The sequence below is a fragment of the Gorilla gorilla genome, chromosome 2, assembly GCF_029281585.2.
Source record: "Gorilla gorilla gorilla isolate KB3781 chromosome 2, NHGRI_mGorGor1-v2.1_pri, whole genome shotgun sequence".
Classification (NCBI taxonomy): domain Eukaryota; kingdom Metazoa; phylum Chordata; class Mammalia; order Primates; family Hominidae; genus Gorilla; species Gorilla gorilla.
This window is the reverse complement of record NC_086017.1, coordinates 41,509,475-42,086,190: the sequence shown is the minus strand read 5'-3', so window position 1 is coordinate 42,086,190 and position 576,716 is coordinate 41,509,475. Positions and strand designations below refer to the sequence as shown.

The 576,716-nt window shown below is 42.5% G+C and overlaps 3 protein-coding genes and 2 non-coding genes across 12 annotated transcripts; 1 reads left to right on the top strand and 4 right to left on the bottom strand.

Annotated features, from left to right (window-relative positions):
* Positions 1-46,644: 46,644 nt before the first annotated feature.
* On the bottom strand, positions 46,645-46,744 carry LOC115934233 (small nucleolar RNA U13). The gene has a single exon (XR_004070053.1). It is a non-coding gene; the product is annotated as a small nucleolar RNA U13 (small nucleolar RNA).
* Positions 46,745-49,083: 2,339 nt separating this feature from the next.
* On the bottom strand, positions 49,084-111,419 carry GPD1L (glycerol-3-phosphate dehydrogenase 1 like). 2 transcript variants are annotated; one of them, XM_031009540.3, is made up of 8 exons: positions 111,141-111,419; positions 89,331-89,508; positions 78,854-78,994; positions 77,216-77,354; positions 70,838-70,950; positions 58,448-58,681; positions 57,890-57,996; positions 49,084-51,976 (listed from the first exon to the last, which is right to left on the bottom strand). In XM_031009540.3, exons 1-8 carry the CDS (start codon positions 111,185-111,187, stop codon positions 51,880-51,882), a joined length of 1,056 nt encoding a protein of 351 aa, XP_030865400.1. In that variant the 5' UTR covers positions 111,188-111,419; the 3' UTR covers positions 49,084-51,879. The 2 variants fall into 2 exon arrangements, with proteins under 2 accessions (XP_030865400.1, XP_055239325.1); XM_055383350.2 differs by lacking the exon at positions 89,331-89,508 and having other exon boundaries at positions 111,141-111,389.
* Positions 111,420-139,917: 28,498 nt separating this feature from the next.
* OSBPL10 (oxysterol binding protein like 10) lies at positions 139,918-558,294 on the top strand. Of its 7 annotated transcripts, XM_055383346.2 has the most exons (13): positions 139,918-140,510; positions 171,271-171,383; positions 337,818-337,993; positions 341,119-341,198; positions 387,868-388,059; positions 471,235-471,445; positions 485,903-486,057; positions 516,707-516,856; positions 535,117-535,597; positions 548,130-548,316; positions 550,291-550,473; positions 554,874-555,027; positions 556,999-558,294. In XM_055383346.2, exons 2-13 carry the CDS (start codon positions 171,376-171,378, stop codon positions 557,041-557,043), a joined length of 2,022 nt encoding a protein of 673 aa, XP_055239321.1. In that variant the 5' UTR covers positions 139,918-140,510; positions 171,271-171,375; the 3' UTR covers positions 557,044-558,294. The 7 variants fall into 7 exon arrangements, with proteins under 7 accessions (XP_055239321.1, XP_055239320.1, XP_018879454.2 ...); XM_055383345.2 differs by lacking the exon at positions 556,999-558,294 and having other exon boundaries at positions 554,874-556,987; XM_019023909.4 differs by lacking the exons at positions 139,918-140,510; positions 171,271-171,383 and adding an exon at positions 236,514-236,794.
* On the bottom strand, positions 180,310-180,437 carry LOC115934193 (small nucleolar RNA SNORA25). Its single transcript, XR_004070015.1, has one exon. It is a non-coding gene; the product is annotated as a small nucleolar RNA SNORA25 (small nucleolar RNA).
* On the bottom strand, positions 226,214-236,025 carry ZNF860 (zinc finger protein 860). The gene is given in 4 exon segments (XM_063703665.1): positions 226,214-228,050; positions 228,052-229,017; positions 231,262-231,423; positions 235,791-236,025. Coding segments are annotated over 2 exon segments (1,731 nt in total). The 5' UTR covers positions 228,598-229,017; positions 231,262-231,423; positions 235,791-236,025; the 3' UTR covers positions 226,214-226,865.
* Positions 558,295-576,716: the final 18,422 nt, after the last annotated feature.

Sequence of the window (576,716 nt, the reverse complement as noted above, 5' to 3'; positions counted from 1 at the left end):
CCTCTCCCTACTGAAAGCCCAGCTGGCTCACTTTAACTATCAGTAGAGAAAGCAATTTTCCAAATTTCCTTTCTCCCTAATTCTCACAACATCCTAGTTATTAAGATATCTGTATCAGTCAAGGACCCTCCCAGAAATGGATGGTACCCTCATATTGGGTGATTTGGGAAGGGTTTAATAAAAGAACTATTTGGGAAGTTATGGAAAGGGTGGAAAACCACATGGGGCGGTGGGTGTGCAGTGGCCCAGAGATTTTGTTCCTAGGTCTGGAGGGGAGAGGACACAGAGAGGCTGTGTGGTGGCACTGCTAACAGATACTCTCTTACAAAAGGTGAAGCAGCCACACTTGCAAGGAGGAAGTTGGAAGAATAAACTCCCCAACCTCCAATTTCCTGCTGAGGCCCCCACTGGCCAAAGAGGGCTGTCTGGTACCCAGAGCAGGATGGGAAAGCATAGAGAGGAGATCTGCAGGAGCAAAGGGAGCTCAGCCAGCCCAAAGTCATCATCCTGATTTAATTTACAGAGGAAAAACCATGAAGGTTCAAACAGGTTAAGTATCTTTCCCAAGGATATAAGGAAATGGATGCCACTTCCTGGAGGGATGGCCCAGTCATTTTCCTTATGAGTAGGTATTTGAATCCAAGTTCCCTGATATTATTGCAAGATGTGGGTGGTGGTGGTGGTGGTGGTGGAGGAAGTGGAATATGAACAAAATACATTTGAATTTGAATCTTTTAAAATTATTTATGTCAAGTGGCTTCATTGGGAGAAAGATTCTCTCACTAGGCTGGGCTAATGGCCACAGGCTGTGAGGAGAGCGAGTGATTAAGGTAACTCCTTCTGTACCCTAGGAATCATCATCTTGAATGGAAAGACATCTAATGTTTTTTTCCTTTTTTCCACTGGGTTTTCAATGTGACTTCAACTCAGTTCTTCCTTTTCTCTTACATTTCAGCGAAGTCTGGGTTCTAATGAAGACTGAGCTGAGAAGTATTTGCTTCCCATGCTAGTAAGCAGGCAATATTTGTGTTATCTAAGAAGTGTATACCAGCCGGGCGTGGTGGCTCATGTCTGTAATCCCGGCACTTTGGGAGGCAGAGGAGGGTGAATCACTTGGGGCCAGGAGTTCAAGACCAGCCAGGGCAACATGGCAAAACCCCGTTTCTTCTAAAAACATATTTAGCTGGGTGTGGTGGCGTGTGCCTGTAATCCCAGCTACTTGGGTGGCTGAGGCATGAGAATCAGTTGAACCCTGGAGGCAGAGATTGGTGAGCTGAGATTGCACCACTGCACTCCATCCTGGGTGACAGAGCAAGACTCTGTCAAAAAAAAAAAAAAAAGCTGTGTAACATAGGCTAATGCAAGAGAGATTTGGGCTGATTTCAGGCATGAACAAAGTTGACTTTTCACTGAATCTCTCTGAGACTTATCTAGGAGGCTGGAGTGTGGCCAGAAGGACAGACTCTGAAGCCAGACTACCTGGCTTTGAATACCAGCTCTGCCATTTCTAGCTATGTGACCATCAGCGGTGGACTTAACCTCTCTGTGCCTTGGATTCCTTATCAGGAAACCAAGAATTGTAATAAGAGCGCCTGCCTTCTAGTGCTCTTGTCAGAATTATACTGCTAAATATTGTAAAGCACCAAGAGCAGCCACTGCTTGCCGCCAAGTAGCAATAACTATTAGCAATTTTGATCTCATAGTATGGTTGTGAGTACCCAATGAGTTTATAACATGTAAAGTACTCAGCATAGTTCTTGAGACATAGAAATGTTAGGGTTTGTTTTTACTTGTCATTCATTTATGCAACAAGTATTTATTGAACACATAGTAAGAAGAAGACTTACTGTGAAACTAATTTTGCTTAATCTATAAGCCCCTCAATTGCACAGCCCCTTCCAAAGGCCCTAGGAGGACCCCTAAGAATGTCTTTATATTTTTTTGCCTAATTATATATTCTCTTTCTTAAAGGATACTCTCAAAACTGCAAAACTTTCTGACCCTATAAAACCTGGGTCTGCCTTCTTAAAGTTTATTATTAGGAGTAGTAATTATTATTTGGGTGAAAATCATAATTATTTGTTGGAAAATTAGGTGTTGTTATAGGTGACTTACGAGGTCTTATTTTATTACCCTGAATCTTTATGCATTTAAATATCCCAAAGAAAGCCAGCCGTGGTAGACTCAGAGGCCAGCGGCAGAGCCCTGTGTATTCAAATGGGGATGACAGCATTTCCTCCTTTGTCACCCTCTGCTTCCCCTTTGGCACATTGTCATCGTGGTTGTCCCATCTTGTTAAGCCTGAAAGCTTATATGAAACAAAATGGTTTGCATCAGCTGCTCCCTCTGATGCATTATCTCAAGGCTATGGACTGGGCTAGGATTCTTTTGGTAGGGAGGAGGCTTAGAGAGCATGCAACCCCAGACCTTTGATTCACAGACACAAGAAAAACCTGGATAGATGAGTGCTCAAAGTTAGGACCTAAGCCCGGCACTCCTTTCCCTACAGACAAGCAACGATCCATATTTGTCCAAATATGGGTAATGATGTAATGGGTGTAATGGGTGTCCAGATGTTTTTTCACAATGTACTGACTGTTCAGGTATCTGCTGCACACACGCAAATGTCATTTCCAGCCTGCCCCAGTGGAATGGGCTGTTTGGATGGCAAATAAGACTTTGCTCCCTCTGAAAGCTTCTGTACACAGAATGTGTGCAGCCCATCTGACCCTAGGCAGCTGACTCGGGAAAACAAACAAATTTGTCAACAGGGACAGACGTTAAAGACACACACAGAAAATTTATTTTACATGGTTATAAGTCCCTCTAGAAAAACCTGTGCTTTTGTGGACTAGAAATACTTACGTGAGTAAGCTAAATATAATTAGACATTTTAAACCATAGCAAGGTATCATTTCATATATATCTAGTGTTATTTATTGCCATTCTGGGGGAAAAAAGTATAAAATAGAATTGCCCATCATATAGGTCATTGTGGGGAATTACATGCAAAATTAATTTATTCCTTATGCCAGACAAGCACATATAATTATCTGCAGTGGCTCGGATTGAAGTTTTAAACAGTGCTGGGAATGGCGTTGGGTAAAAAAGGAAAGCTTCGGATGGGAGCTTTCAAATAAATACTCCGTTAGAACCGGTTTATTAACTTTTGATATTAAATGAATATATCTATGACAGACTTGTTCTGGGAATAAATTATCTTTAACCTTCTCTGTGTACCCAAATTTCCGTACAACTTTCAAAAATTACACTGGGCAACCTTGCTTTTAATAGTGCCTTTTATACATGGCCATTTGAATAAAGGCTCTTCACAAGTTAAATAATTTAATTGCACATTATTTTTAAAAGCCTAGCTTTAAAAGTACTAGGGGATTGAAATGGATGGTGATTTTTATTTCAGTTGTTTTCTCATCCAGCTCCTTCCTTTTTGTTCCTATAACGTATTATATAAACTTTCATTAGAGCCAGTGACAATCTGAGTGTACATGTTTTTTCCAGCTGTCGTATCCATAGTTTCTCCTCTGACTCTTAAAACTGTCCCACCTTGGGAAAGTTGCCTGGTTGTTCTAATTATAGCACAGGTCACACTGAGTTGTGGCATCTCCCTACTGAGATTGTTGGTTCCCTGAGGAAGGGAGCCCTTTATTTTCTTTTTATCTTTGTGTCCTCGGTGCCAAGAACAGAATCCCAGACATGGTAGGTACCCTGGAAATGTTTACTGAGAGACTAACAGCCAGTCACCAAAGGATTGATATTTCCCACTGAGATTTTTTGATTAAGCCCAGTCTTAATTATTTCATTCTAGTTACTGTATTGTGCTTGAGCCTACTCGCTAATCACAATTGGCCACTAGTAATGACTGAAAAAGAAAAAATGAATTGACTTGAAATCCCTCTGATTGAGTGATAGAGTTATAAGAAGACACGAGGCAGAGGAAAACAAAGGAGGAGGTAAGTATCACCCAAGGCCTGGGAGTGTTCCACAAACAGCAATGATTTCAAAATTTTCTTATGGAACAGGATCTGCTACTCCAAAACCAAAGTTTGGAAAATGAAATCTCCCTTGCAGTCAACAAGTATTAAGATCTTTCAGTATTTATAGTGATATCACATGCTAAAAAGAAAACTATTTATAGTGCCTGACTTGCATGTGGCTGTAGAATAATATGTTTTAATCTTGAAAACATAAAAATGATAGTTTATAGAATTATAATAACTAATCCTTTCTGAAAAGGTCTAGAATCCTTAGGGAAATGCATGTTAAGATTCAGTTTTAATATCATGTAGTTCATTTTTGTTTAGTAGAGTAGAAGAAATAGTAGTTTTGATTCATAAATTTATTCCTCTGTTGAAATTATTCCCAAAACATAAATATCAGAACCAATGAAAAGGGAATAAGATTTCCCACTGATAACAAAGGATATTTAGGAAAACTATCACTGGATAATTTGAGTCTTACAGCTGTTTAAGGAAATGTCTACCGTGAGCACTTTTTACCACCAAATTGTGAAAGCAGTAAGAACTCATTGTCTAACAATAAAGAAATCCAAGAAATGAAAATTGCTTCTTTTCTATTCTTCTCTCCAGAAGTAACAATAATTTTATTTATTTATTTGTTTATTTATTTATTTATTGAGATGGAGTCTTGCTCACTCGCCAGGCTGGAGTGCAGTGACGTGATCTCAGCTTACCGAATCCTCCACCTCCCTGATTCAAGTGATTATCCTGTCTCAGCCTCCCGAGTAGCTGGGATTACAGGCACCCGCCACCACGCCCAGCTAATTTTTGCATTTTTGGTAGAGACGGGGTTTCACCATGTTGGCCAGGCTGGTCTTGAACTCCTGACCTCAGGTGATCCGCCCACCTCGGCCTCCCAAAGTGCTGGGATTACAGGCGTGAGCCACTGCGCCCAGGCAATAATTTTATGTTTTAATTTAAGCAAGATTAAAAAAGGTTTTTGGCCAGGCGTGGTGGCTCATGCCTGTATTCCCACCACTTTGGGAGGCCAAGGAGGCTTGAGGCCAGGAGTTTGAGACCAGCCTGGGCAACATAGTGAAATCCCATTTCTACGAAAAATAAAAAATTAGCTGGGCATGGCAATGTGTGCCTGTAATCCTGGCTACTTGGGAGGCTGAGGTAGGAGCATCACCTGAGCCCAGGAGACTACAGTGAGCCATGATTGGACCACTGCACTCCAGCTTGGGTGACAAAGTAAGACACTGTCTTAAAAAAACCAAAACAAAACAAAAGAAAAAAAAAAAACCCAAAACAATCCAGGCATGGTGGCTTATGCCTGTAATCCCAGCACTTTGGGAGGCGAAGACAGGCAGATGGCTTGAGCCTAGGAGTTCGAGGGCAGCCCTGGGCAATATGGCGAAACTCTATCTCTATCAAAAATAAAAATAAAATTAGCAGGATGTGGTGGCATGTACCTGTAATCCCAACTACTTGGGAGGCTGAGGTGGGAGGATCGCTTGAGCCTGGAAGGTCGAGGCTACAGTGACTCTAGCTGGGGTGATAGAGAGAGACCCTGTCTCAAAAAAAAATTTTTTTTTTAAGTAAGTATGCTTTGTACACACACACACAAACACATGCATACATCAATGCAAAGATACTTTTTCTGGAGGTCAGTGTCACTTTTCTTGTTAATGGAGTATAAATCAGTTACCAGTTATAATCCTAAAATCCAATGATCCAAAAGAGCCTTTCTTTATTTTTAATTTTAAAGAAAAGAAATTGCAAACACAGTACAAAGAGGTCCTTGGAACCCTGAAGCCAGCTTCCCCCAATGGTTACATCTGGTATAACTATAGTATACTATCCAAGCCAGGAAAGTTTTTTTTTTTTTTTTTTTTTTTCTCACTTCTTTTTGAAACATCAAGTCATCATTTTGGGAAAATCCTGCTGTAAATATGACAAGAGACACTTTGAATTATTTATACCCACATAAAATTTTTCTACAAGGTTTCTATATAGTAGAAGGACCTATTAACAACTTTAATAAGTGAAGGTAACAAGATATCAGGTCACAGGCCTGGGTAGATGTCAACAACATAACATGTAATGGGCTTTGACGGACAATATTGTTTTAAATTCTACACCTTCCTAGTTTGAATAAACTGAATTTAGAGTAAAAAATGGTATTGATGGCCCAAACACATTTATACTTAGTGGTAATGAGACTGAAAATAAACTTTTCTTAAAGTACTAGGTACTTCATAGTACATCATATATACTTTGGAGCATTGCTCCAAACAGCAATCAGCAGTATCTGTAACAATCATAAGAACGATGGCACCAGTATATTTTAGTTGGAACTTAAAAACTTGCCTTGAAGGCCTCACCCACATTAGTTCCTCAAAAGCTGTGTGTTTTATTTTGGCACCTTCATTTGGTACCTCATTCCCTTCACTCTTGAGGTTGCATTTAGCAAAATCAAAGAATGCAAATAACACAGTAATAAGAGTATTCCCAAAATGCAGTTTTATCATTATTAAGCAGGTAGTTTGGGGCTTGGCAAACATAATGACAGTGTATTTCATAAGCTAGAACTATGAAGCAGAGCACAATAGCAAGTCAAAAGAATCTGTAAGATAAAAAAATTAATTTATTTAATTAAGAAATACTTACCGAAGGTCTCCTGGTGGGCAGGCACAGTCCTGGGCACTGGGTATACAATGCTAGATTAGACTTTTTCCCCCAACAGTTTGACATCTCAAAAGTAGAGAGGTACCTAATGGTGTCTTAAAAGCACTATTGGGCCAGGCGCGGTGGCTTACACCTGTAATCCCAGCACTTTGGGAGGCCGAGGCGGGTGGATCCCAAGGTCAGGAGTTTGAGACCAGCCTGGCCAAAATGGTGAAATCCCCTCTCTACTAAAAATACAAAAATTTAACTGGGCATGGTGGCACGCACCTACAATCCCAACTACTCGGGAGGCTGAGGCAGGAGAATCACTTGAACCTGGGAGGCAGAGGTTGCAATGAGCCAAGACCACACCATTGCACTCCAGCCTGGGGCACAGAGTGAGACTCCATCTCAAAAAAAAAAAAAAAAAAAAAAAAAAAAAAAATTAAAGCACTATTGTCCAGATAGTAGTTGTCACTGCCTACACATTTGTGAATTTAGTTATAATTCCTTTAATGTTTTGGTCAGTCTTAGTCCATTTTGTACGCTATAACAGAATACATAAGACTGGGTAATTTATAATGAACAGACGTTTAGGCCCAGCATGGTGGCTCATCCCTGTAATCCCAGCACTTTGGGAGGCCGAGGCAGGCGGATCACTTGAGGTTAGGAAATCGAGACCAGCCTGGACAACATGGCGAAACCCCATCTCTACTAAAAATATAAAAATTAGCTCAGCGTGGTGGCGGGCACCTGTAATCCCAGCTACTCAGGAAGCTGAGGCAGGAGAATCACTTCAACCTGGGAGGCGGAGGCTGCAGTGAGCTGAGATCATGCCACTACACTCCAGCCTGGGGCACAGAGTGAGACTCCATCTCAAAAAAAAAAAAAAAAAAAAAATTAAAGCACTATTGTCCAGATAGTAGTTGTCACTGCCTACACATTTGTGAATTTAGTTATAATTCCTTTAATGTTTTGGTCAGTCTTAGTCCATTTTGTACGCTATAACAGAATACATAAGACTGGGTAATTTATAATGAACAGACGTTTAGGCCCAGCATGGTGGCTCATCCCTGTAATCCCAGCACTTTGGGAGGCCGAGGCAGGCGGATCACTTGAGGTTAGGAAATCGAGACCAGCCTGGACAACATGGCGAAACCCCATCTCTACTAAAAATATAAAAATTAGCTCAGCGTGGTGGCGGGCACCTGTAATCCCAGCTACTCAGGAAGCTGAGGCAGGAGAATCACTTCAACCTGGGAGGCGGAGGCTGCAGTGAGCTGAGATCATGCCACTACACTCCAGCCTGGGCAACAGAGGGAGACTCCATTTCAAAAACTAAATAAAATGAAAAATAAAAAGTTTATCATTTCTTGGTTCTGGAGGCTGGGAAGTTCAAAATCAAGGGGCCAGCATCTAGTGAGGGCCTTCTTGCTGCATCATCTCATGGTGGAAGGGCAAATAGAAGGTAAGAAGGAGACAGTGGATAGAATTCATAGCCTCAAGCCCTTTTAGAATGGGCTTTAATCCATTCTTGAGAGCAGAGCCCTCATGACCTAAGCACTTCACATTAGGCCTCACCTCCCAATACTGTTGCATTGGGGATTATGTTTTCAACACATGTTTTTTGGGAAGACACACTCAAATTATATCAGTCAACAAATCATTTCAAAAGCATTTAAAGAAGGAATATGAGTCCTGGTTATTGTCTAAAACCCTTCTGTTGACCCAGAAAAATCATTAAGACTCACAAAATGGGTGTCAAAGCATTGGGAGAAACCTGGAGACAAGAATGGATCACTTTCTTAAGAGATCCTGAATATATATGATACTCTTGATGTCTTAGAGGAAAATATGATACATATACAATCTATACATTATATATGTATTAATAAACATATTTTCCTTTTATATATACACAAGAGGAAGATATGATAAAAATTTGTGTAATTAAGTTTACTAAAACGTAATCCAAAGTAATCCAATAGGAAAATAAAAATCTTTCAACGCATGGTACCAGAACAATGGATACCAATAAGAAAAAATAATTTGCTCTCTACCTCATACCATATCCAAAATTAATTTGAAACCTTAAGGTGGTGGATAATTGGGTATAAAATTTCAACTTTTTTGTATGATTGAAAATTTTCAAAATAAGATGGTGGAAAAAAATTTTAAAAAGAAATCCAGGCTGGGCACGGTGGCTCATGCCTGTAATCCCAGCACTTGGGGTGGCCAAGGTGGGTGGATCACGAGGTCAGGAGTTCAAGACCAGTCTGGCCAAGATGGTGAAACCCCATCTCTCCTAAAAATATGAAAATTAGCTGGGCTTGGTGGTGGGCACCTGTAATCCCAGCTACTCAGGAGGCTGAGGCAGGAGAATCGCTTGAACCCGGGAGGCAGAAGTTGCAGTGAGCTAAGATCACGTCATTGCACTCCAGCCTGGGCAATAGAGTGAGACTCCATCTCAAAATCAATAAATAAAAATAAAAAATAAAAATAAGTTTAAAAGAGCTCTTTCAAGAAGTACAAAACAAAAATTTTAAGTGATAAGGAGTCATTGTCTCATAGTTTAGTTGACAGGGTTTCTCTCTATTAATTGTACACAAAATAATGATATATCTTACAGTTGATGAAATTTTAGATTTGAAGAAATATAATGGTTCATAGGGTGGAAAAGAATACAGTCTTCCTTGACCTTTAGGAGCTTACAGTAGAGAAAGGAACATGAACCTCAGAGTGGGTGGCATTGAGTGCTGTAATGGGACCGTAGGAGTGCACCTACAAAGCAGCCCTTATATTTTAGAGCTTTACAGCTTGCATTGGGCTTCCACGTTTATATTTATGGCATCTTCTTAACCATCCTGTTGGTAGGCCACATGATTAGCCCAATATACACTGGTTTAATGAACCCATAAAAAGAGTGGGGCCCAAAGAAGTTAAATAACTTAACTAGAATCGTTTGGCTAGTAAAGGCTCAGTCTCAGACAAGGTTCTTCCAATAATTCTTCCTCCTAAGCCACATTTGTTTTAGGTTGGTTTCCCTGGAAACAGAACCTGAGATGGGGATGCCTTTGTGCAAGTGATTTATTGAGGTTGTGATCTCGGGAAAAACCTGTAAGGGATTAACGGATGTAGGATAGGGCCAGGGATTGAAGCTAAGTGAAGATGTAGGTTCAGCCCAAGTCCAGCCTCAGTCCGATCTCATGGGCAACCCTGGAGAGGGAGTTCCCACTTTGGGGTAAGAGGCTGGGCTTACATACCCCTCTATCAGTCTGTCAATGGCGTTGGGTGCCACACCTTCTCATGTTGGGAATATGCATCTCTGAACAAGGTGGTTCTGAGTGCAGTTATCTGTAGAAGGTGGGGAGCTGTGACCCATTAGCAGCCAAAAGTCAGCAGCAGCTAGGGAATGGTTCTGCCAGCCAGGTAAGGCGATCTTGGTGGGGCAGCAACCACATCTACTACACCACCGCTGCTCTCAGTGAGAATTCTATCAGAGACATAGCCTCACATATTATCTTAGGGGAGTGTCATTGTCCTCGCTAATGACTTCCCTGTGAGATATTGTAAACAGGTAGCGTTTAACCATTAGGCCTGCTCTGAGAGTTAGACAATGTTTACTGCAAAATAGATATTCCCGTGACATTATGTTCTGCCGGTCTAGAGGTCTTAGTTCCAGAGGGAGGAATGCTGCTATCAAGAGACACAACAATGATTCCATTAAACTGGAAGTTAATATTGTCACCTGGTCACTTTGGGCTCCTCCTACCTTTAAGTCAATAGGCTAAGAAGGGAGTTACAGTGTTGGCTGGGGTGATTGACCTGGACTACCAAGATAAAATCAGTCTACTACTCCACAATGGAGGCAAGGAAGAGTATGCGTGGAATACAAGAGATCCATCAGGGTGTCTCTTAGTATTACCATGTCCTGTGATTAAGGTCAATGGGAAACTACAATAGCCCAATCCAGACAGGACTACAAATGGCCCAGAACATTCAGGAATGAAGGTTTGGGTCATTCCACCAGGTTAAAAAAAAACACGACCTGCTGAGGTGCTTGCTGAAGGCAAGGGGAATACAGAATGGGTAGTAGAAGAAGTTAGTCATAAATACCAGCTACGACCATGTGACCAGTTGCAGAAACAAGGATAGTAATTGTGCATATTTCCTCCCTATTTTGTTAAGAATATGTTTGTGCATGTATACACTTGTACTAAGAAAATATCTTCATTTTAAATTTCCTTTCTTTTTCCTTTATCGTGTGACATAAGATTTTTTGACTTTATATCAGCATTTAAGTGTTGTTAACTTTATGTAAAAACATTTAGGTTAAGAATTACTGCACTTCCGGTTGTACAAAGGATAGCTGTATTATGTTAGGTGTAATTATGACATTATTGTCTTTATTTGGAAATCATGTATGATTTCAGGAAATGTGTATGGCTTCAAGTTGACAAGGTGTGGACTTGTGATCGTTAATATTGTCAACTTGATTGGATTGAAGGATGCAAAGTATTGTTCCTGGGTGTGTCTGTGAGGGTGTTGCCAAAGGAGATTAACCTGTAAGTCAGTGGACTGGGAGAGGCAGACCCTCCCTCAATCTGGGTGGGCACCGTTCTCAACAGCTGCCAGCCTAAAAGCAAGAATGGAAAGGGCAAACTTGCTGAGTCTTCCAGCTTCCATCTTTCTCCTGTGCTGGATACTGCCTACCCTCGAACATCTGACTCCAGGTTCTTCAGCTTTCGGACTCTTGGACTTACACCAGTAGTTTGCCAGGGGCTCTTGGGCCTTTGGCTACAGACTGAAGCCTGCATTGTCAGCTTCCCTACTTCTGAGGTTTTGGGACTCGACTGGCTTTCTTGCTCCTCAGCTTGCAGACGGCCTACTGTGGGACTTCAATTTGTGATCCTGTGAGTCAATTCTCCTAATAAACTCCCCTTCATAGATACATCTATCCTATAAGTCTTGTCCCTCTAGAGAACCCTGACTAATACAATAGAGTTAAAGACAAACTCCTTGTACTGCTTTATCTCAGCTTACTGTAGAGGTCATAAACCAGGGTCAACAGGCAGGATTTGGCTCACAGATGCATTTCATCTGGACAGTACAGTGTTTAAATGTTTTAAAAAGTTGGTTGCCAACATTTAAAAATTTGGAGATTCCAAATTGTGGGCTCTCTTGCTTTCACTGATAACTTGAAAGGGCTGAGCGGCTGTGCCAACATTCCAACATGGCAACAATTTGAGTCTCAATGTAAAGCAAGCTGAGCAGTGGCCTCCCATTGCAGACAGGTGTTTTCCCACCTGGTGGGGTCCACCTCTCACTTTCACTGTGTCTGCCCTGAGGGTATTGCAATTAGTGACTCCAGGTATAACCTCCTTGCAAACCCTTTGCATGTATTTTTAAGAAAATTTTATGAAAAGTGTATATACTTTGCCCAGTTCTCCATCTACACAGTATAATTAACTTATTAAACTTGAAGTATAATATACATATAAAAAGTGCATATTTCACAGTGTACACCTTGATGAGTGTTCACAAATTAAACATATCTGTGTGATAATACCCAAGTCAAGAACCAAAACATTTCTAGCACCACAGAAGCCCCCTTGTGTCCCCTTCTGTTTACACCTGCCCCTGGGTCACCACTATCCTGATCTCTATCAACATAGATCAGTTTTGTCTGTTTTTGTAGCTTCTAAAAATAGAATTGCCTATCTAGTATAACTTTAGAAACATTTTCGATAGAATATGTTTGACTCCAGTTTGTAATAAAGCGATACACTTTACTGTCCTGCCATACACTTTGCAGAGCCTTCTGCCTCAGCCATAGAATAACTGCATTTCCAGGTGAGCTGGGCACAGTTTAATTCCATTGAGTTTTTCGGTACACTCCTGGGAAGAACTTGGTCAAGAAGACATTGTACACGAAAAGGACCTCTGAGTGTTGGCACCTCGGGAACTGAGTTGTGCTCCACCAGGGAAGATAATAAGGTTTTACCTACAACAATAGCCTTTGTTTTCAGTCTACTTGTAATTAACAAATCCCCTGCTCAGTGCCAAACTCTGGGGATATATACAAGAGAAACTTCCCCTTAAGATCTCATAGTCTGGCCTGGATAGAAACACGTGGCTGCTATTTCTAGTTCAGGATGATAAGTGAGTGCATGACTCTGGAGTCAGACTGCCTAGGTTTAAAATCATGTCACCACCAATCAGCTGTGTGACTTTGGCTCGGTTCCTTGAGCTCTCTGTGCTTCAATTTCCTCACCAGTAAAGATTATTAATAGTACCTGCTTCATGGGTCTATTTTGTGGCTTAAATGAAATCGTTTGACCGGGTGTGGTGGCTCACACTTGTAATCCAGCACTTTGGGGGGCAATGTGGGAGGATTATTTGAGGCTAGAAGTTCAAGACCAGCCTTAGCAATACAGTGAGACCCTCACCCCACCCCCAGCCCCTTGTCTCTACAAAATAATAATAATAATAATAAAAAGCCAGGCATGGGGACACATGCCTATAAACCTGTACTCCTAGCTACTTGGGAGATTGAGGCAGGAGGATTGCTTGAGCCTAGGAGTTCGAGGTTGCAGTGAGCTGTGATTGTGCCACTGCACTCCAGCCTGGACAAACAGAGTGACAGCCTGTCTCTAAAAATAAAACATTTAAAACATTTAAAAAATAAATATGAAAGAAAAATGTCAAAAAAAGACCAAAAAAAAAAAAAAAAGGAAGTCATCTAAGTAAAGCACTTAACACAGTATCCAGAACATGCGGACAGCTCAGTAAATGTCATCATTGTTATTGTAAAGGAATGCAGAAACATATGAGGCATACTGAGGAGGGACTCTAACCCAGGCTGGATGGAGTCAGGGGCTGGGGGAGATAGAAAGTGGAGAGGAATGGAAGGAGGTAGAGGAATAATCAGAAAAGCTTCCACTTAGGTGATCCCTTGCTTGAGTTTAAAGTTGCCCTTCAGGAGTTAGCCAAATATTATCCAAGTTAACCAAGGGGAGAAAGGACCGGAATGTGGCAGAGAGAGGAAGGGTGTTTAGGAAGGAGGAACAGCCTGTGCAAAAGAAAAAAGGCACGAGTGAGAATTGCATGTTCTGGGCATTACACCCCAAAGTGTTTTCCTGAAGAAACCAAGAAGTGGCAGGAAATGAGTTTAGCAAAGTGCATAAGGGTCAGATTATGCAGACTGTTAGGAAAAATTAGAAATAAAACCAAGTGATGATGACTGCATATGACTGCAGTGTCCTACTGAATTTCTGAGTAAAGGGCCCACCCAAGGGCTATTTATTTCTCTATGCGAATGTACCATTGTGAGATTTTGCTACATTTTTTTTTTTTTTTTTTGAGACAGAGTCCTGTTCTGTCGCCCAGGCTGGAGGGCAGTGGGCTCACTGCAACCTCCGCCTCCTGGGTTCAAGCAATTCTCTTGCCTCAGCCTCCCACGTAGCTGGGATTACAGGTGTGTTTCACCACACTCTGGTAATTTTTTTGTATTTTTAGTAGAGACGAGGTTTTGCCGTGTTGGCCAAGCTGGTCTTGAACTCCTGACCTCAGGCTATCTGCCTGCCTCAGCCTCCCAAAGTGCTGGGATTATAGGCGTGAGCCACCATGCTCAGCCTTTTTTTTTTTTGAGACAGAGTCTTGCTTTGTCACCCAGGCTGGAGTGCAGTGGGGTGATCTCGGCTCACTGCAACCTTTGCCTCCCGTGTTCAAGTGATTCTCGTGCCTCAGCCTCCTGAGTAGTTGGAATTACAGGCGCGTGCCACCACGCCTGGCTAATTTTTGTATTTTTAGTAGAGACAGGGGTTCGCCATGTTGACCAGGCTAGTCTCAAATTCCTGGCCTCAAGTGATCCACTCTCCTCGGCCTCCCAAAGTGCTGGGATTACAGGTGTGAGCCACAGTGCCAGCAGATTTTGCTACTTACTATTAATTAAGGACTCAGACTTTGTGACGTTCCGCGTAAATTAGTAGATTTGTGTCTAGAGATGTAAATAATTTCTGTCTGGTAGAAAAATAATCCCAAAGGTTACAATTTTATTGCCTTGTGGGATATTAACCGGCTTTATGTCTAACCTAGCAAACTTATTCTAATCTTTTTTTAAAGGACCATATAAATCCTAGTTCCCCAAGTGGTCCAGCTCTATTTTCTGATTGGTTCCCTCGCTAATTAATGAATTCAATAAATTTTAACCTTTTTGTTCTGTATTTGTATGAAAGTCTAATTTTTTCAGTTTTCAAAATTATACTTTGATGAAGGCCATTGCATACCATGATAGGAGGTATGGAATTTATCCTTAAAAGAGGAGGAAAACTTTGAAATATTTATGCACAAGGATGACATGATTATATTGGCATTTGGAAAGGTCATTTTTTCAGCAGTGTCTAAAAGGAGTGAGATAGTCATTGATGTGAAATTTAATTCCGAAAACCAGTGGACATTTGGTGGCAACAGTAGCGATAAGAATTTCTGAATATCCTGGGAGCAGGTAGTAATTTCCATATGGAAATTTTATCATGTACAGAATCAAGGAAGAATGGTATTTACACTGCAGTTTAGGAGGATGTACTGCATATTAATATCTATTAACAACCACTATGGTAATCAGAGGTCATAAATATTTTAAGTAGACAAAAGAAGTTGTGCTCTAGAGTTACCATCAGAAGCACATTATCAATGTACCCATGGATATGCAGTTAGAAAAATGAGTCATCACTTGCCTTCAGCTGGGAAGAAAGCCAGTTTATCTGCTGTGAAGCTATCTCTAATACCTTTTTTTCTTCTCCTGGTATTCTCTAAACCCAAGAGGTGAAGTAGAATAAGGAAACATCTTGGGAAGCTCAAATTATCTGGCAACACTGCCTCTAGTCAGTGAAACCAGGGAAAGGAAGGAGACATACTATTCACATGCCTTTGTGTGTTACACCATTGGAATGAATGCACTGGTGTTCTGCATACTGCTGTACCCGTTGGGCCACCCTCTGTGGGGGCACCATTCATATTGTAGACATTGTAGATCTGGATAAATATGCATATTTTTTGGTAGCTGTCAGTAAAGTGTCTTGGATCAGGATTGCGTTTTTGCACAAAGGCACCAAATGGGCTAGGAGTGGCCTCATGAACGACTTTTTCACATGTATTTAAAAATGATAACAGGTCAGATTCCTAGGATTTGGGGGGGCTGACATTCTGAAGTGTTTTTCTCTTATTACTCACTATTGTACCACTGTTTCTCCCTTAAGATGTACCTATTGCTCCAAAGTTCTGGAAGGTAAGCAGAAGGCACAAGTTCTTCACCCTAATGAACATGATCTTTCTGTTTTGTGTTACTTTCATATTTAGAATCCTTCCTACAGATGACACTTGTCCGTGTATCTATCTGTCTATCTATCTATATAGACAGAGTCTTGCTCTGTTGCCCAGGCTGGAGTGCAGTGGCACAATCTGGGCTCACTGCAACCTCCATCTCCTGGGTTTAAGCAATCCTCATACCTCAGCCTCCGAAGTAGCTGGGATTATAGTCACGTGCTACCATGCTCTACTAAAATTTTGTATTTGTAGTAGAGACGGGGTTTTGCCGTTTTGGCCAGGCTGGTCTCAAACTCCTGGCCTCAAATGATCCACTCTCCTTGGCCTCCCAAAGTGCTGGGATTATAGGAGTGAGCCACCACGCCCAGCCACACTTGTCATTTTAAAAAGCTGCTTAGCATCTACTCTGCCATTAAGACATTACTTTGAATTTAAGACATTACTTTGAATTTCCTTTGGGAAACCATTCTTTCCTCATTCTCAGCCATGTGGTTTAGACGGGACTGATTCTAAGGCTGAGCCCTGACTGGCCTAAGTCACCATCTTGGCCACTTGACTGGTTCAGCAAAGGGAATATATCCCAATCAGAACTAGTGAGACAGGAAGGTGTTTTCTGGGGTATTTTGCTGCAACACAGGCGAGAGCCTGACGCTGCTGGAGGGAGAGCAGCTGGTATAGTATGAGAAGAAATCTAAAAGCATAGAAAAAGAAGTCACCCATGGAGACATCATTTGCATCACATTGATTCTGAAGCCAGCACTGCCTTTGGATATTGTGGTTATGTAAGCCAATGTAGTCCATTTCTTGTTCAAGCAATTTGAGGTTTTTTAGGGAGGTTGGTTTTGTTTTGTTTTGATTTTGGCCACATGAAACACACACACATCCTCAACTAATCCGTTCTATTTCTTATGTGATTTGGATTTAACCATTTTCAGACTAATGACTTAAAGGATGACTCCAGGCTACAGCAGATCATTTTAAAAGTAACTATTTGCTATTAAAAGCACTTAAGTTCAGGCGCAGTGGCTGATGCCTGTAATCACAGCACTTCGGGAGGCCAAGGTGGGAGGATTGCTTGAGCCCAGGAATTCGAGAGCAGCCTGGGCAACATAGGGAGACCTCATCTCTCCAGAAAATTAAAAAATTAGCTGGGCGTGTTGGCATACACCTGTAGTTCCAGCTACTCAGGAGGCTGAAGTGTGGGAGGTCAAGGTTGCAGTGAGCCATGATTGTGCCACTGCGCTCTAGCCTGGGTAACAAATGAGATCCTGTGTCAAACAAAAAACAAAAAACAAACCAAAAGCAGGGGGTGTGGGGGAGGCACTTCAGCACTTAACACAAATTGCTGATGTGAGAGCCTCATATTATTTGAAATTTACAATTACTTTCTTTTTTTTTTTTTTGCTCTTAAGCAGAAATGATTACCCTGACTACTCTTTCTTGATGTTTTGCTTTGGATAAATGAACCGTAATATCATGCATTTCACAGTATGGGTCCATTCAGGAGAAAGAACCACACCATAGGTGAAGTAGAGGAGGCTTTATGTAAAGAAGCTTTAACTATGCTAAAAGAGTAACAATAAGATACAAGAAAACGCTATATGGTACCCTAGGCTGAGGGAAAGTACTAAAGGAAGCACAAATTTGGAAGAGGTTCACATCTCACTGGAGAAGGTGTGGTTCAGCCCACCAGGCAGCAGAGTGGTTTCCAATTCTGCTGGGCCGAAGCTGGCCTACAGCTGCTGGAAAGCAAAAGGCCACCTTCCAGAGTGCAGCCTGGGAGGTGGGCTTGGGTGAGCATGGGAGTCCGCATGTGGACAGGAACCCCTCAGGGCACATAGGCTGCACCGGAGCTTTGGTTTCCATGACAAGAGGGCCATGGAAAGGCTGTCACCAGGCTGAGGCTGTAATGTCACAGAGGGACTGTGTCCTGGGCTGGGGCAGGCTCGACTGGATGTCCCGGGACCCATTTCCACTCGGGAAATGACAGGAGAGTCTCTTCCTCCTGCAGTTTCCTCCAGCGCCCTGTACAGAGAAGTTTAATTAACATCATGTCGTACTTCAAGAAGAAATGCTTAAAAGAATTCTAGGCTGATCCCAGAGCATATACTGAAGGTTGCACTCAGAGCTGAGAAGCAATAAATCGTGTTTTTCCAAGAATACAGCTCTGTCCAATTCATTAGGGACTGTTTGGGGGGAAAGAATAACAGAAGTTGCCTAATCTTACATACTCAAATTCCGAGTTGGGTTAAGGGTTTCCTGAAGGGGTGAACTTAGTCCGGGCACGTGTCCTCTAGAGTGTTCTATGTACTAGTATGAAGCAGAAAAAAATGGAGATACGCTGTGCTGAGCAAAGTGATAAGACTGACTGCTGGACACTCCAGAGCTTTCATATGCTAATCTATAATAACTTCTCTCCAAATTATTCAAACTGATAACCCTTTTTCCTTCAGGGTTATGTACAAGTTGCCTATAGCAGATTTTTTTTTTCTCAAAATTCCCACATCTTCCCACATTCTCTTCTTACAATGTGATGTTGAAACTCTTCCCATTGAGAATTCGGATCTGTTTTTCTTCCTCTGAAATTTGCGTGAGCATACGAATATGTTGGAAGCGATACCACATGGCTTCCAAGGTTAGATTATAAAAGACAAAAGAGCTTCTGCTTGGTTCTCTTGGGACAATTGTTCTTGGAACCTAGCCACCATGCTTTCAGGAAGCCTAAGCAGCCACGTGCAGGTTTTATGTCCAAAAGGCCCAGCTGCAGTCCCAACCAACAGCCAGAATCAGTCACCATACATGTGAGTGAGTGAGTGTTCAGTTGATTCCAGCTCCCAGCCATTGAGTCACTCCCAACTTCCAGGTCTTCCCAGTCAAGGCCTCCGACATTGTGCCACCGAGGCCAGCCAGCCATACAAAGTCCTTCCCAATTCCTGGACAAGTAGGATCCGTGAGAGTAATACGATGGTTGTCGTTTGAAGCTATGAAGTTTAGCCTGGTTTGTTACACAGTAATAATTACTGGAGCACACCCTGTAGGAAAGACTTTCTTGCAAATCCCAACTGAGTTACAGTTTTGTTCCATCCTTCAATCCTTCTTTTCACTAATATCAGGCTGTCCACTGGTTAGACCAGATATCCACTGCTCTACCAAAATGATTGCCAGTGTGCTGCGACTCTGTGAGCAAATTCTTCTCCTCTGTGTGACCCATACTGACCCGGGCACTTTCCAGATTCTTTCTCCATAGTGTAAGATATGTTCTCCTTAGGTCTGGAGAGGAGAGGATGCCTGACTTAGCCCAGGTTGTTTAACCTTAGGATTGTGTGTTGGTCACAAAGTGTAAAGAAGTGAGTCTGAGCGTAGCCAGTTCTGTTTCTTCCCTTTCAGAGTGACTGCCCACTGGGGTATTAGCCCTCCCCAGGATAACTCCTCCTCCTTCTTCCCACTCCTCCTCTTCCCTTTCCCCCTTTGTTTTCCTCTCTCCTTCCCCTTCCTCTTCTTCTCCTCCTATTCCTCTTCCTCACTCCCTCCTGCTTCTTAAGCAGTTACCAGAAGCCAGGCACAGCAACATAATGAGGTGTGAGCAGTGCTGTCATCCCCTGGTTGGTGCTGTTCGTATTCCTAATCCCTGTGGATCCCTTTACCATTTCTCTGCACACAGGCTTCCCAGCCAGCACCTGAGTCTCTGGTTTCTTTGTCCTAGAATGGTTCTTGGGCTGCCTAGTTGCAAATGCCTGGCAGTTTACACACCTCCTTCCCCCATTAGCCCTTAACTCTTGTGGAACTAAACCAAAACTTTCTTCTATGGAATCTGGCTTGATATAGCACTTTAGCTTGGCCCTCTTCCCTTCCCTGTCTCCTGGGAATATTTCCTGATATGTCACTTTTGCATGAATCCTAGTCTCAGGGTTTCTTTCCGAGAAATTCAGCTTAAGATATTTCTATTTAATAATCAGGGAAACTGAGAAGTAAATTGCACAATCTCTGTAAAAAAATAAGTGATTGACGTTGAGATTTTAACCTGGCTTCCTTTGGATCTCAAATCTACATACCTGCTCATTACTCAATACCGCTTCCCGAAATAAGGCAGCCAGTTAACACCTAGGTCTCTCCCCAGGACAGCTCTAGGCAAAGCACTGCTAGGAAAAGCCACCCATGCCAAGTCAGCTGCCTGTTTATCCACCATCCCACAGTTCTTTAAAGGTAATCCTTTGAGAGCAGATCATGCTATATTGAAGTTTGCAGCCCTACAACATTATTATGCTCATGACTCTGCAATTTGGACAGGGTTTGGTGGGGAAGGAAAGGCTCGTCTCTGTTCCATGTGGTGTCAGCTGCAGGCCTCAACTGGGGAAAATCTGCTTCTAAGATGGCGCAGTCAGGCTTTCAAGTTGGTGCTGTCAACTACACGATCAGCCAGGGCTGAGGCTGGAGGGGTCTCTCTAGGTGGGTCTCTCCATGTGGCTTCTCATAGCAGCAGAGCCAGGCTCCAAGGGCAAGCCATCCCCAAAGAGAGCCAGGAGGAAGCTGGGTTGCTTCTGTGGTCTGGGCTCAGAAGTCAGATAGTATCACTTCTGCCCTTCTCTACTGATGGAGGCAGTCACAAAGGCCCACCCAGTTTTTTCAAGGGATGGGGACAGCCACAGGATCCACCTCTTGTTCGGGAGTGGCCAGGTTCTGGAAAACATGTGTGATGGGAGATATTACTGTGGCCATTTTTTGGAAGCACAATCTGCCACACAGATATTATGTTCATTCTCTTGAGTTAGCTTCTGCCAGGCATGGAAGACACGGGCATCAATAATTCTCAGGTTCCCAGCTTCTGATCTGTCATCCGAGAGGGATGCCCTTCTTGCCTTTGGCCCAGTTTGGGTTGCATCTTTGTTCCAATTGCTGTGGTATGAGATTGGATAATATTATTGGTTTATTTGGGGTTGGGGCCCTACCTCTGCCAATCCCTGTGGCTTAGGGTGTGAGATCTGAAAGCAGATGACTCTAAACAAGAGGATAAGGATGAGGGTAAGGAGTAGAGCCAGAAGAGGGGACGGGTGCTATCCTGAGCAGACACATTAATAGCTGTTCACCATAGGCAAGAGACCCTGACCTTAAGACATGCTGTCTTGGAGGCATTGCTCATAAAGACTTCTCTTCCCTCCCCCTCCACCAGGCGACAAAGAATGTGGCTGCTTGGATAAATGGGCTCCCAGCCTGCCATCCCAAGGGAGGACTTGTATTACTTTATAGACCCAATTCTGCCAATCTAGCTAGAGGTTTAGGTGGAAGTTGTGGAGATTTATGATTAAAGAAACAAACCCAGCAGGTTTAGCAATAAATGGGATCCATTTCTTCTTGGAAGTTTCTGCTCTGAGAGGTGTAGAGTTGTAAGTTTTATGATCCTTGATGGTGGCGGTCAACCCACATATGTTTCTCAGAACAATTTCTTTGAACACTTCAGATTTTTGTTTGAATTATTTTGTTTGTTTTATTTTGTTTGAAATTATTGTTTATTTAAATGGAGAGGTATCATTGTATGTTTTTTATCATGTACAACATGATGTTTTGAAGCGCGTATCTATTGCGGAATGGTGAATCTAGCTGATTAACAAAGGATCCCTTCAGATTTTGAATGCCAGCACTGGCCCTAAAAAATGAGAACTGCTTGAGACCACCCGAATACAATTTAGATTTTGGGAGGCCAAATATTCAAGACCTTTTGTAATCTGGATCCAGCTAAAAAAATGATAGCCTTTATTTTCACTACCGATTTAAGCTTCAACAAGTAGAATTTAACATAAGGTTTTAAAAGCCAGGCACAGTGGCACATGCCTGTAGTCCTAGCTACACAGGAGGCTGAAGTGGGGGGAATCCCTTGAGCCTAGGAGTTCAAGGCCAGACGAGGCAACAAGTGACATCCCATCTCCAAAAAACAAATAAATAAAAATAAGATAATGTCTTAAATATCCCTCTTCTTTCCTTTTCTTTCTTTTTTTTTCTTTTCTTTTCTTCTTTTCTTTCTTTCTTTTCTTTTTTTTTTTTAAGACAGAGTCTCACTCTGTCACCTAGGCTGGAGTGCAGTGGCATGATCTCGGCTCCACCTCCTGTTTTCAAGCAATTATCCTGCCTCAGCTTCCTGAGTAACTGGGATTACAGACATGCGCCACCACGCCTGGCTAATTTTTGTATTTTTAGTAGAGATGGGGTTTCACCATGTTGGCCAGGCTGGTCTTGAACTCCTGACCTCAAGTGATCTGCCTGTCTCAGTCTCCCAAAGTGCTGGGATTATAGGCATGGGCCACTGCCCCCAGCCTAAATATTTCTTAATACTTATATTTTTACCTTTGGTGGTTTCCTCGGAAATGGCTTATAGATCTTCTTTTTTGTTTTCTTCCTATATTTTAATATAATTGAGGAAACCCAACAAACATAATTCTGGGGAACATAAAATTCCTCACTCAACAGGATCCCCTCAAAGTCATCAGGTGCTGCTGGAACATGTCTGTGGGAGAGAACACACTGCTGTGAGAGGCTGTCCATCTTCCACCGCCCGACAGTCCTCACTGTGAGAAGGGTATTACATTAAAGCCAATCCTGCCTGTCTCTCATCCAGCAGTGCATTTCTGGGCTCTGGACCAAGAAGCACAATTCTACTTCTTCCCATGACCGCCCTCTGGATATTTTGAGATGTTATCAGGTTCATTACACATGTTCAGCCCAAACTTTCTGTTGCCTAAGTTAGTTGTACCCAGAATCGAAACCCCACACCATTCTGACTGTCCTCCTCAAGATGGATCTTCATTTTAAATGTTCCCTCTGAAAGGGGAGTGCTGTACTGAATATGGTATTTCTTCATTCTTTCATCAACCAGGCATTGAGCACCTACGTGGGGAGCAGGCACTGCTTGTCATCCAGGGATCTAGAAGGTCACAGGACAGATGCAATCCCTACCTCACGAAGTGTGTCATATCCCGAAGGAGCTGGGCATGCAGAGTGTCAGGTGTTGGGGAGCTGGGCATGCAGAGTGTCAGGTGCTGCTTTGATTTTTCCTGACCACCACTCTTTTGTCCTACTCATGCTGCCCAAAACGGTATTATCTGATTTGATTTCCACAACAAACCATGTGTCATACAAACTGGGACAATGCCAGGCATCTGTCATCCTGTACCTGTGCAGCTGTATTTATTTTATGCATAAATACAGCTGTCATTTCTCTTTTATCTTGTTGGCTACACGTCAGGATTCTGATCTGTTGATATCATTTAAATATTGATTATGCAATCTCTTTTATTTGCCATTTCTCTGAGTTTGGGATCATCTGCAAAGTTGATAAGCATGAATTTTAAGGTTTTTGCTTTTAAATTAATAGTTGATTTTTTTCAAAATGGGAAGGATGGAGCAATAAACAGTACCCTATGGAATACCACACTAGTTCAAAAAGTCTCAATAAAATACTTGAATGAACAGCTAGATATGAAGAATAAGTTCTAATGTTCTATACCAGTGTAGGATGACTACAGTTAACAATAACATATTATACAGGCCAGGCAAGGTGGCGTATGCCTAAAATCCCAGCACTTTGGGAGGCCAAGGCAGGCGGATCACTTGAGGTCAGGAGTTCGAGACCAGCCTGGCCAACATGGTGAAATCCCGTCTCTACTAAAAATACAAAAATTAGCCGGGTGCGGTGGTGTGTGACTGTAATCCCAGCTACTCAGGAGGCTGAGACACGAGAATCTCTTGAACCCGGGAGGTGAAGGCTGCAGTGACCCGAGATCGTGCCATCGCACTCCAGTCTGGGCAACAGAGTGAGACTCTGTCTCGAAAAAAAAAAATGAAAAAAGAAAGAAAAGAAAACAAACAAAAAACCCCCACAAAACCCAATAATATTTTATACCATTTCAAATGGCTAGATAGCTAGAAGGAGAATATTGAATGATCCCAACACAAAGGAATAATAAGTCTTTGAGCTGATGGATATGCTAATTACCCTGATCTGATAATTGTACATTAAATGTATTGAAACATCTCTATGTACCCCAGAATATGTACAGTTATTATTTGTCAATTTAAAAAATAAAATAAATACTTGAATGAATATGTCCTTTTCTCCAAAATTTTTAAAATCTGCTTTTCTAAAGTCACATTTACTATTCTCCAAATCAATTGATCACTTTTTTCCAAAGGGTTCCTGGCATTTCAATGTAACCAGGCTGGTTGTAGTTACCTGTTGTTTGGAGGATTGTACAAATTACCATATGCCCACTAATCCTCCCCTTACCCGTCTAGAAAGGAAAACTGGGTTATTTGAATGCAATGTTCAATTCACCTTTGGTTGTGCCAAAGAGGATAGCCTTTAAAAAATGATCTGAGGTCAAAAAAGACATCTGCTGCACCCTTTTGTTGGTAATTTTAAAACTCTGGGCTAGTCAGGAAGATTCTATTTTTATGCTCATTGTTGAGAAAATCAGGTAACAACAGGAAAACAACCCTATGGAGTGAAATCAGATAATCCCAGACAATGGGTTGTCTGGCCACTGCCACAAAGCTTCTGGTCCAGCCTGCAGGGAGATAATGGTCTTCTCGCAACCCTGGAGTAAGTTCTGCTTCCAGAGGCTTCACAGAGCAGAAGTTGGAGCCATATCAAGTAGGCCTCTGATTTATGAGGGTAAGTAAGACAGGAAAATAAACATGGCTCCTGCCTGTGCTGAGCCAGGCTGTGTCATGGGGCTGAGGTGTGTGTGCCTCTGTGTGTGTGGGCATTCCTCATGAGCACAGACCTGGCTGCCCAGGATTTTTGCAGCATGCAGTGTTGGCGAGGTAAAATTCTGAAACCAAATATTGTTTATAATCTTGCTGTTACAGGGACTGACAGATTTATTTTATTATCAAAATGAAAACTCCTTTATGTCTCCCAGGAAGTTTATGGACCCCCGTGCACCATGGTGTGTGGGAGTGGGTTTGGTTTTGTTGGCCTGGAGAACAAGCAGTCTGGAAATACTTAGAGAAATTAGATGTGCAAATATGTACCTGACAGCCCAGTATTCTCCTCTCCTGGATATATGTCTCAGAGAATCTCATTCCTAGGTACATGAGGACACATGGAAAACAACATTCATTGCAGCATCCTATGTGATAGAGGAGTTGGAAGCAACCTAAGGCGTCCCTCACTAAGGGAGTAGAAAAGTACACTGTTGAAGAGAGGCAGACACTTAGACCAGATGGAAGCAATGAACTAAGGTACATAAATAATACAGACAGACTTTGAAAACATGATGTTGAATGATAATAATTTTTATTACTATCATTTTTATTTTATTTTTTATTTATTTTATAACCAAGGGAGATCTAGAATTGTGCAGCTTGATGTGTGGTGCACTGTCCACAGCCTCAGAATCCCCACGCAACCTGTTACAAATGTTACTTCTCAGGCCCCATGCAGACCTGCAGAATCAGTCTCTGGTCCAGGAATCTGTGTTTTCTCCAGATCATCCTGATGCAGCTAAAGTTGGATTACCAATTATATGCACTTAAAATGCATACATATACTAAGTTGCGCTCTGTATTTTTCAAAGGTAGGGTCATAGCTAAGGAAATACTACACATTATAATGAGTGATGATGGGGAGAAGGGTGGAACAGAAATGCAGAACAGAGACCGGGAGCGGTGGCTCACACCTGTGATCCCAGCACTTTGGGAGGCTGAGGTGGGCTGATCACCTGAGGCCAGGAGTTCAAGACCAGTGTGACCAACATGGTGAAAATTTGCCTCTACTAAAAGTACAAAAATTAGCCAGGCATGGTGGTGTGCACCTGTAATCCCAGGTACTTGGGAATCCAGGAGGCAGAGGTTGCAGTGAGCCAAGATCGCATCACTGCACTCCAGCCTGAGTGACAGAGTGAGACCCTTTCTTAAAAAAAATAGAAAAAGAAAAAAAGAAACACAGAACAGAGATGAAGGGGGGGAAATCCAATAAAATAAAACAAAATACATATAAAAGTGAGGCACAGCCCAGGCACAGATGATAGTAAGTGATACACTGAATCATAAAAGAACGTAATTCTGTAACTGATATTAAAAATATTTGTCTGGTTCAGAAAATCCCAAAGAAAACTGGCATGCATTTGTAGTCCCAGCTACTCAGGAGGCTGAAGTAGGAGGGTGGCTTAATGCCAGGAGTTCAAGATCAGCCTGGGCAACAGAGCAAGACTCTGTCTCTTTAAAAAAAAAAAAGGAAGAAAGAAAGAAAGAAAGGAAAAGAGAAGAAAAGAAAAGGAAAGCTAGAGAAAGAATTAGGACTTCAGATCCAGGGGAAATTTTTTTGCCCTTTATTTGAAGTCCACCGACTCCGCTCCGGCCAGCAGAGGCATATTCAGTGAATCAAACTGTGTCTATGTATGAACAGAAAACCAGTTCTTTCTGCTCCCCATAAACAAATATTTAAGGAACATCAGTTTAAGGGAATGCCAAATTATTAGCTTGCCCAAGATGTCTGCATCTCATATTCTGGCCCTAGAGGATTACCTGATTTTAAGAGACCTGTAAGTCAGGTGAGAGGATGTAGTTGGAAGAAAAACACAGTTTCTCTACTAACCATTTAGCCTACAGACCACATAGGACACATTCAGAGAATCAGGTCTGAGGAGGCCTCGGCCCACCCAACAAGAAAGCGGAAATGACCACAAAAATGCCAACTTTTCTCCTGTTTTTTTCCTTTATTTGAGACTCTTACTTCTGACTGTTGGGAAAAGCTGAGTGGTGGTTTCACTTGGCTGAGACCTTATTAGGGAATTAAGGTGCCGGAGGAACAGAGACACTTTGTGGGTGGACAGGTTGGCATGGTGCTGACAAGGGGTCCTGTGTGTCCCAGGGCATACCAGCCCCTGGCTCATCTGAATGCCCTCTCAGTGGTGAGGAGTTGAGTGGCCATCTGAGGTGGCTGATGGTGACAGGTCCACAGCCTGGGAGTGGAGAGGGCTGGGTTCTCACTGGGTTCTGGAAAGGGAGACCACACCATCACCATTTATCATCCAAACTGTAGCACTTTGAAAAAGCCCTAAATACTTCTATGTGTACTTCCTAAACCTAAGGACATTCTGCATTGATAGCAGTGCCGTTATCTAATCTACAGTCTTCAGATTTCACACGGCCTGCTGATGTACTTTTTTTCCATTCAGGATATAATCTTGTACCATGTGTTGCATTTAGTTGTCGTTTCTCTTTAGTGTCCTTTAATCTAGAATGGTTCCTTAGTCTTTGTCTCTCATGACCTTGATATGTTTTGTGGCTCAATTGTTGTGTGGAATGTCCCTCAGTTGGGGTTTGTCTGATATTTCTAGTGATTAGATTCAGTTTATATATTTCTGGCAACAATATCACAAAAGTGCTGTTGCGTCCCTCTTGGAACATTTTTTTTTTTTTTGAGACAGAGTCTCACTCTGTTGCCCAGGCTAGAGTGCAGTGGTGTGATCCTTGCTCACTGCAAACTCCACCTCCCGGGTTCAAGCAATTCTCCTGCTTCAACCTCCTGAGTAGCTGGGATTACAGGCACACGCCACCACAACCAGCTAATTTTGTATTTTTAGTAAAGATGGGGTTTTACCATGTTAGCCAGGCTGGTCTTGAACTCCTGACCTCATGTGATCTGCCTGCCTTGGCCCCCCAAAGTGCTGGGATTACAGACGTGAGCCACTGTTCCTGCCCCTTCTCAGCACAATTTTTTTCTTTCTCTTTTTTTTTTTTTTAGAAACTGATGTTTATTTTCCATCAACCTTATTTCCATGTTGCTTAAGAGCCTGTGCAAGAACAGCTTAAGACCATTCAGTGGTTGCTCCTACCCATTCAGTGGCTGCTCCTACCCATTCAGTGGCCTGAGCAGTGGGAGCTGTAGACCAGTCTTCCGTGGCATGCTGAGAGCTCTAGTCTTCAGTAGGGATCTGCTGGATAGGCACAGAGGGCACCTGCACACCTTCAGACCAGTCTGCAACCTCAGGCTGAGTAGCAGTGAACTCAGGAGCTGGAGCAGTCCATTCGCCCTGAAATTCCTTCTTGGTCATAGCCTTTTCAGCAGCAGCCTGCTCTTCTTTTTCAATCTCTTCAGGATCTCTGTAGAAGCAGAGATCAGGCATGACCTTTCACGGGAAATGGTGCCACGCATGCGCAGAACTTCCCGAGCCAGCATCCACCACATCAGACCCACTGAGTGAGCTCCCTTGCTGTTGCATGGGATGGCAATGTCCACACAGCACAGAGGAGAATCTGTGTTACAGAGCAATGGTAGGTAGGTTAACATAAGATGCCTCCGTGAGAGGCTGGTGGTCAGCTCTGGGGTCAGTAAACACAAGAAGCCATGGCTCCCAGAAAGCTGCCTGGATCTGGTTGGTGAAGGTTCCAGGGGTGAAGCGGCCAGCAATTGGAGTGGTTCCAGCAGCAGCAGCAAACTTCAGCACAGCCCTCTGGCCAGTATTCCTGGAGGATATGACACTGACATCAGCAGGGTTTTCAATGGCAACAATGGCACGAGCCGCCAGCAGAAGCTTCTCCCAGGTCCTCTTCAGATTTAGGATGTAGATGCCATCATTTCCTTTTATAGATGTACTGTTCCATCTGGAAGTCAAGATTAGTGCCACCTAAGTGGGTTCCTGCTGCAAGGAACTTAAGGACATCCTCCTCCTTCATTTGTAGGACATCAAGGGCTCCGGACATTGTGAAAGTTTCCCTTTAAGTTACGACTGGAATCCAGAACAATGCTGTATGCACCCCTCTGTGGGTAGCGTGGAAAGTTCTGAGCAAATCTTAACAGGAGGCACATGATATTCATTGGTACCATCTGTGAAGATATTAATCTTCATTACTGGATTAAGCATCTGCCAGATTTCTCTACTGCAAAATTACTATTTTTTTCCTTCATAATTCCAACAATTTTTTAGGGAAATACTTTGAAAGCATGCATATATCAAACATGTATTTTGAGAGGAAAAAAGGGTGCTGCTGATACTCAAACTGTGACAACAGAAGCAAACATATTATCCTGGGGAAACTAGGACATATGGTCATCCCAGTTCTGAATGACTTTTGTTATTTCCTGGTGTAATGTCCAGGTTGCTCCCAGCCACATTTTAAGGGTCACATTCATGGCGAAACCCTTGCTGAACCCCCTCCTCTTTGCCTCCATTTCACCCTGTGAGATGACCATCATAGATTGTTACGTCTCTCTGACTTCCTGTCTCTTTCTGTCTCAGACCGACAGCTCCTTGAAGGCAAGAACCTTGTCATATCTTTATCTCCTAGGGCCTTACATGGGGCTAGTAAGGGAGAAGCATTTCCTAAAAGTTTGAATTCATACTGACCTCTGAACATTGGTTTTCTCATCTTTTGCAAAGAGGGATAATGAACTTTGCTGAATTGCCTCTAAGGATCAGCTGTGATGAGATTTTACAAGTGAAAGCACTTTATAACCTACAAAGTGCCAGAAGACTCTGAGGCACCACTGTTTGTTTGGAGCTAAGAACGACTCCAACACCAGTGAGCACTGCTGGGTCTCCTCTCACACTCGGCAGGTGGCCACCCAGACTCTGAGCTGAAATCAGCTTGTTCACTCCTTCATCCTGTGGCTGCCTTGTTGGTCTTAGTAGTTTCAGGGCTGAGCACAGAACACAGCCAGGGGTACTCGATAAGTGTTTTGAAAGAACACCCCCATGAATGAATGCATCTAGCCCCTTTTCCCTCTTCTTAGTGTCCAAACCTCCCAAAAGAAATTTAAGAACTAGCACTGTACCTGACACAGTATTGTGTAAGCATTCAAGATGAATGCTATGTAGAGAACTACAGCAAGTAAAGAGATTGAATTAGCAAACAAATAACTACTCACAAAGAAAGCCCCAGACTCAGATGGCTTCACTCGGTGAATTCTATGAAACATTTGAAAAAGAATGAATACCAATTTTTTCACAAACTCTTTCAAAAAATAGAAGAGGAGGGAACATTTCCCAACTCGTTCTATGATGCCGGTATTATCCCTGATACCAGAGACAACTCAATAAAAGAAAACTCCAGATCAATGTCCCTTATAAATGTAGTCAAAAACCTTTAACAAAATACCAGTGAAATAGAAGAGTTACACACCCTGACCAAGTGAGATTTATCCCAGGAATACAAGGTTGGCAATATATGAAAATAAATCATGTAATATACCACATGAATGGAAAAAAGGAAAAAAGCCACATGGTCATCTCAGTAGACACAGGAAAAGCATTTGACAAAATTGAACATACTTTCATGACAAAAACACTCAACTAACCAGGACTAGAAGGGAACTTCTTAAACCTGATAAAGGGCATCTACAAAAAGAAAACTCATAGGTAATATCATACATAATGGTGGAAGACAAATGCTTTTTTCCTAAAATCATGAACAAGATAAGAGTGTCTGTGCTCATCACGTCTACTCAACATTCAACTAACTGACAAATTAATTAGGAAAGAAAATAAAAGGCATCTAGATTTGAAAGGAAGAAATAAACTATATGTTACCTATTGGCAGACATAGGTCTTATATCTATAAAGTTATGAAGTATCCACTAAAACTTACTAGAACTAATAAACAAGTTCAGCAAGGATGTAAAATCAATACACAAAAATCAATTATATTTCTATATGCTGGCAGTAAACAATCTGAAAATGAAATTAATCTAAAAATTCCATTTCCATTTATAATAGTATCAAAAAGAGGAACATACTTGGGAATAAGTTTAACATAAGAAGTATAAGACTAGTACACTCAAATTACAAAACACTGCTGAAAGAAATCAATAAAGACCTAAATAGATGAAAAGACATCCCACGTCCATGGATTGAAAGACTTAATATTGTTCAGATGGGAATACTCTCTAGAGTGATCTATAGTTTCAATGCAGTCCTTATCAAGATTTTTTTTGCAGCAATCGACAAACTGATCTTGAAAATCATATGGATTTGTTAATTAGCTCAATTGAGCCATTTTGTAATGTACGTATTTCAAAACATGTTGTACATGATAAATACATACTATTTTTCTTTGTCAATTAAAAATTAATTAATTAAAAAATAAAACCCAACAGTAATGAGAAAAACTAAAAAAAAAATCATATGGAAATTCAAGGTATCCAGAATAACCACAACCATCTTAAAAAGGAAGAATTAAGTTGGAGGACTCACATTCCTCTATTTGACAACTTACTACAAATCTATAGTAGTCCAGACAGTATGGTACTGGTGTAAGGATAGATATATAGGTCAATGGAATAGAAGTGAGAGTGCTGACAGAAATTTATACATCTAAGGTCAACTTGTTTGCTAAAACGGTGCCAAGACCATTCAGTGGAGAAGGAAGTTTCTTCAAAAATGATGGTGAAACAACTGGATAGCCATATGCAAAAGAACAAAATTGAACTCCTACTTCATGCCATATACAAAACTTCATCAAAATGGAGCGAAGGCCTAAATAAATGTGAGAGCTAAATTATAAAACTCTTAAAAGAATGCATAAGCTTAAATCTTCATGATCTTGGATTAGACAATGGTTTCTTAGCTATAACACCAACAGCACAAGCAACAAAAGAAAAAATAGATAAATGGGACTTCATCAAAATTAAAAACTATCATGCTTCAAGGACATCTTCCGGAAAATGAAAAGAAAACCACTGAATGGAAGAAAATATTTGTAAATCATGTATCTGACAAGGGGCTTATATCTAGAATATGTAAGAACTCTTACAATTCAGTAATAAAAAGATAAATAACCCAATTTTTAAATGAGCAAAGGATCTGAATACACATTTCTCTAAAAAGATACACAAATGGCCAATAAGCACATGAAAAGATGTTCAACATTGTTAATCATCAGGGAAATGCAAATCAAAACCACAATGAGATACTACTTCACACCTACTAGGATGGCTAGAATCAAAAGGTAGATAATAACAGGTGCTAGTGAGGCTATGGAGGAATTAGAACCTTCATATTTGTGCTGGTACAAACATAAAATGATACAGACACTTTATTTAATAAAGTCTGGCAGTTCTTCAAAATGTTAAACATAGAGTTACCATATGACCCAGCAATCCCACTCTTAGGTGTATACCCAAGAAAACTAAAGACATATGTCCACACAAAAACCTGCATACAGATGTTCACAGGAGCTATTATTCATAATAGCCCAAAAGTGGAAATGACCCAAATGTCCACCAACAGATGAGTGTGGTAAAGCCACATAAGTGAGTGTTATCTAGCCATAAAGAGAAATGAAGTATGTGCACCTGCTACTTCATGACTGAACCTTAAAAACATGCTAAGTGAAATAAGGCAGAAACAAAAGGCCACATATTGTGGGATTCCATTTATATGAACTGTCCAGAGTATGCAAATCCATACAGACAGAAAGTGGATAAATGGTTACCAGCAGCTGGGGGCAGGGAAGACAAGGAGTGACTGCGAATGGGTTGGAGTTTCTATATAAGGTACAGCCTTTTCGGTTTGCCTGGGACTGAGGGATTTCCCTGGGATGTGGCAGTACTTCCAGTGCTAAAGTTGGGGCAGTCCCAGCTAAACCAGGACGGATTGGTCGCCCTATTCCATACCTGGAAATGAATGTGTTGTATTAGATTGTCTCTAAGGTCTCTTTGAGCTCACAAATCCTTTGAGATTTGTGAAAAAAACAACAAAAGCAACAACACACGCTGGAAAACAAGAAAAGCCTGTTTTTCTTTCCCTGTCTGGTAAATGATCCTCTTTGGGCTAGCTTGCTGTCCACACCTGCTGGCTGTGTATCACAGCCAGCAGCAAAGTTCCCTGGTTTCAGGAGAAGCGTGGGTACCATGCATCTAAAACAACATGCATACTTAGCCTCTAACCCCAGATCAATTGAATCAGAATCTCTGAGGCTGGGACCCAGGCCGTGGGTACGTTTTTAAAGCTGCGCAGGTGATCCGAATGTGCAGCCAGGTGTGAGAATCAGTGCAGGGTGATCTGAGAGCCGCCCAGCTCCTCATTCCCTTTACTCCCAGCCTGTGTCAGCTCCTCCATTTGATTGGACCAAGTGTTGTGAGACATATGAGATGAGCCAGTCAGAGCCTCTCTCTGGAATTTGAACTGACACATTTGGGGAAGCTTGACAAAGGCTGGAGAGGCCAGAGCAGGTCAAAGGCCAGTGTGCTGGGGAGGAGCAGAGGCTGAGGGAAATCAAACAAGACCAAGAGAAACTGAGTAGAGAGAGTGCAAAGCAGACATGCAGAGGTCAGAGACAGAGCAACTGGTCCATTCCAGGGTTTTCCTAATTCTAGTCTTTTGTATTTTTATAATAAATCCTCTTTTTCTTAGCAGTGGAGGAGATTCCATTTTTCAAAGATGGCTACAACACTATCTCCATCCCACATGCTCTCCTCAGTGTGACCTTGCCACTCCCCCATCAGGAGGGGACCTATGATTCCCTTCCCCTTGAATCTGAGCTGACATTACTATAGTCAACAGAATGCAGTGGATGTAACACTATGTGTCTTCCAAGGGTAGGTCAAAAAAATCATGCAGCGTCCATGTAGTTGTGACATATAATAAAATGGTTTTGCTTAATCAACAAAGTTTTAGGGTAGTTGGTTATACAGTGATAGTAAGTGGGACAGGTGGTTTAGGGAAATCCATGCTCCTTGTCATCAAAAGAGCCTGACGAGCACACCTGACTCCATCTCTCAAGGTCTGTCCTCATTTCTAACTCAGCCTTGGTTTAGTTTTCACCAGGCACCCAACCACCAACCTGTCACCACCAATGGGTAAACTTGAAGTGTGAATAGGAATTGCTGATGCTTTCATAGCCAGAATGGTTCTGAAAAGTACACAATGCAATTATAAAGTATTAAGAGAAAATATCTTTTAAATGTGGTAAAATATACATAAAACTTGCCATTTTAATCATTTGTAAGTGTATAGTTCAGTGGCATTAAGCACATGAACACTGTTACACAGCCATCACCACCATCTACCTCCAAAACTTTTTCATCTTCCTAGAATGAAACTCTGTACTCATTAAACAACTCCCCATCCTCCCCTCCCCCACGTCCCTGGAACTACCACTGTACTTTATGTCTCCATGAATTTGGCTACTCTATGTACCTCATATAAGTGGAGTTATACAGTATTTATCCTTTTGTATCTGGCTTAGTTCACTTAACATAATATCTCCAAAGTTCATCTATGTGGTAGCAGGTGTCGGAATTTCTTTCCTTTTTAAGGTCAAAGAATAGTCCATTGTATGGGCCAGGCACAGTGGCTCACACCCGTAATCCCAGCACTTTGGGAGGCTGAGGCAGGTGGATCATGAGGTCAGGCATTCGAGACCAGCCTGGCCAGCATAGCGAAATCCCATCTCTATTGAAAAATTAGCCAGGCACGGTGGCACATGCCTGTAATCCCAGCTACTCGGGAGGCTGAGGCAGGAGAATCGCTTGAACCCAGGAGGCGGAGGTTGCAGTGAACCGAGATTGCACCATTGCACTCCAGCCTGGGCGACAGAGCGAGACTCCGTCTCAAAAAAAAAAAAAAAAAAAAAAGAATAGTCCATTGTTGTATGTGTGGACCATATTTTGTTTCTCCATTCATCTCAGCGGACACTTGGATTCCTGCTACTTTTTGGCTATTGTGATTAATATTGCTCTGAATGTCAGCGTACAAATATCTGAATCCTTGCTTTCAATTCTTGTGGGTATATACCCAGAAGCGGAACTACTAGATCATATGCTAATTCTATTTTTAAGTTTTTGAGGAACCGCTATACTATTTTCCATAGCGGCTGCACCATTTTATGTTCCCACCAACAATGCAAAGCAGTTCCAATTTTCCCACATCCTTACTAACTCTTGTTATTAACTACATATTGTGAAAAAAATAACCTTCCTAATGAGTGAGGTGGTATCTCATTGTGGTTTTGGTTCGCATTTCTCTAGTGATTAGTGATGTTGGGCATCCTTTCATGTGCTTATTGCCATTGTATATCTTTGGAGGAATGCCTATTTAAGCCCTTTGTCAGTTATTTAATTGAGTGTTTTTGTTGTTGTTGAGTTAGGAATTCTTTGTATATTCTGGATATCAATCTTTATCAGTTATACGATTTGCAAATATGTTCTCCCATTCTGTGGGCTGCCTATAAACAATATAAAAAGAGCTGAAAAAGACTTTCTTTTGTCTTTCTTTCCTTTTTTTTTTTTTTTTTTTTTTTGATGAAGTCTCGCTCTGTTGCCCAGGCTGGAGTGCAGTGGTGCAATCTCGGCTCACTGCAGCCTCTGCCTCCCAGGTTCAAGGGATTCTTCTGCCTCAGCCTTCTGAGTAGCTGGCATTACAGATGTGCACCACCACGCCCAGCTAATTTTTGTAATTTTAGTAGTGATGGGGTTTCACCACGTTGGCCAGGTGGTCTCGAACTCCTGACCTCAAGTGATTCGCCCACCTTGACTTCCCAAAGTGCTGGGATTACAGGGGTGAGCCGCCATGCCCGGCTGAAAAGGACTTTCTAAGTGTGGTGCCAAAGCAGAAATTATAAGGAAACTAATTGAACAATTTGACTACATAAAGATAAAAGTGTTAGTTATGATAAAAATATCATAAACCAAAAGGCAAACGACACTGAAAGTATTTTTTTTTACATTTTATGGCAATAGCGTTTTAATATATAGGAAATAAAAATCAATAAGCAAAAGGTACGACCCAGTAAAATTAAATAGGGCAAAAGACACATATAGTTATATAAGCAGAAATACACAATCCTGTCTACACCTGAAAAGTCTCGTGGAAGCAAAACTGATCTCTTGCCTCCGTTAAGTCCCATGGTTAGAGGAAAACAAACATTTTGAACCCTCTCTAATTCTAGCCCCCCAAATAAATGAACTCCTGAGCATTTCCTGTAAGTTGCTGACTACTTAATGCAAACAACTTTATCCCAGACTTTTGCAAAACTGCTGTCTGAAGACTACCCCAGCCTTTGCAGAAATGATAACCCTGTAAGAAAATTGCCGGTTTTCTGTCATGAACACACCAACTACAAATTCAGTAACCTTGGTAAGTTTGCAGTGTTTGCTGTTAATGACCTGTTGTGTTTTTTATCTGATGAGCAGTTCCTTCTGAGGTCCCTGTATTTCTTGCAAGTAAACTTTTTCCTTTTCTAAATTCTATTATCTCCAAATCTTCAACTTACTGATACTTAAATGCAAATTGAAAATATGAAGATGCCATTTTCACCTATTAAATGAGCAAAGTTGTATTTTTCCAAGATATTGCTCAATGCCAGATGGATGGGCACTAACCTGGGCACTCATACGCAGCTGGTAGGCAGTTGAGTCATATTTATTGAAAGCTTTGAAAATCTACCCTTCAAATCCTGTAATTCTACCACTAGCAATAGACCAATGGATATAATTAGGTTGTGTATCCCCAAATTAAAACACTAAACATGCCATCAACTTATACATGGTTAAATATATTCCCTAAGGATATTTAATACTATGGGAAAATGCTCTTGGTTTAATACAAAATGAAAAAAAAAGATGAGATCATACAGGGTGATTGAAATTTTGACATCGAAACCATATATATGGCATCCAAAAAAATCAAGAGGAAAAAGAAAGCATTTTAATTACCACCCTTTTCCTTTCTTTAAGAAGAAAAAGAAATCATTCTATTCTGCTGACATTTAATAACAGAGAACAGTAAAACTTCTTAAGTTTAATTAATTTAGAATCACATATAATGTTCTGTGTTAAAGCGGATGAAACTGGATGTGATGGTTAGGAATAAAGAAAATAAACAAGACAGGGCAGAGAAAGAAAAGGGAGAGGTTGGGCACAGCGGCTCACACCTGTAATCCCAGCAATTTGGGAGGCCGAGGCCGGTAGATCACCTGAGGTCAGGAGTTCCAGACCAGCCTGGCCGACATGATGAAACCTCGTCTCTACTAAAAACACACAAAAAGTTAGCTGGGCATGGTGGCACAGGCCTGTAATCCCAGCTACTTGGGATGCTGAGGCACGAGAATAGCTTGAACCTGGGAGGCAGAGGTTGCAGTGAGCCGAGATTGCGCCATTGCACTCCAGCCTGGGTGACAGAGTGAGACTCAGTCTTAAAAAAAAAAAAAAAAAAAGAAAAGAAAGAAAGAAAGAAAAGAAAAGGGAGTGGAAGACAGGCATGATAGTACAGGAATGCAGCAGAGTGACAGACAGACTTGGAAACCTAGGCATAATGATCAAATGAAATCAATCCATGGTGTACTGTTTCTCTCTTTCTCTCTCTCTCTCCCACCTTGTTCTCTCTCTCCTACTCTACACACACACATACACACGTACACACACACACCACAGCCTGTTGTTTCAGAAAGCTGTCATAGAAACCAATGAAGAAGTCAGCTCTGTGAATCAACAGGAACACAGATTCTTCTGCAGATACATGTACTAAAGTTGAAAGAAATGATGTTCACATCAAATCCTTGTCAATAGAGCACATGCAGGAACATGCATGCTGGAGTTTGCAAAGGACATCAGAGATGTCTCAGAAGTTGCGATCAGTTGTTCTGGAGAAAAAATAAATCACATTGCAAGCGGCTCAACACCCTTCTGTGGAAATTGCCAATAAGCATTGTGTGCATACTCCCACCTCCAGGAGGCAGGGACCTCAGGCCAGGTTACTCAATTATTTATTGGAGATCTGATTTAAAAGAATGAAACCAGTTTAAAAAATAAAAAAGGCAGGGCAGGGGAGCAGGCAAGGACTGGCTGAAAGAAAAGAACAGGCAGTTATTTACAAAGGACACGCACATGCGCACAGACGCGCAGGTGCAGACCTGTAATGTGATCAGAAAGGCAGTATACCAGAAAATGAAGCAAAAGTCTTTAGTGAAGATCAAAACCAGAAGTAATTGTCCACGGCAGGCCCAGGGTACTGTACTGCTAAGCAAGCCATGCTGGCTTCTGTGGGCACAGAACTCACCTCCCAGGAAAGATCCCTGACTTGCTGGGTTAAAGGAGGTCTGTCCTCTCTCAAACTAAGACTCACACCCTGGATTGCCCAGGTTTGAGAACTCTTTATCAGATTAAAAGCCTCTAAGGAATCTGCCTCAAGTAGTAGAAAAATATCCCAGATTTGGAATTAGGAAAGTGTCACAAACACAGGAGAATTAGCACTAGGTATCTGGAAAATAAAGCAGGGTTCTCTGGCCCAGTATGAGAGAAATAGATCAAGTTAACAGCGTAGTCAGTTAGGTGCTTGTGGAGAGAACCCAAGAAGCGATTTGACACCTGTATGTGCCCTTCCTGGTGTGGATTTCAGGAACCCCGGGGCCTTTGATTCTCAGGTGGTCACTCCTTTCGGTAAGTCAAGGTGACACAATCTCTGAGGTGGCTCAAAAGACCATAGCCAGAAAGTCCAGAGGACGCACACACATACCTGTGAGTTGGATAATGGCAGGATGCACGGCGCAAACACCACGCATCCCTCTCCTGTTTCCTTTAACTCCAAGAAAAGTGACCTCAATCTGGGGCATTACTGTGCCACTATCTGGAACAGAAATGGGGCAGGGTTGTAAATGACAAGGAAACATAGGCAACCCCCCAGTAAGGTGGCAAAGCCTTTTGTGGATACGAAGGGTGGATGCTGAACTCCTCACCCCCACCCGTGAGAAGGTTACTGTGGTGACTGCTGTGTGAGCCCAGTGACAGGGAACAGAAACACATGCGTTCAAGGAAATCGTCGGAGGGATGAGAAGGGAGGGAAATTGATTTGACAGCTTGTTGCTGCCACAGCTTCCTTAGCAAAGATAAGATCAGGATGGGGTTTATTTAAAAAGAGACATCCTGATGTCTACCCAAGATGTCCGTTCTTATTGTATTTACTCTGTTGGCAGGAGTAAGGAAGAAGTCACTTTTGGGTAAACGCTGCTTAAAGTAGTAGCCATTCCAAATTTGCAGAGCAAATTTGTAAACGGGGAACTGAAAATGAACCAACAAAAACTAGCACATCCTTGGCAACCTACCCTTCACAGGGCTTCAGCTGTGTTTTCTTAGAAACACAAACCATCTTTGTCAACAGGGCCCTGACACCCACTCATAAGGTGTAACTGGCCGTCATACTCCAGTCCCTTTAAAAAGGGGCCTGCAGCTCCTTCACCGAGAACCAGGCAGTTTTGCTTAACAGAATTGCAAATTTGGTGGCTTAAATCATGTAGACTAAACATCCCTAAATGAAAGTGGCTTACAGAAAAACGTTGGGATTGCTCCTCAAAGATATCTGCATCAGGTCTGGCTGTTCAGTGGGATCCTGTGGGAGCTCTGGAGACACTCTAAGTCTGGGACCCACTCTACAGCAGTGAAATCAGAATCTCGGAAAGGCGGGCAGGTCCTTGGCATTGTTCCCAAAGGCTTCCAGGTGATTTCAACACTCACCCTGGTAAGAAAGAGTGGTCCAGGGCGGAGCTTGTCAAAGCAAATGGGCACAGGACTCACCTGGGGATCTCCTTCAAGTTCAGAGTCTAATCCAGACAGGTCTGCGAGACTGGAGAGTGAGTTTCTAACGAGCTTCAGGTGATGCTGATGCTCTTGATCCCAGGCCACACAGGATAACAAGGGTCCCCAGGCCTACCTCTTTAATTATAGGGATTGGAATGGAGGATTTTCACCAATGAAGTACAGTTCAAAGCCAGTCAGAAACTTTTTGATCATCATGGTAAAAAACAAAACAAAACAAACAAACAAAACCAACTTTATTTATGTGTGAGGAGAGGTCAGGGGTAAGCAATCAGATCAGATGAGTAGAAATCAGATGCTATTAAAAACAGTTTTGAATTTCAGTTACATTTTTCAGTAAACATTACTTCAACTGATGAATGGGAAAACAATGTAGTATATCCCTATGATGGAATATTATTTGGTCATAAAAAGGAATGGAGTTCTGATACATACTACAACATGGATAAACCTTGAAAAATTAGGCTAAATGAAAGAAGCCAGTCACAATAGACCACATATTATATGATTCCATTTATATGTCCAGAATAGGCAAATTTATAGAGACAGAAGGTAGGTTGGTGGTTGCTTAGGGTTGGGGATGGGGGAATAGGGAAATGATAGCCAAAAGGTGAGGGTTTTTTTTTAAGTTGGTGAAAATGTTCTAAAATTGTAACAAAAACCCATTGTACACTTTCAATGGTTGAATTGTATGATATATGAACTACATCTCAATAAAACTGTTATAAGATACTGGAAGATCTTTTCAGTGCATATAAGCAACCAAATATACAAAGGATATATATTTTAAATGTATTGCATATACTATATTATAGTCTTTAATATATTATCTTTATATAATATACAGGCATACATTATATATAATATAAAACATTAAGATTATGTACGGACAGACTTTCAGGAGCAAGTCAACTCAAAAAAAAAAAAAAAAGGAAGAAGAAAAGGAAAGGAAAACAGAGGAAATGCACAGTCAACTCACAAAAGGAAATTGGAAGGCCAAAGAACACAAGGAAAGAAGCTCAACATGTTTGGAAATCAGGGAAATGAACATTAAAATATCAACCAGATACCATTTCAGACCTATCAGATTGGCAAAAACCTACACAAATTAGTATGGCAACACCAGGTGATGCCAAATGTGGAGAAATTAGAATTCTTCTATACTAATAATGGTGGGAGAATAGATTGGTCCAAGGTCTTTGAAAAGCAATTTAGTAATATTTTAGTAAATTTGAAGATGTGAGTATCCCATGGCTTCCTAGTATATACCCATGAGAAAGTCTCACTTAGGTACACAAGAGGCATGCACAGAAATATTTTCCATTTTGTTTCTTTATTAGTAAAAAAGAAAAAGAACCTTCAAACAACATAAATCCCATCAATAGGGAAATGAATAACTAGAATGGGATTTATTCATATAATGGAAAGTAAGACAGCAGATAAAAAGAAATGAATTTGAGCTATTGTATGCAATAAAAATATTTAAAATAGAATTCATATTTTATCTCCTTAAAAATGAGACTAAATAGAGCAAAAGTATAGGAGAAAGTCCAGTTGATAAATATATATATTGCTTGCATCTGGCACACCATCTCTCCTGCCACACTGCATTGGCAAAGCAAGTCACAAGAGCAAAGCCAGATTTGAGGGCCTGGGAAATATACTCTGTCTGTAAAGCCTGTAAAGTCTTGTGGCAAAATGCATGGATTCAGGGAGGGATGAAGTGGAGCCAAGATCTACTACATCACTATGTCATTTGTTCTGCCAAATCGCCATGTCATGTGCCTATTTCCAGACAGGAACCAACTGGAACAGAGCATCCCCTAGTGGTCATCTGTGGGCTAGATACTGAGGACACACAGTATCAGTAGAACCTCTGGCTTAGGGAGAACTGCCCAGTCACCAGAACATGCTGTATGCACAAAATGATCAGTAAGATATTCAACTTGAAGCCACAATTGACCCATGTGTTGAAGGAAAGGTAGGACTTAGTGTCCAGTGGAGACAAGGATGCTCTGGGAAGGAGAGGTGCCTTGAAGAAAGACTGGTGGTAGCCATACCTCTGTGCCTTTGTAAAATGGGACTATTACCACCTTCCCTGAAATAAGTTATAGGAAAGGGCCCGACACATAGTAACCGCTCAGAAAACGTTAATAGGCTCCAGAAACTGAGCTGTAATCCCGATCTGCATCCACATCCCACTCACTTTTCCAGCTACCACCGCACTGTCCCTTCTTCCCCCACTCCCAGGCTTTCTGCCATCACAGAGCCTTAGCACATGCTGCTACCTTTACCTGGAACACCTCTTCCTTCCCTATTTAATTCCACCTCATCCTGCTACATGGGTCGAGGGTCACTTCCTCAGGAAAGCTTTCCTTGACCTTAGTTACAACTTTGCTTAGCACATGACATATCCTCAGTAAGTATCTGTTAAATGAACGATGTTGGTTGAATAACCCTTGCGCAGTGCTGCCCTCAAGTGATTACCCTGGGTATTGCAATAATTAATTTCAAACGGTCGTCACACTTAGGACGGCAGGATCAATGAGAACAGAGTCCTGAATGAGTAAGTCCTGAGGAATGGGATGCAAGATTTATAAATTACCCGCAAGAAATGAAATGTGAACTTCTGAAGTTCAGGCCTCACCCTGGACACTGTGCTGGGCTTAGACTCCCGCTTCTTCCTTCCTGCCACACACATACTTCCTTCACCCAACTCTGGCTTCAGTAACTGCCTGGACACTGGCCTCACCCAACATCTCTGCTCCTAATCCCCTTTTGATCTGTTGTCCAGAGTGTCCTCTTGCTTCCTGCACATCTCCCCACAAACGCCCCAAGCAATTCAATCCAAATATGGGTTTGTCATTTTCCCTCTGGGTTCTTTCCATCATGAAGTCCCCTAATATGTTCAGGGAATTGGGAAAAGCAAATGACATGTTTTCTCACTTCTCAAGAAACCCAAGATAAAAGATACTATTTACAGAAAAGAAAATTAAGGCCTAGGGGGAAGTTAGCTCCCCAAGTTCACACAGGTCTAAAATTTGAACCCCCACCTGACTCCAAAGTTCTGAAACTAGAGGTGGACTAGTTTTAGGGGGTTATGACTTTAAGAAAAATAGAAATCTATGAAAACAAAGTTTGGTACAGGGCCTTAGAAAGGATTTACACAAGTGAGGGTCTTGAAGCTTACATTTCATTAGCTTCATGATTACACAGCATCCTAGTGAAAATTATGCTGTCTCCAAAGATAACAGACAAGCAAACCAGAAAGATTAGGATGCAAAGAGGTTTTATCTTTCCTACCACTCTCCTTGCTGAAACTGCCTCCTTTAAGAGTATTTCCCAGGTGTGTTCCTGGAATCTTTCCTAAAAGCAAAAAGCAGGAAGCAAGTGTTTTTGCTTTTGTCAGAATGTCAGTGTCAGAATGAGAGAGAGAAGAAAACAGAAATTTAATAAAGATGTTCATAAGTGGATCTCCAACATCAAGGAAGAGAAAGAGATCAAGAAGCAACAAAAGTCCCCCAGACATCTAGGTGGACACAGGCCAGCAGTGAAAGTAAAGCTGCTGTATGTCAAAATGTGTGGTCTGGGAGTTTCCGGATAGCTGAACACATGGAGGTCCCCGGAGGCTGGTGTGCCCAGGGAGGGCGTAGAAGCTCCATGCCCCTGGCCCCATACCTGACCCTATGCATCTCTTCATTTGTATCCTTTGTATTCTGGGGACTCACATTTTGCTCCAGACCTCTATTTCCCAGGCTTTGTCCCCTTGCAGAGAAAGGCCGCATCAACTCTATTTTTCTTGTTTAAAAAATTTGCCTGCTAACCTAGGGATGGACAGACTTCAAGCCAAATCTGACCCACTGTCTATATTTGTAAATAAAGTTTTATTGGAACAACAAAAAGAAATTGTGGTCTGTTTTGAGTTTAAAAGTCAAAGTGAAACTTAGACACTGGGCGCTTTCTAGTACAAATTTAGTTTAGTTCATAAGAAATATGTGTTCTTCTAAAAGCTTGACCAAAATGCCATAGGAATAGTGATGTTGTCTTTCACAGCATGCCAACTGCCTAGGGAAGTTATTCACGAAGAGCGACCTCTAGTGGGCAAGGGTCATAGTTAATTAGAACCTGGAACTCCCCCAGAAAAGCATCTTACCCCCATTTCAGCTTGTTTTGACAACAGCTTGAAGAGGTTTTGAACAAATAGTGAATTTGTGATTAAAAAAAAAGTTTCTTGTTTTAACATTTGTTATAAACATCTCATTTACATGAACCTTTCTGTGACTATAAAAATTTTCAAGGCCAGGTGCGGTGGCTTACACTTGTGATCCCCGCACTTTGGGAGGCCGAGGTGAGTAGATCACCTGAGGTCAGGAGTTCAAGACCAGCCTGACCAACATGGTGAAACCCCGTCTCTACTAAAAATACAAAAAACTAGCCGGGCGTGATGGCGGGTGCCTGTAATCCTAGCTACTTGGGAGGCTGAGGCAGGAGAATTGCTTGACCCCGTGAAGTGGAGGTTGCAGTGAGCCAAGATTGTGCCATTGCACTCTAGCCTGAGTGACAGAAAAAGACCCTGTCTCAAAAAAAAAAAAAAAAAACTTTCAGTACCAACTATTACAACTATAGTAAGATGGCTGCTTTAACACAATTGTAGTTTTGAATAACAAAAAATTTTATTTTTTACAGTGAAACTGACAGGAGAGACATAAATTATTAAGTACAAAGGCTCACATTTCTGGGACTTATTTGGTTCAATTTAGGTCTCTGGTTATTATAAAGAATTCCCTAATAGAGGCTGTAGAGGTAATTAGGAACAGAAAGTGAGGTCAGAAGCATAAATTGCAGCCATCTTTGTGAAGGGGGATTTGGCGGTTTCTATTAAAGTATAGAACACACATACCTTTGAGCCAGCAATTCCGCTTCCAGGATTTTATGATGTAGATTCACTCATATAAATGAGCAGAAATCCATGTGCAAGAATGTTTTCTGCACCAATTATTATAATAAAAAGAAGAAAACAAATATTTATCTGTAATAAACTAAGGAAGAGTCATAGAAAATGATGCAGATATGTAGAACGATGTAGGAGATTATATTGATACAGAAAGTTCAATATTAAAACTATTAAAAAAGTTTTAAAACAGTATTGTCTTAAAATATATCGCATGCATGAACACAGTACATTTATAAAAGTCTGCAAAAGAATTGAGTGATTACACTTTCAACCCTTCATATCATTGTTTGCTTTTGCTTAACTATGAACACCCATTACTCAAAGGAGTTAATGTAGTCTTATCTAAGAGTTAAGAACACAGACTTTTAAGCCAAACTCCCCAGGTCCAAAACCTGGCCTCATTAATTACTATCTCTGTTATTTGGACACGTTCTTTATCCTCTTTGTGCCTTAGTTTCCCCATCTGTATATGGGGGTGATACATTTTTATTAATGTTCATCTATGCAAAGCACTTAGAACAGTGCTAAAAGTGGGCCAGGCATGGTGGCTCATACCTATAATCCCAGCACTTTGGGGGGCCAAGGCAGGAGAATCACTTGAGGCCAGGAGTTCAAGATCAGCCTTGGTAACATGGTGAGACCCTGGTTTCACAAACTATTCAGAAATTAGCTGGGTTTGGTGGCTCATGCCTGAAGTCCCAGCTATTGGAAGAAGCTGAGGCAGGAGGAATGCTTCAGGCCAGGAGTTGGAAGCTGCAGTGGGCTAGGATCGAGCCACTGCACTCCAGCCTGGGCAACAGAGGGAAACCCTGACTAAAAAGAAAGAAAAAGAGCAGTGCTGAAAGTGTTTCGCTACTGTTATTTTAACTTACAATTTTAAAAACTAGGTGTTGATATATTAGAGAAAATTGGGTGAAGGGTACCTTTGCAATTTACTATGAATCCGTAATTATTTCAAAGTAAAAAGTTAAACATGCAGTTATTAAAAATAACTGATATAAAAGATTGTCAAGATGTCATGTTAAGTAAAAAAAGCAAGATGTGGAACAATGCATCAAGTAAGCTCAATTTTGTGTAGAGAAATGGGGAAGGGAATGAGAATACATATATTTTGCTTATGTGTGTGAAATGAAATTCTAGAAGAGATTGTTAAAAACTAATAACTACTTGGGAAGCAGGCTTTATTTTTGAAACAAATGACTGTGTTACCTATTGAAAAATTATTTAAAAATAAGACTAGTAACAAAAATGCAAGTAACACTTCCATCATAGCATAAAAGCATTTCCATTTGTAACGAGTCAAATAACACCAATTTGACAAATAACAGGGTGCATTGAGTTCAACGGTAAAGTACTTTCCAGTGGCACTATTTCACTCACAATGTGTACAATTCAGACAAGTTTAATTCCTAAGTCTTTGAGGGGGAGCTGAAGAACCACTCCTTCGGGTTTCAGACAGACAGGTTTTAGGAGGTTACAAGTAGCATATGGCCTTATCTAAGATCTAGTGACATTTCTAACTTAAAGCTTTTGAAATGAGGAAGACATCTTAAGGACATCACAATCTGGTGAAGACTTCTCTGATGTTAAGCACATGTTATAAGTCCTGGAACTTGCTGGTATTAGTCCTAGACAAAGAAGGATAAGGCTGAGCATGGTGGCTCACGCCTATAATCCCAGCACTTTGGGAGGCCGAGGCGGATGGATCACGAGATCAGGGGTTTGAGACCAGCCTGGCCAACACGGTGAAACCCCGTCTCTACTAAAAATACAAAAATTAGCCGGGTGTGGTGGCACGCACCTGTAATCCCAGCTACTCTGGAGGCTGAGGCAGGAGAATCACTTGAACCTGGGAGGAGGAGGTTGCAGTGAGCCTAGACTATGCCATTGCACTCCAGCCTGGGTGACAGAGTAAGACTCCGTCTCAAAAAAAAAAAAAAAAAGAGAGCGAGAGAAAGAAGGACTATTGGATATACAAATTTGGATTTAGCCAGAGTTATCCTGGGTAGGGAAGAGTTAGACAGACATACCCGTAGGCATGCCCACACTCATATATAGCCTCCTGTGTCCAAAAAAGTGATGGCAAGACAGATACTGTGATGCTGTAGTGACCAAGGGATTAAAATTTCCCTCATCTCTTGATGTTTCTGCAAGTTCAATTTTTAAATTCCTGAAACATCTAATTTTTTTCATGTCTGAAAATAAGCAGATGTTGTGACAAGTTTGAGTGGGGGCACATCTCATACATGAGCATGAAAACTCAATCATCACACTTATCAACCACAAAAGGATCTCCTCAAACATCTTTTTAGCAATGTATGAAGTGAAGTTATGCTAGCTGCTATAACAAGTAACTCCTATGTCTCAGTGGCATAATACAATAATTTTTGTACCTATCGATCACAGACCAACGTGATTGGGGGGTACTTTCTCCATATTGTCTTGTAGAATCCTGGCTGAAAAGCGGGTCCATCATCTTCAATGTATGGCTTCCAGAACATACTGGAAATTGATATACAACCAGCACGCACAGAAGAAATAATAAAGAATCAGACAGAACACATGAAAGTGGCACTTTTCTCTCCCTATGTCATTGACTAGAACTCAATCATGTGATGCCACCTAACTGCTGGGGAGGTTGGGAAATGTAATTTAACTGTGTATCTACAAAAAAAAAAAAAAGAAAAGAAAAAATAATTTAGTGAACACATGGCATTGTTTCTGCCACAATCAGATATCGCCATGATCATTTAATTTTTCTCCTTTAATATGTTGATTTCCTGCTCTTTACGGACCTTAACAGCAATCCTATGAGGTAGGCTGCACAGATATTATTCCCACTTACCAACGAGAAAAATGAACCTCAAAGAGAAGTTAGCTGACTTGGCTAAACAACATGGATATTAAATGTTAAGCAGGAGCTAGAGAACAAGTCTTCCCACAGTACCAGGCCTGCTGTCTCCCATCCTACCAAAGGTAACATCACTTGCTTCAGTAACTTGAATCAATCACAGCTTCAGTAAATTAGATTATCCACACAGATTCTTCATAAAGCGTATTTCCTCAAAAACGTTCACCATCAACTTAGTTTATATGCAGTCATAAAAAGTTATAAAGACCATGTGATTAAATTTTAATGGAAATACATTATGGAGAATAACATAAAATCGAATGCACATAATTAAATCGGGACAAATTTCAGCCTTTTCTTCAAAAATTGCCTCCTTTTTCTCTCTTCTGTAACTCCTATCAGATGTATGTTCAAGTCCTATTCTATCTTCCACTTAACCTTTAAATTCTCAAATATTTTCTTTGCTACTTTAATATCCTCAGATCTATTTTCCAGTTTGCCAATTCCATCTGCAGCTCTGTCAAATCTAGTCTTTAATCTTTCCATCTGTCTATTTTTAAACTTCAAATGATTATATTCATTCCTAAATGTTTGAATAGGTTCCTTTTCAAATCTGCCTGGCTGGGTTCTTTTTTTTTCCTCCAATACAAATTATTTTTTAATCCTTCTTTTATGCCTTTATTTTTAAAAATATCTTTCAAAGCATCTGGCCAGGCTCATGCTTGTAGTACCAGGGCTTTGGGAGGCCGAGACAGGAGGATTGCTTGAGGCCAGGAGTTTGAGACCAGACTGGGCAACATAGCAAGACCCTATCTTTACTTTAAAAAAAAAGCTGGGTGTGGTACCATGCCCCTGGAGTCTTAGCTACTTGGAGGCTGAGGCAGGAGGACTGCTTGGGCCCAGGAGTTGGAGGCTGCAGTAAGCTATGATCACACCACTGCAGTCGAGCCTGGGCAACATAGTAAGACCCCCATCTCTATAAAGGATTTCAAATGATTTTAAAAAAGCACCTATTGTATTACTCAAATTATCTGAAATCCTAAGGTTCTAACTCTGTTTTTAAAAATCTGTTGGTTTTCACTCATAATGAATTATTTTTCAATTATTTTATTTATCTTTTCAAGACAGTGTCTCACTACTCTATCTCCCAGGCTGGAGTGCAGTGGCATGATCTCTGCTCACTGCAACCTCGACCGTCCTGGGCTCAGGTGATCCTCCCACCTCAGCCCTGAGTAGCTGGGACCACAGGTGTGTGCCACCACTGGGTGACAGAGCAAGACTCTGTAGCAAACAAAACAAAACATTTTTCTCACATGGAGCCCAGCTTCCTTGTTTGTACCTCTACCTGGGTTTTCTTATTTCATTTTTTTCACTGACAACATAGCCTTTGGTGGGCTCTCACGTAGCACAAGCTTCACAACTCAATCCTTTCGACTCTGGCAATCAGTCTCCTATTTGTTTCAGGATTCTAGGAATTTCCCTTACATTTTTACGAGATCAGCACTGGTTATATTTTCCCAGCTTCTAAAGGTATACATGGAGTGGGGAGAAGGGGATTTCAAATTCACTAGAAAGTCTCCATCCTAAACTGCAATTGTATAAAAATATCAGTAAACAATAAAAACAGATGCATTTAAGGCCTGGGATTAGAGATGAAGCCCTTCTGTTGAAAACTGTTTTTGATATTGGTAATGAAACACAGTTCAGGAAAAAAGAAAAAGTCGACAAATAAAATGATTACCTAAGCTGATAAAAAGGAAAACAGGATCCACGGTGCAAGTTTAGGGGGTTAAATGTTTATTAAATCAAGCTTTTAAATTATATATCCACCTACAGTCTATAAACAAATATAGTACACATGTATGTAAAAGGCTAGCAGATAAGAACCAGTGGAAAAACTAAAGTTCCCTTTGCACACTGGCACCTCATCACAACACCCTCTTGGTGTGGATGCCATGGGGCCATGCTGTAGTCAAAAGTTAAATGAAAAACCACAAGTTTAGTTTGACTCCGTCTCCTAGGGTGGATTTCATTCAGATATTTGTTCCATATTATAGGAGGGTGGATCCTAGCAAGGCAACAGTGTAGTTTTTACATTCACAGATTGGCTGAAGTAGTACAAATTGAGCTGCTAATCTAGGTGTCTCCCTCCCTGTTACCATACTTCATAAGAAATATGAATTAAAATGAAATGGACCACAGGTGGTTATAAAAATAGATAACTCGCAGAGTCATAAATAACTACAGTTAGTAGAGCAGAAACTTCTAAAATTTACCTTTTTCCATAATGTGCAGAATATCCTAAGTATGTTCAAGAGACACAGTCAGCAGACTTCAGAGTGGTAATTACAAGGGCATTTGTAAAGAAATAACACTCGAGTACAAACCCAGAGTAAGAAGCTGAATGCAGATGAAAATACGCAAAACACGCAAAGTTCCAACTCCTCACATCTCATTATGCTACTTACTAGACACCACAATTAGCTTACAGCCCTTTATATATCTTTTAAAGTAACTTTTTGTTACCTGTGTACAAACTTTAACAAAGATTTTTCATGAGACAAGCAAAGTGGGTTAATGGTGGCGCTAAAACTGCTGAAACTTGGAGTGTTTTGTGTGCTTTCGTATACTTCTGTGTATGGGGCTTTAAAATGCTCCAAAAATGTTTTGGATAGAGTTTTTAAAATTCCCATGAAAATCTATTTTATAATCATTTCAAGGTATAGAAAAAAAGAAATCCTAAACTGGCGTTGAGGGACAGGCACAAATCTCACAAAGTAACTTAAATTCCAGGAATATATAAATTACATTCATATGTTCCTTTAACACATATCAAGTGCTATGTAAGGTAACTGTAATGGATTCTGAAGCCAATCTCATTTAAAACAGTACAGTAAATCCCATTCTAATTCTACAATTAAAGCACTTATTCCAGGTAATGTGCGTTTCAGCAAAGCTGACATCTTGTACAACAGTGTCACCTTAAAGCTTCATCAAAGATTCACAGCAGGCCTGAACTGCAAAAGTTCAGAACCAACAATACCACAGGTAGTTATTCATCCTAATTTCTCGCAGGGAGTGAAGGGTCTACTTGAGTGATCCTAAGGTCACCTAAGCCTAGAACAGTGTTCCCTGAAAACCCCAGCAAGTTTCCTCACCAAAATCTCTTCAGTGTAATGTGTTTGGGACTTGCTAGGCTAGAAAAATGGGTTCCACTGATGTATAAACATACATTCGACACCTTCAAGAGGTGTACAGACGTAGTGTTTCCCAGAGTCACTTGACCTTTCCAGGGAACACCTGGAATAATCACTGGATCTTGGGACAGTCATTTCCTAGGGAACACAATTAGAGGAATGCCAAGTTAAAGCAGATTTTCTAAAGTAGTGGTTCACATATTGTAGTAAGCATCAGAAACACAGATGCCACACCCCTTCAGAAGTCCAGGGTGGGACCTGGGAACCTGCATTTCTGAGACCGCCCCTTCCCCCACCCCTCCCAAGTGAAGCTGATGCTGCTGCACCGAGGACCGCCCTTGGAGTGGCACCTGTTGAGAGGATGGCCTGCATAGATCTCAGCTGCAGGAAGCCCTCCTATGGCCTCAGGAAAGGCTGCACATGGCATTTGCACAACCAATTAGTCAGAGGTCAAATCAGCCCAGTGACTTCTCAGAGGGTCATGCACCTTGGCACTGCACTTGACTCCTGGCTCTGTCCCTGCTCACTAGGTGACCAGGAGGAGTGACTGCATCTAACAAGAGGACTAACAGTAGCCCCCTGCACCCCCCAGTGGATCTGTGATGTTTAAGATAAATGTTTGCTAAAAAATGCACTAACTAGCCTAAAGCATCATACAAGTGTCTGTTAATCAGAAGAATGTGCCAGCCACAGCAGGAAAATCCCAGATGAATTTTCTGTCTTGTTACCTTTGAGCCTTGACGAAGGCATATTCTGACAACTAACGAAGAGAAAAGAGGCTAAAAATGCAGACAACTGCAGTGAGGGGGAGATACATGAGTGGATTATCTAATTAAAAATGCCTGATTGTTAAAAAAACAAAGGTCAGCCCACAATCAAAGTAGTTAATTATGCTGGCTTTGAGATAGTGTTTAAAAGTTAAATATGTTGATCTTTGAACACACTCACTCCTCCACTCTACCATGTTAATGCTGGTTAAAATTTAACACCAGAAAAATGAGAAAAAAAATCCTCCACTCAAATACATATGACTTACACCTAAAAAATTTAGCTGAGATCATTCCAATCTTATAAGCTACGATTGTGTGGAAATTTCATAAGCAATTTTGAAAAAAAGACATTAAATTTTGGCTCATAGAAACATCCACAGAATGAGGAATAAACCACCATTCACACGTTTGCATGTGTATTTAGTTACTGCCCAGTATATCTTTGCTAATGAACTGCCTCTCACAATTCAAAAACGAACCTGTAAAAATTCATACATATCCGTGATGAGATTACAGTCAAACATCATGTTGCCAAGTCCTGGTTTGCACGTGAACCCAAAAGATTGATCAGAAAGGCAGAACTTCCCCCAACACGTTGCATGATTCACTTTATGTATGCTCTGGATGGCTTTGAAGACAAGACAACATCTCTTGAACTGGTCTGCTTTCATAGCAGATCTGATACACTGCAGTAAACAACGGAAACCTAGTTGGGAGGAAATGTGAAAAGACAAAGTTAGGCCACTGGATTTACCTCAGAGAATAAGTTAGGTTTTCTGTCCTAACAGATTGCAGGTTAGTATGTGAATATGGAAAACACAGTGAGCACTTTCTACATTCCTTTATTATTTGGTCTGCAGAGAGCCTCTGGAATGTGGCTGTCAGATCCTGGGGCAACCTAGACCATCCTCTGCCTAATTAAGCTTGGAGCACACTGTCCACAACCAAGTCACACGGTGATCCTACCAGGGCAAACTGTTGTCATTTACATAGGAGTTGTGGCTCCAACTCTTGGTCAAATCTTGGAGTAGTCTATACTCTGTCATTATTTTAAAAGTTGTAAAAATAAATTTTTAAATTGCAAGGAGGCATTGCTCTCCCTTCTCCAAAAAGAATCATCCCAAGATAACAATGAGGCAGTCTACACATCACCACAAATAATGTAGGCTGGAATGCTCCCACAAGAATCCGAGTGAGGACGCACGATTAGCAAAGCACTCATCTTATGTCAGAAGCTTGATTTATCTTACCTTTTCTTCCAAGATGTGAATACAGATATAAGTGAAAAATCACTAAAGAAATAATTTCATCAGGCTTTTTTTCTTTTTTCTTTTCTTTTGCGACAAAGTCTCACTCTATTGCCCAGGCTGGAGTGCGGTGGCATGATCTTGTCTCACTGCAACCTCTGCCTCCTGGATTCAAGCGATTCTCCTGCCTCAGTCTCCTGAGAGTAGTTGGGATTACAGGTGTGTGCCACCATGCCTGGCTAATTTTTGTATTTTTAGTAGAGATGGGGTTTTACCATATTGGTCAGGCTGGTCTCAAACTCCTGACCTCATGATCCACCCACCTCGGCCTCCCAAAGTGCTGGGATTACAGGCGTGAGCCACCGTGCCGGCCCAGGCTTTTAAATACACACACACATAGCTCAAAGTGAGCCTGGCAGAATCAATAGAGTCTTGAAAGGCAATCCTGAAAATTAGCTGGACAGAATCTTATAATGATAATTTTTAAGAAGAACAAATAGTACTAATAGATCACATGTCTTTATGAGAGTCTATCGTTGTAGGGTTGTTTCTTCATTGTAGTTTTTTTAAGGTATGGAATGTTTTGCTACTTTTTTGTGGAATGTTTTATTTTTTTGGAGTCAGGTAGACCTAATCAAATCTGACTCTACAGCCTACTAACTCTGGGCAAGTTTCACAATCCTTCTGACCCTGTTTGTCCATCTGTAAAATGGGACTGGATACACAGCCTTGCTGCAAGTATTAAATGACTTATGTGTGAAGCATACAGTACACACTTGGCAAATGGTGGATGTGCAGTAACAACAGCTTATAATAGCAGCCACAAGATGGATAGTGTGTCCTGGACCGAGAAAGCTCCCTGAGGACTGGGACCAGGTCTGTTTTTTTCACTACTGTATCCTCAGTGCCTGGCACCATGCACGGCAAGGGGCAGGTGCTCTGTGAGAATTCGTTGAATAAATTCCTGTGGATTGGATTTAAAGCCTAGAAACTTCAGCCCCTGTCTTTGTCCTTCCATGCTATGTTTCCCTGTTCCTAAAACAAGAACAATGTATATGTCCCCAAAGCAGTGTGGTAGCAGATGACTGGCCATCCAAAGCCATTTCCAACCTGCTTCTCCCTTTCCCCAAGGTTGGAAGAGACTACTCACCTTCCTAGCCTTTCACCTAGAATTGGTCAAGTAACACAGTCCTAGGCAGCAAGACATAATATATCTGCTGAAGGTTTCTCGAGGAAGATTTCTCGAGAGGCACTAGAGGAAAAATCTGTTATCCCAGACTACTCTTGTTCCCTTCCTGAGTGTAAAAGTGAATGTGATGCCTGGAGCTGCTGCAGCCATCTTGAGGTTCAAGGGAAAGCCAACAGGATCACTGAGATTCTAATCCAGAGCCAGAGCCACTGGGCCAACACTTTAATAATGTTCACCTCCATATTCCCTGTTATAACTGTGTGTTGCTCTTGCAGCTGAAAGCACTCCCAACTTTTAAAACTATCATTTCCAAAGTGCATTCTGTGGAAGGGATGTTAACAAGAGATATGAAGTGTGTGGAAGAGAAATTTCTACAGACAAGTAACTTGTTTAATCCTTACAATCACCCCATGAGGTAGAAAATATTGTCCCCATTCTATGTATGAGTAAATTGAACCACAGTTTTGGACTCTGAAGCCAATGATCAACCATTAGGCTACACTGCCCATCTAAATATTATTTTCTATTACATAAAATGCTAAAAGGACAATTAGATCAGTTTGGAAGACTCTCTAAATAAAGTTAGAGGTGAAAGGAAGAAAAAGACAACATTTCATTTAAAAAATTGACAAACCAGAGGCCTGGGTGTGCTGGCTCAAGCCTGTAATCTCAGCACTTTGGGAGGTCGAGGCGGGCGGATCACGAGGTCAGGAGATCGAGACCATCTTGGCTAACACAGTGAAACCCCATCTCTACTAAAAATACAAAAACTTAGCTGGGCGTGGTGTCGGGCGCCTGTAGTCCCAGCTACTCAGGAGGCTGAGGCAGAAGAATGGTGTGAACCTGGGAGGCGGAGGTTGCAGTGAGCCAAGATCGTGCCACTGCACTCCAGCCTGGGCGACAGAGCAAGACTCTGTCTCAAAAAAAAAAAAAGGACAAACCAGTCAGTCAGCTATCCCACTAATCAATACTGAGGGCTTAAGATGTTTCAGACTTCAGACTAAGTGCAGGGATGTGCAGTATTATAAATAAAGCCAGGCCAGGCGTGGTGGCTCATGCCTGTAATCCCAGCACTTTGGGAAGCCAAGATGGGCAGATTGCTTGAGGCCAGGAGTTCGAGACCAGCCTGGGCAACATGGTAAAAACCAGTCTCTACTAAAAATGCAAAAATTAGCTGGGTATGGGGGCACGCGCCTGTAATCCCAGCTACTGGAGAGGCTGAGGCAAGAGAATCACTTAAACATGGGAGGCGGAGATTGCAGTGCTGAGATTGCACCATTGCACTCCAGCCTGGGTGACAGAGTGAGACCCAGGAGCTTGCAACATGCACCTCAGAGAACATGTTGTGTACGGGCTGAATTGTGCCCTCCTCCCAATTAATATGCTTAGGTCCTAACCCCTAGTATCTCAGAATGTGACCCGGCCTTTGAAAAGGTAATTAAGTAAAATGAGAGGCAAAGAAAAGTTCCATTCAAGAAAAGGCGGTACCATAGGGAGTAAGAGGATGCACTGCAGGAAGTTACATTGGTGCTAGATTGAGGGGGGCCACCTCTGCCTAAGGACCATGTGCTTCACTGTATAAGAGCAGGAGGCCTCTGAATGTGAATGCTCAAGCTGGTAGGGACCATGGTGATCATCTGGTCTTCCATCTTAATTTTGTGGATAAGAACACTGGGGCACAGAACAGCTAAATACATGACTTGCCCAAGGCCACATGGCTAATAAGCCACAGGGCAGCCTTGAATGCTGCCCTCCTGCTATTTTTTCTATAGCAATGGAGAACAGAAGGGAGGGGAGAAGGAAACAGAGGAAGACCGGTGGTCAGAATGAAAAAGAAAAAAGGAATCAAAGTAAGAGGTAGTGCAAAGGGAGCACAACAGGCCTCTGCCTTTGGGAGGCAGGTGGTACAAAGAATGGGGAGGAGTCCCAGGGGATTCTACACTCCAGCCCAGGAGAAGGGTACTGCCACGTCCAATCCAGCAGCGATGTCATTAAGCACGGGTGCAGCCTGTTCAATCTCTAATCAGAAGAAATAAAATGGGACATGACCAAGGAGAGATGTCTGCTCAGAGCAGAGATTTACCTGCTTGATTACACCTGCTTTTGAAAACAGGCAGCTACTGGCCCCAGAATCGCAATTCTAGTCCATGTCCCCCTGGAGCTAACAGGCTAATGCCCAGCCAACCTGTCCATCCAGAGAATCCTATCAAGGCACCCCATGGTAGCACACTTGGGGTGTGTTTCCAGATGCCACTTGAAAATTCTGGTTGGGAGAGTCTCACTAAACAGCCAAGTATTATTTTTTTTTGAGACTTAAAAAAATTTCTTGATAAATGCTCAGTGGTCATTAAAGTAGTCCAACCGCACACAAACATATCACTGTCTGCTGCTAAGTAGGTAAGGAAAACCATGCATGTCAGAGGCATTTTCCTTTTAGTCACAATTTAAAGGTAGTTCTCCTCCTTTGGCAGCCTGTTTGTGAACTTCCATCTCTGCATGGCTGGTTTTAAAAGCCATTTCAGAAAAATAAAGTGCAAATTAAAGAGGTAAGACAAATGCTCCATCCACCCTCATTTTTAACTTTCAGTATGGAACTCCATGGCTGATTAATTTGTTCTGGGTAAAAGGAGGAGGAGTGCTGGGTGCAGGGGGAGGTAAAGATGCATGACTGGGACCAGCAGACACCTAAACTGACAGAACCAGGATAAAGGAGCTGCAACCACAGATAATAGCAACAACATCCACGACCCTCCTCCCAGCTTGGAGAGAAGCTCATGCTCTGAATTAGCCACAATCAGCATGTCATTCCAGCTGCCCAGCTCCATCCAGTCCTAGGCAACAAGACTTCCCCTCCCCCAGAGAGTATTACGGGAGAGTTAAGGATACATGCAATATGCTGCATAAGCATTTATGCGGTGGTGTAGTTGGCATCATGATTATGGTCCCCCACAACCATGCTCAGTAAATCGGCAAGAGAAAGTGCTGTGGAGCAGGTAGGGCTGGGGAGTGGCCTCAGGAGAGGCTGGGAAGCTTTTCTGGTGCTACAGGGCTCATTCTCTCAATCAGGTGGCAAATAAACTGACTTAAGCCCACCTTTAACACACAACTGGCCTGGAAGAGCAATGGAGGATGGATGCACCCACCCATCTATCCATCCATTCACCCATCCCACCCATCCACTCACCCATCTATCCATGCACCCATCCATCATCCATCCCTCCATCTATCTCATCCCATCCCACCCACCCACCATCCATCCATTCACCCATCCCACCCATCCACTCACCCATCTACCCATGCGCCCATCCATCATCCATCCCTCCATCTATCTCATCCCATCCCACCCACCCACCCATCATCCATCCATTCACCCATCCCACCCATCCACTCACCCATCTACCCATGCACCCATCCATAATCCATCCATCCATCCATCCATCTATCTCATCCCATCCCATCCCACCCACCCATCATCCATCCATTCACCCATCCATCCATCTATCTCATCCCATCCCATCCCACCCACCCATCATCCATCCATTCACCCATCCCACCCATCCACTCACCCATCTACCCATGCACCCATCCATCATCCATCCATCCATCTATCTCATCCCATCCCCTCCCACCTGCCAACCCACCCACCCATCATCCATCCCTTCATCCCATTCCATCCCATCCCATCCCATCCTAAGCCCCATCTACCCACCCGATGAAGAGACTGGAAGGCTGTGCACCAAACCTTAACAGAGCTACCTTCTAATGGTATAATGTTGGGCTAACTCATCCTTCCTTCTTTTCTGACTTGACATTTTAATAACATAACCATACTTTTTTATAAAAACAAAAAAGTAATTTTTACAAATTTTAAAACGTATGATATGTAGCTTTTACCAAACACCCTGCGAGACAAACTAGAATCTTAAATTTTGTATTTTATAACATGACTTATAGAATTGAGCTCCTTTCATTGAAGTTGAGCCTGGTTTTGTGTAAACACATGTTTTGGGAGTAGGTAGATGCTTCTCATCACAGACGTTCACATCACACAAAGGACTGAACTAATCCAGATAAGTTCTAAGGGCACTTGTCAAATAGTCTAGCTCATCTCTGCAGGGCTGGAAGTCCTGAGAATAGGAATGATGGACATTTATCTGGTCTCATGGGCGACTGAGAGACTTACTTGTCCAGTAGTCCCTTCTGTTTGAGGATGCGGTACACTTCAGCAGAAGTCTGTGGTCCTTGGAGCTTTTGCCCATTCAGCATCTCCTTCTCCAACTCTTCAATTGTCTTAAAAACAAAGGATTATATATTTAAAAAACTATGGTAAAGACTAAAGAATCATTTATTTGTTTAATTTTTAAGTGTTTTTTTTCTTTTTCTTTTTTTTTTTTTTTTTTAGAGAATGTGCAGGCTGGCCTCGAACTTGCGGCCTAAAGCAATCCTCCCACCTTGGCCTCCCAAAGTGGTGGGATTACAGGCATGAGCCACCACGCCCAGCCTAGCATCAATTATTTCAAGAGCAGAGTGAGAGAAGAGCTTCAATCCCCTGCTGGAAGCCAAGGAAAGATAAAGACACAAAGATAAAGAACAGAAGAGTCAAGTGAAAAAGCAGCCAGGCAAACAGAACAATCCCAGAAAATAGATGCTGGCATGAAATCTCCACTGGGCTGCAGCTCACCCCAAGCCAGGAGTCTCAAGTGAGGAAGGAGGGGGTGCGGGAGAGCAGGTGAGGGGCTACCTTCCCAGTTCTGGCGAAGGCCTCGGCCACCCTGCGGTTCCGCCCTCCGTAACAGGTGGTGATCAGGTCGGCCACCCCGCAGCTCTCTAGGAAGGTGGCTGTAGACACTTGGCCTTTGCAGAAGATCCTGGCAAAAGCAATCATTTCCATGAGTCCCAGGCGGATGACGGCCGCTTTGGTGTTGTCTCCACAGTGGAGGCCGTCGCAGAACCCAGCTCCCACAGCTACGATGTTCTGCAAAGGAGATGACAAAGCCCAGATGCCGTTACAGCACCCACCGTGGGTATGGATGTCAGAGGTGGTGGGGGATGCGGAGGCAGGGGCAGACCAGGGACATTGGCTCCATCTTCAAAATACTCAATGCCGGGTTCTGCTCTTGTACACCTGGGTGAAAGAGATGACGAAAGGAGAGACAGGGCTTCCATATTCCCCTTTCTAGGACAAAGAGCCTATATTTGGGGTCAGCAGTTGAAGAGCATTGGACAGAAAATCAGAACGGCTGATAGTAGTCTTTGGTTAAATAATGTTTGGACAAACTACTTTACTTTTTGTTTTGTTTTAAATGGAATGCTTTATGCAACCATAACATTCATACAGAAAAGTACACAAATCCTAAGTGCACAGATTGAAGAATTTTCACAAACTGAGCACACCCCCATAGCCAGCACACTGATCAAGGAGAAAAGCACAGCCAGTGCTTCAGGAAGCTCCCGAGAACCCCTTCCAGCCCACCTCCACCACCAAAGGTAACCACTCTCCTCACTTCTCATAGCATAGATGTGTTTTACCTGCCTTTCAACTTTTTGTGAATGGAGTCATACAATATGTAATATTTTATGTGTAGCTTCGTCTTAATTCAACATCGTGTTTGTGAGACTCATCCATATTTTTACATAGGGCACATTTATTTTAATTGCTGCATAGTACTCCATTTTGTGAATATGCTGCAATTTATTTAATTATCTCCTGTCAACTGGCACTGGGGTAGATTCCAGTTTGGGGCCATGACAAACAGTGCTGCCATGGACACCCTGGCACATGCCCTCCGGTGACTACGTGCAGGCAATCCTGTTGGGTATGACCTAGGAACTGAAACACTGGGTCATGAGGCCTGTATGTGTGCAGCTCAAATTCCAGCCTTTTGCTTCATTTAATAATCCCCAGATGAGTATTTACGGAGCACTCACTCTTTGCATGGCCTCTGCTAGACACAAGGCAAATGAGACACAGAGCCTGCCTTTTCAGAAGCTGAAAATCTGCTAAGGGGGCTGGCAATCTAGGCCAACTGCCTGTTTTGTAAATAATGTTTTATGGGAACCCAGCCATACCCATTCGTTTACACATCGTCTATGGTTGCAGATTTGAGTATTTGCAACAGAGACCGTATGGTCCACAAGGCCTCTTCTGTCTGGCCCTGATGGAAAACGTTTACCAGCCCTGACCTTACAGGAAAAATAAAACGTGTACAAATAACTGTTAATGCTCAGCAGAAAGTGATATTCCATAAAAGGTACTGAGAATCTGAAATTCCGTTTCAACAGGTATGCACTGAGCATGTACTGTGTGGGGAGCACCCCACTCAGCCCTGGAGGGACACAGTGATTGCAGGGGCTAGCAGGTGGCAGGGGGAATGCAGGGGCTGAAGATGCCCCCAGGGGAGAGCTGCAAAGATGAGAGTTAAGACATAGAGCTTGTCCTCAAGGAGCTGACAATCTGGCTGAGAAAAGAGACACAACAAAGCACATCAAAAGGCAGAGGGGATAGAGTGAACCCGGGAGGTGGAGCTTGCAGTAAGCCGAGATCACACCACTGCAATCCAGCCTGGGCAAGAGCGAGACTCGGTCTCAAAAAAAAAAAAGGCAGAGGGGAGAGAGTGTGCTGACAAGCGGCAGGAGCCACAAGCTTCCGTTCACAGCAGGGAAGGCCACATGGAGGAGGTGGCATCTGAGCTGGGCCCAAATAATAAGTAAAAGTCAAATTACCACCTATGACAAGTAACACCTGCACAGTTGCACAGGTGGCAACTCAGTTGGAACTTCAGTTGAGCCCCTGGGTTCCTGGCCCCTTCCACTTTTCCACCTCCTTCACCAAGAACACTCAATGCCCCCCAAAAAGCAAATATCCAACTGTCTAACCACACTAGCAATTCCAGTAATACCTGGTGACTATACAGAGAGCCGTGGGAGATTTTAAAACATGAACTTAGTTTGGGAAATGAGTTAAAATAAGTGTATTTTAATAAAACCAAGTTTTATAGTGAAAGAATAACTTTTCTTAAAACATCAGGCCTATAAAATGTGAGGGATGAGACGAAAAACAGAATGAGCTGGGGAATAAAAATGTCTTCTCTAGTACACAGGCAGTTTTTGATAAAACACATCAAACATAGCATTGATGTGGCCGAGCTCACCATGACAAACAGACTTGGTCATTTAGATACAGCTATTGCTCACCAGAAGACTGAGGCGCAAAGATACTTCACATGAAAAAAACATCCAATTGGGCCTCCTGAAGTTTCCATCTGCTCCCCACAGACCCACAGAACAGAGCCCTCTCTTTTCCTCTCCCACGGGGTGATGTGGAATGAAGAGGGCTAGAGAATAAAGGATGGGGATAGGAAAGCCCCCCTAGTGTCTTCTCTTCCTGAGCAATAATGTGAGAGCTTACTGCGGTTGCCGCTTATGCCTCTCATTGCAGTCAACATAGAAAGGAAAAAGTAGAAAAATTCTCTAAAAATGATGCAGGCAGAGCTGATGAGGAATTGGTCCTTGGAACTGACAGCCTGACCAAGTTCATATGTCTTCATACGGTACCAACTTGCCTGAACCTGCGAAAGCTTCTCAGCCTCTTCCTACCACACAGGCTATGGGAACTATAGGTTTCATCAGTTCTCAGACAGCAATCACTTCAAACTTCCACGTGCAGGGACAATGGAAGGGGGTAATTCTTGGCTTACACACTCTCAGCAACAGGCAGCATCATGGAAGAGGCAAGGCAGAAGCCGTGTGAAAGGAGCCTGGAGAGATTCTGGGGGGTTGGGTGCGATCCAGTTCTGCAGCTCTGCTTCTAGAAGGGGTGAGCTGCCGAGTCAGGATGGGACAGCCAGACCTTCTAGGATGAGTGCTATGCAGAGGCTAAGAGCAGGGACCATAAGAACACCTGGGGCTGGGCCCACCTAGGTCTGGACGCCCTTCCCAGCATAGCAGCCAGACTAAGGAGGCTACAAGGAGATGGAAGCGGTACACGGCAGTGACATCCAGACAGCCTCTACATTGTCACAGTGTGACCTAGGCCAACCACTCCACCTCTCAGGCCATCTTCACCTCAGATGTAAAATTCATGGCTTGGACAAGATTTTTCAAGGCCCTTCTAGTATTGACACTCTTTCAGGAAAGCTGGTGCAATTGTAGCCTGCACTGGGGCTGCAACCAGTACTGGGGCAACAGATTGACACCTGGGGACATGCAGCGGGTCTGACTGCCAAAGCCCGGAGGCCAGCCCTTGGGTGAGCTGGCCAAGTGGTTTTATTGAAGTTGCCATGCAATGTGGCGAGGCTTAGGCTGTTGGCCAACTGGTCAGATTCCTGAAATTGCTCTCTGATGCCCCCTGGACTGTGTCCCTATTTCCCCCTCCATCACAACATGAACCATTCTGAAACTGTTATATGAAAAACCAACCCCAGGAAATGTCTATGGGCTGAATGGGAGAGAACATGGACTTCTGTTCAACAAGGGGCTCCTGTCAACAGAGGAGGGGAGGCACTTATTTATTACGTGCCTTCAGCCAGCCCAGGCTAGTTACACACTGCCTCATCATCATTCCCATGACTCTGAAGTATGTACCTATCCTCCTATTTCCCAACTGGCACAACTGAGGCTCAGAGAGGTTTAGCGGCCCACTGAGAACACCTCACTGGTAAAAGACGGAGTCTGGATGCGCCCCTGGTGCCTGGCTTTGCAGCCCGCTCTGTCCCCTGTGCCTTGCTGCTCCAGTGTGGGAAATCTGCCCTTCCTCCAACCTCGGTCAAAAAGACCTGCCTGACCCTTTGCAATTGGTTGTCAAAGGAGAGTGCCTCCCTGGCCTACACCAAGGCTTGGGAGGTAAAAACGGTAGCTTAGGTTGGGCATAATCCTAGCACTTTGGGAGGCTGGGGTGGGTGGATTGCTTGAGCTCAGGAGTTTGAGACCAGCCTGGGCAACATAGTGAAACCCTGTTTCTACTAAAAATACAAAAAATTAGCTGGGCATGGTGGCACGCACCTTTCGTCCCACCTACTTGGGAGGCTGAGGTGGAAGGATCACTTGAGCGGGGGAGGCGGAGGTTGCAGTGAGCCGAGATCATGCCACTGCACTCCAGCCTGGGTGACAGAGTGAGCCTGTCTCAAAAAAAAAAGTAGCTTAGGGGAAGAAAAGGTAATAAAAAATAGCAACAGCAAACCTTATTGAACTGTTCTAAGAGCTTCATGTATTATTACCTCATTTAAACCTCACAACATTGTCACAGGGCAGGTCCTGTTATCATGGGAACATGATAGGAAACTGAAGCACACAGAGTAAGGACCTTGCCCGAGAAGATCACGCCACACCGTGCTGCTCTAGGGCCAGTGAGTGAAAGGCACAGAGAGGCCACCGCAGAGTCCAGATGAGAACTTTCTAACAGGAAGAGCTGACCTCACCCAACAGGAAAGAATTAGCAGGAGCTCTCTGCAACCAGAACCATCCAAGCAGGACTGTATGGACAGGCCCTGAGCTCCAAAGCAGTGCTTCTATGTTGCTGTACTCAGAAAAGCCAGATGAGGGTGCCTGGGTGCTCCCTCACAGCTCCTCTGTGGCCCCTTCACTGCAGGGCATGGGAGTCTAGACCACCCCAAAGCTTCTACTAGAAGCTTTTACTAGACATTTAACCTTCCCACCAGGGGAGATCAGGAGACCTAGTGCAGGGTAAACTCCTCTCTTCTAAGAGGACCCTGGGCTGCAACCCAGTTTAGTCGCCTTATGACAGATCTTGAAATCTTCATTCTCTCCCTCCACCACTTATCACTGTCAAAAGAAAAATAAACATACTGAGCCAGTCAGAGCACGTTTGAACAGCATCTGAGCAGATGTCCTCCGAGATCGCTCAGATGTGAAAGTTATCATTATCCACTGTGCATTTAAATCTGCTTTAAACTCTTTTGGAGCTAAAAATACCATAATTTTCAGAAAACAGACGTGTGTAGCCCTTCCCCATCTCCTGAGTGACGGAATACTCAGAGGCAATCATCCACTCTTGAGTGTACTCTTTCCAGTTCTGAATAGGGGTGGGTTGGATGGGGCTCAATTCCTCTCCCACTTCCACCTTCCCACAATAAGAATAAAGAACAGGAGAACCAGCCCATGCTACCTGCAGGTTACATAAACATTCTCACCACCCAGCAAGAACTGCCTCTCTGAAACCCAAGTCAGTACTCACTGTTTTCTCTCAGTCCAACAATCCATCCGACTTCTCCTGAGGCTAGCTGCTAAGAGAAGACTGTCTGCAGGGTTTGGGATTACTAAAGGCAAGGTGCCACATATTGTTTGCTGCTGGCCCCTGTCTAAGGCAGCCTGGCTGAGATGTCAAGGAAGGCTGAGGCAGGCCCACACTTGGCCCACCTAGTCGGTCGCACCAATATGAAGCTGCCTTAGCTGGAAGAGCGTTGTCCAATAGAAGTTTCTGCAATGATAGAAATGTTTTATATTTGCTCTATCGAATACAGTAGCCATTAGCCAGCCACTGAGTCTTTAAAATGTAGTTACTGTGACTCCGAAATGGAATTTTTAGTTTTTAAGAATTTTAATTAATTTGAATGTAAATGTAAATAGTACATATGCCTAGTGGCTAGCATGTCAGATTATGTAGGCCTTGCTCTCACTCACATAAAGGTGCTTTTGGGCGAGCAGTGGCCCTGACTACAGATGAGACCCAAAGCTGGGCATCCCGGCATGGTTTACCACAGCCAAAGCCCTGGAGCAAACCTACATGCCCAGCAATTAGAACTGCAGAACAGCCCCACAAAAGAACGCCACCAGCCTGTACCACGGGCTGCTGCTTTATCCCCAATCTATTCTTTCCTTCTACAATAATAGAGTCTCTTATTTTAATGCAAGTGTATGGCTATCCAGAAAAAAGATCCCCAAAATGATTTTCCAGCCTGCCTTGTAGCTAGTTATGGTCACACCTAGTGTACCCACTGAGATGAAGCCAAGTGACAAAGTTGATTTTCCAGAACCTTCCTTGAAAGATAGCTGCCACGTGCTCTTTGTCTTTTTTTTTTTCTTTCTTTCTTCTTTTTTTAACCTCGCTGCTTGGAAGGTAGATGTGACATTGATGCTCTGGTCACTTTCATAGACCATGAAGACAAGGGCCACACCCTATGCTACCCTATGCCATTCAGTGTTTGTCCTCTCCAAAACCCATGTTGAAATTCGGTGGCCACTGTGGCAGTGTTGGGAGGTGGGGCCTTACAGGAAGTGTTTTGGTCATGCGTGTTCTGCCTTCATGAATGGATTGAGGCTTTTCCTTAGAAAAAAGACTCCGGGAGTGGCTCTCTGTTTGCCTCTTCCATTCCTCTGTTGCATGAGGGTCAGCGCTCCTCCCCTCCGGCAGCATTCAAGGTGCCACTTGGAACAGACCGTGCCCTCATGAGACACCAGAACTGCTGGTGCCCGATACTGGATTTCCCAGCCTCCAGAACTGTATGAGCCAACACATTTCTGTTCATTATAGATCACCCAGTCTCAAGTGTTCTGTTATAGCAGCACAAAATGGGCTAAGGCACCAAGTGAGCTGGAAGAAGCCTGGATCCCTGCGAATTCTATAGAATAGAATTGTCATATACATTCTGGATTTTACATGAGAAAGAAAGAAACGTCTACCTTGTTCAGCCAGTACAGTTTGAGCATTCCTAATCTGAAAATCCAAAATTCAAAATGCTCCAAAATCTGAGACTTCTGGAGCACAACATCATGCTCAAAGGAAATAGTCATTGGAGCATTTTGTATTTCCAAATAGGGATGATGAACTGGTAAGTATAATGCAAATATTCCAAAAAAGAAAAAATCCAAAATCCAAAACACTTCTGGTCACAAGTATTTTGGATAAGAGATACTCAACCTGTATTATTTTGGGTCTCTGTTAATGAAACTCAATCCTGATAAAGAATCTATTAAAAATGATAGCCTTCTGGCCAGAATCGCCATCTTCCAGTAATTTACCAAAATGATGAATACAAAAGGGAAAGAGGAGAGAAGTACCTGACATATGTTCTCCAGGCCTTTTAGAAAGCATGAAGTTGCTCCTTTGGCCACATATATGTGAATCTATCAGAAAGGTGATATTGGCAGGGTGTGGTGGCTCAGGTCTATAATCCTAGCACTTTGGGAGGCCAAGGCTGATGGATCACTTGAGTCCAGGAGTTTGAGATCAGACTGGGCAACATGGTGAAACTCTGTCTCCACAAAAAATACAAAAATTAGCCAGGCATGGTGGCGAGCATCTATAGTCCCAGTTACTCAGAAGGCTGAGGCGGGAGGATCACTTGAGCCCAGGAGGCAGAGGTTGCACTAAGCTGAGATTGCGCCACTGCACTCCAGCCTGGGCAACAGAGTGAGACCCTGTCTCAAAAAAAATAAAAAATAAATACATAAGCTAAAAAACCTTTTTTTAAAAAAAGATGATATTGTAGACATCAGGGGAATGGTCACTGTTCAAAAAGGAATGCCCCACAAGTGTCACCATGGCTAAACTGGAAGAGTCTACAATGTTACCCAGCATGCTGCTGGCATTGTGGTAAACAAGTTAAGGGCAAGATTCCTGCCAATAATTAATGGGTATATGGAGCATATTAAGCTAAGAGCTGAGATAGCTTCCTGAAACACAGGAAGAAAAATGATCAGAAAAAGAAGGAAGCCAAAGAGAAAGGTACCTGGATTAGACTGAAGTTCCAGCCTGCTCCACCCAGAGAAGTGCACTTTGTGGAAACCAGCGGGAAGGAGCCTGAGCTGCTGGGACTTATTCTCTATGAATTCAAGCATAATAGGTGTGAAAAATAGGCTGGGTGTGATGGCTCACGCATGTAACCCCAGCACTTTGGGAAGCTGAGGCGGGCGGATCACTTGAGGCCAGGAGTTCGAGTAGCTGGGACTACAGGCACATGCCACCACATCTGACTAATTTTGTTTATTTTTTATAGAGATTGGGGGGGTCTCACTGTGTTGTCCAGGCTGGTCTTGAACTCGTGGACTCAAGCAGTCTTCCCACCTCGGCCTCCCAAAGTGCTGGGATTACAAGGATGACCCACCATGTCCAGCCATTGATGAGTTTCACTTTTTTAACATTAACGATCTTTAGTAATATTCTCCATAGTAGCCAATTACAAAACGTACATTACAGATGTAATACATCTGTTGGCCAGCTACAGCCTGGCCAACATGGCAAAACCCTATCTCTACTAAAAATACAAAAATTAACTGGGTGTGGTGGAATGCACCTGTAATCCCAGCTACTTGGGAGGCTGAGGCATGAGAATTCCTTGAACCTGGAAGGCAGAGGTTGCAGTAAGCTGAGATCACACCACTGCACTCCAGCCTGGGCAAGACTCTGTCTCAAAAAAAAAAAAGTTGTTAAGAAAAAAAAGACCACTAGACTATTTAAAAACACAGAAAACAATAACATAAATCAGGCGCTGTGGTGCATACCTATAATCCCAGCCACTTGGGAGGCTGAGGCAGGAAAACAGCTTGAGCCAAGGAACACAAGACCTCTCTCAGAGGGGAAAAAAAGATAACATAGATTAAACAATATACTTATGATTTTTGTACTTTTCTATATGAAGTACCTCTTAAAATTTATATTAAAACAAACAAAAAATACACCTCCAATCAAAGAAGCCAGACACAAAAGAGTGCATACTGTACAGTTCCACTTATAAAAATCCTAGAAAATGCAAACGATGGCATATAAAAGCAGATCAGTTGACTGCCCAACTGGAGGCTGGGGTGATGAGGAACCTCAAAGGGACATGTGGAGTTGTTTGGGGATAATGGAAATGTTGTGTACTTTGGTAGTGGTTTTCACAAGTGCATGTACACAACTCTCAAAACCCATGGTATTATAAACTCTAAATAGATGCAGTTTGATTACATGAATTACATTTTTTTTTTTTTGGAGACGGAGTCTCACTCTGTTGCCCAGGCTGGAGTGCAGTGGCACGATCTTGGCTCACTGCAGCCTCTGCCTCCCAGATTCAAGTGATTCTCGTGCCTCAGCCTCCCGAGTAGCTGGGATTACAGGCACACACCACCACGCCCAGCTAATTTTTGTATTTTTTAGTAGAGATGGGGTTTCGCCCTATTGGCCAGACTGGTCTAAGACTCCCATACTCACGTGATCCACCTGCCTTGGCCTCCACAAGTGCTGGGATTACAGGTGTGAGCCACCATGCCTGGCCTAATTACATGAATTACACATAAAGTTGATTTTTAAAAAAGAATATATCCTTACTAAGAGATGAATACAGCTAAGAGTTCATGAAGGACATTCCGAAGGTAGTAAGAGGCACTGGTACAAAATGATTATGCATAAATCCTTCGAATTTTCTATTTCATCCTTGTAGAGAGTTGTTTTCACATTTTTCCTAGTAAGTCAAATGTTCCGCATTTTTGAGTACAAAAAGATAATGTACATTTTGTAAATTGGCTAGTATGGAGAATATTACTAAAGATTGTTAACGTAAAAAAGTAAAACACATCAATGGCTGGATGTGGTGGGTCATGCCTGTAATCCCAGCACTTTGGGAGTCCGAGGTGGGAAGACTGCTTGAGTTCACAAGTTCAAGACCAGCCTGAACAACACAGCGAGGCCCCATCTCTACAAAAAATAAACAAAATTAGTCGGGCATGGCAGGTTGTGCCTGTAGTCCCAGCTACTCAGGAGGCAGAGGTGGGAGGATAGCTTGAGCTTGGGAGGCTGAGGTTGCAATGAGCCACGATTGTGCCACTGCACTCAGTCTGGGCAGCACAGCGAGACCTTGTCTCAAAAACAAACAAAACACACACACACAAAATCAAACTACTTGAACACTAATATCTAGTTTTTGTTTTAAAAAGGACCCATACACATATGTACACACTAAAAACATTGGAAGGGTATACAACAAACATTAACTGAGGTTATTTCAGGATGTAGGATTGTCAGTGATTTGATTTTTACTTCCTTCTTTACACCTTTCTGTTGTGTGAAAACAAGGAATATGACTATGTTATAGTCGGGGGGAAAAACCCATCACTGTTATTTATGTGATGAAAGCAACATACGGCCATGTGTCCTTGCTCTGGCAGGCTCTGATGAGAGAGGGCTTCGTTTCATTCATGCTGCCTGATTACTAACCAGAAAAGTCAAGTGGTACACAGTAACCAAAGAAACTGGGCTGAGAGTCTTAAAACCCGTGTTCACGCTCCGAGTGTGCCAGTGTTTGCTACCCTAAAGTCATTTGCTCTTTGGATCTCGATTTCCTTATCTGTACAAGACAATGGTTGGAGTTAATAATTGCTACAAGTGCCTGTTTCTCAGTTTTCAAAAATTTTAGCTCTGATGCAAACCCCCAGGAATGATGGTAACTGATCTCATTTTAAAAGATTGTGTGGGAAGTTGCAGGGAGGATGATTAAGGGCCTTCAACCCCCACCTCCCTGCATCCCCCATGAATCCCTTTCCATCAAGGTAGCTGGCACATCCACTTAGTCTTCCTGCCAGCAAAAATGAAAGCCATTCTAAGTTCAGACACAAGACCAGCATGGGTTCCCGTTAGCAGAAGCTTTTCCAAAGCCCTCACCTCAATCTAGACTCCTTCTTCTCACCCAGCACTCTTTGTTCTGGGCAGGGTTTCGCAGCTTCTCCATGACCACCAAAAACATCCAGTCACTTGAAAACAGCTTTGGAGCAGCTCAGGCCAGCACTGAGCAATTAGGCATTCACGATGCCCCTGCTGTTGAGTGGTAATTAGTTTAATGAAGGACTATTAAAAACACATAAAAATCTCAACCAACAAAAATAAACAAAGCAGCCAAAGTCAGCGTCTTACATGTATAACTGGGCCTGCATGTAATGTAATGCTAATGCAAAGAATGCCCCACACAGGCGCTTAGAAATATGCATGTGTGCTCCCTAGGAGCCCAGGCCTTTAATTGGCTTTAATTTTTTTAAATGCTCATTGTATATCATGACCACACATATATACACAATGTTAATTCTAGAGAGTGGTTTTAACTTCTGATTAGAAAAAAGATATACAATTTATGAGAAAGCATAGACGGGCATTCTTTCCACCTTTGCAACTCCCATCCAATAAAGACAGATGACTGCTGGATTGCCTAACCTCTTCCCTAGATGCTCAAATTTCTGAAGGGTGGCTTTTTGCTGCAAAAGAGATGACTCAGAAGTGGCTCAAAAGGGGCATTCACATTGATAACTTTTTATTTCCCCTATTCCCCCCACTCTTTTTTGTAGATGATAGTGAAATGAAGGCAACTTGGATAGTGAGGGGGAAGGAGCAGGTAGCTGCTGCTGTTCCCTGTTGGCTGTTCCCCCAAGTCACGGCAGAGAGAGGGACAGTGCCTAAGGCTTTAAAAGCCAGCAGCCAACAAGTCAGGAGCCCAGGTGTGGAGACCTCCCTCTACCTCAAAAGAGGGGAAAAAAAGATAACATAAACTACATACTTATGATTTTTGTACTTTTCTGTATGAAGTACCTCTTAAAATTTACATTAAAACAAACAAAAATACACCTCCAATCAAAGAAGCTGGACACAAAAGAGTGCATACTGTACAGTTCCACTTACAAAAATCCAGCAAGCCACTGGCCAATGGAGTGCGTTTCTTTAATCACATCTCTCTCGAGGGCAAAGACAAAACTATTCTTAGAAAAACCTCTACCAGCAGCAGATTATTTTTTCCCTTAATAAGAACAACCAGCCAAACTAGTAGAGTAGCATAATTCAGAGGAAACAAGATCCTTTTCCTGCTCAGGATGAAGTGTGGGAGAAAAACATGAATGAATAGAACCATTTGCTCCTGGGTGAAACCCTGTCATCAAGGAACTCCCATGCTTTCCAAATATCAATGCTGCCAACTTCCCAAAGACCAAAACATCACAATTCCCCCATATTTACAAGTTAAAGCAAGCCACGAGTAAGAGAGGAACTGAACCACCCGGGAAAGGCTGCAGCAAAACAGGAAGTTATAAACAAGACTCTCAATTCACTATTCTTCGCTGATGTGGGTGCACAGAACACAGAGCCCATTCTTGAGGATTAGACTCAATGATGCTAACATTTGCCTTGCTTGATGAACTCCTCCCCTGAGGCTGACTTTACCTTAAGCGCACCACAGAGTTCAACAGTGTCTGCATCATCAACCACGGTAATTCGAAAATTTGGAGTCTGCAGAAGTTCTTTGAAGAGAAGGCCGTTCTCCATTACTTTGCTGCCTGTTGAAAGGTTAGACAACAAGGATATTAATAACAGCCTCTAATCTTAATTTTCACACCTAATACACTTCAAAATAACTTTCTACTTACTATAAAAGTAACATGTTCATGATAGGATATTTAGAAAACACATAGGAGCAGAAATAAAGTAAAAAGATCCCGTTTCCAATAGAGGTGATCATTTACAATTTGACATACATTTTTAACTGACCGAATGTGAATCTAAAGTTTTTCTTGGCCAGACACGATGACTCACACCTGTAATCCCAGCACTTTGGGAGGCTGAGGCGGGCAGATCACGAGGCCAAGAGATTGAAGCCATCCTGGCTAACATGGTGAAACCCCATCTCTACTAAAAATACAAAAAATTAGCTGGGCGTGGTGGCACGTACCTGTGGTCCCAGCTACTCAGGAGGTTGAGGCAGGAGCATCGCTTGAACCCAGGAGGTGGAGGCTGTAGTAAGCTGAGATCACACCACTGCACTCCATCCTGGGCAACAGAGCGAGACTCTGTCTCAAAAAAAAAAAAAGAAAAAAGCATGATTGTCAACAAGTAAAACTACACCAAGAAGTGACACAATGTCAAAATAATCCAGGCCATCTGAGGGTTGAGAGAGGGTGGGGAGTGGATGAAATGAGACTGGCCAGGAGTTAATCATTTCTAAAGATGGGTGACGGGCATGTGAGGTTCGTGACACTACTCTACTTTTCTGAAAAGTTTCATAATAAAACACAATATCTACACCCAATACTTAGAAACACAGTCTACTCTGTAGCATTACTGTTCTTTCATTTAGCTGAGTTCCCCTTTTCCAAATGTTAGAACTATGTCAGTTTGTGCAAACCGTTCTCTTCCTTTTTAAACAGTCCACCAGGCTGTCTAGGTGACTCTGTGCAATACTGTTGCATCATCTGGGTTGGGTAAACCAGCCCCTGGCCCCTACATCATATTACAGCCTCATCGTGTCTCCTCCCACTGCTCAGTGCCTCCAGCATGAAGCATGCTCCCGAACATTGCAGACCAGCCCCTCCCTCAAGTCACTTTAATCCAGCCATCTGCAGCTGGAAACCTGGGTTGCTGGTGAACAAACTGAGGAATGGGCAGGGGAAGGCACACTCTTGGCTTGCCATAGATACAAGGTAGGGTCTATGGGTTCCTTTGCGGCTGCAAATAACGCAATGCCCATCCAAGAGGTGGGCTTGATTTACAGCAATCTCATATTTTCTCAAAGGTACCTTTTAAAATTTATTACCTTAAATCATGGATAATAGGTAGTAACTGTATTTATTTATTTATGAGACAGAGTTGCTGTGTTGCCCAGGCTAGAGTGCAGTGGCACTATCTCAGCTCACTGCAACCTCCACCTCCCAAGCTCAAGCGATTCTCCCGCCTCAGCCTCCTGAGTAGCTGCAACTACAGGCATGCGCCATCATACTCGGCTAAGTTTTGTATTTTTAGTAAAGATGGGGTTTCGCCATGTTGGCCAGGCTGGTCTCGAACTCCTGACCTCCAGCAATCCACCTGCCTTGGCCTTCCCAAGTGCTGGGATTAAAGGCATGAGCCACCGCACCCGGCCCGCGAATTTTATTATTAATATAATACCAGTCATAAGCCAGTGCGGTGGCTCATGCCTGTAATCCCAGCACTTTGGGAGGCTCAGGTAAGTGGATTACTTGAGGTCAGGAGTTCGAGACCAGCCTGGTCAGCACGGCGAAATCCCATCTCTACAAAAAATTCAAAAATTAGCCTGGCGTGGTGGGGTGTGTGTGTGTGTGTGTGTGTGTGTGTGTGTGTGTGTGTCTGTGTGTGTGTGTGTGTTCCTAGCTACTCAGGAGGCTGAGGCATTAGAATCATTTGAGCCCAGGGGGCGGAGGTTGCAGTGAGCCGAGATCACGCCACTGCACTCCAGCCTGGGCAACAGCGTGAGACTCCATCTCAAAAACAACAACAACAACAACAAACCCCAGTAATAAACAGTGATATGGCAAGCAGGGACTCAGGGCATCTGTACAGAACAGATAATGCCGGACAGCCATGTGGGAAGGCTGCCCAAAACTCAATGTAAACCAAAGACAGGAAAATCCCCTTTCTCTGTCACACCAAGTTTTAGAGGCAATTAACCTATGTAATAAAACTCCTTCAAAACCCTTATTTTAGTTTGTGATTCCATATGTGTTTGTGTGCTTACAAGTTCCATAAGGAGCTTATGTATTCTAGACATTTGGCACCATGCCTGATACATAAGAGGGTTTGAAAAATATTTGTGGAATGACTGGATTAAAAGCCTCAGTCTGTGGTATGCCCCAAGAACGAAAGGAGACCTCACCACAAGAGGGCACTGTAGTTCACCATGACAGGATTTGAGGCCTGAAGCTGCCCTATCTTTTCCCTCCACAGAAAACTCAAGTGGGCCACGATTCCTGAACCTACCGCAATTTAAAATAGTCCCTATGCATCAACAAAGGATGTCTGGATAACCACACTGCAATGATCAAATACAGAAAATGTAATGTTTATATATATTATTATCTAACATATAATCCACATTCAAATCTCACCAATCACCTCTGCATTGTCTTCCACAGCAACCCTCCCTGCCTAATCCAGGACCCCACACTGCACTTAGTGCTCATGTCTCCTTTTTTATTTTTAGAGACAAGGTCTTGCTCTGTCACCCAGGCTGGAGTGCCATGGTGCGATCACTGCTCACTGCAGCCTCCACCTCCCACGCTGAAGCAATCCTCTCATCTCAGGCTCTTGAGTACCTGGGACCATAGGCGTGCACCACCACACCTGGCTAATTTTTGTATTTTTAGTAAAGATGAGGTTTCGCTTGTCATGTTGACAAGGCTGGTCTCAAACTCCTGACTTCAGGTGATCCGCCCGCCTCAGCCTCCCAAAGTGCTGGGATTACAGGTGTGCACCACCACACCTGGCTAATTTTTGTATTTTTTGTAGAGATGGAATCTCATTATGTTGCCCAGGCTGGTCTCAAACTCCTAGGCCCAAGTGATCTCCCACCTTGGCCTCCCAAAGTGCTAAGATAATAGGTGAGAGTCACCACGCCTGGCTCGGTAATATATCTTTAGTCCTCTTTATTCCGGGACACTCCTTTAGCCTTTCATTGTCTTTCATGACACTGACTTTTTTGAAGAGTCAAAGATACCATTGGCCTGTTGTTTTATAACATATCTCTTACTTTGGGCTTGTCTGATATTTTCTCATGATTAAATTCAGGTTATAGGCTGGGCACAGTGGCTCGCACCTGTAATCCCGGTACATCAGCAGGCTGAGGCAGGAGGATCCCATGAGGCCAGGAATTCAAACAAGACTCTACTTCTAAAAATTAATTAATTCAGGTTATATAAAACAATCTTTAAACATCACTTTCATATTCTATCTTACTTTCAATGTTTTACTTAATTTTTTTTTTTTTTAAAGAGACAGGGTATTGCTGTCACCCAGGCTGGAGTGCAATGGCGTGATCATACCCACTGCAGTGACTACAGCCTCGCTCAATCTCCTAGCCTCAAGGTGATCCTCCCACAGCAGTCTCCTGAGTAGCTGGGACTACAGGTATGTACTACCATACCAAGCTAATTAAAAAAATTTTTTTTTTCTTTTTTGGAAACTCCCAGCTACATTTCCCAGGGTGATTTCAAACTCTTGGCCTCAGAAGATCCTCGGCTTTAGCCTCATGAGAGCTACTCCACCCAGAAATGCTTTACTTAATTTAATTCAGGTCATCAGTGCTTATCACAGTCCACCCCACAGAGAAGGCATAGAAGCACCGGGTAAAGAAGTGCCAGAGGGAAAGAAATGCAACTTGTGTGCTTTTATCTGTTTTTTAAAACCAAAAAAGCCTAATGTACCCAACTAGAAACTTTCCTACAACAAACAGGGCTAGAGTCCTAGCCAGGATTGGATCAGGGATTGGGATTGCAGATTAAGATTTAGTCTTCCAGAATGAACTGGGAAAGGATTATTGGCAAATAGGATTGAGTTGGAACAAACTAGTTAATCTTTTTGGGAAAATATAAGTAATTACATAACAATTTCACAGGCTATATTAAAACTGCAGATAAAAGAATTTACTGTAAAAGAATAAGACATATTCATATATGTATATACTAGCATACAAATATAAATAAATTTTTTCCAGAAGAATATTTAGAAACTGCTAATAGTAAAAGCCATTAAAAAAGAATGAAATCAGCCGGGCGCGGTGGCTCACATCTGTAATCCCAGCACTTTGGGAGGTTGAGGCAGGTGGATCATGAGGTCAGGAGATCAAGACCATCCTGGCCAACATGGTGAAACCCTGTCTCTACTAAAAATACAAAAATTAGCTGGGCGTGGTGGCGCATGCCTGTAATTCCAGCTACTTGGGAGGCTGAGGCAGGAGAATCGCTTGAACCAGGGAGTCGGAGGTTGCAGTGAGCCAAGATAGCACCACTGTGCTCAAGCCTGGCGACAGGGTGAGACTCCATCTCAAAAAAAAAAAAGGAAATCATGTCCTTTGCAGCATCGATGCAGCTGGAAGCCATTATCCTAAGTGAGTTAACATAGGAACAGAAAACCAAATACTGCATGTTCTCATTTACAAGTGAGAGCTAAACATTGGGTACTCATGAACATAAAGATAGCAACAACAGATACTGGGGACTACTAGAGAGGAGAGAAAGGAGGGAAGGATTGAAAAACTACCTGTTGGGTACTATGCTCACTACTTGGGTGACAGGATCAGTCATAACCCAGACCTCAGCATCATGCAATACACCCATGTAACAAACCTGCACAGGTACCCCCTGAATCTAAAATAAAAGTTGAAATTATAAAAAACAAAAAAGAAACTGCTAACAGTGATTCCCTCTGGGAAGAGGGAAATGGGTGGGAAATTACAATCTTAGTTCTACTTTTCCACCTTCTCATGGTGCTTGAATTTTTTTTTAAACCTGTGTCTGTATCACTTTTGTAAATGACAACCTGGGCAGGTGGTATCATAGGCTATTCTTTTCTTCTTTGTATTATCTGTGGTACTTCTCCTCTCCAACAAATATTATTTTTCAAAAAAAAGTTTTGTATCCAAATATATGGAATTGCTGATGGAATGCTATGCAGTTATGAGGATGTACAGTATGTTAACAGACTCTGAAAGGTTTTTGTTACATATTCAGCGAATAAAGCAATTATTAAACAGTATATGATTCACTACAAACATAATAGTTCATACAAATAGAAAAAAAGGATATATAACAAAATTATCAAAAACTTAAAATGGCTTTCTTTTGATTATCTCTATCTTCCATAATAATCATGTAAAATACCTCCATAATTAAAAATAAAAATTAAGGTAGAAAATTCCAAAAAAACCCTAAAAAGTTCTACGTATAGGCAGGTATAAGAATCTGGAGCTACATTTTCCTGTGCATTCATCTCACGCAAGAGAGCCTGACATCTCTCAGAGCTTCCTTTTACAAAGCTGCCAAGGGGAAATGATTCATATTGCTTGCAGGTTTGATAAGGGTGAAAGTAAGTTCTGCAGTGGTAGATAAACTTTTGCAAAGCATCTGAAAATACAATAATATTACTCTTCCAACAAAGCATCCTTTAATATAGTACACGGACACTTGAGAATTCTCAAAGCCCCTTTTAAAAGAAATGAAAATTTTCATAACGTCAATGTGAGAATAATGTATCTAATGTATAATGTGTAAGAGTAGAAAAGGCTTACTAGTTCAGGAAACAGAAGACTCAAATTTGTTCCTGGCTTCTACATTAGTGTGTGATCTTGGGGCAGGTAATTTATTCTCTGAGTCTTATCATTCACCTGAAAATGGGGGTCATTCAACCAATTTTTAGATCTCACTGGAATCAATGAGGATCCAGATACTAGCATCTGTAAGAAAAGAAAATTTGGCCTTCTGAGGCCAGGGGACCCCTACCATGGATGTAGCCACCTGTTTCTTGGTACAAGCAACCTTGCACTTTTGTGTTTAACCTCAATAATTCATTATTGGATCACAGCAAGTCAGAATGCTCTTCTTGGCCATATTCATTTATATTCATTCTGGAGGTTGTTGAAACACTTCAGTTCCACAAAACAGCCTCCCTAAGTAAAACCCTCGCCCCACTGAATGCCCAACTAAGGAATGTTAAGAGGGACAGGGAAGAGTCTATTACAGAAAATATCAGAAATGGAATATGTACATGTTCAAACATCAAATGTCCAGACTCCTGGGGTCCCTCCCAGGCAGTGCTTACCGATGGTGGTCTCACAGAACTTCTCTGCAGCCACCTCATTGGCAATGTTGGCTCCCATCAGCACGCTGATGTCAATACCCATCTTCTCACGGATGATGTCAGAAATGAGTTTCAGCCCCTCGGGGCCCTCGTCTATGCCCTACAAGGATGCCAAGAAGTTAGGAGAAAACAAACCACCAAATCAAAGAGGCATGGGATAGTAGATGTCCCATGGCTACACAACTTGAAAAATGTCTCCTACTTACAAGAGTAAAAGCATCTATACTGCCTATGTACAGCTTAAAGAAGAATCAAATGAAGAAAATAAACATGTACTCATCACTCGTGTTAAGAAATAGAACGTGACTGACACCACTGAAGTCCCCTGTGTGTCTCCTCTCAAGTTCATCCTCCTTCTACCCCTGCTCCCCAGGGTGAACCACTGTCCTGAATGCTGTATGCATTGCTCCTTTGCTTTTCTTGACTATTTTACCACATCGGATGGTCCCTAGACAATGTTATACGTCATTATCCCTGGGGTTTCAAGTCTATAAAGAGAGTTGTGCCATTCACCTGTGATGTGCTGTCTTGAACTACAATACTGTTTTAGAGATTCACTCATGTGGCTGCATCAAACTTCTGGTTCGTTTCTGTTCACTTACTGCACAGTATTCCAAAATGAATAGTTCACATTTCATTTGTCTACTCTCTTGCTGATGACATTTGGGTTGCTCTGGTTTGCCTTCATGAACATTCATCTGTAAATGCTCTGGCACAGCCTCTCTTGGGAGTTCTTAATCTTTCCAACGACATGGGCCTTACCCCTGGTAGTCTGGTGAAGTTTATGGAATCATTCTCAGAATTTCATATGTATAAAACAAAACACCTAAAATAACCCAGGAATCCAATTATGTTGAAATTTGTTTAAAAAACAAATTTATGATAAAGTAATATATGCACTGTTTTATTAATGCAATTAGAAAAAGATGTCATGGCAGGTCTAACAATTACCACAATTTCCAAGTAGTGATGAGTATAAATGATACCTTGAGATATCAGAAAAAGGTGTAAACTGAAATGAAAGCCCTGCGACTCCTATTGACAAGGTCTCAGGTCCTGCTAATACTGCTATTACTGAAACTTTGGCTGTGAGCTGCACTCATAAATGAAGAGAATGCTCATTTCACTTAGAGGTTAAAATGAGTTAGAATGCAAGGATTTTTTTCTACCACATTTAAATGCATGAACTTCCTGTATCAACCTGTGGACCTTCAGAGGTGGTTCATGGAGTTCTGGTTAAAAAGACATGCTTTAGGGTATATATCCAAGAATGGGCACTAATGGTTATTAATTTCCCAGCTAATTCAAACTGCTGGTGCTTTCCAGATGGCAGGCTGAGCCCCCAGAGTGGACTGGAAGGGGTGGCACAGCTCTTCACATCACTGCTGTTGCTAGTCTGCTGCAATGGAAAGCAGCCCACTCTCAATCTGAGCTAAACTAGTCTTATATTTTTTATGACTTTTGGGCATCTTTAAGAGCACAAACAAAAAACCGCCACAACTTCCCCTTCAGCTCCAAATCTCAAGCAGATGAAAGTGTGAGGAAATGAAATTTCCTGATAACCAATGTCTAGCCCTGGGCAGCATGCACTCGAGTTACCTTGATGAGAGTGATTCCCAGCGCTTTCTTGGGCACTCTCCCAGTGATCTCATCACAGATTCTGTGAATGAACTGGTGGGGAATGACAAACACCAGCAGGTCTGCATCCTGCACAGCCTCGCTGAGATTTGACATGGCAACCTGCAACCAAAAGGCAGAGAAGACCGTTTCTCCTCTTATATCAAACCTTGCCTGTCCACATGGTTTCACTCACTGACCATTTATCAGATGCCTACTATGTGCAGAGCATTGCACAGATAGACAAGGAAGGCAAGTGTGTTTGCTTTGCCTTCCTTATTCCTTATGGGGGTCTGAAGCAGAGGGTTTGCCTCTGTCACCAGCTGGGCAGGTGAGTTATCCTCTCCACCCCTCAACTGCCTTATCTGCAAAAGGCACCACTAATAACACTATGTGGGTTGCTCTCTGTTGCTCTCCCACCTCACCAGCCCCCCATCCATTTTCCGCTCTTCTCTGCCCCATTCTGTTCTCAGGAGGCTGCTTTCTCTAAACTATTTCCCCAGGCTCCCTTGTTCTCTGGCTTCCAGTGGGCTTCAGCCAATGGGAGGCACTGTCAGGAGATCAAAGGATGGGAGGAGAGACAGGTCAAGGGTATTTATCAGCCTCCTCGGGCCACTTCTGCCTAGCCTCACAGTGTTTCTGGCTTGGCTTCATTCCACAGCTGTCCCTGCTGCCAGGCAGCCCCTTTCTAAGGCCATGTCTCTAAGCCCTCTTCAGGCTGGTGACATGTTCTTTCCCTGACCCTTTCAGGGGTGGTAATGGCTTCCTGCTGTTGCTAATCTCCGAGCACTTCACCAACCCCTGTTGATTCCCTCGACCCCATGGCCCCTCTGTAAATGATCCCACACTAAACTTTCCTTTGAGAGTGCCACTGTGAGGACTAAATGATATAGAAAACTGCCTGGGACTTGATATACACTCAACACATGTCAGCTATTAGGACGATTTCTTTCCTTAAGGGTGAAGATTAGTTTAACACGGCAGAAGTGAAGGCATGCAGTGCGGACTGCAGGGTACATGGTCTGTGGCAAAGGCTTCTTGCTGCGCCTAGTATCTGTTCTTCCTTATTCCTCAGCATTAGAACCCCTAGTTTCAAGCTGGGCTCCTGAATGCCAGCAAAGAAGGCTATGTTTCCCCGTGCTCCTTGCAGCTAGGTGTACCATGTGACTGAGTTCTGATCAAGGGAGCATCAATGGAAGTGCTGCCTGTGACTTCTAGAAAATGTCCTGGAAGGTCCTTCTCCTTCCTTTTGCCAGTAGGAATGTGAAGGCATGGCGGAAATTCAGACAGTCATCTTAGAGCAGAAGGAGGACAGCACATGCCGAGATGGCAGAACAGTGGAATCAAACAAGTCTCTGCCACCATGATGCTACACCAACCACAAATGTCTTTACATTAGAGAAAAATGCACAAACATTTACCTTGCTTAGACCACTGTTATTTTAGGTTTTCTGTCATATATATTTAAACCTAACTATAACTGACTTAGTCCCCATTAAGCATTCCTGGTTCCCAAAATGAAAGGCCTTGGATGAAGATTCTTCTCTGAGGAAATCGTGTCTGTCACAGGAACATCATTCGGAATGGGCCAGCCTCTGAGGAAACCTAGTTTGGGGGTTGTGATGGAGATTGCCAACTCCCAGCCAAAATTCCTTCTCCCCTTTCTCTATAATCACAGACCTGTAAGCTGGTCGCTAGTCATCTAGCCAGGGACTGTGTTTCCCAGCAGTCCTTGCAGCTACACATGGCCATGGACCAAGTTCTCATTGTTGGATGTGAGAGGGAGAAGTGGTTTCCACTGACAGCCCAGAGCCCTCAAGACAGTGGGTTGCCTCCTCTACACTTTCTCTTCCCCCCTTCTGTGAGCTGAAAACCTTGGTAACTTAGCCTTGATCACACTGAGGGTTACAAGGCTTAGGAGATGGTACAGGGGGAAAAAACAAAACAAAAAACATGGGACCAAGAATAATAGTGTAAAGCAAACCACTGGAGTATTTCTATGTGAGAGGAAGACAAGTCTCTTGTTCTTTGTCACATTATTATGTCTTTTGCAGTATCTTAGCCTATTACCTTGACTAATACCTGTGCTAAGAGTTACTCCCTCACACAAAGGATTCCCCAAAGAAAATGTATCTGAAGTTTAATTCCCTTATCCCTTCAGGAGGTGTGGAGGACTTCCATAATTTATTGCCTAGCCTCCATTCCCCTTCTTCCTAGAAGAAGTTTCCTTAAACTTCCTTTCAAAAGCTACATCTTCCCCATTTTATCCATGCCATTTGGGTGGAATTGGCCCCTACCCCATTTCAGGGGTGGTTCTTAACTTGTTCAAGCTAATTGGCACATGAAACAATCAGAGCCAACAAGAAACCAGTAGATGTCTTCTGGGAAACAGATGCTTCCTTATTCTTCAGGAGTAGCCTGAACAATGTCTTTCCTTGAACAGTGTGGGATGCTGCTGTGAAGTCTGGAACTACTGCAACCATGTTTACAAATGTGAGGGGAGAACCTACGCCACGGGGCTACCATGTGGATGAAACCAACTTTGTGGATGGCAAAGCAGGGGAACAGAGGGAAAAACAGGGCCCTGTTAATATCATGTAACCTGCTGGTTCAGGCTACACCTGAAGCCAGCCCTGCCTGGATCTTTAGTTACAAGAGCCAAAACATTTAGCTTTAAGCTGATTTGAATGACAACCTAGAGTCACTCCCCATAGAGCAGATCAAAACCCAAAGCTCAGCACTTCTCCATCGTTAGTGGCAGACCCAAAGGCAGGGAAGGCCTATTTGCCTATTTTCCTCTTTGAAAAGGCTTCTCCAGATTGGTAATCTAGGCTAGGTAGTACACAAGTGGCGAAGATTTATTACAAAAAATCCACCTGCTACATTATTCCTCTCCCACCTGGAGACTCCACCCCCTCCAACAAAGCATTTTCTGATTCTATTGCATTAATCTCCTGATGCAGGCTGGGTGCTATGCTCATGTCTGTAATAATCCCAGCACTTGGGGAGGCTGAGGTGGGTGGATCACTTGAGGCCAAGAGTTTGAAACCAGCCTGGCCAACATGGTGAAACCCCATCTCTACTAAAAATATAAAAATTAGCCAGGTGTGGTGGTGCACACCTGTAATCCCAGCTACTTAGGAGGCTGAGGCATGAGAATCACTTGAACCTGGGATGGGGAGGTTGCAGTGAGCCAAGATCGTGCCACTGCACTCCAGCCTGGGCGACAGAGCAAGACTCTGTCTCAAAAAAACAAAACAAAACAAACAAAAAAACAACCCTCTCGATGCCAACCCACAATTGGCCTGTGTGTCGTTTATTGGCAAAGCTCATTGTTTTGTTCTCATGTGTTTGCCTGTGTCCCACCCATCTTCCCACGGCCTTCACAAGAACTCCGATCATTCCTTCCCCTTCAACACCGGCCTTGCTCAGATGGACATTTATGCACCCTACTCCCTCGTTCATATGGAGCCTGGCCGCCTGACTTTTAATTAAAACCTATTCCTCTGGACCTACTGTTTCTCCTCTTCCCCATCCACCTCTAACACATACACACTCCTCCCTTTCCCCCTTTGGGGCATTTTCAACATGGTGAAGTGGAAAAAACACCAGAACCAAAGAGAAAAAATATAGGTTTGAAGGTCTGGGTTGCATATCTGCAACTGACCAGCTGTGTGACCTCTGGCAAGCTACTCAGCTTCATCGACCTCAGTCACTCCATATGTAAAATAGAGACAAAAATTACCTTTCCGATCTGGCTACCTCACAGAACACTTTCCAATTAAGTAATACGAGTGACAGTGTTTTGAAACTACAAAGACCTTAACAAATGAAAGCGTATTCATCAGAAAAATCTACCCGTGTCCTGCAAATCCTTAACTTTTAAGGAATCGGCCTATTCCCATGTCTCTTGCTAAAATACATCCCCAGCCAGGCTCAGTGGCTCATGCCATAATCCCAACACTTTTGGGAGGCTGAGGTGGGAGGACTGCTTGAGCCCAGGAGCTCAAGACCAGCCTAAGCAACACAGTGCGACTTCATCTTTACAAAAAATAAAAAAAATTAACCAGGTGTGGTGGCGAGTGCCTGTGGTCCCAGCTACTTGGGAAGTTGAGGTGGGAGGATCACTTGAGCCCAGGAGGTCGAGGCTGCAAAGAGTTGTGATTGCACCACTGTACTCCAGCCTTGGGGACAGAGTGAGGCCCTGTCACAAACAAACAAACAAACCATTCTCAAGGAAGCTGCTAGCTGGCCAGGATTTCTTCTGTCTCTTACATTTCCTTCTTAATAAATCAAAGAGGAACCTGCAGGTGGTAGGGAATGTGATGGTCTCTAGGACAATGTGGTTGGGGCTTATTCTCCTTGGTGGAATACTTAGGGTTTAACCCACAGAAGCAATGTGTACAATGCGAGCTGTATTTTTATGGTGTGCATGGTCCATTCACAGAACATTATTCCTCTTACACAGTATCAGAACAAGTTCTTATCAGCTAATGAGATCATGTGAATCTCATCTTTCAGAATAAAACCTTTTGCTAAGCCCCTACCCGATTTTCTGCTCTGAAAATAATCAGGAGCTGCTTTGGAAATGGTGACTGATTTTGTGAGCCTCCTGCCAAAACTCTGAAGGTGTCCATCATTCCAGATTCTGAAATATGCCGGGAAGCACAACTCAGAACAACAGGTCTTGCCTTTCAATGGCAAGTAGGACAAACAACCCAGAACGAAGGCATCAGGGCTGGTTTGCTTAATGCCCAGACTTTCAGGAGCCCAGTGCTCTTAGTCTAAGTTAATAAAAACCTAATAATAAATAAAAACCATTGGAAACAAAGCTGGTGAAGTCTGTGTGGACAAGTCTGAAGGTTCTTTTGTACTTCCTGGATCCACCATCACTGTCCACAGTGTGTGCTCAATGAGCTTTTACCTGTTAGCAACATCTTATCTGCAGCCATCAGAGTGGGCAAGAAAAAGACCTCCCTTTCATCATCACAGACTGATCTCCTCACCCTCCAAAGATGCTATTTTATGGTCTTTAAAACCAATTAGGACTAAAATGCTTTCTCCATTCATTCATGACTATAAATAGGCTCACTGGATCAAATCTGAAGAAAAAATCTCTAAGTAGGAAAATAAGAACAGCTTCTCCCTGCACCAGAAATAATCACTATCAATATTTTGGTACATTCCTTCCAAGGTCTTTTCGAGCCTACAGAAATGTCTAAAATTGTATTTATAGAATTAAAGTAGTATTTTATATCTTTTTAATATAGTATTATAAGAATTTTCCTGTTATTCAAATGAAGACTTTTCCCCCTAAAATCCATGAATCTTACTACAAACCTTTTTGTAGCAACATCATAGTAATGACAGATAAAACAAGGATAAGCCAAATAAAAGATACCAAGGCTGTTCTCATTTTTATCTAATCTCTTAGGGCCACTAGTTATTTCTACTTCAAGTCTGTATGAATCTACATGCTGAAACAATTCTGGTTCCTAATGAGAATGGTGTGGTTTAACAATGGTCCAGCTGCCGTGGCTGCACGGAGCATCGTGGCCGGGCTCTAATGCCAGTCAGCTAACCGGACGCCACGGCAACTCACCTACATTATCTGGGGGATGTGTGTACTCAGATTCAAGACAATACCAGGAGTAAAACACATAGCAATGTCATACCTGGGACATAGTAGAGGCTCAAAAATAGCGTAATTTTCCTCTGTCTCTTCATCTCACTTGCAGCCAAGATCTCAGGTGAAATTCACATACTTGGCTCTACATGCAGAAACATGACCCTCAGACAGAGGACCTTATCTGATGATTATTATGTAAACATGCCACTGCTGGTAAGTAAGGCTACTTCTGGAAAAATAGCTATCCATTGCCTGGATTCCCCAGTACAACACCAATAATATCAATTTATTATGTACCCCCATGGTTCCCAAAGCATGGCTCCTGAACCAACAGCATCCCCATTACCTGGGAACTTGTGAGAAATGCACATTCAGGGACCGCACCTGAAACCTACTGAATCAGAAACTATAGGAGTGGGCCCACATATCCCTGGGAAGCTCTCCCAGTGATCTGATGAACACTAAAATTTGAAGATCACCAGGGAAAACTACTCCTCTAATGAAATCAAAGAGTTAAACCCAGGGAGGAAAGGAGTAACACTGAGGCTTTGCACTGAACTGATATTTTAATTTTCAGAAGGCTTTCAGCCTTCTGAAATAGGTATTACCCCAACCCTAGTATCCAAATGTAAATGATTAATTTTTTTTTTAAGTCTTGCCCTAAACTTATTTCCCATGTGATACCACCTAAAAAGCACTGAAACAAAACTCTTCATCCTGGTTTGTTCTTCCTCACCACTTCCACTATCCTTGGCATTTATTCAAACCACAAATAATGCCAGGCACTATTCCAGGTGCTGAGGAGACATTAGTGAATAAAGACCTATGCAAGAAACTATACTCAAAGAGTTCACAGCAGAGTAAAAAGGTAAACATTGGACTTCATAATTAAAAACTTTTGTGCTTCAAAGGATATCATCAAGCAAGTAAAAAGAAAACCCACAGAACAGGAGAAAATACTTGTGGAGAAAGGGGACCTGTATCTAGAATATATAAAGAATTTGTATAACTCAATAATAAAAAGACAATCCATTTTTTAAATGGACAAAGGATCTGAATACACATTTCTCCAAAGATATACAAGTGACAATAAGCACAAGATGCTCAACATGGTTAGCCATCAGGCAAATGAAAATCAAAACCATGAATGAGATACTCGCTAGGATTAAAAAGTCAGATAACAGCAAGCACTGGTGAGAACGTGAAGAAATTGGAACGTTCACACACTGTTGATAGGAATGTAAAATGGTACAGCCACTTCGTAAAACAGTCTGGCAGTTCCTCAAAAAGTTAACTCTACTCCTAGGTATACACACAAAAGAAATGAAAACATATGTTCATACAAAACATTGTATATAAAGGTTCACATTGTACATAAAGGTATTATTCATAATACTCAAAGAGTGGAAACAGCTCAAATGACCATCAACCAATGAATGGGTAAACAAAATGTGGGACATCCATACAACAGGATCGTAGTCAGCCATAAAAAGGAACGAAGTATTGATACATGCTACAACATGGATGGAGCTTCACAGCATTATGCGAAGTGAAAGAAGCCAGTCACAGAAGACCGCATATTGTAAGACGCAATTTACATGAAATATGGAGAACAGGTAAATCTATAGAGATAGAAAGTAGATTAGTAGTCACCTGGGGCTGTGGGACAACTGGGGAAAACAGGAGGTGACTACGAAAGGGTACAAGATTTCTTTTCAAGGTGATAAAAATGTGTTAAAATTGATGGCAGTGATGGCTGCACAGCTATGTAAATATACGAAAAAAGCCACTGAATTGTATGGTCTGTGGATTATATCTCAGTGAAGCAGTTTTTTAAAAAGGAGGCAGGAGATGAGAGGCAACGGCAACTATATTTCATGGGGGTGCTGGAATCTAAATCCTGGTGTCACTGGCTGAAGCTGGAACAGGGAAGCAAAAGAGTCCTCTACCTTGATGAGCTCCAAACACAGGCTCTGGAAATAGAGCTAGAAACCAGGATCAACCATTTTGCAATTACAGAAAATAATGAGCATTCTTTTTTTTTTAAACAGAGCATTCTTTTTTTTTTTAGATGGAGTCTTGCTCTGTTGCCCAGGCTGGAGTGCAGCGGGGCAATCTTGTCTCACTGCAACCTCCGCCTCCTGGGTTCAGGCAATTGTCCTGCCTCAGCCTCCTGAGTATAGCCGGGATTACAGGTGTGCACCACTACACCCGGCTAATTTTTCTTTTTTTAGTAGAGATGAGGTTTTGCCATGTTGGCCAGGGTGGTCTCGAACTCCTGACCTCAAGTGATCCGCCCCCCTCAGCCTCCCAAAGTGCTGGGATTACAGACATGAGCCACTGTGCTCGGTCCCAAAGTGCTGGGATTACAGGCGTGAGCCACCGCACCCGGCCTTCAGAAAATAATGAGCATTCTTTTCATTCGGATCTAAAGGGAAATCGCAAACCCAGACGGGCTCAGCTTTTAGTGAGCAGGCAATGACATGGTGAAGTCACTGTAACAGAAGGCTCCTATGTGGGAGGGGCCACATGATGAGTGTGGACCTGGGGAAGGGTCAGGTTGGCAGCAGTTTGGGAGTCTCACACAGAAAAGGCTCAGTCTGAAGTCAGCACATCAAATGACAGCATAAACAGTGAGCTTGTGTTGACGGAAATGCAACAAACCTCTCCTGCTTGAATTGGAAAGAAAAACAATGATTAAAAACTGTACTTTTAGGTGGCTACCTGAGGCTGGAGGGTGAGGGACTGGGGACATATTGGTCAAAAATTTCACTGAAACAGGAAGAATAGGTTTGAGAGATCTATCAGACAACAACAGGGTTCTGGGAGTGAATTCTCCTGCCTCTGTCCACATCCAGTGACCAGGGGTGGGGTGGTGGAGTCAGTCGAGTGGGGGGCAGGCTCTCTCAACTCCTCTATGTCGATTCCTTCCCTCCCACTCTCCCTGTTTGCAGCACAGGCTCCAGCTTCACAGAACCACTCAGCAGATTCACTTCCCCCAACATTCCTCAAATATCCACTGTAGGAAAAGCACTGTGCTAGGGACTGTGGGTAAATGAAGAACCAGAAAGCAAGGTCACACACTGAGGGCACGTGGAGGTAGACAGACAGGTACACAAGGGACTGGCGCCAGGCAGGGTGGGAGGAATGTAACAATGAAGCATGTAGTTTACCAAAGGGAAGGGGCAACCAATTCTGATAAAAATGAGAAAAGTGAAGCTCAAAAGAATGATCTGCCCCAAGAATGGATTAGAGATGACCCCACAGGCCTTCCATTGCAGTGGGAACAGCTACCTCTTTTATTCTCTCCAGCAGATATTTGGACAACTTAACTTCTAAGCTCACAACTCTAAAGGTTCTTCTTCCCCCACCAACTGCACCAAGAATAACTGTAGGGAAATGCTGGCTCACCCAAGTCCAGAGCAGAAAGTCATCATTGTCTAGAAGGCAACAGATTCAGCATGCTCAGGGATGTGTCCACCAGGAATCAATCTGAACCGTAGCCCTTAGCTGTGTGACCCTGGACAAGTTCATTAGCCTCTTTGAGTCTTGGTTTCCTCCACTATATAATCAAAATAATCACCCTAATAGGAAAACCAGTAGTATCAACCTAAGAGGGTTATTGAGAGGATTAAATGAGACTAAATGTATTGCATAGCACAGTGCTTGACACTAACGAACACTGTAACTAAAACTTCCCCACATTTATTGATTTAGAGATCGGTCTCCCCTGCTCAGTTCCTTGAGGAAAGCAACACTGTCTTATTCCTCTTTCTGTCCCCAGCACCCAACACGGTGCTTTGCATGCACAGTGCATGCTCATAAGGTTTGGTGAGTGAATATATGCAGTAAAGGATATTTCGTTAACAAAGGAGATGAGCTTCTTGGGTTAACCATAGGAATCAGACAGCCACAACTGTCTGTTTTTCAAAGAGATTATGATAGAAAGCCACAAAGGGGTGAATCTGACAAGAGAAGAAGTTCATAAATTCCACTCAGACAAGCAGCAGGGTACACCCTTTTCACTCCCCAAGCTCATTTCTTTCTTCCCCCACAAGTCAATAGGAGGAGGTCAGGCAATAACCTGTATTTTTCTCTCCCAGACTTAATAAGCTTGAATTTAAACTGTCAGTCTTACATTTTCCCATTTTCTTCTATCTCCTTCTGTAATTTAGGCCTTGACCCTGACTTTAATTACAGACCATTGCATTAGCTGTCCTAGCAAGCTGATCTCATGCACTTAGGGTACAGCAGGAGCTACTTGGGGAGCACGAGCAGCCTAAGGCAAGTTTGTTAGTTCCAGACGTGGCTGGCACTTTGAATGCCAAGGAGGAAACCTGTTATGGGCTGTACCTCAGAATGTGACTGTATCTGGAAACAGTGTCTTTAAAGAGGTAATTAACTTAAGTCATTGGGGTGGGTCTTTATCCAATATGACTGCTATCTTTATAAGAGGAGATTATGACAGAGACAGGATTAGAGGGAAGACCATGTGAAAATACAGAAGATGCTATCTATAAGCCAAGGAGAGAGGCCTCAGAAGAAATTAACCCTATCAACACCCTGATCTCATGCTCAAAACCTCTAGAATTATAAAAGATAAATTTCTGTTGTTTAAGGTACCCAGTCTGGCACTTTGTTAAGGCATCCTTAGCAACATAATAGGAAACCCATTTTCAGAGTCAGGAAGACCAAAACCAACCAACCAATTGGTAGTGGAAAGGAACTGGGGAAAAGGGAAGCAGCTTTCCCAGTTCCAAAACCCAAGTGCTGCTCAGCCAAGCATAACTTGCAGAATGAACCAATGTACATTTCACCCCAAAGTCTTACCACATTTTCTGGCAGCTTGTGTCCAGGAAGATATTTTACATTTTCATGGTCATTATTTATGATGTCTGTCAGTTTTCTGCCATTAACTGTTTCTTCAAAGACCCACATCTTGACTGTGGAGGCAAATTTCTGAAGTTTCTTGACATTATTACCAATTATTTTTGCAACAGCTGAACCCCTACAAAAGAAACCGTGGAAAAGAAAAACATAAACTCACTTGGGCAGGAGAGAAAAAGCGTTTGATTAAAATTCAGAAGACTTGTGTTTTGATTCTGATTCAAACACTGAGCCTACTCAAGATGTGACGTGTATCAGCCCCAAGCCATTTGAAACTTAGTTGTTTTCACATGGAATACCACCGCCTGTGACTGGGAAAGCACCAGAATTTGGCTTAAGGTCAAAATGCACCACCCCTTGAAACTAGTAAGAATCAACCTATCTTGGAAGACAACGTCACAGGCAGAAGAGAAATCCACCCCAAAGCATGATAATGACCCTAGAAAGTCTTGAAAGGATATTGAGATGTACCTGTGGTAAAATAAACTGTGTCTTGATGAACTGGAACAGGTGCAAAGCAGAATCACAAAGGAAAGACAAGAACCTGACTGGATTCCAGAAGAGGAGCAAAGGGAGAGCACAGGGCCCAGTTGTTGAGTACTTTGCACTCCCTCCGCCCTGCAACCAAGCCGGCCTCTGGCCCCCAAGCTCCCTTTTCTCTGCATCTCTATTTAGCAAACATGTTCTAGTGACGGCTCAGTCTCCCACAGGCTTTCCTACAGGGGACAAGAATGACCCTGATTTGTTAACATCTGTCCTCCCAACAGCTGTGCGGGTCTGCACGTGGTTGCTGCAGCAGAGGAGGTTGGACCAGACACCTGTGTCCATCTCACAGAAGCTGCTGATGGGGCCATGGTGGGCACTTGATCCTAGCTGAGCCTGTCAGCTTTCCCCTCTGGACTTTCAACTGAGAAACAGTTTGTTTCTTAGATGACTTTCCTGGTGTGAGGAGCAAATGAGAGAATGCAGTAAAGAGCATCTTGCAAATTCATGTGTTAGGGCAGTTGCTACTTTTTCTCACAATTATTCTCAAGACAAGTTGATGAGATGGAGTAGGGGGTGATAACAAAAGGTGGGGGCAGCCAAGTGGATGCAGAACATGTTTGAGACATTTATTTTCATCCCTGGATGAATCTGTTATTCTAACCCAAATATAACACATCCCAGCATATAAACCTGTATGCTTTAACAACCACAAAATTTCAAATAATTCTAACAGATTATAAATATTGTCCCTTTCCTGACATAGAAGGGATAAACTGAACCAGTGGTTCTCAACTTTGGCTGCACACAGAGTTACCCGGGAGATTTAAAAATTCTGAGTCCCAGACCACACCCCAGGCCAATGGAACTGGCACTTCCGTGGTGGGATCAGGCATCTGTACTTTTTAAAGCTCCCTGATGACTTGATGTGCAGCCAGGGCTGAGAGCCACTGCTCTGCACAATGATTAGAATTCTGATGCCCTCCTCCCTCACAAAAGAATAGCTGTAGATATCAAGGCTATGCAGCTGTACCTGTGAAATTCTTATTCTATACCAGCAGGACAGGTTATTAGAAAAATACCCATTAATCTAATTCTCCTACTGATACTTTGTAGAAGGGAGGCCAGGAATCTCCCACCATCACTACCACCTTTATTCTAATCTTGGAAACAGCTGCTCACGTACTCACAGGGAGATAAAGGCTGTGGTTCACAGTGTTCCCTGGCATCAAGTAACTTTCACAAGGTCATAGAGAACAAGTGTGGTTCTGGGGGACTGAGCATCAACTGACGAGGGACTGTGAGACACCAGGAATCTAAGTCTAGTAAACCAAGTGGAAAAATAAATCAGAACCAGGAATCCCTCCCCATGATGTTACTGGAATACACTTGCTTTCCCCTTTACAGCTGCCTCTTGGGGAAGCCAAACATTTGCAACCAGAAGCAAACCTGTAGTATCTGCTGCAATGAGTTGGGAATATTTATTTATTTATGTATTTATTTATTTATTTAATTTATTGATACAGGATCTCACTCTGTCACCCAGGCTGGAGTGCAGTGGCGCAGTCACAATTCACTGCAGCCTCGACCTCCTGGGCTCAGGTGATCCTTCCACCTCAGCCTCCTGAGTGGCTGGGACTACAGGCACATGCCACCACACCTGCCTAGAGTTAGGAAAATTTAAACAAACATTGGTACCATTAAGAACTAGGCCCTCCAGACCATGTCTGTACGTCCTTTGGGATTCAATGGGGCTTAAAGTGACAGGATAAAAAATTAATAAGGGGAATTCCAGTTATTTTACTCTTGGGGGGTCATCAAGACCTCATTCTACCTCATTCCTGGTTTCATCAATAATTTCAGTCATTCACTCATTTATCTCAGTCATCAAATATTTACTGAGCACCTACTATGCGTAATGCATTGGGCCAGATGGTGGTAATACAGCAGGGGAAAGGCAATGTGTTCTTTGCTCTCAAAAGCTTACCACCCGCTCAGAGAGATAAATAGCTAAAAGGCATTCATGATGCTGTGTGTGGTAAGAGGTGGAAGAAAGTGGAAGCAGATGTGGTTAGAAGGGTAAACTGCAGTGGACTTCAATACAGAGGAACCAACTGCAATACATGTTGATCCATGACAAGTCTCCCAGGCTCAACCTTCTATTAAGAGAACCATAATGGACAGCCCGACCCAGGGTGCAGGGAGAAGACATAAGGATGGTGCTCAGGAAGACCAAACCCCGCTGAGAAGCAAAAAAGGCTTCGCAAATCAGGGCTGGGAAGAGCAGACACAGCAGTGCTTTCCACCCAAATACTCAGCTAACTGCAGACACATGAGTGAGCCTGACCAGCTGATCCATACTCATAAGCAATCATAAATGCTTGTTATTTTAAGCAGCTGAGTTAGGGGAGAGTGGGCTGTGTTGCAGCAAAAGCTGATAGATGCATAAATACAGCATCTTTGACACAACTAGAGGCCACTCCAAGTGAATTGTTGGCCAAGCTGTTGGATTTGCCACCCAGGGATTGGCAATGTGGTGGGAGGGATTGAGGGCTGGGGTAGTGTTCAGTGCTGAAGGAAGGACTGTGGAATTAAATTCACATATGGAGAGGAACAAAACGATCCTAGTACCTTAAGGCCTAGTTTTGTTCTCTATATATAATTTATACAGTAATTTTTTTGGCAAGGGTGGCGGGGAGGCAGGGCATGGAGGAGGAGGACCAGGACTTAAAACACTATATTTTATTTTGTTTTAACCCCCTTTGGCATACTCTCTCTGTTTGTTTGTTTGAGACAATGTCTTGCTCTGTCCTCCAGGCTGGAGTGCAGTGGTGCAATCATGGCTCACTGCAGCCTTGACCTCCCAGGCTCAAGGGAATCATCCCTGGCCTCTCGAGTAGCTGGACTACATGTGTGCCACCACGCCCAGCTAATTTTTTAAAAAGTTTTTGTAGAGATGAAATCTCTCTATGTTGCCCAGGCTAGTCTTGAACTCCTGGGCTCAAACGATCCTCCCACCTTGGCCTCCCAAGGTGTTAGGATTACAGGCGTGAGCCACTGCACCCAGCCCAATCTCCATGTTGAACTCAATATTTTCTCTGTTGTCCACTTTTATCTGTGTGGTTTATAAAAAATCAAAAAGTATAACCCGCACCCAAAATTCCTTTGTGCCTCTGGAATGGTACTAGATGCATTTGTCCCAAGTGTTACCTCTTCTGACCAATGTGAAAGAGCAGTTCATTTTTCTTGTGGATGAAATAGAGCAAGGAAAGTGTTTTGGAGGAGCCAGAGGGTTTTGAAGGGAACAGAGTCTACTTATAAGTGACACACCCTGTTCTAAAGAAATGGGCCGGGCGCGGTGGCTCACGCCTGTAATCCCAGCACTTTGGGAGGCTGAGGCGGGTGGATCACAAGGTCAGGAGATTGAGACCATCCTGGCCAACACGGTGAAACTCTGTCTCTACTAAAAATACAAAAAATTAGCTGAGCATGGTGGCGTGCGCCTGTAGTCCCAGCTACTCAAGAGGCTGAGGCAGGAGAATCGCTTGAACTCGGGAGGCGGAGGTTGCAGTGAGCCGAGATCATGCCACTGTACTCCAGCTTGGGCTACAGAGGAAGACTCTGTCTGAAAAAAAAAAAAAAAGAAAGAAAGAAATGTGACCGGCCAACAGAAGGCCAGTCCAAAAATGTACATAGATATATTAGAGCTGAGCTTAAAATAAAAGTACTGACTACAGTCCACAAAGGTGGTTTGCATGTGAACAGGTCATAGTTGGGGACCTGCGGCCACACTGCTGGCACTCTCCATGTCTCAGCTGCTTTCTGTAACACTACAAAAGCATAGTCAGGCATAGGTCTTTTCTGTCTGTCTGTCTGTCTGTCTGTCTGTCTATCTATCTATCTATCTATCTATCTATCTATCTATCTATCTATCTATCTATCTATCTTTCAATTCCTGCATATCTATCTCTCTGTCTATCTACCTGCCTGCCTATTTTTCAACTCCTGCATATCTATCTATCTATCTGTCTGTCTGTCTTTCGACTCCCGCATTTTGAGAATCGAGGGCACAGGTCTTCACATGGCTGGGTCAAGGGCATGAGCAGCCACCTCCACATCAGGCTCAGCTCATCCATCTATAAAATGATGGGGGGGGGTCAGGTAATCTTTAAGGTTCCTTCCAGGTCTATGATCGAATCCAGTGCTTCCCAAAGTGAGAAATGGGTACTAGGGATACACACGAAACCAAATGACACTGAATCACTCGTGCTCTTTTCAACTCTCATGGTCCTGAGCGAGTGCAGAATGTCTCGCTGCAGTGCCATTAAGTGGTTACCATCTCTCCAGCATGTGCTAATTTCCCTTCTTCACAAAGTCTGAAGAGGCCTCAGACTCTGAGCCTTGGCAGGTAGTAATATCTGGCAAGAATTTTATAGCACTGCCTTGTTTTCATTCTACTGGGTTTTGTTGTTGTTACCTTCTACTTGTGATATTTACTATAGTGGTATGAAGTTGTCTTTTAAAGTAAAATATTTAGGCTGGACACAGTGGCTTCCACCTGGAATCTCAGCACACTGGGAGGCTAAGGAGGGAGCATTTCTTGAGCCCAGAAGTTTGAGACAGCTTGGGCAACATAGTGAGATCCTGTCTCTACAAAAAATAAAAAACTAGCTGGGCATGGTGGCTGCACCTGTAGTCCTAGTGACTCAGGAGGCTGAAGCGAGAGGATCAGTTGAGCCCAGGAGGTCAAGGCTGCAGTAAGCCATGATCATACCACCGCGCTCCAGCCTGGGTAATGGCACACAACCCTGTCTCCAAAAAATAAATGAATAAAAATAAACTTTTAAAGAAAGAATAGCAATCAAATAATACTATAGCTATGAAGCAGATAGAGCCAAAGCCATAAGGGTGCTGCCTGCATGATGCGTTTAACCCTACCCAAACTCTTCATCTTGCAGATTAAGATGCATGAGACTCAGTCATGTTCACCTTGCATCCTACAACCAGGTATGGCCTCCAGGTGGGTCTTACCTGGGGAGAAGGTTGGGGAGCCTTCCAGGCAGAAGGAAGGCCCCTGGAGCAAAGGTCAAAAACTAGCTAAGGCAGAACTTGGAGGACTCAGGTCTGCTGATGGCCAGTCCTGGGTCTTTACATAGATGTATAAAATTCTATTACCCATGAAATAATGAATTGTCTTAAGTCTTAGGCCTTAAAATATACACTATTTCACAAATCCTGTAATGCTATGCAAATAAAATTTAAAAGGAACTTGAGTAGATGGGTACTTCATATAAGATTTCATTTAATCTTTATTACAGCCCATAAGAGAGGTGCACATTATCCCCATTTTACAGATGATGAAATTGAGGACCAAAGAGCATAAATGAATTACCTAAGTCATGCTGTCCATCTACAGTTAGCAATTCAAACCCAGATCTGAGTGTCTCCAAAGCCTAGTGCAGGCTAGGCTGTTGCTAATTCATATTTGCCCGATTTGTAGTGTAGAATCTTTTATTGAAAATATTTATTGAGCACCCATTAATTTCAGACACCATGCTGGGTGCAAGGGATACAAGGGAATAAACGCAGACAAGTCCCCATCCTCATGGAGCTTGGAGACTGGTAAAAAGAGATTGACGCCGTTTCAACAACCACAGAAAAAAATGTAACTGTACTGCCGGGCATGGTGGCTCACGCCTGTAATCCCAGCACTTTGGGAGGCCAAGGCGGGCAGATCACGAGGTCAGGAGTTCAAGACCAGCCTGACCAACATGGTGAAACACCGTCTCTACTAAAAATACAAAAATTAGCCGGGCGTGGTGGCATGTGCCTGTAATCCCAGCTACTCAGGAGGCTGAGGCCAGAGACTCACTTGAAACTGGGAGGCAGAGGTTGCGGTGAGCTGAAATCACGCCACTGCACTCCAGCCTCGGCAACAGAGCAAAACTCTGCCTAAAAAAATATAGAAATATATATATAGAAATATATATAGAAATATATATAGAAATATATATATAGAAATATATATATTATATATAGAAATATATATATTATATATAGAAATATATATATTATATATAGAAATATATATTATATATAGAAATATATATAGAAATATATATATTATATATAGAAATATATATATAGAAATATATATAGAAATATATATATTATATATAGAAATATATATATAGAAATATATATAGAAATATATATATTATATATAGAAATATATATATTATATATAGAAATATATATATAGAAATATATATTATATATAGAATATATATATAGAAATATATATAGAAATATATATAGAAATATATATAGAGAGAAATATATATATAAAGAAAGCCTAGCCAGGGCAGAGCTCTGAGGCTTAGTGGGCCTTACCCGGGGAGGAGACTGGGTACCTTCCCGGCAGCAGTAAGGCCCCTGGGGCAAAGCTCACTCATAGCAGGTGGCATGGCCAACAATAGGCACAGATTTTATCTAGAACCAACACATCCAGAGAGGAGAGAAAAGAAGGAAGAGGAGACAGGTTAAGGGAAGGAGAGAAGAGGAGACAGTGCAAGAGAAATGGAGAGGATCAGGGAGACTAAGGAAGGAGAAAAAGAGGAGGGAGGGAAGGTGGAGAAAATGGCGTGGCAGGGGCAAGAGGCAAGGAAGGGACGGGGTGGGCAAAAACAGCACTAATTTGGTGCGTACCAGGTGTCAGGCACTGTTTCAAATACCTTACCCACAGTATCCCTTTTAACCCTTCTGCTCTACGGCCCTGAGTCCCAGCTGGATGGACACCCGCCTGCAGGAGGTCCTAATCCCCAGCTCGGCAATGCCCTCCCCGCCTCCACCCCCAGCTAACCCTTTGCCATTCACTCTGTCCACAGCCTTCTCCCCCCTTTCTCTCTAAAAAGGTGTAGTATTTAATTAGGCTGGGGAGGTACTACTTCAGCCAAGGAATGGACGCCTGTTTTTAAATAAAAATAAAAATTTCAGAACCCTCTAAATTTATTATGCCAAGGGGGAAGTTAGGCCTTGGAGACTGGGTTATGTATAACTCGCATGCTTGCAATTCTGCTTCACTCTCTTCCCCACTGTTCTTGACTTCCTCATTGTAAATGACTAGGAGAGACCAGATCTTCCTGCTTCTAATTGCTGATCTTTGTTGTACATTAACTGCCTCCTTCATTGTCCTGTACCTAACTCGCACCAGATAGCGTCAGTCCAAGACCCAATGATGGTTACATCTACTGTGTGGAATGTTAAATATATCTCCCCCACCACTCAAAAAGACCACCTTGACTAATCAGATCACTGTAACTATGCATTAAGCCTTACATACAAACATGCTGAAATCCTGTTAAACTTCCCTGAACTTTTTCTATATGAACACTCTCAAATTTCTTGGAATCTGTTCTTTCTGGGCAGGCTCACTTGTTTTTGTTTGTTTGTTTTTTGTTTTTTTTGAGACAGAGTCTCACTCTGTCACCAGGCTGGAGTACAGTGGTGCGATCTTGACTCGCTGCAACCTCCGTCTCCTGGGTTCAAGCGATTCTCCTGCCTCAGGCTCCCCAGTAGCTGGGACTACAGGCACGTGCCACCACACCCAACTAATTTTTGTATTTTTAGTAGAGACAGGGTTTCACCATGTTGGCTGGCACGGTCTTGATCTCTTGACCTTGTGATCCGCCTGCCTCGGCCTCCCAAAGTGCTGGGATTACAGTTGTGAGCCACTGTGTCCGGCCGGCAGGCTCACTTTTAACCTTCGCACTTAATTAAACTCTCTTTAAACTAGATTCTGACGTTTTTGATTATTTTAGGTTGACACTATCAAGTTGGGCCTAAAAACATGATGAATTTCTTTGAGGCCAGAAAGGACCCTACAGTCCATCCTTCTTTTTACTATGGAGGAAGTGGAGGTCCAGGAAGAATTCACCATCAGCTAGATTCTCCACATTCCATGCCCCCATCTCTTCCAGAGCTGACCCGGGCTGGTTCCATGGGCAAGAGGGTGGTCCTTTGTGGTTTAAATAACATGTACTTTTTCACTCATAAGAGCAATACATGAAAAAAAATTATGAATAATCTCACCACCCAGGGAGAACCACTATTAACATTTTGCGTAATTCTTTGCAGTCAAAGGGCTTTTAAAGAACAACCAAATGCCAGAGTATTAGATGCAAATGTTAAAAATGAAGTATTTTAAAAATAGATTCAACTTGGTGAATGTTATTTGATCTCTACATAGGGAAGCTTTCTAAGCTTAAAATCAAAGAAAGAAACCACAAAGGAAAAAAGATCAATATGAACAACTTCACTTCAAAGAGGAAGGAGACTGAAAAGGCTTTCTATCAAAATTCAAACTGCAGGGGAAAATGCTTATGATAGAATGTTACATTTAACAAAAAGGATGTAAAATTGTACATACCATATGATTGCAAGTGTGCAATTAATAAATAATACCACCTCAGATCCACTTAGATGGCTACTATCAAAAACACAGAAAATAATAAGTGTTGGTAAGGATGCAGAGAAATCAGGACCCTTGTATACTGTTTGTAGATTTGTAAAATACTGCAGCCACTGTGGAAAACCAAATGGCAGTCCCTCAAAGAATTAAAAATAGAACTAACATATGATCAAGCAATTCTGTTTCTGGGTATATACCCCAAAGAATTGAAAGCAGGGTCTCAAAGAGGTATTTGTACACCCATGTTCACAGTAGCACTATTCACAATTGCCAAAAGGTGGAAGCAACCCAAGTGTCCATCAACTGATGTATGGATAAGCAAAAGGTGGTCTACACATGCAATGGGATATTATCCAGCCTTAAAAAGGAAATTCTGACACATGTTACAACATGGATGAACCTTGAAGACATTACGCTAACTGAAATAAGCCAGACACAGAAGGATAAATAATGTATAATTCTATTTATATGAGGTACTTAGAGTAGTCAAATTCATAGAGACAGAAAGTAGAAGCGTGGTTTCCAGGGACTGGGGAAAGAGTGGATTGAGGAACTGTCGTTTAATGAATATAGAGTTTCAGATTTGCAAGATGAAAAGAATTCTGGAGATCTAATTCTTTTCAATATTTTCATTGTTTTCAATACGAACAATGTGAACATTCTTAACCCTACTAAACCATATGCTTAAAAATGGTTAAGGTGGTAAATTTTATGTTATGTGTATTTTGTCACAATTAAAAACACACACACTTAAAAAGGATGACAAGAAAACACACAAGAACAAGCATAAGACCCAGCCTATGGTCAGATCCTATTAAAAGTGTAGTTCGTGGACCAGCAGTCAATATATCCCTGACAGCGTGTTAGAAATGCTGAACCTCAGGCCCTACCCCAGACCTGCTGAATCAGAATCTGCTCTGTAACACAGTCCCCAAGAGATTCACATGCACATTGAAGTGTTGATATAGTAGATGCACAACAAACATTTGTTGCATGAATACATCCTTTCTTGTTGGTAAGTTTACAAGCAAATGTTATTGTGTTCTTCATACTTGCCTATCTTTTCCAAATTTTCCCAAACAGGCATGTATTTGTTTATTTTTTTATTCTGATTTTAAATCATTTCCGTTTAGATATTTTAACAGACCCCGAATCCAAAGCAGACAAGTTTCAGCAAGTCCCAAGGCCTGTTAGCCAACCAGAAAATAGAAACTATGGAGGTTTAACTGAAATCCACAGATGCCCCCTAAGTCTCATTTTAGTTGATACTTATTTCAATATGTTTTCAGAGCAGCCAAGTAGGAGCAGTTTGGGATGGACCACACCTCTGTCAGCCTGTTCAAAAATGGCTATCCATGACCTGGTCAGCCATGCTATCAACCCCATACACCATGGAAACAATGTTCATCTGAGTGAACGGAGGAATGGTCAGTGATTAATTCAGATCAGAATCAAAGACACAGGTAGCAGGAGAATCTACCTGCCCACTCAGGAGAACAACACACAGGGTCCTGGAGAATGTCTAAGTCACAGTCTCAAATTGCCTTTAAGGACCACCAGTCTTAAGCAAGGATGGCAGAGAACCAAACTGTCCACGGTGCTTCAAACAAGCATATTCTACATCCTAGCACAAACTTTTTAGATAAATACATTCTGCAAGCCCATCTATTGATAATGGAAAGAACCATGTAGTGCAAATTCTAACAGCCACCTGGCACTTGGTCTCTGTTGACATAACAACTGAAAGACTATACACCCCTGCCCGCATTCCTGGATAATGAGAATTACTGAAAACCATTTCCAAACATCCACCAGAGTCTCAACAATGCAAAATCTCAGCTTTCAAACCTGAGCTCTACACCAGACATGCTAGGTAATCCAGAACAAACAAATCTCTTTTCTGCTTATGTTTCTAGGCCCTCTACAGCTGGAATGTTACTCTCCACCTTCCTCATACTTGCTTATTACAAAGTGAAACGAAATAAGAAATCATGACTAAATTATTTCTCATGTATTGTTCTGGCTTCCACCAACATATATGCAGATGGTTCAGTATAAGGCTATTCACTGCACAACTCTTAGAATATCCATCAAGAGGAAACTGATTAAACAAAAGCATACCTATACCCATCAATATTATACAAGTATAAAAAAGAACGAAGATGTTCTTTATGTATAGATATGGAAAGGGCTTCAAGACACAGTTACATGAAAAAGCAAGGAGAAAATAAGTATGTAGAGCTCCACTGCATATGTAGCTACACATAGTATTTATATTTTAATTAGTTAACATTTAAATATAGTCCCAATAGCCACATTTCAAGTGGGCAGGAAGGCAGAGAACTTCAACCACTCTACCGCATAGTATCTGTGTAACTTAGAACACATTACATAACTTCTGTAAGCTCAGACTTATTATAAAATAAGGATGATGACAATACAGTACCTCATACTGTGAGGATTAACTGAGATAACACATAAAGTGCTTAAGGGGTTAACCGGGATAGTCCTTACTACTGAATCTAACATTTGTGCAGCTGTGGGCCAAAGCTGAGCATGAGCTGGCTGTGTCAGTCAAGGCCTCACAGATGGGTTCTCCTTTGGTAGAAGTAACTAGTCCAAGTAGTAGTAAATTTAAATATGAGTAGTAGTAAAATTGGTAGTAGTAAATCAGTCCAAGCTAGATGCTGTCAGTCCCCACACCAATCCCTACCCCAGCTTGCTATCATAGGTCACAGCACCCTTTCCTGTCAAAGCTATTCTCTTCCCCAGAATCCTTCTCAACACAGAACTCTCTGCAACCACCATTAATCAACTAGAGTCAGTGCTTGAGATGAAATCTATCTGCCATCATTGCTGGTCCTGGTTGTGAGGATCAGAATCATGTTATTCAAACTCACAAGAGTTCATTTTAAGCAGGTTACCATAAGATTTATTGTTTAAAACAAGATCCTTTTGAGAATGCTCTGAAATTAGACTGGGACAAGTATAAACCACAGTTGAAGACAAATGTGAATGCATGGTCACTTAATTATATGTGATAATGCAAATTTGTCCATAATCATTTCTAACATTTATATAACATATTACAGTTGTCAAAGTGTTTGCACATGCAGAATTTCAACAGACAACCCACACAATGGAGAACCATGGAGTACAGTCTACAAAAGGCACTTCCTGTCACTGGGTGGATCCACTCAAGAAACCCAACTTAAGAAGTTCAACCTGGCCGGGCGCGGTGGCTCACACCTGTAATCCCAGCACTTTGAGAGGCCGAGGCAGGCGCATCACGAGGTCAGGAGATCGAGACCATCCTGGCTAACACGGTGAAACCCCGTCTCTACTAAAAATACAAAAAAATTAGCCTGGCGTGGTGGCACATGCCTGCAGTCCCAGCTACTTGGAGGCTGAGGCAGGAGAATTGCTTGAACCCGGGGGGTGGAGGTTGCAGTGAGCCGAGATCGTGCCACTGCATTCCAGCCTGTGCAACAGAGTGAGACTCCGTCTCAAAAAAAAAAAAAAGTCCAACGTACACAAAAAGGGTTTAGATGCTTGAAGACATTTCCATCAAGCTGAGGTAGCTACATGAATTACTAATTTCATCTTGGGGATATTTCTGTCCAGATAGCCAGTGTTAGGGCTATTAGGTTAGAGTTCTCCTCCTCCTCCAGGACTGGAGAAACACAAATCCTTTGGTTCTTTTTTTGCCTATAACCCATGCAAACCACTTCCTTTCTTCAGCACTGGAAAAACCAGGTAGAGAAAATCCAAATGATGAGGATATAGTTTTCTTAGGACATACATGTGACTCTGGCTGTAATGATAATGAGAGGTGACGTCAGCTGGACTTCCTGGGTCGAGTGGGGACTTGGAGAACTTTTCTGCCTAGCTAAATTATTGTAAACACACCAATCAGCACTCTGTAAAAACGCACCAATCAGCGCTCTGTGTCTAGCTAAAGGATTGTAAACGCACCAATCAGTACTCTGCAAAAACGCACCACTCAGCACTCTGTGTCTAGCTAAAGGATTGTAAACGCACCAATCAGCACTCTATAAAATGCATCAATCAGCACTCTGTAAAATGGACCAATCAGCACTCTGTAAAACGGACCAATCAGCAGGTTGTGGGCGGGGCCAAATAAAGGAATAGAAGCTGGCCACCCCAGCCAGAGGTGGCAACCCGCTCAGGTCTCCTTCCACTCTGTGGATGCTTTGTTCTTTCGCTCTTCACAATAAATCTTGCTGCTGCTCACTCTTTGGGTCTGTACTACCTTTATGAGCTGTAACACTCACTACAGAGGTCTGCGGCTTCACTCCTGAAGTAAGCGAGACCACAAACCCACCGGGAGGAACAAACAACTCTGAATGCGCCACCGTTAAGAGCTGTAACACTCACTGGGAAGGTCTGTGGCTTCACTCCTGAAGTCAGCAAGACCACGAACCCACCGGAAGGAAGAAACTCCAAACACATCTGAACATCTGAAGGAACAAACTCTGAACACACCATCTTTAAGAACTGTAACATTCACCGTGAGGGTCCGCGGCTTCATTCTGGAAGTCAGCAAGACCAAGAACCCACCGGAAGGAACCAATTCCAGAAACAATAAGAATGAGAAACTGGGCCGGGCGCGGTGGCTCATGCCTGTAATCCCAGCACTTTGGGAGGCCGAGGCGGGTGGATCACGAGGTCAGGAGATCGAGACCATCCTGGCTAACACGGTGAAACCCCGTCTCTACTAAAAATACTAAAAATTAGCCGGGCGTGGTGGCGGGCGCCTGTAGTCCCAGCTACTCGGGAGGCTGAGGCAGGAGAATGGCGTGAACCCAGGAGGCGGAGCTTGCAGTGAGCCGAGATCGCGCCACTGCACTCCAGCCTGGGCGACAGAGCGAGACTCCGCCTCAAAAAAAAAAAAAAAAAAAAAAAAAAGAATGAGAAACTGTTTTACTATGTAGGACAGTGTTTCTCAAACTGAAGGTTATGCAGGTACAAAATAAATACAAGGAGAAGAGATCACAGTTAATCACCCACAGTAACATTTGTTACTGTGAAACATTTGTTTGTGGTTGGATATGAAGTATCCTCCATCATAATATAAAACTGTATGTCAGTTAGTTGCAAGTCAAAACATTTAAAGCCACAGATTTAGGAAACTATGACTCTTCTGAACACATGGACTAGAAAAGCATCTGGCCCAATTCGCGCTACAGCTTGAAAAGTGCCTATTAAGTTCATGAAGGTTTGCCTTCTCTTACTCTTGTTAGAACCCAACCACCATATGGAGAAGCCTAAGCTAGCCTGCTGAAGGATGAGAGACATGTGGGCTGGTCACCCCTGTCATGCTGGCTGAAGCCTGCCCACTGCCAGACATGAAGGAGGTCATCTAGGACCAAGAGTCCCAGCCAGGCGGGGTGTGGTGGCCCATGCCTGTAATCCCAGTACTTTGGGAGGCCAAGGCAGGAGGATCACTTGAGCCCACGTGTTCGAAATCAGCCTGGGCAACATAGTGAGACCCCACCTCTATGATGAAATCTGAAGATTAGCCAGGCATGGTGGTGTGTGCCTCTAGTCCCAGCTACTCGGGAGGTTAAGGTGGGAGGATTGCTTGAGCCTGGGAGGTTGAGGCTGCAATGCATTGTGATCATGCCACTGTACTCCAGCCTGGGTGACAGAGTGAGACTCTCAAAAAATAACAACAAAAAAAAGGTGGGTGAGAGTGTCCAACCAACTCACCAGCCAACCACAGCCATATGAGTGAGCCTAGGCTAGATCAGCAGAAAATCTGCCAGGTTAGTCAGCCCAAATTGTTAAACCCCAGAATCATGAGCTAATAAATGATTGCTGTCTGAAGCCACTAAGTCTGGGGGTAGATTGTTAGGCAGTGAGAGATGACTGATTCAGTTCTCCTCCTCCGATTGTGGAAGAGACTGAGCCTCAAAGCAGAATAACTACAAAGTGTCACCAGTATAACCTTATGGGAGCCCAGGACACTTCTGGCACAGTGAGCTTAGTTCCTGACATCACCCAGCTGGGGAGGAGGAAAGGGAAAGGAGAATGGTGACACAGATGGTGAGGATCCCAGAAACTACTCTGTCCACCTGCAACCACTGAGAGACTTGGGGATGCTACTTGGCCTGCCAGAGACAAGATTTAGGAGATATGTGACTTTTCTGTCCAAAGGGACATGACTTAGAGAAGAGTAGGCTCACCCAGGTGTTGCTCTGGGATTAACAGGTAAAAGTTAGAGGTGATAGATTTTTAGCTTAGATTTTCCTAAGATTTTTCTTCACATACAAAGAAGAAAAAAAGATAAGATTTTTTCAACAATTAATCCTCTAATTAATTTTAAGATCAATTGCCTTGAAAATAGTAAACTACAATCATCTGTCATATCTATAGGAGAAGGGATGACTACATTGGTGGGAAACTGAATGAGACGATTTTTAAGGCCTTGCTTCCATTTTATTTCTCAGAAGGGGAATATAACATTGGATTTTGTTGGGAGGATACTCAACATTTTTATGAAAATGATATTTATCCTCATGTAAAAGTATGCTTCACACTGAAAATGGTAAGAATTTACAGAAACATGGTCTTTGGGGTTAAAAGGATCTGGGTTTCAAGTCCACCTAATAACTGTTGACCTAAGCAAGTTTTCTCTAAATCTTAGTTATGTCATCTAACATAGGGTTATAATACTAGTACCCCACAGGCCTGTCACATGTTTAAACGAAATAACATCATGTACATGACACACAGAAAATGATAAATTATTATATTTATGCCTCTTAAGGAAGAGAAGGAGATAGAATGGAAGAATGAAGCAAGAGGTAAAGGTTAAGAAATGAAAGGTTAAGCTAAGACACTGGGAGCTCTCGACTCATTCCTAGAATAGTAGTCATTATTATATTATATATATATATTTTTGAGATAGGGTTTCCCTCCTGTCACCCAGGCTGGAGTGCAATGGTGCCATCTTGGCTCACTGCAACCTTTGCCTCCTGGGCTCAAGTGATTCTCCTGCCTTAGCCTCCCAAGTGGGTGGGACTACAGGCGCATGCCATCATGCCCAGCTAATTTTTGTATTTTTTTTGTACAGACAGGGTCTCACTAAGTTGTCTAGGCTGGTCTTGAACTCCTAGGCTCAACCAATCCACCTACCTCAGCCTCCCAAAGTGTTGGGATTACAGGTATGAGCCACTGCGCCCGGCCATGAGTTTTATTTATATTTTATTTATTTATTTTTTAGATTTAGAGACAGGGTCTTGCTATGTTTCTCAGGCTGGACTCAAATTGTGGGGCTCAAATGATTCTCCACCTCAGCCTCCCAAAGTATTGAGGTTATAGGCATGAGCCACTGCACCCAGCCCCACTCATGATTTGTATACCGAACAGGTGGGGGAGATGAAGGAAACAGGTGATTAAATATTACTTTTTAAAAAGCTGTACAAACTTTCTCACCTTAGCCCACGAGGGAACTCTAAGTCTCTTCCCAGTTCATCTCCAGTCCATCCTATCAACTCTCACTCCAACTTCCAAGGCAGAAGTGTGTCCGTGCGCCTGTCCTCAGGGAAGGATTATTTCTGACCATAAAGGAGCTAACTTATAGTCACTCAAATTGTTTCTGAGCTCTCTGTGTGGCGAGAATCACAGCAGAAACTGAGTAGCACAGACAAAAGGGTGCCCAGGGCAGACGAACAGCCAGGATGCTGCACCCAACCAGTTCCAGCAGACCAAAAAAAAAAAAAAAGACAGAGTCACAGGTCCAGCCTCAGTCATCAGAGCAAAGTGGGCCAAAGCTCTCCTTGACCTTCGGTATCAGAGAAAATGTCAGGCTGTGGGGTGATGTGAAAACAAGGGCAAGAGATAGGCAACTCCCAAGGACACTCCTCCAGCTGTCTTTCAGCCCCTCTCCTCATCTCCTGTCTTCTCTCCTATCCTCTGCCTCTCTACCCCTTGGCCAAACCCCAAACCAGTCCATTTTGTGACTTAATGACAGGTCCGATCAAGGATGATGAAACTAATAATACTAATAGCAACTGTCATTTACTGAGTGCTAGTCACCATGCACTCTCCCTAGATCATTTCATTTAATCCTAACCATAATCCCAGACAGCAGGTATCAATACATGATTCTTAGAGAGAAGCGCTTTTCCCAAGGCCTCAGAGCTAACAAGTGGGGGACCCAGGCAGAAACGGAGGCAGTCAGATTCCCAAGCTCTTTCTTATACCACTGCACTACCCTGCCTCCAAAGGAGATTTAGGATGTGTTTCTGGACATATGCTTCCTATCACAAGGGTTTGGCTGTAAATACAGCCCTGAGGTTTTAACTCTAGAACTTTATTTTGCACTTTGTCTGGGTGATCTTCCCAAGGTGCTGGTTAAAAGAAAGAAACTTTGGGCCAGGCACTGTGGCTGATGCCTATAATCCCAGCACTTTGGGAGGCCAAGGCGGGCAGACTACTTGAGGCCAGGAGTTCAAGACCAACCTGGCCAACACGGCAAAACCCTGTCTGTACGAAAAATATAAAACTTAGCCAGGCATGGTGGTGCCCACCTGTAATCCCAGCTACTCAGAAGGCTGAGGCATGAGAATCGCTAGAACCCAGCAGATGGAGGTTGCAGTGAGCCAAGATGGTGCCATTGCACTCTAGCCTGGGTAACAGAGCTGACTCTGTCTCAACAACAACAAAAACAAAAAAAGAAAAAAGAAACTGTTTCATCTTTGAAAGAACCTGAGAAGCTTTTGTTGTTTTTCCAAATCAAATTTACAGGGTCAGGAAAAGTCATGCAGGTTAGGAAGTCCCTCCCTGCACCTGCGGCAGTGGGCAACACAGCAGGGCTCAGCTGGATGCATGACGGCCCCTCCTCTAGCCTCCTCTCTCTGATCTATGTAGAGAAAATGAGCTTCACCAAAGGACAGGACAAGGGCATGTTATACAACACGTCTACTTTCCTGCCCAGGACCTTCCTGGCTGAAGCTCCCTGGCAAGCCAGCTAGATTCAATATTCTGATAACTGTATTGCAACTGATGACAATTGACTTGGGAGAGGCACTCCATGTGAGAGTTCTCAAATGTGACAAACACCTTTATTTACACAAGCAGGCTAAGCTGCCCTAAAGTTCCAAGTATAAATATTGCTTAAGCAACTTGACATTCCTGAGGTAAGAACCAGATCTGGAAGGGTAGGTCTATCTCTTGGTGATCTGTATTAAAATTGGCAAAAGGCTAAAGTTCCTTCAGAAAAAAAAATCTCATTCTCAGGGGATATGATTAAGCAAGTCTAGTTTCAGTGGTAATTCTGACACAAGTGGTCTTGGGACCACACTTTAAGAAACACGATTTAGGCCGGGCGCAGTGGCTTATGCCTGTAATCCCAGCACTTTGGGAGGCCGAGGCAGGCAGATCACGAGGTCAGGAGATTGAGACCATCCTGGCTAACACAGTGAAACCTCGTCTCTACTAAAAAACACAAAAAATTAGCTGGGCGTGGTGGCGGGCGCCTGTAGTCCCAGCTACCTGGGAGGCTGAGGCAGGAGAATGGCGTGAACCCGGGAGGCGAAGCTTGCGGTGAGCTGAGATTGCGCCACTGCACTCTAGCCTGGGCGACAGAGCAAGACTCCGTCTTAAGAAAAACAAAACCAAACAAACAAAAAAAGAAACACGATTTAAAGTGTAACAGAGCAGTTACTCCATTCCACTTGGCATTTCCTTCGGTCTTATCTTCCATGTCCTCACTGATCTCAGACCTGAAGGTAAGTTGTTTAAGGACCGGGACTGTGTCCAGCTGTGTCTGCATCCCTGGTCAGACCACAGTCTCTTCACCGGGCAACACTCAAATGTCTACTGACTAGAGCTGAACACCCCTCTGGGGCTTCTCCATGTTGTTTTCAGTTTCTGAGTTCCTGAATCCCTCTGGGGAGGTCATGATCCTCTCTCTAGGACTGGAGTAACTCTGTACCCAAGGCAGTGGCACAGAAGCCAAGAATTGTTCCCGTCTAATCCCATAATTAATGAAGCCAGGCAGCCAGCCCAAACCATCAGCACATTTCTCAATTGCTCTGCTTCAGTATCACTGGCCAAGTTCTACTCCATTTCCCTGGGCTGGAGTGGGCCAAGGGAACAGTCAAGTACACCAGAATGAAGAAGCCCTGGGCAGGCAGCCAAATCCCAGCAGAGGGGGCAAGAGGCTCACTTCACTACTCTTGCTCCAGGCCCAGTTCCAGCATGGCAGAGCTGTGCTACTTGTCCTGCACCTTGCAAATTAGGAAAAGGGGCTGTCATCTGTGGAATTTTACAGACTAAAAAACTACTGTTAAAAAAACATGTGCTAAATGGGTGCCTTTCAAGTGGCATGGCCAACAGGGGAGCTGACACTGCACTCAAGTGGCCTTGAGATTAAAACTGGCAAAGCCGGCCGGGCACGGTGGTTCATGCCTGTAATCCCAGCACTTTGGGAGGCAGAGGCAGGCGGATCATGAGGTCAGGAGATTGAGACCATCCTGGCTAACACGGTGAAACCCCGTCTCTACTAAAAATACAAAAAATTAGCCAGGCATGGTGGCGGATGCCTGTGGTCCCAGCTACTCAGGAGGCTGAGGCGGGAGAATGGTGTGAACCCAGGAAGCGGAGCTTGCAGTGAGCAGAGATCGCGCCACTGCACTCCAGCCTGGGCGACAGAGCGAGACTCTGTCTAAAAAAATAGTAATTAAAAAAAAACAACTGGCAAAGTCAAGCTGAAAGTCCAAATTAAGCTTTGCAGCAGCAAGGTACCAACTCTATTAAATATTGTGTAGAACATTCTGTTGTTGGTTGAAAAATGCAGCTCACAGAAAAGTATGCAATACCCTAGTATTTGTAGGGTGGAGGGCGAAAGGAATATATGTAAGCATTCACTTGCATGGAATTCCTCCAGAAAGGACAGAAGTAATTCATAACACTGGTTTTCCTCCAGGAGGTATTCAGGGGGGATAAATGTGGATGGGTGATGTTTCACTGTTTTTGGTACTCTTTGGTTTTTGTTTTTTATTTTTTGTTTTGTTTTGTTCTTTTGAGACAGGGTTTCACGCCCTTCACACAGACTAGAGTACGATGGTGCAATCTGATTTTGGCTCACTGCAACCTCTGCCTCCCAGGCTCAGGCAATTCTGCTGCCTTAGCATCCCAAGTAGCTGGGACTACAGGCGCCTGCCACTACACCCAGCTAATTTTTTGTATTTTCAGTAGAGACGGGGTTTCACCGTGGTCTCGATCTCCTGACCTCGTGATCCGCCTGCCTCAGCCTCCCAAAGTGCTGGAATTACAAGCATGAGCCACCATGCCCGACTAATATTTTATTTTTTTGTAGAGGCGGGGTTTTGCCATGTTGCCCAGGCTAGTCTCAAACCTCAGCCTCCCAAAGTGCTGGGATTACAGGCATAAGCTACTGCACCCAGCCCTGGTTGTTAAACAATGTGAATGTATTATTCAATCAAATATCATTATGGTTTTAAAAATTAGTTTTTAGGCAGGGAGCAGTGGCTCACACCTGTAATCCCAGCTACTCAAGTGGGTGAGGCACAAGAATCGCTTGAATCCAGGAGGTGGAGGTTGCAGTGAGCCAAGATCGCACCACTGCAACAGAGTCTTAGTATTGACTTAGCATATGCCAGGCACTAGGGTAGATGCCATTCTCAAAAGTTGGGAGATAGATAATCAAATAACTCCTTATAATGCAATGATGCAGGCCAGCAATAGGGACACAGACAAAGGCCACTGGCCTTGCTGGGATGGAAAAGTGAAGAACCAGGTAAGGTTTCCTTCAATAAGTACTTTCTGGGCCAAGTCTTGAAAGAGTAAAACTAAGACCAACTACCTAGGACCAACTGCTGCAGCACTTCTGATGCCTGTCACGCCACAGAAAAACCGGTAAACAGAAGCACTGGAAGGACATCATCACTCTTAACTATTGTACACCAGTCCCTCCAATGTGGCAAAGAGGGTACAGCAATGAAAAAAGGCTTGGAAACACCAGATGCTACACTTTGCTTCCTTCCCCCTTCACACCCCCACCTCTACATTCACCCAAACACACCAGAGAATCCCACAGTGTACGTTTGATTAAGGGTACTAGAAGAACTGACATTTCTAATGTGCTCTATAAAATGTTAAAGTCAAATAAGGCCCCAAAGAGACGCAAAGCTTCGCAAACATCTCGGCAAGGGAGAATTCTCAACGCCTCGGGGAGAGCGGCCTGTTGAAACTTGGATTTTCTTCCTGATACGACGCGCCTAAGATAGTGGACCTATCAGAAGCGAGGGCGAGACGGGCACCTTGAAGGGCAGAGCATGTCCCGCCCGTAACCTGGGCAGCAAGAGCCCTTTAGCCCTCTCCGCCTCGGTTTCCTCAACACCGAAACTGCAGTAAGAATGCTCGAGCCTCCTCCAAGTCCTTGACCCAGGAGATCCGCCGTGGAGAACGGAATACGCCCTTAGGATATTGTGCAAAACACCCAGGCGTGGCAAGCAGGTGGCTTCTGTGCGCTCAGTAACGGGGGCGCAGACAGGTGCCCGCGTGCGCGGGGTGCCCTCTCTCCGCGCTGTCCCCCGCACGCACGCGAGCCCAGCGCCTCCCGAGCGAGTGCCCCGGTGCGGCCTCCTCGGGCGCACGGTGCCCAGCCCAGCAACGAGGTCGCCCACCCCGCCTCCCTGCGCGCAGTGCCCGGTGCCCACGCCGCAGCATGGGGCGCGCAGCCCTCACCGCCCGGGAGAGGCGCTTCCTGGAAGCTGAGCCCCGGCCTCCAGCCCGCCGCCGCTCACCAGTTCCCCGAGCCCACGATGCACACTTTCAGGGGCGCCGCTGCCATGGCCAGGCCGAATGTAGCCGCCTGGACCGTGCTTCCCTGGCCGGCTGCCCACCTCCGCCTGTTCAGCCTTGCCCGCAGCGGCTGGCGGCGGCCCCGCCCCGTTCGCCTCTCCGCCAATGGTCGCGGCCACCCCCGCCCGGCGCCGGGGGCCACAGCTGACAGCCGGGCAGGACCCGCTTCGCCACTCCCAAGAACCACTGCGCACGCCTGGCCCCGGCCGGCCTCCCGGCCCGGCTCCGGCACTGCCCCGCCCTGCCCGAGGCACGTCGGGACATGTAGTCCTCACCCCCCCCCGTCGCTGCGCGGCCCTAGACAGCAGCTCCCGCCGAGCCACGTGCAGGCCCAGGCCACTGAGCAGCGACTCGCGCCCCTGGTTCCCGGTGGAGGCTGCACTCCATCCTCATGGGTGGAGCAGACCCAACCAGCTTGCCGTGGTGGCCCCTACACGCTCCTTTTTCCCTACGCGGGAAGGGCTGCCACATTGCCATTTGGAGCCGAGAGAGGCTCCTAGGTTGACTCTCAAGCCGACCAGACTTGGGGCAGAGCTCGAAATGCCCACCCGACCTTGTCATCCTCTGTTTCATTTGCACAAACAAGACACAGCCTGGCACCTCTGAACTTCTTAGCGAACTTGGATCTTCAGAGGACTTTGGAATTTGGCTGAACAGTACCTGCATTTCAAGGATGACACCTTTTCTAGTTAGAGTCAAGATAGAAACTTGACCTGGTGCAGTGGCTCACACCTGTAATCCCAGCACTTTTGGAGGCCGAGTCAGGAAGATCACTTGAGCCCAGGAGTTCGAGACCAGCCTGAGCAACATAATTAGGACCCCCACCCCTCTGTACAAAAATTTAAAAAATTAGCCAAGCGTGGTGGCACGCACCTGTAGTCCTAGCTACTCAGGAGGCTGAGGCGGGAGAACTGCATGTGCCCAGGAGGTCGAGGCTTCAGTGAGCCAGGATAGGGCCACTGCACTCCAGACTGAAGGACAGTGAGACCCTGTCTCAACAAAAAATAAATACATAAAAATAAAGGAAAAAAGGTAACAACAGCTTGCATTCAGTGGGTGTCACCCTCACACGCTTACTTGGCAGGAATTGCCTTACCATTGTCTTTGCCCAGGGCCTGTCTTATCCCTTGCTTGTGGTTTGTTTGCATTTGTGAGTAACACAATGCTCTCCTCCTTCTTGACAAATAGAACCTTAGTTTGTTCATTCTGAGCATCAGTCTCTGCCAGGCACTGTGCTAGACGCTGTCAGAGTAGGACAAAGTCCTTTAAACCAGTGGTTCTCAAACTCTGCTGCATATTAGTCACTGGGGCTTTTAAAAATCCCCGTGCCCAGACACCATTGCAGGCCAGTTACATCAGAATGTCCCATGGTGGGATCCAGGCATCAGGATATTTATTTATTGACATATATTTTTTGAGACAGTCTCCTTCTGTTGCCCAGGCTGGAGCAGAATTTTTTAAAGTTCAAGAGGTAATTACAAAAGAAAGCCAAGATTGAGAACCAGAAGACTAAAATATCAGTGGATTCTGGCTAAAGAAACAAATACTCTAGTACCTACAAAAAACTAAGCCTAGGCCGGGCGCCGTGGCTCACGCCTGTAACCCCAGCACTTCAGGAGGTCGAGGCAGGCAGTTCACCTGAGGTCAGGAGATGGAGACTAGTCTGCCCAACTTGGCAAAACCCCGTCTCTACTGAAAATACAAAAAATTAGCCAGGCATGGTGGCAGATGCCTGTAATCCCAGCTACTCAGGAGGCTGAGACAGGAGAATCTCTTGAACCTGGGAGGCGGAGGTTGCAGTGAGCCGAGATCTTGCCTGGGCGACACGAGCGAAACTCCGTTTCAAAAAAATGATAATAATACTAAGCCTATTAGTTTGATGCTCAGAGAACTGTTATTTTTGCTTTTTTCTCTACATTGTATGAAATATTTATTTGTGTTACTTATCATATTTACTTAAGGAAATACTTAAAGGGAGCTGGTGAGCCAGAGCAGTCTTTCCATCCCCTCACCAATGGTTTGTTCTCAATTATTTGCACTAATGCAAGGATACATGCAGGGATAATGGGAAAGATGGACTAGTAAAGCTTTATTAATCCTTTCTGTATTTGTGTAACAGAACGCATTTGTCAAATTGAATAATGAAGTCATGTCCTTGGGTAGTACACATACACTGCAAATATTTATGTTATCTAACTGAACTAGGGTCCCTTCACCTGACACAGTAAGGCCAAATACCCACACCAAGGTTTGCAGAGGGAGAAAGAAGGGTGTTTATCTGTAGGGTACCAAGCAAGGAGAATCAGATAGCTCCTCCTTCATGGCTGGCAAGTAAGAGTTTTTAAAGGCAGCTGGGGGCCAGGCGCAGTGGCTCACACCTGTAATCTCAACACTTTGGGAGGCCGGGGTGGGAAGATTGCTTGAGCTCAGGAGTTCAAGACCAGCCTGGATAACACATACCGTGTCTCTACAAAAAATTAAAATTAGCTGGGTGTCCCAGCTAGTCGGAATAGGCTGAGATGAGGGGATTACTTGAGCCTAGGAGGTCGAGGTTGCAATGAACTGTAATTGTTCCACTGCACTCCAGCCTGAACGAAAGAGCAAGACCCTGTCTCAAAAATAAAAAGTAAAATAAAGGTGCGTGGGGCAGAGGTTACAGGCAAAGTTATAAATCAATACATGGAGCTACACATTGGTTTGACCTAAAAAAGCAGGACATCTCAAAGTGGGGGAGGGGGACCCACAGGTCATAGGTGAATCAGAGATTTTCTTTTTTGCAATTGGTTAAGGAACTTTAGACAAAGCTTTGTCTAAAAATTTGGGGTCAGCAGAAAAGAACGTTAGTTCTCAGCCTGGGCAGTATAGGGAGACCCCATCTCTACAAAAATAATTTAAAAATTAGCTGACCATGGTGGCACAGACCTGTGGTTCTAGCTACTTGGGAGACTGAGGTGGGAGGATTGCTTGGGCCTGGAAGGTGGAGGTTGCAGTGAACCATGATTGTGCCACTGCACTCCAGCCTGGGCAACAGAGTGATACACTGTCTCCAAAAAGAAAAAATAAAAGAAAAAAAAAGAATGTTAGTTCTGATTTGCAGACATGACTTTCAGGCCCCTCTGAAAGACGTTTAAGAACAGTGGTCAGAGTTCAATCCTCAGTTCCTCCTTATCTGAGGTCTACATGCCAGTGGATACATTTCGTGAGGGTCTGGGTTTCTAAAAAACAACTCAGGGACATATGTTAAGATGCATCATTAGTTTCTATAGGGACCATCTTCTGACTCTAACTTCCTTGGCTTTTTATTTTTAATTTTTTTTTTTTTTTTTTGAGGTAGAGTCTTGCTCTGTCATCCAGGCTGGAGTGTAGTGGCACAATCTCAGCTCACTGCAACCTCTACCTCCCAGCTCAAGTGATCCCCTCCCTCAGCCTGTCTAGTAGTTGGGACTACAGGTACATGTCACAATGCTAATTTTTGTATTTTTTGTAGAGACGGGATTTTGCCATATTGCCCAGGCTGGTCTCGAACTCCTGAGCTCAAGTGATCTGCCTGCCTCAGCCTCCCAGAGTGCTGGGATTACAGGCGTGAGCCACTGTGCCCGGCCTTGGCTATTGTTTTAAGCTACTATTACCTTCTTGCTTATTAATTTGCTCATTTACTTCTAAAGGCTGGGAAGGTGCCTGGAATTTCCCTTGAAGGAACTCAAGATTTTCTGTTATTTCCATGCTTGGGAGATCCACAGGCCTTTAAGAGAGGTCCCTGCTCTGTCTCCTTTACACCAAATGATTCATTTTTAGCAGTTGCCTACAAGTTTTTAGTTTATTTTAAAAAAGTTTTTTTTTTTGGTAGAAACAGGGTCTTGCTATGTTGCTCAGGCTGATCTGGAACTCCAGGTCTCAGGCAATCTTCCTGCCTTGGCCTCTCAAAGTGCTGGGATTATAGGCAAGAGCCACCACTCCTAGCCACCTAAAAGTTTTTTGTTTTTTTTTCTTTTTTTTAAATTTTTTGGGGGTCACCTAAAAGTTTTGTACCTTCTCTGGAAACTCTTATTCCTGAATATTACAACTACATTTGCATGAACGTGAGCTACCCACCTATTCTGTGTGTTGGGGTGATCAGACCCAACACTAAGCTGTGGGTGCTACAAAGTCCAGCGGAGTCAAAGGAATGAGAAAAGACAAGAGAGAAAGTGGGACCAGGGGGCCAACGCTAGTATGGAGGCTGCAAAGGCCCTGAGCTCTGGGAGCCCATGCTATTTATTGGTGATAAAACAAAGAAACAGGTGGTGAGGATGTGGGGGTTGGAAGGAAGTGGCGTATCAAGCAAATGAGCTACAGCTGTGACAGTTTAGCATTTTCTTTGAAACATATGGCTACTTGAGATAATGGGAGTGCTAGAAGCAAGGAGCCCGCAAGTCTAGACCCATTCCAAAGGCCACGAGGGGTTTTAGACCCTGGGCCCCTGACATGTTCCAAGCCCTGCCTCAGCTTCTCTCCTAACACTCAGCTTTTCTCCCAACACTGTGGACATATCCTGTCCAGCATCATCCTACAGTGTTTATTGGTCACCTGATATGCACAACACATTGTGCCAGAACAGAGAGGATAGTCATTTGGTTTTACAGACTGGTTACAAAGATTAAGACAAAAAACAAACAGGTGAAATTTCTGAACTTAATGTTGAGAGAATAAAGCAAGTTTCGGGAGAATACATACAGTGTGATCCCATTTCTGTTAGTTCAGAAACAAGCAAAAATAAATCTATCACTAGGGATTCACATGCAGTGAAACTGTAGAGGAAAACAAGGAAAGGAAACACACAAAATGCAGGATCATGGATATGGTGAAGGGCAGGATTAGTTATTTATACATTTTGCACGTATTAAATAATTTTTGTGTAGATGTTTAATGAAAATCATGGGGGAAAGGAGAAGCCACAGTACAGAGGAGTGAAGAATGCCAAACGAATCACAGTGGATAGGAACTAGTGACCTGCTTTCCAATTTTGAGATAGCTGATCTTCTGCCAGTTCCACTCTCTTTTGTCTAAGATGACAGTGCCAACGATGTTGCCACCTTCTCCAAAAGGGTTGAGTAGCCTGGAAGACAAAAGGTTAGCCATTGTCATTGTGACAGTGCCAACTCTTCGGGGACCTGGAGAAGGCTTAGGACAGGGGTGTCCAATCTTTTGGCTTCCCTGGGCCACACTGGAAGAAGAACTGTCTTGGGCCACACATAAAACACTAATGATAGCTGATAAACTAAAAAACAAAACAAACAAAAAAAACTTGCAAAAAGAATCTCATAATGCTTTAAGAAAGTTTACGAATTTGTGTTGGGCCGCATGCGGTCCATAGGCTGTGGGTTGGACAAGCTTGGCATAGGGTGTATATAATTTCATGCATGGAGACAATGTCTTTAACAACATGACTGGTTCATGCATTGTGATAGAAAGAGGTGCCACTAGCTAGCCAGGTAAAAAACAGGCAGCACTTTGGAAACTCAGCCCAGAAATCTTCTTAGAAAGGTCGCTGAGTTCATGAAGTACACTTTTTATTTTCCACATTACAGAAGGCCACGGCAACAGTGTTGCCAAACTTTTCTATGTAACTGGAGTCCCCTTTCCTCTCTCCAGATGACATTTCCCTCACTTTTAAGTCCTCACTCCCAGCATCCTACACCATTACTAACATGCTCCCAGAGGCATTTCTGGCTTATATCTGCTGCCCAGTCCCAAAGCCAGTGCTGCGTGTTATGGTATTATCAATACTCCACTTCCAGGTATCAAAATCTGTCCTGATTATTGCTTGTTGCATAACAAACCATACCAAAATGTAGATCTTAAACAACATTTCTTTATCTCTGGAATCTTACATGGGGGTGGATGTTCAAATGGGGCTGGAAGGTCCACTTCCAAGATGATTTGCTTGGATGGAGCAAGATGGAGGCCAAAATGGCTGCCAAATTGTGGCTGTTGCTGCCTGGGAGCTTGGCAGAAGCTGAGGGCTGGAGGCTGGAGTCCTCTACATGGGCCTCTCTGGAGCTGCTTCTCCATGGCATAGTGCCTGCGTTCCGCAAGGAAGCATCCCAAGAAAAACAAAATGGAAATTGCCGATTTCTTAAGACTTGAGTCCAGAAATGGCCATGACATCACTTTTGTTGTGATCTTTTGGTCAAGAAATTACAGAGCCCAAATTCTAAAGGAAGGGACATAGGCTCTACCTCTCATTAAAAGAAGTGTCAAAGAATTTGGGGATTATGTTTTAAAATTGCCATTGCCATGCTCTATATTATATATTCGTATTACAAGTGAGGACACTAAGGTACAGCAACACTAATAAACACTTTCCAAGGGTCAAGTGGTGAGTCAGGACCAGAATTTTTGGATTCATATCCTGCACTTATCAACTGTTCATTTATTCTACATGTACTTACTGAGCACCTACTATGTGCTGGTCACTGTGCTAGGTCCCAAGAATTAAATATTAAACAAAAGCTGGATGAGGTGGCTCACACCTGTAATCCCAGTACTTTGGGAGGCTGAGGTGGGCGGATCACTTGAGCTCAGGAGTTCGAGACCAGCTTGGGCAAGACCCCATCTCTAAAAAAAAAAAAAAAAAATTAGCCAGGTGTGGTGGTGCATGCCTGTAGTCCCAGCTATTCAGGAGGCTGAGGCAGGAGAATCACTTGACCCCAGGAGGTGGAGGTTGCAGTCAGCTGAGATCGTGCCATTGCACTCCAGCCTGGACAACAGAGTGAGAGTCTGTCTCAAAAACAAAGAAGAGAGGCAAGGTTCCTGACCTCTTAGATGCTTATATTTAAAGGAAGATGTAGACCAATGAACAGGGAAACACCCTAGTGTGATAAATGGTACCAGCTTACTATGGCAGCTCAGAAAAAGACCCTTGTCCCAGATTTGGGAGTTTAGGGAAGGCTTCCTAGATAAAGTAAGATCTCTGCTGAAACCTGAAGAAAAGGTAGCATCCACAAAGTAAAGGGGTGGGAGAGCAGCAAATGAGCTGCTCCATGCAGAGGGAACAGCACAGGCAAAAGTTCAGAGTCTAGAGAGAGAATGGGATATTCAGGAGCTAAGAGGAGGTTAGTATGGATGGAGGGAAGAATGAATGAGTGACAGAATATAAGGGAAAAGGGGGAATGGAAATAAATAAAAGCAGAGAGGTAGAGGAGGTACCTGATTATGGTTGGCCTTATAAAGCATATTGAAGAATTAGAACTGAAATGCTGAAGGCCAAAAAAACCATTATAGGGTTTCACCAGGAGCTTAACATCATCAGTCTAGTGTCATAGGAAGCATGCTCTGGATGAATTCACAGGGAGAAGGCCCGAAGGCTGAGGCCAGGAAGGAGCCTGCTGCTGTACTCTATAAGAGCCATAATAATGGCTTAGAGTGAGATGGAGACCAGTGTGGTTGTAACAGTGATGGAGACAGGTGATTGAAAGTCAGACATATCTAGGAAGTAGAAAAAAGAGACTTACTACTTTCTCAGGTGGGAGAGATAAAAGGGTCTAGGATGACTCCAGCTATCAGTGTTGGGCAACTGAATGAATATCATTTGCTAAAATGGGGAACCCAGGAAGAGAAACCGATCTAGAGAGAAGGATGATGAACTCAGTTCTAGACAAGTTAAGTTTGGGGAAGGTCATTTGATATCCAAGTTCAGATTTCAGGGAGGCAGTTGGATATGTGAGCCTGAGATAGACACATTTGTCATTTACCAGCATGTACTTAGAAGTTGCAAGTGGGATAGACACATTTGTCATTTACCAGCATGTACTTAGAAGTTGCAAGTGGTCAGTGCCTAGAACAATGCCTAGCACAGAGTGGGCACTCAATAAATGTTGAATGAAAGTGATTGGGATCACTCAGAGAGATGGGAAGACAAACCAGGATAGACTCTGGAATGGACTTAATATTAAAGAAGAGAAGCGTGAGAGGATGAGAAAGAAACAATGAGAACATTGTGTGGTATCACAGTTGCCAAAGGAAGGCAACATTTCAAGAAGGAAGGATGGTCACAGGGGAGTTGAAAGTGGTCAGATAAAAACTAGGGCTGGGTGCAGTGGCTATGCTTGTAACCCCAGCACTTGGGGAGGCTGAGATGGGCAGATCGCTTGATCCCAGGAGTTTGAGACCAGCCTGGGCAACACAGCAAGACTGTCATAAAAAAAAAAAAATGGATAGGACTAAAGTGTAATGCATCTTTCTTTCTTTTTTTTTTTTTTTTTTTGAGATGGAGTCTCGCTCTGTCACCCAGGCTGGAGTGCATTGGCGCGATCTCTGCTCACTGCAAGCTCCGCCTCCTGGGTTCACGCCATTCTCCTGCCTCAGCCTCCCAAGTAGCTGGGACTACAGGCGCCCGCCACCACGTCCAGCTAATTTCTTGTATTTTCAGTAGAGACGGGGTTTCACTATCGTCTCGATCTCCTGACCTCGTGATCCGCCCGCCTTGGATTCCCAAAGTGCTGGGATTACAAGCGTGAGCCACCGAGCCCGGCTGTGTAATGTATCTTTCGGGCTTGGAGGATGTTGGTAGGGTCCTCATACGGTTGTGCAGGTAGCACACTGCACAACACCAGCAGGCACCATGCACATTGCAGACATTGCAGATTGGTATACCTAAGATGACTATTTTCTGATAGATGGAAGCAAGCGTCTTGAAAAAGGGAAATGTTTTTCCAGTCCATATGAAAGCAATATACAGGCTAGCCACAGGCCTGTTTTTTTCTGTCTCTGGTCAGAGTAAGTCACTTTCAGTTTTGGGGCAGAGCATAAACTCATTGTGTGGTGGGTGGAGGTATAAATAAATGGAAGGTAGGGAAGTGAGGCTTGAGAAAGTGCAGATATCTTAGTCTGTTTGTGCTGCTGTAACAAAATACCTGAAACCAGGCAATTTATAAAGAACAGAATTTTTTTGTTTGTTTGTTTGCTTTTTTTTGAGACAGGGTCTCCCTTTGTTGCCCAGGCTGGAGTGCAATGGCAGGATCTTGGCTCACTGCAACCTCCACCTCTCAGGTTCAAGTGGTTCTCATGTTTCAGCCTCCTGAGTAGCTGGGATTGCAGGCTTGTACCATTATGCCTGGCTATTTTTGTATTTTTAGTAGAGAGAGGGTTTCACCATGTTGGCCAGGCTGGTCTCAAACTCTTGGCCTTAAGTGATCTGCCTGCCTTGGCCTCCCAAACTGCTGGGATTACAGGCATGAGCCACCGAGTTTAGCCCAGAAATTTATGTCTTAGTGCTGGAATCTGGAAAGTCCCAGGTCAAGGTGCTGGCATTCAGTGTCTGGTAAAGGCCTTCTTGCTTGTCCTCACATGATGGAAGAGCAGAGGGAAAAAAAAAAGGGCCTAATTCCCTGCATCACTTTTATGAAGTCATAATCTGGCCAGGTGCTGTGGTTCATGACTATAATCCCAGCACTTTGGGAGGCTATCATGGGAGGATTGCTTGAGCCCAGGAGTTTGAAACCAGCCTGGACCACTTGGCAAGACCTTGTCTCTACAAAAAAATTTTAAAAATAGCTGGGCATGGCGGTGCACACCTATATCCCCAGCTACTTGGGAGGCTGAGGTGGGAGGCTCCCTTGAGGCCAAGAGGTTAAGGCTTCAGTGATTGTGTCACTGCACTCCAGCCCGGGCAATAGAGCAAGACTGTCTCAAATAAACAAATAAAGTCATAATTCCCAATTAGAGCCCTCATGACTTAATCACCTCCTAAAGGCCCCACCCCTTAATACTATCAAATTGGGGATTAAGTTTCAACATGAATTTTGGAGAAGACACAAACATTCAAACTGCAGCAGTAGACAGTGTTTTCTAGAAGTTTGGCTGTGAGAAGATGAGAGCTAGGGACATGAGGAAAAGGAGAGGCAAAACTAAAGAGTAGCAAAATAATTTTAGTTTTTTTGGGCTTGTTTGTTTTACATCATGTGGAGGAGGCTAGAATATGTTGAACTAGTCCTGGGGAGGAGCCAACAGAGAGGGAGATATCTAAAATACAGGAGAGGCCAGGTGCAGTGGTTCATACCTGTAATCCCAGCAGGAGGATCTCTTGAGTAGTTGTGATTCCAGCTACTCGGGAGGCTGAGGCAGGGGGATCCCTGGAACCCAACAGTTTGAGGTTGCAGTGAGCTATGATTGTGCCACTGCACTCCAGACAGAGCAAGACCCTGTCTCAAAAGGTAAATAAAATGAAATACAAAAGAGAGACTGAGAATGAGAGTGGGAGTAAGAGTGAGAGATAAATTAGTCTTTTTTTTTTTTTTTTGAGACAGAGTTTTGCTCTTGTTGTCCAGGCTGGAGTGCAGTGGCGTGATCTTGGCTCACTGCAACCTCTGCCTTCTGGTTTCAAGTGATTCTCCTACTTCAGCCTCCCGAGTAGCTGGGATTACAGGCACCTGCCACCATGCCAGGCTAATTTTTGTATTTTTAGTAGAGATGGTGTTTCACCATGTTGGCCAGCCTGGTCTCGAACTCCTGACCTTGTGATCCGCCTACCTCGGCCTCCCAAAGTGTTGGGATTACAGGCGTGAGCCATGCGCCCAGCCAAGGGATTAGTCTTATATTAGACGAGATGGTCCCAGAAAAATTCTCTGAGAAGGAGACATCTGAACGCATGGAAGGAGCCTGCCATGGGAAGGTGGGAAGAAGAGAACGCCAGGGAGGGGGACCGCTAGTGTAAAGGCCCCGAGGCAGTGCAGAGCCTGCATGTTTGAGGAACAGAAAACTACAATTAATAAGTAAGTATGAGAGAGAGGAGCATTTCAGTCAGAGACACAGTCAGCCCAGATTAAATAGCAGGGTCTTGTGGTCCACAGTATTAAAAAAAAAAAAAAAAGGATTTCCCACTAGGCAAATCTGAGTCAATGCATGCATTAAAATTAATAATAATAGTTATGAATTTAAACTCTTTGAATAAAAGTTCATGAGCCTATACCGATTCAAAGAAACAAGTAAACAAACAAGGCAGAAGGAAAATAAGTAAACAAACAAGGCAGACAAGTCGAATGTCAACCCATAAATATGGAAAGAATGATGGCTCTAGACAATCATCAATGGATGCTAACAATAGTGACGAAAGTTTGATGTGGGACAGGATATTTATTTAGCATTAAAGTGTCCACACAAATTGTTTACAAAGGATAAAACAGTAACTTTACTGTAGAGTAAACTGGCTGACACCACCTTAACCACATGGTCAAAGTCATCGCCAGTGATAGGACAAACTGACACATGCATCTTCTTTAACTAAAATGAGAAGATATTTACTTAATATCAGTGTGTTAGAGATTTATTTTTAAAAATAGGACTTCAGGATTTTACAGATTAAAATATTTTTAATTCTTTTGACGTCTGACAGAGAATTGTCCATTTTTTCCAAGTAAGGACATAAGCTATTACCATATCCGATTACCATTTTATTTCATCTTATTTTATTTTAATTCATCTTATTAATCTTACTTTAATTAACTTATATTTTGAATAATTAATGCATCCATTTGGCTCAAAACCCAAAAGTCTTAAAAAGGTATACAGTGAAATCCCTTTCTTTTACAGCAGATGCCCAATTCCCTCCTTTGAAGAAACCCTTGTTCTCAATCCCAATTTCTTTGTGTATCCTTCCAAGAATATTCCATGCATATACAAATACATTTTTTTCCTCTCTCTTTTTGTTTTTGAGACAGAGTTTCGCTCTGTTGCCTGGCTGGAGTGCAGAGGCACAAACATGGCTCACGGCAGCCTTGACCTCCTAACCTCAAGCAATTGATCCTCTCACTTCATCCTTCCAACTAGCTGAGACTACAGGTGCGAGCCACCATACCTGGCCAATTTTTAAAAGTTTTTGGTAGAGATGAAGTTTCACTGTGCTGCCCAGGCTGGTCTTGAACTCCTGGGCTCAAGAGATCCTCTTGCCTCAGCCTTTCAAAGTGCTGGGATTACAGGCGTGAACCACTGCGCCTGGCTCCTCTTGTTTTTAATTAGTATGTTATGCAAATTGTTCTGTTACTTGCTTTTTCACTAGATGTCATTTCGCATTAAAAATGTCAGTCAACATAAGAAAAGGATGCACATAATGAAAACTTAAAAGAAAACAACTTAGCTTTTTGGAAAACACTCCCCGGAAGTCTTTATTTTTCTTATTTCTCTGTGACACTGAAAACTTTTTCACAGGCTGATATTGGTTAGATTTATGTCTCTAATTCCAAGTAAAACATACACTTGGACCACCGTAGAGAAACATTTTATCTATTCTGCCTTACCCCACATATATCACAACTTTGCTTCCTCATTACACACCATACAATCTCTGGTGGTGACATTTGTTCTTGGTATAGCGGTTTCAAATGCAATTACCCATCTTCAAGATTGTTATTGACAGTCCAGTGATAAATTACAGATTTTTGGCAGAAGAAAACAATGCCTCCTTCTGGAAACTTATATTGGCTTTTATCTCACTTCCTTGGGGAATAGAGACATAATGGATAAAAGGCAGATTTGGCTGCTTGAAAGACCCAAATAGAGCCCCAGGCACTTAGCAGTAGCAGGTGTCAATTGTAATCTGTTCACATCAAAGTTTATTACATTATCCAAGAGGTCTGTGTACCAGGTTTTATCCAGCAACTGCACGTTTTCACCAGTTCCTTAAATTGGGACAGTGTGAAAATTTGTTGCTTCTTTTACAAACCACACTACCATAATCTACTTTTGGTTTAGAAGCCAGCTCTTAGCCCAGCACTGTGTATTATTATAGATTATGTCTGGGGTGTCAGCCAGCTTGGATCATTTGGAGAACTTGGGAGTTTTAAAGATGAATTTACCAGACTTAGCACTGTAACTGACCAGAGAAAGGCATATCTATTCAGAATTTTTGCTTGATTAAAAGTCAACTATCCACCTGAACTTGGTTTTCTGTGTTTTGTTTTGTTTTTGAGATGGAGTCTCCCTCTGTCACCCAGGCTGGAGTGCAGTGGCACGATCTCAGCTCACTGCAACCTCTGACTCCTGGGTTCAAGCGATTCTCCTGCCTCAGCCTCCCTAGTACCTGGGATTACAGGTGCCCGCCACCATGCCTGGCTAATTTTTGTATTTTTAGTAGAGATGGGGTTTCACCATGTTGGCCAGGCTGGTCTCAAACTCCTGACCTCAAGTGATCTGCCCGCCTTGGTCTTCCAAAGTGCTGGTATTACAAGCGTGAGCCACTGTGTCCAGCCTGAACTTGGTTTTTAGTTTGTCTTTTTCATTTGTTTATTCAGCACATAGTTACTGAACTCCTACTATGTGCCAGGAGCTAAGGACACAATGTTGAAGAAAACAAAGTCCCTGCCCTCATGGAACTTACAGTCCAGAAGGGAGACTAGATAAAAGAATAAAGCAGGTATCTACAAAACTTTCCACCTTTATGTTCCCCTGATGAGAGATGAGGGACGCCAGAACAAATGGGAGGGGCAGCAACCTGGACCCAAGGTGTCAGGTAAGAACTTCTGGATGTCTGAATTGAAGGATGAGTAGGAATTAAGTGGGGGAAGAGTGTTTGAAGCAGAGAGAACAGCATGGGTGAAGGTTAGGAGGCAAAATGAAAATAGTCATCGGTTCTTTTGAGAAAATGAAAATTCAGTAAGTTGGAGGATAATTCAAGCCATAAAGACAGCTGAACGGCCATGTGCCGTGGTGCACACCTGTAATCCCAGCACTTTAGGGGCTGAGGTGGGAGGATCCCTTGAGCTCAGGAGTTCGAGACCAGCCTGAGAAACATGGTGAAACTGTCTCTACAAAAATTACAAGAATTAGCCAGGCATGGTGGCACGCACCTGTAGTCCCACCTACTCAGGGGGCTGAGGTGGCCGGATTGCTTGAGCCCCCAGGGTTGAGGCTGCAGTGAGCAGAGATCATACCACTGCACTCCAGCCTGGGTGACAGACCTTGCCTCTAGATAGATAGATAGATAGATAGATAGATAGATAGATAGATAGATAGATAGATAAAGTGTTTTTAAAAATCAGAAACAAAGTCACTAAAAAAAGAAAAAAGGAGGCCGGGCATGGTGGGTCACGCCTGTAATCCCAGTACTTTGGGAGGCTGAGGTGGGTGGATCATCTGAGGTTGGGAGTTCAAGACCAGCCTGACCTCCATGGAGAAACCCCGTCTCTACTAAAAATACAAAATTAGCCGGGAGTGGTGGCACGTGCCTGTAATCCCAGCTACTCGGGAGGCTGACACTGGAGAATCGTTTGAACCCAGGAAGCGGAGCTTGCAGTGAGCTGAGATGGCGCCATTGCACTCCAGCCTGGGCAACAAGAGGGAAACTTCATCTCAAAAAAAAAAAAAAAAAAAAAAAGAAAGGAAAGAAAAAAGGATTAAGAAAAACAGAATAAAGACAGATAAGGCAGACAGTTTGGTGGAGGCCAGATAATGCAGGCTTCTGTCATAGAGCTTTTGATTTTCTTTTGGAGACACTGAGGGAATATTGAAGTGTTTAGGTTGGTGAGTGAGGTAGCCATATTTGTTTTTAAAAGATTACTCTTGGCCGGGCGAGTGGCTCACCCCTGTAATCCCAGCACTTTGGGGGGCTGAGGCGAGAGGATCACAAAGTCAGGAGATCAAGACCATCCTGGCTAACACAGTGAAGCCCCATCTCTACTAAAAAAATACAAAAAATTAGCCAGGCGTGTGGCTGGCGCCTGTAGTCCCAGCTACTCGGGAGGCTGAGGCAAGAGAATGGCGTGAACCCGGGAGGCGGAGCTTGCAGTGAGCCGAGATCACGCCATTGCACTCTAGCCTGGGTGACAGAGCGAGACTCAGTCTCAAAACAAAACAAAACAAAAAAAGGTTACTCGTGTTGCAGCAAAGCAGATGTCCTAGAAGGGGCAAAGTTGGAAGTAACAAGAACAGTTAAGTGAGAGGCTGTTGCATACAAAAGGGATGGAAAAAAGTGGACCCGTTAAAGGAAGAACCTATAGGATCTAGCATTTGAACCTAAGTGATCCAGGACTATAGGTAGAACCTACAAGATCTGGCAATGTTGGGGAGAGTTAACGATGACTTTCAGATTTTTTACTTGGACAGCTAGGTAGGTGGTGGTGGGAGGGGAACAGGACAGAGGATGTTTTGAGGCAGAAGTTGCCTTCTTGGGAAAAGCAAAAGTATCTGTGGCTTTTCTGGTTTCCCTCTTTTCTAAACTATGAAATCAGATACCAATCCTTGCTTTACATTTTATGCCAAACAGCATTCAAGACTGATTGCAGTTTTCCATGAATGACCTGCAAGTATAAGAGATGTGATTTAATTTGTAAAAGATTGGCATTTTGGAGCAGTTCAAAAATTTATATTCTTATGTCACTTCTCAACATACGAGACGTGGATAAAATTTAGCCCTTGCAATATTGCTTCACGTGACGTTTGGTTGGTCACTCTCTGGGGTTTTTTCTCTTAATTTTTAAAAATCAAATATCTAGTACATGCACGTGGTTTTTAAAATGATCTAGTACCAACTACTAAATCTAAGTGGAAATAGTAAATACTAAATGGAAAGCAGCAACCCTCTCTCCAGATTCTACTCCTTAGAAGCAACCACTTTCAATATTTCTTCTGGTATTTACTTCCATATTTCTACATAATGTCCTTATGCTTCTATTTATTTTTTTAAATTAAAGTGTCTGAATAAGTAATGAAATCATTGTTCTAAAATGGAACATGTAAAAAGATGTACAGTAAAGAGCAGTTCTCTTCCTCTTGTCCTCTATCCAGTTCCTACCCAACTCCATTTCTCAGGTAACCACTATTATTTGTTTTTTGTGTATGCCTGCATATGAGAAAATACCATTATACATTTAGTCCTTTTCCCGTTTGCCCCAAGAATACTTGCTAGTAGTGCTTGCCACTGCAGCATTTGCCCTAAGATAACTATGCCACAAAATATCTTGCTTGTATTATTATTTTTGCATTGCTCTAGTATATCAACTTTGGAAACAAAAGACATAATTCTACTATGTATAGCATTATGTTTTTAGTAGTGGTATTTCCATTTACAAAATATAATATTTCTCAATCACTGAAGGTGGCAAATCCTAAAAAATGTAGCATTCCTATACATGATGTTAACATTGTTCTCAAAGAGTTGTTGGCTGAAGATTCATTTGATGAATTCAATTTTTCTGAAATAGATGATTCTGGTGATTCAGAGAACTCTGATGTTAGCTCTGTTTAGAAATAACTCCAAGAACAGTTTTCATATTTTATATTCACATTGAAAATCAGTCAGATTTGCTTCAGTCTCTAAGAGCATGTTTATGTAAAATTAAATGAGCACTGGCAGCGAGCTACACTTTCTTTTTCTTTTCTTTTCTTTTCTTTTCTTTTCTTTTTTTTTTTTTTGAGAAGGAGTCTTGCTTTATCACCTAGGCTGGAGTGCAGTGGCGCAATCTTGGCTCACTGCAACCTCCACCTCCCAGGTTCAAGCATTTCTCCTGCCTCGGCCTCGCTAGTAGCTGGGATTACAGGTGGGCATCACCATGCCTGACTAAGTTTTGTATTTTCAGTAGGGATGGGGTTTCGACTTGTTGGCCCAGGCTGGTCTCGAACTCCTGACCTTGGTGATCTGTCTGCTGTTGCCTCCCAGAATGCTCGGATTAGAGGCATAAGCCACCATGCCTGGCCCACTTTGTTTTTATAAACAAGAAAAGGGTTAATTTTTCTGCCCTTTTCTTTTTTTACACAAAAGGTGCTATACTATCCTGTACCAGTCACAATAAAGGAGAATATGTTGCAGTAACAAACAATTCATGCATCTTCATGGCTTCTTTCTCCCACATGCTGTGTGTCCATCCTGGGCTGGCTGGGGATTCACATTTTCCTCACCCAGGATTGCAAACCAACTGAGTGTCTACCATCTGGAGGGTCATGTTTGTGATGGGAGTGGGCAGGGAACATGACTAATCACTCACTGGCCCTGAAAGCCTTTCTCCCAGAGTTGACCCATATCTCCTCTGCTCCGGTTCATTGACCAAAGCATGTTACACGGACCTGACAGATTAAAGGTGTTGGAGACCGAAAGAATAAGGGTCATGATAAACTCAGTATACCTCTAGAGGCTATATGAATAAACAGCAAACTGTTCTCGTGAAAGCAGGATGTTGGCAAACTGACAAACTGCATCTGCCACCCAGAAGGAATGCTGAGGGTGGTCATGCCCGAGGAGCAGGGTTTCTTGTGATTAGGCACATGTGAACCTGTGGTCAGTCAAGCAGCTGACCAATTGTTACCTCCTCCTCCCTGCTCTTTCCACCCAATAAATACGAAGGGCTGTGGAAGCTCAAGGCCCTTGCTCACTAGAAGCGAGGAGCCCCCTGACCCCTTCTTTAAAACAGATTATTTTGTTTTTGTTTTTCATTCCTGCGTTCATCCCCCTTTGTTCAGTCCCATAGTAACCATCACAAGTGGTGCCTAAACGGGGACCTGCAGGGGCAAATAGAGATAAATAGAGAAAAATAGAGACAATAGGGAAAAATAGGAACTAGAAGAGGCTTGCAGGGACTAACAGGAACCGACAGGGACATACAGGGACATGAATGAAGAAGGTCTGCTGGAGCAGAGAAAGTAAAACTGACCAGATGAACGAGAAACCCCGGGACGAGTCTGCCGGCAGCTGATATAAGGTCAGTGTCCTAAAGAGGTACTGGGAATGGGAAGTTTCTGAATCAAGGTAACATGGGGCAGAATTTATCTATTCTTTCTGTTTTTGTTTGGAGTTTGGCCCATGCTGTTCTTTGCCATTGTTTCCTTCTTATTTAGCGGGACAGCAGGAGTTATGTTCTGAAAATTTGAGAGAGTCTTTTGCCCCACCCACAGCACCTATTGAAAATGGTGAACAGGAGAGGGAGGATGAAAATTGGCCTGTACTGTCTTCTTGTGTGGCTGCAGAAATGCTAGCATTGGCTTTGGCTTTTGGGGATGCAAACATGGATTGTAAATGTGCACTGGCATCTGTGAGATGTACAAAAGGCTTAAGAACACCTGGAAGTGCAGGATTAGATCTCCCAGTCAGAGAATGGGTTGCATTAGTTGGAGGAGACAAACCCGCCAAGATTCCCACTGGTATTTGGGGACCCTTGCCAACAGGATGTATGGGATTAATTTTAGGCAAAAGTCATCTTAACCTACAGGGCATTACTGTAGTCCCAGGAGTTGTTGATTTGAATTATGAAGGATAAATTCAGGTGATGGTGATGTCACAAGATCTTTGGGTTTTTGAACCGGGAGAATGTATTGTTCGACTGTTGCTTATTCCCTGTAAATTACACCCTTCTCCACTTAAGGAGAAATGAGAGAATAAAGGATTTGGGAGTACAACTAGGAGGGAAATTTATCTATCACAACCCATAGCATCTAATAGACCCACTGTACAGTGCAAATTAAAGGAAAGAAGTTTTATGGGCTTATGGATATGGGAGCTGATGTGTCAGTAATATCTAAAAACAACTGGCCCCCGTCCTGGCCTCTGCAATTAACTTCTACATCCCTAGTGGGAGTAGGAACAGCTCAAAGTGTTCAACAGAGAGCTGAGATTTTGTCCTGTCTTGGAGCGGATGGACAGTCATGTACTTTTCAACGTTATGTTGCAAATATAGCTGTTAATCTATGGGGTCAAGATTTACTTACAGCATGAGATATGAGACTTACAAATGAAACTATTGATAATCTAGGATTTAAAATGTTAAAGAAAATGGGATCTCAGAGCAGAAACGTCTTAGGAAAGCCCCTCCAAGGAAACCCTGAATCATTATCAATAACTGAACAGACAGATAGAAAAGGGCTAGGTCGTCAGGATTTCTGACGAGGGTCATTGATATTTCTCCTCCACCCACTGCTTTGCCATTAGAGTGGCTGACTAACAAACCTGTATGGGTGGAGCAATGGCCTTTATCACAGGATAAACTGATACCAGTGTTTGCGATTCCAAAAAAGTCAGGAAGGTGGCGATTGCTACATGATTTGAGAGCTATTAATGCACAGATTAAACCAGTGGGTGCATTGCAGCAGGGTCTGCCATCCCCCGCGGCCATTCCGAGGGACAGGCTTCTCGTAGTGATAGATTTTTAAGGATTTTTTTTTTTTGTTATACTATTGCACGAGAAGGATAGGTCTCGATTTGCTTTCTCTGCGCCTTCTGTTAATCAGAAAGAGCCTGTCTCTCATTATCAGTGGAAAGTTTTCAGTGGATTTACTAACATGGGGACAAGGGTAGGCTTGAGTTTTAGGAGATGGACAAACCTTGTGGGTACCCTCAAGGTGTGTGCGACCATGGAACGGTAGACTGGAGGGACCTATGGATCCCAAGCATGGGCCTGGTTCCCCAGTATGAGCCATGAGCCAGTTGAATCTGAATGCGAAGACAGAGCAAGGACTGACCGGAGTCACGGTGACATCAACCCCCATAACATAGGGCCAGATCTTATTCAGTTAATGCAAAAACAAAAAGAGGGAGATGTTGGAGGCCAAAAGAATGAGGGTCGTGATAAACTCAGTTTACCACTGGAGGCTATATGAGTAAACAGCAAACTGTTCTCATGAAAGCAGGATGCTGGCAAACTGACAAACTGCATCTGCTGCCCAGAAGAAATGCTGAGGGCAGTCATGCCCCAGGCGCAGGGTTTCTTGTGATTAGGCACGTCTGAAGCCTGTTATCAATAATGTGAAGCTGTGATCAATCAAGCAGCTGACTAATCGTTACCTCCTCCTCCCTGCTCTTTCTACCCAATAAATTTATAGTAATAGTATTATTACCCATACTGTGGAAGGGCTGTGGAAGCTCAAGGCCCTTGCTCACTAGAAACAAGGAGCCCCCTGACACCTTCTTTAAAACAGACTCTTTTGTCTTAAGTTTTCATTTCTGCATTCATCCCCCTTCGTTCAGTCCCATAGTAACCATCACATAAAGGGGCAGGGAAGTGGGAACTTATCTTGTGCCCAGGAGTCCAGGGAAGCTGGTGAACAGCGCAGATGATGATGTCATATACACACTGTTCTGCAGCTTACTTTTTTCAGCTAAGAAGATAATCATGCCATTTCAATAAATACAGAGAGCATCTACTGTGGATTGAATGTTTGTGTCTCCCCAGATTATATGTTGAAAACCCAATCCCCAGTGTGATGGTATTTAGAGATGGGGCTTTTGGGAGGTAAGTAGATCATGAGGATGGAGCACTCATGATGGGATTAGTGTCCTTGTATGAAGAGACATGAGAGAGCTTCCTTCCTGTCTGTGTGCACCACCAAAGAAAGGCCACGTGAGGACATGACCTCTTGGGCTGTCACCAAGAACCTGCTCATACTAGCACCCTGATCTCAGACTTCCAGTCACTGAACCATGAGAAATAAATATTTGTTGTTTAAGCCATCCAGTCTAAGGTTGTTTGTTATAGCAAACATATACAAAAACACCCTTATTCTGTTTTAAAAGCTGATGGACATTTGCGTTACTTCCAATATTTTCTTTATAAAAAATGCTGCAGTGAATAAACACATCCAGATGTTATTTTACCCATGTATGACACTGATATGGAAGGGGGGCAGGGAAGTGTTGGGTAGAGGAGGGCATGGCCCCTGGCTAGGGCTCCACCTCCAGGCCTGTGCCCAAGGATCTAGGTGAGGACAGGCATTCCTGCCTTTGCATGCAAATGTTGCATTTCCCAAGACCACCCTGGCCTGCCATGCTCCCATCCTGTGCCAATAAAAACCCTGAGACCCTAGCAGGCACACACACAAGCCACTGGATGTTGTGAGGAACACATCGGTGGAAGAAGACACAAGTGGCTGGACGTCAAGAGGACATTGAGAGGAGCATGCCAGCGGAAAAGCACACGACAGACGCCAGCACACTTGCATGCCATCAGAAAAGCACACGACAGACGCCAGCACACTTGCATGCCATCGACTGGTGGAACGAGGCAGAGTTTGTCCAGGGTAGCTGGAGGAGAGCACAAGATGCCAAGCAGCCTGATTCCAGGGGAAAACCATCTCCCTTTTGGCTGCCCCATCTGCTGAGGGCTACTTCCACTCAATAAAACCTTGCACTCATTCTCCAAGCCCATGTGTGATCTGATTCTTCTGGTACACCAAGGCAAGAGGCCTGGGATACTGATAGCCTCTGTCCTTGCCATAAGGCAGGGGTCTAATTGAGCTGACTAACACAAGCTGCCTATGGACGGCTAAACTAAAAGAGCAGTCTGTTAACACACGCCCACTGGGGCTTCAGCTGTAAATACCCCTAGACACTGCTGTGGGGTCGGAGCCCCACAGCCTCACTGACTGTATGCTCCCCTAGAGGTTTGAACAGCAGAATACTGAAGAAGTGAGCCACACCCCCATCACATGCCCTGTGAGGGGGACAAGGGAACTTTTCCTGTTTCAAGTGCGTTGCTAAGTGATATGGTTTGGCTGTGTCCCCACCCAAATCTCACCTTGAATTGTAGCTCCCACATGTCATGGGAGGGACCCAGTGGGAATCATGGGGGCAGATCTTTCCTGTGCTGTTCTCGGGATAGTGAATGAGACTCATGAGATCTGATGGTTTTACAAAGGGGAGTTTCCCTGCACAAGTTTTCTCTCTTGTCTGCCACCATGTAAGACATGCCACCTGCCTTCCATCTTGATTGTGAGACCTCCCCAGTCACGTGGAACTGTGAGTCCGTTAAAACTCTTTTTCTTTATAAATTACGCAGTCTTGGGTATGTCTTTATCAGCAGCATGAGAACACACTAGTACACTAAGATAAATATCCAGAATGGAACTGTTGGGTCATGGGGTGTACACGTTTGTCATTTTGAGAGGTATGGCTGCATGGACCTCCCCAGGGGCTAGGCCAGTGTGCATTCTTACCAGCAATGTGTGGGCATGACTGCTTTCCCATGTCCTTGCTGAGGGAGTGTACTTTGAACTTTTGGGTTTTCAACAGAATAGGCAAAAATATTCTCTATTTAGTGTAAATTATATTTTGCTTATTATAAATAAAGTGGAGTGTTCTGCTACCTTTTGATTTTTAGGCTTCCTAGAATAGTAAATGACACTTTACTTCTCCAACACTCACCCTTCCCATGCACACATTCCCTCTCCCTCTCTTCTCCATTTCCAGTTATGCCACAGCTCTGGGTTAATTCAGCAATCAGTCTACATCATTGTGTCATGAAAATATATTTAGTGGCCAGGCGCGGTGGCTCACGCCTGTAATCCCAGCACTTTGGGAGGCCAAGGCAGGTGGATCACGAAGTCAAGAGATCGAGACCATCCTGGCCAACATGGTGAAACCCAGTCTCTACTAAAAATACAAAAATTAGCCAGGAGTGGTGGCGCATGACTGTAGTTCCAGCTACTTGGGAGGCTGAGGCAGGAGAATCACTTGAACACAGGAGGCAGAGGTTGCAGTGAGCCAAGATTGCACCATTACACTCCAGCCTGGGTGACAGAGCAAGACTCCATCTCAAAAAAAAAAAAAAAAAAAAAAGAAAGAAAGAAAGAAAATGTATTTAGCTATAGTGCCAGATCATGTTCTATAATTAAATTTTCTCTAGTGTGCTCTCCCCACACCCCCGCCGACTTGATGATTGCCTTTACATTTTTTACCCATATACTATTCGTCTTTTTATCCTTACAGGTTATTTTTCCCTACTTGTTTTCACTGGATCTAGTATATGTCTGCTAGCAGTTGTTCACAAATGATCAAATACAAATTTATTAGGTAATTTATTGATTTCATTTTTTCCTGGAGACTTCCTTCCCAGAGCCATCCATCTGTCAGCCTGCACTATTTGCTCTCCAGGCCTGCTTCTTATACCCCCTGTACTCCTCTTTCTTGGATTACTCTGTGTTTAATTAGAGCACACCATTCAGTAATTTTCAGAAAACTCTGTGTTTATGTCTTATTGCCTTACTGAAACTCACTTTTGATAAAGGACTAAAATAGCATTCTAGGGTAAGTGTCTTTTACCCACCAAACAATGAAGACATTATTTCATTGACTACTAGTATCACAGTGATGCTGTGAAGAAATATGATTCTGTTTTGATTCCTATTTGTGGCAGAGGCTTCTATTTCTCTTTCAGTATCCATTTTTTTCCTTAGTAAAATAATGCCTAACTTTTAGCCTGGCTGGAGATGACATTTCCTAGCCCTCCTTGCAGCATTTTATGGACATGTGACTAAGTTCGGCCAGTGGAGTGTTGAGTTGAAATGATATTTTCCACTTTCAGATTATGCCTGGAAGGAATCAGCAGCCAATGGCCTTTCCCATTCCCTTCTTCCCCATGGACAGGTGCAGACATGATTGGGGGTACCTGGCTGCCACCTTGAATTCTGGGTTGGAAGCTGTGTGATGAGGTTCCCAGAGCTGCCATTCTTGCTCTGGACTTTACCTCTGAACTGTGATATGAGTTCGGAATAAATTTCTGCCTTGATTATGCCACTCCACTTTTATACATATTTCTATATTAACACTGCTTAGATTCTTCATTATTATAGTTTCTTTGTATATGACCTATTAAACCAAGTTTAACCTAAAGTTTCCTCCTTACATATTTTAAGTTTGAACTAAAGGTTTCTCTGTACATAGTGAACTATAACCTAAATGGAGAGATAAACACTGTAACCTACTCTTGCACCAATCACCGAGTTTTGGCTAATCAAGCTGTTCAAACAGTGTTCAAATAAGCCTGGGCTGTAACCAATCCAGCTTTTTGTGTATCTCATTTCGGTTTTCTGTCCGTCACTTTCCTTTTTCTGTCCATAAATCTTTTTCTACCACGTGGCTGTGCTGGAGCCTCTGAGTCTACTCTGGCTCAGGAGGCTGCCCAATTCACAAATAATTCTTTTGCCCAGTTAAACTCTGCAAAGTTTCTTTGTCTAAGGTTTTTCTTTGAACAGATACGTTGGATTTTTTTTTTTTATTTCCTCTGTCTCTGAAAGTTTTAGGATCCTCTTTTTATCCCCAGCTTTCATGCTTAGTGTCCTGTCACAAGCTTTTAAAATTCAGGGTGCTGGGTACTCTGTGTCTTTTAAATCTGAATGATTGTGTTTTTCAGTTTCATAGAATGTTTTGTGTTATTTATTCAAGGAGTAACTCCTTTTCATTTTCTCTGTAGTTTCTATTTGAAATTTTATCATTTAGCATTGTCACCTTTCCTGAAGTCTTTTCTTTTCTTATTTCCAATTGTTTGCTTGTACTCATCTTCACTTTCTGGATTTCATCTTTTAACCCTTTTGGTGCATTTCTCTAAAAAATTAAAGCCATATTATTTTCCATTTCCAAGAGCTCTTTCTCATTATTCTTTTTATTTCTGTGAAGATGTTTATTATAGGTTTTGATTTTCTTTCATGTTTATGTGATCCTGTTTGTGTTGTCTTTTTTATGTTGGAGACTGTCAAATGTTTGGTGATGTGTGGCTGTTGGTATAAGAGTGAAATGGCTCTAAGTGGACTGGCACGACTTGTCAACAGAGGGTGACTGGGTTGCAAGTAAGCCTTAATTTTTTTTTAAATTGATGCATAACAAATGTATATAGTTTCAGGCCATGTGTGATCATTTAATACATTCATATAATTTGCAAAGATTAAACCAGTGTAATTGGGATATGCATCACCATAAATATTTATATTTTCTTTCTGCTAAAACCATTCCTATTCTTCTCTCCTAGCTATTTTGAAATGTGCAATAGATTACTGTAACCCATAGATACCTTACTGATCTACAAGCAAGTCTTTTTCAGTGGGGGCACACCCACATGTCAGCATCCTGAAAACTCTTCTCCAGAGCAGAGTAATTCCTCAAGAGGAGAGAGTTCTATAGTTTCCCAGGAGAAGGAGATATCACATGTATACTCCAAACTAGCTTTCACATATAAAGATATTGATTCACTTTAGCAAGCCAATGGTTTTGAATATTTTCCCCTAGCAGTTATGGCATATGTATGTGTGTTTATATACTGATATAGTTTGTCTGTGTCCCCACCCAAATCTCATCTTGAATTGTAGCTCCCATAATTCCCATGGGTTGTGGGACGGACAGGGTGGGAGATAATTTGAATCATGGAAGCGGTTTCCCTATACTGTTCTTGTGGTAGTGAATAAGTCTCACAAGATCTGATGGTTTTATACTGGGTTTCTCCTTTCACTTGGCTCTCATTCTCTCTTGCCTGCTACCATATAAGATGTGCCTTTCACCTTCCACCATGATTGTGAGGCCTCCCCAGCCATGTGGAATTGCGAGTCTATTAAAGCTTTTTTTCTTTATAAATTACCCAGTCTCAGGTATGTCTTTATTACCAACACGAGAATGGACTAATGCATTCACTTAACAAATATTTAGGCTGAGTCCCTCTGTGTGTGTATGTTTGTGTGTGAGATTCTTGGAGGACAAAATTGAGAAAATCCACATTTTGGCTCTGTCTTGTAGCAGGCAGGATCACAATGTATTTCCGGGTAATGACTGCTGTGATGGGGATGGGGGTAGTGTAGAGGGAAACAGGAACCAAGGGTTCCCATATCAGAAGTGTGGAGTGGGCCAGGTAATGTTACAGCAGCTTGGAGGTCTTCCAGGTGGGGCATTCCTAAGTTAGGTTGATTATCAAGGGAAGGAGTCAGCCAGGTACAGTGGCTCACATCTGTAATCCCAGAACTTCCAGAAGCTAAGACAGGAGGACTGTTTGAGCTCAGGAGTTTGGGCCACATGGTGAAACCTGGTATCTACAAAAAATACAAAAATTAGCTGAGTGTGGTGGCATATGTCTGTAGTCCCAGCTACTCTGGAGGCTGAGGTAGGAGGATCGCTTCAGCCCAGGAGGTTGAGGCTGCAGTGAGTCATAGTTGTGCCACTGCACGCCAGCCTGGGTAACAGAGTGAGACACTCTCTCTCTCAAAAAAAAAAAAAAAAAAAAAAAAAAAAGGGAAGGAAGCCTCTGACAGTGTGAGAAGCTGTGCAGAGAAAGTGTGAAAATAAATACAGTTTTAAAGCTGTTGGGACCTGCTTCCCAGCCCCACCCCCCCAAAAAAATTAAGCCTAGATAGAGATGACTGTGATCTGAGCCACATATGGTTACAATTTATGGTTCTCAGACTATGGATTAACTTGCTTTCTTATTTTTCTTGTTCTGTACAATGACTAGAGAGAATTAAACAAAATCAGACACAAAAACTTCCCGCCTTTTTAATGAATAGCACTTGCTAAAGATTAACTTCCCTTTTGTTGTCCTGCTTTGCTTAAACCAGATGACAGAAAATCTGTGACTATCATACCCTCTGTAAAAACATGTTAAAATATACCCTTCTCAAAAGAAACATTGCCTAAAACCTAATTTCTGTAACTATGTGCCAACCTTGTATGAATAATGTAATCCCACCAAAAACTCCTCTGTCTCCACCGATATACATGAAATCTTAACTTCCCTACATTGCAACACTGACTCCATCCCTTTGGAGTTGGTGTTTCTGGGCGGTCCATCCTCATGCACTTGAATAAACGCTCTTTAAATTAGATTCTGACCCTTTCGATTATATTAGGTTGACAAGAGAAAACTGAGTATCTTAGTAGAAAAAAAGCACAGGGCATGAAAAGACAATTTGCATGAGCAGAAATGACCAATGAACACACGAAAATTTTCCGGATCAGAGGTAGTTCAAACACTACAGGAGGAAGCAACACCGAGGTTTGATTTCTTTCTAGTAGCTGACATAAAAGTTAGAGGGATCTGCTAACATCCAACATTCATGAAGACGGGGGAAAGGGGCTCTGTTGTACTCTGTGGATGGAAATATACAGTGCCATGATTTTCAAAGACAATAAACTGGCTTTATTCCACTTCTATTGAAATACCTAGGCTGGGCGCAGTGGCTCACACCTGTAATCCCAGCACTTTGGGAGGCCGAGGCGGGTGGATCACGAGGTCAGGAGATCGAGACCATCCTGGCTAACAGGGTGAAACCCCGTCTCTACTAAAAATACCAAAAATTAGCCGGGCGTGGTGGCGGGCACCTGTAGTCCCAGCTGCTGGGGAGGCTCAGGCAGGAGAATGGCGTGAACCCAGGAGGCGGAGCTTGCACATGGCGACACTGGACTCCAGCCTGGGCAACAGAGCGAGAATCCATCTCAAAAAACAAAAAAAAGAAATATCTTAATTGTATACCAAGAGGAATAATAGTCTGTTATACATATATTTAATTTACATAATGTGTGTAAATGATAGATATGTAAATATATAATATAATATTTTAAAATTCAGAATAACCTAAATGTCCAACGATAGGTAAATTATATAGTTGTATATTATATAGTTATTAAATGATGTTGCAGAGAATAATTAGTGATATTAAAATAATAAAGATACATTAAATTTTAAAAGTTCACAAAATGATATGTATATATATACACACACATAAAATAATGTGTAAACACACACACCTACTTGCATGTTAATGATACAACAACTGAAATATCAAACATCAAAATATTTTAAATGTAGAGGTACAGAAAACTTTTTAAAAACTTATGTATGTTAAATAAAAATTTTAGGAGGCCATTGTTTTAGACTGAGTTTCTGCACTAGGCCCCAACACACTGGACTAAAAATCAAAATGGAGTCACCCATGCTAAAGTTCCACATCACCAAACACAAACTCAGTTGCTATCTGACCTTCTGAGAAGCCAGGAGAAAGAGACAGCCAATTTCCCAAATGGACCAGATTAAATCTTCAATGGGTGTAATAATGCAGTTCCCTCTTCTTTAATCCTTACACCAAAGAAGTAGTCTGAAGTAACCTGATGTTAATTAATCAGTTCTTTTTCTATTGTTCTCCCTAAAAGTAACTGATAAACTCTTTGTTCTTTGCTTCTGCTTTCTTCAGCACTCCTCTGTCTATAAAGCCAAACTCTCTTGCTCAGCTCATTGGAACACTTATTCTGTTTTATGGAAAAAAGTCTTGCCTATTCTAGAATTGCAAATAAAGCCAACTGAGATGCTTAAACTTGTTGTAATTCTGTCTTTTGATATCTAGCTCTTCTAAATTTTCTATAATAAATATGCATTGTTTCTATAACGAAAGAACAACAGTGAAATATTTTCAAACCAACTGGGATTCACATCCTGCTGGGTTCACCTTGAGTGGAGAGTTGAGGCACACTTTGAAGGTGAACCAAGCGGGACTTGAATTATTTGTGAAAAGTGGAACAGAAATTATACATTCACCATTCAAAACTTATTTGCATTTGAAGCGAGGTCCCCAGACCTTAACATAAAGGAACAAAAATATTTTTTTCTTGTTTCATAAGATACAGTAGCACTATTCTCAAAGGACAGAAGATACAGATCACCTTACCAAAAGAGCAAACAAATTTATAATCTTTTTGTATTTCATAAGATACAAAATGTCTATTTCCAAAGGGCAGAAGATGTAGACTCACAATTTCTAAAGGTGGTAGTAATGGTGGGAATTTCTGACCCTATTTGAAGAAGGAGGGGAGATACAGAGATCTCTGAGCAGGTGCCTCTGATATTTTAGATCACGCTTTGGGGCAGCTGCCTGCAGAGAGAGCTGACTAAGGACACAGCTGATATCTGCAAAAGAGGCCAGTCTTTCTGTGGATTTCCAGAGGCAGGACCATGACTGGTGAGAAGCCATAAGGCTAGCTGACCACAGAACAGATTCTGCAGGAAGAATGGAGGGGTCTTAGTGTTACTGGTGGAAAGTATCCGAGTTACCGGCGGCAAATCCATACAGGTCTGCAGCAACTTCAGTTCTTGCCTCCTCAGAAGAAAGAATTCGACTGAGGAGCATAAAGCAGAAAAAAAGACTAAGGCAGGAAGGGCGACTGCTTTCTGAGAAGGAGTGGAAGTTTATTTAAAAGGCTTCAGAACAGGAAAGAAAGGAAAAGAAAGTATGCTGGGAAGAGACCCAAACAGGCACAAAGGTCAAGTGTGACGTTTAACTGCATCCTAGGACTTTATAGGCTCACCTCTTTCCCATGATTCTTCCGTTAGGGTGGGCTGCCCGCAAATGCAGCGCCCTCCTTACCCTTGGGAGGTGAGCATGTGCAGTGTGTTTAGGAAGTTGTCCACATGCCCACCTGAGGCTTTCTTCCTTTTTCCAGTGGCGTGCCCCTGGAACGTTGTGCACCACCATTTTGACTCTTTTAATGTGCGTGCCCAGGAAGCTGCTTCTCCCTGGAGTCAGTATTCAAATCACACTTTACTGCAACAGGTGTGGACCATCAGGAAACGGCCTCTCCCCTGGCACCTGGCTCCCAATTCACCACTTTTAGAGAGGTAATGTGATAATTACCGAACATTCCTAGTGGGTGGGGGAGAGTGCTCTCCTGCCCTGTTGATGCCTGGTTAACTACCTGTAACATTAGCACAGGCACTCTCAGAGCAGAGTTTACATGACAGTGAAACCTCCATTGCAAAATTATAACCGAGACCGTGAAAGAGATTTGACCTAACCAATTCTATCTTGCTTCTAACTTCTAAGCTATCCTTGTTCATTCCTGGGCTTAGGCTGAACTAACTTTGGGAAGAACTTAGTTTATAGTTTAAAACAAAGACGATAATAGCCCTTTCCCAAAACAAACCCCTTTCTTGCCTGGGGACTAGGCTGACTTTGTAGGGCTAACAAATTGGCCAAAAGATCAGATATTATGGTTTAGGAGTCATACAGCTGGGGGCTACAAGATTCTGACCCTCTCCAAATTGTTCTTGGGGATAATGTCGGTGCTTTATTTTGCAAAATATCAGCGGATATTTTGCAGACCCTGCACTTGATGGATCAGCTTGCACCACCCAGATCAATAAACTGGCTCATCTGACCTTGTGGCCCCAACCCAGGAATCGACTCAGCCACAAGAGGACAGCTTGGCTCCCTGTGATTTTGTCTCTGACCTTACCAATCAGCACTTCTGACTCACTGGCCCCCCACCTACCAAATTATCCTTAAAAACTCTGATCCCTGAATGCTCAGAGTGACTGATTTGAGTTACAAAACTCTGGTCTCCCGCACAGCCGGCTTTGTGTGAAATACTCTTTCTTTATTGCAATTCCCCTGTCTTGATAAATCGGCTGTCTAGGTGGTAGGCAAGATGAACCCATTGGACAGTTAAAAAAGTTTGTCAGGCGAACAGAGAAAGGATCCCCTTTCTCTGACCAGATGCCTTAAGGTTGTGTCACACGCATCCGTGTGAAGAGACCACCAAACAGGCGTTGTGTGAGCAACGAGGCTGTTTATTTCACCTGGGTGCAGGTGGGCTGAGTCTGAAAAGAGAGTCAGCAAATGGTGGTGGGATTATCATTAGTTCTTTTTTTTTTTTTTTTGAGATGGAGTCTCGCTCTGTTGCCCAGGTTGGAGTGCAGTGGCGCAATCTCTGCTCACTGCAAGCTCTGCCTCCTGGGTTCACGCCATTCTCTTGCCTCAGCCTCCTGAGTAGCTGGGACTACAGGTGCTCGCCACCATGCCTGGCTAATTTTTGAATTTTTAGTAGAGACGGGGTTTCACCATGTTAGCCAGGATGGTCTCGATCTCCTGACCTCGTGATCCACCTGCCTCGGCCTCCCAAAGTGCTAGGATTACAGGCGTGAGCCACCGCGCCCGGCCATATCATTAGTTCTTACAGGTTTTCGGATAGGCGGTGGAGTTAGGAGCAATGTTTTGCAGGCAGGGGGTGGATCTCACACAGTACATTCTCAAGGGTGGGGAGAATTACAAAGAAACTTCTTAAGGGTCGGGGAGATTACAAAGAACCTTCTTAAGGGTGAGGGAGATGACAAAGTACATTGATCAGTTAGGCTGGGGCAGAAACAAATCTCAATGGTGGAATGTCATCAGTTAAGGCTATTTTCATTTCTTTTGTGGATCTTCAGTTGCTTCAGGCCATCTGGATGTATATGTGCAGGTCACAGGGGATATGATGGCTTAGCTTGGGCTCAGAGGCCTGACATTCCTGTCTTCTTATATTAATAAGAAAAGCAAAACAAAATAGTGGTGAGGTGTTGGAGTGGCAAAAAATTTTGGAGGTGGTATGGAGAGATAATGGGCAATGTCTCTCAGGGCTGCTTCAAGCGGGATTAGGGGCTGTGTGGAAACCTACAGTGGGAGAGATTCAACTGAAGAAAGATTTTGGGGTGAGGGGTGATATTGTGGGGTTCTTAGAAGGAGCATTTGTCATATAGAATTATTGGTGATGGCCTGGATGCTGTTTTCTATGAATTGAGAAACTAAACGAAAGACACAAGGTCTGAATAAAAGAAGGAGAAAAATAGGTATTAAAGGACTAAGAGTTGGGAGGACCCAGGACGTCCAATTAAAGAGTGTCCAAGGGGGTTCAATGTTATTGTTAGCTTGGTTGGTGAGTTTTTGGGCTCTATCCTTGAGTTTTTTTATGTTGTCATATACCAGACCAGATTGATTTAGGTAAAAACAACACTCTTCATTTAAAAACATACAGAGTCCTCCTTTTTCAGCAGTGAGTAAATCGAGGCTTTGGCGGTTCTGGAGGACAACTGCAGCTAAAGGGTCAACCTGGGCTTGAGGAACAGATAAAGTTTGTGATACATCTGTAATGCTAGCAGAGAAGTCATTAGAGAGGCTGCAGAATGTTGTGACAGAGGTTGAGATGCCTGCTATTCAAGTTCCAAGTACAATAGTGGAGGCAGAAAGTCACAGACCCACAAGTAAAGGGATTAGTCGGATGACTCTTTTTGGTCGTGTTGGCGTCATGAGGGGGACAGGCAGTTGTTCATTCCCATCTGCAAACTGGATTTTGGGGATAAGGAAGACTAGAGTACATGTGCCTGTCCAGTTGGCAGGTAGGCACATGTAGGTGGAAGAGCCGCATAAAAAGAAGAGACCTTGTGTCAGGCAGAACTGGAAATGTAAAGTGAAAAGGTTAGAGGGTGTACTGAAAGAGGAATCCTGCATCCCAAATCCTAGAGATCCAGCAAGGGCAGCAGCTGTTAGAGATTGTAATGGGGATTGATGGTGCAACTGCATAGAGGGAGGGGTTCGGTTTTCATGGTATATGAAAAAGTGCATAGTGTCTACAAGTAACCTTTCACTGCTATTCGTGGGGCTGGGTATAAGCAAGCAAGAGGAGGGGCTAGGAGGAGATTCAGATGAGCAGGGGAGGGTAGTGAAGGATGCAGTGAGATGCAGGGTAGGTGTCTTCCTAAACAATAGTGACTGCCAATGTTTTTTAGTTTGTCAGTAATGATAGAGGGCTTATCAGTAACGTGAAGTTGGAATGCTCCCATCTGTTTGGTAATGTGTGTGGCTGGGTTCTGGAGATAAAGAGTAAAGGAACATTTGGACAGTGGAAGGTTGCCTAAAGGGATTCCAGTAGGCTGTTGTCAAGAGATGCATAAAGGAGTGGCAACAGGGATAGTTGTTTGCGTGGTTAGCGGTCCAAATATGGGGGCGTGGAATTGACATAAGGAGAAAGGTGCTGTAAGTAGATGCGGAGAAGTGTGACAGCTTATTGATGTGAAATGTCTGGGGAGTTCTCACCAAATCTGTCTAGAAAGTAAAGAAGTTCCTCAGGCGGGTAAAGTGAGGGCTATTAAAGGAGGTTCTGAGGTGCAGGGAGGTGGGAGAGGTAGCCCAGTCGGCCTGTAGAGCGGGGATGGCTGTGTAAGAGCAGGAAGAAAGGGAAATGCATAGCCAACAATTCTTTGCTAGAGAAGGATTGGCAGCAGTGAGGACAAAGTGGGTGAGATTGCTAGTATGCTGGAGGTAACTAGGGAGAGGTAGAGAGTGGCATAAGAATGGGAATGAGAATAAGAGTGAGTATAAAAGTAAAGAATAGAACTTCATCAGGGCGGAAGTATTGGAGGGTGCCCTGTCAGAAAAGATCATCTATCCACTCCAAGAGGGAGTCAAGAGTGGCGGTTTGGGGATAGCACCAGGAGATATCAGCTGTGATGGCTTGGAGAAACAATGTAAACCTGCAGTGTAAACAAGAGCAGGTCATTTATGAGCAGTTGAGAATAGTGAATAGGGGTATGGCTAGACAGAATATAGAAGGAATGACAAGTTTTTTGGGGTGGAGTCCAAGTAGTGGGGGTGACTGCATAAAGCCCTGTTGCAAAGAGTAGGGTAAGGATGGATAGACCTAATAAATGAAGGGATGTATTAGGCTCATAAGGGTCATTATTGTTCTTCAGAAATTTGAGTGAGTTTAGGGAAGTAGGGGAGAGTACTTGTGACTTCCAGGAGGAAGAGAAGATATCAGGCTGGCTGTCTGATGGAAACAGCTTTATTCTGGAACAGTGAACCCAATGGGGAGGGTCCTGCAGGTGGATGGCAGTTGGAGTACTATAGATGACTAAGTGGGGTCCTGTCCATCAAGGTTGTAGAGTTTGAGGGGTCAGATTCTTAACAAGAACTGATCGTCCAGCTAGAGTGTCTTCATATGGCTGGGAATCTGGAGTAGGCAAGAGAAGATTAGCAGCCTGGTGAATTTCCTGTCTAGCCTGCTGGAGGACTGGAAGATAGTCGCCTAGAGGGCTGGTGTCTGGGACGAGATTTGGGCCGAGTAAGAAAGTGCATCCATATAAAAGTTCAAATGGACTGCACCCTGTAGCATCTCGAGGACAGGCTCGAATTCTGAGAAGGGCAGAAGGTCAAAGTACTGTCCAGTCCTTTTTAAGTTGGAGGCTGAGCTTGGTGAGGTGTGTCTTTAAAAGACCATTAGTCTGTTCTACCTTTCCTGAAGATTGAGGACGGTGAGGGGTATGAAGGTTCCACTGAATACCAAGAGCCTGAGAAACTGCTTGGGTGATTTGACTAGTAAAGGCCGATGCATTATCAGACTGTATAGAGGTGGGAAGGCCAAACTGAGGAATTATGTCTGACAAAAGGGAAGTTATGACCGCGGTGGCCTTCTCAGACCCCGTGGGAAAGGCCTCTACCCATCCAGTGAAAGTGTCTACCCAGACCAAGAGGTATTTTAGTTTCCTGACTCAGGGCATGTGAGTAACGTCAATTTGCCACTCCTAGGCGGGGGTGAATCCCCGAGCTTGATGTGTAGGGAAGGGAGGGGGCCTGAACAATCCCTGAGGAATAGTAGAATAGCAGATGGAACACTGAGAAGTGATTTCCTTAAGGACAGATTTTCACAATGGAAAGGAAATGAGAGGTTCTAAGAGGCAGGCTAGCAGCTTGTAACCTACATGGAAGAGGTTATGAAATGACAATAGAATAGAATGGGCCTGTGAGGCTGGAAGGAGATATTTTCCTTGGTCCAAGAACAATTTGCCTTGTGTGGGAAGAGACTGATAGATGGAAGTTTCAGTGGGAGAGTAAGTGGGAGTGACTGATGAGAAGGAGAAAAACTGGCTGTGAGGGACAGAAGTTGGAATGCTAACTGCTTCTTTAGCTACCTTATCAGCATAAGCGTTGCCCTGAGCAATGGGATCTGATGCCTTTTGGTGGCCCTTGCAGTGTATGACTCCAGCTTCCTTGGGAAGTAAAGCAGCCTTGAGAAGCATTTTTATTAAAGAGGCATTGATGATGGAGGACCTTTGTGTAGTAAGGAAACCTCTTTCAGCCCATATAACAGCATGGTGGTGCAGGATATGGAAGGCATATTTAGAGTCAGTATAAATATTGATGCGTAATTCCTTTGCAAGAGTGAGGGCTTGAGTTAAGGCAATGAGTTTGGCTTGCTGAGAGGTAGTAGAGGGGGGCAGAGTGGTAGCCTCAATGATAGATGTGGAAGATACTATAGCATAGTCTGCCTTTGCTGGTGAGTGGCAATTAGGCCTGGTGGAACTGACATCAATAAACCAGGTGTGATCAGGGTGAGGAACAGGAAAGAAGGAAATATGGGGAAATGGAGTGAATGCCAGGTGTATCAGAGAGATACAGTTATGGGGGTCAGGTGTGGTATCAGGAACAATGTGGGAGGCTGGATTGAAGTCTGGGCCAGGAACAATGGTAACTGTGGAAGACTCAACAAAGAGTGAGTACAGCTGAAGGAGCCAGGGAGCAGAAAGTATATGTGTCAGGTGTGAGGAAGAAAATAGATTTTGGAAGTTATGAGAACTGTAGAGAGTGAGTTGAGCATAGTTTGTGATTTTGAGGGCCTCTAAAAGTATTAGGGTGGCAGCAGCCGCCGCACAGAGACATGGTGGCCAGCCTAAAACAGTAAGGTCAAGTTGCTTGGACAAAAAGGCTACAAGGCGCGGTCCTGGTCCTTCTGTAAGAATTCCGACTGCGCAGCCCTGCACTTCAGCTGTGTGTAATGAAAAGGGTTGGGATGAGTCAGGGAGAGCTAGTGTGGGAGCAGTCTGTAAAGCTGTTTTCAAGGAATGGAAACAGGAGTGGGGAAAGGATTTAGGATTTATGGGGTCAGCTAGGTTTCCTTTTGTGAGTTTATGTAATGGTTTTGTTAGGATGCAAAACCAGGTATCCAAAGGCGAAAGTATCCAACCATGCCCAGGAAGGAAAGGAGTTGTTGTTTTATAGAAGGAGTTGGGGTTTGAGAGATCAGTCAGACCCAATCAGCAGGGAGAGCACATGTGTTTTTATGAAGAACAATACTTAGGTAGGTAACAGATGGAGAAGAAATTTGAGCTTTGGAGGGGGATACCTGATATCCCTTGGAGAATAAATGTTGAAGGAGCAGGAGGGTATCTTGTTGAGAAGATTCAAAGGAGGGGCTACAAAGTAGAAGGTCATCAATATATTGAATAAGGTGAGAAGCAGAGGGGTGGAAAGAAAGTAAGTCATGAGAAAAAGCTTGGCTGAAGTAATGAGGGCTGTCCCTGGAGGCTTGCAGCAGTACAGCCCAGGTAAGCTGCTGGGACTGATGGGTGTCAGGGTCAGTCCAGGTAAAAGCAAAGAGAGGCTGGGATGAGGGGTGTAGGGGAAGAGTGAAAAAAGCATCTTTAAGATCAAGAATGGAACAGTGAGTTGTGGAGGAAGGTATTGAGGACAAAAGAGTGTACGGGTTGGGCACCACAGGGTGGATAGGCAAAACAATTGGGTTGATAAGGTGCAGATCCTGAACTAACCTGTAAGACTTGTCTAGTTTTTGAACAGGTAAAATGGGAGAATTGGAAGGAGAATTTATAGGTTTTAGAAGCCCATGCTGTAGCAGGCAAGTGATAACAGGATTTAATCCCCTTAAAGCCTGTTGTGGGGTAAGGGTGATTAGGTTTTAATGGGATAGTAATGGGCATGTGATCAGTTGCCAGGGAGGGAGTGGAGGTGTCCCATACTTGTGGGTTAAGGTGGGGGGATATGAGAGGAAGACACGAAGGAGGCTTTGGGTTGGGAAGAAGGGTGGAGATGAGATGTGACTGTAGTCCAGGAATAATCAGGGAAGCAGATAATTTGGTTAAAATACCTTGACCTAGTAAGGGAACTGGGCAGGTGGGGATAACTGAAAAAGAGTGCATAAAAGAATGTTGTCCAAGCTGGCACCAGAGTGGGGGAGTTTTAAGGGGTTTTGAAGCTTGGCTGTCAATACCCACAACAGTTATAGGGGCAAGGAAAACAGGCCCTTGAAAAGAAGGTAATGTGGAGTAGGTAGCCCCCGTATCAATTAAATAGGGGACGGACTTACCCTTCACCGTAAGAGTTACCCAAAGCTCGGCGTCCATGATGGTCCAGGGGGCTTCCAATGTGATCGGGCAGAGTCAGTCTTCAGCTGCTAAGCTGAGGAGATCTGGGAAGGAGTCAGCCAAGGAACATTGGATTTGGGCTCCAGAGGCTTTAGAAGCAGCGGCGATGTGAGTCAGCGAGTCCAACCTCCAGTGGGGACCCACACAGACAGGGCACGGCTTAGGAGGAATCCTGGGCTGTGGGCATTCTGAGGCCCAGTGGCCAGGCTTTTGGCATTTGAAGCAAGGTCCACGAGGATGTTTTGAAGGAGCCCCTGGGAGCTGTGGCTTTGATGTTCTGAAGTTCTTATATGCTGGAGCCGTGGATGTGGGTTATCTTACATTGGAAGCAAGTAGCTGTAACTCAGAAATGCATTGCTGTCTGGCTACCGCCTCTCTATTATTGTACACCTTGAAGGTGAGGTTGATTAATTCCTGCTGTGGGGTTTGAGGGCCAGATTCCAACTTTTGAAGCTTTTTTCTAATGTCAGGAGCTGACTGGTTGATAAAATGCATATTAAGAATAAGGCAGCCTTCTGGACCCTCTGGGTCTAGGGCGGTAAAGTGTCTAAGGGTTGCTGCTAAGCGGGCCATGAACTGGGCTGGGTTTTCGTCTTTACCTTGGGTAGTTTCTTTAAGTTTGTCATAATTAACAGCTTATAAGCTGCCTTTTAAAGCCCTTCAACTAGGCAGGAAACCATGTAATCTCACCTAGCTCTACCTGGGGAATCTGCCTGATAGTTCCATTGGGGATCTTCTCGGGGAACTGCTCTAATGCCTTCCTGGAGGTCTGGCTCATGAAGCTGGTGGTTATCAGCATGAGATTGGGCTACAGAAAAAAACTCTTTCCCGTTCATCTGGGGAGAGGGTAGAAGTCAGGATGACATTTAAGTCACTCCAAGTTAAATTGTAGGACAGAGTTAGATATTGGAATTCCTGTATATATTTAGTGGGGTCTGATGAGAAAGAGCCTAAACACTGGCTGATTTGTGAAAGGTCTGATAGAGAAAAAGGCACATGTACCCTGACTATGCCTTCAACTCCAGCCACCTCTCTAAGAGGAAATTGTTGGGCAGGTGGGGGAGAGCTAGTTGCAGAATGAAACTGTAAACCAGACCGGGTGTGGGGAGGGGAGGTAATAGAAGGGTTATAGGGTAGGGGAGCAGGGGCTGAACAAGAGATGGAGCCTGATTCAGCCTGAGGGGGAGCGACTTGAGGAGGAGCAGTGTGGGGAGGAGGGGAGAGGTCAGATGGGTTAGTAAAAAAGGAAGATTCACAAGACTCAGCGACACTTGGGGTTGGGACTGAAGGGACAGGCAGGAGGGAAAGAAGGAGGCTTTGGGATGAGTTGCATTGGGAACAGAGACTAGGGAGAGAATGAAGTGTGAAAAATGCCTGGATGTAAGGCACCTCAGACCATTTGCCCATTTTTCGACAAAAATGATCTAGGTCTCGTAGGATGGAGAAATCAAAAGTGCCATTTTCTGGCCATTTAGAACCATTGTCAAGTTTGTATTGGGGCCAAGCAGTGTTGCAAAAGAAAATAAGATGCTTAGATTTTAGGTCAGGCGAGAGTTGAAGAGGTTTTAGTTTCTTGAGAACACAGGCTAAGGGAGAAGAAGGAGGAATGGAGGGTGGAAGGTTGCCCATAGTGAAGGAGGCAAGATTAAAGAGAAGGGTAGAGACACGGAGAAGGGGGGTGGGGAACAGCCCTGGGCTGCAATGTGGGTGAGCAGCCAAAGCAGGCATCCCTGCAATTGACTTGCCACCAAGGGAATGTGGGTGAATGACCAAGGCAGGCATCCCTGTGGTGATCAGACACCAATGGAATGTGGGTGAATAATCAGGCAGGGGTCCCCGCAGTGATTAAACACCAAGGGAAGACTGTCTTCCCGAGTCCGTGACTGGCGCTGGAGTTTTGGGTCCACAGATAAAATGTGCCTCCTTTGTCTCTACTAGACAGGAAAACAACTGGAATTGGAAGGAAAGAGAGATTGAAGGGAGTGAGAGAGGCTGGAGAAGAGAGTGAAAAGACCGCTTACCTGATTTGAAATTGGTGAGATGTTCCTTGGGCTGGTTGGTCTGAGGACTGGAGGTCGCAGGTGGATCTCTTCACGGAGTGAGGGTGAGGACAGGGGACTGGTCTCTTGAAGCAGTCCCTCTGACCCTGGTCTTCGGCACCAAATGTCACACATGTCTGTGTGAAGAGACCACTAAACAGGCTTTGTGTGAGCAACAAGACTGTTTATTTCATGTGGGTGCAGGTAGGCTGAGTCTGAAAAGAGAGTCAGCAAAGGGTGGTGGGATTATCATTAGTTCTTATAGGTTTCGGGATAGGCGGTGGAGTTAGGAGCAATGTTTCGTGGGTAGTGGGTGGATCTCACAAAGTACATTCTCAAGGGTGGGGAGAATTACCAAGAAACTTCTTAAGGGTTGGGGAGATTACAAAGAACCTTCTTAAGGGTGGGGGAGATTACAAAGTACATTGATCAGTTAGGGTGGGGCAGAAACAAATCACAATGGTGGAATGTCATCAGTAAGGCTATTTTTACTTCTTTTGTGGATCTTCAGTTGCTTCAGGCCATCTGGATGTATATGTGCAGGTCACAGGGGATATGATGGCTTAGCTTGGGCTCAGAGGCCTGACAGGTTGTTTTTGTAGTACTTAAATTCTATTTGTCAATGCAGATCCCTGAATATCACTAACTCAACCAACTGGAAAGACAAAGCTGAATTTATTGCTCCTCAAGATGAGAGAACATGACCCTCCACAGAGCTTTGGCAGTGGCTCTGGGTTCCACAGAAGGGGTCCCTTCCCAAGGGTCCCACTTGGGAAGGCAAGATATAAATTGACTTAGAATTGAGACTGTCAAAAGACAAAATTACAAAAAAATTTAAATTAAAGATCTAAATGGGTTTTAGATCTTTTAGTCGTTGAATTGGCAATTCAACATCTCATCTGAAGATTTTTTTTTAAAGGTGTTCCATTGGTTATAGAAGAACAGTCAGTTTTTATAAGGTTGCTTAAGCAGGACAAAGGAAACAGCATAATCCAAAAACAGTTTGGTTAACATCAGGTCACTTCAAGTTACTTTATTTATAAGAGTTAAAGCAGAAGGAGCCTCGTTATCATGCTGTCTAAAACTGGCCCATTTGGGAATTTGGCTATCATCTCTTCTGATCTTTTAGAAGATCAGATAAACAACTTAGTTTCAGAACTTTAGCATGAGTGACTCCATTTTGGTGTGGTTTGTTGGGGCCAATCACAGGAGCTCACTCCAAATCAATGACCTCCCATAAATTTCATTTTTCAGGAGTTTTGTTTAAGATGGGCCTTTCATTGTGGGTGACGTTATTAGGATTGGATAAAGATAACAATACAACTGTCCAGAATTGGTGAGGAATTTGAAGCAAGAGATTTAAAGAATCTTAGGTTGCAAACTGTCTGTTGATGATTTTCACTGAGGAGGTGATGGATCTTGGTTGGCTTGGGTACTCTCGGCATGGCAGACTTTTCTGGCATGGCCAAGCTGCTCCTGTCACTGAGTCTGCAGGAGGAGGGCAAGTTTCTGATGGAGGTGGTACAGGTTTGCTGTGCTAAAGAAACAATTATTCATGACACTTGTTAAGGATAGTAAGGCTGCCTTTATTCAACGGGACCATGGTGATCGGTATAGGGACCATTACAATGTGAGATTGGCTCAACTCAGACTCCAACAAGGACAAGTGGAGATTTATAACCAAAGAGCAGGGTAGGGGCAGTGGATGGAAAATTACTAAGGGGAAATATCAAGGATAAGAGGTTTCTGGCTAAACTGACTTGATAGGATTATTGCTGAAGGCAGGCTAGGGTGATAATACAGTGAGGGTGGTCAGATTGCAAGGGTGGGGGGTGTCCTTCCTTCCTTCCTTCCTTTCTTCCCTTTCTCTCTCTCTTTCTTCAGGGTCTTGCTCTGTCACCCAGGCTGGAGTCTAGTGGCGCGATCTCTGCTCACTGCAACCTTGCAACCTTCTCTTTCTTTCTTTCTCTCTCTTTCTTTCTTTCTTTCTTTCTTTCTTTCTTTCTTTCTTTCTTTCTTTCTTTCTTTCTTTCTTCTTTCCTTCTTTCTTTCTTCCTTCTTTCTCTCTCTTTCTGTCTCTCTTTCTCTCTTCTCTTGCTCCGTCACCCAGACTGGAGTCTAGTGGTGCAGTCTCTGCTCACTGCAACCTTGCAACCTAGGCCTCCTGGGCTCAAGCGATCCTTTGGCTTCAGCCTCCCAAGTAGCTGGGACCACAGACACACGCCAACATGCCTGGCTGATTTTTGTATTTTTTGTAGAGATGGAGTTTCACCGTGTTGGCAAGGCTGGTCTTGAACTCTGGGCCTCAAGTGATCCGCCTGCCTCAGGCTCTCAAAGTGGGGGGATTATAGGAGTGAGCCGCTGTGCCTGACCTGGGGATTTTTATTAAACTGACTACACAGGATTCTTGCTCAAACTGGATTCTACAAGGACAGAGAGAGAAGCCCAAGGGCAGGCCTAGTCAAGCAGAGGCCTCAGAGGAGCCTGGCCAAAGTTCTGCTCAAAGGATAGAGTCTTTGTCAGCCCAATGACAGGAGCAAGAAAAACTGTCTTCTAGAGTTATCTGTGTAGGTCACATACCTCCAGCGCTTTATGAAACCCAGATCTGAGCATATTTCTCCAAGTATGACATGATTACAAGATTCAAGCTCTCCAGAAGTGGAAAGCCTGAAAATGCCAAAACTATGCTTTTGTGGAGTTTGAGTCTAATGATATTGCTAAGATATTTGCCAAAACAATGAACCACCTTTTTGGTAAAAGACTCTTCAAGTGTCATTTTATACCACTTGAAAAAGTACATGAAGAACTTTTCAGAGAGTGGAATGTTCCATGTAAAAAGCCATCATATCCAGTGAAATGAAACAGTCAGAATTGAACACTTTTAGAAAAGCTGCAGATAAGGAGCTATTTAAAAAGAAAGAAAAATTACTCAGGAAGAGATTAGCCAAGAAAGAAATTGATTATAATTTTCTTTCACTGATTTAACAGAAAAAGGAAAAAAGAAATGTTTCGAACACTGATTTTCAGAAATCTGCAAATAGTCGTGTTTTACCTAAGAAGAAGAAAAAGGAGATTTTAGGCATGCCTAAGAGAAAGGGGGAAAAAAACAAAAAAACACATGTGTATCTAGGAAATGTGAGCCCTTTAAATTATGAGGCCCAGAAAGGCATTTAAAATGTAACAGCAGTTATGTAGCACTTCCCCTTGAGCTAAATCATTACTTCTTGAAGCCACTTGCTATTTGGGCTCTAGACTAACTGACATCAAATAGCCATAAAATGCCATGCAACCTGTAATTCAACACAAGCCAATCACGAGTCAATGTTATTTCTGTAAACCAATGAGAATGCCTGATGAACAACTTTTATAATCGTCTCCTCTCCTGATTCATCTTTTTTTTTCTTTAAAAACTTGAGATTCTCTTTTGTTTTTCCAAGCATTCACCAAGGCAATTTGGAAGCATGTCCCTAGCTGCAGTCCTCAACATTTGTGCTTGAATACATTCTCTTTAAGCTACATTCTGACCCTTTTGATTATTTCAGGTTGACATCTAACACTCCTGAAAAGATGGTGAAATACCAGGGCTTCATATTAGTTTGTATATCAGCATGTTTGCAGAGACAGAAATCTGATGTGACATAGATGAATGATGATGATAAAGATAATGAAATAGTTTTCAAATAGCACATATCTGGTATAAAAAAAGAAATACTGGCCAGGTGTGGTGGCTCATGCCTGTAATCCTAGCACTTTGGGAAGCCAAGGTGGATGGATGGCTTGAGCCCAGGAGTTTGAGACCAGTCTGGGCAACATTGGCGAAACCCTGTCTCTGAAAAAAATACAAAAATTAGCTGTGTGTGGTGGCTCATGCCTGTGGTCCAGCTACTAGGGAGGCTGAGGTGGGAGGATTGCTTGAGCCTAGGAGGTCGACACTGCAGTGAGCTGTGAGCATGCCACTGCACTCCAGCCTGGGCAACAGAGTGAGACCCCTGTCCCAGAAAACAAAACAAAACAAAAAACATGAGACTGTATTAGTCCATTTTCACACTGCTATAAAGAACTACCTGAGACTGGGTAATTTACAAAGAAAAGAGGTTTAATTGACTCACGGTTCCACATAGCTAGGGAGGCCTTAGGAAACTTACGATCATGGCAGAGGATGAACGGGAAGCAAGGCACGTCTTACGTGGCAGCAGGGGAGAGACAGCGAGCAAGTGGGGAACTGCCAAACACTTTTAAACCATCAGATCTTGTGAAAACTCACTCCCTATCATGAAAACAGCATGGGGGAAACTGCCCCCATGATCCAATCACCTCCCACCAGGTCCCTCCCTTCACATATAAGGATTACAATTCAAGATGAGATTTGGGTGGGGACACAGAACCAAACCATATCAGACTCAAACAGCTACATGTCACTTGCCTACATCTCCCTGATAGCACGGGGCCAAATTTGCACTGAATCTTCCTTAAAAATTTGACTAGGAAGGTTCTGGCCCTCCACCCCTAGTGTTGGTCTGTTCACCCTGGGCATCAACACTCTTTGATATGTGAAAACTCAAAGTTCCTGAGCTGTGGAGCCAAGAAGCTGAACTCTGAACTTCTACCTAGAAGCCTTCCTAGTCTTCAACATGTGGCTCTAAACCCCTTGCTTCCCCATCCCCCACCTGTCCCACCGCAGGATTAAATGGGAAGTGGTTCATTCTTCCTGAGGCTGAAAATAGTCAGCAACCACTCTCCTCTGAGAGCTGGATAAGTATTATTCCTCCTCCAGGGGGAATGTAACATTCTGTTATTCTACTCTTGAAACATGTCCAAGTCGATTCAGCTACCAAGAGACAAAGTTGAACCCAGAAATGATTCAGGACTGCAATTCAAGTTTTATTACATCCCACTGCAAGGTCTTGGAAAGATTGCTCTTATGCTCATCAAGACCAGGGAATACATAAATATTTTCAGTACCTAAACTGCTGTGGATTGACGTTATCCAAGATACATGACAATATCAGGATTTGTACTCGGGCAGTATATTAAAAGTAAGAAGTAGTGGAAAAAGGAAGACTTTCTATTTTAAAGGATTGATTATCTTGCATGCCTCTGAAACAGCTTTAAAAATAGCAGGAATGGCTTTTATTTTTAAATTTCAAAGATTTGCAAAACCTGTTGGGGGATAAAAATAGGAGATTAAGGATTTGAACATTGACAAATGCTACTGTCCTGTTTGTCTGGAAATCCATAATACATCCACAAGTCCTTTGCTGGGAGCCTGGCAATGCCAGGCTTTTGGCTACATTAGCACAAATCCAGGTCTGATTCAAGAAGCCCATGCTCCCAGCCCTTGCTATCCCCTTTTGAGCTCTGTATCCTTAGGCAAGTTTCCTTATCTGTGCTCAGAGTTTGGCCTGGACCAGCATGAAAGGACTTTCTAAATCGTAAAGATAGCTTATATTAAACAAACATCAGAGATTGTGATTGAAAATACAACTGAAATCCTATAGTGAAATTACCATCAGATAAAAACATACCATAGCCATACAAGCATACTGGGCCATACAAACATAGCCATATAAACATACCAGGAGTGGTGGCTCATGCCTATAATCCCAGCACTTTGGGAGGCCAAGGCAGGTGGGTCACCTGAGGTCAGGAATTCAACACCAGCCTGGCCAACATGGTGAAAGCCCATCTCTACTAAAAATACAAAAATTAGCTGGGCGTGATGGTGCATGCCTGTATTCCCAGCTACTTGGGAGGCTGAGGCAGAATCTCTTGAACCTGGGAGGTGGAGGTTGCAGTGAGCCGAGATTGTGCCACTGCATTCCAGCCTGGGCGATAGAGCGAGACTCTGTCTCAGAAACAAAACAAAAAACAACAGCAACAAAAAACCAATAAACCATACCATAGATTAAAGAGAACCTTATAAAAAAGGAACTGTAGTTGGGTCTCCATGTCTGTTGATACTGCATCTGCATATTCAACCAACCATGGTTGGAAAATATTTGAAAAAAATTAAAAAGTGAAAAATAACAATATAGCTCGACATAGTGGCTCACGTCTGTGATCCCAGCATTTTGGGAGACTGAGGCAGGAGGATCCCTTGAGCTCAAGAGTTTGAGGCCAGCCTGCTCAACACAGTAAGACTCTGGCTCTACAAAAAATAAAAAAATAAGTCAGGCATGGTGGCACAAGCCTGTAGTCCCAGCTACTTAGGAGGCTGAGGTGGGAGGATGGCTTCAGCCTGAGAGGTCAAGGCTGCAGTGAGCTGTGATCATTGTGCCACTGTACTCCAGCCTGGGCCACAGACTGAGACCCTGTCTTAAAAAACAAAAAAGGATTGATCCTCTTTGCTTCTCTTCCTCTTCTCTTCTTTTTCTCAAAAAAATAAAAAATAAAATAAAAAAGAAGTTGCTAGACCCAGCAACCCGTGTGCAAGACTTGCACCCTCCTTTGGTATGAAGAATGCATTCATTGAACGAGTTTTAGAATGTAGAGGACCTTAAGGTTTTCCTCAAGGGCTTCACCTTAAATAGTGCCCATGAAGTATTTTATCATAATCGATAAATAACTTTAATTAAAGAAGCAGTCATTCATCTCATCTCTCACTTATGTAATAAATATATATTGAGCTCCTACCGGGTGGCCTGGGCTGGGTACTAGACATATAGCAGTGCAAGGGAAGATGCCTTCCTTGTACCCATAGTGCTTATAGTTTATCTGAAAGACAGATATTAAACAAAGACTTACAATAAGGTGAGAGGGGAGCTGTGGGGTGCTCAGGGGACAGAGCAGAAGGGCCTAACTCAGTTTAGCTTCAATAGAGGACTTCTTGAAGAAGTGCCTGAGGAAGCACATGAGTTGGTGAGATAAGAGGAAGAGAGTGATGTGTGAGGTCTGGGAGGGGAAAGAATGGGGCTTGTTTGAGGAATTGAAGAGGGGTGATTGTGTCGAGGGACAGAGCAGGAGCAGGGGCTCCTCTGAAGGTTTTTTTTTTTTTTCTGAGGCGGACTTTTGCTCTTGTTGCCCAGGCTGGAGTGCAATGGTGTGATCTCGGCTCACCGAAACCTCCGCCTCCCAGGTTCAAGCGGTTCTCCCGCCTCAGCCTCCTGAGTAGCTGAGATTACAGCTTAGATTGCCACCACGGCTGGCTAATTTTGTATTTTGAGTAGAGATGGGGTTTAGTAGAGATGGGGTTTCTCCATGTTGGTCAGGGTGGTTGCGAACTCCCGACCTCAGGTGATCCGCCCACCTCAGCCTCCCAAAGTGCTGGGATTACAGGCATGAGCCACTGTGCCCGGCCACGGAAGTGGGTTTTTTTAAAAGCTGGGGAGCAACACAGTCAAATTTGCCTGTTTGAACTTAATTCTGGCTGCAATGGAAGAGAATGCTTGGAGACAATTGGAGATGAAGAGTGGGGATATTATTGCTCTGGGAGAATAAAGGTGCCTGTGGCTAGGTTAGAAGTGGAAAGCAGTGGGTGAAGTTTGGATAAATAGTAAAATCAACCATTTTTGGTATATGAGCATTTGAGCAGGGTTAAGAAAGGACAAGAAGTTGAGAATGATGGCTTTCGGCCTGGGCATTTGATGGACAGCGAGACACAGAAAGATGGATGAGCTTATTGGAGGCACACTGAATTAACCTACTTGTGTAGTAGTTGAGGGCAACAAGATGCAAACTGGTGCCAAGGAGGCTGGATCTTGCCTGCAGAGGAATTTAGCCAGCATTCATTCATCATTCAGTTTGTTTTAAAATTATTTGAAGACATACATACTTCAGTATCATTCTCTATCCATACATATACAGATCTTGCATTCTATTTTTGTAGTTTTTTTGTCAGAAAAGGTGCATACAGAAATGTATATATACCGTAAGTATATATATATATATAGCTCATTGACTTTTCACGAAGATAATTTCATACCTGTGTAACCACCACCCAGATCACAGAACGTTACCAGTGCTCCCTCATGCACTTTTTAGTCATTACCTCCATTCTCCTGGCTTCTTGAACCCTATATTAATTTAGCCTGTTTTTTTTTCTTTTGAGACAGGGTCTGGCTCTGTCTCCCAGGCTGGAGTGCAGTGGTGCTGTCTTGGCTCACTTTAACCTCCACCTCCTGGGCTCAATCAATCCTCCCATCTCAGCCTCCGAAGTAGCTGGGACTACAGGCATGTGCCACCACGCCTGGCTAATTTTTTTTTATAGAGATGGGATCTCACTGTGTTGCCCAGGCTGGTCTCGAACTCCTGGGCTCAAGAAATCCTCCTACCTTGGCCTCCCAGAGTGCTAGGATTACAGATCTGACCCACCATGCCTGGCCTAGCCTGTTGTTGTTGTTTTTTGTTTTGTTTTGTTTTGTTTTTTTGAGATGGAGTCTTGCTCTGTCACCCAGGCTGGAGTGCAGTGGCGCGATCTCGGCTCACTGCAACCTCCACCTCCTGGGTTCAAGCGATTCTCCTGCCTCAGCCTCCAAAGTAGCTGGGATTATAGGTGCCCACCACCATGCCCGGCTAATTTTTTTTTGTATTTTTAGTAGAGGTGGGGTTTTACCACCTTGGCCAGGCTTGTCTTGAACTCCTGACCTAGTGATCCACCCGCCTCGGCCTCCCAAAGTGGTGGGATTACAGGCATGAGCCACCGTGCCTGGCCTGTTGTTGTTTTGAGACAGAGTCTCGCTCTGTTGCCAGGCTGGAGTGGAGTGGCATGATCTTGGCTCACTGCAACCTCCACTTCCCAGGTTCAAGCGATTCTTCTGCCTCAGCCTGCTGAGTAGCTGGGATTACAGGCACATGCCACCATGCCCTACTAATTTTTGTATTTTTGTAGAGACAGGGTTTCATCATGTTGGCCAGGCTGGTCTTAAACTCCTGACCTCGTGATCCACCTGCCTCAGCCTCCCAAAGTGCTGGTATTACAGGTATGAGCCACCACACCCGGCCAGCCTAGCCTGTTTTTAAAATCAACATAAACCAGGCATGGTGGCACATGCTTGTAGTCCCAGCTACTCTGGAGGCTGAGGCAGGAGGATCCCTTGAGCCCAGGATTTCAAGACCAGCATGGGCAACATAGCGAGACGCTATCTCTACCAAAAAAATAAATAATTAGTTTGGCATTGTGGTGCATACATGTAGTCCCTATGGCCACTCCATAGACAGAGGCAGCCATTGGGAGGCTGAGGCAGGAAGATGACTTGAGCCCAGGTCAAGGCTGCAGTAAGCTATGATGGCACCACTGTATTCCAGCCTGGGCGACAGAGCATGACTCTGTCTTTAAAAAACAACTACAACAATTCATAAGCATGCATCATTTAAAAACATTTTGAATAGTTCAGGCTGGGTGGGGTGGCTCATGCCTGTAATGTCAGCACTTTGGGAGGCCGAGGTGGGCGGATCACTTGAGGTCAGGAGTTCGAGACGAGCCTGGACAACATGGTGAAACCCCATCTCTACTGAAAATACAAAATTAGTCAGGTGTGGTGGTGGGCACCTGTAATCCCAATTACACAGGAAACTGAGGCAGGAGAATTGCTTGAACCCAAGAGGCAGAGGTTGCAGTGAGCCGAGGTCGTGTCTCACTCCAGCCTGGGTGACAGAGCAAAACTCTGTCTCAAAAAAACAAAACAAAACAGAATAGTTCAAAGAATAGTACAGAGAAACCCATATACCTACCAACTAGATTCTATAATTGATAACATTTTGCTAAAGTTGGTTTATCACATATCTATCCATCTATTTTTCAAATGCATTTTGAAGTTGCAGACATTAGGGCATCTCATCCCTAAACATGTCTGCATTCATATCATTAACTAAAGTTCAAGGTTTCTTTATAATTCTCTTTTATGAGGTAAAATTAAATGCAGTGATATGCACAGATCTTATGAAAACTATTAGATAAGTTTTCAATGTCAATGGTCTTCATTTCCTGATAGTACTATGAATTATTAATTCTTTGAATTATTCTTATTGTCATACCCATACAAGTCCATGCAGTTAAAAATCAATGTCATTCTTGCCACAGGCCAATTCCTTTGCCTAGGTTGCCCTTCCTCAAGTGCCAGAGCTAAAAGTTTATGTGTCTCAGCTGGGTACTTCCACCTCCTGGGTTGGTCCCCCACCTGAGGGCCTCTATGTTACTCTTTACTCCCATTGTAGGTCTAGATAATCTGAGGCAGCAAACAATCCAGAGTAGTGATATGGTTAGGCTTGTGTCCTCACCCACATCTCATTTGAATTATAATCCTCATAACCCCCACGAGTCAAAGGAGAGACCAGGTGGAGGTAATTGGATCACGGGGGCAGTTTCCCCCATGCTATTCTCATGATAGTGACTGAGTTCTCATGAGATCTGATGGTTTCATAAAGGGCTCTTCCCACTTCGCTTGGCACTTCTTCCTGCTGCCCTGTTAAGAAGGTGCCTTGCTTTCCCTTTGCCTTCTGCCATGATTATAAGTTTTCTGATGCCTCTCCAACCACACTGAACCGTGAGTCAATTAAACCTCTTTCCTTTATAAATTACCCAGTCTCAGGCAATTCTCTATAGCAGTACGAAAATGGACTAATACAAGTAGATTTTACTAATCCTAGGGTCAATGGCATGACTGTTATGGAAAGGGGTTCTGATCTAGATCCCAGGAGAGGGTTCTTAAACCTCACGCAAAAAAAAATTGGGGGCAAGTCTATAAAGTGAAATCAAGTTTATTAGGAAGGTAAATGAATAAAAGAATGGCTACTCCATAGACACAGCAACCGCATGGGCTGCTCTACTGAGTATACTTATAGTTATTTCTTGATTATATGCTAAACAAGAGGTGGATTATTCATGAATTTTGCAGGAAATGAGCAAAGATTTCTTGGAACTGAGGGTTCCTTTCCACTTTAGACCATAAAGAGTAACTTCCTGATGTTGCCATGGCACTGGTGAGAGTGTCTTTTAGCATGCTAATGCATTATAATTAGCATATAATGAGCACTGAGGATGACCAGAGGTCACTTTCATTACTATCTTGGTTTGGATGGGTTTTAGCCAGCTTCTTTACTGCATCCTGTTTTATCAGCATGGTCTTTATGACCTGTGTCTTGTGTATCTTTATGACCTCTTATCTCATTCCATGACTAAGAATGCCTTACCTTCTGGGAATGCAGCCCAGTAGGTCTCAGACTTATTTTACCCAGCCCCTTTTCAAGATGGAGTTGCTCTGGTTCAAACGGCTCTGACATATGTCCCTCCTCCCTTTTACAAGGGTTGCAGAGGGACGAAGGTCCATCTTCTGTAATTTCTTCTGGCTGAATAGGGGCAATGATATTTCTGCCTAAGTATCAGGGTCTCTTGTATTCAGGGTAGACAGGAGCTCAGTCAGAAAGTGTAGGTATGGCAAGGGCCATTCGTATCTCTTGAGTCTGACCAAAGGTGACATCTGGAAGATTAAAATGTTCAATTTAAGAAAACATACAGTAAGCTTATCCTGCATTCCTACACAAAGAGTACAACAGCAATATACTCCACAAGAGTAAAGCAAAATAAGCAAACTATCCCAAGTAAACTAAATAAGAAGGCTTTCCATCAACTGGGCAATTGTTGGAACCCAGCTGATATGAAGTCTCTGGCTGATTCCAACATGTACCCAGAATTATAACATTGATTCAGATTTTTACATTACCTATCCCTCTTGTTTCTTCTGAGCTGCAGTCAGAAATCACTAGTTGGTTCACAGAAAGAAGCAGGGTGAGTCTAAATTGCAGAAAAAAACTCAAAAACAACTGATAAGACCAGAATCTAATAAACAGGTATATCATGGTTCTTGAGACATAATTTTTCTCTCTCCAGTTCTTATTTTTATTAAAAGCAAATCATGATAGGACTGATTTGTTTACAAAATAAGCTTTGATCTTATTATACCTGGCTTAATTATTTGTAAAAAGTGTAGCAAGAATAATTATTTGTCACATAGGCTCTTTTTAATTGGTTTTGATGGAACTTTGTTTCATAAGGAATCTCAGATAAGACCTTTTTTAAAGCCAAGGCCAGCCATGGGTTTACACATACAACCATCAAATACCTGTATGAATTGGTCAAATTCCTTTCCTCTTTAGCTCCCAAGATAACTTGGGGCTCCTGGGCCTGTCAGAAGTGGCATTCTTTACTTAACACAGATTAGGGACCCTGTACAGGAACTGTGTAGATGAGATATGTGGCCAGTTTTCCGAAAGGGCTTTTATTGGTTCTATAAGTCAGGTTTGATTCCTTAAAGGAAAGCAGGCGATTCCAGTCAAAGCCTAGGTAAAATAATCAATGTCTCCAATTGTGTCTTGTTACAAGAGAAAACAGATTCTTATTGCACTTATGCAAATAACTGTATTGATAATAATACTCACAACTGGTTTCCAAATTTTAGAGAAATCAAGTGGAGAGAAATATAATCCAAGTTTTGTTTATAGGAGTATACTTTACTAAAATGTTAAAAGCTATAAATATGGCTCATGCCTGTAACCCCAACACTTTGGGGGGCTGATGTGGGTGGGTCACGAGGTTAGGAGACCAGCCTGGCCAACATGGTGAAACCCCGTCTCTACTAAAAATACAAAAATTAGCCCAGTGTGGTGGCATGCACCTGTAATCCCAGATACTCAGGAGGCTGATGCAGGAGAATCACTTGAACCCAGGAGGCAGAGGATGCCGTGAGCTGAAATCATGCCATTGTGCTCCAGCCTGAGCGGCAGAGCTGGACTCCGTCTCAAAAAAAAAAAAAAAAAAAAAAAAAGCTATAAATAGTTCAAAAGTTTTCTTGGCTCTGAAAAACAAAACAAAGGATCAGCAATGTTTTAAGCAAAAAGTCATAAAAGGATTATTTCAGTCTTCTATTAGCTCAGTCCATGCAGTTAACTCCTGTTCTTGATATTCATGAACATTTCAGCTCTCCATGAGAGTCCTGAAAGTTTTTTCCTATATTCTAATGTTGCAGTCTCCAAAGTTATCAGAAACCTGCATTCAAGAGCACCTGTCAATGTCCTATACCCATCAAAGTCCTATAAACCACCTTATGTAGAGGATCAAAACAAGAGAACAATTGTCTGTGAATGACCAAAAGTCTTAGTTAGGACAGCCACTATTAAAGCCACAATTGCTGGGCACAGTGGCTCATGCCTGTAATCCCAGCACTTTGGGAGGCTGAGGCAGGTGGATCATGAGGTCAGGAGTTTGAGACCAGCCTGACCAACGTGGTGAAACCCCATCTCTACTAAAAATACAAAACTTAGCTGGGCGTAGTGGCCCGCCCCCATAATCCCAGCTACTTGGGAGGCTGAGGCAGGAGAATCGTTTGAACCTGGGAGGCAGAGGTTGCAGTGAGCCAGGATTATGCCATTGCACTCCAGCCTGGGTGACAGAGTGAGACTCCATCTCAAAAAAAAAAAAAAAAAAAAAAAAAGCCACAATTGACCAAGAAATGTTGGTTACTTCTGTGGCATACAACAATTTTATGTAATAATATAACTATTAATAACATACACTAAGTCATATAAGAATTATAGGAGTTTCAAATAATTTTGGAACACATACCAATAACATATACAAATACAACCCAAAGAAAGTCAAATACCATTTCATATTTGACAATGCTTCCTGTGTGATTTTTATACCAAATAAGCCAAATATGTCTCTTTTGGACTTTAGAGGACCTAATATCTAAAAGATTAATTAGATCAGAAAAAGACATAATTTAGAAAATGATTTTGGAAAGTTTATTAAATATCAAAGATTTAAGCACTTGATATTTTAAAATAGAATCCCAGGTTACCATAAGTCATTCACTTGGTCAAAATGATAACTCAAAAATTTTGTTAAAGGCAGAAACTTTTGCTCATTGATAGAGGGAAGATTTAGCTTTCCAAACAATCTGTCTCTTGTCTTTCCCTTCTTTTTCCTGTAGCTTATTCAAAAGTCAAACAAAACCCAAAAATTTCTTTCTTTCTTTCGTTTTTTTTTTTTTTGAGATGGAGTCTTGCCCTGTTGCCCAGGCTGGAGTGCAGTGGTGCAATCTTGGCTCACTGCAACCTCTGTCTGCCTCCCATGTTCAAGTGATTCTCTTGCCTCAGCCTTGAGATTACAGGCACATGCCACTACACCCAGCTAATTTTTGTATTTTTAGTAGAGATAGGGTTTCACCATGTTGGCCAGGCTGGTCTCAAACTCCTGACCTCCCATGATCCACCTGCCTCAGCCTCAGAAAGTGCTGGGATTACAGGTGTGAGCCACAGCACCATCCTCATTATTTTTTTTAATATTACATGAAAATCTTGTTCAAGAGAGAAAGCCAAATTTCACCCTTGCATTAGTGTACTGCTGATATCAAACCCAGGTCTTAATGAAAATTCATAGACAAATCTATCCAATTTTAATGTCTGACCATAAGGTAAGAGCCTCATAAACCTTTGATAACCCTTTACAATTTTTGTAAAAGGGCAGATTAGTGCTCTAAGAAAACCACATTGTGCTTTTATTCCAGTGTCCAATTTACAGAAAAACTGAGTAATACCCCCTTAACTTTAGCCAATATGTTCACACACAGAATTTCTTTTATAAGGTTAATTTTTCACAAACCTTCCACAACTTGCTCAAACCTTCAGCTTTATCCTAATATAACTTAAAATAATCCTTTAACCCTTTAGTTGAAAAATCCACATTCCCATGCCTTCTTATAACCTTTTACCAAAAGGACATTTCACTTTCCTCACGTGGCTTGCATGTAAAACTGTTTCTTTACACTTTATACTGTTAACACCAAAACTTTTACTTTTGGTGAAAAACCTGGTAAGCAAGCAATTAGAATTATGTACTAGGTGTGGAGCCTAGGACACCAGACAGAAGTGCAGATAAGGTCTGACTCTTTCCAGCATAGCCAGCGGGCATAGGTAACTCCACATGTCCCCAGGCCTTACCTAGAATCTACTGGCTTCAAAGCAGATAAGTCAATCAATTTTTTTTTTAATTGTACTGTAAGTTCTGGGATATATGTGCAGAACGTGCAGGTTTGTTACGTAGGTATACATGTGCCATGGTGGTTTGCTGCACCTATCAACCCGTCATCTAGGTTTTAAGCCCCGCATGCATTAGGTATTTGTCCTAATGCTCTCTCTCCCCTTGCCCCCCACTCCTGACAGGCCCCAATGTATGATGTTCCCCTCCCTGCATCCATGTGATCTCATTGTTCAACTCCCACTTGTGAGAACATGCAGTGTTTGGTTTTCTGTTCCTGTGTTAGTTTGCTGAGAATGATGGTTTCCAGCTTCATCCATGTCCCTGCAAAGTGCATGAACTCATCCTTTTTTATGGCTGCATGGTATTCCATGGTATATATGTGCCACATTTTTTTATCTAGTCTATCATTGATGGGCATTTGGGTTGGTTCCAAGTCTTTGCTATTGTAAATAGTGCTGCAATAAGCATATGTGTGCATATGTCTTTATAGTAGAATGATTTATAATCTTTTGGGTATATACCCAGTAATGGGATTGCTGGGTCGACTGGTATTTCTGGTTCTAGATCCTTGATGAATCACCACACTGTCTTCCACAATAAAGTCAACCAATTTTCAAAAGTCAAAGAAGCAGTTTATGACATTAAAGCATTTAGCAAATCTAATCTCTGACCTAATTTAAACCAAATATCTAAATTTTATTAATCTTTATTTTGCTTTTTTTTTTTGTGACAGGATCTTATTCTGTCACTCAGGTTGGAGTGGAGTGGTGCGATCTCTGCTCATTCCAACCTCTACCTCCCAGGCTCAAGTGATCCTCCCACCTCAGCCTCCCAAGTAGCTGGGACCACAGGTGCATGCCACCACACCCAGCTAATTTTTTGTATTTTTGGTAAAGGTGGGGTTTTGCCATGTTTCCCAGGCTGGTCTTGAACTCCTGAGCTCAGGTGATCACCTACCTCAGCCTTCCTAATGCTGAGATTACAAGCATGAGCCACTGTACCTGGGCTACCAATAATCTTGAAAACTGTCTTTATTTCCCAAAGCTTACTAAAGTCATGTGAATTAAAAAGCATTACAGTTTTTATTTTTCTGACAAAACATTTGAATTAAGTGTTTATTATTTTTAAGCCAGTTAATTAGATCTCTTTCATACATAGACATCACACACACACCACATATAAATACACAGACAGAAAAGAAGATCTAGTAGTTGTAGGATTTTTCATTTGCCAGTTTTTTTAGTTTCTTAATTGGATTACTGGCTTCAGGGTGGAACCCTTCAAGAAACAGGTCTAGGAAAACATGCAGTTTCCAGGACCTAGTAAGCAGGCATGGCTGGAAGGGAAAATAGATCCACAAAAATTAAGGGTCTCATTTTTATACCAGATCCTGGATCCCCAAAGAGAGGGAACTAGCCCATTTCCCATAGGAGTCTTATCTCTCAGTGGGGGGTGAGGATATTTTACCATAACTTCCAGGTGGCCAAGAGCATGCTTCTCTAATCCAAACATCAAAGAGCTGAGTATCCCCTGATAACTGCCATTAGCTATCCCCAAAAGTGTTTTTCCTACCTAGTTATTCCACACCAAAGCTTTCTCATAATGAGAATTTCTGATAATGCTCCAAAAGTAAAAAAAAGTCAGATAACACAATGCAAAACAGAACAGATCCTTAGATTTTGAGAGGGATCTATCCACTTTGAATTCCTGGGGTTTCATGAGGAAAACAGATTTTTCCCAAAATGGAGTCTGTGGTGCCTCCTCTGTTTTCCCCAGCAGTCTCAGGCTGTTAGAAATTATCTTAGGTCCTCTCTTGTGTGCATCAAGAGTAGCAAGAAGGCAAAATAGAGACAAACCATTCAGTCAACTAAGAAGAAAATAAAGCCTCTTTTCCAGAAAAACAAGAGCCAAGAAGATAAAAAACATAAAGGCCTTCTAAATATATGTATAGCTTGGATATCCACTTTTAATTAAGCTGACTTTTAGCCAGTGAGCTCTTAAAAAAAATCCTTTTGTGGCTGGGCATGGTGGCTCACACTTGTAATCCCAGCACTTTGGGAGGCCAAGGTGGGCGGATCACCTGAGGTTGGGAGTTCGAGCCCAGCTGACCAACATGGAGAAACCCCATCTCTACTAAAAATACAAAATTAGCGGGGCATGGTAGCAGGCGCCTGTAATTCTAGCTACTTGGGAGGCTGTGGCAGGAGAATCACTTGAATTAGGGAGGTGGAGGTTGCGGTGAGCTGAGATTGCACCACTGTACTCCAGCCTGGGCAACAAGAGCGAAACTTCATCTCAAAAAAAAAAAAAAAAAAAAAAAAATCCTTTTATATCTCTTATTACCTGACTTTAGCCAGGCCAAACAGCCAATATTTCTGGCCTTTGAACTTTACCAAAAGTAATCTCCCAGGTGAAACTAATAAGCCTTAACTAAGGTTATGACTTAACCATGAGTGTATGAGGTATTTTCAAAGATGTGGTTAGAAGTTTTTTCAAGATTTAGAAACACCAAAGGTAGCTCAGAGAAAGGAAGATTCAAGAAGGGAAGTTAGAAGTTGTTCATGGAGGAGAAGAGAATCAACAAATGGCAAAGATCACACAGATATCAAACCAGAAAGGACTCATTCCCTAAGCCAGAAATTGAACCCTGAATTCATGCCACCGTTGTGAAAAGAAAGCCTTAGCTACTAAGCTACAGCACTGGGCAGTCTCTATTGCTCTTCTCAGAAGGAGCCTAGAGCAGTCAATTTTGAGCTTGCAATGGCTTTTAACTGCTCGAGATATGTTTTAGAGCTATGACATAAACTCCAAAATTCCTGTCCTCCAGATGGTGAAGATCAAGAGAAAGTATGCCCATGGTTACAAGGTCAAGCTCCTAAGGACCTTGGGACAAGAGGGAAACTTCATCCAGTTTTTGCTGTTGTTACGCCAGATTCATTACAGCTTAAGACTAGCCTCACAAATCCTTTTTCCCATTAATCAAAACTTTGCAGAGGAGACAGTGATTTTTACCATTCCTATAACCAGTTTTCACAGAAAGAGAGGAAAGGGAAGGGAGAAAAGTGTTGACTGCAGCGAGGTGGGGAAGGCAAGGAGCTCGGGGAGGCCAGAGAAAGACCTACCCATTGCACTAACACTGAATCAAAACTTCAGGCAGCTGCTTGCTGATCACCAAGGGATCTTTTCCAGTAGTCCCATCAGCTCTCAAGTTTTCCCATTTGGGGAAAAGAAAAGTTCTCCATGTCCCATAATCTTGTACATGCCTAATCCTGTCACTCATAGCCATCAGCAGAGAGTACAAGGCAGATTAATCCAAAGAGAATAGTGGTTAAGATCTCATAGTGCCAAATCCATTTTTAAGCAAGGGGGACTTTACTGAGAGGGGCCTCTAACCCCCTAAATCTTAGGAAGGATTCTAACCTTCCTAATTTGGGCCTTGCCTCAAACCCAAGTTTAATCAAGCATCCTTGCCTTTTATTAAGAGGAGCCTTTAACCCTCTCTGTCTTTAGAGAGACTCTCCTAAGTTGGGCCTCTAACCCAATCCTATCCTTTACCTGGGTAAAATGTACCCTACCACTTACCCAAAGTTGGCCGATTGGTGCTGCAATCTATGTCCTTGGGGTCAGGAGTCTCCCCAGTATAGTCCCTTCATGGTCGCCAGGAAGATGTTACTAAAAAGGGCTCCTGATCCAGACCCCAAGAGGGCGTTCTTGGACCTCGCACAAGAAAGAATTTGGGATGAGTCTATACAGTAAAAGCAAGTTTATTAGGAAAGTAAAGGAATAAAGTAATGGCTGCTCCATAGGCAGAGCAGTGGCATGGGCTGCTCAACTGAGTATACTTGTAGTTATTTCTTGACTATATGTTAAGTGAGGGGTGGATTATTCGTAAGTTTTCTGGGAAATGGGCAGGGATTTCCTGGAACTGAGGGGTCCTTCCCTCTTTAGACCATATAGGGTAACTTCCGGATGTTGCAATGGCATTTGTAAACTGTCATAGCACTGGTAGGAGTGTCTTTTAGCATGCTAATGTTTTCTAATTAGTGTATAATGAGCAGTGAGAATGACCAGAGGTCACTTTCATTGCCATCTTGTTTTTGGTGGGTTTTGGGATGCCAGCTTCTTTACTGCATCCTGTTTTATCAGCAAAGTCTTTATGACCTGTATCTTGTGCTGATCTCCTATCTCATCCTGTGACTAAGAATGTCCAAGCTCCTGGGATTGTAGGTCTCAGCCTTATTTTACCCAGCCCCTATCCAAAATGGAGTTGCTCTGGTTCAAACACCTCTGACATGACCAGCTGGTAGTTGGATGGGGGGATTTAAAGGGGTATAGAGAAAAAAAACAGCTAGTCTATAGTAAGAGTGTCTAGAAGAGGCTGGGCATGGTGGCTAACGCCTGTAATCCCACCACTTTAGGAGGCCAAGGCGGGTGGATCACCTGAGGTCAGGAGTTTGAGACCAGCCTGACCAACATGGTGAAACCCTGCCTCTACTGAAAATACAAAATTAGCCGGGCATGGTGGCGTATGCCTGTAATCACAGCTATTTGGGAGGCTGAGGCAGGCGAATCACTTGAACAAGGAAGGCAGATGTTGTAGTGAGCGGAGATCGTGCCATTGCACTCCAGCCTGGGCAATGAGTGAAACTCTGTCTCAAAAAAAAAAAAAAAAAAAATAGTAGTAATGTCTAGGAGAGATGACAGTATATAATGAGAATGGATTTTAGGAACGGGGTCTTGAATATTTTGAGCAGAGGGATGAGAGGGAGAGATATCAGTATTGGGAAGGGAAAGGAAAGAAAGCAAAATTAATAGGAACTGCCCAGTGCGGTGGTTAGAGGAAGAGATGTGGGGTTGTCAGAGGCATTTGAAGCATAGCAACTCCATCTTTAATAGGGGCTGGGTAAAATAAGCTTCAGGTTTGCTGGGCTGCATTCTTAGTCACAGGATGATATTGGAGGTCGGCAGGACTGGTATCACAAGATACAGGTCACAAGACTTTGTTGATAAAACTGGTTGTAGGCTGGGCGTGGTGGCTTATGCCTGTAATCCCAGCACTTTGGGAGGCCGAGGCGGGTGGATCACGAGGTCAGGAGATCGAGACCATCCTGGCTAACATGGTGAAACCCCATCTCTACTAAAAACAATACAAAAAATTAGCCAGGCGTAGTGGCGGGTGCCTGTAGTCCCAGCTACTCGGGAGGCTGAGGCAGGAGAATGGTGTGAACCCGGGAGGCGGAGCTTGCAGTGAGCCGAGATCGCACCACTGCACTCCAGCCTGGGCGACAGAGCAAGACTCCGTCTCAAAAAAAAAAAAAAACCAAAAAACCAAAAACAGGTTGTAGTAAAGATGCAAGCCAAAACCCACCAAAACCAAGATGGCGACAAAAGTGACCACTGGCTGTCCTCACTTCTCATTATACGCTAATTATAATGTAATAGCATGTTAAAAGACACCCCTACCAGCGTCATGACAGTTTATAAATGCCATGGCAACGTCAGGAACTTCCACTATATGGTCTAAAGAGGGGAGAACCCCTCAGTTCCAGGAAATCCCTGCCCCTTTCCGGGAAAAATCGTGAATAATCCACTGCTTGTTTAGCATATAATCAAGAAATAACCATAAAAATAGCCACACAGCATCCCTCGGTGCTACTCTGTCTACGGAGTAGCCATTATTTTGTTTCTTTACTTCTCTAATAAACTTGTTTTCAAGGCCAGGCATGGTGGCTCAGCCTGTAATCCTAGCATTTTGGGAGGCTGAGGAGAGTGGACAGCTTGAGCTCAGGGATTCAAGACCAGCCTGGGCAACATGGCAAAACCCTGTCTCTACAAAGAATACAAAAATTAGCTGGGCTGGTGGCACACACCTACAGTCTCAGCTATCTGGGAGGCAGAGATTAGCAGAGGTTGCAGTGAGCCGAGATCGTGCCACTGCACTCCAGCCTGGGTGACAGAATAAGACCCTGTCTCAAAGAAAAACAAAACAAACTTGCTTTCACTAGACTCTATGGACTTACCCAGAATTCTTTCTTGAGTGAGATCCAAGAACCCTCTCTTGGAGTCTAGATCGGGACCCTTTTTCTGGTAACAGGGTCTGACTTCTTGCATGTCCCTGTTCCACCACTTAGTAGTTGTCTGTTTGTTTTAATTTAACTCTCTGTGCCTTAATTTCCTTTTCTGTAAAATGGGGATAATAATAGTAGCTATTCCATTAGATTCTTGTGAGAAGTACATGAAATCATGTAAATAAATGATAGTGAATGCCCTACCTCTTGGTTAATGTACGGCAAATGTTCGCTGAATGGGTGAATTGGTGGTTGGTTGGCTTAGCTTTGGGGCCAGTCTTTAACATTTACGATTTATAGTAAGAAAGTCTCTTGCTATCCTTCCACAGCTATCCCCCATCCTCATCACTTTCCTATCTGGCTGCTGCAGCAGAAACATTTATTTAATAGGAAATAGAACTACTCATTCTGCAAGAAGAGTCTTTAAATTGCAGATGCCTGGGTGAGTTATTATATTTATATAAGTGGATTTTGTTTAAAGTGCAGACAGTGATCTCTGATCTCTTTTTGATTTGACAAAGAAAGGTAGAGTGAACTTGGAGTCTAAAGGTGGAAGAGCTAAAGCCACTGGGGTTGAGGAAAAAGCAAAAGGAATAGATGGGAGACAACCAGGACACATTTTGACACATTTTGATGAGGGCGTCAATTTTTAAGAGTAAGCAGTATTTTTATATAAGAAGGACCCCATTTTTCTTTTAGAGATAGGATCTCATTGTGTCACACAGGCTGGAGTCCAGTGGTATCACCATAGCTCAGTGCAACCTTGAACTCCTGATCCTCCCTCCTTGGCCTCCCAAAGTGCTAGGATTACAGGTGAGAGCAACTGTGCTGGGCTGAGGGCCCCATTTTTGCAATGCCAAAATATTCTGTATAATAAGTAAGAAATAAGAACCCACAGGAAAGTAGATTCAGGACAAACAACGGAACCGAGATTCTGGTGTTTGTTTGTTGTTTGTTGACTGGTCAAGTGCAGTATTAAGAAGTCAGGAAAGAGTGGAACAAGGAGTTCAACCTGTAACTGAGCAATCATTTGAGATAACTCACTATCTTCAAACAGGCAGAGATTCTGTTCTTTAAAAACATTGAGTAATCACACACACTGATTCTTAGGCTTCATCTGCTCACACCTGGTACACACCCATACAAATCCCTTCCTAGCTTTTTGTTTAATGCTGCTGAGTCAGCCCCGTTGGATGAGAGAGAAGGGAGGAAGCTTAGCTTCACTTTGTGAGCCACCCCTTCCCCCACAGCTTACTTCTAGGCAGATGTGGGAAGCCTTGAGAGGCTGGCATAGTTTCCAAGTTGGATGCCTCCTTTAAAAATGTCTGTTAATTCTGACTACAGGCTAGAGCTGTCAGTTTGGAACCCCTTTAGGTGGAAAGCCAAGCTTATAGTCATTCTATTATTGACCCTGTCTCATTTCCTGGTGACTTTTCACCGTGTACACAAAGCTTTCACCTGTTATGCCCTCTCCCAGCCTCTTGCCCAACAGTCTTGGCTGTCTTTTTGTAAACTGATCTGTTAGTATATACTCTATTATTAGTTTAGTCTTATCATAATCACCGTAACAGCTGCTGTTAAAATTTACTTTCACAACAGACATTAGTGTAATCTAGCTCCTAGTGGCTCAAAAGTGTTTTCTTGCATTTGTGAGAAACCCAGTAGAAGCTACAAGCAAAGGGACTTGGAATGCTTCCTGGTAGAATGCCTGCACCAGATGGGAACCATACCCTGAATTGCCTTTGGAAAAGCAATCTATGCTCCATCCAGACTGTTTCTCATTCACACTAGCTCATGGCCCCACCCACTATGCCATCTTAAAAGGCAAGGCCTCTTCTATTTTGAAAACTTCCAACAACAAAAAATGTGGGTTAAGCAAAATTAAATACTGTAAGTTATCTCACACTGCAAATTAATTTTAATAGGAAGACACAATTGAGTTTTTCTGGAATCTTTCAAAGTAGAGCATTCATTTTGAGTTAGGCCTAGTTTGCCCTCAAAAATCAGGTTCCCTTCTCTGCAAATTTTAAGTAGAGGCTGCATTGAATTACTATTTCAAATAAGGTTGAGAAATAAGATTCTTTCAGCAAATAATTTTTTTGAGCATTATACAAGTTTATTCCTATTTATACTTAGTATATGGCATCTGTTATTTAGGATTCAGAATCGTGTTTTTTTTTGTTTTTTTTTTTTTTTGAGATGGAGTTTTGCTCTTGTTGCCCAGGCTGGAGTGCAATGATGCAATCTTGGCTCACTGCAACCTCTGCCTCCCGGGTTCAAGCCATTCTCCTGCGTCAGCCTCCTGAGTAGCTGGGATTATAGGCATGTGCTACCACACCCGGCTAATTTTGTATTTTCAGTAGAGACTGGGTTTCTCCTGTTGGTCAGGCTTGGTCGCTAACTCCCGAGCTCAAGTGATCTGCCCGCCTTGGCCTCCCAAAGTGCTGGGATTACAGGTGTGAGCCACAGCACCCGACCAGGATTCAGAATCTTTATTAGATACAACTGTTTGCCATTAAAATTTTTTAAAATTATGTTATATATTATTATTATTATTTATTTTATATATATTATTTCCCAACTAATATTCTTTGCATTGATAGGGGAATTCTTTTTAAGGTTTTGCCAGAAGTGATCAGAATAATATGAATCTTATATTACGAAAGATAGATTTGGAACACAAAATTTAACCTGAATAGCCTAGAAATGTTAAAATTAATACAATATATTTTGTATATTGACTTTACAGGGTGATTATAACATTGCAGAAGACCACAGCTTGGCTTGGTTTCAATATAAATATGTGGAATTTTCTTTTGTTAAAAAGTAATTTCAACTTTTATTTTAGATTTAAGGGATACATGTTCAGGCTTGTTACATTGGTATATTGTGTGATGCTGTCACCAAAGTACCCAACAGGTAGTGAGCACAGTACCCAACAGGTAGTGAGCACAGTACCCAATAGGTAGTGAGCACAGTACCCAACAGGTAGTGAGCACAGTACCCAACAGGTAGTGAGCACAGTACCCAATAGGTAGTGAGCATAGTACCCAATAGGTAGTGAGCATAGTACCCAATAGGTAGTTTTTCAGCCCTTGCCCCCTCCCTCCATTCCCCCTCTAATAGTCCCCAGTGTCTATTGTTGCCATCTTTATGTCCGTGAGTACCCAATGTTTAGCTCTCACTTATAAGTGAGAACATGCGGTATTTCGTTTTCTGTTCCTGCATTAATTCACTTAGGATAATGGCCTCCAGCTGCATCCATGCTGCTGCAAAGAACATGATTTCATTCTTTTTATGGCTGTGCTTTTAGCAAATTATTTTTGAGTTCCTACTATGTGTAGGGCTCCCTGCTACACATAGTGCTGGCCTTAGGAGAAAGGAGTGATAGTGTTGCGAGAAGTCAGGGATCCCAAACGGAGTGACCTGCTGGAGCCACAGCAGAGGAACATAAATTATGAAGATTTCATGGACATTTACCAGTTCCCAAATAATACTTTCATAATTTCTTACACCTGTCTTACTTTAATCTCTTAATCCTGTTATCTTCGTAAGCTGAGGATGTACGTCATCTCAGGACCACTGTGATAATTGTGTTAACTGTACAAATTGATTATAAAACATGTGTGTTTGAACAATATGAAATCAGTGCACCTTGAAAACGAAGAGAATATCAGCGATTTTCAGGGAACAAGGGAAGACAACCATAAGGTCTGACTGCCTGCAGGGTCAGGCAAAATACAGCCATATTTTTCTTCTTGCAGAGAGCCTATAAACGGAGGTGCAAGTAGGGAAGATATCACTAAATTCTTTTCCTAGCAAGGAATATTAATAATTAATACCCTGGGGAAGGAATGCATTCCTCAGGGGAGGTCTATAAACAGCTGCTCTGGGAGTGTCTGTCTTATGCGGTTGAGATACGGACTGAAATGTGCCCTGGTCTCCTGCAGTACCCTCAGACTTACTAGGGTGGGGAAAAAACCCGCCCCAGTAAATTTGAGGTCAGACCAGTTCTCTGCTCTCGAACCCTGTTTTCTGTTGTTTAAGATGTTTATCAAGACAATACTTGCACTGCTGAACATAGACCCTTATCAGTAATTCTGCTTTTGCCCTTTGCCTTGTGATCTTTGCTTTTGCCCTTTGCCTTGTGATCTTTGGACCCTTATCAGGAGTTTCTGATTTTGTCCTTGTCCTGTTTCCTCAGAAGCCTGTGATCTTTGTTCTCCTTTTTGCCCTTTGAAGCATGCGATCTTGTGACCTACTCCCTGTTCTTGCACCCCCTCCCCTTTTGAAATCCTTAATAAAATTTGCTGGCTTTAAGGCTCAGGTGGGCATCACGGTCCTACCGATATGTGATGTCACCCCCGGTGACCCAGCTGTAAAATTCCTCTCTTTGTACTCTTTCTCTTTATTTCTCAGCCGGCCAACACTTATGGAAAATAGAAAGAACCTACACTGAAATATTGGGGGCAGGTTCCCCCAATATGATAGAGCATACAACTAAATCTTACACAAGTCAGACTAAAGGATCCATTCTGACCATGGAACTGAAGGTGGGTTTCAAAAAGGGGACGATGCTTTTGCTGAGCCTTTAAGGATGAATAGACTTTGACCTAGCAAAATAGAGAAGGGCATTGTTTCACTACCACTGCTGCATAATAAACAGCAAATTTAGTGGCAAAAAAACAAACCATGTTATTATGCACACAGATTCTGTGGGTCAGGAATTCAGAAAGGGTGCAACAGGGAAAGCTTGTCTTTGATCTGCCATGTCTGGGTCCTTAACTAGAAAGACTTAAAGGTGGGGGTGACCCCACAGATGGGAGGTGAAATTGTCTGAGAGCATCTTCATTCACATGTCTGGTGGCTAATACTGGCTATTATTGTATGAGGCCTTAGTGGAGCTGTGGGTAGAAAAACCTACCTATGGTCTCTCCACGGGCCTTCCTCATAGCAGGTAACCTTTGGGTGGCCAGATTTCTAATTTGGCAGCTCAGGGATCCCAGAGTGAGTGTCCCAAGAGAACCAGGTGGAAGCTGCACGGTATTTTCTACACTAGTTTCAGAAACTCAGCCAGGTGCAGTGGCTCACACCTGTAATCTTAGCACTTTGGGAGGTTGAGGCAGGCAGATCACCTGAGGTCAGGAGTTCGAGACCAGCCTGGCCAACATAGTGAAACACCCATCTCTACTAAAAATACAAAAAATTAGCTGGGTGTGGTGGCACATGCCTGAAATCCCAGCTACCTGGGAGATTGAGGCAGGAGAATTGCTGGAACCTGGGAGGTGGAGGCTGCAGTGAGCCAAGATCATGCCACTGCACTCCAGCCTGAGTGACAGCAAGACTCTGTCAAAAAAAGAAAAAAGAAAGAAAGAAAAAGAAAGAAAGAGAAAGAAAGAAAGAAACTCAGTGGTATCACTTCCACAAGAGAGGCATCATTGTTGGCTAGCTCAGATTCAATAAGAAGTGATACGGACTACGGACTTCAGCCTCTTGATAGGAGGCGTGTGACCATTTTAAAGCCTGTCCTAAGTGTGCTGCAGCAGAAGGAAAGCAGAGACCTCACGGGGTGTTTCCAGCTGGCCTGTAGTCTGATGCTGCTGGCATTGTAGGTGTGAAGTAGAGTGGCAAAGGTGGGGTTGGAAATGTAGACTGGATAACCATGTGAAAAAGTCTTTACTGCTTTGCGGCAAGTACCATATCTGAAGCCACAAATCACAGAAGAAATAACACTTTGTTTTTCTATGAGTCAATCTACTTTTCCTTTTGAGACATTCCATCAGAGCGTGGGAAATTAATCTCACTCAGTTCTGGGTAATCTCTGCCATCCTGGGTTGCCTGAGTTCAGTCCTCCCTCATTTTTTCTCTTGACACTGTCTCTAGAGTGGCATGGGGTGTATGTGGCACGGAGGAAGCTGGCTCCGGGCTAATTTCTGTCCAAGCGGGCACCTGCCCAGATGTACCTGAACCTGTTTGGTTCTAGGCCATTGATTCAAGCAGGTTGCAGCTGTGTTATTCCTGACTGCAGAGCTTCTTGAGGTCTAGTTCTATTTTAGCTAAAACTGTCCCCTTCATAGGGACTCAGAGATAATCTCCTGTACCTCTCTGGAGCTGCAAGGAACAATGTAAGGTCATCTCAGTTCTTCTCTGTTCCCTACTGCACTTAAAAACAATTTTTAACTTTTATTAGAGATGGAGTCTCACTCTGTCACCAGGGCTGGAGTGCAGTGGCACCATTATAGCTCACTGCAGCCTTGAACTCCTGGGCTCAAGCAATCTTCCCACCTCAGCCTCCTGTTTAGCTAGGACTACAGGTGCATGCCACCACAGCCAGCTAATGTTTAAATTTTTTGGTAGAGACAGGGTCTGTCTATGCTTCCCAGGCTGGTCTCAAACTCCTGGCCTCAACTGATCCTCCCACTTAGGCCTCCCAAACTGCTTTGCTTACAGGTGTGAGCCACTGTGTCTGGCCTATCTACTGGACTTTACTCCTATGCCAGGCCAGCTGCAAAGAACCCACCTCCTGGGTTCAAGTCATTCTCCTGTCTCAGCCTCTTGAGTGGCTGTGACTACAGGTGCATGCCACCACATCTGGCTAATTTCTATATATATATTTTTTGAGATGGGATCTTGCTCTGTCGCCTAGGCTGGAGTGCAGTGGTGCAATCTTAGCTCACTGCAACCTCTGCCTCCCGGGTTCAAGCCATTCTCCTGTCTCAGCCTTCCAAGTAGCAGGGACTACAGGCACATACCACCACACCCAGCCATTTTTTGTATTTTTAGTAGAGACAGGGGTTCACCATGTTGGCCAGGCTGGTCTCGAACTCTTGACCTCAGGTGATCCGCCCTCCTGGGCCTCCCAAAGTACTGGGATTACAGGCATGAGCCACCGTGCCTGGCCTCTGTTTTCAATTCTCTGAGTATACTGTCTTAAACTAGGAGTGGAGTTGTTGAGTCATATTATAATTTGGTTTTACTTATTGAGGAACTGCCAAACTTTGTCTCAGGCCCTTAAAACACAAAGCTGGCCCATGTCCTTCCTTGGTCAAGATTCATTGTTCTTTTACTGTACTGTTGAATTTGATCTGCCAGGGTTTTATTTAGGATTTTCACACCTATCCGTGAGTGAGACTGTCTTTGTCAGGCTTTGGTAAAAGGATTATGATTAGTCAGCTTCATAAGTTTCCATCTTCTACATATATTGTGTATTATAATATTATAGATTATGGAAATGATCTATTTCTCCAGTTATAGAATACATAACACAAACATGAGTATTTTGAATTATAAACTTTCAATATCACTTTTAATGATTTTGTTTGCTTCTCCTTAAAATAATCTAAGTAATTTATATTTTCTTTTTTTTTGAGACAGAGTCTCACTCTGTCACCCAGGTTGGAGTGCAATGACGTGATCTCAGCTCACTGCAATCTCTGCCTCCCAGGTTCAAGCGATTCTCCTGCCTTAGCCTCCCAGGAAGCTGGGATTACAGGTGCCCACCAACACACCCAGCTAATTTTTTGTATCTTTAGTAGAGACAGGGTTTCACCATGCTGGCCAGGCTGGTCTCGAACTCCTGACCTCCTTGTTATCTGCCCGCCTCGGCCTCCCAAAGTGCTGGGATTATAGGCATGAGCCACCACACCCAGCCCTCTTTTTTTTTTAATTAACTAATTAATTAATTTATTTTTGCAACAGAGTCTTGCTCTGTTGCCCAGGCTGGAGTGCAGTGGCACGGTCCCGGCTCACTGCAACCTCCACCTCCCAGGTTCAAGCAATTCTTGTGCCTCAGCCTCCCAAGTAGCTAAGATTACAGGCACGTCCCACCATGCCCAGCTAATTTTTCTGTATTTTTAGTAGAGACAGGGTTTCACCATATTGGCCAGGCTGGTCTCGAACTCCTGACCTCGTGATCCACCCGCCTCGACCTCCCAAAAGTGCTAGGATTACAGGCGTGAGCCACCGTGCCCTGCCCCTCTTTATAAACTTTTTAATAGCTCCTAAATTTTTGTTATTCCTTTTATTGTTGTCTAGTTTTTCAATTAATGTTTTTTTATTTTGTCTCTGTACTTGACTTGTAATAGTCTTTTAGTCCACCTTAACTTCTAGATAAGGTATTTTGTCCATTTATTTTACTTTTTCTTGCCTAGGATTTGCTTTTCTGAACTGCTTTATTAGGTTATAATTTTCCTACTTAAAATTCATCCATGCTGAGTGTACAATTAAATGATTTTTAGTAAACATACTGAGTTGTGCAAACATCACCACAATCCAGTTTTAGCACATTTCTGGCACTCTGAAAGATCCCTTATGCCCATTTACAGTTGATCTTCATTCCTATCTTCAGCCTCAGACAAGCACTGGTTTGATTTCCGTATCTATAAATTTGCTTTTTCTGGCTGGGTGTGGTGACTCACGCCTGTAATCCCAGCACTTTGGGAGACCGAGGTGGATGGATCACTTGAGGCCAGGAGTTTGAGACCCACCTGACCAACAAGGTGAAACCCTGTTTCTACAAAAAATACAAAAATTAGTTGGGTGTGGTGGCACACGCCTGTAATCCCAGCTACTCCGGAGGCTGAAGCGACAAGAATCACTTGAACCCGGGAGGCGGAGATTGTGCTGAGCCAATATTGCACCATTGCAGCCTGGCTGACAGAGTGAGACACTGGCTCAAAAGAAAAAAAAAAGGAAAAATACTTGGTTTTTCTGGATATTTCATTATAAATGGAATCCTGTTATATCATGCGGTCTTTTGCATCTGGCTTTTTCTCCTGGCCGTAATGCTTTTGGGGCTCGCCTGTGTTGTAGCATGTATTGTACGCAGCAGGTAATACATTCTGACTTTTTAGATTGTGCTTATCCACATCTTTCTAAGGGCTCTTTCCCTGGACTCATGTAGCTTCCTCCTAAGACTGTGGAAAGCAATACTTTGCAAAGGCTCGAGGGAACACTGCAGATCTCTGGAACTCTCTCTTGGTACAACTTCCTTATCTCTGGTACATTGCTCCATAAATTGTGGATATTTTCTAAAATTTTTCTCTGTTCTGATATAAAAACATTTCACAGCAGTGTTTTCTCTCTAAGATCTCAGGACAATGCTCCCTTTCCCTTAAGTTGCAGAGTCTTTCCTAGGATATATGAAGTCTGTTTTCACTCCTCCATGAAGCAGTGAGCTCTTTCAAGGCCTGGGATTGTCACTGGGCAGATATGTGGGCTGTTCTTCTGTCCCTCCACTGCAGAGGAAGTGTCAGATTTCCCCCCTCAGGCTGAGAGACAACTGGGTGGAGGTTGATCTGCACTCTCCCCAGAGCAATTTCTGGTGCCTAGTGGATTCTCTTTTATCATTTTTTTTTCTTTTTCTTTTTTCTTATATCTCCTCAAGAAAACATAGCACCATCAAATGCCATGGCATCCTATAGAGAACTTCCATCTTTGGTCACAGTGTTAAGAGCTCTTGGTTTCACAGCCTCACAAGCCCTCTTTGAAATGACCTATCTTTTCTCGTTAAAAAAATTAAAAAAAATTTTTTTTTAGAGATGGGGGTCTTGCTATGTTGCCCAGTCTGGTCTTGTACTCCTGGCCTCAAACAGTCCTCCCACCCTGGCCTCCCAAAGTGCTGGGATTACAGGCATGAGCCACCACCACACCTGGCCCTTAGTGGGCTTTCTGAAAGAAGCAAAACTTTTTTCCTGTTTTCATTCTAGGATTTTCTGACTGCAATACCAGTTCAAGAACATGCCTAAACAAATGAAAGCTTCTGCAGAGGGCAGTGCAGTCACAGAAGACTGACTGCCTCCTGCTTGTGTAACCAGCTCTCCCAGTGAGCTGGCAGTTCCTGTTCTCTCTGTCACACGGGGTACGTAGGGGAGCTTTTCTTCCAGCATGTACTGTTCTAGGGGTACTGCCTGACAGGATACTCATCTCCCAAGATGCCCCTGGGCTAGGCAGTGGATACATCAAGTGTTAGTAGTTGTCACTGAATGGTTACAGAAAGAGGCAGGTGGGGGTTGGGGGTAGTAAGGTAAAACTTTGGTTTAGATCAGTTTAGATCGAGCCAGCCTGTCTATACTAGTAGGACTTCTGCCTAGTTGCTTGGTTAGAATGAGGATAAGTAAGCTCCTTGTGGCTGTCCATGGTTCAAGAGCCGAGTGAGTATCATCAGGAATGTGGGTTTTTTTCTTTTTCTTTTTTTTTTTTGAGACACGAGTCTCACTCTGTTGCCCAGGCTGGAGTGCAGTGGTGCCATCGTGGCTCACTGCAGCCTCAAACTCCTGGGCTCAAGCAATCCTCCTGCCTCAGACTCCCAAAGTGGTGGGACTACAGGCATGAGCTACCATCCCTGGCCTATGAATGTGTTTACTGTTAGTGTCCCAACACATTGCATTTAGTGGAAACGTCTCTCAGATTTTGGCATGTGGTCTTCCTTATCTATCACTCCTTTCAGGGAGCAGCATCTTACTAAGTTGGGAAGGCACTGGTGGTTTACCCCATGGTAACCTTGAGGCAATCTAAGGATTTTTTATTTGGTTCTGGAGGAATTGGAAAACCTGTGAGCTTTCCAGGCAGAAGTGGTGAGTTAGGTGGATTATAGGTCAGAATTGTGCCACCTGGGCAGTGGCAATTGGAATGCAGAGGAATCAATAGTTCCTTGTTTTTTCTCTTAAATTTTTTTTTGGCTGGGTGCAATGGCTCATGTCTGTAATCCCAGCACTTTTGGAAACCAACGCAGGAGGATGGCTTAAGGCCAGAGGTTTGAGACCAGCCCAGGCAACATAGCGAGATCCGTCTCTACTAAAAATTAAAAAGATTAGCCGGGCGTGGTGTCACATGCCTGCCGTCCCAGCTACTCAGGAGGCGAAGGCAAGAGGATTGCTTGAGCCCAGGAGATGGAGGCTGCAGTGATCTAGGAATGTGCCACTGCACCCCAGCCTAGGTGACAAAGCAAGACCCTGTCTAAAAAAATTTTTTTAAATTGTGATAAAATATACATAATGAAGTATGCAGAGTAGTTGGATTCATGAAGACAGAAAGTATAACAGTGGTCACCAAAGACTGGGGGGAGGGTGGAATGGGGAGTTACTGTTTGATGGATACAGTGTTTCAGTTTGGGAAGATGAAAACAGTACTGGAGATAGATGGTAGTGATGGTTGCACCATGTGAATGTGACTTAATGCCACCCAACTGTACACTTAAAAATGGTTACAATGATACATTTTATATCATAATATTTTAACTTCTATTATCTGTCTCTATAAATTTGTGTCTAATTTTTTGCTTTTTAAATCTGTGAAGATAGCATAGGTTCTTTTCCTACCAGAAAGTTGGAGGATAGAGGGAAGAGATATTCCTTTAAGATCTCTTCCAAACCTATTATTTTTCTCTATTTTTATTTAAAGAATTAGTGTCTGATCCTATTTTATGAATTAACATGTCTGATTTTTTTTTTTTTTTTTTGAGACAGAGTTTCACTCTTGTTGACCAGGCTGGAGTGCAGTGGCGTGGTATCAGCTCACTGCATCCTCTGCCTCCCAAGTTCAAGCCATTCTCCTGCCTCAGCTTCCTGAGTAGCTAGGATTACAGGCGTGCACCACCATGTCCAGCTAATTTTTGTATTTTTAGTAGAGACAGGATTTGGTCATGTTGGCCAAGCTGGTCTCGAACTCTTGACCTCCAGTGATCCGCCTGCCTTTGCCTCCAAAAGTGCTGGGATTACAGGCATGAGCCACTGTGCCCAGCCTGATTCTTTAGAGTTGTAAGTTTTTGTTTTATTATATTTTTTCTATAAAGTACATTTTCTTTCTTTCTTTTCTTTTTAAAATAATTTTCTTCAGGCAGGTTCCCAGACCAGAGTAGGCTCAGACTCCTCTATGAAGTACTTTTATGATATATCCTACCGCCCCACTCTCCTATCTCATTTTCTCTGGTGTGGCTAGCTGTATGTCTGATGAGAATGTCTGAGTGTAGACACTGCTGCTTCCATGAAACAACTTCAGTTAACAGTTATGGGAAAACCCCATGTTCATGTATTAAAGTCCTGTTACTAGAATTATCACTCTGTGAATTTATATACATGATAACTTCTTTTTCTCAGATCTGGAATAATAGCTGTATACTTGATATTTATTTTGATATATTTTGCAAATTTATGTAGTTGTAAATTGATTTACCATGTATTGATTAAGCCTGATTTTCATAGACACTGTCTGATATAGTGTGGATAAGTCTAAATTCAGCAATACTGACTTTGCAAAGTGACCATGAAATTGTTACATATTGGCTGATACAATATCTTGACTGACATTGACTTACTGATTATAGTATATTAGGTGATGAATTGGAGACAAATTAGTATCTCCCTTGCAGGTACAGGGCAGTAAAATTATTTATTTTCTTGGAAAGCACTGTGATGAGCATCACTTTCTTCAGCTGGAAATCTTAGTGTTGATTCTTCTTCTGTTCTGGAGCCTGTGATTGATTGGACTGTAATTATTGACAACTTTTCTAGGAAGTCTCAGAGCTTTTAGAGGGGAGAGTATTTACATTTGGTAGAAAATCTTTTTTTTTTTTTTTTTTTTTTTTTGCTACAGGGTCTCGCTCTGTCACCCAGGCTGGAGTGCAGTGGTGCCATCTCTGCTCACTGCAGCCTCGGCCTCCCGGACTCAAGTGATCCTCCCATCTCAGCCTCCCTCTCAGCTGGGACTACAGGCTGGGGCCACCATACCTGGCTAATCTTTTTATTTTTTGTAGAGATGGAGTCTTGCTAATATGGTTTGGCTCTGTGTCCCCACCCAAATCTCACCTCTAATTATAATCCCCGTAATCCCTACACGTCAAAGGTGGGATCAGGTGGAGGTAATTGGCTCATGGGGGCAGTTTCTCCTGTGCTGTTCTCCTGATAGTGAGTGAGGCTCATGAGATCTGATGGTTTTATAAGCATCTGGCATTTCCCCTGCTTGCACTCACTCCATCCTTCTGCCCTGTGAAGAAGTGCCTACTTCTTTGCCAGCAGCCATGATTGTAAGTTTCCTGAGGTGTCCCTAGCAATGTAGAACTGTGAGTCAATTAAACCTCTTCCTTTATAAATTACCCAGTCTTCGATATTTCTTCATAACAGTGTGAGAATGGACTAATATCCTTGCTATGTTGCCCAGGCTGATCTCAAACTCCTGGGCTCAAGCAATCCTCCTGCCTCAGCCTCCCAAAATGCTGGGATCACAGGCATGAGCCACTGCACCTGGCCTGATAGAAATTCTTAATTTCTCACCTTTCCTCTTTCTTTACACTAAAGAATAAGAAAAGCCAATAACAATGGCTGCTATTGGCTTACTGTCTTAAAGGCAGATAAGTCTCCTCACTTTGGGGCGAAATGTCTCATAAAACCTATCATAGAGTGTATGAATACCGTTAATGAAACTCTGTCTCTTTTTTACACAATCTAGGGAAGTTGATATCACTTGTGGCTGACAATAAATTTGAATCTGGATATTCTTATAAATTTTCTAATACAGCATTTATTGGCTGCAATACAGAGTTATATCACCCTTTTACTAGAAAGGAGATATTTCTCTGCATTCCATGTACTCCTTCAACAAGTATTTTTTGAGTGCCTTCTAGGTGCCAGCTACCTTATAATTAAATTCCTAATCTTAGGACTGGCATCCGTGGTTTGTCAGATTTTAAATTCCACAGGATCATGTAAGTTCAAGTTAATTAATTCTAGGTACTAAAAAATAAGACTTCCTGTTAAGACAAAAATTAATTTTACATGATTAATATAGATATTTGAAAGGCTTCTTGGAATTGAAACAGCTCTTAAGACCTTCAAATTTTGACAAGTTGAACCAAAATGATTCAACAACAACAGCAAAAAACCACTGAGCTTTAATATACGTTTCGAATTGTTTTATGATATCAGAAATAATAGGAGAACTGTTCAGTAACACAACTTGTAAAATCTAAAAACATTTTAAAGGAAATTCATCACATTATAATTTGACAAGCCCCTAAATATGACTACTGAAAACAGGCACTAATAACTGGAATGACTGTTTTACATTTTATTGCTGATAGCGGATGGGTCTTGAGTAAAGATGTGAATTTGCTTTCAATGGTCCTCCAACAACAACACATCTTATTTGATAAAATTCCATATTAATGGAGAGTTCATTTGAGAGTAAGCCAACTGTAATTTTTCCTAAGGTTTTCAAACAAGAATCCAAAACATACATCCATTGAATTGAAGTTTAACACAATTCGTTATCCTAGAAACGTTAAAGAGCTGGAGATTAATAGTGTTATCACCTCAAGTCAACTGTTCAATAGAATTAAAAATTGGAGATGTAGTAATTCTCATATTCTTGTTTCTTTTCACAATCACAAAAAAATATCCAGTGTCCTATTTAAGTGGCATTTCAACTTAAGCTAAAACTTGATTCTTCTTCTTTTCCTGCTTTGCTTTCTTTTGGTGGAGGAGGGGTCATGCAAGAAGGAACTTAGTCCTAAAAACAAAATATATAGATTGCCACAGATTTTATTTCATTTTATTTATTTTTTTGTCATTTTTCTTTTTACTTATTTAATTTTTAATTAATTAATTAATTAATTAATTAATTAATTATTTTTAGACAGAGTCTCACTCTGTCGCCCAGGCTGGAGTGGCATGATCTCGGCTCACTGCAACCTCTGCCTCCCGGGTTCAAGAGATTCTCCCACCTTAGCCTCCTGAGTAGCTGGGATTACAGGTGCCCCCCATCATGCCTGACTAATTTTTGTATTTTTAGTAGAGATGGGGTTTTGCCATGTTGGCCAGGCTGGTCTTGAACTCCTGACCTCAAGTGATCCACCTGCCTTGGTCTCCCAAAGTGTTGGGATTACAGGCATGAGCTTTCATGCCCGGCCTATTTATTTTTAAAATAGAGATGGGGTCTTATTATATTGCCCAGGTTGGTCTCAAACTCCTGGGCTTCAGCAATCCTCCTGCCTCAGCCTCCCAAAGTGCTAGAATTATAGGCATGAACTACCACGCCTGGTCAGCCTTAAGATTTCAAAGGAGCAATTCTTAAAATGACTCATCTTTCCTATATATCTGGGTTTAATTCCGAAATATTCTAAGATTTCAAACTCATTTTTCTATTGCATTTATATTTCCTATTTCTCATTGCTTTTAAGAGGAAATGCATTTCCTATGTTAGCTTTATCCTCGAGTCTATTTTTGAATATTTGTTGAAAAAAGTTACTAACATCAGAATTTTATGGATTCTTTTAGTATATTAAAAGCCTTTTGGCTGGGCACAGTGGCTTACGCCTATAATCCCAGCACTTTGGGAGGCTGAGGTGAGTGGATCACATGAGGTCAGGAGTTCAAGACCAGCCTGGCCAACTTAGTGAAATCCCATCTCTACTAAAAATACAAAAATTAGCCGGGCGTATGCCTGTAGTCCCAGCTACTTGGGAGGCTGAGGCAGGAGAATCACTTGAAACTGGGGGGCAGAGGTTGCAGTGAGCCAAGATCACGCCACTGCACTCCAGCCTGGGTGACAGAGTGAGACTCTGTCTCGAAAAAAAATAAAAATAAAATTATTTAAAAAGCCTTTCAGGTTAAATAACTGAAGATAATCTAAAAATATTGTTGCAAGAAGTAGGCTGCTGATTCAAATCACATCTTTAAAAAAAATCCAACATATGAAAATAAAAAAGTTTTAAATACCAATGACCTTGATTTCATCTATGGGCTTAAGATACATTTTAGATTCAAATATGATAAACCCAGTTACTCTCCCTGAAATTGTAAAATAGTGAAGTCTTTTTCATTCTTGTTTGTCACTTAAGTTCTCCTCAATTGTTTTCTTTTTTCTTTTTCTTTTCTTTTTTTTTGAGATGGAGTCTCTCTTGGTCACCCAGGCTAGAGTGCAGTGTCACGACTCAGCTCACTCCAACCTCCGCCTCCCAGGTTCAAGCAATTCTGCCTCAGCCTCTCCAGTAACTGGGATTACAGGCACCTGCCACAACGCCAGGCTAATCTTTTTGTATTTTTAGTAGAGACGAGGTTTTACCATGTTAGGCAGGCTGGTCTCGAACTCCTGACCTCAGGTGATCCACCCACCTCGGCCTCCCAAAGTGCTGGGATTACAGGTGTGAGCCACCATGCCCGGCCTCCTCAATTATTTTCAATCTTTCTATTCCCCTTGTCAAAATATTTCATATAATCTTATCATTCCCTTGAGATAAGGAATTGCTGTTGGAGAAAATGTGATTCCAAACAGAGAATATTTTATGTAACTTAAGGGTTTTGCTTAGTAATTTTTTATTTATTTATTTTTTTTTACAGTCCAGAGGTCTTTTATTTTTTTTAACACCTATTATGCCATGAATTCATAGGGAATAGGTTCCAGCAGCTCAGGCTGCTTCCCATTGGTTCTCACAAAGTGTGCTTCTCTGGGTGGAGCAGGCGGGCGCTTCAGTTGAACCCAGGTACCTTTGTCTTTGGCTTCTTTCTTTTTCTGATCATTTTCCTTCATGCATTTTAGGAAGCGATCTCAGCCCTTAGAGTGCTTAATACGCTCAATACACACATTAATTCTCTTGGCAAGAATCTTGCCCTTAACTTGTTTGTTTACCACAATGCCAGCAGCATGCTGGGTCACACTGTAGACTCTTCCAGTTTAGCCATGGTGCCACTTGTGGGGCATTCCTTTTTGAATGGCGCCCATTCCCTTGATTTCCACAGTATCACCTTTCTTATAGATTCGCATACACGTGGCCAAAGGAACAACTCCATGTTTTCTAAAAGGCCTGGAGAACATGTATCAGGTGTCTCTCCTCTTTCCCTTGGCGTTCGTCATTTTGGCAAATTACTGGAAGATGGCGGTTCTGGCCGAAAGGAAGCAGTAAAATTTTTATCACTTGCTTTCTTAAGAAAATTTAGATATCATAAATTTAGCCTCTAACCTTCTTTGACATATTCTCTATTCTCATTTTATGACTCAGTCTCTTCTGTTGTATTTAATGGCTTAATAGAGTCATGTTTGAAACTGGGTGGAAAGCAATTTCAGGAAATGGTTTACAAGCTACTTTTAATGGGTACTGTTAGAGTATTTATTGCTTTCGGATATAACATTATTATTAAAAATTATTTGTTGGTTGCTGGTGGTTGTGCTTGGAGCTATGAGAGACATAAAGAAGCTGCAATCACTGTCCTGTGCCCTATTATGTGGCAAATAAAAACTATGTGTCTTTACGTGGTTTCTCTGGCTCTACCTGAGATATTTTCCCCTCTAGGGAATGGACATTGGTTACAGCGAGATAATGCATTTTCATCTTATTTTTATTGGCTCTCTTTTCATGAGTATTAGATTCCTTGGTAGTCAAGCTGAACTCCCTAAGAGGAAACACTAGGTCAGTGAAGTATATCAATGGCCTTTATAAGAACATGATGTTGATTCACGATTGCAAGACTTGCATTAGGGTTTGCCTTGCTCATATTGTTACCGGCAGAACATATCTGTATCTGTACAGGTCTGCAGCAACCTCAATTCTTGCCTCCTCAGAAGAAAGGATTTGACTGAGGGGGATAATGCAGAAGGAGAGACTGGGGCAAGTTTCTGAGCAGGAGTGAAAGTTTATTAAAAAGCCTTAGAACACCAACATGGCACATGTATACATATGTAACAAACCTGCACGTTGTGCACATGTACCCTAAAACTTAGAGTATAATAATAATAAAATAAAATAAAGAAGCCTTAGAACAGGAATGAAAGGAAGGAAAGTACACTTGGAAGAGGGCCTGGCAGGCAACCTGAAAGGCAAGTGTGTGGTTTGACCTTTTGACCTGGGGTTTTATATGTTGGCATACTTCTGGGGTCTTGAATTACTTCTTTCATCCCACTTACCTAACTCCTGAGAACTTATCAGGAAACTGCTGATCACCAGTTTCAGGTGTTACCTATTATGAGGCTGCCTTTCACTGGTGCCGGCTGTGACCAATTATTACCGTAGCAGGGCAGTTAACAACAGCCTGACCATCACCTGATGGCCACCCAACATTCCTGGGGTGTGTGTGTGTGTGTGTGTCTGTGTGTGTGTGTGTCCTGACTAGCTACCTACTGTAACAATATCTGTAAGTAGATGTTTGAAATAATCTTAGAGATTAGAGTCATGAGTTTTGGAGGGGACAAATATTCAAATCTTCCATGTCCTCTCTTTTCTTCTACCTTCCATCAATTATTTCTCACAAAAGGGGCAGATTTCATAGCCATAGAAAAGGAAAGATGACAAAAATGAAGACGATACCAAACATGTTAAAATATAAAACAGGAGAGCAAGAGAGTCTATGGATACCAGAAGTTTCCAAACTCCTTAAAGAGCATAAAATGTAAAACCCACCTCTTTGTAACATTTCTTCCTATTTAAGAAAAGAGGAGAAATCAGTTTCATATTGCAATTTGATGTGTATATCGTGTGTGTATATGTGTATGTATGTATCCAAAACACAGATTTTACAAATCAATACTTGTGATGCATACTATTATCTATTCTGTGATTGATGGCTGGGATTTAAAGGTTGAAGTAAAGAGCCAAGATGACTTCTGGTCTTTGGTTTAAGCAATTGGGTTGGGTGGTAGTACTGTTTACTGAGATAGAGAAAATGCAAGAGGAATTGTTTTGAAAGTTTAGAGAGAAGAAAGTGAATGAAATAATGATTTCTGATTTGGCCTTTTATGTTTGAGTTCCTTAGTATAGTGGTTCTCAGACATTTTGACTGATCCTCAGTACATTTGACATGAAGACCAAGTTGACGGGCACACATTTATATCATCTATGAGTATGCACATGTGTATGTCCTCCTCCTTTAGCAGGAGCAACAAGAGCTCTGGCCTGAGATGGGGGTTGAAAGATGCCATCTTAAGAGAGGACTCAGTGAAGTGTTAGGGCCACCATGAACAAGAAAGAAGTTCTCAATGTTTTCCTCATTTCCAGGTGGCACTCACTTCCAGAACCCAATGGCTAGTTATTTCGAAAAGACCAAGGCAGCGAATGTATTGGAGACAGTTGTTCCAGTCTCTCCATTCCTCTATCAGGAAAGATCAAGAAGGAAGAAGCTCAAGGTCTTCTCTTGCTTTGAGAAAAGCTAAATTGTGGAGTCTGAAGGGGGACCTCCATTTCTTGCTTAAAATCTGAACACCCCTGCCCCTAACACATGCAAACCTGGGCACAGTGATGTGCACCTGTAGTCCCAGTTACTCTGGGGACTTGGGCAAGGGAATCACTTGAGCCCAGGAATTTGAGTCTGTAGTGGCTATTCATAGCCATAAATAGCCTGGCAACATAGTGAGACCCTGTCTGTTAAAATAAAAAATAAAAATAAAATCTGAACACATTCAATTTTATTGATTAATTAAAAATGATTTTGAGTTAAACTTACTGAAAAATAATCGGAAAAGTTTAGCAAACACTTATTTCCAACATCAAGAATTATTAATTGTTAACATTTGTCTTATTTGCTCCTAGTCTTTTCTTTGATGAATATAAAACATTATGGATAAAGCTAATGTCCCCTTGAATCATCACCTCAATCCCATTCCTCTCCCCTTCTCTGTGCCATCACTTCAGTTAGCATTTATGAATTTGATCTGCATCTTCTGATCCATATTTCATTGTTTTCATACATAATTATAGCCAAGATATAGTATTCGCATTTTTAAGATTAATAAACCAAACATCGCATGTTCTCACTCATAAGTGGGAGTTGAACAGTGAGAACACATGGACACAGGGAGGGGAACATCACACACTGGGGCCTGTCAGGGGGTCGGGGGCAAAGGCAGGGAGAGCATTAGGGCAAATACCTAATGTAGATGATGGGTTGATGGGTGCAGCAAACCACCATGGTATGTGTATACCTATGTAACAAACCTGCATGTGCTGCACGTGTATCCCAGAACTTAAAGTATAATAATAAAAAAAAGAAAAAAAACTAATAAATGACTCCTCCACTGGCCACGGCTGTTATTTAGCAAGCTAGGGTCCTAGCATTCAAAGTTATATCCTCTCTGAGTGAGAACAGACTTTCTGAGGGTGAGGAGATGGTGACTGTACAAATCTGTATGGATGCCAGTGCAGGCATCTTTGGCCCAGGATGGAGGGCTGTTTCTGAGGAAGTGAAGTGGGCTCTATGGGGAACTGCAGTTCATGCCCATTTCCTCAGCTTAGAGCTGTCTCAACTAAAAGTAGTAAAAGCTGTTCACCACCTGCAAAATGCAGCTGTGTGGGCTATTTTGAAACAAAGGGAGTGTTAGTATGGGTGGTCATTTCCCCAGATCTCTCTTGGTTCACTAGGCAAAAAGTAATGCAGATATTAACGGCAGGGTTTTCTGCGTCTTTCTCTCACGGCCATTGCTGTGTGTGGTAGGAGGCATCCTGTTGCTTTATACATTTAGGGTTTTTTTTAGAACCATATAGTTTCTTTAAGGGTTCCTTTAATCATTATCAATCTGGATTGTAAGTTGAAGCTAACAGTCCTCCAGCCATAGTAAGGAGAAAGACATTCCTCAAAGAATATTATGGCTTAGCCGGGCATGGTGGCATGCACCTATAATTCCACTGCTTTGGGAGGCAGAAGGATTGCTTGACACCAGGAGTTTGAAACTAGCCTGGGCAACACAGTGAGACCCTATCTCTATATAAAATTCAAAAATTAGCTGGGCATGGTGGCTCATGTCTGTAGTCCTAGCTACTTGGGAGGTTGAGGCAGGAGGACCACTTGAACCTAGCAGTTTAAGGTTACAGTGAACTATGATTGTGACATTGCACCCCAGCTTGGGGCACAGAGTGGGATCCTGTCTCAAAAAAAATCTATATATCTATATCTATATATCTATATCTATATCTATCTATCTATCTATCTATCTATCTATCTATCTATCTATCTATCTATGTCTATATATATAAAGGCTCCATATATCATGTTTAGCCAGAGACTTTGGCATGTATAGCAAAGACCAGAGCAGGTCTGAGCCATCCACACAACCCTGGCTGATGGAGTCTGTGTGTGTGTGCAGCAGATACTCAAGAAAGCCTGATGGCTCTGCTAGACCAAGAAAAGAAGAGACACAAAATCAGGAATGAAAGACAGGACATTACTACTGACCTTATAGAAGTAAAAGGAATTGTAAGGGAATATTATGAATAACTATTAGACAACAGATGAATTAGACAAATTCCTAGGAAGATGTAAATTACTGGCTTGGAAAAAATAGAAAAGCTTGATAGACCTACAAGTAAAGAAATTGAACTGGTAATTAAAAATCTTGCCACAAAGAAATGCTGATGCCCAAATAACTTCCCTAGTGAATGCTATCAAATATTTAAATAACAAATACTAGTAGCTTACAAGTTCTTTCAGAAAATAGAGGAGGAAGGAACACTTCCCAGTTCATTCAATGAGGGCAGCATTAACCTGATACAAAAGCCAAAGATGACATGAGAAGAGAAAACTACAGACCAATATTCCTCATGAACATAGGCCCCAAAATTCTTAATAAAATCCTATCAAACCATGGTCAGCAACATAAAAAAAGGATCATATACCATGACCAATAATATCCCAAGAAATGCAATATTCCTGTATCCCAGAAATGCAAGGTTGAATTAACATTCAAAATCAATTAATGTGATATACCATATTAATAAAAGTCAAAACTGATATGATCATCTTCACAGATGCAGAAAAAACATTGGAAGAAATTCAGCACCAATTCATGATAAAAACCCTCAACAAACAAGATAGAGGGGTCCTTCCTCATTCTGATAAAGGCATCTACAAATAACCTAGGGCTAATATCATATTTAATGGTGTAGGACTGAATGTTTTCCTCCTAAGATCGTGAACAAGGTGAGACTGTCTACTCCCACCACTTCTGTTCAGCTCTATACTGGAGGTTCTAGCCAGTATAATGAGGCCAAAAATAAAAAAGACATCCATGTTGCAAAAGAGAAGTAGGACTTTTTAAATTCACAGATGATATAATCCTTTATGTAGAAAATTGGAAGAAATCCACACAAACACAAATCTAGAACTAATAAATTAGCAATGTTGCAAGAGACAAAAGCAATATACAAAGCTAATTATATTTCCATGTTCTAGCAACAAACTATTCAAAGATGAAATTAAGAAAATAATTCCGGCCGGGCACGGTAGCTCATGCCTGTAATCCCAGCACTTTGGGAGGCCGAGGCAGGTGGTCAGGAGTTCTAGACCAGCCTGGCCAACATGGTAAAACCCTGTCTCTACTAAAAGTACAAAAATTCGCCTGGCATGGTGGCAGGCGCGTGTAATCCCAGCTACTGGGGGGCTGAGGCAGGACTTGAACCTGGGAGGTGGAGGTTGCAGTGAGCCGAGATCACGCCATCGCACTCCAGCCTGAGGGACAAGAGTGAGACTTTGTCTCAAAAAAAAAAAAAAAAAAAAAAAATTCCATTCACAATACGTAAATAAAATCAAAAGGAACAAAATACTTAGGAAAAAATGATCAAAAGTAGTGCTAGATATATACATTGAAAACAACAAAATATTGAAAATATTGCTGAGAGAAATTAAAGAAGATATAAATAAACATCATATGATGGGTTGGAAGACTCAACTTTGTTAAAGGGTGATTTTCCCTAAATTGATTTACATTCAACAGAATTCTTCTCAAAATCCCAAGCAGGCTATTTTTTTGTAGCAATTGATAAGCTGATCATAAAATTTATATGGAAATACCAAGGACCTTGCAGAGCCCAGACTGTTTTGAGAAGGAAGAATGACATTGGAGAACTTATACAACTCAATGTCAAAATTTACCATTAAAACGACAGTAATCAAGACGGTGTGATATTAGGGTATTGGATAAGCATAGGCATGTACAGTAGGCCTCTCTTTTCTGTGGTTTCGATTTCTGCAGTTACCCATGGTCTACTGTAGCCCAAAAATATTAAGTGGAAAATCCCAGAAATAAACAATTTATCGGTTTAAGATTCTTATTATAGTATGCTCTTGTAATTGGCCCACTTATTATTATTGTCGTTAGTCTCTTACTGTGCCTAATTTATAAATTAAACTTTACCATAAAGTTTACATATATAGGAAATGCCAGTATAGAAAAAAACATAGAATGTATAGGGTTCTGTACTATCTGCAGTTTCAGGTATCCACTGAGGGGTCTTGGAATATATCCCTTGCTGATGAGAAGAAACTATTGTAAGGCAATGAAGCAGGACTGAGAATGCAGCAATAAACTATATTAAATTAATTTTCACCAGCGGTTCTAAGACAATTTCGTAGGGGAAGTATAGTCTTTTCAACAAATTGAGATGGAGCAGGGGGTTCTTTTAGGGGCTTGTGGGTGGCCCAAGCATGGAAATAAAGAAAAGTCTTGAGTTCCTTCAAGGGACATTCCGGGCACCTATCTAGCTGTATTAGTCAGTCTTCACACCGCTAATAAAGGCATACCTGAGACAGGGTAATTTATAAAGGAAAGAGGTTTAATGGACTCACAGTTTCACATGGCTGGGGAGGCCTCACAATCGTGGCGGAAGATGAAGGAAGAGCACACGGACATCTTACATGGCAGCAGGCAAGAGGGCATGTTCTGGGAAACTCCCCCTTATAAGACCATGAGATCGTGTGAGACTTATTCATTATCACAAATACAGCAAGGGAGAGACTCGCCCCCATGATTCAATTACCTCCCATTGGGTCCCTCCCAGGACACGTGGGAATTATGGGAGCTACAATTCAAGATGAGTTTTGGATGGATCACAGCCAAACCATATCACTAGCCTTGAAAAGTAAATGAGCAACTTGATAAGCAAGAAGTTAAGAGTAGCTTAAAACAGGAGCCACAGAAGCTAAAGTCAGGAGATGTTTGATTCCCTATAGAAACTAAAGGTATCTTAACATATGTACCTGAGTTGTTTTTCAGAAACCCAGACCTCCACCAAACAGATCCACTGGCACACAGATGTCAAATATGAGGGACTTGAGGACTGAACTCTGACCACCGCTATTTGTTTTAGATGTCTTCCTAGGCAGTCTGGCAGAAGTCACACTCCCAGGCCAGAATTAACGTTCTTTTCTGCTGATCCCAAATTTTTAGACAAAGCTTTGTGTCCTTTAATCGCAAATCAGAATTTTTTTTTTTTTTTGCAGCATCTTGCTCTGTCACCCAGGCTGGAGTGCAGTGTGTGCAGTCTTGGCTCACTGCAACCTCTGCCTCCCGAGCTCAAGTGATCCTCCCACCTCAGCCTCCCAAATAGTCAAGGTGCCAGCCACCATGCCTAACCAATTTGTGTATTTTTGTAGAGACGGGGTTTCACCACATTGCCTAAGCTAGTCTCAAACTCCTGAGCTCAAGCAATCCATCAGCCTCAGCCTTCCAAAATGCTGGGATTACAGGCGTGAGCCACCATGCCAGGCCTCAAATCAGAAAATCTTTTAATCCACCTATGACCTATGGGCCTCTACTTCAAGATGTCCCACCTTTTTAGGTCAAACCAATGTGTAGCCTCCATGTATTGATTTATGACTTTGCCTGTAACTGCCTCGACATCCTAAAAAACCCTTACCTGTAAACCATCTGGGAGTTTGGGTCTTAAGTATGAGCTGCCCAATTCTCCCTGTTTGGTGCCCTGCAATACATGCCTCACTTTCTCTTGCGCAAATCCCAATGTCAGTGTTTGACTTTGCTGCGCCAAGTGAGCAGACCCCAGTTCGGTTCCATAACAAAATGGTGCTGGGACAACTGCATATCTATATGCAACGCTTCAGAAAAAATAGATAAGCTGGACTTCATTATAGTTGAAAACTTCAGCTCTTCAAAAAACACCACTAACAAAATGAAAAGACAAGTTAAACAGACTGGGTAATAAGATTTGCAAATCATGTACCTGACAAACGACTTATATCTAGAATATACATATTTTGTTTTACTTTTTTTTTTTTCGAGACAGATTATCTCCTGTTGCCCAGGCTGGAGTGCAGTGGCACGACCATGACTCACTGCAGCTTCAACCTCTTCAGGCTCAGGTGATCCTCCCACCTCAACCTTCCTAGTAGCTGAGACTACAGTCATGCACCACCATGCCCAGCTAATTTTTTTGGTATTTTTTTGTAGAGATGGAGTTTTGCTCATGTTGCCCATGCTGGTCTCAAACTCCTGGGCTCAAGCTATCTGCCCACCTCGGCCTCCCAAAATGCTAGAATTACAGGTGTGAGCCATCATACCCAGCCTAGAATATATTTTTAAAACTCCTAAATGGGCAATGGATTTGAAGAGATATTTCACTAAAGAAGATATACAAATGGTTAACAAGTACATGGAAAAGGTGTTCAACATCATTAATCACTAGAGAAATATAAATTAAAACCACAATGAAATATCCATTTACTTTTACCAGAATTGCTGAAATAAAAAGGAAAGCATTCATGAGTGTAAGGGAGTGGAGAAACTGGAATCCTTTAATATTATTGGTGGGAAGTTAAAACGGTGCAGATATGTTGGCAAATGGCTTCTTAAAATGTTAAACGTAACCCAGTAATTCCAGTTCTAGGAATATACACAAGAGAAATGATAACATCTGTCCTCATGACATTGAACTTTATTTGAGCCTGTGCTCCTGGAAAGCAGCAACGCGGAGAAAATACCCACACTTTTGTATTTGTAAGAAAGACTACCCACAAAGAATCACTGTTATGGACTTAATTATGTCCCACCCATGCCCCAATTCATATATTGAGGTCTTAACCCCCAGTACACCTCAGAATGTGATTATACTTGGACACAGGGCTTTTAAAGAGGTAATTAAGGTTAAATGAGGTAATGAGGATGGGGCTCCAATCCAACAGAACTGGTGTTTTAATGAGAAGAGGAAGCAATATCAGGAAAGCATGTACACACAGGAAAGTCCAAGTGAGGACACAGCAAGAGGCAGCCATCTGCAAGCCAAAAAGAGAGTCCATGGCAGAAACCAACTCTACTGACACCTTGATCTTAGACATCCAGCCTCCAGAACTCTGAGAAAATACGAGTTTTGTTGTTTAAGCCACCCAGTTTGTGGTATTTCATTATGGCAGTCCTAGCGGACTAACACAACCACCTTGCTCTTGCATATTTCCTGCCATCATTCCTTAGGACTCCTATAAGACTCACTGGTGGCTCTCTTGCTTACCTGCTTCTATAAAATCCCAGGTCTTCTTTTTTTTTTTTTTCCTGGAGATGTTTTTCATTAATGAACATTTTGCCTATTATAAAAGCTTGAATGAAATCATCTCCTTAATTGCTCAGCACATTTTGTCTTTTATGTCCATCACAAAGACTTGTACGCAATTACTCATAGCAGCATTATTTGAAAACTGGAAACAATCCAAATGTCAATTAATTAATGAATTGATAAATGTAGTATGCCCATACAATGCAATTCTATTTAGAAATAAAAAGGAATGATATAGTACTGATACATGCTACAACATAGATGAACCTTGAAAACATTATGCTAAATGGAAAAAGCTAAGTTCAGAAGACTACATATAGTATGATTCCATTTACATGAAATGTCCAGAGAGGGCAAATTTAGAGAAAGAGAAAGCAGATCAGGCTAACCTGGAGCTGGATATGGAAGTGGAGTATGTCTGCAAATGGGCTAAAGGAAAATGGGCTAAAGGAAATTGGGTAGAGTTCTAAAATTGGAATGTGGTGGCGATTGTACAACTATACATATACTAAAAGTCATGAATTGTATACTTACAATGGGTGAATTTATGGCATATAAATTTTAACAAAGCTATAGAAAATAACAGGAACAAAAAATAAAATTCAAATGCTGCAACAAACTATGAAAATTCACTATCAGAACAAATTGTACCCAAAGAGTGGATTAAGCATCCAGACTTCAGGTGTTTTGCATTGTAGGCTCATTGACTCGGCTTCTACAGAGCACTGTAAGTGGAACTGGGAGAGAAATCCCTCTGCAAATTCAGGGTTCATGTTTGATCCACATATCTAGAACCACCCATCAGAGCAGCACCCTCACCACCATAGTCAAAGATCGATAGTTATACTTTATATGTTCCAGTGTAGTAGAAATAAAGAACAAAGAAAATAACTCGATGAAGAAATAGACTATAGTTGAAGCTATTGATCATGGAGCCAAATAAAGATAAGACAATGAAAGACTGCAAACAATTTTACCCTTCTTATTGCAAAGAAACAGAGTTAATAATTTTTTATAATTGCATCATTAAAAATTGTGTTGAATCTTTTTTTAAAAAATTCATTTTTAGTTAGATATTTACAAATGAGGCCAATACCCATTAACTAGTCTGTGGATGTTGAACATATGAAAACAGACTTAAGAAGATGCTTTCTCTTCCAACTGTAATGCAAGTTTACTTAAACATTGGCACCGATCTTTCTTCCCATTATACTCCTCTCTTCAGAATCTTCCTCCTACCACACGTCTCTGCTTATTATAAATTCCCATTCAGCCGTAAGACTTAGCTCTAATGTGATTTAATAGTTCATTTCTTCTTGAATCATCATTACTTGCATAAATATATTATTGATTGCACTTGAATGTAAGGAATGATGCCTTATTTTTTTTCATGGGGTAGCCTCTAGAGTATGGAGCACTTGGTAAACTTCCCTAAATATGCTTTTTGAATTGAATGGAATGTATTACCCCCTGGTGGCTGAATAGGAGAACAACTTCGGACTTTGTTAAACGACATCACCCCCACTCCCTTGTTCCTCAAACTACTGTGGATTTTGGAGGGCTCCAATTGTGGAATTTAATTCAAGGGAATTGGGGGGGGGGTGGGTGATGTTGATATTCTAAAACTGGAATGTGATGATTGCACAGCCTTCAAAATCAAGAGTAGCTCAGGCCGTTGGTGGAGATTGCAATTTCAGAAATTATCTTTTTTTCCTTTTTTCCTCTTTTTTCATTTCTTCCCACTCCTGTTCCTTTTCATTTTTCTCATTTCTCCCTTGTGAATCTTTCCTCCACCTTATCTACTCATTTTAATTTTTTTCTTCTTTCACTCCTTGTTCTTATCTTTTCACTGCTGAGTTCTTTTGCTTCCTTTTGATTTTTGCCTGTTTGTATTCAATTATCTCCAGTGGGATCACACAAAAACACTACCTTTTTTTCTTTTGGTGTGTTTAATGGACACAGTTGGCCAGACTCCAAATTCAGCCACTGATGTCTTCAAATATAATGTCTTGCATTTTTTTCCTTAGGACAGAGTCTTGCTATGTTGCTGCCCAGGCTGGAGGGCAGTGGTGTGATCATAGCTCACTGTGGCCTTGAGCTCCTGGGCTCAAATGATCTTCCCACCTCAGCCTCCCGAGTAGCTGGAACTACAGGCACACATGACCTCACCCGTGTCTTGCATTTTTACAGCATTTTTATTGTAAACTTTTTTCCAGTGTGGTTTCCCTTCTATGCTCTGGTTTTCCCTTCTGTGCTCTGGTTTCTCATCTATTTTAATATCTGGCAAGAAGTCTTCTTAAAGCAAACATACAGGCATTAGAATTATCTCCATTCAACCATAAAGCAAACTGAATCAGAGGAAGAATAAACACTTGTCTGAGATCACAGATACTCAGTCTGAGCTTTGTTCCCACATTTCGTCTATCATTGCACCAATCCTTCTACAAAGCTGGTTTCTGAAGGGTTGGGATCAAACTTCTTTACCATCATAGTTTAACAATCACATTTGTCCCTGTAATTATTTCATAATTTTTGACATTTTATTTATTTATTTATTTATTGAGATGGAGTTTTACTCTTGTTGCCCAGGTTGGAGTGCAATGGCACCATCTGGGCTCACTGCAACTTCCGCCTCCCAGGTTCAAGTGATGCTCCTGCGTCAGCCTCCTGAGTAGCTGCGATTACAGGTGCCCGCCACCACGCCCAGCTAATTTTGTATTTTTAGTAGAGACGGGGTTTCACCATGTTGGCCAGGCTGGTCTCGAACTCCTGACCTCAAGTGATCTGTCTGCCTCGGCCTCTCAAAGTGCTGGGATTACAGGCATGAGCCACTGCGCCTGGCTGACATTTTATTTCTTTAAGTTTAGTGACACAGTGAATGTGATTGTTCACAATTCACCTGGGATTATAGAAACTTAAAGCCAAAAGAATTAAAAGTGATCTAATTCAACTTATTTCAGCAAATGACAAAACTGAGGCTCAGAGAAGTGAAATGGCTTAACTGATGTCACATAGTTCATTAGTAACACAGCGAACAATAAAACCCAGGTCTCTTGGATTCCAGTTTAGTGTACTTTCCGGGGATTTGTGCAGTCTACTAAGCACAGTTTGGAAGTGGTAGGGTAGAGCTGTGAAGACACAGAACCCTGGGCCCAAACAGACCAAACAGTAGATTAAGAGAAAATGAATTTTTTTTTTTTTTTTAATCTCAGCTCAGCCACTTGCCAAACCATATTAGGTAAGTTATTTAAGCATCAGCTTCCTTATCTGTAAACCAATGATAAAATCCGGTACAGTTCTGTTTGAAGATTAAAAATAAAAACTACTTGGTAGAGTAAAAATGTGTAGCTTGATAAAAGGTACCTAGATTCTGAGACCAGTATAGCTAAGAAGGTAGTCTTCGGATCAAACAGCTGGTGTTTTTAGCTGTTGGAACTTTGGAAAGCTTTTTAACTTCTTTGAAAGTTATTCCCTCATCTTTAAAATGGGGAAAACAATGCTATTTGCCTTGTAGCATTTCCAGAAGTTCAAATGAAATCATTCATAAGAAATTAATATGTGTTTGGTATACAAGTCAGAGTTCAATAAATGCTTGCTGTAATCAGCCCTCTTCCCACGTTCTAATGGAAGTTCAGATTTCTTAATGGGCAAAACTTTGAACTAAAAAATTTAGTCTAGAAAACACTTTATTATAAAACATTAGCTTCTTTCCAAAGTAATGATATTTTCAAGGAAATAAGGAGTAAAGACTTTTCATTATCACATGACGATAATAGCTACCAAGAATGTGCCATGTGAGTGCCAGGTCTTTACATACGGTCTCTCATTTAGGTTTCAGAACACTCATATGCAGACAGATTAAGTACCTGGTCCAGGATCACTCTGCTAATGCGATGTTTAATCCTGGTCCAGATCACTCCAAACTCTGTGGCATTCCACTGTCCCATTTTAATTCTGCCTCCCAAACTGAACTATTTATTGAGAGAATTAAAACTTGAGACTATCAACAATTGCTCTAGCTTTTTGACAACCTATTCTAATTACCAAAAGCAGCAAGAGAGAACATCGATATAAAGCTTTTATGATTCCAGAAAAAACCCTTTTAATTTTTTTTTAAATTATACTTTAAGTTCTAGGGTACATTGTGCACAACGTGCAGGTTTGTTACATATGTATACACGTGCCATGCTGGTGTGCTGCACCCATTAACTTGTCGTTTACATTAGGTATATCTCCTAACGCTATCCCTCCCCCCTCCCCCCACCCCACAACAGGCCCCGGTGTGTGATGTTCCCCTTCCTGTGTCTGTGTGTTCTCATTGTTCAATTCCCACCTATGAGTGAGAACATGCGGTGTTTGGTTTTTTGTCCTTGAGGTAGTTTGCTGAGAATGATGGTTTCCACTTTCATCCATGTCCCTACAAAGGACATGAACTCATCATTTTTTATGGCTGCATAGTATTATGGTGTATATGTGCCACATTTTCTTAATCCAGTCTATCATTGTTGGACATTTGGCTTGGTTCCAAATCTTTGCTGTTGTGAATAGTGCTGCAATAAACATACATGTGCATGTGTCTTTATAGCAGCATGATTTATAATCCTTTGGGTATATACCCAGTAATGGGATGGCTGGGTCAAATGGTATTTCTAGTTCTAGATCCCTGAGGAATCGCCACACTGACTTCCACAGCGGTTGAACTAGTTTACAGTCCCACCAATGGTGTAAAAGTGTTCCTATTTCTCCACATCCTCTCCAGCACCTGTTGTTTCCTGACTTTTTAATGATCGCCATTATAACTGTGTGAGATGGTATCTCATTGTGGTTTTGATTTGCATTTCTCTGATGGCCAGTGATGATGAGCATTTTTTCATGTGTCTTTTGGCTGCGTAAATATCTTCTTTTGAGAAGTGTCTGTTCATATCCTTCACCCACTTGTTGATGGGGTTGTTTGTTTTTTTCTTGTAAATTTGTTGGAGTTCATTGTAGGTTCTGGATATTAGCCCTTTGTCAGATGAGTAGATTGCAAACATTTTCTCCCATTCTGTAGGTTGCCTGTTCACTCTGATGGTAGTTTCTTTTGCTGTGCAGAAGCTCTTTAGTTTAATTAGATCCCATTTGTCAATTTTGGCTTTTATTGCCATTGCTTTTGGTGTTTTAGACATGAAGTCCTTGCCCATGCCTATGTCCTGAATGGTATTGCCTAGGTTTTCTTCTAGGGTTTTTATGGTTTTAGGTCTAATATTTAAGTCTTTAATCCATCTTGAATTAATTTTTGTATAAGGTGTAAGGAAGGGATCCAGTTTCAGCTTTCTACATATGGCTAGCCAGTTTTCCCTGCACCATTTATTAAATAGGGAACATTTCCCCATTTCTTGTTATTGTCAGGTTTGTCAAAGATCAGATAGTTGTAGATATGTGGCATTATTTCTGAGGGCTCTGTTCTGTTCCATTGGTCTATATCTCTGTTTTGGTACCAGTACCATGCTGTTTTGGTTACTGTAGCCTTGTAGTATAGTTTGAAGTCAGGTAGCGTGATGCCTTCAGCTTTGTTCTTTTGGCTTAGGATTGACTTGGCAATGCGGGCTCTTTTTTGGTTCCATATGAACTTTAAAGTGGTTTTTTCCAATTGTGTGAAGAAAGTCATTGGTAGCTTGATGGGGATGGCATTGAATCTATAAATTACCTTGGGCAGTATGGCCATTTTCACGATATTGATTCTTCCTATCCATGAGCAGGGAATGTTCTTCCATTTGTTTGTATCCTCTTTTATTTCGTTGAACATTGGTTTGTAGTTCTCCTTGAAGAGGTCCTTCACATCCCTTGTAAGTTGGATTCCTAGGTATTTTATTCTCTTTGAAGCAATTGTGAATGGGAGTTCACTCATGATTTGGATCTCTGTTTGTCTGTTATTGGTGTATAAGAATGCTTGTGATTTTTGCACATGGATTTTGTATCCTGAGACTTTGCTGAAGTTGCTTATCAGCTTATGGAGATTTTGGGCTGAGATGATGGGGTTTTCTAGATATACAATCATGTCATCTGCCAACAGGGACAATTTGACTTCTTCTTTTCCTAATTGAATACCCTTTATTTCCTTCTTCTGCCTGATTGCCCTGGCCAGAACTTCCAACACTATGTTGAATAGGAGTGGTGAGAGAGGGCATCCCTGTCTTGTGCCAGTTTTCAAAGGGAATGCTTCCAGTTTTTGCCCATTCAGTATGATATTGGCTGTGGGTTTGTCATAGATAGCTCTTATTATTTTAAGATACATCCCATCAATACCTAATTTATTGAGAGTTTTTAGCATGAAGGGCTGTTGAATTTTGTCAAAGGCCTTTTCTGCATCTATTGAGATAATCCTGTGCTTTTTGTCGTTGGTTCTGTTTATATGCTGGATTACGTTTATTGATGTGCGTATGTTGAACCAGCGTTGCATCCCAGGGATGAAGCCCACTTGATCATGGTGGATAAGCTTTTTGATGTGCTGCTGGATTCGGTTTGCCAGTATTTTATTGAGGATTTTTGCATCGATGTTCATCAGGGATATTGGTCTAAAATTCTCTTTTTTTGTTGTGTCTCTGCCAGGCTTTGGTATCAGGATGATGCTGGCCTCATAAAATGAGTTAGTGAGGATTCTCTCTTTTTCTATTGATTGGAATAGTTTCAGAAGGAATGGTAACAGCTCCTCCTTGTACCTCTGATAGAATTCGGCTGTGAATCCGTCTGGTCCTGTACTTTTTTTGGTTGCTAAGCTATTAATTATTGCCTCAATTTCAGCACCTGTTATTGGTCTATTCAGAGATTCTGCTTCTTCCTGGTTTAGTCTTGGGAGGGTGTATGTGTCGAGGAATTTATCCATTTCTTCTAGATTTTCAAGTTTATTTGCATAGAGGTGTTTATAGTATTCTCTGATGGTAGTTTGTATTTCTGTGGGATCAGTGGTGATATCCACTTTATCATTTTTTATTGCATCTATTTGATTCTTCTCTCTTTTCTTCTTTATTAGTCTTACTAGTGGTCTATCAATTTTGTTGATCTTTTCAGAAAACCAGCTCCTGGATTCATTGATTTTTTGAAGGGTTTTTTGTGTCTCCATCTCCTGCAGTTCTGCTCTGATCTTAGTTATTTCTTGCCTTCTGCTAGCTTTTGAATGTGATTACTCTTGCTTCTCTAGTTGTTTTAATTGTGATGTTAGGGTGTCAATTTTAGATCTTTCCTGCTTTCTCTTGTGGGCATTTAGTGCTGTAAATTTCCCTCTACACACTGCTTTAAATGTGTCCCAGAGATTCTGGTATGTTGTGTCTTTGTTCTCGTTGGTTTCAAAGAACATCTTTATTTCTGCCTTCATTTCGTTATGTATGCAGTAGCCATTCAGGAGCAGGTTGTTCAGTTTCCATGTAGTTGAGTGGTTTTGAGTGAGTTTCTTAATCCTGAGTTCTAGTTTGATTGCACTGTGGTCTGAGAGACAGTTTGTTATAATTTCTGTTCTTTTACATTTGCTGAGGAGTGCTTTACTTCCAACTATGTGGTCAATTTTGGAATAAGTGCAGTGTGGTGCTGAGAAGAATGTATATTCTGTTGATTTGGGGTGGAGAGTTCTGTAGATGTCTATTAGGTCTGCTTGGTGCAGAGCTGAGTTCAATTCCTGGATATCCTTGTTAACTTTCTGCCTTGCTGATCTGTTTAATGTTGACAGTGGGGTGTTAAAGTCTCCCATTATTATTGTGTGGGAGTCTAAGTCTCTTTGTAGGTCTCTAAGGACTTGCTTTATGAATCTGGGTGCTCCTGTATTGGGTGCATATATATTTAGGATAGTTAGCTCTTCTTGTTGAATTGATCCCTTTACCATTATGTAATGGCCTTCTTGGTCTCTTTTGATCTTTGTTGGTTTAAAGACTGTTTTATCAGAGACTAGGATTGCAACCCCTGCCTTTTTTTGTTTTCTATTTGCTTGGTAGATCTTTCTCCATCCCTTTATTTTGAGCCTATGTGTGTCTCTGCACGTGAGATAGGTTTCCTGAATACAGCACACTGATGGGTCTTGACTCTTCATCCAATTTGCCAGTCTGTGTCTTTTAATTGGAGCATTTAGCCCATTTACATTTAAGGTTAACACTGTTATGTGTGAATTTGATCCTGTCATTTTGATGTTAGCTGGTTATTTTGCTCGTTAGTTGATGCAGTTTCTTCCTAGCCTCAATGGTCTTTACAATTTGGCATGTTTTTGCAGTGGCTGGTACCGGTTGTTCCTTTCCATGTTTAGTGCTTCCTTCAGGAGCTCTTGTAGGGCAGGCCTGGTGGTGACAAAATGTCTCAGCATTTGCTTGTCTGTAAAGTATTTTATTTCTCCTTCACTTATGAAGCTTAGTTTGGCTGGATATGAAATTCTGGGTTGAAAATTCTTTTCTTTAAGAATGTTGAATATTGGCCCCCACTCTCTTCTGGCTTGTAGGGTTTCTGCCAAGAGATCAGCTGTTAGTCTGATGGGCTTCCCTTTGTGGGTAACCCGACCTTTCTCTCTGGCTGCCCTTAACATTTTTTCCTTCATTTCAACTTTGGTGAATCTGACAATTATGTGTCTTGGAGTTGCTCTTCTCGAGGAGTATCTTTGTGGCATTCTCTGCATTTCCTGAATTTGAATGTTGGCCTGCCTTGCTAGATTGGGGAAGTTTTCCTGGATAATATCCTGCAGAGTGTTTTCCAACTTTTTTGCATTCTCCCCGTCACTTTCAGGTACACCAATCAGATGTAGATTTGGTCTTTTCACATAGTCCCATATTTCTTGGAGGCTTTGTTCGTTTCTTTTTATTCTTTTTTTTTTCTAAACTTCTCTTCTCGCTTCATTTCATTCATTTGATCTTCCATCACTGATAACCTTTCTTCCAGTTGATCGAATCGGCTACTGAAGCTTGTGCATTCATCACGTAGTTCTCATGCCATGGTTTTCAGCTCCATGAGGTCCTTTAAGGACTTCTCTGCATTGGTTATTCTAGTTAGCCATTCATCTAATCTTTTTTCAAGGTTTTTAACTTCTCTGCCATGGGTTCGAACTTCCTCCTTTAGCTCAGAGAAGTTTGATCGTCTGAAGCCTTCTTCTCTCACCTTGTCAAAGTCATTCTCTGTCCAGCTTTGTTCCATTGCTGGTGAGGAGCTGCATTCCTTTGGAGGAGGAGAGGCTCTCTGATTTTCAGAATTTTCAGTTTCTCTGCTCTGTTTTTTCCCCATCTTTGTGGTTTTATCTACTTTTGGTCTTTGATGATGGTGACATACAGATGGGGTTTTGGTGTGGATGTCCTTTCTGTTTGTTAGTTCTCCTTCTAACAGTCAGGACCCTCAGCTGCAGGTCTGTTGGAGTTTGCTGGAGGTCCACTCCAGACCCTGTTTGCCTGGGTATCAGCAGCGGAGGTTGCAGAACAGTGAATATTGCTGAACAGCAAATATTGCTGCCTGATCGTTTCTCTGGAAGTTTTGTCTCAGAGGAGTACCCGGCCATGTGAGGTGTCAGTCTGCCCCTACTGGGGGGTGCCTCCCAGTTAGGCTACTCGGGGGTCAGGGACCCACTTGAGGAGGCAGTCTGCCCGTTCTCAGATCTCAAGCTGCATGCTGGGAGAACCACTACTCTCTTCAAAGCTGTCAGAGAGGGACATTTAAGTCTGCAGAGGTTTCTGCTGCCTTTTGTTTGGCTATGCCCTGCCCCCAGAGGTGGAGTCTACAGAGGCAGGCAGGCCTCCTTGAGCTGCGGTGGGCTCCACCCAGTTTGAGCTTCCTGGCCGCTTTGTTTACCTACTGAAGCCTCAGCAACGGGGGGCGCCCCTCCCCCAGCCTCACTGCCGCCTTGCAGTTTGGTCTCAGACTGCTGTGCTAGCAATGAGTGAGGCTCCATGGGCATAGGACCCTCCGAGCCAGGCACGGGATGTAATCTCCTGGTGTGCTATTTGCTAAGACTGTCGGAAAATCGCAGTATTAGGGTGAGAGTGACCGGATTTTCCAGGTGCCATCTGTCACCCCGTTCCTTGGCTAGGAAAGGGAATTCCCTGACCCCTTGCACTTCCTGGGTGAGGTGATGCCTCACCCTGCTTCGGCTCATGCTTGGTGCGCTGCACCCACTGTCCTGCACCCACTGTCCGACAATCCCCAGTGAGATGAACCCGGTACCTCAGTTGGAAATGCAGAAATCATTCATATTCTGCATCGCTCATGCTGGGAGCTGTAGACTGGAGCTGCTCCTGTTTGGCCATCTTGGAACTGCCCCCCCTTTTAACTTTTATTCCTTGAAATCTCTTGGACATTCTCTAGTGAACCTCCTACCACAATTGGCTTTTGAATCCTGTATTAGTCTGCTAGGGCTGCCATGAAAAAATACTGTAGACTGAGAGGCTTAAACAACAGAAATTTATTTTCTCATAGTTCTAGAGGCTGGAGATCCAAGAACAAGGCACTGGCAGTCTTGGTTTCTCCTGCAGCCTCTCTCCTTGGCTTACAGATGGCTCTGGCCCCACTATGCATTCTCATGCCCTTTCCTCTGTGCACCTGCGTTTCTGTCTCTCTTCCTCTTAAAAAAAAATGGGCAGCCTCCTGAGGTTGAGTAGGCTCAGAGAGACTTCCTCTTTGACTCTTCTTATAAGAATACAAGTCCTGTTAGATTAGGGCCCTACCCTTACAACTTCATTTAAGCTTAAATGCCTTTGCAAAGATCCTGTCTCCAAATATAGTCACATTGGGAGTTAGGGATTCAGCATACGAATCTGAGGCATGGGGGGAAACAATTCAGCCTATAACGAATGCATTCAATAGTTTAGCCTCAAGGCCATAAAGCATTTTCTAGAAATACTCGCAGAAACATGACTGACAAGCACGATCATAAATCATGTCTAAGCCCCCAGAATTATAGAATGTGAGAGCCAGAAGAGACCCTAGAGGTGTATTTCAGTGCCATTATTTTTCAGTTATTGAAACTTGGGCCCAAGATGGGGAAGCAGCTTGTGTGAGGACTACCTCGCATCCGTCCATATTGGAACCCAGAACTTTTCATGTGGTGCCGGGCTTATTCAACTGCAGTGCTGCTGCTAATTCAAATCTGATTTTATATATAATATCATCCTTGCTTTTTCCCCATCTTAAATTTCACCAATGAATTCATTCACACTTGGGAAGATTAGATTCAGCTCAGTCCAAGCACTTAACTTGGAAATGCATTGTTTCATTTATTCCTCCTTGTAGCCCTGTGTGGAAGACTGTATCATTTTATAGATAAGGATACCTGAGAGTTTAAATGACTTGCTCAAGTTTCCCCAACTAGTGAGAGACAAAGCCTGATGTGGACATGGATTTGAAGGCTCATGTGTGATTAATTGAATGGCTCATGTGTTTGCTCACTTTGAAGGCTGATTCATTAGCTTCTTTCCCTATCCCCATTATGACTTACAACTGCAAGTTCAACAACAGGTGGTGAAAGAGGACAACTACAGACCTTCACAGGGCCTTGGAAAAGGATTCCTTTGTTGTTCTGCAAAAAGGATCACTGGGGAAAGCCAAGAGTTCCTACTTAGCAGGACTAGGGGCACTTTAGGCAGGAGGGCTAGAGAATATTTTATAACAAAAACACTTTACAGTGACTGTAAAAACACAAACCTGTTCATGATTTTAAAAACCATAAACAGTATAGAAAAGTACAAAGAGTAAATTATCTCATCTTCCTGGCTCATCCCCAGTTGCATTCTCCAGAGATAACTGTTCTGTGTCTATTCAGATGTATTTTAAAAAATATATGTAAGCACTTGCATAATGTATGTAAATTATACTTTAGGGTAATACTGTAACTATTGCTCTGAAATTTACTTTAAAAAAATCTCTTAACAGTATGTCTTTGACATGTTTTCATGTAAATATATGTACTTCCAATTCATCCTTCTTTTTTTGTTCTTCTTCTTTTTTTTTTTTCAGTCAGGATCTCACTCTGTCTCCCAGGCTGGAGTGTGGTGGAGTGTAGTAGTGCAATCTTGCCTCACTGCAGCCTCGACTGCCCGGGCTCAAGCGATCCTCTCACTTCAGCCTCCCCAGTAGCCAGGACTACAGGCATGCGACACCACTCTCTGCTAGCTTTTGTGGTTGTTGTTTTTTTTTTTTTGTAGAAACGGGGTTTGGCCATGTTGCCCAGGCTGGTCTTGAACTCCTGGGCTCAAGTAATCTGCCCACCTTGGCCTCTCAAAGTTCATTCTTTTTAATGATGGAAAACTATTTCAGGCTGGACGCGGTGGCTCACACCTGTAATCCCAGCATTGTGGGAAGCCAAGGCGGGTGCATCACTTGATGTCAGGAGTTTGAGACCAGCCTGGCCAACATGGTGAAACCCTGTCTCTACTAAAAAAACAAAAATTAGCTGAGCATTGTGGCGGGCACCTGTAATCCCAACTACTCAGGAGGCTGAAGCAGGAGAATTGCTTGAACCTGGGAGGTGGAGCACCACTGCACTCCAGCCTGGGCAACACGGCGAGACTTGTCTCAAAAAAAAAAAAAAGATAAAAATATTTCATTGTAGGGATATACAATAATTTTAAATTAAATCATTCCCGTAATAGGCTGAGTAATGGCCCCCAAATGTCTACATTGTCTACATCATAATCCCTGGAACCTGTACATGTTACCCTATTTAAAGAAATGATCTTTACGGATGTGTTTAAGAATTTTGAGGCTGGGCGCAGTGGCTCATGCCTGTAATCCCAGCACTTTGGGAGGCTGAGGTGGGCGGATCACCTGAGGTCAGGAGTTTGAGATCAGCCTGGCCAACATGGAGAAACCCCGTCTCTACTAAAAATACAAAATTAGCCAGGGTGGTCGCGGGCACCTGTAATCCCAGCTACTCGGGAGGCTGAGGCAGGAGAATCGCTTGAACTCGGGAGGTGGAGGTTGCAGTGAGCTGAGATGGTGCCATTGCACTCTAGCCTGGGCAACAAGAGCAAAACTCTGTCTCAAAAAAAAAAAAAAAAAAGAAGGAATTTCGAGAAGGGGAGATCATCCTGTATGATTGAGAGGGGGTGTGGGGAGGTGCTAAATGCAATCATTAGTGTCCATATAAGAGAGAGGCAGAGGGAACTTTGACATACACAGAAAAAGTGAGAAGATAGAGGTTGAGATTGGAGCATGGAGGTTACAAGCTAAGAAATGTGGGCAGTCACCAGGAGCTGGAAGACACAAGAGATGGGGTCTCTTTTTGAGCCTCCAGAGGAAGTGTGGCCCTGCTGGCACCTTGATTTTGGACCAGTGATACTGATTTCAGACTTCTGGCTTCCAGAATGGTGAAAGAATACATTTATTATGTTTTCAGCAAAATAAGTTTGCTTAAAACAAGTTTGGGGTAGTTTGTTACAGCAGCCACAGGAAACATATAATTCTTTTACTGATGAACATTTAGGATGTTTACAATAAATGTTCAAAATAAATATAACTTTACCCACTTGGACAATTATATTTGTAGGACGAATTCCAAGAACTAGAATATCTGAGGCAAAGCATATGGACATAAAAACAAAAATTTCATCATGCCTAAAAAGAATATTTTATATATTCTAAATGGATTCCAAGTACTATATGTCAAAATGTACACCTTTGAATTTACAAATTTAATTATGTTTGTTGGCTGGGCTCAGTGGCTCACATCTGTAATCCCAGCACTTTAGGAGGATGAGGTGGGAGGATTACTTGAAGCTAGGAGTTTGAGATCAGCCTGGGCCACATAGTGAGACCACATCTCTACAAAAATAGAAATGAAAAAATAAAAATAAATAAAATGTCTATAGAAGAGGAAATACCCATGAATAGGTTCATTTTCATAAAGGAAAGGCAAGAAGGACGACTAGACTCCCAGATATTAACAAACACTGCAAAGCCACAGCAACAAAAGCATTATGGTACATAATTGTGGGCAAATAGCCTGATGGGGCAGAACAGAGAGCTCAGAAGCAAAGCTGTGTACACGAGAACTTGATATATGAGGTTGACACCACAAGTCAGTGGAGAAAGGCAACAGTGCCTCACTATTGGAGAAAAGTAAAATTAGGTCCTTACTTCATTCTGTGTGAAGGTGAATTTCAGATCAACCAAGATCCAATGGAAAGATAAAACTATAAAGTTAAAAAAAGAAAATGTAGGAAGAGTATCTTTTTGGGGGTAGAAGAGAGGTGGGGTTGAAGGATTTCTACAAAACCCAGAAATCACCAACAATTGGGTAAAAAAGTTCAATGGATTATATTAGACCACGATTAAGAATTCATTTTTAATGTGATATAGTAGACAAAGGTGACAACTGGCTTACAGAAAGGGAGATTTTTACATCATCAAAAACTGACAGAAATAATATCTAAAGTAAATCCAACAGAAAAATACACAAAGTGTATTCAAGGGGAAATCGAAATGGCTAAGATTGCTCAACTTCATTGGATACCAAAATAAAACAAGATGGAGGGGCGCGGTGGCTCACGCCTGTAATCCCAGCACTTTGAGAGGCCGAGGCAGAGGGATCACCTGAGGTCAGGAGTTTGAGACCAGCCTGGCCAACATGGTGAAACCCCGTCTCTATTAAAAATACAAAAATTAGCTGGGCATGGTGGTGCTCATCTGTAATCGCAGCTACTTGGGAGGCTGAGGCGGGAGAATTGCTAGAACCTGGGAGGCGGAGGCTGCAGTGAGCCGAGATGGTACCACTGCACTCCAGTCTGGGTGACAGAGCAAGACTCTGTCTCAAAAAAACAAAATAAAATAAAAAATAAAATAAATAAATAAATAAATAAAGTAAAACAAGACACCACTTAAAAGCCAAAAACATTGGGCTGGGCACGGTGGCTCATCCTGTAATCCCAGCACTTTGGGAGTCCCGAGGTGGGCGGATCACGAGGTCAGGAGACTGAGACCATGGGGCTAACACGGTGAAACCCCATCTCTACTAAAAATACAAAAAATTAGCTGGGCATGGCGGCAGGTGCCTATAGTCCCAGCTACTCAGGTGGCTGAGGCAGGAGAATTGCTTGAACCTGGGAGGCAGAGGTTGCAGTGAGCCGAGACAGCGACACTGCACTCAGCCTGGCAACAGAGTGAAACTCCGTCTCAGAAAAAAAGCAACAACAAAAAAACCCCAAAACATTAAAGAGGCAGACAATACCAAGTTTGAGTGTCTGGAGAGCAGTATGCCAATACTTATGGACGTCACATATGCCCCATGACTTATTTAGCCTACTCCTGGGTAAATGCTCCAGAGAAACTTGCTCACAGTCCATAAAGGGACAGGTCTACAGATGCTACGTTAATCTCCAGATTAATGTGGTAGTAGGACAATTGGAGGCATCTGAGCATTTACTGCTCAGGGAATGGATAATACTATGGAATAGATACAACCTGTGGAATACTTTCCAGCAGTTAGGCCCTATGAACTAGATGTGCGTGTGCATCATGGGTAGATCTTAAAGATTAGTGTTGGGGATAGGGGGCAAGGGGAGGGAGAGCATTAGGACAAATACCTAATGCATGCAGGACTTAAAACCTAGATGATGGGTTGATGGGTGCAACAAACCACCATGGCACATGTATACCTATGTAACAAACCTGCACGTTCTGCACATGTACACCAGAACTTAAAATAATAAAAAAAAAGTGTTGAGTGAAAGAAGTGGCAGATTAAGATCTACGGCGTGATACCACTTCTGTATGATTTTATAAAGATGCCATCCTATCCAAGGATACTTATTAAGTCCATCAAATTGGGTGCCTATGGGGAGAAACGTAAGTGGGAATTGAATTGCAAAAAATAAAACAGGCTGATGACAATAAGCACCATGAAATAAGGACTATAATTTACTTAATTTTATGCACCTGTAAAAATTCTAGCTATCCTTTTCTTTGGTCTAAAACACGGCCTGCATTGTTTTAGAGGCTAAGCCATACACCTGCAAATAACTGCGCATGTGTCTGTCGCTCTGCAAGGCTGTCAGGCAGCCCATGTTTTCTTCTCTGTTGTTCTCTTGGTACCTGACACATAGCAGGTGTTCAATAGTTTTGTTGAAAGAAAACTCAGAACATTTTTGGAAACCAGTTTATACATTCCTCCAAAGCTTAGAAAAATGCAGAGGAACCGAAGAACGTGATGCCTGGGAACAAGATTTTCTAGTTCTCCAGCCGATATCTTGAAGGCTCAAAATTGAAAAGCAAGTACTGTTTTTTGTCCCTGTTTTCTGACTCCCCTTTCTTGTCTTCTCCTCTAGTGCTTAACAGTTGTCTTCCCCATCTGGGCAAGGGAGTCAGGTGACAACAGAATTAATATGCAATCCTTCCTGGTAATGTAAGGGATGGGCAGGGGCTTGCCTATCACAGCAATAATCCAGCAAAAGCAGCCAGTACCACATGCTGCTCCCTGCTGGAGGCCCTCCAGGTCAACACTGCCCTCAGGATAAAGTCTCCACCTGACACTCATGTCCTTCCAGACTTGCTTAGGGCTCCAGACTTGACTGTCACCACTCTAACAGGATCTGCTTCTCTAACAAAGGGTGCCAACATGGACACTCGTTAATTTTTTAAATAAGAAATCATTTAAAATAATATAAGTTAAAACTAGTAAGTTAAATAATTTAAAATTCTTTCTACTGCTTGTCTCCAAAGTGGCAGTTTGTTGAAGACACCAGGTCCACAGTGCTAGGGTCTGCTGTTCCCTGCTGTGCTATAAGTGACAACTCCTTTTATCTCACTTTCCCAAATCCAGCTGTTGTTTTGCAGAGAAAAACCTCTGTGCCAGGGTGAACAAGTCCAAAAGAGCTCTTAGTATTAGCCCGTGTTCTAGAACTTTCTACTTTGTCCCTCCAAATCCACTGTTCTCCCTTTTCCACCTTGCTCTCTGTCCTGGAGGATGACCTCCAGGGACAGCCTTGGCAGCTCTCAGAGAGAGGTGCCCTCAGTGCTGACCACACACTGCAGTGCCCTGCAGAGCTACATGACCTCCGATGCCCAGGTCCACCTGGACCAATTAAATCCTTGCCCTTTGTTCCTGATTGGTTTTGGCCAGTGAAGAGACGAGAAAGAGGATTATCCTGTTTCACTGTGCAGTCTGTTCCCTCCCAGGACCTTGAATGATACCACCCACTGGTATATCCAGTTCTCAGAAACACCCTGTTTCTTCATGGTGGTTTTATTTCTTGGTTGTCCTTGTCCTTTCCTGAAACTCAGCATTGGTTAAAGTCCAGCCTGGTTCCCTAAATGTCCTCAGGAAACAGGATGGGATGGTTCAGGGCAAGTCTACAAATGGCTCCACTTTCCACACAGGGATCAGCTTTGCAAACCAGGTGCCTTAGGAAACCTTGGGGGAACTCCCCCTTAGCACTTCCCCTCTGGGGGCTACTTGCCTTTCATGTGTATATGCATAGGAAGACCACGCTAATGACTCTCCCCTGAACAGAGAACACATACTCCCAGTGACCTGTGCTTTCTAACCTTAGCCGGAGGAGAGTTTGGTGTAAGTTTTGATGTAAGTGTTATGCAGTCCTCCAAAGCATTCTAGACATTCCGTTGATTTGCCTTCAATGACACTCGTGATTCCTCCAATTTACCACCCTCTGCCCCACTCTGGTGCCTCTGCCCAAGTCCTCACTGTGCTGTAAAACTCCTCCTTCCCACTTACGTTCGGCCAGCTTCTGCTTTTCCCAGCTGGGAGGTCTGCCTCCTGCAGACAGTCTTCCCTGACCTAAATGAAGTCTAAATTAAACCCTCATCATAGTTGCTTCTCCCACTGTGTTGTAATGACCTGATTGTCTGTCACCCCCATTGAGACAAGAGAAAGTAAAAATTAGCTTGGACTATTAAAATCTGCCTGGCCATTCATCAGGCTGGAATAAAAGATAAAAGCAGATTCAAAGTTAACAATAAACAGTATTTCTCCCAAGGGGCACACTGTAGTGGTAAAGGGTCACAAAAACCCCCTTCTTAGAGTGAGTAGTGCCTTCTGACTCACTGAGAAACCTTTTTTCTCTAAAATCTTAGACTATCAGAAACATTGCTGTTTGAAATGATGTTAGAGTGAAACATCTCACCCTTGCCTGGAGGATCTAAGTCACCAAGAGAGAAGATGCCTTGATTCAAACCCTAGGTACAGAGCTTTGGAGGAGGGGTTTCTGGACACAGTATTCCACAGCTATGGATAATAATCTTATTGCTTCCCAGCAAACAGGCTCCTGGGTCTGCTTCATAGTCCAGAACTTATAATAATACCTTTACATTTAGACCTATCTTGCTTTGAGTCTGTCAAAATACATTTCACTTAAATTCCATTCTTCACCATGCCCCATACTGTAATTCTTTTCTTTTCCTTTGTTTGGGGAGATACCCTATGGTTCTCCTGGTGTGTGGTCTCTTTGAAATGCGTCAATGAACACGACTTTGTAGGCTTTTTCAGAGTAGGCTTTGTTCCTGGTGGTCTTGGGTTGGTTGAGTGGACAGCAATTCATCATAGCACCTAAAATGCAGGATAAAAGAGAGAAGCAATTTCTGTTGAATGGGCGAGTAAATGAATGAGTGAGTAATGTTTTCCCCTAGATGGACTTGTATGAGCCAGGAAGTATACCTAGGACCTAGCCAACCTGGGCAGTTTAAACTGGGAATCTGGAGTCAGAGCTGGGTTTGAACCCTAACCTGCCATTTATTAATCATGTGAGCAAAATGAATGTCTTACTTCTGTGTGCCTCAGTGTCCTCATCTCAAAATAAAGATGATATTTTATTAAGCATAATAATCTCTCTTCTGCAGGATTGCTGTAATTGTCAGAAAAAAATTGTCCAAGAGTTGGGATTGGATAATAGAGATTACTGGGTGTTATTTCAATTGAGTGGGGCCATTGTCCTGGGGACCCTCTGGGGATATCTGATTCCACAGGGGTGTGCACATTTCACTGACTTGCCATTGGCTAGGCTTTTTTTTCACACTTGATATTAGCCAAAAGGCTGAGAAGCAATGACTAGCCTTTTTAAAAATTCAACTAACAGTAGAAATTAAGTTACAGAAAACTGATGGTAACAGTTCCTGCTCATAGCAATGCCAATTAATTTTCTCTGGTAGAGAATATAAATCTCTGTAATTTAAATACTTATTTGCACCGGTTTTTACATCTTACTGGTTTCCCTATTAATTAATGAGTTGAATAAAACCCTTGGCATGGGTTCATTTCACATTTGCACGAGAGTCAGGATTTTACCTTTTGAAATTTTAATTTAACACAATGAGAGCAATAATAGATGTAAAATGCTTATTGTACCAGAGACCCTCAAGTAATACCTATGATTACTATTTTATTGATAGACTGAGATGCCAGACAGAATACACCAACAGATCAGCAAGACTGTAGGGGTTAATATAGAGCCCAGCCTTATAGAGTAGGCCAGGGAAGGGTTGGAGACCGGGAAGTTCTCTTGGGACACATCCAGGCTGAATGAATGTTTGCCTCTCCTCTTAGGCATCGCTGCTTGGTTGCAAGCACAGAACCCCACCTGAAACAATGAGGGAGCTTATGCCATAAAGCACAGGTTGATCAGCCAGGCTTCAGGAAGAGTGGACAGACAACAGCGCCCCTAGATGCCTTCACTCATCTCTCAACTCTGCCTGTTTATTAGTTTGATTCTCTGTCCTAGCACATTGACCTTGTCCACACAGCCAGGAACATGGCTGCTAACAGCTCCAAGTCCCCTTCCCCAAGGCTGTTACCACAGGTTAAGAACAGTCTTTTCTTCATTCCAGTTCCACAGATTTCCAGGAATGTCTCTAAGCGTTCTGGTTTGGAAAGCTACACGTCTTAGAGTATTCAGTTGTGGCCATGGAAGAGAAAGGTATTTCCCATGTGAACCGCATGGCCGGAGTCAAAGAGCAGTTCCAGGAAGAAGGGGGAGAGTGCTGAGCAGAGAAGGCAGAATATTTTTCTATTCCCTCTCAAAATTGGCTTGGAAACTGAAGTGTAACCTACCTAGAGCTGGCCAGATCACCTTGCAGTGCAGGAGTCAACAATGGTAAAGGGAGGAACAACCGTCAGGAGGAAGGGCTGACAAACCGTGCTGAGAACAGCCCCGCAATTTTGCACAGATGTTATAGAAACGCTTTTAGAGTGTGTTAGATAAATGATGGGTTCAAACAGATGCATTGATTATCCTTTATATGGGAGTCAGCGTGCTGGCCTCCTTACAATTTCATTTCGCCCTCACAGAAGCCCACTGGTGTGGTGGGGTGATCTTCATATGACCGTTAAGGAGACTGAGGCCCAGAGAGGTCATATAGCTATGAAGTAGCAAAACCAGTTGGAGGCAGTCTGATCCTAAACACTATTTGGAATGGACCTTTGGTCTTTGAGCCCGTATTATAAGCCGAATATAACTCTGATCTTAGTTTTTCTCCCTTATCTAGAGTGCTAACTCTGTCATGTCATTCTGTCATGTCAGCATGACCATGCCACAGTGAAATTATGTGGCGAGAGCAGGGCTTTATACTTGTATAAAACCCAGGAAAATGAACGTTAATTTACCAGGTAGAGGAAGACAGCCTCAAATAGAATAAGCTGGTATGACTAAGACAGAGGAAATGAAGGCTGACTTAGAAACAAACAAAGATAACCATTGGACCAAGAGACTCAGACTTTTTGGTTATCTTTGTGGCAAAGATCATCTCCCTGTTATAGCTGAGGCCGCACCACTAGATATTTAAAGTCAAAGGGAATTAGTTTTAGAAGAGGCTCTTATGAAGATTTTGGCCCTGACCTAAGGCAAGGGAATCGAATGACCTTTTTAAGGTTCGGTTTTTCAGGCCCGGTTTTGTGACAGCAGTAAAATTACTCTGACTGAGAGTTTAGAGAGTTTCAGTACAAAACAGAATGCTCTCTAGGTCTCATTTCACCGGGCTGTGGGCATGCCTTGGAAAAGGTGATCCCTGACATCTGGGCATAGCAGAGGCAGCCATATTTTCTGAACCCCAAAGCAAAACTTATGAATGGCAAAGAATTTTTAAAAATGATTTTGAGGCCGGGCGCGGTGGCTCACACCTGTAATCCCAGCACTTTGGGAGGCCAAGGCAGGCAGATCACCTGAGGTAGGAAGTTCGAGACCAGCCTAAAAAAACATGGAGAAACCGTGTCTCTACTAAAAATACAAAATTAGGTGGGCGTGGTTGTGCATGCCTGTAATCCCAGCTACTCAGGAGGCTGAGGCAGAAGAATCGCTTGAACCCGGGAGGCAGAGGTTGTGGTGAGCCGAGATTGTGCCATTGTACTCCAGCCTGGGCAACAGAGTGAGACCTTGTCTCAAAAAAAAAAAAAAAAAAGATTTTGATATTTTTATCTGAAAAGTCTCCCAAAGCATAAATAATCACATTCATTGAAAAGAATGAAAACAATCTGGGCCATGTTATCATCACTGACATAGGGGAATCAGGTTGAGGGAGTAGCTAGCAAGACAGGAAAGACTGATACCTTTGCTACAGGCCACACCTCAGATCGCCACTGCAGCCCTTGTGCAGTCTGGAGTTACAGTGATGCCCTCCAGACAGCAGAGGGGAGACAGCTGATCAAGCTAACAGCAGAGAGGGGCCAAGTGAAACTAAAAGCTAGGCCCTCTTCAGGAGATTATTACTGTCTGGCTGATACAAATTTGTAAATTATGTCCCTCCTTTTTTCTCTTTTACACGTCTTCTTTGACCTTGTATTTTCTTATGAATGCAAAATAGCTAAATAGATTTTAAATATCCACTTATACTAAAGTGTGAATGATTGCTCTGAGCCAATGAATGGATAAATTTTATTTATCCAAGATAGTTGAAAAAGAACTGTTTTAGTTGGAAACTCTCCATTAATGGTGCAGATCTACCATAGCCAAAGGCAGAAAAACTCAGTAGGGACAGAAAAACCAATAGACGTGGATCTATAAGGAAAATGCAGGAATAGGAGACTACAGCTAGAAAGGGAAAGGGCGGAGTTCTTAGTATGAGCAGAATTGATGGATAGCCAATTGGCAAGAACAGCTATAAAGTGGGGAATTTAAATGATTAGAGGACCATATTTGGTATGTAACCATCAAATTATTTGAAAAAGATCCAATGAAAGGGACAGATAAGGAAACTGGAATTTGATTATGGGTTTTGCTAGTGACAGAATGAAATATCTCCGTCATTGCAATCCCAAGTTAATATACAGTAGTTGTGAAGTTCCCTTTCTAAATTGTAAATAAGCCTGAGGCTGGGGGACAACCATCTGCTCAAATTCTGACCAATAATTCTCCCTTACTAGCAAGAAATCAACAGACTCAGCACTCACGTGGAATTTTTTCTGAGGGGTTTTCATTCAAAGGGTGAGTTGCCAGTGGTGAGATATGCTGATGGGGAGTATACTTTGATGCTGAAGCCATTCCTCATTTCTTCCCTTTCATCTGGGGGCAAAAAAAATGCCACAAGGAAAACAAAACCCCAAATGCTCTCTCACACATCATAGTACTTTACCATTTACTAAGTAATACAACTCAAGATACCTTATTAGAGCCTGACAACAGCACCACAAAGTGGGTGCTGTCATCTTATTTTTCAGATGAAGACACTGAGGCTATAGCTGGGCATGGCTGCTCACACCTGTGGCACTTCAGGAGGCCGAGGCGGGAGGACTGCTTGAGCTCAGGAGTCCGAGACCAGTCTGGGCAACAGAGTGGGACCCAGTCTCTACAAAAAAATAAAACAAAATTAGCTGGGCATGGTGGTGCATACCTGTATAGTCCCAGCTACTCGGGAGACTAAGGTGGGAGGATTGCTTGAGCCCAGGATGTCGAGGCTGCCATGAGTTGGGATTGTGCCAATGCACTCCCACTCCTGCCTGGGCGACAGAGTGAGACCCTGTCTCAGAAACAAAAACAAAACAAAACAAAAACACTGAGGCTCAGCGAGGCAAGTTGCCCCATGACAAGGAAGAGGCACTAACTCACAGCTGTTCCATCTCCCATCTCCAGATGCTTGCTTGATGAAATTTGTGGTAAGCAGACTATTTGATATGGAAAGTAAAAACAAAACAAAAAAATACTTCTTCTGCCTGTCATTTGCTAATTCACTAACTCCCCTTTATCTCTTTAACAATGAATGATGTTTGCCCTGGCACGGTGGCTGTAATCCCAGCATTTTGGGAGGCTGAAGCGGGCAGATCATGAGGTCAGGAGATAGAGACCATCCTGGCCAACATGGTGAAACCCCATCTCTACTAAAAATAGAAAAATTAGCTGGGTGTGGTGGCTCGTGCTTGTAATCCCAGTGACTCGGGAGGCTGAGGCACGAGGATCCCTTGAACCCAGGAGGCAGAGGTTGCAGTGAGCCGAAATTGCACCACTGCACTCCAGCCTGGCGACAGAGCGAGGGCGAGACTCCATCTTGAAAAAAAAAAAAATGATGTTCATAAATGCTCATAGGGAGACTATTAGGACTTAAACACTGCCTATTGACATTGTAATAGTCATATTTACAAGGCTCTGCTGTGCACATAAATCGGGCATGCTTTTTAAAAGCTTTAAGTCAGAAATAATTTACTGCATAATGTCTGCTAGTAAATTTAAGCATATGATGATCTCAAATGTGTCTTGTCAGAAAGCAAGCCATTCAGCTGCAAGAAATGTGTGGTAACTATAAATAAAGGCTCCCACCTTTGCATCAAGATGAATCTCCATGATAATTTCCTTTCCTCTGGCTTCTCTCCCATTGTGAGTGGGGAGCCTTCTGGGAAGAAGGGTAGAAGCTTCGCTTTAGTTCTCCAAGATTCACAACCACATACCATATTGAATGGAGTGCTCACAAAACTGAACTTTCTACCTGTCCAAAGATACTTGTCAAGTTTTTTTTTTTTTAATTTTTTTTTTTAAGTTCTGCACTCTCTGGAGTTGATAGCGGGATCTTTTTGCTGCTTTTTGGGCTTTTGCTTTCTTTCTTCTATAGTTTCAACCTATAAAAATTGACTTGAATATTAGGTTTGATCCAAAAAGAAACGTCAGCACCCGGCAACAGCTTCTTTCTGAAATTCTCTTTTCAGGACTGGGAGTACAGAGATGTATTAGAGATTTTCTGTAAGTGGTCTTTTCTCTTTTTAAACTTTGGGAAAGTCAGTTCTTAAATCTGCAGATAAAAGCCTTAAGGTCCACTAACCCCCTTCTCCCCCTGGCAATTTATATTTAAAAAGACTTCAGATCACACATAGGTTGGCTCATATTTAGATGCAGAGAATGGCTCATATTTAGAGGTTGAGAAACACTCAAAGTGAAACAACCCACAATCATATCATTGTTCCCTTGCATGGGGGGAGAGTTTAGAGAAATCAAGTCCTCTCTAGCAGGTTGTAACAAAAAGAATGTTACAATTCTCAGTTAAATTTAAAACATTTCTTTGGACAGAAGTTTCTCTTTACAGGAACATTGAATTGTCTTTTCCCCCTTTTATGTCTCTAGAATATTTTGTCCACTTTGGTAATCTTCCATTCTGGTTGTTTGCGTTTACCTGTGGGGAAGTCAGAAGGACTAGTATTTTGCAAACCACTTAAAACTGCCGTTTAAATGGCATCCAGTCAAGAACATTCTGCCTTGAAACTGGCAGCCCCAATTCTACCTCCAGCTCACAGTGTGACCCTGGGAGTCTCCTTTTTCTGAGTTTCATTTTCCTTCTCAGAAAAATGCTGAGACTGGATTCATCCTCCATTTCCACCCCTCCACAGGGCATTTTGTCAGGTGGCAAATCAGGAAAGGGAGATGTCATGGATGGTTATTAACAGCGGCTTTGCACTGCATTGATCACACTAACTGCATGTCACTTCATCTCTGGATAGGGACTTCCTGTGGCTCTTTAAAAACCTGGGGTGTTGCGGGAAGTCAGGGACCCCGAATGGAGGGACCAGCTGGAGCCTCAGCAGAGGAACATAAATTGTGAAGATTTCATGGACATTTATCACTTCCCTAATAATACTTTCATAATTTCTTATGCCTGTCTTTATTTTAATCTCTTAATCCTGTTATCTTCGTAAGCTGAGGATGTACATCACCTCAGGACCACTGCGATGGTTGCGTTAACTGTACAAATTGATTGTAAAACGTGTGTTTGAACAATATGAAATCAGTGCACCTTGAAAAAGAACAGAATAACAACGATTTTAGGGAACAAGGGAAGACAACCATAAGGTCTGACTGCCTGCAGGGTTGGGCAAAAAGAGCCATACTTTTCTTCTTGCAGAGAGCCTATAAACGGACATGCAAATAGGGAAGATATGGCTAAATTCTTTTCCTAGCAAGGAATATTAAGACCCTAGGGAAAGAATTGCATTCCTGGGGGCAGGTCTATAAATGGCCGCTCTGGGGATGTCTGTCCTATGCGGTTGAGATAAGGACTGAGATACGCCCTGGTCTCCTGCAGTACTCTCAGGCTTACTAGGATTGGGAAACCCCAGCCTGGTAAATTCGAGGTCAGACCAGTTCTCTGCTCTCAAACTCTGTTTTCTGTTAAGATGTTTATCAAGACAATACGTGCACTGCTGAACATAGACCCTTACCAGGAGTTCTGATTTTGTCCTTGCCCCATTTCCTCAGATGCATATGATCTTTACTCTGCTCTTTGCCCCTTAAAGCATGTGACCTACTCCCTATTCATACACCCCCTCCCCTTTTGAAATCCTTAATAAAAACTTACTGGTTTTGCGGCTCAGGTGGGCATCATGGTCCTACCAATATGTGATGTCACCCCTGGCTGCCCAGCTGTAAAATTCCTCTCTTTGTACTCTTTCTCTTTATTTCTCAGACCAGCCGACACTTAGGGAAAATAGAAAGAACCTACGTTGAAATATTGGGGGCAAGTTCCCCTGATAATGGGGTATTTGTTTTATGGCCTTTCAGGAGCCTCAATCTTAAGATACATGAATATCTAGACTGTTTCTTCCTTCAGCAGTAACATATCTGTTGTTTGCAGTACACTTTCAATTTATAAAGAATTTTCTGATTTGGTGTCTTATTTAATCAAATGCTCACATTACTGTCACTTGAAGAAGGTGTATAGAAAAGACATCTGCACACCTACCCAAAAGATCTTAGAAATATCACTGAAAATTTTCAGCAGGCATGCAGGTAGCCTGGCAGACCATCCATCCATCCATCCATCCATCCTTTTTTTCCCTGACATAGGGAACTCATCCTCTAACATGAAGGCATACAGGACATTTGACCTCATATACCTTTTTCTTTTTTAAAAATTTGTTTGAGAAGTTCACATTTAATAAATTTCACTATTTTTGGTGGACAGTCTATGAGTTTCTATGAGTGCCTGGAGCTCTTGTAACCACTGCCACAAGTAAGTTATAGGACAGTTCCATCACTCCACCCACGTTCAAATACATTTCTGTCTAGCTACCTCTTTCTAGTCAAACACTTGCTCCACTCTTAACTCTTGGCAATCACTAATCTCGTCTCTGTTCCTATAGTTTTGCCTTTTCCAGAATGTCATTATCAAGAAAATCATATAGTTTGTGGCTGAGTCTGGCTTCTTTCACTGAACATAATGCATGTGAGATTCACTTGCAATATTGCATGTAACAATAGTTTACTCTCATTTATTGCTGAGTACTCATTTATTGTATACATGTACCATAGTTTGTTTACATTTTTAATTCATTCCCCAGTTGAGGGATCTTTGGGTTGTTTCCAGGTTTTGATGATTATGAATAAGGCATCAATAAACATTCACATACAAGTTTTTTTGTACAAACATAGGTTTTCATTATATTTGTATAAATATCTAGAAGTGGAATAACTAGATCATATTGTAAGTGTATGTTTAACTTTAAAAGAAACTGTCAAACTGTTTTCCAGAGTGACTGTATTATTTTGCACTCTCACCAGCAATGTGTAAGAGTTCCAGTTACTCCACATCCTCACCAGCACTTGGTATCCTCAGTTTTGTGTGTGTGTATGTGTGTGTGTGTATGTAGTCATGTTAATAGGTGTGTAGTAGTATTTCATTGTAGTTTTACTTGTATTTCCCTAATGACTAGTAATGTTGAACATCTCTTGATGTGCTTTTTCGGACATCTGTATATCTTATTTGGTGAAGTGAATGCTCACATTTTTTGTGATTAAAAAAAGATTTTCTTGGCCAGGCGCGGTGGCTCACGCCTGTAATCCCAACACTTTGGGAGGCCGAGGCGGGTGGATCACCTGAGGTTGGGAGTTTGAAACCAGCCTGACCAACATGGAGAAACCCTGTCTCTACTAAAAATACAAAATTAGCTGGGCATGGTGGCGCATGCCTGTAATCCCAGCTACTGGGAGGCTGAGGCAGGAGAAGCGCTTGAACCTGGGAGGCGGAAGTTGTGGTGAGGTGAGATCATGCCATTGCACTCCAGCCTGGGCAACAAGAGTGAACTCTGTCTCAAAAAAAAATAAATAAATAAATAAAAAATAAAAAAAAAAAATAAAATAAGGTTTTCTTACTTCTGCATTTTGAGGGTTCTTTGAATATGCGGGAAACAAGTCCTTGGTCAAACATATGATTTGCAAATATTTTCCCGTCTTTGGCTCACCTTTCATTTCCTTACCCATATCTTTTGTAGAGTAAATATTTTCAGTATTTGTTTATTTTTTAGACAGGGTCTTGCTCTATTGCCTGGGCTGGAGTGCAGTGGCATGATCACAGCTCACTGCAGCTTTGAACTTCTGTGTTCAAGTGATACTCCTGCCTCAGCCTCTTGAGTAACTAGGACTACAGGCATGTGCCATCCACACCCAGCTAATATTTTATTTAAAAAACTTTCTGGACAGATGTTACCTTGCTATGTAGCCCAAGCTGGTCTTGAAATCCCAGCCTCAAGTGATGTTCCTGCCTTGGCCTCCCAAAGTGCTGGGATTACAGGCATGAGTCACCATGCCTGGCCAGGGTTTGTTTGTTTGTTTTTTGTATATAGATGTCTAGTTGCATCACTTGTTGAAAAGATCATCCAGGTGTGCTCAATGTAATCACAAGGGTCCTTATGAAAAATGCAGGAGGGTCAGAGTCAGAGAAGGAGATGCAATGACAGAACCAGAGATTGGAGTGATGTCCTTGCTGAAAGGGGCCAAGAACCAGGAACCAACGAATGTGGGCAGCCTCTAGATGCTGGAAAAGGCAAGTAATAGATTCTCCCCTAGAGCCTCCAGAATCAACATGGCTCTACTGATACCTTGATTTTACCATGTAAGACCCATTTTTGGCCTTCTGACTGCCAGAACGGTAAAATAATCAAGTTGTATTGTTTTATAGTAACCACTATGTTTATGGTAATATTTTATAGTAGCAATAGGAAACCAATACAAAAAGCTGCATTGAATTGCCTTTGCACTTCTGTCAAAATCAACTGACTATATTCATATGAAACTATTTCTAGATTATTTATTCTGTTCCATATTTCTATGTGTCCATACTTTTTGCCTACAGCACACTGATATATCTTTTTTTTTTTTTTTTTTTTGAGATGGAGTCTCGCTCTGTTGCCTAGGTTGGAGTGCAGTGGCGCGATCCTGGCTCACTGCAACCTCTGCCTCCCAGGTTCAAGTGATTCTCCTGCCTCAGCCTCCCCAGTAGCTGGGACTACTGGTGCGTGCCACTATGCCTGGCTAATTTTTGTATTTTTTGTAGAGGTGGGGTTTTTCCATGTTGACCAGGCTGGTCTCAAACTCCTAACCTCAAGTGATCCACCCAAAGTGCTGGGATTACAGGCATGAGCCACTGCGCCTGGCATTTTTTTTTTTTTAGCCTGTCTTGAATTCTCTTATTTTCACTGCTTCATATCTTCAGGATATGAAAAGTTGGTCAGTGGTAGTGAGAAAGATCCCAAAACATAAGGATCAAAAAATGGCAGGTTTCAGGGTAGGCATCTGTATTAGTTACCTATTTTTTTTTCAGAAAGAAAGAAGTAAAATTATATTTGTTTGTAGATGACATGATCTGCTGTGTAGAAAATCACAGAGTCAACTAAAATACTACTGAAACTAATAAACACAGTGTATTTGCAGAATACAATATTAGTACCAAAAATTAGTTAAATTTCCATACATTAACAATAAACAATTTTAACAGAAAATTAAGAAAACACTTCCATTTGCTAGAGAACTTACAGTAAGAAATATTTAGGAATAAACGTAAAAAGGTGAGAAGTTTGTACCCTGAAATCTACAAACATTGATCAAAATGATTAAAAACATATATAAATAGAGATATGACCCATATTGATGGATTGGAAAGATTAATATTGTTAAATGATTATATAACCCAATGTGATTTAGATTCAACACAATACCCATAAAAATCCCTATCAGAAACAAAAAACAGGCTAGGAAAAGTGGCTCGCGTCTTTTGGCCAGGCTGGTCTCAAACTCCTGACCTCAAGTGATCTATCCATCTTGACCTCCCACAGTGCTGGGATTACAGGTGTAAGCCACCCTGCCCAGCCCAATCCTCTTAACGTAAACACTCTAATGTCAATTAATGCTTGAACTCAATGTCAAGTCAACTCAAACTCAAGTCAATGCTGAATTGACTCTAATGTCAATTAATGCTTGATGGTTTGCTATACTCATTGCATTTGGAACAATTATCTCAGGAATGAATTTTCTGATGTTTTGCAAGGAGTGACCTCTAACTGAAGACCTTGCCACGCTTATGACGTTTGTAAGATTTCTGTCCGGTATGGATTCTCTGATGTCTAATGAGATGTGAATGTGAAGTAAAGGCTTTGCCACAATCATCACACTTGTGATGTCTCTCTCCCATATGAATTCTCCTATGTTTTGCATGAGATGAAGCTTGACTGAAGGCCTCGTCAAAATCATCACATTTGTAAGGTTTCTCTCCAGTATGAATTGCCTTATGAATTACAAGGGCTGAATTGTGACGGAAGGTCTTGCCACACTCATTACACTTGTAAGGTTTCTCTCCAGTATGAAGTCTATGATGGCATACAAGGGATGATGTCTGACTGAAGGTCTTGCCACACTGATTACACTTGTAAGGTTTCTCTCCAGTATGAGTTCGCCAATGAACTACGAGATATGAACGACGTCTAAAAAATTTGCCACATTTATTACACTTGTAAGATCTCTCTTCATTATGGATTCTCCAATGGTTTGCAATGGTTGTAGCATTACTGAAGACTTTGTGACAATCATTACATTTATAAAGTTTCCCTATACCATGGATTGCTTGACAGTGAATAAGTGTTGACTGCCCACTAAAGGCTTTGCCACACTCATTACACTTGTAAGGTTTCTCTCCAGTGTGAATTCTAGTGTGTTGTGTGAGGTGTGAATCACGCCTGAAAGCCTTGTCACAAACCTTACATTTGTATGGTTTCTCTCCAGTATGAATTCTCCTATGTCTTTCAAGATTTGATTTGTGACTAAAAACTTTGTCACATTCTTCACATTTGTAAGGTTTCTCTCCAGTATGAAGTCTATGATGACTTGCAAGGTTTGATTGTTGATTAAAAACCTTGCCACATTCATTACACTTGTAAGGTTTCTCACCAGTGTGACATCTATGATGGCATGCAAGGTATCGCTTCTGATTAAAGACCTTGCCACATACATCACATTTATATTGTTTCCCTCCTAAATAGATTATCTGATGTTTCCTTAAGAGTGAGCTACAATTAAAGGCTTTGCCACTCTCATTACATTGGAAAGATTTTTCTCTCAAGTGTACTTCCTGTTTTTGTGTGAGTAATGACGAATGGAAGAAATTATTTTCATAGTTATTAGAAATATGGATTTTGGGCCTAGAAGAAATTCTTTGGGATGTTAGAACCGAGGAAGCATCGTTGATAAGACTTCTCAACTTGATTACCAACTTTCCCTTCGGTCTGAAATATGTGGAGTTCAGGAAGATGCGAATGAAAGCTTAATCCAAGCTGATCTTTAATAGGCTTGTTTCCAGGATGCCTTCGATCATATCTGTCTGTGCTACCAGTCAACTTTTTGATTTGTGTCATAGTTGCTTCATGGCTATTTCTTTTGTCTTCTTGCCATTGAAACTCAAAGTCATGAATATCTTTCCCAATTTTCTGGAAGCAAAAATCTCCAATGTGATGACTTTCATGTCTTTCTAATGTCCCTGTGTCCACTTCTGTATTGCCTTGCCCTGTTGACGAGAACTTCTTCATCATGCATTTGGAGGAGATATCCACAGAATGCAGGTTCCTGTAGTTCTCCAACATCACGGCCCTGTATAAAGCCCTCTGCGTAGGGTCCAGGCATTTCCACTCCTCCAAAGAGAATTCTATAGCCACATCCCTAACAGTCAAGTGTCCCTGAGGAAGAGCCATGCCTGGCTCCTTTTGTTTCCTCTTCTGAGCTGCTTCCTCACGTAACATGGGTCTTTAGAAATCAATAGCGCTGCAGTGTGACCTTCACTGAGGCGATCTGCTTCCTGCTCTGTATTAGTTATCTGTTTCCGAGAAACAAATTATCACAAACTTCGTGGCTTAAGGCAACAAACACTGATTATCTCACAGTCGCTGTGGGTCGGGGTTTGGAGGCACTTCAGCTGGGTGTTCCTGGCTCAGTGTCTCTCTGGGTTGTAGTCAAGCTGTGGGTCATAGCTGCAGTCATCTCAAGGCTTGACTGGTGACAACCTACTTCCAAGGTCACTCACATGGCTGTTAGCAGGTCTCAGAAAATCTGCTTATAAGGTGACTGACACAGTGGCTGGCACACCTTCATGCCTCCTGCCTGGGCTGTCCATTGGTGGCCTGAGTATCCTTATGTCATGGCAGCTGGCTTTCCTAGAGTGACTGATGATAGAGAGAGAGAAAGACGGGGAGAGAGAAAGAGAGAGAGAGCGAGAGTGAGCACTCCCCTGTTTATAAGCTGATCTTGTACATGATATACCATGACTTCTGCCATATTGTATTCATTAGAAGTGAGTCACTAAATTCATCCCACACTCAAGAGGGGAGGAATTAAGTTTCACCTCTAAAGGAGAGGAATCTATAGGCATAGCTTTGAAATCACTACAGTCTACCCTCTGGCCACAAATTTTTTTATATTCCTCCCACATGTAGAACACACTCATCCTACTCCTCGATGGCCCCCAGTGTCTCATCCCATTACTGCACTAGCTTCAAGTCCACAATCTCACCATCTAAGTCAGGTCTAGGTAGGAGAGGCTCCTCAGGTTAGTAAGTTTAGCTCCGTAAGTGCCGTTCCTCTGATCCGTGAAACTAAAGAGACTGGTTATCTGCCCCTTCACACTCAAAACACAATGGTGAAGCAGACACAGGATAATTGCTCCAGATATTCTTGTTCAAAGAGGCGGAAACAGGAGGTGCAAAGGGGTCAGTGGTCCAAGGCAATTTTGAAAGCCAGTTGGGCAAATGTTGCAATTTCCGTGATTAGGTCTCAAGGGCTGGGAATACTTCTCTGGGGTTCTTGGCTTCCCTGTCTGAACCCTTGGTTTTGCCCTCTTAATCATCCTTCCCTTATCACAAAAGGCAACATGTGTTTGCTCCATTTTCCTAACCCAAGTTCATAAATATTTTTTCCTATGTTTTCCCGTGAAAATCTAATGGTTTACATTTCACATTTTGGTTTCTGATCCACTTGGAGGTGACTTTTGCATAAAGTGTGAAGTATAGGCCTTTCAATTTTTTGCTTATAAATGTCCCAGTCTTCTAGCACTGTTAGTTGAAATGTGGCAAAGTGACATTATACCAGTTCCCAGACTAGGCTTCAGGAGGTCCTTCCTGCTTCCTCTCTTTGGAACCCTCCCCATGCCATGAAAACAAGCCTGGGCTGGCCTGCTAGAGGATGAGAGACCCTGTGGATTAGAGAGCCCAGCTCAAACATGGCCAGCCTAGTCCATCCAGCCAATGGTCTGACATGTTAGATCTAGCCAGAACCAGCATAGTAAACATTGGTTCAGACTTTCTGGGGGTTAATTCTGTAGTACGTGAGCCACATTTATAAGTGTATGCAGCCTGGCCCAGTCATTGGATCTTATTCTAAGGAAATAATTAAACTAATGTAAAAGGATATTTAAAGAACATTTCTCACAATAGCAAAAGCTTGAAATATGAGTGTTCATCAGTAGTGGAATGATTAAATTAGGGTGCATATAGACAGTGGAATACTCTGAAACTGTTACAAAGGATAATATAGCTCTAAAAGAAATTGTCTATACTATATTCTTCAGTGAACAAGGTAAATTAGAAAGTATTATATGTTTTATAGTATGAACCTGTTTTTGAATAAAATGATATACAACTATGTAGATAGAAGAGTGTCTGGACGAAGGGAAGGAGATGTATATATATATGTGTGTGTGTGTGTGTATACACATACATATATATGGACATACATATATAAAAGTATATATACACATATATATTTATAAATTATTAGCAGTGGTTTAGAAATAATTTTTTAGTTTCTTTTTTTTTTGAGACAGGGTCTTGCTCTGTCACTCAGGCTGGAGTACAGTGGCACAATCATAGCTCACTGCAGCCTCAAATTTCTGGGCGCAAGCAATCCTCCTGGCTCAGCCTCCTGAGTAGCTGGGACTACAGGTACATGTGCCACTGTGGCTGGCTTATTTTAAAAATTTTTTTGGAGATGGAGTCTCTCCAGGTTGCCCAGGCTGGTCTGGAACTCCTGGGCAATCCTCCCATCTCAGCCTCCCACAGTGCTGGGATTATATGCATGAGCTACTGCACCTGGTCTTCAGTTTTTACTTTATAATTTTGTGTGCAAATCTTTGAAAGTGAGCATCTATTTAATAAAATAATAATAAATAGGCCAGGCGCCTATTTTATTTGTATATTTGTTTTTTTCCATATAAAAAATACAATTTTTTTTGTATTTTTAGTAGAGACAGGGTTTCACTGTGTTAGCCAGGATGGTCTCGATCTCCTGACCTCGTGATCTGCCCGCCTCAGCCTCCCAAAGTGCTGGGATTACAGGCGTGAGCCACCGCGCCTGGCCCTCTCAGGGTAATCTTAATGGAGCTGTTTATTCACTGGATAGTGGACTGTCCATACCTTAATTCTGGTATTTTCTTCTTCCCACTGGATGGTAAGGTTGCATGTACACGTCATAGCTGAAGTTCAGGCAGCAAGAACACTGGACTTGGAGTCAGAAGGCCTTGGTTCAGAATCAGCTCCTCCTCTTTGAGTTTCTGTTTCTTCCTCAGTAAAACTGGGCTTCATTTATCATGCAATAAACATGTATTGAGTATGATTGTATTCAGGCCCTGCGGCTGGGTGCTAGGGGCCCAAACACCTGTACTGCTTCTCTCAGAGTGGTAATGAGAGGATCAATTCCTAAATGCATAAAAATATAACAGGAAATGGAATTCCAGGCACTGAGCTGTGCTTTCTGCAGTTTCATTAAGTAGAGGAAATGAAACTGGATTCATTACGAAGCAAGTGGTATAATACAGTGGCTAAGAACTCAGGCTCAGTAGCCAAATTGCCTAAGTTCAAATCCTGGCTCCACCAGAATTTGGGGGATGTTGCTGAACCTCTCTTCAATTCAGTTTCCTCTGCCTGTAAAATGGGAGTAAGAACTGTAGATCTCCTCATGTGGTTGTTGTGAGGATTTAATGAGTTATTATGTGTAAAACACTTAAAGCAGAGTCTAGCACATAGTGCTCAATATACATTAGCTATTATTGTTATTATTATTTGGGACGTACAACACATCAGACCACATGTTTCTAACAGACATGACCAAGTTGATATCAGAGAGTGATCTGGTTGTGATAATTTTCTCTCTATTCGTGGCCAAGCTTCATTCCTGTCATCTGGCCAATGAAGTCAATGTCCACTCACTTACTTGCTGGTCCATGAACATCCTCCTAAGGCTTTCTAACTAGAGGAGGGAGCCTCAGAAGCAACTACTAGAAACTCCAGACCAGCCCTCCAGGTCCATGTGGAGAAGAAGATGGGGTAGTCAGCTCCCTAGTAGGAACTACTGATTCTGTCCATTATTTCAAGAGGTATGATGTGTTTATCTTATTGCTCCAATCATGCATAGCTTCATTCCCAAAATCTTTATATGGTCTGTGATGGCTGTCAGATTTCCAGTCATTCTATTTATGTTTAAAATTTTTTCTAAATGATTTATGCAATCTGGGTAAATTAAGGAAATGGTCCTTATATTGAGCATTTGTGTTTAGCCAATATTTTTTATTTTTAAAAAATTTTTTGAGATGGAGTCTTGCTCTGTTGCCCAGGCTGGAGTGCAATGGTGTGATCTTGGCTCACTGCAACCTCTGCCTTCTGGGTTCAAGCGATTCTCCTGCCTCAGCCTCCTGAGTAGCTGGGACTACAGGCGTGTATGACCATGCCCAGCTAATTTTTGTATTTTTAGTAGAGACAGGGTTGTACTATGTTGGCCAGGCTGGTCTTGAACGCCTGACCTCAAGTGACCTGCCCATCTTGGCCTCCCAAAGTGCTGGGATTACAGGCTTGAGCCACCGCGCCTGGCCTAGCCAATATTTTTAATCATACCGAAAGTGCCTTTGCAAAATTATGACAGTAAAAAAAATTTGACATAGGTGATTCCATCTTGCTTCTAACCTGTAAGCTGTCCTCGTTCATTCCCGGGCATAGGCCACAGCTAACTTTGGGAGGAATTTAGTTCATAGTCTAACCCTAAAGCAAGGATTGTAATATCGCTTTCCAAAACTATTCCCTCCTTGTTTGAACACCAAACTACCTTTGTAAAACTAATGAAAGGCCACAGGATTAAGAGAGGTCTGAACTTTGCTAAGATAAAGGCATAGTTAAATGATAATCTGCCATTTTTCCAGAGGTCACAAGATTTCTAACCTCCCCATCACTCCTATAGATAACACCACTATTGTAAAACTTAAGATTTGTGTTTGAGGTGTTTTTCATACCCTGCATTCTGACGGACCAGTTGCCACCACCCAGTCTGGTAAACTGGCTCATCAGGTCCTGTGGCCCTTACTCATGAACTGACTCAGTTTAAGAAGACAAACTTCGACTCTCTATAATTTCATCCCTGACCCAATCTATCAGCATTCCCCATCCTTAGCCCTCTGCCCACCAAACTATCCTTAAAAAAAAAAAAACCTTAGGTGGGCCCGGTACGGTGGCTCACGCCTGTAATCCCAGCACTTTGGGAGGCCGAGGTGGGCGGATCACGAGGTCACGAGATCGAGACCATCCTGGTGAACACAGTGAAATCCCATCTCTACTAAAAATACAAAAAAATTAGCTGGGCATGGTGGCAGGTGCCTGTAGTCCCAGCTACTGGGGAGGCTGAGGCAGGAGAATCACGTGAACCCGGGAGGCAGGGCTTGCAGTGAGCTGAGATCGTGCCACTACACTCCAGCCTGGGTGACAGAGCGAGACTCCAGTCTCAAAAACAAAAACAAAAACAAAAACAAAAACAAAAACAAAAAAAACCCCTTAGGCTCTGAATTTTCAGGGAGATTGATTTGAGTAATAGTACACTCCTGTCCTCCAGCTTGGCTGGCCCTACAATTGTTAAACTCTTCCTCTATTGCAAAAACCTGCATTGGCTTTTCTGGGTAACAAGCAAGATGAACCTGTTGGGCATTACAGTATGTATTTCAAATACTTTTTGCCAACTTATTATGTATTTTCCAAATTGTTTTTCAAACATAAAGACTTTTTCCTCTCCAAACATAATTCTGCAGTTACCTTTTCCCTATTTGCTATACTACGGTAGGTCAAGGAAAGCTTTCTGGAAGAAGTGACTTGTAATCCATAACTCCATCAGTGAGAAACACAAACCGGGTGAAGAGAGCAGGGAATAGTGTCACCAGCAGGAGGAACAGCATGTGCTTCATCACTCTTTCATGATATAGCCTCTACTTTCAGCACATCTGCTCCACTCACCTCTTGCTACCGACTTGGACATTTTTGATCCCATACAGCTGGCTTGCTCCTGCCCCATCCTGGCCTTGACTATTCCTTTTAGCTTAGTTCCTTCCCCACTTGAACTGGTCTATCTCAAGGGTCTAATTTTTTTAGTCCAAGGTGAGAATTTGTTGTGCTAGCTCATCCAGTCTTAGGTTGGCTGCATAAGGTGGAGTAATGGTGGCATAGGTTAGGTAATATGAAATAAAATGATGACACTTCTCCTCTTTTAGCGGGAGCTTAAGGTGGCAGTCTCCAATAAAAGGCATGTCGTTTTGGTACATAATGCTGACATTTATAGTCCAGTATGCACCTACCTTCCCACCTTCAGTCTGTATGTCAATGCAGGACTCAATGAACACTCATATATGATCAGTAAGTTAGCTTAGGCAAAGCTATGCTGTGGTAAAAAATAATGCTAAAATCTCAATGGCTTCAAACAAACATTTTGTGCATGTTACATGGCCAACACTAACTGGCTTAGGATCTGCTGTATTCCACGCCTTCTCACTCCAGGACACAAGCTTAAGGAGAGTCCTTATCCGGGACATGCTGCTCTCCTGGGATAAGGAAAAGAGAAAGATGGTGGAACCATATGACTGCTCTTAAAGCTTATGTTTGGAAGGGGCATTCATTACTTCTGTTCACATTGCATTGCTCAAAGCAATTCCATGGCCAAGCCTGAGGTCCATGTGGAGGAAGGATACTCTTTCCATAGGAAGCGGCAGTAAATATTCTGAACAAATGAACATTGTTTCATAGTTTATTACAGCCAGTATCATTTGTCCCATTTTGCAGTGAGAAAACTAAGGCTAAAAGAGGTAATTTGATCAAGGTCATAGGTTAGAATTCAGCTCTGAATGGCTTCAAATTTGGTCCAGGCAAGCTCTTTTCAGATTTTTTTTTTTTTTTTAACACTATGTAGGCACCTGGAATTGTAATTTACTCAGGGGCACAACCACTTCTCTTCAACTCCAGAAGCTTCTCCGTGCATCTCTAGAGCTAAACCACCCATGAAATCTTCCTGGAAGGATGTGAAGCTAGAAAGGGGTTGGGCTCGGGGAACTGTCCCTTTGAGAGCTGACTCTTCCATTTAGTAATTTTTTTAACTGTTGAAGTATTTATCTGCTTGATGGGTTTGTAGATCCTTTGGACGGAGATCACCTATCATCTATCACCTTTTGTTTTGTCTGTGTGTGTGAGAGAGAGTCTGAGTTCCTCAAAGCTTTTTTCTAGGTAATTTTTGATGCTTCAGATTACAATGGATATCTATATTCACAAAAATTATTAGTGGGGTGAAAAGAGTATCTTTAGGTAGGAAGAGGGGCGCAGAAGTTACGGCCAACACAGAGAATCCTTCAATGTTTGTAAATATCTGTTAATTTCCCTTGCCTCCGGAGCAGTTTTCCGGGTTTCAGAGCCTCTGCTCCTAGGTGCACGTGCAGTGTGGTAACAATGGATAGGTTTTGACTTGCCAGGTTTATGCGTGCCATTCAGGGCAGGGGTTAGGGTTAGGCCAGTGAGTGACCTAGGACACTCAATTTAAGGAAGCACTCGCACAAACCTGAGAGTTCGCGCGCCTCACCCCAGCCCAGCCGTGTGTCTGTTAAGCATTTATCATAATCCTGCTGCATGAAAATGCCCGGCGAGCTTACCTGTGAGGATCACCTGCCACTTCCCTCCTCCGCCAGACAACGCGGAGGGCCTCCCTGAGCTGTGACTTTGCTCCGCCGGTGATAATTTCCAGGTTACTGTGTAGGAGCGTCTGGCGCAGGATCGTGTGCGGAAGACCGAGAGAGGGAGTGTGCGTGTGAGCCTGTCAGGCCGGGCGGGTCCATATCCGGGTGGACCGGGTGGGTGGGGCTGCCCCTCCCTCCAGGTCCCGAGGTGGATAAGGGGTGGGGAGTGACGTGCAGAGATTCCCTTTCGCCCCTTCGGATCCAAGAGAGGGTGGCAGAAGGAATGCGTGGGTGACTTGGCGTGGATTTAGGGCGTGCCCACCCTGCAGATCGGCCTCCTAGAGTGTCCCGAGGGCCTGAGAGGCCGCAGGGACACGAAGGAAGAGAAGGAGGAACCCGATGAGGGCTCGCCTAGCCGGCCACCCGCTCCGAACTTGCCGGGGAAACTAGTGCGGAGGGAGGGGCCGGGCCCTGGCCGCGGCGGGAGGAGGGGCGGCCGCAGCTGCATCCAGCCCCGTTGGCTTCCTTCCCAGCTCTCCTTCGCCTCCTCCTCCTCTTCCTCCTGTATGAGTCAGGCATTTCCCGGGGATTTGGAGCAGCCACGCGCGGCCCGGGCGTCCGGAGCTGTAGCAGCAGCAGCAGCCGCCGTGCCGGGGCCGCCACCGCGGCGGGCACCCGCGTCCCGGGCGCGCACGGACCATGGAGAGGGCAGCCCAGGGCACAGACGGCGGCGGGGGTAGCAACAGCAGCAGCCGCAGCAGCAGCCGTGCTACCTCGGCGGGCTCCTCGCCCTCCTGCTCTCTGGCGGGCCGGGGGGTCTCCAGCCGGTCGGCGGCGGCCGGGCTCGGCGGCGGGGGAAGCCGCAGCAGCCCGGGCTCTGTGGCCGCTAGCCCGTCCGGGGGAGGCGGCCGCAGGAGGGAGCCGGCGCTCGAGGGCGTGCTCAGCAAATACACCAACCTCCTCCAGGGCTGGCAGAACAGGTAACGCGCCAGCCGCCCGCGCCACCGCGCGCCGCTGTGTGTGTGTGTGTGTGTGTGTGTGTGTGCGCGTGTGTGTGTGTGTATGTGTGTCTGTGTATGTGTGTGCGCGCGCGCGATTGTGCCTTCAGCGAACCCGGTGATGCCTCCCAACGGTGCCCTTCCTGCGTCCCTGCTCCCCTCCAGGTGGGGTTCTCAGGATGGGGGGCGCCGTGGCTCCACCCCGGGACTGCACCGCAGTGGCGGGGAGGGAGGCGAGAGCCCTGGTTTTCTTCTATGCTGGCACCTGCAGAGACTGGAGTGGTGGCAGGAGGATCGTGCTGGTCCCCGTGCTCTGCTTGTCCGCGGTTTCCCGCACGCCTGAAGAATGACTGGGAAAGGGAGGCAGAAGGGGCGTGCTTTGTGCCGGGGTGAAAAAGCGTTAGCATGTCCGCTCCGATTACAGTAATTCTCTAAATAACAGTTCATTTTAAAGTTTGGTGTTTCAGAACACCACCACCATCAACAAAAAACCTGCCACTTGTCATCCTGGGCGACTGTGCATACTCCTGCCCCAGTTTGTGCCTTGCAGCCTCCGATGTCTGTAATGGAAGTTTTGTTTAAAAACAGAAAGAGGCCGGGCGCGGTGGCTCACCTCTGTAATCACAGTACTTTGGGAGGCCGAGGCGGGCAGATCAGGAAGTCAGGAGTTCGAGACCAGCCTGGCCAACATGGTGAAACCCCGTCTCTACTAAAAATAAAAAAAATTAGCCGGGCGTGGCGGCGCGCCTGTAATTCCAGCTACTCCGGAGGCTGAGGCAGGAGAATCGCTTGAACCCCGGAGGCAGAGGTTGCAGTGAGCCGAGATCGCGCCATTGCAATCTAGCCGGGGCAACAGTGCGAGACTCCAACTCAAAAAATAAAATAAAATAAAATAAAATAAAAAAATAAAAAGAAAGAAAAAATACCCTCCCCCTTTTAATATTAGTAGCAATTTACATTATTATCATTATTTCCTCTTCAGGTCCCATTTGAAGTTTCCTGCTCACTTCCCCCTTGCAGTTGAGAAGCCTAGTTATGGACACGTGGAAGGATGGGGCTGTCCAGGAAAGGGGCTCAGGAGGCACTTGGAATGGTGGTAGTGTGTGTGATCTGCCATCGTGAGGAAGACAAGAACAGATGTGGCACTACTGTTTACTTTTTGTTTTTGTTTTCGATTTGTTTTTCAAAAACAAGCCAGAGGGAAATACAAGTGTCAGTGCGAGGAGAACAATGCTTTTTGGAGAGGTGGTTGGTGGGATATTTTGTCCTGCCTATTTAACAGTCTCCAGATCTTAATAGACTTGGGGCTCTTAAGGATGTTTGTGAGATTTGAATTATACCCTGGAAAGTTGCTTATCTCTGCTGCATGGACTATATTACTTGGTTATCTCTTCCTGTAGATTGTTTGGAAATGTTCAGATTTGCTTCCATCTGAAACATATCAGCCAGTTATTTGCACGAAACTCAACTTGGAGGAAGAGGACTTTTGAAGTATGGAAACTGAGTTGTTTCTATATTGATATTCTACATATAGGACTTTCTGAGTCACCTGGGCTTCCTGGGAGATGTGTTACTATGTTAGTGGAAGTTGCACTTAACTTTTGAATCCTTTTATTTCTCAAAATAGTCCTAGTGTCTGCTGTTGCCTCTCCCTTCCCCTTTCAATTCGTGAAAGCTGAAAAAGAATAGGTAGAATGCGTAGGTAGAGGGAGATATGAGATGACTAAATCTGATTTCAGTTCTTGGTAATTATGTCTTGTTAATGGCATATCAAGGTGCCTTGTCAGTAACAGCATTTTGTTGGTGTGTTGAGCAATGACTTTTAATGCTTTTTCTTCAAGTAGCTTATGAGGCCAGCAAAGCTTTTACCCTGGATTACAGTTATTTTATTATTTACTTGCTGGGGAACAATATTTTACCTTGCAGTCTGTATTAAAGGATTTGTTATTTGGAGTGGATTTAGGAGGCATTGGAGTAACATTCTTTTGCATTATTTTAAACCCATTGTGGTGTCTAGATTGGAGGCAAGGTTGAGAAGAAGCACATTTAATGCCAATAATAATACCTATGTGATTGCAGGCTACCTAGGTGAAATGTGGTATTAAGTACACTCCTGAGCATGCTTAAGTGATGTCTCATCTTTATTGAGTTTGTTTACTGCAGTTTATAGCTGTCTGCTTATGTTTGTTCTTACCACAGTAGACTCACCGTTTTCCAAGTCTACCGCTGACTCCATAAGCATTGTCTGTAATTGTTAACATCTCAGTGTCAGGGTTTCCATTTCCCACATTTTGTTCTTTGAACGATGGCTGAGGGTCCATTAGTGGTTTGGAGAAGATTTACGATGACTCTGTGCTTGCAAAATTCTCCCTTCTCTAGGGGTCTTATGAAGGGACAGATGGATTAGTGAAAAGGAAGAGAGAAGAGGATAAAAATAGAAACTTTGAAAATGTATTCATTTGTTCAATTATCTATTCAGAGACTGTTTTATTGAGCACCTACTATGTGGCAGGAACTGTTCTAGGAGCTGGTGCTACCACCCTTCCCTGGTCCAGGGAAATGCCTTAGTACAAATAGTTAGCCAACTGATTCATGCTGCCTTTCTTTCTGTGCCTCATAGCATCTTCCTTTGGCAGTTCTTTTCAAAGTGCCCACAGTTAATGACAAATCTATAGCAACCAAGTTCTTGGTTCATCCTCTCAGGCTGCTGTGCAATTGTAGTGCTCTTCACCAGCTCCCAGGACTTAATACCAATCACCCACTAACAGTTTGTACCCTGGTGTCCTCTTGCATGTTCTCAAGTTGCTGTAAAACTTATATTTTAACACTTGGCATCATATTCTGCCTTTATTTGTAGCCTCATCCTCATGCCCTTAGGAAGGCAGTTTGGGCCAGAACACAAAATAAATGACATAAAGAGAGGTCACAGAGAAGAACACTGTATGATGGGAACGTGCTCAACTCAGGAGAGTAAGTTCAGGACATTTGGCTCACACTCACTGGATGAGAATGTGAAATACTTAGAGTATGGGGAAAACATGCATTAAGGGCTTTCTGTCATTCATTATTATAGATATTTAAAGAAAATATTTCAGGCATAATAACATTGTATAGATTTACAGGATGGCATTGAGGAGTAAATACATTGATACAAATGAACAACAATAAAAAATCCAGAAAGTGGCAAGTGCTATGAAGGTTAAAAAAAGGTGATGAGATAACGGCAAGTGTTTGCAGGAATAATTTTAAGTGTGAGTCTAGTGTTTTTACTGCTATTCACATTTTCACTTAGAGTACTCTCTTATTACCCATCTTATCACTCATACAGAGTGAACCATGGGGAGAGTAAACCTCAAGAACTTGAGGAGGCAGATGACATAGCACCTAGGTGGCCAGGATTAGAATTTCAGACTGGATTCTGGTGGCCCAGAAGGATTTTAGGAAGGGAAGTGACACTTATTAGGTCACTCTGGCTGCTGTGTAGAGATGAGATTTTCAAGGGGCCAAAGCATGAAGCAGGGAGACCAGTTAGGAGCCCATCTGAGTGGTCCAGGAAAGAGATGCTGGCGGCCTGGGCTGGGGGTTGGCAGAGAACTGGAGAGAAGGGATAGATCTGGTGTGGAGAGGATGGAAATTGCTGATGAATTTGATGTGGAGGTGAGAGAGGGGCAAGAATAACTCTTGATTTGTGGGTCTGAGAGGCTGGGAGGTTGAGACGTCCTTTGTGGAGATGAGGATCACAGGAGGGGAATGTGTTTGTGGGGAGGGTGAGGCTTGGCCAGGAGTTCTGTTTGGACTATGTTCAGTTTGAGGTGCTTACCCCTAGTAAGAAACTGGCTGTATGAACTTTCATTTGCCCTAAGTCAAACTTTACTCTCAAACTAAAATGGAACTATTTTGGAGTTGCTCATAATATCAAGTATTTGAGGAAATAATTTCTAATTGGATCTAGAAATTGTTATTTAAATATCTAAGGGTTGCCATTGCCATTCACTTTTTCTTATTTGGAGAAAAGAAGACACTGCAAACGTGGAACCAACCTTCAGTTCTTTTTTTGGTGATTGGCAGGGTTGTAAGAACTCAATAAAATGCTGAATGACAACAAATCTTGACTAGGATTAAGGAAGACAAGGCTGGGTGCATTGGCTCACATCTGTAATCCCAGCACTTTGGGAGGCCGAGGTGGGAGGATTGCTTGAGCCCAGGAGTTCCAGACCAGCGTGGGAACCCTGGTGAAACCCTGTCTCCACAAAATAAAAATATAAAAATTAGCCAGTGGTGGTGGCTTAGGCCTGTAGTCACTGCCGCTCAGGGGTCTGAGGTGGGAGGATAGCTTGAGCACAAGAGGTCAAGGCTGCAGTGAGCTATGATCACACCACTGGACTCCAGTCTGAGCAGCAGAGCAAGACTCTGTCTCTAAAGTAGACATTTATTTGGGGAGGAAGAGTAGTGTGAACTTTGGATTCAAATCTTGACACCAACACTTAGCACACATGTGACCGTGGGCTAGCTCTTTAATTGCACTGGGCTTCTGTTTTTCTCTTCTGCTAAATGTGGGAAATGATGTTACTCTTTTCATTAGTTCAATGTGAAGATTAAATGAGATTATTGGTGTATAAGGGACTGAGAATAGTACATAGCAAGATACCAAGAAGTGGTAGCTATTATTAGATCTTCAATTTGTCAGTTTTTAAGTAGGCACTTTCTGGTCCATAAAATTCTTGGTTTTTATTCTGAGTGCTGTGGTTACCCTGGGACCACATTAACATAATTATCATAGAGTTCTCCGGGGAGAAGATGTTACTTCATTTTGAAGGGATCCTTTTAAAACTTGGCACCAAACATTTACAGCTCCCCTTCCCAGCCTCTAAATCCTATCGTCCTTTCCTATTTTATTTCTCTCCATATACCTTGCTATTATTATCTGACATGTTTTATATTTTACTTTTTTTGGTCTCTCCACACTAGAGTATAAGCTCCCTGAGGACAGATAATTTTGTTTGTCTTTGCTGCTGTATCTCCAGTGTTGAGAACAGGGTCTGGTATACAGTAAGGGTAGAGTAAGTATTGTCAAATGGATAAAAAAATGAATAAATGTCAGAGAGGGAAACCAGGGCTTAGTTCTATTTGAGCCAGTGTTAGCTATTATTAGTATCAGAAGTCTTGGTTCTGTACCTGCTTGTAACCTTGTCCTTGTGTTGCTGTGTTTATCATCTGTCCTGCTCTCTGCAAACAGTCTTTGGTTATGGATCAGGGAGTATGACTCTTCTTGTGACGTGCCCACCCTGATTTAGGGCCCACCACAACTCACCCACTGGGGGCCATTAGTGACCAAATATCCAGGGCTTGCTTTTGACTCTGTCTACCTGGATTAACAACATATGTTGAGTGTTTAGTGTTTAGCCCCCAGCATTTTGGGGCCACTTATCCCAAATTAAAGCATCACTGGGGTATATATGAATTTTTAAAGCCACCTTGAAGGAAAATAAGTGTTTTTTTGAGTATCCCAATAATTTTAGAGGGAATTGGTGATACCAGGGTTGAAAATCACTGCTCTGGGTTTTGTATTCTTGTCTGCGTGTACATAGGAAATATCTGCATATCTTCCTGTGTAGTCTGCCAGAGTGTTTTGAGGCCATGTGCTAAAATCCTTTAGGGACACTAGCTAGTTTCATTGATGGTAATAATAAAAGGGATGGTTGCCTAGGTTACAAAACAGTGTATAATATTGTTTATTCACTTATGGTTCAAAATACTTATTGAGCACCTGCTTCGTATTAACTACTCCCTGCAGAATCTGCCCTCCCCCTCCTTTGAAAGTGTGTGTATATTTGAGGAGATTCACACCAAAATGGTTTTCTTTGGTTGGTGGGATTATGGGTGATTTCCATTATCTTCTCTTGTCTGTTTTCCCAAGGTGAATGTGTGTCTGTTTTGCAGTTTGAAAAAGTTGTTGAGGCAAAGAAAAGCTGCTCATGCCTTTTCACGTCATCTGTCTGAGTTTTGCGAGTAAATTTCAAGTCTAATCTACATTCAGAAAAGTACACAAATCATATACATACACAGTTCAATGAATTTTCTTAAATGGAACACACCCAGATTAAGAAACAGCTGCCAAAACATTCCCTGTCCCCCACAGCCCCTTTCCTCATACTATCTCCCCGCGTAAGGTAACTGCTATTCTGACCTCAACACCACTGAGTCGTTTGGTCTCCTTTTGAACTGTGTATTGTGTAATATGTGATCTGTGTGTCTGGCTTCTTTCTCTTAACATTATGTTTGGGAGGCTTACGCATGTTTCTGTGTATAGTTGTGGTCTGTTTATTTTCATTGCTATTTGGTATTCCATGGTATGAATATACTAAATACATTTGTCTATTGTAGGTTGGTATTTGAGTTCTTTTCAGTTTTTGACCCTATTCATAGGGTCACAATGCTGTGAACATTCTAGTACCTGCGTTTGGAGAACATATGTATGCATTTCTGTGGATATACACCTAGGAGTGTTTGCTCATGTCCAGCTTATTAGATACTAGCAGAGAGTTTTCCATAGTGGTTGTATGCATTAATACTTCCACCGAAAGTGTGTAGAGTTCTGTGTGTACCACATTCTCATCCACACTTGATATTGTCTCTTGTTTTCATGTCATCTAATTTTAATTTGCCTTTCCCTGATGACTACTGAGGTTGAACATGTTTTCACGTATTAATCGGCCATTTGGAAGTCATGTTTTGCAAGTTGCTCTTTAAGTCCTCTGCCCATTTATCTGTTGGGTGTCTGCCTTTTTCTTCTTGACTTTTATGAGATGTTTATATATTCTGGGTATGCGCCCTTTGCTGGATGCCTGTACACAGGTGCCTGGGCACTGCATATATAGAGACACGGTGTATTATGCAGGTATTATGTCCTGTGGGTATACCACAGTTTGTTTATCCATTACCTGTAGGACAACATTTGGGCTGTTCCCAGTTTTTGACTATTACAGATAAAGCTGCTATTTGTGTGTAAGTCTTTGTGTGGTCACATGCTTTTATTTCTTTTGGGTAAATACCTAGCATTAGAATTGCTGGTGTATCCATCCTATGTAGAAAGTGCTAACCTGTTTTCCAAAGTGGCTGAACCATTTCACACTGCCACCAGCAGTGTATAAGTGAATAGATGGCTCCCCATCCTGGCCATCTTCATGTTGCTACCTGGAGAGCTTTTGGAAAACAGGACTGCCACTTCCTCATGCGCATGGCATTGCTTCTGAGAGGGGCAGTCTAGGGAGAAGCTGTGTAGTCCTTCTTACCTTTCCAGTTTTGCCTCCTTTTGGCCAAATGACCTTGGGCAAGTTATTTAACTCTTTGGGCCTTGGTCTCTCCATCTGTAAAATGATATGAACCTCGCAGTGTTGTGAGGCCACCACAGGCACCAGTCCTGTGCTTGGTGCACAGTAGGTCCTCAGCAGAAGTTTGTGAGTGAGAGTCTTGTAATTTAGATAGACTAGTGACTAGCTTTCTGGAACCTAGGGGTTGCATTGGTGGTCATTTAAGCCCCAGCCTTGGCAAATCTGCAGGTGTCTTAGCCCTGCCTCTCATTACATGAGGACCCAGTTGACTTAAGCCATTTGATTTGCCCAGTGGCTGTCTGCATTTGGTGTGCTTCCTCAGAGGCTGCTTGTGGACAGTTGTCTGAGGACTCTGGGAAGAAAGAAGCCACATGGATGGGCCTTTGTGTCCTGAAAGAAGGGTTGAAATGATTGTGCCGGAAACGTGGGAGGCTTTTTGCAGTTCTGCCTGGCTCCCACTGATGCGATTTGGGGCCAGGCCAAGACAGAATTAAAAAGAAAACCATCCAGAATTTGAATTTTGATAACCTAGACTGGACTGAATATGGTCATAGCCCAGAAAATGCTTTATTTGTGCCTCATGCAATGATATCAATAATAATGATAAAATTAGGAAACATTATATATGGTCTTTTGTTGCAAGTCTGTTCCTTGAAGGTCAGAGAAGGCATTTGCACCATGAATAATCTTTTCTTTTTGTGTTGTAGTTTTTAGGGGACTATTTATGTTTTTGTGTGGTTTAGTCCCTTTCTATAAATATATTGATGAAAATACAAAGAGTTGAAAGGCAACCAATATCAGCTTTTAGTCACTCTTTTCCAGGATGTTTTAAGTGTTTATCTGCACGGTCAGCCTTGTGGCCTGTGCAGGCTGCCATGAATGGTTGGGTGGGATTGGACGTTTTTTGGAAAGCGGTGGGGTTCAGGTTCTCCTTATGTGTGGGTAGAACTGGGGGCTCTGTTCTGGCCTTGTGTTCAGGGCAATCGAGTGGATTAGGTGACTGATGCAAATGATCCTCACTCAGCCGTCTCTGCAGTGCTCACTCCGTCAGAGCTGTGTGGGCTGCTAACGATGCAATGAAAACCACCGCTGCAGCTTACCTGGGCTTTTTCGTTGTTAAGTAGAGTCTGGGCAGAGTCGGGAAACTTTTCTTTTTTCTTTTTGAGACAGAGTCTCGCTGTGTCACCCAGGCTGGAGTGCAGTGGTGTGATCTCCACTCACAGCAACTTCCACCTCCTGGGTTCAAGCGATTCTTCTGCCACAGCTTCCTGAGTAGGTGGAATTACAGGCGCCCGCCACCACACCCAGCTAATTTTTGTATTTTTAGTAGAGACGGGGTTTCACCATGTTGGCCAGGCTGGCCTTGAACTCCTGACCTCAGGTGATCCTCCTGCCTCGGCCTCCCGAAGTGCTGGGATTACAGGCGTGAGCCACTGTGCCCAGCCCAGAGTTGGGAAACTTTCTAAGCCCTGAGTGAGGTGTTAGCACCATCCCCCAAACACACTCCTCTTTGCTTGAAATTATGCCTGGTGGAATTTTTATACCCCAAATATTTTTGAGCGCTTTTTATGTATATGTCAAATGCCATGTGAGAAGCAGGAGACAGGAGGGAAGAAGCACAGGCCCTACCTTAAGGAGCTGACATTCCATAACAGAGGGGAGTAGACTTTTCTGTAAAGGGCCAGATAGTAAGTAGGTTAGACTTTGTGGGCTATACAGTCTTCATGGCAACTACCCAGTGCTCCTTTGTAAATAAGTGGATGTATCTGTGTTCTAATAAAACTTTATTTATAAAAGCTGGCGGTGGGCTGATACAGCCTGTGAGATGTAGTTCGATCATCCTTTCCCTATAATTACACTTAGATTTCTTATGCAAGTAGTTGAGGCAGCCCAGTGTTGTGGCTAAGAGTGTAGTTTCTGAGGTCCAGTAGCCTGTTTTTAAATCCCAGCTCTACTCTTTGCCTTGGACAAGCTATTTGACCTTTATGTCGCAGTTTCTTTATCTGTAAAATGGGGATAATATGGTGTCTGTGTCATAGAGTTTTGGGGATCAACTGAGAAGCTGTGTGTAAAGGGTTTAGGACAATGGGTGGCACATAGAAAGCACTCATTAGGGCCAGGTGCAGTGGCTCATGCCTGTAATCCCAGCACACTGGGAGGCCGAGGTGGGTGGATCACCTGAGGTCAGCAGTTCGAGACCACATGGCGAAACCCTGTCTCTACTAAAAATGCAACAATTAGCGGGCATGGTGGCACGCGCCCGTAATCCCAGCTACTTGGGAGGCTGAGACAGGAGAATTGCTTGAACCCAGAAGGCAGAGGTTGCAGTGAGCCAAGATTGTGCCACTGCACTCCAGCCTGGGCGACAGAGCAAGACTCCGGCTCAAAAAAAAAAAAAAAAAAAAAAAAAAGAAAAGAAAAAAACAGAAAAAAAAAAAAAACCAACTCATTAGATGCAGCAGTACAGGTGGTGAGGGCTACTGCAGAGGAAGCGCCTGGGAGTGGGAGCAGCTGCTCCACTTGGGAATAAAGGGCAGAAGTCGCAGGTGGAGGAAGACCTTCTAGAATGTTGAAGAGAAGAGTTCATCATGCAGACAAGGGCTTCAGCAGGGCGTCCCTGGTAGAAGGCTCTGTGAGTACAAATGTTTGGAGGCATGAAAGGAGATAGGTTTAGTATGGCTGGAATGCAGGTTGTATGTGGAGTGTGGCCAGAGATGAGACTGTAAAAGACAGACTAGGCTAAAAAAGGCTACTTTCTGAAGAACCTCTTAAGCCGCTGAGACCACAGATCACAAAATGTCTGTGTTACTACAAGGGGAACGCTGGCCCTGTGTATTTGTGGGTCCATGAAGCATCAGACACTTTACGTATATTATCCAATTTAATCTTTAAAATGAGATGGAGGCGGGTGTTGCAAAGCTATCCATTCTCCCCTTTTCCTATAGCTATAGACCCCAGTTTTTAGCTGGATACATGGCTGTCAAAAATAAAACTGTATTTTCATCCCTCCTCCTCCTTGCAACTAGGATGGTGATGAGATTATAATCTGGATGTAAGCGCAGAGTTGTCACATAGTAATTTCCTGGAACCTTCTTTGTACTCTTCTTACCTTTTCCTTTCCTGTTGGAATATAGATATGCTGGCCAAAACTAGAATATAGAAATGATGGCTGGAATTTCAGCAGCCGTCTTGAACCTCGAGGTGACTGGGATGAAGGCCATGGAGACAGGAGAAATCTGGCCTCAGAGGACTTTGTGGATCAAAGCCACCTCATATATCCTAGCTGCAACCTCTGGAATTTTCCTTGTGGGGAGGGGGAGGAATATGCTTCTTTTGCAAGCCCCGAGTCTCAGTCAGATCTAACCCTAACTGATGCAGGTAGAATTGCAATTTTACAGGTGAAGATGTTGAGGCCTAGAGTGACATAGACTGCACAGTTAATAAATTGTGGAGCAGGGAATTTTCGGACTCCAAAGTGTGTTTTCTTTTTCTCTGGAAAGAACTTGGTCTCCTACCCCCTCATTTTATAGATGAGATTACTAAGGGCTTTGGCTTAGGGTAAACTAGGACCAGCTAATTCCTCTGCAAGATAATCATTTCCTGCCCCGCGCCCCCCCCTCCCGCTCTCCGCCCCGCATACTCTTTCTCTCCATGGCCTTTCCAAAGAAGAGGCCTCGTGTTTTTTTCTTTTCTTTTTTTGTTTTTTTGAGACGGAGTCTCGCTTTGTCGCCCAGGCTGGAGTGCAGTGGTGCGATCTCGGCTCAATGCAACCTCCGCCTCCCAGGTTCAAGCTATTCTCCTGCCTTAGCCTCCGGAGTAGCTGGGATTACAGGTGCCTGCCACCATGCCTGATTAATTTTTTGTATTTTTAGTAGAGACGAGGTTTCACCATGTTGGCCAGGCTGACCTGGCCTCAAGTAATCCGACCTCATTACTTGAACACCTGACCTCAACTAATCCACCCACCTCAGCCTCCCAGAGTAGTGCTAGGATTACAGGCGTGAGCCACCGTGCCCAGCGAGGCCCCGTGTTTTAATGAGTGATGTTGTAGCCCTCCTTTGGGCAGAATATCTTTCTGTGCATGGGTTGTGTTCGGTGGTTTTTCCTCTTCCAAAACCCTAACTGTTCCAGAGCTGTAAGTGTAGAGCTTTCTCTTTAGACAACCTTGCCAACTCTTGCCACCTCTGGGCTGGTCCTTAGGAATGACTTTCCTTGCCTGGCCTGTCCTTTCTCTGCCTGAGTGTTTAGGGGATGGATGAGGGGGTTCCTTGGCCCTCTGATTATTTGTAAGTGCTGATAGATGTCTTGATTTATGCAGAGGCCTCCCAATTCATTAACCTCAGAGTGTGGACTTTGGCTGAAATAGGATCATGCGTTTGCGGAATGTACTTTGCTTTTGGGATTCTTGTGTGTCTGAGTTCCACCCTATTACTAATACCTTAACAATGGGCTTCTTGATCCCCTTGGCTAACCACACAGCACAGAACTTTTCTGTGTGTGTACTGCAGCAGACTCATTTAGTGGCCTGGTCTCTAAAAAGTTTAACAGAACAAAAACCCATTTGTGCTAGTACGTGCCGTTGAGAGAGCATTTGTCGTACATTCATTATATAGCATTTCATATTGATTCCTCTCTCTGCTCCAGCAAATTTCTTTGTGGTAATTTTTATTAGCTTGGCTAATGAGTGTCTTTTTCTTTTTATGAGAAGTCTGCAGCTGATACCTTGGCCCAAAGTACATCATAACACTATTATAGTTGTTTAGTTAATTTCGAATTTCCTGTAACTGGAATTTTTCTGTCAAAGATCAGTTTACATGATTCCTTCGAAGTCAGCTAAAATTCAGGAAGATGGTCTTAAAAGCCAAAATGCCATGTTTTCTTTCTCATGTTGATTAATAGGATAGGCCATTTTTATGGGTTGAACGTAAAAGTATGCTTCAGAAAATCTTTGTATCAAAGAAAGAAGACCAAACTTGTATCTGGGAAATCAAGTTTAAGTCTGGGTAAAGTGTGTTTTTTTTCCCCCCTTCAAAAATAGAAGCAAAGCATGACCTAACTTGGATGAAACTAAATTGCAGTGATTCATGTCATGGAATGGTCTGAATTTCTGTTTATCTGAAGGCTTGCTTCCTTTTCCTTTCCAGCATTGTAGTGTTATTGGTATTTTTAATATTTTTGTTTTGTTTCCTTTTTTATTTTTGCTTCGTTTCTTAGTTTAAGACTTTGAATTCTTTTGTGTAACAACTGCATGTAACTTGTGATCCGATTTTTTTTCTATAAATGACATGATTAACAACATTTGTATGAAGTCTACAGATTTGATAATAGTACTGTATCCATGTCAAGTATTTATTTTAACATTTACGCGCTGAAGTATTTAAGGGTAAAGGGGCATTATGTTGGCTATTTACAGAAAGAAATACACACAGAAAGAAAAAATAATAAATCAACTGTGGTAAAATGTTAATAGTTCTTTAATAGTAAATAGTTATTTGTATTATTCGTGTAACTTCTCTGTAAATTTGAAATTATATTGAAAGATTAACAAAAATTCACTTGACCTATTCAAAACAAAAACCTTGGGGTGTGCACTATATACTTAATCACCAAAGAGAGCATATATCTAATAAACATTATCCAATTTGCCTTAATTCTAGTCTTCTAATGTGGCCACTGAAGCATCCATTCTTGAAGCTTCATCCAGACTGGTTTAGAAGATGCCCAGGTGTGATAAAAATGATTCTTAGGCAATTCCAGAGATTAACTACAATGAAATTGCCTGAATGTATGAGTGCCTGTGAGCAAATAGGTAAAGCCAGCATATTTGCAGCTTATGAAAGGACCATTAAACCAAAGGTTTGGGAGATTTGTTTTTATCCTTTCCCTGTTTTTATCCTTTCCCTATTGTTTCATCGTAATATAAATGTCAACTGTCTCTTTCATTTATAAATGAGATGAAGTGGGAAACATTGCTTGTTTCCTCATTACTCCAACATAGGAAAATTATAATGAATTACCATTTATAAGCAACTTTTTTTTTTTCATTTTTTTGAGACAGGGTGTTGCTCTGTTGTCCACGCTGAAGTGCAGTGGCGCAATCACAGCTCACTGTAGCCTCAACCTCCTGGGCTCAAGCGATCCTCCTGCCTCAGCCTCCCAAGTAGCTGGGGCTACTACAGGCCAGGGCAGGAGGATCGCTTGAGGCCAAGAGTTTGAGACCAGCCCGGGCAATGGCAAGCTCCCTGCAACAGTGAGACTCTACAAAAAATTACAAACAGAAAACAATCAAACAAAAAACCTGGAGTGGCATGAGCTCTCTGCATTCCTGTCCAGAGCTGGAAAGATGGCTCAGTGAGGGAATGGGATTTTTTTTTCCTGACCTTGGTTTTGATGTGCAAGATTGATTCGGTTTGTCTTGCATTATCTCATGGAACATGTTATTTATGCTCAGAAGTAACAGCTGAAATCTTTGTTATTTGTGTAGTAAAATGTGTTTTAACCATTTATTAAAAAAAAAAAATCCCCTTAGAGATGGTCCATGAACTTGCTCATACTCACAAGAAAGTTCCAGTTCCACATCCTTGTCAGCGCTTGGTATTATGATATTTTTAATTTTAGGCATTTTAGTAAATGTGTGTCATGGTTTTCATTTGTAATTGGCTGATAGCTAATGACACTGAACAGCTTTTCGTGTGCTTATTTGCCATCCAGATATCATGTTTAGTAAGGTTAGCTTTAGCTAAGTCTTTTGCCCATTTTTTAATTGGATTTCAGTCAGGTTGTTTGTTTTCTTATGGTTGTGAGAGTTTTCTTCTGAGAGTGGTTCATGCTTTTTAAAGAAGTGATCCATTTTTTATAAGTTGTTGAATTTAGGTATGTAGAGTTGCTTCTAGTATTCCCTTATTATCTTTTTAATGTTCATGAGGCCCCTTTTTCTTCTCCCTGATACTGGTAACTTGTTCGTATTTCTTTTTGTTTTTATCAGTTTTGCTAGAGGTCTGTCAATTTATTGATCTTTTCTAAGAATCAACTTTTTGTTTCATTTATGATCTTTATTCTTTCTCTGTTTTCAATTTAATTGATTTCTATTCTAATATTTTTTATTTTTTCACTTTATATATAGTTTTTTAGTTTCCTAAGGCAGATGCTAAATTATTAAATTATCATTTCTTTTCTAATGTAAACATTTAGTGCTATAAATTTCCCTCTAACCACTGCTTTAGTTGCACTCACACATTTTGATATGTTGTATTTTTATTTTAGTTCAGCTTAACCATTTTCTAATTTATCTTGAGACTTTATTTTTGTCCCATGAATTATTTAGAAGTGTGAATACACACACACACACACACACACACACACACACACATATAATTTTGTTGTTGTTGTTGTAGTAGAGATGGGGTCTTGCTATGTTGTTCAGGCTGGTCTCAAACTCCTGACCTCAAGCAATCCTCCCACCTTGGCCTCCCAAAGTGCTGGGATTACAGGCATGAGCGACAGAGCCTGGCCTATATATATATATTATATACGTGATATGATATATCACGTATATTATATACGTTATATGATATATTTTATATGATATATAACATATATATTTTATATGATATATAACATATATATTTTATATGATATATAACATATATATTTTATATGATATATAACATATATATTTTATATGATATATAACATATATATTTTATATGATATATAACATATATATTTTATATGATATATAACATATATATTTTATATGATATATATTTATATAATATAATATATATTATATATTTTATATAACATATAATTTTTATATTATATATTTATATAATATATAGTTTATATAATATAATATTTTATGTAATATATAATTTATATTTTATATAATATATAATATTATATAATATATTATATTTTATGTAATATATTTTATATAATATATTATATTTTATGTAATATATTTTATATAATATATTTTATGTAATATATTTTATGTAATATATTATATTTTATGTAATATATTATATTATATTTTATATAATATTTTTATATAATACTTTTTATATATTATATTTTATATGATATATATATTTTTTGAGATGGAGTCTTGCTCTGTCACCCAGGCCGGAGTGCAGTGGTGCGATCTCAGCTCCCTGCAAGCTCTGCCTCCTGGGTTCACGCCATTCTCCTGCCTCAGCTTCCCGAGTAGCTGGGACTACAGGGGCCCGCCACCACGCCCGGCTAATTTTTTTGTATTTTTAGTAGAGACGGGATTTCACCATGTTAGCCAGGATGGTCACAATCTCCTGACCTCGTGATCCGCCCACCTTGGCCTCCCAAAGTGCGCCTGGCCGCCTGGCCTACATTTTTTAAAGGTTGTTTTATGACATTGAATATGTTCTATCTTGATGATTGTTCCATGTATACTTGAAAGAATATGTATTTGGTTGTCATTGGATGAATTGTGCTATAAATGTCAGTTTGATTCGGTTGAAAATGTTCAGTTCTATATTATGAGTGACTTTAAAAATTTTTATTTGATAATTTTGGAGCTGTGGTCTGGAAAGAAAGTACACCCTCTGCTCATAAGCCATTCATATTTAAATTTTCCCCTGAATTTGTGTGTTCTTTTACAGACTAACTTACTTTTACATTTAATTTTCCTGAGTATTGCTACATGAAGTCAGTTAAATGATGAGCCATGAGAACTTGATGTTTGTTCATTGTTTGAAAGCACACAAGTATTTCAGGCCAGGGTGTTGTTTATTTCATTTTATGAGGCACACCTGTCATTATTTTAGGTAAATACCTAAAAATCAGCTTCAGGACTACTTGGAGATGCTTTTTCAGACAATTTAATTGACTCCAATTCAGGCTTAATTTAATGTAAAGATGTTATTTACCTCGTCAAGTGAAGATTGATCTAAGGAAATACATATTGGTTCTAATGAGTGGATGGATGCTGATGAAAGAGGTTCTGAGACCACTGCTTACCTATTAAGAGTGCTGGGTAGGGCAGGTGCCATGGCTCATGCCTGTAATCCCATCACTATGGGAGGCCGAGGCGGGCAGATCACTTGAGGCCAGGAGTTTGAGACTAATCTGGGCAACCTGGCTAAACCCTGTCTGTACCATAAGTACAAAAATTAGCCAGGTGTGGTGGTGCACACCTGTAGTCCCAGTTAGTCGGGAGCCTGAGGCAGGAGAATTGCTTGAACTTGGGAGGCAGAGGTTGCAGTGAGTCTAGATTAAGCCACTGTACTCCAGCCTAGGTGACAGTGTGAGACCCTGTATCAAACAATGAACAACAAAAAAAGAGTGCTGCGTAGATGGAATCATTGGAGAAACATCTGACAGCTATATTGAAGGAATCATTAGACAACCCAGGCTCATCCACCTCCATCTCAATAGGGAGATTTACCTGTGTCTCTCAAGACATTCCCTCTTGGTTTGGATGTGCTTTGGAAATATTGCTTTGAATGGAAGATGCTGAGCAGGAGGGCTACTGAGATTAGAACAATTTCTAATTGGGGCCAGGTGTGGTCATGCATGTCATTAGTCCCAGCTACTCAGGAGGCTGAGGTGGGAGGGTGGCTTGAGCCCAGGACCTTGAGATTAAAAAAAAAAAAAAAAAAAAAAAAAAAAAAAAAAAACTAATTGGGAGGGTGTGGAAGGTGATGCTGCTGAATTTTGTTACAAGAAAGCATTTTTATCCAGAGATTTCATGACTATGGAACAAAATTAGATAGGACTAAGTCATATCTTGGAGAAATCAGGTTAAATGTGATTTGTTCCAGTTAGGGAGCTTCATTAAGTAATAAGGGAAGGAATTTTAATGAGAATTTTCTTCTGCCTGGAGTCCTCTAGGAAATGTCCTATGGATAGCAAGGGAGCGAGCCAGGCGCCTCTTTGGGTGGGTGTGTCTCTACAGGTTGTCTCTTTAGTCCATTTGGTGTTTGAAGAGTGAGCCTTCAAATCATTGTTTCAGAATCTGTGCATCACTCCTGCTGTCATCATTTGAAGAACTGGCAGCATTTAAGTATTAAGTAATAGTATTTAATCAATGTTAAACTGTGAGAACTTGATCATCATATGGTTCTATAAGAAAATGTCCTTGTTCTTGGAAAATACATAAATACATAAATATGAAATATTTAAGAATAAAGGGAGATGTCTACAACTCATTCTCAGACGGTTGAGGAAACACTTTATATAAGGAGAAGGGGATGGGAAAGTGAGGGAAAGGGAGGGAGATGGATGGATGTGGGTGGAGGGGAGGAAAGGAAGGAAGGACGGGGAAGGGAGAGAAGGGAGGGGAGAGATGGCTAGAGAGCATGATAAAGCAGATGTACGCAAACATCAATAATTTTTGAATCTGTGTGAAGGGAGATAGAGGAGTTCTTTGTCATATTCTTGCAACTCTTCAGTAAGTTTGAGTCATTTCAAAGTACACATTTAAAAAAACAGAAAACAAGGAAACACATGGCTCCTTTGAGAATCAGGAGTCATACCACTTCCTGTAATATTATTTGAAATTGCCACAAAAGTGAAGTCTTTTGATTGAAAGCAAGTCATTGTATTGCAAGATCCAGGAGATCAGGCATTAGACCTAAGTTCTGGCACAGTGCCTGGCGCATAGTAGGTTCTCAATATTTGTTTAGTGAATGCTATCAAAGCAGCAGTGATTTTGGCATTGGCTTTTCCCATTTGTGCGTTTACCTTGCACCCAAGAGATTTGGATTTGCTCCCCTAGACAAGACTTTATGTGCGCCTGTGGTCTTTGTGAAAACAGCCAAATGGAAAAGTTTTGTCTCAGGGAGCTTGCGTTACAACTTAGTGTAATGGGAGTGATTGAAACCCTAACTGTACATTTCTTGCGGGTAAAAGCCCCCTGGAATCAGGCAGAGTATTTATGGCACTTCTCCTGTGCTGGTTCCCATTTAAAGATGGTGAAATCTCAAAAAAAAAAAAATAGTGTTTCATTACTTTTATAATATGTAGAACATAAAGTTTACCATTTTAACCATTTGTAGGTGTACAGTTTGGTGGCATAAGTATATTCATACTGTTGTGAAACCAATACCACTCTTCATGTCCGGTACTTTTTTATCATCCCAAATTGAAACTGTACCCATGAAATAACTTTATTGTTGTTATTTGCTTACAAAATCATTTATTCAACAGAATTATAGTTGTTATCTGTGTTAATAGTAGGCTACAGGACCTCAAATCCAAAATTGGTGATGCCGGCCACGCGCGGTGGCTCCCACCTGTAATCCCAGCATTTTGGGAGGCCAAGGTGGGCAGATCACCTGAGGTCAGGAGTTCAAGAACAGCCTGGCCAACATGATGAAACCCCATCTCTACTAAAAATACAAAAAAATTAGCTGGGCGTGGTGGTGGGCATCTGTAATCCCAGCTACCCAGGAGGCTGAGGCAGGAGAATTGCTTGAGCCTAGGAGGCAGAGGTTGCAGTGAGCTGAGATCACACCGCTGCACTCCAGCCTGGGCGACAGAGTGAGACTCCATCTCAAAAAATAAAAATAAAAAAAAAGCAACCCTCCCCTCTGCCAAAAAAAAACTCTTAAAAAAAAAACCAAAACAAAACTGGTGATGCCAAAATTAGAGAACTTATTTAAATGTAATTAATAGCAATTATCTTGAAAGGGAACCTTTAGAAATATAACAGGAACATCTGCTGGTGTACATTAATTAATTTCTGTAAAGATTGTAATTATACACTAGAATATATGCCATTTAAAATGAAATTTAATACTCAGGAGGCTGAGATGGGAGGATGGCTTGAGCCCAGGAGTTCAAGGCTGCAGTGAGCTATGATTGCACCACTGCACTCCAGCCTAGGAAATAGAGTGAGACCCTATCTCTAAAAAATAAATAAATAAAATACAAATGTCAAAAGACACCAATAATTAGCCCAGCTCCCTCCCAGCATTATTAGCATTATTAACACACACAATCTCTAAATAGAGCAGTTTTAGGCTCCCAGCAAAATTGGAAATATAGAGTTCCCATGTCTCCCCTACTCCAACACATGCACAGCCTTTTTAATGATATTTTAAATTTTAAAAATAGTATCTGTCTACTAAAATAAAATCAGAGATGCTAGCTTTCCGAGCCCTGGGAGCTCACTTTTCTCCTGAAGCCTTCCCTGGCTTCCTGGGCACTGCAGATCCCTCAAATTTAGGTTCTACCACCACATTCTTGTTTGGTGACTCGTGATCTAGCCTCACCCACAAGGACAGTACAGGGCTCATGTTTGCTTAGGTGGTGCTCCGTATTTGATTGTTGAGCCAAAGAGTGGGTTTGGAGAGCTTCAGAACTTGGTTTGTTATAGAATAGCTTCATTCTTTATGGAGTGGGTTGCACACGAAGAATATTTGATGTAGAATGGCTCTGGCAAGTTAAAAAAAAAAAAAAAAAAGGCTGTAGCTTCTTGGTTAAACATTGACAGAAGGAGGTCCCTTAGGGAATTTGTGAGCTGCTAGGTGGTTTACACCTTTTTCGGGCAGCTTTGAGTTTCAAGCAGTTTGGTTTTAACCCTTTGTAGGTCAGGTTTTTAGACCTTGTAATCTATTTTCCCTTTTAAAGGAGGAATAAGGATTAAAGAGGATAAAGAGGATGGTTTTTCTGTAAGAGAGAGTGCTGGTAATTCTCTCCTGGTGGTGAGCATTCGTAGGGTGGGGTAGGGGCACAGATGGCACATGGCTGATGGCCTTGAGGGAGAAGTGGGTTGCACAGTCTCTTGCAACAGTTTCCAGAGTGGGGAAGGTTCAGAGATGCTCTTCTGGTTTCTGAGCTTGTGAAGAGAGAGACATAGAGGAGAAAGGGTTACCTTCCATTTTTACTTGGAAATGGATAGTTTAAGCTGGGGAGGGCCTGTGTTATGTAAACTAGCTTGCAACCTTATGGTGTCCATTTTAGCCTTGCTTTCTCATTTAGGTCAATTGGATCTGAATAAGGAATTTGGCCAGACAACAAAATGTTTAAACTGGTTCCCCTATTGCATCTCATTTCCACAGTCTGTTTATAATCCTAATTGATGCAAATGCCCTTGTTATTGTGAATATGAATACCCTGAATGCAGGGTTCTGGTTTGTTTCATTTCACATTGTATTACTGAACGTGGTGAGGGAAGCTGAGGGTCTGAGTGACAAGCGGAGTATGGCTGGATCCAGCCTTGTTTTGAAGGATTCCTTTGGCACCCAGGGGCCCAGGGATGAGGTGCTGTTTTGGGAGGCTGGTAAAAGTTCAGAAGGGATCTCTGAGACTCCCTATCTGCCAGATTCCCAGACTGTGAGCTGCTTCAAGATCAGGGAAGCTTTTCGGTACGTAATTTCTTAAGCACTCAGCAAAGTGCTAAGATAGTCTTCCCTGCCTCAGGGAGTTTGGAAGGACATTTTTCCATGGAGTACATCAGACCTAAGAGGGAGAGTTTTATTTTTCTTCACTGATAGGCAACTTTCATTTTCTGCATTTGAGAGAACCTGATTTTAAGTAGCACAGTGGCCACATGTCACAATCCAGGAATAATTTTGGCATTTTTCCTGTATCCTTTTTCTGCAAGTGTTTTTCACAATAAACCAAAATAACCTAGTCAAGGGGAGAGGGAGGCTAACATTTTCTTTCATGGAGCATTATTCTGAGGCCTTGAAGGTGCTCAGGTGAACTTGCCCAAGTTCTGTTTTACAGGTGAGGAAACTGCCTCAAATAGATGACATTTAATTCAAAGTTACACACGGAGTTTGTCGCTGAGTTAGAACAAGAAACAGAATATGCTTCTCAGTCAGTTTTGGAAAAACTCCAGAAAGGTGATGCTAAAAATGGTCTTTTTGCCTTGTGTTTTGTTATATAGCAAAGAATACCCGCTGGCTTCTCATTATCTAGCTGATGCCCTGAGACTCATCTGATGTTCTGGCTTATTTATTAGCTGCTTTGAGTGATGGCGAAAACTTCAAAATGTGCAGAGAGCTTTTCCTTGAACCCAGTGATCCTGGGGTATTAAAAGATTGTGTTTGGGATATCTTATCTCTGAGTCTCATGCTAATTTCCTCTGATATATAGCAAAAAGACTGGGTTTAACAGTAGTTTTCAGTAGACAAAGTTGCTTTTATTTTATTTTCCAGGTTATGAATACAGAACTGGCCTTTAGGACTGCTTCTGATCTATCAGTAGATAGTACGCTGTTTATAGTGCTGCAAAAAGAGAAAGTGGACTTGTAAATTCAGGAAGGCACCTGGCTAAATTTGATTAGACTGCATTAAAAATTTGAGACTTTTCTCTGTGAGCCGATATCTCGTAGCAGTTCTTTAGGACAGAGCACTCTTTAATTGAGAGTTGTTCTTGCCTGGACCTTGGCTTGTTGGCAAATGCAGCATGTGTGATTCCATTGCGTGCTTCTCCACTCTTGAACTGCTACTTTGGATCACAATTACTGGAAGTGTCTTCTAGGGCCCTGACCCTTTAGAGATGACATTTGACCTTTCGGAGTCTCTTCCATGGTGCATTAATGAGTTTTCCATGTGCTGGAGTGCTTACTCTTTGGTTTAGTACAGGGGTTAGAAAGGTTTTTTTGTAAAGAGTCAGATAGTAAATAATTCAACTCTGCCATGGCAGCATAAAAGCAGCCCTAGGCAATATGTAAACAAATAGACATGGCTCTGTTCCAATAAAACCTTATTTGCTAAAATAAGTGGTGGGCTGGATTTGGCTCAAAGGCCTGATCTCTAGTTTAGAGGCTTTTGGAACACAAAGCCGAAACACCCTTGGCTCTTGTGTGAGAAAGAGAAGAATCCAGTATTCAGAACATAAACTTCTCAGTTGAAATGTAGCATCCATGGTGAGAAAGATGCTTTGTGTTATTGAAAAGTTGACATAACAAATATAAAGCCTTCTTTTGGGAAAAAAATGGGCCCTTGTCCTCCCATCCTAATACAACTGTTACTGATTTTTGTGCATTTCTTTTGAGTCTTGTCCTCCTGCATATGTACCTCTGTGAAGTCCTGATGTGCGCAATACCAGCTGATATTATTAAAAAGCATAACACACCATATATCTGACAGTTGTTACTACATTGGATCTAGTGAGGCCTAAAACATACAAACTAGATTTGTCAGAGAAGATATTTTTAAGGACTAATTTGTGAGGTGTACTGTCATTTTGTGCATTTTTAACTTTTTTCAATTGCAAGAGTAATACTTCACTCATTATTTACTTCGGCCCTAAATATTAGTAGAAATCAGGCCAGAGCTAAAGTAAATCAGGTAATTGGCTATTCAGGGGCTGAAAGATGTTTAGTGGCAAAGTCACGCTTTAGCTCTAAGTTAACATTGTGGTCACAAGGGTATTCTGGTGGCCCGAGAGTTACTGCACCCCTCCTTGCAAATGGCTACAAAGGCTAAGACATAGCACACGTTTAATTTTTTTCTTCCTTCTTAGCTGGTGCACACACAATAAACCAAGAAACAAATGACCATACTTCAGTGTCACTCTATACAATGTGACTTTAAAGATGCATTTTTAAAAACAGGAATCTGGCTGGGTGCGGTAGCTCACGCCTGTAATCCTAGCACTTTGGGAGGCTGAGCTGGGCAGATCACGAGGTCAGGGGTTTAAGATCAGCCTGGCCAACATGGTGAAACCCCCCCTCTACTAAAAATACAAAAATTAGTCAGGCGTGGTGGCATGTGCCTGTAATCCCAGCTATTTAGGAGGCTGAGGCAGGAGAATTGCTTGAACCCCGGAGACGGAGGTTGCAGTGAGCCGAGATTGCACCACTGCACTCCAGCCAGGGCGACAGAGCAAGACTCCTCAAAAAACAAACAAACAAACCAAAACAAACAAACAAAAACAAACCAATAACAACAACAAACCCCAGGAATCTCCAAGTACATATCTCCACGAATGGCAAGGTTCTTTTTCACAACAGTGCTGCCGTTGCTCAAAATATTTCAAGGCTCCTTTTCTGGAATTGCCTTCAGAATAAGTTATAAGCCACAGTAGAGTAGAGGTCTGCCTGCTTCATAGTCTTTTCTCATTTTTGACTAAAAATGGTGTTCGCCAGTGCAGTTCCCTTGCCTCAGCTGCCACTGTGGCTCTGGGTTGCTTTCAGCTGTTTCCAGATCTCATAACTGTGCTCAGGGGAGAAGGATTTATGGTAACTGAGTTAAAGGTTGTGGGTAATGACAATAAGTCAGGAGTCTCTGTGGTTATTTCTTTGGAAAGAACAAAAATATTTGTGTGTCAGTTGTGATAGTTAAAAAAACAAAAAGTTCTGCCTTTGTACATCCCTGGATCACCATGCCAACATGATTTTATTTATTTTTATTTATTTTTTATTTTTTGAGACAGGGCCTCACTCTGTTGCCCAGGCTGGAGTGCAGTGGCACAGTCTCGGCCCACTGCACCCTCTGCCTCCCAGGCTCAGGTGATCCTCCCACTTCAGTTTCCTGAATAGCTGGGACCACAGGTGTGTACCACCACATCCAGATAACTTTTTTGTATTTTTTATAGAGATGGGGTTTCACCATGTTGCCCAGGCTGGTCTTGAACTTCTGGACTCAAGCAATCTGCCCACCTCAGGCTCCCAAAGTACTGAGATTACAGGCTTGAGCCACCACACCCGGCCCAATGTGGCTTTTGAATGAGATCATTCCTTCACCAAGCAGCATCCAAGATTGACATGCTGTATCCCAAATCCTACTCTAGGGAGCAAGGCCAGGGTCCATGAAAGGCCCCCCCCCCCCTTTTTTTTTTTTTTTTTGAGACGGAGTTTCGCTCTTGTCGCCCAGGTTGGAGTGCAATGGCGCAATCTTGGCTCAGTGCAACCTCCGCCTCCCAGGTTCAGGTGATTCTCCTGCCTCAGTCTCCTGAGTGGCTGGGAATACAGGTGCCCGCCACCAAGCCCAGCTAATTTTTTTTTGTTTTGTATTTTTAGTAGAGACAGGGTTTCGCCATGTTGGCCAGGCTGGTCTTGAATTCCTGACCTCAGGTGATCCAGCTGCCTCGGCCTCCCAAAGTGCTGGGATTACAGGGGTGAGCCACCATGCCTGGCCAAAAGGCCATCATTTTTATGTGCTCTGTTGTCCCTCTTACCTGGGACATTTGGAAAGCTTTGCTCAGTTTGCTTTTCTGGGATACCCTGCACATACTGATATTAATAGAACCTGACGGACTGTAGGATGTCCCCTCAACTCTCCTTGTCCTCCTTTGCCCTCCCTCTAATGTGGAAAGTGGGACTCTCCTGTACTAAAGAGTTTTACTCTCTAGCAGGCATTTATATAGGCTCAAAATGTGGGAGGCAGGATCAGAGCCATTTAGAAGGGTTGCTGTTTAGGATATTAGTTACAAACAGTAGATTCCTTCTAAGCAGTCTAAGTAGCCAGGGATTTATTAGAGGGTTTTGCAGTGTTTCTGGGAGAACCAAGATCAATGCTACATGTTTAGGAACAACACAGCCTGTCTCTAACCAATTCCCATCTATAGCATGGATATAACCCACTTCTGCCTTAGGGCTGGTGACACTAGAGGCCAAACTTCATAACATCTGCTATAACTGCTCCAAGGAATCAAATACACTTGTCACCATCTGACCAGAAGTTCTGACCTTCTGGTTTGTGGCTACTGCCTCCTGTTGTTCCCCTCTCACTCTCAGATCTCGCATGAGTGTGTCTGCTTAGAAGAATCTAGCTGCAAGGGAGTCAGTGAAATGTAGCTTCTAGTTTTCTAGCTTCTGTAGACTAGAAGCTGGGCTGGAAAGCTGCTAGATGGCACTGAATGAGCTGCTTTGCATTATTTGTTATTAAGAGCATGTGCATGGAGATGATGGCTAAATCCCTGGTGGGTAAATTCTCCTTGTGGCAAAAAGAAAAGAGGGAAGAGGATTGAGTGTAGGAGACCCCACAGGGCTTTTGGGAGAATGAAGCGACAGGGAGTCAGTGCAAGTGCCAATGCTGTTACCAAGAGGGTGGCTTCCTACTGCATGATAGGTGGCATTGCTGGGTAGCTGTGGCTGCAGTGCCATGCCTGAGCCTTTGGCACAGTCCTGACCTTTGCAAGAGGGAAGCAGTGTTGGGCTCATATGGTTCTTTTTCTATTGAGGTTGGTAGAGCTGGTTTCAAATTCTAGCCTCGGATAAGTTCCTGCACCATTCTGAGTTTCAGTTTGCTTATCTATAAAATGATGATATGCCTACCTTGCAGGGAAGTTGTGATGATAAGACCAGATGGCATATGAGTGTCTAGCATATACCTCTGGTGTATAGTAGTGGTTCAACAAATTATTACTGTATTACTGTTATCCTCAATTTTGTCATCTTTCCTTTTTTCTTTTGTCTGAGCAGCTCATGCTGCATTAAACCCCAGTGGATGCCTGGATGCCAGTAGCTTCTATGATTTTTTCTTAGCAATTAGCTTACCTTATCCACCCATCTACCTTCTATGTGGCTAACTGCCCCCTCCCTCATTTTATTATGAAAAATTTCAAATATACAGAAATGTTGAAAGAATTGTACAGTAAACACACAAGTATCTACCACCTGGATTCTACAACTGACATTTTATTATACCTAGTTTTTTACATGTCTGTCCATCTGTCTCATCCATCGACCCATTTTATTTCTTTATACATTTCAGAGCAAATTGCTGACATTAGTATAGTCATAAATATTTTAGCATGCATGTCATTAACACATATCATTAACAATATTTGTTTTCAATTATTTCTCTTGATGTAAAATTTCACAATGAAATGCACAAATCCTAAGTGTACATTGCTAAGTTTTGACAACTGCATGCATTTTTACCCCAACCTCTGTCAAGGCATAGAACATTACCATCTCCCCAGAAGCTTCTGTTGTGTCTCTTGCTCCTCCCCACTCCAGGCAACCACCATCCTTCCCCCTGCCCCCAATATAGATTGGTTTTTGCCTACTCTAGCATTTCATATAAATAGAATCACACAATATATACTTACTGTGTCTGGCTTCCTCTAGTCAGCATAACATTTTGAGATTCATTTATGTGGTTGTGTCTTATCAGTCGTGGATTTCTTTTTATTGCTGAGATGGCTAGCTTTAAAATTATGCCTGATTGCTGCAAGTAGAAAGAACCAGAAGCCCTCCTCATGGAACTTGGGATTGTTTCTTCTTTTTCCTTTCCAGCCTAGTGTTAGCAATGCACAAAGGCTCTTTGTAGAGGATTAGAGTTGAGGTGCTTAGAGGCCATTTAATTCAGTACCTCCTCCAGGCCTGTGGCATCTTGGCCAGGCAGCCATCTTTCTGACCCCTTTTTCTTCCCTCTTGGGACTGGTGTTAATGGGAATTCATGTGCAGAAGGAGCAAATGGGCCAATGCACGGGCACCTCACACGTTTAGTTGTTCTAGGGTTAAAGGATGAACCCAGACTTCTCTTAATGATTTTTGTTGTTGAGGATTTTGTCATGCTTTGTGCATGCTAGAAATTATAGGACCAGTCGGCTGCAACAACTGGAGCTGGAAACAAGTTCCTATTTAGCTTTGATGTTAAGGAATCAACCACAGCACTGAAGCTGCTGAACTCTCTGATGGAAAAAGGAGTCATTCTGTTGCCTGTTGCCCCAGTTCCTTCTCTCCTCCTCTTTCATTTCTCTGTCTCTGTCTCTCTGTCACACACACTCCTCACATACACATAGAGCTTTTGAACATCTTCACGTATGGTGACTTGTCTGAAAGTTTAGCTGTCTCTTTTTTGAAGAAAATTGACATGATTGAGAGGGAGAAGGAAAAGGGTTAATGAAGAATGGCCATTGTGGCCAGGTGTGTGGCTCACACTTGTCATTCCAGCACTTTGGGAGACTGAGGCTGGCAGATTGCTTGAGCCCAGGAGCTTGAGATCAGCCTGGGAAACATGGTAAAACCATCTTTACAAAAAATACAAAAATTAGGTGTGGTGGCATGCATCTGTAGTCCCAGCTACTTGGGAGGCTGAGGTGGGAGGATTGCTTGAGCCCAGGAGGCTGAGGCTGCAGTGAGCTGTGATCGAGCCACTGCACTCCAGTCTAGACCCTGTCCTCAACAGCAACAACAACAACAACAGAATCACTTCTGCTTGGTAAGGGGGAAGCAGTGCCCACTCTTTGTGTGTGTGGGGGTATTAAATAATATAATGTGTGGCAACTGAGTGTTGGACACAGCAAGGCTCTGCAGATGTTATTTCCTGCCTTGCTTCTGTCCCGTGGAGAGGTTCTGAAACCTTTCTGCGTATTAAAAGTATCTGAGGGCCGGGCGCGCTGGCTCACGCCTGTAATCTCAGCACTTTGGGAGGTTGAGGTGGATGGATCACGAGGTCAGGAGTTCAAGACCAGCCTGGCCAAGATGGTGAAACCCCCGTCTCTACTAAAAATACAAAAAAATTAGCCAGGCATGGTGGTGGGCGCCTGTAATCCCAGCTACTCAGGAGGCTGAGGCGGAGCATTGCTTGAACCCTGGAGGCGGAGGTTGCAGTGAGCCGAGATTGCACCATTGCACTCCAGCCTGGGCTACAGAATGAGACTCCGTCTCAAAAAAAAAAAAAAAAAGTAGGAAGATTTTACAAAAATTTCATCACCAGATCCCATCCTGGACCAGTTGAACCAGAATATAGGACCCTTCCCCGACAGCCACAGTTTAAAGTCACTGATTAGTACCTGAGAGAATCATTTTCACACACATTATCACCACTAATTCTAATAACCACACAAGGCGGGCAGGTTTTAGTAATATTTAATATTTAGTAATATCAGAGCCAACTGATGTTGGGGGGACATTGTAACACAGATCAGTCTGATTCCAAGTGCCACATCCTTCCTACTATTCTGTGTTCCCTCTGATCCTTTCATGTGAATGGATTTTACACAGTAGTATGATCATCCCTTCATTCAGTTGTTGATTCCTTCTCATTGCTCCCCATGCTGTGCCTGAAGGTACAGTGGGGACTATTGTAGATGGGTTCCTGCCCCAAGTTGCTGGTGGGCTAGGAAGAAGATGCACAGCAGTGGTTGAACTGCAGCATGCAAAGTGCTCTCACGGAGCGTGACGAGGGGTACGCCTGGATGTAGGGTGGGGAACTCTTTTGGAGGAAGTGCCACCTGGTTAAGATCTAGAGTGAGAGAGGAAACATGGCTCTTGAAGGGAAGTGAAAGAAGCTCAGAAGGTGAAAACAAGAAAAGAACCTGGAAAAACAGATGAATTTATCACTTGAATAGTTTTGCCTCACTGAAGAAAACATATTTCTTAATCCACCTAATGTGTACTAAGGCATGGCTTTCCACTTTGCACCAGGATTCTTTATTTGCATTTGTAAAGTAAAACAAAATGCTTTATCGTAGGTTTTCTATGAATTCCAAATTTCATTGAATTTAAGAGTCTTTTGTTTAATATGACTATATGTTAACATGTAAATAAGTTTATGTCTTTAGAGCTAACAAATCCTAATAAACAATACTCATTTCCCACCACTCATGGAAGGCACAGATTATAGTAGGAGTTCTGTAAGAGTTGCACACTAATGGGGTTTTAGGCAGGGATTCTTGAATCTTGTGAATTTTATCTAATTTTTTTCTTCCCTGGTGGAAATCTTAAGAGTATAGCACAGTGTTAAAGCATGGGTTTTAAAGTTAATGAAAAGCTTAGTTTGTCACTTTCACTTAACTGGATGTGTAAAGTTATCCTACCTTTTTAACCCTCAGTTTCTTCATCAGTAAAATGGGAATAATAATAAATACTCCATATAATTTAAATATATAATTATATAGTTTAAATTAACATTTATATATTAGTTTCTATTTTATAATTGTATACAATCATAGAATAAGTGATCTAAATAGCTTTTTTCTAATATTTGAAAAATATAATTGATTTATATTAAAGAATATATGCAATCATATATGTTACAGAGCATAAGAAAATGAACAGGCATGAGCTCACCATTCACTCTAGGAAGGATAATATAACCACTAGTAGCTCATCTGCCCAAGTATTCTTCTTCAACTCAATCCTTTCCTCCCCTCTTTTAGGTAACCACTAACTCTTGAGTTTCAAGTTCATCATTCCTTCACCTTTGTATAATATAAAGTATTTTTATAATAGATATTTTACAAAAATAATGTGTGTTATATCTCTATATTATTTAGTTTTGTTTCTCAGTTTTATATTTTTAAAAGGATGTTGTATATAGTTTTCTGCAAGTCTTTTTTTTTTCCTGTTGTGTTTCCAAAATTGATTCCCGTTATTGTGTCTAACTTCAGTGCATTTCTTTTCAATGCCGTATAACATTCTTTGTGTGACTATGTCACAAATTTTTTATCCTGGTGATGGGTATTTAGGTTGTTCACCATTTCTTCCTCTGTGAACAGTGTTACTGCTGTGTGTAAGTTAGTATGTATCTCCCAGTACACACACGCAAGAATTTCCTTGTGATGTTGATGTAGAAGTTGAATTGTTGGTGTGTTAGTCCATTTTGCATTGCTATAAAGGAATATCTGAGACTGGGTAATTTATAAAGAAAAGAGGTTTATTTGGCTCATGGTTCTGAAGACTGTACAGGCATGGCACCAGCATCTTGGCTTCTGGTGAGGCTTCAGGGAACTTTTACTCAAGATGGAAAGTCGAGGGAGCACGCATGTCACATGGCGAGAGGGAGCGAGAGAGAGAGGAGGAGATGCTAGGCTCCTTTAAACAACCAGCTCTAACAGAGCTAACTGGTAAACTAACAGAACTAACAGAGTGAGAACTCACTTATTACCATAGGGAGGGCACCAAGCCATTTGTGAGGGATCTGCCCCCATGACCCAAGTGCCTCCCCTTAGGCTCCACCTCCAACATTGGGGATCACATTTCAGCCTGAGATTTGGAGAGGTCAGATATCCAAACTATATCCACTGGGCTTCAGGGTATTTGGATGTTCCATTTTATAAGATGATGTTAAGTTGTTTTCTAAAGTGGATGTGCCAGTTTAATGCCATCCAGTAGGGTATAAGCATTTGCATTGTTCTGCACCTTTTCTAGTTTTTGATATAGTAAGAATTCTTAATTTTGCCAAGCCAGTAGGTATACATGATATCTCATTGGTATCTTAATTTGTGTATCTCTGATTATCAGAAAGACAGCAGCTCTTCATGTGCTTAAGGGTCATTCTTTCTTCCTCTTTTATGAAATTCCAGCTTGGGTCTTTTGCTCAGTTATTTATTAGGTTGTCTTTTTTGCATTGGTTTGTAGGAGTTCTTTATATATTCTGCATACTTATCCTTTGTTGGATCTATGTTGCAAATATCTCCTTTTAGTTCATAGCTTGGCTTTTTACTTTATTTGTGATGCTTTTGAAAAACAAGTTCTTACTTCTTTTCCATATTCTCTTAATTATGCTGCCCACTGCTCAGTTTACTGGCAGAAACAGTCATCCCTCCAGACAGGCCCTTTTTGGATACCCTGGAAGCTAATACAAGCCTACATAAGTAGGATTTCCACAGAGACCTACTTTAAAAAATTTTTGCCAACTCTCAGATTGCTACTTCAACCCACTGCATAGCTGACAACTAAAATTTTTCATTGAGAGCGACTTCTAGCTCTGATCCAAACCAAGTCAGTCCATAGGTGGGACCTCAGGTCAGGAGGTTCTTAATGTGGTAGAATATGAGTATTTTCTTTTCTAGTTAACTAAAGAGATATTCTCTTATATTTTCTGCTGAAAGTTTCAGAAGTTACCTTTCTCAATTAAGGCTTTAATCTGTCTGGACTTGTGTCTGTTCTGTGAGGTAGGAACCCAGTATCCTTTTTTTTTTTTTTTTTGAGACAGAGTCTTGCTCTGTTGCCCAGGCTGGAGTGCAGTGAGGTGATCTCAGCTCACTGCAAGCTCCACCTCCCGGGTTCATGTGATTCTCCTGCCTCAGCCTCCCAAGTAGCTGGGACTACAGGTGCCTGCCACAAAGCCCAGCTAATTTTTTGTATTTTTAGTAGAGACCGAGTTTCACCGTGTTAGCCAGGATGGTCTTCATCTCCTGACCTCGTGATCTGCCCGCCTCAGCCTCCCAAAGTGCTGGGATTACAGGCGTGAGCCACCATGCCCGTCCGGAACCCAGTATCCTTTTATATTTCTTGTACTGCACAATGGTTCCATGAGAATGGAGAAGGATGTATGCATCCAACTCCTTGCACAGTTCTAGGCACATGGAAGGTACTCTGAAAAGGTTAGCTGTTGCTATTTTAACTTATTGTCTCCTGTTTTTTCAGTTGATTGGTTCAATCCTTCCTGAAATAATATGTGTGTGCATTTTAGGAATGACAATTGAGGCAGATTTGCACTGGGCTAAGAAACCAACCTAAAACTCCTCTTTCCCCAACTTCCCCTTAGTATTGTTAGAAGCTTGATCTGTAAGTTTAATCACAGAGTAAATAATAAATAATGAGTTAATTGATTTGACCATTTATTTCCTTTGGACTTGGCTGGTAATTAAGGAATTTCTCTGGCACCTTACCAAACACCTGCTCCCTTTTCTCTGAATAATCAAATAGTCTTTTATTTCAAAGTTAATTTCGCTACTCTGGAATTTACTTATTTGGCCCTGTATTACCATAGAGGTACTCTCTAACTCCATCATGGATGGTGGGGGCTCCAGCCATGATTCTGAAGTTCTCCTTAAGTCAATTCCTTCTTGAATGTCTTGGTCCGGATTGTACACACTGTACAGAAAACTTGATTTGGGGGCCTTTTCCAATTTCTTAGGTATGCTTTAGTGGAAAGGAAAGGCAGAGAAATACTTCTTAGAAAATTAAAACTGCTTAGCAACACTCCTGGGGTGCATTGAATGCACACGATGAAATCTGGAAAGTAAAACGTGAAACTTTATAAAGTCAGCATAAAAAGCACCATAAAAATTGGAGGAAAGTTGTTAGTTGTATGACTGAGGATGACTGCCCGTTTATTGCTCGAGTGTGGTCGTGGAGATTCACTCTGAGGCTGAAGTGCTCTGAGGCAGAAGGTAGGTGGAACTGCAGGCTGCTGCTTGCAATAGGGAACAATAAACCCAGTTACTTGGGAGGTAAGCCTTCAGTCTGGGTTGTAAAATTATACTCCATGCTCAAGGCTTTTCAGAGATGCTCAACCACCTTGTACAGATGAGTTTTTTAACTTCCTGGATAGTTTCCAGAGAGGTGGAAAGATGAAAAGACTCATAATGATGAATGGCCATTCCCTCTTTCCCTGCATGTATATTGTTCTGCTGGACTTCTAGAATGGACTCTGTCCATTGTGGATGTTGCTGGTGCCCTGCACAGATCCCCTTTACTGGGTCAGGGCACCCAGCCCTTGACTAATTGAGGGAGTTAGCTGCTAATACTTCATGCCTGTACCTTTCACTGGAAGATTCTGCCCTGCAGGGGAGGAACCCTGTAGCCCGGAGGTGACTGGGAGGTAACCTGCATCCTCCACTCTGGAGTGACTTTGTACCCAGTGACTGACATCACTGAGTGAAGTCAATGATTGGGAGTATCAAACCCAATCCCCTGCTTCCTGGCAGCACAAACTTTGTACAGTTTACTTCAGAGCTTTTTGTGGGATCAGACGGAAGCTGGGCTTATCTCAACTCCTATGCAGTTTCCCTCACCTTCTTCCAGTTTCTCCGGATCCTGAGAGCACTTCCTCAAGCACTCATTTGCATAGGAGTCCCCACATCAGGCTCTGCCTCCAGGGAATATGACCTAACACAGATTCTTTCTCTATTTTTCTCCTCCAGCCTGTCATACTGTGCTCAGCGTGTGGAGTGTTTCCACATGAGTCTTCTGTGATCTGTTAGGTTCTTTTGAGGGCTGGTTTCATGTGTTGGTCATCTTTAGACTTCCACCAAACCTCCCAACCCCATGCCCTGCCTGAGTACCTTCTCAGTGCTGTCGCAGGAATTGTGGAGTAGGCGAAGGTGGCATATGCAGAGGCCAAGAGGAGCTGGTAGGGGACTTCTGATGTTGGTGTAAGATCTGCCATTGGTAATTTGGACACTTGCTATAGGCGGGCAGAGGACAAAGCGTGCTTCCGCCTTTGTGAGGAAGATAGCATTCCGATTTTTCAGCCTTAGTGATGCTGTGGGAACTGCTGTTCACCTGAGTTGGATGAAGAAATTGGCACCTCCAGCTTTGGTGATGTGCTGTGTGCTTAGGGACAGCCTGGGCCGAGGGTTGACCTTGTTCATGCCTAGATCCAGAGCTGCTACACTTCTGCAGATGGGATCCTGGTCTCTATGTCTCCCCTACTCACCCTTACCTTCCAGTAACTGCTCCCCATCCTTTATTTTTTGTGTTGGCCTAGCGTTTCTGATGTCCACTGAGTTGTCAGAGCCTGAAATTTTATGAATCATTCTGATTACTGCTGTGTCTCATTCTCTCGTATCTAAGCAGCCACTGAGGCATAGCTGCCTTTCTGGTCTGCTCCTCCTGCCTTTGTCTTTTCTGATAACTGCTCGTCTCATTTGTCAGTATCTAACAGCCACTGAGCCGTAGCTGTCTCTCTGGTCTGCTCCTCCTGCCCTTGTCTTTGTTTTGATGCTCCTTGCATCTGGTCTGGACTCCCACGATCATCTTCTTAAGGCCTCCCTGAGCCCAAGCTCCTCTTCTTCTAGGCACCTCAACACCATCTCCATGGTAACTTTTCTAAAGCCTGCAACACTAAAAACTCTTGGTGACTTCCTGTGACCTCCAAAGGAAGTCTCAGCTCTGCTAGAATGGGACCAAAGCCCAGCTCCACCTTGAACTTGTGTCATAGCCTTGCTTCTTGTTCCCTCTCCTTAGCCGGGCAGATGCCTTGTCCTTTGATAAAGGCTTCCTGTCACCTCCTGAGGGCTCTTGTGCTTTTCGCAGGCAGATGCCATTACCTTTACCACTGTGCCTCCCGCAATTGCTCTGTTCACACACTGTCCGCCATCTGCCTGCAAGGGCCCAGGCAGGGTCTTACTCATCATTATGTCATTGCTTCAATAGAAGCCTAATATTTTGTACATAGTAGTCAGGAAGGAAATGACTTAAAAAATTCTTAATTTTTCTTAATACAAGGGTTTTTTTTTTTTGATAAAAAACAACTTAATAAAATTCTTAATTTTTTTTAAATTCTTAATTGATTTCTAATCTTTTTTGTTATTATTGAAAAAGTAAAAAACTTGAGTTCCCCCTTTTCATTAAAAAACTTAGTAGTGGCTGGGTGCAGTGGCTCACGCCTATAATCTTAGCACTTGGGGAGGCTGAGGGGGGTGGATCACCTGAGATCAGGAGTTCGAGACCAGCTGGCCAACGTGGCGAAACCCTGTCTCTACTAAAAATACAAAAATTAGCCGGGCATGGTGGCACGTGCCTGTAATCCCAGCTACTCAGGAGGCTGAGGCAGGAGAATCACTTGAACCTGGGAGGTGGAGGTTGCAGTAAGCCGAGATCATGCCATTGCACTCCAGCCTGGGCAACAAGAGTGAAACCCCATCTCAGAAAAAAAAAAAAGCGTAAACCAAAACTTAGTAGTGTCTGTTGTTTCAGGCAATCCCTAATGGCAAGAGGTTCTCTGAATTGAGTAATGCCTTAAGTAGTTTGGATTTTTTTAGTCATAATAGGATCTGCAGATGTTTGGTCAGTAACCCTATTTGTATGCATGATACGTTATTCGTACCAGACCGGGGGTCACAGGCTCAAATATTCTCCAGGTCTCAGGCTGTGTCACAGAAACAAGGGTGTCAGAAAAGCAGCATAAACCCCTCTGGTCAAGGGCTGCTGACCTTTGCTTTGGCATCCTGAGCGTCTGGAGAAGGTGGGAGCATGGAGACCTGAGAGTGCATCACATCTGACAGGGCAGCTGCTTCTCAGCTGTGGCCTATGGTTGCCGTGTAGTGAATGGACCCCATGTTGAGATCCTTGGATATTGCAAGAGAAACTAGAGATGTAGATTTGTATGAGAAGCTGTCTTAATGTTTAAAGATTGTCAACTGATTCAAAACAATTTTTAAAGCCAAAAATAAAAACAATGAACAAACCAAAGCCTGATTCTGGTCAAAGCAAGTGGGCTTGAGGGCTGGATCGTATGTCACTGACTGACTTTTGTTTTGAGGCTTCCGGTCCAGATAGTGTCCCTAGAGCATATTCGTGGTGACTTTGGGAGCCCCATGTCACTGGTGTTGACTTTGGGGACTGTAACTTTGGACCAGAGTCCTAGTGGCAGGAATTTGACACCTTGTTTGCTGATGAGGGAGGGAATTTTAGGTAATTTTTTCCTCCCAAAATGACCCTGGCACCCCTTTTGTTAGCATGGCTTGTTCCTTCCTGTTTTTTTTTTTTTTTGAGACGGAGTCTTGCTCTGTCGCCAGGCTCGAGTGTAGTGGTGCAATCTTGGTTCACTGCAACCTCCGCCTCCCAGGTTTAAGTGATTCTCCTGCCGTGGCCTCCCGAGTAGCTGGGACTACAGGTGTGTGCCACCACGCCCAGCTAATTTTTGTATTTTTAGTAGAGACGGGGTTTCACTATGTTGGCCAGGATGGTCTCAATCTCTTGACCTCAGGATCTGCCCGCCTCAGCCTCCCAAAGTGTTGGGATTACAGGCATAAGCCACTGTACCCAGCCTTTTTTTTTTTAAGAGATGGGGTCTTGCTCTGTTGCCCAGTTTGGAATGTAGTGGTGCAATCATAGCTCACTGCAACCTTAACTCCTGTACCCACTCTTTTCATGTGAAGCAACCAGATTGGCTGATGGATGTGCTGGGAAGAAGGTGTCTCCAAGGAGATGAGTCAGTGCCACAGCACTGTATTATAGGCATTATAGGCATTATGTATTATAGGCATTAGAGTTGTCCTTAGTCTATTCAGGCTTGTATAAAAAGGACAAAGGGAAAATTTAGGGATGGGGACAGCTATCAGGAAGGTGGTGGTTTTACATAAATCTTTCTCTCCACGTGTCCATATGTAAATATATCCGTGCTTTAGCAGGCCTGTTAGTTTAAAATATGGATTGCCATTTGAAAACTTGACATTTTCCTAGATGTCTAAAACCTTAGTTCATCTAGCCTGGCCACATCATTTAATAGAAAAGATAATTGCTAACACATGGTTTACCAGTTTGGAAGCTGTTCTTTTATATTTTATGATTATATAATTAATTTATTTTTACATTTAAAAAAGCTGCTTGTTTTTGCTGGTAGAAATATAGATTGGTATGACTTTTATGGAAGACAAATAGGTAATCTTTATCAACAGCCTTAGCAATGGTTATATTGTTTGACACAGTGATTCTACTTGTTGTAAGAGAGGCTAAAATAGTAATCAAAGAAGCGCAGAAGAAATAATTCATGAAAATGTTCATTGCTATGTTATTTATGACCATAGAAAATATGCAACAGCCTAAATTGGGGAATAGTTAATAAAGTTATGCTTTATCTATCTGATGAAATATTATTCATATATTAAGTGTTGTTTCTAAAGAACTTTTTTTTTTTTTGAGACGGAGTCTTCCTCTGTTGCCCAGGATGGAGTGCTGTGGTGCAATCTCAGCTCACTCGAACCTCCGCTTCCTGGGTTCAAGTGATTCTGCTGCTTCAGCCTCCTGAGTAGCTGGGACTACAGGTGCGTGCCACCATGCCTGGCTAGTTTTTTTGTATTTTTAGTAGAGACGGGGTTTCACCCTATTGGCCAGGCTGGTCTCGAACTCCTGACCTCGTGATCCGCCTGTCTTGGCCTCCCAAAGTGCTGGGATTACAGGCATGAGCCACTGTGCCCGTCCTCTGAAGAACATTTAATGACAGTGGAGTTAATGCCCTTGATACAATGATAAGTGGAAATAACCCAGTTTTAGTTAAAATATCCATGTATGTCTGTCTCTGTGTATGTGTATCACTAGACAGTAAGATTTTAAGGGAATATTCTGAAATATTAACAGTGACTTTCTCTGGATGGTGTAATTATTTTCCAGATTTCCTACAATGAACATGTGTTGCTTTTTAATCAGGAAAAAAGTCCAAGTTTTTTTTAAAACTATTGAATGTACTTGATTAAAAAAAAATACTGTGTATTATATGACCTAGCAATTCCACTCCTAGGTATATACCCAAAATAATTGAAAGCAGTGACTCAAATAGTTACTTGTATGGCAAAGTTCATTGTAGCATTATTCACAAGATTCAAAAACGGAAACAACCCAAGTGTGCATCAGTAGATGAATGGATAAACAAAATGTGGTTTATATGCACAATGGAATATTATTTAGTCATGAAAAGGAATGTAGCTCTGATACATGTGGCAACATGGAGGAACCTTGAAAACATTATGCTAAGAAGTCAAATAAGCCAGTTACAAAAGGACAAATATTGTATGCTTCCCATTGTATGACATATCAAGACTAGCCAGATTCATAGAGAAAGAAAGTAGACTAGAAGATACCAAGGGCTGAGGAAATATTGGAATGGGGAGTTATTGATTGATAGTTACAGAATTTCTCTCTGGGGTGATGAAAAAGGTTTGGAAATAGTAGTGATGGTTGCATAACAATTGTGAATACAACTAATGTCACTGAATTGTACACCTAAACATGACTAAATGGCAAATTTTGTTATGTGTATGTTATGATTTAAAAAATTTGACATAATTTTTTTTGTCAAAGCTGTGTTAGCTAATTGTGTGTTTGCTATTTTACATATGGTGTTTACTTTCAATGACAGTGGCTATCACTTTTTGGTTCATTTATCTCAATTTTTGCTTTTCACTTTTACCCCTACAGACATGCCTGTGCTTTAGCTTTAAATGGGTTTGTTGTTTTGAAGGTTTCAGATGCCAGGCTCAGATGCTGACAGTGGAGCCAGGCAGGTAATGAGGCATCTGGGAGGATTTAAAAAAATGTATAAGAGGAAATGTGTCACTTTTTTTTTTTTTTTTTTGAGATGGAGTCTCACCCTGTCGCCCAGGCTGGAGTGCAATGATGCGATCTTGGCTCACTGCAACTTCCAACTCCTGGGTTCAAAGGATTCTCCTCCCTCAGCCTCTTGTAGCTGGGATTACAGGTGCTACTTGTAGCTGGGATTACAGGTGCCCCCCCACCACACCCAGCTAATTTTTGTATTTTTAGTAGAGACAGGGTTTCACCATGTTGACCAGGCTGGTCTCAAACTCCTGATCCACCCGCCTTGGCCTCCCAAAGTGCCAAGACGTGAGCCACTGCGCTCAGCCCTCTTTTTATATTGAGCCATACATTGCATTCTTGTGGCGCCATCTCGGCTCACTGCAAGCTCCGCCTCCCAGGTTCACGCCATTGTTCTGCCTCAGCCTCCCGAGTAGTTGGGACTACAGGTGCCTGCCATCACGCCCGGCTAATTTTTTTGTATTTTTAGTAGAGACGGGGTTTCACCGTGTTAGCCAGGATGGTCTCAATCTCCTGACCTCGTGATCCACCCGCCTGGGCTTCCCAAAGTGCTGGGATTACAGGCGTGAGCCTCCGTGCCCTGCCATACGCTGCATTCTCGACTGGGAGGAGAAGGAAGAAAGAGAAGCCCTGCTGGTAACCAGCAGCCAGCCGATAATAGTTCTGGAATGGTGAAAAGTATTCTGGCAAATCAGATAGCACTTGAAGAAATACAGCTAGCACTTTTTTGCTTTGAAGATTGATTTGGCAGCCAGAAGTGCTAGAGGAAGATCTTTACTTATATTCTCTGCTTCCTGATATTTAAGGAATTTATTTCACTTGCAATTTAACACTAGTCCATTTTCTTTCCCTTTCAAAGGAAAGATGGGCCCCTCTGAGATGTGAAAGATGGCAGGTGGCTGAGGCTGCTTCTCTTAAAGTTACCTCTTAGCAATCCATCTAAAAATGATTATGGAATACAAGAAATTGGGGTCAGCAGGGATCTTGGCAGTAGGCAGGCAGCCAGATCCCTCTCAGGGGAGTTTGAGGTGTCTAGACTTGATGCTTTTGAGCTCTTGGTACATTTCCAAATCATTGTTTGGCTCCTAGCTGCTTCTGTTGGAATTTACACAGCTCAGAGAGGTTTGTTGGGCTAACTCTTGCCTCTGCTTAAATCAACTGAAAAAGTGACCACTTTCGTATCCATCAAAGACTCTTCCCTTTGCTCAGGATGCCCTCCCTGAGATTCATTTATTTACCCAAGAAGACTTTCATTTTCCTTTTATCTTGGCTTTTAGAGTAAGAGTTAGCAGAGTCTGTTTGTCTTGCTTTTCTTTTTTGTTTGCACCGGATCTTGATATAACACAGTCTCCTGTGTATATATGGTTACTGAAGTATTAAATATAAAATACTGACCTTTTATTCTTCAAAGTTATTTCGTTAAATATTGATATTGCAACTGTTCATCCTTCTGTGTTTAGCTTGAGGAGAAAGCAATTTTTGAATGTTTCATTCACCTGTCGGACAAACATTGAGTACATTTACCATTCTCAACACCTGGCACACCCTCAGCAAATAACTTGGAGACCCTGTGCTCAGGGAATTCACATTCTGGGGAGGGAAATGGTTAAGCACAAGCCTTTTTTAAGATGAGAGAGTTGGCCAGGTGTGGTGGCTCATGCCTGCAATCCCAGCACTTTGGGAGGCCAAGGTGGGTGGATCACGAGGTCAGGAGTTTGAGACCAACCTGGCCAATATGGTGAAACCCCGTCTCTACTAAAAATGCAAATCTAGTTTGGGGATTGGGAAGACTTCCTGGCAGTAGTAACATCTACGCTGAGTCTCAAAAGACAGTAGGAGGTGGCCATGCCAAAGCTGTGGGGTTGTTCAAGCAGAGAGGCCAGGGGTGAAGGAGAACATCATCTATTTGGGAAAAGATAAGAACTTCAGTATGGGAGCAGGGTAGCCTGTGAAGGAAGGTGACGAAGAAGGAGCACAGAGAATCATACAGGTATGAAATCCCAAAGGCCTTTGCCATGAGATTGTGGCACTCTCAGAAAATACTTAAAAAAGGGAAATGAGGTGGCAATTTTATACATTCATATTATCAACACATCAAACCAGATATAGGACATCTCCACCAGCCCAGAAAATTCCCCAGTGCCCATTTCCAGTCAGTCATCCACCCCACCTCTCTACAGCTGCTTTCTGACTTTTATCACCAGTTATGTCTTTCTCAGATTTCATGAAAATGATGTTACGTAGTAGGTGTTCTGCCATGTCTGGCTCTCTTAAGTCAACATAATACTTTGGAGCTCAGCCACATTGTTGCGTGCATCAGTCGTAGCTCCTTTTCATTGCTGAGTAGTGTTCCATTGCATGGGTTCACCCAGTTTGCTTATACATTCTGTTGATGGACATTTGGGTTGTTTCTAGTTTTTGGCTTTGATGAATAAAGTTGTTGTGAACATTTCTTGTGTAAGTCTTTTTTGTGGACATATATTTCTATTTCTCTTGGTTAAATACTTAATCATGGGATTGCTAGGTCTGGCTGTCTATTAAAGAATATATGGAGTGGGCTGGGTATAGTGGCTTATGCCTATAGTCCCAGTGCTTTGGGAGGCCGAGGTAGGAGGGTTGCTTGAGGCCAGGAGTTTGATACCAGCCTGAACAACATGGTGAGACCTCGTCCCTCTATTTAGCCGGGTGTGGTAGCATGCACCTGTAGTCCCAGCTACAGGAGGCTGAGGCAGGAGGATCACTTAAGCCCAGGATTTTGAGACTTAGGTTCAAGACTGGCAGTTTGAAAAACAGTGAAGTAAAAGGCAGACAGAGGGAAAAGATTGGCTAGCAAGATAGAAAGAAACCCAGGAGTGTGTGCATGAATTGAGGGCTCAGGGAAGATGTTCCAGAGAAGCCAGGTCAAGTGTGGTCTGAATGTGTTTGTGGAGTTTGGTCACTATGGCCATGCTGGTGTGCTGCTGACTGTAGCTAGGGGAGTTTCACTGGAGGGGTGGGGAAGGAAGCCAGATTCACTGGGAGAGAAGTTGGGAGAGATAAATCTAGAAGCTTGACTGTGAAGAAGAGGTCACAGTTGGAGCAGGCGTTAGGTCTGAGGGGAATTTTTTTGTTATATTTTTAAGATGAAAGAGTTGGCCAGTTGTGGTGACTCACGCCTGTAATCCCAGCACTTTGGGAAGCTAGGGCGGGTAGGTCACAAGGTCAGGAGTTTGAGACCAACCTGGCCAATATAGTGAAACCCTGTCTCTACTTGAAATACAAAAATTAGCTGGGTGTGGTGGCATGCGCCTGTAGTCCCAGCTACTCGGGAGGCTGAGGCAGGAGAATCGTTTGAACCTGGGAGGTGGAGGTTGCAGTGAGCCAAGATTGTGCCACTGCACTCCAGCCTGGGCGACAATGTGAAACTCTGTCTCAAAAAAAAAAAAAAAAAAAGAATGAGAGAGTGTTGGCACATTAAACTGACAGAGAGGGAAGTGTGAGAGCATAAGAGAGCATTAATGTAGTAGAACGAACGCCTGGGAAGTCTAGTGTGGATAGAGTTCTGAGCTGGGATGCATGTTGATCTGAAGCAGGAGGAAGGACATTTATCCACTGAATGGGAAGGAAGACATTGATGGATACAGATGAAGGTGAGTTTGAGGGTGGGCAGGAAGTTGAAGGCGTTCTTGCTTTACTCCCTGTAAAGTAGGAGGTGAGGTTATTGTCTGAGAGTGGAGTTAGAGGAAGGGTTGATGGTGGACCCTGAGGCTTGGGCAAAGTCGAGGAGGTTTGAAAAAGCCTCTGGCCAGGCATGTTGGCTCACACCTGTAGTCTCAGCACTTTAGGAGGCTGAGGCGGAGGATCGCTTGAGCCTAGGAGTTCGAGACCAGCCTGGACAGCATAGTGAAACCCCATCTCTACTTACCTGGGTGAGTTGGCGTGTGCCTGTAGTCCCAGCTACGTGGTAGGCTGAGGTGGGAGGATCACTTGAGTCCAGGAGGTCAAGGCTGCAGTGAGCCATGATCGCACCACTGCACTCCAGCCTGGGCGACAAAGTGGGCTGTATCTAAACAAACAAACAAACAAAAAACCCCACAAAAACTTCTGAGGGGAATGGAAAGAGAGCTCAACAGGTTTGCTGGACAGCTCTGAGGGTGTCCAGAATGGAGCCCCTGAATCTGTTATGCCATCTGCTGTTAATGGTTGTGTGGTTTTCTCCTTGGTGTTGAGTATCCTGAGGAGAGGAACAGAGAAGGTGATAGATAGAAGGATCTGGGGTTGGGATTCGGTTGAGTGAGTGTTTAAGAGAGTGTGAAGGAATTGAGATCATTGGTTAGTGGGCAGTTGATGTAGGATGGAGGAGGAAGGAGATGTAGACAGAAGAGGCCTGTCAGAGAGGAAGAAAATAGAGGTGCTAGCAAATTGGAGCATCAGAAGAGATGGAAGAGTTGGTGTGGTGGGAGAGGTGGCATGAGAGATCTCAGGGAAGGAGTTCGTAGGGTCAAAAGGAAATGCAGTGAGATGTTTGGCAGGTACTGTCAGAGTTGGAGCCATTCTGAGTGGTGATGGGAAAGCCACGCTAGGTCTTTGGGAGGAAGACAGTAACACCAAGAAGGAGGTTACAGAATGAGGTCAAGGAACTAATTGGGCAGTGTGCTTGGTGGATTCTAAGGTCATTTGGAATGACTGCTGGACTTGGTAACTCAGGGAAGACTGAACCAGGGGAAAAGGTCTTCAGCGAATGAGATAGAATGATTGAGAGACATGGAGGTAAATTTTACCCAAGAGTGGAGGACTCTTATATTGGAAACAGCTTTGGGCAATAAGGAGAAGCTACAATGTGCTTCCATCAAGAGTTCCAGGTTTCAACCAAGATAAGAAGAGAGGTTGGGGTGAAGGGTGGTCCCAAGAGGTTCAGTACAAAGGTGTAGGAGGGTGGGGATCCAAGGGAAGTTTTGGACTGTGGGTGTGATACTGTGGGAAAGGGTCAGGGGTCCGGGGGCAGGAAGGGGCTTGAACTTTGGACAGGACTGAAAGGCACGATGGGGGTGAGTGGCTGTATGGTTCTTCTAGCTCCCCTGCTGGCTAGGAGGTGCCAGTCTTCTCTTTGGAAGCAATTTGAGAAGTGCTCTGCTGGACCTAAATTGATGCTGTCCAAATTTCTGCCTTGGGGCAAGTTGGCTATGCCTTCTCGGATGAGTAATTTCAGCCCCTAAAGAGTATAGCAAATCCACATAACCAAGAGTTGGCAAGAAAAGGCTCTTTATGGCATTTGAGTGTTTCATGTTCCTCTGACTTTCTTTCTTTCTTTCTTTTTTTTTTTTTTTTTGAGCCTGAGTCTCTCTTGCCCAGGCTGGGGTGCAGTGGCGCAATCTCGGATCACTGCAACCTCTGCCTCCCAGGTTCAAGTGATTCTTCTGCCTCAGCCTCCTGAGTAGCTGGGACTACAGGCACATGCCACCATGCCCAGCTAATTTTTGTACTTTTTAGTAGAGACAGGGTTTCACCATGTTGCCCAGGATGGTCTTGATCTCTTGACCTTGTGATCTGCCTGCCTCAACCTCCCAAAGTGTTGGGATTACAGGCATAAGCCACTGCACTCAGCCATTCCTCTGACTTTCTAGAGGCCTGTTTACTGGAAGAGTGAATAATCTCAACTGCTCCTTTTTTTTTCCTGGTATCTAGAAAGCAGAAAAGAAGACTCCTTGGGGTTTCAGTTCCATTCAGTGCCTTGGTTACACGGTGCAATAAGTCATGTCTGGTTCTTGAAAGTTAGCAGTGAATAAGCCTTTCCCAGTGTAGAGCATAGGGTTCCTCTGGGGAATTTAAACACATTTTTCTTTAATGGCTGAAATGAAATGTGGCTCTTTTCATGGAAGTTTTATGTATTTGACCTATTTAATTTTTTTTTCTTCAGGAAATAAAAAATGCCACTTTCTTACTTCCCTTCCAAAACAGACAACCACTGACTTTTCTTGGCAAGGAGATACCTGTGTGTGTCATGGAAATGGATGGTGTTTGGAAATGTGAAAAATGTAATTTACTTTTTCTTTTCACCATTGAAGTGGATTAAAAGAAGTGAATATTTTAATGGAACTGGATATGATGAATGTCTTTCTTGTGAAAGCTTTAGAATCAGAATGAAAAATTATGTTTTGATTTTTCCCTATAAATATGCACATTTGTTCTTGGAAGTAATACTAGAGTCTGTTTTTTACAGCATTTAGCTAACATGAGGTTTCAAAGGACAGTCATTTTGTACAGATTGAATACAAAATATGCAGAAGGGACTGCCTCAGTAAATAAATGCTAAGCCCTAGGTTGTTTTGGTAGTATTTTAAGAAAATAAGAGATGCTGGTGTACCTTAAAGAATGTAAGAGAGAATAAAAAGAAAACAAAAATGAAAATAGGAGAAAGAAAAATTATTAAAGCATGAGAGGCTGAAGCAAATAATGAGTGAAACCTTGGAGAAGCTCAGGAATGGACATTTAAAGACCAGTGGGGAATGTTAGAACAGAGGGGAGTTACATAAGGAAATGACAGTTCAGGAGTTGAGAAGGGATGGTGAAGAGGAGAGGGGGTGTGGCCCAACCTGTAAAAGCATAAAGTGGAAAGATAAAAGATTTTTCTCACTAGAATGGTGACTTTACATAAAAAGTAAAAACATATCAGATCCTGCTTGTAGAATTTTGTTATCACTTCAGCAATTTTATTTCCAGAACCCCTTGCTTAAACGCAACCTATTTCCTTTCCCTTTCTACATATGAAAACCAATTGTTTTGGCCGGGTGCGGTGGCTCATGCCTGTAATCCCAGGACTTTGCGAGGCTGAGGTGGGTGGATCACAAGGTCAGGAGTTCCAGACCAGCCTGACCAACATGGTGAAACCCCGTCTCTACTAAAAATACAAAAATTAGCCGGGCGTGGTGGGGGTCACCTGTAGTCCCAGCTACTTGGGAGGCTGAGGTAGGAGAATCACTTGAACCCAGGAGACAGAGGTTGCAGTGAGCCAAGATCATACCACTGCACTCCAGCCTGGGCGAAAAGAGTGAGACTCCGTCTCAAGAAAAAAAAAAAAAAATCAATTTCATAGGAGTAGATTTTTTTTTCTTCTTTTAGTTCCCAAAGTAGCATTTCCCAGGATGAATTGCACCAAATGCTGTTTCAACAGGCTGTTCAAAGGAAATAAAGAATTTTATGTTCAAATAACTTTGAGAAATACTGTATAAAAAAAAGTTTAACATGTTTATTTACTGCACAGTTCTCAGAGCCCTTAACATCAAATATGTATTTTGAATTTCTAAGATAAATGGTCTCTCTTATCTAATGGAATTCTGGTTTTGCTCTGGGTGGCAAAAATTATAGTTAAAAACTCTCATCTCCCCAGACTCCCCTGTTGCCAGAGGTGACACAGTAGCAGCCAGTGAAATATAAGTAGAAGTAGTTGCAGGGCAGAGGCTTCCAGGAGAGCTTTGGTTTCTTGATAAACAGGATCTGTGAGGCTGGCACACAACTTTCCCATTTCCCGTCCCACCTTCCTGTATGAAGGGGGTGTAGCTATCTTGTCCCAGGAAGGCCAAGTGCTAAGAGTTGCAAATCAGAAAGATTGAAGGGGTTCTTGATGGCTTCTTGCAACTACTCTATCAGCCTTGGAGTTTCTATCTTTGGACTGGTTGTTTTAGTAGAAAAATAGAGCCCCGATTGTTTAAACTGCTGTGGGTAAGTTTCTATAACATGCAGCTGAATGCAATTGTAATTCATACCAGGGTGATATAGTAAGCAGTAATTGTGCTTATGTTAACCGTGGATACCCAATTTTTTTTCCTTTAAACTATTTAGAAGAGTCTTTGGGAAATGCTATCTTTATGAATAGAAATGTAGTAATATAGTCAGCCTTTTTTTTTTCTATAAAAATGAATTTTCTCTTGGGAGGCCGAGGCGGGTGGATCACCTGAGGTCAGGAGTTTGAGACCAGCTTGGGAAACATGGTGAAACCCCATCTTTACTAAAATACAAAAAATTAGCTGGGTGTGGTGGCAGGCACCTGTAATCCCAGCTTCGGGAGGCTGAGGCAGGAGAATCGCTTGAACCTGGGAGGCGGAGGTTGCAGTGAGCCGAGATTGTGCCATTGCACTCCAGCCTGGGCACCACAGCGAGACTTTGTCTCCAAAAAAAAAAAAAAAAGATGAATTTTCTGATGGTCTTTGACTATGAAATTTGGGTTTAAAATTTTGGGCTTTTTCTTTGCCTTTTCCCCACACAGATGAAGTTTTTGCTTCCTTTTTTTGTTGTTGTTGTTGTTGTTTTTTAAATGGGCCAGGCTGGTCTTGAATTCCTAGGCTCAAGCCATCCTCCCCCGCTCAGCCTCCTGAGTAGCTGTTACCACAGACAGGCATCACCATGCCTGGCTTCCTTTTTTGTAAAAACAACAAACAGACCAAAAAAACCTTTGTAATTAGTTTATGCCTCTTACCAAAGCACTTTATATATGCCAGGTTTTTTTTTTTTTTTTTTAAACAGAGGTGGTTTTCATTAGCCTATTCATGCCTTCTTTACACAGTACAATTGTTCTGAAAATTCGTAGGGGAATTGACTCAGATCTACATTTATTTTCGTCATACTATCAGAGATGTTTAGTTTCCTTTGAATGATTTTATTCTTAACTGTAGCACTTAACACTTTTTCTGTCTTCTTTCCTCTCAAAATTAATGTCTGTGAACTAATGTTTAAGTGGCCTAGAGAGTCTCTTAATGTAAAAGCTTGTTGTAAAGTTGGAAATCTTTTGTAATTTGAATACCCCTTGATTGCTGTCCTTCAGTGCATTGGATTGTCCTAGGGTGTTCTAATAGTATTTATCAATTAGCTGATAAAAGAATTTTAGAGGCTGGGTGCCCTGGCTCAATCCTGTAATCCTAGCACTTTGGGAGGCTGAGGTGGGAAGATTGCTTGAGCTCAGGAGTTGAAGACCAGCCTAGACAACATAGTGAGACCCCACCGTCTCTGCCAAAAAATGTAAAAACTCAGGGGAATGTGGTGGTGTGTACCTGTAGTCACTACTGCTCGGGAGGGTGAGGTAGAAGGATTGCTTGAGCCCAGGAGGTCGAGGCTGCAGTGAGCTATGATAGCACCACTGCATTCCAGCCTGGGCAACAGCAAGAGACCCTGTCTCCTAAAAAAAAAAAAATTATTTTTTCCCCCTTAAAGGACATTTAAAGTATACTTCAAATCTCTAGAATATAAAATCAGAATGTTAAAGTTGAAGTGGCCCTTAGCAAATGAGTCTAACTTCTTCATTCTGCAGCTGAAGGGATCGAGAACTTACTGAAGGCCTCATTACTGAGCCAAAATGGTGGCAGGACTGGTGCTCTATTCATGAGTCTGCTCACTCTGGTGATGGCCTGACAATAACAGTGTGGGAAGTTATACAACTCATTTCAGTGATCAGTTTCTCCATGCGTAAAACTGGAGTAACTTCTCATTTGCTCAACCTGCAGTAAAATCTTTAAACTCTTCTGAGTTGCTTGGAATTGAATCCTTATTCTAGTATACTGTATTTGTTGGAAAGGAGAAATATTTGATTTTAGAAAAGTTTATTTTTAAATAAATTTGAGTTTATTGCAGTATATAAAATTGAACCTTTTCAAGTGTACAGTTCAATGAGTTTTGACAAATGTATATGTCTTATGAAACTGCCACCATAAATAAGAATATTCTACCATCTTAAAAGGTTAGAATTTGTTTTGCTTTGATTAATGAGAGAATACTTTCATTTTCTGTAATAAGAATATGGATAAAATATGTTACAACTATTAAAATATTGACATACTTCATTGTTTTCATGAAAGCTGTTAAATTTTTGATTCTCTTGCTGACACCAAGAAGAAGGAGGGGGAGGAGAAGGAGCAGACATCATTAAAATGACGTTAAATAGCCTCTTTGTGACATGGGGAGTGTGTAATGGACTTTAATATTATTCAGGTAGAAAAAATGATAGGTAAGGATATAGTAGACTGACTTATTTTTATTATACGCAATGTAAAACTTTACAGATTTTCCTGTGGGTTTGTGGAGACAAGGTGTTCGTTAAATTTAAATCATAGGGAAACCATTATCAATGAAATAAATTGTATATCTTCTTACATTGTTATTTATTTATTACTTATATTGTTAGAACAAGCAGTATCAAGGTACTTAAGCCATTTGTATCCCATTTGAAAGGCAGGAAGTGAAATCACTTAGGGCATTGAATTTGAGGCAGTGTTGTCTTGGAGGAGAGGAAAGTTTTAAGCTAAGCAAAGAAACTGGGAGATGCGGGTGGAGGTGAGGAGACCGTGTTCGGAGTTGGAAACTCTAGTGAAATGGATTATTTTAGCATAAACTTATCATTGGCAAATAACAGTATTTGGTTTCCTTAAACTTTTTTTTCTTCAAGTTTCTTGAATGAGAGACCATGTTTTTCATTTTCATTTTTATTTTTCAGTATAATATAATCAGATATATAAATTCTGTAAATTTTTTTTTCTTCATTTAAAAAGATTATTTATTTGTTTATTTTTGAGACAGAGTCTCGCTGTATTGCCCAGGCTGGAGTGCAGTGGCATGATCTTGGCTCACTGCAACCTCTGCCTCCTGGGTTCAAGTGATCCTCTCACTTCAGCCTCCGGATTAGCTGGGACCATAGGCACACACCACCATGTCTGGCTGTGTTGCCTAGGCTGGTCTCGAACTCTGGGACTCAAGAGATCCACCCACCTCAGCCTCCCAAAGTGATAGGATTATGGGCATGAGCCACCATGCCCAGCCTAAATTCTGTAAATTACATCACTATTTATTATTTATTCATTTATTCAAATAACATTTCTTGAGTACTTACTATGTGCAAGACACCATTCTAAGAGTTTTGAGAATAAAAAGATGGATTTGATAATGAGTGTTCTCTAAGAAGCTTCTAGTGTAATTAGAATTAAAAAACATAAGCACAGACAACAGAACTGTAAAGGTGGCTTGGATTCGAATGCCAAGACAAGGAGCGTGGCATTCTGTAAGCAGTCAGCTTCCACTGATGTATAGAGGAAGGACTTCATCAGGTCTAGGCCAAGATCATCTCCTTAAAGGGAGTTGAATCTGGTGGTGGAGTATAGGTGCATTCTTAATGGGTAGAGGGGAGTACGGAGACCAGCTAGGGGACCCTTGATAATTGTCTAAGGACTTGGAGTGTGTCCACAGAATTGGAAAGGAAATAGGTTAAGCAAGAGATGTTTTAGAGAGAATCATCAGAATTTAATAAGTGGTTGGGGGCTGGGGGTGGAGAGTGGGGAGTGTTTCAAATGCTACTAAGGTTTTTTAAAAATTTAATTTGAATTCACTTTTTAGTAGGTATTACGTTCACATGGTTTTCAATCCAAAAGAGAATGCCATGAATTGTTTCCCCCTTCCTTCTATCTCTCGGTCTCCCTCTCCAAAGATAATCACCAATGTTATTGGTTTCTTCTATATGCTCCCAGAGATATTGAATGCCTATGTAAGCAGATAGGTGTGAGCACTCTTTTTTACTACCTTTTTTTTTTTGAGACCAAGTCTCGCTCTGTCGCCCAGGCTGGAGTGCAGTGGGGGGATCTCGGCTCACTGCAAGCTCCGCCTCCTGGGTTCACGCCATTCTCCTGCCTCAGCCTCCCGAGTAGCTGGGACTACAGGTGCCCGCCACCACGCCCAGCTAATTTTTTGTATTTTTAGTAGAGACAGGGTTTCACCGTGTTAGCCAGGATGGTCTCGATTTCCTGACCTCGTGATCTACCCGCCTCAGCCTCCCAAAGTGCTGGGATTATAGGTGTAAGCCACCACACCCAGCCTACTATCTTTTTATTCTACCCAGTAGCAATTTATTTTTCACTTACACTATTTTTTAAAGATCATTCCATAGAAGGAGATAAAAGGCTTCCTAATTCTTTTCTTATGACTACATAGTGTACCTTGTATGGATTTACTGTGATTCATTCATCATTCTGCTATTGATGCTCATGTAGGTAGGTTCCAGTTTTTGCTGTTACAAGCAATCTACATTGCAATACCTGTACATACATAATTTCTCGCATGTGCACCTATTTCTGTGGGGTAAATGTTGAGAATAGAAATAGCTAAGTGTAAAGGTATGTACATTTTTAAATTTTGATATATGTTGCCTAATTGCCCCTTATAAAAGTTGTACACTTCCATTAGCAAAATAGAAAGTGCCTATCAATAGGATGTGGTTTTGAACTGTTGAAAATCTGAGAGGTAAAAATGATTTCTCAGGTCAGTTTTAATTTGCATTTACCCTTTTGTGAATGAAGTTGAACATGTTTTCATACATCAAGGGGCCATATATATACATATATATATATATGTATATATATGTATATATATCCTTATCTGTGAACTGTTTTTTAATTAAAAAAATTTTTTTTTTTTTTTTTTTAGATCTGAGGTCTTGCTGTGTTGACCCAGGCTGGTCTCAATCTCAGACGCCTGGTCTCAAGTGCTCAAGTGATCCCCTGCCTTGGCTTCTCAAAGTTCTGGTATTACAGGCATAGGCCACCACACCTGTTTTGTTTTGTTTTGTTTTTTGTTTTTTTTTTTTGTGACAGGGTCTCACTTGATCACCCAGGCTGGAGGGCAGTGGTGCAGTCATTGCTGACAGCAGCCTTGAACTCCTGGGTTTAAGCCATCTTCTTGCTTCAGTGTCCTGTGTAGCTGGGATTACAGGCATGAGTTGCCATGCCCAGCCTGTGAACTATGGCTGTATCTGTTGACCATGTATCTGTTCGGTTATTGGGCTTTATTTTCTTACTTAGTAAGAGCTTTATTTGTATTTCCTTTTTTTTTTTTTTTTTTGAGACAGAGTCTTGCCCTGTCGCCTAGCCTGGAGTCCAGTGGCATGATCTTGGCTCACTGCAAGCTCCGCCTCCCGGGTTCACGCCATTCTCCTACCTCAGCCTCACAAGTAGCTGGGACTACAGGCGGCCGCCACCACGCCCAGCTAATTTTTTTGTATTTTTAGTAGAGATGGGGTTTCACTGTGTTAGCCAGGATGGTCTCGATCTCCTGACCTTGTGATCCGCCTGCCTCGGCCTCCCAAAGTGCTGGTATTACAGGCGTGAGCCACCGCGCCCGGCTGATATTTTACTTTTTGTAACCATCATGAATGAAGTATTTTCTTTGATTATACTTTATAACTGGTTATTTTTTGTTTGTATTAAAGCCACATATTTTATATGTTAATTTTGTATTAGTAAATTTTTTTTCTTGTCTAATTACATTGACGGGAATCTCCAGATCCATGTTAAAAAATGCTGGTTCTTATTTTGTTCCTGAGTAGAATTTCTTGTTAAACATTATGCTGACTTTTATCCTGAGATATATTTTATGATGTTGGAAAAGCATCCATCTCTATCTTTTTTTTTCTTCTAAGAATGGATGTTGAATATTATCAGATGTGAATGGATGTTGAGTATTACCAGGTGCCTTTTGAGTGCCTATGGCAATGATGTATGACCTACCATCTAAAAGATTTATTTTTAATCCTAGCTGGATGTTTCCTTTTTAATTCTAGCTGGTGTGAAGGAGATGCAGGCTTGGGAATGAGGTAGTTGAGAGTTGGATGTCTCTGCGATGCTATTGTGCAAGTCAGCTCTTTTATCAAATGCTATCAATATTTAATAAACCTAGACCTAATAATAGATTGACTTTGGATTGTGATTTTTATATTTCTGTCTTTCCCTGTCAACACCTTTTGGTAGCTTCAAGTTAAACTTCTAGTCCAGTTGGGGTTAAAAGGGTATAAATGTACATTCTGGGCATTCTTTTTTTTTTTTTTTTTCCGGAGACAAGTCTCACTGTCGCCCAGACTGGAGTGCAGTGGCGGCAACCTCTGTCTCCCAGGTTCAAGTGATTCTCCCGTCTCAGCCTCCTGAGGAGCTAGGACTATAGGCACGTACCACCACGCCCGGCTGATTTTTGTATTTTTAGTAGAGACAGGGTTTTCAGCATGTTGGCCAGACTGGTCTTGAACACCTGACCTCAAGTAACCCGCCTGCCTCGGCCTCCCAAAGTGCTGGGATTACAGGCAGGAGCCGCTCTGTGCCCGGCCATTCTAGGCATTGTTAATCGTGCACGTCTGAGGTAGATGGTAGGGTCTGTGTCCTCCGAATCAAGAGTAGGATACTTGGGGGTAGCACACACAATAATTACTGTTTTGGAGCATGCAGATAAACTTTTAAAAGTCACCTTGATGTATGAGTCATTCTTGAAACTGTCAATTAGTGGATTGTTTTTTTCCAGGCAGGTTAAGGTAGATGCCAAATGGACAGGATGTTTTGGTTATGTGTTGCCATTTTTTAAAAAGATCAATACCTCCGAATTAAAGTTGTATAGGGACCTAAGTGCTCATTTTCTGTAGAGTTTTAAATACCATCCGCAAATCTCCATTATTTTTCTTAAAGGTATTTGTCCTTTAGGAGTAGAAAGTAATTGTTGTAAATGTAACTAACCTGAACTTCACCCTTGGGAGTTTAATGACCTTATTTTTACTGGTCATGGTTCACACTGAATTTTCTCTCACTTCTTGTTCCTCATTCTGTCCATGCAACCTATCCTTTTTGGGCCTTTTTTATATCTTACTCCTTACCTGTATGGCAGCCTCCCTGTTCCTGACTACAAGGGCTAGTAGGTGGGGGTGGAGAAGAAGAGCTCCATAGTGTTAACATACAAAGATGTGAAAATTCACGGGCTACAAACTCTGTGCCTGGTAGAACCCCACAATTATTCACTCAGCCTCTTTACACATGTTTTAGATAAGGTGTTCCTGGTTATTATGCTAGATTTCTGGAAAAGCCAAATGAGAAGGAGCTGGCATGAAGGCCAGCGGTAGATATACTGATTTCAACAAGGAATAATAGCTGCCGTTTATTGGGTGACCCTGAAAATTATAACAGGACCTTTAAAACCAAGGCCACTTGGGGCCATTTAGTGAAGGGACAAGCCTCTCTGTTCCTTTTATATCAGTATAGTACAATTTAAAAAATAGTTAAGATGACTCTGGGCATCCAGAAAAGATAAATCTGACATAGGTTGTTCAGTTTACGAAGACAGAGAAGTGTGTGATCCGTTTTTGAGTCAGTTATCTGGAAAATTTACCAAGCAAGGGTTGAAGAGTGGAGATTTCTTTTACTAGGAAAGCTAGCTTAAAAGATGTGTTCTAATGGAAACAGTTAAATAGTTGATGACTCAGTTTCTCTTTAGCAATTACTTTTTTGATATGATGTGGTTGAAAATAACCTCCAAATATTCTAGTTTCTTTTACGTATAATAGTGGCGCTTGTTTTTCATGGTAATTGAAAATGTTTCAGATTCAACTTTTGTAATGAATAGTTTTAATTTATTTTAGATTTGAAATGTCAGTGACTTGGGAAGGGTCCAGAGTGTGTAGCTTTTACTTTACCTTTGACTTTTTGTTGTTGTTGTTGTTGTTGTTGAGATGGAGTCTCACTCTGTCACCCAGGCTGGAGTGCAGTGACACGATCTTGGCTCACTGCAACCTCTGCCTCTCGGGTTCGAGCTATTCCCCTGCCTCAGTCTCCTGAGTAGCTGGGATTACAGGCATGTGCCACCACACCCAGCTAATTTTTTGTATTTTTAGTAGAGACGGGGTTTCGCCATGTTGGTCAGGCTGGTCTCGAACTCCTGACTTCAAGTGATCCACCTGCCTCAGCCTCTCAAAGGGTTGGGATTACAGGCATGAGCCATCATGCCCGGCCTACTTTCCCTTTGATTTTGTAGGTGGCTGAGGAAGTGCCACTGTGTTATTACTTCTGCTGCGTAGGTGCTATGTCATTTATATGTCGAAGTAATAACCTTTGCATGAGAATAACATTCAAAGCACCCTGTGTAGCCCTGTGTACATACACAGCTTTTCAGACCAGTTCAGGCATCCACAGCAAGCCTGTGCCATTTTTACTTGTCTTATGTTACACTAACTCCTGAAGTGTGGTGGCTTTCTGAATATGCTTATGGCATATGTGCTGCAAATTTTTGTGACTTCCTGTCTACATATTCCAGAATTTATAGTAATCTCATGAGGAAGCGAGGTGAAGTTTTTGGTTTATTCCAGGGCTTCTCAACCCCAGCACTATTGGCATTTGGGGCTAGATAATTCTTTGTTGTGGGGGAACCAGCCTGTATATTGTAGACTGCTCAGCAGCATCCCTGACCTCTCCCCAGTAGATGCTAATGGCATTTTCTCTGGTTGTAACAATAAAAAATCTTTCCAGACATTGCAGCTATCCTCTGGGGGGCGCAAAATCACCTGTGGTTGAGAACCACCGGTTTATGCTTTATAAAGAGTGATTTTGAGGGCGAATTGACTGTTTATGTTATTATAAGAAAATGAATAAACATTTGTTGAGCACAATTGATAAGCCAACTCCAGTGCAAAACCAAGTATACAGAGGAAACATCCCTGTCCTCAAAGGAAACGTACGTGTGTACTAGAACTAGAAATACAATACTTTATACTATGTGACAAAGCCTATAATATAAAGATAAGAGAGTGATTACTTTTACTATAAAGATATCAGCAAAAGAACAGGAAAGGAAGGAATACTTGACCTGGGTCTCGACGGATGAGTAGGAGTTCACCAGAGTGAACTGCAGTGGCCTTCATAGCAGAAAAGTCATTGTGAATTAAGGCTAAAGGACTCTACATTATGGTTTGCTTTGGGATATTCTTCTTGTCCCGGCATAATTATTTATTTTTATCTTTATCTTTTTTTTGGAAACAGAGTCTTGCTCTATTGCCCAGGCTGGAGTGCAGTGGCACAATCTTGGCTCACTGCAACCTCCATCTCCCAGGTTCATGCGCTTCTCCTGCTTTGGCCTCCCGAGTAGCTGGGATTACAGGAGTCCACAACCACGCCTGGCTAATTTTTGTACCTTTAGTAGAGACGGGGGTTCATCGCATTGGCCAGGCTGGTCTTGAATTCCTGACCTCAAGTGATCTCCCCACGCTGGCCTCCCAAAGTACTGGGATTACAGGCGTGAGCCACTGCGCCCGGCCCCAGCGTAATTATTAATAGCACTCCTTTCACTCAAAAAAAAAAAAAAAAGCTTTGCGTGATGAATTTAACAGTCACTCTGGTAGTCCTGGGGACTCAAAAGTTTGTGGGCAAGTGATGTGTTTAAGGTGCAGTGAGTTGTCTTAAATTGTCAGAGTACTTTAGGGAGTGGGAAGGGATGTGGAGGATGGCTGGAGATAAGGTTAGGACCTATTGTGGAGGGTAGTGGAGGGTCTTGTATGCCATATGATGAACGTGGAACTTGTCCTGGACAGCCTAGGAGCCAATTAAAACCTCCTGGGCAAGGGAGTGTGTTAGGAAGAGAGAGACAGAGAAAATGAGCTTTTCTGGCCCTTGAGAAGTTCCAGTCTGTTCCATATGTTGCATGCTTCTCCCAAGTACTACTTCTTAGAGGAAATAGGTCCCCAGGAGTTTCTCCTTGGCTGAGTTTTGTTTGGTGACAGCCAGGTGCTGTTCACAACTGTGTTACTTTCAACTGAGTTTCTTTGTGAAATGCATAAAGGAGACTTCTATTCATTTTCACTTTGTTCTTTACTTGTGAATGAGTGAGATTTTGCTCTGTTACTGAAATTTGAATGAATGGCTACTATTTTAGTTGAAAAGAAAAGATGAAATTATCTCAGGACTTGGCAAAGGATATTCTGTGGGCGAAATCTAGCCTCTAGTCTGCTGCTTGTTTTTGTAAATAAAGTTTTATTGGAACACAGCCACAGTTATTCATCTATGTATTGTGTATAACTGCCTTAGTGGTACAACAGCAGAGCTGGATAGTTCTGACAAATACCATATGGCTTGTGATGCCTAAAATGACTGTCTGGGCCTTTGTAGAAAAAGTTTGCCAATCCCTCACCCAACTGAATTCAATATTCAAGTCAAGTCACTCAAGTATTTTTCATATCTTTACTCCGATTAAGGTAGTTTCAGGAATGGACCAAATTATGCTGATTTTAATGCATCTATTTGTTCCAAATTGGGCTTGTGTTTTCAATTTTACGGGAGAGATTTTGTTATCCAGGATTTTACCTGAGAGGGATAAAGCTCTAGAACTTGGCTTTTCTGTCTTCCAGGAAGTCTTGAATCTACTCTCTGGATTTGATACCTCACAAGGAAGGTGCTGCCCGGAGAGGCTGGGTGGCTGGACCCAGGCTCTGTGGTGGGGCTCTCTCCCCTCTAGATGGCCGTGGACCACGTACTCTTTTCCACTCCAGAGTCCCTTTCCTTTTCCACTCCAGAGTCAATGCCATAAGAGACAAATATATTTCTTTTTTTCTTTTCTTTCTTTTTTTTTTTTTTTTAGATGAAGTCTTGCACTGTCACCTGGGCAGGAGTGCAGTGGTGTGATCTCAGCTCACTGCAACCTCCACCTCCCAGGTTCAAGCAATTCTCCTTGCCTCAGCCTCCCAAGTAGCTGGGATTACAGGCGCCTGCCACTACACCCACTAGTTTTCTTGCATTTTTAGTAAAGACAGGGTTTCACTATGTTGGCCAGGCTGGTCTTGAACTCCTGACCTTCTGATCCACCCACCTCAGCCTCCTAAAGTGCTGGGATTACAGGCTTGAACCACCATGCATGGCCTTGACAAATATATTCCAATTTCAAGCATTTTCAGAAAAGTAAACTATTATAAATAACATGAATTTGTGTACTTAAGAATATTTTTGGCTTTTAAAAATACAAGTAGATACTATCATACTGGTCTTTATCTTTTACTTACTCCTCACTGTCTTTTAGAGACAGGATCTCGCTCTGTCATCGAGGCTGGAGTGCAATGGCACAATCATAACTCACTGCAGTCTCAACCTCCTGGGCTCAAGTGATCTTCTGTCTCAGCCTCCTGAGTAGGTAGGACTACAGGTGTGCACCAAATCAGCTACTTTTAAAAATTATTTGTAGAGATGGGGTCTTGTTATATTTCCAAGTCTGGTCTCGAACTTTTGGGCTCAAGTGATCCTCCCACCTTGGCTTCCCAAAGTGCTGGGATTACAGGGATGAGCCACTGCTCCTGGCTCATACTGGTCTTTAAGAAAACAAACAAAAAGTACAGGAAGAAAAAGAGGCAGTTTTTTGGTTGGTCTGATGCATTTGTTTCCTCATTATGATCCTCTGGTGTCTTCTCATTTAATGACCATGTTTGTTTACTCCCTTTCAAACTGACAACTTTCACTCTGATTAGCGTCAAGCTGTACCTGGTATTTGGGTGGGGACTGGACCTTTGGAGAGAGAACCAGGGACAACAGCCATATGTTAACCAGGGACAATGTTAATTAACCAAACTGGTGGTTTAGCTCCCCACCCCTTTCCTCCACCAGTCTGGATAGCTCAGCTTTTTGTAGGATTTGGCTACTTGCCTTCAGAGACTCTTCAATAAGAGGAGAGTGGTTACCCTGGGAAACCAGTTGACATAAATGAAGAATGCTGTTTAGTCATTTATGGTCCTGGACCTTGCCCCTTGTTCTTTCTTTGTGAAGTGTTCAGATGAGCGTTCTCTTTCATCTTTTAGTTGCTCCTTTAAAGCTCCAAGTGATTTTTTTTAAACAGTGTGAAGCCTTCACAATCAATTGCTTAAAATGTTTCTAGAAATTCCTGGTATCACTTAAAAATAGCTTCCGTTTTGTGCTCTAGAAGGTTATTGTTGCTGAGTGCCAGCAGCTACATTTTAGAATTAAGGCAGGTTTGGCCAGATTGGTGTGCAGTGTGGAGATGAAGAATTCCACCCCTGCAAGACGGAGCCACATAAGAAGCCAGCCGGGGGAACAGATCACTGTAGCCATCTCTGAAAAGTGACAACACTAAATCCTTGTCCTGCCTTTCTTCTCTTTCCTTCCAGTTTTTTAAAAAAATTAATAGACTTTATTATTGTTTTTAGAACAATTTCAGATTTATAGAAGTTTTATTTTTTTTTTTTTAGATGGAGTTTTGCTCTTGTTGCCCAGGCTGGAGTGCAATGGTGGGATCCAGGCTAACTGCAACCTCCGCCTCCCGGGTTCAAGCGATTCTCTTGCCTCAGTCTCTCGAGTAACTGGGATTACAAGCACGCTCCACCATGCCCAGCTAACTTTGTATTTTTAGTAGAGATGAGGTTTCACCATGTTGGTTAGGCTGGTCTCGAACTCCTGACCTCAGGTGATCTGCCCGCCATGGCCTCCCAAAGTGCTGGGATTACAGGTGTGAGCCACTGCTCCCGGCCAGGTTCATAGAAGAACTGATTGGATAATAGAGAGTTCTCACATACTCCCCCCAACTCCCACAGTTTCTCTATTATTAACATTTTACGTTTATGTGGTTACATTACCATTAATAACCGATATTACACCTCATTATTAACTGAAGTGTATAGTTTACCTAGATTTCTTTACTTTTTATCCAATGTTCCTTTTCTGTTCCAGGATCCCTTCCAGGATACCACATTACATTTAGTTGTCATTTCTGCCCCTTAGGCTCCTCTTGACTGTGATGACAGTTTCTCACAATTCCCTTGTTTTTGATGACCTTGACAGTTTTGAGGACTACTAGTCAGGTGTATTGTAGGATAGTCCTTATTGGAATTTGTCTGATGTTTTTCTCTTGATGAGATGAGGGTTATGTGTTTTGAGAGGAAGATCACAGAGGGAAAGTGGCATTTTTATCACATCATATCAAGGGTACATACTATCAACATGATTTGTAATTGTTGCTGTTGACCTTAATCACCTGGCTAGAAGTAGTACATTTCAGGTTTTTCCCCTGTGAAGTTTCTCTCCTCTCCTGTCCTTTTCATACTGTGCTCTGCAAAAGAAAGTCCCTATGCTCAACCTAGTGTTTAAAGAGTAGGGAGTTAAACTCCTCCTTCTTGAGGGAATGGTTTTACATGATTTATTTGCAGTTCTGATGCCTGGGAGATTTGTCTCTTCTCCATTTATTAAGTAACTTAATCATTATTCATATCAGTATGGAATCATGCATATTTATTTTTTACTCTGGGTTATAGACCCATGTTACTTTATTTTGTTGCTCAAATGTTTCCATTTTTGTTGGCCATCGGAGGCTCTTTCACTTGGCTCCTGCATCACTTTGACATACCCCCATCATTGTGGGTTTGAGCACTTCCTTACTTCCTGGTACTACAAGATGCTCTAGACTCATCTTGTGTTATTTCCTGCCCCAGTCTTAGAATCAGCCATTTTTCCAAGGAACCTGACTCCTTTTATTGGAGAATGGTATTACAAACCAAGATGTGGGCACTAGGTATACTTGTTGCCATGGGGGTATCATTTTTTTAGGTCCTCTTAGCTGACATAAAAAAGTACATGTGTGTACTAAGGTGTATATATACACATATTTTAAAATATTTCTATGTGTAACCATGTGTATCTATATTAAGTTTATCATGAGTTCGACTTATGTTTAACATGTTGATATCTGAACCCTAGCCTATTAGCACATGGATTAATCTAAGTTCGTCCTCTAGTTTATCATTCACCCCCACTTCAATAGTGAGAAACTTGGAGTATTAGTCCATTTGTGTTGCTATAACGGAATACCTGAGACTGGGTAATTTATTTTAAATAATAGAGTTTTATTTGGCTCATGGTTCTGCAGGCTACACATAAAACATAGTGCTGGTATCTGCTTCTGGTGTTGGCTTCAGGAAGCTTCCAATCATGGTGGAAGGTGAAGGGGGAGCTAGTGGATCACATGGTGAGAGAGGGAACAAGAGAGAAGCCAGGCTTCTTTAAGCAACCAACTCTTGGTGTGAACTAATAAATAGAGTGAAAACTCACTCATCACCAAGAAAATGGTCCCAAGCCATTCATGAGGGATATGCCTCCCTCCCACGACCCAGGCACCTCCCACCAGGCCCCACTTCCAACATTTTGGATCACATTCCAACATGAGATTTGGAGTGGACAGATATCCAAACCATATCACTTGGCCTCTACCATCTACCATCCATCTACTTAATTGTTTAGTTCCAGTACACATGTGTAGCAGTAGCAGCATTGGTAACCTGCATCCCCATGGGAAGCAACTTTATCAGCTAGAGTACAATTCTTATGTGCTGTTCCTTTTGCCTTTACTCTTACAGATGCCACTCATTTGCAAAGTCACTTAGGTTACTCTTTCTCCTACCTCCTTCAGTAAGGTTGTTTCCTACATTTGTAATACAATTAGATTCTTTTGTCACTGGCTGGGTTCTTTCCTAGGATCCCCTGACTTCCTAAATGATTTTTCTTTTCAAATTTGCATATATCAAGGTTCACTCTTTGTGTTGGACAGTTCTATGAATTTTGACAAATGCGTGCTACATATCCACCAATACAGTATCATACAGAATATTTTCACCATCCTAAAAATTCCCAATGCTTCACCTGTTTATTCTTCCTTTCCTCCCCTAAACCACTAGCAACCCCTGATCTTTATAATGTCTTTATAGTTTTACCTTTTCCATCTTCTGCATTTTAAATTCTTTACACTTGAATCTCTTGAGCACCCACTGACAATGGCTGGCCAGTCAGAACTCATAGTCATTATTCTATTATTCTGCTCCTCTGGAGGGCACAGGAAGTTGTACTTCTCTTTGGAATAAAGTAGAAGATAGTTATGAAAGCTAAAATGCATTATCTTAACAACACCTCCATGTTTCACAGTCTGCACTATTAGTGCCATTATCCTCTAATAAAAAAGTGCTTTCATTCTAGTCTTCCTGTAAAGCCTGATTTGGTGGATAGATTTGCAGTGCCTGTGTTGTACTTCCTGTTTTCCTCAGCCCAGGATAGTGATTGCTATTTACTCAGCAAACAGTTTTGGAGGCACATTCTGGAAGCCATTCCTCCTACTCTGTGAACTGCCTCCCTGGACCTTTGGTAATGATGTTTATTAACTCTGGTGATATGATTGGGTGAAAGAGGCAAATCAGATCCTCACTTAGAAATTTAAATTGATGAGATAGCCGGTTGGGATGAGCACATTCCTGGAATTCTAGAAGGTGTCATCTTGGGAACTGAAACCACTATGTTCATTTCTGGAAAAACAGAGATTGGAACCAGAGGGAGAAAACACTTCCTCTCTGTTGGTTGGATTTCCAGTCTTTGCTCCAGCCCTTCCTAAGCCCTGGCCAGCTTCCTTGGCTCCTGTGAGATGCCTTGAGCCTCATTCAGTAAGTCACCCCTATATATCCTCAAGCAACCAAATTAGTTTCTGTTACTTGCAATAAATAAGTCTTAGGGAATTTATCTATGTTTTAAATTTGGTCTTTTCCTCTGCGGAGTGCTGTTCTAAGTGGATTTGATATGTCAGACTTATTTACATTAATACTAAAGCATTATAAAGGTCATGATAGAAATCTGTGTAAGAGGCAAAGAAAGGAGTGGTTGAGTCTACCTGAGGGCAGGAGGACACAGTCCATGAAAGAGGCGATCTTTCCAGGTGGTCTGGGCAGGGCATTCTGGGTAGAAGGTACAGTATGAGCAAAAGCCCAGCATTTGGAATCATCTTCAGGAGTTGCAGGATGTTTGACATAGGGTGTGACTGGGGGCAGTTGGTAGGCAGGTGAGATCCAGGCTGTGAGTGCCTCATGCTGTGAAGTTTGACTTTATCTTGTAGATGGAAACCACAAATGGGCTTTGGATGGGCTATTTGTGGCTGCATATGTGTTTTGTTTTGCTTGTGCAAATGTTTTCCATCACTAGTTGCCATGATTTAAAAATCAAATGCTTTCCCTTAAACATCTGAATATGTACAAATTACCATTGTCTGAAATTTTTTGGAAGATTTATTAATAGATGGTCTAGCAGTAGTGGGCCTGCATTCCACATGGCACAGGAAATGGGGTATTTGGGCCCCTGTTGCCATGGTCTCACCTGGTCTACCCCATACACTGACTTTGCTTTCCTATCCTTATAGGCTTGGGCTGGAGGTAGTGGGGCCAGTGACTTGCTTACTTTCATTTGTTTCCTGTTTGGTCAGCAGTGGTCCCAGTGATGACCGCCTTACTATCTCATTAACCCTTTTCCTTTCTGAGGTGATTTTCCATTCCAAACTCTTTAGACACAAAACTGCTCTGGAGCCAGGCATGGTAGCTCACTCCTCAGGAGGCTGAGGCAGGAGGATCGTTTGAGCCCAGGAGTTCGAGGCTACAGTGAGCTATGATCATACCACTGTACTCTGGCCTGGGCAACAGAATGAGACCCTGTCTCTTTAAAAAAAAAAAAAAAAAAAGAAAGAAAAGAAAAAACAACTCCAGTGTGTGTCTTCTAGATGTTTTTGTTTCACTTTTAGGGACTTGTCTTGCTGTCTTTTAACTTTGTCATTATTACTATTTTTTAAAGCAAAACAGAAAGTTTAAAATACTGGCATAAAGGTTAAGTGAATTGTCATTGCGTTTTTAATAACTGAGGAGGCCTTTTGTTTGGAATGATATTTATAGTAAGTTGTTCTTTTTCAATTATTAGTTTATTAAAATAGTAAATTTTAAAACCTAGTATTTCTTGAACTTTAAGCTCAACTTGTAGATACATTTTTATTTATAAAGTAGTAATTTTCATGTCAAAAATGGTTTCACTTATTCATTGATTAGCTCACTTAGTTTCTAAATTTAACAAATTAAAGTTATTAAGGCTGTTAGCACCACTTAAAGATTTAATCAGAGTCCCTTGATGTTTTAAACTGTAATCACACATTTTAAGTATCTGTTTCTCTCAAACACCTTAACTAAGGCTGATAACAAAACCGAGGAGCAAAGTCAGCCTCATACTTCAGCAGCTCTTGGGAATTAGTGCAGTAATCCTACTGGAAGCCAAGAGGAAAAAAGAGTGCCTTAGTCCAGTCAAGGTTACATGTTTTGAGGTATTGATTGATTGATTGTCAGCATACTAGATCAGTTTGTACCTTCCAAGGTGCTCCTTCCTATCTCAACAGCTAGTTTCTTTTCTCTTTTTGTGTTTTAAATCAGGCAGCCTCCAGAACCAGAATAGGTTCAGAGAGACTCTCAAAAGCTGGTTGTTTGATAAAAACAAAGCATACTTGTGAGTAGGAGGTTTGGGTGTCTGTAGTCCTTCAGCTGGGGGTTACCTATTTGCAGAGGTTGCACTTGTCTGCAGCCAGGTGTGCTAAACTACCCATCATGTAAATTAACAGAGGCTCTTGAATGTACTTTTTTTCTCTGTAGTCAAGCAGTAAGGATTTATTCTTTTCATTTTTCACAACATAGCAAAAGACACCTCGTTAATAGCTTTTCACTATAAAGACTGTAAAGATTGAATTACTTTCTCATTTGGTTGGGACTCCTGGTGGAGTTGGACACTGAAATTCCTTTGCCAAGGCCCTTGGCCCCACCTCACATGAACGCTGTAACTGTCATGTAATTTCTTGTATGGGGCCTAGTGTGGGCACCGGTGGGATGCTGAACCCCGGCTGTGACACCGACTTTGTCTTGTCTTATTCTCCAGTGTCCTATTGACCTCCTCCTGGAATCTCATCATTGATGTGCACAAGGGAAGTAAAGTAATGCAAGGAGACACAGCCTCATATTATTTAGAAGAAATGCTTTTGGAGAGGCTTGAAATTGATTTTTTGAAATCTAAATATTAGAACAAAAGAGATATATTTAGTCTGCATATCTTAATAGGAGTCCCGGCTTACAATAAAAACATTTATTAAACCGTTAAAGATGGAAAGCAGAGATAAGCAACCATTTTCAGGAGAGGGCCAGGTGGATGAATCAACACAATTGGTCTTTTTGGCAAGAATATTAAAACCTGTTGGTTTTGATTTTGTTAATTGGAAACAGCGAGGGAGATTAACAGATGCCTGAGAAGTAATTAATCAGGGATTTAGAGAGCTTTTATGTTATCAGGGAAAGGTGATTTTGAAAGTGTCCACTCCAATATTTAAGAGTACTGAGTGGAACAAACATTTACATTTTTACTGTATTGATTAGCATACTCATTGGTGAGCCATGGACTGTGGAAAATGATCATTTGTGGGGGGTGGTGATAAAAGACTAAGTCAATTTAGAGTGAGGTTTGGTACATGAAAAAAGGTGTCAGATATTTTACTTCTGACTGCTCATGAGAACAAAGGCATCATAATGCTTATAACCAACCTGTTGTTACACTTGACTCCTCTGTTTTTAGAGGCAGTGGGATGGCCACTCACTCTACACTTGCCAAATCACCCAATTAGGAAGACAAACCAAGAAGGAACATTTTATGTGACTTTAGAATTGGGGAAATAGGTGAGTAGGAAGCTGTACAAAATATGCACATTGATTTCTGCATGTTAACTTACTTTGGGTTCTAGAATGTAGAAGCCAGTATCAGTGCATCCATGTTTGTGTGCTATAGCCTTTTGGATAGAATTTGATCAGTATCAAAATAAATACATACATACTTATTGTACATTAATTATTTCCCTCCTGGAGACAGTGCTGGATTCTTTTTTTTTTTTTTTTTTTTTTGAGACGGAGTTTCACTCTTGTCACCCAGGCTGGAGTGCAATGGTGCGATCTTGGCTCACTGCAACCTCCACCTCCCAGGTTCAAGCGATTCTCTTGCCTCAGCCTCCCGAGTAGCTGGGATTACAGGCTCCCACCACCACACCTGGCTAATTTTTTATATTTTTAGTAGAGACGGGGTTTCGCCATATTGGTCAGGCTGGTCTTGAACTCCTGACCTCAGGTGATCTGCCCACCTCATCCTCCCAAAGTGCTGGGATTACAGGCATGAGCTACCACTCCTGGCCTGGATTTCTCTTAAAGGGTGTTGCATGGTTGGTTACAGATAATTTTTTTTCAACTTTTATTTTAGATTTGGAGGTACATGGGCAGGTTTGTTACCTGGGTATACTGAGTGATGCTCAGGTTTGAGGTATGAATGATCCCGTCACTCAGGTACTGAGCATAGTATGCAATAGTTTTTCAACCCTTGCTCCCTCTCCTTCCCTACTTTAGTAGTCCCAAGTTTTTATTGTTGCCACCATTATGTCCATTAGTACCCAATGTTTAGCTTACACATATAAGTGAGAATATGCGGCATTTGGTTTTCTGTTCCTGCATTAATTCGCTTGGGATAATGGCCTCCAGCTGTATCCATGTTGCTACAAAGGAAATGATTTTTTTTATGGCTGTGTAGTATTCCATGATATATGTGTACCACATTTTATATATCTAGTCCACCATTGACAGGCACTTAAGTTGATTCCATGTCTTCGCTATTGTGAATAGTGCTGTGATGAACACCTGAAGGTCACCAGAGAATTTGAGGACAGGAGTTGGGAGGCGAAGTGGAAGGGAACAACTCCAGGAAACCACCAATAAGAGGAAAATTTTATTCATGGTAATGTTTTTTTTCCCCCCCTGTTACCATTCAATGGCTATTTATTAAAAAAAAAATGGGTTCAAAGCAGTGCACTGGATGCAGATGAGGATACAATGGAAAACAACAGGCGTGGTAGTGGTTCACACTTGTAATACCTGTGCTTTGAGGCCAGGAGATCGAGGTTACAGTGAGCTCTGATTGTGCCACTGCACTCCAGCATGGAGCTTGGGCGACAGAGTGAGACTCTGTCTCAAAGGGAAAAAACAAAACCAAACAAAACAAAACACAATAGACACATCCCCGTAAACACAGGGAGCTTATACTCTAGTGTAATGCTGTTCAATGGAACCTTCAGCAGTGATGGCAATGATATATAGGTATGTTGTCCAATATGGTAGCCAGTAGCCACATGTGGCTATTGAGTGCTTGAAATGTGATCAGCATGACTGAGGGATTGAATTTTTTATTTTATTTAATTTTATAATCATTTTAAGTTAAATAGTTGCACATGGCTAATGACTAGTTGGGCATTTGTAGTGGGTCAAGTGAGTTCTAGTTCTAGTCTTCATATTTAGACCACCTCATTTGCGGTAACTAGGAAAATTTGATACTAAAATCCAGAGTCTCGGGCTCAAATAATTCCATATACTGGGAAATCAGAGTCGCATCTTGGATATATTTTTGCTGTGACATTTCCCAAAGTGGGTTCCATGGAATGCTAGTCACATGAGATATACTGACAAAAAGAGTGCTGTGGTTAGTAAGGTTGGGAAACACTGCCTGCTGCCATATCCTTCTGGAGCTGCATAATGAATACAAGCATATTTACAGACTCTGATAAGTCACACAGTAAAGAATCTGATACTTGGTAGAGATGTATTTTGGCTCAGTTTCCCAAACTTAGTTGGCGATAGCACTCTTTTATTCACCAATACCTCTGAACACTTTTTGGGAAATGCTATTCTAGGGAGATAACTGATCTTGGTTAGGACTGTCTTAAAAATGAAAGGAAGAGGCTGGGTGCAGTGGCTCATGCCTGTAATCCCAGCACTTTGGGAGGCCGAGGTGGGTGGATCACTTGAGGTCAGGAGTTCGAGACCAGCCTGGCTAACATGGTGAAACCCTGTCTCTAATAAAAATACAAAAATTAGCCTGGTGTGGTGGCGGGTGCCTATAATCCCAACACTTGGGAGCTGACGCAGGAGAATCACTTGAACCCAGGAGGCAGAGGTTTCAGTGAGCTGAGATTGTGCCACTGCACTCCAGCTTGGGCAACAGAGCAAGACTTGGTCTCAAAAACAAACAAGCAAACAAACAATCAAAAAATAAAGAAGGAAGAAATGGTGGTTATAGCCTCCGGTTAGTTCTTGGTTCTCTGAGAATATGAGAGTTCTCCCATTCTCCTAGATTTTGGTGGGTTAGAGATATGACAGAATCGGGGCATAGAATTGCATATTGCACATTTGGGCACTGAAAAAACGCTTCTTCTCAGTAACAATATCTTTATTTCAGAGTTTTATATACATATATTTTGTTGTGTTCACCTTGGTTAGTCAGTTTTCTAATTGTTTCTGAGTTAGCCTGTGGTCTACAGTAGTCTAAGGTAGCCTGAATTAATACATGCACAAAGAGATTGAATAGTTTGATTTTGCTTTTCTCCTACTTAGGTTGATAAAACTAGTACTTGGGCCGGGCGTGGTGGCTCACGCCTGTAATTCCAGCACTTTGGGAGGCTGAGGCAGGTGGATCACGAGTTCAGGAGATCGAGACCATCCTGGCTAACACGGTGGAACCCCATCTCTACTAAAAATACAAAAAATTAGCCAGGCGTGGTGTTGTGCGCCTGTAGTCCCAGCTACTCGGGAGGCTGAGGCAGGAGAATCGCTTGAACCTGGGAGGTGGAGGTTGCAGTGAGCTGAGATCGTGCCACTGTACTCCAGCCTGGGCGACAGAGAGAGACTCTATCTTAAAGGAAAAAAAACAAAAAACAAAATAAAAAAAAAAACCTAGTACTTCTGTGGCCATTTACACTTTCTGACTCCCTTTACAAAAGCCTACAGGGTCTCCAGGGGTGGTATTATAGTCCCCTCATTTACTTGGTATAAATTAAAAGCACAGAGTCTAATATATATCAACCCCAAACAGCATTTTAGAAATTCCAGTTAGATTGTATTATAAATCAGTTCTTACGCTGTTATATATGCGGGTGTGTAGGTATATGTGTGTGTATGTGTACAAACACAAATAAGATCTCTAAGCTTGCTAATGCCTTACTTAACAATACAACTAGGCTGGACTCAAGGTTATTCATATAATAATGCCACCCTTGCTCACCTTCTGCAGTACTTTCTTGAGCAGCAGAGAAGGAAATGGATTGAGCAGGCCATGGGAGTGGATCCTGCTGCATCCATCATGCTTGTGAGCTCCATCCATCATGCCTGCTGTGGCAGGAAAAGGCTCAGAGCTGCTGGGTAGTGTATCTTCCAAGGTCCCTTTCAGTGCCGAAATTCTATCACTCTACGACAGCTTTATTGAGGGTTTCCACTGTAGTGAAGGTGCATTGTAGTCTAGCTGAAACTCTAGCATCAAAGGAGAGACATGCTCAAAATACTTCAAGGCTTCAAGAGAAAATGTTGATGATGAAGTTGATTTTTGGCCTTATAAGAAAGCCAGAGCTTCTTGGGTGCCTTAACTTACCATTTCATTCTAAGAGTTTAGAAAACACTGCTTATTTCTGCCATTTGGAACTTCTCAATAACCAGTGCTTCCTCAGCTTTACTAATGTCCACCCCCCGACCCTGTGACTATCACTATTTTGCCTTAATTTTTTTTTTTTTTTTTCGAGGCAGAGTCTCGCCCTGTCACCCAGGCTGGAGTGCAGTGGCGCAAATCTCGGCTCACTGCAACCTCTGCCTCCTGTGTTCAAACGATTCTCCTGCCTCAGCCTCCCGATTAGCTGGGATTACGGGCGTCCACCACTACGCCCAGCTAATTTTTGTATTTTTAATAGAGATGGAGTTTCACCGTGTTAGCCAGGCTGGTCTCAAACTCCTGACCTCATGATCTGCCTGCCTCGGCCTCCCAAAGTGTTGGGATTACAGGCGTGAGCCACTGCGCCCAGACAATTTTTTTTTTTTAATTTAAACATTGTTTTATTATGGTAAAATATACATAACAAAATTTATCATTTTAACTGTTTTTCGGCATACCGTACTGTGGCATTAAGTACATTCACATTGTTTTGCAACCATCAAAATTACCATTTTTAATCAATGCTTGTCTGCATGGAGGATTAGGGGAAATTTCCTGTTGGGGCCTGACCTTCCAGCACCCGCGTGTACTAGTAAGTTGAGACTTGTTATTCATAAGCAAGACTTGCCAACCCAAGTTGACCTCTTTCATAATATAACTAGACTTAACGGAAGGAGAATGACTAACTTTTGCATATTCCCTGCTTGAGGCCACTTTCCTCCCGAAAGGAGGTGAAAGAAAGTTGTAGTGTGAGCTTGTCCAACCTTCAGCTTGTGCGCTGCCTGTGGCCCAGGACAGCTTTGAATGCAGCCCAAAACAAATTTGAAAACTTTTCTTAAAACATGAGTTTTTTTTTTTTTGAGATTTTTTTTTTAAAACCCATCAGCTATTGTTAGTGTTAGTGTATTTTATGTGTGGCCCAAGACAATTCTTCTTCTTCTGATATGGTCCAGGGAAGTCAAAAGATTGGACACCCCTGTTGTAGAGGGAATGTTGAAGGTATTACCCCAAGCTTAGTGGTGTTTCGCCATTCCCCTGAGGGTATCTGGAGATTTCTGAGAAAGGGACAAAATGCTCAGAACCACCAGCGGCCACTTCCCATTCCACTCCTCCACCCCCATGAGAGTAGCTTTAAGATTAACCATCCCGCTGTTTTTTCTTTATACATAAAGTTTCGTTGGGACACAGTCATGCCCATTTGTTTACTCTGGTCTGTGGCTACTTTTGTGTGGTATCAGCAGAGTTGAGTAGTTGGAACAGAGACTGCAATGGCCTACTGAAGCTAAAATATCGATTTTTTCCCCTCTTCCAGAAAAAGTTTGGCAACTCTGTAGGCCCTGAGCACCCCTGGCCCTGTGTCTTCTTGAAGTTCCCCCTCAAACAGGGTCTGAAGCAGGATGGACTTATCTGAGTACTCTGTGGGTGTCGCATTTAATATGGAACCCTGCCCTGGTGTCCTGAAAGGCTGGGCTGTGGAGATGAAAAGAATCAAAGCAACAGCCCAGGTGTGGCAGAAGACAATGTTCTTTTATTCTGGACCACGCTTGAGAAGAGAGCCTGCTGGGTTACATAATGATTTGAGTAAAGGAAGTAGGGGGTCCTTTAATTCATGAAGTAGTTTATTAGGAAGTTAATTTAAGTATGCTATAAATATTTGTAAGTTTGGCAGACTCATGGATTTGGTTAAAGGAAGCGGCTGCCATTTGTTAAATTTTACTCTGGAAGCTTGAGGGTATGTCAGTACTGCCTTTGATTTGTCATACATTCCATTTGCCAAGAAGTCCAACTGAGGAGACTCTGGCTTCCCAGACTCTGGATTCTTTTATCTTTATTTTTATTTTTTATTTTTTGAGCTAGAGTCTCACTCTGTCCCCCAGACTGGAGTGCAGTGGCATGATCTTGGTTCACTGCAACCTCCACCTCCCAGGTTCAAGCGATTCTTCTGCCTCAGGCTCCCAAGTAGCTGGGATTACAGGCACGTGCCACCAAGCCTGGCTATTAATTTTTGTATTTTCGTAGAGACAGGGTTTCACCATGTTGGCCAGGCTGGTCTTGAACTCCTGATCTCAGGTGATCTGCCTGCCTCAGCTTCCCGAAGTGCTGGGATTACAGGCGTGAGCCACCGCGCCCGGCCCCCTGACTCTGAATTCTGCCAATAGGTTGTCCTTTACCGAACCCCATGTCCCTCCTGTTTAAAGGCCAGGAGATGGCTAGGTGCACTGGCTCACACCTGTAATCCCAGCACTTTGGGAGGCTGAGGCGGGCAGATCACAAGGTCAAGAGATCGAGACCATCCTGGCCAACATGGTGAAACCCCGTCTCTACTAAAAATACAAAATTAGTTGGGCATGGTGGCGTGTTCCTGCAGTCCCAGATACTCAGGAGGCTGAGGCAGGAGAATCGCTTGAACCCAGGAGGTGGAGATTGCAGTGAGCCGAGATTGTGCCACTGCGCTCCAGCCTGGTGACAGAGCAAGGTTCCATCTAAAAAAAAAAAAAAAAAAAAAAGGGCCAGGAGACAAGGATGCAAAATGATTGTCTTACACAGTGCCAGTGTAGCCAGTCTCTTGGTGCTCCAGGATTTAGGCATCTTAATGTCTTTAATTTCTTAAATGTGTATGTGTTTAACATTTTTTTAAAAATGGTGTTAGGGGGTTGGTTTCAAAGCTGCTACTCAGAGTGGGGGCCATTCTAGTAGATTCACGTGGGTTCCTAAAGGCAAAGTCGCATGTGTTTCCCATGGGATGTGAAGAATGGCCCTGGAAAGAAAAGCTAATGTGGTCGCTGAGGGTTATGTCAGTCACAGTGCACTCGCTTGATCTGAGATGGAGGGAAGTGAAATCGTTGGGGTGTCCAAGTGGCTGTACTGACTTGGTGAGTTACTGTGGAAATGTTCATTTGCACTTTTCTGCTAATGAAATCATTTGCTGAGAGATGGCAATTTAGTGAGAAGTTCCTTCTCTCTCCCTTTCTTTCTTTCTTTTTTTTTTTTTTAAACCTTGAGCCCTACCAGCAATAGCTTTCATTAGCCACAAAAGTCATAGAGTTAATGGAATCTTTCATTTTCTGTTATGCCAGCTCCCTTTCCCAAAACTAATCTTCAGGTGCCTTAAGAGACAGCCTCGGAGAACAAAAGGCAGAAGACCAGAAACCAAATCATATTGGTATTCTGGTTGAATGCTAATATATTTTGGTGGAGGTCATTATTTAGAAACTATAGGTCTTGGTGATAAAATTACCGATGGCCTTAACAGTTCCAGTAGAAAGGAGAGTGTTACAGAAATATAGCTTTGAGAGACCACTGGAGGGCCAAGGCCAGCGATCTGAAAGGTAATGTCAGCTCTCAAGTTCTTTACTTTGCTCATTAACCTCTAGGTAGTTTTCCCTTAGCTCAGTCTATAGATAAAGTAAAAAGACTTAACACAGTCATTAAGAAATCTGACGAATGCTAGCTATGTTTTAGCATTTTATTCTAAGTCACTTCTTAGCTAAATGATACTTCTCTCCAGTGACCTAAAGTTAATGTCTTCAGAAGGCCCTTGACCTGGCTCTGCTTCCTGTAGAAATGATTTCAAGGTTTCCAATTGGTTACTAATCACTAGTTAAGTGAAAGCCAAATAAAACAATGCTACTTGCAGTTCCCCAGGGAGAGCCGTTCATCTCCTCTTTCCATCTCATTGCCTGAAAGTGCTGCCATCATCTGTAGGAGATCAATATCTCCAGGTACTTAAAAAATATCCTGGCCTATGGAAATGGACTGTTATATCAGGGAATTGGTTGACACAACCCAGGGAATCACAGAATGTTTAAAGCCAAGCAAACATCCTGAAGTAATAGGAAACCAAAGTCAATGATGTTTTTTCCTGTCCAGTAGTTTCCTTAACCTCATCCTCACTAGTGAACTACATCCGACACAATTAGGGCATTTACGTGGCAAAAAACACCTGGCACCATTGTCCTGGGCTGGCCATCTTGCCTCTAGATCAGCTGGTAGAGCAACAAGTTATCAGGCTGCAGGTGCAAGAGAAGGGGGTGGCTCTTCCAGTTGTGTTGGAAAAAATTAAAAGGTAAACTTTTCCATGTGACCAATCTGCACAGGTTCTGTGCTCACATAAATCTCTGCCTAGACAATTATACTAAGCTCTTAGTGGATCCCCCTTTCTCCACCCACCCAAGCATCATTCTAGAGTGAGCTGCTAGTGTCCTGTCTTTGCTCAGAGCCCTCCTGGGGTCTCCCTTTATATCTGGAATCAACCCCCCAGTCCCTATCATGCCTGCAAGGTTCTGTGTGATCTGGCTCTGGTTCCCTTCATCTCCTATCACTTCCCCCTTGTTCACTCCACCCGTGTTGCACTGGCTGTTCTCCAGCACACCAAGCCTGCTCCCACCTCAGAGTCTGTATTTATTGCCTGAAACACAGTTATTTTTACCGCCACCATGCTTTACCCTCTTCCTTCCAGTCTTTGCTCAGAGTCACCTTACAGACAGGCCTTCCCTGACCCAGTGAAGTTAGAACTGCTCCTCCACCACAGCCTTTTCCCAGCCTCCAACACTGTAGCCTGTTTTATTTTTCTCTAAGCCACTTATGGACACTTACTATGTTTGTGTATATGTTTATAATTTATTTCCCACCACTAGAATATCAGTTCCACAAGGGCAGGAATGCTTATCTGTTTCACTCATTGTTCTATTCCCAACATCTAGAGGAGTCTTTGGCAGTGAATATCAACAAGTATTGAATAGGGAACCTCATAATTTAATAAAATAAACTATAGACCAAAAATTCAAGTATCTGGTCCTGGTCCTTATATGAACTAGTTATGAGACAATGGAGAGATCACTTAAATTTTTTTTTTTTTTTTTTTTGAGATGGAGGTCTCACCCAGGCTGGAGTGCAGTGGTGTGATCTTGGCTCACTGCAACCTCTGCCTCCTGGGTTCAAGTGATTCTCCTGCCTTAGCTTCCTGAGTAGCTGGGATTATAGATGCCCGCCACCATGCCTGGCTAATTTTTGTATTTTTAGTGGAGACGGGATTTCACCATGTTGGCCAGGCTGATCTTGAACTGCTGACCTCAAGTGATCCGCCCACCTCGGCCTTCCAGTGTTGGGATTACAGGCGTGAGTCACCGTGCCCAGCTAGAGGTCACTTAAATTTACCAGTCTTACTTTTCTTACAAGTAAACTGCAATAAAGAATACCTGCCCTATTTTTAAGACGACAAAATGAGATAATCAGATGAGTATGCTGGAAGCTCTGTGTGTTGGTCTGACCTAGAGTTCTTTTTTGGTCTGATACCATGGGGCCTTTGCATATAGCAGATCCTTAAAAGCCATTGGCTTGCTATTGCTTTTACTCCCCAGTCACAGACCTTGTCATGGGTCTGTGCATCTGTGTATCTGTGCATCATTGCATCTGGGGTGTGACCTATGACCTAATGGAGACCTTTCAATAAATTATGACATCAATAATTCAGAGGCAGACTGTGTAATTTCACTACTCCCGAAGGCTGGAGAAATGATCTGCTTTCTAGAGCCATAAAAGTTCTCTTAACATAAAACCTTCTACAGAAATTGGTTTCACAGGCAGGCTGTCTTCAGTGACTTCAGTGACAGTTTTTCAAAATCAAGTTTTACTTCAGTGAGTTTTCTGTTAGCCATGGATGATCTAAAAACATAGTTGTTATCACCAGGTACAACCTCTTTTATCTTGAAATTTGAATGCAATCCACTAGTGGTCCACCATGCTTGGCAGATTTGGTTCTTACCTTTTCTTCCTGCTCAGAGGAGAGGAGTAGCCAGTGTGGGAGGAGGATTAGAGGGTCAGGATGGCCTCAAGATTAATTCATCAACATGGACCTAGTTCATCAAATCCTGATTGATTGGGAATTGGTCATTTTGCTAGCTGTATATATTCATAAAGTACCCAAAATGTCCCTGGTTATGGAGAGTAGTTTTGGCTTTAAAGAGCTTTATGTGCTGGTAGTGATAATAGATAGGGAGGATGATAATGAAAGGATACATTTCTATTTAATGATCTTTTGCCCTGGATCTGTTAGGGCAAACTTCCTCCATATGCACAACACTATGCCAAGCCCAGAGCTATGTTTAATCGAGTGATATAACGTCAAAGGAATTTCTAGTTTAATTGGCAGAGATACTTATAATATTATTGATAATAATAGTAGGAGGCCAAAGGATTTCCCAGTTTTTTTTGGCTCTAGTCTGCTTGTGGGAGAGTTGAAGTGGGTTATATATACTTTGTGAAAAATAATTTAAGAGGTAGTTGTGGGGTTGGTGAAGAACAAAGTGAAAAGGGGTTAGTTTTTTGGTTCCCTGATCGTGAAATAGATTGCTTTGTTCGTTCTTGCTTGGCAAATTGAAATGGCAGCAGAGCCAACTGAAGTGATGGGCACTGACTATGGTGTTGTTTGTGGAATCGAAGAAACTTAGCAGGAGACACTCCCCACACTCATATTCCTTCTACAGGAGAGTAGATTAATAAGGTTGAATGTGGTGACTGTTGCTCAAAATTCAGGCTGGATCTGAATATATATTTGTTCATCTGAGGAGAACACACTTTTTTTTTTTTTTCCTTCTTTGAGGTGATGGGAATAGAATAATTAATCAAGTGATAGGTTTTTTTTGTCAGGGAATGTTTTACTGTCTTGCTAAGAAGTCTTCGATTTTTTTTTTTCCTAGAGTGGTATGATGGATATTTCAAGACAGATTTGAAGAATATCATAGTCAATGCTTAGAATTCAGTGATGTTTATTAATCTTTGTCCTCCTCTCTCACTAGGCCTTAATCTTGTCTATTGTGATGAGAATTCACTAGGTTCTGGCTGGGCGCAGTGGCTCACTCCTGTAATCCCAGCACTTTGGGAGGCTGAGGCAGGTGGATCACTTGAGGTCAGGAGTTCAAGAGCAGCCTGGCCAACATGGCGAAACCATGTCTCTACTAAAAATACAAAAATTAGCTGGGTGTGGTAGCGCATGCCTGTAATCTCAGCTACTCAGGAGGCTGACGCATACGAATCACTTGAACCCGGGAGACGGAGGTTGCAGTGAGCCAAGATTGTGCTACTACACTCCAGCCTGGGTGACAGAACGAGAGTCCGTCTAAAAAAAAAAAAAATCACCAGGTTCCTTGACATAGAGCTCTTTGTGGAATGCCATGTGCTCTTTGACATATTGACAAGTTTGATATCATCGTGTGACTTGAGGACTAGGAAATCACAGCTCATATGTATGTATGCAGAATGTGATCACAAACTCATGCCCCTGAAAAATTAAGCTTTCTATGTAGGCAAGACAGTGATTTTATTCAGAGTAATTGGTATTTCCTTCATTTATGTTATTAATATTTGACAGACATATTATACTTCCTATGTGCCAGATACTATTTTAAGCATTTTACAAATAACTTATTTCACCCTCATTGAAGTCCTGTGAGGTAGATACTTCTATTACTCGATTCCTTTGTTGCTTATACTTTTGTTTTATATTCCGGTGGCAGCCTATAGGCAGATGCTTGTAGCTGCCTCCAGTTTAAGAAAAATTCCTTGGAGAAAACCTCAGCTCTGCCTCATAACTGATGCTCTCCTCTCCCAGAAAGTTGGGAAAGTTCCACCTTGATTTGAACTCGCTGGCCAAACACCAGCTATCTCTGTAGACACAGATTTTGACAGGTTCAGACCCAGATTGGAAATGATTTTGATTGAGGTTGCCTTTGAGTCTGTGGAGAGTCAGAGTTTATGGCAATTTCAGCCCGCTCTATCCTCTGTTTGCGATTATGTGTTCCCAGAGAGTAAACTGTGTGGCCCCAGAGTCACCCTAGGAGGATCTGAGTGACCCTGGGTTTTGTGTTTTTACTCTGTGGACATTGTGGTCACGCTGGATCATGTTGTGTGGAGGCTTGGGAGCATGTGTTGGAGGAACAGTTGAGATTTTAATCTTATTTTTGGTACGTCCAACCCTTTCAGGTTAATTAAATGCCAGGTAGAGCTAGCCCACAAGTGGATTTTGTTTTGAAAATGTGCCTGTTTTCCAGGAGCCCTTTGTGGCAGCCTGGTCTCGTTGCCCAGATATCATTTTGGCTTCTTGGTGCCTTAGTGCCTGGGATGAATTGGCCTGCCTGCTGCAGTCTCTTCTCAGCCCTGATATCCGCCAACTGGGTGGCTTTGATGCCTCTGCTGAGGGCTCCGGTTTCCTGCCAGTCTGGGAGGCGTGGGATCTCATGCGTGGGAAAGGTAATCAAGCAATAAAACTAAGCCTGGGTGTGAGACGTGGATTAAAGTGGGCAAGGAAGAAGCAGTGGAGAGGGAGGGAGCCAGCTGTCCAGAGTGGCCGGAAGAGGCAGAATATGGGCTCCATCCTGGCTGGGACCTATCAGCCCTTGTGAGAACTTTTAGGGCGGTAGTATCATAGTTTGGATTTTCCCCATTCATCTTCTCTCCTTCCCCTCTCCTAGGTTTTAGCTGCCCACAGAATCCTTTGAGGAGGTGATTCCTGGAAACCTGTGTTCACTGGATTTAGTAGAAATCCACCTTGACTTCCTGTTGAATATTTGACATGTCCTGACAAGTGTTTCCCTCCCATCCCCGCAACCCCCACACCCTGCTTTAACAAAAAGCTTCAAAGTTGAGACCCTTTGCTCTGAGGTAGAAGATTTTATATACTCTTATTTTTCAGAAAAGGGCAGAATAATGCAGTAGTTAGGAACACAGCTCTGGGGACAGATTGCCTGGGCTCCTATTGCCTCTGCTGCTGATTGGCTGTTTGACTCTGATGAGAGATCTCTGTGTCTCGGTTTCCTCATCTTTAAAAAGGGCTAATAGCTGAGCATGCTGGCTCATGCCTATAATCCCAGCACTTTGGGAGGCTGAGGTGGGAGGATTGTTTGAGTCCAGGAGTTTGAGACCAGCCTGGGTAACATAGTGGAACCCTGTCTCTACAAAAGAGTTTTTAAAGATTAGCTGGGTGGTGTGGTATGGCCTGTGGTCCCAGCTACTCAGAAGTCTGAGGTGGAAGGATTGCTTGAGCCTAGGGGGTCAAGGCTGCAGTAAGCCATGGTTGTGCCACTGTACTCCAATCCGGGCAACATAGTGAGACCTTGTCTAAAAAAAATAAAAAAAAACCTAAAAAGCAAAACAAAACAAGGGATGATAATAATACCTCCATCATAAGGTTAGGGAAATATTAGCAATTATTAGTTTCTCTGCCTTCTGTGTTCTCTATAAAGGGTCCTTGAGGTAAAGGCATGAATTTTTGTTATGTTTTCCCACTGTTGTATTCCTGGCACCTAGAATAGTGCTTGGTACTTAGTGCTTAGTATATCTTTTGAATGAATAAATGTAAGAAAGACTGTGCAAATGCTATTTGCTATGGCCTCTTGTTTATCCTGTGTATTTTGGACTATAGCAGGGATGAAGGAGGAAGGAAGGGCATGGGACTGGCAATGTCAGAAAAGTGCAAGAATGAATAAATCCTCTGTCTTTCTCCATGCTTTCAGCTTTCTGCATTGTTGAGCTGGCTGTTCTTCCTCACTGCTCTCTTTGGAATCAGACTCCATAGAAGGGTGAGCAGGGTGAAACAGGTGCCTGCTGGCCACTGACTTAGGGGCTACATTAAGACTGGCAGGTTTGGGAGGCCAAGGGCGGATCACGAGGTCAGGAGATCGAGACTATCCTGACTAACACGGTGAAACTTGGTCTCTACTAAAAATACAAAAAAAATTAGCCAGGCGTGGTGGCGGGCGCCTGTAGTCCCGGCTACTCAGGAGGCTGAGGCAGGAGAATGGTGTGAACCTGGGAGGTGGAGCTTGCAGTGAGCCGAGATTGCGCCACTGCACTCCAGCCCGGGCGACAGAGCAAGACTCCGTCTCAAAAAACACTTGCAGGAAGGCCGGGCGCAGTGGCTCATGCCTGTAATCCCAGCACTTTGAGAGGCTGAGGCAGGTGGATTGCCTGAGGTCAGGAGTTCAAGACCAGCCTGGACAACATGGTGAAACCCCGTCTCTACTAAAAATATAAAAATTAGCTGGGTGTGGTGGCAGCCACCTGTAATCCCAGCTATTCGGAAGGCTGAGACAGGAGAATCGCTTGAACCAGGGAGGCAGAGGTTGCAGTGGGCCGAGATGGTGCCACTGCACTCCAGCCTGGGCGACAGAGTAGGACTCCGTCTCCCAAAAAAAAAAAAAAAAAAAAAAAAAAAAAAGACAAGAAGCAGCCTCTTAGTACTGTATATGTGCCAGGTCCATCTTTGAGGTGCTATATGTGCATTAGCTTGTTTAAACCTTAGCACAGCTCTGTGAAGTAAGATCTTCTTAGCCCCATTTTACAGACCGGAAACAGAGGCACTGAGAGGTTAAGTGACCTGTGCAAAATCATGCAGTATTATAAATACTTATTATATGCTCTTTTTTGTTTGGTGCTTTTGTTTTTTGGAGACAGAGCCTCACTCTGTTGCCCAGGCTGGAGTGCAGTGGTGCAATCTTGGCTCACTACAACCTCTGCCTCCTAGGTTAAAGTAGTTCTCCCGTCTCAGCCTTCCAAGTAGCTGGGACCACAGGTGCGCGGCACCATACCTAGCTGATTTTTACTAGAGATGGGGTTTTGCCATATTGCCCAGGCTGATCTTGAACTCCTGAGCTCAGGCAGTCCACCTGCCTTGGCTTCCCAAAGTGCTGGGATTACAGGTGCGATTGGTCTGAATGCCCTTTTTGTACCAGGCATTTGTGCTAGATACTGAGCAGCCAGCAGTGAAGAATCCTGATGTGGTTCCGCCCTCAAGGACATGCAGTCTAGTGAATATGTGGATGTTAACAAATAATCCCACAAATAAGGACATAGTGATGACTTGTGAGAAATTCGAGGGAGGCAGTGTGCCATGGGGCGGAGTGACAGGAAATCTGGTATGAGAAAGGGAAGACTTTGCTCAAGGGCAGGCCTTTTTCAGCTGAGATCTGAAAGCACAAGTAAGAAGTAGCCAGACCAAGAGTAGGGAAGAGACTTCCAGACAGTGGGATCAGGATAGGTGAGTGCTCTGAGGCAGGAAAGTGGGGGCATTGGGAAGATGGCCACTGTGGCCAGAGCAGGCGCAATGAGCAGACTGCAGAGGTGAGCTGAGCTACATCATGCAAGACCTGTAGGCACACTTAAGGATTTTGGATTTTGTCTTGAATGCAATGGAAGCCATTGAAGGATTTTAGTTAGGAGTGCAAGGGGATCTCATTTACATTTGTTGAAAAACCTTTATGTCGAGTAGAGGGAGATGATTAGAAGTGAGTGAGAATGGATGTGGGGAGATCAGCAGGAAAAGTTTATGCTTTGACTACAGGATTTAAAATGTGTATCCAAAATTCATATGGTCTCTTCAGTAGATGCTGAAAAGACATTACATAAAAGTCAACATCTATTTTCGTTTAATGTCTTATTTTGAAATATTTTTAGATTTACAGTAGAGTTGCAGAGATGGAGTGTTCTCACAGCATTTTCCCAGCTTCCCTTAATCAAATTTATTTTTGATTAACACTTTAATAAATTAGAAATGGATTTTTCCTTATTATAATGAAGACTATCTGAAACAAACAGCTAACATCACACTTAATGGTAAAAATACTTAGAAATGTTTCCATGTAAGACAAGAGTAATACAAAGTTTCCTGCTCACTCATTTCAGAACATTCTGTGCTTTGCAGTAAGGCAGGAAAAGGAAATCAGAAACAGTTAGAAAAAGTGATCCTCCTCAATACCTATAACATCCAAAGAGTTAATTGAATTGAAAATCTAACATTGATGCAATCAGTGGAATGGCAAAAGTACAAAATAAATATCTAAAACTCCCTTCTAGAATAAAGACAAAGTAATTGCTGTTACAACAACTGACTGCAGTGCCTTTGGCCCCTAAATCATGTAATTTTCCTCTTGTAGGACAAGCCTGGGAAGGGGAGAAATGTGAAGAGAGGTCTTGGGGAACAATGGGTCTTGTCTGAGGCGAGGCCAGGGGTTTAATAGGAGACAAATAGTGAGAAATTAGTCATAGTGGGCACAGCCAAGGGACCAAGGGTTGGAGCTTTTATCAGGAACAGGGCTGCAGAACAAGAAGAGGCAATGATATGGTAAATGGTTTGTTTTTTAAAAGTTTCATTCTTGGCTGGGTGCGGTGGCAGCACTTTGGGAGGCCAAGGTGAGTGGATCTCTTGAGCTGAGGAGTTTGAGACCAGCGTGGGCAACATGTTGAAACCCCATCTCTACAAATGAAAAACAAAAAAACAAAACCCACAAAAATTAGCCTGGCATGGTGGCGTGTGCCTGTAGTCCCAGCTACTGGGGAAGTTGAGGTGAGGATCACTTGAGCCTGGGAAGTCAAGGCTGCAGTGAGCCTTGATCTCACCACTGCACCCCAGCGTGGGTGACAGAGCCAGACCCTGTCTTAAAAAAAAAAAAAGTTTTATTTTCTAACCATGTTTGTAAATAAATATGCAGTTTTAAAAACAGGTTAATCTTCTGCAAAGTTGGTTTCATAAAAGTAAAAACAGCTTACTCCAGTATATTACTAAGGTGCTTTTAATTGTAGTTATTTTCTGTAGAATATTTTCTATGCTGGGACCACAGGTGTGTGCCATCATACTCGGCTAATTTTTAAAATTTTTTTTGTAGAGGTGGGGTCTCACTCTGTTGCCCAGGTTGGTCTTAAACTCCTGACTTTAAGCAATTCTCCTGCCTCAGCCTTTCAAAGTGCTGGGATTATTGGCATGAACCACTGCACCTGGCTGAATTTTTCTTTCTTTCTTTTCTCTTTATTTTTTAAAGAGATAGGCTCTCCTATTTGCCCAGGCTGGTCTCAAGCTCCTGGGCTCCAGTGGTTCTCTCACCTCGGCCTCTCAAAGTGCTGAGATTACATGCATGGTGTTCAGATTTTTTAAAACATCTGTTTAATTTGCAATATCTGTTGTTTAACTGGCAAGTTTAATTCATTTATATCATTTGTGATTAATACATTTGGACATGTTTGTGCTATTGTAACTACTGATTTTTATCTGTCTAACTTTTTCTATGTTTCTTCTTTCCACCCCCACCCCATCTTGTATTTTTGGAGGATATATTGAATTTTTATTCTTTTGTTTATATTCTATTTTTTTCTTCTTACTCTTTTGGAATTTATGCACTATATTTTCTATTGGTTTCCCTTGAAACTTTACCATACATATTAAGCTTTAAAAGGTTTAAAGTTGGCTGATGTGGTGGCTTATGCCTGTAATCCTAGCACTTTGGGAGGCCGAGATGGGCGGATTGCCTGAGCTCAGGAGTTCGAGACCAGCCTGGGCAACACGGTGAAACCCCATCTCTACTAAAATACAAAAATTAGCTGGGCATGGTGGGTGCACCTATACTCCCAGCTACTTGATAGGCTGAGGCAGGAGAATCGCTTAAACCTGTAAGGAGGCAGAGGTTGCAGTGAGCCAAGATCATGCCACTGCACTGCAGCCTGGGTGACAGAGCGAGACTCTGTCTCAAAAAAAAAAAAAAAAGGTTTAAAGTTAACTGTCTTAAACTTTCTCCCAAACCCAGCTGAATATTTTAATTTTAATGATACCCTCCTATGTCAAACTTTAGTTCTGTCCTTAAAAAGAATCCATAAGTTAAACATCTTTATTATTTTATGTAGACTTATATTGTTTAGAAATGCCTTTGTTTACCATTTTATTTATTCATCATTTCTTTTTGTAAACAAGACTTCTTTGTGGGATTATTTTTATTATCCCAAAGAACCTTAAAAGCTCCTTAAATGCAGGTCCCTTAGTGGTAAATTATGTTTCCATATATCTGTATATCTGTTTTGTATATTTGTAAAGATATTTATTTCATTCTCATTCTTTTTTTTTAGATTTTTTTTTTAAGAGACAGGGTCTTGCTATGTTGCCCAGGCTGGTCTCGAACTCCTGGGCTCAAATGATCCTCCTGCCTTGGCCTCCCAAAGTGCTGGGATTACAGGCATGAGCTACCATGTGTGGCCAGCAGTTTCTAATGTTTACCCATCCTGAGAGTGTTTTTAAAAATTATTTTCAATGGACAAATCACAGTTGTATACATTTATAGGGTGTAATGTGATGTTTTGATACATGTATACAATGTGGAGTGGTTAAATCAAGCTAATTAACGTATCTCTCACCTCACTTATCTTTTTTTGTGGTGAGGCATTTGAAATTTACTCCTAGCTATTTTACGATATATAATGGATTATTACTAACTATAGTCACCCTGCTATGCGATAGATCTCAAAAACTTATTCCTGCTAACTAAAACTTTCTGTTGACCAATGTATCTATATTTCCTACACACATAAAATGTCAACAGATCTTCCCAGACTAAAGATTCCAAGATTTTTTCCTTTACGTTTTGAAAATATCATTCGTTTCTCTTCTTCTTCTTCTTCTTTTTTTTTTTTTTTTTTGACGGAGTTCTCGCTGTGTCACCTAAGCTGGAGTGCGGTAGCATGATCTCGGCTCACTGCAACCTCCTCCTACCAGGTTCAAGCAATTCTCCTGCCTCAGCCTCCCCAGTAGCTGGGACTACAGGCGCCTGCCACCACGCCCAGCTAATTTTTGTATTTTTAGTAGAGATGGGGTTTCACCATATTGGCCAGGCTGGTCTTGAACTCCTGAGATTGTGATCTGCCCACCTCAGCCTCCCGAAGTGCTGGGATTACAGGCGTGAGCCACCGTGCCTGGCCTCGTTTCTCTTCTTATACATCCAGTGCTGATATTAAAAACTCTAATGTCAACCTGATGTTTGTTTCTCTAAAGGTTTTCTGCCTTTTTTCTCTGGTAGCTTTTAGATTTTTCTTTCTTTGATTTTAAATTTTACTATAATGAATCTACATGTGGCTTTTTCTCATCTAACCTGTTTGGCAGTAAGTGAGATCTTTCAATCTGAAATGTTGTATCTTTCTTTAATTGTGGTGAATACTTGGTCCTTGTTTCTTTAGATATTTTTGCTTCTTTTCATTCTTTGTTCGTTCTGTGGAACCGCTGTGGAAGGATGTTAACACTTCTGTTTTATCACATTTTCTTTTCATTTTAAAAATCCAGTCCTGATGCCTTCTGAGAGAGTGCCTTGATTAATCTTCCAGCTCACCAGTTTGTTTTTCCACCACACTCTGCTCTTCTACCAGTCCTGTGAGTGCCCTTAGCAAAGCTCTTCTTTTTCAAACCCCATATTTTCAATCAGTGGTTTCTAACTGCTCCTTTCTACTTGCATTTCCAGTAGCCTCCGCTGGTTTGCTGAGGCTGTCTATGGTATTTGTTTTGTTTTAAATTTTAGTTCTTTGTTTTCTATTAGGTCTGCTTCTTCTGGTCTAAGTCATTCCATTCTTTTTTCTTCCTTTTATAGTGCAGATGTTTCTCTGATTTCTGGTTCTTTCTGCCTCTGGCATGGACCTTTTAGTGCTTTGTGATGCTTAGCTGCCTTGCCTAAGTTTTCTACCAGGGGGTGAATGACAGTAGCTCAGGCACTACCTGTCCTCCCTAGATGAGATAACGTGGCGAGAGAAGGTGCCCTTTGGACTGAAGTGTAACCAGGGACCCTTAACTCCCTGTTTTTCCTCCCCTCCCTCCAAGGACTGGCCCTAGGCTTTGCTAACTCTGCCTCCTGTGGCCTGTGGAAAGGTGCTGAGCAGGGAAGAGGCATAGGCAGGAGCTGGCTGGCCCACCATACTTCTTCCCAGAGGTGACCCCCTCTAAGGCAGGCGCAGCCCTGATTTCACAGCAGCCCTTCCAGCTGGTGCTTCTGCTTATCTGCCCATGACAATGATGTGGATGGCCCAGCTAGAGGAGCCTCCTTGAATCTGCCTGTGCTCTGTGGCCCTTAATGTCCGATTGTCCTGGACTGTCCCTGCAATCGGGAACCACTTCTGCTCTGCACTGCTCTCTCTGCTCTTCAGCTCCCTTTATTTTGTGTGGCGTCTCCACAACTGGATTCCAAGGAGGGAGCTGGAGATGGGCACGTTCTCCACATTGTCCAGAGTTGGAAGCAGTGATCCAAAATTCATAGATTTGTCAAGAAACTGTACCATCCTTTGCAGAAAATAAAAGTCATTTTTTATTTGATTAGATTCTGTGGAATATGGATCTAAGCACCTGGAACATTTGATCCCCTAAGGGATATAATCTTACACAGTCTTTTGAGGAGTAATTATTGTTTTTCTGTGAAGTCTGAAAAATGATGCAATAACTCTCTTTCCTCTACAAATTGTGATGGTTTTAGTGTGATGGCAACACGTGAATTTCTGAAGGATTCTGTATTTTGAAAGCTTTATTATCAATGGTGAATGTTTCGTTCATACAACTGTCATGCAATTCTTGGAGTTGAGTTTCTTGGAATTAATGTGGCATTGTTTTTAATTATCATAAATTAAGACATGTAGAATATACTAGGCATAATTTCTAGTACTGTGTGTGTGTATAGGTGTGTGCATTGAGGATATAGCAGCAGTGTTGAACTATTCTCAGCAATTACTGAGTGCATTGCTGAAACAGGGAATTAGATTTCACCTTCCTTTAATATGGTGATGTATTTCTCATCCTTGCTATTTCTCCTGGGTTTTGATTATGCTTCCCACAAATAACTGTAGAATTTATATAGTTTGTTGCTTTTGCCCATTCATGTAAATTTTTAGACAACACATCTGTACGTTTCTTGAAGGCAGGAACACTGAGTCACTTACCAGTGTATCCTCAGTTACTAAATATTTGTGGGAGCAGTAAGCATTATAATCCCCTGTTTTAAAGATGTTCACATTGGCACAGGAAGAGTCAAACAGCTTGGATTATCAGTTAGGAATTGTGTTCAGCTGTGAGTAATGGAGTTACATAAAGTTGGAGTCCATCACAGATTCTCCACGTTGACTGCAATTGTAACCACCTGAGGAGCTTTAAAAAACTACCACTGCCTGAGTTTCATCCCCAGAGATTCTGAGTTAATTGGTCCAAGTGTATGTGGGGGATTGGGATTGTTTAAAAAAAGTCTGGGCCGGGCGCGGTGGCTCATGTCTGTAATCCCAGCACTTTGGGAGGCTGAGGCGGGCAGATCATGAGGTCAGGAAATCAAGACCATCCTGGCTAACACGGTGAAACCCCCATCTCTACTAAAAATACAAAAAAAAAATTAGCCGGGCGTGGTGACGGGTGCCTGTAATCCCAGCTACTCGGGAGACTGAGGTAGGAGAATGGCGTCAACCCGGGAGACAGCTAGCAGTGAACCGAGATCACACCACTGCACTCCAGCCTGGGCGACAGAGTGAGACTCCGTCTAAAAAAAAAAAAAGCTGCAGAGAATTCTAATATGCAGCATTTATGTTCTGTCACATAAAAGCAGTTTGGAGGTAGCTTTTCTGGGTTGGTTTGGGGATTCCACAGAAATCAGAGACCCATGCTCCTTCCAGCTTTCTGCTTCACCATCCCTAGAGTGTGGCATGGAATTTCAGCCACTGCATTCGTCTTCTAAAAAGCAAGTGGAGGAGGGAGGGAATGTAATACGACAGCATTTTTCCTCATTAGTTAGAACTTAGTCAATTGACCACATCTAAGTGAAAGGAAGGCTGGGAAAGATATTCCGGCATAGCATGTTGTGTCCAACTAAAAACTAGCGTTCTCTTGAGAGAGAAGAGAAATAGGTATTTAGTGGGTAGTAGTCTGTCTCTGCCACACCTGGTTTCAGACCGCTAGTTAATCAGTGGCAGAGCTGAAATTCAGATCCTGGCTTCAACCCAATAATGTTTCCACTCCTCCCAGTAAAAATGGAATGAGGATATTGGAAAATAGCTGGTGGATTTAGGCAATACATGTTTGGAAGAGAAGTTCTTTTCCTTTCTCTTGGGCTTGCTGCATCAACAACAACAAAACAAAAATGGATTTGCTTGACAATAAATTAGGGCCATGGGAATCCATGAATCTAGAAATAAACAGATGAATGTATGGTCACAAATAGGAATGTTTCAGTTCTTACTGACATTTTGTCAGCATTTGACATGGTCACTCTGTCCTTTCTGTGCTTCTGGTTTTCCTCTCTGCCTTGTTTTCTCTGTTCTTTTCCCTGTTTAATGTTAGAATTCCTCAAGTCTTGGTCCCAGGCCCATTCCTTCCTGCCTCCCCTTGTCCTCCTTGTTCCTCTTTCTGGGCAATCTCATCTATGCCTGTGGCCTCAATTTCTACTTATTTGCAGATGATTTGCAAATTCACATCTCCAACTCAGACTGCTCCTGGGCTCCAGATCCATCCATCCAACTGCTAAGTGACATTTCTTGGAGTGAGGTATTTCAAATGCAGCATTCCCAAAACTGAATTCCTGCCTCATCAAATCTTGTCAACTGAAACTCTGCCATCACCACCTTGGTCTAGGCTATTGCCAGGATCACTGTAGATATCACTTGTATTAAGGTATAATTTAAACATTATAAAATTCACTCATTGTAAGTATACAATTGAGTTACTTTTAGTAAATTTATATAGTTTTGTAACTATCACCACAATTCAGTTTGAGAATATTTCTAACACCAACATTTTTTTAAAAAAATAATCCCTGTAAGCAGTTTGCAGCTAATCCTGCTCCCACCCTTAGCCCCAGACAACCACTTATCTTTTTGTCTCTGTTTCCCTTTGCTGGACATTTTATATAAATAGAATGATACAATTTGTAGTGTTTTTCATCTGGCTCCTTTAGCATAATGTTTTTGAGGTTCATCCATGTTGTACTTTTATTGCTGAATAGTATGCCATGGGATGGATATGCCACATTTTCTTTATCCATTCACCAGTTAACATTTAAATTATTTCCAGTTTCTGGCTACTATGAATAATACTGCTTTAACATTCGCATGTAAGTCTTTGGTGTAGACATTTGTTTTAATTTCTGTTTAGTAGATTCTTAGGAGTGAAACTGATGTGTTGTAGGTTAAGTTTATTTTCACAAGCAGATGTTCTATTTCACATTCCTACCGACTGTGGAAAGGTTCCAGTTTCTCCATATCCTTACCATTTGTTATTGTCTTTTTGATTATAGCTGTTCTAGTGGGTGTGAACTGGAATCTCATTGTGGTTTTAATTTGCATTTTTCTAAAGACTAATAATGTGCATCTTTTCATGTATTTATTAACCATTCATGTATCTTCTTTGGTGAAATGTCTTCTTTGGTGAAATGAAATATTTTGCATTTCTTGAATGGGTTGCTTCTCTTAGTTTTGAGGTGTAAGGGTTCTTTGTATATTTTGGATGTATATACTTGGTATTTAGCCAGAGATTGGTCAGAGACTGTGCTTTAGCCAGAAAGGCTTTGACTCTGCCCCTCTATCTGCTTGTTGGGAGGGAGCACATTAACATTTCAGGCTGTTTCCGTGTCCTTCCTGGCTCTTACTTTTTATCGCTCTTCCCTGTGCCTGAGCATAGGCTTTGTTGACCAAGGATGTATGGGTGCCGTGGGCCTGCTCTGGTCTCTGCTGCAGTTGTGCTCAACCACCGGTTAACAGATACATGAAAAGTTTAGCCTCATGGTTTTCTCACCTCCTGAAATTCCCAATTAAATCCCTGGCTAGTCTGCTGGTCCGTGGCTTGTTCCAAACTGGGCAGCAACCTCAGGCCATTGGAGCCCCTGGTCTTCCCATGCATCTGCCTGCAATTGCCACTTTACCTGATGATGATCCGAATCATGTGAGCAATTGCCCTCACCCTCGCCCTCTCCCTCTCCCTCAGGCAGCAGAACCCTGCTGCCCCAGTTGAACTACCGGTCAGCATTGCTAGGAGGAGGCTGGGGACAGCCCAGGCATGATCCCCAGGCTCTGCTTGTTCTTATCAAAGTTTTGTCAGTTTCTACTGTTCTGAAATGGTTGCTTTTGACAGTTTTGTCCAGTTTTATAGTTGACTTTTTTGGGGAGAGAATGTGTTAGTCTCCCCAGTCGTCACGTTGAGAGAAAGCGAGTCCCTACAGCAGCCTTTCTGCTCCCTCTGCTCCCACCTGCCTTCTCTCCTGGCCTTTCCCTACTTTGGAGCTAGAATTCTCTTTCTACAAAGTAGCTCTGGTTCTGTCCCTGCCGCTGGTTGATGTTAGGATAAAGAAAGTCCCGCCATGCCTTGTAGGCGCAGCATGGTTTGCATTGCCTACGTCTTTAGCCCCATCTGACAACACACATTCTTTCCTTCTCTCTGCTCCAAACACACTGGTTTTTCTCCATTCCCTCTACCCACTCCGTCCTCAGGGCCATACACGTGCTCCTTCCTCTGCTTGGAACTCTCTCCTCTCCTCTTCCCCGAGTCCATTTCTTCACACCTCAGATCTCAGTTCCTCTGTCTCCAGACAGGCCCTAGTAAGTCAAATTCTACTAATTGACTCACTTCTATGGCAACACACAATCACAGCCAGAGTTTGGCACTCATTTTAGTGAATATTTTATTCTCTGCTTCCCTCCCCCGTTAGAGTAGGGACTTTGTCACCCATACCACATGTATCCTTAGCACAATACCTAGCTCATAGCAGATAGTAAAAATTTTCCGAAAACAAATGAGTGAATTCTTACAAATAAAACTTAGTTTGGGGACTGGAGCTACCCTCTTCAAAACATTGTTGAGCTTTTATATGGATTCTCTTCTATTTAACCATAACCTGAATAAACTTATCCAGAGTGCTTTATTCATATCACAGAACCTATGTACAGTTGACCACACTGACAACTGAGTGTGAGCCCCTGCCAAATAATATTTCCATGGCACTGGCACCCCCCAAAAATGGCAAACACAAGCTCTCAAGTTCTGTCTTGTTGGCATTGTAGTAAATTAAACTGCTGATACAATGCAATATGAGCATCAGCATCAGATCTGATTTACTGTCTGCATTTAGGAATGTGATATGAACATTTGGAAATTCTTGTTTTATAAGCAGGCAGACCTTTGGGCACAGAGACGGTGGAATGGACTGCAAGAGCGAATTAGCCAGCTTTTTGTTTTTGCAAATGTGGAAATCAAGTCTTAGAGTGGATAAAGAACTTGCCCAAGGTCACAAAAATGAAAACAAGTGGTTCCCAAAGTGTGGTCCTACCAGCAGCATCAGCATCACCTGGGAACTTGTTAGAAATCAAATTCTCATGCTCCACCCAGACCTCCTGAATCATAAGCTCTGGGGGAGGGGCCCAGGAAGCTGTGTTTTAACCAACTTCCAGGTGATTCTGATGTGGGCAAAGTCTGAAAACCCCTGGCCTAGGGCATAATTAGGTCTCTGACTGCCGAATCACACCACCTTCCTCTATGCTTTGTTGCCCCTAGAGAAAAAGTAAAGGACACTTTGAATTCAGGGACAGTGGAATTTAGAGACTTAGTTGATGTTTGGGGAAAAAGCTGAGCCATGGGGCTTGTTGATGATTGGGTTTGCTTCTCCTGGCCTCCACAGGACAGCTCCCATCTCTCTTGCTCTTGGTGGGTACTAAACTGGGGTTGCTCACCCACTTTTACCCCAGGGCTTTAGCTAGTATCATAATTTTTTCAGCGTGACTTTCAGGATGTGTGTGTTATAGTACAAAGCAGAGACTTGAATCAGGACTTAGCTCATTTCCAGGTAAGTTCCAGCATCGTCAGTATCAAGAATAAGATATAATTTGTGAGCATTAAGATGCAGGTTGGTATCGAAATTTTCACCTAAAGACACCAGAAACTCAAGAGTTAATAGTTCAGAGGGAAACGAGGCAATATTGTGAAAGCCTATATTAATTCTCATAAGACTGGTCTCAGTTCTTTCGGGCTTAAATCAACTAGTCTTTAAAAGCAGATCGAATCTCATCATAGATCAAATCCAAGCTCAGTGCATCAAATCTTGAGTTAAAAGTTCACTTTGACTTATTCTGGTGCTTTATCAGGTCTCCAAAGCAGCAGCCTCTCAGGCTGGTGGCTCTTAATCTTGAGGTGCTTCACTCAGCCTGGCCGCTGGAGCCCCTCTGCTCAAGTGAGCACCTTCATAATGCCAGGTGATGATCCCATTATGCAGGAACTCGATGCCAGGTGATTTCAAACAATGTCTTTAAATCTTTCTCAAAAACACTCCCAGAGTGACAAAACCAAGAAATCCACTGTCTGGGCTGCTGTGATTTAGGAAAGCTGGGGTTTGGCTGTTTTTGACTAAGACAAAATGAGGTTGGCTAATGCTTAAATAACATTCATCTTGGTTATATGGGTGTGTGGGTGCTCAGGTGTTTGAATGAATGATTGAGAGAAATGCTTGGCATACCAGATGGAAAACAGGGTGATGAATAACAGAAGGTTTTATTTTGACTCTGATTTTGCACTATTTTTTGTACTTGAGGGTGCTTCTGAATCACTTGGGAAACTTCTTGAAATTCACATTTCTGACTTCCTGACCTTCACAAAGATCCTCTAGGTGTAGATTGAGAGTCAGAATCCACATTTTCAACAAGCTTTTCAACTGATTGAGAAGCAGAGAGCAACTGGACCAAACTTTAAGAAACATTATTTTTATTAAGTTTTAAATTGACACATAATTGTACATATTTATGGGCTATATAGTGATGTTTTGAGACATACAACATACCATGATCATATCAGGGTGTAATTAGCATATCCATCATCTCAAACATTTATCATTTCTTTGTGCTGGGAACATGCAATATCCTCCTCCGAGCTATTTGAAGCTATATATTATTCATTAGCATCATTGTATTGTGCTATAGAATGCTAGAAATCCTCCCGTCTAGCTATAAGTTTGTATCCTTTAACAAATCTCCTGCTATCCCTCCCTTCCCCTAACCCTTCCCAGCCCCTAGTATCCTCTATTCTACTTTTTATTTCTAGGAGGTCAATTTTTTTTTTTTAAGTTTCCATACATGAGTGAGAGAATATGCAGTGGTTAAGTTTCTGTTCCTTGCTTATTTCACTTAACGTAGTGTCCTTCAGTTCCATCTGTGTTGCTGAGAATGACAGGGTTTCATTCTTTTTTAAGGCTGAATAATGTTTCATTGTGTATATAAACCACATTTTCTTTATCCATTCATCTGTTGTTGGACACCCAGCTTGATTCCACATCTTGGCTATTGTGAATAGTGCTGCACTAAATGTGGGGGTGCAGATGTCTCTTCAATATACTGATTTCCTTTCCTTTGCATAAATCCCAGTAGTGGATTGCTGGATCATATGGTAGCTGTACCTGTAGTTCTTTGAAGAGTATTCATACTGTTTTCCATAATTGCTATACTGGTTTACATTCCCACCAATAGTGTATAAGAGTTCCCTTTTCTTTGTATCTTCACCAGCATTTCTTATTTTTTGTCTTTTTCATAATAGCCATCCTAACTGGGGTTAGACGATTCCTCATTGTGATTTCGATTTGCATTTTCCTAATGATTAGTGATGTTGAGCATTTTTTCATATATTTGTTGGACATTTGTATATCCTTTGAGAAATATCTTCAGATCATTTTTAAATGATCAATTTAAAATCAGATTATTTTTAAAGCAGATTATTATTATTATTATTTTTTTTTCATGAGATGGAGTCTCACTCTGTCACCCAGGCTGGAGTGCAGTGGCGTGATCTCGGCTCACTGCAACCTCCACCTCTCAGGTTCAAGTGATTCTCCTGCCTCAGCTTCCCGAGTAGCTGGAATTATAGGCATGCACCACCAGGCCTGGCTAATTTTTTAAATATTTTTAGTAGAGATGGGGTTTCACCATGTTGGCCAGGCTGGTCTTGAACTCCTGATCTCAGGTGATCTGCCCACCTCAGCCTCCCAAAGTGCTGGGATTACAGGCGTGAGCCACTGCGCCCAGCCCATTATTTGTGGTTTTTTTTCGCTATTGTTTGAGTTTCTTGTATATACTGGATATTAATCTCTTGTTAGATGAATAGTTTGCAAATATTTTCCCCCATTCTGTAGATTGTCTTTTCACTCTGTTGTTTCCTTTGTTGCACAGAAGCTTTTATAGCTTGATGTGATGACATTTGTTTGTTTTTGCTTTGGCTGCCTGTGCTTTTGAGGTCTCACTAATTTATAAAATCTTTTCCCAGACCAAGGTTCTGCAGCATTTCCCTTTTGTTTTCTTCTAGTAGTTTTATAGTTTCAGGTCTTACATTTAGGTCTTTCATTCATTTTGAGTTGATTTTTGTATAGGATAAGAGATGTCTCTTTCTTCTGCATATGGATATCCAGTTGTCCCCGCACCATTTATTGAAGAGACTGAGCTTTCCTCGATGTATGTTTTTGGTGCCTTTGTCAAAAATCAGTTGGCTGTAGATACAGGAATTAATTTCTGAGTTCTCTATTCTGTTCCATTGGTTTATGTGTCTCTTTTTTGTGCCAGTACCATGCTGTTTTGGATACTACAGCTTTGTAGTATATTTTGAAGTCTGGTAGTGTGTTGTAATATAATTCTTATGTAATAGACTATATTTGTTCCTGGCTTGGTGATGAGCCTGAGGACCCTCTGACAATTTAGTACCACCTGGGGTGTGTTGGAATCTCTACATCTTGGTGGTTTGGGAGGATGGTGATGGTGGCAGTGGTGGGACTCTGGTCACAGACGAGTAGCTGAGAGATGTAAGAAGACCACTGCATTTCTCTAGTCATTGCCACAAATTCCGAGAGTTAAGAAGATTCCAGATTTTAAAGTTTGGTTGGGATTGAGTTTGCCTGCAAGTGCTGTGTCTTGGAACCTGTTGTAAGGTTTTGGCTGTAGGATCTAGTGTCTTCCTTCCAGGAAGTTTGGTTATCATGAGAGAAATTCTAGAAAACTTATTATTTTCTTCTAAACCTCTTAAGGTTTTTGAGTATAAACTCTTCTAAGATGACGAGACTACTATAGGGAAGGAAGAAAGTTTCTTTTCTTTCTACCCTCTAGGTTGAGCATATTTTGGGGTTATATATTGCGCTTTCTTTCCTTCACCGCAACGATTAAGGCATTACAGCCCCACCTGGAGATGTGTAGATACCTCCTATGTGACAGTGGTAGCTCCAAGGAGGAAACTTTTTGCAGACTTTAGTCTGTTGATCTCTGGAGATGAGAAGGGTTCAACAAATGATTACCAGATGATATTAATTTTAATGACATATGGGACACTTGGGAAAATGCATCCGTAGTTTGGCCCCCCACTTCACATACTGAGTGTGCTTTATTTTGCTGATTTTTCCTGAGTTTTTCTGTAAGTAGTAGATTGGAAGTTTTATAAACAAGGTACTTTTTGATCTCAGAGATGGTGAAGTTTTAGATGTTTGTGCACAGGAGGGACCTGGAAGGCTACTGAAACCTCAAGAATCAGTGTGTACATTGCTGGAAAGAACTTCTCCTTCCAGCTTGGACCTTGTACCAGGCAAATCTTTTAGTGGGAACCATGTGGAGGGGGAGATGCTGAGGGTAGGGAGGGTCTCAGTCTCTGCCATTTGTGTGTTCGTGGGGGTGTCTGTTGACTGCAACTCTGGAAGAGTCAGGTAGTAACTATCCCACGTGGAGAAGGGTTTTCTTTTTTTTTTGAGACGGAGTCTCACTCTGTTGCCCAGGCTGGAGTGCAGTGGCATGATCTCGGCTCACTGCAGCCCTGCCTCCTGGGTTCCAGCAATTCTTCTGCCTCAGCCTCCCGAGTAGCTGGGAGTACAGGTGCATGCCACCATGCCCAGCTAATTTTTGTATTTTTAGTAGAGACGAGGTTTCACCATATTGGCCAGGCTGGTCTCAAACTCCTGACCTCGTGATCCGCCCGCCTCGGCCTCCCAAAGTGCTGGGATTACAGGCGTGATCCACCGCATCCGGCCAGGAGAAGGGTCTTAAGCTGAAGAACATGGCATAGTTGCCATTGGTCAGGACAAGACAGGGTGCAGAAGTCTGTTCACAGGCCCTGTTCATGCAGTCCAGCAGTTTGGAGCAGATGCGTCTCAGAAGATAGAGGCCCGAGGAAGGCGAGGCAGATCTCAGCAGGGAGGTCCACCCTCTCCATGAGGCTGCAGTCAGCTGGGAGCTTGGTGCTCATTCCTCTTTCACATGGCAGAAGGTGGGCCTGGGTAGGTAAGGGGCCTTCATGACCCTGGACTTGACCATCTTGTGTGGCAGTGAGGGACTGATCCTCACCAGGACTAAAAGGAGTCTGAGCCCCTCTTGGTAATAGCAGTAATGTGGCTATGTAAGGTGTACTGCTCAGTCATTAAAGAGAGGGCCATAACCTCCCCTTCTTGGGCCCTTTATGCTTGTTGTTTTAATTTTCACTTTTAAATTTAGATGAAATGATTTTGCTTTTTGTTAGAACCAGCCTGTCTAGCAGAGTGCTTCAAAGAAAGATTTTTTTCATGCATGTTTGTAATTCTCTTGTAGTTTGGCTCTAACTTCTGGCTGTCAGCATGAGTGAGCTGTTTCCCACTGCAGCCCCCCACCCCCCACCCCCCACCTCCTTCTCCTTTTTTGTTTGTTTCTTTTTTTTTTTTTTGAGATGGAGTTTCGCTCTTGTTTCCCAGGCTGGAGTGCAATGGTGTGATCTTGGCTTACTGCAACCTCCGCATCCTGGGTTCAAGCGATTCTCCTGCCTCAGCCTCTCAAGTAGCTAGGATTACAGGCACCTGCCACCATGCCAGGCTAATTTTTTTTTTTTTTTTTGTATTTTTAGTAGAGACGGGGTTTCACCATGTTGGCCAGGCTGATCTTGAACTCCTGACCTCAGGTGATCCACCCATCTCAGACTCCCAAAGTGCTGGGATTATAGGCATGAGCCACTGCACCCGGCCTCTCCTTTCTATTTCTCTTCTTGCCTGGGGTTTGGCTAAGGGTTGTTGGTGAAATCCTAGGCCCAGTTCCTTCCCCAACAAAGGAAACATGTATGCTTTTGTCAGCTTTTAGATCCTAAAGTTGAACCTTAATGAAACTATGTCGGGTAGATGGGGGTGTAGAGGCAGCAATGAAATGGGTACCTGTGCAGACAGATGATGTCTCAGAGATGCAAGACTGGCAAGGCACAGTGAGTGGGTAAGGGCAGTGCAGTGTGTGGATGTGAACGAGTGAGAACATGTGCAGGTGAGTGTGAATATGCAAATGCACCTTCAAGGGTGATTGCATGGGTGGTTATGAATGTGTGAGTGTGTCACACTCCTGGTGCCTCCAGTTGTGCAAGTGTGCATGAGTTAGTTTGTGAGTATGTGAGTGTGAACATGTGTAAGCATGAATGCAAGTACCTGTGTGAGTGTGTTTATATGTATAGTGTGTGTGAGATGCATGTATGTTTGTGGACATCAGTGTGAGTGTGTCACATATATAAGTGTATATGAGGGTATATATGTGTGCATTTGTGCTTCTTTTGGAAACAATGGATATATCTGAAGGATGTTAGTAGGCAATGGCTTGTCCTCAGCCCTTCCCAGGAAGGGGCCTACACTTGCCCTATCTCCCAGCTTTAGGATTGAGCAAGGGTTTCACCAAGAAGCTAGCCTGGTGAGAATTAAGATGGCTTTCCTCATGGGTTTGTTTGCTTTCTTCCCTCATTCTCCCTTTCTCCCTGCAGCACATGCTTTGATTTTTTTCCTCTTTTATTGATGTTATTTTTAACATAGCAAAGAAAGTATGTTCTCTCTGTGTACAATTAAGTTCACCAACACAGCAGTCAAGTTGCACACTGTAGCTTCAAGAAGTTAATTAATAAACCCCAGAACCTAGGAATTAGATTTGCCTTATTCTGTTCTCTAGAAGGGAAGATCTTTAAGAATGTTTCAGGATTTTATCTGACAATTTCACTTGGTTTAATGAAGCCCGATCCAGAAATACGGTTTACTTTTCCATTTAGAATGAAAGCTGTGACTTTGAGATATAGCTGCGTGCTCCTAACAGCAGTACCTGACAAAGCCATGACCCTGTGGGAAACCAAATTTAATTTCTTTCCTACCAGGGAATATGACCCACAGGAATTCTTAATGCTATATGGACAGTCCTTACCCATATATGACACAAGCTGACTTAACTGTTAAAGGCCATGCTGAAAGAACACTTGTTGAGTCTGTTGCAATTTTATTCTAGTCTGTTGGAATTTTTAATCAGATAGTGTCCCATCAGTCCCTTCCAAATATAAAAATTTTAACTGTCTTTAGAAGAGGAGTAAATTATTGATAACTCTCCTTAGTACACATGATTCAGACCTGTGCATTTGCATTGAAACTATTTTAGAAAGCAGTGGAAACATGTTCTTTTTTTCCATCTGAGGCAGAAAGTTAAAGATGTCAGTTTGAAATAGTTAATGTGAAAAATCATTAATGTGTCCCTATATCCTATATAATGTGACATCAGTTGGTTATTCTGCCATACTTACTGAAAAAATAAAACAGCGTTCAATTCATTTCTTTATACCAGCTCCTAAATAATGTCCTCTTCAATTATATAGTTATTTGTTTGAACAGGATGCATTTGGGAAGCTGCCTCTAGGAGAAAGAAAAGCTGGCAAGCTGGCAGGTTCTCTGTGGATAAGTTGGTAGGAGCGGTAAGGAGAGAAAAGTTAAGCCTTGGCTTCATTCCAGTCAATGGCATAGAGTAGATGGGGAAACTGAGGACATGTTACTTTGCCTTTTCATTGAAAGTTTATCCCCTTCCTTTTCTACTTACCTTTGTGTAAGAGTGGCATGTGGCCAGGCACGGTGGCTCATGCCTGTAATTCCAGCACTTGGGGAGGCCGAGGCGGGTGGATCACCTGAAGTCAGGAGTTCGAGACCAGCCTGGCCAACATGGCGAAACCCCGTCTCTACTGAAAATGCAAAAATTAGCTGGGCATAGTGGCAAGCGCCTGTAATCTCAGCTACTCGGGAGGCTGAGGCAGGAGAATCACTTGAACCCGGGAGGTGGAGGTTGCAGTAAGCCAAGATCACACCATTGCAGTCCTGCCTAACAGAGCAAGACTCATCTCAAAAAAAAAAAAAAAAAAAAAAGGCTCATGCCTGTAATGCCAGCACTGTGGGAGGCTGAGGTGGGCAGATCACCTGAGGTCAGGAGTTTGAGACTAGACTGGCCAACATGGGGAAACCCCATCTCTACTGAAAATACAAAAAAAATTAGCTGGGCGTGGTGGTTCCTGTAATCCCAGCTACTTGGGGAGGCTGAGGCAGGAAAATCACTTGAACCTGGGAGGTGGAAGTTGCAGTGAGCTGAGATCGTGCCATTGCACTCTAGCGTGGGCAAAGAAGCGAGACTCCATCTCAAAAAAAAAAAAAGAAAAGTGGCATGCTTGTCAAAGGGGATGCTGCAGCGCTGTGTCTGCAGGTGTGTGTAGGGGGGCACACGTGGCACAACGTGCTGTAGTGTGAGCCTACCTAGTCTCCTTCCTCAGCTGGAAAGGATCATTGTTCATGTTCTAACTTGCCATGAGCATTGTCTGCACAGCCGCAGTCAGAATGACATTAAATATAGGTCAAGTGGAAGACACTCCTCAAAAGAAGGCAGTCAGCACTTAAATAATTTGACCATTTGCTGCTCAGAAGTTACCCTGGTTCTTCTCTCATTGAGGGAGTTTGGTTTTTGCCCCACATTAAAGAATAGGGGCAAATTTCAAGTAGAAGGATCTGAAAATACAAATAAAAAGGGGTTTTTATGTCTTTGTTAATGTAAGGCTAGCAGCTGCTATAACAGATATTGATCCCCGTGGCCTAATTAAAGTTTCTTTCTTATTAATACAGTGGTCTGATGTGGGTGTTGCTCAGCAGGTGATGCTCTTCCAGGTGGTGTTTCAGGGACCCAGGCTCTCCCAAGTTGTGCTGTAGGTTGTCTCCATTCCAGTGCGTGTGTGTGTGTGTGTGTGTGTGTGTGCGTGCGTGCACACTTCTGCTCACATTCTATTGGCTAAAGCTCAAAAAGCCACACCCTAAGTGCAGGGAAAGCTGAGAAATATGTTCTGGATGTGACTTCTCTGGAAGAGGAGGAAAGGGATTTGTTGATGGTAGTTTACGCCAGTGATTTTCACACTTCACCTGCAGCAGATTACCTGGAAGCTTGTTAAAACAGAGTTTCTGATTCAGCAGGGCTTGGGTGGGGCCCAAGATTTTCCATTTCTAACAAGATCCCAGGCAATGTTGTTACTGCTGGCTTGGGGATCACACTTTGAATAGCCCTGGTTCTGACACATTTTTGCGTCTTCGTTTATCCACGCATGAGATAAACCAGAAATACCTTTATTAGAATGACTTGAGAGATGAGAGGGAAGAAGAGTAAAATAGATAGTAGTCTTGGCCAGACCATCTGAAACATTAAAAATAATTCAAAGTGGACGATTTCTTAGAGGAATTGGAGCTTTGGAGGACTGCCACCTGGGCAGTCACGTGCTAATGAGATGGCTGCGACTTGCTCCCTGGCAGGGGCCATAAGTAGGGACCTCTACTGCCAGGCAAAGGAGCTTTCAGCTTCATTATCTCTGTTGGAACAGGGAGATTTGGAGAATGAAGTATGTAAATAGGTCCTGGAGAAGTGATATGGAGAAGTTACAAGGAAGGACTTGAGTGAGAATCAAGGAGTTTCAGTTTGCTGGAGTGGACCCAAGCCTGAACTTTGGACACAGAAGAGTTGAACTTGGATTTTAAATTCCTTCAAGTCTCAGGATACGTATAACGTGGGGATAACATCTATTCTGTTGGGTTATTGTGAGAATAGTTTAGAGGTTTGTGAACTTTGCTGGTTGTTGGTGCTTCTAGGTTAAAATAAGTATCTAACAGATTCATTTTTTAAGTGGTTAGTTCCAAACAACCTCATACATATTTATGTCTAAACAACTCAGTAGCTATTTGAAAAAATAATATCAATTGAAAGAAAAATATTTTAGTTTCTTAAATAACCACAATTACTTATTAATGGGATGTGTGTACCTGTGGGTACTGCACAGCTTCTCAAACCTTGGAATCATACTGGACATTGCTATTCTCTTTTCCTGTTCTACGTTGATGTTTTTTTTTAAATTGTAGCACCTGCTGAAACTCTTTGCAAAAATATGATGGCATCAAAAGGAATGTAGTGCAATATAATATTAAAACTGTGAAAAGTCCCTGAATTGGTAGTACAGACGGTATGTTGAGTCTCGCCATGTATCCCTCAAAAAATGTAAAATATGTTGCATTGCCTCTATCAGTTCACTGTATGACCCGGGTGCTTTGATGCATGGATGGAGAAACGTGGGATTTAGTAGATTTTTTTTCTTTATTCATTCCTTGCACAAGTGCTAACTGAGTAGCAATGAACTATCAGGCACACTGCTGGGCGCTGTGGGGAGGAAAACACTTTCCACTTCCGCAGAGTGTAGTCTAGTGGGGAAACCAGTCATTGAATCAGATAATCACACAAATGTAGACTTCAAATGGGGCCAGTACCATGAGGGAGCATTTCAAAGTGCTGCAAGAAAGAATATTTGACCCGGTCAGGAGAACTTAACACGGCAAGCAGGGGTAGGAACCATATTCCAGGCAGGGGGAGTAGCATTCTGGGCAAGTATTTTTCAAACTATCTATGGTGAAGGACCTGCTTCACTCCATCTGCCAATTGCACTGTTATTGGTTCATGACTAGTATGTAGCTTGTGTGGAACACGTGTGTTTGACAACTTCTGAACTGTTGAGACTTGTCCAGCTGATCTATGCATTTGGATATTGAAACAAAGCCAAACGCAGGAAATGTTTCAAAAGGGTGTGGTGGACTGGTAACAGTTTGTAGACCATCAAAATTTGCAGACCACACTTTGAGTAACTGCTCCAGACAGCAAGAACAGCATGTGCAAAGGTCCTGTGGCAGGAGGCAACTTGGTGACTATGAAGGAAGAGAGAAAAGACTAGTGTCAGTGGAAGATGAAGTGAGAAGGTAGAAAAGTCAGCAGGGGCAGGCCTCAAGGCCACAGTAAGAATCTGAGGCTCAGGTGAAGACATTTCCATCCTGGTGGAGAAGGGGAAATTGTCTTGACTACTTCCTAGGTAATAGCTTGAGAAAATTAACAGGCCAGATATTTGGCTACAAATATTCATTGTGTGATTTAAGCAAATTGCAGTTCTTCTTCTTTTACCATGGATGTAGAGTTCAGTGGCATTTCAGCATCCCAGAGCAGGGGGAATCCTTGCCTTCGTGTGAATGGGCCTGCTAGAGCGTGTCCAGATGGTTGCAGAAGCACCTCCAGTTCCCTGACAGATGCTGCCAGGTGCTCAGGCTCCTTATGGTACCCATGCCACTGGCAGGAAGTTGGAGACCAAGCTTGCTGCTGCTGTCTGGGTGTGAAACTACCTCTCCTGGAGGCCTTGTGAATTTCAACTGTTCCTGTGAATTCATGTGGAGCATGTTGCAAGAGGCTGTGTTGCAATGCTTCTGCCAGTCTCTGCCATTCTGAGGTTTAATGTGGTATCCATGGGTACTGGGTGAAGTGTGGGCATGGCACCAAATCCTGAGTGGTCCTGGCCCTTGCCCACAAGTGCCCCATTATGAGCGCCACTCTGATTTAAGAATCCAGTGCTCTCTCCCTACTCAGGCTAACTTCTATGGGCATCTGGGAGGGACTTTTGGTTTCCAGCTTCATGGATGTGGAGTCTTGATGTTGACTTCTGGATCACTTTGCTTTTTTCTGCTTTGCTGTGCAGAATAGGGTAGGAGAGAAAAATGATGTACTGTGGTTTCTCTGTGCAGGTACTTCGTACTGGATTTCGAGGCTGGCATCCTGCAGTATTTTGTGAATGAGCAAAGCAAACACCAGAAGCCTCGAGGAGTCCTGTCTTTATCTGGAGCCATAGTGTCCCTGAGTGATGAAGCTCCCCACATGCTGGTGGTGTACTCTGCTAATGGAGAGATGTTTAAACTGAGAGGTGCGTTCTTCTCCTAGTAACTTTTCAGACAGGCCTCTAGTTGCTATGGTGATGGCTCTCTTGTTTTTTGATTTTTTGTTTTTTTAAATTGCCTTTGACAGTTTGCTGTGTTTGGAGGACTCTGTGGTGACACACATTGCCTCTCTTATCCCTGGGGTGGGGAGATGGAGCTGACATTAGGAATTACTTGTCCTAATTAACTGAGGAATTAAGGACAAAGGAAAGGTGAGTGATTCCCAAAGCAGCGCGCCTTAGGACTTCGAAGATCTTAAGTGTTCGCTCAGTATATTCTCTTTGACCTAATAGTATGAATCTTCACTACAGTGCCCTGTGAGGGCTGTGCTATAAGGGCAAAAAAAGACCTTTAAGGGTCCTAGTGTTTTCCCCCCAAAGTTTCTCTAGAACCGTTTCTTAGTAAAGTGCCCCTTTGTGTTTTGTTCAATCCACTGTCGTAGAGCCTGGTGAGAAGCCAACTGGAATGGAGTTAATGTCCCTTTGTATGCTTTCTTCCCTTCTCTTTGCTTCTTGAAAATGGATATCTTTGCTTTAATAAAGAAAAAAAAGAAAATGGATACCTGCCCAGCATCCCAGAAATGAGGATGACTTTCCAGGGAGTCCAGTATTCACCCTCAAGACACATCCATCGCACAGAAATGTCAGACTTGTAATAAAATTGCAGTGTAATTTGATTGCTAGATCATTCTACCAGGATCTGTCATGGTTGCATTGCTGTGATTCTTCTGCCACTTTTCTTCTAATAAAATAATGAAATGAAACAACAAATCTAAATGCCCACAAGTGCATGCACACACACACACGGACACGCAGAGTCTATATTATTTATCAAGTCCTGAGGAAAAGTAGTATGTATTAAGTATTGAGAGGTGGTTGAAAATTCTGCCTTTTTTAATGTAACATTTTCTTTCGACTAAGAGGTAAGTATGAAGAAACGGCTGCTTGCTATCTGTTCGTGACCATGATCAGTTGCCTCTGCAAAGTCAGACTGAGGGACTACATTCCTCACCTCTCAGCCCAATTTTCACCATTCTTCTGCCAAGCTTCACTACCCAAGAGATGAAATAAGCTAATGTTTATTATCTATATACAAGTCATATTTCAGAATCTATAAAACAATCCAAAAACCTCGGAAGTAAAAATGTCTATAGTTGATAAAAAAATTTTCAGGAATGTGATAAGATTCATGTTCTCTTGAGATTCATGCAGTGTGCATTCCAGCTGCCTAGATTTATATGGTCCTTGGCTTCGCTTTGCCATTTATTGCTTAATAAATTGTCAGTGCAGAAACAATAGCAGACGAAAAACGTAATGGCACTTTCCACCCTGCCTGTGGTTTATAAAATGATACAAACCCACACAAAAGAAATATCCAACTAATTTGACAATTGAGCCATCTTGTTTTGCCATTGAATCATTAATATCCTTTGGATTATTAAGCCCTAGGTTTTTTTTTAGAGGGCAATTTTAATAGCAAATACAGAGGTTTTATGATCAGCATGGAATAATCACAATTGCTAAATTTAGCTAAAGCTTAACTATAAAAAAAGTCAGGATAAATTTCTGCATGTTTATGGCTTGTCCTTAGCCTGTCCCACAAGGAACTGGCTGTTGGTGTCTCATTTCACATCTTACCTGCACATAGTAGGAGCTGGATCATGGTATCATGAGACGCACAGCTTTTGGGAGTATTTTTGATGCAAAGCCTTTGGCTAGTATTGCCACAAACTGGCAATTCTTCAAGTTTACTAAGGAAAAAGGCCCTAATTTCTGCGAAGTCCTTTGTCTTTGGAAGTTCATTACACCTGGTACACTCTGTAAATCAGACTTGTGTAACAGGCCTTTTGACAGACAAATCATTTGGGATTTGTAGGGGCTATCTTCATGCCTTAAATAGGACTAAGCAAAGAATTTCCCATTTGGTAACTCTAGATTTCTTCTCCTGAAAGTTCAAGCTGAAGTCAGGTTTTATGGACAAATGACACTTAGGCCCAGTTTTGTAAACAGTTATAATTTCCAGGGAATCGTTGTTTTTTTTTTCATAGTCAACATTTATGCAGCTAGTATTATAATATTTATGCAGTTATTTATGTGATTAAATTGATGATTTAGATTTCATTAGAACCTGTTGTGTGCCCATGGTATTTAAGAATAACTTTATATATATTATTTGAGAGATAGGTTATAGATGGAAGGACATAACTATACAACATGACTACTTGCACTTTAATGTCTCTTTGGGGGAAATTTGAGGCTCTCTAAGGCAGCATTTGGTATCTTGCTCTTTGCAATCGTATGAATCTTTGAGAGCATACTAAAATGGTAATTCAACTGAATGCTTATTTTGTAAATGTTAATAACATCACGGTACAGCCGTGGTAGATAGCAAAAGGCCCTGAAAAACTGCCCTTTGAGGCCGGGTGCAGTGGCTTAGCCTGTAATACCATCACTTTGGTAGACCAAGGCGGGTGGATCATGAGGTCAGGAGATTGAGACCATCCTGGCTAACACAGTGAAACCCCATTTCTACTAAAAAATACAAAAAAAATAGCCGGGCATGGTGGCGGGTGCCTGTAGTACCAGCTACTGAGGAGGCTGAGGCAGAAGAATGGTATGAATCCAGGAGGCAGAGTGTGCAGTGAGCTGAGTTGGCGCCACTGCACCCCAGCCTGGGCGACAGAGCGAGACTCCGTCTCAAAAAAAAAAAAAAAAAAAAAAAGTGCCATTTGATACTCATGTTAGCTACACAAGGTTAGAGGCATTTGAAAATAAGCATGTGGTTTCTTGCCTGCTTTCTTTTTAAATAAGTATTATAGAAATGACTTTTTTCAGAGGAGGCTAAAAAATGGCAAAATTATTCTTATAATGGGTATTTCAGAATCCATTTTTCATATGGCTCAAGAGAGGATTTTCCGTGGGATTCAGTGCAGTCTCTGTTTTGGTGTAAGTACAGGCCGCTTGAGAACGTTGTGATTTGTGCTTGCTTCCCCACCTTCTTGCTACCTCTCACTCCCCAGGCTCCCCACCCCCTTAGGTGGGTGTAGAAATAAGTTGGATGTGTTTTGGAACAATCTCTGCAATCATTTCTTTCTCTGTTTTCTCTATTTTAGCTGCTGATGCAAAAGAGAAACAATTCTGGGTGACTCAGCTTCGAGCTTGTGCCAAATACCACATGGAAATGAATTCTAAGGTAAGTTACCGTGAGAAAGGAAGGAGGCATTCGAATAACCAGCCTGGCTTTCAGCCCCATTATTTGTTTCTTTGGGGAAGGTGTTTTTCATGTTATTTTTTAAGTTGCCCACTGCAGTGGAATTCCTACTTGTCCTGCTGCACGTAAATTTAAAGCCAGGAGAAATGTAGTTAAGATTTTCTTGTAGGTAGAATACGCAGGCACACAGACACTTTGGGAACCGAATCTGGAAAGACACTTTTGCATTCTGTTGTCAATTTAGGCAGCTGTTAATTGGTCTATTGAGAAGCTCTAGTGGATGATTTCATTGTGGAGATGGAGTTGTCAGATTTACAGTTCGTAAATCTAGTAGCCATCACTGATCCTTAAATAAAACCTAGACCCTGAATTGCTTATGTACTTTGCAAGGAGCTTCTGCATTCCTAGTGTATCAAAATGTTCTCGGGTAATTTGGCATCCAAGTATGATTTATTCTCTCCTGGGGACCTTGTGAGATCTTGTGTTAGGTGTGCAGGAGGTAGGAGGTGGGCATTTTCATGGATTATTGTGGAGTATTTACAGTCATTAAAATACAGGAAACAAAATTTCAAAATGCATTTATCTAGGGCAATAAATATTGGTTAAAATTAATGTTCCAAGGGCTACTCCTTTATATCATTGGTTCAAGTATAGTTGTTGCATCCAACTGCTATATTTTTCTATATTCCCTGCATCCTGTAGAAAGATCCACTCTTCAAACTTCTGATGATTCCATCTGCTAGAACTTGCCTGCTTTCTGGGTCAGGGCCATGTGAAATGTCTTACTTAGATACACCTGGCTGTTCTGCCTCCAAATACAAACTAAAATAATTTCTTCATAATGCTTTTTTTTTTTTTTTTTTTAAAGACATCCCCTTTTCCTTAACTTGCTTAGGATAGTGGCACTTACCTGTAATGCCTCGCTTAACTTGCCCTAAGCCGAATCTTCAGGAACTGTAGGTACAGCCCTCATTCTAAAGCATTTTCCCCCAATTGGCCTTCTTTATTTTCCAAGAATTATAGTAGGAGTTCTCAACATTTAATTGGTACTTTATATACATCTAGGAAGTGCAGTTTGTTTTTGTCTTTTTATATGTGTCTTTACTTTTTATAAACCAGAACAGAAGAGGATAAGAGTAGAAGGACTTACCCCCACCTATTGCCCTATGTGCTCATTAGAGATAGTTGTTCTTAACTGTTCTTGAATATCTTTCTAGTAAATTTAGTATATCTTGGTATGTGTATGTGTATATAACTGTATCTACGTAAATACATGTTTTTATACAAATGGGGATCACATGCATACTGTTTTCTCCTTTTTTTTTTTTTTTTTTTTTACTTAATATATTTTGGAGATCTTTTTGTATTAGGCACATGGATTTACTTGCACTCCTTTTTGGTTGGCCAGATGGTGTTTTTGGGAATGGATGTCAGTGCTTTATTTAAGTCTTCTACTAATGGAAATTTAGAGTTGTTTCCTTATTGTTGTTGTCACATATAATGCTGTAATGTGTGACGTCTTTGTGCATATATATTCTTATACCTCTAGGTGTCTATCTGTAGGATGAATTTATACCAGTGGAATTGCTAGATCTTAGAATATGTCTTTGAAATTTTCATAGATGTTGCTAAATTGTCTTCTACAACGGTTGCCCTTATTTGTACTCCCACCAGTTCTGTAAGGGTTTGTTTTCCCCTCTCATCAACGGGTGTTACTAACATTCAGGTTTCTTCATTCTCACAGATCAAAATTGGATACCTCATTATTTTTATTTTCATGTCTAAAATCATGACTGGGGCCAAGTATGTCTTCAAATGTTTATTGGCCATTCTTAAAAATAATGCAAACTGCCAATTTATATCCTTCACTTGTTTTTCTATTAAGCTCATTTTTTCCTCTTGATTTGCAGTAGCTCTTTGTGTACAAAGGATTTTTTTGGCCTGTCATTTGTACTGTTGATATTTTCTCCTAGTAGACAATTTGTATTTTGAGTTTGAATAAAATTTTTGCTTTGTAGAATATTTAAGTTTTTGCAGTCAAGTTTATGAGTATTTTTATTTTTGGCTTTTGGTTTTGTATCATATTTAGAAAGGGCATCTCTGGTCCAAAATTATGAAAATATTCTTCACTGTTTTCAAGGAGCTTATAGGTTAATTATTATATTTAAATCACTGATTCATCTGGAATTTATTTTGGGAGTGGGAATTGAGGTAGGGGAACCAACTTTAAGTACATTAATATTTTGATGAATCATTGTAGAGAAGAAAAATTAAAGGCTTCCTAATGGTAGTTAAAAAAAAAAAAGAATTTGAAGATTCTTGGAAGCAGAGTTTGATTTCCTGATATATTCTCTGGTTAGCTTCAGGAATACTGACTAATCTATTAATATTAGAATCAAAATAAATAATAATTTAGAAGTTTAGGCCTGGAGGATTTCTTATTTGAGAAATGGAGATGAAAGTGCTATTACCACTCATTTATATCCTAGCTAGCATGATCAACTAGGGAATAATAATTTTAAAACTGTGAACAGACCTTATTATTCAGTGACAGCATTACCAAATTCAAGGCTGCTTAAGCAGAAGTTAAATAGCGAAAACAAGGATGGGCTCAAAGTGAATATAAACTTGATATCCAGTTAACTGTAGTATTGCTGCTTAATTTGCATCATGGTTATTAGGAATATATGCCAAGCCTCCTCTTCACCGTGTTTCTTCTTTATTCTCAGCAGATCAGATCCCTTTACAGTAGACTATAGAGTATACTTTCCCTACAGCTGCTTGGAATTTTGCCTTTTAAAAACTCTTATGTAAAATCGTGTTCAGGGTGGGAAAAAAATAACATTGTGTTCCCTGGAACAAATATTAGGTAAAATGGTGCTATAATTCAAACTCATTTTAGTAAGAACTACAGGATAGCCAGATGCATAGAACTGTAGAGCTGAAAAAGGCTGTAAGGATGACCCAGCCAGTGGTTTCAAAACCCAGACCTGCCTTAGTCACTACCTGATGAAGTTTTTCCCCAGTCCAGAGTGAAATGAGAAAAACAAGGAGGGAATTATTCCCAAAGACAACTTTATTTAAAATAAATGACTACTCTTCTTTTCAAAAATTATGTTGCTTTGCTTTTGGATGGTTAAAATATTCTTCCTTTTTATTGTAGAATATGGTAGAATATTGATTGCATTTTTTTAAAATTGAGGTTTATTGGAGTATAATTTGCATACAATAAAATTTAACTCCTTTTAAGTGTAAAGTTCAATCAGTTTTGACAAATATATAGAGTCGAGTAACCACCACTGTACTCACAATTTCGCCCTGCCAGCAAGTTCCCTCATTACCCCCTTTATGATCAATCTCCTCACTGACCTCTCTGCAACTGGCAACTGCTGATTGGTTTCCTATTTATAGTTTTGCTTTTTCTAGAATGTTCTATAGGTAGAATTATATGGCCTTTCACAACAGACTTCTGTTACTTACAAAAAAGTTTTTGATGCTGGATGTGGTGGCTCACGCCTGTAATCCCAGCACTTTGGGAGGCTGAGGCAGGCAGATTGCTCGAGTCTGGGAGTTTGAGACCAGCCTGGGCAACATGGCGAAACCCTGTCTCCAAAAAAATACCAAAAAAATTAGCTGGGCATGGTGGTGCACACCTGTAGTCTCAGCTTCTCAGGAGACTGAGGTGGGAGGATTGCTTGAGCCCAGGAGACAGAGGTTACATCAAACTGAGATTGCACCACTGTACTCCAGCCTGGGTGACAGAGTGAGATCATGTCTCAAAAAAAAAAAAAAAGAAAGCTTTTGAATTTCATCCATGCTGTTGTGTGTATCAGTAGTTGATTCTGTCTTTACATTTTAGCTATTTTAGTGGAATTATGGTACTTTTTGTTCTTAATATTCTTACTTGGAAAAATCGAAAGTGTGAATAACCCTAAGTCAATTCCCAGACTTAAAAAAAAAACAACAAAAACAAAACACGTATTGGCCTTTGAAATCCAGAGGTCTGGCTATCTCGCCCAGCCTCCATTGGTTTGTACACAAAGAAGCCCCAACCAGGAGGCTGTGGTGCTAAGACTGGAACCTGGGTCTCCTGCTTTCTTGTCCTTGCTCTGACATCTAGCCTCACAGATGTCAGCTAGGGCCACCATGTGCTTCCCTCTGTGGGTGGTGGGGTCCCTTCTAGGAAAGTTTCTGATTCTGCATGGACAGAAACTGACAAACAGACAAAATCTCCCTTTTCTCCATGTCACATAGGTTCATCCTGTGGTTTCCGGTGTTACTTGAGGTGGAGTCACCGGGGTATGGGATTGGTCTGCCAGGAAGAATAGAACACAGACTTCCCCTGAAAACACAAACAACAAATGAAAACATTCAGCCTTTAGTGCATTGTAAAAATTAAAGCAGCATTGATGGAGAAAGTGTTGAGAGAGAGTCATAAAGCCATTCTTATGAGAATCTACTTGTGTGTGACTCTGAAGGTCTTAAATGCAAGAAATGCAAGAGTGAATTTCTTGCATGTGTGTGCGTGTGCATGTATGTGTGTGTGCGTGTGTGTGTGTGTTTTGAGACAGGGTCTCATTCTGTTGCTCAAGCTGGCATGCAGTGGTGCAATCAGTGGTACAGCCTTGACCTCCCAGGCTCTCAATCGATCCTCCCACCTTAGCCTCCTGAGCAGCTGGGGCCACAGGCACACACCATCATCCCTGGCTAATTTTTTGTAGAAACAGGGTTTCTCCACATAGCCCAGGCTGTTCTCCAACTCATGGGCTCAAGCGATCCTTCTGCCTTGCCCTCCCAAAGTGCTGGGATTATAGGCATGAGCCACTGAGCCTGGCTTCTTGTAGTTTTTATCAAGTGGGTGGTCTTAGGAAACTTCTAGGATAGGAAAAGTGGTGTTATAGTGTGTCCGGAATTGGTGGGTTCTTGGTCTCACTGACTTCAAGAATGAAGCCGCGGACCCTCGCGGCGAGTGTTACAGCTTTTAAGGTTGCGTGTCTGGAGTTTGTTCCTTCTGATGTTCGGATGTGTTCGGAGTTTCTTCCTTCTGGTGGGTTCGTAGTCTCGCTGGCTCAGGAGGGAAGCTGCCGTCCTTTGTAGTGAGTGTTACAGCTCTTAAGGCGGCGCATCTGGAGTTGTTCGTTCCTCCCGGTGGGCTCATGGTCTCGCTGGCTTCAGGAGTGAAGCTGCAGACCTTAGCGGTGAGTGTTACAGCTCATAAAAGCAGTGTGGACCCAAAGAGTGAGCAGCAGCAAGATTTATTGCAAAGAGCGAAAGAACAAACCTTCCACAGTGTGGAAGGCGACCTGAACGGGTTGCCACTGCTGGTTTGGGCAGCCTGCTTTTATTCTCTTATCTGGCCCCACCCACGTCTTGCTGATTGGTAGAGCTGAGTGGTCTGTTTTGATAGGGCGCTGATTGGTGCGTTTACAATCCCTGAGCTAGACACAAAGGTTCTCCACATCCCCATCAGATTAGTTAGATACAGAGTATAGACACACAGGTTCTCCAAGGCCTCACCAGAGCAGCTAGATACAGAGTGTCGATTGGTGTACTCACAAACCCTGAGCTAGACATAAAGGTTCTTCAAGGCCCCACCAGAGCAGCTAGATACAGAGTGTCGATTGGTGCACTCACAAACCCTGAGCTAGACACAGGGTGCAGATTGGTGTGTTTACAAACCTTGAGCTAGATACAGAGTGCTGATGGGTGTATTTACAATCCCTGAGCTAGACATAAAGGTTCTCCAAGGCCCCACCAGAGCAGCTAGATACAGAGTGTCGATTGGTGCACTCACAAACCCTGAGCTAGACACAGGGTGCTGATTGGTGTGTTTACAAACCTTGAGCTAGATACAGAGTGCTGATTGGTGTATTTACAATCACTGAGCTAGACATAAATGTTCTCCAAGGCCCCACCAGACTCAGGAGCCCAGCTGGCTTCACCCAGTGGATCCCGCATGGGGGCTGCAGGTAGAGCTGCCTGCCAGTCCTGCGCCATGCACTCGCACTCCTCAGCCCTTGGGCGGTCAATAGGACTGGGTGCTATGGAGCAGGGGGCGGCGCTCGTCTGGGAGGCTCGGGCTGCACAGGAGCCCATGGAGGGGGTGGGAGGCTCAGGCATGGCGGGCTGCAGGTCCGGAGCCCTGCCCCCCGGGAAAGCTAAGGCCCAGTGAGAAATCGAGCACAGCGCCAGTGGGCTGGGACTGCTGGGGGACCCAGTACACCCTCCGCAGCTACTGGCCCAGGTGCTAAGCCCCTCACTGCCCGGGGCCGGGAGGCCCACCGGCTGCTCCGAGTGCGGGGCCCGCCAAGCCCACGCCCACCTGGAACTCCAGCTGGCCCGCAAGCGCAGTGCGCAGCCCCGGTTCCGCCTTGCGCCTGTCCCTCCACACCTCCCTGCAAGCTGAGGGAGCCGGCTCTGGCCTTGGCCAACCCAGAAAGGGGCTCCCACAGTGCAGCGGTGGGCTGAAGGGCTCCTCAAGTGCCGCCAAAGTGGGAGCCCAGGCAGAGGAGGTGCCCAGAGCAGGCGAGGGCTCTGAGGACTGCCAGCACGCTGTCACCTCTCAATAGGAATTCAGTAAGCACTGAGGATGAACCAGGAACTGGCCTGTTGGCAGAAGTAATGATAATTAATACTTTATACTAGTGTGAGCTTCATCCATGATTGTGTTACTCTTCACAGAGGTCCTGTGAGGTAGGTGGTATTATTTCCATTTTTATAAATTAGAAAATGGAGGCCAACTGAACCTAAATGACAGGCTGAAAGTTACACAACTGCTAAGTGACTAAGCTGGGACAAAAGCCCAAATTGCTTAGCATGCTCCCTCTTCTTTCCATCTCCCATCCTAGTTTATTGGCATAATTTGAATAGAAAGGTTCACCCCCATCCCCTTGAGCCCCATATTTTCATATATTGCAGAGGAAACAGCTCTGGAATAGGATGTCTGCAATCTTTATGTAATCAAAGGAATCCTTCCTCAATCTTCTAAGTTGATTCTGATTCTACAGTTTTTTAAGTGATATTGCTTAAAATTACATCAGCCTTTTGCACTCATTTTTTGGGGATGTAAGCTTATTATACAAGGTGAGCATTTTGGCGGGGTGGGGGGTTCCCCGTAAACTTTGAATGGAAAGTGTCTTCTGATTAATTGAATATATCCATCTTTCAATTCATGACATTCTGGTTTGGAAATGATATTGTGGGGTTCAGAGTGAGAAGACCTGTTTAAATCCCCGCTCTGCCAATGATGTATTGAGCATACCTGCTTAGGCCATTTTTTTGTACTTTCTGAACCTCTGTCTCCTCATCTTTGAAATGATGATATCTGTCTCATAAGGTTGTCATATAGCTCAAGCAAGAGAGTGAAGTGAAAGCCATTTGCTGAAGTGAAGCACTCCTCGGAGATGGGGGCTTAGTAGCAGGTGCTGATTTTCAGTAAGGCTGCTGCTTGGAAGTTCAGACTCCTGACCGCCCTTGGTGCTTTGACAAATCCCTCAAGGAAAACAACTTTGCTTTTTAATCCATTCGTGGCTATGTGTCTGTTTATCAGTCTGTTTTTAGATAGGCCTTATTATTTTCAAGTGACCACATCAAAGAATGTAGGGTCATTCCAAATCAACAAAAGTCAATATTTGGGAGTGGGTTCGGGAGTTGGAGAAATTTATGAATAGTGCTGTTTTCAAGTTACTTTTGGCCTTTGTGAAAAGTAGGGTAAAAAGAACAAAAGTCAAGTGATTAGGGAACATTTAAAAGACATTCATACAAGAAAATTGTAGTTTCATTGGCTTTAATTCTGACTGAGAAAAATTTTTAAAGGTCAAACTTGATGGAAACTTACAATATTTTCAATAGTTTTTGGATTTATTTTTTTTCTGGACATGGAAAATGGATTCATTTGTGGAGATGACTTGTACACGAAGTGTAATAATAGCTTATGAGTCTGCTGTGATGCTAGTTGGGCTTTAGTATCTTCTCCCTTGATGTTTCATCCCTAAAGGATAAATGCGTGACAGACAGTGATGCTTATCACTTCCTCAAGTAGTGCTTGGCAGTCACCTAGACAGTGGCGGGGGAGGTGGAATGTGGTGCTTCAAAACCTGATGGAGCTCGGGGATTGCCTTTTTGGTTCAGGTGGCTGTTTTCTGACCGGCATTCCCCATCCTCACTGCAAATGTATTCTTAGTGCCAATTCATCTCTAACAGCTTGCAAAGGCCTTTTTTTCTATAGTGGAAGTAGCATTATTTTTCAAGATTATGAATATTACCTATATGCCATATAAAACATTCAGAAGATAGAAAAGTATTTCAAAAGGTCACCCCAGACCCCACCCCCAGACATAATCTGATGCTACCATTTGGGTGTGCATCCCTCCAGGCACTTTTTAATGTGGAAAAATGCAGAGAGACTCATGACTGCATTTGGAGGTCCGTCCTGCCCGTCTTTTTTTTTTCTTCTATGTTCATATGCACGGAACTTGTACACGTTTTGTTTTCATGGGCAGTTTACATCTCTGTGAGGAGGGACTAGGAAGACCAGGCTTTGGCCATAGACCTATTCTATGTTTGGGCTGTTTTATTTTTAAAGTGACTGTGAGAGTGTTCAATTGGGGACCTGTTTCTTAGAACATTTCTGGGATCTCTCTTGTGTTTTATCTTCCTTCCAGTCAGCTACTTGCCCTTCTGTCTGGGTCATTTCTGACCCCTTGTTCTGTCTGTCTGTTTCCCTCCCTCCCTCCCTCCCTCTCTCCCTCCCTCTCTCTCTCCCTCCCTCCCTCCCTCTCTCTCTCCCTCCCTCCCTCCCTCTCTCTCTCCCTCCCTCCCTCTCTCTCTCTCTCTCTCCCTCCCTCCCTCCCTCCCTTCCTCCCTTCCTCCCTTCCTCCCTTCCTCCCTTCCTTTCTCTTCTTGTCTTACTCTGCGCCCAGGCTGGAGTGCAGTGCCCTGATCTTGGCTCACTGCAACCTCCGCCTCCCAGGTTCAAGCAATTCTCTTGCCTCAGCCTCCTGAGTAGCTGGGATTACAGGTGCACACCACCATGCCTGGCTAATGTTTTGTATTTTTAGTAGAGACGGGGTTTCACCATGTTGGCCAGGCTAGTCTCAAACTTCCGACCTCAAGTGATCCACCCTCCTTGGGCTCCCAAAGTGCTGGGATTACAGGCGAGAGCCACCGTGTCCCGCCTGTGTCCTGTTCTTGATTAGCTCCAAGTGGGAAGTTGAGAAAATAAAGGGAAGTGTTTCCTGGTATTTTATACATCTAACAGTATGGAAAGCACAGCAACTTTTTTTTTTTCCATCTATGGATAAAAAGCAAGAAAATGTAGATATAGGTAGATGTATTTGAAATAGTTTATGATACTCATCGCATTAGAAATCCTTTCTCTGGGCTTCTAGGACCCCAGGCCTGACTCTCTCCTGGCGCTTACTAATGACCTGGTTTCCCGTCTCCTCCGCTTGACCCTGTGCTCACTGAGAGCAAACAGTGGTGGCTACACTGAGGATGGCAGTAGGTCCCTGTGAATCTTCATCTGCGTAAAGAGTTTGAAGACACTGTGGTTAGATTGGCATATGGTTAGGGCTTATTGTCCTTGCTAGGTAATTCTAAATTAAAATACAAATTTTAGGATAAAGTCTTATGCAAATTTGGTCATGGAGGAATATGATTGTCTAATACAGGACTTTAAATTCATTATGAGTCATAGGGGGTCTTGAATGAACAGCAAAAGCTACTGAGTTTTGAGGAGTGTATATATTAATATTCATGCTGGAAGCTGCCCAAATTACAGGTCTTTTGGATTTTTTCTTTTTCCCCATCCCCTTAGAATGATAATTGCACATTAATTCACTTGTGGCCTTGTGGTAGTAAGAGCCCTGTCTTACCCCTGTCCACTGGGGTCTGGACAGCCCCAAGAGTAGGTGAGGCAGCTCTTCCTCACCCCTTCTAGCTGTGAGGGACCTGCCTGTGTTTACAAAACTTCCAATGATAGCTGACACCAGTGATACACCCTAACTCTCCTCCCCCGCCTTTGTCATGGCATCTATACTCCCCAAGCATGTAGGGGCTTTAGTCAGGGCATGTTAGAGCATTGGACAGTGAGAAAGGAGGCCGTAGAGAAATGGGCTGGCTTGGCACCCTGGCTGACACTGGTTAGTTCCACATCCACTCTGACTAAGGAGAGCATGCTCTGTGGGTGTCTTCTGTTCCTGAAGGCTGTGTGTCCTGAAGCCGCTGTTCCCACTTGTGTGGTTGAGTGCACAGGAGTGTGTGGATAGGTTGAGAGACCAACTGATGGACCTTGCCCCTGCTTGCCAGGTGCAGACACCACCCCTGTTTGGGGACATTGAGAAACTTTACTTGGGGAGGCCTAGGGGATGTGTGGACTGCTTCCGGGGAATTAAAGGGTTTGTTTGTTGGGGTGGGAAGGAGGAGACAGGAGTGGGGAATTCTATCCATAGCAAAATGTGAAGGGTGAGGTGATTTGAAGCTGTTTAATTGTTCCTCCCGCCAATCTAGGTTTCTGATGGTGAAAGACTACAACTTTCTTGACTTTTTCCCGCCCTGGGGTGTGAGCCAGAGGGCTTTGGAGAGGTGCTTTGATATTTTGGTTAGGATGCAACACAACGGGAAGCAAGATTAACCCAGTGACATCTGTAGACTCTGAAACCATGTGGTTACAAGGGATTTCAGAAGTCATCCAGCCCAACATCCTGGTCTATCCAACTACTTGGAAAGAAAAATGCACACCAAAGTGTTTACACTTATACTAAATAAAGATTGATTCTACTCAAAACAACACCCAATTTTATTCTTTTAGAGAAGGTACTGCTGGTAACTCATTGGCTGAATTCTCAGAATTTTGGTGGCAATCTGACAAATGACACTGAATACCTCTTTTATATGATTAAGCAATTTTAGGGTCTCTCAGAACAATTTGAAATAATTCAGAAGTAACAGAATGGTTAAAATGTTGTGTCTTAGTCTGTTTGGGCTTCTGTAACAAGCTACCATAGACTGAATACTTTTAAACAACATGAGCTCTTCTTTCATGACCTAATCACCTCCCAAAGGCCCACCTCCTAATGCTATCACCTTGGGGGTTAGGATTTCAACAAATGAATTTTAGGGAAGACACAAGCCTTCAGACCATAGCAGATTGAAAGGGATTCCAAACTCCCTTTGTTGCATTTGTCTAAGAAACAGTAGATGAAAAGGGATAAGAAAATACAGGTTCTAAAACTATGCTGTGCAGTATGGAGACCTCTAGCCACATGAGACTACTTAAATTTAATTGAAATAAGATTTAAAAATCAGTTCTTCAGTGGCACACATTTCAAGTGCTCAGTAGCCACATCTGGCTGATGGCTGCGTATTGGACAGCACAGATATAGAGCATTTCTATTATCACAGAAAGTTCCGTTGGATAGAGCTGGTAAAGCTTCCACTATTAATGGTTTCTAAGAAGGGAATTTACCAACATCTAGTTTTGTCTCTTGCACAATGAACAGTTCTTTTAATCTACAGAGGCTTAATGGGGCTCCCTCACCCCTTCTGTCCCTCCCTCCCTTCTTTTCTTCTCCCTTTCTATTGGGAGTCCTGGTCTTCTCTAGGACCTTGGCATTAAATGTTTGATCACTTTCACTTGTCCACTTGCCTCACCTGTGCAACAGGAACGTAGGCCTTACTGATCTGAAGGCAGGAGCTAATGTTCTCTGTGGTCCGGGTCAGCTACTTGTTCACGCCACTGGAGCCATTTATGGAGCAGACATCTCAGACGCGGCTTTAGTGAAGGACACAAGAGCAAAGGAGACTGCTAGTTATGCCTGTCCCTAGCTCGAACAATCATTGGTGGCACCAAACTTCCTAAGGCAAGTCCAAAACTTTATCTTGGCATTAAATGCCCACTCATTTCGGGTCCAGTTTCTTCCCCTCTATCTCTACCCATCATTCAGTCAATGTTCTAGACAAACAGCTCCCCAAGCACCCTGCACACCTCCATGCTTCCTTGCCTTTGTCACTGCTGTTTCCTTTGCTAGGAATGCCTTTCCCTCCCCCTCCCTCTTGTGGTTTTTAAAGCTCATATACTTTATATGGTTAAGTATATGGTCGGGTGCGGTGGCTCACTCCTGTAATCCTAGCACTTTGGGAGGCTGAGGCAGGTGGATCATGTGAGGTCAGGAATTCGAGACCAGCCTGGGCAACGTGGCGAAACCCTGTCTACCAAAAATACAAAAATGTGCCAGGTGTGGTGGCGTGTGCCTGTCATACCAGCTACTCAGGAGGCTGAGGCAGGAGAATTGCTTGAACCCAGGAGGCGGAGGTTGCAGTGAGCCAGATTGCACCACTGCATTCCAACTGCAGCCTGGGCAACAGAGTGAGACTCCATCTCAGAAAACAAGAAACGAAAAGAGAAAGCCCCTTATACTTCTGTGATGCCTTCCTGACCTCCCCAGGCAGCATGGTCTTCTCTCTGTGCTCCCATATATACCAGTACTCACTGACATTATAGCACATCTTATTGTGCCCTCATGGCCCACCGTGTGTCCTCGGAGGCCTGGGACTGTGGGGAAATCATACTGCATCCTCTGCATCTGGCACTGTCATGACACATGGGGGTGGACATAAACCACTTAGTGCATGTTCAATACTGAACAAATATCAACGCTGCTTCTTCCTTCTTCTTCTCCTTTACCTGTTAGTAGTAGTATTAGTATCAGTATCAGTAACAGTAGTAGTATTAGTAGTAGTGGTGTTGGATTTGGGTTCCTCAAGAAACTAGATCCAAGATACCACATTTTATTTTTCTAAATATTATTGTTTTGTATTTGATCAAGTATAACAATTTTTTTTATATAGAGAGAACTATTAACCAGTAGCTGAAAATCAGTCATGAGTAACAAGCAAAATGTTTCTGAATTTTTAGTTTTTTAAAGAGAGAGGAAACTAACAGTCATAAGGAACACATTTTTGGGAAAAGGAAATAATAGTAAATGGCATCTTTGAACACATTGCTTTGTGGCAGGTACTATGCTAAGTACTTTTCTTGGATTATCTTGTGTATTTCTCACAACAACCCTGTAAGGCAGGCACTGCTATGACCACATTTTCTAGGTGAGGACACTGAGGCACAGAGTAGATTTGTGATAAGCCCAAGGTGGCATAGCTAACAAGTGGCTCTTATCTTTTCTTAAAACTTAAGATATAATTCACATACCTTAAAATTTACTTTTTTAAAGTATATAATTCAGTGGTTTTTAGTATGTTTTCAAAATTGTACAACCACTACCACTATCTCATTCCAGAATATTTTATCATTCCTAAAAAAATCCCCTGTTTCCCTGTTTCCATAAGCTGTCAGTCACTCCCCATTTCTATCCACCCTCTCTTCCCAGCCCCTGGCAACCACTAACCACTGTCTCTATGGATTTGCCTATTTTGGATATTTGATTTAAATGGATTGTATGCAATATTGTGTCTCTTTGTGTCTGGCTTTTTTCACTTAGCATAGTGTTTTCAAGGTTCATCCATGTTGTAGCATAAATCAGTACTTCATTCCTTTTTTATGACTAATATTCCATTGTATGGACATGGCATAATTTTTAATCCCTTCATCGCTTGATGCATATTTGGGTTGCTTTTGCTTTTTGGCTGTTATGAATAATGCTGCTGTGAACATTTGTGTGCCAGTTTTTGTGTGAGTTTGTTTTAAATTCTTTTGGGTGTATATTTAAAAGTGGAATGACTGGGCCATATGGTAATTCTATGTTTAACTTTTTAAGGAACAACCAGACTGGTTTCCAAAGCAGCTGCACCATTTTACATCCCTATCAGCAATGTATAGGGTTCCAATTTTTCCATATCCTTGCCAACATTTGTTAGTATAGCAGCCATACTAGTGGGTGTGAAGTGATACCTCCTTGTAATTTTGATTTGCATTTCCCTAATGAATGATGTTAAGTATCTTTTTATATGCTTATTGGCCATTCATATATACTCTTTGGAGAAATACGTATAAAAATCCTTTGTCTTTTTTTATTCATTTATATTTTATTGAGTCATATGAGTTATTTATATAGTCTTGATAGTTAGACCTTTATCAGATACATAATTTGCAAGTATTAGCTCCCATTCTTTTTTTTTTTATTTTCTAAAAACAAAGCATTACATTTTACTGTTGCATTTGTTTATGATAGTTAAAGTTCTAGGGTGGAACGCAGACATCTTTTATTTCAACACTGTCTTAATGCAGGATATGTTTATTTTGATAATTTATTATTGTTAGAATTAAACCAGACTTCGGTCTTTCCAAGTTTGATTTGAGCTTATACTTTGCATGTCTATGTGTGGTCCTTTGGTCTCAGGCTGGGGCAGATTAAAGATAGCCACAGATTCTTTGAAGCTTTCCTGTCAGCATTCCCATCAAAAGGCAGGTGCTATTTTTTTCTTTAAAAAAATTAAAAAATTTTTGTGGGTACATAGTGTATGTATTTATGAGGTACGTGAGATATTTTGATAGAGGCATGCAATGCATGAAGGGGCTATTTCTGAGCCTGGCGTGTGGCAGCTTTGACCAAAAGTCAAAGTACCGCTGACAGTTCCAGGCATGGGCTGTAAGAAAACTGGCCCCTTCCACTTGGCTCAGAGCCCTGAGCCACTCTGTAAATATTTACTACCCTACTGGAGAGACCCCATTGCGAGGCTGTAAGAATACATGAAGGGACACAGCAAAATCCAGGCTTCCAGCTGCCCCTCTCAGGGCACCAGGATGTGCGTGAGGCTTTCGTGACCCCTCCAGACAAGTCTAGCTACTGGCCAACTACCACTGAGTGACCCGAGGTGATGCCACCCAGAATAGAAAGAATCACCCAAGGAAGACCGGCCTGAGTTCCTGACACATGTTGAGATAAAATAAAATAGTAGTCACTTTTAACCTCTTGTTTTGGGGTAGTTAGGCAGTAATAGATAACCAGTGCAAACTTGCCAAGGGAATGGTTAGTGTCACCAAAGAGGCCAATAATATTAATGGTATTAATCAATTTTTGAACAATGATACAAACTAAAATTTAAATTCTGAGTTTCTAGTTCTATATACAATCAGTCATCTGTATCTGTGGGTTCTGCCTATGTGGATTCAACCAACTCTGGATCAAAAATACTCTAAAAAAAATTGCATCTGTTTTGAACATGGATAGACTTTTAATCTTGTCATTATTTTCTAAACAATACACATAACTGTTTACATAGCATTTACATTGCATTAGACATTATAAGTAATTTAGAGGTGATTTACAGGGGAATATATATGCACAGGTTATATGCAAATAAAATGCCATTTGATATCAGGGACTTAGGCATCTGTGAATTTTGGTGTCTTAGAAGGGTCATGGAACTAATCCCCCATGGACACCAAGGGGATGACTGTATATGCCTTCAAAATATCCTAATGACCCCCAAACTGACCCAATGAAAATCAAAAATAAACACATTGATTAAAAACATGACTTATTCTAAATCTGTGATTTCTAAAGTAATAATTTATGTTATTGGCTTAATTTTCAATTTTTATCCATAGTATAGGTTAGAGCAATGTATATTTAATAACCTGTAGACTTAAGAACTAAGGTATTTTTGCCCATGTGTGGTTCACAACTGTAATCCCAGCACTTTGGGAGGCTGAGGTGGGTGGATCACTTGAGGTCAGGAGTTTAAGACCAGCCTGGCCAACATGATGAAACCCCGTGTCTACTAAAAATACAAAAAAAAAAACCAACAACAAAAAAAAACAAAAAAACCCACAAAAATTAGCCAGGCATGGTGGTGGGCACCTGTAGCTACTCAGGAGGCTGAGGCAGGAGAATTGCTTGAACCCAGGAGGCGGAGGCTGCAGTGAGCCGATATTGTGCCACTGCACTCCTGCCTGGGTGACCGAGTGAAACTCCATCTAAAAACAACAACAACAACAAAAAACAGAAAGAGAACTAAGGTATTTTTAACAGTGTTTTGAGTAGAAGAAACTAAGAAGAACATACATGAACTTTTTTAATGTGGTGGGTCAGGTCATCAGATAAGATGTGGTGGCAGCGGTGGAGAATGTGGCTCATAACCCTAGCCTCCTTGGTGGTTCAGTCCCCTTTTATCACTTCCTTGTCTCTTTATTGCCTTGGGGCTTTCTGCCTGGAGCCCCTCATTCTTCTCCCATAGTAAATCCTTCTAATGCAGTTTCATGACTTGGTTAAGGTCACTCACTCAGTGACAATTTCCTTTGGACCATCCAATAACAAAATGCTTAATTCTTTCCTTTTTTACATCTCCATAGACCTGGGGGCAAGTAAGATACAACTCTGGATGTGCTTCTTCATGTAGAGAGTTGGCCCATCATAGGTCTGGTGACTGGTGACTGTGCTTCGTGCAGTGAATGATGCAGAGGTTGCTGAGGTGCAGGCTTCTTCAAAATCTTACTCTTTCATTTTCAAATACAAGGCCTTTTAGGGCACAGGGAAAGAAAAGGCTTTTCATTGACTCAGACTTCATGTAAGGGGCAGGAAGGGCTGGTTCCAATGTGCGCAGGAGGGAGAGGATTACCAGGTATATGTGAGCAATGTCCACCACACCATTCTTAAGATACTCTCCATGCCCAAATGGAACTGTTATTGGAGTAAGTCCTACATGGCAATCTCCAAGTCCATTGGAAAATTTCACTCACTCTTAGGCCTCAAGGGCCATTCTGATTACATGTGGAAGTGCCACCTACTTTGCTGGGCTCTTGGCCTTCCTAAGCAGAAATGTGATTATACTACAAGGTAAGGGTGCTGTAATGAATTGTGTATTCCTCAAGGATTCTGGAACCAAAGCCCTTTCCAATGTCTCAGCACAAGCAGTTGCTGCACAGAAAAATAAACTTAAGGAGCCTGGGGGAGGTTCATTTTGGGATGATGATGACGTTAGTGATGTTCCCTTGATGGAAGTCCAAGATTGAGGGACCAGCATCTGGTGAGGACCTTCTTGCTGTGGCATCCCGTGGCAGAAAGTGAAAGGGCAAAAGAAAACCATTTCACCAAGTTGGAGATTGGGTCCATCATGAACTTGTTGATCATCTGCAGGATTAGGTTGGGTCCATCATGAACTTGTTGATCATCTGCAAGATTTCGTGAGGCAGCGTGGCACTGATGAGAACAACCTGCATGGCTGGAGGCCATGTACACATTGTAAATCTGCCCTTTGAAACTTATGTTTACCAGTTTATTATAAAGAATGTTGCAAAGGATACAGATGAAGAGATATGTAGGGTGAGGTATAAGGGAAGGGGCGTGGAGCTTCTAGGCCCTCCCTGGGTGGTCACCCTCCTAGAGCCTCCTGTATTCAGCTATCCGGAAGATCCAGCTCCCATTTCATGGTTTGTCTCTTTACTTTTCCCATTTTTTTTGACATAGACAAAATTTTTTAGAACAAATGGAGGATCTGGTGTGATAGACAATGTAGGGAATTAGGTAAAAAAAAACAAAAAAACCTGGTTTCTGGCTGTGCCTGGGCCACTCACAGGCTACTACCTAGCTTTGTAATCTCAAGTAACTCAATAAACGAGTAATGTCTCTTAGCCTCAGTTTTCACTTCTGTACATTGGGCAAAATAATGGCATCAACCCTACAGGGCAGTTGTTAGGATTAAGTAATATTAAGCATGTCACAATATTCTTTTTATAACACAGATTCACCCAATTCTGCTACAACATTTCCGTTGACGGATAACTTGGTTGTTAAGCCAAGTTCTACCTGAAGATGATCATGAAGGAGTGGCTAAGAAGCATCTCTAAAACCTGATTGTTATGACTTTTCCCCTAAAAGTTTTAATAGACTGCCCAAATGTTTATATTCCCCACGCATCAGAAAGCTCCAGTATAATCCAGACTCAGCCAGGCTGGCCTTGTTCACATTGTGCATCTGGTTTTGAGTGGCTCCCATCTCACTTTCTGTGATGCTGCAGGATTAAAGGCAAGTGCTCTAGACTCTCTGGGGGCAGTACCCGGTTCAGAACTAGCCCTATAGTGCCACTTGGGGCAAGTTATTCCTTGAAATGGGGACAGTAATTTTTGATATGAGGATTGAATTGTATGCTGTGGTGAGGATTAATGAGATCATGTCTATTGTGCTCTTAATACAGAGCCAGACACTGAATGAGTTTCCGTGAGGGGTACTGTGCTTTCAGGACCCAGCTAAGTTGGGCCCTGGGAAACAAGCAGTACCTGACTGCCTAAGACTGGAAAGGCACAGCTTGTGAAATGAAATGGGGTATTTCTGATAAAAAACTGAGCTTCTGCAATAAAAGAGAAATTTAATTTATTAAAGTTGATGAAAAGTTAAAAAACATGCGGGGCTGGGCACAGTGGCTCACACCTGTAATCCCAGCACTTTGGAAGGCTGACATGGGAGGATTGCTTGAGCCCAGGAGTTTGAGATCAGCCTGGGCAACATAGGGAAACCCTGTCTTACAGAAATATAAAAAAATTAGCCTGGTGTGGTGGTGTGCTCCTGTAGTTCCAGCTAGATACTCGGGAGGCTGAGATGGCAGGATTGCTTAAGCCTTGGCTGCAGTGAGCCATGATTATGCCCCTGCACTCCAGTCTGGGCAATAGAACAAGACCTTGTCTCAAAAAAAAAAAAAAAACACAGGCGGTGGGGAAGATGTACCATGATAGGAACAACCAACCAGTCAAACAAAAACGGGAGAGACACACACATACTTACTTTTTCTGTATCTCTCTCTCTCTTTCTCTCTTTCTCTCTCTCCCCCCATTCCCTCTCCCTCTCCCTCCTTCTTTCCCTCCCTCACTCCCTCTCTCCCTCTCCCTCTCCCTTTCTCTCTCTCTCCCTCTCTCTCCCTTTCTGTCTGTCTCTCTCTCTCCCCGTCTCCTTTTCTCCCTCTCTCCCCCCCTCTCTCTCCCCCTTCTCTCCCTCTCTCTCTCCCTCCACTTTTCTCCCTCTCTCTCTCCTCTCCCTCTTCCCCTAACCCCTTCCTCCCTCTCCTCCCAACCCCTTCCTCCCCCTCTCCCCCCCTCTCCCCCACCTCCTCGTCTCTCCCCGCCTCTCCCACACCTCCTCGTCTCTCCCCCCACCCCCCTACCAATCTTTGGAAGGACACACGAGAGGCTAGTAATAGTGGTTGCCAGGGGTGCTGTTAGGGGAACAAGAGATTTATGGTTGGAAGTATATACGGATTTAGGTGTACCTTGTGATATTATTCAAAATTTTCATCTTTTGCATTGGTCAGTTGTATATTAAAAATGTAGTTACTCAAGTGGTTAAAATTTGAATTATTAAACATGTATTTTAAAACCTGGAGCCGAGGCTCTTTTGCTGAGTGCTGTGTTCTCGTGGGTCACTATTGAGTTGGTCGTTTTATCTGCAGGGAGATGCTCTCCATCAGGCAGGCAGTCACTGATGAACCTGCTTCTCATTATATTCTTCACTTGAAAGTCTTAACATCTAATGTCCTTGAAGATGTTCAGTAATTCCAAATTCCTGCCAGTTCAGATTAGGCTTCTCTTCTTGCTACTCTGAATTGCTTTTACTTGAAATAATTTGAAGTGTTTAAGTTTAATGCTCTTTGCGGGGAGGTGCTACATCTCCCCCCTTTATTTGAATTAAATAGTGATTAATAGTCTCTGTTGAGTGGCCTCTTCCTTGACAAAACCCTCCGGTGCTGGGGTGGTTGGCTGATTAGCAGAGCTAGCTCCTGTCTTGGGTTCTGTAAGCAGAGCTTCTCCATCTGCAGAGGGCAGGGGGTATGAATGCCACTGGAGGTTGAAGAGGGTTAGTACTGCCCACATGAAAACTTTTTTTTCAAGGCAGGTTCTCACTCTGTTGCCCAGGCTGGAGTGCAGTGGTGTGATCCTTGAACCCTCCACTGCCCAGGTTCAGGCGATTCACCCGCCTCAGTCTCCCAAGTAGCTGGGATTACAGGCGCCCGCCACCATGCCCGGCTAATTTTTGTATTTTTAGTAGAGACCGGGTTTCACCATGTTGGCCAGGCTGGTCTTGATCTCCTGGCCTCAAGTGATCCTCCCACCTTGGCCTCCCAAAGCACTGGGATTACAGGCATGAGCCACTGTGTGTGGCCTCCATGAAAACATTTTCAAGAAGCCCCAGGTGTATCTTACATTCAACTCGTACATCTTACTGAACAATACGCTAGCCTGATAAAATATTTTAAAGCTGTTTTATTTTCTTTCCCAAATCACTGGGTAAAAAGTAAGATATGCTGCATCTCCTGTTGAGACTGAAGGTATAAAGTGCTCCAGGTTGAAAAGCAGAGTATGAGGATAATATGTTTTCCAAAGTAGCAAGTCTTTGGGGGAATAGATTCCAATGAGTTTAGGCTTGATAAACTCCCTTAGTAAAGTTGGACAAGCTCATCTAAGGATTGACTCTTCCCTTGGCTCTGTCTTCTTATTTCTGCTATTGGGTAATTTTGCTTTCATGTTTTATTAAGCTCAGTGCCATTTTTCTTCCAGAATTTTTCACAGATAATTACCTTTTGGGTACTTAAAACTAAGTGTAAAGCATCATCCTCCTAAACATACCATCAAATTAAGTAAATAAAACACAATTTAAGAACAGCTTTTATTAAAACAATAAAGTTTGGGGATTTTTTTTATTGTCTTCATGAAGTCCAACAATTTTGCGTACCTTCTCTAGCATAATCTTAACATTTGGCTGCCCGCCTGGCCTGAAAGGAAAGTCCTAACATTACCCAGGAAGATCATTTTAGGTCAAGAAGGCCTTTAGGTTAAAACGTGTGTGTGTGTGTATAATATAAACATAAATGTATATAACATATATATTATACATATATAAATATATATATTTTTAGGAAAAAACAAAATGGTACAGTTTTGATTCAGTTGAACTAGTTTATTGCACCATACATCTGTACTTAAATAGGGCTTTTTTCTACAATAATTGAGTTGCTGTTTTTTCGCCTAGAACCTTGTGGGATGATTTTCTATAGCTAGGCCTCTGTGAGAAGTTCTGACTTGAGGGTAGACAGCTCTTAGTCTGAGGACATTTCCTGCACTGAACTGCATCCACTGTGAGTGATAAAGTTGGGGTCAGTTGTTCAGAGTGGGGGAGTCTGATCCCTGTTTTGCTAACATTGGAGGAAAGGCTTAGAAGAAGGAATGAATGCTTGGAGTAGCATTCAACAAACACTGCAAGTAGTTGAATGCTTGGGAGTAGCATTCAACAAACACTGCATGTCTGTGTACCATCATGTTCTAGGCACTGGGATATGGTACTGGACCCTGGAAAGTGACTACGTGTAGCTTGTACTTGTGTGAGGGAGACATCCAACAGACAAATATGTACTGTGCCAGGTGGTGACAGGTTCTATGAAGAAAAGTAAAACAAGGCTGGAGGCTAGAGAACAACAGTAAATATTTTAAGGTATTCCTACTTAAAAATATATCCTACATGGACTGTGTTCTTCAAAAATGTTAGTATAAAAGACCAAGAAGGGTATGGAAGTGTTCCAGATTAAATGAGGCTAAAGATACATGACAACTCACCGAGCATGGCGGCTCAAACTGTAATCCTAGCATTTTGGGAGACCTGGTGTATGAATTGCTTTAGCCCAGGAGTTTGAGACCAGCTCAGGCAACATAGCAAGACCTTGTGTGCGCAAAAAAACCTAAAAATTAGCCAGGGTGGCACATGCTTTAGTCCCAGCTACTTAGGAGGCTGAGGTGGAAGGATACCTTGAGTCCGAGAGTTGGAGGTTATAGTGAGCTAATCATGCAGCATGCACCCCAGGCTGGGGACACAGCAAGATCCCTGTCTCTGGCAAAGAAAACAAAAACAAAAACAAAACAAAACAAAAACAACCATGATAACCAAATGTGATACCTGACCCTAAACTAGATCTGATTTTACACTGACATGGAATTAATTGGAATACAGACAGTAGATAGGATAAAGGCATTTGATAACTGTCCTGTGGTTATATAGAGAATATCCTTGTTTTTAGAAAGATACACTGAAGCAGTTAGAGGTATTTAAGGGGAAAAGGCCTTACCCTTAAATTAGGAAAAAGTTTCATTCATTTATTCGTATAATAATTATGTGTGTGTATGTGTTTATTTTAAAGTGGGGAAGGAGAGAACAGAGGGAAGAAATGATAAAACAAATGGGGTAAAATGTTAGTAATTGGTAAAACCTAGTAAAGGATACATGGTGGGTTTTCTTTTCAACTTTCTATAAGTTTGAAATTATTTCTTTGTAAACTTTTAAAAATTATATATTGTATATGTGTTATATAAAACTGTAAAATTATATATAGTCTAACACTTAAAAACATTCTTTTTTAAAAAGTATATATTCTTTGGGAGAAGTTACCTATTAGTCATTTCCATGTTAATAATATGAATTTTAAGAAAAGTAATTTATTCATTTGCTATTGTCTTAGCTGAGACTAACCACAAAGGAACTGAGTGGCTAAGAAAATGTGGGAAAGGAGGCATTATGGGCCAATGGCAGCCAGGCTGATGCAGAGAACTGGTTAGAACGCCTGGGCTTGGAGAGTGAGGCGCACAGTGTATTGTGGAAGATGAAGTTTAAAAGGAAGATCAGAGCAGGCCTTTGATAAAACCACCACTGGGGTCAGTTTGGCCTTTACAGTTAGGCAATCTCTCTAGACCATTCTGTATGCTATCTTTGGGATAAAGTTATCCTTAAAAAAAAAAAAAAAAACTTTACTGAGATATAATGTATATATCATGAAAGAAGGTTGTGAGTGACCTTGACCAATATTTTATACAAATAGATGAACATTGTTATGCCAGCATCTATCAAACTTGATCAAAATGCCAGGCGCAGTGTTAAGTACTTTAATAGATATTATTTAGTTTAATCCTTACAATATCCTTATAAGATATGTCTTGCTTTTTAAATAGGCAATGAGGATAAAACCCTGAAACCTTACAAATAACTGCCTTAGGTTGCATATCTGATAAGGGGCTGCATTTTGGAGCCAGGCCTTGCTGCTCCAGCACCATTGGACTGGGCTGCTGCCTCATGTGTGTGATCCCTGATGTGTGGGTGGTGCAGCCAGGTGAGAGCAGAGGCTCTGTCTCAAGTTAGAACAGAACGTGCAGGTGCTTCCTGAAATGTGGCAGAAATGAGCTGACGTGTCTCAGCCCAAGAAGAGAAGAAAAACTGTGTGAATAATAATAAGTAGGAAAATGAAGATGCCTGGGGAGTTAATTGAGCATTTTGGGGTTAATATTTAAGTAGAGTCAGTTCTGGGCTGGGCAAACTATAGCATCGATCCTTTCTTCCTTCCATTCATCCAGTCTGTATTCCAAGGTGGCTAACCTTGAGTTGCATTTTTCTTTCTGCCCAGCATTGACCTTCCCTACCACTCTTGCCTGTGGTACAAATTAGATGATCCTGTTTCTCTACCATAGACTTTACCTCCATCATCTTGTATTCTTAGCTGCTTTTCCAGCCCTTCACAGACCCCTTGATGCTGACCCTCAGTAACCTAGACAGGTTATCAGGAACTACACTGAGGGTTAGGATACAGGGACATTTGAAGTGGAACTCCATGTTTTGTTAATTAGTTGGCACCTGCCTTCACAATCTTTCTTCCCTCTGAATCCTCTTTAGGCCAGGTCAGGAACTAGAAAAGGTTGCTGATGCCTGACTACCTATATTAGGATATTTATTTTTCATTCATCTACTTGGCAGCTTATCTTAATGGCATCTTCTGTCCCTCCTAAGCCTTGTTGTTTGGCAGATCTGCATACCTCTTTGGACTAAAAAGCTCTTTTTCATGTGAAAAAAACCTTATGAACTCCAGTGCATTGCATTGGGCAGTAGGCATTTATAAACTGCCTACTATGTGGGGCACACTGCCCTTGGTACTCTTTCTTTACAACTTATAGCATAGAACCTTTAAATTCCTAGATTCTCATCATGTATTCATGTGTTAAAACAAACAAACAAAACAGGAATAGCCAGGCATGGTGGCTCACACCTGTAATCCCAGCCCTTAGGGAGGCTGAGGCAGGCGGATCACTTGAGGTCAGGAGTTCAAGACCAGCCTGGCCAATATGGTGAAACCCCGTCGCTACTAAAATTAGAAAAATTAGCCAGGCATGGTGGCGTGTGCCTGTAGTCTCAGTTACTTGGGAGGCTGAGGCAGGAGGATTGCTTGAGCCTGGGAGTTGGAGGTTGTAGTGAGTTGAGAGCATGCCACTGCACTCCAGCCTGGGTGACGGGAGCGAAACCCTGTCTCAAAACAAACAAACAAACAAACAAACAAACAAACAAAGGAAAAAACTTCCGTGCCACAGGAGTAGCTTGCTCAAATGTCACAAAAATGTGTTTTTCTCCTGTAATAATTGTAGTAAATAGTGCACTGTCGTTCATAGGTTTCTTTCACGTGCATCACCTCATCCCAGGGTTTTCCCACCTTGGTACTATTGACATTTTTGGCTGGATAATAGTTGTTGTGAAGCGGTTGTCATGAGCATTGCTGGATGTTCAGCAACATCCCTGTACTCTTTACCTCCTGATAGTATACCTCCTTCCCCCCCACCCCCTGCCCCTGACTGCCGGTTGACAGACTTTGCTGAATGCTTTGGGGGAGGGGAAGGAGCACAGTCACCCTCATTGAGAAATCCCTGCCTCAGATAATGCTCACAACAATCTTGCGGGTAGGTCTTATCTCCATTTCTGCAGATGAGGAAACTGAGGCCCAGGGAGATTAAATGGCCACATGGCTAGGGCATGGCAGAAGTGAGGCTTGAGATCATCCCCATATGTTCAGTTCTTCACTTGAGGTTCTTTTTCACCCTGCAGCTGCTGGGAATGGTGTTTCAGTGTATAAGAGACAAGCAAGGCCAGCGGGGTGGTTCTGCAGTTGAGCTTTTACTCTTGGGAAGGGCCTTGTTCTCTTTGCCAGATGCAAGACAGCCTATCCATCATGTCTTTGAGACTCCTGGGCGTCTCCCCCAGAAAGGGATGCAGAGTGAGAGATGTTTTAGCAGCGAAGCTAGAATGTCCTCTGAGTCCTGCTCTGCCTGGCCCAGGGATCGCCAGACTCAGTCACGGGATGGAGGGGGTTCTGAACTTTGCAGTCTGAGACCCCCTTTGCCAGGATACTGCACAAATCAGAGGAGAGCTGCATGACACTTCTGGCGCATGTTGCTGAAGAAGCAAATCACATCTTTCGGAAATTTTATTCCCCTATGCTCTGTGTTGCACTGACAGAGTGGAGAAGAGATTGAGGAGAATGTTCTCTTGAGGCTGAAGTTTGACAGCTCGTGTGAGTCGTGCTGGTCTGGGTAGGACTGGCAGAGCCTTGGCCCGGGTGCCTTCTGGCCCTCCTCATGGGCTGCAGCCACTCTGCCATGGTGTGGACCGACAGCAGCGCCTCCTCCCTCATCCTGCTGTGGGCAGATGCGGGGAGAGGCTCTTGCCGGTTTCCTCTCCATTGCTCATCAAAGGTAGATGATGGAGGGGCCAGGGCTGAACTGGGGAGTGGGATTGGAGGGGAGCATTTACTCTTCAGCTCTCCTTCACATCTCTGGCTGAGAAAAGAAGTACATCTCTCTTAGGACTTCTCGACACAGACTTCCAGGGCATCAGGGATTTCTGTACAGTATGAAACTATAAATATTTTCTTCCCCCAGTGGGATGCATAGTACAGACTGGTTAAACTTGAGGAAGTGTTTTTTTAGAATCTGATTTTTGAAATACAAAAGAATGTTACTAGAGCGTTCCTTGGCATTTGAAATGAGAAAAAGACATCTATCTTTTCTCTTGTGAAATTTTTTTTGCAACTTAAATACTGGCCTTGGATAACTGCTTTGATTTTCTGGTTTTGAAGCCAGTGTCATGTTGTTCGTGCTTTCCTCATTACTTCTTAATAACCAAATTATATGCAGACACACCACATTAATGGGGGCAGTTCAGGAATGGAAGAAACTCGAGTATTCTTCTCAATAGTTCTATCATTGGCCTTGACCTTGAGCTGTTTCCTTCTTTTTTGTACTTGTTTCTTATTCCGTAAAGTAGATGGAGCATTTCCTTCTTGTGTTTTATAGAGACATTGCAGGGCAAGTAAATCAATACTTTTGGAGAGGCTTAATCAAAGACAGGTTCAGTAGCTATTAATATCGTGATTATAATGATGGCATGATGACGAATAGTATAATTGCCAGCTTTATTTGCAGAGTGGGGGTTGTGAGAGTTACCTGGGAGTGCTCTGCCACTGACCTCTGCTCATTTCTATGGAGAGTGAAATTTTTCTCACATTTGTTTTAATGAAGTAGAATTTTGGTTTCCTTTTTTACATGTTGGAAGCTTTTTGCTGCCCCTTTGCTCTTTGCCTCTCCACTCTATTCTCCAAAGTAACCATTCTGGGCATGTAAATGTGAATATTGTTTTCAACAAAGGGGGAAGTGGGGTCATATTTTATATTTTCTTTCATGGTTTATTGTTTTTGTTTTTTTGTTTGTATTTTTCACTTACTAGCTCTTGGAATTTTTTTCTTTCTTTTTCTTTTTGAGATGGAGTCTTGTTCTGTAGCTTGGGCTGGAGTGCAGTGGTATGGTCGTAGCTCACTGCAGCCTCAAACTCCTGGGCTTAAGAGATCCTTCTGCCTCAGTCTCCTGAGTAGCTAGGACTACAGGTGTATGTGACCATATCCGGCTAGTTTTTAATTTTTTTCTTTTTGAGACAGAGTTTCACTGTATCACCCAGGCTGGAGTGCAGTGGCATGATCTCAGCTCACTGCAACCTCCACCTCCTGGGTTCAAATTACTCTCCTGCCTCAGCCTCCTGAGTAGCTGGGATTACAGGAATGCACCACCACACCCAGCTAATTTGTTAATTTTTAGTAGAGATGGGGTTTCACTGTGTTGGCCAGGCTGGTGTCCAACTCCCAACCTCAGGTGATCTGCTTACTTTGGTCTCCCAAAGTGCTGGATTACAGGTGTGAGCCGGCATGCCTGGCTAAATTTTTGTAGAGAAGGAGGCTCACTATGTTGCCCAGGTTGGTCTCAAACTCCTGGCTTCAGGCAATCCTTCTGCCTTGGCCTCCCAGAGTGCTGGGATTACAGGTGTGAGCCACCATATGCAGCCCAGTCTTGGAAATTTTTTCATGCCTAGTGTTTGTGTATATGTATGTATATGGATCTGTCATTTAAAATAGCTGCATGATATTTAGTGGAATGCATATGTCATAAGTCTTATCCAATCTCTCGTATAACAATGTTATAGCAATCTCTTGGTGGGTATTTTTTTGGTTATATAGTAGACCCTTGAGCCTAGGAAAGGCCTTGTTATGGTACAAAGTGATAAGGCTAGTGAGACCTAGGATTCTAGACCTAGAATTATCTCTAAAACACACAGGCAGGACCAGAAGGAATCTTCTAGTCCTGTCTTTGTGTGCGTTAGAGATAATTGCTCTGTTTTTCTGGGCTTCAGTTTTCTCGCTAAAAAGGAGGATTGGACTAGAAGATATACTCAGATCCTATTCAACTTTAAATGTTATAAATGTATCCTCAAATTGCCCATACTGCCTACTGCTTTGTAACAAACTTCCCAAAACTTAATGCCTTAAAACTATAATCCTTTATTTAGCTCATAGCCATGCTGGACATTTCTTCTTATCTGGGCAGGCTCATTTGATCAGTGGACAAGTGGGTCAGGGGGCCTTTTATTCCTGGATGGACTCATTCACATGTCTGGTGATGGCTGGTTCTGTTCACATGTGACTTGGCAGAATTTCAGAAGTAGCAGGAGCAGAAGATGAAAGGCATCTTGAAGCCTAGGCTTGGAACTGACACAGTGTCACTTTGATCACAGTCTCTTGGTCAGAGCAAATCACACAGCCAGCCAGATTCAGGTGGAAAGAGCCACCAAAGTGGACCTGAGACCACCCAACTCTGAACTTTTTGCTAAGTAATGAAAGGGATCCTGAAGTTTAGGCCACTGTCAGTCAGTTTTCTGTTACTTGCAACAGAGCGGGTTCCTAACTGACATATGTCACTATTAAGGATGTGATTAAATAAAGAAGAGAAACAAGGTGTACCTTTCCTTCTGTTTCATTTTAATGTATCAGACAATATTTTAGACCATTGGCCATGCTTTTAGATGGCCTTGGATTCTCAGCTTTTGGCCAGAAATGCTTTTTCAGCTGTTCTGTGTTAATCCTTAAACCTGAGCAGGAGGTCAGAGCAGGGAGCAGGCATGCGGGAGGCAGTCATTGCTCCCATTTATTCTGGGGCAGAAACGCAATTAAAAGGTTGAAGCAGCAGCTCTGGCCTAGGAACATATTATTCTTTAACCTGGTTACTTTTCGTTTTAAATGCAATAGGGCATTTGAGAGTAGTAGAGCATGAGTTTTAAAAAGAACTGACGAAAAAAGTCACTGGGTGGAACTGGAACCAGATAATGAAATTCATGTTCTTCATGTTTGAGATGAGACTCACAAAACATTTTCCACTGTGACCTTGAACTTGCCGTATGTCTGTATTTGAACAAACTGGGGGCGGGGGGGCTTGTAGTGGGAAAGAGAGATGTGAAATTCTTCCAGGACAAGCAGAGAGTAACAGCAGAAGAGAAGGTAAAACGTGTGCCTGAGTCAAGGAAGGCAGTTCACCAAGAGGTAAACTTAAGAAAAGACCACAAGGGGTTGTGCCAGAGTATATAGAATCCTATCACACCATGCCCAAACCAAAGGAACAACAAAGCTTCAGGGCAGGTGTCCCCTGAAGTCAAGCCTGATTCTGCATCATCTTGTATAGCACAAACTGGCGACACCTGTGACTTTGCCTTTCCCAGGGTCCCTGCTCTCCGCTCCAGGTAGGCTCAGCCTGAGGGAGGTGCTGGCAGGAGCCTCGGAGGCAGGAGGGGCTGGCGTGCTTCACTCCTTCAGCTTGCCTTGGGAGAGCTGTGGGCCGCATCCCCCTGGCTCCTCATCCCACAGGCAGCCCCGCTGTGTGTCTGGTCTTGCAGGTTGGCTGCAGCTTATGGGCCCTGCTTCCAGCCCCTCTTCCCATGATCCTCCAGCCCTGGAGGGTGTAATAGTTTCCCATGTTGCTGATCTTTAGGTTGCCTCCCTCTTCTTGGCTGTTCTTTCTGCTGTTCCATCCTCTGTGCAACCAATTTTCCATATTAAATTCCCTCACTGAGACGCTTCTGACTTCCTGACTGGACAAAATCTTGTTGACTCAAAATGTATTCTCTCTCTCAGTGTTGAGTGTGAAGGGGTCTATGTCTTAACCACTCATTTGGAAGACTTATTGGGAGTCAACACAGATATGGATTGGGGTAATGCCAGTGAATAGTTTAAGGAAAGGACAGCTCTGAGGAGGGCACTAGAGAAGGTTTGCTACCACAGTGAGAGAAATAATAGGCCGGGCGTGGTGGCTCACATCTGTAATCCCAGCACTTTGGGAGGCCAAGGTGGGTGGATCACCTGAGGTCAGGAGTTTGAGACCAGCCTGACCAACATGGTGAAACCCCGTCAAAGTACAAAAATCAGCCAGGTGTGGTGGGCACGCCTGTACTCCCAGCTTCTTAGGAGGCTGAGGCACGAGAATTGCTTGAACCTGGGAGACCGAGGCTGCAGTGAGCCGAGATTGTGCCACTGTACTCTAGCCTGGTCTACCAAATGAGATTCTGTCTTTTTTTTTAAAAAAAAAAAGGAATGGGGAGAATTGCAGATGACTTGTGAGTGGAGGCTGAGATGGGGAACCACCTGGTGGATAAATGATGTAATGAGAAAGGGGAGAATGAGACATTGGGTTGGGGGATCCTTGAAGTGACAGCCCTTTATGGACAATTGGAAATCTGAGTTATTTTGAGTGACAGTGGACATTTGTGATTCTTCTGAGAAGAGGTGACAGTTGAAGACACACAAAAAGTTCTTTGTAGAGAAAAGTCCATAAAAACAACAGAAGGCTGGATCTTGGGGTTCACTCATAGTTGGGGGATAGAGGAATATAGAGGACATTGATGAGCTAAAGGATGTACACTCAGATACAGGAGGAAAATTCGCATGGTTTTTCATCCCAGCTTTGAAAGGTGGGCATGCTCGGGAGCACCAGAAGCTGCAGAGAAAGAGAGGGGCATTTGGGATAAGACCTTTGGATTTGCCCAAAGGGTAGTCAAGAGAGTGGTATGTTTATATGTGGCCACTAGCACTAGATTAATTGTTCCAAATAGGATTTATTTATTTATTTATTTATTTATTTATTTATTTATTTATTTATTGAGATGGAGTTTTGCTCTTGTTGCCCAGGCTGGAGTGCAATGGCTTGATCTCGGCTCACTGCAACCTCCGCCTCCCAGGTTCAAGCGATGCCTCAGCCTCAGCCTCAGCCTCCCAAGTAGCTGGGATTATAGGCGCCCACCACCAGGCCCGGCTAATTTTTTTGTATTTTTAGTAGAGACGGGGTTTTACCATGTTGGCCAGACTGATCTCGAACTCCTGACCTCAGGTGATACACTCACCTTGGCCTCCCAAAGTGCTGGGATTACAGGCATGAGCCACCTCGCCCGGCCCCAATAGGATTTTTTAAATTGCCATTTCTGGTCAGATGCAATGGCTGATGCCTATAATCTCAGCACTTTGGGGAGGCCAAGGCGGAGGATCGCTGGAGCCCAGGAGCTTGAGACCAACCTGGGCAATATAGTGAGACCTTGTCTCTACAAAAAACTAAAAAATTAGCATAGTGTGGTGGGACATGCCTGTTGTCCCCGCCATGCGGGAGGCTGAGGCAGGAGGATTGCTTGAGCCTGGGAGGCAGAGGTTGCAGTGAGCAGAGATGGTGCCGCTGCACTTCATCGTGGGTGACAGAGTGAGACCCTGTCTCAAAAGAAACATAAACTTTAAAAATAGCTATTTTAAAATTTTGTCATGGTTCAGTTATTTCAAATTTGCCTTTTGCAAAGCACATGTCTCATCGTCTCAATGTCTTGACCACAGTTGTGCGGGATTCCTCTTGAAGTCAAATAAGTAATGCACAGGTAAGCCAAAGAAACCTGAAATGGTAGCAATCCATGCATGGAAAAGAGCCTGCCCTGCTGTAAATGACAGGTTTTGGGAGTCTCTGAAAAGCATCGGTTTGCCCATGTTGTCCTGTCTCTGGGTCATGCAAACCAGTAGAGAATTTCAAATCTGGACTTGGTGGAGTGACTGCTTTTTGCCTTTTTTCTCTTTATAATGTGTGCTGTCTGGGGCTCATGCTTAGCATTTCCTCTTGGTGAAGTCTGACACAGAACTGCTTCTTACTGGATTCTGCTCTGTGTGTAATAAACAGTCAATGTTATAAGGAAGTTGAGGAATAATAGAATTCATTAGTTTAACTTTTTTCTTACTATAAAAGCACTATAATTGCACATAATAAAATGTGGAAAATAGAGGAAAGAAGATCCTGGTCTCATCTCTCTACAACAACCACTTTAACAATTTGGAATCTCTTCTGTTGGTGGACTCACTTCCTACTTTAATAAGTAATTTTGAGTCATTGCTTCCAGTATCTCTCAGTTTTTATCCAGTTGCCCTGGGTATACAGTTCTGCCTACATGAAGAAGAGATAAGAGCAGCCTTATTATAAAATATTCTGTATGTTCCACATACCTTGTGGAATAAAGAGAAACCCTTTCAGGATGAGCAGGAGAAGATGGAGGCAGGCAGACAGACAGTGTTAGAATTGCCGGTGGAGGGTTGCTGGATCCTTAGAGTGTTCATTTTTATTTTCATTAAAAAAAAAATTGATATGAAAGTCATTGACATAAAATTAACCGTTGTATGTATTTTATTGAGACAGGGTCTTGCTCTGTCACCCAGGCTGGAGTGCAGTGGCACAGACACGGCTTACTGCAGCTTCAACCTCCTGGGCTCAAGTGATCCTCCTGCCTCAGCCTCCCAAATAACTGGGGTTGCAGGTGTGCACAACCTTGACTAGCTAGTTTTTTTTAAAAAACATTGTTTTGTAGAGATGGGGTCTTGCTATGTTGCCCAGGCTGGTCTTGAACTCATAGCCACTAGTGATCCTCCTGCCTTGGCCTCCCAAAGTGCTGGGATTATAGGAATGAGCCACATGCCTGGTCCAAATTAGCCATTTTTAAAGAGGACAATTAAATGATGTTTAGTACATTCGTTATGTTGTATAGCCACCACTTCTATGTAGTTCCAAAACAATTTTTGCTACCACAAAATAAAACCCTGTGCCCATTTACAGTTACTCCCCATTTCTCTTCCCTGATCCCTTGACAACAACCAGTCTGCTTTCTGTTTCTATGGATTTACTATTCTGATTATTTCCTATGAATGAAATCATATGTGACTTTTTGTGTCTGACATCTTATTCTTTATCATAATGTTTTTGAGTTTCAACAACAATGTTGCTTGTATCAATACTTCATTCCTTTTTATGGATGAATATTCTATTGTATGGATTTGTCACATTTATCAATTTATCAGTTGATGAAAATTTGAGTTATTTCTGCCTTTTGACTATTGTGAATATAGGGCTGCTATGAACATTTGTGTATATGTATTTGAATCTGTTTCAAATTCTTTTGTATAAGGCATTAATCTTATTCCTCAGTCTTTGGGTCATAAAATATACAGGCTGAGCCAGCTTACTTGAATCATGGCAGTTCACGGTTGGAACCAACACATTTTGCTTGCTGCTAAGCAATTCTCTGCATTATAATGATTTAAGTCGCAATCCCAAAGATAATACATGGGTCCCCTTTTGCCTGACTGGTGCTTTGTTGCAGGAATCCTAGTTCAGCATCTTGTACCTACGGTGTAAAATGTTAGAATCTCAGCCATCTTATCATAATTGCTCATGGGGAAAAACAATCTTTGTACTACTCTGCTCATCAGCAGATCTTAGTTATGTAGCCCCAGACCCTAGCATCCCTGTCCCTTGCCTCATCTGCCCTCTCTCTGCTCAGAGCATCTGCACTCACGGCTGCTGCCTGTGTTTGATTTAGAACTAATGGTCCAGGGCCACCAGTGACTGTGGAGCTGTTAACATGTGACTCCCTGAGCACGGGGTATATGTCTTGGAGATACCCAATCGTGAACTTATTATTAGATATGCTCTATTTACAGTGTCTAGATTGGTCCTTTGTCTGGAAATGCATCTCTGTATTCCTCAATGTAGCTCTTGATAGACTTGAGGAGGAAAGGAACTTTGCTGTTATGCCAACTGGAACTTTAACCTATAGAGAGAATAAATTGGGGCAGGAAAGGAAGGAGGGCCAACAATGATCAGAGATGTCAGATTAAAGCAAGCATACCATTTTGCCACTGTCTAGCACTCTGAAACAATGGGTATTTATTGTTTTAGATGGGTTCTCCCAGAAGGCAGAGCCTCAGGGATGAAAGCTTGGGTGCAGGAATGTCATCCCAGAAGAGCAGAATAAGGAGAGCAAGAGGAACAAAATATGGAAAGAGAGGAGGAACCCCAGGAGGTGTGCTTTTGTGCTGATTACAGCTGTGGGCAATTTAAGCCAAATCCCACTGGCTACCCTTGTAGGAACCACACAGAATGTGCTTCAGAATTCTCTACCCCAGACACAGGTAATGGGATTATCATCTCCTGGCACCCATCTCCCATTGATCAAGGGCTGCCCTAAGGTGGGAGGTAGGTGGGGTTAACTCTCTCTTGCATGCCTAGATTTGCACTTGTACTTGGCTGAACAGTTGCTGTGGACTTTCCAAACAGGCTTCTGTAGAAGAGTCCTGGGTCAGAAGGTAGGAGGTAAATAGCACAGCCAAGGCCTCATGCTGTCTGTGTACCAGTAGTTGGCTCAGCAGCCAGGAGTTAAAATGTGGATTGAGAGGTGTAAGGCAGGACACACAATGTGTCCAGCATGTGTAATTTCCACATTTTTTCATCTCTCTCTTTGTCGCTGCTTATAGCCACCTCCTGTATCTAAACCTAAATCAAAGTTTTAGGAATATCCCAAAATGATAGCGTTCTATTATGGAACGTATTCTCAGCCTGGCTCTGGGTGAAGGTCATATTTTTGTCCCCAACTCCATAACTTCTCTTTTGCTCTTCCCGTATCAGTTTTGATGGAATTAGGCCAGTTGATCCGTTAGACTTAAAGCCACTAAGTCTGTTAAAGCTGTAGGAATCCAATTAGATTTTAACACAAGATGAAACTCTTAAAAAATGAATAATTTGGACTCTTCAGCAGGTAGTAGAGTCTCTGGGGACAGGAAGAAATGAGAAAAAAACTCTCATGTACTACCATGCAAGGAGTGATAAGAGTTTAATTTTCTTCTTCATGTGCTCTAACGTCTGTTATGACTGTGACATGCTGGGTCAGAAGCCATAGTAGGAGCTTTTGTGTTTTATGTAAAGCCCAACAACTTTTCTTTTGCATTTCTTGTAAGGATCACCCTGTCTTCCTCCCTGTATTAACACAGAGCCAACTTGCTCAGGTATTGACACCTGTTAGCCAATGCCACTTCTGTAATAAGCCCAGAAGCTCTTTGCTGAGCCAGTATTTGCACTGGTGAATTTATGGAAACTGCATTCTTAGAGCTCACACATTAGGGATACTCCAGGGTTCTATGATCATAGGGCTGAGATACTTCAAGAGAAGTCCTAAGTCTTAGCTAAGGTGATATGGTGACATCATTCCTTAATCAAAACAGCGAAATCACCAACCATTATGTATACAGACCTTAAGTGTGTGTGTCATTTTAACTTAGAATCTTTACCCACCAGTCTTTAGATATAAAGTTCCAAGGCTCATTCATCAAGCGTGGGCTTGCTGCTCGAGTTTCTGCATCATCTCCCTGATGTAAAGCGTATCTATTATGTATTACCTATAATTTCCTGTTTTGATTTGTTTAAAGAATAGGGCAGCCTGATTACAGAACGCTTCTAGGTTTTTAGAGATAGTTTTTACTCTTTTTTAGTTGTCATGCCTGTACCTAATTCAATGGCTGTTTTTAGCAGCTCACTTTTATTGATATTTTTCAAATTATACAGCTTAGTTTCATAAAGACAATTATTTTCATACTTTTATTGGTTTCTTTGTTATTTAAATTGTGTAACTAAAATAATAAGTACAGCAGCACAAATACAGTAGGGACTAAATACCGTTGGCTGTTTGTAAATACCCAGCTCAGCTGGTGGGGGCAGAGTGTGCAGGCATAACTAGAGAAAAGCTTTGAGTCAGCACTAGAATGCATGTCAGTAGGTTTTGGAAGAAATGTGGTGGGACATCCAATTAGTTGGTTAAATTGAGGACATCGAAAGCATCTACTACAGCTTTTCTAACTCTGCTACCTGAAATCCTGAGATGGGGCAACACAAATATCTTCTCGTTTAAAATAGCCTAAGCCTCGCCTGGGTTGTTTCTAATGGCTCCATCCACACACTTTCTGCAGATTTCAGTGACTGGAATGACAGCAGCCTAGTGCCTAAACCACAAATACTGCTAAAGATCCCCTGTCTTGAATTCATTGGTAAAAATGGAGAGATCTGAGAGTGAGTCAGGCGCTTTCCTTTGTGCTTCAGAAATTAGTAGAAAAATAAGTAAATAAAAATAAGTAAATGAATCTTGTTGGCTCTGTTTACTCAAGTCCTATGTCTGGATTCAGGATTCTTAAAAGTCCAAGACAGGATCTAAACATATTTGTGTTTTAAAAATAAGCCTAGGCCAGGTGCGGTGGCTCACGCCTATAATCCCAACACTTTGGGAGGCCGAGGCGGGTGGATCACCTGAGGTCGGGAATTTGAGACCAGCCTGACCAACATGGAGAAACCCCGTCTCTACTAAAAATACAAAATTAGCCGGGCATGGTGGCACATGCCTGTAATCCCAGCTACACGGGAGGCTGAGGCAAGAAAATCGCTTGAACCTAGGAGGCGGAGGTTGTGGTGAGCCGAGATCACGCCATTGCACTCCAGCCTGGGCTACAAGAGCGAAACTCCGTCTCAAAAACAACAACAACAACAACAACAACAACAACAAAAAGCCTAACTTAGTGTTAGCATAAGCCTGTGAGCCTACAGTTTATTTCTGCTTTGGCAAAAGTGCCTTACTGAAAATTAGGGAGGGGTTAAATCTAGGTATATAAGACACCTGTGTTTGTGTTCCATACTTATAAAAAGCACAGGAGAAAAGAGGAAGCCAAATATCAAGAGCTTCTAAGGTCCTGGCCAAATACAGTGTTTTTAGGAAAATTGCCTCATGGACGCACGACTTATAGGGTTTCTGTAGCCTCCTGTGGCTATCACTGTAGGTGGGTTAGTAAGGTGCTATCTAGCCAGACTTCCTGTGTTATTAGCAAATCTTGCATTTTTATCTTAACTTCATCAGCAATACCAAGCTTGGAATAGTAATTAGTGGGATTTATTCCACAGCTCCTGTAGGAGTCTGCATGCCGCTTGGGCATGTTGATGATGTCGTGATTTAATTTTTTTAGCATGAAACATTTGGAAACACAAGTAGGCGTGCCCTTTTGAGCTTGGCATTTTTGTGCCTGAGCATTTGGGAAGGAGATAATGATCTCTTAGTAGACAGGAGTGCTCTGTCAGAGATTAGTTATTGATTTTAAGAAAAATCGAATTTGCTTCTTGAAATGTTCTCAGAATGACATTGGACTTCCCATCCCGTGGCTGGTTTGACCCACTGGTAGGAGACAGATGTTTAAATATAAAATAGGAGCCCTTGTCCCCATGTTCCAGAGTGATCATTTATAGAATTCCTCAGCACGCACTCACCTTTTGTTCTATGATTCGTTACTGGCATAAAGTATCTTCTGGGTCGATTACAATGAGACGTGAGAAGAAATAGAGCATAGAATAAATCATGAAAAGCCCATCTTCAGGGCTGTAGTAATATAATTTTATGATGAAAATTATCCAGTTGAAATGATCCATTCCATGTAGACATAAGTAAATTGTATGCAAATAACAATTTAATATCTGAATATGACCCTGAGGAGAAAGCTTATTGAAACCCATTCTTCTAATTTGCTTGTCATTCTCTGTGTCTGCATGAGCCTTAGGTGGTACCAGGCATCTGGCTTGCCTGGCTGTTGTCTGTAATTTCTAATTCAGGAACTAGTCTCTCCCATCCCTTACCTGTTGACCTCAACTCCATATTGCTTTATGCTTTGCTCACTTCCACCTCTGCCACACTGTCCATCTTGCTCAAACACACCAAGTGGACTCTCACCCCAGGGCCTTTGTGCTCTGTTGAGATTCTATGTAGAATGCTCTTACCCAGGTAGCCTGGCTCACTCCTTTACTTCGTTGACATCTTTAATCAAATGTTACCTTCTCACGAAGCGTTCTCTGGCCACCTACCTAAAATTGGAAAGCCTCCTCAAGTTTTTTTTCTTTTTTTCTATCCCTGCTTCATATTTTACCTATTTGTCTTTTTAGGGGGTGGTGGGTGGGGAGGAACTCTTTCTCTCACCAGGATGCCATTTCTGTGAGGACAGGAATATTTGTTTTGCTTATTGTTGTACTTTGTTCCTGAGAGCAGTGCCTGGCACATAGTAAATGTTTATTAAATACTTGCTGAATCTCTGAATAATGTGAGTTGGTTGATGTTGTGCCAGGTTGCTTTTTGGACATTTCATGTTTATGTATGATAAGTGTGGTGGTATGTATGTCTTTTCCAGACTCTTCTGCCTGTTTGGAAAAGGAGAAGAGATAATAATGAATCAGTGTTGATATTTTTAAAATTAGGTTTTCAGGGAAGAGGCAGTGGTTTAACCGGTGATAAAAATTGAGGTTGGGGGGATTTATTGTTCTTTATTTACTGCATTCATAGCTTTTGCAAGGTGAGGCCATGTATCAAATTCAACAGAATACACCATGGCTGGTTAGATACCATCTCTGGCCTGAGAAAGGCCATCCTTGAGGGGAAGCAGTAAGCTGTGGAGACAGATGATTCCTGAGTAATGCACATTAAATGCTATGCGGGGTGTAGTCTACATTTTGTTTTTGACATCTGTATACATACTGCCATCAAACATTACTCCTGTTATTAGGAATAGTTAATTAAAAACCATATAAACAATTTAAAGTATTAGCTCCATGTGGTTTAGCCCTAATGAGCTTATTGTTTAAGTATCTGAGAATTAGTATGCTATATTGGCCTTTGATATTAAAAAGTAATTTTTTTCCAAGATGCTAACTCAGCTCCCAGTTATGGTGTTCCATAGAGAGTTGTGGTGACTTTTTGGACCTCAGTTGAAGAGAGCTGAGTGACTTACCTCAAGTGAGGCTGTGAATCCTCATGTCCTCATCACCTTCCAAGGCCCTACCACCTAATAGCATCACTTTGGGGTTAGGATTTCAATATATGAGTTTTTTTTTTTTTTTTTTTTTTGACGGAGTCTTGCTCTGTCGCCCAGGCTGGAGTGCAGTCTCGCAATCTTGGCTCACTGCAGGCTCCGCCTCCCGGGTTCACGCCATTCTCCTGTTTCAGTCTCCCAAGTAGCTGGGACTGCAGGCTGCCGCCACCACGCCCGGCTAATTTTTTTGTATTTTTAGTAGAGACGGGGTTTCACCGTGTTAGCCAGGATGGTCTCGATCTCCTGACCTCGTGATCCGCCCACCTCAGCCTCCCAAAGTGCTGGGATTACAGGCTTGAGCCACAGTGCCCGGCCACAATATATGAGCTTTTTCAGCGGGGAGGGGACACAAATATTTAGACCGTAATATGCACATATATGTATGTGTTTGTATGTGTGCGTATTTCCATTGTGGTTTTGTTAATATTTGTATCTGGTTGGATGAGTTCTTCCCTTTTGCTCACATTTTCAAAATTAACTTGATCTTTCATGAAGCTTTATTCGTCTATTTACATATTAGAATAAATTTGTTGAGTTGCTCAAAAAATCCTGCTGGAATTTTTATTACAATAATTATAAAGCAAATTAGAGAGAACTGACATCTTTACAACATTAAGTTGTCCCATCCATTTAGCCGATATGTGTATTTCCATTTTCTCAATTCTGCATTGATTTCTTCTCATGGATTAAAATTTTTTTTTTCTCTATAAAGGTCTCATATACTCCTATTGGGTTAATACTTGTACATCATAGTTTTTATTGCTATTGTGAATGATATCTTATTTTCTATTTTCTGATTGGTTATCATTGATATGAAGGAATGCTATTGGTTTTTCTAAATTCAACATATATCTGGCAACATTGTGAGACCCATTGATTTTTTTTTTTTTTTGAAATAAAACAGTCACATCTACAGTGATTGTTTTCTAGTCCTATTTTGTTGGCTAGTGCTTCCAGTAGACAGTGGTAGTGGAATTCTTGTTTCTAATATTAAAAGGAATGAAGCTAATTTGTTAAAACTTAAATATGACTTAAATATGATGGTTACTGTAATTTTTTGGTTTGTAACCTAATTAAGAAAATTTCTTTTTATTCCTTGTTTTCAGATTTTTTCTCTATTAAAATGGCAATTCAGCATTTAAAGGTCTCTGTGTTATGTTACTTACTATATATATATATATAAAATTTATTTTCTTTGGGGATCTGTAACTCTAGGAATATAGCACACAGTTGCCCTACTTTCAGAGGTGTGTTGTGTGTTTATGATGATCGGTGGTTAAATTGAAGTTTTGGGTAAGAAGAAAGATAAAAATGTGTAACAGTTATCAGCTTTCCTCCTTTCTATCAACTATTTTAAAGTGTGCCCTGTGTTAATACTATTTTGGATGATGAGGTCTTTATTTAAATGTGAAGGCCCAGCTGAAGGGGCTGAATCTCTAATCAGGTGTTTTCTGAGTTGAGTCTTGAATGAGATTTATAATTTGGGCCTGAGTTTTGAATGATTCATTTACCTTTTGGGAGCTGTAGACTTTAGATCTATAAAAGGAAAGGACTAGCCTAGAATTATGTCTTGAGATTCCATCTAGCTCTAAAATTGCATAGTTCCAAAGCATGAGAAATGCAGTGAATTGAGCTTTGTCAGCAGAAAGACAATTTTTCATGTTTTCAAAATAAAGCATCCAAAAGGAGTCTTGGTACTTGGAATTGCAAGGCCCCAAGCAAATGGTGTGGATGGAGGATGCAAAGTGGAGAAGGTGGAAGGTTTTGAAGTCACACTTGACACTTCTGGGTGGATCTGTGGAAAGTGGAGAAAAAAGGGTAGTGTGCGATAAGGGGGTCAGATGCCCAAGGACAGTGCTTTCAGTTGACCTGGGACCTTCAGGTTTGCCCTGGAGACTGGCTAGGGATTCTAGAGCAGTTGAATTAACTGTTAAGGAAGAGTCAGCAGGATTTATTGGCAGGGGGGTGGAGGAGGGGGGTTAGATGATTGGTGGATGGGAGGAGTTGAAAATGATGGGGGAAAAAAGCGCAGAAAATGTCAAGTTTTGTTTCCCACTATTTGCAGGAAATGAAATATATGCATTTGCTTGTGACAATTTTTCAGAAATCTGGCATTTGCGTGCATACTCATAGATTCAGGACAGTGTGTTTAGAAGCAGGCTGGAGACTTCGTCTCTGGAAGAACCACGATTTTTCATTTGCACACACATTTGCATGCATTTATATTGCCATTTGAGAGGGTATTGGTGTACAGTTAGTGAAAAATGTTTAAGATATATTAAAGATTTGAAGATGGCAATGGAAGAAATTTTCTATGCCTGGTTACTTAATGTTGAAACTCGTATTTCTGGATGAAAACAGGAATTTGGAAAAGTAGAGAGAGCGGGAACAAATTTGAAAAGCTAATCATGGAAACGAACTTGGAAAATTTCCCAGTTTTAAGAATCTTACTTCTACTTTAGGTCTGTTTAAGCTTGAAAGAATAGACAACTAAAAAACAAAAAATGCAAATGAGGAGGTCAATATGAAGCGATTAAGCAAAATACTGGAATAGATTCATTTAAAAAGCAGTTCACATTTTATTCGGAGGTTGACTATCAGGAAAGTGAAATTCCAGCTAATTTTAAGGCCCTCAATATACTATTTTAAAAATTGTTACGCTTTTTCTTTTTGTTGATTTTGAAGTCTATTTACTTTTAGAGGAAAAGGATTTTTATCCTTAGCTTTCACATATTTAGATATGGCACAATTGTTTTAGAGGAAGAGAAGAAATATAATCAAATGATTTTAGTTGGTTAAATTTGTTTTTCAAAATACATTACCAGACTTGTTTGATTTTTTTCTGTTTGCCTTGGGCTATTTTTTTCTGAAATATAGTATCTTTTTTTCCTCCTTGCTGTGAAGGAATTCAAGGAAGTGAGGAAAATATGTTCCAAAGTAAATGTCATTTGAATGTTGTTACAATTAGTTGACGCTCAGAAATTTTTCACGTCAGAAAAATTTTCTACAGTAGAAGTGGTTGTGTCAAATGTCTATTTGAAATCTTAAACCCCCTTCCCTCCCTTGCCTCCTTTTAATTCTAGCTCAGCAATTACAAACTTTTGATACATGTCTTAAGAGGTTTTTAGGACCAGCTGATCTTTTCTATTTGGAACTTTGCTTATCGCAAGTATTAAGGGAAACTTTCCATTAGTTTAAATACTAATTATTTTTTTGGGTAACCCATGTAGATTGGATTAATTTATAGGGAACTTTGCTTTCTGTAACAGGTGGGTTTCTGAAAATGTGAAATCATATTTTAAGAGCATTTTTTTTCTCTGAAGCAAGTGGTTTTTTAGTAATTAGGATGACTATCTTTTAAAGTTAAGGAAGCCTTAAGACTGTCACTGCTTAAGATACCAAGGACCAAAATGGCCATATAGTTCATTCAGGGACCACTTAACAACCATTCCCCTATAATGAGGCTTGAAGACCTCATTTTATTAATTTATTAATGATAGTATTTATCGCATACTTTATGACACATGCTTTATGTGTCTTTTCTCATATCATTCTCCAACAACCCAATGAAGTAGGTAATATTAAACTTTAGAATGGAAGATACCTACATTTTCTAGGTTACACAGCTTGCAAGTGTTGGAGCCCAGATTTGAACTCAGGCAGTTGACTTGAGAAGGTGTGCTGTTAATCACTCCCCACACTGTCCATAGTATTGGATGGGTACAGGGCCTGTGGATGGTCCAGTGCTTGTTGCCCTAAGCTTTCTCACACTAGGCTTCTATCTCCCAGGCTTGTTGCCCGATTACCTTGATTGGACAGATTGTTTCTAGTGATTCCTCTCCTTTTCCAAGCACGCCTTTCCCAAATGGCAGTTTTGGCCAGTAGATTCAAAGCATGTGTGTGTTTTGTCTTCTCTTTGCAACCTTGGGAAATTTAGGAATCATTCCATGAGAATGTAGTGAAAGACCAAGAGGCCTGTGTGATTGTATGCAGATGCCTGGACAGGCTGTGAGCATCAGCACTTGGTCTCACCTGCTCCCACCCTCTTTTTTGCTGTCCCGCATCATCAGCCAGGTGCTTACAAAGCAAGGGGACATAAGGAGTAGCCAGATGAACACTGATGGCTGTGTGAGGGACGATTCTCCTAAGCAAAGGATGAAGAAACTTGCTCTCGACTCCGAATTTTCCACAGATGGCACACTTGGTGTTTCTAGTTGCCCCCATTGAAGTAAATATTTGGAACAAAAACCTGCCATGTTGTTTCTCGGACTCTGTTAATATTTTAAATTAATAGCGAAGATAGGCTTTTATGACATGGAAGCATAATTTTGAAACAAAACCTGGAGATTGTAGACAGGTTGCCTTTTGGAAACACAGCCTGCTCGTTTATAGTGCTTGCAATTTGCTGCCTTTTCTCACTTGTTCTTGTAATGACTGATTACCTGTGGGATTTATGAAGGGTAAGACTTTTTTGCTCGTGTTTATCCTGAAAGAAGGCATGGATGTGAATTACACTGTGAAAATCCCCAGTTAATGGAAAATTAAAGGTTTTTTGACTCAAAGTTACTGCTTGTAAATTCAAATGACAGCCATTAAGTAATTATGATCATGGTTTTAGACATCCACCGTGGAATAATTTTGCTCTTGGGTGAATTTCTTGATTTATTGCCATTCATGGTGATACTGCTACAGGCAAAGGTGTCTATTGCCAGAGCTGTTTTCCTCTCTGATTTCTGAAGAGTCCTCATTTCTACTCAGAATTAGAAGAGTGTGTGTGTGTGTGTGTGTGTGTGTGTGTGCGCGCGCGCGTGCGTGTTTTCCCTACAATCTTGATATTTAATGGCTGACCCTGTAAGTATTTAATTATGTTTTGGGCTTCTGACCAGTCTGACCTTGTAGAAAATAAGAAGGTCAGTGACTCAGCGACTGCTTATGATTTTGTGCTAAGCAACTTCTTAACATTTTAAAAATCCATAAGGTTTTCATTGTTCAAGTTTTCAGTGATATTAAGAAACAAACTTTGTCCATGCAGCTTCTGCATGTCAGGCACTGTGCTAAGTATTTTATATGCATAATCTAATTTAAACTTCATGGTGACTTTTAAGGGTCAATATTATTATTTCTCTTTTTAAAGATTAGGAAATTGATGTTTAATGAGAAAGCTTAAATAACTCACCCCAGATCACATGGCAAGAGCAGGGGTTTGGTAGGGGAGGAGTGTGGGGATAGAGGTGTGTGTATGAAGAATGAAACTTATCTGTCTGGCTTCAAAGTCCAGGGAAAAATCTGCCTTTTCCTGGACTGGAATAAGCCTCGCTGACAGTCAAAATATATTTCAGTGGACTCTTAATACTTAGGCAAATTTACTGTTATTAAAGAAATATCCTCTTTCTCCCTCTACTCTCCAAGTGAAAAGATTGAAGCTGAAAGTAGGTGATTATTATATGGTTATTTCCTATCTTTATCTGCATTCCAATTCATTATGTCCAAGTCAAATCCAGAGAATCTTTACAATCTGCGGTATTTCAAGGTAAACCCAAACTCTGATTTCTACCCTGGCTTTCGCCCCACTCCTTCATCCCCTGGTGATCTGTAAAATGATGGATCATTAACATTTAACAGTTTTTAGAGCTGTGCCTGTTAGCCGAGGCCTGAGGCTAAGACTACCTAGGGTATCCAGACTGTTGGGTTGCTATGTAGTGTGCTGCCTTGCCTGTCTAGCTTCCCAAGGCCTACTCAGGCTTCAGGCCCATCACCCTTGGAACATCCTGCCGTGATGAGATGAGCTCACTTCTTTGACATTTTCTGGCTGTATTGCCAAATTAGCTCCTGTTATGCACCATCTTGTAAGTGTGCATCTGTGTATGTTTCCCTCCGTCTGTCTCTGTATATGTGCATCTTATATCCCCAGCAATATTATAGGTATCTATGGTAAAAAACTGTCTCATACATTTTGTTTTCTTCCTGACACTACAGAGTAGATATTTTCCTAGGCACATAGTAGGTATTCAGTAAATGTTTGAACTGTAGGAACTAGATGATTTCCACATTATCTAACTTGCCTTTTCTCAAGCTGAGATGAAGTATAGGAAAAATTAGAATGTAAATTTTATGCAAAATTAAAATGTTTTCAATAGGGAATACATACATATAGTTCAAAGTGAAAGAATATAAAAAGTATACAGTGAAAAAATCTCCCCTCTTCTCTGTTTCTATCCTCTCATTCCCTGCTTCTCCACAAATAAGCAGCCACTTTATAGTTTTATATGTATCCTTCCACAGTATGTTTGTTTTAAACAAATAATTTTCAACAAGCTAAATAACAAAAATGCGTATTTACCTCATGTTGGAAAAGCTGTATTTTGCATACTATAGAACAATTATGTGCCTTCCTTCACTTAACTGTATAGCTGAGAGATATTTCCAGATCAATTCATAGAGACCTCTCTCATTATTCTCTTACAGCTTGGTAGTATTCCATTACATAGATGTACCATAATTTATTATGTACCATTAATTTATTATGTCTGTCCCATGCTGACGGACATTTGGGTTGTTTTCTGTCCTTTGCCATCAAACATAGTGCTGCGGTGACTAACAGGGACATATAGCATTTCACCCAGCTGCAGGTATGTCTGGAGGATACATTCCCAGACAGGGGCTTGCTGGAGCCAGGGGGAGATGTGTTTGTATCTGTGATGGGTCTGCCGATTGCTGTTCTCAGGGTTTTGCCACCTTTTTTACCTCCACAAACTCGTTTCTCTGTGGCCCTGTTGACAGATTGTCTACTCAGACTTTTGAATTTTTGCCAATCTGACGAGTGAAAGATGGTTATCTAAAGTAGTTTGAATTTACATTTATCTTCTGAGTACAGTTGAACATATTTTCCTATGTGTTAAAAGCCATTTATATTTCTTTTTTTGTAAGCTGTCTTCATACCTTGGCCCATTTTAATAATTATTTCCAGCTCTACATTTTTCCTAGTTTGTAGTTTGGCTTTGCTGGTGGTCGCAGTGGGGTATTTTGTTGGTCTGTTTGTTTCCTTTGCAGAAATTTCCAGTTTTTAGGTGATCAAATTTATCAAGCTTTTCTTTTTTCTTTTCTTTTTTTTTTTGAGATGGAGTTTCGCTCTTATTGCCCAGGCTGGAGTGCAATGGCACGATCTCGGCTCACTGCAACCTCCGCCTCCTGGGTTCAAGTGATTCTCCTGCCTCAGCCTCCTGAGTAGCTGCGATTACAGGCATGTGCCACCAAGCCTGGCTAATTTTGTACTTTTAGTAGAGATGGGGTTTCTCCATGTTGGTCAGGCTGGTCTTGAACTCCTGACCTCAGGTGATCCACCCTCCTTGGCCTCCCAAAGTGCTGGGATTACAGGTGTGAGCCACCGCACCCGGCTAAGCTTTTGTGGTATAGCTTTTGGATTTCAAAGTGTTAGGCCTTTCCTACCCCATGGTTACGTGTTTTCTTCTAGTACTGTTTGTTTTTCTTAAATCTTTGATCCATTCGAGGTCTGTGATCTGAGAGATGAATCCAGCTTTGTTATTCAGATGGCTTCCCAGTTATCCCAACATTTACTGAAAAATTCATCTCCACTAAGTTGAGATGCCATCTTTGTCATAAACTAGATTGTAATTTGGATTATATATTACCACAGGATGAAATGTAAACACTGGACTAACAAATGAGGAATACTTGGTGGACAGCTTAGTTCGTGCACATAGACGACATTATTAAGCACTTAATAAATTAAACAATTGTGATATGCCAGGCCTTGGGGATATAAAGATGAGCATGAAAGCATCTCTTAAGAAAGTAACTGGATAATCAATATAATCTTGATGCAGTGGAATAAGAGCAGCAGAGAGGCCGAGAAAGCCAAGGAGATGCTTCACAGAGCAGAGAACACCATGCTGAGTTTGAAGGTTCAGCAGAGGCTGACCAGCCACAGAGGAAGGGCATTCTAGGAACAGGAAATAATAGGTAGAGAGGCAGAGCTCCGTGAGCGTCCATGGTGTGTGGGTTGGGGACGGTGGGGGGCAGGATTTTGAATAGTTGTTTATGGCCATAGCGTAGGACAGGAAGCACAATTGGAGATGAAACCAGAAGGGCAGCTAAGGAAGGGCAGTTCAGTGAGTATCTGTGGGATTTGGGCATGCAGTGTTGTTATACCTCCTTCATACCTTCAGCTCCCTAAAGAGAGGAAGGGGAAAGTTGAAGAGGTCCAAAATGAATAGAAGCCAACACTTAGTTGTGTTCTGCAGGTCAGTTGTTGAGTTTTGACACCTGTTGCTTATTCTAGAGTGCTCCAAGCTCCCGAAGCCGAAGTCTCACTTTGCTCCCACATGGAACACCCAATTCTGCGTCTCCCTGTAGCCAGAGACACCTCAGTGTGGGGGCCCCCGGTGTTGTCACAATCACGCATCACAAGTCGCCTGCAGCCGCCCGAAGAGCCAAGAGTCAGTATTCCGGCCAGCTTCACGAAGTCAGAGAGGTAGGCTTTGCTCTCCTACTAGGTTAAGCAGCCCCGGGGAGTTGGGGGCTGTGACAGTCGCTCTGCCGACTCCTCTTCCTTTGCGCCGTCTTGATATATGGAGAGAGGACCAGCAGCAAACCTCCCAGCCACACGGCTGTGACGGTCCCTCCTGGTTTAAAAAAAGTTAATTGTTCCTATTTCTTAGGTTAAGTGAATTGTTAGGAGACTTCTCTGAGAACTCAGAAAGCAGAGAAAGCAAGCCTACAAAAATATGGATGTAAATGAAGTACAGTTAAATCCACGCTTGTAGCAAAGACTAGGCCAAACCTCATGGATAATAAGAAAATAACTTTGGGTGTTTTGAAACTCAGGAAGTGCTAGACATAACGCAGATTCCCCCTGTTTTCTGCCCTGCTTCACTTTCTTTCTCTCCTCTCCTCCTTCCCCTCATAGACACACTCCAAGGGGAGTGTTGGGTAGTGAAAAGAATACTGTCCTTGAAGTCAGAAGACTTGTTTAAGAGCAAGTCTTCTGACAGCCCTGAACCTCAGTTTCTACACCTGTAAAATGGAAATAAAACAGGCTTTGCCAACCTTCTCTGGGGAAATAGGAGGATCATTTGTGACAATGAAAACTCTTTAATTGTGCCTTATAAAAGTGAGGCGAGGTTACGTTTAAATTTCGCTTTTGATGCACTGAGAAGTCATCAGTTTGGGGATCCCAGATCCTTAGTATCCCTGTCATCCTCTGCAGCTGTTATAGAGAACAGACTCTCAAATAAATGATGGTGGTTTTGGTTGCCTACTTCCTTTGAGTGCTGAGGTTTTTTGCTCTGCAGCTTACTTGGGTACAGACCAGTTTGCTTTCCTCTTAGAGAAAGTGGCAGGGCTCTTCCTCCGTGTCACACAGAATGAGACTCCTCGACTAGGGTCTTGCCGCTGCTTGAGTTAGCATGCGTCTGGCTTTAGTTTTTAAATGTCACAAGCCAGGTAGTGCTCTGTTAGCTGACTATCTTGGTTCTGAATCTGGCCCAGGAAGGATAGTCTGAAATCCGAATCAAATCTGTAGATGCATATGAAAGACAATTTTTTTTCTTGAAAGATTTTACATGTGTATACTCTGTCTTGCCTATTAAAGAAAAAGTAGAGAGTCAGAATTCTATTGGAATTTTCAGGTAGAATGGTTACTTTGAAATAGTCACCCTGATGTGTTAAAAAGGAAAAACTGGGCGGGGCCTGGTGGCCCATGCCTGTAATCCCAGCACTTTGGGAGGCCAAGGTGGGTGGATCACTTGAGGTCAGGAGTTCTAGAGCAGCCTGGCCAACATGGTGAAACTCCATCTCTACTAATAACACAAAAATTAGCTGGGCATGGTGGCGCGTGACTGTAGTCCCAGCTACTTAGGAGGCTAAGGCAGGATAATTGCTTGATCCTAGGAGCGGGAGGCTGCAGTGAGCCAAGATAGCCCCACTGCACTCCAGCCTGGGCAGCAGAGCGAGACTGTGTCTCAGAAAAAAGAAAAAGAAAAAGTGGCTATTAGCTTAATTGTGTCACGTTAGTTGATATGATGAATGATTGTGCACAGGTTTATATTTCTTTTCATTTTTCTTATCACCTTTTCAAAACATCGTATAATGGAAAATTTTCAAATATATGCAAAATAGAATAGTAATGCAACCCTATATCCATCACCTTACTTTAACAATTCCAACTTTCCATTGTTCTTGTTTTATCTGTTTTTATTTCCCCCACCACTTTATTTTTCCTGCTAGAGTATTTTAAAGAATAGTTAAGTTTTATAAAAAGTTCCTTTTAGATAAATACCATTACATTAACTGGCAGTGATAAAATGACACAACACTTAACTATGATACCATCATTTCACTTTTATGTAGACCTCATTGCAGATTAGTTTATAAGTAATTTGAGACCGTAACCTTGAACAAAGGCAGTTGAAAGTTTATGGTATTTTGATAATATTCTTTATTGTATTATAATGAATCTCTGTGGACTTACTGTTATAAATGATAGGAAGCCTGTATGTATGAAAAAAAAAATGTAGGACTTGTGTGTAGTGAGCAGTGACCTAAATAAAAGTTGAGGTACTTTAGCATGATTAATTAGTAGCGTTTGATTCAACAGAATCTTTTCTACCTTCATTTAAAAATAATTCAAATTTTTAAAAGAAGTATGGCTTTTGTGTATGGGTGTACAAAGAAGTTTAATTTATTTATATAAATTCCATAATGCAAGTTTATATTGCAAAAAATGTATAAAGAAAATTAAAATTACCTACAATTGTACCTCCCTACAGATAACCACTGTTAACCTTTCAGTGAATTTACTTTTGGGTTTTTTTCCCTGTGTATTACAGATGTAGATACGTAAAAATCTATACAGAGCAATCTAAAAAAAAATTTTTTTTTTTTTTTGAGACAGAGTCTCACTCTGTTGCCCAGGCTGGAGTGCAGTGGCTTGATCTCGGCTCAGTGCAAGCTCTGCTTCCCAGATTCATGCCATTCTTCTACCTCAGCCTCCTGAGTAGCTGGGACTACAGGCACCCACCACCACGCCTGGCTAATTTTTTGTATTTTTGGTAGAGACGGGGTTTCACTGTGTTAGCCAGGCTGGTCTTGATCTCCTGACCTCGTGATCCACCCACCTCAGCCTCCCAAAGTGCTGGGATTACAGGCATGAACCACTGCGGCTGGCCAGAGCGATCTAAATTTTGTAAATGAATACACGTATGCTTTTTTTTTTTTCCTTTATCGTATTGTTTTTTCTCTGTTGTCTATCTATTGGGGAAAGCTATTGAAATTTTCCATAGAGTTTCAATATATGAAAAATAATTAGGTGAAGCCAGGTCTGGTGGCATGCACCTGTAATTCCAGCTACTTGGGAAGCTGAGGTGAGAGGATTGCTTGAGGCCAGGAGTTCAAAACCAGCCTGGGCAACATAGCAAGACCCCATCTCAAAAAGAAAAAAGTAAAAGTAGATGAAATGCCTCTATAGCCATTTGGTTTGGCTTTTGTACTCTTGGGTGACAGTATATTTCTTCAGCTTCTTGCTTTTTGTATATTGATAACCTTTATTGCTCAAAATTTAAGTAAGATTGTTGACATATAAGTGCCAACACTGGTAATGGAGAGAATTTTAGGGTGCCGAGCCCCTTTAGGAAGAGTTTGAAGTTTCAGTCCTCAGACACCATGTCCACCTTCACTCCTGATGGGAGATGAGTAGCTGTTCTTTGGAATTTGTCATTTTGTGATGTGGCCAGGTCCACCTTGGGAGCTATCCGAGCAAATTGCACTCATAGTAGAAAGTTCTGCAGTTATTAATTTCAGAGCATAAAGGCCACTGCTTTAAGGTTCCACTGTATTTATCTATAAAATAACTAGAAGAAAATGGAATAGGATTTTTAACCCAGCTGTTCAGGGAAGATAAACTTATGACCACAGAAGCAATGGAGAAAATCATCATACACAAGACAGATGTGCCTGAATATCAGGAGAATAAAAGAGAAATAGCCCAGCCAAAGGCAATAGAATAAACAGTAAATGGAATGCTACAGCATTGGTGAAAATAATGGGACAGTTTGAAAGATTAAATGGTTATCCAAAATATAAGGAATTGAGATACCAAAGGTCGGAACCCAGCATCCTCTCAGGAAGTGGTTAGGAGAGATGAGTATAGGGAATTTCAGAGACAATATCATCAGGAGGAACAGACATATTCTCTCTAGCAATTCAAGAAATGAAAATTAAGGCAACTGTTTGTGAAATTATCAGAATTAATTCTAGCCCATTATTGGTGGGGTATTAAGAAATGTTGACTGTGCTGCAGTCAACTGCTGTGTTGCTGTGTGCTGTGTTGTCTTTTTGCTACAATCTGGTGATGTATAGTAAGAATGAAACATAAACCAAACTGCGTTGCCAGTGACCCATAAATTTCCTGCTGGGAATCATACCTGAGGAAACAATTTATGGAACTGGGGCTAAGAGGAAGAAAATTAATTTGGATAAAGCTATTCATACTAATAAAGGCATAGATTCAATACAAGACATTAAGGGAATGACTAAACAATAATACATTTTAGATTCTAAATCACTATATAGTAATTTAAGTAAGAGTCATGTCAGTATTATTACTACATGGACATGTATGCATAAAATGAGTAGGAAAATAACTATACAGAATAATATATGTACATTGGACCCTATAGTCATCTTAATAAGCTCCAGAAGTTTAAAACAGTGGTTCCCAGAATTTTGGATTTTACTTGCAAACGAAGTTTTAGAAATAGAATTTTGGGAGTAACATAGTATTGCTATTTTAAAATTTACCCAGAAAGGACATTTTGAAAGTAGTCATAATCTCTGGTTTCCACTGTCTCATAAAAACATCTTAACGCCCCCAAAAGGAATATAATCTCAGAATAAAGAGTCATTTATTGCATTGAATAAGAAGTCTTATGGGGCTGGGTGCAGTGAATCACGCCTGTAATCCCAGCACTTTGGGAGGCGAGATGGGAGGATTGCTTGAGTCCAGGAGTTCAAGAGCAGCCCTGGCAACACAGACTCCATTTCAACAAAAAATTTACAGATTTGCTAAGTGTGGTGGCTCATGCCTGTAGTCCCAACCACTCAGGAGGCTGAAGTGGGAGGATTGCTTGAGCCCAGGTGTTTGAAGTTGCAATGAGCAATGATTGCCCCACTGCACTCCACTCTAGGCGACTGTGCAAGACTTTTTCTTAAAAAAAAATTCTTGGACTGCAAGATACTTCCTTGTGGATTGATTCTGGCCTGTGCATCTGTGTTTCCAATCTGTCTCCTCCATTGCCATTGTCAATCACTCTTTGAGTTCATGCCTTGCTCTATCTCCAGAAAAACCACCTTCCTAAATAGGAACATTTTATCATGTCACCTTTCTGCTCTTAAAGCAAACAAAAAAACCCCCAAACCTTTTTGATTCCCCACTGTCCATAGGATAAAGGTCAAACTCTCCTGGGTGGCCCACAAGCCCAGCCTCCTGCAGTGTGCGCTCCTCCATCCCCCAACCCTCAGTGCCCCTTCTTGTCTTCACTGGGGACTTAGGACCTCCTCTGTTGGGAGGCCCATTGCTCAGCAGAACTTTCTGCCAAAACAGAAATGTTCCATACTTTACTTGATATGGAAACATTCATATCTTGGCTCCACTAGGAAACAGTTGAGCGTACAAGAAGGCTTAAGATCTACGATGGTGATGCAGGAGGTTTTATCGAGTGAGATGGGATGATATACCCACAACTGCAAGATATCCGCTGGCAAACAAGGAAGAACCCAGAAACAGCCAAGGAGGAGAAGCGCAGACAGATGGCACTTCCAAAGCAAGAGAAAGCACTGATTGATGAATGATGTGAAGGCTTTGGTGGACAATGGCCAGAGCACAGTTGTATGATCACTCACTCTGCGTCCAAACCAACAAAGATGGTGGGTCTTTCGATGGAGAACCTAGTCCGAGGCATCAACTTGAGATCTGATCTTGCCCTTGATGATATCAAACTGTACATATCAAACCTTGCGATCGTTTCCAGTGCTCTCGTAGCAACCATCGATCAGCAGGAAGTGATCCTTCAGTGTGTTGAAGAACGATTTGGACCATTTTTTGGATCAGAGACTTTATGATGCCCTAACCACGACTCAACAGAACACTGTAACAATAGAGACTCACGTCAAGGTGCTTAAGCACAATTTAGGTTAAATTGCAAAGACAATTGATGGCAGTACTAGATCTCACATTGGCCAACCTGCAACTACAGCAACTGTCAAGGTGATCCCATGAGCTCTTCCTGCATCCATTTATCCCTTCCATATGTTCAAGCTGTCATCACTTCCTGTTTCTTCAGGCCCAACTGCTTTCATTGACCATGGTGTCTTTATAGAATTAAAAAAAGGGGCAGGGCATGGTGGCTCATGCCTATAATTCCATCACTTTGGGAGGCTGAGATGAGAGGATCGCCTGAGCTCAGGAGTTTAAGACAAGCCTGGGCAATCATTGTCTTAATGAAACCCCATCTCTACCAAAAATGCAAAAAAGTAGCTGGGTGTGGTGACATGCACCTGTGGTCCCAGCTACTTGGGAGGCTGAGGTGGGAGAATCCTTTGAGCCTGGGCAGTGGAGGCTGCACTGAGCCAAGATCATGCCACTGCACTGCAGCCTAGGTGATAGAGCCAAACCCCATTTCACACACACAAACACACACACACACACACACACACACAAATTAAATTAAAAAGGGCCTAGTCAAAATGAGCTTCGAAATGTGCACAGTATGAATGGAGACGTGCTGTAATATAACACACATTCTAGATTCCAAAGACTTCGTACAAAACAAGGTAAAATATGTCATAATTTTTAATACTCATATACTAAGGAAATCATAATATTTTATATCATTCAGTTAAATAAAATATTTTAGAATTTATTCTACCTATTTCTTTTTACCTATTTATTATTTATTGCTCCCTGCCTGGGCTGTGGACAGGTTGGGAGGAGGTCTTTCTACCTTTTAAATTCGCCTACTAGAAAACGTAAAGTTATGTATGTGTCTCATATTTGTGGCTTGGCTTATGTTTCTCTTGGATAGCACTGCCCTAGACTGTGAGCTTGCTTACTCACCCACTCCTACCTTCATTCTGCAGGTATTAATTGAGCACCTTCTATGTGCCAGACCACAGATATCTATGTGAAAGGTCACATCTTACTCATCTTTGCATCTTTCAGCCCTTGCACAATCACTAGGCGTACTGATGAACAAATTGAATTAAGGACTCATTCTCTAGCTGTTAGGGCTCTTTTAAAATGGCATATGGAGGTATTCAAGGGTTGCTTAGGTAACTATGTGGATTGTATGTCAGAGAGGAGACCTGGCAATTGGTTGAGGGTTGTCAGGTACTCATTTAATGTTCTCTGACTGATAGCATTTGGTGAGTGTACATCTAGATGACTATGTGACCATGGGGAAAAGTGATGATAGTGTAAGCCTATTAATGTGCCACTTGAATTGTTTTATAAATGAAATCTAGTATATTTTTAAAAATTAATTTGATCCTCTCAGTTATTTAAACATATGATGATTGAAATGTATGGTATTTATTGTATTGTATTTTTTTTCTATTTTAACTTTTTTTTTTTGTTTTGTTTTTTATAGTTGGGGGTCTCACTCTGTTGCAGGCTGGAGTATAGCAGATCAATCATGACTCATTGCAACCTCCAGCTCCTGGGCTTAAGCAATCCTCCTGCCTTAGCCTCGTGAGTAGCTAGGAGTATAGGCATATGCCACTATACCTGGCTAATTTTTTTTAAAGTTTTTTGTAAATATGGGGTCTTGCTATGTTGTGCAGGCTGGTGTCGAACTCCTGGCCTCAAGTGATTCTCCTGCTTTGGCCTCCCGAAGTGCTGGGATTACGGGGTGAACCACTGCACCTGGCCTTTAACTTTTCTATGTCTAGTTATTACAATAGTTTGTAATGTGGCTCACACTTACTTAAATAGACACAAGTTCAATTGGTACAAGTACAATGTGATTTTAATAAAATTCTTCCTTGCCAGATGTTTTCTGAAGAAATACAACCCTAATACATGTTTATACTGAATACTTTTTTTCAGTTGTGACATTTGAGACTTAAAAAACAACACTTAATTCAATAGGGAGGCTTTGGATTCGTAGCATGATGAGGGAAATGGTGGTGCTGTTGAATATTGGGTGTGTGTGAAGCACAAATAGAGATTTAGTTAAGCATCCAGTGAAAATTTATAAACAAATAGGAATTATCCTTCTTTGAAACATTTTTCATTGTTGACTTTTGCTTCCAGGCACACACTCTCCTGACAAAGAGGAAAGCTGTTTGCTGCACTGGTTTACTGGATAGATTAACTGGGTTGAGGCTGTGTAATTTAATATGATTTTAAATAAACCTTTTACAGAGTCTGATATGTGGAGGGAGATGTGTGTTTATGTCATCTCACCTATGTGAATTTATATGTTTCTTCATGTAATTGCAATGTTATATTTACTTACTACACACACATAGGGAAGACGCTTTAATGAAGTTCCCATCTTTATAAATGGATATTAACTCAGTATTCTCTCCTTTCAGGATGATTTGGTGTGATCTTGGTTCATGTGGATGGAGTAAATACCTGGTTAGAAATTCATGTACAGCCTTTGTTATGGAAGCAGTAACTGTAAACTGTCACCCTAACAAATTTTATTAGCTGATCAATTTTAAGGTAGTGATCTGTACTGGCAGGATTGAATACAGACGATCCCATCACCAGGGAAACCACATTTAGGGTATAAAGTGAATTTACCCTTTGTGTGAACAGAGTGATTAGTTTTTAAAAGGTCCTTAATTAATTTTCCTGTGTACTTTTTGGATAGATGATGACAAGTAACCATAAAATGTATTTTTAGTAGCAATTTGCTGTCTCTGAAAATAAGTCAGTTTCAAACATCAGTTTTCAAAAAATGTTAATGTGGAATTAGTTAATAGCAGTCATTTCCAGATGTTTTTAAAGCAATAGAGTGGGTTGTTTGTGAGTAAAAATACTAGATACTTACTGTGTAAGAGCAGGTGAAGTTGGTGTTTTATGAGAGCAGATTTACTTTAGAAGGTAAAAGGGGCATTTGTTGATAGTGAAGCAGGTTGGCTGGAATAGTGAGAATGAGAATTTATGAGCACCCCTACAATCCCTTATCAGCCTCTGCATCTGTGAACTTTGAAACAAACATTTGTGTGGTCTGTGGAACACCATGGGATCCTTTGAGAACACAGTTTGAGAGTCATTGGATTTGGTTGTCCACTAATGGCATCTCAGGTGAACAACAACAAAAGCCCAACACCGAGATATGTCCCCCACCAATCCTCAACTCATTGTCCAACTGCTGCCCTGGCAGGAGAATGTTCTGTTGTGGTCTCAACCTGCTGGGAGCACGGCATGGCTGGGTGGGGTGGGGGAGGTAGGAGAATAAACTCTCAGTTTATTCTCTCACCAGGCTCTTTTTGTTCATTTACATGTTACACCTGGAAATTAGGTATTTGTTGATGTGTTTATTGTCTGACCCCTTGTCTTCCTCCATCTAAAGGTGTTTTTGGTTTAACCTGTTTATTCCCAAGCCCTTAGCACAGCACCTAGCACTTGAAAGATGCTCAGTAAAGATTTGAGTAAATGAGTGATTTTCCATTGAAAGGATTATAACCACTGGGAAATACTTCTCTATAGATTAGGTTTAAAAAGCCTTTGAGAGGAAGGAGTTTCTCACCTTGCACCATCTCCTTAGGAGTTAAAGTCCCAAAGCAGAAGCAAGGGGGAACTTGGGCCAACTGCATTGTACACTTACGGCGGCTTCTCACTGTGTCCTGGGCACACTTAGGTACTTCTTTTCCTAGTGCCTGGTATACTTTATACCTATCTATATTTTTAGCAAATATTTCTTTATGTTGAAATTTTTTTTTTCTCCCGAGATGGAGTCTCGCTCTGCCTCCCAGGCTGGAGTGCAGTGGCGTGATCTCGGCTCACTGCAACCTCCGCCTCCCGGGTTTAAGTGATTCTTCTGCTTTGGCCGCCTGAGTAGCTGGGACTACAGGCACGCGTCACCGCACCCGGCTAATTTTTCTATTTTTAGTAGAAACGGGGTTTCACCATATTGGCCAGGCTGATCTTGAACTCCTGACCTCATGAGCCACCCTCCTCAGCCTCCCAAAGCACTGGGATTATAGGCGTGAGCCACTGTGCCCAGCTGTAATTATTTTTTTTTTAATGTCCCCATTAGTCCATAACCTTCTTTCTTAAGGGCATGACTTTATTAATAATAATAGCTATTACTACATGAATAATAATATTTCATACTTGTTAGGATCTTACCAAGTACCTGGGCTCAATACTTTCCTTGTGCTATCCTCAAGTCAACTCTGTGAGGTAGATACTATTATTTTCCCTATATTAAGACAAGAAACTGAGGCATAAAGAGGTTAAGGCAAAGAGAGGTGTACTAGCTAGGGTTCAACCAGAGAAACAGAACCATAGGAGATCTACATTAAGAGATTTATTAGGGGGAGTTGGCTTATATGATTGTGGGGGCTGTTCAGGTAGGTCCAGGATCCATGGAGCAGACACAGAAGTGGCCATCTACAGATGGAATTTCTCCTTTAAGGTAGCCTTGGCTCTGCTCTTTAGACCTTTCTGCTGAATCTATCCCATCCAGATGATCTCTGTAATCTCTCTTACTTAAAGACAACTAATAATGAACTTTATCCACATCTACAAAATACCTCTCAGAAACTGGGAACTGTAGCTTCACCAAGTTGATACAGCAAAAAAGACCATTATGAGAAGTCACATGTGTGTGAAGTGGTTGATTCTGGCCCAGGGAATTTGACCGCCAACTATCATACCAGGTGCCAATTCTTGTGCAGGGAGCTGGGGCGGCAGTGGCTGCCAAGGCCATGGCTGTCCCGCCCTCCTGGAAGTATGGCTGAGACTCTTGATCTCTGTATGCCTCACTCCTACGTGGCCCCTGGCCTGTGCAGTACCCCAATGAGGACTCGATGAATTTATTCACTTGGATGAGTCACCAGAACACAGCACTTTTCAGTAGAAAGAGCAGTGACCTCAGTTCCAGTCCTTGGGCAAGTCACATTACATCTCTCGTATGTAAAGTGGAAATATCACAACTTCTTACCTTGATGAATGATAGAAGTAAAAGTGCCCAGCAGAGTGTAGCACAAAGTAGGTGCTCAGGCAAATGATCAGAGATTCCCAGACATGTCAAACTGAGGTCTCAGAGAGGGGAGAACCTCAAAGCTGCTATTGTCTCCCTTCTAGTTTGTCAGCCTGGGTAGGCCAGAATGGGAGAGGTGGGTATCAGCGGGGGAGCTTCTGAAGAAGTTCTCCTGTCCATCCTTCCCCTTAATGTGGGAGCTGCATCCCTAGCTCTAACAAAGGTTTGTGTGAAGGTGAGGAGCCATTCTCCTTGTCCCACACCCTAAGTAGATGTGTCCTATCTGTCCTTCCCTGAAAGTGGCAATCTTAGCAACCGTGCTCTTGGTAGAATGTGGGAGTCTGTATTTTGCCTGAAAGTGCCTGCCAGTAACACGGCAGTGTCTCAGAAGTGTCTGAACACCTCCTACCCTACTCACTAGTGATTTTTAAAGAAAGCGGTAGGGGTGGTGGTGGAGTGGGGGGAGGCCAGTAATGACCAGTTCAGTGAGTTTTGTACCTTGTGATTCCTCTAACCTGACCAAAGGTGATGAGACCAGCTGTCACTGCCTTGTCCTTGAAGCCCTTTGGACTTTGAGGTGGTCTCCAGTGGGAAGTCCACTCAGGAGGGCCACTGGGTTAGAATGAGGTTATCGGCCCCTTTTGGAGTAGGAGTGGGGAGCATGTAGAGACTGAACAAAACAGCGAGCAGAGGCCAAGAGCTGGAGAAGCGGTTAGTGGAGAAGTTGATTGCTGCTAGCAGTTAGAGGGTAAGCAGCTAAGTCGCAGACTGTTGGGCTCCTGGGTGAGAGGAGGCCATGAGAACTGCTATGGTGCTGTGCTAGTCAGGGTTCTTCGGAGAGATGGAACCAGTAGGATGTGTATGTGCATGTGCGTGTATACATGTACATACGCATGCGTGCACACAGAAGTTTATTTTAAGGAATTGGTTTGCGGAATTTGGGAGGCTGGCAACTTCAAAATCTGCAGGGTGGGCCATTAGGCCGGGGATGAGGGAAGAGCCGATATTGCAGTTCAAGTGTGAAGATGACTGCCATCATAATTGCTTCTTGCTCAAGAGGAGGTCAGTCTTTTGTTCCATTGAGGCCTTCAGTGGACTGGAGCGGCCCACGCACATTACAGAGGGCAATCTGCTTTATTCAGAGGCCACCAATGTAAATACTAAGCTCATCTAAAAAGCACCCTCACAGAAACATGTGAGGGTGTTTTTTTGTTTGTTTGTTTTTGGAGGCAAGGTCTCCCTGTGTCGCTCAGGCTGGAGTGCAGTGGCGCGATCCTGGCTCACTGCTACTTCCACCTCCCAGGCTCAAGCCATCCTCCTACCTCAGCCTCTCAAGTATCTGGGACCACAGGTGTGTGATCACCATGCCCAGCTAATTTTTGTATTTTTTGTAGAGACATGGTTTTGCAAGGTTGACCGGGCTGGTCTCAATCTCCTAAGCTCAAGCAATCTGCCTGCCTTGGCCTCCCAAAGTGTTGGGATTACAGGCATTGATGGCAGTGGCTGCAGCAGGGAGGCTTGACTGGGGCTGCACACTCCATGGAGCTGGTGGGAGCCCCGCCCCTTCTGAGGTGGAGTGGGAGCTCCCCGGGTGCTGCTGCAGTCACCCAAACCACAGTCCAGACCCAGGCCTCCTGCTCTATCAAGCAGGCAGGAGCCTGCCCTCCTTGGCGGGGCCACAGCTGCCCAAACTGCGGCTGTGGATCCAAGCCTCCCTGTGCTCTTAGACGGGGCTGGGAGCAGGCAAGATTTGCCCTGCTGGGTGTGAGTGCGGGTGCAGCTGCAGCCGCCTGACCCACAGCTGCAGACCCTGGCCCTCCTGCTCCATGGAGCAGACAGGAGCCGGGGACAAGCAGGAACCCTGCCCCTTCTGAGTTGATGGGGTGGGAACTCCCTGGTGCAGCCTTCATCCTTGGGGGCCCAGGAAGGGCCTCCCCTGTACCCCTACTGGCTTGAGGATGTCTGTTCCTGCTGTCTGGCCTCTCTTCTCTCCCAGTGCCCTCTCCAATCCTGGAGCAGGGTTTGGGGCCAAGCCTTGGGGCCCTGAATGGCAGCAGGAGAGAGAGTCCTGCTAGAAGGGGGGCAGGCCCCAGTAAGGCCCCATCTTTAGGCCAGGGAGGGCCTGAAGGCTGAGGGCCCGGCTGCCAGTCCCACTGACCAGAGTGGGGACTCATGGCGCCTCTTCCAGGCCCACCCATGGCTGCCCATGGCCACCCATGGACCAGTTCGCATGCACTTTCTCCCCTCTGAGGTCCATAAAAGCCCTGGGATCAGCCAGAGCGGGAGAGGATGGCCAGAGGACGAAGAGGGCAGAGACGAGATAGCCAGGGGACGAAGAGGGCAGAGAGATGGGATGATTAGCTGCAGAGTGGAGTACCCCCTCTGCTGATAGCTGGAGATGATGGAACAACTAGTTGCAGAGAGGAGCTATTCTCCCTGCTGAGAGTTGCGGAGACATACTACTGGCAGAGAGGAGCCACCCTCTCCAGGGCCTTCTCTCTGCAGAGAACTGAACTCTTGACAGACGGCCTGCCTACAGAGAGGAGCCACCCACTACGGGTCTCCTCTGAGCTGTTGTAACACTCAATAAAGCTCATCTTCGTCTTGTTCACCCTTCACTTGTCTGCGTACCTCATTCTTCCTGGATGCAGGCGAGAACTCAGGCCAAGGTGCTGCAGCCACAGATGTTTCCAGGAAGAAAAGGGACACCTTAAGGAGCCACTAACAGCACGAGCTACTGTGCCTGGCCCAGATTAATGTTTGACCAAATATCTGGACACTGTGCCCAGCTAAGTTGACACATAAAATTACCCATCACAAGCATCCTGGACTGTCTTGTTCCCCTGTGTAATTTTAATGCACGTCCCTGAGCTTGTTTCTGGAAAGTGAAGGGAGCCTGACTATCACCTGTCAAGCAGGCTTCATTCTTGCACACACACTGTGGGGCCAGAGCTTGTCTCTGACTTAGTGGATGGAGTGATGTTTGCAGCCTAGCTCTTGTCCAGGGCCTTGAGGATCTAGGTGATTGGTTAAACTGACATGAAAGTTACATGGTGTTACAGTTGTCATAGGAATTCACCAGAGGGCAAGGCCACAGTGGGCTGACCATCCCTCCACGTAGACGCACCCTCTCTGGGCTCCACAAGTCACTAGGACCCCTGGAAGAGTCACTCCTGGATTCAGCAACTGGGGCAGACTGACTTTATACCTTTCAAACCTTTCCTCCTGACGATTAGAGTATTGCTGAACATCTGTCTATCTTGCCCCTCTCTGGCTCACAGAAAATTCATGTCTTAGATGCCTTTGATGCTTTGCAGGCAGAAGGAAGCTAAGTGGCAAGTTATTTTTTATCACAGTTCAGTGACATGAAAGGCTGTTCTGCCTGTTTTTATCTCATGTGGCAGTTTAGTACAAGGAGCCTTCCGACAAGTGCCCTAAGGCTCAAGACAATAACATATTGTATTTTGGATATTGAGTGAGTGGCTGCAGAGAGACGTTGGCTGAGTTCATGTCTGTGACACTCAAACCCCCCTTGGCACCTGTGTTTTGTGATCTTATTCTTGGTTTTGTCTCCAGAGGGTGTTAGGTTCCTGCCACCGCCAGGGGCTCATTCTAGTATTTCAAGCTACAACAGAGATTCTTCCTCATTTAGAACCCAGTCATCTTGTTCGGCTTCCAGCAGAGGCAGGGCACTTTGGTCATTCCCATCTTTCCACCCCCATTAGGTGCTTGGGCATTCTAAAGTTTCAGGTTAAATACCATAGTTTCCATAACTGGCCACCTCTCTGCCCCCCTGCCAGGACCATTAACATTTCTTATTGCTTTGATCTGAATTTTCTCTAATGTTTCCTTTTAAAGGTGTAACATATTTTGCTTCTACTTTTATATTAAAGGCTGAGAGTCATAAGCTGCCCTGATTATCTATTGCTGTAAAACAAAACATCTCCAAACTCAACAGCTGAAAACTACAAGAGTCATTTATTTTGCTTACGAATCAGCAGTTTGGTCTGGGTGTGGCAGGACCACTTGTCTCTGCTCCTGGGTGTCTGGGGTTTCCTGTGGAATTATTGAGGGGCGGGAAGAGCGAGCCAGGGGCTGGCAGGGCATCTCTCTGTGTTCATGTGGTCTCAGGGCCTCTCTGCATAGACATTCCAGTGTGGCCACTTCAGATTCTTACAGAGTCATGCAGGACTTTAAGAAGTGCTCCGGGGATAGAGAGCAGAAGTTGCTAGTTTCTTAAAACCTGGGCCTAGAAACTGTCACACTTTCACTTCTGCCATATTTTATGGCTTATGGAACAGAGAACTTTCCAGATCCACGAGAAGGGCATATCATATCCTCAGGGACAAGAGAGCAAAGAATTCGTGGCCAACTTTAATCTATGGAATAAGCCACTTTTGTTCCTTAGGTATATGAATGTAGCCTAAATAGCCCCATATCCCTTTCTGAATCCTTTGCTTTCACGGTTTGGATCCTCTATTAATACGCTGTACAACCAAATACTACAGCTGGGTGGCTTAAACCACAGAAATGTATTTCCTCACAGTTATTAAGGCTAGAATCTGAAATCAAGGTGTTGGCAAAGTTGGTTCCTTCCAAAAACCTTGAAGGAGAATGTGTTCCATGCCTGTCCTAGCCTCTGGTGATTACCAGCAGTCCTTGCTGTTCTGTGGTTCATAGATGAATCACTCCAGCTTCGGGCACCTGTGTCCCATGGTGTTCTCCCTGCGTATCGGTGTCTCAGTCTTTTTTTCTCTTGAAAGGCCACCAGTTACTGGATTTAGAGCCCACCTCAGTTCTCTCTGACCAAATCTTAACTAATTACATCTCCATAGGTCCTATTTCCAAGGAAGGTCACGTCCTCAGGTTCCGTTGGACTTGAATTTTGAGGGACTGCAGAGTCAACTCAGTACAGACTTCTTTGACATTCGTTTAGGTCACAGCATGAGATTAGTCTTCCATTTTCGACTTTGTGTTTATGATTTAGTACAATGAGCTGTCGTATGTGCTCCAAGCTCTTGGGTTTGTCTTTCAGCATGGAAGGCAACTGGTCAGCTGTCACTGTTGGGATGCCTGGCCCTCTGTGGCTGAAGAAAGTAGCGGTAGTCCTGTTGGAGCTTGTCAGGCACAGGAGTAGACTCCACCCTGCCCCTGGGTTCTCTCTTGTCCCCACTAACGTTTGCCCTAGGAGGAGAGAGGCTGTAAGGATAGGTTGGTGGACAGGGCTAGGCTCTTTCCCAGAGATTCTGACTCAGGTTTGTTTAAGCCGTGGACAGGGATGAGGCCCAGTGTGTCCACTCGGTGTATTCCTGCTTTGTGTGGTTCTTCACGTGGACAGCAGAGCTCAGCATGTACATGCGTGCCTAAGAAAGCTCATACTCATGGAATGCCAACATGTTGCCCTGAATCTGCCCTGTGAAGTAAATTTCATTCCCACTGTACAGATGAGGTCACCGGGGCTTAGAGAGGGCCAAGGCACATGCTCAGGCTCATGGCAGGTGGGAGCAGCCGGGCTGAAATTTGAGCCAGGGAAGTCTCACCCTGGAGCCCTCTCTCAACAAGGCACACACAAAGCATGGGTACATGCACCTCGTCCCCTCCCCTACCCCATTTTGCCTCCATTTCTAGATAGTGACAGGGCAGGAGTAGTGCTCACAGCATTAGCCACAGATATTTTACTTTACATGTAATTTCTGGATGATAGTTGGTGTTAAAGGCAACAATAGGAAGTTTTAATTTTTGTAGCCTTAACTTACATGAGCACTTTCTTCTATGTGTCATTTTATAGACAAAACAAACAAAAAAACAAAAACTGCCTGTGCATGAGCTAATAAGTGAGTAACTGGTGTAGGCTTCAATTCTGGGTGGAGAGCTATCTGAGGGGTTAGGGCTGTGTCTCAGGCCATGAGCTGTTCCCTGTGGGACCCTTGGGCAAGCCATTTGACCTTTGCTACCACCTGCAAAATGAAGGCAGTAGGCTGGGTTGTCAACTCAAAGATGCTTTGGTCATCCCTAAATCAGAACTTGATGTCACCATGGAAAAGACACTGTAAGATTTCTTTCTGAAGGTTTTTCTTCCCTCCAGCTACTTTCATTCTTTGATGATTATTCTCTGCAGTCCAAGGATAACAGTCTTAAAATAGGTCTGCAAAGAACCATTCCTGTATTTTTATTTTCAGAGAGATTCCTTATATTTCTTATATTGGAGAAATTTCGATGTAAAACACATAATATGTGACTTATGCTGGTTGTCTAGAAGGGATAAAATAAGAATGATAGGAGTAAACAAAAACTTCTGCTCTATATTTTGAGCAAAAAATAGAACCTACATCATTTTAGTACAGATTTTAACACAAAAATAATTGTCCTTCTCACATGTTATTGAAGTTTTTTTTTCTTTCTTTCTTTCTTTTTTTTTTTTTTGCCTATTGTGTAGAGATTCCAGCATACCGCTGGAATAAACATCTATCAACTTAACATTCAGGAGATGAGAAGGTGAGGTGAAGATTTCTCACTGACAGAAAAATCATCACAGTAAAGCATGTTATTTAGAATTTCCTAACATTTGGGTGCATAAATCACAGCGATAATACTTCATAATTACATAGTGCCTTTCATTTGAGATTCTAAAAAGAATTCATAGATCAACTTGTGAGATATCACAGTTGTCTTAAATTCTTTGTTTGAATATATCGATGGAGATAATTTCAGAACCAAAATTTGGATGTGGGGAAAGGTGCCCTTTAACCCTGCCTAGGGGACGTTAACCAGGTATTAAATTATCTGTTATAATAACCTGGCCAGGGCCAGGCGCGGTGGCTTACGCCTGTAATCCCAGCACTTCAGGAGGCCGAGGCAGGCGGATCACCTGAGGTCAGGAGTTTGAGACCAGCCTGGTCAACATTGCAAAATCCCGTCTCTACTAAAAGTACAAAAATTAGCTGGGCATGGTGGCAGGCGCCTGTAATCCCAGCTATTCAGGAGGCCGAGGCAGGAGAATTGCTTGAACCTGGGAGGCAGGCGGAGGTTGCAGTGAGCCGAGTTCGCGACACTACACTCCAGCCTGGGCAACAAGAGCAAGACTCTGTCTCAAAATAAATAAATAAATAAATAAATAAATAAATAAATAAATAAATAAATAAATTAAAAAAAAAAAAAATAATAACTTGGCCAGGTGAGATTTGGAGTTATTTGTTCAGATGTAACTTCTGTGATAACTCTATTTCTTTAAACAAATTAGACTTTGAATTATTAATAAGTATAATCTAGGCCAGATTTAGAAGACACATGTAAATCTGTAGAGATACCTATGGGCCATTTGTCCACAAAGACCTCTCTGACTACTCTCTCCCAGCATCCTACTCTGATGGGCAACTACTGTTACCACCTTCTTGTGTGTCCTATACGTGAATGGGCACATATTTGTTAATGTGTACTTGCCTATGTATGCATATTCTTTTTTTTAATGGTCTTGTTTTTAAAAATACCAGCTGTGGTATATTACATTGTTATGGACTTGATATATCCTGTTATGAACTGTGCTGCTTTCACATGGAAATAGCTCTGTAGCAAGACATTTAGGAACTGTTTCTTTTTCCTGTCTGTAAAGTGTTATTTTCTATGGATACACCATCACATACTTCAACACTCGTTTCTCTGAGGCACAGGCTCCAGGCCAGAACCCTCCCTGTCATGTTTAGGTCCCACCCCAGGCAATTACAAAGGCTTTACCTGCAGGCCTCATGGGGAAAGCCGTCCTCCCTGCGCCGCACATGGGGCACAGTCAGAGGGTGTTAGAGTCAAGGAGTCCTGCGAGTTCTGAGCCCAGGCCTCTCCAGGTGGAGGCTTCCTCATCAAAGGGCCCCGCCCTTCCCAGGCACCTCCGCTGAGGTCTTCTTGTGAGGGGAGGGGGCTTGAAAACATTTTACTCTGACCCAGTCCTCAGTCCTTGCCCACCACCAGCATCCCCCACACCCCAACCCCTCTGCAGTGATCCTGCACTGCCATCCACAGGCTACATCTGAGCCCCTTTCTGGGGAGTGGCGGAATACTGCAGGAGAAGGCGCCTTTTTCCTGTTTTGACTCTTGCTTATAGGCTCACAGTGAGTACATGAGGGCTCAGTGGTTAGTTTTGGTTTGGGTTTTTGTCCTCATTGACCTCCTTGACACCTGGAAACTTAGCACTCGACACTCTCGCTGAACAATTTAGGGTGTTTCTAATTTTCTGCTCTTACAAACAATGCTATAGGGAGTACCTGCAGCCATGTGTCATTTAATGAAAGTAAGCGGGGGATCCTTAGGATCAGTTCATGGATGTGTAATTGCTTGATGGAGCCATTGATGTTGGGGAGTGCCAGTTTCCTTATACCCTATGGACTCACTGTGCCGTCAAACCTTTTGCATTTGCCAATTGGCTAGGGGAAAACTTGTATCTCATAATTTTAATTTAAATTTCTCTTAAGTGAGATTGATCATCGCTTCGTATTTATAGAAGCTATTGGCATCTCCTTTCCTGAAAACTGTTCATGTTTTTTGCCCATTTTTATTTAGTATGTGTTCCTTATTGGTTTCCAGGAGTTATATATATATGTATATTAAGATAATTCACCTTCATAATTTGTCAGTTGTTTTTTGATTTATTTGGGATGTTTTTAGCTGTGTTAAATTTTTTTTGTTTTTTCATAGTCAAACTGTCAATCTTTTCTTTAGAGATTTGGAGTTCTGTGTCATTATTATAAACATTTTTTTCACTCTAAGATTATTGTTTTAAAATTATGTTTTCAAGTAATGGTATGGTCTCCTTTTAAAAGCAGCTTTATTGAGACATATTACATATAATAAAAATCACTCATTTTTAAGTTTACAGCTCAATGACTTTTAGTCAGTTTACATAGTTGTGCAATATTACCACAAACCAGTTCTAGACTACTTCAATCATTATGGCTTTACTGTTTTATTTGACTTTTTTTAAATAAGAAATTTGGTATAAAGAGTCAGAGGGGGCCAGGTGCCGTGGCTCGTGCCTGTGATCCCAGCACTTTGGGAGGCTGAGGTGGGTGGATCACCTAAGGTCAGGAGTTCGAGACCAGCCTGACCAACATGGAGAGACCCTGTCCCTATCAAAAATACAAAATTAGCCGGGCGTGGTGGCACATGCCTGTAATCCCAGCTACTCGGGAGACTGAGGCAGGAGAATCGCTTGAATCCAGGAGGCAGAGGTTGTGGTGAACCGAGATCACGCCATTGCATTCCAGCCTGGGCAACAAAAGCGAAACTCCATCTCAAAAAAAAAAAAAAAAAAAAAAAAGAGTCAGGGGGCACCCATTGACATTTTCTTGGGCTGGTCTAGTTTTCCAATCCCATTTTTTGAATAGTCCATCTTTTCTCCGCTGATACGGCAGTGCTACCTACGTTGCATACTAAATTAAGTACTTGGGTCTGTCTTTGGTTTTCTCTGGTTTGTTGGCACATTCATATTCCAGAACTATAATACTTTACATGTTGTCACATTAGAATATACTTTAGTGTCTGGTAAGGCCGGCACAGCCTTATTGTCCTTAGTCACACTACGTTTCAACTATTCCATAAGAACTTTAGAGTCAGCATGTCTAGTTTTTAAAACCTCCATGTCCACCACCACCCTATTGGCACTTTTATTAGGAGTGCATTCAATTTATACATTATTTAAGGACTGACATCTGAATGATACACTTTCTAAGAATAGGGGCATAGTTATCCAGCTAAAGTGTTTGTTTGTGTTCCTCAGGAGCATTTTAAAGTTTATGGATCCTACGTGTTCCTTTTAATTGCCAAGTATTTTATCCCCTTTTGTTGCTGTTGCAAATGAGACTTTTTCCATTACATGTTCTACTTGATTGGGCGACTTGTGAATAGGGAGGCTATTGTTTCCTGTGGGTTGAATGTATTCCCCCAAATCTAAATATATTCTTTTATTGTTTGTTGTAGTTTTGCTGATGATTTTGTTGGGCTTTCCAGGAATAAACTCATCTGTTGCGAATATTGATCATTTTGCCTCCTCTTTTTAGTTTATCAAATTTCTCTTAATAATTTTGTTGGCTAGTATGTCTAAAATAATTCTAAATAGTAGTGGCGGTTGTGATTATTCTTGGCTTAGTCTTATTTTTGCTGAAAATGCTTCATTTACCTTAAGCATGGAATACATATGGATGTATGTGTTTATATATTGCAGGTATATTACTTGATTAAGAGTTTTAAGAAGTCCAGAAGAGGTATTAATTGATTCCTTTGATAAATATTATTGCATGTGTATGATATTCTGGGCAAGATTCCAGTTCTGGGAGTACAGTGGGAAATGAAACAGAGACAAAGCCTTTGCTGTTGAAAAGTTTAAATTCTAGTGGAACAGACAGGAACAGAAATCAAATGATTAATAAATGTCAGGTTTTATGAAGTAAAGCGAAGAGAGGGATACAGAATAATGTGATGAATTTAGTTAGGAATATCGGAAAGGAATGTAGAATTGTTTTCAAGTGTCTTTTAATTATTCTATTTTCTTTTTATTTAATTTGAAATTTGGAATACAGTAGCTTTTTTCAGAACCCTCTCTCCCAGCCCCAGGCTCCTGCATTTCCCCCAGCCTGGGGACTTCAGAGCAAGCCTAGTGATTGATTTGCCCTCTCAGTCCACTGGTTGGTATTTGCTTGTTCTCATATTATTTCCAGGACACTGATTGTTTAAGAAATGAACTGAATTTGTTAGACAGCAGGGTAATTTATCACCTTGGATAGAGATACTGTTGCCAAGGCAACTGGCTACATTCGGGGACCTCAGTCTCCCAACATGACACCTGACAAGACCTCAGTGTCTGTGTGAGCCTTTCCTGGCCATCACCTCTCCTTGCCTTGCCCCAGGCCTGGATGGTCACTGTGAAATGCCTGCGCTTGCCTCGTCCTTTCTCCCCCTTTCCCTCCAACCTCCTGTCAAACCTGCTGGGATGACAGGAGTAAAATGGGGATGATCTTAGTCTTGATGATATGCTGGGTGAGTACAGAATTGTGGCTCTTTGCTCTCCAAGGTACCTGATTCCAGGTGACTGATTCTGGGTGAAACTCGGGGTCATTGTAGCTAGCTGCTCAGTTACAAAATCGGGATAGAAGTAGTGTCTGTGGCACGTTCTTCATGTTATATCACTCTTTTCCCCTGAATTCTCTGTTATTCTTTATATATAAGTTGAAGTTATTACTAAGTCATTATATCATGGCCCAGCATCTGTCCAATTCTTAAAACACTTTCCTATTTGTAAGTAATTTCTTATTTCTTATGTGTAGTCTTCAGTGCCTCTTCCTTTCCTAGAGGAGTTTGGTTCTAAATTTGGCCACATCATGTCTTGTTACCTCTACCTTCATTGTTCTGCTCCATAACACCATGATCTTGCCTTTGTTTAAAACAAAAATTCTTTTTAGAGATGGGGTCTTGCTCAGTCATCCAGACTGGAGTGCTGTGGCCCAATCATAGCTCACTGCAGCCTCGAACTTCTGGACTTAAGTGATCCTCCCACCTCAGCCTCCTAAGTAGTTGGGACCACAGGCACGTGCCACCGTGCCCCGCTAATTTTTTTTTTTTTTTTGGTAGAGGTGTGGTCTTGAACTCAAATGATAAACCAGCCTTGGCCTCCCAAAGTGCTAGGATTACAGGCATGAGCCACCATGCCCTGCCCTCATCTTGCATTTTAGCAGTCTCTACTTGTGCCCTTGACACCCACCATATATCCTCCAACACAGCATGCAGAGTGAATCTCATTTATTTATTTATTTATTTATTTATTTATTTATTTATTTATTTATTTATTTATTTGAGACAGTCTTGCTCTGTCGCCCAGGCTGGAGTGTAGTGGCACGATCTCTGCTCACGGCAGCCTACACCTCCTGGGTTCAAGCAATTCCCAGCCTCCCGAGTAGCTGGGATTACAGATGTGCAACACGACGCCTGGCTAATTTTTGTATTTTCAGTAGAGACAGGGTTTCACCATGTTGACCAGGCTGGTCTAAAACTCCTGACCTCAAGTGAGCCACCCGCCTTGGCCTCCCAAAGTGCTGGGATTATAGGCGTGAGCCACCGTGGCTGGCCAGGAGTGAATCTTTTAGTGGACATGTCAGATCATGTAGCTGTTAAAAAGCTCCAGTGGATTCCCATTGTACCTATAGTAAAATCCTAAATCCTGTCTGTGGCCTGGGCTGTCCATGACCAGGTCCCTGGCTATGTTTCTAACCTCATTTCTCAGAATCCTCCCTCCCAGACCCCTGTTTCCTGGGTTCTAGTCCCCCAGGCTGGATAGGAGGTCTGCTGTTCCTAGAACATGCCAAGACACTCCCACTTTAAGGCCATTGCACTCACCGTTCCCTGCATATCCACCCACATGGCTCCCCCCGCCCCCCAACTTCCTCTAGACCTCTGTCCAAATGCCTCCTCCTCACACAGGTCTTTCCAAACTACTCTTTGTAAAGCAGCACCCCCTGCCCCATCACTCTCTATGCCCTTGCCTTGCTTTATTTTTTCAACAGCGCTTGTTACTGCCTGACTGCCTGACATTGTATTATGTCTTTATTTGCTCATTGCCTGTGTCCCACACTAGGACGTAAAGCTTTACAGGGAGCAGGTACTTGCTCTGCTTTTCTAACTGCGGGTACAAAGCGGAAGCTCAATAGATATGTATCAAAAGAAGGAATGACCCTTGCACTTTCTGTTTGGCTCTCAGCTAAAAGAAGGTAAGTAAGCGCAAGACCATGAAGAATGGCCATCTAGACTTTTATCGTTGATGCATTTGAGTTCTTTTCAGTCTTCCAGGAAGAGATTCTTTTTGGGGAGTGCAGTGGCGAGGAAGGCTTGTCTGTGAACATTTGTTGGTCAAGTAGGAAAATGGTGATTTGGACACAAGTCCCTGACTTCAACTTCAGGCAAAGCCAGGAGGTATGGGGCTGGGACTTCTGCCAGAGGCTGCTGGGAGGGCTGAGGGAACAAGGGCATAGGCTCTCGGGTCCTCCTTCCCTGCATCCATCATTCTTGGAGGGGAGGTAAGTGGTGTGATGGCACGATAGGTGGAGGCTAAGCATCCAGGGCCTGTAACCAGACTGCCAGAGTTCAATTCCTGGCCTGCCCTTGATTAGCTGAGTGACACTGGGCAGGTTACCTCACAAGATACCTATGAAGAGTGCTTTAGACTCTGCAAATGTACGTGCAGATAGTGACAGTGTTGCTTCTTAAGTTCATTTCGAAAATTAGTAGAGAAAGACATGTGTAGAGCTTAGAACAGTGCCAGGTACTTACTAAGTTGTCAGCAACTATTAAACCCTGCTACCATCATCATCGTTATTGTAAGCTTGCAAGTCTTCTTGGGGAAGAGCTGTTCTTCCCTTCTTGTTGGGTTATCTTGGGAGGCCTGCCTGAGCCTATGGACCTCAAAGATACTTTTGTGAAAGGAAGATACTTTTTGTCTACTAAATGAGGCAGGTTGTGATGGCTGAGCATTCAGCGCCTACCATCAGATTGTGGAAGATTGCTCTTGATTTGCTATTTTAAGGTGCTTTGTATTTTGTGTGGATCATTTCTCTTTATGTCTTACCTATGAGAGCAAGAATGCTCGATTTGTTAGTTGTGCGTGCATGGAAGAGAAAACCCATTTACTAGTCATTTCAAATTATTTTGCTAAAACCACATATAGCCAAACATTTGCATGAAGGGAGAATGTGGAATACCAGGCAATTCATAGTTGCATTGACTAGTTTTCTTTCAGCTCATAATAAAAGCCATCTTCTGTTTGAAGCCCCATGAGCTTCTGGAAGGGCACTGTGGATGAGAGCATGGGAATGCAGTAGAGAGAGATACGACTATATTTAGTCATTCTTTGAGACCAGCATTTCTGGTAATAGGTGCAAGGACCTGGTGTGAGGAGAGAGCATTGCAAATTCTCAGAAAGGGTTAACATATGTAATGTGTTGACAGGTTGTGAATTTTGTTTTAAAGGTTCGTCTCAAAGGAGGAGTCAGAAATACCTTCCGTGAAAAAGCTTGCATGGTTCATTTTTAAAGAAACTGCAAACTCATACCAGTTCATTTAAAGTGTAATCAAGACAAAGTCTTGAAGCTCAGCATGCTCAGATACATCAGACCCTGAGCACCTTTTAAATTAAAATAATAATTACGAATTTTTTTCAATGATTTTGAAAACCAGAGGGAAAGCCATGTGTAATAGTGAGAATATAAAACATGCTCCCTTGGAGACCGTGTTGTTTGTTTGAATTAAAATCATTCCCACCAAACAGACACACAAAGTAAGGACCTTGACCATTTAAACAGCTAAAAAAAAATTGCAAACCAAAGCAGATTTAGTAGTTGGGAAAGTGAATGAAGTCTTATTAAAGTTGAGTAACCTCTGAAAAAGCTTAATTTTAAAAGCTTCATTTAGATCACGAATGCTGCTGTTTATTGCTGTTGGCAGTCAGCACTTCGTGTTTTGGTAAAATTACATCTTGTCCTCATGAAGCGCGTTTGGTAGGCGCTGTTACGTTGTGGCCACTGGGATGGGGAGCTCTACCTTTAATGGTGCTTGTCTGGGAAGATGGCCAGTAATTTTGGACTAAGTAAATTTGGTTGTTAAAATGAAGGGCTTCAGATATTTTTCTCTCCCCTTCTGTCCTAATATGGGTCTCCTTCGTTGTTAGATCACATTCTGCTTTTTTGCTAATTGATGATGACATCAGTTTGTTTACCCTAGAGGCTGGGTCATTTGCTTACTTGTAAGTCAGTAGAACTGGCTTTTGCATCTTTGCTACTGACTAGCTGAGTGCCCTCAAGCAGGGTTTTTTAACCTCTCCTTGCCTCATTTTTCTAATCTGTAAAACGGAGATAATATCAGAATTATTATCAGGATTAAAAATCTGTGATGTTGATAGTATTGGATTTCAACCCTTAGAATAACATAAATATACATGATTCGTGTTGATGTAAATAATAGGATGAACAAATACATGGGGTGGGGTGAGTAAAAGCTCTTCCTTAAAATAGACTTCTAACTAATAAATGTAGAATAATGAGGGAAATGAAAGATCACCATTGAGCAAACATCGTAGTAATGATTGTTGCAGGTCAGAACCATTGATGTATACTAATGTTAGGTGAAACTATGATGAAAAACAGGATATGTGAATAGTCTCAAAGTATCTCTCTGTAGAATACTTATTTTTTACAAAGAGAAAACAGTTATTTTACAGTGGAGAAAACTAGTGGACACCACCGCAACCAAGTGATCATGGTTAATACCACCAGTAATAAAGACATAAAAACATGTACCACCAAATATGATGCATTGAGAAGGTACAACATCACCTCTGTGTTATTCTTACCAAAAGTGCACATGACCCCAATCTAGGAAATACTAGGGACATTTTGAAAATAACTGGCTTGGACTTTTAAAAAGTATGACAGATTAAAGGAGATATAATAGTCAAATGCAACATGGGATCCCGGTTTGGATCTTGGACTAGAGAAAAAAAGCTATTAGTGGGAAAACTGAAAACAAGGTCTGTAGATTGAGGTAGTTGTATTTTGTCCATATAAATTTCTTCATTTGAATAACTACTTTTATGTAAAATGTTAACCTTAGGGGAAGTTGTGCAAAGGGTATACAAAAATGCCATATGATTTTTGCAACGTCTCTTTAAGTCCAAAATTATTTTAAAGTAAAATGTTTTGAAATATCCATCATACATGTGAGGTACTTTTGGTTTGAAGGAAGGTGGTTATAAATGTCCCTGGTTCTGCCAGGGACTTAGAGGGGCTTTGAAGCGTGTGAGAAGGTACTCTTTTGTTCTGTCACGGTGCTATAGACTTGGCAGTCTTGGCCCCTGAAGGCTGGATATCACTGTTCCTCCCTAGAAGACCTTAGCCTCTTCAGCTGACCTCAGGCCAGCGCCTCTCTGGGGAGAAGGGGGGCTGTAACTAGTCATTGGCCTGGTAGAGCTTTGCTTGGAATGTGGAAGTGGAACCATCAGAAGCCACTTTCTTGTTGCCTTCTTCTTTTGAAAAGGTCACATCTGGGTGGAGCTGATGTTACACACTATTCTCATTGATTCACAAAAAATTATTCAGGGGATTCTCACTGAATCGTGTGTGATTTTAGAAAACCCACTTTGTAGGCTAGAAGAATATATCAGTTCAGCTCAGACTTAGATGCTATAAAAAAAAAAAAAAAAAGGGACCCAATACCATTGTCTAAATAAGGTACAAGTTTGTTATTCCCTTGTAGATGGACCAGAGATGACCAACTAGAGCTGACTGGGTGGCTCTTTGATCACTGGCACAAGCTTCCATCCTGGGTCAACCCTGGCTATCCAGTTGTCACCTTTTTCCAAGTAGTGGGAAAAGAGGAAGAAAGAGGAATGTACTCTTGTTTTTAATGGATTTCACTTTTATTCAGGAACCATTTGCAGGAACTTGGCCACTTGGTCACGCCTCTAAGTGCAAGTGAGGCTGGGCAACAAAGTGCCCTACTGAGAGCTGGAGGCAGGCCGGAATTGTTGAAAAGAAGGGGAATTAATACCAGGAGAGAGAGAGGAGTCTTCCACTGTCTTGGTACAATCCAGAGAATTCTTTTTTTTTTTTTTTTTTTTTTTTTTTTGATACCCAGGCTAGAGTGCAGTGGCATGATCTTGGCTCACTGCAACTTCCACCTTCTGGGTTCAAGTGATTGTCCTGCCTCAGCCTCCTAAGTTGCTGGGATTACAGGTGCCCGCCACCATGCCTGGCTAATTTTTGTAATTTTTTTTTTTTTTTTTAGTAGAGATGGAGTTTCACCATGTTGCCCAGGCTGGTCTTGAACTCCTGACCTCAGATGATCTGTCCGCCTTGGCCTCCAAAGTGCTGGGATTACAGGTGTGAGCCACCATGCCCAGTCCCAGAGAATTCTTTACAGAGCAGCTTGAGAAATGTTTTCCATACCTTCGACCCTGCCCCTTGTTACCTGTTAAGAAATAAGGGCTTAGTTCTTACGGCCGGGTGCAGTGGCTCATGACTGTAATCCCAGCATCTTGGGAGGCCGAGGCGGGCGGACTGGGTGCAGTGGCTCGTGCCTGTAATCCTAGCACTTTGGGAGGCCGAGGCGGACGGATCACCTGAGGTCGGGAGTTCGAGACCAGCCTGACCAATATGGAGAAACCCCATCTCTACTAAAAATACAAAATTAGCCGGGCATGGTGGCACATGCCTATAATCCCAGCTACTCAGGAGGCTGAGGCAAGAGAATTTGCTTGAATCCTGGAGGCAGAGGTTGTGGTGAGCTGAGATCGTGCCATTGCACTCCAGCTTGGGCAACAAGAGCAAAACTCCATCTTAAAAAAAAAACAACAAAAAAAGAAAGAAATCAGGTCTTAGTTCTTATAAGCAGAGAGGTGATAGTCTGACCATAACCTCATGGCATAAGAAGTTGATATAGACCTCCTAGCACAGCATACTGTTGAAGGTATTCGTGGCTTCTTTCTTTCCTTGCAATGGACACAGGTCCTGCTTGCTCCTGGAGTGTAACCTTTCAGGACACGGACCTACATCTTTTGTCTGCAGTGTGAACAAGGTCACAGCCAGAGATTTGGTTCCTGCAGGGATAGACCTCAGGGGCCTGGGCCTGCTGTGGGAGGCCTCTGCTCAGAAATTGGCCTCTGTTTCACCCACACTCACAGTAAATGCTCAGAAGCCACTGCAGTTAGTTTTGTGCCTGGTAAACAGGCAGGTGAGAAGCCAGAGTCTTAGGGCTGTTGGGGCAAGGGTTACAGGAGGTTATAACCCACTCTGTCAGATTGAGCCAAGGGAGACTTTTCACGTCTAGTCAATCCTTCCTCTGCATGTGTGGTGTTGGCAGTAGCTATCTGTCTCTGTAGGGAACTTCCCCAACTCCAAAGACTTGGGGACCACCATAGTATGTCACCATATCATGGAGATGTCCATGCAGTTCTGTGTGGCCCAGTTTATTTCTGCCTAAAGAAAGAGTCTTTATCCCGTGCTCCTGAAAAGTTGTTGGTTCTTGTACCTGACATTCAGTATCCAGGGACTTGTGAGCAAGTCCAGGTGGTTGAATCCTAGTCCAGGTGGCTGGATCCTAAGTTTCCCCGTCCCTCTGTTGGAGAACCTGTGGTGATGTCAGTAGCCTTATCTTTATGTATTAAAAAAAAAAAAAGACCACTTAAAAGGTTAACTTTTTTTGGTCAAGGGGATCGTAAAGGATTATTTTGTAGCTCAATTAAAATCTAGGAAGATTAATAAAACCTGAAACACAGTCCCTATTTTAGGCTTACTTCAGAAAAACCTCCTAGAGCAAGCCAAAAGGCATGAAAAACTGCATTATTCTGATGACATTTTTCTTCGGATAGACTTATATAATTTCTGTGTCTCCTTAACTGTTGTCAGCATGGTTTTCTTTTCAAAATAAAATTTAAATATGTACCGTAAGTTTTTATAGCATATTGAATTTCATGGTTTGGCTATTTTAACTTAACCCACCCATGTGGTTCATTAAAAGTCTTTCCTTGCTGTAGCCTTGGGTAGTTTCATGGTGATTGTTTATTCATATAAGCATTTTGCCTACTCATTTGCTTTCAGTGAGAGAGTGTGGTTTTGATAATGGGAAAGGGAATGCTCCTTAGGTTGAGCGTTTAGCCTTAGTTGGCGACCCAAAGGTTTACGTTCTTCTTAGCATGCCCAGGAGGGGTGGGAACGCCTGCCATGTTTGATGGCCCATCATGCCAGGGCCAGGCTGGTGTTTGTGCTGGGCCCAACTGCTTGCCGAGAATTATCATTAGTACTTTTTCTCTGTTCTCCCAGAGATGGTTTTCAGTTCTGTTTGGGTGTGATCACAGATAATGAAGTGAAATGCGGCTTCCTTGTCATGAACCACCATCATGCTCATTTACTGACTTGAAATAATATTGAGATCTCAATATGGAAAGGACAGCGGAGGAGGTGGGAAGACATTCCATTTTAGAAACATCTGTGGCTTATACAAGAGAAGGCGCAACAACTAGGCCACTTCATCAATGTGATTCAAGTTAATGTGAGAAGTTGGACCATCGCTAAGACCATTTTCTGCCCAAAACTTCCTGCCTTTTTACCTTTCACTAAACAGAACCTTTGACCCAAATACAACCCAGGCAGAGGTTATTTAAAAATGCACTTTGGGGCCGGGGGTGGTGGCTCATGCCTGTAATCCCAGCACTCTGGGAGGCCAAGGTGGGCGGATCATGAGGTCAGGAGTTCGAGACCAGCCTGGCCAATATTGGTGAAATACCATCTCTACTAAAAATACAAAAATTAGCCGGGTATGGTGGTGGGCGCCTGTAGTCCCAGCTCAGGAGGCTGAGGCAGAAGAATTGGAAAATTTGTTAAGAGGGTTGATCTCATGTTAGTAATTACTTACCATAATTACTTAAAAAGCACTGTTTGCTTGTAAGTTTCTGGTACTGCTGCTTACGATTTTTGTGATTTGAAGCAAATAGGTTAAGTTCCTTGAGCCTTTATTTTCTTATTTGTTAAAGGAGGTTAATAAATGTTTTCAGCTGTCATTTCTTGAGTGCTTATAATGTACCAGGCACTGTGACTAATTCATTTTCACCAACACCTCCATGAGCTATGCCCTATTACAATAATTATTTTACAAACGAGGCACTAGAGGCTAAGAGAGGTTAAATAACTTGCCCAAAGTCAGGTAGATAATGTGGAGCTGATGTTCAAACCCGCTGATTGACTTCTAAGCTGATATTCTTGTTCTTTCTTTCTTCCTTTTTTTTTTTTTTTTTTTAAAGAGATAGGGGTCTCGCTATGTTGCTCAGTCTGGTCTTGAACTCCTGGCCTCATGTGATCCTCTCGCCCTGGCTTCTCAAGTAGCTGGGGTGACAAGCCTGTACCATCACGCTACTCTTAACTGTGACTATGCTTGATTACTCTGTTTGGTCTTGGCATATCTGAAAATAAGATCCGGAGAGGGAAAATGCTTGGCAGACATACCCCACAAGAAGAATCACCTGAGTTATAGTTCTGGAAGGGTCTTATGTGTAAAAGACCTGCTGACATATGTATACCTTAAGGTAGGGATTCCCAATCCCCAGGTGGTGGACCTGTACTAACCCATGGACTGTTAGGAACTGGGCGGCATAGCAGGAGGTGAGCAGTGAATCAGCAGTACTGCCTGAGCTCCGCCTCCTGTCAGATCAGCAGCATTAGATTCTCATAGGAGTTCAAACCCTATTATGAACTGCGCCTGAGAGGGATCTAGGTTGCATGCTCCTTAATTGTCTTCCACAAAACTGGTCACTGGTGCCAAAAAGATTGGGGATTGCTGCTTTAGGGTGACAGTTTTCTGCAATTCAGATACAAGCTCTTTGTATACAGGACTTGAAGAAGCCTGTTTTCCACCATGAAATAAAACAGGACCTGGGTGGGGTTTCTTTAAAAGTTTACTTAGTTGGCACTAAGTATGGCATTAGGCAAAAGGCAGGGGAAGGTAGATTATGTCGGCATGGTCCAACAGAAATATAATGTAAGCCACATATGTAATTAAAAATTTCCTACTAGTCATGTTAAAAGTAAGAAACAGGTAAAATTAATTTTAATAATATATTTTATTTAACTCATATCCAAAATATTATAGTTTCATCATATGATTAATATTAAAAATAATGTAATATTTTATGTATTTTTTCATATTAAGTCTTTGAAACTCCACATGCATTTTGGTTTTTTTTTTTTTTTTTTTTTTGAGATGGAGTTTTGGTCTTGTCACCCAGGCTGAAGTGCGATGGTGCGATCTCGGCTCACCGCAACCTCTGCCTCCCAGGTTCAAATGATTCTCCTGCCTCAGCTTCCTGAGTAGCTGGGATTACAGGCACCTGCCACCACGCCCAGCTAATTTTTATGTTTTTAGTAGAGACGGGGTTTCATCATGTTGGCCAGCTGGTCTCAAACTCCTGACCTCAGGTGATCCACCTGCCTCGGCCTCCCGAAGTGCTGGGATTACAGGTGTGAGCCACTGCGCCTGGCCTCCATGTGCATTTGATGCATACTGCATGCATTTCCAGTGGGACTAGGTATGTTAAATGTGCCCAGTAGCTATGTATGGCTGGAAGCTATCATATTGGATAGTCTATTAGTAGAAAAATGTATTAAGACAGCCTTGCAGATAGCTCCTTGTGCCCGGACCCAGGGTTTGGAACGATATATATAAAAATAATTATTATTGTTTCAGTTAACAACATGGACTGTAAATGTAGTGGGTTCCAGGTTGAGAGTGCTAGAAAGAACCATAGCTATTTTATCTAACATTCACCCCCCCATCCCCATTTTTATAGGTGAAGGCATGTATGCTCAACAACATGTGTGAGGTCACACAGAGAGTCATTGGCATCGTCAAGACTCAAACCCAGTTGATCTTTCTGGTACGTTGTATTGTGGACATGGCAAAAAGTGACTGTGACTTATATCATGGTACATATAAAAAAACTGTGTGTATTTTAATGTACCCTCTTTTATGTGGAAAAATAGCTGTGACCTTTTGCAGGGTTCACAGAAATTGTAGTTTGGAGAGATGGAAATATCCTCTGAGATCACCTGATTCAGCTTCATTTTTCTCTCCTGGGCCCTTAGGCTCAGGGAGGTTAAATGGTTTGCATGAGGCTATTGCATTGGGTCTCCTGCCTTGCCGCCATTGCTTCACCATGGTACTAGGAAGATGATCATTGGAATCAGTGGCTGTAAAACATCACAGAGCAAATGTGGGAGATTCCATCTAAGAGCCAAGAATTAGTTGAGTATCTTACCTTTCTTTTCTTTTCTTTTTTCTTACCTTTTTTTTGAATACTCAACTTGAGTTTCCTCCTGGCCCTTAAATCATTTGTGGCCAGGCGCAGTGGCTCACGCCTGTAATCCCAGCACTTTGGGAGGCCGAAGCGGCCGGATCACGAGGTCAGGAGATCGAGACCATCCTGACCAACATGGTAAAACCCGTCTCTACTAAAAATACAAAAATTAGCTGGGCGTGGTGGCGCATGCCTGTAATCCCAGCTACTCGAGAGGCTGAGGCAGGAGAATCACTTGAACCCGGGAGGCAGAGTTTGCAGTGAGCCAAGATGGCGCCATTGCACTCCAGCCTGGGCAACAGAGCAAGCCTCTGTCTCAAAAAAAAAAAAAAAAATTTAATAAAAATTAATAAAATAAAAATCATTTGTAAGGTTCATCAGTCTCTCTTGAAGGAACCTGTATGAGAATGGGAGAAAATGTTTGGGGTAGAGAGAAGTGAGGAGAGGGGAGGAAAGGTGTCTATTACTGCTTGAAAGATCCTGAATGAAGTTGACACTTCCTGTGTGGGGAAGCCTAAGGTAAAAGCCCTCACTGGGTGTGTACCTATACCAGGAGAGTAATCTACTGTAAGAAATCACTTAGAGCAGTGGTTGTCAAACCCAGGGCATTTGATAATGTCTGAAGACATCTGCTAATTGACTTCTAGTGGTAGAGGCCGTGGATGCTGCTAAAATAGCCTGAAACACACAGGACCCTCCACCCCCACAATCACCAAGTTATCTGACCTAAAATGTCAGTAGAGTTGACGTTGAGAATCCTGACTTATAGAGGAAAGGGGCAAAATATATATTCAATTGTCCCTTGGTATCCACAGGGGATTGGTTCTAGGACCCACTTCAGATACCAAAATCCATGGATGCTCAAGTCCCTTACATAAAATGGCATAGTACTGGCACATAACCTATGTACATCCTCCCGTATGCTCTAAATCATCTCTAGATTACCTTTTTTGGGGGGGCGGGGCAAGGAATTTCTAAAATTTATTTCACTAATAGGGATTTTCTATAGAAGAACCGTCTGATTTTCTAACAGCAGTATTTCAGGTAAATATCTTTCCACATTTGCTGTACTCTTAAAGCCTTTCTCCAGTGTGAACTCTCCTGTGTCAAATGAGACTGGAGTTACAGCAAAGGACTTCCCACATTCCTTGCACTCATAAGGCCTTTCTACTATGAGTTCCTCGATGCTGAAGGAGAGAATGGCTTCAGCTAATTTTTACCACATTCCTTGCACTAATCTACAGGATGAACTCATGTGTTTCTTGAGACTGGAGCTTTCAGCAAAGGATTTCCCACATTCAGTGCGCTCATAAGGCTTTTACCCAGTGTGAACTCTTGTATGAACATGAAGTGCAGAGCTGTAAGAAAATGATTTCCCATGTTCATTGCATTCATATGGCCCTTCTCCAGTGTGAACCCTCTGATGCACAGTAACATGCTCCTTCTGGCTAAGTAATTTCCCACATACCTCACACTCATATGGCCCTTCTCCAGTGCCAATCCTCTGATGCACAGTAACGATGTCCTTCTGGCTAAATAATTTCCTACATACCTCACACTCATATGGCCTTTCTCCAGTGTGAACTCTCTCAGGTAGAAGGAAGTGAGACTTCTTGTAAAATAATTTCCCACATTCCCCACAACTATAAGGTCTTTCTCCAGTATGAAGTTTCTGGTGATCAGTGAGGAGGTGAGACCTGTACCTAAAAGATTTCCCTCATTTCCTGCTCTCATAAGGCCTTTCTCCAATGTGACCTCGTTGGTGTTGAATGAGGTTGCCCTTTTGTCTAAAACATTTCCCGCATTGTCCACACTCATAAGATCTTTTTCCAGTGTGAATTCGCTGATGATTACTGAAGGTATTACATTTGCTAAAGGATTTCCCACATTCACTGCACACGTAACATCCTTCTCTAGTGAAAAGCTTCTGGTGGAACAAGTGAGTGAGTAGTGCCGAAAGGTTTTGTGGGCCAGACACGGTGGCTCATGCCTGTAATCCCAGCACCTTTGGGAGGCTGAGGCGGGCGGATCACCTGAGGTCAGGAGTTCAAGAGCAGCCTGGCCAACGTGGTGAAACCCCATCTCTACTAAAAATGCAAAAATTAGCCAGGCCTGGTGGCAGGTGCCTGTGATCCCAGCCACTCAGGAGGCTGAGGCAGGAGAATCGCTTCAACCCGGGAGGCGGAGTTTGCAGTGAGCTGAGATGGTGCCACTGCACTCCAGCCTGGGCAACAGAGTGAGACTCTGTCTCCAAAAAAAAAAAGGTTTTATGAATTCTTCGCAGCTGTAATGAGTCTTTCCCTCATGAAAGGGTGGGCCATGCTTAGTTTCAGTGTTTGTCTTCTCTACACTGTGAGTAGCCTCTTGCTGGTGTAATCCCAAGCTGGCCAAGAAGTTCTTCCCAACCTCATAAGAGATAAATGGCTCGTGTGACACATGGACTTTACAGCTGTTTACAAACGACACTTCTCTGGCACCCCTTCTGTCGAGTTTCTCTCCAATGTGCTGCTTCTGGTGCTGATGAAGGTTTTCAGTGTCATCCAGTTTTTTCCCACATGCCCCACTCCTGTTCAGTTTCTGCTTGTGATGAGTTTCCTGGTGCTGTGCCAAGTGAAAAATGTCTCCCAAGATGGGGCTACACATTTCACAGGGGTGAGCCTTCTTGGGAGACCCCCCTGCCCTCAGAGTCCTGACCTGAGACTCTCTTTGTATAGAAATGCTCTGCTTATATGGTGCCTCTTCATCTTTCACTCCACACCAACAACCCAGGGAAGATAAAAGTGCCAGGTTCTTCAGCATCACATCACAGTACAGGCATCTCTGAACCTCACTAAGGAGACTCCATTTCTTCTGGGAAAAGTTCACAGCCATGTCTGCAAGGGTCACAGTGCCCTGCTGAGCTAGGAGCCTCAGCACAACCATGGCCATTCAACTATGTGAGGAAGGCCGGGTGCGGTGGCTCACGCCTGTAATCCCAGCACTTCAGGAGGCAGAGGCAGGTGGATCGCCTGAGGTGTCAGAGGTGAGGTGGGTTGCCTGAGCCCGGCCAGCAGGGTGAAACCCCATCTCTACTAAAAATACAAAAATTACCTGGGCGTGGTGGCGTGCGCCTGTAATCCCAGCTGCTCGGGAAGCTGAGGCAGGAGAATTGCTTGAACCCAGGAGGTAGAGGTTACAGTGAGCTGAGATTGTGCCATTGCACTCCAACCTGGACAACAAGAGCAAGACTCTGTCTCAAAACAAACAGAAAAACTATGTGGGGAAAGTGGGGTCGGGAGCTGCAGGTGCCATCATGAGGCTGAAGACCTGCCTCTGTGCAGCAGGGGCAAGTCCCCTCCACCTTCTGAGTTCAGCCACCACTGTGCCAACCCAGCACCCTGGGGCCTCTCAACCCACAAAGACACTCAACACCAACCAACATGGCCGCTACTCTCATCTCTAGATTACTTCTAAAGCCTAATACAATGTCAATGACTTGTGAAAAGTTGTTATTCTGTATTTTAATTGTCATTTGTTGTTTTTTACTGTTTTTCTTCAAATATTTTTCATCTGAGGTTGTTTGAACCTATAGATGTGGAGTAGTTCACAGATAAGAAGGGCCAACTGTATATCTAAACTCTCTGTAGTCAAAAAGCCACTTTTTAAATTCTAGTTTTTAAAAAATTCACACTATTGTTTCTCATGAGTCCAAATTTAATTACAGTTGCTTTTTCACTTGGAAAACTTAGAGAGTCTTCCTAATTCCATGTTATTTTGTAAACCAGAGGTGCTTTTTAAGACCTTGAGAGAGAACAGTCACATTTGTTGAGCTCATCTTGTTTCAAGAAGGTGAATGTGTATTTTGTGCTTAGTTTTGGATTTCTTAGCATAATTTCCATCCTCCTTAAACCTACACAGCATTGAAGGCCATCAGCCTGGTAAATAAGCAGTGAGTGGTTACATTATCAGACACTTACTGCTAATTAAATTATATCTAAATTTAGATTTTTAAAAGCCCTCCATATGTTTTAATTTTCAGCATAAATTATTATTATTATTATTTTTTTTTTGAGACGGAGTCTTGCTTTGTCGCCCAGGCTGGAGTGCAGTGGCGCGATCTCGGCTCACTGCAAGCTCCACCTCCCGGGTTCACGCCATTCTCCTGCCTCAGCCTCCCGAGTAGCTGGGACTACAGGCGCCCACTACCACGCCCGGCTAATTTTTTGTATTTTTAGTAGAGACGGGGTTTCACCGTGTTAGCCAGGATGGTCTCGATCTCCTGACCTCGTGATCCACCCGCCTCGGCCTCCCAAAGTGCTGGGATTACAGGCGTGAGCCACCGCGCCCGGCCCCAGCATAAATTATTTATGCTAGGAGGTCATACAAACGGGCGCTTGATTGTGGTCCTGAAAACTTCAGCAGAGTTGAGGGAAGCTGCAGCGGCTGACTGCTTTTGCTCTTGCAGCTATTTTAGGCAGAAAGAAAATGACAGGCGCTTTCCCAGTCTGGCTGGGAGTTCACAGGAGGTGTCAATGCCATCAGGAGAAGGAGGCAGGATATGAAAGAGACAGAAAGAATTAGAAAAATATTTCTGCCCTCTTTGGTTGGTTCGTGAATATAAAAGGCTGTGGGAAATAGTGGAACTGGGGAAATGGGCTAAATTAACAGATATTTTTTCTGTTACCTTTGAGACTACAATAAAGGGAGATGAAAACTTGTTTCATGCTTAGCTTCCAGGATATCCAAATGATGTGCATCCTCAGGGCCAAGTCAGACCCTGGTACTTCCAGAAACATCCAGTATGTCTGGACAGCTGAGCATCTACAACACACACACACACACACACACACACACACACACACACACACACGCACACAGTGCCTAGATAGCTGAGAGTGCAAAACACACCCCCCCCGCACGCGCCCCCACACACCAACTCACCCACCCAGTGTGTCTGGATAACTGAGAATTTTTACACACACACACACACTCTCTCTGGATAGCTGAGAGTGTAAAACACACACACCCCTGCACACCCCCACAACACCAACTGTCACACACACACACACCACACACACACAGTGTGTCTGGATAGCTGACAGCGTAAAACATACACACCCCGGCACACACCCTCATACACCAGTCACCCACCCAGTGTGTCTGGATAACTGAGAATTTTAACCACCACCCGCCTCCGCCCCGCTGCAACAAAACAGAAACGCTGCTATGGTTTGTCATTTTTAGGCAACTAGGAGCCTTTTAATTGTCGCCAATGTTGAGAGTGGGAGGGGGGAACCATTTTGCAACCTGTTTAAAATGGGGTGTTTGAGAGCTGCCCTCAACTTTGAAAACTTAGAAAAGCTTTTTTACAACTCGATAATTATTTTTCTCTTCCTGAATGCTTTTGAAAGTTACATGTAATGTCTGTTTGCTTGAAAGCTCAAGGAATGTTCTTTGACTTTCCAGATTATTATGACTTGCTCATTTTTATCATTTTTTTTTTTTTTTTTTTTGGAGACAGGGTCTCTGTTGCCCAGGCTGGAGTGCAGTGGTGTGATTACAGCTCACCGCAGCCTCAATTGCCTGAGCTCGAGTGATTTACTAAGCTCAGTGTCACGAGTAGCTGGGACCGCAGATGTGCGCCACCACACCTGGCTAATTTTTTTTGTCTTGCTATGTTGCCCAGGCTAGCCTCAAACTCCTGGGCTCAAGTGATCCTCCCACCTCGGCCTCCCAAAGTGTTGGGACTACAGGTGCACCGCATCCAGCTTTGTCTTGCTCGTTTCAAAATCCCTCACAGCACCTATATCCACTGTTTTGCAGATTGTTTGGCTCAGTAAATTGATTGAATTGGAGTAATCTGTTTCTTATTTTTTTTTTTTTTGCTCTTTATAAATGTAGTCTTTGAAACCCAATTTTTCATTTTAAGCACTGTATGTTTTTAAGATCATAATTAGTTACTTACCTAGTGGTCTATTTTTCTCACTTGGTGGTTACTAGCTTTTTAGGGCATAAAGATATGATTTTCATGGATTTTAACTTACTTTGGCCATACACAGCTTAGTAAAGCTTTGTGGAGAAAAAAACCAAAAACAAAAACCTCTTTAAGTCACTAGTGTGCTCTCTTACATGAGCCAGTAAAAACTCAAGTTTTCACTGGGGCTATGGTTTTAAGATAAACACATATTAGAATATAGTTATAGTGAACTACCTCTGGGGCATAAGACTGAATTGATCCTGCTGCGAATGCTTATAAAAATGATGCAAGGCTATCAGAAAATGTCAGAACCTCAGGGGAAATGCACGCTGATTTCCATTTCATGCTAGTCTTTCTTTATAACTCTGTCCACAGACTTCAACTCCTGTCAGTTACGTTCTAAATACTGTGGCCAATTTGCTTTTACAAAATGGGAGTTTTTAGCCTGGGAATGTGCCCTTCACATTAATTCTTCCTCTAAAAGCCACTGTGCATATACTCCCATTTTCTGAGATTTGAAAGATGCATTATGGTTTTTAAACGACAAGATTTTTCACCTAGCATAAGAGCCAAATCTTGAGAAAAACAGGCTGTTCCAGTGTTTAAAATGACACTTCTATTTTAAAACAAAAAATGTTTTGTTTTGTAAAAAGGTCACACAGGTATTTTTTTTTTTCATGACATTTATGTTCACGATTCAAGTGGACCAGAATCAAACCTTCTCCCTCCTTCCCTTCTTTTGCATTTGTTGTTTATGAGTCTCAAGTGCCCAGTTCTTCATGCCAGCCAGCCAGGGAATCCTCTAGCATATGGCTTACATTTGGGGGAGAACATTAAAACGAGTTCCAACAAGCATAGCTGTGTCTTCTGTACCATCTGGCTTTCCAACACATATGCAGTAGATCTTTATGTGCAGCCCAGGTGATCTGATTCCAATGATGTTAACCTCTTATCCAGGCAAGAGTGTTGTGTAGATTGCAGCCAGTGGATCAGAGTGTGGTGTTTATTATCAGGGTCACCAGGTGTCAGTGGGTGGTTGAAGCTCTCAAATTTTATAATTCAGGCTTTGCGGTCAGACCTCAAGGATTGGCTCCAGTTCCGAGAAACTTCAAGGCGCCATAAGCATCTCAGTTGCAGCCCCACCTGCAATTGGCAAGAATGCCCCCAAGATCTATCAGATGGCCTCTTAATCTTTTGCCCTTCATCTTTTTCCCCCATCAGTATTTTTTAATTAGCAGATGGTGTATGCTAACAGCTGTGATTCAGAGACAGAAGAATTTTATATATGTGAAACGTAAATCAGGTCTTAATTATTCAGAGGATGATTGAGGACACATTTCTTCTTGAGCACATACTCAGGGGTTCATGGGTTCTGCCACACACAAATGGTCTTTTAAAGGTTTGGGGAACATTTTGCCAAATGGCCTGGAGAAAAGTCATCCTAATTTACACCCTTGGCTGGCAGTGTATTTGACTGCTTGTTTTCCTGAACTCCTGCCAACAGAGTATTACCATATTTAAACATTTTTGCCAACTTGCTAAGCAGACAAGAAAGCATCTAATTATTCTTATAATGTACATTTCTGTAATTTCTTGTGAGATTGAAGCATGTCATGTGTTTATCGGTCATGTCTAATTTTTATTTTGGTAATTGTTTTGCTTACAGTTTTATCTCACTGACTTCCAGTTAGCTAAAGTAAGGAATATTCATATGGTGGGATACCAGATCATCTTTAAAATCATGTTCTTAAAAATTAATGTTATGGTAAAGTATTTGTAATATATTAAGCAAAAAAAAAAGAATAAAAATGTGTGTCATGATTGTAGTGGACATCAAAGTAGTATATAAATGTGGCAGGTTTATTAAAAGAGTTGCAAATGTATACACCATACAACTCAGGTTACAAGGAAGAAGTATCCTCTTTATTTTTGGTGCATAGTAACCCCAAGTAGAGAGGAAAGAACCTTGCAGAGGGAGAGTCTTAGTCTCTTCTGGCCTGATGGTCCTCCTACGATGTGGCCTGGCCTCCGTTTCCTATGGTGCTGTGTACCTGCTGACTTGCAGCTCCATCCTGATCTGCTCCGCCTGCCTGGGCTCTTGCCCTCACAGTATCTTTCTCGAGGCAGTGCCCCTGCCTGGCGGTGCTCCCGGCTCTGCACTTGGTTCCCCACCACTTCTTTCACAGGCACATGCTGAGTTCTGAGTCCTTTCCTGGACCTTCAGGGACTTGTTTGCTCTGCCCTGTACCCTATAGGAAGAGTTTACAGTTTAGACTTCTAAGCTTTGTTCTGGAGAACTTCAGCATCTGTTTTCTTTTCCAACAAAGGCTGACTAGACTACTCTTTCATGATGGACTCAAGGACCTGAAGAAAGACCCCTTGGTGGTGTCACCTACCCCTGCCACCCTAGAGTGCCTTTCATTGAATCTGTGCGTGAAGAGTTTTCAGACCACAGAATCTATAGGATATGGAAGAAAATATTTCATTAAATATATGTATGAAATAAACATCCTAGCCGGACATGGTGGCTCACACCTGTAATCCCAGCATGACCAACATGGTGAACCCCTCTCTACTAAAAATACAATAATTAGCCGGGCGTGGTGGCACGCGCCTGTAATCCCAGTGACTTGGGAGGTTGAGGCAGGAGAATCGCTTGAACCTGGGAGGCAGAGGTTGCAGTGAGCCAAGATCGCGCCACCACACTCCAGCCTGGGTGACAGAGTGAGACTCCGTCTCAAAAACAAAAAAACAAAACAAAACCAAAAAAAAAAAAAAAAGAAAGAAACATCCAGGAAGGAAGTATACTAAAATGTTCATGATTTTCTCTGGATTAATGAAATTGTAGGTGAGTTTTATTTTTTCTTCTTCATGCTTTCTGTATTTTCCAAATTTCCTACAATGTCTGTATAATGTTTTAATAATTCCATAGAGCCAACTTATTTTTATTTTTATTTTTTTTAGAGGCAAGGTCTCACTTTGTTGCCCAGGCTGGAGTGCACAGGTGGCATGATAGCTCAATGCAACCTTGAACTCCTGGGCTCAAGTGATCCTCCTGCATCAGCCTCCTAAGTGGCTGGAACTACAGGTATACACCACCACACCTACCATAAAGCCATTTTTAAATGGGAGTTTTTTCTTTTGGCTTCCTTGAATGTTAGAGAAAAGGGGCAAAGTTAGTGATTAAATATAGTATGCATTTTGGATTACCTGTGATTTTTAGTCTTCCAGGCTTCTTTCTTCCAACTTTCCTATCCCACCCACCACCAAATTTGTAAAACAAGATCAAGAATTATATGCTTTCCTGTCACCAGCAGATAGAATCAGGAAAAGGACTAAGTGGAATTAAGAATTTAGGAAAATGAGGCTTCTATCATTTCTTTGATACTTATTTTGACATTTATTCCACACTGATAATAGTTATCTTCTATTAAATGACATTATGGCAAAATGTCATAGGATTTTATAGGATAAAATTTGGCCCAGTAACTCCTTTCAGTATTCCTGTTCATGTTGATAGTTCTAGAAAACTAATTTCTTGTAACCCTGACAGGGTCAGATTGCTGACATCTCTGAAATCTAGATACACGCTTATCTCTAGACAGCTTTAAAATTTATTCCAGAGTCACCTTTTCTGGGAGAAAAAAAATAATAACCTAATCAATATGTCCTTTGGGAAGTATTAGCAACATTTTCTCATCTTTGTCAATTTGTGTAAATATTATTCATTTATTACATTTGTGATGGGCAGAATACTTTCTTTTTTACTTAATATATGTTTCCATTTATATTCTGTTTGTGTATTTTAAAGTAACTATATTCCATTTATATATTTATTTAAAAATACCAAATTCCTTATAATTTATTTAAATACTCATTCTGTTGTCGGGTATTTATGCCATTTGCCATTTAAAATCCTTATTTTGGAAATTATTCTAAACTGCACCTAGAAGGCATGTAGATTTCAAATTTCTTAGCAAAACATGATGTGAAGCGTGTAGACTGTGAACCAATTTAGGACTGAGTGGTCTGTCTTTGATCTGCTGTCTTGCTGATCAACAGGGTTGGTGTGGCTGAACCGGCTGGCTAATCCTTCCCAAAGGACATATTGATTAGGTTATTATCATGTCTTTTTTTTTTTTTTTTTTGAGGCGGAGTCTTGCTCTGTCGTCCAGGCTGGAGTGCAGTGGCGCAATCTCAGCTCACTGCAACCTCCAGCTCCTGGGTTCAAGTGATTCTCCTGCCTCAGCCTCCCAAGTAGCTGGGACTACAGGGACCCGCCTCCATGCCTGGCTAATTTTAGTAGTTTTAGTAGAGATAAGGTTTCACCATATTGGCCAGGCTGGTCTGGAACTCCTGACCTCAGGTGATCTGCCCGCCTTGGTCTCCCTGCTGGGATTACAGGCATGAGCCACCGTGCCCAGCCTATCATGTCTTTCAAATCCATTATATATGACTAAAAGGACCAGACCTTTTGTAGTTAAATCAATCCACAAATACCCCTGAAGCCTAATTTTTAGGACTTTAAAAGAATGAATATTGGCAAACCGAATTCCTTGTGATATTTGTATATCTTTCGAGAAGTAGTAAATCATTCAAAATGCAAACAAACTAAGGGACATGAGGAAGTAAGGAGGCAACAACCATATCGTGACCGCTTATTCTATGCCAGGCATTGTGCAGAATACTTTTTCATAGTTGTCTTATTTAATTCCAGAACAACCTGGCGAACAGATAATGTTCTCTCTACTTTTGGAAATTGAGGACTAAGGAGTTTTTAAATCATTTGCCTGAAATTGCATCTAATAAGGAGGTGCACTGGTTCAGATCTGTGTCTGCCAGATTAAAAAGCTGCTGCTGCTGGTCTGGCCCATGCTGCTGATATCTACAAAACTCTAGCTCGTAGTAACTGAGAGTTACCTGAGAAGTGTGCCATGATGTATTCTAAATGGAGCAAAGACTTAAGAAAACCAAAACCAAAACTTTTAAAGTGCTTAAATCATACAATATATATATATTTTCACCTGTGCTATGGTTTGAGTGTTTGTGTCCCCACCGCAATTCATGGTGAAACTTTAATCTCCAGGGCAACAGCATTAAGAGGTAGGGCTCTTTGGAGGTGATTAGGCCATGAGGTCTCTACCATCAGCAATGCCTTGTAAAAGGGCTGCAGGGAACTCTTCCCCTTCCGACTGTCATGTGAGGACACAGCAAGAAGGTGCCATATGAGAAATGGGCCCTCACCAGACACAGAACCTACAGGCACCTTGATCTTGGACTTCCCAGCCTCCAGACTGAGAAAGTAAATTTCTACTGTCTATAAATTACCCAGTCGTAGGTATTTTGTTTTAGCAGCCCAAGTGGACTGAGATATCTCAGGACGGAGAAGGCTTTTTAAAACGTGACTCAAAAAATCTTAAGCCAAAAACAACAAAAAAGAGAAGTATAAATTTGACTTCATAAAAATGAAAGCTTCATGGCCAAAAATATGCCATAAGCAAAGTCAACCTGGGGGCAAAGTTACAACTCATCACATAGATGAGAGACCAATTTCCCTGTTCTATAAGGGTCTCTTAAAATTGGTAAAGGAAAACCCAAGAGCCCAGTGGAAAAAAGGAAAAAGAATATGAGAAGATGGCTCACTGAAAAGGAGGGAATAATGGCATCCCTGGGTCTTTGCCTCTATCCTTGTCTGGTTCTGCCCAGGCTTTGGCACATGTGAGAATCATGGGAGTGATTCCAAAGTCTAGTTTGGGCTCTCCAACTTCTACGCAAGTTGCCTTTGCCTACAGTGATGAGCAATTGAGGTGGAGTCTTTCTGGATCACAGTGAATCATAACTGTGGCCATTTTATGCCCAGAAGCTTGAGTCTCCCAGAATCCTAAAGCCATGCTCATTTCAGAGTAAAGTTCTCTGAATTTCAGAAAATTATTAAGGGAAGGCTAGGACTTTAGTTTGGGATTATTGTCTGTCAATGACCAGGAATTATCTAGTAACTTTCAGTACCTGTAAGCCTTACAAGAATCCCAGAACAGAAAATGTTTAGGACTGAGAAACATGCCGAGGCAATCTAGTTCAGTCTCTTCATTTTATAGAATGAAAAGAAAAAAATGGCTCAGAGAGGTCGGTGGTTTGTTCAGAGTCACCCACGATGTTAATGGTGGAGTTGGATCTCCTGACTGCCAGTCCAAAACCCCTTCCATTGCGTTGTGCTTGTAAGTAGGCCTTGGGGCTTACTGAAACAGCTTTAAGACAGATGGATTCCAGTCTGGGAATTCTTCCTCGTGAAGCTATTTCTTTAAAAATTGCCTGGCCAGATCTGGATTTTATCTTGGTTTTTCCTGTTTCCCTGTCTCCCTCCCACAAATACCAATCAAACGCCTACCATGTGCTGTATACTCTTTTCTTTCAAGTTAGCATGTTTTATTCAGTTACAGTTATTTTATGTATATGTATACACTTTTCATTTTTATTTTGGACAAAATTGAGGTCATATATACAGTTTTATATTCTATTTTTCCATTTATTACATTTTAGCTATTTTGTGATATCATCAAATGAAAATATGGTTCAAGACTGCGGTGGTTCACGCCTGTAATTCCGGCACTTTGGGAGGCCGAGGCAGGCGGATCACTTGAGGCCAGAAGTTCAAGACCAGCCTGGCTAATAGGGGGAAACCCCATCTCTACTAAAAATACAAAAATTAACCAAGTGTGTTGGCAGGTACCTGTAATTCCAGCTACTCAGGAGGCTGAGGCAGGAGAATTGCTTGAACCTGGGAGACAGAGGTTCCAGTGAGCTGCTATTGTACTACTGCACTTCGCTCCAGCCTGGGTGACAGAGCGAGATCCTGTATCCCCACCCCCCCACCCAAAAAAAGTTATATTAAGTCATACAGATTAACACTTTGGGAGGCCAAGATGGGCGGATCACTTGGGGCTAGGAGTTCAGGACCAGCCTGGCCAACGTGGTGAAACCCCATCTCTGCTAAAAATATAAAAATCAGCCGGGCATGGTGGTGCATGCCTGTAATCCCAGTTACTGGGGAGGCTGAGGTGAGAGAATCACTTGAACCCGGGAGGTGGAGGTTGCAGTGAGCTAAGATCTCACCACTGCACTCCAGCCTGGGTGACCCAGCGAGACCTTGTCTCAAAAAACAAAAGACAAACCCATTTTTGCTATTGTCATTTAAGTGGTTTTGCAATTGTAAATAACACTGTTGTGTCATAACTTGTACATGCATATTTATGATTGTGATTATTTCTTTATAATAAATACAAGTAGAAGTTGGGGTCAAAGTTTCCAGTGAGCTGAGTTTTTTTCTTTCTTTCCTTCCTTTTCCTTTTTCCTTTCCTTGTCCTTTTCCCTTTCCTTTTCCTTTTCCTTTCCTTTCCCATCTCTGTCACCCAGGCTGGAGTGCAGTGGCCATGATCTTGGCTCTCTGCAACCTCCACCTCCTGAATTCAAACAATTCTCATGCCTCAGCCTCCTGAGTAGCTGGGACTAAAGGCGCATACCACCACACCTGGCTAGTTTTTTTGTTTTGTTTTGTTTTATTTTTGTATTTTTAGTAGAGATGGGATTTCACCATGTTGGCCAGGCTGGTCTCGATCTCCTGACCTCAAGTGATCTGCCCGCCTCAGCCTTCCAAAGTGCTGGGATTACAGGTGTGAGCCACCATGCCCAGCCTTATTTTAATAGTTTTTGGGGAACAGGTGGTGTTGGGTTGCATGGAAAAGTTCTTTAGTGGTGATTTCTGAGATTCTGGTACACCCATCACCTGAGCAGTGCACACTGTACCCAATGTGTAGTCTTTTATTTCCTCACTGCCCCAACCCTTCCCTATGAGTTCCCAAAGTCCATTGTATCATTCTTATGCCTTTGCATCCTCATAGCTTAGCTCTCGTTGATAAATCAGAACATATGATGTTTGGTTTTCCATTCCTGAGTTGCTTCACTTAGAATAATGGTCTCCAATTCCATCCAGGTTGCTGTGAATGCCATTATTTCATTCCTTTTTATGGCTGAGTAGTATTCTATGGTGTGTATATATATATATATATAGATAGATAGATAGATAGATAGATAGATAATAGATATATTGATATAGATATATCCATATAGATATCACATTTTCTTCATCCACTCCTTAATTGATGGGCATTTAGGCTAGTTCCATATTTTTGCAATTGCAAATTGTGCTGCTATAAACATACATGTGCAAGTGTGTTTTTCATATAATGACTTCTTTTCCTTTGAGTAGATACCTAGTGGTGGCATTGCTGGATCAAATGGTAGATCTACTTTTAGTACTTCAAGGAATGTCCATACTGTTTTCCATGATGGTTATGCTAGTTGACATTCTCACCAGCAGTGTAAAAGTGTTTCCTTTTCACCACATCCATGCCAACATCTGTTATTTTTTGATTTTTAAATTATGGCCATTCTTGCAGAATAAGGTGGTATCTCATTGTTATTTTGATTCGCATTTTCCTGATGATTAGTGATGCTGAGCATTTTTTCCTGTGTCTGGCCATTTGTATATCTTCTTTTGAGAACTGTCTATTCATGTCCTTAGCCCACTTTTTGATGGGATTATTTGTTTTTTCTTGCTGATTCATTTGAGTTCCTTATACATTCTGCATATTAGTCCTTTGTCAGAGGCACAGTTTTCAAATATTTTCTCCTACTTTGTGGGTTGTCTGTTTACTCTGCTGATTATTTCTTTTGCTGTGCAGAAACTTCTGGGTTTAATTAGGTTCCATCTATTTGTCTTTTTGTTGTTGTTGCACTTGCTTTTGTGGATTCTTGGTAATGAACTCTTTGCCTAAGCTAATGTCTAGAAGTTTTTCCCATGTTATCTTCTAGAATTTGTATGGTTTTAGGTCTTATATTTAAGTCTTTGATTCATCTTGAGTTGATTTTTGTGTAAGGTGAAAGATGGGGATCCAGCTTCATTCTTGTACATGTGGTTTGCCAATTATCCCAGCACCATTTGTTGAATAGGATATCCCATTTTGATTTTGTTTTTTCAAAGATGAGTTGGCTGTATTTGGCTTTATTTCTGGATTCTCTATTCTGTTCCATTGGTCTATGTGCATATTTTTATACCAGTACCATGCTGTTTTGGTACCTGTCGCCTTGTAGTAGTTTCAAGTCAGGTAATGTGATGCCTCTGGCTTTGTTCTTGTTGCCTAGTCTTGCTTTGGCTATGCAGGGTCTTTTTTGGTTCCATATGAATTTTAGGATTTTTTTCTAGTTGTGTGAAGAATTATGATGGTATTTTGATGGGAATCACATTGAATTTGTAGATTGCTTTTGGCAGTATGGTCATTTTCACAATATTGATTCCATCCATCTATGAACATGGGATATCTTTCCATTTGTTTGTGTCATCTATGATTTCTTTCAGCAGTGTTCTCTAGTTTTCCTTGTAGATATCTTTCACCTCCTTGGTTAGGTATATTCCAAAGTATTTTATCTTACTTTTATAGTTGTTGTAAAAGGGGTTGAGTTCTTGATTTGATTCTAAACTTGGTTGCTGTTGGTGTATGGCAGTGCTACTAATTTGTGTACATGATTTTGTATCCTGAAACTTCACTGAATTCATTTATCAGATCTAGGAGCTTTTTGGATGAGTCTTTAGTGTTTCCTAGGTATACATCAGCAAACAGTGATAATTTGACTTCCTCTTTACCAATTTGGATACCCTTGATTTCTTTCCCTTGTCTGATTGCTCTGGCTAGGACTTCCAGTACTGTGTTGAATAGAAGTGGTGAAAGTGGGCATCCTTGTCTTGTTCCAGTTCTCAGGGGGAATGCTTTCAACTTTCCCCCATTTTAGTGTAATGTTGACTGTGGGTTTGTTGTAGATGGCTTTTGTTACCTTGAGATGTCCCTTCTCTGCCAGTTTTGTTTAGGGTTTTAATCATAAAGTGATGCTGGATTTTGTCAAATGCTTTTTCCACAGCTATTGAGATGATTTTATGATTTTTTTTAATTCTGTTTATGTGATGTATCACATTTATTGACTTAAATATGTTAAACCATCTCTGAATCCCTGGTATGAAACCCAGTTGATCATTATGTATTATCTTTTTAATATGCTGTTATATTCAGTTAGCTAATATTTTGTTGAGGATTATAGCATCTATGTTCATCAAGGATATTGGTCTGTAGTTTTCTTTTTGTGTTATATCCTTTCCTGATTTTAGTATTAGGATGATTCTGGCTTTATAAATGATTTATGGAGGATTCCCTCTTTATCTTCTGCAATACTTTCAGTAAGATTGGTACCAGTTGTTCTTTGAATGCCAGATAGAATTCAGTTGTGAATCCACCTAGTCCTAGACTTTTTTTTGGGGGGTGGGGGGCAATTTTTAAGTTACTGTTTCAATCTCACTACTTGTTATTGGTCTGTTCAGAGTTTCTATTTCTTCCTAATTTAATCCAGGAGAGCTGTATATTTCCAGGAATTTATCTGTCTCCTCTAGATTTTCTAGTTTGTGCACATAAAGGTGTTCATAGTTGCCTTGAATGATCTTTTGCATTTCTGTGGTATTGGTTATAATATCTCCCATTTTCTTTCTAATTGAGCTTATTTAGCTCTTCTCTCTTATTTTCTTGGTTAATCTTGCTAATGGTCTATCAATTTTGTTTATCTTTTCAAAGAACTAGCTTTTTGTTTATTTTTTGTATTTTTTTTTTCAATTTCATTTAGTTCTACTCTGATCTTTTTTATTTCTTCTGCTGGGTTTGGGTTTCATTTGTTTTTGTTTCTCTAGTTCCTTCAGGTTTGTGACCTTAGATTATCTATTTGTGCTCTTTCAAATTTTCCAATGTAGGCATTTAATGCTATGTCCCAGAAGTTTTGATAAATTGTGTTACTATTATTGTTCTTTTTTTTTTTTTTTGATGGAGTCTTGCTCTGTCACCCAGGCTAGAGTGCAGTGGCGTGATCTCGGCTCACTGCAAGCTCTGCCTCCCGGGTTCATGCCATTCTCCTGCCTCAGCCTCCCGAGTAGCTGGGACTACAGGTGCCTGCCACCACGCCTGGCTAATCTTTTTGTATTTTTAGTAAAGAAGGGGTTTCACCGTGTTAGCCAGGATGGTCTCGATTGCCTGACCTCGTGATCCACCTGCCTTGGCCTCCCAAAGTGCTGGGATTACAGGCGTGAGCCACCATGCCTGGCCTATTATTGTTCAGTTCAAAGAATTTTTTAATTTCTATCTTGATTTTATTGTTGACTCAAAGATTATTCAGGAGCAGATTAATTAATTTCTATGTATTTGTATATTCTTGAGGGTTCCTTTTGGAATTTCCAATTTTATTCCACTGTGATCTGAGAGAGTACTTGATATAATTTAGATTTTCTTAAATTTCTTGAGACTTGTTTTGTGGTATATCATATGGTCTATCTTGAGAATTCCAAGTGCTGATGGAAAGAATGTGTATTCTGCAGTTGTTGGGTAGAATGTTCTGTAAATATTTGCTAAGTCCATTTGTTCTAGGGTGTAGTTTAACTCCATTGTTTCTTTTTGACTTTCTGTCTTGATGACCTGTCTAGTGCTGTCAGTGGAGTATTGAAGTCCTCCACTATGATTGTATTGCTATCTAATTTCTTATGCCTAGTAATAATTGTTTTATAAATTTGGGAGCTCCAGGTGCATATATATTTAGGGTTGTGATTTTTTCCTGTTGGACTGATCATTTTATCATTATGTAATGTCCCTCTTTATCTTTTTTAACTGTTGTTGCTTTATAGTCCTTTGTCTGATAGAATAACAATTCCTGCTCACTTTTGGTTTCCATTTGCATGGAATATCTTTTTCTACTCCTTTACCTTGAGTTTATGTCAGCCTTTATGCATTAGGGGAGTCTCTTTAAGACAGCAGATACTTGGTTGGTGGATTTTTATCCATTCTGCCATTCTGTATTTTTTAAGTGGAGCATTAGGGCATTTACATTCAGCATTCAAATTGAGATGTGAGATATTGTTTTATTCATCATGCTAGTTGTTGTCTGAATACCTTTTTTTAAAATTGTGTTTTGTTTTTATAGGCCCTGTGAGATTTATGCTTTAAGGAGGTTCTATTTTGGTGTATTTTGAGGTTTTGTTTTAAGAGGTAGAACTCCTTTTAGCATTTTTTGTAGTGCTGGCTTGGTGGTGGTGAATTCTCTCAGCATTTGTTTGTCTGAGAAAGACTTTATCTCTCCTTCATTTATGAAGCTTAGTTTTGCTGGATACAAAATTCTTGGCTGGGAATTATTTTGTTTGAGGAGGCTAAAGATAGGATCCCAGTCCCTTCTGGCTAATAAGGGTTTCTGCTGAGAAATCTGCTGTTAATCTGATAGGTTTTCCTTTATAGGTTACCTGATGCTTTTGCCTCACAGCTGTTAGGATTCTTTCCTTTGTCTTGACTCTAGATAACCTGATGACTGTGGGCCTCAGTGATTATTATTATTATTTTTTTGCAGTGAATTTCCCAGGTGTTCTTTGAGCTTCTTGTATTTGGATGTCTAGATCTCTTGCAAGGCTAGTCAAGTTTTTCTTGATTATTGCCTCAAATAAGTTTTCCAAATGTTTAGATTTTTGTTCTTTCTCAGGAACACCAGTTATTCTTAGGTGTGGCTATTTAACATAATCCCAAATTTCTTGGAGTCTTTGTTCATTTTTTAAAATTCTTTTTTGTCTTTGCCTTATTAGGTTAATTCAAAGGCCTTGTCTTAGAGCTCTGAAGTTCCTCTACTTCTTCAATTCTATTTTTGAAACTATCTATTGCAGAGAAACACCATCAGGTGGAGGCAGGCAGGGTTAGGCGGGTCTGAGCTCAGACTCTCCTTGGGCAGGGCTTGCCACGGCCACTGTGGAGGATGGGGGTAGTTCTCAGGCCAATAGGGTTATGTTCCAGAGGGGATTATGGATGCCTCTGTCACTAGGGATGTGGGGGAAAGCTGATAGCAATAGGCTTCACCCAGTTCCCACACAGTTGGCAAGGCCAGTCTTGCTAATAGCACTGAGTTTATCTCCAGGCAGCAGGACTCAGACCTAGCCCAGGCTATAAATTTCCCCACTGAGAAAGCAACCATGGCTTTCAGGCCCCACCCTTCCCCATCTGCCCATACTGTCCACTGTGACTCTTGCTGTCCTTCCTCCAGCATTTCCTGTTTGCCCCCAGATTCTGCTCAAGAGAGTTTATGTCCAGTCAAAATCATTACAAAGTTGAGCTGGAAGCTTCTTTCACCCTGCAACCTTTCCCAGATTCCACCGGCTGCCTTCCCCAAGTGCCCCCGTGAGACATTGTCAGGCATGGCTTCCCTGGGCTTGAGCTGGAGAATGGGAGTGCCTAAAAGGCTCTTCTCACTGCTGCTTCTAATTTTATATTTCATGCTAAATCCATTTCAGCTCTAGGTAAGGTTAAATCCTTTTCCTGTAATCTGGATTTTTGGATTCCCCAGTGGGGACATGTGTTTGGAGGCAGGTTTCTCCCCTCATACTTTGGGAACTCAGTTTTTAGCTTGTCTTGTGGAATTTGCAGTGGCCTGCAAGGAGAGTGGCCATGTTTTTCAAAGGATCTGTGAATTCTTTTGATTTTCCTGGTACACTTTCACAATGGTTCCTGGAACAAAAGTCCACACTGTGAGTCTCCACACACTGTTCCATCATCTAAGTGGGAGCTGCATGTCAGTCCTATCTCCTGTCTGCCATCTTGAACCCAGTCCTGTGCTGTACACTCTTGCAGAGAAAGGGACATTAGCACTTCCTGTATTGTCTACTGAGTCAAATACTTTTTAGTAACCAGCAGGCGAGGGGGACAATAGCGAGTCACTCACACACCTCAAAAAGAGTGGCTCTCTTATCTAAAGATGAAAAAAAAAATTACTGGGCCTTGAAAAGTATATTATGTTTTAACAACAAATTAGAAAATAAGGTTAAGCTTAGTCACTGCTGTTCATTATTTCCTGTGATCCAGAGCTGGGCAAAGATGAGCCAGGGGCATGTCATCTGATGTGCTGTTCAGTGCTGCGGGAGTCCCTTCCCAATGTTAAGTTTTAAATGAAAGTTTTCAGAAGGCTTTATGTGTTTAGAAAACCTAGTTGCAAACTCCAGTGATAATTGCATGACGTTTATACTAAATAACATTTAAATCTTTTAGTGTAGGATTAAAGGTTGTCTGATCTTGAGATGGGTAAAGAATTTCTTGATTTTTTTTTCTCTTTGTAAACATTTTTAAAAAATTGTTTTATTGAGGTGAAATTCCCTAAAATATTAACCATTTTAAAGCGAACAATTCCGTGGCTGTTAGTGTATTCACAGTGTTGTGAAACTGCCACTTCTATCTAGTTCCAAAGCATTTTCATCACCCCAAGAAAATACTCCATACCTGTGTAGCAGTCAGCCCTCCCTTCCCTCCTCCCCCCAGCCCTGGGCAACAACCAATCATGGTTCTGTGGATTTGCCTCTTCTGAATATTTCATGTAAATGGAATCATAGAATTTATGACTTTTTATGTCTCCTTTCACTTACAATGTTTTTGAAGTTTATCCATTTTGTAGCATGTACTAGTATTTCATTCCTTTTTGTATGTGGATAAGATTCCATTGTGTGGTTATACCACATTTATCCATTCATCTGTTGGTGGACATTTGGGCTGCTTCCACCTTTGGCTATTGTGAATAGTGCTGCTGTGAACATTTGTGGGCTTATATTTGTTTAGGTACCAGTGTTCATTTATTTGGGGTTAGAAATTTCTGGGTCATGTGGTAATTTTATGTTTAACTTTTTGAGGAATTGCCCAACTGTTTTTCGTAGCAAGCTGTGCCATTTTACATTCTCACCAACGGTATAAGAAGGTTCCAATTCCTCCACATTCTTGCCAGCTTTTAAAATTTTTCTCCTTTTTTAATGACAGCCATCCTAGTGGTTGTGAAACGGTACCTGGTTTTGATTTGCACATCCCTCATGAGTAATGATGTTGGGCATTTTTTTCGTGTGCTTGTTGCATAATTGCTTGACTTTTATATGTAATTAATCTCAATTTTAAGACCTGACACACAGTTTTGCCACTACTCTCTGCTTGAGACCATTGAGTCTAATCTCATTATGCTCTTTAATCAGAAGGTGGCAGCCATCACAGGAAACCCAGAGTTCCCAGATCATTGCACCCTCCTGACTTGCAACCACATGCGCCTCTGTATTGTTGTTTTTGCCCCATCCTTCAACTCCTGAGACCCTTTCATTGTGCTCCTTGGAATTCATATTGCATCATCGATATAATCTCCTACATCCTCAACCTGTTCTCTAAATGATTTCTTCACCTTGTTCTCTAACTGGAACCTGGTTCTCTCCCATAGCCCTCTTACATGGTGGCAGCATTCTCTCTCCCACTCCTCCAAGGCCTGGAAATGGAGTAAGTGGACTCTTTTTCTTCTCTGTCATTCCAGATTACTCTTACCTCTCCTTCCCTACAGGCATCTACCTTTGAGTCTCCTGTCATCGTCACACTGTGTTCCCCACCGTCCCTCCTTCATCCCTTGACAGTTGGAGTTTGTGAGTCACCATCACTCCCTCCAGCAGTGCCCTATCATAATTTTGGTGATTTCAGCATCCACATAGATGATGCTTTCAATTCCCCGACCTCTGCCGTCTCACTCACTCCCTCCCACGCTCAGACCTGTGACCTTAACATTACTAAAAATTTCAGCTCCTTCATGATCTGTTTCAAGGCATCCACTTCCTTAACCATCCCTTCTTTTCCTAGGTTTCTCCAGGTAGCACCTTGATCCTGGACTCCAACAGCTTTTTACCCCTCTAGAGTCCTATCCTCTTTCCCCTGGAAACCCTTCTCTGCATGTTTCTGTTTTCCTCCTGAATCAGCTTGGGTTCCATGGTTCTCAGTGGAAGCAGTCCTTTGCATATTCCCTCAGATCTGTTGCCCATTCTCACTTGGCTGTACTCACAGGGCAAACTCTTTTTTAAATCCCTGAACCTCTAGCACTTCCTTCCACAGCTCCATTCTTTTTTTGGAGAGAGAGAGTCTCACTCTGTCACCCAGGCTGGAGTGCAGTGGTGCGATCTTGGCTCACTGCAACCTCCGCCTCTTGAGTTCAAACGATTCTCCTGCCTCAGCCACCCCCAGTGAGTAGCTGGGATTACAGGCACATGCCACCATTCCCGGCTAATTTTTGTACTTTTTGTAGAAACAGGGTTTCACCATGTTGGCCAGGCTGGTCTCGAACTCCTGACCTCAGGTGATCCACCCACCTCGGCCTCCCAAAGTGCTGGGATTACAGGCATGAGCCACCACACTCAGCTCTCAATCTCCATTCTTAAGTAATGACCTGGCTTCTTGTGTCACTGAGAACAAAAGCAATCAAAAGAGGACTTCTGGCCAGGAGCAGTGGCTCACGCCTGTAATCCCAGCACTTTGGGAGGCTGAGGCGGTCCCATCATGAGGTCAGGAGTGCGAGACCAGCCTGGTCAACATAGTGAAACACTGTCTCTACTAAAAATACAAAAATTAGCCAGGTGTGGTGGCGGGTGCCTGTAATCCCAGCTACTTGAGAAGCTGAGGCAGGAGAATCGCTTGAACCTGGGAGGCAGAGGTTGCAGTGAGCCAAGATCTCACCATTGCACTCCAGCCTGGGCTATAGAGCAAGACTCTGTCTCAAAAACAAAAAACAAAAACAAAAACAGAAAACAAAAGAGGACTTCCAACAATCCCTTCCCTCCACTTACCCATCTGCCTCTGTTGCTAGACACTGTACCTTCACCTGTGTCAGCCAGCCTCGACACTCAGGTTCACACTCTCATCTCTGCTCGCCTGCTCCAGGGCGTTGTTGTGGCAATTCTCCCATTTTACTCCTCTAATGTCAATTTATTGGATCCTTTCTATTAGCATACAAAGCTATAACTTCTTCCATCTGAAAAACCCCTCACCTGACCACACACTCTCCCTCTAACAATAGGTCATTTCTCTGCTCCCTTTTAAAAGGAATCTCCTGAAAAGCATCATCTGTTTTCAGTCTTTCTTTTTTTTTTTTTTTGAGACAGAGTTTCGCTCTTGTTGCCCATGCTGGAGTGAAGTGGCGCAAACTCGGCTCACTGCAACCTCCGCCTCCCAGGTTCAAGCAATTCTCCTGCCTCAGCCTCCCAAGCAGCTGGTATTGCAGGCATGGGCCACCACACCCAGCTAATTTTGTATTTTTAGTAGAGATGGGGTTTTGCCATGTTGGTCAGGCTGGTCTCAAACTCCTGATCTCAGGTGATCCACCTGCCTCGGCCTCCCAGAGTGCTGGGATTACAAGCGTGAGCCACTGTGCCCGGCCCCTGTTTTCAGTCTTTCTTAAGCCAACCCTAGTAAGGTTATTTTCCTCTACAATTTCCGCTAAAACTGTTCTCATCAAGGTGACCTGTGATCTCCATTGGGACAAATTCAGTGTTCGGTTCCCAGTTCTCACTGCATTGGCCTGTCAGCAGGATTGGGTCCAGCTAGCTGGTCACCTCCTCTCTGAAACACTTCTCTTAGAGTGCAGGACACTACACTGCCCTGATTCTCTCCTCCTGTTGCATAAGTCACTCATGCTTCTTAGCCTCCATTGCTGGTTCCTTCTCGTAACTCCAATCTCTAAAATGTTGGCCTTTGTCTCTCCTCCAAATTCAATCATCCTCTTGGTGATCTCTTCCAGAGCTGTGGCTTTAATTACACTCTATATGCCGACCATGCACAAGTGGCTATCTTCCGTCCTGGCTTCTTCCCTGAATACCACTCCCATGTATCCAGCCGCCTTGTTACATCTCCACCTGGGTACTACATCAGTATCTCAAAGTAACTATATTCATTTTTTCTCATATACCGTCTCCCTATCCCCCAAAACAAACAGCAGCAATAACTTGCTCTTCCGTCTCCTTATATTAATAAATGGGAACTCCATCCTTTCAGTTGTCCCAGCTCTAAACCTTGAAGTCATTCTTTGTCATTTATTCCATTTGTTCTTATATTCTATATCAGAATTGTAAGAATATTCTGTCACCTCTTCCTTCAAAATATATCCAGAGCCTGGCCACTGTGACCATCTCTCCTGCTATCATCTATCACCTGGATGCCTGCAAGAGCCTGGCTGCTGGTCTCTTTGCTTCTTACCTTACTCAACACTCTTCTTAGTCTCGCAGTTGTGGTGATCCTTTTTAAAAGTGAAGTAATTTTGTTTTTTATTTAAAACCTACCAATGCTGAAATGGCTGATTCCAGGTCAGGAACAGGGAAAGGACAAAATAAGCCTAGGATGTTTTGTAGTACCAGAGCACAAGGAAGTGCCGAAAGGCTTGTGGGGGTTTGTCAAAAAGATGATCATAGTAATATTTTATAACATTCAGAGTAAAAGAAAAAGGTAATCCGTGAATCTTTAATGACAGCAAGAACCAAGGTGGCAGGTGGGAGGGGGCAGAATGTCAACGAGTAAATGTAGAGAGAATGATAGAATTAGAAAGTCACCACACCACAATCCCCAGAGAAATAACTGATTTGGGCAAAGATCATTAGGGAATGCCAAAGCCAGTAGGTGAAAGTTGTTGGGGAGCAGCCTGTTTCTAAGTGTATTTGTGAGTTTTATATATATATATATATATATATTCTTTTTTTTTTTTTGAGACAGAGTCTAGGTCTGTCACCCAGGCTGGAGTGCAGTGGCGCAGTCTCGGCTCACTGCAACCTCTGCCTCCCAGGTTCAAGCGATTCTCCTGCCTCAACCTCCTGAGTAGCTGGGATTACAGGCGCGTGCCACCACGCCCGGCTAATCTTTGTATTTTTAGTAGAGACGGGGTTTCACCATGTTGGTCAGGCTGGTCTCGAACTCCTGACCTCGTGATCCACCCACCTCGGCCTCCCAAAGTGCTGGGATTACAGGCGTGAGCCACCACGCCTGGCCTTTATGTATATTTGTAACGTATGAAAGATTACCTGCTAATTACACGAGAGAAAACAAAGCTTTCAAGAGAGATGCCAGGCAGTGTGCACTGCACTCGAGTCTCTGACTGAGTGTCACTACTGTGGGACAACTTGATGTGCCTGCTGCATGATGAAGCATGACATTCTCAGCCACACTCATGAGTATTCCCATTCCAAATCGAATCAGACCTTTAGACCTACCTTCTGGTTTGCAGAAAATACAGGGGATAGAGAAGCAAGTAAACCACCACCATAAAGGACAATCAGATCCATAATATGGGACCTTTTGTACAACCACAACCCTCATTTCTTCAAATGTCAGTGTGGCAGGGACAACAATAGGCACAAACATGTAACACTTGCTGTGTGTTAGCAACATTTCTAAGTGATTCACATTTATTAACAAATTCATTCCTCATAAGCCTATGTGATGAGAACTATTGTGAGCCCCATTTTACAGTTTTTGCATGTTTGGGCATTTTCTTGGTGATTGTTTTTAAATGTCCCCCAGGCGTAGTGCTGACGAGTGCAGGAAGGTTGTGATGTGCCTTACAGAGAAAATATTTATGTCAGATATGCTCGTGTGAGTTATAGTGCAGCTGGCTGTGAGTTCTATGTTAATGAATCAAAATGTAGTACATCCAAAAAAGGAAGAGGAAATTTGCCAATCTGTATGTGAGGCCACTCCGGAAAGTGCTAAAGTAACATCTATAGTGAATATGAAACTTTGGGAAAAGTAGAAAACAGCTACATTTGTGGATTCAAGAGATGACTTTTTATTTATTTATTTGTTAGTTTGTTTGTTTAAAGCATAGTGGACAGCATTATGGGACTGAAAGCCAAAAAAAAAAAAAAAAAGTTTGGTCACGTTACCCAGGATCAGGAAATGTGAAACCCTTCTTGGCTAGTGCTGGCTTGCACATTTTGAAAGGCGATATGACATGAAAAGTGTTACATTTACAGAAGAGGAAGGTTCCGAGAATCAAGAATCCGAGAAAGAATTTTAAAAATACAGTCTATCCTCATTACAGATTCTGTATTTGCAAATTCTTCTACTTCCTAAAATGTATTTATAACTTCATTGATACTTGCAGTGCTTTTGTGGTCATTTGCAGACACACAGAATGGTGAAAACTGTGTTTCTGGATGCACATGTTCCCAGAGAGGGCAAACAAGGCAGGGCTTTGCCTTCTTGTTTCAGCTTCATGCGGAGATGACCAGAGGATAGAGACAGCAGGGGCAGTGCAGTGCAGTGGAAGAAGCTCAGCTCTGGGGCCCCTTGGAGGGGGTTAGAATCCCAGTGCTGGCACCTGTTACTGATGTGGCCTCAGGCAAACGGCTAACCACTTTTGGGCCTCATTTTCTCTTTTGTAAAATGGAAAATAAAATCCACCAAGATGAGTTGTTTTTGCATTTAAGATTATAGTCTTTGTGAGAAACACCCACACATACATTTCTCCAATGGTTGAGTATTTGCTCATTCACCATTTGTGGTGACTTTTTGAAGCAGAACTGTGAATAATGAGGATTGACTGTACCTGCTAAATGTTAAAAAGGAAAGGGGTTATGTGGAACGGCTGGTTTTCAATACTAATAAAACTGGCTTATTTTACAAGGACCTTGGCAATTGAACCTATATAAAGCTAATGGCATTTTGGTTGATAAAAACGTTGGGACCAGAGGTTCGGGGTAACCTAACCCTGTATTTCCCTAGGAGCAAACGTTTAGTATTGTCTAATTCAGTGTTTGTGGAGACTTTAATAGAACATAACTACTGTGCATAATGAGAATCAGCTGTAACTGATTTGGTGACTTAAAAAAAATCTGCTAGGCAAATGATTCTGCAAGAGAAGTGTAATATGTTTTACACTGAATCTATTGTTTCTTAAATGAACATGTTTCATGATGTCTGGCTAAAATGACATAGTGTTCCCGGACCAAACCGAGGGTTGGGCTGCTTATTCTTGCGGCCCGGTAACAAGATGCAGAGGAACTGAGAAAGAAGAGAGTTTATTTCTGTAACAGGTTATAGGGAGAAGGCCGGGAAAATATCGTCAGACCAACTCAAAATTACGAAGTTTTCCAGAGCGTATATACCTTCTAAGCTATATGTCGATGTGTAAGTGTGCATTCATCTAAAGACATGAGTGATTAAGGTCCGAGTGCTGAAGACCTTCCTCTGGAGCCTTAGTAAATTTCCTTAATCTAGATGGGTCCAGGTGACAGGGGTGATTACCTTTGTCTTGTCTCCTGCTAAATCATGGAGGTTTGAGGAGTTCCTTTATACCCCAATAAAACTTGTTCGTGGAGGTCTGGGGAGTTCCTTCAGACCCCCAATAAAACTCATTTAATCCTAAATGGGTCCTGTTAATAATTCCTTCTTTATCTTGTCATGCTTCAAAGCCAAGGAAAGGCCTGGGCAAAACTCTTGGTGGGTGTTTGTGACATTCCAGCCTTTGCATAAGGACACTGGCTCTATCAGCTTTTAATATTGAACTTACCCACTCAGTTAGTGCTGAAACAGTTGTCATGGAGGCCTGCCTGTTCAGCTGTTAGTTAGACCTGGCCTGCCACAATAGCATAGAAATTCTGTGTCTGTGATAACATTTATTCAGCGTTTCCTACATGCCTGTCACTGTTTTAAGCACTCTGAGTGTAATCTCATTTAACCTTCAGGATAATAACTGGTAGTAGCAGGGACAGCAACAGACACAAACACTTACGTAACACTTGCTGTGTATTAGCAGCATTTCTGAGTGATTCACATTTATGGACTGATTCATTCCTCATGATAAGCCTATGTGATGAGAACTATTGTGAGCCCCATTTTACAGGTAAGGAAACTGAGGCCAAGAAAGATTAAACATGCCCAAGATTACAGTTAACAAGTGGTGTCCTTAGCCTACACTCCTAGACACGAAACTGTGCCACTTCCTAGAATGGGGAGAATGGGGTGCTCCCTTGACCAGTAAACAAATTCACTGAGTAGGAGCTTGTATTTTCTCGTATTTTATTACGTATTGTTAGTTTTCCGTGAAGCTGAGCTCAAAACTAGTTCCCTTCTTTTTTTTTTGAGACAGAGTTTTACTCTTGTTGCCCAGGCTGGAGTGCAATGACGCGATCTTGATTCACCGCAACCTCCGCCTCCTGGGTTCAAGCGATTCTCCTGCCTCAGCCTCCCAAGTAGCTGGGATTACAGGCATGCACCTCCATGCCTGGCTAATTTTGTATTTTTAGTAGAGATGGGGTTTCTCCATGTTGGTCAGGCTGGTCTCGAACTCCTGAGCTCAGATGATCCACCCACCTTGGCCTCCCAAAGTGTTGGGATTACAGGCGTGAGCCACCATGCCAGGCCTCAAAATTTGTTCCTACAGGCATTTTAGCTGATAGTAAACATAGCAAGTGTCAGACAATGAACTCCTGTTTCTCAAACCAGCTTTGCAAACAGAGATGACGTGTTCATCAAGGAGAACAGACCACACAGGATAAATGCTTAAGAAATGGGCTATTTGGGTCGATTTTTTTTTTAATCTTTGAAATTGTTGATGGGGAATGATATGGCATTAACAGCACTGTAGAGTTGGTATAACCCCCATCCGCCAACTTTTTTCCAGAGGAAAGGAAAAATAGGCATTTTAAAATTCAGTTTAAACCTGAACATTAGCCTCTCAGGACAGAAATGGGAAAATGCTCCCTGAACCTTTTCTCTTTATCTGTATCAGTAGTCCCTTACCTGACATCCCTGAGACTACAAGTTTTGGTTTTTTATTGATTGCTTTATCTTTGACCACAAGTTTCTTTGAGAATCTAATGAAAGTCAAGGACTCTTTCCTTAGGAGGAAAATGCTTCTAGGTACAGACAGAACCTTGTCATCAAATATATTTTGTGGATATTCCCAAACCCCTTGAAAAGCCCATTGAGATGGCATCGCAGGGTTCATAGATTTCAGAACCTTCTTTCTTAGGGGATCCATGAACTATTTTCACCATTTAAAAATACCTACAATCAAGCAGTTGTCTGTTTCTTTGCTCTTGGCTGGAATTAAGTGAGCATTTGCTGGGAAATCTGGTTTTCTTATGTAGACAAATAACTGAAAGCAAGAAGTGGGTGAGGTGGGGTTCCTTAGTGGTGAAAAGGTTGGGAACTGACAGCCTATTCGCCATCTCCATCTTCATCTGCCTCTCCTTTTCCCAAATCCTGTAGTCTGCACAGCTACAGTCTGACTAACTCATATATTTTTATAATGAGTTATAATATAAAAATATATTTTTAATAAAATATATTTTTATTCTGTTCTTTTTTTTTTTTTTTTTTTGAGATGGAGTTTTGCTCTTGTTGCCTAGGCTGGAGTGCAGTGGCATGATCTCGGCTCACTGCAACCTCTGCCTCCCGGGTTCAAACAATTCTGCTGATTCAGCATCCAGAGTAGCTGGGATTACAGGTGTGCACCACCACACCTGGCTAATTTTTTGTGTTTTTTAGTAGAGACGGGGTTTCTCCATGTTGGTCAGGCTGGTCTCAAACTCTCGACCTCAGGTGATCTGCCCGCTTCGGCCTCCCAAAGTGCTGGGATTACAGGCTTGAGCCACCGTGCCCAGCCGTCTGTTCTTTGATTATTTCATGCTTGCATGTTTTGTCTCCTCTGTTCATTCTTAAGACCATTTGGGTACCACTTCTTAAGGGCCCCTTTCTTACTTTCCATGGGGCTTGGCACTCAGTAGTTCAGCTGGCTTATTTTTCCGCGGCTGCCGTCTTATCAGGAAAGTGCAGTGTCTGCCAAAGGTGTCCATTCTTTTGTCAGCAGGGGGCAGCAATGGAATGGGCAAAAATGGTCATTGTTCTTCAGATTAACTTTTCAGAGCTCTAAGACCCTTTAAGGGGTAATACCTACCCAATGTGAATGCTGAGGAAATTGTTTGTGAAATAAATGGAGCTTGATTAAAATCTAGCATATATTTCAATTCGAAACAATATTATTGTTTTAACTAGAGGAATTGACTTGTTTAGAGGTGTATGCAGGTTTTGGTTCCTGATGCGTTGGGGTGGCATAGAGGGTGAAGTATACAGTCAGAAGCCTAGGAAGGGAACCAGTGAGCATTTCCTCAGGCTGCTGGTTACCTTTTATTGCTACTAAATTTACATGAAAATAGGCCAATTTATCCCTGGAGTGAAATATGTATTTATGTTGTAGTGTGGAAAGAATTACAACATGTGTTTATTTTACATTTGGGAAATCTGAAAAAATATCTGCAAGAGTACTAATATTACACATTTTCTAAAAGCTTCGTTTAAAGATGGTGAATTAATAGTACACAGATAAATCTAAAGGGAGACAATTTCTAGTTATTTTCTGAACTGAAGGAGAAAATGCATTTTCCTTCTATAAATGGTCAGATTAGCCAAAAATTGGGCAGCCCTGAGATAGGAGTTTGGTAGGACTGGTTTTGCAAGGTATGGGTCGCAAAAACCTCCACTGATAAAAAGAGATGCCTACCAAAACCAAGGTGGCCATGAATGTGACCTCTCTGACCTCTCTTGGTCCTCACTGCTGGTCATATGCTAATTATAATGCATTAACATGCTAAGAGACACTCCCACCAGCGCCATGACAGTTTACAAATACCATGGCAATGTGTGGAAACTACCCTATATGGCCTAAAAGGAGGAGGAACCCTCAGTTCCGGGAATTCCCCACCCCTTTCCCAGAAAACTCATGAACAATCTGTCTCTTTTTTAGCATACGATCAAGAAATAACCATAAAAATAGCCAACCAGTAGTCCTCAGGGCTGCTCTATCCAGTATCCTTTACTCCTTTACTTTCTTAATAAACTTGCTTTTACTTTACTCTGTAGGCTGGCTTTTGAATTCCTTTCTACATGAAGCCAACGACCCATGTGACCTCCCAGGCTGAACCCAAATTTTGAGGTTCGCCTTGTGACAGCCCCGACTACTGACACAATTGTGATAACTGAAGCAGAGCATTTTCACCTGGAAGAAGCAAATCTGAAGTCTGAGGCTAGACCCAGAGCCTGAAGGGTGCATTCAGTGGTTCATTAAACACTTAATTAGGGTCACCTTGCACTAGCCAGGTGCTATGGGAGTGGGGACATGGGCCTGCTCCCCAGACCTCAAGGCCTTACAGAAGAGAACGGCAAGTGCTCACGGGAGGGCTCTGAGAGACTGGGGGACACGAGGACTTCTAAGTGGGAGATGAGGAAGGCTTCATGAAGAAGAACTGAGGAAGGGCATTGGAAGCCTGGTAGGACTTTGACCATGAGAGATGGGGAGGAAAAGCTTTCTAGGCAGATGTAACCTGACAGGAATTCAAGAGGTGTCATGTTGCCCAAGTAGGCAGTGTATTTATGAGGAGGCAGAGACAAGATACAAAGCCACCGTTTGTGAGAATTACACACAATTGTATTTTTTAGATCCTGTACTTTCCAAGTGGTTATTGCAGGGACCACAGTTGAGTTTTTTTCTCACTGGCTTAGTGATGGTCGTGGGAGAAGAACTTATTCCCATGAACAAAGGGAACTGTTTTAATCACAACTGCATGAGCAAAACACAAGAGGGCTCTTGAAAGAGAGAATTGGCTAATATTGTAGCAAAATCCAGAGCTCCTCAGTGGTAATTTTAATTTCCACAAAGTTAATGAAAGTATAGCCCTCCAGACTATGAAAAAGTAGTATAACGTAGCTAATTGGGTTGTTTTCTAGACTTAGGAATCACCAGGGAAAGGCTAAGCTTAGAGAGGACTGTGGATTGAGCCCTCATCTCTTTTTAATCTCCTCTATAACCTGGCAGATTCTATTGGCTTTTCATTATGAGATTGTACTGCAAATGAAAGAAAGAGGAGGTGGGGTGTTCTGGGCTTGGTTACAGCTGGGTGTTTATCACAGGCATTTATAAGAAGTTAGTACACTTTCAGGCCCTCTGACAGGAAGCTTTGTAACCTGGCATTCATGTCATGCCAGCATTAAGTTTAGAGAAATGCTCCATTATTTGATTAATTGTCTTGGATAAAAGCCTTAACTGATGTTCCAGTTGACCTACAAATCTAGTGAAGTGAGTTTTAAAAGTATTTGTAAATAGTATGTATCCTTATAGCTCATGAATGTCAGAATTCTACATTGGGGCCAGCACAGTGGCTCATACCTGTAATCCCAGCAATTTGAGGGGCTGAGGAGGAAGATTGCTTGAGGCTAGGAGTTCAAGACCAGCCTGGGCAACATAATGAGACCCCATCTCTACCAAAATAAAAATTATCTGGGTGTCATGGTGTGAGCCTATACTCCCAGCTACTTGGGAAGCTGAGCTCAGAGGATCATCTGAGTCCTGGAGGTTGAGTCTGCAATGAGCAATGATTGTGCCACTGCACTCTAGCCTGGGTGGCGATGAAGTGAGACCGTGTCTAAAAAAAAAAAAACAAAAAAAAAAACACAAAAAAAACTATATTGGGCCAAACATCACAGAGCAGTGGGCAGAGGGAAGACCCTATGTTGAAGTGGGGGATCTGTGTCCACATGGTGTGTCACATGGCCACTATTTTCCACATCTCCAGTGTCAGCTGAGTGGGCTCAGGCAGGCATCTGACCCAGGGCCAATAACGTAAACTCACTTTCTCTCATCTGAATTAGGAGGAGAAGAAACTAGAGGATTGGGTAGATTTGGCTCCAGCAGCTCTGCTGGGCTTTGTTGCAAGTGGAGGAAGTTGAGTTGAGCAAGAAGAGAGAGAAAGGTGTGAAAACCAGAGATCGTAGAGACCCAAGGGATAGAGAGAAATAAGAGGCGGCCATATCTCTGAAGGAAAGAAAGAGTAGCTCTTTCAAGTAGTTTCTGGGCACTCTTTCCTGTGTCCATGCAACAACTCCCCTTCTCCTTGCATGAGTGTGGGTGGTTTCACGTCTTTGCTACTAAACTTTCTCTGTGACCGTGATCAACTAAACCCTGGGAGGTATACAAGGAAAATATGAAACCTTGTCCCGTGACTACTGAACTTCTCAGTCTTGATAGAGCAAGAAAAAAAACCCAAACCTGGTCCTACTTATCCCCAGAAATGGCATTATACCTCCTTTTTCACTTGCTAATTTTAAAGTCCCACTGGCTGTCACTTAGATTGGGTGTATACATTATTTTTGTTCAAATGGATCCATCTCATAGTGGCACTTAGACCAATCTTCTTACCTGTCCGAAGGGAGGAGAACAGCCCCTTGCCAGCTCTCAAAGAGATGCCTGGGTGCTCTCCTTTGTATATTCATTCATTCATTCATTCGCTCACTCACTCATTCTTTCAGCTGATATTTTTTTGCCCACAGTTTGCCACATCTTGTCCTAGGTTTGGGGAAACAACAGTGAACAGAAGAGACAAAGTGGCACCGAGAGCCTGGTAAGCGCAAGAGAAATTAACAAATTAGTAACATAACACATCAGTAGAGGCTGGGCGCAGTGACTCACGGCTGTAATCCTAGCACTTTGGGAGGCTGAGCTGGGCAGATCACTTGCTCAGGGGTTCTAGACCAGCCTGGATAACATGGTGAAATCATGTCTCTACAAAAAAAAAAAAAAAAAACACAAAAATTAGTTGGGCATGGTGGCACATGCCTGTAATCCCAGCTACTTGGTAGACTGAGGTGGGAGGACTATCTGAGGCCAGGAGGCAGAGGTTGCAGTGAACCATGATCTCGCCTCTGCACTCCAGCCTGGGTGACAGAGCAAGACCCTGTCTCCAGAAAAAAAAGAAAAAAAGTAGTTAGTTAATTACAACCATGATGTGTTTTATGGATGATGGAGATCATGGCCTTTTGGGAGGATGATGGAAGGCTACCTGGTGAAAACAACCTGTAAGCCAGGGTCGAAGAAGGAATAAAAATTGACTAGGAGAAAAACGTCATGGACTTCACTGGAAGTTGAGCCTGGAACTCATTCAGATAATGCCTTCTTTATCCCACAATCATATAGATTAAGTTAGAGGCTCTAAGAAATTTGGGATTGTGTGCCCAGAGATATATAATGTGCAGTTAAAATGCTCCACCCTTGCTGGGAGATTGGTACTGGAGAGAAATAATGGTTAAGCCTGAAGCTTCAAGGTCCCAGGCTAAAAAGAGACTAGATCTTTTATTCCTTGGGTGAAAGTAGTAACAACAAACTAGGGGCAATGAAAAGGAGTTCTCAAATTTGGTAGAGAACCGTGCTGGTATCTTAAAACTTCTAGAAGCCTTGGAACTTGATCCTTCTTCCTTCGTTCCTCTTTCTTTATTCTTCCCTTCTCTTCTTCCCCTGTTTTGCCTCCCTTTAATCCCCCTTCCTTTCACTTGCCCTGTCTTCCCATTTCTTTTCTCCCGTCCCCTCTCCTCCATTCATCCACCCAACAAACATACATCAGGCATCTCCTTTGAATAAGATCTTATGGGCCCTGCCCAGAAAGAGTTTGGCAGTGAATTAATTGACTGATTCCATCAGCAGGCTGGGCCGTGGAGAGAGATATATGTGGAACTATATTCGTTATAATATAGTGAGTTCATTCTGTGTGTTTATATGAACAGTGATCATGGACTATATGCTCTTACATGTACTCTTTTTAAAAGTGCATGCTCAGAGCAGTGAGGAAGTGTGGAGAAGGAGTAGAAAGCAGTTCTAAATGCAGGTGTCTGCAAAGGGCGGTTAGCCGTTTTGCAAAGCACTGTGTATTATATATCATTATTCTGTGTCATATTTGTGTGCCTTGAGGATTACATTGTAAGCAGTTCGTGTGCAGGAATTGTGTTCTCTCTTCTGTAAAATGGTGACTGCAGTGTCATTTACCCAGTGGGGATACAATAAATGTTAATTAATGGTGGCTTATTCCTTAACATAATTTTCCCTTTCAGATTAATGAAGCAGATTCCTGATAAATGCAGTTGTCTCTCCAGAGTTTCATTTGCTAAAGCTCAAATCATGTAAAGGATTTGCCTGGAGGTGTGAAATTTTTGTCCAATTTTTTTTCCTTTTTCAAGTGCCCTTTGGAGATGCATTTCTTTCCTGAAAATAACTGACACTAGTGAAATTAATTCTAGGTGGAAAAGAGAAGTATGTAGTCATGTTCTTGCCTGCTACTTTGGGTGGCTATTTGATCTAAAAACAGCAATTAAGTTTTAAAAGGGAATGGCAGGTGTTTACTGGGTAGAGCTAAGGCCCAGTTTGTATATGCTATCAAGCTCAAGTTAGAATATTAGTTGGTATGTTTTCTTCAGGAATTCTTAGAGACATCCTATTCTCCTTGCAAAATAAAAGAATTTCCATAAAATCCAGATTAAATATCTGGACACTTAGAGGTTCTTTGAGATAGGCTGAGCATGTGTGTGGAGTATGAGTGAACAAAGGTGAAGCAGTCTGAAGAAAATGGTTTAATTTCATGCTTGTTGACCCTTAGTTTGTAAGGTTACGTTCTGCAAGAGAAAAAAACTGATCTACTATCCAGTATTTGCTGAGAAATGACAGTAGATTAATCAGAAGACTTCTGAAGTGAGTCAGTAAAGCAGCATTTTAGGTTTTGTTTCTTTTTGTTTTATATGATGTGTGTTAAATGATTTCTGATTAGAGAACTGACAGAAATGTAAACACTTGAATAAAACTTTCAAACCATTTGCAGAACAATTCCTTACCCTTTCTTATTACATCTTTGCTTATAAATTGTGTTTTCTTTTCTGTGAATTTTACCCTAGAGGAGTTTGCTGTGTGTGTTCTCATTCCGTTCTGGGTGAATTGGCGGGTGGATAGGCCAGCTTGCTCCCAAGCGTCTTCTTTCTTCTAGGTGGAAGGCCATGCTAGGTGAGCATCAGAGTGTGTATGTGAGCCTTTGTGCTGTGATCTGTAGGAACAGAATGGTTCTGCGTGCTTCCTGGCCATGAGGTGAGGAGCACAGAAATGTGGATCCTTCAGTCCTGACATTTCCCATCCGCAAATTATGATTTGGGCAAATGGTTTACTCTTTCAGCCCCAGGATTGTGTAAAATGAGAATAATGGTAATCCGGAGCTGGGTGCAGTGGCTCGTGTCTGTAATACCAGTACTTTGGGAGGCTGAGGCAGGAGGATCCCTTGAGCTCAGGAGTTTGACACCAGCCTGGGCAACTTGGCGAAACCCCATCTCTACAAAAAAAAAAAAAAAAAAAAAAAAAAAAAAGGCTGGGCATGGTGTTGTGCATAGGCCTGTAGTCCCAACTACTCAGGAGGTTGAGGTGGCAGCCTGGGAGAGTGAGGCTGCAGTGAGCCGTGATCATGCCACTGTACTCCAGCCTGGGTGACAGAGCAAGACCCTGTCTTGAAACAAAACAAAAAAAAACAGTACCCAGCCTTGCTTGTGGCCAAGACAGAGCTGGGAGGATTAGAGACTGTGACTGTGAAAGCACTGTTATAAACTGCAGCCCAGCACTTCTCACCCCCTGCCACCCATCTTGTGAAATGGCCCTGTTTCTATCATTCGTGTAGTGGCTGTTACTGACATGGCTTTGATAACGGAAGTATTTTGAAAAGAGTGAGAAGAGAAAGATAAATGTGGGGGAAGCAGCAAAGGACTACTCTGTGCTTTTTTCCTTGAGCTAAATGCTGGGCTAAAACCAGACCTTGAGCTTTAGATAAGCTTGTTGAAGGTGGGAAGAGGCTTCTAGTGGGTTCTGGGGACATCATAACTAGGCAGTTGGACCTCAAGGTTGAGGTAGACCTGTTTTCTCTGGCACTATGAGGGAAGTGTTTCCCCTTGTTCTTCGTGTCCCTGGGATCTTTTAGGAGAGAACTTTGACTTCTATTGCTTTCTGGGTCCACCTGGTTCTTCCAGTAGCACTGCCCTCCCTTTGCTTAGGACTTTGCTTTCCCTTTCATTGCTGAGTACCATCACACCCCCATGTGCTGGTGCCCATGGCCAGACATTTACAAGGCTTCTCCATCCTTATGAAGGAAAATACTCTCTGACTCCCTTTAGGGGTTTTTTTTTTTTTTTTTTTTTGAGACAGAGTCTTGCTCTGTTGCCCAGGCTGGAGTGCAGTGGCACAATCTTGGCTCACTGCAACCTCCACCTCCTGGGTTCAAGTGATTCTCCTGCCTCAGTCTCTGGATTAGCTGGTGTCAATTGTGTGCCACCATGCCCAGCTAATTTTTGTATTTTTAGTAGAGATGGGATTTCACTATGTTGGTCAGGCTGGTCTCAAACTCCTGACCTCAAGTGATCCGCCCACCTCGGCCTCCCAAAGTGCTGGGATTACAGGTGTGAGCCACCATACTGGGCCTCTTTAGTCTTATTTCCTTAAATTTTCTTTACTGGATATGGAAACTTTTTTTTTTTTTTTTTGAAATGGAGTCTCACTGTGTTGCCCAGGTTGGAGTGCAATGGTGTGGTCTTGGCTCACGCAACCTCCACCTCCCAGGTTCAAGCAATTCTCCTGCCTCAGCTTCCCAAGTAGCTGGGATTACGGGTGTGTGCCACCACATCCGGCTAATTTTTGTATATTTAGTAGAGATGGGGTTTCACTATGTTGGCCTGGCTGGCCTTGAACTCCTGACCTCATGATCTGCCTACCTTGGCCTCCTAAAGTGCTGGGATTACAGGTGTGAGCCACTGCGCCTGGCGGAAACTTCTTAACTTTTCTTTACCCTGCATTATGCAGGGACATGAACAATGAATTAAAACAATAAAATACTGGTTTGGATTTTTTTTGCCTCTGAAATTGTTTAAGAAAGAAAGATGTTGGAGAGTGATAGGGCAGAGGACAGCTCACACACGACTGAGAATACAAATTGTTACAATTTTTTTTAGTTGTGAGCTGGCAGTATTTATAAAAAAAAAACACTTAAACTCAGCAGTTCCTCTTCTAGAAGTTTATTTTCACAAAATCTTTTTAAAGTTATGCTAAGATTTAGATACAGAGAGTTTGTTGAATCGTAATCCGTCATAGAGAAAAAAGTTAAACATCATCGTAATGTTCGGCCGTAGGGAATTGGGCAATAAGTTGTGGCATATTTATGTGATGAAATGTTCTGCAGTATTTTAAATAGTATTATAGAAATTTATTGACATGGTATGTTGAATTAAAAAGGTTGTAAACATGATTATGGCCTGTAGCCATTTTCATAAAAAGTTGAAAAAGGGCATACAGTCAGCTCTCCGTATCTGTGGGTTCTGCATCCCTGGATTCAACCAACTGAGGATTGAAAATATTCAGGAAAAAATATGGATGATTGCATCTATATTGAACATGTACAAACTTTTTCTTGTCACTTTCCCATGAAGAATAAAGTATAACAACTATTTACATGGAATTTACGTTGTATTAGGTGTCATAAGCAATTTAGAGATGATCTAAAGCATATGGGAGGATATGCAGACATTATTATCTTTTTATGTAGGGAGCTCGAGCATACATGGATTTTGGTATCCAAGCGGGGTCCTGGAACCAATCCCCCATGGGTACTGAGGGATGACTGTACGATTGACCCTTGAACAGCGCAGGTTTGAACTGTGCAGGCCCACTGATATGTGGATTTTCTCAATACAAATTAAACTGGGTGTGACTGCCTCTCCTTTCACCTCCTCCAACTCTTCTGTCTCTGCCACCCTGAGACAGCAAGACCAACCCCTCCTATTCTCCTCCTCCTCAGCCTACTCAATGTGAAGAAAAGGATGAAGACCTTCATGGTGATTCACTTCCACTTAATGAATAGTAAATATATTTTCTCTTCCTTGCGATTTTTAAAATAACGTCTCTTGGCCGGGCATGGTGGCTCACGCCTGTAATCCCAGACTTTGCGAGGTCAAGGTGGGCAGAGCACTTGAGGTCAGGAGTTCGAGACCAGCCTGGCCAACATGGCAAAACCCTGTCTCTACTAAAAATACAAAAAAAATTAGCCAGGTGTGGTGGTGTACGCCTGTAATTCCAGCTACCCAGGAGGCTGAGGCATGAGAATTACTTGAACCCAGGAGGCAGAGGTTGCAGTGAGCCGAGATCGTGCCACTGCACTCCAGCCTGGGTGACAGAGTGAGACTCTTTCTCGGAAAAAAAAAAAAAGTAAATAAAAAACAAAATAACATCTCTTTTCTCTTTGTTGTAAGAATACAGTGCTAATATGTGCTAATCAACTGCTAATGTTATCGGTAAGCCTTCCAGTCAACAGTGGTGTATTAGTAGATAAGTTTTTAGGGAGTCAAAAGTTATATGGGGATCTTCTGCCCTCAAGTTGTTTAAGGGTTGGCCATATATATACATAAAAATTCTGTAAGTACATTTGCCAGGATTTTAAAACTTCTCTCTGGTATTGGATATATTATGAGTATTTTTCTTTCTATTTGATTTCTTTTTCTATGATGAGTATTCTTTTGTATTAAAAGGAGATTTTTAATTAAAACAAAACATAGAGTAGCCTGCTGCAGAAGGGAGCTCCCTTAGAAGCCCCAGTTTCAGATGTTGTGCAAGGGAGGCCAACCTTGTGTCCAGAGAGGTAACTGCTACTCGATCTGCATTCAGGATCCCGTTCAGGTCTGTGTCTGTGTGTGTGGGAGGCAGAGAGTATAGATAAATTATAGCAAATGAGGCACTTACTCACTGATCCTTTGCCTTCTACTCGGAATACTTCTGTTGGACAGTGGCATTTTCTTTGAAAACAATTTAAGAGATTATTCCTTTTGTATCTTGCACCCCTTGTTACCAACACATTTACATGTTATTCAATTCTGACAAATGGAATTTCTAAATTAACAATTTTTAACCATTGTGTAGAAATCATAGGGGAGGAAAAATATTTTTTTCTTTACTCTTCATAGTTCTGTCAACTAAACAATGATGAGGTTCATAATTTGGAAAGGAGAGCTTTATTTCTCACAAACGGCCGCAGCCTGTAGGGTGGCCATTTTGACAGGCTGGGAAGCATAGTCTCTGGCCAGAAGCCAGAAACAGGCACTTCAAGGGTGGGAAGAATAAGACAGGATTTATACTGAACAAGGTGGCCAAATATACATATTCAAGAAGCTATAGGAGGAATCATGAATATTTATGAAAGGAGAAATATGTACACATGCGATTGAGCTTCATGATGCTCCATGAGATCCATGTTCAAAAAAATGCAGCATTAACATGATCCAGGGGTGGAGTTTTCAGCCCTCTGACATCAAAAGATGAAGCAGAGGACACGAAGACCCTCACTGCACATCCTCCATAGACTGGCCAGAACCACTCTCGTGGTCAGTGGTCTCTTATCAGGAATACCTGTCAGTTGCTTTGTTGAAACTACAAAAGGATGGGGGAGTGTCAGTGGGCTTGATTGAAATGGGGGTGGAGTTGTTTGAAAGGGCTGGTTTCTGTTTCGCCCTTAGGGAAGAAAGCCTAAGAGCAGTTAGAGAGGGAGTTGGACCTCCCATCCTGTCATGGCTGGGAACTCTGTTTTCAGGGTTTCTCTGAGGTCCCCTTGGCTAACAGTGGTATCTGTTTACTTGGTTGGGGGTTCCAGAATTTTATTTTTATTTCTCGGTTCTTAGTTGGGATGGACCTCTGTAACAAAAGACAGATTAACAACAGAAAAACTGAAATTTAATACATGTACATGTACATATCATGTATACATGAGAGGTACTCAGAGAAATGAGTAACTCTCAAAGAGGTGACAGGCTTCAGGCATAAATATCGTCTTCCTCTGAGATTAAGAAGGGTGAGGGGAAGGCAGATTTTGGGGAGGTATCCAGGAAAAGTACTGTAAACATTAGTAAGTTTTGATATGCAGATTTTTAAGTTTGTGCCTTCTCCATTGATGAGGCTCTATAGTTTAGTCATCCTTATTATCTTCCTGGTTCAGAGAATGGAGACTTGCTTTATAAATGTAAATTTCCCTTACAAAAGGATAACTTCTTTGTTTTCAGAGCTGTTCTGGTGTCTGTAGTTTCTCAAAATAATCCTTATGCCAAAGAGGCATATTTTAGGGAGGCATATTCTGGTCTTCTATAATTATATTTTGGGGTGGTATATTTTTGGTCTTCTACAGCATATTCTGTTACACAATTCTGAAAATCTTTCTTCCACTTCAGTATTTCCTTTAGCAAAAATTACATGAGAAAAACTGATAGAGATTGCTTTGAAGGAACTTTTGTTCTAAAGCCAAGACCTACTTTGTTTGGAGGTAAAAGCTCTTATACATGCAATCATTAAAATGAGATCTGTGTTTATTGGTGTGGAAAGATGTCTGTGATGTGTTTGTTAGTTTACTAGTACTGCATTAACAAAGTACCACAGACAAAGTGTGTTAAACAACAGAAATTCATTGTCTCACAGTTGTGGAGGCTGGAAGTCCAAAATCAAGTCATTGGTAGAGTTGGTGCCTTCTGAGCACCATGAGAGAAGGATGTGTTGGCTTGTAGATGATCATCTTCTCCCCATGTCTTCACTGCTGGTCTTAAACTCCTGGCCTCAAGTGATCTTTCTGCCTCAGCCTCCCAAAGTGCTGGAATTCACAGGTATGAGCCACTATTCCTGGCCCAAATTTCCCCTTTTTATAAGAACACCAGTCATACTGGATTAGGGACCACCTTCAAGAACTTATTTATCTTGATTCCCTTTATAGAGAACCAGTCTCCAAATAGGGTTCTATTCTAAGATACTGGGAATTAGGACTTCAGCATATGAATTTGGTGAAGGATACATTTCAATCATAACAGTATATTTTCCCCCTATTTTATTTAATTTTCATGGAAAAACCCTCATGTTTATTTGGTTAAACAAAAATAAGCTGCATAGGTACAATTTTAAAGTCCAAAGAGACACCAACTTTGTTTTAAGGCTGTAGCAGCTGTTACAGCATCTCCTTGCTACCTCCTCCAGCCTTCTCTGTGGACCACAGTGATACATTCAGAAGCCTGTTAGCTAACACAGGAGTTTCTGAACACTTTTCCATTGGTTCTTCACCTGCTCATTGCCTGTCGTGCCTGCGGCCTGCAATAGTAACATTTAAGATTTAAAATGTGAAAGCCAAGAGGAGGTTTCCCCCTATTTTAAAAGACATCGTTGTTATGAAAAATTTCAAATGTAAATACACTAGAGAAGATCATGTTGAATTTCCATGTCCCCATCAACAGCTTTAGCTACCCCCAAAGCCAATATTGTTTCATCCTTGCCCTTTTACCCCCATTGGGTTATTTTGAAGTATGTCCCAAGTGTTAGAGATGATACATTCTAAAGTGATCAAAGGTTATACAATTATATATAAGGGGTGATGTTTTTAAGATAAAATAATATACCTCTGTGTGTGTACATATAAATAAAAAGAGTCAGAATAATACCAGAATGTTAACAGCACTTATCTCCAGGAAGTGGGATGACAGGTAACTTTACTTCCTTCTTTATAACTGTTTTTACTGTCTGATTCTGTTGGGATGGTTGTTGATGGAATGAGCCAGCCTTTTGTAATCGGAAAGCAAAACCGAAAAAGCTGGTTTCCAGATGGTGAGAATGGGTGGGCTGAGGGACAGTGGAAAGGAAGAAACCTTCTCATTGTTTTCTGAGGCAGGAGATAGTTTTTTGCTTCTAGAATATGTGAAAGAAATATGAGGAAGTCCACCGGAGCATGTGTCAGAGTGTAAAGGGCGCTGAAGTGGAGCCGGAGGACTAATGGTGAGTTATGCCTTGCCAGGAAAGTGAAGCTGTGACTTTGGCACAGTCATTCAGCTTCTCTGAACTCAGGTTTCCTGCCTGCCAAGAGGCAGACTTGACAGACCCGTAAGATAAGTTGTGTTATGATCTCACATTTCTTGAGGATCTCAGTAACGGTTTCCTCCTAAGGAGTTTGTAAAGATAAAATTTGCATTTTATGTTTGTGCAGTGTGATGTTACTATTGGGAGTGGTAAGGCAATGATTGTAGAAAAGCCAAAGGTGAAGAAATGACAGAAAGGAATCAGTTTCTTGGAACTGCAGAGGGCTTATCTCCCCCCATCTTCAGAAAGTGTCTTTTGAGTGTGTAGGTGCAATTCAGAATTTTGCATTTACCTTTTGCCCTCAACAGCATGGGCTGGTTTAGAGACAACACTGGAGATTTCTTGATACCAACTCAAACCATGGAAGGACCAGAAAAAGCTTTGGATGTTCTAGGTCTTTGGGTTGTCCTTTCAACCACTCTTTTGTTCCATCCCTCTCATCTCACATGATAAAGTGTCAAATTGTTGAACTTCAAAATGCCATTAGCCTGTCCTGCCTTCCAGGGGCAAGGGTGGACAGAAAAACCTGGGATCATGGCTTAAGTTACTTAGTGATGGTCAGCTTCAATAATGACACCATGAAGTCCAAAGCAAAGTAAGTATGAATCCAGAAAGCAGGTAAATATCTAGAAATAATGAATGCATCTCTTCTGCCAATTTCCTGAAAGGGAGAATAGATTCTATTGCCAAAAAGATTAGTACAACTTCCAACCGGCCAGTTAGATCTGCTTATGAAGCAGTCTTCAACTTGGAAGTGGAAATAGGGTGTCTACACTTATACACCTTTGAAAGGAAAGCAGACTATTATACCGTTAGGCATAAAAAAATGACTTCGGGCCTGAGATTCCCCTCCTACCCAGAGTTGGGGGCAAGGTGCAGCTATGGGCATGAGCAAGGGTAATCCTGCTCCCATCCTGGAAGGCTAGAAACTCCATTCTTTCGACTAGAGGCACCAGTCAGAGGTCTGGGGAAGCTCTTTCTGTCCCCTTTGGTAACAGTAACAGGGACCAGTAGAGGCTCCAGAGGCAGGAGATGAAGAAGCAAATCAAAATAGTACCACAATGGCTCTGAAATGAGATTGTCATTGGAACCACAGCCCATACAAGCAGGCCAGGACCTATGTTCTAAACTTAAGCATGAGACTTCCAGCCTAAAAAAGAAAAAAAGCAAATGGGACCCAGAGTCACCTAACATAATAACCAAAATATCTAGGGTAGAATTGAAAATCATCAGTCATATCAAGAACCAGGACAATCACAACATGAGTGAGAAAAGATCTTATCTGACACCAAAACTGAGAGTGAATAAAAATATTAGTTTCACTGGAAAACAGCCATGCCCATTTGTTTATTCATTGCCTCTGGCTGCTTTCAAGCTACAGTGACAGAGTTGAGTAGTTGCCACAGAGAACATATGGTCTGCAAAACCTAAAGTGTTTACGATGTGGCCCTTTACAGAAGTCTGCAGACTCCTGCAGTAAGCTCATTGACGACCTAGTGGTCACTGTTTTTGAGATCCTGCCGCCTGTTTACCTTTTTTTTATTTGTTTGTTTCCTTTGGTTTATAGTATACAGTGTGATATTTCTTATATTGGTTTCTCCCTTCTCTTTCTATGTCTTTTCCTTTCTTCTTTTATTTTGTAACATTGTCATCTGTTTAGCCAGCACCCTCTCTCCACTGGAGCTGGATCCCTCTTCCTTCCGCTCATCTTGTCCGTTATTGCCACCGTCACACTCTTAGCCCTACTGAGAGAAATGTGTTTTTGGAAGTTCTGTACCCTAGATGGGGGTTTTCTTTCTCCACTCACTAAAACAGGCTTAACAGATACTTGGCAGTCACGAACTGTTTGGGACTGGCCTACACAGGATTGTGTTTGTGGGTATGAGGAGCAGTGTCCCCAGGGGCTCAGGACCTTGCCTAAAGGGAATGCTTGGAGAGCTATCATTTTAGGTGTATGTTGTGCCAGGAGGTGTAGAACAAGAGACATAGGCTGGGAATTATAGGGCGAAGGTAGAAGGTCAGGTAGAAAAAGTCGGCAGCTCATTGAGAGAAGACAAAATTGTTCAGGTGTGAGACCAGGACTGACTGTGCCCCAACACTCAGATGTTTGGAGAAGGGGGTTGTGGATTGGAAAGCCAGCTCGCCACATATCAACTTACAATTTGTTAATAAAACAAGGCTGACTTTATTGTTTGCCACTGTGAGGAAGAACACCACCTCCACAGGGCACTGGCTCTGTCTCCAAGCGGGGAAGGCAAGGTCAGAATTTATCAAGAACTGGAAGTTTGGTATACAATGTGGAGACTTGATTAGGATTAAGATTAAGAATCAAGATTTAACAGTTCAGGATTAGTGAAAACAACAAGGCAAGGATTTTGAGGCAAGGCATTCAAAGACTTTTAGAGGGCAGAGTGTTGATGGTTTTTATTAAAGCGTTGATGAACATTTGGGGAAGTTCTTATAATGAATCATCAAACCATTTCTGGGATGGAGTCCCCTGGAAAATTAATGCTCCTGAGAGTAGTGGAATAGGATAATAAAGCAGCTATGTTAAGGCAGACAGTAAGCTGTTTGTGTGTGTGTGTGGTTTTGGTTTAAAGATCCATAAAGCGGCCGGGCATGGTGGGTAACACTTGTAATCCCAGCACTTTGTGAGGCTGTGGCGGGCAGATCACCTGAGGTCAGGAGTTCGAGACCAGCCTGACCAGCATGGAGAAACCCTGTCTCTACTAAACATACAAAATTAGCCGGGCGTGGTGGTGCATACCTGTAATCCCAGCTACTCGGGAGGCTGAGTCAGGAGAATCACTTAAACCCAGGAGGCGAGGCGGAAGTTGCGGTGAGCTGAGGTCAACCTATTGCACTCCAGCCTGGTCAATAAAGATTGAAACTCTGTCTAAGAAAAAAAAAAAAATCCTTGAAGCACAGCTTTAAAGCTTAGGTGAGGACATTGGCCAAGTGAAAAAGTGCCTGCATTAACCAAGGACTGATCCCCTGACTCAGAGGGGAGCTTAGCAGGGACTCAGGAATAGCACCAGACTGAAGAGAAATGCCAAACCAAGGCCATCTTGTATGTGGCATCAAATTGTATGGTCTCCTTCCAAGCCAGACAGATTGAGTTATCGAAGGCACTGGGGCACCGGTTGAGGGTCTGCCAACAAGACAAGCAGCTTTGGTTTCTTTAGGATTAGGAATGTTTGTTTAGGAGCTGCTTCATGCTGAGCTTTTGGAGAGTAATGGAGGAGTGACTGAAGTTGTCAAATTTGTTGACACCTGACCCATCAGGATTGGACTTTGCAGGTGCCTCTGAAACCTGCACAGGGTTTACAGCTCAGAAAAATCCGAAGCAGTCAAGACAAATGAGGCCCTTATCTTCTTGCTGTCTCCCGCAGCCCTTGCTTTACCCAGATTTAAACTTGTTGAGCTAGATATCATTGGGTTTTGATCTTTGCATCTTCGTTTCAGCTTTTTTGACTTGTTTTTTTTCTTTTTCTGCAGCCACTGATGCTATTAACATTAACTCCTATGATTTGATTTTGTAATGCGTGTGTTATTGTTTGTAGTGTAAGAAACAGGCCATAGAATTTTTATTCCCTCTCTGAGAAGTTTCTTATCTGTGAAGTTCAACTTGACCTACGTTTCATCTCTTTTACAACCTCAGAGTTGATATTTTCAGGTGGTTGTATCTCTGAAATTTAATTTGGGGCTCTGTTTTTGTGCCCGTGTTACAACATCACGATGCTTTGATCGTGGAAGCTAAATTCCAGAAAGAAATGAAATTTGTGCTTTTTGTTTGTTTGTTTTTAAACAATCATGGATGATTAATGTTGGTGTGCCTTGGAGGAAGTATTTGGGGTTATAATTTGAAACTTCGTAATTAAAGTAAATGGTTCAACATTTTCTTAAAGGCTGGGAGATCTAGGTGAGTCTGTTTGTTGATGGTTGGGCTTTGCTCCTTTGTTGATAAGCTGGTAGGCACCGTGAAGGGGAGAAGGAACCCTCTTTAAGAATTTGCTGTTGATATTTTTGGTGCATTCAGCCTTTCAGTACCACATTTATCATCTCACATGTGCCCTTAATTAAAATGAGAGAGAGATGGACATAGCTAAAACTTGTTCTTCGGAAGTCTGATGAAGAGTCTTCATCAGTGCCTCCCAGTCTTAGCAAGTGTTAGAGCAGTAATAACTGTGATGCACAGCTCCAAGGCTAGAAATCCTACATTTCTTTCAGGGTTCAATCAACTTCTTTTGGATTCTGATGAAGCTAACGTAAAGTGAAGATTGGCATTGATTGTGTCATTAAAGACTAGAGTTCTGTTTCACATCTCATGGAAAATGAGAAGAAAACGAATCTTTAGGAGGTCTACTGTGTGCCAATCACTGTAAAGCTTGTATTATTTTTAGCATTCAGTTTCTCAAGAAAGAAGTCAAAAGCCATGAGGTGCCTGGTTACTGATGTGTCTCTAGCAAAGGGTTACTCAAGGGGCACTGTTAGCATTTTAAACGGCGGTGTTCTTTGTTGTACAGGACTGTGCCCCAATTCAAGAGACATTTAGCACTCCTGGGCCCTATGCTTTCAGTGCCATAGTTCTTCCCCAGTCATCGTAACTGCCAAACCCACCCACTGCCTTTAAAGGCTACCTGCCGTTGCTATTGGCAATAGGCTCTCAGTAAATACTGATGAATGCTTTTTATTTTTATTTTATTTTGTTTGTTTGTTTATTTATTTATTTATTTATTTTGAGACAGGGTCTCACTCTGTCACCCAGACTGAAGTGTAGTGGTGTGGTCACAGCTCACTGCAGCCCCACCCCCTGGGCTCAAGGGATCCTCCCATCTCAGCCTCCTGAGTAGCTAGGACCACAGGTGCACCACCATGCCTGGTTAACTTTGTTTTTTTTGTTGTTGTTGTTTGTTTGTTTTTGTTGTTTTTTTTGGTAGGGATGTGGTTTTGTTATATTGGCCAGGCTGTTCTCAAACTCCTGGCCTCAAGTGATCTGCCCTCTTTGGCCTCCCAAAGTGCTGGGATTACAGGCGTGAACCACCACGCCTGGCCTGAATGCTTTTTTAGAGAGCTAGTATGTGGATTCCATCTCTGAGCACGTGCATCTGTTGTAATAGAGAAGAATATTCTCTAAGCCGGTTTCGTGTTTTTATTATCTAAGATTTTCATAATGTCTTCTGTTTATGAATAATAATTATCCTATACTGTATAATTGGAATATAGTTCTTTTTGTTGATTAGAAATGAGTATATACCATATAGTTTATGGCTTGATTTTATTCACCTTTTCTCTTAAGGTGAATAAAATCTTAAGATTATGGCATCATTCATAATAATAAAAACATAATGCATCATGTTTCATCATGATTTCTTCTTTCTTTTCAGTACATTTTTCTAAGACAGGATTTTATGGTAGGAATTTACAGAAATGCTGACTACAAATAGCTCGAAATCCATTTCTCCCTGTTAGCATTTATACATACAAATGTCAGAGAATACATAGACGTTTTATCTTGTTTGAAGTTAAATTTAACTAGTTGGCAGTACTTCTTGGCAAACTGATAATGGAGGTATTATCTGTTACTAAATCTTCAGCCATATTATGTTTATCAAGTATTCTGTAGAGTGTCATAAATGGATTCTCTTGCACTTCTGTGAGAGGAGGGAGACTTGGATTCATTCATTCAATAGGTAGGTACTTACAGTACTTGGGATACATCAGCAGACAACACAGATAATGATTCCTGCTTGCACACTAGCATAAATGAATATAATAAGGAAATTACAAGTTAGTTTGGAAGGAGGTAAATGCTGTGGAGAATAATGAGGTTGGTAAGGAAGATAGGTGTGCCTGGGATTGGGCTGGAGGTGCAATTTTTATTTTTTATTTTTTGGAGACTGAGTCTTGCTCTGTCGCCCAGGCTGGAGTGCAGTGGTGTGATCTCAGCTTACTGCAACTTTTGCCTCCTGGGTTAAAGCGATTCTCCTACCTCAGCCTCCTGAGTAGCTGGGATTACAGGTGCCCGCCATCACACCTGGCTTATTTTTGTGTTTTTTAGTAGAGACGGGGTTTCACCACATTGGCGAGGCTGGTTTCGAACTCCTGACCTCAAGTGATCCACCCGCCTTAGCCTCCCAAAGTGTTGGGATTACAGGCGTGAACCACTGTGCCCGGCCTGGAGGTGCAATTTTAAATGAAGTGGTTTGGGAAGATTTCTCAAGAAGGTGACTTTTATTATTTTATTTTATGTATTTATTTTTGAGATGGCTTCTCACTCTGTCACCCAGGCTGGAGCACAGTGGTGCCATCTCAGCTCACTGCAACCTCTGCCTCCTGGATTCAAGCAATTCTCCTCCCTCAGCCTCCTGAGTAGCTGGGACTACAGGCGCCCACCACCACAGCTGGCTAGGTTTTGTATTTTTAGTAGAGATGGGGTTTCACCGTGTTGGCCAGGCTGGTCTCGAGCTCCTGACCTCAGGTGTTTCACCCGCCTCCCTAAGTGCTGGGATTACAGGCATGAGCCACTGCACGCAGCTAAAAAGGTGACTTTTAAACAAAGACCTGAAGAAGAAATGAGTACTTATTGAGCTCTCCTTATTTCTAGGCACTGTTTTAGGAGCCAGAATGGCTAGGTAGATCCTCTGTAATCTGCAAAAAAACAATTTGCATGGCCAGATTATGGATGTGTACACTAAGATGAGAACGCTCAAACCACATCTGTGGAACATGTCTATTAACAATAATCTTTTTAAAAACATCGTTTTGAAGTAATCGCCGATAGCAGGTATTTGTTTCAAAAGGAAAGAGAAAAAAGGCTGAGCAAAAAAGAAACGAGCTTTGTGTCCAAGTCCGGCAGTCCTTACAGAATTATTGCTTCTTCCCACTGGTGACATCATGGTGACAAGGATCCTCCAGGGATGACAGTGACAAAGTAGGAGATGTTGCTTCAAATAAAAACAGCTTTTGTGGAGAAGATTAAAAAACAGCGGACCAGAGAACAGGAATTTACTCCTGCTTCTGATGTCAATGGGCTTTGTGACCTTGGGCGGGTTGCTTGAGCTCCTCCACTTCTTAGACTCGCTAATTATTTGTTAGACATGGTGCCGAAGCGCTTTATGTACATCATCCTGTTTAGTGGGATGTTATAAAACATGAGGAGGATGAACTTCACAAGATAACCATTAAAGTCCTTTTCTAGATCTTGTGTTCTTTTCTTTTTGATTTGTTAGTTCAAAGACACCATTAGACTACTGTTTGTCTTTGTTGTTATGATAAGCTTATGAATTGAAGCCAGGCCACAAGATATGATTATTTGTCATAGCTTAAGCCATGGAGTAGGGCTGGGTCTAGAATTTCTGGTTTTTCTCTTCCTGACGTCTCTCCTGGTGTTAAGAAGGTCATGTCCTGTTTAGCATTTTTTTTTTTTTTTTTGCAAGTGAGCGAAGGGGGCTCAGCACTGGTTTCTTTGTAATCTCCTTTGTACAAACACCAGCCCCAGATTTCCCTTCCACTTCGTGAACTCTGAACAGGACTAGCAAAGAGTTAAGGTTTGGAGCTGGAGGAAAAGCAAGGAGGGAAAGCCACAGTGCACCTGCTGTCTCAGATAATCTTCCATAGAAGAAGGACTCTAAAGGTGGTTGCAAGGACTGCTTTCAATGTATTTATTATTGACTTACCTCCAGAAGATCTGTAAAATGATATACCCAGATCGCCCTAATGGCCCCTTTTAGCTTTAAAGTTCACAAATTCTCTATTGATTAGAGTGCCTTTGGCTAAATTTGCCTTGACAGATTTCACCCAGGATTGAGTATTTATCAAAAGACGAATGTGCCCCGAACACGCTGAGTTGACCCTCACCTAGTTTTACCCACTTCTGTTGTTTATCTGCCGCCTCCCCAGCCTGTCGAAAAGAACTTCTGCCCGTCACCTCCTTACTGTCTTCTTGTTTTGTAGATGATGAACCAGGTGGAAGGGCAGCAGAAGAACCTTGTGCACGCCATTGAGTCCCTGCCAGGGTCTGGCCCCCTCACTGCCTTGGACCAGGACCTGCTGCTCCTGAAAGCTACCTCTGCTGCCACCCTCAGCTGCCTTGGGGAGTGCCTCAACTTGTTACAGCAGAGTGTGCACCAGGCGGGCCAGCCCAGCCAGAAGCCAGGAGCCTCGGGTAAGACCCCCGGGGGCTTGTCCATGTTTGGGATGAGTACACACACTGTGTCTGTGTCCCACTGTCTTCCTCCTTTAATTCCATCCATTTCTCTACGATCCATCCATCTATCCTTATATCCAAGTATTTCTACTGCCCTTCGTCTCTACTGTTTGGGATATATTTTTATGTTACAAGTTTACAAATGTAACATTTTATGAAAAATGTAATTCTGCATTAATTTCTCCTGCCCTTCCTCTACTGTTTGGGATATATTTTTATTTTAGAAGTTAAAAATGTAACATTTTATGAAAAATGTAACTAACATATTTACATAAATACTATGGAACACCTTTCAGACTTGCTGGCATCACATTATAAGTCTCATTCCACTCATGACGTTTGCACTCAGCATTCTGTGTTTTTTTTTTTTCTGATTTGAAGATTCATTTAATTCCATTCAGTGGGTACCTTAAAATGACAAAATGGACACGGAACCTTTCAAATGTAAATAAAAGCAGAGAACATAGTAAAGAAACCCTGTGGATTTGGCAATTTTTAACATTTTGCCAATTCTCCCACTCTTTTTTTTTGAGTCAAAGTCTCATTCTGTTGCCCAGGCTGGAGTGCAGTGGCACAATCTCGGCTCACTACAGCCTCCGCCTCCTGAGTTCAAGAGATTCTCCCGCCTCAGCCTCCCAAATAGCGCCCTCCACCACACCCAAATTTTATGTTTTCAGTAGAGACGGGGTTTCACCATGTTAGTCAGGCTGGTCCAGAACTCCTGACCTCAGGTGATCCACCTGTCTCAGCCTCCCAGAATGCTGGGATTACAGGTGTGAGCCACTGTGCCTGGCCCCACTTCTTATTTTTACTTTTGGCTTGAACATTTTAAGGCAAAAGCTCCCCATTCTATCTTTTCTTTTTTTTTATTATTATTATACTTTAAGTTTTAGGGTACATGTGTACAACGTGCAGGTTTGTTAAATATGTATACATGTGCCATGTTGGTGTGCTGCACCCATGAACTGGTCATTTAGCCTTAGGTATATCTCCTAATGCTATCCCTCCCCCCTCCCCCCACCCCACAACAGTCCCTGGAGTGTGATGTTCCCCTTCCTGTGTCCATCTGTTCTCATTGTTCAATTCCCACCTATGAGTGAGAACATGCGGTGTTTGGTTTTTTGTCCTTGCGATAGTTTGCTGAGAATGATGATTTTTTTTTTTTTTTTTTTTTTGAGACAGAGTTTTTGCTCTTGTTGCCCAGGCTTGAGTGCAATGGTGCAATCTTGGCTCACTGCATCCTCTGCCTCCCGGGTTCAAGCAATTCTCCTGCCTTAGCCTCTCGAGTAGCTGGAATTACAGGCATGCACCACCACACCCAACTAATTTTATATTTTTAGTAGAGATGGGGTTTCTCCACGTTGTTCAGGCTGGTCTTGAACTCCCAACCTCAGGTGATCCTCCCGCCTCAGCCTCCCAAAGTGCTGGGATTACAGGCCTCAGCATTCTGTTTTTAAGATCCATTGGCATGCAGCATCTGGTCCATTATTTCTGTGGTGTTGAGGCCACCACATTATACCCAGCGACTCTCGGATGACAGACAATGCACATTGCCTCCAGCTCTGTGCCCCACTCACCTCGCTGAAGTAAACATCCTCATGCCTGTCGCCTCATGAGGATACCTCTAGAATACACACCAGGAGTATTTCTAGTTGTTAATCAAGAAGCCAGAGATAATAATGCATTCCTTTGAGATGCCTCAGTCCTTTTGGAGGAGGGTTTAATCAATGAGCAGATATAAAGATATTTGTGAAGATTAAGATAAAGGTAAAAATAGCTGAGACTGGTTATGTCACATATAATTATAAAGTATAATTAACAGAATAACAGCAGCCTTATTGTGCTTTGTTGCCCGGGGGTCACTTAATTAATGAAGGAATGAGGCAAGTTAGGTGATAGGAAGTAAAGCCAGATTATGAGTGATAGTCTTTATATTTCATGCTTTCCCCAACTGCCCTTTGCCCTTTGTTTCACTGAAGCATGAAAGGGACAGTTGGTTTTTCAGAGTAGATTGTGTGTGGGTAATTTGGTTTTCTTTTTGTAAAACCCACCATCATTTACTGAACTTGGCCTTTGCTACATGTTTTCTGAAATCTTTACAAAGTAGGTATGATTATGCCCATCGTTCAGATGATATGCTGGGACACAAAACGATTAAACGACTTGCCCAAGACCACCCAGCTAAGTGGCAGAACGAGGGCAGAACCAGGCTCTTTCCGCTGTGGCAGGCGTCTTCCCGGCCTGGGGTTCTTTGTTCAATCTAGAACAACCACTCAGTGGGCTCAGTCCCCCAAACTGAGGCCAGGAACCGTGTCTTGCGAGCATTATAATTCTCTCAAGGCAGATGTATATATGTTTTTAAAAAATAATTTCAGACTTAAGTTGCAAGAATATTACGAAAAATGCTCATATATCCCTCTTCAAATTCCCCAAACAGTAACATGTTATGATGTTGGCTTCACCTTTTCCTTATATTTACGTATTATAATTTTCTAACCACTTAAGAGTAAGTTGCAGACATGATGTCCCTTCACTATTAAATACTTCAGTGTGTATTTCTTTTTAAAAAAAAGGACACTGTCCTCTAAAGACAGCACAATGATCGAAATCAGTAAATTAACGAGTATAGTCCTCTTTGCTGGTTATCCCATTGATAGCCTTTGTAGCAAAATAAAACAATTTGGGTGCAGAATCCAGTCTAGGAGATTTGCGTGTATTCAAGCTGGAGCAAGGGCGCCCAAACCTGCTTTTCTACCTTTCCTCTTGCTTCTCAGCTTTAAGAATGAATCTCAAATGCGGAAGCTCAATGAGGCTTTTGACATTTTCTGATCTGGAAGGAGCCTCAGTGACCCTCACTGAGGCCTGGGCACAAATTCGGAGTGAGACTGGAGACTTTTCAGAGTTTCTGTGGTCTCTTTTGCCCTGTATTGTAACTTGCAGCTTCTGCAATGTAATAGGCTCGTTCCGAGAATCTTTCACTAGTAAATACAAGCTTGAATCATTTTCTTATTCCTAAAATTAATCCCTCTTGAAAAAAATATTTCTTCAGGGCTTCCTAGAAAATTCATTGTTTTTTTTTTTTTTTTCTAGTTTTCATTGGCTCTCTGGCATTTTTAAGGGCCCAGGGGAACAAAGCTCAAATGGATGCATTTCAGAGGTGGTGACAGGTTGAAATGGAAATTATTGGGAAAAGGGGAGACCAAGAAATGTCCCTGAAATTATGTCACATCAGGTGCTACCTCCTTCATGTCCTCCCTGTGCTCTCTCTCCCACCTTTGACTGTCACTTGCCCACTCTCCTTCTTTTCTTTCTTTCTTTCCTTTTTTTTTTTTTTTGAGACGGAGTCTTGCTCTATCACCCAGGGTGGAGTGCAGTGACGCGATCTCGGCTCACTGCAACCTCCGCTTCCCAGGTTCAGGCAATTCACCTGCCTCAGCCTCCCGAGTAGCTGGGATTACAGGTGCCCACCATGCCTGGCTAATTTTTGTATTTTTAGTAAGGACCGGATTTCTCCATGTTGCCCACACTGGTCTCAAACTCCTGACCTCAGGTGATCCATCCGCCTTGGCCTTCCAAAGTGCTGGGATTATAGGCGTGAGCCACCGCGCCTGGCTAGCTCACTCTCCTTCTTTTGGACTGTTTTCATCAAGAAACTTAGCTGAAAGTTGGAGAATAGAGCATGAAGCATCACGATCACTACTTTGTTTACTTGTCATCTTACCCTTTTTGCATGTCATATTCCATGTAACACAGCCCCTGAAGTTTTAAAACAACCTACTGTGTGTCTTAAATCTATGCTACCCATTGGGGGAAAGCAGAGTTACTTCTTGCAGGAAAAGCATCATAGTTGGCTGCAGTTAAAATAGAATTCCAGAATCTCAAGCTAGTGGGATAAGAGAATAGAGAATACGTTGGCCCTGGGAGTGCTGCCACAAAATGTGTTTGTTTAGACACGTGGGGCTCTCAGGGTTGATAGTTGCTATAGCAGCTGCCTGACACACATTGATAAAAATATAATGGTTATGTCTAAGAAGTGCCAGGTTGGGCTGATGGAAATCAAAATCTCATTAAAGTGAAACTCTAGCATGGTTTCATTTCAGTGTTCGATGGGCAGGAAGGCCTGTCTTACCTGAAGCATACCAAATACCCATACAGATTGTTCCTGCCTGATGGCTCTTTGCCTTCTGATCCTTGCACTGTTTTTTTTTTCCTTCTGTCCCTTTTCTGAATAAAAAATGATTTATGATCTTGTGTATTTCATCTTGTATAGTATTTAATTGTGTCTTCTGGGATATATGTTTGCTTTGGAGCCTTTGTCTCCAAATGTTGCTCATTACGCTGTTTTTGTTTCAAACACATTGAGCAGCCAGACTGAAATCTGAGAATACTTCAGTATTCATCTGCCTCCCATCTATACATTTGGGCTCCCAGACCTGTTTCTGATGTTATTATCTCCAAGATATACTGGGTCTGAAGTACTTTACTTAACTTCCATTTATGGAGAGGTATGTAATTAAAATTAAGAAAGTAATTTGGCTGGGTATGGTGGCTCACACCTGTAATCTCAGCACTTTGGGAGGCCGGGGCGGGTGGATCACTTGAGGACAGGAGTTTGACCAGCCTTACCAACATGATGAAATCACGTCTCTACTAAAAATACAAAAATTATCTGGGCGTGGTGGCGGGCACCTGTAATCTCAGCTACTCAGGAGGCTGAGGCAGGAGATTCGCTTGAACCCTGGAGGCGGAGGTTGCAGTGAGCCGAGATCGCACCACTGCATTCCAGCCTGGGGGACAAAGCAAGACTCTCTCTAAAAAAAAAAAAAAAAAAAAAAAGCTAATTTAGCTTTTCGGTCAAGACTTAAATTATGCAGCTCTTTTACCATTCCTGGTGGCTCCTAAATCTGCTTCAGCAGCTTGATGGAGGCAAACAGTTGCTGGACTGGGGACAGGGTATCTGTTTTCTTCAGCCTAGATGTGTGCCTTCCCCGTGCTATGGAGAAGAGGCAGGCAGAACCACGCTCAAAACTGGAAAAGGCTGTGTTCTTTGGGAGCCTGGGCTTTAGGTGGGTTTCAAGTGTGGGAGGGGAACTGGGCCTAGAAAGTGATTCGAGGGTACAGAGTACTCTGCCCTCCATGCTTCTGGTTGATTTGCTATTTGCTTGCAAGTCTTAGTCTAGGTAACATGGTTTGAGTTCGGGCAGATGCCTGTAACTAGACAAGCTCATTCTAGTGCCAGGTAAGACCTGCACATTAACAGCAAGATGGTGTAAAACAGGCTTGGGGAAGGACACTGGAGTCATAGCTGCCAGAGCAAGTGACAGTGGCACCTTGGCAGAATGCAGTAGATGACACAGGTACCCGTGAACACAAATGGGGACAAAAGATCAAGAGAACAGATTTGAGAGAAGAAGAACCAGAGCAGAATTTAATATACTTTCCTTAACTCATCCTTGCAATAACTCTTCATCCACTTAAAAGATTTGCGGGGAGTGTCAGTTAATGAGCCAGTTGCATTGGTCTTCCCATTTTGGGGTTTGGCCAAAAGGGCCAAATAAGTGAGACTGTTGTAAGGACCCTTGGCTCTTCTGGCTGTTTGCCTTCTTCCTTTTGCGGTACTTTACGTTTTTCCGGAGACCTCTTCAGACTTGCATTTTTCATCTCTTTTCTACCACTCAGGGACTTCCTTTGCTTTCTTTGTCTCTTATACTTTCTTTCCTGACACCTACTACTTTTGGTGAAGCTTTGCCCCACTTATAGTCACCTTTCTTTATTTTATGATTAAAAGCTAAGACAGAAATGTGATATTTCAGTAAATAGGTGTATTAGTTCGTTTTCATAAGACTGGGCAATTTACAAAAGAAAGGGGTCTATTGGACTTACAGTTCCACATGGCTGAGGAGGGCTCACAATTATGGCAGAAGGCCAGGAGAAGCAAGTCACATCTTATGTGGATGGCAGCAGGTGAAGAGAGAGCTTGTGCAGAGAAACTCCCGTTTTTAAAACCATCAGATCTCGTGAGACACATTCACCATCATGAGAACAGCGTGGGATAGACCTGCCGCATGATTCAGTCATACTCCACTGGGTCTCTCCCACAACATGTGAGAATTATGGGAGGTACAAGATGAGATTTGGGTGGGGACACAGAGCCAAACCATATCAATAGGATATCAGGAGAAAAGGAAAAACTAGCATTGTAGAATATTTCAGAAAAGTGTTTATTTTTTATTTTTTTACAACTGTCTAAACAGAGTTTTTGAGTGCCAACTTCTCCCTAAAGAAAGCAGTTAGAGGCTGGGCACAGTGGCTCACGCCTGTAATCCCAGCACTTCAGGAGGCCAAGGTGGATGGATCACGAGGTCAAGAGATTAAGACCATCCAGGCCAACATGGTGGAACTCCGTCTCTACTAAAAATACAAAAATTAGCTGGGTGTGGTGGCATGCGCCTGTAGTCCCAGCTACTTGGGAGGCTGAGGCAGGAGAATCACTTGAACCCGGGAGGTGGAGGTTGCAGTGAGCCGAGACTGTGCCACTGCACTCCAGCCTAGTGACAGAGCGAGACTCCGTCTCAAAAAATAAAAATAAAAATAAAAGAAAACAGTTAGATACCAAGGCGCTGGCTTTCCACTGGGAATATGTCTTATGGTTTCAAGTGAAAATTCAATCTTTTTGTGAATTTCAATCTTATTCTATTTTGGAAAACCATTTTATGTTTACTGAACCTGGGAAGCATGAATTCACTGTTACAGGAAGAGGAAAGACCTTGCAGGGGCCTTGTAGGTCTCAACACTCTAAGCAAGGCTTAAAATAAGGCCAAGGATAGATTAAGACAATTCCACAGTCAAACCTTTGCCCTTAAAACTGGTGTTTTTCTCGTAGTCTCCTTATGATTTTTGTTTTTATTTCCATACTGCTTTTCATGTTTTCTATTTTGCTATACAAGTTGTGTTTCTTTTACCCTTCTTTAGTATTTTGGGAAGAAATATGACTTATATATATATAAATTCTAGTAGTGGTCATATTCAGTTTTTCATAACCATTCTTTTCTTTTCTTTCTTTCTTTTTTTCTTTTTTTTAAGATATGGAGTCTCACTATGTTGCCCAGGCTGGAGTGCAGTAGCTCTTTACAGGCACAATCATAGTGCAGTCTAGCCTTGAACTTCTGGACTCAACCAATCCTCCTGCCTCAGTCTCTTGAGAGCTGGGACTGCAGGTGTATGCCACCATACCCAGCTTCATAAGCATTCTTTAACCTATTTTTTTTGGTAGTCCTCAAAGGGATGATGCAATACTTTTTGAATCTTTTCTTTAATGATGAAGACAGGGCATACTTTAACTTCCTCTGCCCCTCTATTCTGCTTTCCAATTTTTGCTATTATGTAGGCTATTGTTATTAATATTTTAATATTAGTATAATACTTAGATAATGTATGATAATGACTAATTCTTTTTAAAAATAATATGTGACTTTAATATTCAGTTATGTAACCATGCTTAGAAATATTATTCATAGCGACCAGGCACAGTGGCTCATGCCTGTAATCCCAGCACTTTGGGAGGCCGAGGCGGGTGGATCACAAGGTCAGGAGTTCGAGATCAGCCTGGCCAATATGGTGAAACCCATCTCTCCAAAAAGAATACAAAATTAGCCGGGCCTGGTGGTGGGCACCTGTAGTCCCAGCTACTTGGGAGGCTGAGGCAGGAGAATCACTTGAACCCGGGAGGCAGAGGTTACAGTGAGCTGCAGTCGTGCCACTGCACTCCAGCCTGTGCAACAAAGCAAGACTCTGACTCAAAAAAAAAAAAAAGTATTATTCATAGCCTCTTCTGGAGCTGGGACCAGGGTGAGATGAAAGAGGCACTAGCCTTGAGTGCAAAATTCAAAAGGATGTCAAAAGTTTCAGTAGTTAAGATAAAAAGATGAAGTTCAGTAGTTAAGATAAGTAGTTATGTTTTAATGCAATATTTTTAACCAAAATTAATGCAAAAACAATTGATAATGAACAAAATGTCAAAAGTTTACATAAAGACAGTGTCTTAGCATGGGCTGCTATTATAAAACACTGTAGACTGGGTGGCTTAAAGAACAAAAATTTCTCAGTTTTGGAGGCTGGAAGTTTAAGATCAAGAGTCCAGCCTGGGGCCAAAAGTTTCTGGTGAGGGCTCTCTTCATGGCTTGCTGACAGCTGTCTTCTTGCTGTGTCCACACATGGCATTTCTTTGGTGTGTGAGCCTGGAGCGCAACCGAGCTCTGGTCTGTCTTCCACTTCTTTTAGCAGTGGTCTCTCTTCCTCTTTTATCAGAGACACTAATCCAATTGGATCAGGACCCTACATTTTTTATGTCATTTAACTTTATTAATGTGAAGGCCCTTTTTCAAAATATGGTCACATTGGGGTTTAGGACTTCAACATATGAATCTTGGGGGAACATAGACATTCAATCTATAGCAGAGAGGATCTGATAGGATGGAGATTAGGGTGAAGTGAGGCTGAGTACTGTAAGACTTTGTCTCTTCCGTTTTTCTTCCTTCCTTTCTCCCTTCGTCCCTTCCTTTCACTCCTCTTCCTTTCTTTTCTTATTTCAATTTTAAAATATTGTGTTAAAATATAATTTACCTCAGCCAGGTATAGTGGTGCATGCCTGTAGTCCCAGTTATTTGAGAGGCCAAGGCAGGAGGATTTTTTGAGCCCAGGAGTTCAAGATTGTGGTATGCAGTGATCACACCTGTGAATAGCACTATACTCCAGCCTGGACAACATAGAGGCATCCTGTCTCTTAGAAAAAATTACCCTTTATCTTGATTACTGATTTTCTTGATGCTTCCTTTTGTTTTACATCTGAGGTGAATGTCTTACTTGCCTGACTGTAGTCCCAGCCCTGCTCAGCTCTGTGTTTAACTGGGTTCATTGCTTACTACCAGTTTTTTTTTTTTTCTATATATGTATATGACGTCCCCATTTCTTGAGTTCTTAATTCTGCTTCTTTTATTCATACATTGGTAAATGTTTTCCAGTTGTTTTTCCTGCAAGAAGAATCATTTCTGAGTCTCTGCAGTGCTGCTGAGAGGGCACATGGTGCAGAGCGTAGGAGTCTGGGCTGTGGAGCTCGGCTGCATGGGTTTTAATCTGGATTCTACCACTTACTAGTTCTTAATGCCTTTGTTTCTTCATCTGTCAAGTAGGCATGGTGGTAATATGTACGTGCCTCGTGGGTCACCATTAGGATTAGATGAGGCAATGCACAGATAGTATGTACCACAGTACTTGGCACCTAGCAAGAGCTCAATAAATGTTGGCCATTCTTACCGGGGAAAGACATTTTGGCTGGGGATGAATGTTATCCCCCAGCTCCCCAACCGCCTCCAAATTTGTCAGTTTCTATTTACGTTCTTCTGTTTGCCTGTTCATCTTTTGGCATTTAGTGTTGTCGCAAAATTCAAGACTGATTTTTTTTTTTTTTCCTTTAAGGCAGGTCTAATTTTTCTGCTTCCGTGATTGGAAAATTTTTCTCTTGATTTTTGTTATTCAGAAATGTTGCCAAACTTCATAAACTAGGGATTCATTATACTATTCTGTCTACTTTTGTGTGTGTTTGGAATTTCAGTAATAAAAAGCCTGAGAAAATATCGCCAAGCTGCATCTAGATGTGCATTTTTTTCCCATTGATTTTGCTGGAGTATGGTGGCTCCTTTAAGCAGCCCCCACAGCTCTCTGTTCAGCCCAGGACATGTTTCTATTTACATTTTTGTCTATCCATTGATTTGGTCTCTCTCCTTCAGGAACATGGATCCTTTAACTCTTGGATCTCTGTTGTGCATCTTCTGTATTGTCTTTTTTTTTTTTTTTTTTTTTTTGAGACAGAGTCTTGCTGTGTCACCCAGGCTGGAGGGCTGGAGTGCAGTGGCACGATTTCGGCTCACTGCAACCTCTGCCTCCCGGGTTCAAGTGATTCTCGTGCCTCAGCCTCCCGAGTAGCTGGGATTACAGGTGCGTGCCACCATGCCTGGCTACTTTTTGTATTTTTAGTAGAGACGGGGTTTCCTCATGTTAGCTAGGCTGGTCTCGAACTCCTGACCTCAGGTGATCTGCCTGCTTCGGCCTCCCAAAGTTCTGGGATTACAGGAATGAGCCACTGCACCCAGCTTTTCTCTATTGTCTTCTGCCTCATGATTGTCATCTGTGTCTTTTGCAACTGCAGATTGGTAGAGCCGCCTTATCTCAATACATTATTTATTTGACTTTCTGTAGTGTTGATTCCACTATTTCCTGTTCTCAGTTTTAATTTTAATTCTACTAATGTTGGTTTAGTTTCCTCATAATAATTCCTTGATGCATCCATCTCTCTTTTCACCTCAGCCTGTTTTCTTCTTCTGGTTTTCTATTCTTGTTTCATAGAGGGTGCTTTGTCCTATATTTCTGTGCTGAGGAAACACCTTACCTGGTGTTTTCTCTAACACCTTATGTTAGAAATTTTACATGTATTCTTCCTCTTAGCCCTCTTGAGAATATTTTTTCCCCAAGCTCTGTACAGTCCTTTTTATTCACTCCACGTAAGAATGTTTTTTGCCTTCGTCTCCAAATGAGACAGCTCTATCCAGCCTCCTAAACCCATGACCACTTTTTAAAAGCAGCTGAACTGATCTGAGATGGGCGTCTTTCTCATGCACCGGCTCTTTGATATTCTGAATCCACAGGGTCCACAGAAAGTTGTGTTCCCCAGCATGCATTGCCACCTTTCCTTGTCCTGTCCTGGTCTTTGTCTATCCCAAGATACAGCCTACCACTGCCAGTTCAGACTCCACTTCTTGCCCTGTGGTGCCCTAAGTTGCCATATCTGGATAATGATGGGATAGAGGGGAGGGAGACACAGAGTTGAGGTGTGGGAAGAATGGAGGGAGCATTGTCCTGATTGCCTAGGCAAGCAGATCTCTTTTCTTCCCCCTAGTGTTTTGTTTAAAGACAGGGTCTTACTGTGTTGCCTGGGCTGGAGTGCAGTGGCATGATCATGGCTTACTGCCTCAAACTCCTCGGCTCACGTGATCTTCCCACCTCAGCCTTCCAAGTAGCTGGGACTACAGGCGTGTACAACAGTGCCTGGCTAGTTTGTTAATTTTCTGTAGAGACAGGGTCTCACTGTGTTGCCCAAACTTCTTTATCTTTTAAAAGATTTCCTAACTGCTCTACAGGATGTTTACTGCTTGTGTAATAAAGCAAAGAATTTTAAAATAGCACCCCTCTATCTATGGAACAACTATTTGGCATTTTAGATCTGAATCCAGTTTGAGGTTTCTGAGGCAGGAATCGGTCAGTAGGAAAGGCAAGAAGTATCTGTCCACGTCTCTTATGGCAGATTCTAGTGTCTTGAATCCTGGGTTGGTTTTCTTAGTTCAGCCCCGTCTACCTTGTTATTTGCGGACATTTCTCTCAAGTTCTGGTATTAGTGCATCTTTAGCCTTTGGTTTTAGTGTTGTGCGTTTTTACCTTTTAACAAATAACATGAAGTGCTGCTATATAGATGCTTTTTTTGCCATTAAGAAAAAAATTGTAGTCAAATACACATAACAAAATGCATCATCCTGACCATTTTTATGTGTACGTCTCAGTAGTGTTAAGTACATTCACATTGTTGTATAACCAATCTCCAAAACTCTTTCCATCTTGCAAAACTGGAGCTCTTTACCTTTTAAACGTTAACTCCCCATTCCCTCCCATCCACTCCCCAGCCCTCAGCAACCACCATTCTATTCTATGTCTTTCTTTTGGCTGTTTTTTATTTTTTAATTTTTAGGAGGCTATAACGTGCACTCTTCTTAAAGTTTTCTCTCTCTGATTTCTTCAGCACATTCATACTGAGCGTACACTCTTTGCTAAATCATGTTCATGGTTCTGGGGACACTGCTGTGAGCAAGGGCAGTATTGTTCTTGTCCTCAAGGAGCTGACATTCCAGGGAGGAGAGACAATCAACAAGTACATGAGTGTGCTAGTGAGTTCAGACAGTGCTAAGTCCCAGGAAGACTGCAAATGGTGATATGACAGAGAGTGCCTTTGGGGTGCTATTTTGGCCAGGGAGGTCCCAGAAGGTCTCTCTGAGCAAGTGATATTTTAGCTGACTCCTGGATCTACACAGGAGACTTCCTCCCCGATGTAGAAGGACTGGAGGAACAGCCCTCTGGGAGGAAGGAACAGAATGCACAAACACTCTAAGACTGTCATGAACTTGGCACATTTGAGAAATGGAAAAAAATACGGATGTGACTTGAGCATACTAAGCAATGGGGAGAAGAGAACAAAATGAGGCTGGGCAGGTCACAGAGCAAAGCCAGGCAGCTTAGATTTTGTTCCAATTGCAATGATAAGCCACTTGGGACCTTTATTAATTTATTTATTTTGAAACAGGGTCTTTCATTGTCACCCAGGCTGGATGGTAGTGGTGCAATCATGGCTTACTGTAGCCTCGACCTCCTGGGCTCAATCAATCCTGCCACTTCAGCCTCTCGAGTAGCTGGGACTATAGGTGCATGTCACCATGCCCAGCTAATTTTTGTATTTTCTGTAGAGACAGGGTTTTGCCATGTTCCCCAGGCTGGACTCAAACTCCTGGGTTCAAGTGATTCACCCGCCTCAGCCGGGATCCCAAAGTGCTGGAATTACAGGTGTGAGCCACCGTGTCTGGCCCACTTGAGGCTTTTAACAGTAGAGTTATGTGACCTAACACTTGACATTAAAAAAGATTTTTGCATAAAAATACACCTGAGTTGGCTAATACTGCATACAGCAGCACACAGGTGCATAAGCACCGCACATACACAGTGTCTTCATCTGCCTCTGACAACCAGATTCCCCTGGGGATATGTCAGGAATGTTTGGGATACCTGTAGACTTTTCTTTGAGTAATTCTAATGAAAAGGCTGACAGATAGTATTGCTTTATGGATGGAACATCTGAGACCCTGAAATGTTGAATTTTAGTTCATGAGTCATGCTGTACTTTAGCCTAATTTTTCTTTTTTTGCTTTTAGACTTAGAATCTACAGAGTGTCAGTCAACTGAGCTTGAGACTTATCTATTTTTTATTAGCTTTTTTGGAGACAGGGTCTTGCATTGTCACCAAGGCTGGAGTGCAGTGGCATGATTTGGGCTTACTGCAGCCTTGACCTCCTTGGCTCAATAGATCCTCCCACCTCAGCTTCCCAAGCTGGGACTACAGGCTTGTGTCACCACACCTGGCTTATTTTTATATTTTTTGTAGGGATAGGGTTTCGCCTTGTTGCTTGGGTTGATCTCCAACTCCTGGGCTCAAGCGATCCTTCTGCCTCAGTCTCCCAAAGTGCTGTGATTACAGGCATGAGCCACTGCGCCCAGCTGAGACCTCTTTATTCGAATGGCAGAATTGCTATGGGGTAAAGAAATCCACCTCTGGTTACTCCTATTTCTATTAGTAGGTGTATAAAATATTCTACAATAATATATGACCCTTAAAAAAATTATAGTAAAAGTCTTCCCCACCCCCGCCCCCCCCCCAAGGGAATTGGTGGAGCATTCGAAAAATGGTTTTTGGTTTGCTGGATTGGTATTTGTAAAAGTGTTTCATGCTAGAATGGAATGAGTACCTGTGTCCTTGGTGATGGGGCTTCCTGACATCTGCCACACCAAGCCACGTCTGAGGGCAGGGGTGGCATCCTGTGCTCACTTTGCAGCCATCTTTTCTGAGCCATGGCCATTGTGTCACTTAGAATTCAAACCACATTTTGAGCAGCCTATTTTTGATAGAATCTGACTTTCTATTGTGAATATTTAGAATTTTTTTTTTCTTTTTTGAGACAGAGTCTTGCTCTGTCGCCCAGGCTGGAGTGCAGTGGTGCAATCTCAGCTCACTGCAAGCTCTGCCTCCCAGGTTCATGCCATTCTCCTGCCTCAGCCTCCCGAGTAGCTGGGACTACAGGTGCCTGCCACCACGCCCGGCTAATTTTTTGTATTCTTAGTAGAGACGGAGTTTCACCGTGTTAGCCAGGATGGTCTCGATCTGACCTCGTGATCTACCCGCCTCGGCCTCCCAAAGTGCTGGGATTACAGGCGTGAGCCACCGCACCTGGCCAGAAATATTTTTAAAAGTTCAAAAAAAAAAAAAAAAAAAAAAACCTTTTTCTGGCTTTGGTAAATAGCAATTGTTTTTGTCCACTGTTGGGAAGTGAAACAGCCTGTGATGATTCTGATCTTGATATTATACAGAAACTAGTTCATCAACAGATGATCAGAATCTGCACTTGGTACTTCATTCAAAACAAGCCTCTGTGTTTTACATCATGCCCTTTTCAAGTAGGTCTCTTTATACAGTGAGTATGAATATTTCATGAGCTATAAATGTTTAATTTGGAAAATACTTGGCATCATTCTAGGTCTTTATTTCAGAAAACATCCTGGGATGGCCCGGGTCCAAGTCATATTCCACAGAGCAGCTGAAAAATGGGACACTGGGCTCTTTGCCATCAGCCAGTGCCAACATAACCTGGGCAATTTTACCAAACTCCACTGAAGATGAACAAACCTCACAGCCAGAGCCAGAGGTAAGCGTGCAGTCCTCTCAGTGCATTCATGGCTTGTGTTATCGCTTGTTCAGAAATATAGTAATTATATTTGTAACTTGCTCATCTCTTTGTTTTAAGAGGAGACAAATTAAAAAATGGAAGAATTGCCTGGAGAGACAAAATCAACGATGTGCATGCCCGGCACTTCTCATGTTCTTGTGTCTGGCAGCTGCTGTGGGTGAATTGTGATCCTACGAATGAGGAATCTCCTATTTTCATTGAAATGGGAGTCACTTTAACTTCAAGTGGGAGAAATTCGAACAGACCCGTTAACATGATGCCTATTGACATGATGGGAGCAGTTACAATATATTATGTTGCTCCCCTGCATAATGGCTTCTTCGCGTGGTTCCTGCTGATACAAGCTCTTGCCTCACATGCTCGACTCCTGCATGCTCGTGAGCCAGGCCGGGATCTGTGGGGCCATGGCCAACACTCCTCTTGGGCACTGAGCTGCAGCCCAGGTTCAGGCTCCCGAGGATATGCACTGCCTCGTCAGGAGAGCAGTCCTTGCAGATCCTGGTGATCAGCCAGGCTCCAACAGGCTTCATGGACTCTCTGTCATCTGCCCGCAGCCTGGCTCTCCTATCTCTGCCTCTAAGTGGCCGCTGGAGGGGAGCCAAATGCAGCGTTTCCTTTTGTCAATTTTATTTTGTGTCCTGAGTCCATTTTTGTTTTTCTTGTTCTTTTGATACACATGATATAGTCTTGATATAGTCTCTTGAACTGGCGGAGGCCTCCTTTAACCATGCATTAGAGGTTGTTCTTAATTTCCATTGAAATCATTTTAGCCTGAAAATTGTAGAACACTTACAAAATCTATTTGATAAGGTTGAAAGCCCCAAGGCAGTGTCTTTGATCAAATGGTTTTGGTTATCAATGGAAATTTTTCTCCAAGCAGCATAGGATTGTATTCTCGGACAGTGATGTAGTAGCATAACTCTTATAAAGTCAGATTAGCCTGCCTACAAATATTTCATCGGCATCTTTAAGGGGTGTTAGAAGGGTATGAAGTGAATAGTGGCTGTGGATTTTTGAAAGGCATTTGCTCTGTATGTACAAGGAGTTTCAGGGTCAAGAAACTCATGCAGCTGATGTGTAAGTGAATCAGAAGGTAAGTTGGCAACTGTGTGAGTGGTAGAGAAGTGAGTTATTAGATCTTTAGTAATCATTTTTTAGATCCTTATTTCTAGCAGCATTCTTGGGCAAAACCTAACTGGGGCTATCACATAATCAGCTTACTTATTATGGCTCATGCTATTTCTGACTTTGTAAATCCTCCTTAGTGTTTCTTCTGTGTTTTTCTGATAGGTGTTCCCTCTGACCCCCAAGGTTTGAGGCCAGGTCTGTTGTTTTTTACACAAAGTTGTTGCCCACTTTGCCTCACCAGTCAGTAGCATTGGCAAAAAAATTAGCATACGATTATCTGTGAGAAATAACTGACTCCTGGCCGGGCGCAGTGGCTCACGCCTGTAATCCCAGCACACTGGTAGGCTCAGGCAGACGGATCACGAGGTCAGGAGTTCGAGACCAGCCTGACCAACATGGTGAAACCCCATCTCTACTAAAAATACAAAAATTAGCCGGGCGTGGTGGCACACACCTGTAATCCCAGCTACTCGGGAGGCTGAGGCAGGAGAATCGCTTCAACCCAGGAGGCAGAGGCTGCAGTGAGCCAAGATCGCACCGTTGCACTCCAGCCTGGGCAACAGAACGAGACACCATCTCAAAAAAAAAAAAAAAAAAAAAAAAAGAAAAAAAGAAATAACTAATTCCCAAGTTCAACTTTAAAAAAATACATCCTGAAGAAGAAGAACTAGCCAGAGCTTTTTCCATGAAAGTAGAGACAGTCATTAATTTCTAGTTGTCATTTTTGCCCTTAATTGTTTTGTCAGAGCAAGTTAAGATTTTGTTTGATTCCATGTAGTAGGGAAAGTCTTATGGAGTAGAATGGTGTTTTGGTGTTTTGATGGTTTTCTGAGAAGGGAGAGTTAGAATTCTTTTGCAAAGACTCCCCTCATTTTTTCCAGTGAGTGCTATGGCAGATGATTCTCAAAACCCAAACGGCTGGTAGAGCTTGGACACTATTTTTCTTCTTAGGCATTGTGCTTTGCCATATTTTTTGTCTTAATAGTTAAAAAAACTAGTGACATCCACACAATAGTTTTTCTGTCAGAAAAAAAAATGTTGCTGTTGCCTCCTTTCTGTACATTGTGGAGGAATAACTTCTATATAGAATGAAGTGAAATTCCTAAAGGTTAAGAATGCCTTATGAGCAGGTCCTTAATGCTTTTGATCTAGAGAATATAGTTACTTATGTGAGTGATCATTGGGAAACTAACTTTCAGAATTGTGGTTATTATGGTCGTGTAACTAAATTAACTATTGTCTTCTGGTTTACCATTTAGAACATGTAAGGTCTTTGGGGGGATAAGTGGGGTACCAAAGGTAGCTCCCCTCTGCTGGTTCTGGCTTCCCATAAAATAACCTACATCTGAAACAGTAACGCATTTTGAAGCTTAGTCTGTTTAATTCCCTGCAGAATAAAAGCTCAAAGAGCTGTACATATTTAATACGTGAGTTAGAAGAGAGCTGTGGTCGGCTCTGTTATAAAATGTAGTGATCTTAGAATTTTATTCTGCTGGGGCTAGAACTAACTAAATGTGAAAATGAAATATTCTTCTATAATGAAATGAGTTAGGATCTTGGTTTTACCTATTAGTAAAACAATTTTTTCAACAAAAAACACCATCTGAAATGTAAGTCAAGATAGAAAAAGGTTTTCCGTGTGTCGCTTCATCATGTATGCCTTACTTTAGGACAAGAAGGATGGCGATTGGAGTAGAGACTGTGGACCAAGCTCTCTTGACTTTTTCTTTTTTTTTCCCCCTTTTTTTTGGAGATTTTTTTTTGCTCTGTCGCCAGGCTGGAGTACAGTGGCGCGATCGATCTTAGCTCACTGCAACCTCCGCCTCCCGGGTTCAAGCGATTCTCATGCCTCAGCCTCCTGAGTAGCTGGGATTACAGGCAGGCGCCATCACACTCAGCTAATTTTTGTATCTTTAGTAGAGACAGGGTTTCACCATGTTGGCCAGGATGATCTCGATCTCCTGACCTCATGATCTGCCTGCCTTGACCTCCCAAAGTGTTGGGATTACAGGCGTGAGCCACCGTGCCCGGCCACTCTCTTAACTTTCTTTCCACTTTCTCGATTGGAGAGATTGGAAACTTAACAGCTGCATGTCCCAGACTTTCTTACAGTTGGAGTTCTGAACACGTTACTGGGAGATGCACTTGTGTGAGATTTGGAAGACCAAGTTCCTCCTGCTCGTGCTGCTGGCAGGCAGTGGCATGGAGGTTGGAGTGTTTAGAGGCAGTTGTGGTGTTGTGGTGGCCACACTTATAGTTCCAGGCCTTAGTCCCACCTCCCTGGGTGTGGGAATCTGTTGTGGCAACAGCAGCAGCTTCCTGACCTCTGAATCACGGCCACCTACAACGTTGTGACCTTGAACTTAAAAGTCTAAGTTGCTGGCTGGGCGTGGTGGCTCATGCCGGTAATCCTAGCACTTTGGGTGGTTGAGGTGGGTGGATCACGAGGTCAGGAGTTTGAGACCAGCCTGACCAACATGGTAAAACCCCATCTCTATTAAAAATACAAAAATGAGCTGGGCGTGGTGGCGTGCGCCTGTAATCCCAGTTACAAAGAAGCTGAGGCAGGAGAATTGCTTGAACCTGGGAGGCAGAGGTTGCAGTGAGCTGAGATTGTGCCACTCCACTCCAGCCTGGGCGACAGAGTAAGACTCTGTCTCCTCCAAAAAAGAAAAGTCTAAGGGGCCCCTGATGTCTGCTCCTCCAGCCTTCTTAATAATTCTACAGGCACCTAATTCCCATGTCAAATTCCTTTCTGACTGCAACACCTGGAGTGGTTTCTGTTTTCTGCACCCACTGTGACTGGTTGGGCTCTTGGCACAGGAGGGCACAGAAGAGCCCAGGGCAATGAGGTAAACCCATCCTGAATGACAGAGCTCACACGTGACCGTGTACACCCACCTTCCAGAGGACATATCTGAGCAACAAAACCTTAACTGTTTTTTTAAAAGTCAGGTTTATTGAGGCATAATTCACAAACAATATAATTCACCATTTTAAAATGCAAGGTTCTCAGTTTTAACAAATCAAAGTAGTATCCCTAATCCAAGTCTAATTCAAAATCTGAATTAGATCTGAATTAAATCTGAATCCCTAATTCAAAATCTAAAACGCCCCCAAATCCAAAACTTTTTTAAGGCCGACATGACACTCAAAGGAAATGCTCCTTGGAGTATTTTGGATTTCAGATTTTTGGATTTGGGATGCTCAACTGGTATAATGCAAAAATTCCAACTTCCAAAAAAATTCAAAATCCAAAACACTTTTTCTCCCAGGCATTTCAGGTGAGGGATATTCAACCTGTATAGAACAGTTCTATTGCCCCCAAATTCCCTCATGCCCCTTTATAGTCAAATCTGTCCCCCAGCCCTTGGCAACCGTTGATCTATTATTTGTCCCTATAGTTTTGTCTTTCCCAGAATGTCATATATATATGGAATCATGAAGGAGGGCTTCTTTCACATAGCATAATGCATTTGAGATTCATCCATGTTATGTGAATCATTCTAAGGCATTCCTTTTGCATTCCTTTTGCATTGAATAGTATCTATGGGATCTACAGATTATCCGTTTACTAGTTGAAGAGCATTTGATAACTTGAAATTTCTCACATTTTTTGTGGGTAAAGTGGAAAGGGGGAGCAATGAAAAATAATGTTGTGTTAATTATTTGAGGGTAAATATCTGGTGCCCAGATACCTACCCCTGGCCTTAGGACAGTCAGGACTATCAATCCCACCCCTGGAGACTAAGCAGAGGGTTTTTAAGCCTGTTCCTCAATAGCATACTGTCAACTCCTATCAACCCCTGTGTTGACTGTCTCAGTTAGCAGCTTTGCCTAGTTAGTCGTCTGGATTACAGTGGCAACAATGCTATCAAGAGACCACATACCCTATACCGTCACAAATCTAGCAGGCATAGAAAAACTTATAATATCTTTATATACTGAGTACTATATCAGCATATAAGTTAGCTAAATGGACTTTGGTTAAAAAATTGCATAACTGAATTTTCAAGTAAACATGTCCTAATCATCCTTTCCCAAAAGAAGAAAAATTGTTTTAAGAATAAAGGAAGGAGACTGATATAAAAGATTTAGCTGAGTTCTGCGTCAAGAATTTTCATGCTTTTGATTGAACGGTCATTATAGCACTGAACTTTCGAACTACTTAACAAGCCATAAAGCTGTCCATCTGAAATCCTCTGATGTTCAGCTTGAAGCCTGGCCAGTACAATCCCCTCAACACATTTTTATCATTCTTTTTTATTTTTCATCCCCATGATACATAAAGGTATAGGTAGATGTTGGTTGGGGATGTATCCGGTGTGGGATGGTGATAGATTTTTAGAGATGAACAAGGTTAATATGTTGTTTTGATCCTTTAAATAATTCTTTTAAAGTTTCAATCTTATAAGTTTGTTAGAAACATGTGGCACATATTTATTTGTGGTCAACAGTTTGAAGAGTGAGGTATAGCTATCACTGACTTATGATGATTGAAAATCACTTTATTGAATCCTGTGATAACCTCACAGAGTTTAATTCCAAATGGTTGCTGCATAGGAAATATCATTGATCAAGTTTAAAATTTGTTATAAGTAAATTTCGTGGGTGATAGGATTACCCTTCCCCACTCCATTCCTCGTCTCTCATCATCAAACAGACTACATCTCCTTCCAAGAATCTGTAGAATAGACCTTTTTTTTCCCCTTTGAATCATGACCTTTGATTCACTATATCTTAGAATTGTCTTTAGGAGTCAAATGGCCATTCCTCAAACTCGAGTGGTTGTTTAACTTGCCAAGCATCACAGAACTTAGGTTGACACAAAATTGATATGTGGACTTCCTTTCTCCCAAGCTAGTGCTCTTTCCTTCATACTACACCATCTCCTATATTGGATAGGATTCTTTCAGATGCAAATAACAGGAAACCCTACAATTAATAGCTCAAATAGTAATAAATTTAAGCCTGGGCATGGTGGCTTTTACCTGTAGTCCCAGCATTTTAGGAGGTCAAAGCAGGAGGATCACTTGAGGCGAGGAGGTCAAGACCAACCTGGGCAAGATAGACCCTGTCTCTACAAAAAAATATAAAAATTAGCTGGGTACGTGCCGATGGTCCCAGCTACTCAGGAGGCTGAGGTGAGAGGATTACTTGAGCCTGGGAGGTGGAAGCTGCAGTGGGCTGTGATCACACCACTGCATTCGAACCTTGGTGACAGAGTGAGATCCAGTCTCAGCAAATAATAATAATAATAAAAAATTTTTGCACAAAAGAATTCTGGGAGTAGGTGGTTCCAGGTCTGGTGCAGCAACTCATGATGGCCTCAAAGATACAAGTTTCTTCCATTCCTCCTCCTGTTTATCCTTATGCTTGTCACTTCATTGTGGCAGCATCATAGCTGTAGTCCCAAATATTGCATCCTCACGACATATCCTTTAAAAGAAAGGATGGGAGCTCTTCTCAAGATACTTTTTGAGGTCAGGCGCGGTGGCTCATGCCTGTAATTCCAGCACTTTGGGTGGCTGAGGCAGGCGGATCATGAGGTCAGGAGATCGAGACCATCCTCGCCAACATGGTGAAACCTGTTTCTACTAAAAATACAAAAATTAGCTGGGCATGGTGGTAGGTGCCTATAATCCCAGCTACTTGGGAGGCTGAGGAGGGGGAATTGCTTGAACCTGGGAGGCGGAGGTTGCAGTGAGCAGAGATCGTGCCACTGCACTCCAGCCTGTCAACAGAGCAAGCCTCTGTCTCCACAAAATAATAAAAAAAAAAAAAAAAAAAAAAGACACTTTTTGTTTGGGAAGCGAAGCCCCTTAGTACACTCCCCCTGTTATCTCACAGCCAGAACTAGATCACATACCTACTCCAAGTCCTGTAACTGGTGGTGGGTCACTGGATTTTCATGAGTCACCCTCCCCGGCTGTGGAGTGTGCCTTACCTGAGATCAAAGGGATCTCAGATCCCAGAGAGACCAGAATTGGGCTTTTGTCAGCAAGAGAAAATAGGGTATTGGCTTTTGGGTCATAATAGATTGTGTCTGCTATACCCCGATGTACCCCAAGCAGGTTTTCTTCATGTAGTGGTCATCTTCAGCCCCACAAGACTTTTCTGACCTGGCAGTTTCATCTCATAGACTTAATTCTTTGAGGGAAGACACCATGTGTGATTCTTCTCTGGAAACTGCAGAGTATTTAGGAAAGTACGATGCACGTAGCAGATACTCTAAGTACGTAATGAATGAATGTGAACGATGAGGTTCATTGGTAGTATTTATGACTAAAGGGCATGCTTCCTTCTTGTTCTCATCTCTGTTCTGTGCTCTTCCCTGTGGCTTCCGGGAGTTCCAGTAGAAGTAAGTTTAACGTGTTGAGTGGCATATGACTTACATATGCTGCTGTGATGAAAGATTCATCCATGGTCAGCATCCTGGAGCTCTCCAGGCAGAAGATGCTTCTATGAATTGGTTCATTCCTCGTCAGTGGCCTTGATTGCTATCTAACAGGTGCTAAGTGGTTGTAGTTATACATGGAATTATTTTTGTGTGAGGGTCTCTCATCACGGGATAGAATTCTTATTATAATCTTTTAGAAGAGCTGCTGAAGACATTCCATTTAGATCCTCACACTAAAGGAATGAACAATGATTTGATCACCTGGGTTTTTTCTTTTTCTCTTCTGGCTGTTGTTGGTCTGGGGGGGAAAGTAGTTCATCCTTTAGGCAAATGTAGAAGATATGCCTTCTAGCTATCAGACCCTTAGGACTCACTAAAAATCAGAAAGAGCCATACTGTTGTTATGCTTAAAAATATACTGCTCCCTCATTAGTTCGTTCTGTGTTCCACTATAGTAAGACAGTGATGATTCATCTATGCAATTATTTTATTCACTCAACAGATATTGAGCTCTTATTATATAGTGGGCATTGAATGGAGCCCTTCCTTAGTTTAGCAGATTTTCATAACCCAGTTTATTAGCTCTGTACATGTTTTATAATAGTTATAATTATTCTGTATTCGTGAGATTAGAAGCAAGAGAAATGTCTCTTAACCAAGTGACGTTTCCAAGGTTAGTACCCTAAGACTGTGTAGGTCCTGGTGCCATGTGGCTGTGGGTTTACCTATGGCCTGCAGCAATTGAGATGACCATCTGTGAGATGACGTGGAATCTGAAGATGTGCTTCTATGGTTATCTCATAGGCTATACTGCCTCCTATGGTTAAGAGCTCCTCCTGTCTGTCTTGCAAAACAGCATCTTTCTGCCCTCCTTCCTTCTCGTTCTTAGCAACTCACAACGTAATCATCACACACAAACCTAAACCCTGCACACATTTTTTAAGAACTTGTTGGACTTGGTTTCTGGCAGCTTTCATGAGCTGTCTGAGTACAAGGCATGATAGTATATTTTTCTGTGTAGTTTTGGGGGATTAATTTCAGCTTATGCTCGTTTTTCAAGGATTTTTTCTTTCCTCCATTGCTTTTCTCCTCCTCTCTTCCTTTTTTGTGGGTGATAATAAGGTTTTGCTTCTTGGGTGGGTGTTGTTTTTATAAGAGAGGAGGTGAATATAGTGGAAGGTCCGAAATCATGCCTTTGCTATGGCCAGTAGGATATGTGCTGGGGCTTTTAATGGGTTTCGACACTGGACTGAGAGAGTCTTTGGGAGTGGCCTTAGGAGTGTTCACGGTATTGCCTTCCTTCTCTCCCCTCCCACCAGACCTGTGTGGCTTTGTGACGTAAAGACCCACCAGAGTGCTGGGGAGGTAGCCACCTTGGATTTGCCAACTGTGAGCTGGAGCCATATGAAAAAGCTCAGCACCGAGTGGTATAATCTCTCCTATCCTGCAGCAGTACTCAAAGGATTAAGCGCTTTGAAACTGGTGAATGAAAAGGGCTTAAAGCACTGCAGTGTTTAGTCTGAGTTTTCCCTCCTCCTTCCCCTTTTCTCTTTTCCATTCATTTTTGTTGCCACAAAGGGAAAAAGTCAGATCTGAACCAGAGGTGAAGAGTTGAAGAGATTGTAGCGATGTGGTATGAAAAGTTTTAGTATTCTGTTGTTTGGGGTATTTAGTCTCACCCTCTAAACATGGCCCTAAATTTCACAGCTCCCTTGCTTCCTTCTCACTTGCCTAGTTCTATGAAATTATACCAGTATAAATGAGCTTTTCACCATCTGCCTGGCTTATATTTTTATTTTCCCACAATGAATGACTATTCTAAAAGTGATTTATTTTCTGGCCCTGATGACGCTCGCCTTCTAAAGATGGAAAGTCAACGCTCAGAGATTTATGATCTTGGGGAAAGAATGTTATGGAAGAAAAGAGTAAAATATTTCTCACATCTACTTTGGGCTTTGCCTGAGTTAATCGATGAGTTCTTGTATCCCTTTTGTAATTTGAATTGAGTTTTGTAGATGGCTTATGGCTCTCTGCATCGCAGGGGCTTACTGTGTGCTAAATAATTGTAAATTTAAAATTTTTTTTGGTACTGATGATGGATGTGAGCAACTAGAGGGAAAGTAGTGTGTGTGTGTGTGTGTGTGTGTGTGTGTGTGTGTGTGTGTGTGTGTATGAAACAGAGCAAGTGAGTAAGCCATAGAATTGTCTTTAAGTTCTGGCAGTGTTTTTCAGATCTTATGGATGTAGGACTCAAATGGCCATTCTGTAATGCTTGAAAATACTGTACCAGCAGCTGTTTGGCTATCCATCCTGTCCCCAGCCACCCCGGGACCATAGCCTTCCTCACCCCTAAAGATACTGGAGCAGCCCTGGCCAAGGCCGTGGACTCCATGAGGTGCCCAGTGGAGTTGGGTGTCACGCGGTGCTCTGTCACCACTGTCTTTTCTCTCTCTCAGATAACAGTGTGCTCCTGTCCCTCCCAATCTCCACCCTTTTCTCTGTCATTCACCATCCACAGCCAGCTAAGCCTGTGCTGGACAGTCCTCATGTCACATAAAGTTCTCTCTATTGGCTGTAGTGGTCCCATTAAATGACCACATTACTAATAAGTATAAGAAGAGTGGTGGACATACAGCCATGCGAAGGAGAAGGAAACTCTTTTTTGGAAATGAAATTAAATGCAGTTGAGAGCAGTGTATCAATCCTTAAAACCATGGGAGTGCTCTTTAGATTGCTCCAAATCTCCATTCACATTTTTCTTGATCATCTCATCAGAATTGCTTTTCTTTAAAAAAAAAATAAGAAATGTATATAACTGTTAATAGTTATTTAAAAATTAATATTGTAAGAGTATCAAATCTTTATTTACAGCAAATGTATTTAGCCCACATTATGAGTTTAATATTGTAGGTTACCCTGGAAACGCCCAGGAATGACGGTTATTTTTTGATAAATGTGTTTCAGATTCCAAATATCTTCTTTTTCCTAGCTTATGTACTAAAATGCAGAGCCAGCTTGTAATTCTGACTTTAAATATATATATATAATGTAATTCAAGGAGAAAACTACTCCTTTGAAGGATGTGAACTTTTCTTATAGTAGATTGATGCTAATTTCATGTATTGAATTGAGAAAAGAAATGGAAGCAAGAGGGACTTACACTTATGTTTACCTGGCTTTTAAAAATTCCATTATGATGAATTTTTAGTGCTAAAACCTTTATTTAGAATGTAATATTATATAGAAATTCCCATAATGGGAAAATCCTTGTCCATTTTAGATATTGCTGTGCTAGATCAGTGGTTCTCAAGCAGATGAGTGGGGACTCTTGTGCCCTGCAGACATGAGGGGCAGGTGCTCATGATGGTCACTGAGTAGGGCTTATGAGAAGCCTTTATAAACTTCAGTCTCCACCTCACAAAAGCCAGGTTTTTGTTGATATCATCTGAGAATACAGGTTCCTTGACGAAGCAATCAATTGGTTGGACATAAGGTACAAAATCATAATGAAAACAAGAGATTCTGTTTTTGATAATTTGGCTGTTAAGATGAGTTTAAAAAAAATGTCTAAGTCTCAAGGGTATTTTGGGGGGGGTGCAGTTAAATTGTTGAATTTCTAGGTTGGTGAGAATGAGGTGAATAAGCTTTTTTCTCCTCAGCATTTGGGTCTCTTTAAGCTGTTTCATGATATGGGGGATGGGGATTAACATGATGTCTCTCTGGAGCCCCAGCTGTGGAGTCTGACAAAGCACTTTGAACCCAAACTCTTTCAATGATTGCATGTAAGAATGTAAACATGTGAATCATTAATGGTTGTATAATGGTATTTCCTGATGAAAATGTTATTAACATTATGTGAGATCATATATCGCCAATATCCAGCTCAATGCCTGGCACTCAATAGTAAGTTCTTATTAAAATTGTTCTTTGGCCGACCTAGCTTATCTTTATTTGTAGATATGAAGTATGTTGGGAAACACTTAAGAACATGTGTTGTCATGCTATTCTAGGCTAAGTAAGATTCATTTCTCTTTTATCTTCCAAAGGAGTAGTCTGGGTATAAATAATGACATCTGCCATTTATATAATGGAGCATGGTTTACAAAGGACCTCTACTAGTAACTTATTCAAATATGGCTTCTCCACATAGAGCTAATTTAATAATTATCAGGGTAGCTCTGTTGCTGGTGTCTTGCCTGGGTTTTCTCTGAGGAAGTCCTGAAATCACCTGGTGCGGCCCCAGGTCAGTGAGCATCCACAGGTGGGAAGCCCAGGTAGCTGATTTGCACAGCACATCCCAGGTTTGTGCATCAGAGGAAGTCTGTGTATACAGAAATAAAGGAAATATAAGTAGGTCGCATTAGTTTCCTATTGCTGCTGTAACAAATTACCACAAATGTATTCTCTTGCAGTTCTGTTGGTTAGAAGTCTGACACAGGTCTCAGTGGGCTGAACTTAAAGTGTTAGCAGGGCTGTGTTGCTTTCTGAACGCTCTAGGGTAGAATCTGTTTCCTTGGCTTTCCCAGCTTCTAGAGGCTGCCTGCATTCCTTGGCTTGGGCCCATTGCTCCATCTTCAGAGCCAACAGCATTGCATCTCATTGACCCTGCTTCCGTAGTCCCATCTCCCTCTGACTTCCCTCTTCTGCTTCCCTCTTCCACTCTTAAGGGCCCTTGTGATTACACAGAGCTTACCCAGATAATCTAGGAAAATCTCCCTGTTTTAAGATCAGCTGATTAGCAAACTCAATTCCATTTACAACCTTAATTTCCCTATTGCCATGTAACCTAACATATCAGGACTTGGACATCTTTGGGCCTTTTTTTTTTTTTTTTTTGAGACAGAGTCTCACTCTGTTGCCCAGGCTGGAGTGCAGTAGCGTGATCTTGGCTCCAGGTTCAAGTGATTATCATGCCTCAGCCTCCCCAATAGCTAGGATTACAGGCACCCACCACCATGCCCGGCTAATTTTTTGTACTTTCAGTAGAGATGGGGTGTTGCCATGTTGCCCGGGCTGGTCTCGAACTCCTGAGCTCAGACAGTCCTCCCACCTTGGCCTCCCAAAGTGCTAAGATTACAGGCGTGAGCCACCACGCCTGGCCGTCTCTGGGCCATTTTCCCACCTACAGCAGCAGGGGAGTTGGCTGGCATTCACAGAATACATCAGATAGAGCATGGAGATAAAACTAGGCTCAACCTCTGGCTGGCGGAAATTAAGCAAGTTGTTCTATTGCTCCCGTTGAGGAAAGCAGTCAGCTCAGCTGGACTCATTATTGGAAAAGAAATGCCTGGCTTTGCTTGTTATACACAGTGAAGCCTTTTCAAACTTGCTTTTCCCAGGCTGCCCCTGCCATTGCCCCTCCCTTCCTCCCTGTATCTCCCAAGAGCCTCAGAATTAAGCCGGACATGAAACTATGATGTCTCATTTTTTACAGTTTCTATAGTTCATGCTTTGGCAGTAGTAGGAGGAGGGTGTTTTAAAATTATTGTAAAACAGCATAATTATTGCATTAAAAAATACAGTAGAAACCTGTAGAAAGTCAGAAGTAAAAACCCTGTATTTCCTTTTGATGCCACCTCCTTAGAAGGAGCTACTGTGTGTCTTTTATGGGAAATTTGTTTGTACAGTAAACATATACATATAATATATAAAATATAATATATATATATATGTTCTTTAACTTTTTTTATACCAGTGGAATCACAATATGAATAATGCTCTATGGCTTTTCAATTTTCAATTAGACAATGTATCTTAGGTATCTTCCTTTGTCAGTACGTAGAGATTGTTTGCATTCTTTTGAACAGCTACAAAGCCATTCCAGTCTATGAATATATCATAATTTATGGAGTTATGTATTATATTTAACTAGTAATTTATTTAACTGGACCCTAGGAGTGGCATTTAGGTTGTCCAGTTTTTCATTATTATAAATTGTCCGCTACATATATTGTGTACACTTACAGAAATATATCTTATATAGGGAAACTTTCCAGCAGTGGAATTTAAGTGAAATTCAGTTAACAAAATGTGGGAATTTAAATTTTGATAAGTATTACTACATTGCCCTCCAAGATTAAGCCAGATGTATACTTTCTCAGCATTGTGTGAGGGTTGCTATTATCCTGTCTGTCACCATTAAGAAATGAATGTCAAGCTCTTATTTTATTTCCACTTTATTTTTAAGATAAATGGTATCTTGTTTTTAATTTCCTTTTTTATAATTATGAATGAAGTTAAGCATATTTTCACATATCTATTAGCCATTTGTATTTCTTTTGTCTTTAACATCTTGTTCATAGTCTTTGCATATTTTTCAATTGGGTTACTGGACTTCCTAATTAATGTTTTCTAAGAATTCTTTTAATATACAAAGCCAGTGAATTTTTAATAATGTGGAGTAAGTATTTTTCAACCTTTTGGGTGCATTTTTTGAGGTAAGAAGCAGTAACAACAATGATGATTACTTCCCCACTGTAAAATTTTTTCTCATGAAGATCCCTTAGCTTGAATCGTTTTGAGAGTCAGATTCCCCTTACATCCTTTTATAATTTAGCATTAGTTTAAAATTCAGCTCCGGGATTTTATGTGTTTCTGTCCAGGAACACCCACTGGAATGAGCCAGCAGGTGATTCTATATGTGGGCTGTTTTGTAGGGATGAACAGCAGCTATGGGAATGTACACTAACTGATATATACATTTATCCTTCCTGGAAACATCATCTAGCAAGACTCTAGCAGTCCTCTTAAGAGAAATGCACCATGTGAAGAGGTAGTTTTCCTACCCTCACTTTCTTGCTGGTCTTGCTCCTTGCTTGAAAACAGATGTGAAAATATGTAGAGATGCATTCCATGGAGGTTCTGATTTGGGCCTTCCGTCCCCATCCTGGGTCTGATGTTACTGGTTTTTAATGCAGTTTTATGCAGGATACTTGTCAAGTTGAAAAAAACAATTCGTTTCTTCCTTGAAAATGAAACACTTAATGACAGAAAAGTTTTTAAAAGAAATTCAAAGACATGGGATTAAGTATAGCATGATAAAATATTCAGTTAAATATCAATTTCCAATAAAGTGTTACATACTCTTAGTTGTTCTGAAACTTTTGAAACTCATATGAAGGATGCGTTTCATGATCCTGTTTTATGAAAACGGGATGAAGATGTGTTCAGGAGTAGAGAATTCTGTCAAAATCTCTAAATTGACAAATTCTCTAAAGTGACAGAAAACCTAGCTTGGAAAGTCATCATGGAGTTATTTTATGCTACAGAAATGGAAATTCTGGGGCTGGGCATGGTGACTCATGCCTGTAATCCCAGCACTTTGGGAGGGTGAGGAAGACAGATCACGAGGTCAGGAGAGCGAGACCATCCTGGCTAACACAGTGAAACCCTGTCTCTACTAAAAATACAAAAAATTAGCTGGGTGTGGTGCCACGTACCTGTAGTCCCAGCTACTTGAGAGGCTGAGGCAGGAGAATCGCTTGAACCTGGGAGGCAGAGGTTGCAGTGAGCCGAGATCGCGCCACTGCACTCCAGCCTGGACAGCAGAGTGAGACTTTGTCTCAAAAGAAAAAAAAAAAGAAGCAGCAGCAGCAATGGAAATTCTGTGCAACAGAGTGATACAAACAAAAACTAGAATATTTAGTATTGAAAGGATTGTAGGTCCTACCTGAGCACAGTTGTATCTTAAAATTCACCTTCTTTTTGTGCTTAATATAAGAATCCCACCGTTCTGATTATTAACAGTGCTACTACATACCGTTTGCATTACCCCAGGATGATTACAGCTGTCTCACAAATTTCCCCTGGAAGTTTTCACTGGATGAAGCATTTGAGAGCAGGACAAAGCAGAGCATGATAATGTGACAGTTTTTAAAGCAGAGGACATAGTGAGCCTCATTTGGGGTTTATGGCAGCGGAATAATGTGAAAAAAATATGAATTGCTGCAATTACCCTCTTACATCCTGAGTATCATTTCACATTTGAGTAAAAGTACAGGGAAACCTTCTTTTAATATCCTGTGTCACTGTGGCTAGAAAAATGGACACACATAATGCAAATTAAAGAGAATAGAAAATGCCTGCTGTTTGGACCAAAAGGTATTGAGTGGGATTTAGAGATTGCAGCTTTATAATGGGGCATTATTTTTGCCTCCTCATTGTGGAATTAAGGGCTGTGGTAGTTTCGCTCTTGGTTTATTTCTTTTTTTCTACAAAATGCTAGAGCCTGTTTTCTGCCAGATGCTTTCTTCTTGGTTTGTTAATATTTACAGAAATCAGGACAGAATAGGCGTATACCAGAGTTGTCTTTAAGAAAAATAAAAAGAATAAGACCTGAGCTTTGGGTTGTTTCTGATATTCCTAGCTCTTGATCTGCTTGTGGTACCAAATCACTGGTTTGAGAGTCAGAAGATAATGATCCAGAAACTACCTCTTGAAGCAAAACGGGGTGGACTTGCTTGATTTTATCCCTTAAAGACTGGGCTGCTACCCTGTATGTATTGATATGTGCCTGGCACATGGAAAGTCCTCAATAAATGTACCTTCTGTGTGGCCTGGAGAGAACATTATAACATTATCTGCCGAAGAGTTCTTAATGCATTTTGCTTTTTCCATTATTCATGATGCAGTCCCTTTTGGCCTGCAAAGAACAGTAAATGCCTCTTGCTTCTAATGACTTGTAAATCAAAACCGTTCTGTGGTTTGCAATGCTCCTGGTTATTTCCTTTGTGTTATCGTACGCTTCAGAAATTTCCATTGGAGAGTATTAGTTGGGAATTTCTGGGTGAGAAGCATAAATGATTAAAGTGGACACATAAAATTCCAAGTTGGAGTTGAATGACTGCCTGGTGTGGCCACTGATGAAAATATAATCACCCTTATCCAATCAAAGGTGATAGCTTTCTGAATCTGTTTTGGGGTCATCAAATGAAATTTCTGGAACCTTGTCTAATGGTGAAGAATATAATTTTCTTCAACTTGTGCCTACACAAGTTTATGAGGAAAGTTGTCCATATGTCTGTGTTTGGATCCCCCAGCATCTAGCCCAGAGCCATCTCCTCACTGGCCACCTAGGATTGGGTTTGGAGAATCTGAGGGGCTGGTAGCACACCACCTGTGCTGCTCCTCCCTGGGAGCCAGGCCCCTATCACACCTGCTACTTTTCTCTGCTGTTCCTCATAGCCCCCATGGCCGGGGATCATTAGAGCAGACCTTCTCAAATGTTAGAGTGCACCAAAGTCTCCTGGAGGGCCTCGGGGAGCAGGGAGGAGGAGAAAGGAGCTGCTGTTCGGTGGGTATAGAGTTTGTTATACCGGATGAAAAAGTCCTAGAGATCTGTTGTACAATAATGTCATTATAGTTAATACTCCTGAACTATACACTTAAACAAAAAGTATTAAGTTGGATATAAAGCGATACATTTGTCAAAATTCATGGAACTGTACAATAAGATTTGTATATTGTACCAAGTATAAGTTATAACTATATTTCAATTAAAAGGATAAACAAACCCCAAACCAAACAAATACTGGTCTCTGTCCTGCCCCCAGAGTTTCTGGGTCTGTAGGTCTGGAGGGGGCCCCTAGACTTGTATTTCTATCCAGTTCACAGTGATTCTGCTGCTGCAGGTCCAGGGACCACAGTAGACCTAATTTAGAGCCTTTCCTGCTGCCACTCTGCATTCCCACAGTGCTTTACATGTTTTCTGCTGTCCCTGCCGTAAAGTTCAGGCCCGTAACTGCATAATTTGTGGGAAAAGCAAGGCAGTCTAGCAATTAGTGGCATCAAGTGTACAGTTCTGAAAGAATCACTGATGTGGTACCGTCGACTTTAGTCTTGTGCCTCTTTTTGAATAAGGCCATTTATCATCCGCAGATGAGAAGAAATCCATCACCCAGCACAAAGCATAAGTCAATAATGATTTAAACTGTGGATATAGAAAGCCAGACTTCTAGTCTCGGCATGTACCAGTGCTTATGATAGAAGCAAAAAAATATGATAGAAGCAAAGTAGAATTCCTTTAAGTTTTTAGGCACAGAATCATTTTATTACTATTGGCCACCCCAACTACATTATTCCTTCATCAGTTTGTTTTTGAAGTGGAGGTGTTTGTAAAATTGTTCTGTGGTGTTTCATCAGGAATTTTAGATTTTCAAAATAATCTCTTCCCACTGAACTTTATATTACCAAGAAATTAAGGAAAGATAGACGTGGCAGTAACGTTGGAGTGATCCCAGTAAAACTTACACATGGGATTCAGAGGAGGGAGGGATTGCTCCTGCCCAGATTGTTAGAGCCAGCATCATGGCGCCAATGCTGTTCTTACAGGTAGATAACAATTGGTGGAAGGAGTAGAAATTGATTGGGAGGCCATCAAAAGTTAGAGCACCACTCTGCAATCAAACTTGCTGCAATGAGGAAAGTATTTTCTTTCTATGCTGTCCAATATGGTAGCCACTAGTCTGAATGTGGCTAGTGCCATCAAGGAACAGAATTTTAAATTGTGTTTAATTTTAATTATTTTAAATAGCTAAATGTGACTAACAGCTTCTGGATTAGATAGCACAAGTCTAGAGAGTAGGGTGAGAAGTGAGTATACTGTCCTCAGTCTAGGCTAGAGGAAGTTTAGGAGGGGAGGGGAAGTATGGGTCAGATTGAGGAAAACCGAAGTACTGACTGAGTAGACATTTTCCTCTGGGCAGTGGGAAGCAACTGAAGACTTTTTTTTTTTTTTGACACAGCCCTCAGGAGATCCTGAGAATATGTGCTTGATTGAAGACTTTTGAAGAGAGCAGTGGGTGTCTGGGGAAGAACACTCTGGTGGTGTGGTACAAGACAGTGTAAGAGGAGGAGTCTGGAGCAGAAGGATGAGCTGGGAGGCTGGCAGGGCCCTACATTTATGTGGTCAAAACCTAGGGTGTGGTAGCAGCAAAGATGAGGAAAGGAAGGGATGGTGGGCCAGGTGGCTCTCTAGATGGGAGGTGTCCGGGAACTTGCAGGTCTCAAGCCTGGGTGACTAGGAGGATGGTGCGCAAAACAGGAAAGGCAGGATGCGGCTGCTGGGTTCCTTTCTCGAGTGCACGCAGGGCTGAAAGGAGGGGAGCTGAGATGAGAACAGCCCTTTTCCCCACTGAATGCTGCCTGCCCATGTGTGTCGTCTTAGCCGTTTTCTATTTGCCCATCGTGTTTAGTAGAATAGTTGAATCAGCAGACAGTTTTGACTAGTCCATTTTGCCTCTCACTCCACCCCGCTGCCTCTCGTGCTTTCTCTCTCTCTTCCTTACCTGCCTGCTGCCAGCTCCCTGCATCCCCTCTGATTACTGCGCCCCCGCAATAACTCACTGTTTGATCTTCCACATACAGGAACTCGAAACCCAGCTACTGTCTGCCCAGCAAGGCTGCAGTGTCCAGGGTGACCCAGGCCATGTCCTGCACTGATTGTAATCCTCCTCTGCGCCTAACATAGAGCCTTACGTGTATACCGAGTAGAGGAGAAGGAAGGATGTCAAACATGTCACTACCACCCCCCAGTGCGTGTTGGTCTCCCTCACGCTGGACTGTGGCAGGGGTCTTCCAAAACTGCTCTCAGTGCCCCATCCCTTCTGTGTGCAATCATATCGTTGCTTACTTAACCGTTCATCTCCTAGGGCCTGAGTTCTGTTACCCAGCCTCCTCAGAATCTTCAGCAGTTCCTCATTTCCATAGGGGAAAGCCAGCTGTTTATTTCCTTTACTTATGCAATGAATAAGTCAGTGTCAGATAGTATTTTTGTTGATAAAGCCACAGCGGCGAGCAAAACATTTTGGTCCTGCTTCCTGTGAGCTGACTTTCTGCAAGGGAGAGAGATGATAAATACACATATAATACAGTTGAGAGTGATCAGTGCTGCAAGGAAAAGCAGAGCTGAGGAAGGAGCAAATGGTGGAGAGGGAGGAGAGGGAGTGGTGCTGGCCTAGACGGTCAAAGGTTGCTGTGGTAAGGGGACACTGGAGTTAAGATCTGAGTGAGGCTGCGTGCAGTGGCTCATGCCTGTAATCCCAGCACTTTGGGAGGATGAGGTGGGCGGATCACTTGAGGTCAGGAGTTCAAGACCAGCTCGGGCAACATGGCTAAACCCCATCTCTACTAAAAGTACAAAAATTAGCCTGGCATGGTGGTATGCACCTGTAATTCCAGCTACTTGGGAGGCTGAGGCAGGAGAATTGCTTAAGCCCGGGAGGGGAAGGTTGCAGTGAGCCGAGATCACACCGCTGCACTCCAGCCTGGGCAACAGAGTGAGACTCTGTCACAAAATAAAATATAAATAAATAAAATTAAATTAAAAAAAGATCTGAGTGAAGTGAGGCGGATGTGGATGAAGAAGACCGATAAGAGCAGGTGCAAAGGCCCTGAGGTAAGCCTGTCCTTCGCGTGTTCCAAGAACAGAAGGTGGCTGGGAGGGGTGAGCAGAATGAACAAGGAGGGGGGAGCGTGATCAAGAGAAGAGTAGAGAAGTCGTGGGGCAACATCGTGTAGGGCCTCACAGGCCACAGTCAGGACTTTGACATTTAGTCTGAGTCAAGAGGGGAGGGCTTTCAGCTTAGGAGTTATGTGATGAACTTTATGATTTAAGATGCCTTCTAGCTACTGTGAGGAGACTGACTGGGAAGCTGTTGCAGTAATTAGGAGAGAGAGGTGATGGTGGCTTTGCCAGGGTGGCCGAGGTTGTGAGAAACAATGAGATTCTAGATATAATTTGCAGAAGTTGCTGATGGATGTGATGTGGAAAAGTGCATAAGCAAGAAATTAAAGTCAAGGATGGTGCCAAGGCTTTTGGCCAAGTGATTAGAAAAACAAAGCTGTTATTTACTGAGATGAGAAGGATCATATTTTGGAGGTATGAATTGAAAGGTGTGTTTTAGACACAGTAAGTCTGAGATGGCCATTAGGTGATGTGTTTTCACTGCTGTAACAAATGATCATCGACTTATTGATTTAAAACAATGCTAATTTATCATCTCGTAGTTCTGTGTAAGAAGTCAGACACAGGTTTCAGTGGGCTGAAATCAAGGTGTTGGCAGGGCTGCATTTCTTTCTGGAGGCCCTAGGAAAGAATTTGTTTCCTTGGCTTTTCCAGTTTCTAGAGGCTGCCCACATTCCTTGGCTTGCAGCCCCTTCCTTCATCTTCAGAGCCAGGAACGTTGCATCTATATTCCTCTTCCTGACCACAGCCTGGAAAGATTCTCTAACTTTAGGGATTCATGTTTTTACATCAAGGCCACCTCAGCAATCCAAGTTAATCTCCTCATCTCAAGGTCCTTAACGTAATCACATGTGTAAAGCCCCCTTGTCACTTAAAGTGCCATATACACAGGTTCCAGGAATTAGGATGTGGGCAGCTCAGGGGTCTGCTATCCTGCCCACCTCGGATAGCTAAGGGGGAGATGTTGAATAGGCCACTGGGTGCACAAAGCTAGAGTTCAGGGGAGAAGGCTGAACTTGAGATACACACTTAGGAAACATACATTTAGAAATTATTGAAAGCTGTTGGACCAGATGGGCTCTCCAAGGGAATGAGTCCTGTTATAAGGCCAAAACCATGTGCTTGGCCTCAGCTGTACTTCCCTGCAGTAAGGTTCTCTTCATCCCTGGCTGGCATCATTTCTTCTGTTGGACTGTCCCCTCCTTCTCTTGGCTACTTTAAATGCTCCTCTTTGGTGACACCCAGCCCAGAGTCTGCCTTCTCTGTGTGAGCCCCTCTGATCACCCTGGCCACGCCCTTCCTCCTGGCCTTTGCTATTTGATTTTGCATCATATATCCTTTCATTTATTTTTCTATTTTTGATGACAACATTATTGAGATATAATATGCATGCCATACAATTTATCCATTTAAATTGTACCAACCATTTGGTGGATTTTAGTATATTTACAGGTGTATGTCACTGTCACCACAGTCAATTTTAGAACATTTTGTCACCTCAAAAACAAGCCCTGGACCCTTTAGCTGTCACCCCCATTCCACCCATCCTCGCAGCCTCTGGCAACCACTAATCTTTGTTGCCTGTCTTGGATGTCTCATAGAAGTGGAATCACAACACCTGGCCTTCTGTGACTGGCTGTCCTGTTAAATCTAGATTTTGTCCTTGCACACTCAAGTTTCCCACGCTTTCTTTTTGGTTTTATAAATTCATTCCTTTTAAGAACTTACTGTACATCTGTTATAAACCACCCTTTGTGTTGGAATTCTAGAAATGAAACCCTCAGTTAGCTAGGATTCCTCCATGAAAGAATTCCAGTTAAGGTAAACTGACAACCACATGGCCACTGCGTTCTCCTCCTGAGCCACTGGCTGATATTACTGATTGATCACAGCATTCTTTCTCCCCAGATTTGTATAGGGCCTCTACGTCTACCTCTACCCATGGCCCTGAGTAGCCAGCCCCAAATAATCAATTTTCCTTTGCCAAAAGAGGGCTGACATTTCTGGTCCAGTTGGAAAGTAGGTGTGCACTTGCATAAATCCACTTTGCTAAGTGCCAGAATGGGCATGTCTGAAGCACCTAGGGACTCCTTTCTAGAATGGAGGCTCCACCTCTATGAAACATGGTTGAACTAAGTCTCAAATCATGAGTTGAAACTTACAGTCTGAAACTTACTAGTCTCCAGGGCTAGGAGAAAGAAAGATCCATGTAGTCCTTCTCAACCAGAACACCAGCCTGTTGAATGCTGAGACCATATCTTAAGCAAATTTCTATCTTCAGTATCTACTGTGGTGCTTTGTTACCTGTGGGCATTGGAGGTGGCTGAGGTGAGAGTAACCCTTTCAGGCCTGGTGTCTGCTTACCATTAAACCTACCCTTACGCCTTTATGTCTAAACCCACTGCATTCCCTCTTATCAGAGCTCCAGGAAGGCTAGAACGGGGTCTTGAAGGAGTTTCTTCCCTACCTTTCCTAGGTCTAGAGAATTCAAGTAGCTGTGGATGGCAGGTTTGGATGGCAGGTGTGGATGGCTGCTGCTCCTGTCACCTCCAAACCACAGCTGGTCCTCTGGGGCTGGTTGCTGGGATACTATCTCTGATTCACTGCACTTGCTGCTTTGTGTTTGTCTTGCTTAGTTCACACATTTGCATGTGACCTTGATTGAGACGTATTTGAAAGTTCTCTGAATCCTTTCCTAGTATAGCTCCAGACCAGGGAAGTGATGCTTACCTCGTGGTCAGGGCCCTGCAGCCCCAAAGCCCTCAGTGGGGAAGGCCTAGGAGAGGAGCTTGGGTGGTGTCAATCAGCTTTGAGAGGGAAGCTGTGGGGGAGAAGGGGAGCAGCACAAGTAGGAAGATGCAGGAGCGTTAACAGCAACCTCAAGTCAACATACCACTGTGTGCCCAGTACGAACGTCACAGGCCTCGTCAGAGCATGGCTGTTTACCAAGCACTTCTTGTGTGCCAGCCACTGTGTTCAGTGCTTTACACGCTTTGCCTTGTTGAGACCTAGAGCAGGCCTCTCAGATGTGAGAGGTGGTACCATCTCCATTTTAGAGACAGGAAGGCTGAGCCTTACAGGTGGGGCATAGCGTCCTTAGGATTTATCTCTAGGACTATCTGCAGCCAGATCTCCAAGCTTTCCTTTTGTGCATCACTGTCTCCTAAAGCTGTGGTGGTCTCTGATTTCATGGCCTCTTCCTTATCCTCACTATGACTTTTATCCCAAATACTCATGAGCTTCCTGTGATCTGTGCGCTTGTGCCATGGAGACCTTGGCCCCACAATCATAAACAGCTTTGCTTTCAGGGTGTCTTTCAGAGCTCTTGGCTGTGTTATTAATTCAGCACTGGATTTGGTTTTAAAGTGCTAGCGTCTTGCTCATTGAGATGCTATAAAGCACCTGACACAGTGCTTGGCACCTAGGAGGCCCTTTCTGTCTTGTTGGGGCCCTGCCCCTTTCCCTGCTTTTCCAGGCAGCAGGCTGATGCTAAGCTTGATTTGCAGCCTCTGGGATTCTGCACGCTGGCAGTTGGTATTCATACTGGCATGCTCCAAAAGCTCAGCTGCAAAATTGTTGCCTACCCCTTCATTTGCCGCTGCTTCTTCCCTTTTCTTTTTTGTACTTTCTTTAGGTTTTCCTTGCTATTTCTTGATTTCTTTTTTTCCCTTTCATTTAAAAATAGCAGGACTCTGGTTTCCAATCAGAAATGTAGAAATTAGACAAAGACATGCTGCTATTTCCTGTGAATGCTTCCCTCGAATGTTTTTAAAGGAACGCCTGTTGAATCCTCTCAATATAATTGTTCCCAATTATCTTGGCTGATGACAAATGCCCCCACTCTCTCCCCTCCCCAGAAGTGACTTCCTTCTGCCTTCCAGGGTGTGTTTTATTTAAAATTAACCTTTCTGCAGGTCGGCCCCTTTGCTCAGGAAGAGCATCTGTCCTTCCAGTCTATAAGAGCCAAGTGTGGTAAATGTGTGTGTATGTGTGGTTAGAGCCAGACAGCCAGCTCATCCCCTGGGAGGCGGCAGGAGGATTGTGATGTCAGTGACGGCAAACTCAGCATCTCCAAAAGGCAGCTGGGACTAGCTTGCTGTGTGGACATGCGTGTACTTGGACCTGTCAAGGATAAGATCCAGCTTCTCCATCGGGTTCCCCTCGCAGTGGCCTCGTTGTTGAATCTACCTCCAAATGGCAAGATAAGGTCCCCTAAATTCGCCGGTGGCCTTTGAGGCACAGTTGGTTGCCTGGCTTTGGAAGTGGCTCCATGTAGAGGATAGTACGTGTGCAGGAGCCTTCAACAGCCGCCCTGCAGCAGGGCCAAGGGGTACCAGCTATACCAGACACCAGCTGAAGGCATGTGTCCACAGCTTCTGTCTTCGGCATGACTTCTGACCAAAGTGGAACATCCACCCTTTCAGCTGAGATACCCTCTACCCAACAAAGATGGCCTACTTTTGGAGAATTAGACACAGCCACCAAAAAGACTCCTCCGGAGGAGAAATCTCACCTGTGCAGTGTGTGGGAAGGACAGTAGGTTCATCAGGATCAACCATTTGGCATTCATATGCCAAAGCTTTCTATCTCTGTGTCCTCAGGGGAGATACTTTTTCCAAGCATGTAGTAGTGAATGCCTTGCACTTGGTAGTCATGTGATATGAGTTTCTTATTGGAAATGGGGACAAGAAGGCCAAGTGAAATTTCCTGGGTTGCTGGCCATCTTTATATACCCTGGGCTATGCTGATGTTATTGACATGTATACAGAGTCGGACTGGATCTTCAGATGTGGCTATGTCAGTTTTCATGACCTTTGCCTGTTAAATGGGGCTTCTTAAGATATGAAATGTCACTGATTGTGAAGATACACTGTGAGGATTATGTAATGATTGTGATAATTTGGTTAAATATGCTGTACATATTGAAATGAGAAAATGGCTAGAGATAAAAGGGACTAAGTCCTTGGTTGTATGGATTCTGTACTGCAAACAGCAACACTATTATTGTTAGAACTGAAGGTCAGGTGCAGTGGTTCATGCCTGTGATCCCAGCACTTGGGGAGGCCAAGATGGGAGGATCACTTGAGGGCCAGGAGTTTGAGACCAACTTTGGCAACATAGCGAGACCCTGTCTCTAATTTAATAAAAAATTTAAAAATTTTAACTAAAGACCTGAAAAATGGATTCAGTAATTGGTTGTTGGGCACTTGCTCCTCATAGACACTGAGACCCCTTGGTTTCTCTTCTGTGACTCACTGTGTTTCTTGATTTATCCCCTTTGTCTTCTACTTGCCTACTGTTCCAATCTCTCCAGTCCCTAGCCTCTATCTATGTCTCAACTCCACACTCTTTATTTTTCTAGAACCTCTCATTTGTTGGGAAACCAGCCTCTGTTGACTCTTTTCCCTTAGAAAACATAAGTACACTTGCCCTGGTGGCCATTAGTGCATGTTATTGCCTGTTCTGTGTAGTTATGGAATTGAGAAATAATTTGTCTATGAGGGGACATCATTCCCTGGTTACTTCTTTGCCATGCTGCTGTGTACCTGACAGTTCTCTTTTCTGAGGATATCTGAGCATGGTGCTTTGGGTCTTTTCACCTACTGCCTGCATTTCTATGACCCTCAGACTACCCATTTTTTTTTAACATGGCTAGATTTCCCCAAAAAGATCATATCTAGATGTGTATGGTCCTGTCACTCAGTGCCAAGGTTTTTTGGTATGGCTCAGTTCACCCCAGTGCCTCCTTGCCAAGTTAACAGTGTGTGGGGAAAGTTGCCAGGCTTTAAAAATGATTGAACTGCAATATGCTTGCTGCTAAAAGAGAATTTGATGTTCATTCTCTAGCTGGCTTTATTGTCTGTCCTTGCCATATAGGTTTTCAGGAAAGTTGCAGGTCACTTGAGTTCAGTGGGTGCTGTTTTTCTGTTGTAGATATTGTCTGTTTATTGGATATTTATTTACTTGGGCATAAGATGGCTTTAGGAGGCCATCTTAATCCGTGCTAGAGTAGACCCTCTTGCCCCTGCATGTCTGTGATTCCTGGTTTGGCACAGAAAAGCTCCCTGTCCAAAGGCAAAATGCACCTTTAATGGTTAGGTAATGGAACCACGCAGGCTTCTGCCATGATATCTCAAATCTAACCAGTGAGGATTCAGTCCTCTGAATTAAGATATTAGGTTATAAGGCCATGTACAAATAAAGGAGACGTTAGTAGATCAAACTGCTTGTGTTGACCCCAGCTACCTGAAGGCCAGGTCTAGGTTAAGAGAGAAGGCAGTTCACTAAAGCAGGAAGGGTGGGGTGGGGTGGGAGTCATCTGTCTGAGGAGGGGAAAGCAGGAGTGAAGTGCCAGGAAAGAGAGTACCTTTGGGGACATGGGTGGAGTGAACGAAGCCTGTGACACGGAAATGAGTGGACTCTGCAGACAAATGTCTATTTCATGCTTTTTCCTGGGAGGGACACAAACTGTAGTTACGTTACATATACGTATTGAATAAAAAGATTGGCATTTCAGTCATGCTTGAAATCTGCATTTGTATTGAAGAATTAAGATATTTGTTTAAGAGATGAAAGCAAAGCTAAATGTTTCTGCCACATTGATGTTCCCATTGAGAAGACTGTTGGACCCACACAAACCTAACACACGTCACCGTTTTGCCTCCTGGCTTTGGCCTCGGTGGCATAGCCCCATATATCTCCTTCTCCTTACTAGATAAGAAGCAGAGGCCCATGGTTAAGGGCAGAGTCACATCTGTAGATGCTGTGACTGTCTTGGATTGGACCATTCCCAGCCCAAGAGCCCATCTCTCACATGGTCTCAGCCTTTGGTCCTCAAGAGGCTGGAGGTCAGCGAAGGGGGCAGAGACCCTTCTAAGAATCCAAGGGGAGCTATGGACCCCCTCTTCAGAAAAATGCCCAGACTTACAATTTTTGCATAAAATTTCAAGGATGGGGGTGGATATCTTAAGGGCTGTCCATGCGACCCAGGCCAAGAACCCTTGCTCCGGGCACAGGTCACTGTGGGTCACCAGGAATGTCCCTAACAGAAATAATTTCTGTTTTTATTAAAATCCTCATTTTTCCAAAGCCTGCTTCTCTTTAAAACATATTTTAATTCCATTTTATCTTCAAGTTTGCGTACATTTTTGTGGCTGGGCTGGCTCATTTGCAAAAATCTCTGGGGGATGGGGGATCTGAAGATTCTTCTGCTTAAGTCTTATAAATTCTCTCAGCAGTATGAAACCGTTTCTCACATTCATATTTTTCAGAGATGGGGGAACACTGTTCTGCCATTTTTGATGACCTTGAGAGAGTTGTTACTGTTTTATAAGTGAAAATTCGCAGAGATTCAGAGAGGGGAGGCATGCAGGGGCTCCCAGGAGACAAGTAGGACTTTGTGAGAGAAGGGGAGTGTGGATGTGGATAAGCACGGGGACCTGATTATGGAAAACAGCACTTAGAAAGGATGATAATTATCCATCTCTTTGAATTCCACATCAGAGTAGCGGAATCAACAAATCCTTGACCCTGAAAGGGAACGAGGTTTTGTGTCTTTAAAACTCCATCAAGACCTGCCTCTTCAAACCCTCCATTCCTTGCAGTGCCTGTCTATGTGGGTGCTTTGTGGTTGCCAGTAGATTGGTATTTACATTGCCATGGACCTCTTTCAGACAGAGTTGAACTGTTGACCACTGCTACCTTTCCATCTACGTACCCCCAAGTTGGACCGCGATGGGGGTGGGGGGGGGGTCTTCTCTTTTTGCAGATGGACTGAGCTGCAGTGTGGGTGGATTGAAAGTGTCCTCTAAGATGTTTACTGTCAACATGGTGTATGAAACCAGCTTAACTCTGATATTTACTTGAGGCTGGGTAGGAGAATTGTTTACAAATCACATTGGGAGAGAAAGGGCAAGTTCTCAGAGGCTGTGGGAGAGAAAACAGTCCTAGGTCCTTGTTTAAGGTTAGGGCATGGCTTGCTCAGGATTTGTGCCACCAAGGGGCAGTGCGCCAGGCTCCCATGGCCGTCCTTCTGTGGGCGGGACTTCAGGGCCACCAGTCATCCCGGATGACTCAACTTCTGGGGCACCTGCACCAGCCTTAATTTCCTCTGCTGGAGCTACTGTCTTTGAGAGGAATTGTCAGACACAGAGGGCATGTGCTGTTGATTTACAGTGGGAAAGGATGGAGGGGTTTGTTTTCACATTTATGTGTGTACTTAGTATCATGCGGCTGGATCTTGTGGAAGACTTTCTGGCTACTAGAAGTCAGGGACAAGCTGGGTCTAATTTTCAAGTAAGGCAGACAGCTGGAGGAGGTGTGGTCCCCGAAGGTCTATAAACACATCACAGTGAGTGTAGCAGTGAGTGGGAAAGATGAGGATTTCCCCTGCACTGGCTTGTGAGCAAATAGGAAATCACAGCTTTAGAAGAATGAATCATTCTTTGCTTCATGAAGCTTATGGCAGCCTCAGTGGAGCAACTGATTTAGTATGCAGTCCATTCTTTGTGAGAACAGCTAATTTCAAGCAGAAAATCATTGCCCGCAAAATGGAGCTGCTTCTCCGGTTGAGATGTTTAAGGACTTTGCAGCCCACTCCACCTGTTGGGTACACCATGGTGGTTGGATTTCACTTGTTTTTGATTGTCCTTTTTCTTCCCAAAGCAGAATGCCCAGGCACTACCCTCTCCTCCCCCAGCTGGTGCTGGGATGAGAGGAATTCTGCTAATACAGATTACTGCCCACCGGGTCACTGCAGAGGAAGTTGCAGATATAGCACCTTTGCCATTGGGAGGGATTTGTGTCTGAGCTCTCTGACTTCCGTAGCATAGACTGGAAATGGAAGCTCACAGGGAGCTGAGACAGCCACCCACTTTCAAACTGACCTGAAATCCAGACGAGGCAAAAGGGAGGAGAGCCAGGAGGACAGGCCAGTGGAAGGGAGGCCCTGCTAATCTCAGCATTAGCCATTCAGACTCATGGCAGCGGTGGCCTTGGCACCAGGAGCAGTCACGAAGCAGCACGGGGTGTCATGAGGTGGAGCTGGAGGAGACCCCCAGGGCCACTGGCTGTAAGTGCTGGGCTCCTGTGTGCTTCTACCCCTAACTTCCCAGTGTAGAATCAGGGTAGCTCACAGCTCAGAGACTTCCCTCTCTGGCTCCTCCTCTCAGGGTTAGCACAGGTAAGGATTCCTCAATTATTTCAGCATAATCTAGCAAAGCAACTTGCCAATGACGTCAGATAATACCCATTATGAGGTGGCTAGAGAACTGGGCACATGATAAAAGAAAACTCAGCTTTTGGCTGGGGGAATATCCTGCGGGCTTCACTGAGCTCTTCCCAACCATCTCTTTAGAATTGGGGTTATTTAGAGCTGACTGAGAACACCTTAGGAGTATGTCTATGGAAAACGTCTATTTACGTTGAAGTTTTAAAAATGCCTACCCCAGGAGGGAAGGAACACCGTTATTACCTCTCTTTGGAATGTTGGAAAGGAATGGTCAGTGTGGATATGTAAGGCCAGACAATTTTAAACACCTTGACCACTAAAATAACCTTTGTATGTTAGAAGTGCCTGTAGATATAAGATGATTCTGTCTAATGAGGTTAGTAAATTGTTCGTTTTTTGCATGGACATTTGGACAAGTCTGTATCCTTTCATGTTTAACATCTTTGAGCTTCTGAATTTCTGTATATTATGTCTGACCTGTTATTGATAATCGGAAAGAAATGTATAATGTTCTGTGCAGAGTGCTTTTGCTTATATGTAAGCAAGCATTATAAGAACATAGGTAAATGTGGAGTGTGGAATGTGGATACTTCTTTCAATAGAATTCTGAGGGCAAGTTAACCTTGTAACCAGAGTCCTTAATACTTGGATACTGGAAAATTTTATGTGCAATAATCCCCTTGCCCAGTTTATTAAGTTGCCTGTTTTCTATGTAATGTGAAAAATTGGAATTGAGTGATTGAATTAATAAACTTGCATCGAGGAAAGCAGGGTATGTTGGCCAGCGTGAATCCCAGTAGTATCATAAAGTTTCAGTTTTGCCTTAAATTTTCATTTGTTGTCTTCCTCCCTAAATTAATGCCAATTCTCAGCATTTTCTTATACCTGCTAGAGTGATCCTAATTGATTTGGGTAGAAATCGTCTTACAGCACATTTTTCCATAAATAATTTTAGTCCCTGGATAATCCAACTTTTACTTATAAACAGAAAAATTTATATTAGATATGAAGTGGCCTGGGTTGTGCAAGTTAACAGGAGTCTAACTTTGGTAAACTCCTACTTGCTAATAGGCAAAATGAAGGGGGCTCATAACCATATACTATAGTTAGTTTCTTAAAGAACAGGGAGCTGTTTTGTCAGGGGAAGTCCTTACGCTCACTAATCAGGGATGACGGGAGAGATGAAAGGGGATATGCCGTGTCCAAGGCACAGGTCCGACCCCCAGGGGACTCGTCTGCCCCGTGGCCAATAGGACTGGGTCACAGAGGAGCTCTGCCCGGGACAGGATTGGGTTCCTTCTGTCATTGCAAAGCATATGAGTTCATACACTTTATTTCTAACTTCTATTGGGCCAGCTGGTGATTTTTATTGATTATTTCATTTTAGCCAAACTCAGGCTCTGAATTGGTTTTGTCTGAAGATGAAAAAAGTGACAATGAAGATAAGGAAGAGACGGAATTGGGCGTCATGGAGGATCAGCGTAGTATAATTCTTCATCTCATTTCACAACTCAAACTTGGAATGGATTTGACCAAGGTAGGTTGGCATGTCCCCTGGATTTGTGGTCAGTTGTTGGGGTTCTGTCTCTATCCTCAAGCCTTCTCTATGCACATTCTTTTCGTTGTGGTGAGATTGGAGAAGAAGAGTGGGGAAAAGGCCAGCATTGCTTTCAAGTATGGATATTCCAGGTACAATTTGAAAGGACATTTGTACATAAATGGTTATCCTCAGGGCTGGACAGCCCTGCATTTGATTCTTGGGAGGAGTTGTTGCTACTCTACAAGGGCAGGGAGAACATCAGAGAAAGCATATGAGATGGTATGGAAAATTCAAGGTACTATTTCTTTGTTTCTTGCTATGTTCTAGAGATAACTGTAGGTGGCCTATAGAGATGGCTATGCACAGTGGCCATAGAGGGAAAAGATGGGGAAGGGAAATGGTGGCACCAGGAATGACGCCACTCTGCACGCCCAACCTCACGACCTTCTGAGGGCTGTCCTTAGCTGTAACAGCTGGTCCCCAAGGGTAACCTTGTTGGTAATCCAAATCTCATTGCCATAGGTAGAAGTGGAACCAACTCTTCTTGGTGCTGAGTGCAGGCAGGATGCTTCCTGAGGAACCTCACCAACAGAACCAGTGTCCTGACCACTAATGTCATGGAGAGGGTCCCACATATGTCACCCCTCACCTCTAGTCAGTAGCTTCATTCTAGAGGCAAGCAGGAAAGGCAATTTTGTACGTAGCTGAAAGCTTGTGTGGTGTCACTGGGGCCATTGTCAGGTGGTAGAAAGAGCCTGGAGTTCGGCCTTCCTGGGTTCCACTCCCAGCCAGTTACTCCAGTTGGGAGCCTTCCTGGCACGGTGGTGTGAGAATCGCATGAGGCGTGCGGAGGACCTCACCCAGTGCTGAGCTCCTAGCAAGTGTGTCACCATCTTATCCTTACGAAATGCTATGTTCTGTGGTTCGACTGTGGTAGGGTAGAGAAGCAGCTGTTACACAGACAGACAGACATGATCTGCGGGGAGGGTGTGCTGGGGAAGGAAGTTCTATATTCTGAAGGCCAGCTAGAAAAATATGGATGTCAGAGCCACTGAAGGCACAGCCTGGGGAACAGCCCTAAGGGCAGTTGGCTTGGTTGGCCACAGTGGAGGCTCTGGATTCCACAATCTCATCTCGGACTAGGCAGGGGGCAAGAGAAGAGAGAGGGAAGCGGCAGTAGTGTGAGGAATTCTTTGAGGAGGAAGATGACAGAACAGAGTGACTAACCATTTATAGAAGACAGGAGAGAGACTGAGGAGATGGGAGCCTCTCAGATGACAGACACATCTTTTCTTTGAAGTGTTTTCATGGGTTTGAATGTGAGCGTGTCTGATATTCTGGGAGACTGCGCCACTTTAAACAAAACAGTGGGCCCACACTGAGGATGCCAGACATAGAAAGTTCCTTCTTTGCCATCCTCCACCCTCTGTGTGGCTGCTTCTGTTTTGCACACCAAGATATGACGACCTGTTCTCCATGCTGCTGCCTTCCCTTCATTTCAGTCCTCTAGCTGGATAATGCTCATTGTTTTTCAGCTACAGGAGTCATTTAAGTGCTTGGCTTTTAAAAGATGCCCATGTTTTATTCTTGTGGATTGTGTAGACACCCAGACAGAGCTTGAGTTGAAGTTTGATGAAGTGTGGATGATAATGTGTACAAGTACAATCTAAAATCACAGTGTTTCCAAACTGGGTCATGAACCATTAGTGAGTTGTGAAACCAATTTAGTGGAGGTCAGGCCACCATTTCTAAAGAATGAAATAAAATACAGAAGAAAATATCAGAGCATTCTGCACATGAAACCTAGTTCTTTTGATACATGTGTACTGGGTAACGATGTAGGATATATTCTCATTGTGGGGTTTTTTTTTTTTTAATGTTTATAAAACTCAGACCTAGAATCATGAATGATGGAGGAAAGAGATTGTAAGAGAAATTAAAATTGCCAAGGTCAGATATGGAGAAGCAAGAAAATATTGAGGGGACTATATTATGGCAAGCTGAGTGTCTGAGCGACTTCACGTTATTCCTGTCTTGCTCTAAAATAAAGAAATATCACAACTGTGCATTTCATATTTATTATTGTTTTATTAGAATATGATTGTTTTGCATTTCCAGAGCCACAGCCTCTTCTTGAAAGAGCAGACATTGCATTTCTCCCAATACTCAGTTGAGTACCTGAAAGAATAACTTTTCCTGTCTATAGTTTATTAACTTACTTTACTTGGAAGAATCTGTCATTCAAAAACCAAAGGAAGACTTGACAAGCTGAAATACTTGTGAGGGAAAGAGGTAGAACTGTTACTATCCCATGAGATTTCTTGGCTTCTGTTGCCCTGTATTATAAAAAGGTTGATGAAATTTCCTCTCTCCATACTGTCCCCTTTTCTCTTCTTGGCAGTTGTCCATGTCATTAAATTAAGCCTGTACTAAATAAGCAATGGAAGAACTTAGCCAGAATGGAGTATCTGATGAGCAGGCACCCTGGAGAGAAAATCTTCTTCACCTCAAGGATGAAGGTCTAGTCCCTCTCCAAAAACAAGTATACTTCCGTGTCCCTGAGGATGTGCCAGTGTTGACACATTTGTGAGTCATTACCAGCCCAACTGGGCACATAGTGCTGTATCTTGTGATGGTTCACTGTGGTTACCAGACAGGGCCAGGTTCGTGGATGTTTGACCTGTGAGGTTGCTCAGCACCCCATGCTCAGAAGGGCTCCATGCTTGGTTTAATGCCCTGCTATCACTGTCTTGAAATTCTTAATAATTTTCAAACAAGGGGACTTGTGTTTTCACTTTCCACTGTGCCCCACACAGCATGTAGCTGGTCCTGCCTCCAGAAGCACCCTTGTCTGCCCTCTTTCCTCAGGGTGGCACCATAACCCCAAGTTACTGGTGACTACCTCCACTGGATAACTCACTGTATTTCCACAAATTGTGGGTAGCCTAGAAAAGAAGAGAGGATGGAGGAACCACAGTGAGGTGGAGGGTCACCGAAGGTCTGGCATGTTGTGCATGCTGGTGAGTGGCTCCATTGAACCTGGAGTGGACGTTAGGATCAGGTCCTGCAGAGCCTATGGGCCATGTGAAGGGGACAAACTTGATCCTGAGGGCCATGGGAAGCCTTGGAGAGTTTGAGCAAATGAGTAACATCATGTGGTATTCAGGAGATGCTGACATGACTGTTGTGCCAAGTTCCAAGCTCCAAGGAGAAGGGCCCACAAAATGCAATATTGAGCTTGGAGGTGTAGGACCATTTTTACCTAGTTTTCAGGGATATGAAAAGCAACAATTTGTAATGTTGTTCACTCATGTAACATGTATTTGTTGAGCACTGCACATGCCAGATACTGTTTTAGACACTGGGATTGCAGCAGAACATTCAGAATCCATGCCCTGATGGGGCCTGAGTGATGATGGAAGGAAACAGAGAAGAAACAAGTGAGAGGGAAGGAGGGAGGGAAAAGAAAAGGAGATGGAGATGAAGTATAATGAAGAGAAATAGAGCATGTCAGGGAGGGTAGCTGGTGGTGGGACGGGGGTCCCTCTTAGGTAAACTGGTCAGGGTACGATTCTACTAGGTAACATTCGAGTGGAGACCAGATTTAAATGAGGGAGCCAGCCATGTGAGCATCTACGGAAGAGTGTTCTGGCCAGAGGGGATGGGGGTGAAAAAGGCCCAAGATGGACCTTGTTTGGCATTTGGGCATGAGGCCAATGTGGCTGGATCAGAGTGAATTGAGTGGGATTGGCAGGAGAGTAAGTTGGTGAGACAGCAGGTTATAGGGCCGTTTAGGATATTGTGAGGGCTCAGGATGTTGTTTTGAGTGATATGGTGGCCACTGGAGGGTTTTGAGCAGGGAATATGTGACCTTACTTGTATTTTTGTTTTATTTTTATTTTATATTTTTGAGATGGAGTCTCGCTCTATCACCCAGGCTGGAGTACAATGGTGCCATCTTGGCTTACTGCAACCTCCACCTCCTGGGTTCAAGTGATTCTCCTGCCTCAGCCTCCCAAATAGCTGCGATCACAGGTGCGTGCCACCATGCCCAGCTAATTTTTTGTATTTTAAGTAGAGATGGGGTTTCACCATGTTGCCCAGGCTGGTCTCAAACTCCTGACCTCAAGTGATCCACCTGCCTTGGCCTCCCAAAGTGCTGGTACTACAGACGTGAGCCACCATACCTGCTTAGTTGTATTTTTAAAGGGTAATTTTGACTCTGCTGTGAAAAATAGACTGAGGTGGGGTGACTAGGGTGTGAACAGCAGGGGTCAGGGTAGAAGAGAGAAGGAAGCTGGCCAGGCACCGTGGCTCACGCCTGTAATCCCAGTACTTTGGGAGGCCGAGGTGGGTGGATTACAAGGTTAGGAGTTCGAGACCAGCCTGGCCAACATAGTGAAACCCTGTCTCTACTGAAAATACAAAAAATTAGCTGGGCATGGTGGTGGGTGCCTGTAATCCCAGCTACTTGGGAGGCTGAGGCAGGAGAATTGCTTGAACTCGGGAGGCAGAGGTTGCAGTGAGCTGAGATCACGCCATTGCACTCCAGCCTGGGTGACAGTGCGAGACTCCATCTCAAAAAAAAAAAAAGAGGAGGAAGCTACTGTAATAACCTAGGTGAGGTGCTGGTGGCACAGTGCTAGTGGCTGATTCTGGATGTGCATCGAAGACACTGCCAACAGGATTTGCATATGATGTGCAGTATGAGAGAGAGGAATAAAAGATGACTGTAAAGTTTTGGCCTGAACAGCTAGAATAATTATTATTATCAATTGCTATTTGTTTTATTGTTTTTTATTTTTTGTTTTATTGTGTTTTTAAATTTTGTTTTATTCTTTTATTTCTGGCCTGAACAGCTAGAATAATAATTACTAATTGCCATTTGTTTTATTGTTTTATTATTAATTGCCATTTATTATCAGTTGCCATTTGTTTCAATTGTCTATTGCTGGTAACTAACCACCCCCAAATTTTTTTTATTCATGGTTATGCAATCTGGAATGGGCTTAGCGGGGCAGCTCTTCTGCTGGTCTTGCCTGTTGTTCACTGGTGAGTTGGACTTGGCTGGAACAGCTAGGCTCTTCTTTCTTCATGAAGTCTTAGGACCTTTCCCTCTCCGTGTGTTCTTCCCACATGGTTTCTCCAACTGGGTCGCCCGACTTCTTAAATGGCAGCTCAAGGCTTCTAAGAGGGCAAAAGTGGAAGCCGGTAAGCCTTCCTAAGACTTAGGCCCCAAACTGGCACAAGATCACTTCTATTTTATTGATTAAAGTAAGTCACAGATTCAGGCCAGATTGAAGGAGGACTATGCAACAGTGTAAATTCCAGGAGGTGTGGTTCATTGGAAGTCATCAATGTAACAGATTACCACTCCATTTTATGGAGGAGGAGGAGACTAGGGAAGAACAGGTTGGAGATGTTGGGGCTATCACAAATCCAGTCTTGGATCTGATTAGGTCTGAGATATCCATCCACTAGGCATTCAAGAGGACATGTAGGCATTTGGATATATACAAATCTGGAGTTCATGAGTGAGGCTCAGGTACAAGTTTGAGAGGAAACAATGTATAGATGGTGGTCAAAGCCATGAGGCTGGATGAGTTTCTGTAGAGAGTGAGTAGAGACATGGGGAAAAATATCCAATTACAGGGTCCTGGGATATTCCAACATGGAGGGGTCAGGGAGATGGGAAGAATCTAGCAAAGGAGATTAAGAAGGTTCAGCCAGTGAAGTAAGACAGAAGTCAGAGGAGTGTGATGTTGTGGAAGCCACGTGAAGAGAGAGTATCAAGAAGAAAGAACTGATCAACTGTGTTGAATTGCTGCTGATGGGTCAAGAAAGCTGGGGCCTGCAAATGGACCCTTGTATTTGGCTTTGCCAAAGTCTGATTGGAGTGCATTCAAGGGAGAATGGGAAAAAATGTGGTATAAAGACAGGGAGTAAAGACAGCTCTTTGAAGGAACTTTGATATAAAGGGAACAGAAAATTGGGTGGAAACTGTAGGAGTATCTGAAATTAAGGGAGATTTGGTTTCTTAAGATGCTTGAATGCTGATGGGATTAGGAGACAGAGGAAAAAATGCTGCAGGAGAGAGGAAGCAGATGAGTGCATGAATTTGAGGAGGTGAGAGGGCATGGGATCCGGTGCATGGAAGGGGAGTTGGCCAGAGATAGGATAATGCATCCATTGCAGCAGGGGAGCAGGCAGAGAGAGGGGTGCAGACACCAGAAGATGGCAGGAGACCCTTGTGGTTAACTACATGGCTCTGAGCCAGACTGCCTGGGCTGGCATCCCCACTGAGTTCCTATCTATATATTACCTTGCATCTGAGTGCCTCTGTTTTCTCATCTTTAAAAGGGGGTTGATAATTGTACCTTCCTCATAGGGCCACTCTGTATGTATGTATACTGACGTGTGAAGGATTCAGAGCAGTGCCTGGCACAGAGTGAGTGCTGTGTTTGCTATTATCATTATCAAGTGAACCTTCTCTCTGGACTGCTTCAATTTTCCCAGTGAGAAAAGCAGGAAAGTGACCAGCTGAGAGTGATAAAGAGCAAAGGGTTATTAGAGGTTTGAGAAGGGAGGAGAAGACAGGGAACAAGTGGAGAGAGGAAGCAGGTAGGAGGATTGTCACACACCACCAGGGGGCCACTTAAGGTTTTGAGGTTGTGAATTTAAACTAAGAGTCTGCATGTTGTCTCTGTTTCTCCAAGAAAGTTGAGCTGCCAGATTGAGATATACAGAATGTGAGGGGCTGGATTAAACAGAGTTAAGGTTTTCTTGGTTAGTGCCTGGATGGAGGGAGAGAGTGGCAGAGTTGCTTGGTGTAGATCAAAGGGAGTTAAGTATAGGGTTGGGCCAGGGACTGTATACTGGGAGTGGAGGGAAGTGAGACCACAAGGGGGTGGTGGACAGTAAAAGGTCAATGGGTCAAAGGTGCTGGTAAGACTAGGGACTGGATGGGGTGAATGGGACATATGGGGCAATAGCAGAGAGAGGGATGCTTGAACTTGAGATTATGGGTGGCAGTTACAGATAATGACAGTGTGCCTGTTTGTAACCCTATATGGATTTCTCAGAGGATTTAGTCTAAACTCCAATGTTGCAGATATAGAAAAACCTCGAACAGTGTATTTTGAACCCTTTCAGAGAGTACAGGTGGCTTCAGAGAGTAGGTAGAAGGTGGGGGATGCAGATTGTGGCTAAAACTAGTGGATTGAGCTGTGCTCCGGTGGTGAGGTCCCTAACCTAAAGATACCCAATTCATAGCTCATCAATCAAGAACACATGAAACAAGATTCGTGCTTTGAGGCCGGGTGCGGTGGCTCGTGCCTGTAATTCCAGCACTTTGGGAGGTTGAGGTGGGCAGATCACCTGAGGTTGGGAGTTTGAGACCAGCCTGACCAACATGGAAAAACCGTCTCTACTAAAAATACAAAATTAGCCGGGCGTGGTGGCACATGCCTGTAATCCCAGCTACTCGGGAGGCTGAGGCAGGAGAATTGCTTGAACCTTGGAGGCGGAGGTTGCAGTGAGCTGAGATTGTGCCATTGCACTCCAGTCTGGGCAACAAGAGTGAAAGTCCGTCTCAAAAAAACAAAACAAACAAACAAAAAAAAGATTTATGCGTTGAAAGAGAAGCTTGCTGAGATAATTTTCTATGACTGTTAAAGAATTATTTAAGTTGTTACTAATCAAAGAAATAAATGACCTTATTTTAGACCTTCTAAATTAGCAACAAAATAGTAGATACATATTTAGTGTATACAGGGTAAAAATGATGCCCCAACTCCTTGCTGATGGCATTATAAATTGATTGCATTTTTAGAAAGCATTGACTACATGTGTCAAAAATCATAGCAATGTTCACTGAAACTTTTTAAAAAATTAAAATAATTTTAAAATTAAATGTTGAATAGATACAAAAGAATACAAAATATATGGATAATACAGGGCAGGGGTCAGCAAACTTTTTTTTTTTTTTTTTTTTTTGAGACAGAGTCTTACTCTGTCACCCAGGCTGGAGTGCAGTAGCATGATCTTGGCTAACTTCAACCTCCGCCTCCCAAGTTCAAGTGATTCTCCTGCCTCAGCGTCCTGAGTAACTGGGATTACAGGTGCTCACCATCATGTCTGGCTAATTTTTGTATTTTTAGTAGAGATGAGGTTTCACCATGTTGGCCAGGTTGGTCTCGAACTCCTGACCTCAGGTGATCTGCCTGCCTTGGCCTCCCAAAGTGCTGGGATTACAGGCAAGAGCCTTTGCACCCGGCCAGCAAACATTTTTTGTAAAAGGTCAGACAGGTGGCTTACATCCGTAATCCCAGTGCTTTTGGAGGCTGAAGCGGGAGGATCACTTCAGGCCAGGAGTTTGAGACCAGCCTGAGCAACATAGCAAGACCTTGTCTCTACCAAAACTATTTTAAAATTAGCCAGGTGTGGTAACACACACCTATGGTCCCAGCTACTGGGGAGGTTGAGGCAGGAGGATCACTTAAGCCTAGGAGTTTGAGGCTCTAGTGAGCTATGATCATACCACTGCACTCCAGTCTGGGCAACAGAGCAAGACCTTATCTTAAAAAAAATTTATTTAATTAAATAAAAGACCAGATAACAAGTGTTTTTGGCTTTGCAGACCGTATTGTATCTACTGCAACCATTCAGCTCTGCCATTTGACCACAAAGGCAGCCGTAGAAAATGCAGAAATGAATGGTTATAGTTTGTTCCAATAAAACTGTTTGTCAAAGCAAGTGAAGATTTGGCCCATGGGTTGTGTTTGTTGACCCCTGGTATATAGAATCACACTACAGCAGACATCATGTTCTCACCACAGGTTTATGGAAAATGACATCATTACCTGTGTATGCTTTAATGGATATATAACATTCTACCACATTGCTGCGTTATTTACTTTCCCAACAAATAGTCTGTGGTTGGCCACGTTGTCTCTTTTTGGCTTCTTGATGTTATAGGTGATGATATAGTGAACATCTTCTTAGGCATACAGCCTTTTTCCTTTGATTGAATTATTTCATTAGGCCCAATTTCTAGCATCAATCACAATATGCAAAGATTAACATTGCTGTGCTTGAGCTTTTTTTTGTAAAAGGGAAATTTTAATGAAAAGGGTCAGAAGGCCAGTGTTTATCCTGGAAATGAACCCCACAAGGCAGAGATATGGACCTCAGGGGTCTCTGGTCTCCCTGATCCTGCTTCCACTTCTCTTGCCAGATCCCTCCAGCTGTTCTTCTCCCTGAATCTGGTTTTCAGTATACTGTCAAGCAAAGCCTGTTATCTCTCCCGCGTGTTTGCCTTTTAATAGAAGAGAGAGTGGAGACCTGGCTTCCCTAAGCTTGTCTGTGTAAATCTGTTTCATGAGGCAACCCAGTTATGCGATCTCCATTCTTTCTCCCTTTCTGTCCTGTTGGCAGCAGTTCATCAATCCACACTTCTAGAAAGAGTGACAGTCACAACGGTAGTCTTCAGGCCCCTTGGGGGCGCTGAGCAACCCAGCATAGGCCTTGGCCAAGCAGAATTGATTCTCATTCCAGCTCTCCACTGACGTAGCCATTGTAAATTGCAAAACCTCTCTGGGCAGTTTCCTCATCTGTAAAATGGAATAGTTGTAACTGCTTACAGACATCTAAGAAGATTACACAAGATAATGAGTGTGAAACCCAAGCACTGTGCCCTGGCTTGAGCTCTAAAAACAGTTTAAATCTGAAATATTTCATATATTCTTACGGCAATGTTTTTGTCTTATACAATTGTTTCTCCTTTTTCTCTGAGCAGGTGACTGATTGTTTACAGAAGTGTCAGAGGTGGTCTCGGGGTTGCTCTGGGCATTGTGAGTCATTTTAGCTTTCAACATTGTCACTGAAATATTATGTGACAAGTTTGTGTCTAATCTCTGTTGCTCGTATCTTCCCTGGTCTCCAAATGAGGTTACTGATTCCTGATTATAGGGGTCTATAATCTGAGCCAGCATAGAATGAGCGTTTCCTGGATACTAGGTAGGCACTGGACTAATTTAACACTGCCATTTAATACTCACAATCAGCCTAGAAGGTTGGTATTTTTATTTTCTCTATTTTTACAGCTGAGGAATTGAGTCCTGGGGAGATGAATTTGCCACGTACACATGGCTAGTCACTGCTAAGGGATGACGTTCTGCTCCCAACTGAATTCCTTCTGTGAGCTGATGTCTGGGACTCTGGAAAAACCCAGGGATTAACTTCAATAGATATCTTTCTATATAGTAAATATCTTCTTGGAAAAAGTAAAATTTTATTTCAAACTCTTCCCGTCTGACAAAAATTTTAATGAATGCTTTTTATAATGTTTCAGGCACCATGAAATGGGTGTGAAGGAACCTGGCAGGTTAAGGAAACCCAGGGAAAAGGTTGGCTAAGTCAAGAAACCTTTTGCAGTGTGAATTGTCTGTGCTTTATTTTGTAAAATTGGATTTTTGTGTATTTCTCCTGGTTTTCTCAAAATAGGACATAAATGAACCTTTGTGGTGGTGGAGGCCTCTCTGCTTGCTTGTTTGCAGTGGGTGTGTTTGCCAATCTAAGGATAAAATACGAAGATGGCTCCGAAGGTTATGAAGTCATGTTTCTTTTTTCTTTCTTTTCTCTTTCTTTAAAGAGGCAACTCAGGCTGGCATACAGTGGTGCAATCATAGCTCCCTGCAGCCGGAAAGTCCTGGGCTCAAGTGATCCTCCTGCCTCAGCCTACAAATAGCTAAGATGACAGTAAGACCACAGGCTTGCACCACCACACCTGGCTAATTTAAAAACATTTTTTGTGTAGAGACAACAAGGTCTTGCAGCCAGGTTGGTCTTGAACTCCAGGGCTGAAGCGATCCTCCCACCTCAGCCTCTCAAAATGCTGGGATCACGGGTCTGAGCCAGTGCACCCAGTCAACTGATGTTTCTTTGAAGAAAATTACACCTACTCTTGGCCTTCTATTTGCAGAGGCCAGCTGTGCTCCCTGCTGTGGGGAGGGGACTATCCCTCCTTCCAAGTGTCCTTCGCCTTCCCCTATGGGTGATTGTTTATTTCGGATTTCTAAGAGCCTAAGATCCCAACCTGAAGATTATTTACTTTTAGATTGATGCAACTTTAAATGTAATTGATTGTTCTCTGAGTCCCTAGTGCAGATCCTCTCTTTTTTTCCTTCCCCCCAAATAGTTCATTGTCTTAATTATGTTAGTGGAAGAAAAGGCAGTCTTTATTGATGGCTCAGTAAATCCACAGCAGTGATTTCAGGTCATTTGGATGCCATCAGTCTGAACAGCTGGGCCGTCACTCACCCTCTGTCAGAGGCAGACAACCCAATTAGTACTCACCACTCCTTGGCTCTGTATCCCTGGTGTCCACTGTCCAAGAAATGGATGATTAAATGACTTATTTGCAAACACACCAAAAAAAAAAAAGGAGAGGGTGCCCAGGAGATTGTAGGAGAGGAAGAAATCAGACCAGACTAGGAAGTCTGTTTTAATGAAAAGTATGACATCTTGTCCAGAATGTTCAGTTGCTGGTTTTGAAGTTGATCTGGCATTCTGCACAAACTCCAATGAAACACACAACAGAAGATGAAAGAGGAAATAGTAATTCTGCTCCCAACCCATTCTGCTCCATCTCTCCAGGTATTCTATTTTTTCCTGCTCTGACAAAGCCACATCATTTTAAAGTACAGAATACATACCTAGTAGGTTGGACTTGATGTTGGCTGTGAGCCCATATTCCCTCAGTCCACAATTTTGGGAAGGTTGTCTTTGAAAATTATTATTCTCAGGTATTGCATTCCCAGTAGAACCTTTTTTCTTTTTCCTCCAACTTTTTTATTTTGAACATTTTCCAATCTACAGTAAAGTTGCAAGAATAGCACAATGGACTCTTGTATTAGTTCTAGCATTGCTATCAAGAACTACCTGAAACTGAGTAATTTATAAAGAAAAGAGGTTTAATTGACCAGTTTTGCAGGCTGTACAAGTTCTGGGGAGGCCTCAGGAAACTTACAATCATGGCAGAAGGCGAAGGGGAAGCTCTCAACATCTTACATGGCCAGAGCAGGAGAAAAAGAGCAAAGGGGGAGGTGTTATATACTTTTAAACAACCAGATCTCATGAGAACTCACTATCATGAGAAGAGCAAGGGGAAGTGTGCCCCCGTGATCCAATCACCTCCCATCAGGCCCTGTCTCCAACACCGGGGATTACAATTTGACATGAGACTTGGGTGGGGACACAAATCCAAACCATATCAACTCCCATATATTCTTCACCTTTTTTGGCCAATTACTACCATTTTGTACTTTGCATTTCTTATCCCTTCTTCCCTCTCTGCCAACCTCTCTCCTTCCCTCCTCCCTCCTTCCTCCTTCCCTCCTCCCTCCTTCCTCCTTCCCTCCTCCCTCCTTCCTCCTTCCATTTTTCTCTCTAGTTCTCAAGCTGTCTCCCTCCAGAACTTTTTCCATACACATGCATGTATATGTGTGTGTTACACATTGGGTTAGTCCATTTTCATGCTGCTAATAAAAGACATACCTGAGACTGGGAAGAAAAAGAGGTTTAACGGACTTATAGTTCCAAATGGCTGGGGAGGCCTCACAATCATGGCAGAAGGCAAGGAGGAGCAAGTCATGTTTTACATGGATGGCAGCAGGCAAAGAGAGAGAGCTTGTTTGGGAAACTCCTCTTTATAAAACCATCAGCTCTCATGAGACTTACTGTTAATGAGAACAGCACAAGAAAGACCCACCCCCATGATTCAATTACCTCCCACTGGGTCCCTCCCACGACACGTGGGAATTGTGGGAGTTACAATTCAAGATGAAATTTGGGTGGGGACACAGCCAAACCATATCATACATGTATGTTTATTTTTTGATTAACCATTTTAGAGTATGTTGCAGACATCATGACAGTTCTTTCCTACCCCTTTGGTGAGTGTCTTCTAAGAATAAGGACATTATAGTATACATGTGTCACATTGGGAAATGTAACATTGAGGCACTATTATTTCATATTCAGCCCATGGTAAATTTTCCCAACTTGTCCCAATCACGTGCTTTATGGCCATTTTTTAAAACTCCAGAATCCAACCCAGATTATGTTGCATTTGGTCATTATGATGTCTCTAGTCTCCTTTAGTCTAGAAAATTCCCCGCCTTTTTCCCTTTCATGGCAGTGATACTGAAGAGTTCAAGTCAGGTTTTCTTTGCTTTCATTTTTGTTTTCCAAACTGCTCCTCAGTTTGGATTTGATTTTTTTTTTTTTCCTCATAGTTAAGAGCCAGACTAAACAATTTGGGCAGTAATAATTGGCAGAAGTTGCTGAGCAGAGCCTTTGTTTTTCCTTTTGGTAAAGAGAAGAGGAAGATGCCTTCAGACTAGGCAATTTCATTCCTTCTGGCTCCTTTGGAGCCTTTGAAGGCCCATCCTGGAGGTCATCCAGCCACATTCTTTTTGGCCTCAAAGGTGTCTTAGGAGATCCAGAAGAGTGTGAGGCAGACCGGGTTTGAGTCTACTCATTCATTAGACATTTAGAGTGCACTTCTGATACATCAGGCTCTGGTTCCCTACCACCCAAAACATGTTCCTGAAATAAGCTAGATTCTGTGTTAAGCTGGCTTCAGCCTAGAAGTTGGTATGTATGTGAATATTCTCATGTTGCTCGAGAGAAGCAGCAACTGAAAACTTGGCTGGATATACTCAGAATTAAAAGCATAGTGAATGAGAATCTGCATTTAAAAATATGGGTAACTTAAACATGTCAAAGGAAACAAAGGTGTCTCTCATGCAGTTCATCTGTTTGTCTTGTTTTTTGCTAGGTATTAAGGAGTCTGGTGTCTATCCACTAAGAGCTTACAGTTTTGAAACGTGTGCATTAATAAGAACAAAAGAGCCTTGCAGGTGGAGATATGTGTGAGGTGCAGAGGATAGGAGAGAGGGGTTGTTACTTTAGCCTTGAAAGCAGGAACTGTCAAAAAAAGCTTCACAGAGCAGGGAGCTACTTGAGCTGATGAGCTTTTTGTCATAGAGACAGGGCAGGAGAAAGGGCAGAAAAAGGGAGTGTGTGTGTGTGTGTGTGTGTGTGTGAGAGAGAGGGGAGATTTGTGCAGGGAGGGATGGGGGCAGTCAGTCAGGACATCGTGTGAGACCAGAGGGAGGTGGGGGCGTTATCTCTTACAGAGATTTTAGAAAGATGACTCTGGCTGTTGTGTGGAGGAGAGTTGGAGGTATAGCAGGATGCTGGGCCTCCAGTTCAGGAGCCACACCTCCTACGCCCTTCCTTCATTGCAACGATCTCCCTCCCATTTATGATATTAATGATACTGTTTGGAATGGTGGATTTTCTTGCTATGTTGGGCAGAGTGAAATGGCCCTAGAAGATGGGGCTCATGTCCCATTCTCTTGCCCATTTGATCTCCTTTGCCCACTTCTTTTAAAAAAATTATTATTATTATTATTTGTAGTGATGGGTTCTCACTATGTTGCCCAGGCTAGTCTTAAACTCTTCCTGCCTTAGCCTCCCACTGTTGGGATTACAGGCACAAGGCACCATACCTGGCCCTTCCCCCTCTTCTTAATCCGTGACAGCAGCTGGGGTGGCCCAGACATCCTAGCTGTCTCCCTTGTCCACTGAGAGAAGATGTTCTTGTTAACCAGAAGCAGATAATCATGATGTGTCATGGGGTAATGGCAGGGACTTGGAGGTGGCACCTGGGAGCCTGAGGTTCCCTGCTGGCTCAGCCACTGGGTGGCCCAGGCATAGCGCTCTCACCTGTGGGACCAGGGCAGTGCAGTAAATCATCTTGCTTTTTAGTTCTGACATTCCGTGACTCAGGGTTCCAAGTGGAGTTCTTTTTCTTATTTATTTACTTATTTATTTTTTTAAATCCTTCAGCTTTTGAATTCAGAAATGCTGACTAAATTAGGGGAAATATCTTAAATTCTTCTCCTTTTCAAAAGTACATAACTAGAGAGTAAATATTGTATCAATTTTCCTTGTTAACTTTAGTCTTGGGTACAAACATGAGGATTCTTGTCTAGAGGTGGAATTATTGCCACAGAAGCCCCATTGCCATAGAGTGGGGAAAAAGACACGAGCCAAGGTTACGCAGTTATCTTTGTTTGAAGTTATACCCGTCAGGGCTGATGGCCTCAGTGTATATTTCTGTCCTTCCCCTCCCCTGGCTTGCCTTCTGATCACAGGGCCACTTGGACCTGGGAAGGGAGAGAGCAGGAGACAGAGTCACTTGGGGAAGGGATGCAGATGCAGACATTTGTGGCAGCCTGTCCTTTGTCATTGATTTAGCTTCATTAAGGGATTTCCAAGCTGCTTAAATTCACACTCCCCAGCTTGTGCACCCTGTCTGGGTGGAGTTCATAGGGGAGCCCTTGGGTGATTCTGGGGCAGAAGAGGGAAGTGTGGTGAGTATTTGGGGGTTATTTACTCTGCTATTGGACAGCTAAGTGGTGGGAGAACACAGCAGCCTGACCCCAGTGAAGCCTCATTGGAAGAGCAGCCCCCAGAGAGCACAGTGATGGTTGCTGAATGATGACCTGTCCCCACGAAAAAGGCATAGGAAGTAATAGAGGTGGCATCTGAAGGTTATTTCAAGCTAAATGCTTTTCGTGGTCAGATGAGATCCTAGGACCGCCAGATTCTCAATTTTTTCAAGTCGTGGATTAAAGAAAATTAGGAAACCTCCATTGATTTGCATAGTTGTGTTTTTAAATAATGTTTCTTCCTTGTGTGTATTATAAAAACAAAGCAGAAAGATACTCAGAAAAAAAAGTGTTAAAATCACTCAGTTCTGTCACCCAGACAGATATGTTAACATTTTGAGTGTTTTTATGATTCTTGGATTGTATTACATGTTCAATTTTACATCTGGCTGCTTTTTTATTTAGGACAGGCACATTTTCTCCTGACATACTTTTCAAATGAAAGATAGAAAAGCATTAAAGGAGATCTACCAAGCTTTACCTCTCTAGCAGATGGGGCTTTTTCTAGTTTCCTCTGAAATTTGTGTACTTTGCCGTTCTCATGTCTGCCTATCTCTCTCTGGACATCTGTATTAGTCCCTTTAGTGTTGCTGTGACAGAATGAGACTGAGTCGTTTTTCAGAAAAGTACATTTATTGAGCTCACAATTCTGCAGGCTGGGAAGTTTAAGAGCATAGTGTCACATCTGGCTGGCTTCTGGTGAGGGCCATGTGCCGGGTCAAAACGTGGCAGAAAAGGGAGCGGGTGTGTGCAGAGATCATGTGGGAAGCACAAGGGTCTAGGAAGCCAAAGTCGCTTCTAGAACAGCATGCTCTTGCGGTCCCTAATTCGCTCCTGAGAGAGTGAGAACTCGCTCCTGAAGGAAGGCATTAATCTCTTCATAAGGGATCTGCTCCCATTACCTACACACCTTCTACTAGTCCCCACTTCCTAACACTGCCACATCGGGGATCAAATTGCAACACACATTTGGGAGAGGACAAACTCAGACCACAGCAGCATCTCTTCTCCCTTCCATCACATCCAAGTCACTTGCAGGGAAGGGTGTTGGAATCCTGAAGTAGAGTCAGGGTTACAGATCTGTGAGCCTGTGTGATATTTGTGGTCCATGATCATACACCCTCCCAAATGTTTTCATGGGAGTGAGGGACTGCAGAAAGGAAGGACAGAATTAGTTATGTAAAGAGAGATTGTAAACCAGCCCCATGGTGTTGGTCAACTTGCTGGAACCCGGTGTGTTCCCTGCGTGGCCCAGCAGGTCTGGGCTAGCTTTCCAGTTTCAAAATCCTGTGAGTCCACGTTAGGAGGAACAGAATGAGATGCTCTGGGTTAAGGCTGGCTGTGTGTTGCCGCTAAGTGGGTGGATTATTAATACCCGATAACTGTTTGGGAGGCCAAGACGGGTGGATTGCTTGAGCTCAGGAGTTTGTAATGAGCCTGGGCAACATGGTGAGACCTTGTCTCTACTAAAATAAAAAAAATTAGCTGGGTATGGAGGCATGTGCCTGTAGTCCCAGCTACTCAGGAGACTGAGGCAGGAGAATCACTTGAACCCAAGAGGTGGAGGTTGCAGTGAGCTGAGATTGTGCCACTGCACTCCAGCCTGGGTGACAGAAGGTGACTCTGTCTCAAAACAAACAAAAAATACCCGATATTTGTTTTAAGTTAATTTAAGATCACTCTAGGACAGTGAAAAATGGACTTTCTCTTCTTTAAAAAGCAGTAACAGTAATGAGTTATGGGCTTCCCAGTTTCAGAGTACCCTTCAGTTGCTTTAAGTGACTTACAGTAGATGATTAAGTAATCATTGGGTTACAGGCATTTGGGGTTGTAGAGCCCCCTGAGTGACCACCTGGATCCACTTTGGATCAATGAGGAGTCTCTGCCTTATCTCTACCAGAGTTATCCGGGCCTCTACAAGGTCTCTGTCTTCAATCATGGTGCCAATAACAAACCTAGGGGTAGCCACTCTGCCAGTCCTTTAGCAGCAGATTCTGTATGTTAAGTGCCAGCCTGCTTTGTAACTTCCACTGGTTTCTCCTGGACCAGCCTTGAGGACTGACCTCCACAGATGGAATCACCATGGCCCCTCTTGTCTGCGGCAGCTCTGTGGATATTTGCCTGCTGATGGGCCTGCCCCGTCCTGGAGCTGGGCCCTTTCCACAGTCCTACCCTTCCTCAGTCATGGTGGGGCTTGTACACCATTCTTCTACCGAGGCCTCCCAGTGCACACTGTCATTGGTGGTGGGTCCTGGTCTGCCTGGACCCTCTATGAAGTGGCACCAACAAACCCCAGTATCCATGTTTGTGAGAACACACTGATTGCCGACCCCTCCCTTCCCCTGCCCCAGCCCACTTGGTCTTGCCTGATGGCAGGGGGAATACAGAAAAGCCCTTCCAGGCTGTTTTCTTCACATCTCTAAATAATGGAGAGTTAGGAGAGAAATGGCAGTGGAGACTGAGACAGAGACTATTGTGTTAGCCCAGGTAAACAAGGAAGAAAATCACTCAGAACAGTCTTGTCCACAAAGCTGGGCTCTCGTTGATTCCACTGCCACTTCTCATTTCTTTGATATTGTTTCCCTTGGTTTGTCATTTGTGCACAAGTCGAAACAGACTGCTCCCTGGCTGGAGATGTTATGAATTTGCTTGACAGTGGTTGCAGCCTTTACTTTTCTTTTCAGCTTTTCCATGTAATCCCAGGGATTGTCTGACTTTGTGTCCTTCCAAATGCAGGTGGTGCTTCCCACCTTTATCCTGGAGAAGCGATCTTTGCTGGAGATGTATGCAGATTTTATGGCGCACCCAGACCTACTGCTGGCCATCACCGCTGGGGCCACACCAGAGGAGAGAGTCATTTGCTTCGTTGAGTATTATCTCACAGCCTTTCACGAGGGCCGCAAGGGCGCTTTAGCCAAGAAGCCCTACAACCCCATCATAGGCGAGACATTTCACTGCTCCTGGGAAGTTCCCAAGGACAGGGTCAAGCCTAAGAGGACTGCTTCCCGCTCTCCTGCCAGCTGTCACGAACACCCAATGGCCGATGACCCTTCCAAAAGCTACAAACTAAGGTTTGTGGCTGAGCAAGTGTCCCATCACCCACCCATCTCCTGCTTCTACTGTGAGTGCAAGGAGAAGAGACTGTGCGTCAACACTCATGTATGGACCAAAAGCAAGTTCATGGGCATGTCCGTGGGGGTCTCTATGATAGGGGAAGGTAAGCCATGTCGTATGTTGGAGTTTGGCTCTTACACAGTGACGTTTCTATACCTGGTAGATGATTGATAATTTTGTGTGTGGAGTTTTTTTTGTTGTTGTTTTTAACTGGTTTTGGAATTAGAGTGTGGGTGGTAAAAGGGATGGGTTTTGTTGTTTGGGAACAAGGTCTGGTAATTTCCCAGTGGGGCCAAGGTAACGGACTATCTGCCTGACAACCGCCCACCTGGACCTTCCCACCTGGACCTTCCCATGCTGTGCACGTGCGTGCGTGCACGCCTTACAGGTACTGTTTTCTTTCAGCTTTGCATGAATATAAGAGTTGGCCTCCAAATCTGTGAAAACACATTTTTATTCATTCTCACCGGTGTTCTGGCTCACAGACAATGAGGATAATCATGCTGCCTATTCAAAATCTGCTCATAAAAATTCCCAAAACAAATCTTTTGACTCTATGCTAGAAATTCTGAAGCAAGAACATAGTATAATCACGCCACTGGTGGATCACACATTCTTATTTTAGCAAATAGATGTGAATGAAGTTTATTCATTGTTTGAAGAAACCTATAATAATCCTTGTTAAATTCAAGCGTCTGTGTTACTGGTTCTTCAACTTTTTTTTGAGTCACAAATCTCTTCAGGGCTCTAAGGCTGTGATTCTCTTCCTAGAAAAAAGGAATCTAACTCCAAATTTGTCTTTGAGTTTCAGGGAGTACATGGCTCCTTAGAAGCCCTTCCAGAACCCCATGAGATAAGAGCACCTTTCATTCACTTAGCACATTTTTATTGAGCACCTACTAGATGCTTGGCATTGCCTTAGGAGCTGTGGCTACTTGAGTAAACAAAACAGACCAAGAAGATCTGTTCTGATGTTGATTCTGTTCTCCTTCTTTCTCACGGGGAAATGAAATAAATAAGTAAATAAAATTGATTGTGTGGTAAGTTGAAGAATGATAAGTGTTGTAGAGAAACAAAGCAGGTGGGGGTCTGGGGAAGACCAGGGAGAGGGCAGTTGAGCTTTCAGATGAGCTGGCCAGTGGGAAGACCTCACTAAGGTGATATCTGAGCAAAGACCCAAAGCGGGCAAAGAGGGGTAAGGCAAGCCTTATAGATCACTGGGAAAGAGTTTGTGTGCAGAAAGAATGAGGCAGAGGCCTAGAGGTAAAATGTCCCTGGCACGGGGAAGGAGACAGGAAGCCCATGTGGCTGGAGCAGGGTGAACAGGAGCAGGTGGAGGTCAGGGAGGTGACGGTGGCCAGATCACATAGGACCTCATGGGCTATTGCTAGGGACACTGGCTCTTACAGTGAGGGAGCCCTGAAGCCACTGGTGCTTTTGAGCTGGAGAGTACCAGGCTCAATCTCATAGTTCAGCAAGACTGCTCCAGCCAATTGTTGAAAACAGACCCTGGCAGGGGTAATGGTGGAAACAAGGAGACTAGGGAGGAGGTTGCGAGAATAACTAAGCAGGTGATGATGGTGGCTTGGACCAGGTGGAAAATAGTGGAGGAAGTAAAAGTAGTGGAGTAGTAAGGATCTGGATAGGTTCTAAAGTTAGAGCCAAGAGGATTTGCCTCTGGATGGGATGTGGAGTGTGAGAGAAAGTGTTGCCAAGGTTTTGACCTGAGCACCTAGAAGGATGGACTAGCTGTTAAAACTGAGATGGGGAGACTGAGGGCTGGGTATTGGGCTACTTTGAAGGAAGAGTATGGGAGCTCAGGGCGGTTGTTAGGGTTTAGTCATTGAAGGGAGTGCTAAAGTAGGCAATTGTGTATGCAAGCTGGAGTTTCATAGGGAGGGTCCTGGCTGAGATAAAATATTTAAGGCCTTGAGACTAATGAGACTGCTGAGTGAGCACTGATTTCTGAAGCATTAAGCAGCATTAAGAGGTCTGCAAGATGAACAGCCAGCCGAGGAGACTGATGAGAGGTGGCCAGAGAAGTAGACTGAATGAAATGGGAGAAGGTGCTCCTTGCGAGGCAAGTGAAGAAGGGCTTCAAAGTGCGAGAGTGATCAACTGCATCACATGATGCTGGTTACTCCAGTAAGATGAGAACTGAGAAGGGATCATGGATTTTGGATCATGGAGGTCATTCGTCACCTTGACAGCAGTTGTCAGTGGAGTGGCACTAGTGAAAATCTGACTAGAATAAAGTCAAGAGAGAAGGAAGGAGAGGAACTGGGGACTGTAAATGTGGACAGTTCTTCCTTATTTAGGGTTTGCATGCAATGGTACTATTTAGGAAAGTAGCCACTCTTGGGTTCCACTTCTCTGTTAGGTTTACACCCCAAAGTGCTGCTCCCCCTCTTGCATAGGTAAGATGGCAACTCCAGAGTGCCTACAGGTGTACTCAGCATTCGTGTTGGGCCTTCACTGGGGTCTTCCTTGCATGCAGGTCTAGTAATCAGCAGCTCATGCTGCACTCGTCACACCTTCCTCTCAAGGATCAATCAGGATCAAGAAGTTCACCAGTGAGACATTCATTAATTTGTGTAGGAAGCTAGGGACACACCTGTCACCAGGATGATCTTGGGCCACCCAGTTTAGGCCTTTTCCACAGTTCAGATGGAGGTGGGTTGTATCTGTGGGGGAAGGATGTAAAAATACATCTATCTTTAGATAAACCTCATCAATAATGAGTATTATCCTCCTCTTAGGTTATCTTCTGTGAGAGTGCAGTATTACAACTATTTTCCAATTACAAAAATCCCAATTCATGACTGGGTTGTCTGGCTTTTCCTGCTGTTGACAAGGGGAGATGGATGCCTGAAGTGGTTTCTCTTCTTAAAGAGGAGTTGTTACCAGTGATGACTGGACCATGAAATCTTGTAGCTGAAAGGGCATTTGTCCACCATATGCTCCAGGGTTTCCAGCTGTGCTGTAGAGAATCCCAGGCTCCTTAGAGGGGCACAGGAAGTGAGTGGCAAGGTTGGTGTTCTTCCAAGTCCACTGCAGCCCGAGTATCTCCATCCATCCTTATCTATTTACCAGAGGGACTTCCCTATACAAGTTTATTTCCAAAAGGGTCCTGTTGCTTCAGAATGCTCAGCAGACCCCGGATGAGTCCAGCTATCCTCATTTCACAGATGAGGAGCCCGAGAGAGGCAGCTTGCCTAGGAACTCATGCATAATTCACAATATCCATCCTGCCCTCAGCACAAGCCATTGAAGGGGGATGCAGGGCAGGTGCTGGGGTCTCCTTGAGTCAGGGGCCATTTCTCAGCTCATCTCTGACCTGTGGATGAGATACCAGAATCTGAGGAGGTTCAGGCAGCCCCCTGAGTTCACAAGCCCAGGAAGAGCAGAGGAGCAGGGTTGAGCAACAGGCGGTGGGCCGGGGAAGGGGGACCAGGTCAAGGGGGATTAGAGCCCTATATGGACACAGCCGGGGCTGTTGAGGCCTCTCTCTGACACTGAGAAAACAAACTTGATTCAAGTGTGCTTCTGTGGGGGCAGGGCTAGAGGAACGAGAGGTATTTCCTCACTGGCCTCTTTTCTGACCCCGGTGACTGCTTGTTCTCCTGAACTCTGCCTTCTCCTTGGATGAAGCGACAGGGAGCTACCACCGTGCAGCACTGTTTGGGTTAAAGCCCCCTGGCAGGTTTCAAAAAGGTGTTTCAGCCCAGACTGGGGACTCTGGAAGTTGCGTGAACTAAGAGCTCCGGTGAGAATACTCGGGTAGCTCTTCCTATTGAAAGCAGGGAGAAGATTGCCAAGGACTCCCCTGTGGGAGGTTTATGTTCATATTGATTTTTATACTTGAGTTTGTAATAAGAAATGGGAGCAACATTAATCTTGATTTTGACTTATCTGTGGCTCTGTGTTTTCATAGGTTGCTTTGGGCTTGGCTTGTGCTATGAGGTTTATATTGGTAAAAAATCTTTTCCTTTTCTTAAAAACAAAAATTGGTATTCAGGAGACTCATCTCATTCTATTTAATTTTATTCCTTATTCTAAATTTCCCATGTAATGAATATTTTGAAGATGAAATAGGTTTGTTTGCTAGAGAAGGTAGAGAAGGCAGTTCACACTTTGTATTTATGCCCCATATGCGAGATAATTCCTTACACATTTTCTACAGTTAGTATTTTAATCATGTTTACCTCCTTATTGGTAACAGTGGTGGCTCGAATAAATCTGTCATTTACCCATTCACTTATCCATTCATCCATTTATTTGTGAAGTGATTGGCACCATCCTTGATGCCAGAGATGCAGCAGAGGCCACAGCACACAGATTCCCTGCCCCCGGGAGCTCATGCTCCAACAGGAGGGTCAGAGAGAAGACAAGACATGTGCGTGAAGTCCTCAGTGTGATGGATGATGACTGACACTAAGAGACAAAGTAGGAAGGAGGAGAGAGAGTGAAGTTGGGGCAGGGAGGTTGCAATTTTCAATAATGTGGACCTCAGCAAGATAGAGCAGCTGCGGAAAGGCCTGAAGCAGGTTTAAGAAGGGGTCTTCTAGGCAAAAAAGAACAGCAAGTGGTAAGGCCCCACGCTGGGAGCTAGTGGCTGGGGTGTTTTGAGGACAGCCAGGGGCCACTGTGTCTGCAGCAGAGTGAGTGGGTGGCTGGGAAGAGAGGAGATAAAGCCAGAGAGGAGAGGCCACATTTTGGGATCTGATTTTGGGGCTCTGGAACGTCTTTGCCGTTTGCTCTGAGATGGGAGTCGCTGAGGGTAGACATGATTTTAGCAGCATCCCTGTGTTGGCTGAGTGAAGAATAGACTGAAGGCAGAAGTGGAGAGGGCCCAGTGCAAAGATAGAAGCAGAGAGGCAAGTTGTTTCTTATTTCTCTTCTTCCCTCCTACACACACACACACACACACACACACACATACACACACACACACACACACACACACAGTTTGAATCTGTGATTAGTCAGAGTAAGTGCTTGGTGAATAGAATGCCTTTTGTCTGGGGATTTCCCTGCACTCAGCAGAAGTGCTTGTTGCCGCTTGTCAAGGCCTGAGAAAGCCAGATTCTTAAATTGGAGTAGAGGGTCAATACCTCCCAGTCTGTGAGCCCCTAATTCTTGCCATTAGACAAATATGTGGAAATGTTCAAAAAGGTAGATTTGCAAATCCATTTTTGGTTATTTAGGGAATTTTTCACAGAAACGCAATCTCTCCCTTCAGGATCCTTCCTTCTCTACCAAATAGCAGTCACTTTTCCCCTGTCCCCGACCACCAGCGGTGGGCTCCTACAAGGAGGTGGGTGTGCAATGGTGTCACGTGTGTGATTGTGTTTTAAAGCTGGTTATTCTCTCTTCCCCACAAAATGTGTTCATCTTTCCCTTCTTCCCTCTACACAGCATGTTCATCATCATCTTCTTCCCTCTGCTTCCCTGCACCCTTGTCCTTCCTGTCTCCCTCTGGTGTCTCTAGCCGTTTCACTTAAGCCACACCGTCAACGGGGCACCCCTCAGCCCAGCACAGCACATGGCCTCCTGTCATTGCCTCTGCAGCTGAACTTGAGAGAGTGATGAGGTCCTTTTAGCCCTCTGTCCCCTGAACTAACCAACATCTTTGCTCTGTCTTATGTTGGCCGTTGTTGAGTGTCCGTGTCTCCACAGGGTAGGCCTGTGAGGTCTCAGGATCATAGCTCCTCTGTTTCTCATAGGCAGCAGGCAGAGGCTGGAGCCCTTGATTCACTGTACCCAGCCCAGGACCACAGTGTCGTGGGCGAGAAGCCGGGGAACACCCTCTCCTGAGGCCCTCAGATGCAGCCTGCAGATGAAGCAGGATTAGAATTTGTTGCTCTCACTTTTTCTAACTGCTTGAAAATGCCACTCAGAACTTCTCAATAGCATGCTGAGTTCAGAAAGAAGATTCTGGAGAGAGACTGTGAAAGGCCTCTCCTGGACATGGCCCTTCCTGGCCACTCACCTGATGTTTTCCTGCTGCGGGTGGGCCTGGGCATGGCCAGGGGACCCTTGGCTCGTTCTTGTGAGGCCTTGAGTTTGCCTAAGTCCTTTCAGTAGCTGTGTCCCCTTATCTTTTGTATTAATTAAAATGTGTCCGCTGTAACGCAGGATCTGATTTTTCACACAAACTATTTCTAAGAATCTCCAAACTTCGAAGCAGAAGGTTCTGGCTCCCACACTCAGAGCTCCTTTGATTGGGGGAAGGCAGGAGGTTGGATAATTTCCCTTCCCTCGCATATTTCCTGCATATTCTATGAATTTGTTGATTGGGTGTAAATAATGCTTTTTCCATCTCCTCATTATAAAAATGAGGTCTTACATGGGTCCACTTGGAATTGTGAACGTAAATACGTGGGCTTATCTCTTAAATCATGGCCTTTAGGCTGTGGCATATTTGACTGTAATGAGATGCTATTATGAAGTGCTTCATTATGCCCTGAATTCACTCACGTTGACCCCAGAGACTGCACCCCTTTCTCCCACCCTGTCGTTTCTATTGCTCTAACAGTGAGAGCCGACACTGTTCAGTCAACCTAAGACCTCTGTCCATGGGAAAGTGTGGGCTGCTCACCCCTCCCAACCTCGCACCGCTGTGGAGCTGACGGGCGTTCAGCTGCTCTTTGCAGCCCACTTCCCTCAAAATGCCTGAATCAATGCCTGGTAAATGGTGCAGGCTCTTAATTGAGTCTGTGGGGAAAAACAGTTAGTTCTAATGAGAGGAAGCGACATGATTGCCACTGGGCTTGTGAGTGCCAATGCTGCCGGGTCTGCAAACACACTTCCCAGAGTTCCTTCTGTGACTCTGCTTTCCAGGATGAATGTCCCAGCTGAATATTTTGGTTCCTCAGATTGAGAATGGACACAAAATTATTTTAAGTTTATCAGTTTGAAAATCTTAATGCTTTGCCTTTATTGGCGAATCAATTTGTGGAATTTCAAATGAAGATCTCCCAGCCTGAGGACTAACCATGCATGGAAGGATTGATTATTTGATGTTCTTTTTTTTTTTTTTTAGCTTCTCTTAGCTGTTAGGCCAAATGAAGAAGTAACTTATATTTGTGATCCCATTTGTAAGTCTAATTTTAATATGTCTTTTATTCATATTAAGGAGATTTTTTTTAAATGCAACCCTGAAAAAAAAGAGTATGTACTAAGAAGGCATAATTGCAGGTGATTTGATGAATGAACACACATTTATGGATTTTCAGAAACAAGCCAAAGGCATGTGGTCTTGCCAGTGCCTTCAAATCAGTTTAGCTCTGAGGCTCACTGACCTCCCCAAGGACTTGGGGGAAATTTTACCTTAATTTGGAAGAGATTTTTCTGAAGACAAATGGGAGGAGGATGCTATCTCTTATGCAGTATTACATTAGAGAAAGTCTGCCCTGTGTCTCTCCCATCCCTCACAGGTATAGCCTATTGGAAGACGTTGTAGTTTCCTCTTTTTTTTTTTTTTTTTTTTTGAGATGGAGTCTCGCTCTGTCGCCCAGGCTGGAGTGCAGTGGCGCAATCTCGGCTCACTGCAAGCTCTGCCTCCCAGGTTCACGCCATTCTCCTGCCTCAGCCTCCCGAGTAGCTGGGACTACAGGCGCCCGCCACCACGCCCGGCTAATTTTTGGTATTTTTAGTAGATATGGGGTTTTACCATGTTAGCCAGGATGGTCTTGATCTCCTGACCTCGTGATCCACCCGCCTCAGCCTCCCAAAGTGCTGGGATTACAGGCGTGAGCCACCATGCCCCGCCCTGTAGTTTCCTCTTTATTGCCAGGTGGTGATACCCATCGAGAGGGCTGCTTTAAAGAATGAGGAGTAATTAAGACATAAAACCTTCAGGATTTTGGCAGTGTGCCATGCTGCAGTGCTGTTAGCTGAGTTTAGAATTGCCTTCTCCATCTTTACGACAGCCATGGGAGATACAGATACCATTATCTCTGCATCACAGATGAGGAATCTGAGGCACAGAGAAGTTAAGATTGCCAGGCTGGTGAGTGACGGAGGACTTGGAATGATTCTCTAAGATTTCATCCAGGTCTTAAAAAAAGTCGTGGCATATTCTCCATGAAAAAACATGGTGAAGAAAATCTCAGCTGTACAGTCCTACCTTACTACAAAGTTTATATTTATGAATGAGACTAGGAATACCAGCCAGCCAAGTTTGTGGCTGTTGTGTGTTTCCAGTCTGTAGAGGTTTCCTGCTAGACATGCAAGTGGTGGGAGTTCCCAAGGTATCCCAATTAAGGACATGAAGGGTGAACCACAAAATAGGAATGCAGTAGACATCAGGGGCAAGGTTATGGTGCCAGGGAGACATATTGCTTGCCTGGAAGGATTTTACTACCAAGTAGAGATGCTCCTTGGCTTATGATGGGGTTATGTCCCAATAAGCCCATCTGAAGGTGAAAATATCCTAAGACGAAACTACATTTAATATACCTAGCCTAGCAACATCCTTGCTTAGCCCAGCCTATCTGAAACATGCTCAGAACCCTTACATGAGCCTGCCATTGGGCAGAGTCATCCGGTAGCACAGTACACTCGAGAGGATGGGTTGTGTCCTAGTCCGTTTGCGTTGCTATAAAGGAATACCTGAGAGAAAAGAGGTTTATTTGACTCACAGTTCAGCAGGCTGTACAAAAAGCATGGCACTAGCATCTGCTTCTGACGAGGGCCTCAGGCTACATCCACTTGTGGTGGAAGAGGAAGGGGAACCCCTGTGTGGGGGTCACATGGCAAGAGCAGAAGCAAGGTGGGGGAGGTGTCGGACTCTTTTCCATCTATCTATCTATCTATCTATCTATCTATCTATCTATCTATCTATCTATCTATCTATCTCTTATCTCTATCTATCTATCTATCTATCTATCTATCTATCTATCTATCTATCTATCTATCTATCTATCTATCTCTTATCTCTATCTATCTATCTATCTATCTATCTATCTATCTATCTATCTATCTATCTATCTAATCTATCTATCTGAGACAGGGTCTCACTCTGTCGTCCAGGCTGGAGTGCAGTGACGTGACCACGGCTCACTGCAGCCTCGACCTCCCGTGCTCAAGTGATCCTCCCATCTTAACCTCCCAAGTAGCTGGGACTGCAGGTGCTCACCACCACGCACAGCTAATTTTTAAAAAAAATTTTTTTATAGAAATGAGGCTTCGTCATGTTGCCCAGGCTGGTCTCAAACTCCTGGGCTCAAGCCATCCTCCCACTTCCACCTCCCAAAGTGCTGGGATTACAGGAGTGAGCCACTGCACAGGCCTAGCCTCTTTTTGACAACTAGCTCTCAGGGGAGCTCTTGCAAGAACTACTAATGCGAGCACTCACTCATTACTGCTAGGATGGTCATAAGTCATTAATGAGAGATCCCTCCCCATGACATAAACACCTCTCACTAGGCCCCACCTCCAACATTGGAGATCAAATTTCAACATGAGTTTTGGAGGGGGTCAAATATCCAACCTATATAGGAGTTTGTTTACAGTCACTTTGGGAGGCAGAGGCAGGAGGATCACTTGAGCCCAAGAGTTTAAGACCAGCTTGGGCAACATAGGGAGACCTTGTCTCTATAAATAATTTTTTTTTCAATTAGTTGGGTATGGTGGTGCATGCTTGTAGTCCCAGCTACTCAGGAGGATTGCTTGAGTCCAGGAGGTCAAGGCTGCAGTGAGCCATGATCGCGCCACTGCACTTCACCCTGAGTGACTGAGTGAGACCCTGTCTCCAAAAAAGAAAAAGAGCCTCGCTGCCTGGCATTACACGAGAGTGTCATCCCATATATCACTAGATTCAGAAAAGACCAAAATTCAAAGCACGGTTTCTATTGAACACTTACTGCTTTGGCACCATTGTAAGGTCAAAACATTGTAAGTTGAACCACAGTAAGTTGGGGGCTATCTGTAGCCCATTAGTGCTGTGGGGAGGGTGGCAGTGGACCATCTCCTCTGGGGCCTTGAAGGCATGGTAAATGCTAGCCTTCTCTACAGGGTCCAGGGGCCTCTCTCAGCTGCTGCAGTCTCCAAGTCTGTGAGGGTACAGCTGGCACCCAAGGAACCGGGGTCTTGGGAGATAAAACTTGAGTAGAGAGGGATATTTGAGGTGACCTCTCTCTCTTCCACTTTCCCTGGCTGTTGATCAAGAAGAACCAAGTATTGATCTGTGTTTGACATTGGCTGCAATTTTCTACCTGCTTTAGGCTGTCTTCTCAACCCAATTCAAAGAAGTCAGATATAAAGGTAGGCTGTGAACAAAAAACAGTGTCAGACTTGGCCATTCTTCTCCAAGGGTCCTGATCAGAAACTATCAGGATTGAAACACCAATGTCTAATTCTCCTCAGAACACAACATTCCTCCCTTAACTGCTTGGATAGGACAGGGCCTCCAGGGTTATCTGGGATGCTCTTCTTTCTAAAGTGCAGAAGGAAGAATGAATGACAGAATGAGAGCAAGAGGTGGCCTGGGGCTTTACTTTTAGCAAGATGAGTTTAGTCAAGAGAGCTCCAGCAAGTTGGAGTGGAGAAGAGGGGAGAAGGCCCATCTCTTCTGATACGCAGTGTATTTGGTGTAGTGGACTTATGCTATTTGTGGATTTGCATTAAATGTACTCAATTATGTTCCCAGCCAGAGAAAGATAGGATGTAAATGCAGCTATGATACCTGCCCTCCAGTCCAGCCCACATGATCTGCTTCTCCTGGGTGTCTCAGTGCCTTCATGTGTCCATGTCTCCATGTGTCTGAGGATCCCTCCACACTGGGAGGGATTGAGGCCCCTAAACACATACTAGCATGTCAACTTGGGTTTTCAGAACCAGCCAAGTATTTCATGGGTTGGGAAAACTGACTTTAATGGACTTAACTGAGAGCTGAGAGTGATGTTGCTGGTTTGGAGAAGCCTAGTGTGTCCTAAATACCATAGTGCATGGGCAATTAGAGGAATTCTCCACAGTAAATTGAACTATAGTTGAACACATCTTAGTATTGACTTTAGAAACTAAGAGCAACCATGACTCCTTTGTACAAATTAACCCCATCTCTCCTCAGATTCCCCTGGCAAGCTCATCTATACTAAAAGAAACTTCTCCTCCCTCCCCACTCCCACCCCCCTTCCTTCTCTCTCTCCCTATCCTCCTGGTGTGTTCTCTCTCTGTCTCTCTCTCTCCCTCTCCCTCCTTCCCTCCCTCCCTCCCTCCCCGCCTCTCCCTCTCCCTCCCTCCCCCCACCCCGCAAATTCTAGCTCTAAGTGATTTAGATGCTTATGTAGCCTAAGAGGGAAGTATTAAACAGCTGAATTACTTAACCTCTCTTAAAAGTTTGTTTCCTCATTCTTATTAAAACGATAATCATTGCCAAATAGGGCTGTTGTGAGCTGAAGAAGATAGTTCATGTGGAGCTCCCAGGAATGTCTGGCAGCTGGAAAGTGCTCTCATGTGGGAGCCATTGACCCCACTCTTCACTCTTTCCATTGGAGGACTGGAAGCCCAGGAAGGTGCCATCGCTAACCACCTCTGGTCTTCTACCCTCCCAAGGCTCAGAGCATTCTTGATGAGCTCAGAGCAACCCTAGAGCGAGGCCTGGGGTGAGCTGGAGTGGAGCTGAGAATATGCATCTCTAGGGAGCCAAGTGCCAAAGTATTGGATGGGAGACTGAGAGGTGCCTTGTGAAGATGTGATCTTAAGAGAGCTGTAGTGCTGGGTCTCAGGGCCTCTGCCAGTCTGTATAGGGCCTCTGTACCTCTGTATACAACTCTATGGCAGTCCTAGGAGCTTCTTTATTTTGGGGGTAGTCTTGAGGACTTGATGAAAACTGTGGCCCTGTTCCCTAGAAAAATGAACAAAATTCTGCATTGCTTTGAGAGGAATAAGGCCTTTCCCACTTTGGGTTGTAGGTCGGAGAACCCTTTCTCTGGAAGTGCATGGGCAGTAAGTGTTATAGAGTCCCACTCTTGGCAGATGCCTTTCCCAAGGTTGCTGACAGCAGCTGTACAGCCTGATTTCTCTATTTTCATGAGAACCATTGAGGTTGTCTCTGTAGCTCTCAGGATAAAGGCAGAACTCTTCCTAGAAGTTTAAAAGACAAGGTCTGACCCCTGCTGACTTGGTCATCCTCCACACCTACATATATCATCTCTCTTCTGCATGTGGGCCCTCTTCCCAGCCTCTTCACACTTACCAGGCTCCTTCCTACCCCAGGGCCTTTGCACATGCTCTTCCCCCTGCCCAGAACACTCTTCCTTCCCCTGTTCATTTTCTTAAGGAAACCTTCCCTTACCAGGTCAGTCTCTCCTGTTGGAGGCCTCCATTGTGCTGGCCACCTTGCCCTCCTACCTTTATCACTGTTACAATTTTGTGTTCATTTGGTGACTAATGACCACCTTTCTTTTCTGCTCTCTGAGGGCAGAAAGTGGGTCTGTCTTGTTCACTGCTGTATTCTCAGTGCCTTGCACACAGTAGAGCCCACAGTGAACGGGCAGCTCACCTCTGCAGAGGTGGGAGATGTGACATCTGTGCAGGAGGCTCTTTGGTTTCCCATCTTCATTTCTTCTGATCCCCAGTGCCCTCTTCGCGTGTTTGCATGCCTAACTCTCCCTCCTCTCTCCCTGGAGGTGTGTTGAGGCTCCTGGAACACGGGGAGGAGTACGTATTCACCCTGCCTAGTGCCTACGCCCGGTCCATTCTCACCATCCCATGGGTGGAGCTCGGAGGAAAAGTCAGCATCAACTGTGCCAAGACTGGGTACTCAGCGACAGTGATATTCCACACGAAGCCTTTCTATGGAGGGAAAGTCCACAGGTAGGAGCTGGCCGGAGAGACTCTGGCTTTGTCTTAACACGATGCCCTGAGTTTCCTTTCACCATTAGAAGACTGAGTTTCAGTAATGGGATGAGTTGAAAATCAAGATAAAATTGTTAAGGTCTTTTCCAAAAGAGATGCCTTTTCCCTACCTTACATGGCAGTTTTTTGGAGTCCTCCCCACTCTAAACTTAAGGTTAAATCTTTGGTGATGCATTTGCAGAGCACAGGCCAGAAAATAAAAGCACTTCTGTTTGTTGGAATAAACTCTCCCTTCTGAAGCCACAGTTTGTTGCTTTGCTCTAAAGTGATTGAATCTGTGAACCCAGACGTAGCCAGACAGTTCCCCATTTCACATTAGCTGGCTACACTATCCTCAATTCTGTGTCATGCATCCATGAGGTCAGGATCATTTCTTTCTTTTGAAAAACTGGGGAAGCCCAAGCCTAAGTAATTGAAGGAGAGGTCTGCTCTTTGAGGAAGCACAAAATTGTTTTTATTGCTGCAGCTATAAAAAATATTCCTCTTTTAGCACAGCTCTACTGTGTAAGCAAGATATACTGTACAAACAAACTTCCATCTTTGCCCTTTTTCTTGGAAAGCATTATTCTGCATGGCATTAGTGTGAGTGTATCAGAGTGTCACAGGGGCACGTGGACACCCTTGGGGGCACCTGGAGCCAGCACACACCAGCTCGTAAGAACTGATTTGTGTGTACTTCATGTTCAGTGCTATCATGTTGGTAGTTGAAATCAGCCATGATAGGCACCACAGAAATTGGCAAATGGTACAGATCAGGTGTCTTCCCTTTTGGAGATCCCGTTGTTAAATATTTACCAGAATGCCACTAATATCTTTCCACTGTGTGCAATCCAGAGGATGCCTCATACCTGCCTGTGAGCCTCTGCATTGCTACCTAAGAACTGTGACTGTTTTTAGGCTCAAGGAGAAAGCCTCCCAGTCTGTTTGAAAACTCTAAATTCAGCCTGAGCTGGGCCTTAAGGAAAAGGGGAGTTTAGATCCTACACATGGCTGCTTTGGGGCAGGCATCCCCGTTCCTGTGGTGTTCCTTCAGCTGTGCAGAAAGCTCAGTGGTGGAGAGGGAGCTGGGAGTCTGCTTTCACTTGGAATTCCCACAGGCAAAGCAGGTGAAAGAGAGGTCTCAAATCTGCACAAAGGCCCTTTAAAAGAGAGGCTGAAGTCATTCCTCAGAGCCACTACTGTGAGTAGGAACTATTGATTGAGACTGAGACTCTAGGTTTTGTTCAGCCTTCATTCAGGGGATGTGTGGATGCTGGAGTGGATGTTTCCCTCCTTTTCCAACATAAGCTCTGTTGGGATTGTGGGCAACCATGTTTGACCCCATACAAAATAGACCTGATTTAAGGATTGAAAAGCTCACCCTACACTCTTACACACTTTTTAGGGTTAAAATGTAGCATTATTAGATGCTATTTTGGAGACGAGAGAGTATATGCTATTTTGTTTTCCTTTTTTTTAAATTAATTTTTTGCATAAGTTATTGGGGTACAGGTGGTATTTGGTTACATGAGTAAGTTCTTTAGTGGTGATTTGTGAGATTTTGGTGCACCCATCACCCGAGCTATAGATACTGCACCATATTTGTAGTCTTTTATTTCTTGTCCCCTTCCCACTTATTTTGTTTTTCTTGAATTGCCTGATTTTCATCCCAGTGATATCTGTGTTTATCATAATTAAGAAATTAACATTGCTGTATTACTATGAACTAATCTATAGACTTTATTCAGATTTCACTATTATTTCCAGTGATGCTTTCTTTTGCTGTTCAAGGATATTAGATCATCTTTTAAGAGCTAATCTTTGAGCAAAGCTGCAAAAACAATCCCTCCTTCCCATTTCTGATTAAAAAAAAAATCTCTAGAGATGGGTGTACCTTTGAAGTCTCTGTTTTTATCATTTTGCAAAGTGTGCTCATTTGACTCATTAATTCAGGGTTACCGCAGAAGTGAAGCACAACCCAACCAACACCATTGTTTGTAAAGCCCATGGGGAATGGAATGGTACTTTAGAGTTCACCTACAACAATGGAGAAACCAAAGTCATCGACACAACCACACTGCCAGTGTATCCCAAGAAGATCAGACCTCTTGAGAAGCAGGGACCCATGGAGTCCAGGTGAGAACCGGGCTGTGTCTTCCTCTCCAGCTTAGTCATGCTGGGCACTTGACTCAAGGGACAGAGAAGAAAGAAGACTTTGAAACTTAGTGACTGGAAACAGGCCAGGAATCATGTTCTCTTGGCTTCTTTAGATATTTTAATTTTCTACTGTGTGTCACTTAGGAGCAGAACCTTACAGCTTTCAGTTACGTCATTCTGTAGTCATGGGGTGGGGTGTGAGGACAGACTTCACTGCTTGTCTTGCAAAAGTTTGTCAACTCATCTGATCTGTTGCTTAATTGCAAAGGTAAATACAGAGAGTTGATAGTAATCAAAGAACTGCACAGTGAGTCAATAAGATACTATTTTTTCTTGCCAGATTAGCAATGTTATTAAAAAAATTAAATGCTGGGAAAGGTGTAGTAAAATTGACACTCTATACCCTGTCCTTCTAGCAGGAGTGCGTGCAGTTTAGCTGCATGGATCAGTAGCTTTCAATTCATGAATCCATTTTAATCTTGCATTCTACTTCTAAGAATCTGTTCTCAGGGCAAACTCTTAAATTCAGAAAAAATTTAAACAACATAAAATGGTTTATTCTTTTTTTAAAGAAAACTAAGCAACAAAAGAAAGAAATCACCTGTCTAATACTTGGAAAATGGTTAAGTAACTTACAAAGTATCCATTCAGTTTGTATATCTATTCTGTGACTATGGTATGAATATAATGCAGCCACTTAATGTGATGTTTATGCAGGCACAGAAGCAGAATCTCCTTGGAATATGCCAGTTTTATTTTTTAATGTAGGACATCAGCAAACTATGGCCTGTGGGCCAAATCCAACCTGAGGCTGATTTTGTAAATAAAGTTTTATTGGAACACAGCCATGATCATTCATTTACATATGGCTTATGGCTGCCTTCCTGCTACATTGGCTGAGTTAGGTAGTTGCAACCAAGACCATATGGCCTGCAAAGCCTAAAATGTTTACTTTCTGGCCCTTTACAGAAAATTTTTGCCAACTGCTGCCCTAATCTAAGAGCATACACTCTTTAGAAATACGATGCAGGGTTAAAATGAAATTACAAATGATTTTATGAAAGCTTTACTATTACTACAAGAGTTTGTAACCAAATAGAAACAGTTCTTGTAAGTGGAAACAAAGCAGGGATACCACAGTATGTATAAATAATACATTATATTAATAACTGGGTTTAATGGAAACAGAGCTTCAGTATCCCTGGAACCTTTGCTTTGCTGTAGAATTAGTACACTCTTGCTTGTTAATCAGTTTATTTGAGGACAGTGAGCATAACCTTTCTCTGTGTCTAACTGGAGAGCTTGGACTCTTACCAGTTGTCTTTTTCAGTCCATCCTGTTGGGCAGCAGTAGCAGGACAAGGGAAAGACTGCGATAAGGAAGGAAACCCATCCCCTTGCCCACACTGCCTCTGATGAAGCATTCTCAGAATGGGGAAACCTGTGGTTCATATCATGACATGACTGTTGTTTCTGATCCAGCTATTGAGAACAAAACTATGATCACCTGCTACTTTTCTTCCAAGGATATCAGAGTAGTTTAGCTACTCCTTATTAAGACTCTTTGTTGCTTGTTAGCCTATGGGAACTCAGAATTCAGCTTAGAGCAGGGATGGAGTCTGGTGCCAGAGTAAGAGAGAAGGTGCTACCTCTTTTTGTCTGTTTATGTGGATTTTACTGAAATAGGGAACAAGCTACAGTAGCCCCCTTTATCTGTGATTTTGCTTTCTTTAGTTTCTGTTACCTGCAGTCAGCAACCACCTGAAAATATTACAGTATTTTCAGAGAGAGAATACATTCACATAACTTTTATTATGGTATATTGTTATAATTGTTCTATTTTATTAATCTCTTACTATGCCCAGTTATAAACTAAATGACATCATAGGTATGTATGTATAGGAAGAAACATAGTATATATAGGTTTGGTACTATCTGTGGCTTTGGGCATCTGCTGGGGGGTCTCCAAATGTATCCTCCATAGGTAAAGGGGGACTGCTGTATAGGGATACTGAGCCCACCCATCCTTGTTCTCTGCAGAGGAAACAGCCTTGAGGAGTGGAGTGGCTGGTTCAAGTCTCCTTGGCTGCTCAGAGAACCTGTGTTCACTCTCCCAGCCAGGTGTGCTAGGCCTTCCCTGCAGAGGCAAAGGAGGGACCATCAGCATGGCTAGGTGGACCAGCAGTTAGAACAGTTGTCTTAGCTCTCACAGTGGTGCCAGCCCTTGGTGAGGCCTCCAGTCCCCAACTAGAATTCCTGGAAGGGAACTCCAGTCCCATTAGTGGTAGAATGAAGATAATTCTGTGGTCTTCGGTCTTCCCATACCTGTAAGTCTGCTCACAAGGCCCAGAGCTTGGTCTGAGCAGAAACTCTGCCTTGGCCAGAGCCCTCAGGGGCCCAATGACTTAAGGCAGAGCCAGCACCCAGGGACGCCAGTCCTGCCCTGCCTCAGCCACTTGCTCGACCTCTGCCATGGTGCCCTCCCCTCCTCAGAGCAAGCTCACCTCAGCTTCCTTTGGCTTTTCTTACTGAATTGCTGCCATCTCTCCCCACCCTGGAGGCTCCTTTTTCTTTTAGCATGGTGTTCAGAGCCTCCTCCACTCCATTCTCCTCCCTGCTCTCAAGTGACTCTCCTGGTTGGGTCCCTATTCATGTTGGGCAGAGATCTTTGTCTGTGGTTCTGGTCCCATCACCCTGTCTCTGGTTTTGGGCTCTCTGCCCCCTACTCTTGGGGCCACTGTCTTAAGATGGGACTTACCATGGGAGGTTCTGCCCTTCAGAGGACCCCCTGACCCCAGCTGTTCTGGTGCCCAGCCCCAACCTCAGCGTAAGGTGTGTGTTGAGGCTGTGTGATGAGAATTACTGTGATTTTACCCAACACCCACCCCTCATTTTCTTCCCTCACCCAGCCTTACTGTTTGGGCGAGTCTTTCCTCTTAAATCAGTTATGAGGGTACAGTGGAAAGAGCAGGGACTGAGAGACCAGTCAGATCTGGCTTATCTCTCAGTGCCAGCAGTTTTCTTGTGTGTGTGCAGCTGGGGTTTCTTCTGTTGGCATCTGTACCCCCAGGAGGTGCTGCTGGCTGTCCCTAGTTCACTGGCAGCCCCATCCGCCTGTCCTCCGCCTGACCATGCCAGCACTCAAGCCTTCCTGCTGCTCTGAGCCCTTGCTGGGGAAAGGGTTAAGGACACCTGCTGTAGATATGCTCCCCGGCCCAGGACCTAAAGATAGGCATTCACTTGCCCCTGGGTGAAGGGGCCTCATTTTCTAGAAGCCAGGGAGGGAATCTCGACCACCTGGCATTCTGACAGTTCCTTGTCTGTGAAATCCGACCTTCTGATGCATTTAAGTGAGGAAGTGCTTGGGTGGTGGTGTCCTGATTTATCATGGGTCCTTTCCTTTCTCTCTAGAACAGTGTGTGTCTGAATATAGGCTGGTCCCAAGGACATCCTGAGGAGGAAAGCTGTGTGTTAAACATAAGCCAAATACAAACTAGTGTTAAACACTAGCTTCTTTCCTTTTCTCTTGTCCCACTGTCAAAGTGCTTTTTTTTCCAAGTAGTCAGCCTTGATTGATGTAAACCAACCAAGCTCCCCTTTTATTTTGCTCATTTCATGGGGTTTCCTCCTGCCATGCCAGGGTAGGAAGGTCATCTGAGTGTCCAAAGAGCAGCTGGGCTGAAGAGGGGTAGTGAGCCGAGCAGCCTGGCCTCGCTACCTTTAGGCTGCGTTCTACAATGAATGCATGAAGCAGAGAAATGGCTTTGTGTAGACATGGGGGGAGATGAGAGATCCCGCACTATAAGCATGCACACACAAATACCCACACACCACACATGCATCAGCCTCTAACCACTAATTCCAGGTTCCCTTGTGGGAAAGCAGGTCTTGTTCTGATTTACCAGTGTGGTGTCCTTCGGCAAGTCACCTAACCTTATGTGGACCTTAAATTTTCTCCTCTGTAAAATGGAGATAAGAATCTACCATCTATAATATATCATTGGGTTGCTGTGAGGATTAAAGAGGTTTATGTATGTAAAATGCTTAGAAATATGGCAAATGCCATATGTGCCTGCTACCGTTGTTTCTAGTAGTAGCAGAATGCCTACTACTACTATTAGATTTGATTCCCAGAATCTCTGGGCCCTGAGAAAGGCATGCTGCCTGGTACAAGCGGAGAGTAGAAACAGCACAGAGGTGGAGCTGGGTAGCCCTGGGTTCAAATCCAGGCTCTCGGGGTCTTTGAGGTATCTGGGATGAGCTACTCCAGAGGGGGCTTGCCTGGCAGGCCCTCGCTGCTCTGGCTGCTCCTGGCAGAGTTCTGTTAGCTTGCAGCCAGCTGGCCTGGCTGATTGTTTCCTCTCCTCCACGCATCCCCAGGAACCTCTGGCGGGAGGTGACCCGATACCTGCGGCTGGGGGACATTGACGCAGCCACCGAGCAGAAGCGGCACCTGGAGGAGAAGCAACGGGTGGAGGAACGGAAGCGCGAGAACCTCCGCACACCATGGAAGCCCAAATATTTTATCCAGGAGGTAACTCTGCCGCATGTCATTGGTCCCTTGCCCAGGAGAGAACTTGTCCTGAGAGGGTAGATGGGTTTTTCTTGCTGAGCCCCCAAGACTGGATAAATACCAGGCAGGGGAAGGGATGGACTAGGGCAGCTCGGTTCTGACTGGTTCTGACTCCAGCTTTGGACCAGGCTTCAGGACAGGTTTTCTGCCACAATATTCATGAAACCTTCTGGAGGGCAGAACTGAGCAACTGACACTTCCCCTCCAGTATCCCTATGTCAGAAAAGCATGTCAGCCTGCCTGTGAGGGATCGTGATGGGACTGCAGACTGGATACTGTTCTATTTGTAAAAAGAAAATCATCATGGCCCCTGTTAGATTATCTTTAGTAACAAATTAGTTGAGGAGTGCCTCACAGCCCATCTCAACACCTGGGTGGGCTGGAGCCCTCACTGATGAAGAATTGCCTTTCAGAGCTTTGCCTCCTGGGGGCCACAAGGGCTAGTCATGCAGGGGAAGGCCAGCCTGAGTCCTGTGCCTAAAATGCTGTTGCTGTCACCTGCAAATGTGACACTAGAAGCTAGAAATAATATCTGGGCAAGTGGGCAGGGCACTGTGTGCCCAGCTGAAGCCCTTATGCTCTTGAAGCTGTGGAGGGGTTGGGAAACACTCTGAGAACAGAATTGGAAATTATGAAAATGTAGGAGCCACACGTCTTAAAGCGGGCCCACAGGAACCCAGCAACATCAATGAAGAGCAGGCCGGTGAGGGCTGGGGCAGATGCCACTCATCTCCCAGTGATAACAGATTGTCTAGTTGTTCATGAGGAGCCAGAAATCTAAATTTTTATGAGAAATCTCATATTTGCATGGTCAAAGATTTAAAAAAATTTAAATACCAGTAGCCAATCAAAATGCATCTGTGGGCTTTCTTTAGCCCAGGTGCTGGTAACCCCTGACTTCTGCTACAAAGAGGGATTATTCTGTCTATATACAAGGCTGAGAAGTGAGTTAGGGCAACATAGTAGGTAACTGGGGTGGATTCATGGTTAAGAGCAGGAAGAGCAGGAAGCCACCACTGTTCTCCCCAGAGTCAGGCTGTGGACTGAAGGAGATTTCAAGGTTGGATTCTGGTTCAGACAGGAAAGCTGCCTGGAGAAGACTTTGCCTTTATGGGTCACTGAGTGGGGACCCTGTGTGGGAGCCCTGCCCAGGTGAGGTAAAACCTTGAAAGATCCTTCTGTGAGGTGGATCCCTTTTCTCTTGAGAGAGCTAGTAGCTTGAGAGAGCTAGTTTGTCTGGCTTCTGTGGAAGGCTGTGCATTAAACAGCAACAACAACAACAAAAAACATTCACAGTTCTTCCTGAGTTTAAGAAAAGCCAGTATGCCCATAACAGAAGGGCTGGGAACATGTAAGGAATAAGAGTCATCTGAACACCAGCACAGTTATTCAGTATAGTGCCTTCTAGTCATAACTAGATGGTATTAATACCATTTTAATTCTTGCCTTTTTCTCACTTGATATTTGATTGATGGTGTTTCTTGTGTGTGCTGATTTGTTTGTGACTACTGCCTGCTGGAGAGAGCCTTTGTTGGGTGTTCCCCTGTGGGCTGGAAGTCACTGGTATGCACACCCTTGCCTTTTCTTTCCCCTGGCCATTCATCTAGCTACTCTCCTTTTCTCTTGTCCCACTGTCAAAGTGCTGCTTTTTTTTTTGGCCAAGTAATCAGTCTCGATGGAAGCCAACCAAGCTCCCCTTTTATTTTGCTCATTTCTTGGGGTTTCCTCCTGCCATGCCAGAGTAGGAAGGTCAAGGTCATCTAGATCTCCAAAGAGCAGCTGGGCTGAGGAGGGGTACTGAGGCCAGCAGCCTGGCCTGCGTGTGAGGTATTAAGACACGGCAGACACACAGAGTGGCTGCGGTTATCCTTGCTTCCCCTTTTCCCTGTTGAGAGGTCTCCACGTAATAATGCCTCCTTTCTTCTCTTGCAGGGCGATGGCTGGGTATACTTCAATCCCCTCTGGAAAGCACACTGATGGGGTGGAGGTGCAGAGCTTTCCAGTATAGCCCTGTTTTTGTAGGAATATTAAAGTAGTAGAGTATCAGGGTTTTGTTGGCATTCACTGAGACCTTCCTTGTATTAGCATCCAAGAAATGATAAGAGAGAGAGAAATTATATACTATGAAAAGTGCACCCCCACACTCTGCTAGAGGAATGAATTTATTCAAGAGCCATTCGGGGCACGTGTGTGTACACACCGTATATGTTCACACACATGCACTATGTAAACATCTGAGTATGATTACACATTTAAATACTGCACTCACCAAGGTTAAAGTGGGTAATCATAAGCTCCTTTTTATCAATGAAGTTTGAAGTTTTTCTATTTTTCACTTTCCCAAAAATGTTTTACACTCACAAAGATATTCTCACTTAGTCAACTCCTGTCAAAATGAAGGTGAACTGGCATGGCCCGATCACTGTCCATAAGGGAGAAAGTGGCTCATTCCTGGTAGAAGTATGGGTGGCTATCATTTCAAAATTATTGTGATTCTCACCTCCCTCCCCACCTCAGTGTTTTGTCTGTCCGCGCCCAAGAAAGATAAGCAACTATTTCCTGCTGGATGGGGGTTGGCAGGAAGCTGTTAAAGATTTATGCCAGAGCCTTGCAGGATGGAGCACCTCTGGGACAACTAAGAGCCAAGGCCCACCAAGGAGTTTTCCACCCGTCTCTCATGGTCACAGCGCTAGTCATTCATTTTTGAGAAGTTGCTTCTTTTACATCAGAAAACCAGTCAATCATATGGAGACTTCTTTTGTGATGAAAAAGGGCTTTAGAAGTTAAATACATGCATGCACATGAAAACATGCACAACCACAGCCTCAATCTTGTATTTAGTTTGGGGAAAGAGAAGAGAATTTCCTGTGGATTATTTTTTCCTCAAGTGCGCCTCTCTGGTTAACCCAAACTCTGCAAGAAAGCACTGTGACTAAAACATACATAACGCCTGCATAAATATTCCATGGTTTCAGTTAAATTTCAGTCTTTAGCCTTTACACATGAGGTCAAAGGAGTGACGAAAATACAAAGCAAGGAAAAAATGAAATATCCGGTTTTTGCTGAATGCTTAATTTATTTTTTACTGTGCCACTCCAATATTTATAAAATCCAAATAGCATGAATGCTTCTCTGTAGTAATACTAATTTTGTGCCTTTTGTCTGCTTTCTTAAGACCAGTTGTTCACACTTTGTAGATATTAGACAAATATATTTCGATTGAATACATATCTGTGTCTGTGTTTTATTTTCAGGGATTCAACAGTTCTATTAAATTGGTGGCTCTAAGTGAGCTCAACTTTTCCTGGTTAAATATTTCTAGTTATTGATATGAAGAGCAATCATATCTATATGGAAAAAGTATTTAACACATTTAAAAATGTACCAGATAAACATTTATGAATATTTTCTGGTAAGTCCATAAGAACATTTAACTCCTACCCAGTGAGTGTTGTTTCACGAGAAGAGTCACTGCCAGAAGTCACAATGGAAGCCTACTTAGATCCACAGTCTTTAAAGCATCTGGGTGAATCAAGTATCTGGAACCATCTTATTTCTGACAGAGAAAGTGGAACAAATGCTATTTTGAGAAAAAGAAGAAAACTCAATGAGACTGAAAAGTAATCACTGTGTTGTTGAATTTTCCAGTCTGACTACAAAGCATAAACCATCCGGGAAGTAAAACATGGAGAGGGCTCACTTTTTTTTGAGGCCAGGGGTACATTTAAAATTGTGAAATGTTATGTGTCAGGAGATTTACATAAAACATATGTACTCCAGGAATAATTATAAATACCCTTGTAGCCACTGCTTAAGCAAAGAAACCTGTTTACCAGTACCTTAAAAGCCACTATTGTTTCCCTATACAATTGTATCCCTCTCCATGCCTTCCTGGAATAACCATCCCCTTATGGGTTTTTTTGTTTTGTTTTGTTTTAGACTATACACACTATGTGTGTATTTCTAAACAGCGTGATTGGTTTTACCCATTTTTCTAAAAATTGAATCATACCATAGTTTGCCTATTTGAGCCAATATTTTCTTTCTAGTTCAATCCTTGTTGCTCTATTTGTTCATTTTCTTGCTGAGTTCATATTATGTTTTATTGTGGTAAAATATATGTTACAAAATCTACCATTTTAACTATTTTTTTTTTTTTTTCCCAGATGGAGTCTCACTCTGTCACCCAGGCTGGAGTGCAATGGCGCGCAATCTCTGCTCACTGCGACCTCTGCCTTCCGGGTTCAAGCGATTCTCCTGCCTCAGCCTCCCGAGTAGCTGGGATTACAGGCACGTGTCACCACACCCAGCTAATTTTTGTATTTTTAGTAGAGATGGGGTTTCACCATGTTGGCCAGGCTGGTCTCAAACTCCTGACCTCAGGTGATTCACCCACCTGAGCCTCCCAAAGTGCTGGGATTACAGGTATGAGCCACCGTGCCCAGCCCTGCATTTTAAAAATATACCCAGAAGTGGAATTGCTGTATCATATGAAAATTCTCATTTAAGTTTTAAGGAATTGCCACACAGTTTCTCACAAGAGCTGGCTGCCACATTTTGCAATCCCACTAGCAATGCACAAGGGATCCAATTTCTCCACATCCTCACCAATACCTATTATTTTGTTTTTACTTTTGTTGTTTTTTTAACCCATCCTAATGGCTGTGAAGTGCCATCTCAATGTGGTTTTGATTTATATTTCCCTAATGATTAGTGATGTTGAGCATGTGTTTTTGTGGTTTTGGCCATTTGTAAATCTTTGGAGAAATGTTTATTCAAATCCTTTTGCCCATTTTAAAATTAGGTTCTTTTTGTTGAGTTTTAGGAGTCCTTTATGGGTATTAATCCTTTCTGGATATTAATCCTTTATCAGATATGATGTGCAAATATTTTCTTCTGACTCTTTGGTTGCCTCTTCACTGTTAATGGTGTCCTCTGATGTACAAAAGTATTTAATTTTGATAATGTCTAATTTATTTCTCTTTGTACTTGTGCTTTTGATGTCATATCCAAGAAATCATTGACAAATACAATGCTGTGAAGTTTTTGTCCTATGATTTCTTCTAAGAGTTTTATAGTTTTAGGTCTTACTGGGGGGCAGGGGGTACTTCGATCCATTTTGAGTTGGTTTTTATATATGGTGTTAGATAAGGGTCCAACTTCATTCTTTTGCATGTGGATATCCCGTTTCCCCAACACCATTTGTTGAAAAGACTCTGCATTCCCCATTGAGTGATCTTGGTACCTTGTTGAAAATCACTGGCTATATACACAAATGTTTATTTATGGCCTATTCTTTTCCAATGGTTGATGTCAGTCTTTATGCCAGTACCACACTCTTTTAGTTACTGTAGCTTTGTAGCAAGTTACAAGATTAGGAAGTATGAGACCTCCAACTTTTTTCTTCTTTTTTCAATATTGTTTCATCTGTACAAGGTCATTTAAGATTCCATGTGAATTTTAGGATGAAATTCTCTATTTTTGCAAAAAACTCTGGGATTTTGATAGGGATTGCATTGAATCTGTAGATCCCTTTGAGTAGCATTGTCTTAACAGTAAGTCTTCCAATCTGTTAACCAGAATATCTTTCTATTTATTTATCTGTCTTAATTTCTTTCAGCATGTTTTGTAGTTTTCACTGGGCAAGTCTTCCTCGGTTAAGTTTAATTCTTAAGTATTTTACTCTTTTTGGTACTACTGTAAGTAGATCTTTCTCAGTTTCCTTTTTGGATTGTTCAATGTTGGCATATAAAAGTGTAAGTGCCAGGCACAGTGTCACATGCCTATAGTTCCAGCTACTCAGGAGGCTGAGACAGGAGGATTGCTTGGGCCCAGGAGTTTGAGATTTCAGCATGCTATGATTGCTCCTGTGAATAGCCACTGCACTCCAGCCTGGGCAACATAACAAGACCTCATTTCGTAAAAAACACATAATACTGATTTTTGTGCATTGGTTTTGTATCCTTTGCTGAATTTGTTTATTCTAACAGTTTTTTGGGGGGTGTGTGGGATCTAGGATTTTCTAGATACAATCATGTCATTTGCTAACAGATTTTACTTCTTCCAAATTTGGATGTCTTTTATTTCTTGTTCTTGCCTAATTGCTGTACCTAGAACTTCAAATACTGTGTTGAATGAAGGAGGCAAAAAAAAAAAAAAAAAAAAAAATCCTTGTTTGTTCTTGATCTTACTGGAAAAGGTTTCAGCCATTCACCATTATGAGATTGGTTGTGGGTTTTTCATATATGGACTTCTTTATGTTGAGGTACTTTCCTTCTACTTCTATTTTGCTGAGTGTTTTTGTTATAAAAGGGTGTTGTATCTTGTCAGAATGCTTTTTCTGCATGAGTTGATCAAGTGGTTCCCCCCCTCTATTCTGTTAATGTGTGGTGCATTGCACTGACTTTCATATGTTGAACCACCTTGCATTCTAAGAATAAACTCCATGTTCTCATGGTGAATAATCCCTTAAATATGCTGTTGAATTTGCTTTGCTAGTATTACACTGAAGATGTTTGAATCAATATTCATTCATAATGGTTGCTGATCTGTAGTTGTCTTGTGTCTTTTCTGGCTTTGGTACCGGAGCATGCTGGCCTCATAAGATGAATTAGATTTTCTATTTCTCTATTATTCAATCCTGGTAGGTTGTGTGTTTCTAGGAGTTTGTCCCTTTCATCTAGGTGATTCAATTTGTTGGCATACAATTGTTCATGGTATTCTTAGGATCCTTTTTATTTTTGTAGAATTGGTAGTAATGTCTTCACTTTCATCTCTAATTTTAGTTATTTTTTTCTTTGTCAATCTAGCTAAAGGTTTGTCAATTTTGTTGATCTTTTTGAAAAATTAACTCTTGGTTTTGTTGATTTTTTTTCTGTATGTTTCTGTTCTTTATTTCTGCTCTAATTTTTATTTCCTTCCTTCAGCTAGCCTTGGGTTTAGTTTTAGTTCTTTAAGTTGTAAAATTAGGTTGTTGATGTGAGATCTTCTTAAATGTGTTTACAGCTCTTAATATGTATTTCTTTTTCAGCAGTGCTTTCATGGCATCCTGTGAGTTTTGTCATATTGCGATTTTACTATGATTTGTCACAAGATATTCTATAGTTTGCCTTGTGATTTCTTATTTGACACATTGGTTGCTTAAAAGTGTGTTCATTTGGATTTCCCAGTTTTCCTTCTAATTGCATTGCATTGTGATTAAAGAAGATACTTTATCATTTCTGCCCTTTAAAATGTATTAAGAGTTGCTTTGTGGCCTAACATATGATCTATTCTGGTAAATAATCCATGTACACTTGAGAAAAGTATACATTCTCTGGTTGTTGGGTGATCTGTACGTTAGGTCCATTTGGCCTATCACATTGTTCAAATCTTCTGTTTCCTTATTGATCCTGTCAGGTTGTTTTAACCATCATTACAAGTGGCGTATGAAGCTCTCTTACTGTTATTGTAGAACAGTATTTCTCCCTTCAAGTCTGTCAATGCTTGCTTTATATATATTGAAGCCCTGATGTTTGATGCATGATGCTTATAATTGTTCTATCTTCTTGGTAAGTTAATCCTTTTGTCAATATATAATGTCCTTTTCTCTTGAAACAGTGCTTGACTTATTTTGTCTAATACTAGCATAGCCACTTCTCTGTGATTACTATTTTTTCCATCCTTTAACATTGAACGTATGCATCTCCTTCCATCTAAATATGAGTCTCTTGTAGACAGCACATAGTTGTAATCTTTTTTAAAAATCCATTCTGTAAATGTGTCTATCAATTGGAGTTCCATTCATTTACATTTCAAGAAATTACTGGGCGGGGTGCAATGGCTCACACTCGTAATCCCAGCATTTTGGGAGGCTGAGGCAGGCAGATCACTTGAGGCCAGGAGTTCAAGACCAGCCTGGCCAACATGGCAAAATGTCATCTCTACTAAAATACATAGATTAGCTGGGTGTGGTGGTGCACGCCTGTAATTCCAGCTACTTGGGAGGCTCAGGCAGAGAATCGCCTGAACCTGGGAGGCGAAAGGGTATAGTGAGCTGAGATTGCACCACTGCACTCCAGCCTGGGTTGACAGAGCAAGACTCTATCTCAAAAAATAAAAAAAAAAAATAAAAAAATAAATTACTGGTAGGGAAGGACCGACTTTGTAATTTCGTTGTTTTCTGTATGTGTCATGCCCCTCATTTCCTCCATTACTGCCTTTTGTGTTGAGCCATTTTTTTTTTCTTGTAACAAATTTAATTCTCATTTCCTTGATCTGTATTCTAGGACTGTTTTCTCTGTGGTTAACACAAGAGATTACATTAGCAGCCTAAAGTTCCAATAGTCTGTTATATTTATACCAACCAATTTGTCCATGTATTTACTTTTACTATAGATCTCCATATTTTTGTATGGCTTACAGTTACTATCTGAAGCATTCCATTTTAAATTTTAGGATTCCCTTCAGAATTTCTTGAAGGGCAAGTCTAGTAGTAATGAACTCGCCCCCAGCTGCTGCTTTCTCTGAGAATGTCTTAATTTCGGGAGACATGTCTCCCAAAATAATTAAGACATTTGGGAGAATGTCTTAATTTTGGTCATTTTTGAAGGACTGTTTTGTCAGATATGGAACTCTTTGCTGAGACTTTTCTTTCAGCACTTTAAATATATCATGGCACAGCCTCCTGGCTACCCAGGTATCTGCTGAGAAATCTGATGATAATTTTATTAAGGATTGCTTATATGTGACAAGTCATATCTCTTGCTGCTTTCAAGATTCTCTCTTTGGCTTTAACAGTTTGATTATAATGTGTTAGTGCAGGTCCCTTTCAGTTTATCCTACTTGGAATTTAATGAAATTCTTGGATTTGTAGATTCATGTCTTTCCTCAAATTTGATGTTTTCTGCCCTTGTCTCCTCCATCATGCTGCCTGTCTTTGTTCCTTCTGGAACTCCTTTAATGCATATGTTGGTTTGCTTGATGGTGTCCCTTAGGTTCTGTTCACATTTCTTTATCCTTTTTCTCTTTTTTGCTTCTCAGAATCAATTTCCAGTGACTAGGTTTATGATTCTGAGTCTGTTAAATGTCTCTTGTCAATTTTTCAATTGTGATTTTTTTCAGTGATGAAATCTGGTTTATTTTTCTTATTGACACAATGTTTTACATATTTATGGAGCACATACATAGAATATGTAATATGTGTAATACTCATGAGTATTACACATATTACACGTGTAATATGAGTATCTGTCAGGTTATTTTCCATTTCTATGTGTTGGGAATATTTCAAATCCTCGCTTCTAGTTATTTTGAAATATACAATATATTGTTGCTAACTATAATCATCCTACTCTAATAGTGAACATTAGAATGTATTCTATCTAAGTCTGTACCCATTCACCAGCCTCTTCATTTCCCACTCACACACTCCCCACCTCTGGTATTCTATTCTCTATCTCCATGATATCAAGTTTTTAGGTCCTACACAACTGAGAACATGTTGTATTTGTCTTTCTGTGCCTGTGTTATTTTACTTAACATAATGACCTCCAGTTCCATCCACGTTGTTGCAAATGACATGATTTCATTATTAATGGCCAAATAGGATTCCATTGTGTATATTTACCACATTTTCTTTATCCATTCATGTATCAATGGACACTTGGGTTGATTCCATATCTTTGCTATTGTGAATAGTGCTGCAATATACATGTAAATGAGGGTATCCTTTTGGTAGACTGATTTCCTTCCTTTTGGATAGATATCCAGTAATGGGTTTGCTGGACAGTGTGGTAGTTCTAATTTTAGTTTTTTGAGAGATCTCCATACTGTTTTCCATAGTGACTATACTAATTTACATTCCCACCAAGAGTGGGTAAGAGTTGCCTCTTCTCTGCCTTCTTGCCAGCATCTGTCTTTTAATGATTAGCCATTCTGAGATAAGATATCTCACTGTGATTTTGGTTTGCATTTCCCTGATGACTGATGATGTTGAGCCTTTTTAATGTACTTGTTGGCCATTTGTATGTCTTCTTTGGAGAACTATCTATTCAGTTCTTTGCCCACTTTTTAATGGTGTTTTCACAAATTGTTGTGTTCCTTATGTAGCCTGTTAGTCCTTTGTCAGAGGATGTTTGCAAATATATTCTCCTATTCAACAGGTTTGTGTCTTCACTCTGTTTCTTTTACAGTGCAGATTTCAGTTTAATAGAGTCCCATTTGTCTATTTTTTATGTTACTGGAAGGAATAACCAGGTATGTCCATTTGTTTTTGTTGTCTGTGCACTGGAGGTTTTAGACATAAAGTCTTTCCTAGACTAAGGCAAAAAAAATCTTTCACCCAGGCTAGAGTGCAGTGGTGTGATGACAGCTCACTGCAGCCTTGACCTCCCAGCCTCAAGTGCTCATCCTACCTCTGTCTCCTCAGTAGCTGGGATGACAGGCATGCACCGCCATGCTCAGCTGATTTCTATTTTTTGTAAAGACATGGTTTTGCCATGTTTCCCAGGCTGGTCTCAGACTCCTGGACTCAAGCAGTCAGCCCACCTTGGCCTCCCAAAGTGCTAGGATTTCAGCTGGTTGTAAATACATGGATTTATTCTGTGTTTTCTGTTCTATTCCGTTGGTTTATGTGTCTATTTTCATGCCAATACCATGATGTTTTGGATACTATACCCTTGTAATATAATTTGAAGTTAGGTAGTGTGATGTCTCCATCTTTGTTCTTTTTGGTCAGGATTGCTTTGGCTATTCTAGCTCTTTATTGGTTCTATATGAATCTTAGGATTTTTTTTTCTATTTCTGTAAAAAATGACTGGTATTTTGATAGGGATTGCATTTAATCTGTATATTGCTTTGGGAAGCATGGTCACTTTAACATTCTTCTTCTGATCCATGAGCATGAAATGTCTTTCCATTTGTTTTGTCCTCCTCAACTTCATTCATCAGTGTTTTGTAGAGATTTTTCACCTCCTTTGTTAAATATATTCCTATGTATTTTATTATTTTTGTAGCTATTGTAAATGGAATTGCTTTCTTGATTTCCTTTTTGGCTATTTCATTATCAGTGTAGGCAAATGGCACTGACTTTTGTATGTTGCTTTTTTATCCTGCAACTTTACTCAATTTGCTTATCAGCTGTAATAGTTTTCTGGTTGATTCTTTTCATTTTCTAAATATAAGATTGTGTCATATGCAAAGTGGGACAGTTTGGCTTCCTCTTTTCCAATTTGGATGTCTTTTATTTTCTTCTCTTACCTGATTGCTCTGGCTAGTACATCCAGTACTATGTTGAATAGGAGTAGTGAAAATGGGTATCTTTGTCTTGTTCCATTTCTTAGAGGAAAGGCCTTTAACACTTTTCCATTACTATGATGTTAGCTATGGGTTTTTCATATATGGCCTTTCTTATTTTGACGTGTTCCTTCTATACCTAGTTTGTTGAGTCTTTAGTCATGAAGAGATCTTGAAATTTATCACATGCTTTTTCTGTGTCTATTGAGATGATCCTATGCTTTTGGTCCTTCATTCTGTTGATGTGATGTATCACTTTTATTGATTTGTGTATGTTGAACCATCCTTGCATCCCTGAGGTAAATCCCACTTGATTATGGTGTGTTACCTTTTTGATGTGTTCTTGAATTTACTTTGCTAGTATTTTGTTCAGTTTTGCATCTAGAGTCATCAGGGACACTGGCCTGTCAATTTTTTTTGTTGTTGTTGCTGTTATGTCCTTATCTCTTTTTGAAATCAGGGTAATGCTGGCCTTATAGAATGAGTTAGGAAGAATCCCTGATTCTTTAATCTTTTGGAATAGTTTGAGAAAGACTGGTATTACTTTTTTGTTTTTTGAGATGGGGTTTCACTGTGTTGCCCACGCTAGTCTCAAACTCATGGGCTCAAGCAGTCCTCCTACCTCAATCTCCTGAGTAGTTGGGATTGCCTCCAGAGTAGCTGTGATTACAAGCATGCCAGCACATGCAGCTATGGTATTAGTTCTTTTTTATGTTTCGTAGAATTCGGCAGTGAATCCATCCAGTGCTGGGCTTTGTCAGAAGACTTTATTACTGCTTCCATCTCATTACTTGTTATTGGTCTCTTCCGGTTTTTGATTTCGTCCTGTTTCAATCTTGTTAGGTTGTATGTGTCCAGGAATTTATCCATTTCCTCTAGATTTTTCCAGTTTGTTAGCATATTGTTCATATAAGTCTCTGGGAAGTTTTGTATTTCTGTGGTATTAGTTGTAATATCTCTTTTGTCATTTCTAATTTTATTTGGGTCTTCTCTCTTACTCTAACTAAGTTTATCAGTTTTGTTTTTTTTTGAAGAACCAACTTCATTTCATTGATTCTTTATTTTCTAACTTTCTACTTCATTTACTTCGGCTCTGTTCTTTATTTCTGGTAATTTTTTTTTTCTGAGACCGACTCTTGGTCTGTCACCCAGGCTGGAGTGCAGTGGTGCGATCTCAGCTCACTGCAACCTCTGCCTCCTGGGTTCAAGCAGTTCTCCTGCCTCAGCCTCCTGAGTAGCTGGGATTACAGGCAGCCGCCACCAGACCCGGCTAAATTTTGTATTTTTAGTAGAGACTGGGTTTCACCATCTTGGCCAGGCTGGTCTCAAACTCCTGACCTCGTGATCCACCTGCTTTGGCCTCCTGAAGTGCTGGGATTACAGGCGTGAGCCATCATTCCCGGCCTATTTCTGCTAATTTTCAATTAGGTTTGTTTTTGTTTTTCTAGTTCCTTGAAGTGCATCATTAGAGTTTTTAGTTGAAATCTTTTTTGCAGCAGGCATTTATTGCTATAAATTTCCCTTTTAGTACTGCTTTTCCTGTATCCCACAGGTTTGAAGATGTTGTATTTCCACTTTCATTTGTTTCAATAAATGTTTTTATTTCTTCTTCACTGACCTAATTAGGTTGTTCAGGATCATGTTATTTAATTTCTATATGTGTGTATAGTTTTCAAAATTCCTCTTAGCATTATGTTCTAGTATTGTCCCATTGTGGTCTGAGAAGATACTTTAAATTTGTTGAGGCTTCTTTTTTTGGCCTAAAATATGGTCTATCTTGGAGAATGTTCTGTGTGCTAAAAAGAAGAATGTGTATTCCGCAAATGTTTGATAAAATGTTCCGTGTTAATGTTAGGCCCATTTGATCCAAAGGTCAGTTTAAATCCAATGTTTCTTGGTTGGCTGTTTTTTTTGTCTAGATGATCTAATGCTTAAGAGTAGGGTGTTGAAGCACCCCACTATTATTGTATTGGAGTCTGTCTCTTTGCATGGAAAATGTTTTCCCTTCTCTTTGTTGTAATTCTATAGGTAAAGTGCATTTCTTGTAGTTAGCATATAGTTGGGTTATGTTTTTTTACCCATCAGGCAGTCTATATCTTTTAAATGCAATATTTAACTGATTTACATTTAAGGTTATTACTAGTATGTCAGGTTTTGTTTCTGTCATACTGTTGTTTTTAGGTTGTTTTGTATATTCTTTTTTTTTTGTTTGTTCGTTTTTGTTTTTTGAGACAGAGTCTTGCTCTGTCACCCAGGCTGGAGTGCAGTGGTGCGATCTTGGCTCACTGCAAGCTCTGCCTCCCAGGTTCTTGCCATACTCCTGCCTCAGCCTCCCAAGTAGCTGGAGCTACGGGTGCCCACCACCATGCCTGGCTAATTTATTGCATTTTTAGTAGAGATGGGGTTTCACCATGTTAGCCAGGATGGGCTCGATCTCCTGACCTTGTGATCCCCCCCTCGGCCTCCCAAAGTACTGGGATTACAGGCATGAGCCACTGTGCCTGGCCTGTTCTTTCTTTTTCTCTTATTGTAATTGTGGTTTGGTGGTTTTCTGTAGTGGTACCATGTGAGTTTGTTCTTTTCACTTGTGCATTTGCTTTTCCAGTGAGTTTTTTACTTTCCTGTTTTCATGATGGTAAATGGCATCTGTTCCCTTCCAGGTTTAAGATTCTCTTGAGCCTTTCTGTAAGGCTGGTGTAGTGGTGATTCTCTCAGCTTTTGCTTGTCTAGGAAATATTTTACTTTTCCTTTATTTAGCAAGGATAATTTTTCTGGATATAGTATCTTTGGCTGTCAGGGCTTTTTTTTTTTTTCTGTCAGCATTTTGAATATATCATCATCCTATTCTCTCTTGGCATGTAACATTTCTGCTGAGAAGTCTGCTGTTATTCTGATGGGAGTTCCTTTATAGGTACTAGACAGTTTTCTCATTTTCAGAATTCTCTCCTTGTCTTTGACTTTTGAGTTTGACTATAATGTGCTATGGAGAAGACCTTTTTGCACTGTTATCTGTTTAGGGATCTCTGAATCTCCTGTAACTGGATATCTAAATCTCTTGCTAGACTAGAAAAGTTCTCCCCTCTTTGCCTTCTGGGACCCTGATAATTCAAGTATTTCATTGCTTTGTGTTGTCCCATATGTCATGAAGTTTTTGCTCATTACTTTTTATTTTCTATTTTTGCCCGAGTTATTTCAAAAGACTTGTCTTCAAGTTCTGAGATTATTTCTTCTGCTTGACCTAATTGGTTGTTTAAGATTTTGGATGTATTTTGTATTTCATCCAATGAATTATTCTATTCCAGAATTGGCTTTTTTCTTTTTTATGATATCATCGATCTGTGTGGTAAATTTCTCATTCATCTCTTTACATTTTTGGTCTTTTTTTTTTTTTTTTAAGAGTTTTTGTGTATCTCACTGAGCTGCTTTAGAATCAGTTTTTCCCCTGGATTTTATGAATTTTTGATTGGAATCTGTTATTGCAGAATTAGTGTTCCTTTAGAGCTGTCAAATTTCCTTGATTTTTCATGTTTTCTTTGTTCCTATGTTGATATCTATACATTGGTATAACAGTTGCTTCTTCCAAATTTTTGACTTTGCTTTTGTAGAGGAGGACTTTTTCCTGAAGGTGTGTCTATGATGCTGGTTGGGTAGGACACTTTCCCTTTGATTCTGGGTGTACGCAGTAGCATACTGTATCATTTATTCAGTAGTAAATGGAGTCAATGGTATCTGTGATTTCCTTGGTGGCTTAAGAGTGAGGTTATTAGTGGAGGCTTCGGTGATGTTTTGCTGGGGCCTGGTATGCCATGTTGGTTAGTCTTTTGGCTCCATTACTGGCAACAGTGGGCTGTGTCTGCACTTGGCTCAGGGCAAGGGAAGCTGGCACTGGTGTTGGTGGGTCCATGCAGGCTAATTCTTGGGCCTCCAGGTGGCTTACTCAAGCGCCAATAGTGGCAGCAATGAGTCAGGCAGGTTCTTGGTCCCCTGGGTGGCTGGCATGGCATGGGCAATGACAGGAAATAGTGGTAGGACAACAATCTGGGTCCAAGTGGTGTGCATCGGTGCTGGTGGCATCTGTAATGGGCTGAGAGGGCCAGTCTCCATGCCCACATATGGAGGTGGCTGCCAGCTGTGCTGGTAGTGGCCTGGTGGGTAGGCCCAACCTCAGGCCCCTTGCAGGAGTGTTCAGGTGCCAGTGGGGGTGGAGTGTACTAAGCAATCCTTTGGTCCTTGGATTGTGTATTGTGACGCTGTGGCACATGGTCAGGGGGAGGTGAAGCCAGGCCAGGTGGGCTTGTCTTCAGGCTGCCTGGTGGTGAGTTCACGTGCCAACCATGGTAGGCAGGAGTATGCTTGCCAGCCACCTGTGGAATGCTTTGGTGGTAGGTGGCAGCAGCCTTCAGTGGTGGGCAGCCTAGGCCAGCAGATGGGGAACACGTGTATCACTCATGCAATAGCTTATGCTGGAGTAGCCTGTGCCTCACCCATGCCTCAGACCTGGTATGATTGCCCAAGGTTGCTCATGCCTAAACCCCAGAAGCAGCAGCCATACTTCTCTTGTGCCTCAAGCCCTGGCATTGCTGGGTTCCAGAACATACATGGTCTACTGTTGGGAGGCTCTAAGACAGTGCCTTGCTTTAGCTGCTTACGTCTTAAGGTGTGTGTGAAACCCAGTGTGAGCTTCCTCCCTGAAGCAGTGCCATAGTATAATCTCCTGGCAGCTCCCTATGTTAATTTCAGGGCCTGTGACGATCAAGGGGCTCTCCCATGGTAGGGTTGCAGGAGTCCATCGTAGAAATGTGGACTGCTGATGGTCTGTCACTTACCTTTTCCCTGTACTGGGGAGTCTCTTTTGACTGCTAGACATTCCTGGACAGGCAGGCGTTCCCACTTCCTTCTTTCTTAAGTATTTCCTATCCCTTTGCTGTTGACTTCCAGTATTCTCTCTTGGATGATCTATTTGAAGTGTGATTATCTACTCACCACTGTGGTTCTTCTTGGTGGAGGCGGCAACTACTAAATGCTTCTAGTCAGCTGTCCTGAAGTGCCTGTTGGAATTTGGTGCTTAAAATAATTTCTTAGTTGATTTCCAATTTTGTTTGGTTTTTCTGTGTTCTCCTTTAGTTCTTTGAGTGTATTTTAAAGTCTTTAGTACATCTGATGCTTTAGTTTAAGGGACAGTTTCTGCACATTTTTTCCTATGCATAGACCATGTTTTGTTCTTTGTATGCCTTATGATCTTTTGTTGAAAACAGCCAAGTTTCCCAGTCTTTGGAGACCGGCTCCATGCCAGGAGGGACCTCCACTAACTAGTAAGATGTGTTCTGACCTTTAGAATCATCCCACGATGAAGCCCCAAAGACCCTCCAGGACTTTGCTTGGTAAGGGTCTTGCCTGAGGCCCTGTGTGTATTTGTTTTTATTCTGTTACACCACGCTTTTAAATTTTTTACTTTTCCAAAGAGTCTTCCTGTACCTTGTTCTAGTCCATAGGTCTGCAGTCCTGCAGCTTTCACAGTTACCCACCACTTTCTATGGCTTTTCCAAGGCTGCGCTCTAAGTATACCACTTTTCCTCATCCAAGCTCCAAGTTAGGCAAAACAGAGACCAGTTCTTCAGCAGCCCTCAAAATGTTGCAAATAAGATCTGCCCTGCTCCCTCCTATTTGAGGGAGGTCACTGGTACCTGGGCTGCTGCTTCCTCCCAACACTACCACACTGTGGAGAGGGTGGGGCAAGCCTGAGTAAAACTACCACAAAATTTCTTACCATTTTGAATGTGACTTTTCCTTGATTGGGCATTAGCTTGGTTCTTGTAGACCTTTGCCTTCCAGAGTTCCCATAAAGTTTTCTTTAGTCAGTCTCTACTTGTAATCTTTCCATGGGGAATGAAGACCTGGAGCTGCCTATTCCTCTTGCTGCTGTATAGTCCAAGCACAGTGCAAAAATAAAATGTACAGCATAACAAATTTTAAAACAGACACATGTAATCATAATGCAACTCAAAAAATAGAACATTTGTAAAACTTAGTAAGTTCCCTGCTTACCAAATCACTGATATCCCTCGCCCTCCCTTCCCAAAGCTGACCATTATTTTAACTTTGTGGGCAATCATGTCTTTGCTTTGCTTTATACTTTAACAGTATGTATACATCCCTAAACAAAATATAATAATCTTGCCTGTTTTGGAACTATAAACAGAAACATATGTTACATATCCTTTTGTCTGATTCTTTAATGTTTTTACCAATGTTTTTTCCATATAAAGGTATCTTTTCTCCTTGTATTTCTTTTTATGAATATACTGCTGTCAACTTGTCTATTTTTAAGATTCAGAATGGCTGGATATAGGAATATGTATATTGTCAGTTGCACTAACTAATGCCAAAGTTTTCCATACTGGTTTTTACCAGCAATATATGGGAGCTCATTTATGCATACCTTCTCCAATTAGCCAATCTGGTGGACAGTATGTTCATTTTCATGTATTTATTTGCCATTTGGGTTTTTCTTCTGTCAAGGGCTAATAAAAATATTTTGTTTTCCTAAGAGTTCTTTATATATTCTGGATATTAGTCCTTTGTCAGTTACAGGTTGGGTGACAATATATCTTCATTTGCCCAAGATATCCAGTACATGCCTGTGGTCCCAGGGAAATTAAAGGGCCATTGAACAAAGGCACAGAACTTGCATTACCAGACTTCAAACTTACTTATGGTAAACCTACAGTAATCAAGATGGTACACTATTGGTGTAAGAAGACACGTACATATCAATAGAACAGAATAGAGAATCCAGAAATAAACCAACATTTTAAACAGATTTCTACAAAGGTGCCAATTAAATGAGGAAAACACTCTTTTCAACAAATGGCATTGGATCAAATGAATTAAAAAACCCTAACACCTCAAAGGCATATACAAAAACAACTCAAAATACAGTATAGATCTAAATGTGAGATAACTTGATATTATAAAAAGGAGATATGAACTAGGTTTGCCCACTGACAGGTCTCTATTTTACTTTTTATATTCCCTTGGGGAAAGGGAGGTAACAGAGTTACAGTAGTCCCCACATTCTGCAATGTTTGTTAGTGAAGTTTTCTCATTAATAAAGTCCATCAAAGCATTTTTAAAAATTTCCTTCAGCAGGATACAGACTGGGCTCTGGTCCATGTAAATCTTAGTCTATGGAAGGAAGAACACATGATATATCATCTAGCTAGCTTGTTTCAACAACTAAGTATGCTGAGATTATGAGAATATACTGTTATTAGTCACTCTGGCTGCCATTTGGTCTTTCTTTAGTTTTCGTCTTACTAGCTCCACTTTTCACTGAAGCCAGTTTCATAGGAGACACTTGATATTTTAATCAGTGTCCCCAAGCTGGAGTGCAGTAGCGTGATCATAGCTCACTGCAACCTTAAAGTCCTGGGCTCAAGCAATCTTGCCAGCTTAGCCTCCCGAGTAGCTAGGATTACAGGCACATGCCACCATGCCTGGCTAAGGCTATTTTTAAGATTTAGAAATAGAGGCTGGCCGCAGTAGCTCATGACTGTAATCCCAGCACTTTGGGAGGCTGAGGCAGGTGGATCACCAGGTCAGGAGTTCGAGACCAGCCTGACCAACATGGTGAAACCCCCTCTCTACTAAAAATACGAAACAAATTAGCCAGGCGTGGTGGCTGGTGGCACGTGCCTGTAATCCCAGCTACCTGGGAGGCTCAGGCAGGAGAATTGCTTGAACCCAGGAGGCAGAGGTTGCAGTGAGCTGAGATCGCACCACTGCACTCCAGCCTGGGCGACAGAGCAAGACTCTGTCTCAAAAAAAAAAAAAGATCGAGACCATCCTGGCCAACATGGTGAAACCCCGTCTCTGCTAAAAATACAAAAATTAGCTGGGCGTGGTGGCACGCACATGTAGTTCCAGCTACTTGGGACACTGAGGCAGGAGAATTGCTTGAACCTGGGAGGCGGAGGTTGGAGTGAGCGGAGATCACACCACAGCACTCCAGCCTGGCAACAGCGACACTCTGTCCAAAAAAAAAAAAACCCAAAAAGATTTAGAAATTGAAAATGTAGCATTTTATTGGAGAGTTTTTTCTAAGTAAAATTGAGATTGTGACTATCTCTGGGTGGCACTTAGAACTGGCAATGTCTAGTTACTATACAGATAGTGGGGAAGATGTAAGAAACATTAAATATTAGATATGTTCTGTGATTCAAAGGATCACAGATTATTTTATTGCTAAATTCCATTTTTAATAATAGGGATTTCTAATAATAGGGAGTTTTAACCAACTACCCAGCTAACAACAATTAGAAAAGCTGAACAATACCCGCTTCAAGACTTAACAGAACCAAAACAGTATTAGCAGGCCAGAATCGAGAAGACAAGTTCTGAGGTAAGCTTGGCATTTGGGGCCATTTTCCCTTGGGAAATTGACAGAGTTGAATACCATTTTTAATGACTTTGTAGGACTATGGGGACAAATATTCCTATCTGCTTGGGTGAAATCCTCAGAGAATTTCAGCCTGAAAATAATGAACTAGCCCTTATGGGGATGGCAGGCTAGCTTTCTATATAATATTAATCCCTTCATAAATTGAATTAAGGTGTTTCTGGTTTATTAGTTCCCCTAGGTACCCGGCAAAAACAAAAGAAAATCTGTAAAGCAAGGGCTGAACATGGTGGCTCATACCTGTAATCCAAGCTACTCGGGAGGCTGAGATGGAAGGATCATTGAAATGTAGGAGTTTGAGGCTACAGTGTCATACCACTGCATTCCAGCCTGAGTGACAGACCCTGACTCAAAATAAATAAATAAATAAATAAAAATTCCTGTGAAGTAAACCACCACCTTAGGCCTAAACTGACTCATACAATTTCTTAAATATAATGTCTAAAACACAAACCCACGCCCATCAGAAGACCACAGGAACAACAAGCAGCAGAAAAAAAGACCCACTATGCCATAGAAACAAGACCCACAAGAGCTCTAGATAATGGATTTATCACATACAATACATAGCATTTAACATAGCATTGAAAACTATGCTATGTTAAACAGTGATAAGATTGGGAATTTCAGTGGGTCAGGTGTAAAGTATAAAAAGAGACATGGCTGACTTGAGTGAATGGAGAGGCAAAAGAAGAGAGAAGGGAGAGGACAGAGAAATTAGGAGTAAGAAGGTCTAATTATGTTTAACTGGACTCTCGGAAAGTACTAAGAATAGGGGAAGAAGGAACATTTAAAGAGATAATGAGAACTTCAAAAAAACCTGGTGAAAACCAACAAGTCACAAAGTTAAAAGCTCAACAAATCCAAAGTGGGATGTATTAGAAGAATAAAAAACATACATTATGTGAACACCATAACAATGTTGACATAATGCTATTATTCATCAGAAAAAAACAGGCTTTTAACAAAAAGTCTTATTAAAGATTGACATTTCTAAAAAGCTGAAGGCTCAATTTACCAATAAGATACAGGCTCCAAATGTGTATAAACTTATTAATATGGAATCAAAACATATAAAGAAATAAATTCATAATTCAAGGAGAAATACACAATCTATTATAATCGTGTGTGATTTCAGTACATTCTTCTCAGTAAATAACAAAATAGCCACAAAAGATTCAAACAGTATGCCCAAGAATTGCCAAAAGAACAGACATTGTTTTCAGGGACATAAGGAGAAAAATTATATATATGTAAAATATTTATATTCAGCTGGGCACAGTGGCTCACACCTGTAATTCTAGCACTTTAGGAGGCCGAGGCGGGTGGATCATCTGAAGGTCAGGAGTTTGAGACCAGCCTGGCCAACATGGCGAAACCCCATCTCTACTAAAAATACAAAAAATTAGCCAGGCATGGTGGAGGCCGCCTGTAATCCCAGCTACTCAGGAGGCTGAGGCAGGAGAATTGCTTGAACCCAGAAGGCAGAGGTTGCAGTGAGCTGAGATCACACCATTGCACTCCAGCCTGGGCAACAAGAGCAAAACGTCATCTCAAAAAAAAAAACAAAAAACCAAAAATTCAAAAAACATTTACTTACGTCTCTGAAAGCACCGTGTGCTCATTTGACACTGTTTCATTGGCAAAATATAATAATAATCTATATGTTTATAAACTGGCCATAAGTTGAGTCACAGAGCAAGCCTCAACCAATTGCAAAGGATTAAAATTATAGAGTATCTGACTACAATTCAACAAAGGTAGAAGTTGATAATAAAAGGATATTAGAAAACCACCATATTTGGAAATTTTTAGAAAGTACATGTAAATAACTCATGGTTTTAAAAAAGAAGTACAATGGAAATTAAATATACATTTAACTTAATGACATTTAGTCACCTCAAAACCTGTAAGAAAG

Coding starts and splice junctions, on each gene's coding strand:
- GPD1L (XM_031009540.3), bottom strand. CDS start 111,187: ATGGCAGCGGCGCCCCTGAAAGTGTGCATCGTGGGCTCGGGGAACTG. Junction 78,995..89,330: donor ACAAGCTGCCAGAAAATGTG/GTAAGACTTTGG, acceptor TTTTGGTTGCAG/GTTGCCATGTCAAATCTCAG. Junction 70,951..77,215: donor GTTCTGTGAGACCACCATCG/GTAAGCACTGCC, acceptor ACCTTTCAACAG/GCAGCAAAGTAATGGAGAAC.
- OSBPL10 (XM_031009525.3), top strand. CDS start 236,514: ATGGAGAGGGCAGCCCAGGGCACAGACGGCGGCGGGGGTAGCAACAGC. Junction 236,795..337,817: donor CTCCAGGGCTGGCAGAACAG/GTAACGCGCCAG, acceptor TTCTCTGTGCAG/GTACTTCGTACTGGATTTCG. Junction 548,317..550,290: donor TATGGAGGGAAAGTCCACAG/GTAGGAGCTGGC, acceptor TCATTAATTCAG/GGTTACCGCAGAAGTGAAGC.